The 576716-nt window shown below is 40.3% G+C and overlaps 4 protein-coding genes across 22 annotated transcripts; 2 read left to right on the top strand and 2 right to left on the bottom strand.

The window, feature by feature from the left end:
- Positions 1–101083: 101083 nt before the first annotated feature.
- Positions 101084–109115, bottom strand: ZBTB18 (zinc finger and BTB domain containing 18). 5 transcript variants are annotated; one of them, XM_054822223.1, is made up of 3 exons: positions 108598–109115; positions 107046–107129; positions 101084–104947 (listed from the first exon to the last, which is right to left on the bottom strand). In XM_054822223.1, exons 2-3 carry the CDS (start codon positions 107056–107058, stop codon positions 103365–103367), a joined length of 1596 nt encoding a protein of 531 aa, XP_054678198.1. In that variant the 5' UTR covers positions 107059–107129; positions 108598–109115; the 3' UTR covers positions 101084–103364. The 5 variants fall into 5 exon arrangements, with proteins under 5 accessions (XP_054678198.1, XP_054678196.1, XP_054678201.1 ...); XM_054822221.1 differs by lacking the exon at positions 108598–109115 and adding an exon at positions 108036–108397; XM_054822226.1 differs by lacking the exon at positions 108598–109115 and adding an exon at positions 105812–105835 and having other exon boundaries at positions 107046–107986.
- Positions 109116–184832: 75717 nt separating this feature from the next.
- AKT3 (AKT serine/threonine kinase 3) lies at positions 184833–372098 on the top strand. Of its 4 annotated transcripts, XR_008576244.1 has the most exons (15): positions 184833–185252; positions 197427–197581; positions 268125–268250; positions 280896–281007; positions 284359–284503; positions 289120–289251; positions 292781–292846; positions 294483–294551; positions 302085–302207; positions 304251–304379; positions 322644–322858; positions 325606–325693; positions 336132–336234; positions 339045–340044; positions 372008–372098. XR_008576244.1 is itself a non-coding variant. In XM_054819198.1 (14 exons), the coding sequence occupies exons 2-14, from the start codon at positions 197536–197538 to the stop codon at positions 339128–339130; spliced, it is 1440 nt and encodes a 479-aa protein (XP_054675173.1). In that variant the 5' UTR covers positions 184833–185252; positions 197427–197535; the 3' UTR covers positions 339131–345604. The 4 variants fall into 4 exon arrangements, 3 of the variants coding, with proteins under 3 accessions (XP_054675173.1, XP_054675175.1, XP_054675174.1); XM_054819198.1 differs by lacking the exon at positions 372008–372098 and having other exon boundaries at positions 339045–345604; XM_054819200.1 differs by lacking the exons at positions 184833–185252; positions 372008–372098 and adding an exon at positions 253495–253570 and having other exon boundaries at positions 197480–197581; positions 339045–345604.
- Positions 345527–456751, bottom strand: SDCCAG8 (SHH signaling and ciliogenesis regulator SDCCAG8). Of its 4 annotated transcripts, XM_054819194.1 has the most exons (19): positions 456260–456750; positions 448607–448786; positions 448418–448500; positions 443335–443448; positions 442788–442913; positions 442337–442477; positions 440900–440964; positions 438534–438722; positions 436277–436415; positions 432850–433002; positions 430179–430313; positions 426782–426898; positions 414532–414674; positions 395231–395358; positions 393000–393108; positions 386162–386293; positions 351182–351308; positions 349150–349232; positions 345527–345873 (listed from the first exon to the last, which is right to left on the bottom strand). In XM_054819194.1, the coding sequence occupies exons 1-18, from the start codon at positions 456324–456326 to the stop codon at positions 349182–349184; spliced, it is 2199 nt and encodes a 732-aa protein (XP_054675169.1). In that variant the 5' UTR covers positions 456327–456750; the 3' UTR covers positions 345527–345873; positions 349150–349181. The 4 variants fall into 4 exon arrangements, with proteins under 4 accessions (XP_054675169.1, XP_054675172.1, XP_054675171.1 ...); XM_054819197.1 differs by lacking the exon at positions 345527–345873 and having other exon boundaries at positions 349156–349245; positions 456260–456751; XM_054819196.1 differs by lacking the exons at positions 345527–345873; positions 349150–349232; positions 351182–351308 and adding an exon at positions 392855–392918 and having other exon boundaries at positions 386186–386293; positions 456260–456751.
- Positions 456752–457006: 255 nt separating this feature from the next.
- On the top strand, positions 457007–556162 carry CEP170 (centrosomal protein 170). 9 transcript variants are annotated; one of them, XM_054821069.1, is made up of 20 exons: positions 457007–457189; positions 480077–480222; positions 486154–486243; positions 492492–492573; positions 493100–493155; positions 493268–493430; positions 494790–494924; positions 503186–503662; positions 506293–506939; positions 520778–520927; positions 526449–526575; positions 528405–530234; positions 534589–534639; positions 536359–536485; positions 542396–542573; positions 543959–544126; positions 544388–544476; positions 549799–549892; positions 552207–552258; positions 553813–556162. In XM_054821069.1, the coding sequence occupies exons 2-20, from the start codon at positions 480118–480120 to the stop codon at positions 554097–554099; spliced, it is 4908 nt and encodes a 1635-aa protein (XP_054677044.1). In that variant the 5' UTR covers positions 457007–457189; positions 480077–480117; the 3' UTR covers positions 554100–556162. The 9 variants fall into 9 exon arrangements, with proteins under 9 accessions (XP_054677044.1, XP_054677046.1, XP_054677045.1 ...); XM_054821071.1 differs by lacking the exon at positions 534589–534639; XM_054821070.1 differs by lacking the exon at positions 534589–534639 and having other exon boundaries at positions 536251–536485; positions 542396–542492.
- The last annotated feature ends 20554 nt before the right edge of the window (positions 556163–576716 follow it).

The following is a 576716-nucleotide window of genomic DNA, read 5'->3' as shown; positions in this document are numbered from 1 at the left end:
GCACTGCCAGGGAGCAGGCTGACTCCGTCCAGCCGCTGCAGGTCTGCACGATGTTTTCAAAGCACTTGCACCCTTTGCTGCTGCAGCTTTTGCCAGCTTACGTGACTCATTTCCCGGGAGATGCTGTGGGTTTCTGAGGTGGACGAGTTTTCCCTCCTGAGGTACCCGGAAGGTGGTGGTGGTGTTTGTGGATCCACCTGGGTTTTGCTGCCTTTCCAGCCTGCCTCAGAGGTTGCCTGCTCCTGCTTCCTGCCTGTAAGCAGGACTTGGTGACTGGCTGTGCTGGTTTAGGGCAGTGAGTTGTGACAGGATGAACATGGGTTTTCTGTACCTGGAGAGACAGCATGAGGTTCCCCATTCTTTCAAGGCAAGAGCCATAGGTGCTTAGTAGGTAGGAAGAGGGTGCTGGTCCACTGAGACCTTCCAGCTCTGCTCCCCAACAGTAACTCCTGGAGATCCTGCTGAGGAGCCACGTTATCCCTCTGTGCCTCAGATTACCCACCAGTAACAGGCTCAGAGAATTCGCTTGACCTGGGCACGCAGCATCTGCGCCTCAGGCACAGCTCACAAATACTGAGCTAAGCCCAAAGCATGCTCACTGCTGAGCTGCAGCTTGGAGGCAGCTGTGAGCCCCCCACCACTGCTCATAAGTAGGATTGGCGCTACAAAGGCTAAAGGCTGCGCCTACTGAAGTTGGTAGACGTCATTTGGGCTCCACAATTTAGCTGCATTGGTTTGTCCCGTTCGTTTCACACGTGAAATAAAGCTGCTGTCTCTCAAGCCAGCACAGGAAGGATATCCTGCTCAGTACCAGCAACACTGCTCTGGTTTCCCAGCTGAAACCTAAACCATTTCAGTATTTCAGTACCGTGCAGCGTCAAAAAAGATGGGTTTATTAATATGCACATCAAGAATTTGAAAAGACGAGATGACATCCCATGACGGCATGAGCTCCCATGGACATTGGCACAACCAGAATTTCATCTACCACCACTACTCAGCTGTCACAAGCTATCTTCACATCACGCTGCGGGCCTCTGGATTGCAGTCAACAGCACTTTGAGGAAAAGAAAAACACAGTTAAAACTTGTTAAAATTTGCCTATATTAATCTCTTAAAAACACTTAGTCCTAGTAGATTTACATGCTGAATGAGGCTTCATGGAAAACATTTGAAGTACGCTTCTCTTTCTGTCTTGTTTGGGGTGGAGCGCTACCCACATGGTGTTTTTAATACCAGTTATATTTGCATGAATACATGCACTTTGTTTCATTGACCTTCGTGTTTTGCTGCCCACATATTTAAAGGTAAAATAATAGAATATTCTGACTCGGTTATTTCCATGGCACTTCTCCATGGTGTTACTGGCTGTGCTTTGGGTATGGTCTTAACAAGAGAAATTAAATTAAAAAAAATAGAAGAAAACAAAGCAGCCTTTCAATTTGTTTAACCAAAGTGGAGTGTCTAGGCAAGAGTGATGTAATTTTCACAGCTGCCGAGCACTTCAGCTTTCACCAATGTCATTTGTGGGCTCCAGTATGGGTGCCAGGCATCTAGCTTTTGGTAACAGGATTTGGAAACACCACTCAAAGGTTCCCATTGCTGTCCAAGGGTCCTTAGCAACAAGCACAAAAGAAATACAGAAAATATGAGACACCAGAAGAATGTTTTTTCTCCAAGTTCCCCGTTTGATAGGTGCAGGGTTTCGTCCCACCCTACTGACACTACCATCTTCCAAGGTCGCATAAAATGCTGTCAGCACAGTCACCTCCTGAAGATCTCCCTCGACCCTGCTGTAGGCTAAGTGAATTATGTTTGCTCTCCCACTCTCATACCTGCAGAGACAAATCTGCGGTTGGTCAAACTTAGGCAGTTTATATTCGAGCATCTGTTACACAGTTAAAATGTGGGGTTTTTTGACATCAAGGTGTTTGACGGCAGCGAATGTCCGACACCCAGGAGGTGTTGTGGCAACGCTGTCAGTCTCTGCGAGCCCTCGCGACCCTACCCCTGTCGTTTCAGCGGCTGAGATCCCTGGATTAGAGGGACTTGCTGGTTTTTGCTAACGCACCTCCCCTCTGACCCACCCCATCTCTGTTACCCAAATTCGTGCCCCTCTCTGCAGGAGGCAGGCAGGGGCCACCGGCTCTATCGCATCATGGGCTGTGAACAAAGGACAGTGAGGAACTGGAATGAGATCACCAAATCCATTTGATTTATTCGGGTTTTGAGCATAGGTCTTCTGGGTGAAAGTGAGTGCATTAACCCACTGTGGGAGTTAATTCCTTGCCTAGTCATTATTCAGGCATCATTAAAGTATGCATTGTGCTGGAGGTCAAATCAGATTACTCTAAAGAATTTGGAATGGGAAAAATGCTGGGGGTTTTTCATCAGCCTAAGTGTTTGGTTATCTCAGTGTTTAGCTATTTATATTGTGCCTGTCACTGTGGCATGCCACTGTATAAACAAAGGGATGCTCTAAATCTCTTATTATTTTAATGGCATTAATGTTCTTCAGCTGGGGAAAAAAGAAAATAATTTCCCCCTGGAAGATAACAGAATAAGTGGTTTAACGTAAACAGGGGCTCTGGGAAAATTGCTCTTACAGGCTCACCCAGGCAGAACGGCCCGGCAGCTCTGCATCGGCTGGCACCAGCAGCCACCCAGTTGCACCTGGAGGTGTTGCTGCCCACACCCTCTCCTAACGCCAGGGACAAGCCCCCGCTGCTGCAAGAAGGACTATGTTGCAATGGCAAAAACGCGAAGGAGGATGACAGCCTGGAACTATTCAACACTTAAAGAGAGAGAGCAGCACCGCATGCTCTAAGCTCTGCTGCACGAGTGTGACTTTGAGCAGAGCTCTCCTCTGCAGAGGTAAGCTGGGTGCCTTGTTCAAATTATACGTTCTGGCACCAGGGGGGAGAAGTAACACATGGGCTGGATCAAGGAGTATTCATTTCTTGGCGATTCACAAAGATACAACTTGTAATTGCAGATCCAGACATATGCTGCCCTTATCACAGAAAAGAAAAATGCTAGGATAATAGCTCCATGCTGGAGGGGGATCGGCGAGGCAGAAGCAGGAGCAAATGAGGGGTGCAAGAACTCCGCTCCCACCCCAGAGAAACCTCTCCAGCTTTTTGGTTGTGGCAGCAAGGGGAGAGGACCTGGAAACTGGAAGGAAGTTGAAAACCAGATTGAATTGGTCTGCAACTGGAAAAAAAGGTGAGGATCTCCCTTGGGAACACATGATGGCTGGGGAGGAAGTCTAAATACTGAGACTATTTCGTGCTGAGAGGCGCTGCTTCGAGTAGTCTTGGTGTCTGGCACACTCCTGTGAGGAAGAGAGGAAGGGCGAGAGCACCAACTGGCCGTATTGGGGATGACAGGCAAAAGGACCCTCCTAAGGCTGAGAGAGGCCTCCATAAATTTTAGCCTGTGGGGTGTTCTTTAGCCTTGTTTCATGTGGCAATAAGGCCTAGACGATGGCTGTTAGCTCCCTCTCCTGAACTTTCTGACCAGCTTGATGAAGGTGATGTTCTCAAAGACGTTCAGTCCCTGCAGTTCAGTTCCTTTGCACAAACAAGCATCCCAGAAGGAAGGATAAACCTGGAGCTGCAGGAGCTCAGGTGCGGCATTAGCTAGGTGCCATGAAGGAGAGGGGGGTTATGAGCACTGCAGCTGCAAAAGGAGCACTGCAGAAGCAAAACAAAGAATTGCTAAAGGGACAACATTAGATACAGGGTAATCCAGGAGCCGGGCACGCAGTTGTAGGGATCCAAACTTCATACATTCAGCTGCCCAGCAGTAACTATTTGTAATTAATTTCAAACTGAATCTGAAATTTCCACAAGTTTCTCCACCCAGAGACTGAAACACGTTTCTGTCCTTTGCAATCCACAAGGGGCCATGCGCCCTGAGCACAGGACTCATCGCAAGCCCCGTGCTCGAGGAGTTTAGGGGACATCAGAGATGTCCTGAGCTGCACTGAGAGGTACTGAGCTGCTGTACCAAACGGCACAGGAGAACAAGACCGAGACGTACATAAACCTGAAAGCAGGAGGAGCTCCCTCCTGCCATCTTTGCCACTCTTCATGTGTGAGGGGTTGAGACAGGCTGGAAGTCCTCTCCAATTCAGAGCTGAAACAGTGTATACCGAAAGGTCTGCGTTCCTGGCCAGTAATGCAGGGAGTGGACACCAGTAAACACCAGACAAGGATCCAAGCTACTGCATTTGTATTTCAGCCTAGCGTGCGGGGGGGTTGGCTCTGTGCGTTAAAGGAGAGAGACAAGTTACTGCCTCTCTAAACATCCTGGTTTGGGTGTTATCTTCGTCTTGCAGCAAGGGATCCTGGAAGCACAGCATAAGATCAGCTTCCCGAGGAGGAAATTATTTTATGCATGGAGTCTCAGTGGTGAAAACCACTTTGTGCCGTGTCAGGGATGGTCCTGCTCTTGCACACATCTGGATTTCACCCAGGATTGATCTGTGCCCTCAGTGGGAACAAGAATTACCTACCAGTCTCTATACACTGAAACATGCAAAACTAGGGGCAAATCACATGTTTGGGTACTGGGGCAGCCTGGAAAAGTGTCCTTTGTGGCTGCTTTTGCCTTCTCCCCAGATTCACCTGCACCAGCTCCTCATTGCCTACCCCTTCATTGACCTAGTAGCCTTATATCTCCAGGCCAAGACTTTTGCAGGATACCAGCAGGAGTCTCCTAGTCCAGCAGCTTCTTCCCCATGGAATGTGATGGCATTCAGGGCTGGCCTCCCGCCGGTGGCGGGATGGGAGGCTTGTGAGCCAATGCACGTCTTTGGGGCAGGACCCCTAACATGCGAATACCTGCTGATCAGCATGGCTTGGTTTTTCCAGTAGCAGGAACTCATTTTACAAGGTGAACTAGGATGATTGATTGCACTCCTACGGGGTTGCACCTGCCAGCTTTGCCTGCCTGCTCTAGCCTGGCAGGTTGGCAGGGTCTCGGATTCGGCAATAGCCAGCCTGTAGCGACTGCGGGAGGGTGGGAATGGGAGACGCTCCCCAGTTCTCCCATAGGGGTGAGGCTGCCTGAGAGGGACCTGAATGTGCTTCATGCTGGCTGGGTGTACCCGTGGGTACGTGAAAGCCAGGCTCCCAGTGACAGTCTGCCCTGCACAATTGTCGGACCATTCAATTTTGTTTCCAATGTTAAAGAACTATTTCAAAAGAATTACACCAGGGATTGCTAATTTAACCTTTGATGGAGCCCGTTTAACACCTCGGTGGAAGACTTGTTCTCCAGTGGCAGCAGTATCCAGTGATATCCTTTAAAAGACAACTGGGGCAGAAGTGATGCTTATGCTGTGAAATAGGTCAAACGTGATGCAACACCTTATCCGTTTAGCTGCGAACCCCACCATTGCTAGTCAGCCTCTGTATTGATTATCTGACGGTTTTAAAATGCTCCTGAAACCTTTGCCTGTCGCCTCGTATAATTGCATTAAGGAGTAAGCACTGGCCCTGTGTCCTTTCAGCTCAATTATTGTTCCCCATTTCTGTAGCTCAGGAAAAGAGAGAGGGCCATCTTAAGGCACAGATGGCCTGTGATTTACATCAGGAGCCATGGGGTTAGGGACCGTCCCAGCAGAGAAAGCTCACTAGCCTTGCTTTTATTGAACTGTCTGCGAATGACGTGTAGTCAAAATCCCGGCCGCCTGTGGCTGTTAAAGATCCAGTGGTGCTTTTTGCAGGACTAACACCCACATCCTGAGCACATTTGAGGGGGGTGCGGGTGGAAATACATTCCAGCTTCCTAAATCCTACTTCCTGACTAAATTGCAAGAAAGAGGAGTTATCTCCTTCCTGCCCTGAGCTTTCCTATAATGTTATTGAACTGTAGGCAAGCAAATAGTTACTGCGTATTGCCCCAGAGCTGGGAGTATTTCCGCTGTGAATTCAGAAGATCCAAATGTGTCATTTCAGTTTGTGAAGTGCCTGGGAACGGCGCTTACTGCCTTGAGAAGAGCTCTTCAGTCCTGCAGGCGTTTTTATGAGGCTGTAAAATGTCCCCGAGTCTGCTAAAGACTGAAATATTAGCCAAAAAAAAAAAAAAAATTGAATGCACTTTTAAGCTTCACCTTAAATCTTTGGATTCACATGAAAGATTAAAACATCCACGGAGGAGCTGAACTGTTGGGGAGGAGGCTCAGCTCTGACAACAGCAATGGTGCAGCTGTGTCATGAGTAGGTGCTTCGTGGCGTACGGTAGAAACGTCTGGAAGAGACACCAACCACACTCGGGCTTGTTCTTCCCCTAATTGCATGACTTTTATTGAGGAATACACAAAATGAGCACTTAAAATTAGACTCTGAGAGCTCTTGCTTAAATGAAGAGACTGTCAATATTTGCAGAGCGATGCTTGGGCTCACCCAGACGGTATCCGAGTACATCGCACTTGAATGGCTGAATACACTCTCTTCCCTTTCTCTGCTTAATGAAACGCAAAATGAGGAGAGCCTGATTTTGCTTTTCAGATTCATTATATTCACATTTTTTTTCCAGATGCTCCCAAACTTGGTCTTGACTTTTCAGCAACTACTTCAAACAGCAGACTAAGCACAATGTCACGTACTGGCCTAAAACTATGTGAAACACAAAACAAAAGGGGAAAAAATAAAAAAAAGATTTTTTTTCCCCCAAATGTTGTAGGTTTCTGCTTCTCTAATCTCCCTTTCTCTCTGGGTTGTTAGATGAAATACCCAGAGCAGGCATTGACTGGTTCCGGAAGCAGAGTGGGAGTGCGTTGCCTCAAGGCTGAATCGAATTGTAGCACAGCGTGATCTTGCCAGGATGGCTACGTAAAGCATCCCATACAACACCCTCATTTCTTGCACTTTTATCACTAAGAAATCATAATTTTGAAGCTGATGGGCATTACTATCCTAGGTGGCTCACATCTCTTTATGAATTTTTTATTTTACTTTGCTGGAAAAGCAGGACACGAGAGCCTGGTCCAAGGCAGTTTCATGCTTCTCAGGTAGGGCCAAACTCTGATCTGTAGTGCTGCAAGCGCCAAGTATCCACTGTGAAGGCTTCTGCCCTCTAATCTTTCTGTGCTCGAAGCGTTTCACCTCTGATCCCCTTGGCGTCTCTGGCTTTTGCAGGCAGTTAGCTGCCTTCCCTTGCAAAATGTTCCCTGTCTCTGCCCTCTAGATGCCAGGGAGGCTGATCGCCACCGCAGGGGACAGGAAGCCTTGCACTGCACAGCGACCGCGGCTGCTTCCCCGCCCCATCGCATCCATCACCCTGCACGCACCTTGTTGGGTACCTCCACTGGAAACAGCAAGAGCATGGGCGCAGTTCACGTAACAGCGCTTCCCACAACTTCCATTGAGAACTCCATTTAATAAAAGTCTTGTAAGCCTCCGAGTACCTTATAAAGCAGGCCAAATATTATTATCTTCCCCATACAGCTGGGGAAAGTACAGCTCAGATGCTTGCTAAAAGTCGTATCACATGAGGACCTCGGTTTGCATTTTCCTGAACCGATGTCCTGACCACGGCACAATGATGCGTTCGTTGGTTCCCCTATTTCTTCACACAGCAGGTCCCTGAATGAGACTATCCCCACCCTGGGAGCACTCGCTGGCCCATCCCTGAGGTCAGGGGATACAATTTCCAACCCTGATTTCCTGGAATAAACCAGCCATAAAAGCAGAAGTATCTGACAAATTTGGTCTGGCACAGACTGTTCAGTGCAAATCTTAATGCAAATAAGAGAAATGTCAGTGCTAAAAGAAAAAGAGTATTTAGGAAAAAAAATAAAAAATCTTGTGCTGTTTTGTGGCATTTGTGCATAAAATAATGAGACCAAATATATCACCATTGGATTTGAGCCAGATAAGTTCATAACGTCTAATCCAGCTGGTGGATCATGACTCCCTTCATTATTTAAAGCAATGCTGTGGGAAAAGACACACAGCAAAGCTAACAAGATGGTGCTTGAGCTGCCATACTCCTGGCAGCCGAACAAATGCAGCGTGCGTTTTCTCACACCAGCAGGGAGAGGAAAGGAAAACGTGGAGCTAACGAGAAGCCCAGCATCCCCTCACGACGCAGACTGAGCCTCACCCGCTGCCATCTCCCCTGCAGTCTGGCTCTGTTCGTCTCAAGCGACAGTGTTTCCCTGCGAGGAGCGGGACCACAGTCCTGGGGTTTGGAAGGCGGTGTGATACCCAGCCGGGAGAAGGCTGTGCCGGAGCAGAGTGGTCCATCCGGCTCTCCAGCCTGTCCCTCTGATACCGGGACACAGGCGGCAAGCACCTGCCTTGCAATGCTTCCCCTAAGCACGCTCCTCGGCAGCTCAGGGATGGAGCCAGAGGTGGTAACTTTGCAAGGATCAGCCCTTCAGCGACTTACTTTCTTCTCCCAAAGTACCCCGTCTCCCATGCAAACTTTTTGGGTCATGGTATCGGTGTGGAGATCACGTCTTGGTTGCATCTTCTTGCGATACCCTCAGCCTCCTGGTATCCGTGCCCCTCCCACACCTCTGCCTCCTTGCTTGTGCCTCCTCCACGACTCAGCTGATGGGGCCTGACAGGTTTTGGCACTGTTGGTTTGAGGACGGTCTATAGGTCCCACCACAAGCCTGTCCCTGCACATGGTCCCCCCGCCTGTCCCCTGCCAGCCCCGCAGAGGCCCCTCGCAGGAGCTGGTGGACATTGCCCCAGGACCACCGGCACGTCCCCATCCCCAAAGAGCCTCCAGCAGCTTCCTGCTCCAGAAGGTGCCATGCTGCCTTGCGTTTAAGATGATGTTTTTCAGGCCGTGAACGGCATGGCTGCCGTGGCAGGGAGGACACCAGGGCTCTGCATAACTCAGGCTGTATGGCTTGGCTTGGAGGTGGCCACATGTACGTGTCTGCACCTTTCTGTATAATTGTGGGGAGACTGATCAGGGCGCAATAGCATTGGCACGACTCTGCTTCTCCTCCTCCATACTTAGGTCTTTCACCTCTTCTTCACCTGTTTTGGAAGCAGCTTTCTATGGAAAAAATAAAAGGACACCTTTGTTTCATTGCTCATGATGTACTGCTGCTAGGAAAAAGCAGGGGTTTTTTATTTTTCTAGGTAAAATTAAAAAAGATATCCTGGTCATGACATTTGTTTTCCCTCTGAGGTTCATTTTCCAGGAACGTTGATTCTCATCTTGGAGAGCTCATCGGGCACCTCAGAGAGCTTGGCACTTGTCAGCGTGGTCCTTAATTGATGCATCAACAGGGCTGTCACGTCTCTCAAGCATCTCCCAAATATATGAGATACACAGATATAAACAAAAGCTCGAGACACAACCAAAAGTACAAAAATATGATTAAGTAACTTCCTTGCAAATCAATTTTCACCTGCTTTTTTCCTCTTCTGTCTCAATCTGACAAGCTCCTCTGTCATCCATCCAGGCTTCCAGGAAAAAAATGCAGGGCAAGACAAACGTTACCTTCTATGGTGGGAAAACAAATTGACCCCTCTTTGTATTGCAGATGAATTTTTCCAGTTCTCCTTCACATAAAACAAAGAATACATCATTATCCACGTATTGGTACATCAGCATCTGAGTCTTGGAGCTCAAACAAGAGGAGACAAAGAGCAGGAAACAGAAATGGCTTTATCGAAGTGCTGGGTGTTTCGGCAAACAGGAGGAGAATGAGGAAGGACAAGAGAGGCAAAAGGGCCCATAAACACCCAGAACTAAGTGTGATGCTTTCACTTGCACTCAACAGCTGCCTGGGGATGGTTTCCTTGGAGGGTAAACGTTGACTGCCCACAGGCTGAGCTCAGGAGGCAATCCTTTTGGGCAACAATTTGGGGTGGAGAGGGCAGAGGCCAGGTCTGGACTGTGGGGAGAGTAGGAGGGGCAGTGGGTCGGTGCCTGCTCAGAGGATGCTGGGCAGCAGAGCCCTGAGGCTTGGGAAGCCGAGCGTCTGGCTGGGCACCGGCTCCAGCACTGTGGTTGCTGCTGGCTGTTTTGCTGAGGCAATTTGGGGGGCCCACCAGGCTGCCGCTTTCCTCAGGTCCCCAAATCTCAAAAGCACGCACACTTTGAGATCCTCCAAGATAACTATCAACCCTCCCTTGCTCACTCTGGAGGGAAATGCATCTCACAGGTGCCGTCCTGAGGTGAGCGGGTGCCCAAACACTGACCCGTGTGCAAGGCAGGGAAACCTGCACAAAGAGCACCAGCACATTTCCCGCCCAACAGGTCTTGTTTAAAAGCCCTTTCCCAGGAACAGGGTGAGCACAGTAAATGCCTGCTTGCTGAGCCAAGAAGCAGCACCTCTCCCAATGGCACCCTCCCTTGCTGCCGTTTGTTTGTGCCGCTTCCCCCTCTGCTTCCAGCTAGCATGAGAAACTGCCTCTTTCTTTCCCTGTTACCATGTCGTCCCTCCATCTTCTCATTTCTAGAGCGAACAAACACAATGCCATTGACTGTTCCTGAACAGTTGTGTTTTCAGTAAGGCTGGCCTTTCTGGTGCTTCAGCAGCAGCCCCTTGCTGGTGGAGGCTCACTGTGAAGTGGTACCAACATCCCATGCTGAGGGCTGCTGTGGCCAGCCTCGGGCTGAGCTTTGGGAAAAGCGACCTGCTTGCAACTGCATGGTGGGGTCAGGCACGTGCCAGAGAAAGGGAGCATGATGGTTGCCACAGCATCACCTCTGTAGTCCATGTGTGGAGTTACACAAATGCAGCCTTTCTACCCTTTAAGGCCACTTTTGGGTTTCCTCTAAGGAAACCCCTCAGTTTTTGCTCAACTGCTGCTTTGCATGCAGCCCCACAGGCATGGGGCCACGCTGGGGAGAAGGATGCATCAGGAAGCAGGGGCAAGGACAGTGATGGGGACATGGACAGGGATGCCCATCAGCACATGCCATGGGGGAAGAAGACAAGAGGCCTCCAGAGCTCCTCCCAACAGCTGCCCCGAGCAAGGGTTAGCATACTTTTTAGTTTTAGACACTGGCTGAGTGTTAAAAGTTTTGCAAAGTGATGGTGGCTGCACAAGCACTAACTCTCCCACCGTCCCTCCGGAGAAACGCCAGGTGCTGTACGGGCTTGGGCATCCATACGCCCTCCCCACGCAGAGAAGGATGGTGGATAGGAGGCTCAGCCCCGGTGTTAATTGGCCCAGCCTGCCAATTACCCGAGGTGCTAAAGGTTTGATTTTGCAAGGCGGGGAGGGCCCCACGGGGCTCTGGCAGACCGTTTGTGTCAGGCCCCTGCGGAGCGCTGGATGCCGGCAGGGGGGCAGGGAAAGCAGAGGACGCATCTTCGGGGATTCATACGATCGCGTTTATTTTTGTTTGTGGTTTCCTGTCGAGGGCAAAGGCCCCGAAGCTAAGGACCGTCCCTGCGCCCACCCCTTCGGCACCCGATGCAGGGGGAGGTAAGGGCTCCTTCCCATCTCCCAGGACCAGCACCGCGTGGTCAGCAACCCCCCCTCCCCCTGACTCCCGCAGAGGCGGCGGGGACCCCCGGCTCACCCGTTGGCAGCCCTCAGCCGCCGGCAGCCCGGGGCAGCGGGGCGGAGCGGGCGGGGGCCCCGGGGGCAGCGGCGGGCGCGGGGCGTGCGGCGGGCGGGCGGCAGGTGGAGCCGCGGCGCCGCGGCGGGGCTGCGGGCCGGGCCGGCCCCGGCGGACGCTAGAGGTCTCCCGCCGCTCACGGTTGGGCGGTGCCGGGGCGCAGCCGGCGGGACCGCGCCGGGCGCTGAAGCGGGCGGGTGCCGGGGGCCAGCGGCTCAAGGGAGCCACCGCCGCCGCCTTCCCCTCCGTGATCGTGGCCGGGGCAGCGCCTCCGCTTCCGCCGCCTCCCAGCGGCCCCGGAGGGCGGCTCGGTTCCCGCAGCGCCGAGCTGCCCGCTCGTAGTCGCCGCGGCTGCCGGCAGAGCGTGGTCAGCGGGGACCAGGGTGTGGGAGCTGGGTGGTGAACGGGGGGGGGTTAAAGCAAGTGAACACCCAAGGCATTAACGCGCTTTAAAAAAATCTGTTTCCCCTTTTATTCTACACTATACAAGGTAAATTTTCAGCCGGCTTCTAAGCGGCACCTGCAGATTTCCTGAGCTTGAACGAATAAAGAGGTCTGCTGAACCCTGAGGTCAATGGGCAGTGCTTGCCCGTCGTCCCCGTTTCCTGGCCGTCCGCTTTGTTTCTTTGTTAGCGACCCGCAAAGCACGCGCCACGCCAGCGCTTCGAGGTGCTCGCACCTTAAAAAGGAAAAAAAAGAATTAAAGCAATGACTGGTTTCAACGGGGATTTCACTTTGCTGGCTGATTTTAGGGCTGCGATGAGTCCAAGCTATAAAACCTGACTGAGAACTGAATGACAATCGAGAGTGCAGGAGGTGGTGTGGTTTTTTTTTTTCTTTCTTCCCCCAGAGACTCTGGGTTTTGTTTCAGAAACTTCATAGGCGTAGGAGCTGGCTGCAAAGGTTGAACCAGATCTATTCCAAGTTTTATCTGCCTCACAAAAGTCATTTTGGCAGCCAGGGAACCGACAAGACCTGAATCCAAAACCCAGCAGAAGTTCCCTGTTAGAAACTTTAGAGCAGGAAAATGTCTAGCACTTCGAAACAATGTAGGCTTTCATGTGAAGCTCTTTGCAAAGTTACAACACAGTAAAAAGTTCTTGGATTAAACCCTGTTTACTCACATTGCACGCTGACACCAAGTCCAGGTTCCTCTACCCAAGGCGAAGGGCCGCGAGAGCGTGCAAATTTGGCTGTAAGCGCATATTTGTGTATGGCACCAACACAAAAAAGCTGTGACAAGCAACTGAATGAAGTAAATGCTTTTCCTACTGGAGTAGTTCAGTGAGTGCATCTGAGGCCATTCCTCTTCTCCTTTCTAGTTTGACATTTTCCTGGCCCCATCTGCTAATGGAAACCGTCCTAAATTAGCAGGTATCACCTGCCCCTGCAGGGAAGCAGCATCCCCCTCTCCTAGTACTTGCCACCAGTGAAAATTTCTGGAAACAAGTGAGAAAGCTGAGTTAAAAGGCTTTATCTTGCACTTGTAACACTGCTGCTGAATGTGATACAGACCAATAAGAAAGTGAACCCGTTGCAAAGCTGCCATTCAGCATGGAAGCAAGTTTCTCGAGCATCACAATGTGTCCCCATGTTGTCCTTTGGAGGTCCCCGATACGAGGCTTTCATCTCGCCAAAGACCTCCCAGATGGGGCAACGATTGCCAGGGGAGGAAACGATAGCCAGGGAAAGTGGCATTAGCCATAGTATAGACAGGGCTTGTGTGTCACTGGTTTCCCTTGAAAAATATGTTCATTTTACTTGTGATTTGAATTATTTGAATAATTAAAAAGACAGTGTGGTCTCCACTTGATTGTTATCTGAGCGGTGTTTTTCCTCAGCCCATCAGCCTGGCTGTGGGGAGGAAAACCTGCTCTGCTGGGAGCTGAAGGCACAATAATTTGCAGGAAGAAGTACTCCCAGTTTGTGGAAAACTTCAGGGTATCACAGGAGGCTGCAAAGCCAAGAAGGCAGTTGTGTGAAGGATTACGCTGCAAAGAATGGGACTGGAGGATATTGGCTATATAACTTTGTGCTCATCAAGCCATTTGATTAGACTGCTTGCAGCCTCATGGGCCTGAGGGTGTGTGGTAGCCATCAGTAAGAAGGCTCCAGCTGTTTGGGGACATCAGGATTTTGGGAGTGACACCTGGAAGCTATTATGCTTCATATGAAGAGTTCTCCAGGAGCTGCTCCAGGAAGACTGCTGATTAAAACCAACATTAACAGCATACATACTCCATGACTGTCTGGACATGGTAGCTCTTAAAAGAACATCCTTGATCTTCATAACATCTTTTACCTCGGGAATCAAAACACCCTAATGCATGACCCCATGATGTATGGAATAGCAGTGGAGTTAGTGCATGCAGGGGTCCCAGCTCTGAGGCTGAGGAAGGCTCATTGCAGTGCTTTTTCTAATGGTATATTTACCTGCTTATGTGTGCCATGTAAAGGGCACTGAGACATTTTAACCAGAATTTTCAGATGTTTCTTGTCTTGGCCTGAGAAGCCTTGTCTGCATCTTGTTTCAGCTGTCCATCTCTTCCTGTCTAATAGTTGTTGTGTTACAGAATTTAGATTTGAAAGCAGGAAAACTGCAAGGACAGATGACCCAGAAACTTTCTGGAAGCACGATCAAGGCAGACGCATAACTTCTTTGATGACTTTTTATGTTTAACTGCTTTCCTCCTCTGCTTTATTTCTGGGTTCACATCAACAGAGCTTTCTTATTTATCTACTTCAACCGTGATGTCTCCTTCCAGGGCTCCTATTTAATTATTTTCCTCTAATATGCATCTGGAAGCAGTGTAGTTTCTTTCCTCTGTATTGCACTGCATGTGATTTGTTTTCTTCTTATTCAGCTGGATCATGCTTTTTTATAGATGGAGATTTACTGAAGTCAGAATCCTTTCTCCAATTAAATGCTCTCAGTTTAAGAAATCATTCTCATTTTACGTGCAAAAAGGATCTTGAAGCCGATCCAGGCAACACAAGGTAATTGATGTTTCCTCCTTGGTGAGGTGGGTTTTTTTCAAGTTGTTTGTGTTGTATCAGAGAGAGCACCGCATACTCAAAAGGTTATTCATAAATAATGAGCATAGAGAAGTCTGGGCCATTGGCTGAAGTGAAAACGGGGAGAGAACAAGCTCACAGCTCCTCCTGAGGCCAATTGTCACTGTCAACATCTTCCCCAAAGTGTTGGCACTCATGATGGATTTGTGCTTTCCAGAGAGGGTGCTCCTGGGCACGGGGAGTCCAGACCCGAGCGGGGTGATGCTCTGCCCACATTGAAAGGCAGAGTTCAATTTTAAGGCAAGAAATCCCTTTAGTACAGCAATTTTGGGGGACGTCACAAATTTATGGAAGCTGGAGCCACTCTTTATCGTTTGAAGCTTTCCTTTGAGACCTGTACCTGGACAGCATGTGCTGAAGATGAAATGTCAACTCAATCATTCTTCAGTGAGATGTTGTTGCATTTTTCTTTTCCTAAAGATACATTTAAAGGGCAACTCGTTTGCATAACATTTTCATATCCCCGATCTTGAAAAGGCTTAAGGAGCCAGGACTATGATCTGAAATCTAATATTCTTACCTTTTGCGGCAGCAGAGGACAGGGGAAATGTCATTAAAACATGTCTCAATTCTCTTTGTAAAAGAGCTTTGTGTAAATTGGGAAAGACAGTTGATGAAGGGTTAAAATAGTAAATAGCGTTACAGTTTGGGGTTTTTTTATTGCCTTACCCCAGGCATTTACTGTGGGTTCTCTATGTGAAATGTGGTGGAATTATTGTGAAGACGTGTTGTTTAAATATTAAACATTAATGTTCTTCTTTTGATGGTGAAGCCAGTATTAAACCCGTTAATTTTTCATTAAAGCACCTAAAGCCAAATTTGTTTAAACTCTGTTTGCTGTCATCTTCATAATAGAAAACACCAAGTAAAAGCCACGCAGACCTGAGAATAAATAGGAGCGAAATGTGGGAGCCAGCTCCAGGCTTCCTCACAGGGCAGAGGGGAGATGAAGGGGAAGAGGGAAGCAGCAGGAGGGGAAGGAAGAAGAAAAGCGGCTCTGGGAAGAGAGGATGAGGGAGGAAGAGATAAGCATGTACAGGAAAGGGTTTGTAAGTATTAAACACACTGGTACGGCGACGGGGCCGGTGCAACTTCTGCTCAGCAAAAGGTGTAAGCTCATGTCGGGTTGGAGACAGGTCAGCGCTGGGGGATGCTCATGTGGATGAGCCACTGCGCGTGGGTGAGGGACGTGGGGTTTCAGAGCTAGAGCCAGTGCCCTCGCAGCGTTGTCAAGGGGAACTACAGGCAGTGATGCTTCACGGCTGAGTTTGGCCCCAGGTGTGTTATTTTATCTCAGCATGACGACGAGATGCGTAAGTCAGCTCCTGCTCGCCGTTCCTAACGTCGAGAGCTGCACCTGTAAAATCACATCCAGGTGGGAGCCTGTACCTTCACTGTTGTTTTGTGATACAGGTGACTCACAAGGAGGAGTTTGTGTGTGATCCTTTGGAGCATAGATGATTTTAAGCTGTGGTTCGTGGGTACGGTAGTGGCTGGGCAGGGAGATGGAGTAGGAAGCGCTGGATGAGGCTGCATTTGCCAAGCAAGGAGAAGGATTTTACAGTAATTGAGATGTGAAATGCTGAGAGTCTTGACAAGAGTTTTAGCTGTACAGATGGGTAAGGAAGGCCATATCTCAGAGATGTTATGCAGAAAGAATCTGCAAGCAGCAGAGAGTGAGCTTGGATGTGAGCCCGGGGGAGGCACCCGCGGGAGCCGCTGCCCAGGTGACTCTGCGGAGCGACAGCACGGAGCAACGGATGGATGGAGGGATGGGCGGAGGGATGGAGGGACAGGTGGGTGTCCGGGTGGAGAGAGGGGGTTGTGCAGAGCTATCAGAAACAGGGATCCACAAGAGGGAGAGGTAAAAGATGGGCAGCCGTGTTTTAACCTTGCTGTGTGCAAGCTGATGGCTGCTTGTCCACACAAAGCTGAGAGACTTCAGATTTTGATATGGGTAGGAGACAGGTCTCCAGTAAAGCACTAGATCTAGGAGGCAAAATAACGCATCCTCATGGCTAGGACTAGCACCATGCCCTTCAGCCAGTGAGATTTCCAGCTACACAGAAGACCAAAAAGCAATATTTAATATAGGCTATTTTTATTAGACATAATAGGGAAAACAGGCCCATATTTAACTTTGGTTATTGGACTCTTTTTTTTTAAATACCACTTTTCCGTTGTTTTAACCAATCCAATTAACCCCGAGGGAAAAGTCCCATTTGATTTAATAAGGATGACATTGACAAGGACTTATAGACATGTTATAGAATGACTACAAAATCGGGGGGTGGCCTAAACCAAGCTGTTAGCACATGAGCACTGAACTAAGCAGGGTGATCAGGGATGCTGCGGCGGTGGGATACGGTCCAGCCAACAGACAGGGCAGTGAGCGAGCGAGCAGCACTATTTTCTGTCGGATTGTGCAGGGCAGCCTAAAAACTACATCTCTGCTGCTGGTCATATTTTTCACCTGAATTATTTTAGCCCTTTCTTGGAAGGGCCATCTCTGTGTATTCCTCTCCTTTACTTGGTCCTTCTCTTCCTCCCTGTTTTCCTTCCCTCTCTCCCTTACGTGACCAGCTCATTCGCAACATTTCTGCTGCAATCCCGCCGAGATTAATTTTCACTTTTTTATTGAAAAATCAAAATCTTTGGAATTAAAAGCTCCCAATATTGAATTTTCAATAACAGGTGAAAATTACGCTCTGCATGATGATGAGGAGAAGAATGCGCTGAGCTGAGAGCGTGGTGACTTGGGTGCCAGCGGGCTCACGTTTGACCCACACGAGACAACTGGGGCAAGTATTTAAAGAAAAGGAAAAAAGCAAAGGTCATTTGGGAAGCGCAGCAGGGAACGCAGGGAAGGAAGTTTTCCATTCAGGGCGGGGGTGGTAGGAAGAGGAATTTTCCAGCCGTTTCATTGCAAAGCAAAAGCAGAAGCAGGGTGCAGAGTTTTGGGGTGATGGATACATTTGTAGAAAAGCACTGAGGACTTGAGAATTCCCTTTAGGGGAGAAACAACTTTATAGGTGCCTCTCTGGCTGCTCCCAGCCACCCTTCCCGGGGACCTTGTGCCTGCAGACGCCTTGCTGTGCCCAGCATGTGGCGAGCGGTGGGACAGTGGGTCGTGGCAGTGGTGGGTGAACTCCTCTGCTGCGGCAAATGCAGCGAAGCAGCCGAGGCCATTTTCTTTATGAAATCTTCCACTACTGAGCTAATGCAGATGTGACAGCAGCAACATCGCCAGCTTCACTGGCACCCGGCGTTCCTTTAATTACTGTCCAGCCTTGCTCCGAGCAGGGTTAAGCAAGGCCACAGTGACACTGCCAGTACGCGCTGTGACTGATCGCCCGGGCTCCCACCAAGGTATTTGCATCTCATGCTTTTCTGGGAGCATCCTTCTTTCTCCATGGGACCCTTTGTGGCCGCCCAGATGTGTGCCCAAGCTAGAGGCGCAAGTTCGGAGAGCGGCCGCCCTGGGAGACACACGCTGAGAGAGCAGCCCCACGTGTGCCGGGTGGTGGGTCGGGGACCCCCCAGGTGCAGGGGAGCTTGGCCACCTTCATCACTTTGGGAGTGCAGTGGCTCATGCTAATCAAAGTCAACCCCTTCCCTGGCTGGTGTTTCTTTAGGTTTATTTTTTTAAAGTTTCTCTTTCAATCAGGACTTTCGAGCCCTCACCTTGTTTTTCATGCAGCATCACAGGGCATGCAGAAGCGGGGCTGGACGGCCTGGGAAGGCAAGTGTAGAGCTGCTGGGAAGCCTGCTGGGGTGGTGGTTAGCAAGTGGAGAAGAGCAGATGAGAGGGTTCCCTTATGCCTTCAACCATGTCACAAAATGTTTTGCCACTACCTCTCCAAAAGCACGCTCCTGCTCAAACGCTGTTTCATTTCCTGCTAAGCTGTGGTCACGGATGGAGACTTTGAAGATGAGGAAAAGCATGTAGGTCTGAGTTACCAGCTAGTGAGATACTCCAAAATTAATTGGGAAGAGCCATGTTCTGCTTCTCCCCCCACTGTCCCCCCTCCTCCCCCCCGAGCCCAGCCCTGTTCCCTGCAAAGTTGCGGGGGGGTTTGCTGCTGGCCTCAACTGCTCCAGGTATGAAGCAGGGAAAGGCAGGGCAAACAAAATGCACAGCAAATCCCTCGAGTGCCTGGGCCAGCAAAGCGGCAGGTAGCCAGCACCAAGGGCCTCAGCCGTGCTATCTGTGCAGGAAGCCCTTGCCAGCCCGAAAGGAGCTACCAGGGATGCCCTGGCACTGCGGCACAGCCCCAGGCTGTGGAGCGAGCGGCCCATCACTGCCTGGCCCCGTCAGGCTGGGCACCCTCGGGTCACATTAGCTGCGAGCCTGTCCCGTGTGCAAGTCCGTGTGAGGAGGTGACAGGATGAAATCAATTAGGAGGAAAAGTGTTGTTGGAAAATTTCATGGCGGCTCCCTCTCTCCCTCCCTCCCAGCCAGCCCCAGGGAAAGCAACTGGCGGCAGCACGTGAGAAGTGCCGCAGATGGATGGTGTGTCACGGGCACAGCTGGACGGATCTGGCACGCAGGTGTTGGTCCGGTGCCTGCCAGCTGCCCAGCCGCCGCCAGATATTTGTGGCCGAGGGATGAAAGGGGAGAGGAGCACAGCAAGGGAGGCAATCATGCCGGGGGGAGCGAGGGGAAGGCAGCAAACCACAAAAATCTGTGGGGATGGATTACTCTGCCGGTGAGGGCACGGAGAGTCCTGGGGCTGCACGTGGTGGCTGCTGCCTTGCAAATCGGGTAACCTCCGGCAGCCCCACAGGCACTGCTGAACTGACCTGGCATGGCCATGGTTGGGTGCAGCCACGAGCGCGGAGGAAGCCTCTGTGGTAGGTCCTCTCCTGCCTACGTGCACGTGTGGGTTACGTGTGGAGTGTGCATGCATACACGTGTTTGCACACACATGTAAATGGAGCTGGAAGTCCACTAGTAAGGGGTGAGATGCTGCAAAGTCTTCCCTGGACACTGGATGTGCACGCTGGTGGCCTTCAGGAATGGCCAACAGGAGAGGTGGGCTTCATGGTTTCCTTCCAACCTTCAGCACTTCTATGTTGATTATGACGTGTCTGCGAGGCTCAGAGTTTGTGTCATGTGGACACGCATACACCAGCAGAAGAATGGGAAGTTGGTTGCAACGAACGTTGCCTAGAAGCAAAGAACAGCATAGAATTGGTAAAATAAAAAATAATGGCTTACTATTATACAAAGTTATAGTTAAAGGCAATTAATGTGTTTTTTTTTTTAAACCATATTGGTAGCACAAGAAATCTGAATAACAGTGTCACTAAATGGAAATCATAAACTGTCAGTCAAACATTACACAGACAGGCTTTGCAATCAGTAAATACTCCTCTTGTGTGTTTGAGAATGAATGTACGCTATATTTGCATCCCAAGAAGATGACAATGACAAGGATGCCCGGCTTTGCAGCCCCACATTGGCTCATGGTGCTGTTAAGGCCAAGCTCTGGCTCTGCAGGGCATGGGGCAGCATGGACCCCCAGGCAGCCCACCTGGGAGGACAGCAAGGGCTTTGGCCAAGGACCTCCCCAGCAGCTGCTGCTGCAATTGCAAAATCTCTGGGCCTATCCCCTGTATTGGGCTACCACAAAAACTCAGCCCTCTGTCCAGGATGAGTCCTACCTGCCTCCCCTCTTTGTGTATTTTGTCAAGCCAGGCTTGCATGGACCTGCTGGAGGGGGTCCCTGGGGACAGTGGGTGTCCTGCTTTGGACCTTCTGTCCCCTCCCTGGAAGTGTTCAAGGCCAGGTTGGATGGGGCTTTGGGCAACCTGGTCTGGTGGAGGGAGTCCCTGCCCATGGCAGGGGGGTTGAAACTAGAGGATCTTTGAGGTCACTTCCAACCCAAACAGTTCTATGATCCTGTGACTGTCCATCCTGCTCCCTCCAGCTTTGCTCTTCAGACTGAGTTCCCCTCTCCTCCCATTGCCTGGACAAAACCCACCACCCTTCTTGCAATGGGAGAAATTTCCCTGGCCAACTGAATCTGGTTGCTCTCACCAAACCAGGGCAGCACACCATTTAAAGGCTGCCCTTTGAAAGCCGTTCCCCTCTCTGCGCAGTAACTCTGTTTACCATTAGTCATTATATTAATGGGACTCTCAGTGCATTTTTTTTCTGAAGTTCAGCTTGTATAATAAACAATTACGACATAGATTTCAATAGCTCCCATTGCAGACTCAACTTTAGCCCACATCTGGGAGCATCTCTCCAGATGACATTTATTATCCGTTTTCTGCACAGAAGATGCTCACTTGGCTTCCAACGAGTCAGCAAGCAAAGGTGTGTTTCTCTGTACTGGCTTTCTTTGTAATTTTATCGGTTACTTCTTCTCTCTTTAAAGATGCTGTTGGAGCTTTTTCATTTCTCATAAGGTATTAATGGAAATTACAAAGAAACTTAATTCTGGTTGGTTGGCTCCTAACTGTTAGATGAAATTAGCTTGCCTTAGCTGTGAGCCCACGGTATCTCCTGCAGGACTGCCTTGCTCTGCTAACAGCCTGCACGCTACTGCCACTCAGCCTGAACGCACAGAAATATTCCAGTGCCAAGCCCTTATACATAATCTTTCCATCTCTCTGCCCAGCCTGTGATGTTCGCGTATTATCTATTCCCATCACACCACCCCCCTGCACTTCAGAAAGTTTGGAGCTGTACGGTACCTGACAGCCGGCAATTAAGGGTTCAGCTGGGCTGTGTAGTGATAGCGCCTTGCTCTCCCTGAAGGGTACCGACCATCTTCCTTCAAGAGGGCTGTTTGATACGTTCAGATTGCTTTTGTTTGTTTTTATTTATGGAGAAGGGTTGGTTTTTTTTCTTTTTTAATTGCTAAGTTCCTTTTTCTGTCCTGCTGAAGCTGGAGTAAAGCAAGTTACTATGGAGTTTAGCATCAGAGGTGCTGCTCTGCTTATTTCATAGATTTATTTCTGGTCATCAAAGTGACATAAGACAACAAAGAATCATTCTCTTGCCTTGCCTCGCTGTGCCTTGCCTCGCCTCCCCAGTAAGGACAGGACAGACATGTGCAGCCCACAGTACCTGCAATCTGTGGACATGAACTTGGGAATGTGAAGGGAAAAATCTGTTCAGCAACTCCACAGAAACCCAGGGCAGGACTTTCTGAGTGGCAGCAAGGCAGGGGCAGGTCAGGCCTGGAGAAGGCACCACGCTGGCTTAACCAGAGCCTGCAGGAGCCAGAAAGCTCTTAGTGAGAGCCTGGTCCTTCACAGATTGCCCCAGGTCTTCGGTGTTTTCTATCATAAACCCACAGCCCAGCACATTAAAGAGGAGGTTCCCACCTGGGCTGCCGAATTTGTAGGGAGGCCCTGCAATGAAGTGCTCAGGCAAAGGGGTCCTGCTGCCCTTGGCACCATGTGAAGGGGAGCCACCCCCGCACGGCCTGGGGACAGGGCAAAGGGCAGCACCCTGACACCAGCACCATGGCGGGGATGGGGGCGTCGGGGCAGAGCTTGGGCCACGTGCGCAGGGGCGAGGGGGTGCAGCACACCTTCGTTTGCAGCACAGCTTCCCGTGATTGTTTAAAGCAGCTGGGCATGCCAAGCTTGGGGCCCCTCCGAGGGCTGGGCGGGAGGGCTGGGTGCCCTGAGCCCAGTTTTGCTCCTGGCTGGAACTGGGACACATCTCAGGGCCAGCTTGGTTTTAGCATTTTCTCCCCAGGGATTTCTTGTTGGGAGGGCAGCCAGGGCGCAGGGACAGCATCCAGAGCTTAATCCTTGCTTTTGCAAAATTCACGTTTTGCAAAATCCGGTTCAACCCAAGTGTTGAATGGGGTGACAAAAGAAAACCCACATAACTAATTACAGCAATTGCATGACTGTGGCATTGGACCCCCCCCCCCACGCCTACAAAAGGTGCGCTCCAGGGAGGGCCAACCTCAGCCACGAGCTGGGGGCTGCTGTGTGGCCCCTCTGTGGGTGCCCGGGGGCTGCGGCCTCCCTTGCTCTGCCCTGCCTGAGGGCCTCCAGGGCTTGAGTGTCCCCGCTGAGGGGAAGGGGCAGTGGGCCCCCATCCCGGCCCTGCGGGAGGGTGCCGAAGGGGAGAAGGCCTAAAGTGCCGTGGGGCTGCCCGGTATCACAGCGCCACTGACCTGGTCTTGCTTCTCAAAACAATAGTGTTGCCCTGCCTCCATATAAAAATCTGCCTTTCCATCTCCATGCAAACCGGGATAAAGTCACTAAGAAGCACTGGCAGGGGGAGGGAAGCAGGTGTTCCCGCTGCTGGGCAGACCCTGGGTTTCCTTCGGCCGGTGCACAGGCATCGCTGGCCATGCTGGGACAAACACCCCTCACCGGCCGCATCCGCGGCTTCGACTCATGGTCCGAGGGGTGGCTGGGTAGAGCGAGTGGCCTACATCTCCTACAAGCTTTCCACAAACAGGCAGGCTAATAGAGGAGAAAACTTTAAAAATACCGCAAGATGTTCGGCTTTGCTGCCCGACCCCTTACTTTCCCCCAAAGCTGTGGAGCGGCAGCGAAAGAGCCGGTGCCAAGCTGCCCGGTTCTGGTGCACGGGGGGGCGAGCGGAGCCCTGTTCGGGCCAGCGGGATCCCACCCAGAGCCTCGGTGGCCATGGGACCATGCTCAGGGCATTTAGCATCACTGCCCACTTTTGGAAAGGCCCCTTGGGTTAGTCTGGTAGGGAGGATTAGGAATAAAATTTCATGTTTCTCGCCACTTATTTGTAATGTTTCCACTAGATGGATAGTGGCAATTTGTTAGGGTGAGCAAAGTGGGCTTCGCAGAGCTTGTCAGGAGTGGGGTCTCTGCGGAGAGGACTCTCCCCTCTCCCTCCGCAGCTCTGAAGGGTGCCCCCGCCGGATCTGGGAGAGGCAGATACTAGGGGATTAGCGCGCGGCGCTGGAAGGGCTGCAGCCGGAGGGGAGGCTTGGCACGGACGCCTGGATGAGAGCTCGCAACAATGGCGAGCTGCAGCCTGCCAAATCTCAACACAGCAGGCAAGGCTAGGCTCAGCTCTAGCTAAACGGGAGCCGTGTAGGACCCTCCATTTTGGAAGAGCGCTAGCAAGGTCTGGCACTTGGAATTCTTGGCATCCACAAGTGTCTTCGCTCTTTCTTATCCCCTCCTGTTCCCAGTAGATTTTGCATCCTTTACAATGGATAAATTATACATGCAGAGTTTACTCTCCTACCCGAGCTTCGAGAATACCCCAGTGCCAGCCAAGGGAGCTGGTGCATGGGGGAATAGCCAGGAATGTTTAAAATAGTCTGGCCATGTGACTTTGGGGATTGGAAAAGAAAAAAAAAACAGAAGAAGAAAAAAAAAATCCTTTCCCCTGCCGCGTTAAATGCAAGTGAACTTTTTTTCACAGGAGAGAGTCATGAACTGGTGATCTGTGCGCCAGTCACGAGCCAGCAGCTCTGGTTTCCCTCCTGGCTGCAGAAGCGGCTGCGTCTGGGCCCTGGGGCGAGGCACGCGGAGCCAGAGCCTGCACGGAGGATGGCTGGATCCAACCTGGGCCGAGGTGGAGGCAGCCGCCGCAGGGAAAGCGGGAAGGCGGCAGAGCGCTCCTGTCCCTCCCTCTTTGGCTGGCGCTGAATGATTAAAACCGAGGGCGGGTGTACCTGCGCTTGTACATACAGCTTGTTCCGTGGCGGCTCTTTGTAAGGAGGAGAACCAGCCGTGAAAAGGGAGACGCGGGCGATGCAGATCCCAGGTTGGGCAGGGGACCAGCTGGGAGAAGCGGGGTGCTCGGCCCCACGTACTCCTGCCTACCCAGCTGCCCACCTGCCCCCCGTTCGCCTGTCCCCGCATCCCCCCTGCCCGTGGTGGCACCCACCGCACCCATGAAAACCCCGTCCGCCCCAGGGACGGGGACAGGGACGCTGCTCCCCGATCCTTCGGCAGCTCCCCGCGCCCAGGGGTGACTGCTGCCGCCCACCCCGGTGCTGGGGGCAGAGGGGCAGCAGTATTAACGAAGCTTTTAATGACGGCTACCGGCTTGTACTACGAGCATCTGAGTCTCATTTGAATTCAGGCAACTTTAAGCTCTTTTGGCAGTATAAAAGGGCCTGAAAGTGGATTCCAGTCACATGTGCACTTGCTTTTAGACGCCAGCACGGTGCCAGCATGATGTAAAGGGGCCTCCGCGAGCCGGAGAATCAGGCCCTGCATATTTTACACTCTTTTGTAGCTTACTGTGACTCTGCTTATCTCTAACAGTTAAAAACCGAGTGCCAATGGTCTACACGCTGGATACGTATCATGCAAAACCAAATATAGCACGGCTCAAGAACACTCTTTGCATAATGTACATATGTATTTCATTTATTTTTGTAAAAATTCTGCTTAAGCATATGGAAGGGAAGGAGTGATAACACTGCCTAGAGGCAGATATAATGTGGTCAGGCAATGTGCAAGCTTCCTCACACAGCTCGAGGAATGTGCCTGAGTTTGAAGTTGTTACATGAGTCCTGGACAATTCCTTAGCGGGGAGAAGCAAGTAGGTCATACAGATGATTTTGTGACAGGGGTCTTCCTTCACATCAGATGGCAGAGAGCCTCCAAATGCATTTCACCTGGGGCTTATGTTTTCTAACCCAGAACTATGGATGTGCAAGACTCTGGCTGAAAATAGCCATGCAGATCCATATTTAGGAGCATGCATGTATGAATTTTTCTTCAAACTTTTGGCTTGCCACATCGATGCTGTCCTACCAGTAATTCTACAAACCCTCTGGCTTACATTGCATAGCACAACCACTACCGCCAATTGCAAAAAAAAGAAAAAAAAGGCAAGCTGGTAACAGAAAAAATAACCACATTTAATAAAATTTAAAGCTCCTTGTCCTCCCTGGGTAAGGACAGCCAGACAGGACTGACCCCAGTGCCTGGCCCTGAGAGATGCTGGGCTCCTGCCAGGGCTTCAAACCAGAGCTGTGCTTTGTTCATCTCTAAGTGGGCCTGTGTCCGTGCTGCCTTCTCCTGCTTTCCTTGCATGTAGACAAAATTGTATTTTTAAAAAACAGAGTGGCTGCTGCTAGAGATTGGGATAAACCATGTGCCGGCTTTGACTTGTGCATTCATCCCCTCTCAGCAGCGGTGGGAACCACTGGGATCTGTTTTGACATTGCATCACACGTATCAGCCCAAGCCTTCTGGGGCCCTTGGCCAAACTTTGTGGCATCGCTGTGCCGAGGGGATCTTCCCGTCCTGCTGCAGCTCCCAGCAAGCAGGAAAAGCTGGGAACGCTGAGCTGGCTGGCCTCTCGCTTCCCCTTACTGATCTCTGCTGGATTTACCCCTGATTTTTACAGGTGCAAATGACAGGCACACCAAATGCATTAGCGTTAGCTGATGTTCGCAGATCCAGCAGCGTGTGAGGCATTTTGAAGCCGGTGTGCAGAAGGCAGCTGCCCGTAGCGGGACACACACAATGTAAGGACTGATCTTCTAAGCTGGTTGCACCTTGGGTGTCGAAGATGCTCAGACATAATCTTGAGTTCATGTTTAAGTTCGTCTTCTTGAGGAAAACTCCAAAGCACAAATTTAGCTTTAAGTGGATAATTTAGTGTCATTCTGGATAATTTAGTGTAATTCATCTGAAAGAAGTGCTTCCTTAAACAAGGACCGTGAGAACACACCTAAGCTAAGCTGGAGTCAATGGGCTTTACTTCTAAGCAACGTTATCTGGTGCCCAAAGTACCAGGATCGGAGTCTAAAGGGCTTGATGGAGAAGGAAAGGATGAAGAAATAGAGATTGCAGCCACATCGATGTGTGTGGACACGTGCAGGTTTAACTCACAGACTTGCATTTTACCTATGGGTTTGTGTAGATTTTAGATAACAGGCTTTGTTTTAGAAACTGGGGGATCCTTGGGCAAGGCGTTATCTTACGGGCATGCAAACACTTTCTGTTGAGAGGCTGTTTTGCAGAAGGAATTAGAAAGACTGGTCTGAGTGAGAGCAGAGCCATTTTAAGAGTACAAAGAGCTGTCAGGGTATGAACACATGTAACAGACACAACAGCATCCAACAACAAAATACCTTTTTCTGTGTCGTGATCTCCCTTGCTATCCTGAGCCAAATCTTAATCTATTTTTTTTACTGGTACAAATCGATTTGCTTAATATAGTCTTATCCAGCTGTAACTGAGAATAAAATTAGATCTTGGTGTGCTAATTGGGGCCCCGACCCAGAGGAGCAGTTAAGCATACGCTTAGCGTGAAGTACGAGAGCCGCTCCACCCAAGTCGGTGAGGGTACATCCAAGCTTTCGCTTAGGCACCGTTTCAAGGGTTTGGGGCACACAGTTCACAAGAGCTGGTATCTAACCTCCTCCCATTTCTGCTTAGATACCTCAAACCTCCAAACATTTCCATGTTAAAATAATGAGTGTTTTTGCAGGGAACTATTATCATTTTCCTACCTTCCTCGGAGGAAAATTACCCTCCAAATTAAGGGGTGAATTTCATTTGAGGAGAACTGCAAGACTAGAGACAAAGACATCTCTCCCTTACTGACCTTCATCCCCGTAGCACTGGGTGTTCTTGGTTGCTCCTGCAATGGAGGAATTAGAGAGGGGTGTTTGCAGGAAAGTCTGTGGTTCACTGACTTGCAGATTGTACAAGACAGGAGGACTGGATTTTAATTTAAACTATTAATTTGGAGGGAAGCAATAAACCAGAAAAGCACGTAAAGATTTACTTGCCCAAAAACCTCTGAAATGTCTCCTATTTTTAGAATGCTCTGCAAATGCTTTTCATGCAAATGTACACGCACGTATACATACGTATGTATATCTCTGTTATGTAAATCAACTCTGGCTTCTTATTCACTGTGTTAACGAGCTTTGAAAAGGCTTTGGCATTTCCTTTTCTGTGAAGTGATTTTTGTTTTTAAAAAAATAATTAAACCCTCGTATCATAAAGGTACTTTTAAAGCAGCCAGACTCCGATAGCTGTATTCAAGCTACATACGATCTGGTTGGGCAAGCAGTCCCCTGGAGTGCTTCCCTGAATACTGACAAACTTTTGATTGCTCGCTTAGAGCTGCTGCTGAAGTACCTCGCTGAATTGAGCCCTTATCCAGTGATTTGGGGTGTTCGGTTAGCACCCGGGGAGCCAGGCACTTGACGGGGGAGGACGGGCCAAGGACGAGGAGCTGGCTCAATCTCCCGCCCTGCCGAAAAGCACAGATCTGGCCGGTGGAGCCACGGGGCAGCCTTCACCTGCGGTGCACAGGCACATCGAGTCTTGTGTCCTTGGTATGCTTGGTTCTGCAGCCACATCTCCAGTGACGGCACCGGGTGGGCAGCCCTGGGTGTGCGGGGAGTCCAGCACCTGCCTGGCGGGGCGCGCCTTTTGGAATACAAATTCTGTTCTTCAAGTCTCTGTATGAGTCTCCATCCTGCTGGCAGTGAGTCAGGAGATGACTACCGCGGACCTCTTCAGTGCAACACCACCTCTTATAAAGTCATCAAAACCCAGAGGGAAGCCAAGAATTCCTGAGGCTGGATTGCATCCCAGAGTGTCCAGTTAGCAAAGATGTACGTTACATGTATGCCTAAAATGGAAACATGAGCTGGTGCTTGCTTCTACAGCTTCAGAGGCAGCAGCCAGCAAATTCTCTCTGGAGCCCAAATGCTAGTCCCAGCAGACAGCCCACCAGACCGGCTGAGCACAAAGGTGAGCAGCAGGTCCCAGCCCGCAGGTGCTGGAGCATCTGCAGAGCAGCAGCCAGGTCGGGCTGTACACCAGAGGATATCTGCAAATAGAGAGGCTGGGTCCCACCACAGCTGTAAGAGGACTAAAATGTGCAGCAGTCAGAAAACATCTTGGCAAATCGGGTTTTTTTTCTGTAAGCACAAGGATGTTTCTTAGTAGCAGCTTCTGCCCGTGTCCGTCCTTGGCTGCTTTGTGTGACTTCCCTTTCACTTTAAGCTGTCTGTAGTGAACACCAAAGGAAATGAAGCAGGATTATTTTACACCCAAGTCGTATATCCCATAAGAAAGGGAGCAACCTGCTGTGCCAACTAGTGGTTTCCATACAGTGGCAATGCATAGAAAACAGACACCGGCTTTGAAAAGTAAAACTCTCCGGGGAGTCACCGCTCTCCCTGAGGAAATACCATTTACTCTGCACCAGCTCCATCTTCCAGGGACATTTCTAACCTGTTGCCTGGATTTTAATGCAGTTCAGGCTGTCACATCACGCCAAGCTATGAGCTGCCTTTAGTGGGTAAGAACAACGGGCTAAAAAGGATTGGATTTTGATGGTGATAAATATTGTTTATTGATGAAAATTAATGAAGGAGCAGCTGGTGTGGAGCAGTCAGGTAACAGAGGCAGAGCACTGACATCCCTTCCTTGCACACCAGGGACGGGAGGAGCGATTACACCCACTCTTGGTTTCCACTGGCGTCTCAGCGCTGAGGTCCAGCCAGAGAGGTGAAACCAAGTGGTTTCCATGTTGCTTGCATTCCCTGGATATTCATCCCTCCTGCTCAAAAAGGAAAAGGAAAAAAGAAGGAAAGAAGTAGAAAGCAAGCCTCACATGTCCTGTGGCATCTCAAGCTGGGGGGAAAGGCTGAGATAAATGGATACTTTCAAGGTCATTAGCTTGTGGAGCTCACGGTTTGTATTGCCCTGCCAGAGCTCTGCTTGGAGAGGTTATAAATGTTTTTCGTCTGGAGCAGGGAGCTCATTGTTGGAGTTTGGATCCTATGCTTGGCTGACAGTGAAAAATCCAAATTCTGGTGGAGCAGGCCCCCCCTCCCCCCCCCCCCCCCACCTGGGAGGTCTTTTGTCTGTTCATCTGTAGCAGAAAACACAGGGAATTAGATGTGCTGTGGAAGATACTGCGATGCCTCGCCGCTATGGTTGCCACCACCAAAACCGTCACTGGGCAGCTGACCTTCTTGGCGGCCCACCAAAAGAGATGCAAGGTGAAGTCTTGTGTGCTCTCCAAGAAAATTACCTCAAAATCCAGTCCTCTCCAGCCTCAGCAGCCAGCAGTCCCATTGTCTGTGGAGAAGAGACAGAGGAGGGACAGAGTCAGAAACCCAGGGTGTAGGGCAAGGCACCATCTCTCAGCCCTAGCAGACTGCAGATTTTGGGGGCACCCTAAGCTGAGGTAGTGGCAGGCATTTTGCAGCTGCGGCAAGTGCAGCACCACACCAGCTGAGCCCACCTGCCAACACGCAGGTGTCTTCTCCTTGCCCCGGCTCCCAGGCCTGCCGAAAGTCACTGCTTTTCACTGTGTGTTTGAGTTCATAACCCCTGCACCTGGCTCTTTTCCACGTTGCTTGGGGCCCCTGAGGGGTTTGGAGGTGCGGGGGCACAGCCACGGTGGTGGCAAAACCCAGCATCTGAAGGGGGAACGGGCGTCACCCTGCCTGGCCATCTACATCTCTTCAGCCTTTTCCCATTGCTTTGCACCCAGCAGCGATGCTGGGCGTAGGGAGGGTGTGTGCAAGGGCAGACATCCTTCAATCTCATCGCCCTGCCTTGAAGGCTGCTGTTTGATACTATGTAAGACCAGAGTTCTTCAAAATCAGGTCTTCTCCATTCAGCCACGCACGGGCTGGGTTTGCTCTGTGGATCGACGCTGCTGCCGGCATCTTGGGCCCCATGGGTTCCAGAGGACTCAGAAATGGTGCAGATAAATTGTCATTTGGGGTCAATGCCACAGACTGAAATGGATAGAAAATTCCAGCTATTTGGTGCTCAGTCAGGCCAGATGTTTTATAGCCTCTGGTGGAATATCAGTAGATGTATTTCACAGTGTAAAGGTCAAAGATGGACTCTAAAATAAGTGGAGCCAGCATTTTTGATGGCTCTCAGATTAGAGGAATATTTACTGGCAGATAATATCTGCAGGAAAAAAAAACCTTCTTGCTCAGGCATGGGAGAAGAGTTTTAGCAGTGGCCGGGACCTCGGGGACCCATCAGGTCTCCCAGACCTCCGGCTGGCACAGAGGGTCCACGGGGATTTTACTCTCTTTTTCCAGGGCGTGAAAGACACACTGATAAATGGAGCCAAGCCCCTCTGCCTCTCGACTGCGCGTGGCTGAAGGGACTCCCTTGGTGGCTAACCACAGGGATTTCTGTTCATCATTTCCAGGTCATGACACTGAAGCATGGGGAACCTGGGAGCTGCAATCTCTGGGATTTCCATCGCCTTTCCTGCCCCTACCCCACCAAGCCCGTGGGTCTGGCTCACCTGCCACCTGCACCGGCTGGGTAGCTGTGGGGAGATGGCTTTCCAAGCCCTTTCTCCCCACCACCTCCCGAAGCAAAGTGCCAAGAGCCTCCAGAAAGCTGCTGCTCTGTAGGGATGCCTCAGCACAGAGCAACTAATATTTATTCCCACTTATTCACAGCGGGCTCTGCAGGACAGCTGGACCAATCTGAGATTTAACTGCCAGGTACAGGTCCATTTTGCTACTGAATTTATCCCCAAGATAATCTTCTGTGGAAGTTTTAGTTTATATAAAGATCCATCCCCAAGCATATATAAGCTAGAGTCTGCAATAATACAATTTGAAAGTGGACAGGGCATGAATTAGCAGTGCTCTTCCAGACATATTTCTGAAATGGCACACAGAAATACTGAGAACAGATGTTATATTGCTTTTAGAGGACAAAAATGGGTCAGACCTTATAGCAGAATTTCTAACCACCACATAGTCTCTGCTGTCCTATATTTCTCAGGATGAGAGCGGGGAACACTAACTCTCCTGCTCCAGGTATCCCGAACCCCTGGAACAGTTTCTCTCCTAAAACATTACTGAGGCAGCGCTGGTGTGTGCAAGAGGAAGTTCTGCCTTCCTGTTTGTTGTCCTCAGAAAAATAAGCGGTTTCCACATCTGAATCAGGCAAAAGTAAAGCGATCAGCTCAGACATCGCCATCCTAAGAATGAGAGTTTGGGGAGCAAACAGATCCCAAAACCATGGGACGAAGTCCAAGCAGCTGCAAGTGCGCTGGATGTGGTGTTACACCACGGCCACGGGCTGGAGGGGAGAAGGAAGACCCACGAGACCCGATCAACACCAGGCACAGCCCTGGCAGCTGGTGCAGGAGCCGTGCTGGGGCTGGAAACCAGGGACCGAGAGGCAGGTTGCACCTGTAGCCCGGGCAGGGCTGACCTCTGCTGAGGTGGAATGGATGGAGAGCCACGAGGCACCGGCAGCACCTCCCCGGCGGACAGGCCAGCTTGAAACGTGAGGCTCCCCCAGACGGGAGCCAGATCATTTGCCATCTTCTTGTCAGTGTCCTGGGATGACCTGGACACTGAACCAATTCAGGCTGATTCGATGGCTGGAGAGCCTGTAGCTCCTCGGACAAAGAGCTTACCTTCACCTTAACCCATTTGGTTTGGCTAGCAGAAAACTACAATTCTGTGGGTTTTTTTAAAAAGGTTTGATCTTTTTTTCAAGTAGTAATTTCCTGTTATGGAGGGTCTTCCTGAAGAATTGCCTTCAAGTCATCTGATGCTTGTTGGAAAGTGAGGTTTCCCTGGGTAGCAGTGGTTAAAAGACGCACTCATGTTCTCTGCATCTTGCCAAGGTCTGTATCGCTCTGTGCTGACTGCAGGCAGTTAACAAGTCAGCCTGTGGCTATAGCAGCAGGAGAATTATAGGAAAGGGAAAAAGTACACATGGGCAGCATAGCTGTGATTCCGGCTAGCAGGCCCCCAGGACAGCAGAAAGCAGGTAGTGACATTTTAACTCTGCTGAAGACATCAGCAAAAGCCCCCCTGCCTCCCCACACAGCCCAGGCTTTGGCTCCAGCAACCCTGTCACAAAAGCAACCGGGACAGGATGGCCGTGCTCAGCAGGCATGGCAGAAATCCCAGACAAGGTCTAAGAGAGAGGCCACCCATCTCCCTGAGCGCCTGCAATGCTGGGACAGGGCTGCGGGAAGGGCCGGACCTGGCAGGGTTTCCCCCCCAGTGCTGGGGGTCACAGCCCGATGGCTCCCGGCTGCGCTGTATGCTAATGAGAGCGAGCCTCGGGGACGAGCATCTCCAGAGCAACGAGGGAGACAATGGCAGGAACGCATGCTGGCCCTGACCAAGTAGGCCATAAGTCAAAACAGGCTATCACACCCAAAATTATGTCAGGGGATTTGCTAACACCAGTGGAAACCTTACGGGGTTTCATGCTTTAAATAAACTGACCTAAAATATCTTAGTAAAGTACCCAGTCAGAAAAATGCCAAAAAACCGGCCAAAAGTTACCAAGGCAGTCAGCAATGCAAAATAATTCAGCCATTCAAAACCATTCGGTTTTCATGTCAGTCCTTGATTAATAGGTGTTTAAATTAAGTTTTGTTTGTTTGTTTGTTTGTTCTTCTGGGATAAGCTGTTTCTCTTTGAAAGGACACAAGCCCCTCAAAAGATAAATGGAGGTGACATGCAGCAAATGTCCACCCGCCCTCTGCTTTTTTTGAAAGGCTTAGATGGCTTCCGACTCTCCTTTTGGGTTTCCACCTGCCTGAGACATCAAACAGGGGCTTTGTGGGTGAGCAAGGTGTCAAGAGGCTCACCGCTATGCTGGACCACGATGAAAGCGTTGGTGTAGCCGGGCTTTGGTGACTGATAATGAAGCAGGCAGGAGGTTTTGGGTCTTCCCCTTATCCTAAAACACCATCCCAGGGAGGCGATGCCAGGCTCCGAGGGCTCTGGTGGAACAAAGGTTGGATGTGCTGCCCATCTTGGTGAGTGGAACAGAAATTAAACTTCATGAACTTGAACAAAAGACTAATCTCTGGGAGGGGAGAGGGGAGGGAAGGAGAGAGGAACCACAGACAATTAGTACTCTACAGGCTCTGACAGTGTCATTAATGAGGGATAATATCCAATTAAGGAGGAGGATGGGAAATCTGGGTAGTGCCTGTATATATTCCAGTAAATTGCTCGTGACTCCTCCCTATCCCTCTCCCCAACTTTGATGATCGTGTAAACAGGAAAGAAATGTTCAAGTGAAATACAGTTGATGGAAATATTTGGAGCCCACAGGTAGGTGGCTTGCTGCCCAGATGTCCTGGGAGCCCGTCCTTGCTCACACGCCTCATCAGAGATGCACGCATTGAAGGGTGCGCGCGAGGGAGCCTAAAAGGTTCTGGCAATGATTTAACTCAATTAAAGTCTGTGGGAGGGTTCAGCTTCACATCATGAAGCAAACACAGGATGAGTAACTGATATAAAACTGAAAGGCACTTTAGTTGTGTCTTTTGTCTTTAGGATGGCAGGAGGTGGATAATACTCCTGCGCTGACAGGGTAAGGCTGGAGCTGAGCAGACTCTTGTAAAGCATTACGGGTTTTTTTGTTGTCAAAAAGGTCATCAGCAGCTTGGAAATGCAGATTTCCTTCCAGCAGGAAGTCTTTTTTTTAAAAAAAACCCCCACTTTCTACCCATCTCAGCATTTCTTTAAATGGAACTGTTAGTCCTGTTGATGTGACCTAAATCAGAGATGTCCTGCATAAGAAAGAGAAATAACTCACAGTCCTCAGTGCCTCAGAAACACTTGTCTGGACTGACAGAGCGAGAGTCTGTTTCCAGAGAGTCTCCTATAAAAATAGCTGGTAGCAGTTTTCAGAAGTTTGAATTGTCTGCGTTTGGGGTTTTGGGGGGTATGGGTTTTTTGGATAATTTTATATTTAAGGCAAAACCCCCAAACCATGAATTACGTCAGTAGTGTTGGTTTTAATTTAGCACCTCCCTTAAAGTGATTCCCAAAGTAGTTTTGGGAGTAAAGCTTAATTTGTTTAAATCTTTGCATGTGCTCTATATACGGGGAGAGTTGGAAGAACTCCTAAGACTTTTCTGGACCTTTAGAACTTCTTTGAAAACCAATAAGTCCCTTTTCCCTTCAAGTTTTATGACTAAATTCTCTCCTCAGCATTGCTGTAAGGAACACAGACCTTTACATGTCTGCATTTACAGATGGGCTCTAAACAGCATAATCACCAAGTTCTCATCGCTCTGAAGAGTGGGACTCGACTTGCTTTTGCTGTCGCTCCTTTTCTCCATAAATTATATATATATATATATATACTTAATCCCTCTCAGCCCTAGTATATACAACCAGTGGTTATTGCATCAGTGAACATTACAGGTCCCATTTTTCCCAGGGCAGGGCCCTCAGCGTGCACAAAGGCACAATGCAAGGAAGATTAATATCAGCTTCTGCTTTGCCATTCCAAGCCCCTGCTAACTGTAAATAATATTTTAGCAAAGATCTTGATGCATCATGATCTATTGTGTTGCAGTGATGATGCTGCTTGTTATGTCTTTAGCAGTGATTTATCATCCTCTGCAATGACACAAATCACGGATGGCTCATGACACTCCAGGATGTATGATCTCTTAGTGGTGGCAGTGATGAATTCTGTGCTTAGATCATAACATTTTGAAACCTGGGATGTGGAGCTGATCCCTTGCTTTTTACTTCTAAAAGGTACCTAAAGCAATAAAATCCTCTCTTTGTTAACAATACGTCAAGTAACACATCTCCCCTTTTCACGACAGCTCGATACGGTTAATTTTAGCTAAGCCTCGAAGGGTTATCAGGCAACTCCAGATTACTCATTCCTTTTGCTTTTCCCCTACTACCTCCTAACCTTTAATGTCCTCCTCCTGCATTCTGGTCCCAGGGACATATTTTGAAATTCTGCTGCATGTATAATGAGTATAAAATGTTCCTCTAGGAGCTGGAGAAAGCTCAGATGTTTGGGTACAGTAGGCCCATTCCGACACAACAAGCCTACGCTCAAGCTGTGATCCCAACAGAGAAGAAAGCGTTTCAGGTCTGAGCTGCTCTCATCCAGTGAGCTACTGCCGTACCAGCTCTGCTCCGAGGAAGTGGAAGTACTTGCTTTTATTTATTTTTATCCTGTGGCATCGAAACGCCCCAGGTAAGAGAGGATGGAACGTGGAGGGGGTGTTGAAGGTTCTCACTCTTCATTGCTGGGTCCCTGCTGCTGAGACAATGCACATTTCTTTTAGGCAACACGTAAATTATTGTGGGAATGCAGGTTTTCTGGTTTTAGCATTGACAAAATAGACATGAACGGCAAAGGCAAAGGCAAAGAAGAAGAAGAAGAAGAAGAAATAAAAAAAGAAAATTCCAAACAAATCACAAGAGGCCAAATGCTGCCCTTGGTGATGAGCACCTGAGGAGTTGCTCTGGCTGTAGTCGGCAGACCCTTCAGGCTGCCTTCGCCTTGGGTACGGCTGGAAACCTGGTGCTGAGGGCTCACTCCAGCAGCCAACACCCCTCCCTGGGCTCAGACTGAAGCGAAGAGGCCCCTCCTGGCCTCGGCCCCCGTTGCTCTGCCTCCTCCCAGAAGTGATGGGGAATTCAGCCACCCCTTCCTCACCGCCCCCACCCTAGGAAGGACTTGGGCAGGCAGCTGGCTGGCCATAAAGCACCACTGGTACCCAAAGGCGAGGGTTCCCAGTTGCTGCTGCTTCCTCGAGGCTATAAGGCAGCGATGGTGTCCTGCAGCCGGAGAGGTGCTGGAGCCCTGAGCCAGCCGCTCTCTGTGGGCTGACAGCTGCACAGCAGGGCCGTCTGCACGCCCGGCACCCTGGCACCTGGGCAGGGGCTGGGGCCGGACAGGACGTCCTCTCGGAGGGCTGCGGGAAACCCAGGCAGGGCAGCTGAGGTGCCCTGCGCCCCTCGGCCTCACCCTCAAAGCCTGGAGGCTCCAAGGTGGCTCGTCACCACTGGATGGAGCAAAAGAGGTGGGCGAAGAGAGCCGAGGAAGCCTCCCGGGATGCTGGGCTGGCTGCCTGCCTGCCCTGGCCCCGGCCCCGGCTCCGGCTCAGCTTCCAGGGAAGCCGTTAATAACCCGGAGCCTGCTTTCCCCTCTGCTAGCGGGGCCGGGGCCCCTCGGGGTGCCCCCCTGCCGCTCGCTGCCCAGCCTGCTGGCCCGCCAGCCCCCCTCTGCCACAGCTGCTGCCGGCGGGCGCCAGCTCTCCAGGTGCTCCACCGGCCGGAGACGCCCCGACGGCCAAGAAGTCCTCGGCGGAGGGACCGGCCCCGGCACCCGGCACCCGGCACCCTTGCTCTGCCGAAGCCGCAAGCTGTCTCGGGGGGGCTGGGGCTGCGGTCCAGGATCTGTGCTACCCCCCCCTCCCCGCCCCTTGCAACTTCTTCCCGGCCACGGGGGAAGGGCGGGGTGCTCCCCGGCCCCAGGGCCGCTGCTCGGCTCCGCAGCAGGGCGCTCGCCGTGAGCCCCGTGCGGTGATGGAGGCAGCTGGAGGAGCGCAAGTGGTCACGTCATGAAAACCACTGTTTGACCGTGCAGCCTCAACACCCCTAGAAAGGCGATTTCCTATTGTTTCAGTGTAGTGCTGGAGCCCGGGGAGGCCACCCCTGCTCCCCACATTTGGAAAGGGGGTGGGGGGGAGCAGTTGCAGGCAGCAGCTGTACCGAGGGGCAGCAGGGGTGAGGGAGCGGGACGTAGGCACACCACCCCAAAGGCACGTCTGCTCAGGTCTGCCCAGAGGATTCAGGTGCTTGCCTCCAGCCCATCTCTGTCACACACAACCGACCCTGTTTCTTCAAAGCTGTAACGTGGTCAGGCTTGGCGGCATTTTGGTGATACACCATATTGTTACCAAATCTCTGAGAGCTGACGTTTTTTTCCTATTCCTTCCATCAAAGAACAGAAGTCCTAAGCCAGTCAATTAATGTAAGAACTCATTTCACATGAGAAAAGGCCCCTATTTAAGGAAGGATCTTTTTTCCTAAAACTTAGCAAAACAAGAACTGTAATTATCAGCCCGAGAGAGCCAAGCATCATGGAAAATTTTACCTCAAGTGGTGAATGTTCAGCCAAGCTAGGATATAACAAAGCAAGATTTCAGAATAGAAAATCTTGGGCAACCCTGCTTATAGTGTTCAGTGCTCATTAGTGCCTGTGTCTTCTGTAATACTGTAATTAACTCTATAGTATCATATCACGATATGCTATTGCTGCAGTAGGCAATGTTGTCCCCTGAGAAGAGAGTTATATCGAGTTATATAAGAAACAAATGTATTATAATACATACTTTTTAGGCTACATACTCTGGAGTGGTCAGCTATAAAAACGCATAGCAGCCTTTCCAACTGAAGCCTTCCTTATCACTAGTCTTAAATGTCCAGGTCCAGAAAGGGAAACATCTCCTGGTGGCTTGCAAAGGTGAGAGAAACTATTTGAGATACACCTTGTCATGGTATCACATTTCTTCAGTTCCCAGTGCATAAATGGGGTCGTCACTGAAATTCTTAACGGCGGGGATTTTACACATACAATAAATATATCACATATAGCGCTCTGTAAATATAAATATGTATGTGAAACTTAGAGAGATGCACCAAGAGCAACCCCATATCTTTTAGTACGTAACACTTTACAGTGTACTTCTCACCATTTTATATTCTTTCTTTACAATAAACATATTTCCATGCCTCATATTTGACTATGTATTTTCAACCTAACCTGTTGAAAATGTTGTTAGAAGGACTGTGCAACTAACTGGGTTATTGAATGTGTGTATTGGAAGTATGAATAATTGGAATTGATAAAGGATTAAAATGAGTTAGAATGACCAAAACCAGATGAGAATTAAAAAAGAAAATCTAAAAGTGATTTGATTCCGGTAAAGAAAATGAAACATCTTCCTAAGCCAAAACAATAAAATAATTACAATAAAAAATACTAATGAAAGCCAAGGGATGTAAAAGCTGGGATGACAGAAAGGGAGAGAAGTGCTCCTGTGAGCCAGTATCGCAGCAGCCAGAGCAGTTTTGTTAACAGGGATGGCTCAGGTTTAATATTCAATATTCTCCCGTGCCCAGAAGAGATGTGAAGCCGCACCACAGCCCTGTTCAGACCATACCCCAGACACGGGACTAGAGGCTTAATTGAAGCTGAGTCTCCTTGTCCTCAGCGACTGCTCTAACTGCTGTGCTATTGCATAGAAGGGGATCCCTTGTCCTTGAATTTATAGGAAGCCTTCCCTTTTTTAACACGTGCCTGAATCTTTTGACTATGCTAAAACAGCTAGCAATGGAAATTATGGGACTGGTTTGTCTACCATGTTCTGATGTATTTCTTTCAGCTGAAAGTCTCTGGCAAAATTGACTTGAATTTGCAAATATGTTCGAGCTGCCCTGAAATATCATTTATAGAAGCACCTGGTATTTTCCAAAATATGATACGATGATAAGAGTAATGATAACAGCTGTTATTGTTTGGGTAACTCTACGACTATTTTCTTATTTCTTCTTTTACATCACTTTTTTACTGCTTCCTATTTCTTTACCTACCTGCAGCATATTATTTTACATACATTTTCCTATTTATTTTGCTTCGTCCTTTCCACTGCCGTACATGATGGTGCCATCATGGCTTTATATATCCCCAGGTGCACAGCCCCGCGACTTCTTTTTATATTGCCTGGGCCAAATCCTTCACCGCGTTACTCCAGTTTCCCTCAGGTGCGATGCCAATGAAATCAAGTTACATCAACACAGAGTTGTGCAACTGTGGAAAAAGTGGAGTCCTTATCTGTATAATGCCCTGATCTATTTTTTGTTTCGCAATGTCTTTCTCAGCACGTATCTTTATTTACAGTTTTCTTTTTTATTTCTCTGCACCTTGTTTTACAAACCTGGCTTCTTTACATTCGGTAGCCATCATCGTGATCTATCTGATCTAGACAGCTGTGCCGAGACAGGGGATTTTGAAATATTACTGTAAAAAACTGGAAGCTCTTTGCCACACTTGTATTCATTTTAGTGGTTATCACTGTAACAGTTAACAAAAGACACAAAGACATCCATACCCAAAACACAGCATATGAAGATTTAATTTATTTTTTTTTAAATGGCACATACATTTAAATAGCTCCTACTTTTCCCATTTGGCAAGGCCATTGTTGTGGCTAATGTATGTATTTCTGAAAACAATGATACATTTCCAATAGTATCTTCCACGATTTTTTTTCAATGAGCAATAAAGGAGGTTGAGGTGGGATGTGTTTTATCCCACCACATTATATCATTCCTCTTTTTCCTCTTTGTTGGATGGCAATCAGGAACCCTCATGCCAAGCTTGGGAAGCAACAGCATCTGGCTCCTTGGCAGATTCTGCAGGCGGTCTTGTTGCCAGCCTTTAAGCTGTGTCTGGGTCTGCTGCATGGTTTGGCTGCAGATGGGCTCTCTGGGTTGCCTTGTGCTTATGGGTGCCAGTTTTGGCTTACCTTTGATTCTGAGGACTTTACTCATTTTTATTCATTTGTGAATAAGGACCCATCCAAATGCTTCATGAAACCAATATCAGAGTGTACCGATATTTAAAATGAAAAGGGAAGGAAGCTGTTTCCCTTCCCCCTCCCCAGGATGAAACATTATAATAGCATCTGCAAATGGATCTGGATCTATCAGTATTTCCATTATAAATCAGGGGCTTAGAGCTTAGCCATGAATATTCCTCCCAGAATGAAACGCAGTGCTGCCGCTGGTATCAAAACAGCGCTGAAGGCTTTTTCAGACCACCTAGGCATTCCCACACTTGCTTTCCCTTTCTTCAAGAGGGACAATTTTGAAGACGTGATAGTCTAACATCGAGCATATGTCCAAAACCATCTGCGTGACAAAAAAATGCTTCTTGCTGAAGTTTCTGGACGCTGAGGTTCAATACAGTTTTGGAGTCACTTACAAGAACAGTGCTGAGGCCTGGAAGAAAAGCTTCGAAATCGGAGACTCGGGGCACACCGAGGGAGCCATGGCTGTGAACACAGCCTCCCTGCCTCTCCGACCCGCAGAGCCCCGAAGGCTGGGAGGGTGCAGCAGGGAAGCGCGGTACCTGTCTCCTGCTTCAGCACCCGCTATCGGCTCCTGCCGCGCTAGAGGTGCTGCTGGTGACACCCGGTTCGGCCGCACTTCTGCCCGGATTTGGGCACCCAAAAGCCCCCCTGGCAGGAGCTGCCTCTCCTGGAGAGGGTGGGGGGAGAGCAGGGCACGGGAAGGCTGTGCTCCTAATCAGAGGTGTCAGGCTGTGGTCGGGAGGGGGGTGAGCCAAGTGCCTCTGCCCAGCCAGCGAGAGCGGATACTGCTCGGCACAGATGGCTGGGGGGGGTGCTGCCCAATTACCAAATTAAGCCTTCAAAACACGATGTGACTCCTAGCATTTTGGAAGGAACCTTTCCAGATCCCGCACTCCGGTGCCTGCACCTCCGCATGCCTGGCCAGCCCAGGAACGGCTGCTTTCTGTCAGCTTGGGACCGGTGCCTTTGGGGCAGCTTGGTTTCTTGGGAAGCAACATTCCTGCTGAGCCAGGGGAGGTGCGAGGACCTGGCATCCCAGAGACGTTGGATGGGATGGGGCTGGAGGGAGCGGGGGAGCGTGAGGAGCTTGTTGGCACCCTGCTAGAGTTTACATGTGGTAATATAGGCGATGGCACTTGGGGACCAGGGCAATTCCCCCACCTACAACTAGGTCCCCTCAGTAACAGAATCACAGCATCACAGAATGGTTTGGGTTGGAAGGGACCTTAAATAAAAATCCTCTAGTTCCAACCCCCCTGCCATGGGCAGGGACACCCTCCACTAGACCAGGTTGCCCAAAGCCCCATCAAACCTGGTCTTGAACACTTCCAGGGATGTGGCATCCACAACCTCTCTGGGCAACCTGTTCCAGTGCCTCACCACCCTCACAGTGAAGAATTTCTTCCTACTATCTGATCTAAAACTACCCTCTTTCAGTTTAAAGCCATTACCCCTTGTAATGCTGGATACTGGGCGACGCTGGGTCACAGCTGTCCGTGCTGATTCCCAACATGACCCCGTTTCCCTGCTGAGTGCTTCTAAGTGAGCAGAGCAGCATCCGAGCAGCCAGCCAGGCACTGAGGACAATGCGCAGCAAAACCTCTCCTAATTACAACAGGATCCACAGGCAGAAGTTCCAGTACGGATAATGACAAAAGAAAATTAAAGTAAAAAAACCCAGCAACACTTTTTCGAAAGGGTATTTCTATTTTTCTCTTTGCTATACGCAATGTAAAATACCACGGCGCGAAATTTTATCCCTAAGTATATGCTGAAGGAGTCACGTCAGTGACACATACTGTTACATGAAATCCAACTAAACATAATGCAACATTCAAAGCAGCAGTGTTCTGGTGTCCCTTGCTTCCTTTTTTAAACCTCTTTTCTGTATTTAGGAAAAAGGTTTCTTTCCTTTCCATATTTCCCTGCAGTCTATAGACAGTCTCTGCACATGAGTTATAACAATCTTTCTTGTGCAATCTCTTCCAAGATTCATCTTTTCACAATCCTTTGTAACGATCTTTCTTACAATCTTACGTTCTTGCAGTCTTTCTTAAATGAATCAAGGCAGGATGTCAAATATGTTGGTCTAATGGCTGGCACCTTTCTCCCCCCACCCTCTTTTCTTGTTAGCAACGTGGGGAAAAAGGTTAAATCACAACAAAATTGTTATAGATTCTCTTTTGCAGGTTATTTGGGGAGGGGAAGCGATTCACATTTTAAACAGGCGATGCTCCCGGTTTGGTGAAAGGCTTGAGCACTCGTGCATTTCCAAGTATAGGAGGAAGCTACACGCATTTGATGAAATTACTTGCCTTTTAAATTAAAGCGCTTAATAAGTTTCAAATGTCAGGTCTCGTTTTTGCATCTAGGTCGAACCTTATCTAAAGTTCATTTCTTTTTTAGGCTGGTAAGAGCACACATTACAGATCAGAATAATAACCAAATAACTGGTTAGGCTCCCTAATGTGAACCTCTCCCCTCTCCTGCATGAGTAGTAAGAGAATTCATCAGGAAATCACACACTAGCATTAAAAATACAAGCTAATATTATCTCCGAGAAAGACTCCAACATGACCAAAGACTGAGGGTCCAAATAACAGAGCAGGTTAAGCGATGAAAAACAGGACTGGTGAATATTTGTTTAAATTTCATTTGAATTCTCATTCCATGCTGCGTGTTCTGGATATTTCCTTAGGTAAGTGAGGGTTGACTATTGTTGGAGTGGTTGGTTGCTCTTTGTAATGTCCTTATTCACATTAAAAACATGAATGCGTGTGTGTTTGCACTTGTTTACTGTTCTCTTTGACAAGTTTCACCTACCCAGAGGGAAACAGAAGGGGTACTGTGTGGTTTAGGTGATCAACTCAATACCATGAGGGGTGAATGGCAAATAGGAAACTGTCAACTCAAACAGCTCATAAATAAGGCACAAGATGAAAATCATGAGTCTAAACCATTAACAGCCAAAAGCAAAAATATACCAAAAACTTAACGAATATGCTCAATGCAGTTCCAGCTGGTCCATCAATCATTCACCAACAGAAGTGCTACAACCATGGAAAATAATATTCAAACAAATAGCATTACTATTGCTAGCTCTGTTGTGCACGACTCCTGTCTCACAGAGGAGGGTTAGGCAGGGATCTCCTGCCCTGAATTTAGAGCATATCAGAGATGCTCCACAGAGATGCGTACTGTCAAACTCTGCATGTCCACAGCCACCTCTTCCATCTCAGGTCGTTGCTACATAAGCATAAAAGTACAGGATTCAGTTATTGCTGCTGGTGGTTTGCTGTGGATATAGGCACAATGGTAGAGAAAGGCATCTTTATTGCGGTCTCCCTGTCCAGCTTCTAGTGGGCCAAGGAGCACAGCACAAAAGCTGTCATCCCACTTGGCTCTCACCGCTCTCAATTTTGGCACCAACAGCTGAGGCCAAGGACTGAATGAGCACAGGGGATGAATCCTGCTCTGAAAGCTTGCAGATCAAGACTGAGGCATGTTGGAAGAGCAGTGCGAGATGCCTGCACACCTTCTTCTTGCATGGTCCTGTTCTCTGGGTGAAGAAGGGAATTACGATCTCTTGAGGCTAAGGGCTCCTGTAACAATTTTGCATTCTCACTAATGGTTTGAGAAGGTGGTCAGGTTTAAAAGCTACACACCAGGAAGGGGCACTTCTGGAGCAGATTGGTCTTTAGGCTAAAAGCAGCCCCTTGACTTCTTGTCTACAGGTAATTTACTTAAGGAAAATTTGGAGAAAGCCCATGTCAGATATTTTGTTCATTCTTTAGGGTGATTTGCAAGGCATACTTTGCCCTGCTATGAACAGCTGTCTGCAGAGCATTTAAACAAACACCCTCTGACGTTTTCAGTTGGGCCTATCTTTTCATTTCCCTTCTGTGGCATTTTACCTGCAAACTTAAGGCTCTTGCCATTTGCCAAGACACATCCTCAGCTCCTCACTGGGCAACAATGCATGCACACATGAGCAGCAGCTGCTCCTTTATGTGCCTGGAACAAGCAAAACTTGGAAAGTCGGAAGAGCCATGTAGTGCAGCCCGACGTATGCAGAACTGGGGTATTTGCTGCACAGCAAGCCAGCTATGTACACGTTGGCCCCGCAAAATGGCAGAAGCCCTGCGTGCCTCCCATGCCTGCCCACTTTACTCCGCTTTCCAGCTAGGGGAAGGCAGCCCAGCACGCGTCGAGCGTCCCCTGTGTCCCCCCAGCCGTCCTGCCCTAAGAACGGAGGGAGAGGACAAATCCTCTGCTCTGGCCACAGTTCCTGAAGCAGAGGAGCCATCAGCCAGGAGCACAAAGTAAAACAATTTAAGTAAATCTTCAGGTTTCAGTAGTTGCGGGTTTTGGGGTTTTTTCGGGGTTTTTTTTTTTTTTTTTTCCTTTTCTACTGTGTAAGCTGTCTCTCTTGTTTTTATTTTCCACAGGTTTGGCAAACATTTTGCTTTTACAGCTCTAGCTTTACCCAGTCACTGGGCTGCATATAGGTTTTGCTTAGCTTTTGATTTGCATGTTAAACAAGAATTAGGAAATAAAAGAGATATTATTAAGGTTTGGACTTTCTGGTTTTGGAAGCAGCAGGAGCTTCGTTGTCCACTCCTGGCGGAGGAGGACGGCGAGCAGACTGCCTCCTGTTAACGTTGTAACCCGGTAAGTTTGCTCTTGAACCCCAAACCAGGTACGTGCTGGCCATCTGACCTCTTCCGCAGCGTTGCTTTCAGTCCCTGGCAAGAAAAACCCTTCCGTTACATTCCACAGCAGCAGGATAGGGTCCAGGATGTTTAAATCCTCAATACTTTCTGTTATTTCCTGACAATATCCAATTCATTGGGCCAAGATCTGAATACACATCTTCCTCGCACCATTTCACAAAAGGCTTGGATCCCAAGAATAGGAGAAACCGCTGCAATACAACAAGGACATATAAATATGAATGTCAAACTGCCCCGTCAATGAAATGCTTTAAAATGCAGGGAGTGCCATGGTGCAGTGGGCCACAGAAACACAATGAAATGATAATGAGGACAAGCGGAGATGAAGACCACCCACCAGTAGTTTTATGACTGTGACTTGGAACGACAGTTCTCAGCGGGGCCATTGCGACTGGATGCCATTGTCATTTTTAGCACATGCTAAAGTAGCAATTGTGCACGGACATTTCAACTGTTGCCTCTGACAAACAGCGGCCAGACTATTTATGAACAACCCCCAACCCCATTCTTGTGCGTTTGGCTGTGTCTGTAGGTAGGAGAGAATGGAAGACTGCTACTTTGTTCTGACAGGTTTTCCCATAGTCACTGTCTGCTACTCCTTGCATACGCTTAATTTTCTGAGGAAGAGAAATTCTTGACTCTGGCCCCTTCCTAGCCAGCTCTCCAGCATTAATCTTCTATTACACAAGCTTCTGCCCCACTTAAGCTGTAGCTTAATGGAGCTTCGTGCTCCACTGCGTTTACCATCCTTTCCTAGGAAAAACCCCAACATTCAGAATTAGGGTGTCAGAGTAAACTTTTCTAGGCCTGGGTTGTGCCCTTAAGACAAAACTTGGGTTTTGGAGGAATGAAGAAAAGGATGGAAAGACGAGGTGCAAGTACGTTCCTGATACATTGGTTCACCCTTCCAGGGAGGTGCGTGTACTGGATCAGAGCATCTCCCAGGTGTCCTGGCTTAGGTTTCTGCCTCTCCATCCTCAAAACGCTGCCACTCATTTTCTTGGCAACTCTCAGCAACACCTCACCACTAGCACAGGGCAGAAGGGGTGCAAACAGGGTGTAGGAGAATGTTCTCCCACCCAGCTTCCACATCAGAAACAGTTTGGCTCAAGATTTAGGTAAACAAAAAGTCTTCCAAACAATAATCCAAATGCGGATCTTTTCTGTTTTGTAACTCTGCTAGAAGATTACCAAGTCACATTAAAAAAATGCAGCCTTTTAGACTTACTCACTGTTTCATAAATATCTATAGATTTCACAGCACTCTACCAACTTGCCTTTAAGTCTTATTATATTAAGAAACTCATCTGAAAATAAGTTGATAACTAATATATTCTTAGTCCTTCATTCTTCAGATCATGTCATAAAATGTGTAGCTGAGAGAGGCTGTTCACATTAACATGCCACCATACCAGGTCATCGCTCCCAAAGCTTTCATCATGGGATGTCACTTAAGGAGCCACCTTCAGAGCCAAGAAATGTCTAATTTATCCATTACGCATTCCTTCAGTAGTCATTTAAAGTAAGCATGATTTTTTTCTTTTAACTTTCTATGTTTTACCAAGAAGACAGCTATAGCATGGTTCAGAAAATAAGCACTCATTCTTAATGGCCTGTGCAGAAAAATATGTTTAATTTGCATGTACATGATGGTAGAGGAAACTGACTCAGAGAGACCTGTTGGTAACAGATGCTTCTGGATGGTCAGATTTAAGGGACTGTAGGACCACTGAGAGATCTCCAACATCAACCAGAGCATTGCATGTCTGGATGTTGTTCTAGGTGTTGTATAACCTCTTTATAAAAAAATGGGGAGTGTATTCATCTCTGGAAAAAAAAAAAAAGAGGCTAGAGAGGGAGAAGGAGGGGAAGAGGGATGTGTGGCAAACAGAAACACACAGCTGAAGGCACAAGGAGACAGGCACAGCACACCCAGCTTATTAACCACTGCGGAAGTCATTGCACATTCAGGTCTGGTTTTATCCTATCAGAGTTTTGAGAGGAGACTTGAGACATCTCCCTGGGACATGCCTTAGGTATCCTATATAGTCAGTGGAGAGATGGACCGGAGAGCAGCAATTTAATAAGACATTCAATAAACCTCAGATAAGAGTGTCTCTAGAGCTATCTATCACTTTCTGGAGACTATGACAGAAGTCATAGTCTCAAGGGGAGACGCTATCACTGTCTACAACTACCTGAGAGTAGGTTGTAGCCAGGTGGATGTCAGTCTCTTCTCCCAAATAACAAGTAATAGGACAAGAGGAAATGGTCTCAAGTTGTGCCAGGGGAGGTTTACACTGGATATTAGGAAACATTTCGTCACCAAAAGGGTTGTCAATCATTGGAACAGGCTGCCCAGGAAAGTGGTTAATTCACCATCCCTGGAGGTATTTAAAAGACATGTAGATGTTGTGCTTAGGGACATGGTTTCATGGTGGACTTGGCAGCGCTAGGTTATCAGACTTGATGATCTTAAAGGTATCTTCCAACAAAAACGATTCTAGGATTCTAAGTCTAGTGTCCAATCTCAAAATGTGGGGTCCTACACTGTCACAACTGCACAGGCATGAAGCAGCAGCCAATTTTCCTGACTCGGGAAGCTTATTATCAAAATCTTCATGAGACTGACAATCACAAAATATGTAGCGTGAAGCTGAGTGGATCAGGAGCTCCTGGAGCAGCTCGCAGGCAGGCGGTGACCGTGGCTCTGCCTCTGTGACCTCCCCATACAGCTCCCATGCTGGGCCGATAGCTCAGGACTGGCAGCAGAGCTCTTGAGCCAGATAGGAAGGGAGTGTCCAGTGACTCTCTGCCATGAACGAAATTCTGGTTTGTAGATTCCCTGTGGGAAATTCAGCCTTTCTGTGCAACACAACTTTCCAGCTATAAAGCCAATGGATCTACAATGGCTGTAGAAGTAATTGAGGAACTTCTTGCAGGAAACTGAAATTTCCCCTCGCTCGTGGTCATTGAACTCACCACTCCTTGCACCATCCCACGAATTCTCTGAAATGTTAATCAATGAGTACTTTGGTTAGCGGTGGAAATGTGATGCAGGTATATGGCAGTGGTCTTTCATACCTCATGGGATATCTGCTGTTGTGTAGAAACAAGAAGAGTCACCTCACAGAAAGTTCAGCAGAATATGCTTGGCAATAGTATTGACATTCTTTGCCAGGCATGAATCCTCAGACTGATGTTTCCAGATCTCAAAGCCTCCGCTTCCTTTTCTGCCTGGTTAGTTAAAAGCTTCTCTATGGTGCTAGCCTACGTGGGATCTCAGAAACTCACAAACGTGCATCAAGGACACCCAGCAAGACCTCATGGTGTGGGCTGTCTGGCGTCTCCATCTGACAGATTTCCCATTCCAGGCACATGTTGGTGAAGTGGCATGTCCAACAGCGTGCAGGAAAATTTCTGGTAGAACTGAGAAAGGAACTCAGAGACTTTGACTCAAAGTTCCCTGCCTTAGCCCTCACTCCTCCTTCCCCTTCATCCTTCTTTCTCCCTGAATCCCCATTTTTCCTAATGCCTCAACATACAGATTCAATAAGCCTTATCATATGAAAAAGACGACGCTTGTGGCTGGAAAACGCTGTATGTTTAAATTCAGTATAGCTGTGAGAACAGGCAACAAGAAATGGGATTACAAACAGGCAAGCAAGTTCACACATGTTAGTTATGTCCAAAGAGAGTTGCTCTCCTTTGTTACAGCGTGCTCCACTCATCTGTGCAGCTGTGCATCTGGCCTTTTGTTTCTCTACCTATTCTCATAGGTGACTGTTGTAATGAGGAATGACAGAGCCGAGGAGCTGACGAGCAGAAACCTCCCGGATGGGGTGAAGCGTGGGACTCTCATGAATAAGGCACTTGAAGCAAGGGAATCTGGAAAGATACTCAAATATATATGAATACATAAATATTATGAGCAACGCTATCATATGTCAACCCCGCTTCTCAGCAGACCTCTGTATGAATTCAGCCTCGCATTGGACCCTCTAGCAAATCTCTCCTCTTTATTCTGCGTGTGTCCAGACATCGTGGTGGAGACTACACAGTGGCTTGGTTTGAGCACCTGATCAATCACCAGCGTATAGCTGGTCCCTCCTCTGGACTGTGCCGAGCTTTTCCATGTTTGGTACAGCTTGTTCTCCGTGCCAAGCACAGACCAAGTGACCTCGCGTAGTATTTTTCAAACTCTGCGGCTGATCTCTAAATGGTGGGTTTGATACTTTGTAGGGGAGATTGGAGCCTGGCTGCCAAGGAATGTTTATTTTTGTGTTCTTGCCTAATCATTGTCACAGATGATTCAGCAAGAGCAGAACTGCCACTCTGAAAAAAATTTCTGCTGGGGCTCGCTCTTGTGCAGTTTGGAGTGGAAATGAACAAAAATATATAAAAAGCCGTCTTTGTGCTGCCAGAGGGTACTTCTCTGCATTTGGAGGGAGGAATATTGAGCTAAAATTGGAGAAACTGCACAGGTAGAAACATTATTAACATAATTAATGGCTTATGTAAACCAGGAATAATGTTGTCTGGGGGATGTTTTGCTGTCTGCAAAAACTCAGAGACTTAACAGGTACCTGCAATTCCACGTCTTGATGTTATTTAGCCAATTTTCTCCTGCCATGAGGAGGTCAACAGTCACGTACCTTCTGTGTTGGACACTGTCAAGCCTTGTTTACTGTCATTAGAAGGTCCCAGGAGAAAGCTGGTGAGTTTTTGGCAGTTTGTGGCAGAGGAAAGAGCTACAGCTGCAGAGCAGTTGTTGTCATAACACCTATTCATCATTATCCCTTCCATCATGAATCACCTCCTGATAACCAAGCCCTCTTTGTTTACATCCATCACATCTAGAAAACCTGCACTTGCTTCCAGGAATCACATCTCTACCTGGGAAAACTCTGGCCCGTTTTGTGCCACTATTTCTTCCCCAAACGAGAACATTCTCGAAGTCTCCCTGCTGAGAGAACAGGGACAGCTTTTCAAATGTTTTGTTCACTTCCACTTAAAATTCAACCAGAGTATCTAAATTAGGAATGCTGCTACATTCCAGCTCAGAAAGCTGCAGTGCTCTGTTACAAAGAGGGGCTTCGTCTCCTCCTTGTCATCCAGAACCCCGTCTTTCTGGATCGTCTGGTGCATTCGCCTAGGTGGACGGCTCGGTAGGGGGCCTGTGTTGTACCCTTCCTTCTGTGTTTGGTACAGCGTGGAGCACCATGTCAGCGACGCGCTAATACACAAGAATAATCAGCTCATCAAATCAGCTTCATTAGTTGGAGCTCGAGAGCACAGCTCCGCTGCCCAGCCCCGCAGACATGCAGCTTGCCTCACCGCTCCATCTGCTGCAGCCGAGCAGGAGGGGTCTGCCCATTCGGCTGTTCACGCAGAAGTCCAAAAGCCCGGGACACCAGGGGTACTTCGAGCATGTGCCATGTTCCTGCCTGACACATGTCACCAGGGGACTGCTGCTCCTCCCCTGTCTCTCGTATGTAAGACCAAATCCAACTCCGGAGTGCCAGCGATGAAGCCACTAGAGTGAGGTTTTAGGCCACGTGTGATTTCCCTGTTTTTTTGGAGGAGGGGAGGGGGCTCTGGTCCAAAAGGTCTGCCTTGCATCCCTATCGCAACGTGGACTCCTGGAGGCCACCCCGTGCTGCTGGTGGGCGGCCCCGCAGCAGGCACCCTCGCTGGGAGAGGGGAGAGGCGGCAGGGCAGAGGCTGCCGGGAGGTGGCTCGTCCCCACAGCGGGCTCAGGGCTCTGCGGTCCCTGTATTTCGATAGCAGAGGAGCAGGACACCAGCAGGTCACGAGTTTCACGGATTTGTTCACTGCTTGGAATTTCTGAGCGAGAGTATTTATGGATAGCTCTGGAGTTATTTTTACAGGAATGGCTCTGTAACTAAGCACTTCAGAAAAAAAATCAGGCCACCATGTAGATGAAAAGGCAGGTGGAGAGGGCTTTGCTTGAGCGTATCCAGCTTGGAGAGGGCTGGGTGCAAGCACCTTGCGGGCGCTTGCTATGAAAAGCCCTAGGGCCAGTTATCTTCACAAATGCTCTTCCTCAAACAATGGTGAATAATAAACACATGTATAAATCTCTCTGTCTTTGGTATTGCCAAGGGTCTGTGCAGAAGTATCTGTTGCTTACACTCAAGTTCTCTCTCTCTCTTTCTCTCTGTGTATTTTTAGCATGGATGGAGATACAGTCTCAGAAAATGTAATGACATGTGACATGCAGGATTCATATGTATCTAGGCAGTATGGGAATGTACCATGTAGGAGGAGATGTAACATACTGCTTGGCTTCTAATACCCATTACTTAAGCAAAATAAGGCGCATTATGGAAGCAGATAAGGGGGCTCCCCATTGCGCCTAAGCATTAGAAGACATATGTTTATCTTGTACCTGTGTTTTTCCTTTGCTTTATGTCGTTACATTAAAGTCGATTCATGCAATATTGGCTGAAGATTTACACTGGCTTGTCAAAAACGCTCTAGGTGTTTGTCTTTAGAAGATGATCGATTTTCACAAGAAAACAATGATCAACTTGATTCCACCTCTCCCATGCCATTAACAAATATCTGCTAATGAGTCCAATCGGATACTGACGCAATGCTATGGCAAATCATCCACCGTTTAGGAGCATTTCTCTGCTGATTTTAAGAGAGTCAAAAGGCACTGTTCTGTCCTGGAATTACCTTTGTAACTCTAACAAGATGAGACAGTGAAGTTTTGCCTCGTAAGTGGTTCCAATGAAATGTTTTCCCAAAAAATAGCATGTTTAAGGAAGCATTTAATGTCCACTGTATCTCTGCCACTGAGAGGAAGTGTTTCAAACAAACAGAAGGGATCAGCCTCTTCCCTCCCTTGTTTTCACGTTGCAACCTAGTTTTAGCAGGAGCTGTAGCCTGCAAATGGATACAGAAAAGGGCTGGCAAAAGATCTTAATATCATAGTTCAAGCAAAAATGCCTATTTTCCTAACCAAGGCTTGAATTGCATTGTAAAGATAGACACTGGAACGGTTGACAGCTTTAACAAGAAAACTGTGACTGCAGTCCTAGTGCAAACCATACATCTTGTGAGATCAAGTGGAATGCTCTGTACAGATGCCAAAAAGAGCTGAATTTTTAAAGCCTGTTTTTTTATTAGTAGTTAATGGTATATATTTAGCACTGAAAAGATCATTTGACAGCACATCAGTCTTGCCAGATATATGAGCAAAAGAAAACTCAAAACCCCACATTTGTGTGGGGTCTTTTTCATCTGAAATTTTAGGAGGAACCAACCTACCGGATGCGAACTCTGCTGAACTAGATGGAAAGACTGCCATTGATTTCCACGGACTTTAGATCAACCATAAGGAGAGGAAGCAAAATGCATGCTAGGATGTTTCCTTGGTTATTTGCCTGTCCTTTTAAATGCTATATGTGACATTTTAAAGTTCAGGTGTTAAAAAAGGAATGATAGCTTCATGAAGGGTTTGTCAGTGAACTGCAGAGTTTAGAAGGCTGTTAAAAATATGAATATAAATGTCTCTGTGCATACACACTACAGGGACAGAATTTAATTTAGCTGGAGCTGGTGGTACCTGACACTTTCTGCTATGAGAGCCTGTTTTCAGTTTTCTATAACTTTGCCAAGTTTTAACCATTCGGTGTCTACCTCACACTGAATATTTTGCATCTCTTGATTCCACCAGCAAGGTGATGAAAAGCTACCCAGTATCGCAGAATGGAGAAGGCAGTCGGGATCTGGCCACACAGGAGAGGGAGTAAGTGACAGCGAGAGAAGCATGCGGGTGGACAAAGGAGGGGACAAAGTGAAATGGAAGGTAAATCAGATGGGGGCAGCCAGACATGAGAGTGATGGGGTGGGGTGAAGGGCTAGGCCAGCAGGAGAGGCAGCCTGGGAGAGAAACAAAGGAAAGGGTGAGGAATAAAAGACCCCAAAGCAATCTGAGCAGTAAATCCTTGAATCATGTATTCATCTTCTTTAGGTTTTGTGGTTTGTTTTTTTTTTTTTCTTCTTTCCCTAGGCTAAAGAAAATGATTTATGCAGCATCAAGCATAAGGGGGCCCCATTCTCCACTGGCTGGTAAGCATTGCTGTGAGGAACACAATGGCAGCAACAGCAAAGACAGGAGAAGATGCCTGTTGTCATTTCAAAAGCCCCGGGAATGACTCATTGGTCAGACTGCTCCCAAGAAGAGCTGCAATAAGCAACTGTTTGCTGTCTTTTCCCGTTGAGATTCCAGTTTTTATATTCATTTTCCAAGTACTAGGAAGAGGCTACGGGACCTCAGAAGGCAACAGAAAAGCTGAGAGGGGAAAGGGAGGGCAAGGGCAGAGGGGGATGAGCAAGGACACACAGTGAGGAGGGAGACAAAGCACAGATGAGGAAACAGAGCAAGTGAGGACATGCAGAGAGGGGAGGAACCAGCAGATGGGGGGCAAAAAGCCAGATGACAAAATCTCTTGGCATTTGTAACTCTACCCCAATATGTGTGTATGTTCCCTGTGCAAACGTTTCTTCCCAGAGGTGCTTCATCTCCTGGGCACAGGATGGGTGCAGCATCAGTAGGCAGGACAGCTGGAGAGGTGGATGGTTAAATGCTGATATGTCAAAGGATGTACCCCTGTACGCACCACCGGTAGAAAAGCTTGAGGAAAGTCATGATTCCTGTGTGCTCTTACTCTCTAGCTGCTAGATTTAAAGCCTAATTTCCAGGAAAGCAGCACACATTTCCTTGTCCACTGATGATGGGACCAGAAGCCAGCCCCACCCAGGGCAAGGTGAAAGTTTCCCATGTTTAGGTCCACCGGCACGTTGAGTATGTCTGTTTTGTGGAGCTGTTTACGTGAGGTCCCAGTAACATGCACTCTCCTTCTCGAGCAGCCTGTGTCTGCGTGTGTCCCTGATCCGCAGATTAATGATAAGATTATGCTTGTGGTAGCTGCCTTGTTGCACTGCTGCCGGGAAACAGCATGTAGACAAGGACGTGTCCCTCATGCTCTAATGGCATGTACCCATCACAGGCATTTGTGTAAGGGAGGTTATTTTGGAAGTGCGAGGAATCTCACGATTCCGGCACAAATGTTTCCAGGAGATGTTGCTCTTCCTGCATCTGTTCTGAAGGTGAAAAAAAAGGGGAAAGGTAGAGGGAGGCTTCCAGCCAGTCCCGTTAGCTTTTGCAAATGAATTCTCTTAACAAATACAGCCTTCTCCTTGCAGCATGAATTTTGCACTCAGGGTGCACCAAGTTCATGGGCATGCCCCTGTTCATAGCTGCCTGGCAAGGAATTAGGGCAAAACAAGAGAAACACTTAAGGATGCCTCCCTGGACTTGTCGGTAAATAGGTTATTTGAAGTCTTGGCTAATCGTTTTCTCTGATGGATCTGTCACCCCACCTTAATGGCATTGACTCTGTGCATGACTGCCATAGGAAAAACATTGTTTTGTTCTGTTTTTTCCTGTTCAGAAATTATCCACACACATTCCCTAAACATTTGATGGGTCTTAGAGTGTGAGGCTTTTCCAAATGGCTGCAGAAGCCCTTCTGTGGCTAATTTATCCGTGTGAATATTTATTTCCTAGCAATGACACCATTCCCATGACGGATGCAAGCGTCTGTGGCAGCTAGGTGGCTTTGCGTGACAGGACCCTAAGTGACGACTAAGAGAAGAGGAGAAGATAGAGATGTACGGGTGGAGTGGAGGGAGGAGGCCAGGCAGGGTGACTGCTGTGCTTTAAACACCCCCCAGTTGTGAAGAGGTCATGGCTTCTCCTGCTTGTCTCACTTTTCCTTTCACAGATAGTCTGGTGACTACAACCCACCACCGCCGCCTTGGTAAGTAAATAAGGTCCATAACACCAGCAGAGGGAATCAGTAGTTTTTATTCACTAAAATATGCGTTGTGGGTTTTTGTTTTTTTTTAAAAGCTGTAGTCACACAGCTGTAGTCTGGACTCCCACGTTTCAGCTGTTCCCTCTGTCCACAGGCAGAAGTAATGCGTCACTTTCTGAATTGTTTCTTTTTTAAAAAAAACATAAATCGGTTAATCAACAGCAGCAGTAACGCCAAGTGGAAACGGTCCGTTTAGCTTTGGCCAGGAGAGACAGTGTCGACTACAGCAGGTAATAGCTGCGAAGCTCAGCGTTGTTTTCGGCACGTACTGTCCCCCCCCAGCCCCGGAGGGTGGCTGGCACACCCCACCAGCCCCCAGCACTCCCACAGCAGTTCGCAGCGCCTGGGCCTGCTCGGACACCAAATAGAGCCGGTTCTGTTAAAATTTCAGAGGGGTTCAAAACACGCCACACTCAAGCAGGCTGCAGCGGGCCCCCAGAGCCGCAGCCTGGCCGCAGACAGGGCAGGAAAATGCTGCATTCTCCGGCAAGACGCACAGGATTTCCTGCAGCGGGTCAAGAAAACATACCTTCCCATTGTCCCCGCCGTGTCACGGGGAGTCCTTGTGCTCCGCTGGGGACAATGTCAATTCCTACCCTGGCAACCAAGGAAAACAAGGAAGGTTGTTTGGCATTTTACGTGAAGCTGCCGCCTACCTCCCTCACCAGAAAGGCCCGGCTCTGGGAGAGATGGAGTTCCTCACGGCCGCTAACGAACATCCCTCCTTGACCGTTGGTTGGCCGCTGAGGTGGAAAATCTGTGGCAGCCCAAGGAAAAAAAGGCTATATTTAAGACAAACAAATGTTTAGGGGGGAGGCGGGGAAGAGCGGACACCAGCCAGCTCCTCGGAGCACGGTGCTGACTCCTGCCCCACGAGCACCAGGCACGCTGCAGCGCAGCGGGGCAGCGGCCGGTGGCCAAGAAGGGCCCACAAAGGGCATTTTGGGCCAGCATCGGGCCCAGCTGTGGCGAGGGGGCTGTCCAGCACTGAGACCCTGGCCTGGAGGCGCGGGGCCAGCGCGGGAGGCCACCTCACCACCCCACAGCGTGCCCAGGGCCAGGCTTGGCGGCCACCTTTCCATTAACCCTGGACTACCCGTAGAGTGGGCTTCACATTGTCCCTGCCCTGATGTTCAGTGTATTTGCTGTTATTACCCTATTTCCCCCTCTAGAATCACTTTAACATTAAAAGAACAGTCATAGAGAGGAAACTGCAGTCTTATATTCCTGCAAAGCCTGGGGACTGAGTCTTCTAACGGGCACTGAATGCACAGAAACGCTACATGCCATGCTGGACCTCAGAGAGGTGGCACAGACCTCACCAGCACATGTCTCCGAAGCACTCCGAGCCCAGGCACCCTCGGCGCAGGCTGGATCCTGACCCACTTCGGAGCCCTGTGATGGAGGTCAGGAGAGTCTCAGCTTTGATACTGCTGGGCTGGCACACCTCCAGGATTAAAGGCAGTCTTTGCTTCCTGTAATGCTTTCGTGAACCTGCGTTTGCTTTTTGTCATAACACCGAACCGGCAAGTGCAGGATGAGACAGAGCGCCTGGAAGGCAGTGGCAAGGATTGTAAGAAACTGAACATTTTACTACAGCTTCAAGCAAAGAAATTCTCACTCTGACCCTTTAAAATAAGGTCATCTCAAAATCCACATGGAAAAAGTGTAAATCAACTTATTGCTAACAGTGACACATGGATATGGTTTTGTTTTTATACTGATAGTAAGAAAATATCTGAAAAGTTGACTCGAATAAAAGAATATCAAACTGTAAGAGCTGAGAAAACACACACCCAGTGCACAGGACATTACGTCTGGGCTCAAGAAATGACATTTCAGTTTCTGGCTAAAATACAGATTTTTCCCTCCGGTCTTGAAAAGTCAGTCTGTTCTATGTTTCGGTGCCCCCTGGAATGCCAGAATTGTTGTTTGAATAGTACTGGTTATTTGCTTGATGAAGGATTGTTAATAAACCCCAGCATAACGCAAAGGGGAAAATCCTTAAAATACAGCCCTAGAGGAAGAAGCGCATATAGGCCACGCATCCAGGCTTCAGATGTGCCCCTGCCACTAAATCGGGTGCGGACCCCAACTGCCACGAAACAGAGCTGCGTCCAGTGCTGGTGTTATTGTTTGGCAAGGTCCATCGTGTACAAGGCTGCCCATTCAAAGAAAGGGAAAAAGGACACGCATAGAGATTTCAAACATATTTTACTGTTAGATTTAAAAAAAAAAAAAAAAAAAAGAGTTGAAGAGTGTTTGTCCAGGAAGGGGGAACATGTGTCTTTAAATTTATCATAGATAAATGGGCAGAGGGAATAGCAGCCAAGATTTCCTTGTCTGAGAGGCTGAAGCTAATACTGTCATCTGTGGTTAAGACCCATTTGTCAAACAGAGTATGCTGAGAATAAAGAAAATCAACTCTCCCTTCCCTTTTTAATTTGACTTAATTAGCCGTAATTCCCCTTACTGAAATAAAGGCATTTCCAATTGCAGGACACATTTCTGTGCCCTTACTTTCGCTTACGCAAATACACAGCTCCGCATGCAGGGAAAGCAAAAGCCGAACAAATGTGCTGCAAAAACAAGATGCTCCACTACACTCACCTCCTTCCTTGGGAGAGGAGGACAGAACAAACAACACGTGGCAGATGTTAGCCACACAGTTCAGTGCCCTACTGGGAGGCATGCAAATACTATCGTGATAAGCAGCCTGGGAGAAGCTACATCAGAGAAAACAGCGCACTTGTTGTACGTATGTCAGATTTGCCCCTCCATAGCTAGGAGGAGGCATGCACTCATAGCACGGCACGGAGTACATAATGCAATTATAATTGGGTGCAATATGTTCACAGCGTTTAAAAAAATGTTGTCTTAAAAAACTGAGTGCCACGTTCAGATGGCTTAAATTCCCCATGAGCCCCTGTGCCTACTGCTTCCTACTGGCTGCTTCTGGTCCTTCAGCGGTGCCCAGCCAAGAGGAAACTTCAGGGCACAGATGGAGTTCAGGCTAGACAGTCCATAACCTTCACTGGATCCCGCTGGCATCCTGTGGTGCGAAACCTGCATCCCAGAATTACTTGGAGCAGTCGTCCTCCCGATCCCGATGAGCGCACTTGCCTAAAATAGTCGCTTGCAAAGGTGTGGCGAGGCCAGCCTCGGGGCTCGCAGAATTGCTGAGGGGGACTGTGAGCCTCAGAATATCCTTGTAATTTGTCTGTAATGTTAAACTTTAAATAACTGCCTTCCTCTTTCACTCCTTTCTACCTCGGCTAAGAAATGCGACATGCACTGTGTAAAGGGACTGTCACCAGCTGTTAATAAGAAAGCAGCTTTAGCTTCTCTCCGCTTCTCTTGTTCACACGTAGACAGTGTTGGAAATCAGTGAAAACGGGTGTAGCCCCTCTGCTACCGCCACCGCCACCTCCCACAAAGAGAGCAAGTGAGAAAGGGAAGAGGAAAGGTTGAAGAAACGGGCTGACCTACTTAGGTACTGCGAAGGACGAGCATGCGGGCTCCGAGTGCTGGGATGGCTGCGCGCGTTTGTTCTGGGCACCTACTGTTACCCTGGCATCCCTCCAAACAAATGGCTTTACACCCAATTCCAAAACAGCTCCTTCCTCCTCCTCTTCAAAATATGCCCTCCCCACCATGCACGCTCTCCCTGTGATCCTTGCTGCCTTGGTTTTAAAACGGCCGCTTCCCTGAGCAGGCAGCCAGCCCCTGTCTTCTCACCCACCTGTTAATACCTGGCCTCCTGTTTGTCACATGGCAGCTCTGGGCTCTGGACCAGGATCCCCCCCCTGCTCCTGTGCCGCAGCCACTGCTTCCGGCATGGGCCACCTGTCCCTCCTGTCTCAGCTGAGAAAGGACAGGACCTAACTGCAGGGTAGGTGGCTGTCAGCGAGCGGACCTGGCTAGCGAGGAGTGGTTTCCAGAAGCAGGAAGGAGAGAGGAGGCAGGTCTCCTTGCTCTCGGGAGCCCTGACTCAGACCCCTTCCTGTGCGTCGCACGCCGCCCCCTCCCCTCCGCTGGCTCCGAGCCCCCGAGTGGCATCACTCGAACCCTGCGAGTTAGCCAGCCTGAAAATTATACCCACTGGGATCTGGCCAGTTTGCAAAGCCTAATATCAGCGATTGCAAGGTGGGATCAACGCATTCAGGCGACACAAAGATTGCATTATAAACCTTTTTGGATTTAGATGGCAAATGATCCTTTTGCTCTTCAGACGGTATTTCTGGCAATTCAGAGCAGTTACAATTGCTCGTCAGAACAACCAAAAGTGCTTCCCTGGCAGCATGGCATATCTTACTGAGAGACTGGAAGAACCTTCTTTGGTTTCTATATAAAACCCACTGATGACTCATATAGGACTCAGAAATTGTCCTAGTTAGAGATAAATGGGAAGATACACTGCAGATCTGGAGAGTGAAGCCTGAGTCACAGAGCTGGAACCGGGATCAGAAGGCAAACTTCCCCAAAGTTTGGGGTCTTAGGGAGACAAAGAGGGGGAGTTTGTTTGCATTTTTCACTCAAGCATCACATGCGGCATTTCTTCTTTCTCTTTTCCTTCCCACTTCCTCGCTGGGTGTGTTCTGGAATATGAGGAGTCTCGTAGTTGCTTTTGTCTACGCCTACCACCTCTTGCTTCGCAGCAGTGATGTCTCAGAGGCAATTAAAAGAGGTTCCACTGAGTTCCACAATGCCAAGTCTGCTTCGGTCCCTTACCAAAGACTACGTGGTGACGTTACACACACAAAACGCAGTGAAAGATCATTACTAAGGGTGGCAAAATCAAGCGCTGAGAAGCTAGAAAAGGCCACTGCTAAGCTGGCTTGTGGAGCTTCAGTTTGGCCCCTCTGTGCGTATGCACGTTGCAGCAGTCTTTAATTACACGAGCATAATCCTGCACTGTTTGTCCCACAGAACCCCTGCCTCATCCAGCTCATGGAGCAGGTGGTGCTCGCTTAATGAGCAGCTATTTATATTGGGTCTGTGCTCAGCGCAAGACCCCGCGCCTTGTTCGCTGAACACTGTTCAGACCCTGGGAGCGATTCACTTTCCTGCAGGCTCTTCTAGTGTGCTTGCCGCTGTTTCACAACACCTTTCGGAGATGAGGAGGTGGAATTATTCCTGTTTATAGATGGTGGATTACACAGGGAGGTAAGAAGGGTCCAGTTCTTTGGGGTCACCCCTGAGGGGCTCCTGGGCTTTCTGTGCTCCACAAACAGGCTCCCACCTGCATGTGGGAGCTCAGAACTTCTAAACAAAAGACTGTAGTAGGCGATCTTAGTATCCACTGTGGAAAATCTGCTTTCAGTGATTTGCCTTGCATTGTGTAGGATCTTCTGGAGCCTTCTGGGATTTCCTTTGTATACAAATATTTGCCAGAAATAATAGCGGGAAAGAGATTCTCTCAGCAAAACTTTTACAGCTCTTGCACGCTACTTATCCAAACCAGCTAATTTTAAAATGCTAATCTCTCTAGGAGTAATTTTATATACCCTTCAGTTATTTGTAGATTGGAAAGGACTTTCACATCTTCATTTGATACTGATACGTTGCCCCACTTCTTTCCGAGTAGAACGACAAAAATGCACTGAGTATTTCCGCATCATTAACAATGTTGGCATCCCCCCCACCAATAATAGGCTGATGCCAATTCCTTTTGCTTCTACTATATTAAATAAATAATTCTTGACCTTCTCAGTCTGTTGTTTCCCCTACTCTTTGAACCTACTTTGTTTTTGTTAAAGCTTGGGAAGTTATAATGCCTCTTGTTTGGTCTCTCTTGCCCTTCCATTTGCATTTCCCCCCCCCCCCCAAGCAATGGCTCCCCTTTGCCTCGCAAACAGAATGAGTTGTCAGACAAATGTGCCCTTTTTCTTAATTGTGAAAGCTTGACCTCTTGACCATATAATGACCTGAGTATTCTTACGCACCCTTCTTGGTGTCTTTGTAAATTTTTACTCCCAGTTTTCCTCACATTTCTTAACATCCTGAGGTATTAGCCCTTCTCAATTATCAAGTATATGTACTACTGGGGGTACTGTCTTTGGTGTAATGAATGCAGTCAGGTCACGATAAAGGTCCCTAAGCAGCCACCAACTTCCAGTCCATTGATTATTTGATCTTCACACACCATAAGGAAGTCCAAACTAGACTTCCCTCATGCTGGCTGCCATGTGTCTTGTGTCAAAGCAGTCTCGTATACAGAGGTCTCCTGTAAACACATTTCTCCAAATTGGAAATCCATTGGGATCCCCCATAACAGTACAGTTGTTCTTTCCAGACACTGTCAGAAAGTCACTAAGAAATGTGCTCTGCTGGTCATGGTTGGTCTGCCCATTCCTGCTCATGCTTTGACCTGTTCTGTCTCCTGCCCTCTAAATTATTTATGCCATAGCCTCTCTGCTCCCTTTTCTTTCCTTCTTGTTTCTATTGCCTTCTAGACCTCAAATTTATTTAGCCTGGGCTCCTTACCTCACTAGAACCAGTCTCTCCCTGACAGCTTGGTCTCTGATTTATGGTCTACACCTTTTTTCTCATACAGGCCAACAGGCCTACTTAAGCTTTCCTGAGCTTTCTGCCTAGTTCTGGTGCCCCTCTCCATCTCCACTTTGGTACTTTTACTTCTTGTCACAGGTCATCCTCCATTAGCACTTCCTTACCTCATTTGTCTTCCTTCGTCGGTTCTGATCTCTGTCTCCACTGGTCTGATCATTCCCTGTGACCCAGCCTTCCTCCTGCCTCAGCTCCACAGATGATCCCGTTGTCTGCCCACAGCTCCTCTCCTGTGCTCGCTCACTTCAATACACTGTTGCTTCCTGGCCCCGGCTCCCATTCCTAGGCTTGTCCAGCTAATCCCAACCCCAGATGATCTTGCTCTCCTAGCTCTTGATGTCAACAGACGCCTTGTTTCAGTGTTTCCATCCCTTTTCCCATCCTCATGCCAGCTGCTGTCTCCTCTGCGTTTGAAGCGTCCAACTTAAACAGTTACTACCAGGAGGGTCACTGAGGCAGTAAGTTGACTGAGCAGAAAGTACTCAAGGTTTTGTGGTCTGCAGTCCCGATTCCCTGGTCATCTGCATCAGAGACCTGGACAGAGCCTCTGCCCACCCCTCTGGAAGCCAGTTGAGTGGCAACTTGATAAATACCCACCTACAAGAGCTTGGATATGTTTGCAGGCCCACCAGCATAAACATAACCTGAGGGTATCATACAGATATAGTCCTCTACACTACAGATATGGCCCCTCTTCTCAGTGCTGGCTCTAGCTCAGCCTAGAGCAGCTATTACAGGGAAAGGCTGGCTTCTCTCCTGTAACGCTGGCCTGAGGCGTGCTCTGTTACTTCACACAGAGGTACATGTTCAGTCTCTATTGTCTCTTGGAGATAATGATGAGATGGAGCATGTTCCATGACAGTGGCATTCTTGGGGGCTTTATCTGTTGACATCCATAGAGTCTCCACTGAGCAGCTATGAAGTGCGTTTTTTTTTTTTCCCCACAAAAACATGTGTTGGCCAAATTAGGTGGATTTTCAGAAAGATGGTATAAGGCACTTCCCTCAAGTCGAGGCCAATCCCCTGCCAGATTTCAAGCCCTGCTTCGAAGCATGGGAATGCTACAATAGTTCCAAGAAAAAGTTGGCAGAACATTTAAATTTGGGCAAACCAACATATTTTTCCCAAACCTCATTCTTGGAAAGGCCAAAGCTGATGGATCAGAAATTTTCCAAAAATAAAAAATAAAAAAAATCAATCAACCTGAACAGTATGGTAAATTTAACTTCAAATGATTGATGTTTGGCACAGCTGTAAGCTGTGAAAACCATGGTCTTGTAATACAAAGCTGTGGGCATTTTTTATAATAAACAGCAGCCCCAAATCACTTGTAAGCTTTATTATCCTACCTTTAATTTTTGGTATGCTTCCGTCTTTTTAAAAGTTAAAGTGGATTTTCATGCATCCGAAAAGATCTGGTAAGGTCAGCACTTCACATTAAAATACACGATGGAAATAATAGATACCATGCTCTTAGTTTCAAAAACCAAAATCAAAATTACAAAAGAAAAAATAAGACTGGGAATTTGCTATTTTTCATTCCACAAGCACACCTCACAAATGTCAAATTTCTTAGCTGTACAATCAATAAGTGAGATGTAGAAAATCACTAAATATTTTTCATCCCGTTCTGAGTAAACATACAAACAGTGACTTATTTTCATGGAAATGCACAGGAGTGTCTCCTTGGCTCCAAAATTAATTGCCACATCCAAGACAGCTAAAAATGAAAAATTTGGAAAATGAAAAAGTTTTATGGCAACCAGTTTTGTGCAGATAGCTGAGGGCCTGTTATCACTCAGTAGTCGCTAACCGAAAGTGTCCAGCTCTTAAAATAAGTGTCACCAATGACAGCATTATGACTGTGTCGCTGTATCTTTCCTTTAATGATACAGGGTGTTATCGCTTGGTGTCTTGCTGCAGATGTTGTAGAGCCAGAACTTCTTTGACTTGAAAGTGGCTTCTCCTATGCAGAGAATTTAATTTCTGATTTATTAGCTACATTTTTTGCTCTTGTCTCAGTGACTTTTCGTCCCCAACACAAAGTGTGCATTCACATATCTTTTTTGAGAGCTGTCTCCTCTGGCTTCCTCAGGGCAGCAGAACCACTTATTTTCCTTCGTGAGATGGCCGAGCTCTGTGGAAACCCTATTAAATGGTTTTAGAAATCATCTGTGGAAAATTGCAAAGGGTGGAAATGATGTCGTCATATATTAGCAATGCTCAAAAATAAAATAAAATAGCTCCACGGGGCTTTTCCAATATTTGCGGAGTGGCATACCTCCAAAGCACACTCAGTAAAGACAGGGTGCTTTTGGAAAGCTTATTTGCATGCACCCAGGCATGCGAGTGCACACACACACATGGACTGCAGGCACAGAGCTATTTTGCTGGCTTGGAAGAAGTCAAGTGTTGGAGGACAGTAGTCAATGAGCTGCTGCCTGCTGCCAGGCTGAATAGCGTTTCTCAGTTTTTCTGTACCGGCGGTGGGTGACAGCTGGGAAGAGCAGTCCTGCCCTGTCCTCGGCTCCTCTGCGACTCCCCAGCAGGGCAGGCAGGACGAGGATGGCCAGGACCGGCATCCCCCATGGGAGACATTGCTCAGCAAGGTGCTGGCAACGCGCTGGGGGTTGAGCTGGCCTCCGGGAGGGGAGAGCGGCAGCTTGGAACAAGCTTGTGTCCCAGGCCAAAACCAGCTGGGGAGAGCTTTAATCAAAGGATAATATTCACAACAGTTGAGGAAACTGAGTATCATACCTAGCAGAGCCATCCCAACATTTCCAAGGGCAGTGCTTGCTGATGAAGGTCTCCATACATAAATCTGGTGTGTCCTGCTGCCTCTCATTACGTTTGTATTAGACTTTCACTGAGGAAAGTTGCAGTTGTAACCAGCTTAGTTACTCATTTTCTCCCCACCCCCCTTAGCACCAGTAATGAGCATGCTGAGGCTCTGAAACAGGTAGACAAAAGATGACAGCATTTCTTGAGATAAATATTTAGTGTTTGATTTATGCCGTGTTGATGCTATTTGTCAATTGCCTTATTAAAACCCAGAAACTTTGAGAGAACATCGTGGATGGAAGAAAGGAGAGGAAAGCCTTCCCGCTGATGCTGGAAATAAGGTAAAGTCAGAGGTCCATGTGTTGTGGGAAGAGGGAACCGCACTGTCCTGTCTCTGATCACTGTGGAAGCTGCTGCTTTGCTTTTGGTTCACAGCCCAAGGGATCAGAAAGGATCTGCTCCTTTTAATGCGTAGCTATAGCTATACGAAACCCCTCCAGATAAAACCTGGCGGATCGGGAGTTATGCTTCTTTTTTCTCCGCCGTCCCCAACATAGAGACAACAGAGCTGGGAGGACATTGATGTGCCAGGGAAGGCAAGGGTGAGCTCAGTTGTACGTCATTTGCCAGGCGGGTGAGTGCGTGTGTGTGCCTGGAGCTGAGTCAGGGCGAGGGCATCTTTCGTCACGGCCTCGGGGAGCCGAGCAGAGGGACGGGCAAGATTGCAGCCCCAGAAAGTTTGCGGTGGTTTTGTAGTCAGTAGCCACTGCACCAGTCATCTCTGCATATTTTAAAAATGACAGGCAGTTTGGGCATCTGCTTACATCAATATTCTGTAAATACAAGGATAAATTGGTAGCCCGAAACAGTGAGAAAGCTTTGCATAGGTTCTGTTTTGAATGCTATTTATTACACAGCATGATATACACAGAACTCTTATTCATGTCAGTGGGAGTTTTATGCAAACATGGAAAGCAGAATGTGGCTCAAAATTGTAACTTGATTTGCTGTAGACAGGCCTTTCTGCATGCAAGGCTGCGAAGGCAAGTTCTCCTCTTCACACAAAAAAAAGGTGTAAACCTGTTACCTAAACCCAGTGTAATCAGGAGGCTGCGGTAAAGTGCGGAAAGGTCCTGCTGGCTGGCGTGATTTTACACCAATTCGCCCATCACCAACACGAATGGAGAGGAAGAGAGAAGGGAGCAATACTGGGAAACATGCATAGCTAAAATGTTTCCCTACAGAATTTGGTTATATTCAAATTTGCAACTGATTGTTTTTAAGGGATAAGTGTCTTTCTAGAGATGGGATATTATTATGGGGAGATGGGAAATTCCCTGTAGATAATGATGTACTCAGATTGCTGCTAAAAAAGCAATTTCTATCCCCCTGGCATCATCTAACCTAAAATGACTGACCTGAATAATCATAGGTTTATGGGTTTATAGATTTACTCTTTTGCTAGGTGTTTTGCTTTGTTTTTAAAAGTAGTGTTGAGAAGATCTGCCTTCCTGACAACACGAAAGTTTAAAAAGTAAGGACATATTTTTTTTTTCCTGATACTTTATCTATCTAAATGTTTTCTTGCCCTAAGAGTTAGAAACCTTCTTATTTATACTGGCCTTACTGCCCACTAGCACTCTGACTTTTGGATGGTACTATAGTGACACTTAAATTTGAAATTTCAGGAAAGTATATAACTTAAGTGTACCTTAAAGCAGCCAAATTTGATTACATATTGAAACAAGTGGCCACGGAGTTTGTGTAACTTGGAGTTCACAGATGAAGAAACACGGTCCATGGGAAAACCCAGACACTTTGACAATACAGCATTAGTACCGTATAGCATTACAGCACTGATAAAGATCTGCCACTGAATGCTTGGACATATTTATCACCCAGAACTCCTTCTGTGATTGTAACTGCCACAAATAAACTCCTGCAGAGCACATAAGCTTTGCACAGAACAGACTTTTTTTTTTTTTTTTAAACTTAGAATAATGATGGTCTCCCTTCACAAGCAAGATTTACCCGAGACATTTTTGAAGAAAATGTAGAGGAAGGAATCCCTAAAAAATTGTATATCAAATGCTTAATTAACACACTTGGGCTGTAAATGCAGATATGTACTATAAGGAAAAAATAGTCTCCTGTGTTGAGTCTATTTCATATTCAGTTTGGAAATTCTAAGCTAAGACAAAGTTTTCAAGATATTTCAAAATATACTTGAAAGATTCAGCCTTAGAGCTCTGTGAACCTTAACTCTGCCCATTACTGATGGCAGTATGTCCTATATATCACTACAGAGAACAGTGTACTTGTCTGCCTACTGCTGAGGACACTGCCTATTCAAGGTATCATGGTACATTATGGCTGAGAAAACACTTCTAATTACAGCAGATTGCCTCCTAGATTTGCACTCCACAACATGCCATGTGCATTTGAGTAGGGTCCTGCACCTAGGGAGGAATAACCCCAAGCACCAGTACAGGTTAGGGGTTGACCTGCTGGGAAGCAGCTCTGTGGAGAAGGACCTGGGAGTCCTGGTGGACAACAAGCTCTCTGTGAGCGAGCAAGGTGCCCTCATGGCGAAGAAGGCCAATGGTATCCTGGGGCGCATTAAGAAGAGTGTGGCCAGCAGGTCAAGGGAGGTTATCCTCTCCCTCTACTCTGCCCTGGTGAGGCCACATCTGGAATACTGTGTTGAGTTCAGGACTCCCCAGTTCAAGAACAAGGAACTACTGGAGAGAGTCCAGTGGAGGGCTACAAAGATGATTAGGGGACTGGAGCACCTCTCCTGTGAGGAAAGGCTGAGGGAGCTGGGGCTGTTCAGCCTGGAGCAGAGAAGGCTTGTGGGGAAGCTCATCAATGTGTACAAACATCTGAAGGGAGGGTGGAGAGAAGATGGAGCCGTACTCTTCTCAGTGGTGCCCAGTGACAGGACCAGAGGCAATAGGCACAAACTGAAACACAGGAGGTTCTGTCTGAACATCAGGAAACACTTTTTTTACTATGAAGGTGACAAAGCAGTGGCACAGGGTGCCCAGAGAGGTGGTAGACTCTCCACCCTTGGAGATGATACTCAAAAGCCATCTGGACATGGTCCTGGGCAGCCTGCTCTAGGTGACCCTGCTTGAGCAGGGGGTTGGATGAGATGACCTCCAGAGGTCTCTTCCAACCTCAAATGTTCTGTGATTCTGTGATACTCTTAAACATGCTGAGCAGCAAATTTAAGCCTACTGACTAGAGGTTTCCTTTCCATAAATCCCTTTCTCAGGCCTATCAAGATACCTCTGGGTTTTTTGTACTACACTGAAAACAACTTCTCTGGTTAAATATATTACCTTGCAATTAAACCACTGTCCTGATTTTACCTTGTAAACAAATAATGACCAAGCAGTCTAGCATTTATAAACCTCCAAAGCAATTAGAAAGATTTTGATCTTTCATGTTGTGAAAAGTATATGCACATTATAAGGACATCTATCATGACACTCCTGATGGATTCAGCTTTGATCACAGAGATGTCTTTTATTGCGGTAGAATATAGGGGAAAAGTTAGTGTGTGGGGGCTCACTCATTTTTAAAAACGTCTACTGCTTGCTTTTTTAAAACCTTTACTTTCCATTTCAAAATCTTGACTTGAAAAAAAGTCTTAATTTAAAATGTTGTCGGGGTTTTTTTCAGTATTTGATCTGTTTTTGCTAATTCATCTTCATTTTCTGACCAGAAATAACTAATTTAACTAGTACTGCTATTTATTTTAGTAACTGATTTAGAACTGGTGCAACCTGGTGGGGCTGCTTGTGCCAACGGCATGACGGTTACGTCTGCAGCAGAAAACCTGGCATCATTGCTTGTCCCGAGGAGTAAGGAGTCCAATTTGGAAAATCGTAGCTTTTCTAACCTCTACCCACAAATCCAGCCTCATGCACACATTAAATCCCATCCGTTTTAGATATGACCTGGAAATATGCCAGTCCTGTCCCTGCAGCACCATGTGTACCAGCAGCTCTGACCCGCAGAAGAATTTGCTGGAGAAGCGTTGTCTGGCTGCTGAGAAGGAGGAAATGGAGAAACCGGGATAGGGCAAGTATTCCGGGGATGGGGAAAAGGGGCATGAGGGAAGCTCCCCCCTGCACCAACCAAGCTTTCACCTCTTTGTGCATGTGTCCTGTGAGTAATTTCGGTGCACGTAGCATTCCTCGTTCAAATCTCTCACTGAGGCAAGTCATTGCCAAAAAGACCCCCCCCCCAGGAGACTTCAGTCCTTCCTCACATCATATATTAGCACCTCAGATCTCCTGCATTACTGCTCAGACTAAATGTGCATTTAAAAAGAAAGAAAGAAAAAAAAAAAGCCCCACACATTGCAATCTTCCTGTGAAAAAGAATCACAAACATGAGGATAACACCCCAGCCCTGGCTGTCGGGAAACAGTCTCGGTTTGGGGGGGTTTGCTAACTCGTCCTCTCCGTGGCGGCCAAGCCACCTCAGTGCACAGGCAGTGGAGTGTGTGGAGCCCACTGAGGAGCGTGGCCCTTCTCCTGGTGTCGCCGCTACCATAGCCGACTCGTTAAATAACTGCAGCTCTTGGAGATGCACAGAGTGCTCAGTGACCCTCATAATTTCTCATTTCTTCCCTCAGATGGAGTGGTCGGCAAGTTGTGCTTATGGTAGTAGTCTGAAAGATGTAGGAGCTCTCGGATGATCTCTGCAAGATGTGCTTTCACTTACCCATGTGCATCTCTTTGTTTCTGAATTTAAAATGTGGTACATCTGAGTGAGGAAAACTAGGTTTCTATGCAGGCTGCTTCTTTTTCAGCTCAGAAGTAAAAGATGTCGATATATGCTTTTTGAACAAACCTGCTTAGAGGCAGGAGGCTTTCTCTGATGATCAGAAAAGCTCAGAATGACCAAATTGAAGTAAAAATCCCAGAATGGTGGGGAGGAGAGTATCATTATTTTTTACAGATGGCATGTCTGAGCAGCGTTTGGCTTTGGTTCCTGGACCAATGCAGCATGTTCTTGCTGCTGGTAGTGGCAAATCCAGCCTACTAGAGATGGGGGTGCTGCGAGACACTCCTAAAGGCTCCCAGGGACTATTGCAGCCCTGCCTCATTTGGGGTCATGCAGCCCCTTCTCCAACCTCAAATCTGCAAGGGTCAAAGTTAGTAGAAAGCATTGAAGGGGGTATTGAGGAAAACCTGAAAGGTTTTCTGAGGGAACGCTGAGCAGGAGTGCCAGAAGTGCACGAGAGAGGTTTTTAGTCTGAGCACCTGTGTCACTCAGGCATCTTTGAAAGCTTTATCTGCAGCTTTTCTGCTCTAGGGCTGGTCCCTGGCAATGCAGTTTCTAACTGGAATTTTTTTTGCAGGGATTTGTCCACCTTCATCTCCGAGGATTTGCCATTGCAAGTACCTAGAGGTGTGCTTAGCCCAGGATATGTGATCAGAAAGGGCTCTGTGTATTTTGTGGTTTTGTGGAGTGGTGGTGCAAGCCAGGTGATACAACGGTGATTTCCGACTCTGGTGCTTCTTTCTTGGAGAAATCAGTAACCCTCTCAGTGCTGTGGTTTCTTGGTCTGCACACTGAGAATGGTTGTACGTGCTTGCCCTCCTCTGTAAAGTGACCCCAGCAGAGTTGGTGAAGGTTTCAAAAGCAGCAGACTTTTGCTTCATCTTGGAGCTACACAAATAAGAGCAGAGAGTTTGTGGGCGCTGAAAAGGCTCAGTATGTCTGTCACGGCTTGCTTGTCTCCCCACATAGCAGCTATAGACTACTGGAAGCTCAAATGACTCACGGGGGTAAGGGGGAACCTGCGAAGTCAATGCTACCAAACCCCAGCACCTAAGCGGTTAGGGAGAGACTTCCTTGCTTTTGTGTCTGTGAGCAGGACAGGGCAGTCCTGGTGCCAGCCTGGAGCTACGCAACCCACGGCCAGCTGTCCTGGGGGCAGCGCCAGCATCTCTCCAGCCTCCGTGGGGAGAGGGCGAGCCGGCTAATTTACTGCGGCCAGGTAAATGGCCACGCACGCTCCTCCACACGCCCAGACTGCTCATTTGGTTGCTGTCTAGACGGCAGCACCCCGGCACCTCCTACCACTGTGCCTTCCTGCCCTTCTTGCACGCATTTGCTCGCGGACTTCCCCATTGTGCGGCACTGCTCCTCGCCTGCTGCCCACGTAGGCAGCCGGGCTCTGTTTGCCCCCGAGGACACCAGCCCGAGCATCAGCTAGAAGGAGGAACTTCCAGCAGGAGAGAAAATGGGCAGTTTCTCCAGACCTCTGCTTAAAGATGGTTATAGCAATTTTTATGTGCTGCCGAGAGAAACGCGAGGTAGCTGTTACATTGGCAAGGCGCGCTTTTACGGACTGTTCGCGCCCTTTGGGCACGACCCCGGCCCTGTGTCTAACCTCCCTCGCACATGTGCGAAGCAGAAGTGTTTTGTGGCAGGCAGCGCAGTCACACACGCCTAAGTGAGATGAGAACCAGATTCGCCTTTCTGGTAGCCTCTAAATGCCGCTGTATCCAAATGAACCTTTTCATTAGATGGGCATACGGCATGAGTCCGGGTGGCAAAAACACGAGATTATCTCGTAAGGCAGAGGTTTAGCCTTCTCAATCGCAGGGAAGAAATGATAATATCGTTGTAGGCAGTATGCGCCCCAAATCTCCACTGGCAATATTCTTCAGAAAATTTAAGCGAGCCCTAAAATTTCAGGTCAGTGTCTTGTGGAAGGGACCTCCCCTCCCCAGCGGTTTCCATTTCATTTTTTGAATTATTAAAAGATCAAATGTTGGAATGCTGGATAGCCTGAATTCATTTGTCAGATCACGAAGTACTCATAACATTTCTCAGCCTTAATAACACATCTGCTCTTAAAATGTGGTCTCTTGATAATAGCTGGCTGAAAGTGTCTGAATTTAGGGATTATTTGAGACAACAGATTTCCTTCTATTTGGAATTGAATGAGGCATCTGCTCCCTCACCGTCAGCTTTGTGGGATATTCTCAAGGCAATCATAAAAGGGCAGATCATTTTGTACATTATGAGAAGGAAAAAAGACCTCTGTTGGCAATTATGAGACTTGGAAGGGTGAATTAGGGACCGGCAAAGGTACCACTTCATGTCCAAAAAATCTAGCTGCTCCATCCATTCTCCCCTCTGTGTAGGGTGGGGTGCAGATTTATCTGATGAACAGAGAGGGAGGGGGCAATTCTCCTGTCAAAGCCGATGTTAGCAAAAGGGAAAGAGCAAGAAAACGCGTCAGGAAAGGATGTACTCACTCCATCTTGGATAACTGACCCAGCAACATATTAGAGAGATTAGGACTCGGGATGGAGAGCGAGGCATGGCTCCCTTGGAGGATTAAAGGAAATTCTGCCAATATTTATGCCAGTTTGATACGTTGGAAAACCAGGACAAAAAAATGAATGCTTGCAAATTATTTAACACATATTCATCATCAGAATCTCCTCCCACATATCTGCGGGAGATGATTAATGAAGAAGTAAATACAAAAGCAATCAGAGCAGTGAGGAGACTCTACTTTGCACTTTGCAGGTGTAGCATTCATTTCTAGATGTGAAACATTACGGGCAGCGCCCAGATGATGACATTTGCCAAGGTAGGACAGGGTGCAGGCTCTGAACGGCCTGCCCTGCCGAGCACACAGGTGAACGCACACAAATACATACATATAAATCTATATGCATCCAGATATAGCATATGTATATACTCATATACATACACACATCTATACATATAGATGTATAGATATGTATATATAGCTTCTTAGTCAAGTGACGCAGGCTGCTGCAGCTGGAAATAACACTGTCTGCTCATGAAAAGACAGGCGTGTACTTAGACTTATTTATGTGGTAGAAAATGTGTTCAAGGGATGTGAGCTGCCTCAAAGCCTTTGTCAGAGGAGAGGGGAGCAACCTGCGAGACACCTTGGCTGCATTTGGGTCTGGGAATAATTATTTACTGTAAGACTGATCCCGACATGAAATACCCGGAGGGGGACCTCCTGCTGCAGGATGGGATTCCGGCAGGTGGGAACGTGTGCCCCACAGCCTCGCTGTGCTGCGCAGGAGTCCCCAGCTTGTGTTGGGGAAGACTTTTCGGGTTGGAAGGAGGTGAGCTGCCCTGTCTGTTTTACCTGAGACGGGCAGAAGAAGGAGCCTGACACTGGGCTCTGGCACGCAGACATGCTTATGAAAATATGTAGCCTGAGTTTGGAAAGGCCACTGAACCTTAAGGGAGTTGCCAATTACTTTGTGCTTTCTGATATCACTCTAGATACCCAAAGGCTGACTTAGGAGCCTTGTGTGAGGATCCTTTTTTGAAAATCTTGGCTCTTCATTTTGAATGACTGAAATCCTGGAACAAAACATTAGGACGTCCCAGCCCCCTGCCCCGACCGCAGCACCAGTGCCATAGGCATCACGACCGCCTCCGTAAAACGGGGTGATGCAGAAGATATAGTGTGCTTTCCCGTCACACAGGGTGTTTGGCACCTTTGCACAGCCCGATGTACGTAGGACCCTCCCAGAGACAGCCAGGTTGTGGCTAGGCTTTCTCCCTGGGCAGGTAGCATTGCTGTTGGGTCAGAGCGGGCTTTCGGCTCACAGCTGGCTCGGGGAGAAGGAGCACATGCAAATGCACTGCATAATGCATAATGTACCCACAGGTCAGCGAGCATTGTTCATCCTGCTCTACGGCTGCGCCGCAGAGTGGGAGCCTGCTCTCGTTCTCAGCCCAGGAGACGTGCTCTTTAGCAAAAGCTGTAGAGGCTTATGCCATGAAGGTCCGCGGTGCAATGCCCGGCCTTGGCAAGGACGCCCGGCAGCACCAACGCCACCCCGATCTGCCCTGCCTGCTCCCCAGCTGCAGGTGGGAGCCCGGCCAGGGAGCCGGCAAAACATCCCCGGGCAGGGCTGAGCGCGGCTCCCACCAGGAGCTGGGCTTTAGCGCGCTAATCCTCGGGGTGAGGGCAGGGTCTTGAGCTACGGGGTTTTCATTTGGGGATGGCTCGGTTTCAAAGGCAGCTTTTTAGCACTTTGATTGAGACCTGCATCAATTCTTCATGTTTTATATTAAATATTGCAATTTATATTAGGAGAGGTGTTTGAAGTTTCTGATTTTCCCCTTGGCCACCTTTAAATCTCATTTCTAATCCCTTAGCCCCTATAATGAAGTTCTCGGTAGTTTACATTGTTATTAAACCTCTGTTTGGGGAATATAATTTTAATCCTCATTATATGCCAAATATAGGTATCAAATATTCATTGTGTAATTGCAATTAAAAAATATGGTTCCAACACACCCCCAAAGGATCTTTTATATTAATTTAAATTATCCTGCACTTATATTATGATCTGAAATAACCTGTGCTGCTGAAAATGTCTTCATTGAAGTAATGTCTGTAGTTATAGTTAGAATACCTCCTTGTTTTGGTTAAATCCTGTTCTATGACACTGAAGCCATGCAGATACAGAATTTCAGCAGTACCGTATGTGAACACTTTTTCCCCCCCTCTTTGTACTTTAAAGAAACAGTTGAAATCACTGATTTTGCTTTCAATGTTAGCAAAAGTAGAGTAATTAATCCAGGCAGCTTTTTTATGCATTTGACAAAGCTTCGTGTCACATGAACTGTTTTGTCTTTATAATCAGAGAGACAGATTCTTTACTCCTGAAAAGCCCTTGCAAATATCAAGAGAGTAATCAAGAAACATATATATATAAATATATATAAAAAAGAATGACTTAAAAATATGGAATTTACAGTTTCCAACTTAAACATGAAGAAAACCATTTATAATCTTTTGTGTATAGATATCATGGGTTGGAGCACATTTGCAGTGGATTTCAATACAGTAAACTGCTAGCAGCTTACAAGATTATTCATTTAAGCTAGTGTTTGTAGATAATAATACCAACTTAGCTTTAATGTAGCTCTTTTTATTCTTACACTGAATGCTCTTTACAAGAAATAAAAAGGGTTTCTGAAGTCTTTAGATGACAAATGTTGTATTTACAGGTGATGATCTCTGTATTTGAAAGCTGCATTAACTGGCATCATCTTCGAGCAGAGACATTTAGGCATGGCCAAGCTCAGTGTTACGGAGCAGGTCGACTACAGAGAAGGGACCGCAGCCGTGACCTCTGGAGTCAGTCCTCCAAGCAGCCGGTACAACTGGGTGGATTAGCCACAGCCAGACCCATCACTAGCTTGCAGTCTGCATTGACACGATCGCATATTTTTATTTAAACATTGTGGGAGAAAGCATAAAAGGTCACATTTCTGCCTTCCACATAGACCTTTTTTTTTGTTTACAGCGGTAGTAAGTATTAAATGGAGAAGCTGTCAGGCTAAAATAGAATTAGGATTAAAACAAATTCTGAAATCCAAATCCCACTACACTTGGAGAAAATTCGTATGCGATTTTTTGCTGTCAGCCCTCTGTTTCTGCAAACCGACAAACCCAAATGGGAGGGACAGGTGCAAATTTTCAAACTCAGGCCCGTCCCTGTTGGAAGCATGGTCTCCGAGTGTGAGTGGTGGGAGAGGGGACAGGAATGGCAAGGAGATTTGGCACGGCAGAGTAACTGGAGTGCTCCCCGCTCTTTCCTTCTAACAGCCTGCTGCGGCCACTCAGGAGAGCAAGCTGCCCCAGCAGTGTCTCCAGAGAGCACCACCGCTCAGGCTGCTTGGATGTTGCTAGCAGATGGCTTCTGGAGGCCGAACACTCTTCCCCAGAAGATAGAACAGGGTACTCTTTGGAGTAGCAGCTGCTACCAAAACCATAGTGGGAGTATTTAAACAGCAGTGGGAGAGACTTTCTTCTGTTGCAGAAGGAGAACAAGGGAAAGTTAAATGGAGCCCAGGCATGAACACCATGTCCATGACTCCTTGTGCCCTACAAAGACTGATGGCAGCAGTCCAACTGAAAAAGAGTTTGAAGCCTCTTGTGATCCCTGGCACCAGTTTTGGTTGCTCCTTAGGCTTCCAGCTCTGAACTTCCTGGGCATTGCCCATGTTAGAATGTGGCCTTCCCAGTCCTGTGGTTGGACCTGGTGCAGGGCACGGGTGGCAGGGACTCCCTTGCAAGGCTTCATGCCCAGGAAGTCTTGCTGCCATTCACGTGCCATCTCCCCTCTTTCTATTGCCCGCAGTCTGCGTGTCACCCAGCGCACAGCTCGCTTCCCTGGCCACCCACATGGCAGCTGGGGCCAGGGGACTCCTCCTTTTCCTGGAGTCTTGGTAAGCAAAGCCAGGTGCTGCAAGGGACTGAAACCCAGCCGTTGCAGGCAGGGCGAGGAGCATCAAGCTCACTGCCTATGTGGCGATTCTCCTCACGTCTACCAGGTAGGAAAGCCTTCCTTAGTTCAGTGTTGGATGCTCTTGGCCCAGCCCATTACTGCCAAACTGTCTGAGGCAGCTGGCAGGTATCAGCAGTGCTACTCGTTGAGGAAGGGGAGGAGGCCAGGGTCTCTCTACTCTTCATGTGGATCAAGACCCTAAGTGGCAATTCACCCCTCGCTGGGATCGTCTGCAACGGAGTGAATCAAAGCTCTTGACAAGGTGGGACCTCACCTTGCCTCTGCTTCCCCTTCCTCCCACAGCCCTGGGTGAAGCTGGGACCACGGCAGTTCTGGTGGCAACCACCCCATTTGAGTTGCAGTTTAGCAGTAAGGTGGTCCCTGGGTGTCCTCCTGGCCAGACCCATGCCAGGCTGGTTTCTCTGGGGGGCTCCCCGCCTGCAGCAGACACCCCATGGAGGTCAGGCAGAGCTGGGTTTATGGTGATGGTGCTGGGGAGCATTTTGGTGGGGAGCTCAGGGGTGTGGAGACCTTCCTTAACCAGCAAGACTCGACATCCCTTTCTCAGAGGGCTGGGTCTCTGCTTTTAAACAATGAGCTTTGCAGGTTCACTGTCCAAAATCGCACCCACATTTCTTTTACCCGCAGGTATCTTTTCTCCATCTCCATCGCTAATTCCATGCACAGGCAAGCATTGTTAGTACTTTAAGAATTAATCACATACTGTTGGAAAAAAAAATTGACATTTGCATTTCAAAACTCTTACCAATTCTAAACATTTATTCTACAAAACTTGGAAAGATTGTAGTTCTGTTTCAAATTATTCCAGCACCGTGGGCATTGCCACAGAATGTAAAATTACAGAACATATGAGACTGAAACCTGACACCCGTTCTTCCCTGTTGTGAAGTGTCGTTGATGAAAAATATACTAGTTTGAAGAAAAAAAAATAATTATGTAGGAGCATGACCTATTCCCAAAGCAGCTAGCCAAATTCACTCTTGTTTCAGAGGGAGCTGGGTATATAAATAGAGTAGGGGACCCCTCTTCAAATACCATTAATTTGATTTAAAATAGTAAGAAAACATGAAATAGCTCCTACGGAATAATCTCCTGATGCTCTTGTGAGAACATTCAGAGTGTTAGCAGAAATGAAAAAGGGCAGGATACTTTCTGCAAGTATATCTCTTCTGTAACAGTGATTTTGTAATCAGAACGACACAGAATTTATTAAAATGGGTCTTTATTGCTATTCTATAATCTTTCTTCCTTTAAGCATTTTCCAGCTAGGCATTTTTTAGTTTTGTAATCAGAGACAATGACTTTTGAATATAATGAATAATCCACTCAGACATTTCAGTCCTTTAAAATGATCTAGAAAAGATGGTGAGATATAGGTAGAAAGGAGTATTTGTATGGAGATGGCATGAAGAAAACTGGAACTGGAATACAAATACAACTGTATTAAAAATAAGGATAAAGACAAAGATAAAGATATAAAGAATGTAATGCATGTTCTCATTCAGAAAAAAAAAATCTCATGTGTGTATTTGTACATGTACATGTGTATATTTTGATGCACACACACTGAAGCAGCTATACAACATTTTTATCTGAAGACCCCAAAACGCTTCAGAAAGCTGAGTATAGCATTTTGCTGCTCTTATTTTACAGAGGGGGAAGTTAAAGTGCAGAGAGGTTACATGTGCGAAGCACATTGCTGTCTTGAATGTAATAACCAGCAAACGAGTTCCCAGCTAGCAGAAGAACTGCCTCTGCCACCTTCAGCAAACCACCTGTTGCTTTCGAATGAAGAATTAGCCATTTTGGTCCAGGCACTTCATCTTCCCATTCCAGCTGCTAGTTTGCACTCTACCTGAAGAAACCATGGAAAGCCACAAAGAAGTTTTGACATGTTTAAACAGAGCAGCCCGTTCTTTAAAAAACAAGCCTAACCTCACGTGGTACACGCCATTCATTTTCCTAGATCTGGACCTAAGTTCTGCTTCTCACCCGTGCAGCATTTAATTCACTTTCTAAAACTCTTCTTTATCCACGAGGAGGTAGGAGTGTTGTTTGAGTAAGGAATGAGCAAGAGCTGTAGGCTTTAGCCTTTGAGTTACAGAGACAGAATAGCTTGCGCTCACAATATGTTGTTTTATTTGAAACAGGGAAATAATTTTTCTTTGTGAAAATTAGATTTAAAACATATGACTACGATTGTCCACATCTTTCACAAAACACTTGCATGTTCCTGAGGGCCCTGATTTCACAAAGGTTGGACAATTTTAGTTTGATTCCCTGGACTGTTAATTTACTCTTCTCTCTCTGATCTGTTTTGCCTCTTACTCTGTTTTATCAAATTACCCGGACAGATAAAAATGAGCTGTCCCACATAGATGGGCTGTTCTGGAGCATGTAGCAAAAAGCCCTCCAAAATCCCAGGACTGCAGAGCTGGCTGGCATCTCCCCCCTCACCCCCCAAGATTTTATACACTGAAATCCGTACATTTTCATATGACTGATTTACCCAGTGGTCCGCTGAGGAGCCTGAATTTAAGACACGAGTTTGCACATTCTCTGCCAGCAATGGCCTGGAAACAGCGATGAAGGAAAATCTCTCCACTACCCGGACGGACTGCCTTTGCTGTAGAGCATAAAACCCTGGCAGACCCCCCCCTCCGTCTCCCTCTTCCTTCCCCCTCTTTCACACCAAAAATGCTCTTGGAGAAATTTAATTTTAACTGTTTCTTCATCAGATTGTAAAGCCTGTGCTGCTGCAGATTTCTGTGCTGGAAGAGCTACTGCTCGCAGCCAGTGCCAGCAGCAGCCCAGCTCCTGGAGCTGAGAAGTCGTTGCCTTGGGCTCCAGGCGCGCGTTGAGCTTCGCTTCCCTCCCGGTGGGGTGGCTGGGGCAGGGCAGGGGTGCACGCTGAGGTCCACCGCAGACTCCTGCCCTGGATCCCCTGGGTCGCCTGACACCTTCAGGTCTGCCCCAGCCTGTCCCTCTCTCTGCTGTTTGCTTCTAGGGGCTTCGACCTGGGCTGCTCACCCCTGTAGTCCCAGCCTCTCCTGGTGACCCCAGTCCTCCACCACTTTTTCTTCACTGCTACCCACTCTCGCTTTCCAGGCTTCTTCGACCGGTGAGCTCTGCTTCCTCCCAGCTCCCAGCCCACCTCTCCCAAGTCATCTCCACATCTGGCATGAACCTGGCTGGAACCTTGGAAAGACGGAGTAGCTACAGGGGCCAGCAGGACCTGCCGCATGGGCATGCAGGAGGAAAGATCTTCCAAAGGCCAGGCAGTAGTGTGGTCAGGGAGAGCAGAAAAGAGGCATGACCCTCACCTCGAGTCTCGCGGCAGTCAGAAGCACCTTGGTACTGGAGGTCGCGAGTCAAACTGTGGTAAGATTAAGGTATTAATATGAGCAAACTAGAAAGTGTTGGTCGGTCTCATTATTTAAAATGGTGGATCTGCTGCAAACTGCTGGATTAACTCCAAACACTTCCGTAAGACACTTTTGGTTTCATCTCCTTTCTAATAGTTACATTGGGATTTTGCTAAATAGTATGCTCCTCAGCAGTGCGTGATTCAGAGCCAGATTTATAAAGACATTTAGGTGCTCCTTCCCACTGATTAAGGAAGTAAAAGCCTAAATTGGTTTAAAAATCTGCCCTCAGGAGCTGCCATGTGTGTCTGGGCAGCCGAAACACTTGAAGATTTACCGCATCTAAAGACCCAGTGAAGATCAGAGAAATTCTTTGCCAAACACAAATAGCAATGATGAGACATGTTTTGAACCGTCAAAAGTAATGCCTTTGATTTTCTTTTTTAAAGATCAGTGTCAATGAAGAATACACTGAGTCTGGGTTTGGGGATCAGTTCTGCAAACTGGGTCTGATGCAGCTGCCACGAGAGCAACAGTCGTCTCCAGCAGAAGCCAGACCAGGTCTAAATGACTGAGGCGGTGGCACGTTGCAGTGACATTTCTCCTGTTGAATTGGACCTGATTTGACACATATCTTCCCTGCTTTCCATGGGCTCAAGGGAGAGGTAAGATGCCGTGCCCGCTGGGCAGCAGAGTGCCAGCTCACCTGCGGGGACTGCGTGCAAGTCAACGTGCGCACCAGCGCCTCTTCAGCCTTTGACTTTAACTGCGAACTTGGGCTTTTCGTGCCTAGCTGGTAATGTCAGGCTGTGTAAGATAGACGCATGGGTTTCTAATGGAAAGTTGGAAACAGAAGATGCTTCAAGATCCTAGTGGGATTTTTTTTCTGTTTGATCTGATTAAACTGATTAGAAGATGTCACAGAATCAACAAGCAAAAAATGACCTTTTCAAACACATTCAATTTGTTTGAGTCCATTAGGCTTACGAGAATAAATAAAACCTCTCTTAATGCTTCATAATATCAGTAATACCCCAGAAATTATTCTGCACTTAATGACCAATTTAAGAGCATTAAATGCTGTTAACAATCAATTTGCTAGGTATTATTGTCCTTCTGTTTGTAAATGCCTAATTATATAGGTCAGATTTGCTTGTAGCACATTACCTTTGGTAGCCAACTGCAGCCCTCCGACTCAACGCAGTAAAACCCGGTCGCTTTATAAACCCCTCCTAAAAACAACAGCCACACCGGCGTTCCCATACAGCTCTCTAGGTTTCTGCTTCGCCATCAGCACGCGTCCCCCGTTGCCGCCCCCCCCCGGCTCCGTCCCCGTCCCCGTCCCTGGTCCCTGGCCACGGCAGCCCCTCCGAAAGCAGGTAACGAGGAGGGCAGGGCTGCGGCAGCACGGGGAGCGCCGCACGCCTTTGGCAAAGGCTCCCCATAAAGTTCTGTCCTCTAGCTGCGGATGCAAACTCAAGCTGGTCGCGCGCACAACTCCAGCGTGCCGAGCCCACTACCCCTCGGCACAGCCAAATGTTTCGGCAGCTGCCCTTTTGTCCTGTTTCTTAAATAAACAAAGAACAGATACAAATTAATTACCTAAATTTATGGCAAAACACACTGCCTTCCCAGAGCAAATAGCCTTAAAAGAACAGATGTTAAAATAGCATTTTGTACTCACAGAGAGAGGGAAAACGGCTACTGTGCAAATGTAAAAGCTCGGGACGTATAGAAAAGAGTATCTAAAGCATCTAATTGTGCCACGCTGCCTGCCGCTACACCACAAACCCCGTAACCTTCTGATGGTGCCTTGTACAGAATAATTATCCTCCTCGGGGCATTCCCCAGCCCTTCTCGCCTCCTCTTAGAATCCCAGTAAACTTTCTCCTTTCATTCCTTTATATTCCTTTTGGAGATGAAAAGAGCAAAATGATCATTTTGCCAGCACGTTAAATAGCGACTGGCAATCCGGTGCTGTAATCCCCGATGTAATTTAGCCTGGAAGAATTGTGCTCCTGCAACGCACCATCTCAACAAACCATTCCTTTGAATTACCTCTTTGTCTTACCCCGAAGGGCACGTTCATTACGCAGAGAGATTATTTCTCGCTAATTTTTTTTTTTTGCTGAGACTTATCTTGCCAATGTCTATATTTAAGCAATTGTTAATCATACCCATGTGTCCCGAATAAAAAAAAAAAAGGTAATTAAGAGGGACAGAGGCTTTGGGGAGGGGGTAGTTATTTATTTATTTATTTATTTAGGCACAAAAGCAGAGGGAGACACGATTGCGCGCGGGAGGCAAACATGCCTTTCGGTCGGTGAGCCGTCCCCACCATCCGGCGCCGGCGAAGGCAGGAGCGAGCGGCGCCGGGTCACGGCGAGAGGAATTAAAAGGCATCTCCGCTTTCCCGCCCAGCAAGTGCATTCTGTTTATACTACACCACATTGTATTTCCAGTCTTACTCAACGTTTTAATATACATTTTCTTGTCAGGCGTCTTGGCAATCGGGTACACGACTTGCAAGATGGACTGAGAATTCCACAGGTGGACTGATTAGTGGGTGGCATTTCTGAGCTCCAGCAAGCTGTTAGCATTATGTCTGTTTGCTTTAGGTACAGATGTGAAATGATTTGACAGTCAATCTCAAAGTGTGTGCGAGTACTTGGGCTTTTTTTTTTTTTTGGCTTTTTTTTTTCCCCCTTCTTGGTATGTCAAACTCTTCTTATAATACAATCCTTATCCGTCTGGTTGTCCATTGAAAAAGCATCCCCCCCGCCCCCCCCTCCTGTAGCCAATCTGGATGCGTCATGCATTATTCAGGAGATATAATTTGTAAGTGTCAGAAGTGGCTTTGGTTTTTTTTCCTGTTCGCTCGTTTGAGGACCACAGCTGTCGCGACCAAGAGTCCTTGCCGGGCACGGGGGTTATCCTGCCGCAAAGGCGAATTGTTTCCTTCGGGCAACTTGTCCGAACTCAAGTTTCCTTAACAAAGCCGTAGTCGTAAGCAAATGGTGTTTGACAAGTGGAATTTTCTGTTGACTTGCTCATTTCATTTCCTTCTTTTGGCAGAAACACTTGGAACTTGATTTTCTTGCAGTTACTATGAGCCCAGAATAATAACTCCTAAATCAACACTGAGGAGGTGGAAAGGTACAACAACACAAACACTCAGAAACAGTCAGGACAGCGACATGGAAATATGAGTTGACATGCAGAATAACCACAAGTGGTGCATAATTTATTGATTGCACCTTGTCATGGGAATGATGAGCTCTCAGCTAGAGGAATTATATTTTATATATTTCACAACTTTGGGGGAAAAATATAAATATTATATATACAAACTGCATATACAGTAACTAATGGATAGAGCAAGATTCCTATTTCCAGTTAGTGAAAAAGTTGTGTGCATCACAAGGCAACGTTGTCTGGAGCCGGGCAAGCCCGGGAGAGGGGAGGCAGGAGGGCGGCGGGGGGGGATGCGGTTCTGCAGCGCCGCTGAGGTGTTCGGGTGGATGTGGTTAGGTTAGAGCCACTCCGGTGTTAAAATTCCCCAGATGTTGGAAGGCAGATGCATTTTACTGTAAACGCTGAGCTTTAAACTCGCCCTAAGTTGCAATATAATATTTCAGTTGTGAAATATTATATATGTGAGCCTGCAGAAAACTGCAGCATGAAGCAGCATGTGAATAACAGCAAATTACCCTGGAAAAGTAGGGTAAAAGGTCTGAGAAGTGTCTGTTTCTTAACTCCTTTAAAGCTTTCAATCAGGCAGACTCTCGAGCATCTCCGTGGCCAGGCAGAGCCCGGCAGCTTCCTTCTCCTCTCCTCAGCCTGTTTGTTTTCAGCACCAGGAGAGCTGCTTGCTCCCGGGCCGGGGCTGCCCCCCTTTCCAAGCCGTTGCTGTTTCCTCCCTGTTTGAATCACTGGGAAAGCAGGGCACCGACTCAAGCGGAGCGTTTCCTTGCTCGGGCAGTCCCACAGCAGAGGAGCCGCAGCCGCAGCATCGTTGGTGGAAGGACGGTGGCTAAGTCTCGGGGTGGGTGGCCGGCAGGAGAAGCACAAGCAGGAGGACCGCCGGCCGCTCCGCCGACAGTCCTGACTCGACTGGGTGGTTGAAACCCACAACCTAAACGCACGAGATGATAGCCAAGCGTTCGCCCTACCTGGGTTTCATCCTATAGGAGCAGGCTAACCGGTTAGCCAACTGAAAAATCAGTTTCCGCTACTTTAAATAAATTGATCTTTCCTCTTCCTGCATCGGAAAAACACGTAAGCTCTTTGATTTCTGCCGATTACCTACTACAGCGCTCGATTTACAACCCTGGAGTCAAAGCTTTCTCCGAGTAGAAAAGCTGTTTCTCCAAGTGCCTCTTTTTCGGTGCTATGAAGAAACATGTCAGAGGAGACACAGCAATGCACTCCAAATGAGAAACAGGGGCTCGGCTCAGTACTTGCTGGTATCAGCAACAGATTTGTCTATATCACCTTCTGCAGCTAGGAAAGTTACTGCCGTACATTTGCCATTTAAGTTGTGAGCTGGTCTCATGCTGCTTAAGGAACAGCTTAAGTTGGAAGAAAAGCAGCTTCATCGGAAGAAACCGGTAACAAAGCCTTGGGTACCACAAAATCGCAGCAGAAAAGTGCCCCTCGGTATTGCCAAGAAGAGCGAGCCTTCAGCAGCAAGCTGGCTGTCCTCCTCTAGAGAATGGCGGCCGCTGCCTGGGCTGAAATGCAGTTTGGTTTAAATGTGCTCAGGGCCCAGCCTGGTTATGACACACACTTTGCTTTATTTTCTCCCTCCAGACCCAGAAATATGTTTACCTCCCTGCTCCAGGCGATATATACCTCACCATTTCCCGTGATTTACAATTAAATCTTATCTCACAAGTGGAAATAATTTCTGAGCTGTTTATAATGTGAATGTGATGGAGACCTATGACTAAATAACTCATATATTATTTTGCATTAGTCTTCTGACTTTTTATGAGGTTTCTCTATGTTAAAAATAGAGAACGCTTCTGTTAAACACATATTTCGGGCGACCTTCTCAGAAAAAGAAATTACCAGGCTGAGTACACCCAGATGTGAATCATATAAGGAGTATGCGGAGGGCTGTGAAAAGAGGCGACGGCCCCTGTGCGGATGCTGCCGAGGGCTGTGGCGAGGGAAGCGGGGCGGGAGGATGCTGCCTCTTGGCCTCCCCGGGTGCTGCAGAGGCACCTGCCGAGCAGCCGGCAGCGGCTGACGCACCTCGGTGGCGGCAGGACAGGGGTGCCAGGGGTGTCTCCCACAGAGATAAATTCCTCGTGAGAACCAGGTCTGCCTTCCTTAAAGCAGAATTATTGACCACAGCAGCCAGGGACTTGCTGGGTAGGGAGGTGCATTTAGCGGGTCCCTGGGAAGGAGAGGGGCTGAGGGCGGCAGTGCTTTGCTCAACGCCCAGGCTTCGCCCCCCGCTCAGCCCGTGGCATCCCTGGCACGTGGCTGGAGCCCAGCTCCCTCCGCTCAGCGCAGTCGTCTCTTGCTGTGCTGCTTATTCACACATCCCAGCTCTCTCCGTCTAGCTGCCTGGGTACCGATGCCAGGGAAGCTGAAACACCGCAGGCTCTGCAAGCCCACCCAGACCATAGGCTCCAAAGTGCACACTGCTGCCTCTGCCTCCAAAATTAATATCTCAGCTAGCTAAATTAAAGCAAGCAGGGTTTCACCCAGGCATGTTGTGATCACACCTCCGACTTGCAATATAGACTTACCATGTAAACTGCTAAGCAAGGTACAGTGCTCTCCCAGCAGGAGAAGACAATGTCTGCCTGCAAGGAAAAGAGGCTCGGGGCGGGAGAGCGGGGACACCGAGCCCTTCTCCAAATGGCTCCCGGGCACCTGCCCGTGCCAGCGTAGGAGACCCGGCACGTGGAGAGAGTGCATCAAGAAAGACATTGCTTGCCTGGAGAGCACTAAAGTCAGAGGCACTAAATGCGTTTTATAAAGGAGGCAGAAACTGCCACAGCTGGGCGAGGTGAGGCAGGGAGATAGAGCCACAGAGCAGGCCACCGCCACGGCCGAGCCCCCGCTGGCGAGCCCCCTCTGCGGAGGTTGTCCCCGTGTATCCCAGCAAAACGGTGTATTTTAGGATTTTTGCACACCTGTGCAGAGCTCAGCGTTTGCAGGTGGGTCGTATCTTCTGCCCAGCCGCTCGCTGTGCCTCTGCGAAGCGCTCTTCGATGCAGCTTCGTCTGCGCCCGATGTGCTGGTGAGGCTGTTGGGTTTTTATTCTTTGCTTCTAAATCAGTAGACTTGTTACCATTTTTTAAACGTGTGAATAGCTGCAACAGAAGCCATCAATTAGCACAAGCAAACAGGGCCAAAGTCCTTCCTTCCTCCTCCCCCACAGCATATTGTGAGAAGAGCTGTGCTCTTCTACTTCGGAGGCTGCTGGAGAGGCTCTGAAGTTGAGCGGTCCTGCTGCCGCCTTTGCATCTGCTCTAGGACGGACAGTACGCTCGACGCGAAGGAAGCAGGATGGGCTTTCAGTGCTGGCACTGGGACAACGGGAGCGAGACCAGCTCAACAGCAGCAGCAAAGGAAGGCAATTTTTTTCCCCTTTCTGTTCCAGAGAGCCTTCCAGGGCTAAAGGAGGTTGCCAGAGGTTGCCTGTTTTTTTCAAGCGCTGTTCCCCCTTCCCAGTGTTCAAGAAGCTGCAGAGGGAAGCCCCTCAAGCAGCTTTGCTTAATTACCCTGATCTGTGGAGAGGCTAGAAAAGCCTCTCTGCTGAATAGTTTGCAAACTGGACCGTGCATGCCAGAAGATTTCTGTTGATTAGACGATGCAGAGTATTAATTAGAATATAGATTATATGCAGGGCCCTTACCATAAGTTTGCTGCCATTTGGTCCGGGCACGTATGTTTCTTGCCACATTGCTTCTTCTCCCAGAAAACCAGTCTCCTGGAGCCAGCCCGGCTCCTAACACGGTTCCCATCCAGCAAGGAGGAAGCTGATTGTGTTCCCACTGGTGAGTGAGAGCGCTGGTCTTACCGGCCTTGCAAAGGATGCTAAGAATTAGAGCAGCATTGACCAAAACCCACCGAAACGTGCAGCTTGTGGGTGAGATCCACCCCGCCTGCCCAGCCCCTTGGCTGGTGCCACCACGCTGCAGTCGGACACCGGTCACCAGGCAAACCAGGCATGGGAAGCGCGGTCAGGTGGCCACCGATTTAAGTGCCCGCATGCACTTGGCACGGGCTCTCCCCAGTCCCTTTTCAAGCCACATCAAACGCAACCTCCAGGGCACAAGGGCTGTTCCAGCCGCTGGACCCTCTGTGCCTGCTGGGGCCCTGGGGGGTTTGTGTCCAGTCCCCTGGGGTCATGCTCTGAGCGGCTCTTTCCAAGTGCAGAAGGACATCTGGGATGCAGTTACTACTGAAAAAAACATCATAAGTTTTCAGAGGACGGGGCAGATCAATAACCCATCTCACCTGCCGCTCTTGCTGACAGCCACAGGTCCTTGAGAGCAAGGTACAAGAATCCTATATTGGCCAGTTTGGGAAACAGGGGGCCCACGGGGGATATTTCTTTCCAACCTTTGGTTGGCTTACTTCCTAAAGCATGATTTATAGCTCATTATCCATATAAATACATATTTTTTTTCTTCCTGTAACCTTTTTATGCTCTTCCAAGAACTGGTACCTTGTGGAATAGAGTTCCAGTGGAAGAATATTTTCTAGTGCTGATCATGTGTAAGTAAATAGAAATTACAGTCTCGTACAGGAGCACAGGCTTATCTCCGCTATTCACTGCCTTATATACTTCTAATGTGCCCCTCTTCCTTATCCTATTTCTAAATTAAACAGTCATCCTGTTTTTCACATCTCTCATTATATAGAGGTCTTTCCATATGTCTAACATTTGTTTGAGTCTCAATACATCAGACCATGTAACATGCTGATTCACAGAAATCTCACGTTCTGTAATGACCCAGCCTTTGAAATCTGCCTGCATTTTTAAAAATCTGGCTCAGATTTTGACTTATCAAATGTTATCTGACCACCTCTCTTAATCAGGTGTTGCTAGTATTGCTTTCAAGTCAGATGTGAACTCAAGCATTCACGCTTGGTTCAGACTCAAGTTTACTGAAAACAGCAACTTTATTCAGCTCTTTAAAAGGCATTAAAACATTAATAAAAACATAAAAAACATTCCCCTGCCGTGTTTGCAACTTGGAAACGTCTTGCCATTACCCCGGACCACGGCTCGTTTAAAAGCAGGCAAACTGCCTGCCGCCCCTTCTGAAATACCACCTTCATATCTGAGAGCTGCAATGCCTTCAGATGTTTCTGAAACCACTTCAGCCCCGCAGATGTCACGCTTCTGCAGCGCAAAGCCATTGCCTCGCGGTGTTATCAACTCATTTGGTAGCATGGGAGATGTCGTGGTGCAGAGGTGGGCAAGCCGGGGCAGGTAGAGGTAAGTCATTTCAGGTCCCACGCAAAAACTTAGCACTGTAGAAAACTGACCAAGCAAAATGGCATCTGTCCTGCTTAACGTTGGTAACCGGAGATATTCAAAAGCCACCCGGACATGGCCCTGGGCAGCCTGCTCAAGGTGGCCCTGCTTGAGCCCGGAGTTGGACCAGATGACCTTCAGAGGTCCCGTCCAGCCTCAACCCTACTGTGATCTGTGACTCTGTGACAACGCATCTGCCTCTGCGACTCGGCCGGTCACAGCAGTTTAATTAAGGACCAATGCTGTAGAGCCATGTGCGCTGCAGAGCCACCGTGGGTCTGCAGCTCAGGTTCACCGCAGGGAGGAGAGCTGCAGCCTGGGTCCTGCTGTAGGCTCAGGCTCTGCCCTAGTTGCACCCCTGCGACTGCAGGATTTACTGTGGGTCAGCATGCCTGGGCAGACACAAACAACTCATCTGTCATATCCTCAGCTAAAAAACAGCTATCGCTGAACCTAAATGATACATTTCAGCATCACGCACAGGTAAAAAAGTAGAGCTATCGTGAGTGTAGCTTTGCCCAGGTTCACACACACCACAGCACCGTGGTCAGACATCGATCGTACTGGGACTGCAGAGGCCTTTCGTTGACCCATCCTTGCTCATGGCATTGAGCGTCCCTGGCTCAGTCTGGACATTGGAGATGTGGAGGGCCCTGGCCCAGAGGCCCCCCCATTTTTTCCACTGTGCAATTCCCTGAAAAATTTCACATCTCGCCCCCTTTCCTGCTAATGTTAACCGCAAGGGGTTGTGCCTCCCCTGCACTGAGGATGCACATCCACCAGCCTCTGGTTGTTCCCTGCAACCCTCATGTTCAGATCGGCATCTGATCAAATCCATCCAAGCCCAGGAGGTTTCCTATGTGCCAGTCCTCCAGCTACTCTGCGGTGTAACCCACCCTGCCTTTCCTGCAGCTTCCAAGTAAAACGTCCCTGGTATCTTTTCATCCCCTTGAGAGCCTCTCCTTGTTGGCTCTTTTTACATTTCACGCACCAGTGGATTTATTTCCCACTTGTCTTAGCCCTGCACCCTGCTCACACTGAGCATCTCCACCTTCCTCAGACACCAGTCCTCCAGCCCCATCTTAGAAACCCGTTTCCTCTTTTCGGAAAAAAAGGCTTCTCTATTAATTAAAATAAATTGCATTCACTTTTACTGGCCACAGATTGCCACAGTCACTGGCTTTGGTTCATCTTCATGTTCAGGCAACTGATTTGTATTGTATTGAAAGGTTTTGATCTCTTTTCTGAGGGGCTGATCATGGAGCTCTGATACAAAGCTCTGGTTGAATGCCGTCCCTTTGCTGTTTTAAAACAGAGTTAGGACTAGAGAGGGGACGGTTCAGTGCTCGGGACACCGAGCAGCAACACAAGGGACCGTGCTGAAATTTCTTTCCTGGCACCGGCTTCCTGCAAGGCTTGGAATGGTCACTCGGTCTCTTTGGCTCCGAGTGCCCCGGAAAGGGCTCGCCAGCACAGCTCCACCACCCAGATGCAATTACAGCCCACTGCAGCAGGTGACAGCTTTTCCTCGGACATCCTTAAAAAACCCTGCTCCCCCAGCATAATGATCTAACCCAGCAGAAGAATGTTTTACCCCCCCTAAATGCAGCCCCTGTTAGGCTGTGATTAGCGCAGGTACAGTGACGAGGGATGCGAACGATGTCAATCCTTTTTCACCGCCGCTGCCTGCCAGGTTTGCGGGGAGAAGTTTTGCTGGTGTAGCCCGGGCCAATGCATCCCCGAACCTTATGTACGAGGGACAATAGGCAATCCAGGCCTCACAGACTATTTAAGAATAAACTCCAGACTGTGAGCTGCTCAGACATCTTGGTTGTCGACTGCATATAGGTGCCATCCTAAAACTGTGAAACTGAATACCCTTAATTTAAAAATTCATGCCCAGATCTGTGCTTTGCCCTTCATCCTTGCATTTACAGAAGGCTAAATCGAGATCCCAGATTTTACATCCAAACGCTGAAATGTTCACAATTCAGACTCCTGCGAAGGCTTACAGACAAGCACATTTTAAAACCGCATCGTGTAAACTGTTTATATGCTGAAGGAAAGCCAAGGATTTTGCTAATGACAAAGAAATTGTTCTCTCCTCTGATAGCTGAAAGAATTCCTCTAATGACAATAAAGCCCCCTCCTTTGCAAATTTGCTTTGGGTGGATGGCAAGATTAAAGAACATCCAGCCCAGCTATGATTTTTCAGATCGCATAAGTACCTTAAAAAGATGCTCATTATCTAAAGTGACGCCTCTTCCCTAATTGCAGTGCCACTATTATGTGAGATTAATTTTTTTTCCTTTTTTCCCCAAACCCTCATAGATGGTACAGCAATGTTTTAGACTCGGGAGCGAGCCCCACTCGGAGAGGTAGCGTTGGCTAAGGGAGATGGGGGCAGGTGTGGGTCCCCCCCCGACGGCCGCCCGTGCCGTGCTGCAGGGACCGCTCTGCTCCTGTCCTCGCATCACCCCGCCACCTCCAATCTGCTGCCCCAAATCGCAAACGGGAATAAAAAGGAGCACAAAACCCTCGACTGGGAGGCGGTTACAGAAAAAGCCAAGGCTGACACTGAAAACCCGGACCGACATCTCCGACAACTCGCACGCAGGGAGAAATGTTTGTTTGTTTGTTTGTTTGCTTCTCCTCCCGCTCCCTCCCGTTCACTCAGCCCTGGTGCCGTGCCAGGGCCCAGCCACACGTCCCGGCGGGACGGGGCACCGCTCGCCAGCAGCCGGCCGGACACAATAGCTCACCGGCTGGGGAGCACCGGAGCTTTGCCATCGCTGCGAGAAGTTCGGCACAACCGAGGCTGAAAGCATCCCTGCAGCGGGCAGGGCAGGCAGGGGACCCTGCGCCGGAGGCTTCCCTTCCCTTCCCTTCCCTTCCCTTCCCTTCCCTTCCCTTCCCTTCCCTTCCCTTCCCTTCCCTTCCCTTCCCTTCCCTTCCCTTCCCTTCCCTTCCCTTCCCTTCCCTTCCCTTCCCTTCCCTTCCCTTCCCGTAGGATAAAGGTGGAAACAAAGCGTCTGTCTTGCCCCGGTGCAGCGGGTGTAATTAGTCCCAGGGGCCAAAAGGGCACCCATCAAATTGCTGTGAGCAGGGTGGCCGCAGCACCCCAGGGCCACTCCTGTCACCTCGGGGCAATATGCAGCGAGGGCAAAGTTTGCACCGAGCCCCCCTCCCCCCCCCCCGCCCCCCCGAAAGCGCTTGTCTCTCCTGCCCTTGCCCAGGCTCCCGGCTCCCACGAGCATCCGCAGTGCGGCTGTCAGGGACCCACAGCTCGCCCACATTTGCAGGTGGCCGTCAGCGTACAAAAGGGGCCCTGGAAAGAGACTGCAACCCCCTTCTATTAGCTTTTCACTGCATCAGTGTTATTAGGGCGATAATTTATTGGGGTTTCCTATTTCTCTTTGAAATACTGAAGTATAACATATGCATCCATACGTACGCCTGAAATTTCAGGGAACTCCGTAAACCTTGTAATTTTAATCCTATTATACGGTTTATATTTAATTGATTGCTAGTCAGAGATGAAAATTTCACAGATCTTCTAAAAGAATGAATATTTTTAATCAGCTCATTTAGCTAGGGAAAAGGATACGCATCCTCTCTCTAAACCAGCCTTTCACAGCGCCGCGCAGGTTCCAGTTACTGCGGGAGCTGGTTACCCCTCAAAAAAAAAAAAAAAAAAAGTTGAAAATTAATCCAAAGCTAAATCAGTGACATGATTGTATTCCCATTACATTTCACTTAAATGCATATGTTTACAATATCCTTTAATAATAATTATTATTAAACATAGTAAAATAGTTCCAAACTTGGCTCATAGCATCATTATACTTCTAGTGGAAAAAAAATTATCTGAAGCCTTGTCAATATGCCACTTCCTCCTCCCCCATCTTTTAACAGAAGCAGCCTCCAGTGAAATAATCCAAGCTGTGTTCAAGAAGTTGGCAAGTGGGTCCAATTAAATGTGGTTTTAGTGTATTCTGGCATTTGCATATCTAGTTTGCCAAGAAGTAATGTTTTAGAAAGAAAAAAAAAAAACCACAACCACCATTAAAAAAAAAAAAAGCTACACAAAAAACCCTGCATCAGTCCAGACAGAGAGTGGATGGTGTGATGCATTGCTGAACTTTGTCCCACGAATCACAGAGGTTTAAATAAATAAATAAATAAATCATTTTTGTCTTGACTATTGCCCTTTTTTGGTTGACAGGCTTTACGATAATCTGTATGTCCTATAAAAGAAAACATACAGAGGAAATATTAGAAAATTAATGCAGCAAACTGAAAAATTAGCTTTAATATTTAGTGAATCATTTAAAAACTTAAATCGCAATGACCTTTATTTCATGGAAATATTTAATGCCATAGCTGAGCCGTTCTCCAGCTAAACAGTGATTAAATAAAGCAGTCCATCAAAACAGTGCCTGTTCTCCAGGACGCAGAACCGAGAAGTCAATCCTCGTCAGTGAACGATCGTTTACCGCTGCTGAGAGCGGTGCCTTGCTTTTGCGGCCCCTTCCCCTCCCCGGGACAGCTGTCACCGTCTCTGCGGTACCCCGGCCCCCGTACTCCCCTCTGCCGGCGGGTTACGTGCCGACCCCCCGGGCGCGGGAGCTCTGATGTCCCAGTGCCGTTTGGCCACCACTTGTGGGACGGCAGCGAGGGGCCACAGAGACAATCCCTCACCTCCGTTCCCCTCCAACCCTGAACAACGTGGAGAAAAACGTGGGCAGAGGAAGGATGTGTGGAATAAAAACCCCACCCCAAAACCCCCACGAGCCCTAATCCTCCACGAGGCTAAGTGTAAAATGACGTTTAATGTATACTGGCCAGCCCTTTCGCTCAGTTATTCCATAGCTGGGACAACCTTGCTACAAAGCAAGGAGAGTTAATTAATAAAATGAGGCAGCGTGGGGTTATATGGAATCTTTAAAGCCTTTATCAGTTTGCCAGTCCATTAGCGGGGCTGCATTCTCCGCAAACTCCCTGCTCCAATATGTGCAGCAGAGCAGTTAATTTCTTTTGGACTCGGTCTATGGCACCAAGCTGGTTTTTTTTTTTTCCATCTTTATCCAAACAAACTATTAAATAATCAACAAATAAGAATATTTAACCCAAAATAATGAGAGGAACGATCGCTCGCCTAAAAACTATAAATTAAAGCTATCCAGTCACAAAAGAAAGTTGAGTCATCCATTAAGCAACAAAGGAGAAGGAAAAAATAGATCGCACTCGGATGTTTTTGTGGCGTTGGTTGCCTCGCAAATGTGCCTAAGCCGAGGCCCCAGGACGATGGATGGCTGGAGCCCGAAATCACTCAGAGACTATCATCAGGCTAGAGCTTCCAAAATATTAGAGTACGCCCTCCCCCCGCCCAAAAGAAAAAAGAAAACAAGAAGACAAAGGCCGCCGTGGCCCTCTCTCCGAGCGGTGCGCAGGTTAGGACCTGGCACGTGGAGCCTTCGCGCGGGAGCAGCGCGTGGCCCGGAGAAATGCACCACGCGGCTGCAGTGCAGCAAAGCCCGGAGGCACCCGGGGCCAAACCACCCAGCGCCGGTGCCGCAGCGTCCCCGTCCCTCCCCAAAGAGATGGGAAAAGGGGTGGTGAAGGGACCTCCCCGTGCTGCTGCCACCCAACGGGGCCGGGAGCGGACCCCCTCTTCCTCCCGATGGGGAGAGCGACGGGGCCATGAAGATGCCACCAGCCTCTGCCCTGCCCGGCCACGCCGACCCCTGCCCAGCGCGGCTGCTGTGGGCGGCAGCGAGGCTTTCCACAGGGCTGCAACGGAAAGCAAAACCCACTTTTAGAAGGCTCCACTCCCCTCTCCGTTCCCTCCTTCTCCTCACCCCCCCGCCAGCCATGCAGAAGAGACGTGCTTAAAAACATGGAGGGAGATTTTGCAGTGATTTCCAACCCCCCCGGCTGTACTTCTCAGAGTAGTTTTCTTGCGGATGCCGTGCTAACAAGATGCTTGACAGGCACCAGGCTGCGCGCTCGCAGCCACGCCGTCGACTGCCGAAATTCACAGCCCGCTTCCGAGCGGCACGACGGGAGAAAGCCTCGTCTGCGGCGTGTGCCTGGGATGGCAAAATGGTCGCCTAGGGAAAATGGGGCTGGGGAGGTGGGAATGAAATGGGGCAGTCACAGGAGTATCCATATCACCTGGAAAAATGCTACGGCTGGGGTTATTAACCCCCTTCTTTTTTTTTCTAGATAAATAACATGGACACAAACCAGGGGTTCCAGCAAGTGCCCACTGAAGACCAGCAAGTATCTCAGGAGGATTTGTGATGGAACGAACACTTCCATAATTAGCTTAATTTTTGCCCAGAACCCCGGGATGAAATTTTACTTAAGCATACCCTTCTGATGTTCTCCAGAGGACCTGAAAATTATTTTCTCTCACCAACAAATAACTCTGGGAGAACTCGTTCAGCTCGGACCAGCTGACGGCGGAAAGGCACAGAGCCAAGCCTAACGTCAGGCATCAAACGTGGTGCACAGAGGAGCCGGAGAGGTAGCACAGAAGATGCGATGGAAACACTCTGAAATATCAAACCCCGCATCCAGCCCCAAGATAAACATGACTTTCACTTCCTTTTTCTTCTTTTCATCCTTCTTCAATAAGTTCAGCGGCTCTGAATGAGCCACATCATTTTGCCAAGCAGCATTGGCTATGGGTTCCCCATCCCCAATGCCTCATTCAGTAGCAGGGCAGGAGAAAGCCAGGGACCTCTGCTCCACGGATGAGGTCTCGCACTGACTCAACAATGAGACTTCAAGTGTGGGCTTCAAAACTGGGATTCTGCCATCTGTAAAGTCATGAGGAGGAGACTTTCCTTTCTTTGTTCAAAAAAAAGAAAAAAAAAAAAAGTCTTTGAGATGAATTAAAAATGCTTCATCTTCCAGAGCTGCACGAGGAGTGAGGCTCACAACCTTGCCATGGTATATTGCTTCCTTCCTAAGAGCCAGCAAAAAAAAAGGAAAAAAACTCATAATGCTTTTTGTCCTTAATAAGAATCAAAGTGGGGTAGAAAAGAGGCTTTATACCTCCCATTCCCATAGGCTGATTAATGTGCTCTGTCTTTCAACATGTGCTTTCCCTTAAACCTCATTTTTCTGTAATTTCCTTCATTCTTTTAACAATGTGCTTATCCCTCTCCTAAAAAAAAGCCATTATTTACAGATGTTCCCTCTCTTCTCACCACATTGGAGTCCAAAGCACAGGCTCCTCCTCCTTCTTCTAAATAAAAGGAGATAAGATCGGAGATAAGATTGTTTCAAAAGGTGAGCACCGATATTAAATTTTAGCAAGACATGCTAAGCCGATGTTTTTGTAAATCACTTTTTTCTGCTCCAGACATATTTCTACCCTGTTCTGGAAGGAACGACAGCTACCCAAAGGAACCGGGTATTTCCAAAAGCAAAATTTTGCCTGCTGTTAATACAGGCAGTTTTGGACCGAAGAAATCTGGCTCAGCCATGAACAACTGTAGAACCTATCAAAGGCTCTTGTTAAAAAAAAAAAAACCCACAACTAACACCACATTAAATGGTCGTGCTTTTGTGTGGGGGAGCCCGGAATCTGAAGAGCATCAACCTAAAATAGAAGGCTAACATTAGGAAGAGTGCTAGTCATCTACTCCCTGTCTTGAGAGTGACTCACGTGTAGTTCACGTCAGGTAGGTCCCAAATCTTAACGTCTCTGCTCACCCTTGGGCTCATATTCTATGACGACGGGTTGAGAGATCAGACCTGTACATTTATTATGTTTTTTTAAAAACGGCATTGCAACACAGCACCCAGATATCCAGCTCCTGACCATAGAATTGTAGAATGATAGGATGGTTTGGGTTGGAAGGCACCTCAAAGATCATCTAGTTTGAACCCCCATCCAGCGGAGTCATTAGTTCGGAGCATAACGCTTTACAATCAGCTTATACCCTCAGGCGCTGCCGCGACTTGCCCATCCCTCGTCCCTCGGGCCGGGGCGGGCAGTGGGCACTCCCATCTCCGTCCTCTGCTGAGAAAGGGCGAGCGCGGCTGTTTCAATGCCTCGTCGGAGTCGCTCCGCGTTACCCAACGTCTTCCCAGATGCTGGAAAGCAGCGCGCCAGTCGCTTTCAATGCCTCCAGCAGCAGCGTGCCTACAAACCCACTGTCGTTCGGCGATGAAAGTACTTTTTGCCGCAAGACGCTCACCTCCCGCGGGCTTGCTGGCCAAAGAGTGGGGAACCGTCCGGCTGGGCCTGACCGACGGCCCCGGCCTTTGCCTCCGGCCCTCACCCTCACACAAGGCCCTCAGCTCCGGAGGCCAATACGGCTCCGCTGTGTTTTCTCTGCTCTGCAGGAATCCCATCTTTTCCTCCAAGCTGCAAACTCCATGTTATACATTAGGGGGAATAAAAGAGGGCATTAAAATTAGCACTCTGTTTAAAAAAAGAAAAAAAGAAAAGAAAAGAAAAGAAAAAGAAAAAAGCTTGATCTACTCTCATTTTTAACTACTGGTTATGGGCTTAAAAGGTCTGCTCGCCAAGATTTTAAAATGCACGGGTTTCTTGATGCAAATTTAGGCTAAGAATAACAAATTTCCTAAGTGAAGTACTGCTTTATGCCATTTTTTGTCCTCACTTTTAGGAAGTTTTCTCTCTGTGAGACTTTTCCAATCGTTAACGAAAAAGAAACACGTTCATGTTTATCACACCGAATTGGGCAAAACACAACTTTGCGTTCACCTTGCGTCTCGGGAGCCTTTTCCTTTAAGCGTAGAGTAGCATTGAGACGCCCTTGGAAGTAAGTCGCACAGAGTTACCCAGCGCTTGCAGGGGTACGTTGGTCTGTCTGTCAAGAGGGAGCCCAGCATTCCTGTGGTCATTAAATTACATCCTCACAATTAATTAGAGAGATGTATGACTCTCCATTTCTCCAAAAATTAAGAATTGCCTAGTTGGTCCCAACTCGTTAAGACACAGCTCTTTCTTAGAAGTCTCTCAGACATTTGAAAAATAATGAAATATTGGTATTTATAGTGTTTTCAAGCTGTCATATGTATAAGCCTGAAAATCATCTACGAACAGAAATCAGATTCTGGATAGACGGTGCCAGTCAAACTACTTTAAAAAGAGAGAATAAGCTACAGAAAATGAAGACCTGGTAGCTATAGCCTATGAAGACAGGATATGTTTCATTAAGATTTTAACTATATTTTATCTTAGTATGAATTTCCAAAATTATCTCGACATGAATCCTCACTAAGTGCGAATACGTGGCAAATGCAGTTGAAAATAAATCATATCTCGTATGATAAACCTCTATCAGTTTCAAGGGGTTTTATTTATAGATAAAGCACATTTTTAAAATTGTAAAATGTATATCGGGAACACATCCAAAAGTTTATAAAAAGTAGCTTTAATGCTAAAATTGAAGACAATTTGACAAAAGCCTAAAATGTAGCATCGAGGGTAGTTTTTATTTTCTTAATAGCTGTAAATAAGACTTAACCAAAATGTAATTCGGGAAGGTTGTGAAAGAAATATTTAAATCCCTATCTGGATTTACATCCAGATACAGCATATACCATGCCATAGAGCTGTTTTGAGACAGTTAAGCCTTTTAATATACCTCCTGTAGTACTGAGGCAGTAACATATTGCTTTACAAGTTAAATCCTTTCGGAAGTCATGATGTACATGCAACTTGCTCTCTAAATATTTTACTAATTTAAAGCTGGGTTTCATGCACTGGGTTGTAATGGCTGGGGATGTGCTGTGTAAATCCCTATCTGGCATGTTCTGGACGCGGCATAAAAAAATCCTTCTTGGTGCTCAGATTAGCGCTGATAACTGCAGGAATCACAAGCAATAGGTTGCACAAGACCGCGTCATGTTGGCTGCTACGCACGAACACTAAACACGTCTTCTAAAGATCTGTAAGGAATAAGGGAGGCTGTGATTTCAATGCACACCTAAATAAAAATTAGCAAGTTATTTGAAAGTACTTCCTCACACACACACGTTTATACACAATATGCGTTTCAAAGTGCAATGCTGAGGTTAAGAAATACCAAAATGCCGCACATTAAAACCTCCTGAAAAATAATCACCAGCTGTATTTTGCAATTAATCATTTATTTATTTCCTGCAATCCCAAAAATCCCCAATCACATGGAAATTTCAGCTCCAAGGCTAAACTGCACACGCTCTCCCTTTTAGCCCCAAGCAAAAGCTTGTTAGAGCCAGGCTGTAAAATCTCAAAAAGGAAAGAAAATTTGGCCCCGCAGTAACAGCCGTGGTACGGAGAGGCACAGTGTCTGTCCCGGCGAGGGGAAGGTTTCCACGCAGGGGTGAGGAGCACCGGTGGCCCCCTGCTACAAATGGTTAATGTTAAGGAGTTATCAAGAAGGAAAATGCTGTCTGTTCTGCACGACATGTTAGTGGAGCAATTGTCTTCTAAGGAAAAAAAACCTGAAAGTAAGAAACTAAATTAAAGCAAAATGAACCTGAAGATGACAAGCAGACAACCCAGGCAAGTTCTGTTAGTCTGAACAATTAACTACCCCGATAAATTCCATCATAAGAAAAATACTCTTGGTCAAATACGGATTATTTTTGAAAAAACTTTTTTTTTTTTTTTTTGGCAGACATCTCTATCACTCGAAACCTCTGCAGCATTTGCCGTCACTGTCACGGTTAAGCCCGTTCCACCTTTGGCTTTACCGCTGCCTGGCTGTGCAGAAGAGTCACCCCTCTCTTGCCCTGGCAGAGCTGGGGAAGCTGCGTGTTACTTGCACCGAGAGCATTTGGATTTGACAGTCGGTTCAAAGTAATGCTTCTTTTTTAGCCTACGAGACTAAAATGGATAATCTTTCCCAAAAGGACGTAATCTGTCATCGGTAAGACCCATTAACAGGTTTAGCTGAATTTTATCACGCTCGCAGGAGCTGCTGGCTGTAGGTTTTAATAAGCAGGGCTCTTCTTCCTGCGACTGTCTTCATTTGCTGGCAAAAGGGAACATTTCCATCTTCTGCCCAAACGCATTCGTACAAATAAAGAAAGATCTTACATCTTACAATCTAGATGATATTTTTTATTACCAGACTCACCGTATTTAATGATGATTAAAACATGAGTGAAACGCAACAAAAATTAAACCAGGACTCCTGAACTAGATTATTTTGAAGGAGCCCAGAAGATTTGTGCATCACTTTTCCCTGCCTTTAAAAATACCGAAGAGTTCTGTTAAAATTCACTTTTACCATCCCAGTAAAAAACCCCTTAATGCTTCGGTTAGATTTCTTTAATAAAAGACCATACTCTCTGGAAAGACGACAGTTTGGAAATCACATGGACAAACAGTGTTAATAATGTATAAGTTTGAGAACTCTGCTACGGAGGACTACATGACAATATTTTAGAATCGGTTTTCTATTTTAGGGTATTTTTTCAGACTTGAAACATATTTCACCTTCATTCTGAAGGAATTTGCATCGCTTCAAAGCGAGGGGAGGGAGCAGGTTGAAAATTTCTCCCCTTTCAAGTTCTCCTCAGCGACAAATTGCTGCAGCATCGTTGATCATAAAAAGGGGGGGCACAGGGTTTCATTTTTGAAGGTAGGCTGAAAAAAATGTATTTTAAAAGTTTTATATTAGGAGTCCATTAAAAAGTTAGAACATATGATTATTGTAGAATTAATCGGGGGGGGGGAAGGGGAAGTCAGTCCACCGCTGACAAATCGGTCGATCCACTGCGTGTAGAAGGAAAGCAGAGGGTACGTACGCTGCGGCAGGGAGAGGACACGGCCGCGTCCTTCCCGAGCAGGTGAGCCAGCACGGCTGCTGCGGGGAGGCAGCACGGGGCCGGGGGGGGGAACAGGGAATCTGCCCCTTCGCAAATTATTTTTAAAATTTTACTTAGGCTTCCAACAAGGCGATGCAAGTTTTGAAGGGACACGCTGGTTTCACTTAGGCTCAGCAGAAGTATATGGGATTGTGCGGTATTCGCTTTTCCCCCAACACAGGAGAGCAGGAAAAGCAACGAGGATCCCTTCCCTTCCTTGGCCAGAAAGTTTTGTTTTAAACTCCTACCAAGTTCTTCTTCAAATTGCACCTAAAACGTGCAAAGGTCTCAGAAAGTAGATGGTCTGTAGAATGCTATACCTGATTCAAAAGTCTACGTTACACCAAACCCCTAAGTTTGAGTTTAGAGAAATCATTCGTAATTACAGAATATTAAGCTATCACAAGCAGCGGTTAAAAATGTAGCTGGGTGATGTATTTAGTGTGTTCCCTGTGAGTCTTGGGCTAGAAGCACTCCCAGTGAGAAAGCGATGACTATTACCGGTCAGAGACAGTCTTCTCAACCTGTGAAGTTTAGGGCACATGGTTTCCATTCCCGCAATTTGCCTTCGACCATCATGGCAACACGACCGGTGAGGATTTTGTTACCCCATATCCTCAAGACAAATAAAATGTTCTCTCATGTTTCATTATCTAGGGGCTGTATTAAAAAAAAGAAAAAAAAAAAGGAAAAAAAAAGTTACAGCTATTTAGATATGTCAGTACATTAAACCTTATGGAGAGAAGCAACACACAGGAGTATGTTTCATCTTTTCATTGAAGAAACACTTTGATAGCCACAAGCAAGTGTGTGCTGCAGATGTACAGACCATCTAGATAAAACCCGAAAGTATAAAGGATATTTTGAATTATTTTGTCGTTAATGGCTACGTTATGTTTTCTGTTACCCTTCTGAAGAGGGGCTCTTTCTAAGTCTAGTTTTATTTGGGAATCTACAATCCTTGAAAATCTTAATGTCGGAGAACAAATGGTGAATCTGCCTAGAGCCACATCCAAAGCTCATCAGCTGCACGGATTTCAGAACTGCAATATTAGCCGGTTTTCAGTCTTGACTATACTTTAAAGCGTCTTATCTACACATAATATTCTATCGTATGAAAATCTACAGAAAAGGTCTGCTGCTAGAGAGAAATCTATGCAGCTGAGGATGCAAACATTGACAAATGTTTTCAAAATATCTGTAATAACTCCAAAAAACCCCAACCCCAAACGCAGCAAATGATGATTGAAAATTGTTAAAAAGGATATAACAGTGAAGAAGATCATTCTGGCTCAGTACAAATTACCGTAGATGTAAGAAGATAAGCAGAATAGCGTTAGGCACCGAGATTCACTTGGTCAAGGCACAACTTCAGTTGTACCAAGGCAGATGACAAATGTAATGAAACGTTTAAATTAAGATTTTTTTTTTTTCCAAATTGGTCCTGCTGTCTCTGTTCCAGACTTCTAATTTAGCTCTACTTTCACATTCCCAAGTGGGCTCTGCAGTGCTGGTCTCGTTCCTAGGATGGAGCGGCCTCGAACAAGAATTCTGGGTATATCCTGCAACAAGCATCTAAACCAGTTCTTTTTCAAAGGTTTCGCTAAGCTTCATTTTATATTTTTTTAAAGAAACGTTTAGTCCGTAAGAGAAGTCCCCAACCAGATTTAGGATTATTTTAATTTTCCCCTGTAGTCCAGACAGTTTTGATGTATTACCGGTATTTTGGACGTTTTGACTGCCTACTGTAACGTTGACGGCCAGTCAATGCCCAGTCAGTGCTTCAGATTAAGTTGTTGCCTTCTGCTCTGACGTTCCGATAGAGACTGAATACAAAAGAGTGAGCCCGAGAGAGCTCCTTGGGGTGAAATTAAGCCCAGAAAAGGAACTGTGCCTCTGTATAGATATTTGCATGGTAGCAAAATTCCTGGAATTTAATAGATTGCTTCTGTGGAAGTATTTGCAGAAGAAAAAAATACTAATGAAAAAATCCCTCTACAGAATGATCGAGAGCTACACACAGAGAAATGCTTTCAAAACACAAGCATTTAATTTTTTTAAATGTTAAGTGAGATGTAAATATGTACGTTAGCAACAAAGTGCTCAAAAGCATACTGAAAACATATTCCATACACAGTTAGCAATAGAAGTCTGTACAAAAGTAATAAAGTTACACATTATAAAAAATACTCCGTAACTATAATTTAAAAGAGGGAAAAAAGACAAGGGAATTGATTTCTCAGTTCATATAATTTATTGCAGTTAGCACACAGTTTAAAAATTCACCAACACACCAATAGTACAAAACTAAACAGCATTATAAGTTATTCCCCCCTCAGGAAAATAAAACATACTATGATTGTCAAAGCTAGATGTCAGTCTAAGTTTTAGAACAAAAGAAGAATGTGAAACTAAGGAAAGGAAAAAAGCAATCACTCACGAGGACCACAAAAAAATCCAAGAGAAAGTCCATTTTCCTCAGACACTGATTGTCTTCTCTAACTTAAGAAAAGAATGTAGTTTTAAAACCTAGAAACTATTCAAGTAACTAAAGATAACGCTCCAAGGCCATTTTCACAGCTTTTTTTTTTTTGTTTTAAATGCCATTACAGCCAAATTAACACACATTTGACCAAATATTTCCAAAACAGTCCAGCAATACACAATGGAGTTTTCCATTCAGTATCTTAAGCACAAAAATAGGCTATGTTTACAGTAGTTAAGGCGATCAAATTTTAAACAAAAGCAGAGAAAAAAAAAAGAAAAAAAAAAGGGAAAAACAGCAAACGTTTTCCATGCTACTCCCATAGACCTTATTTGTAAGTGCAAGACAGGAAAACAAACACTGTGCAAAATGCTTTTGACCTGCGTGTTGGTCATTAAAACCACACGTCAGGCTGCAGTCTCTGCTGCTTGGATACACATAGTCCTTCCCCTGCCCTCCCCCGGCCCCCCTGTCACTCAGGCCTTCCCAGGCCTTTCAGCCCGGGGCTTTTTTTTTTCTTTTCTTTTCTTTTTTTTTTTTTTTTTCAGTCCACAGCCTCTTTTCAACGGGGGGGAAAAAAAAAGAACGACCTATTGTGGTGGAGTGGTGCAGCAGGAATCCTACAAATGCTCATCTGGGGAAATGGACGCACCTCAGCTGGAGCTGGCGTGGGGTCTGTGCAATTAGAAGGGGTCTGGGGTTAGTAAATGCACACCGCACATGCAAATCTCGAAGTCTGGTTGTAAACATTCTTTTTTTTTTTTTCTTTTTTTTTTTTCCTTGTTAACGTAGCTAGATCGGCGACTCGTAGCTTAAGTTCTTCTCAACTTAAAGACAGTGGGAAAGTAAATTTAAATTAGATAAAATAAAAACAGTGCATTTCTCTTCTTCGTAACACCGGCAATTTCAACGGTGTAGGTTTTTTTTTTCCTAAGGAAATTAAATAATTTTCAACTCACTCGTTAAAGTTATACAATGCAAACAAAGACAAAAATATACTGAAACTCATGCATTTCTGTAGCGTTAATATTTACTTTTCAAGACTCAACTAAGAGCATCAACACAACCTGCCAAGTTCTTTGATACCTCCCCCCGGCCCATGTAATCAATTACAGTATACAATAACAGTAATTCACATTTTTTAAACACACAGTTCATCACTGCTGAAGCTGCAATATCCTTTTGCATCCCAAGCAAACCTTCACGTAAGACAGAGTCCCAGTGATCCCAGTGTACTCTCGGGGTTTTTGTTTTATGTTTTTGTGTTGTTTTTTTTGTTTTTTTGTTTTTTTTCCAGTGGGAACTGTCAGAAATCCAGAAGTTGCCATAATAAGTTTTAAGTCAACTGCTTGTTTAAAAATAGATAATCCAGCATTTCAGAAATTTTCCATTTGGGTCTAAAAGCATTCAGGTTTCCAACAGCTAGAAAGGACTCATGCAATTATAGAAATGTAAAGGAACTGACAAAATTGGGAGAGGATTTCTACATTCAGATTTTAAGAGAAAAAAGATCGAGAGCTTAAAAGAACGCAGTGTTTTGGGGAGAATAAAGCCACATCCAAATTTTTTTTGAATCGGAGATTCCTTAGAAGTAAAGTATCCGCTGGCTTCTATTCTGAAAAGGGAAAAAATACGCTCCGTAATTTGTTACTTTGTCGGATTACCTCTACAGTTCATTTTTATCGGAGTGCTAAATTAGTGAAATATTCATGCTGCCTTAAAGTGCAAAAACAAGCTAATAGCCAAACTTTCAGTTCAAGGAAACAAGATTGCTTTTAGACTGTACCACAACTATATAGATTTATATATATATTATTTATATATATAAAAATTTTATTTCCAAAGTTCTTGTGAGCTATCTTCTAAGGTCCAGTCTCTGACAGTAGGTAAGCTCAGTGCTTCGCTTTTGACAGACAATGAGTTCACCAACTCACAGTGAAACTTCCGAATGTGTCTGTAAAGGTCTCCAGACTGCGTGAACCTGCGTTCACACCACTTACAAGCATGAGGCTTCTCCCGCGTGTGAACCACTGCGTGGCGGCTCAGGTTGTGGGAGTACTGGAAGCTCTTCCCACACTGGGTGCAAGTGTAGGGCTTTTCACCTGAATGAGTCCTCTCATGACGTTTCAAGGTGTACATGCAAGAAAAAGTCTTACCACACAACGAGCAGGTCGGGACATTGACATCGGTAGCAGGCTTGCTGCGGATCCCGTCCTGCTCTCGAAAGTGCGTGCTTAAATGGATCTGCAGGATGTGGGGGCTAGGAAAGACCTTGTTGCAGAGAGGACACATGAAAATTTGGCCAGCGGGGCTAAGGATGTTTGACACGTAAGGGAGCAAGCTGCTGTCCATGTTTCCTTCCACCTGGACTCTCTCGTTCTCTGGAGTTATCATTTCATCATCGCTTGCCTTGTCCTCTCTATCTAGCTCCCTCAAGACCGAATCTTCCCTCATCGGAGCCAGGTGGGCCGGCTCGTACTGTACCCTGTTATTAGTGCTCACACTTTCTTTCACAGTGCTATGTTCCATATCATAGTCATTAGTGCCAACATCACTCTCATCACAGGAAGCCTCTTTCTCCACCTTCACCTGAACCAGGCTGCTTCTAAGCATGTCCTGCGAAGAGAAATAAGAACTGTTCAAATTTTCAACTCCTGAAAGGCTGGACTTGACAGACAGGTCCAGCACGCAGTCAACATCTGCTGAATCCCTCACGGAGGTGACAGACCTCTGGGACAAAGACTCTGTTGAGCTGCAGGGGCTGGCTACTGTTTTTCCAGCTGCTGCTGCGTGCGTCTCTGCCTCTCCGCCAGTCTGGGGAATGCCTGCTGAGTCTGAGGGCAATCTCATCCACATGTTCCCAGGCTCAGCCGCCAAGTCCCTTTTGCTAGGCAGGATGTTCAATTTTTCATCTTCTCCGTCATCTTCATCGCTGGGCAAGTCTCCTGGCATGTGGCTGCTGCCGTCGGAGAGGCTCTCCACTTTGTCTGAACAACTTGAGGCGTCTTCCTCCTTTTTTGTACTGTCTGCCTCCGTGGTTGCTTTCTCTTTCAGCTTCTTTTTGCAGACTTTGACAATGTCATACATGTGGAGATAACTGGCAGCTGCTAGCACGTCTTCAATGGGCAAGTCTTTGAACTGGAGCTTTCCTTCGTACATGAATTCAAGCAGGAGAGCGAAAGCTGGGGCTGTAACAATGTCGCTGTTCAGATGAACAATGTCCCTTTTGTCCAGCTGGTCCTTGTAAAAGAGGTGGAAATACATGCTGCATGAAGCCAGTACAGCTCTGTGCGCTCGGAACTGGGCATCTCCTACCAGAACAGTGCAATCACAAAGAAAACCCTGATGTCTCTGCTCACTCAGACACTGTAGCAAATGTCTACTGTGGTCAGGAAACTCCATACTGTCTTCATAACCTATAAGCAACGAGATTTTTAGAAATTAAACGTAGGTCGGAATCACAGAACTTATGAATCCAAGTTATTCCACTCTAAAACCTTGTATTTATATTGCCAGAATTCTGCTAGTGACACCACGCAAAGATTATTTCACATGAGTGTATGATGGCAACTCTTTTCCCGATCAACCACTGAAGTTGCCATTTCCTTTCAGGGGTAAATAAGCCGTTCTAATAAGCACATAGGTACATCTGTAATTTTTTTAAAGTATCACTGCTGTTCAAAAAAATCTGTTCAACAGTTATTTTTTTAAGGCAACTTCCTCCAGATTGCATCCCTAGGAGGACAGACTCAAAAAAATATATTTTTTTTTTAACACTAAGTTTGAGAGATCACAGAGGGGGAAGAAAAAAAAAATTAAAATCCGATCATCAACCTTCTTTTTCAAGTCAAATTGTAGTAAGAGGAGAGGTTTGTACATGAAGAAATGCTAATATACCGAAATCTGAAGGTCTACATTCATAAAGTATAGAAATTATTTACGGGTGTCAATTTATATCGACAGCAAAATCAAGGCTTTTAGAAATTTAGTTCGCGTGGTTTTCTTCTTGTATTAAGTACAGTTTCAGGTTTTAAGCCTTCTCCATACTGTACAATAGAACATGAACATTTTTTGCCAACATGCAGAATTTACAAAAGAAAACTAACAACCAAAGCGCCAACGAGCACTGCTTCCCCTATGCAGAAGGACAGAAATTTCCCTCCCCTCCCACACCAGCCAGAGTTTGCAGTACCAAACTTAAAAAAAAAAAAAAGTCATTCAACGTGAGCGTGTGTGCATGTGTGCATATTTAAAATCAGCATCCTGAGTACTGTTCTTACCCAAGTATTTTTCTGTTCACCTTCCTTGATGATAAAGAAAAAATAAACTTCAAAGAAGTAGAGAAGTCAAAACTCAAATAGAAAGTAAAATCCCTTAAAAACCTGTCTTAATCTATTCTTCTGTGATTGATAGCAATGTTCTCCTAAATCATCTAAGCAGATCGTGGCTCTCTAGGCTGGCAGATATTATTGAAAAATCCTCATCCCTCGCAAACCAAGATGTACTAAAACTTACAACACAACCCCTACTATATTCTGTAAAATACCATTGCTAGAGTAAAGCACGAAGATTTACAATACAATCACTTTAAGTGCCCCACAGCCAACATCAATCCTAATCCTTAAGAGGGCTAAAAATAAAGATTGGAGGGCAGCTCACAAGGTAGCTGTGATCAAATTAGGAGGCTGAAAGGACAGAGAGGGACGAAGAAGGAAGCTTATAAACATCTGATCCAGCTGACTGTGGCCATATGGCAGCTGCTGCCCAGATAAAGAGATTAAGAATAGAGGAGTGCGATTACAGCTGTCTGGCCAATTCAGGCAGCTCAAATCTACAAGTTCTAAATTAGTCGCAAATACAAAAACTCCTTCAAATAATTATTGTTATGCTGAAATAAAAGATTTCAAATGCTACACGCGAGAAAGAAAAGAGGAAACCAGTCAAGCCATTCTCCCGGGTACAAAAGTTTTTAAACACATAACTGATTTCTATCTTTCAGAAGCACTACAGCTGTATGCTACAACGGTTCTGAGCTGCTGGATATTTAACCGTGAAGTTTAATGAAAGACTTCCCCACAAACACATTTTAGCCAAAATGATCCTTTTTAAAAAAAAAAAAAAAAAAAGCACACTTTTGTATATTTCACTAAAACCCCCGTAAAGTCATTCAAAAGATACAATACAAGAACATAAAGCAGAAGTCTCTTTAGGCTTGCCACTAAATCCATTGCAGTTTTGGTCTCAGAAATGAAGAATGAACTTGCTCTCTCCTTCTTCCAAACCAAGACATTCTCACAATATGCATTAAAGTTAATGCTAACAATGTGCCCAAGAACTCATACTCTCCAACTGTAGCCCGAGCCTTTCGATTAAGTCCACTTATCTATTTAATACTCAATTTCATATATTACCTCTAAACTTGGTTAGAAAAGTAATGTGATTTTTTTTTCTGAAATTCAATAAACAACACACCAAAACAGAAATATGCTGTATCTAATCTATTGCTACTCCTACCTTTAGTACACATAAACCTGATTAAGTCCTTTCCTCTGAGTCTTGCTGGCTCCAGGTCTGTTAGATCGGTGGAAAAAAAGCAGACTAGGAGAGACAGATGCAAAGTGGAGATGATGTTAGAGAGGAATGAGATACCTTCTCCACACACAGATCTGCACACACTAACTCCCTGTCTGTGTGTTAGAATAAAAGGCTGAGGGATGGCAGGCTGTCAGCTGCTCTGACATCATGTTCAGATGGAAATGCTACCTCCAGCTGTGCTCCTTTTAATGCCATATGCTACTCCTCTACACTCCTGCCACCAGCTTTTTCTTAGGAGAACTTTTCTCTTCTGTTAGTATAAACAAAATACTTCAAAGTCTCTTTTTTTCAAACTTTCTAACAGGGAGGAAAAAAAAAAAAAAGAAAATCCTAAACATATGGGGCTCTACTGTATTTGCAGCATAGCAACACTTCTGCCTCAAGTTGGAGGACCGCTTCGTGTACTGACAGCATACCCCAGCCATGGGGTTACTCGAGAAATCCATACCAATTCGGTTTTATTGAGCCCAGAGGTTCAGTTAAGAGAAGGAATTAACCAAACCTATTTACTCAACTCACAGCTCCCCGCTTCGCCGTCGGTCCTTTCAGTTTCAACGTTTAGACGGCATAAGTGATACCGAGCCCTGAAACTCCAGCTCATTTAAAACACCAAAGCAGTTAACCTGGCCGGGGCACTATTTCAAGCCTTCAGCTTTACCCATAAATCGCTTTCTCCCTGCGGGGGCTCGGGCTGTCATTTATTTGACTGCTGTGGCACCGGGACGCCGGCCCCCAGCCCCAGTGCCCCCCTCTCACCCCGCCAGCCGCTCGGCAGGGAGGGGAGCGGGACTCGGCGCGGCCGGGCGCCGTGCCCCTCGCACCGCCGGCGGGATCGGCCCCGCCGGCCGGCCCCCGGCCCCTCCGGTGACGCTCACGCCGCACTCGCGTCTACCAAGTCGGGCGATTCACCTGCCTGCTGCCGGGCGGGGGACGAGCCCGCCGCCCCCCGGGCCGGGCCGGGCCGGGCCGTGAGGGGAAGGCGCGGCGCCGCGGGCCGGCGGGGAGGCGGCGGCGGCGCGCAGCAAGTTCCCGGCGGGCCCGGCACCCCCATCGCCGCCGGGCGGCGGCAACTTTTCGCCGGGGCTGTCCCCCACCGCCCCGACACCCCCGGCCGGGGCCGGCCGCCCCCCCGCGGCGCGGGGGCCTGGTCCCGCCGGGCAGCGCCACCCCCGCCCGGGGCCGGGGCCGTGGCCGGGCGCGCCGGCGGCCGCCCCGCGGAGAAGGAAGCGGCTGCCCGACGCGCAGGAAAAGCCGCCCCCGGGTCACGGCGGCAACAAAAGAAAAGTAACCGGGAGCGGCGCCGGGGCGGCCGGTCCCGCCGCCCGCGGAGGGCTGCCCCCGCCCCCCGCCTCTCCGCCCGGCTGCGCCCACCCCCCGCCGGACCCGCCGCCAACTCCGCCCGCCCCGCGGGGCCGCACCGGCCCCGGCCCCGGCCCGGCGGGTGTGTGGGGATGGGGGCAGCGGGACTCACACTCCGCGGCGGCCCGAAGTCCCCGCGCTCCCGCCGCCGCCGCCCGCCGGCTCCTCTTCGCTCACTTGCCGCTCCGGGATCGCGTCTCGCCCCCCTCCCGCCCTCCCCCCGCCCGCCCCCCGCGCCCGCTGGCCGCCGCCCCCCCGGCCTCCCCCCTGCCGGCAGCTGAGGAGCGAGCGGGGCAGCCGGCGGAGCGAAGCGGGCCCCGCGCTCAGCGGCTCCCCATGGCACCGACGGCCGGAGACGGCGCGGAGCCCGGGGCCGGGCGCGGGGGAGGGGCGGGGGCCGGGGGGGGGGGATGGAGGGCGGGGGCGCCGGGCGCACGCAGCACGGGCGCACGCACGGCGGCGGCGGCGGCGGCACAGCCGGGCCCGGGCTGCGGCAGACAGATGTTCGCCCCCTCCCCGCTCCCCACTTCGGACTCCGCTCCCTGACTGACAGCCCGGCCCGCCCGCACCGCCGCCGCCGCCAACCGGAGCGGCGTCCCGCCGATGAGTGACGGGCCGCGGCGAGCGCTGAGTGGAGAAGGGGGGCCCGGGAAGGCCGGCGGCTTCGCCAATCGCGGCGCGCGGTGAGGCAGGGGGCGTGACCCGGCGGGGAGCTGAGGCGGAAGGGGGCGTGGCCCCGCAGAGCCCGGCAAGGGGGCGTGGCAGAGGGCGGGGCGAGCGAGGAGGGGCGGGGCATGAGGGGCGGAGCTTTGCTGCTGAGGGCGCGCGCGGGCCGCGGCCTTGTGCCGGTTGCCGGGGCGGGGGGGGGGGGGGGGGGGTGGCGCGGTGCATGGCGGGACGGCGGAGGGGGTGACGGGCGCCAGGTGCGGCCGAGGCCGGGGGTCGGGCTTGGCCGTGTCCCGGTGGGGCGGCTCGGCTGGGCTGGGGTGGGCTGGGCTCGGCTCGGCTCCCCGGGGTGCAAGGCTGGCCGTCTCTGACGTGTCCCTGCACTCTTGTCTGGCCTCGCAGGTGGTGGGGCCACCTGTGCCGGGCTAGGCCATGCATGGGGGGGGGTGTGTGTGTGTGTGTGTGTCACTGCGCTGGCCTGGCTGGGGAGGCCTCGGCGGCCTCAGGAGACTGCCCAGCCCTGCCCAGCCCTGTCCCCTCTCGCTTCGCAAGGAGTTTGCCTGCAGTCACCCCCCGCCTGCCCCGTGTGGGCTGCCCGCACGTCTCTGGCAGCAGGCAGGCCTGCCGCCTGGGCGTTACTCACCGTGCTACCTCGGGGCCCTTCAGGACGGAGCGTGTGATGTAAATTATTGAGACCGTGCAGTCATTAGGACCCAAGAACGTTACTGGTGTAAAACAGCTGTGTTACTGTCTCAGGACCCAAGACCGATCACCTGTCCCTGCTAAGAAGAACAAACGATTGACTAAGATCAGGAAACTTTTTGCAAAATTTACCAAGATCCATATCTAAGAGAAACGCAAGTTGCTCATGCCTGGTAACTGCAGAAGTTGATGACAGAAACATCTGGATTAACAGATAAGCCACAAGGATGCTGATGGATGCTGCTGCTGCAAGACATACAAAAATATATTCGCTTTGCTGTTCCACGTTTATGATTAGATAATTAGAAATATGCATTAGCAGGCGATTAGGTGATTCATATCATATCCTTGTATAAAACTCCTAACAAAAAATCCCTGGGGTGTGCGCAGTTTGGCTGGGGCACCTCATACGCATGAATAAATATTTACCTTTGTAATTCCATAGTTTGCATCCTAGCCTCTCTCTTCAGTCTGCACAGGCCGGTTGTGAATTTGTAACAAGAGCGCAATGGGAGCATGCTTTGGCTCCTCTCTCTTTTAATGAATTGCCCTTCCCTGGGCTAGAGTTTCCACCTCTGGCATTGCGTTTGTGTGGGTGATCTCTGTGCTTCCCGCCGCAGCAGGGCAGGTTAGGAGGAGCAGCGCTAGCGGGATAGTGGTGTTTGGGACGTGCAGGTGCCCAGGCCTGGCTGCTCCTGGGCAGAGACGGTGCCTGAGGGGAGAAGGAGCTCTGCAGACCTTGTGGTGGTTCGCAGGCCAATTGAGGTCAGCGGCTTTGGGGAGTGCCACAGCTTAATGGTGGGTTAGGATAGGCCAGGCTTGAAGAGCTATGGTCTTCTTAGGAAAAGACTAATCCAAGGAGTTGGGTGTTTCCTTGGCTCCCCTTCAGTTTCAGGTAAACAGTAAACTCAGAGAAGTATTTTGAAGAAAACAAGGCTCAGCAAGGAAAAAGAACTTGGTTACGTATTAATAACCAAAATTGATTGAATAGGTACAAAAGCTGAAGGCACGTACTTAGTCTCCTTCAGTAATATGAAACCGTTACGAAGAAACATACTGAATTCTAGCTGTGCTTAATTTATTTGACAGCACTGCTATGTATATCACACAGCAGCTAGCATCTAGGTGTCCATATACTTCGAGCATTACATACGTATATATAAAAAAACATATGTACAAAAGAAAACACTTTTCTCTCTATCCTTTGGTGAACGGATTGCTCATGCAAACCTGGTGTGGGATTTTTTAATTAACCTCATAGTGTCTCAGTCCATCTTAGATACTGATACAATTCCATATTTAAGGTTTTTGGTTTTTTTTCCATTGGCATTGTGTTCCGTATTCCATTATACCTGGAACTCGATGGGGTTTTGTCCTTGTCTTCAAGACACAGCAGCTAAGATGCTGACTCTTCATGTTTCCTGATTGTCTCCTCAGAGCTAATAATCACTTCATCTGAGAAAAATCAGTACTCTGTTCCCCGCCGCCTGTCATTTCTTGAACATCTTCCCTATAACTACTAAGCTGCTTTTTCTTTCAATTGCAAAAATAAGCGCTGAAAGTATTTTAATGTTTACTGTTGAAAATGGTTCTAAAGTTGTTGGGGTTTTTTTCTAATCTAGAACATACAAATAACTTATGCAGGCATGTATATTTGAACTGTCAGTGAATGTGTCTGAAATGATTACATTAACTATGTTGTCCTAGATCTCTAAACTGCATCCTGCCTCATGCTTCCTAGTATAAACCTCACCAACTGCTTGGGGTCGGTAAGTAAGACCTCAGTTTCTGAATACTTACTTATACAAGTGCAGCTTTACTGAGGGAGGCAGTTTAGTCATTCTCATGATATAAAATTCTGGGAACAGTGAGGCTGCTTAATATGAAAAAAATCAAAGAATTTATTTGCTAAAGAGGACATTTAGCAAATGGACTTTCTCAGGTCCTTATAGACTTCTACAAGACCTGGAATTTAAAAATAATCTTAAAATAAAATTTCATGGGGCATTGCTGTTTATACATTTCATTCACTTATGCTTTCCTCCTCGTACACATGAACTTACCTCCTTATGTTTTAAAACGTACTGCGAAAAATCTTACTGCCTGTCACCTAGTATTTACAGTGCTGACTCCTAATTAAATCAGGTTCTATCTTCTTTTCCATTCTATCACTTGACTATATGACCTTGGGCAAATCACTTTGTCCTTCTTGCCCCTTCAGGCTGTTTCGCCCTCAGGGCTACAGGTTATTTCTTACTAGTTATATTTAAGAGAATGATCTGCAATTACAGTTTATACAACTGTTATAATAAAACAATTTTTTACTGTTTCTAAATGGGAGATGGAGTGAAACAGAAAAAAAAGTGAGTGTAGGTAACACTTTAAGATTAAAAATCTCTTTGGCAGTGAGTCAGACTTCATTGATTTAAACCTGGAACTGTTGACGTTTGTCTGTGATTTTTTTTTATGTGAAAGGAACTCTAATTTTTTTAAAGAGTACTTAGAGAGATTTAAAGACTTAGCATTATTTTAAATATAGAAACAAGATGATAGAAAAGTGAATTAAGAAAAAAATCCTGCACAGGGAAATCTCACAAATACCCTGTAGTCCAGTTGATCCTTTATTAGAAAAAATAATATAAGATGAACATTCCATTGAAAGGGATGGTGAAGCCTTGTTGTAAAGGGATATAAACATCTGGCAATACACCTGGTCTCTACACATATTTATAAATCACCTCGGGCATCCCAAGGTACTGTAGAGAACATACACAAAAATTGAACTAAGAACATTCATAAGCCAAAGAAAATAAAAATGGTCTTGATTTAGCATGGAAAGAAATGAGTCTCATTTACTGCACAAACACAGTTTGGAAAGACATGATGCAATTTTGCACTTCTTGCACCTTTGCACCTGCTGACTTTCATTTATATCCTCCAGGCAACAAGCAAGCCTGAAGGCCTTTGGCTCATAACCAATGCTGACGTTGCAACATGGTGCTACAGGAACGCCTGCAGCTCTGGTAGAGCCTCCCCGCTCGCCTCTGATCTGAGAACGTCGAGCTTTCCTGGCGTCTTCTCTAAAACGGCTTGTGTGGTGAATCTCCCAGTATTGTTTGTTGCTGCTCAAGATTGATTAATACGTAGCGAGCTGCTCTGCAGATGCCAGCTTTGCCTGCAAGCCTTGAAATGTGATCGTCGCATTCGTTTCTGGAGTTTGAATTGTGCTTTATGCTCTTGGAAACTCTTCTTGAGGACAGTCTATCAGAAGAGCCTGAGCTGACAAAGGTCAAAGATGCTGGCGTGATATTTGGGTTCAGCGCCATAAATTTAAATGTTAACCCAACACAGCTGTACCGTAGAACCTACTGTGAATCTGGCCCTTAATACTTCTTTCTTATACCCACTATAACACAATTGTCTACTTTTTCTTCAAATTGTAGAGCAGTGCTGTGCCAATTACCATATTACCATATTACCATGCATTTTGTTCTCCATGGAAAAAAAGGAATTGACAATTAAAACTGCTCATCTGTAGTCAAATATCCCAGGTTTATGCTCTACAGTTTATCTTGGACCAGGTACCGTCATCCATACGTATTACTACTGTTTTCATTGATAGGACAATGGAAAGTGGGTACCCCCTTGGTAAATGAAAACTCTCTCAGAATGCTTTGACTAATAGGACTGGAGGTACAGCAGCAAATATCTCCAGGGTTATGTATCCCAGAGAAGTGAAAATTAGGTCTTGTGATCATGGCGCTCTTGATTTTTTTTTTTTAATTTTTGATATTTTTTTTTAATTGTAGTGCAACTTAATTAATGGCAGTCTGTTTTTCAGAAAAATTAAAAGTTAAATAGTTTCCAGAGCTGCCATCACACTTGAGGTTCAGCTGATGTCACCATGGAACTGAGTTTTCTCTCTGGGGAACCAGCGCTGGGGAAGTGCCAAGATAATATAATAGAGCCTTTGCATGAATTGGCTAAATGTGCATCTTATTGTGCCAGAGTCTGACTGGATCAGTAATTCTTATCAGCCTTAGCTATGCTGGGTAAGCCACCAGGATGCGCTCAGCTAATAGCTTTTCTTAGCATGTGGGCCAAAAATTTCTCTCTTCTCTCCAATACTGTCACGGGAAGGAGAAGGAGCACTGTGCACCGAGGTTTATCACCGAGGTGTGGCTGCTAGCATTCACGCTGCAAGCTGAGGACAGGCACCACCGATACACTTTCTGTAGGTCCAGCTGTCCTTTTCTGGAGCATGGATTTGTCTAGCTTTAAGCCACAGCTTCTGCTTCACGCAGGGAAAATTACCGAGATCGGTGACTTCTTTGTGATGTCCCAAAACAATTTCAAGGCTCCGCATAAAAATTTGATCATAAAGAATGGAGTTGGCCTCATGGGTGGAGATGTGAACTGGAATTCAGTTAGATTTGTTTGTTGAGTATTAATGATATGCACACCATCACTGGAACCAGAATAGAAATGTTTTCTCTCAAAAGACGGCTTGTTTTGGATACAAAGGAATTGGCTTCAAATTTCTAGCCTCGGAACACCTGGCTGCTGGAGTCCAGCCTCCCACAGCCCTGGCCAGCCGTGAACAGATGCTTAGTCCAGGACAGACCTACGCCGTGTGCCACTGCGTGCTCCCGAGAACACGCAAGTATTTCCCCAAGCACGTATAACAAATGCAAAACCTAGAGTTCAAAATGACAAGGGACACAAATCATGATGCCCCGAAAGGAAGAGAGTGGGAGTGGTTGCTAATTTGTGCCCGGGGCCCCTGCAGTGGCAGAGAGGTACTGGGTGGGACTGCTCAGAAGATACCTAGATATCTTCCTTCCACAAAACCTTCTGTGGTTCCTGCTGAGGTCGTGTTAGTGTGACTGGGTATTGTAGTCAGAGTAATTCTGAGAAAGCTTGAAGGCGTGAAGCCTTTTCAACTAGTGTGGTGGCCAAAATCAAGTTCTGTAGGGTTGTCTCGTTCAGAAGTTAGTAAATAAAATGCCAACTTTGTTTTACAAAACCCTTTGCTCAATTTTTCTCTCTTTATATGCTGTATGTGGGTGTACACATCCGTGTACATTTGGGGGGGGTGCCCCTTCTACAAGGACATGCTGTAGAAACAAAGTAAGTAGTAGCTGCTACGCTATTATTTCACTATATTTAAAGCAGACCTGAAAAATACAATATTTAACCAAAACCCAATTAAATTGTCTTATGCTTTTTCTGTAGTTTCTTTCCTATCATTACAGATTACAAAGACATTTATGCCTAAACAGAAGCTGTCTTCTTCCAATCAGCCTGCGCTTTCTGCTTAGTTCATTCACTAAATCATTTAATCACCCAAGGCCATATGTTACCATCTTGTGTAAAACGGGTGGAAGAGAAAAAAAAATATGCAAAAATCTCTGCACAAGAGTGGGTGTCAGCATCCAGCATAGCTCCCACTAGGAAGCACAAAATATAAAATGTTATCACCAGTGAATGTGACTACAAAAATAAACCGAGACAGACAAAAGAAAGAGACAAGGCATTGCAAAGGTGAAGGAGACAATCTTTGAATCTCAATTCTGGGCAGAAGAGTTATGGGCTAAATGTTACGTGTTAGTCCACGTGCTCATATTCTCAATATTCGGCCGTTAATGTAGTTGCTGTGCGCTACTGTAATTAGCTTGAAAGCGCATTAACTCATGCTTACGATCCCGGTTTTAACATTGCATGAATAAGACCCTGTCCCTGACTTGGTTCTCTCTGGGCTCTTCTTTTCCTCTCTCTCCACGTACCGGTGCACATTTTGTCCCAGGTATTTCTGTGCGGAGTCATATGCTTTTACCACTTGGCTTCAGCTGCCGTTCCCTGTCACGGTTACTTCGCGTGGTTTTCTCTCTTGGCACGTTTGCTGGGTGACAGACCCTCGGGAAACACATGGCTTGGAGCAAATCGTGGGGTGTGTGCTCCCATCAGGGAAGTTACAGGTGGAAAATCTATGATTTTTTTAAAGCAAGGGGACTTTCCAGTTTTATGAAAGGACCTGTAATCCACCCTTTCTTCATACCTTCGGGAAGCTATTGTATGTTTTCTTGCCAGTGAGCCTGTGACAGTGCTGCAGTTGGAGACGAGAGCAGCTGACTGAGGGGTCTCCACCGAGAAGCCACTGCTGCTCTCCACTCCCAGCGGCTCCCGAGACGGGGGCACAACGGTACAGACTGCAAAAAAACCCCACTCCTCTAAAACCGCACATGCCGCTTTATCCTAAGACTATGAAAGCATAAAAGATTATATTTTCATTTGCACGGTTTGCTGGTTTTTATTTGGCAGCTACAATAACAACAGGCTACGCTGAGCCCATAAAACAAAGTGAGAACAGCAGCTCATTTTTGTGGCAGAATGTAATGGCTATGGCTAAAGGGCTTACATAATTCATCTTAAACCCTTATGCCTCTATTTATTGATGTTTAAATGAAAATTAAACTCTTCGAGCCATAAGGAGGCTTCTGGTATCTGCAACGGTATTTTGATGCCGATATTTTTATCTGACACTACCAGCTGAAAGCTCCCGTCCGCGGCGCCGGGAGGGGAGAGGGGCAGCGTTTCGCCGGGGAGCACCGCGGCTGGGCAGGGCTGGGTGCCCCCCCGCCTGCCTGCTGCTCGGGGTAGCACCAGAGCCCTCGGAGACCCATCGATGGTAGAGGCATTGACTGGCCCTACCTGGGAGTCTGACCGGAGGGGTTGCAACCGTAAGTTGCGTTTCCGTGATGGGAGGGTGATCACTGAGGTGACCTGCGAGGAGATATTTACCGCTTTGGGAAAGGGTGAAAAGATGCAGTAAAGCTGAGGCATCTGGTTCCCTCAAAGGCAGCTTATGGTAAGAGCAGCACCTCTGTGATTACTCTTCCTAATACATGAGAAGACAAAAGATTCAGCTAACCACACTGTTAGGGTAGAGATAGGATTTTTATTTCCCAGAGGCTTTTAGAAGGTTATTTTGTTTGTTTCTCAGATTTTTCTGTGATGTATCATTCCTTCCCCCCCCCATTCTCCAGAAGATAGAGCAGACTCAGGAAGTGAATTGCTGCTTAGGGAAGTGTCCTGCCTCCAAGCTGACTTATATAGTAGGACATATGGCATAAGTTATATTTGGACAGATGTGAACAAGTAGTCAGTGGATTTGATAAGATTCTTTATTTAAACTAACTTGCACAGTGTCACTGTTCTACCATCTTTCTCTCCTTCCTCAATCTGATCTTTTGCTGGTTTCAAGTATTTTAAATATACATTACGTCTAACTAGTCTGTAATGCTTTAAATGCATTTAAGAGCATTCAGTCATGACAAAAATATCTGATTTTCTCCACACTATGATTGGCAAATATCTGCTTTTGGTGATAAAGTAGGCACAGATGATAAATTGTATGAGTTGCAAACCCCAAGTAATTAACTACTTTGAGACAGCCAAACTCCATGCAAATCATTTTCATTGTTCTGTTTAATTTGGCCTCTGATACTTCTGTTTCACTGGTGTGGAGTTGAGGCACAAAGTAGTTCTGTACATCACATGGGTAACACAGAGATAAACAAATTTAAAAAATCACTGTCGGGATCTTCTGTATCTGGGCTATTTCTGAGAAATGCTGTTCCATCCTGTTCTTGGAAATCTCCAGTGAAGAAGATCCCACCATCCACTCAGGCAATCCTTGCCCCTGCTCCATTAGCCTTTCCAGCGATACATTTTTCCTGGTGTCTTCTTGCAAGTATTGTTGTAAGCAGCTTGTTACTTCTTGTCCTACCCAGAGTGGCCATGCAGAAGAGTTTATTTCTTCTGCACCCTAATAGCTCGTGCACTGGAGGTCAGCCATCATACCTTGTCCAGCCTTGTCTTCTTTAGAACATGTTCCTTGTAGGTTTCTCATGTTTTGTTTCCTTGTTTTCATCTTCTAGTTGGTCCACATCCTTCCTGGCCATGCCCTAGCTGTGGATCCTACACTTACACAGTTTATTATTCCTACCGAAGCAGAAAATTTTGCTTTCATCCTATCATCTGCCATGCATCCAGCTTTTTCAGGCCATTTTCCAATCTGCCAGAACCATTCTGAATTATAATCTTTCCTCCAGTGTGCTTGCAGCTCATTCCAAGCTGGTTTCATCTGCAAATCTAAGAGTTGTACTTTTAATCTGTTTAACTGTATCATTAATGAAAAAACTGAGTTGTATCAAATCTAGGACAGCTACCTAGAGAACTGGACTCAGTACAGCCCTTCGGTTTGGCAGTGAATTTTTGATTAATGATCCCTTGTGCACGGCTTTTCAGCCAGTCCTGTCACCACTGGTTAGTTTTGGCTTAACCACGTTCCCTGGTTTAGTCACAAGAGCATCAGGCAGGGCAGGGTAAAGAGCCTGGCTGAAGGCGAGTCATAGTGTGGATTGCCTCCCCTTCGCCCAACGCCTCTTAACCTGTCTCAGGGAGAAACTGGATTTGTTTAACGTCCTTCATTCGTGATAAATCAGTGTGGACCGATGCTCATCTCCTCGTTGTCTCCTGGATGGTTTTAAAATGTTTATTTGTTCCTGTATTTGCCTGAGAAATTAAGTTTGATAACTGGCCCATAATTTTGTTTTCATCCTCTTTGAAGGATAAAATACCCGCCTTTTCCTCTGTGAGTTCTCAAAAATGACTGCTACTGATGAGGAGATTGCTTCATCCAGCCTTTGCTATCCAGATGCTGAAGGATAAGTACAACGCAGGTTAGGAAATAACGAGCAACCTTATCAATGACTTAATAGAAACTGTTTGGCGGTGCAAAGGAGGGGTTGCGGTGCAGCCTTTCATCACAGCACACCGCTTTCTCACCGGCCTCAACAGAGCCCACTCCCTCACATTAGCTCCTAAACCACAACTCCGCAAAATTAAACTTTTCTGGCTTGTTATAACTCTCAAAAGATGGCGTGGGTGAAAAAATACGTTCCTCAAGGCTTGAAAATAGATGTAAGTGGATATTTGGCATAAGGCTAACAAAAAGAAAAGCCGTGGAAATGTATTAACTGTCATAAAGATGAGTCTTAACTGCCAGTGGCGGTTCAGCATCCAGGTTGATAGCTTGGCCTAATGCTCACCTTTTTGGTACAGACATTTGTTGCGTAAGCAAATGTGCCATTTTCATTTTCGGCCCCACTTTTTAATGGTTAAAAGCTAATTAAAACGTACAGTGGCATTTTGAATCAATATAGCGTATGGACTGCTGCAAATTCTCTCATCAGGCGTGTTCCCCTCAGGAAGCAGCATTAACTTCAACAGCAAAAGAGGGCTGTGAGCTCATTAATCATCATGCTCAGAGACAGTCTGGGTAACAGTGGCAGCAGCTCCGCGTGTTTCTGGTAGTGAAGATCAGATACAATGGTTAGATATGTGAAGTGTTGCACAAACATTAACTATTATAGCCAACTGTCTTTGCAATTGGCATTTATCATCCCAGCTCTTCAGATTAAAAAGCAGAGATGGACCATGAGGCGGATCTTTTTCAGGCAGTAAATAGGCGTCAGGCTGCTATAAGAACTCAGCATCCTGGCTTCCTAACTCTGAAGTCCCCTTATTTCCCTGTAATAAAAGAAAAGCCCCTAAACAACACCCTCCCCCCCCTACCTGGGAATGTATGGGGAAGGAAAAAAAAATGTAAAAGAGGGAGAAAAAGATAAGGGAGGGAGGGAGGCAGAAAGAAGAGTTGAGGAGAAAGAAAGGGAGAACGGGAGTCAGATAAAGCTAAGGTTAGAAGAAAGGCAGTAAAGGGAAGGAAATTGTTTTATAGATATAAACATAGTCTGCAGTGCCTGTGAGAAGCTTTGAGAGCATCTTCTGAGCTCTCTGCTTGGGTGCACAGTGCTCACTGAAACCAACAACATACGCCCTGGCAGCCCCTATCCCCCTTCTCCCCAGCCACAGCAACCTCGGTGAATGAGACAGGGCTCTCCAGAACACAGCAGCAAAGGCTCCTCACAGACTCCTCTGTCCTAATCTGGCTGGTCACTCAATTTAGCACGGTGCCCTCTGAAGCAAAGGTTCACAGACTCTCTTTTGTGCTAAAACCTCCTAAGGGGTGGCAGTTTTGCTGTCCTTGGTGCAGCCAAGCACCCTTCGTACCTTTTGTGTGGACTCCGACGAGCAACCTCCGAGGCATACAGCTAACACTTGTAGTGTGACCCTGAGATTGATTTGTACCTGATTTCCCTGGGACATACTGAAGAGCAGAAAGAAAACCTGAATGCTGGCTCTTAGCTTTGTATAGGATTCGGATGTTCAGATGCACGAGTTCCAGTACAGACTCTTTTTATGGGGACTTTTTGTTTAGAAGAATTCAAATTTTTCTTTCCATCAAGTCTTTGTTAAGCTTTAGAGCTTTTAGCTGTGCACGTATGCTATAGAAGCAGCTAGAGTCACCTCCTGGGTCTGTACGAACGGAGGGTGAACAGTCTGGTTGGAGATACAGTGCTGCTCTGTCTTCCTCCTGCCCTTGCTTTCGCCAGTCCATCTGACCACTCTTTGGTGCTGCGAGTAGAGCGCTCTCGAGGCGTGCGCTGGCTCTCACTGCGTGAGCTCGCCTCTACACGTCGCTTCTCCTGGGGGCACGGTGGCGTGATCGTGGACCCATCTTCATAAAATCTGGAGACAGCATGCAGAAGCATTAGTGATTGATGAGGACTGAAAAAGTGCCAAGGAAGAGGGAAGCTTCCAAAGAGAGCGAAGTGCTGTAGGAGCGCAGGCTGCACATGCATGACACTGCTGTTGCCTCACAAGCGTAGGGGTTGAACTTCCCTCCAGTTGTCCAGGGGGAAATATCTGCATATCCCACACCGTGGTGCAACCTCTACTCGCCAGCTGCTGGCATCACATCGACTTTGCACTCCTTCATCTCTGCCCCATATAGATCCAACGGTCCCACTTTCCGGCACAGCAGAGTTGATTTTTATGCCAGGCAGCGAGTTTCATACCTCCTACTTTCACCTCTGGAGCCATACAGCTTCTAAGAGACCCTGCCAGGTTTCTCCTCCCTGAGGTGCTAGGGCCCTTGCTTTTGTTCTCTTTTTTTTGTTTGGTTTTTTTTGTTTTTGTTTTTGTTTTTTTGTTTTTTGTTTTTTTGTGTTGTTTTTGTTTTTTAAGCAATTTTTGAACGGAAGATGGAAGAAAGATGTAGGGGGAGATGCAGGCGCAGAACTAGGAGAGGGGGATGCCCATAGGACCTGGCGCTGTGAATCAAAGGCACCTTTCCTCAGACTCTTTCAACAGGTTATTTGGCTGTGTGCTGGGGCCAGGTACGACCTGAAGGCAGCTGCTCAAAGAGCTGTGTCCTGCAACGGGGAGGCTTTAATATTAACCCTAAATTAAATTGAGCCAGCGTTCACAGGGCCTTCCAGGCAGAAGAGGAAAATAAGGTAGCGTAACATAAGAGGACACAGGAGAAGGATTTTGCTCTGTAATGGCAAATTACTCACTCAAAAATAACATAAAGAAGGGAGGAAAAAATTAACGAATAAAGTCTGCACATTATTTTAAATCACAGAAGTGTCAAAAATGGTAATGCCTATATCAAGGCTGCCCTAATGTAGCTTTAATTTGCATGCCATTGGCATTGATTTGATGTGAATATTTACTCTCCTATTCAATTAAGAAAATCCATAACTGCCACCATATTTTAATGTTAATGTATTTTTACACAGCTCTCTGTTTACCTTATTTTCTCTTCTATAACATTAACACTTTTTTTTTTGTTAAAAAATGTGTGAAAGATTAATTTGTAGAATGACGGGATATGTGGGTGTGTAGCACAGGCCAGATGGAAGGGGTGTAACATGACAGTTTTCTTCTGTGGCTTCGTTTTGTTTTTATTGTTGCAAGCGAGCAAAGTATAACTAAAATTATCATTTCTTCTCTGGGCAGAAAGAACTAAGTGGTAAGTTCCTCTTTTACTCCCCGCGGCTCTCCGCGCTCACCATGCAGCTGCAACCCTGTTCAGCATAGCTGGCAGGTTGATGAACATTTGTCTAAAACTTCAGCTTATGTATTTGAGGACCACTGTTATTTAAAGACGGGGATTTGTACCTGGGAATCCATAATTCTGCATTGTGGAATAGATCTGAATGCAGATGTATTAATAAAAAAGAGCGGTTTGGGGAGACTTATTAGTCTTCTCTTGGCTGATAAGGGTACCTAAGGGTGAAAGCAGGCACTAATGCTGAAAAAAGAAGGAAAAAGGAAAAAAAATCTATCCAAGACAAAGCCCTTTTAATCTACACAGCTATCCATTCACGAAAGCTTTTTAATTGTTGAAAGAGGGCTGTTCCAAGGCCAAATTCTAATTTACACATAAGTATTGTAGGAGTTTAGTATAGTAAATGTCCTTATTGAAGAATAAAGCAATTAGCACAGTAACTCGCTGTCATCTGGCATGTAAAGGCATTCCAAGAAAAAGTTAAGTGTTGAGGAAAGGAGAGAAATTCAGGACAGCATGTGGGAGAGGAATATGGAGGCTCCTTTTTATGCCACTCAGGAGAAAAGGAGGGGAGAGAAAACCCACTGCAAACTTAATCTGTTCCCTTACCTCATCACAAATGGACCCAAGTTTCCTCCCTTCTTTTAAGGGAAGGGGTGAAAAAAACCTACCTAAGTTCTTACTTAGAGGCTAAAATCTTGAAACCGTGACGCCGTAAGCAATAGCCGTACATTTTGCATCCTCATCCACAAATGCTTCTCCTGCTCTGCGAACGTGCCCGTGTGCCTGAGACCACGCGCGCTCTCCGTCTGATCCTCAAGTCTTCTGTATCAGTGCTGCCAGCTCCCCTGTGTACGGGAAATCATCCCAGGAAAATGGTTACCCTTTTTTCCACAGTACATCCGCTTACATCTCGTGGCTATGTTTTAATGCCCCTGCAGGTGTACCTGCTGCAGCACCCGGGATCTTCAAACAGGCACACAGGACTTTCTTCTGTCCGTAGGCGCACACATGAAAATGCTGTTAAAAGTTTGAACATCAGGAGATGTTTTTATTTGCCATTCCAACCGCTTTCGGTATGGGTGCATCCGTATGTGTACTAGCAAAAGTATCGATTTTACTCCATTCTCTTGGCTGAGAAAAGAGGGTTTGCTCAAGTTTTCAAATAAACAAGCAAATTGTTTGGGTTTAACGCTCGGCTCAGGAAGTTTCAATCCAGAGAGGAAACTTCTGAAAAGCCAAAAACTAATGGAAGTGGAACATTGTAAGACAAATAACTACTTTAGCAATAACTTAATTTGTTTTTCTATTGTTAGAATAATAAAATAGAGTAAGAAAGATGTATTAAATCATCCCATCCTGTCCATCCATCCTACTGCAGATGGAGGATTATTCCATTTTGAGTGTTTTGCCCAACTAGGTCGCTGGGTGATTTCGTAAGTAAAAATAACAAGGTTTTTACCGGTTTCTCTGGGAAACGCTGCTATCTGGTAGTGTCATGCCATTAGTCTGGGACTTCCTGAGTCAAGAATCCCTTTTCCTTTTCCTCTTACCCATATGTTTTTCAAACAGTAGCAGGTTTATGCCCTAAATTTAATTGGCGCATAGCAGTTTTCAACTTTTCTCTTTAGTATTGCCCTCAAAATTAGGCCATCAAAGCCTGTGAGTAGCTGTAGATTCTCCTCTGGTTTATCAAGTCTTTGATGTTTAGCCTCAGCTACGTACCTAGAGCTACTGGATCGTTCTCCAGAGCCACCAGCAGTTTAGCTGGTCTGCTTGGTTTCACTGGGGATGTTTTGCTCGTACGTCACATTGTGAACTCGTATTTAGGACTGAGGAAGTGATGCAGCTACGAGAAATGAGGAGAACACTTCCAGCACACTCGGGCGAAGAATGCCAGAGCAGACCTCAGTTGTTAGCATTGCACATCATCCTTTTACCTAACGCCACTTGAAGGGTGGGTTTGTAGATGTGTGGAGGCTTTCTGGCCTCTTCACAGCTCCTTCCCAGAGCTAAGGGGGTGCAGTGCAAGGGCACCTAGGGCATGCCTCTCCAGCGGTGCTGCAGTTACCAGACCCCCACCGGGCACGCAGGATTCACCCCAACGTGGTTTAGTTATGGCCGCACGTGCCAGCCCTGCGCCTGGTGAGCCCAGTCCATGCCCAGGTAGGTTCCATTTTCTAATCCAGTGAGAAATGATGAAAGAAGTGAGCTTAGCGAATGCCATCAGAGGGGGGCACGTGAAGCCTCATGTTGGAGGTGGGGAGAAGACTAGGTAACGAGAACAGGTGCCAACTCATTACGCTTGCACTTCCACTACAAAGACTCCGTGCTGCTTTGGGTGACTGTCGGGAGCTAGCTGGCCTTACTTAAGTCCCATAGCAACGAGCAGTAGCAGGACTAACTACCGGAAAGCGAGGGCTGCCCATTTCCAGGTAGCTGTGTGCGTCCTGGCTCCCAGGAGGGTGCTGGAGCTGCTTCCTCCATGCCCAGGAGCTTCCACCCACTCCTGGGGATACGGCGGGTGTCAGACGAGGGGATAACCGAGCAGGAACAAACCATCAGCAGGCAGGAAGGTATGTTTGCCTGGGGACACCCTTTGCAAATCAAACTAGGTAAAGCGAGCAAAAAGAATAGCAAACAAAAGCTTCCTCAGCCCAGGGGGGGTCGACGTTGTTCCTGAGTCCAGGCAGGGAGCCGAGCTGCCCCACAGATGTGCTTCCCCCGTCTCCCCAGTTGCCTTTACTACGCCCTGCCTCTCCCTTCCTTGAAGGAAGAAGGAAAGCTGGAGTTCACTCCCTGCTTAATAAAACCATCTTATGCCATGTGGTGCAGTGCATGCTCTGCAGGGACACCTTATTCTTTCAGCACCACTTGGCTGATTTGGGGTAATATTTCTTCTCCCCTTCTATCACACCCCCCCAGCACCCACTTCTTTGGAGATACTATACTTTGGTTCCTGTTTTAAAGGGGACTGAGAGCTAGCTGGTGGGCCACGGGTTTAAAAACTGGCCCTCGTCAACACTATTTATGTCAGTCATTGGCTGCGTATTTGTTTGTCTTGATATGGATAAGTAGGTTTTAGTTCCCCACTAGTAATACCAACAAAAAAAGACCTTCTTTTTCCCTCTTAAAAAAATCCCAAGAAAACCCAAGTTTTCATTGTTAAAAACGCATCGCCAGTACCTTTTTAAAAAAAAAAAAAAAAAAGATAACAACCAAAACTGAGAAATCTATCTTCAGAGCTGTTAAGACAGTCACACTCAGGCTTGGAGGATGAACAGGTATAAGTGGGCTTCAGGAAAAAAAAGTATGCATTTCATCGCTGTGAAAAACTAAACAAACTCTGCCAAAACCCAAAGTACTGGGGGAAGGGAAGCAGACTGTCAAGCTGCATAACCTTGTCCACTACCATCTTCATACCTGATGTACAGGATTCAAATTGGTACTGAAAATATTTATTACATACCACATTTTCTCCCCAGTTTGCAGAAACTAATTTGTTGTTTAGTTGGGTTTTTTTCCCTTCTGTCTTGCATATTTAGCACACTGCCAGAGGGCTGTACTTGCTCCACAGGTACAGCTGAGGATGCAGAGGAGTGGCTCCACGCCAGCCTGCTCTAAGTCCCGGGGATCTTGGAAGTGGGCAGATGCCCGATCAACCCACAGCCTAACCTGGACCATCCTCAAAGGTGCATCCCCCGAGTGTGGGGGTCCCCAGCACCCCCGGTGGGAGACGCCTCTGGAGATGCCCCGTTTTCTCCCTCTGCTTACGCTGCTCCATCTCTGGCACTGTTCTGGACTTACGCACCTGCCACCAGGGCAGGGCAGGGAAACCCTCCAGGTCCCCCCTATGACATGGGCAGCTCACGTCCATCGAGGCAACATGTCCTCTCTCAGTGGAGAGGCTGGACTGTGAGCTGGAGACAGGACAAAATGCTTGGGTTTAGTTTTTCATGCTGATTTATGTGGTTGCTTTTAATTGTTAGGTTGCATTTTCTTGCTAACAAAAATGATTTCCAGCCTTTTTTCCACTGGTTGGTCTTATTTTGTCTCTAGTCGCCATAAAATGCTAGAAGTACCATGATGCAAAAGTTTCTTGTGTACGAGTCACTACTAGTAGCCAGCTTGACATGGAGTCCCATGCTTTTTCCAAGCACAAGAGTCAATTTGACCAATTTTAGCAAGAGGCTGAAAAACATTATGCGCATCTCTAGAAAATATTCCTTGCCCCAGCCAAATGAGCAAACATTTTGCAAGGCTGAGCAATAGTGTCGTGCTTTCAAGATATTCTCTGCCAAGGATTTTGTTCTCCTGATGATACTTAAGCCTTCTACTGATGGGACAAAGATCTCTGGGAACAGCCATAGCCAGAGCTTTCCTGCTTCATGGGGAACATGGGGCTACCAATAAATTCAGGGAAAAGAATGAACAGAGAGACTCCATTGAAATCAGATTTAAAGAAATACATAATTTGCTTCCATTCCTTTATTTAAAAAAACATTAGATACTGGAACATCGCTGTTTCTTTCTTTGAGACCTTAGCCTCAGGGTGGGTCAGGGGCAGGTGACTGCACCCTTGCCCTACCACCTGCCACCCCTCAATGGGGTGGGAGCCAAAAAGCAAGATCTAACCTGGCTACCTTGTTTCTGGAGAAGCACTGACTCCTGTCCTGCTGGATGGAGCTCATGTGGAGTTGCTTATTTGTTGATGTGCTCCGTAAAAAAACGACACTCTTTTAGACTGCATCCTCTGTGTTCAGACTGGGTTTTGCAGGAATGGTGAGATGAGCTGCAAGGACGTCATCTGGAAGGTACTTGGTATCAACTGTAATACCCAGAGGAAGGGCATGGTAGGAAGCACTCAAGCTACATTACCTGCCACCAGCTCACCGGCAAACCTATGTTTTCTTCAGTGACATGGGTGCTTCCCTGCGGGAACCTCAAGAAGAGAGACCAAGCAGTTAAGGTCATTGGGCTAGGACGCAGGAGGTGGTCCAGGCTCTGCCCTCAGCCCTGTGGCAGACTCCCTGTGGCATCCCCTGCCTCGGTAAGGGAAGTTCGAGTTACCAGTGCTGTGCTCTGCAGAGCTACTTGGGAGGTTCTCAGATCAGACGGCAATGAGCTCCACAGAAAAGCTTATAAATATATTAAATTTATGAACATTTACTGTACGCTGCACACTGAAATCTGCCAACACTAATCCAAAAGAATTACACATTTTAGGCCTGAACATAACATACTGTATGCAGTAACTCACATCAGAGCAACCCATATGCTACTGTTAATGTGCCAACTGACACATGTTAAGCCACAAACATAAGAAAGGATTGGATTTCAACTGCATTTTTGTATTCCAGTTATTCCTCGGGTCCATTTTTTTTTTATTCACCATCATCTTCTGTCCTCTTTCTAGACAGCCTGCTCTCCCTAATACATCTTCCACTCCCCCTACCAGATTTCCTGCTGGGTAGAGGCTGCCCCGGAGACAAAGCGACTAACATGAGCACATAGGCTGAGAAGGACAGAAATAGAACCCCCCCCACACCCCCCCGCAATAATCTAGGTCACTTAATAGCCTACTTTCAGGGTTCTTGGTGAACCCTGTACCCACTCCTGCTAGGCAAAGAGAAACCCTGAGAAGAAGTGGGTGGATGAGTAGACAGCCAGCCATCCCAAGTGTCAGATCTGGCTCCTCGGGAGAGATGCATCGAGGATGCTCTGACAGAATGTGTCTGAGCTGGAGGAAAATGTTTCTGTATTACATTCATGACACAAGAGTTCTGCCACCTCGCAATATGTGCGCGCTGTCGCTGCTTGATGGTAATAACTGGATTTTTCCAGGGAGCCGGTGAAAGCACCCCGACGCTGTTACAATAATTAGGTCTCAAGAAGATTTACTGAGCTAGGATAATCCTCCAGAAATCGGTATGTTTTACATAAAGAGAGTCAGGAGCAACAGCAGGAGGCCCCGAGCATAAATGTGCCTCACGTAGCAGGAAGGAATCTGCTTCTCACCTTTCAGGTTCGTCAAGGTGGGACACCAGCAATCGAAACATGTGACAAGGCACTAAACTGCAACCGGCTTCAGTGCTCCTGCCCAACTAGCCAACCTCATAGATTCGCATGGGGTTAGTGGCAAAAATTGCACAAAGGATGCTATTTCATTATGTAAGCTGAGGGGTTTAAAAAAGGAAAACCGAAAAGAAGACCGGAGCATGTCATCATGCAGACTTAAACCACAAACTTTCAGTTACCTTATCAGATAAATACTACTTAGGGAAGCAACAAATGTATTTTATGTAGGCCAGCTACTAAAGAGGATCTGATAGAGATTTAAGTGATAGATTCCGCAAGTATTTGGCAACGCATCAATAACGTACTGGAGAACCAGACTCCCGAGTCTCTTCTTGATTAAAGGAAAGCAGCTGCTGGAGTCTCAGAGCTAGAAAAAGCGACTAAATGTACTGTGTGAGAAACCAGGATTCAGCTCCCACCTCTGCTAGAGCTGACCTGGTGTAAATTGTGAAATGAAGGAAAGGATAGCTGGCTTGGTTTTAAGGTAGGATGTGAAACCGCACAGTAAAAATGTCCTCCAGGGCATGGGTAGGGAGAGACCACGGTGCACATACCCCCCAGCCTTTACTTCAGTGTATTCCTATGGATTATTTGGATCCTCTCTCTTTCTCTGTCCTTTTGGCCTGTGTGGGCAATGCAGTGGAACCCGTAGCAGCACGTGCTGCAAAAGCTAATAATACCCTGGAGATGATGGAAATAGCATCCTTGAGGTAAGAGCTTGCACTTTAATTTCAGCACAGAGAAATCTTGTGGGATTCCCTTATTCAGAGTTATATACCTCACTCTTTTCTAGAAACTTCAAAGACTTTTATGCTAAAGACCCCTTTCATCATCTCCTCAGACTGGCTTAATTAAATTTAGGAGACTACTGCGCTTTTATAAAATAAGCAGAAAAGTGCCTACCGTTTAAGCATACTACTATATTTAATTTTATTTTTAATAGTATTCCGACTTCCTTTTTTATTTCGAACATACATATAAGATTTGCACGTGAGTGCAGAGCCTAAACCCAAAGAGATTGGGCATGTCGTTATCCCTGCTCATGAAAGTCTGCAGGATTTAGGCATTTAAGACAGTTCTGCGTATAAGACAGAGGCTATTCATGAATATTTAATTTGCCAAGGACAGGCTTCCAAGGCTCTCTTCCTAATCAATGAAGATGGAGGTACTCCCCTGAGGTCCCTTCATTAGACCTGTGCTCCAGAGCCCTGCCCAACTTGAGGTCCAGGACAGGACCTCCCCTCTCTCCATTGCCATAAAGGAAACATAGCAGCGAATAACTGCCGAGCAACATATCTAACAGAAGTACTTGGAATAGCCTAGTGTGAATCCTCTCCATAGTGTGTTCAAAACAATGCCTGCTTTTTATGCCTAAAGCATTTGTCCGTAGAGGTGAGACAGAAGTCACTATGTGCGGCAAATGTTTGAAGTTCAGTCACTGAAGTTCAGAAGTGGAAGTTCAATGGTTGACAGTGGGTACGAAGGACATGAGAAGAGCCATGCTGTGTCAGATCAAGTATCCATCTATTCTGCATTGAGCAGTGACCAAAATATATTGTGGGAAGAGTATGAGAGCAAGAGAAGCATGTAGTGAAACATCCCCCCATAACAGTCCCCCAGCCTCCAGCAATTTGCAACTCAGTGACCTCCTGTGCCAAAGGTAGTATCTTGGTGTTTAACTGTCCTCAGCGGATTCTCTTTTCTTCTATGAATTTGCTTCTTCAGCCTATATAAACTTTCAGCTTCCTGTGGCAGAGCATCTCTAGCTAAACCACATGCTGTGTGTCAAGGTGGTGAATCGTCTTTCATGTATTTTGGACCTGCCATCCGACAATGGGGTTCCTGTGTCAGAAGAGATAATAAACAATCCATCCCTATTCACACTCTGTACACCACTCATTCTTTTACAGAATCTTGTCATCTCCCTTTCTTTTCCAGGCAGAAGAGTCCTGGTCTACTTTGACATTCCTCATACGATGTGCATGAATCTACAAGTTAGATGAAAATGAAATCATTTTGTTCAAGAAGAGCTAGAGTGGATAGATGAACAGAAATGCTTAAGCACAAGTAAACAGGGAACCAGGAAAATTAGGCTTCAGTAGATATGGTACTTCTAGCCCATGACTCTCCCAGGCAAAGGTGGCTGGAACTCCTGTCTCAGTTCCTGCAGGTGGTTCTCTTGGGCTGATGATACTCCTCCAGTATTTACCACAAAAAGCAAAACCTCGTGTTTTCCATTTACCCTATTTTCCCATCACAGCTGTAGAAATCCTGGTGAGAAGAGATATCCTTCATGCTCTAGTAACTGTGCTGGGAGACTCTTTCTTCCCCTAAAACATGGTTTCCTCCCAGCTTCTTCTGTAAGGGAGCTAAACTGGAAAATTTCTTGCAGATTACCCTGCTCCTCCCAAAGGTTTCAGTTAATCAGGGAAGAATGGTTGCTCTCTCTGAAAATGATGATTAAGACGGTGAGCGTGACTATGGTGCCCTTGTGTTCACGCACGTGCACTGGCCTTGTGGCACTGCTTCCTCCCGTGAGGAAGGCTGAGGGAGACATGCGTACCAGGAAACCGCCGGCATGTCTTTGTGCTTGGTTACTGTCACGAGTGAAGGTGTAGCTGGTTGGGAGGCAAGAAGATCTTTATGGGTGACTCCTCCTGAAAGTGAATTTGGGCTGACAGTATTGTTCATTGCATGCATGGATGTTGTCATGACGTCTTGGACCCCATCCTACATACCACTTTTTCAACTCACAGTAAAATTAATAAGGAGAGCAGCACAATGACTGAATTTAAAATTTTGTCTTTAAAGTGGCTTTAAAGCTTAATGCTGTCTTATCACGCTTGGGGACATTATGGATGGAGTGGAGACCGAGATACTGAAGTACTAGTGCTTCCTTAAAAATAGATTACATTCCTAGTGACCTTCTGCTGCCTCATGTTATCTGGAACTGAAGTTGAATAAGCGAGTCAATGATTTCATTTCCATGGTTTGAAGCAATAGATCTGAGATGTTTGTTCTCCTCCTTCCCCCATTCAAGCGAGAATGCAATCTTTGCAAAGCGCTGCTTTCATTTAGCTATACCCAGTTGGTACTTGTTGCCAAATGGAACGTGGATGTGCCTCAGAGAAGATCACTCTTGACTAATGAAATGGCAATTAGTTTATGCAACTTATTAGCATTAGTATTTATTTTACTTTACAATATTACCTAAAAGCAGCCCCGAGAAATTTAAACTGCAGCATTATCTGTTCAATTCTATCTTTTAAATAAATCGTCCTACTAAATGTAAAAAGCTGGCATTTGTACTGCATGCACCTATGTTATCATCGTCGCAAAGCAGATGCAGAATGTAAGGCGACTTGAACAATCAGCACTGTAATTTGCACAGTAACATTGTTTTAGATCTAATTAGTGCTTATGCAGATCCCTTACAAAAATGTGAAAACCGCACCAGGATGTAATTGTTAATGAATTTAGTGCAAAGCACATCTGCATAAATTCCATTTCAGCAGGAAAAAAACCCCAACCTCTAAGTTCAACTGCTATTTGCTCAAGAGCCAAAACACTGTGAATTGTGCCCACTATGTTTTAGCCTTGCTCTGCTGGCTTTGATATTTCAAATAAATACTACAAAGTTAAAGCCTCCAGCTGCAGACCAACCCATCTGTAGATGTTTGTTATATTTGGCAGTATTCAAAGATGATTTGCCTTCCTGCTGAAAAATAAAATAAAAAAAGAGGTTCTCTCAGCAAAAAACCAAAATTGAAATACTTATCAGCCAAAAACTAAAGTTTAAAAATATTCTGCGTGGGTCAAGTGGCAGAACTTTTGGAACAGCAGGCATGCATGTATACTGCACCTATAGCTTGAACTCTATACCTCACTCCATGTGTGTGCATAAGGCCATCTGCAGTCGTTTCTCTCCGGTCTGCAGAACGTATCCATGACTAACAAGGAGTGCCACTAACGAATGCAGTTAACTGATCTTAAACTTCATGCAGCAGCTACCTTAGAAACGGCTCATCTGCCCTTCAAGAACAGCATCAAGATCTACTCCACATACCTCTGTTTCTTCAGAGTTGTTTTCTGGGTTTTAGACAGGGCTCTTGAGTTGGTCTTCCAACAAAGAACTGGGCTCAGAGGTTTTTATACAAGCATCAGAAATCTCACTGAAGAGTTTGAAATTTGTCATGAGTGAGTTTCAACATGAGAGCATCTATTTGCTGGCTCTCGGTTTTATTTATGCCCTTTATATATGAATGTAACTCAGGTGGACCTGGCAGCTACCAAGCCTTCAGTAAGCATTTTTGTAGGCTGCTTTATGGAAGTCTTGGATGTATAGTTTTCCTCCCTGAATAGAGTGGAGATGGTTTTTACAAGACCAGGTAATATTACGATTTTTCTGACTGGCACTAGCCCATAACAAGGTTAGGGGAACATCAGAGCAGGAGTCAGGAATATCCAAAACAGCGACCATGCCTGTCTTCCTACTCTGGTCCACCTCAAAAACATCTTCTGACAGACTCAGGTCACTCAGAACAAGTGACCGACCCAAAATCAGAAGTTACATAGTGTGTGATGTTGGAGAGGTCTTACACACCAGCACATTGATACCTATAGACACAAGAGATATATACTTGAAATAGATTATCGATCTTGGTCTTATTTTTTTTAATTTCTGGCAGTTTTTCCCCCAAATCTGGCATTCACAGTCAGGCTTGGACCCTTTCCCTTGGTTATTATTGTCTGAAACATTTTTCATATCTGTAGTTTTTTTTAAAGCACCATTTTAGTTTTGTATCCACAAGGTCTGCCTGTGCCTTTTGTCTAAGAAATCAGAATGGATTCGTGGAAGAGGTGGGGACAGTGGTGCAATTCAGAGAGCTATCTCTAACTTCAGGCTCTGTCACAGGCTTCCTATGGGTGATTAAATCAGGCAAGCAATTTAACCTTCCATACCTTCATTCTCCATTTCTGAAAATGAGAAACGATAGCACTGGTTTACCTCACTGAGACATTCACGGTGAATGACTACGTTAGAGATGCTGAGACATTCTGATATCATCTGATGGACCTACATAAAAATCTTAATATAATCTAGATTCTTGGATTGAAATGGATAGCTTCACAAGTTAATAGATCAGTCTAGTGAAAACCTTCATGAGATTGCTATCCATAAATTTGTTAAAAGGAGATTAGTAAGATACATCCTGGCCAGCAGGCTTCATGTTTCCTTTGGCCAGCAAAAGCACATGCTAAATGTCCGAGGCCCAGAGCACTTTATATTTCAGATGATCCCATGCTGGTGACAACTGATGGGTCAGCCCTGTAGAGACTGAACCAGCACTCCCAAGCTGCTAGCAGTGCGTGTTCATGCCGCAACCTTGACAGCCTGAGGGAGTAACAGAGGAGAGGAATAAGAGGGAACTGTAGTAGACCTATATGTGATGGAACTGGAGGGGGCCACCTAACACCCATTGAGACCACAACAGCATTGTGTCTTGGTTGTATACGTGCGTTTCTTCATATCGGTATGCATCATTTCGTACAGAAAACTCCCCTACTGTGCTGAGTTCTGCACAGAGGACTCAGAGAGAAGACATCCTGGTGTATGTTTTCCAGTTTGAACCAACAAGCAACCACTTTAAACCAGACTTCTCATCTCCCCCTCTTCTTCCGTATTCTTTAGTAGAACCCAGTGTTTCTGGGACCAAAAGATCCCTTTCTGTCGAAAGGTTACTACTGAGCTTTTCAAAATTACAAGTTAGGTTACACAGGGGTTTTTTTAACACGATATTCACAAATGTGGAGGACTTAAGGGACTGAAAGAAAGAGAAAGACTCTGGTAGGCAGTAGAACAGTAGAACATGATGGCAGGAGAAGCAGAGATGAGAAGGTTGACCAAAGGAATGGAAGGAGGTGAGAGGAAGGTGAGGAGGACAGGGAGAAGCAGGTGTCATTAAAAGGAAATGAGGGGACAAAGAAGAGATTAGACGTGTGTGAACTGCACAGGAAGCTTCCTTTCCAAAAGCCTTAAATCTCAGCAGTTATCTTAGTTTTCTGTTTTGTGAGAAAAACTAAGCATTGCACAAAGATGAGGGGACAGAAATTCGTTGAATGCAACTGGTTTGCACCCACTTATGGTGGCAGTGAGTTTTGGCTGGTATGCTGGGGGCATTAGGAAACTGCTTCCATTCAGAAAGAGGAAAGGTAGGGGTTGTGGGCACCCAATATAACCGTTTTCCCTTTTCTTCCCTCAGGGTTGATAAAATAAAAATCTCCTAATTTTCTGAATAGCTCTTCAAGTACATCACAGTTTATAGCATCCAAAGCCTCATTTTACATGCTGGGAAGTGAGGAGATAAATGAGCTAGCCAGGGTAATGGCAGCCAGCAATGGAACCAGTCTCATCTCCTGACCTTCTCCCATGTCACTGGCCCGGCCCTTGGATGCACTACCAGAAAGATTTTTGTATTTGAGTGCTTGATGATAAGTATTTGATAATGCTCCTGTCTCTTTTCTTGCTTTGGTTTGGATTTTTTTTCCACTTATGTTGCAGGTATTTCTCTGTGCTCATCATCTGTTGCTGGAGATGACCGTGTGAACCAGCTTCTTTTGAGAACTAGTTCCTCCAAGCAGTTGCTCACGCGACTTGAGCAGCCATGGGAGATGTGGCACGCCGTTGGCCTGGACCGAGGAGGAGCCACAATGGGAATCCTGAGGAATCGCAGGAGGGGGAAAGCCTCTCCTCCATCAGCACGCTGGCTGAAACCTGGCATCCGGGGAGGACAAGCAGACGTTTTCTTCCTTGCTCTGAGAGCCCTTTTCATGTAAACTGTGCAGTATAGAAAATTCAGCTGTTCCTCGTTCCTGCAGGTTACCACGGATAATAAAGGCGCTTTGCTCTTTGCTTTCAGATATTTTTCTAAACAGTTTTGATCCTTGAAACATTTATACTAACAAAGAAATTCCACTGCCTCCTCATCTCCCTCCCTCCCGCCCCCACCCCAATAACTTGCTCTGTCTTGTATCTCCGACTTGATTTTTGGCATATATTTGCATACATTAGAAACGGAGAGAGGATTAAAGTTTAAGAGGAAATTGTGGCTAGTGTGAAAGGGGAACAAAAGGACATCTGTGAAGTAGCCCACAACTGGCAAGGAAAGCTATTCCACCTCCAGCACCAGCTGCAGGGGAAGTGGTGCCCACTACCCCAACAAGACCTTCTTTGTTTTGCTGCAAAAACTGGGAGTGGCAGCTTTTAAAGTGACACAATTTGAGGTGAGGAGCTTCTCTTTTTGCTGCTCTGTTCCAATATTATATGGCAACAGATGTTTCCTAAGGAATTAATTCCTCCCACTATTACCCCAAAAAATCTTCCAAATGCAAAGGGAGTACAGATTCATGGTGCTGGGTCTCTCCGCACCCGCAGGCAGGCGTGCAGGAATCGCTGCTGAAAATCCATCCAGGGCACACCAGCCCTCCTAAACCTGCCGCCTCCTCCCATGGCAGCGGAGGACATTTTCTGGCACCGCTTGGCCCCACAGCAGCAGAAGGAGCTGGGGGCTGAGCCGGGGACACGGGAGATGGGGTGCAGGACAGAAAGCTAGCTGGGGTTGAAGGGGAAGCTTGAGAGTAAAAGGAGGATGAAAAGATGCAAGCTGGAAGAAGAAATGTTGTGTACAAAGCTGGCTGTGAGTGAGATAAGAAAGAATTGAGCCTGCTTCAGTGAGGAATGGCGGAGAGGAACGAGATGGGGAAACACAGGAACACGAATCTTATCCCATCCAGTTGTGGGATCCACTTTTTAATTCTGAAATGGTGGAAGCTCTCTGACTGCATTTTAAGTGTCCTCCTAATACTCAGTGAAAACAATACTCCAAAGCCTTGGTTACCTTCTGCTTGCAGATCCCCTAGATGGTGTAACGTGTTCATCCTCTTACTGGGGACCCTAAAAAGAGCAATGTCTGGAGGCAGACCGGTCAAATCTCTCTCCTAACGTTTGCTTTGCTCAAGAGTTCAGTAGCCACTGGTTAAATTCCTGCTTGGAGACCATTGGAGACCATAAGGTCGAAATCAGTCCTGAGTTTTTTCCTCATGTGAGATTAATGACAACGTAAGAGTGACAACTACCCAATGTGCGATGCAGACTGCCCGGTGCACGCAGCTTGCATGTTGTGATGAGTATCTTTCAGACAGACTCATCCACACTACTTTTATCAGGCTGGCTGAGTCCTCCCTGCCTTCCACCATCATTAAGCTTTAATTAAAAAATAAAAGTGTCTCCAACCATCAAGCTTCAAATGACTTTCATGGAAAAAACAATTAGCCAAACAAAAAAAAAAAAGTGCACGGGCTTTCACTTGAACATATGCAACTAAATGTTCTTAAAAGTCTCTGGAAACTCTCATGTGTCAATTTGATTTTCTGTAAATCACTCAGTAACTGCCAGGCTCCCTTCTTTCCTTGTATGCACTTGTAATAGAAGGAGAGAAGGATATCTAAGCTTATAGCATACCCAGGAGGGGCAGAGCTGAGCTTTTTCAAGCTTGGGGTTTTTTCTTACGTGTTTTTTTTCAATTTGTTCCCATTAAAACAGGGTGGGATTTCTTCTTAAAGATGAGAATTATGGTTTTAAGTACTGACTAACACAAGTACCAACTGCTCAGCTCAAGGTTGTGTAGTTTTTAAGGACATGTGCAGCAAGGACACATGGGGAAGTTTTAAAAAAAAAAAAAATCTTACTTCTACATGTGATTTTGTAGGAAAATTATTTTAATTCTTGACATTTTAACCTAATTTTTGCTGGTTTTGGCAAACCCACGTTTAAGCTGATATGTTTCTAGTTGTAAAAGTCCAGAATCCAAGTCTGTGAGGGGAAAATTAAGCGCTGGGTGCCACTGAAAGGTTTACATTTCTACCTATCAGTGTCCTCGTAAGCTGCTATATGGAATCTTCTGATGAAAATTGACTAGTAAGATGGGTATGAAAAACTCTTGTATTTATCCATACTGGTGCAATACATCTGACAAGTTAAAAATAGATCATTGTTAACGGTCAAGCCTGAAAAATAGCCTAGAATATGAAAGAAGAGATCAGTTTTTTTCCTGGCTCTCATTAGCTGAAATAATAAGCTGACTTTCCATTTCAGCCTCGGCTGGCTCCTATTTCATTGTGGATAGCACCAGTCAAGTAGACCAAGTCTCCTTGCTTCCCCCTGTGCTGGCTTCCAGTCACCATGGAACAGGCCGTGTGTGTCTCGCAGACAGAGGTATGCATTGCATATGGACTTTGAGGGTTAATGGCGATATGGCTTCTGCACCAAAAGGAAGCCAGCGTGGGTGCCCATTACGTGAAAGCTGGTGCTCTTCAGAACTTACCCTCATGAAAAACAGGAAAAAAAATATGTCTCTATATATATATCACTAAAATAGTAGCATGGCTATAGTGGCAAAAGAAACAGTTCTCAAGTACAAGAGGGTGCCGTTTTTTCATAGCAGTTTCAAGGCAAAACTGTCCTGAAAGATGGTGCTGCCAGTAGCCAAACAGCGCCGAACTGAGGAACCCATCCAGAAGTTCACAGTGTGGAGACAGACAGCCACTTAGTGTGAGAGGCGGTTCGTCTCGGAGTGGCTGGACCTGACTCAGAGAAGAACTGAGAGACTTGGAACAGAACGGAACAGAACAGAACTAGACTAGACTAGACTAGACTAGACTAGAATAGTTCAATTGGAAGGGACCTACAATGATCATCTAGTCCAACTGCCTGACCACTTCAGGGCAAGTGGACTAGATGTTCATCTGGTTTTAATTAATTTATTTTTTTGCCACACACCTATGTAGCTGTTGGATATCATGGTGCACAAAGAGTTTGCCTTTATGCTTACTGACTGATTGAAAAAGGAAAGAATAATGAAAATAAATGTATACATTTCAAAGTATTGAAAATATTGTAAGTTTTCCTCTATTTTCACAAGAGTGAGCTCCACAGTAAGCACATTTCCAAGTGGCTGTTCACTGTTCCAGCACTATTCTGTGACCTTTTTTGAAAGTACACAATCTAGTGCTGATTCAGGACAACACTTCGTGCTATGTCAGCCCATCATTGGCAGGAGAAAGAAAAGAAAGGATCCAACCCAGATGTTTCTCAGAATGTTCTGATAAACTCAAGATTTAAATGGCACTTGCTACAGTAGAAAAATAATGAAAAAAGGGGGAGAAAAAGGCGAGTGGGAATGCTGGGCAGTCATGCAGAGGTGATCACTAAATGTTCTTTATGTACCCAATTTGTTCTTGATACTTAAGGACACTGTGGTGCTTGTACATGAACTGGAGCCACTTGTCACTAGAAAGGCTGCCAGGATTAAATCAGTAAGAAATTGTTTATTCAGCCTGTTCAAACAAAAAATGAATTGTTTTGATGAATGAGATTTTTTTTTAATGAATTAGCACATGTCATGCCAGTGGTTTTTAAATGTAAAGCACTGAGAGGTTTGGGTTTTTTCCCTTTCATTCTGACATAACTGCCCTAAAATAACTGAAGTATCTGGGCTCCTGCAGCAACACATTACATTATGTATTCCAAAGGACATAGTTGCAACTGTAGGTAGACAAACATCACTTAAAAAAAAATCTCAACAAGCAAACAAACCCCCTTCCTACATTGCATATATTCTGTAGTAGCTTTGATAACATCATCCTTATTTCTGCAACAAAAATCCAGTGTTTCAGTTAAATGTACTTCCAGTGATGATGGACATTTTTAAGTCCCTCTATTAGGTTTATTACCCCAGGGCAAAACTCTTCCGATTCTTTCGAGAGAGTCTCAATACTGATGATAAGTTGCATGTATCAAACTATGTCCTAACCTTCCCTACTGTTATGCAAGTCTGATATGGAAGAAATATCATTAATTTGGGATTTGAGACAGAAAACTACCCACTTGTGGAAAGCCGTGTGCCTGCTAAAGCTGAGGTTGCCAACAGAGAGGAGACCATGGCCGCACATTTACCTTGCAAGAGGTCAAAAGTATCACCCGTCCCCGCTGGTTCCTTCCAGGGGTGGAAAAGCTGGTACTCCTCCTTCTCCCCTGGCAGAAAGTGAGCACAAATCAGGGGTGAAGGCGATTTCAGCTGATGTGACTAACTCTGCATCGAAGCAGTTTGGGGTAATCCCAAGGCCATGAGTGGTGGCAAGTGTCCAAGACGTAGTAATGGCTTCAGGGGCACAGCGTTTGCAAAATTAAGGTCTGTGGCCTTGCGTTTGCTTGTAGTCAAACTCTTCAAAATGCTAGCCGGCTCCAGAAGAAAGTATCAGTCCGACATCATACCCGTTCTGGCTGGAAGGGGCACGGCGTCTGGAAAAGCCCTCAGTTATAATTAGCAAACTAAGCTTGCTCCACGCTCAAGGCAGGGAATCTGGAATGGAAAATCTCCAAAAGCTTTTCCGTCCCATTCCAAATTGGCCACCGTAGTAACATAATTAAGACAATAGGGATATTATATTTGGAAACATGGTGCTAATAATAGGTTACCTTATTTAAGGAGCATCTCTTCCTCCAGTAAGTTTTGGAGATGCCTCTAGCTGAAAGAGCAGACAGTGAACAGAGAATTCACTTGGAAAACAAGTAGCCAAAATATAAATTATGGTTCAGAAACCACACCACCAAGTACATTTTATTTTAAAGGCTTTCTCAACCCCTTGCTCTCAAAAATAAACATGAAAGAAATAACAAATACAGAAATCTATATTGTTTGTCTCTCCTGCTGTGTTGATTGCTTTCTGTTGAAGCTATCATTTGATGAAGCAGAACATTTACAACCTGCTTTGATCAAGTGCCATGACACACAGGAGTGCTTCCAGGGTACCCGACTTCCTCATCTGATTCCCTGAAGTAACATGCCCTTCAGTAACTGGTGGTTGCTCCTGGCAAGACCTTCCTGCATTTTATTGCTCAATAGACTAGTTAATAAGACAGCAAGCTGGTAACAAAACTCCACATTTTAGCCATTTTTAGAAAATCTTAGGAAACTTTGCATAATCTCCACACCTAGATAGATTTATCCCTGTTAGTACTTGGATTACATTTCTTTGATTAATCTTTTTAGACAGTAATAGCTAATGTTTACAGAGCTTTCACATGAGGACTTGGATTTATGCTACAGTCTTTACTGTTTTTACCGTTTCTTCTGCCTATCGATAGGGCAGATGGACAAGTATTGGTGGCTTCACTTTACCGGTGGTGGAATGAGCATGCAAAAAGCTTAGGAAATGTAACCAAACTCGGGGTACAATTCAGTGACAGTGCTGGTACAGGAACAATTCTCCAACCAGCAGCCCCGAAAGATGAACAGTACTCTTGTAAAGCTGCCCCCATGCTTTCTTAAAATGTTGAGGGCAACACAGCTTTCTGACACACGCATGAATAAATGGTGATACTGACCTCCTGGTGGGCTGGTTTCTGGTACCCTGAATGGCTTGGAATAACAGCTTGGTCAGTGAATTGGTCTCGGTGGAGTTGCTCATAGAGGGAGCACGAACTAGAGTGAGGGAGAGGATCTGATGGTCGCCGTGTAGAGCAATGTGTTTTTGCCACCTAGAGTATGCAGGCTTGGTGGTTCTTCTTAATCTGTCCCCACCCCATCCCCATCTCTCTGAGTTTCTAACTCTGCTGGCAATTGTGGATCATGGATCTTGCAAGGAATTAAGGCCGATCTCTAGCACCACCATCTCCTTCCCTTGCCTACAGCTGGTGCTGCCTTTGGGTCCATCTTACGCTCCTTACCCCACTTTTTAAACAAACAAGTACCTGTGCTCTTACCATGGGGACAGTCGGTCCTTCTCTACCAGAACTTCACAGCCTTTGGTGAAATCTTTCTGAGACTTACTTCCCTTATACATGAAGTGCAGATGTTGTCCCTGCTAGAGCCGAGCCCAGCATGGTGACCCACCAGGAAAGGCCATACACCCTGGCAGAGGAGGCACAGGGTGCCTGCATAGTAGCCCTCAGTGGGGGGTTCCCTGAATATCCCTGAGCTCACAGCGACAGGATGAGCCTGAAAAAGAGCAGACAGGAGAAAGCTACAAGGTCATTTACAAAATAATGTCCACTTTTCCATCATACGACAACTAATTGTTCTCACCTTGATAGTGTTATATTGATAATGAATACTCTGTGTGGTTCCTGTTTTGTATGGTATTCCCCTCTTAAAGCTTTGGTAGTGTATGTACACACACACACACTCACACACACATACCCAAGTCTATTACAAAATTTTCTGCTGAGATCCCCCACCAGCTAAAAAGTATTAGAGCCACCACCGACTCTACTAATACATCAAAATGTACAATGGGATTTCTACAGAGTTTGGAGCACTCTTTTTACAAGTGATGTGAATGAGTACCTGATAGCATTAGGGGCAGGGTAGGCATAATTTGAAACAAGATCTTTTCCAGGGTCAGGGGACGGTTAAAGACCCATATAAGTCTAGAGAAAGGCGAGTAACTAAAGGAAATTTTAAGGAAAATAATTAAGCAAAGCTGAGGAGCAGATGGAGTAGGGGAAAGAGGAAGAAGAGGGGTATAATGCTGGATCACTGTCTGCACTGTAATTTAGTTTTTCTTCCCCAGAGGAGCACATCTGGTATTCGCTCTGCGAGCTTCACCTAAAAATGCAACCCCTTCTCCCCCCCTTCCCCTGTGGCAGAGAATCTGCCATTTAAAAGGCAAAACTAAAATCTCTCCACTGACAGTTCTACTTGTGTTTAACCTTAAAAGGCTATATTATTCTGTGGGTAATCCCTGGAGGAGTATTTAAAGCCAGCAGCATCTTGGGGCAGTCTCCAAGGAGGACAGAAGGAAGCTCGGCGTTCCCAGCAAGCAGCTTCCTCGCCTCCTCGCCTCTTCACCGTTGTCCATAGTGGCCATTTCTGGGTTTCACGCTGTGAAAACTGCCTTTCAGAACATCTCCTTCCCCGGTTAGCTACTGTCAACTTAACTTTACATAGACCGAGCTTGTATAGACTGACCTGTCTGCTACTTTTGGCTGTTTTACTTAGTTTGATCCCTGAATTTAAGGTTCTCCTAATGACCTTGGCTAGGATGGTTTAATACGATGACTGGTAACATACTGTGCTGACATGATGCTGGGCAACAATTCTGCTTTCACAGCTTTATCGAAGTGGAGTGACTAGGTAAAGTGAATCGTCTTACACCAGGGATGAGCCCCCGTTCAAGACAACGGGGTTCAGCTCCCGTGAGCATTACCTCATTTCTTCCCATCTGTCCAACCACAGGCATAATACCTAATAATACCTACAATAAATAATGTGTAAGTAGCAAAACTCCATGAAGGCAGGGACATCCCTACAGACAGAAAAGGTTGGGGTGAAACTGAGAGGATGCCCACTTCTCCTCTTCTCCTTCGGCGTGTATGCTGAAGCCAGTGAGATGCCTCCAGCTTTGAACCAGCATATCTAAGAACCAAATCTGGTTCTGCACTTGGCAGAAGCACAGATACAGAAACATGGTGCACAGCCAGATCTGCAAATAAAGATTTGCTAGATTAAAGGGCAGATATACAGTACATGTTTTGCTTTCCCGGTAGCCTGGAGAGAACCACCCAGACTTCTAACTTTTGTACGTATACTTTCAAAAGGGCAAAAATGTTGCTTTCATAAATTAATTTCACACACTTTACAGAGATAAAAATAATCACTGTGACATTTTGTTTGTCTTCCTTTTTTCCTATCTGCAAGCAGCCAACTCTCAATTACTTACAGCCCTAAATTTGTTCTGCTCAATTGTGAAAAGCCCCCACAATATTCAACAGGAGGGGAAGAATTCTGATTTGTGGAAAGTCATCGTGTTTGCAAAGAAAGCAAATTTCCTCCTCTCCCAATATGCTGTATATATCAGCCAAAACAAGACTCTTATACGGAGTGCCAACTGGTATGAATTCCAACCATTTTATGTATTATATATTAATGTTATAAAAATATGCACCCCGATTTTTTATAACAAGAGAATTTGTTGTGGCAATATCTGACACCACTTCTGAACTGACGTAGACGTGACAGCCTAACAAAAACATGCCTGCCAGCATGATGGCATTGGTTATGGATACAGAATTGCCTCGACAGTTCATGGGGTTCTGTACTGGCTTTTCTTCAGTAACAACCATATCTGACTTGCTGAGCTTTTCTCTAGCTGCTTACTACATTCTAAGCTCAACCAGGTCTAAAACAAATTAAGTTTTGATTATGTTTCTTCTTATATATTACAAGTAACAGAAACTGTACAGACACAATTAATTGTTGTTAATTGTTTTTTTCTGATGCCTAGTGGGTGACTGCCCTGGATTCTTCAGCTGGATTCAGGAAAGACCCTTTTTCCTACAGAATCTCATCTCCATTGCCCTCTGTGAGGGTAGCTGTCTCTTAGGAGACATCTTTGTGGATTCAGCATGTGATGAAGGAAGGCATTACATACACTCGGTGAGGGCTCTGGGGATCCCGTGCGTGTGGAATATGCACAGACTGCAACGAACGTCTGGGATCAGCGCACAGGTTTATGTCAGATTTGCTGAATACAGAGTCAGGGTGAAGCACTGGATACGATCATGCGTGGAAGCTGGGAAGAAAGCTCCCGTTCTGTGAAAGCAGGCAGGGACGATCGGAGAGGGCAAGTGTTAACGCCAAGTGCCTCTTCAGTGCAATCCTTGTCTCCTGGTGTTTAAGTATATAGGAACTTAGAAACTTTGGCTGATAAGGTATCTGAAGATATAAAATGACATAATTACGTATTTTCTCATGAAAATTCAGTGGGTCCTGCCATACGGTGGTGCAAATCAAGACTGTTGCCAAGGTGGTGGATGTAAGTGGATCTCCTGCACCACAAGCAAATGATGCACAACAGGCACGAGTGGAAGAATGAGACACTTGCGTGGTAAGTGCAGCTTTGTCCTTTCATTTGTCCTCCAGTCTCATGAATTGTCCCTCCAAGGCTGGCACACATACTGATTTGTGGGTTGTTATGACAGAAGCAAATTAGATGGTCTATTTACATAATTACCAAAAGGTATGACAAAGCTGAACACCGCGATCTCTACACGTAGTGAAAGCTAGTAGGAATAGCTTGCCTGGACAGGGAAAGTTTGCAGGGCTTCAGGCTGCAGCGGCAAGTGTTTCCATTGGGAGGGTCACAAGAACCTTTTAAATTTCCCGGTTGGCACCGCCAGGAAGCCCCGACCGCAGGCGGGGCTCCCCAGGGCGCGGGGCGATGCGTGCGGCCAGCTGCTGGAGGGGATTAGGAGGATCTGCCCCTGCCAGGTGCTGGTGGTGTGCCCCTTCACTAAACATTTTTATGTGCTGATCACCTCCCACGTTGGAGACAGCTGTTCCTTCTCCTTCTTATCCAAACGCTTGCTTCCCTTTAAGCTTTGGTTTCTTAAACTGCCGGCTTCTGGGTCGCAGTCCTGTGAAATAGATAGCCATCTCCTTGATAATCAATCGCATTGATTTCAAAGACCAACCCTGCAAAAGTTGGTGTAAAACACTAGCTGTCCTGAGCCTATGATGGTTTCCTGAGCAACATTTTTTGTTTGCAAGCCATTTTTCCTTTTTTCCCTTTCCCTTTCTGTTTCCTTTTTCCTTTTCCTCTCCTCCTCCCCATTCATCTCCCTCAAAACAGAAGTGATTTCCAGCTATTTTCTGTCAGATCAGGAAAGGCTTCTCCCCAGACTCTCCTGTTAGATTCTGGTAGATCCCATCAGTGCCCCACTGATTTTTTTCACCTTTCCCTTCCCTTTCCCCCTCTTTTATGCTGGTTATAGGTACAAAATCATCACAGCTACAGGAAACGAGTGGTTCCATATTCCAATAGCGATGCTGTGTGGAAATCATTTCCACTTCAGCAGCGTGCTATTAGTATTGCTATTAGTATTGTTAATAGTAACTGTGCAACGGGCATTGCAGAAGTATTGGGCCAGGAATCAGGACACCACTTCAGGCTAGAATCAATTAAAAATACATGAACACCTAAAAACACAAGTGAGGAGCAACTCGACTGTAGGGATGGCTACCAAAACGCTGAAGATGAGAAGCCCAAAGAGATTATTCTAATAATTTACACACTGGCTGAACATCAGCTGCTTTTAAGGGGGCATTGCAGATGGAAAGACCAAAGAATACAGAAACCTATTGGAAGGTGGCGAAGCCTGATGTGTAGCCCTTCAGCACTGAGGGTTTGTGGCTGTGGAGCTGAATTAAACATAATTCAGCAACATCAGTGCCAGAAATCTCAATAAACTGTGCTCCATCCAAGATCCTGGTGTGCTGGGTACCAGAAAGCGAAGAAAAGAATATCCCAGTGAGACAAAACAAGCATCATCGGTTTTTATCATGCTCTGCACTGCCATTTATAACAGTGAGTGCATTTCCTCACTGGAGAAGGTTACTCCGCAGGGTTCAGTGAGGAGAGGCTGTGCAAACCCTGCCGAGGCTCATCAACAGAAATGAAATACAGAGCTGTGCCTAATATCTGAATAGAGTGAGAGAGTGCTGGAGCTGGCTTTGCACTTCACAAGTTTGTATTCTCAGGTTACAAGTGAAAAGGGCCACCTAGAATGAAAGCGGAGGCTGGTCGCACAGGCTTAAGATGACAGAGAAGACCCAATGCTGAGATAGAAATGAAGCTGTCTTTCCCAAAGCGATTGCAGCTACTGTGAAACAGAATTAGACCTCTAAAGAGCCAGGATGTGCGACTCTGGGTTCACGGATAGACCAAATACCGAAATTTTGTATTTCTATTGGAAAGCAAGGCCCAGTCTAGACTGGAAAAAACTCTGTATGGTTCTTGAGTGTGCAAAGCCCAGTACATCCCAAAGGCAGAACCTGCAGAGACATTTGTCCTCTCTCAGCCACAGCCACATCAGAAAACCTGCAGTAGCCAAGAAAAAGCAGACGATGTAATGAGATGACTCTCACCCAGCCCTATATATCATTACTTATTTTATCTTCCAAGGCGCATGTACAGGTATTGGGCCCTAGTCCAAGAGAGCACTTAGGGCTGTATTCTGATAGCATGCAGAAGAACAGTACTTTGCTCAGCAAACAGCACCACTGAAGTCTTTGAGACGATTTATGGAGTTAAATTTGCACGGTGTACAGGCACCAGCATTTGTTTCCTGACCATTTGCGTAGTGCTAACTGCAGTCGTGCAACTTGCTGCTGGAGGTTATTCGCACGTGCACGTGCCCTGCTCATAGACCTGACTGATTACCCAAGACAAAGAAAGAGAGGCAGGTCTGCCTCTCCGACTCCCACTTGAAGCCTGCAGTGAAAACAGTTGGCAAGGGACCTCCAGAATTTGGGAATTTGCTGCACACCTGCCCTGTGGGACAGAAAAGTGTTTTTCGGGGCACAGGCTGTTAATTCCTGCTTATTTAACTCCATAAACCGTTCAGAGAGGAAGCCAGAGGTACCACTGGATGAAAGTGCAAATACTCTGGATTAATGTTGGACTAAGAGAAGTGAGTCACCTTCCTCTCTCCAGGGCCCCAAGAAGATCCCCAGTGTGCAGCCTAAACACCCAGACCAGACCTGGGGAAATGGTTTGGGGAGCAGGTAATCTTGAAAGTACCCTGATTCAGAGCCCAAGGAGAGACTTCCATTGACCTAATTGAATTTTGGATCGGAGCCTGCAACGGCCTTGTTCAGATTTGAATTTAAGATCTACATAAAACACTGGGGGAAAAACTAGATGATTTTCTGATGTAGCAAAGACATTATGCTGCTAGATGAAAGAGTGCTCATAATTTCAATGAACAGAAATCAGGTTAAAAATTCATTTAGAAAGTTGGATTAAGTCCATCAATATAGGAATCAATTCAAGGTAAGTTATGGAATTACAGCAAAAACTACTGCCACTCTGTCCATAAATGATTAATTGGTGACTGTTATGCTTACTGCGACTGCAGTGACTCCAAGGCTCTGGGCTCTTCACAGGCAGTAAATGAAGACACTGCTCCTTTTATTCTGGGTGTTAGACTCCACGTAGCAAAGGTATGAGGAAGAGACAAAAATAGTAAGATGACACTGTTACCTGGTGGGGGCACAGGGCTGTTTCAACAGTTTAATAAAAGTTATGTATGGGTTTTTTTGGAAATTGGAAAGCTGGTCTCCCTGCTGTTGAGCAGGTGGGGTCAGACACCTGGCTGGGGCACGCCATGGCTCCTTGCGGCTGCTACGCCTGGGCTTCTCCTTTGCAGAAGTGGAGCAAAGGCAAGAGGACGAGTGGGGTGTCCTGTCCCAGTGGGTTGGGGTTCCCAGCTAGACCCAGGAATTTGGAAGTTTTCCCAGGTTCACATACCAACAAAACCAGGGAGATGAAAGACTTGCTCCAGGTCACACAAGAAGTCTGTGGTGGAGCACGCTTCTTGATCCTACACCAGGACTCACGACAGTACCCGGACAACCAGATATACATGGTACTGGGAGAGCATGCCGTGCACACTCGGCAGCATGTGGGCTGGGAAAACGAGGGGATCATCGGAGGCTGGTGCCTGAGCGTACAAAGGGCCATTATTCATTATTTACTAACTCAATGTCCAACCTGTACCTGCTGTCGCAACAGCGTGTGCTTTAATCATATTAGAAAAATTGCACTTCTGCTTCCAAAATCAATTTCATGGAGATGTTGCCTCCATAATATACAGGGCCAGATCCTCAATAAGGCAATCAGCAGAGTTGTGTTGACTTTGGAGAAGATGTAATGATTCATATCTGCTGGGGAACCGATCCTCAATCACGGAGTTTTGAGATAAGAGAAAATGTTGAGCTGTGATGACTGAGCAGCATCTTGAGAATGATTAACAGGCTTCCTTTCTGGGGGGATGGGTGAAATATGGTCTATGCACAGAGAGGCGTCACCAGTCATAGTAATTAAATCCCACGTGACATTTTGGTTTAAGTGGAATATAAATGGTGCATAGGAGTTAATTTTACGAGTAGGCTTTGGTATCTTTAGAACATGGTGGACTCAAGTCAGAAATTTGGGAAAACTAAATAAAAATGCAACAACTAGCAAAAAAGTAAAAGGTCGTTGTGTATCGTGAAAGGACACCCGTTGCATATATAAAGCAGAGGGAAAAAAAAGATGTCCATCATTACCTTTTTTTCCATGAACAAATGGCCACATTTTACTGTAGGACATGCCAGGAGCAGGAAGCTCACCCCAAGGTCGATACAGAAATTTTCTTCAGGGTGTGTCTGCATACGAGGGGGGATTAGCTGCCACCCCCCCAGTTGCCACCCCAGCTGGAATATCACGGCCCGGCGGTAGCTCTCTGGGGACAGCAGCAAGCCAGCATGTGCAGCAACTGTTTGAAGGGGGGATTAAAGCACGTCGTAAAATCTTGCGGCCAGAAGCTGGAGAGGAATGTTTTCATGAGACATCCGTAGGTTATGAAGCGCTGGGTGTGCAGACAGCTATTAAATAAAAGGCAGAGAGCAAAGCACTCACAAAACACAGGAAACCACATGTTTATTTCTTCTCAAGAAGCCCAGCGAGCAGTAAGGCAGCAGCCCAGGCGAAGTCCTCGCCTCCCTGCCCTCGCGCAAGCGTTCAGGTTGGCTCCTGCTGCGGATCCGCCATGCTTGCTTGGCAGGTAGCGGCCGGCCAGCGGTGGCTGACAGCTCCGAAGGGACGGCTGTGTGACCAGATGTGGGGTGCTCCCAGTCCCCACCGGGACCAGCGGTGGTGCCGGCTGTGTGCCCACGTCTGGGAAGCCACGAGAGCTATAGCTGTTACCTCAACTCGGCTTGAAGGAAGCAAACCTGTTTTAAATTGCCAGGGTCAGCTTATCAGCTGGGTAACCTGGAAAGCAAAAGTTACTGCAGCTACGTCGATATAAAAGGCCTACTCCTAATTTTATGGACATTTACAGACTGGGCTTTGAATATCACCATTCCTTTTGGCATAGCTGGGACTACAGCTGAGCAACACAGCTTCGACTTCCTCCACTCCAAACTATTCCCTTTTTGTTTTATGAGGGTTTAAACTGTAGTTATCGCTTGAAATAAAGTGCGGCTGACTAAGTAGTGGTTTTGCAGTGTATAGTGCAAGGTAGGGGAGCACATGACTAAACAGAGGACAAAGAATTGCTTAAAATGGCTGAGTACTAAAAACCTCTCCAGCCGTGGCAGTACGTACTCATTTGAGGTTTTTCAAGCTGTTAAATATTTTTCAATTCGGTATTTTTATTAGTTTGTCCTGGGTCTTGTCCTTTTTTTTCTTTTTTAATCCTCTTTCCTGTGAATTCACTTTACTAAAAATACCAACCAACGGTCTCTTTGTGCAGCAAAATCAGGTTGGTGAAAACTGGTTTTGTGCAAGCAGCATGATAAAAGGTGCATTCAGAAATATATCCAACAAGTAAGCTCTCTGCAGGGTGTAAGTCTTCTGAAAAGGGAAGCCGAATCCTGCAAGCCCTTCCACTGTGGGCTTGTGCTGCTATTGAAGACAACCATGAATAAGGTTTTGCAGGATCAGGCCCCAGAGTTCAGCAAAATTTACTTCCTGGCTGCTCTCCACAGCATTTAACAGCCTAAATAAAAGAAGGAATTAATTTCTGTTTTAAATCCTGGCAAGCAACTTCATCTCATTGCTTATCTTTTCATGGGAATCAAAGGATCCTGCCTTGTTACAGCTACTCGGGGAGTAGGGGCTCGAGGGAGAGCAAGGTATTTGCTTTCTCAGATGAAAATCAGATTCTGACCGGTGGTATTTTCAATAATGTTTAACAAAGGCGCATTGCTAAAGAAAAGGCAATATCGTGGCTTCTCCATTTTTCCATTCTTGCCCTAAGTACGGTTCATTTTTCAGCCAAAGAGTTAACCATTTCTGCGGTGCTCACCCAGCACTCTCCTCTTCCTGGTGGCTTCTGTCAAACTCCATTTTATTGTGAAGCATTGCACTTTTGGAAAATATAGCCCACCGATTTGGTGGTAAACAAGCCTTGGCTTTAAGACAAAGCTTGTTTTAATCTCCATGATCAGGCTACAGATCTGACCATGTTTTTTAACAAACCTCCTATGAAGAAATCCTATTCATGATTATTATCTATATGAGAATAAAAATGTCTAATTACCTTATATTAAATCTGTATTTATCAATTGTGGCTTTCTCTGGGAAATTGTAATTTGCAGAAATGCTCCACATTCCAGGCTGTAACAGTTGGAGGTGGATGTCCTTAAGGATGGGAAAAAAAGTTCTTTTTTAAATGGCACATTTACTAATTATAAAATGCTCTTATCTCTCTGCAGCCAAAGCCAAAATGAACATGTGCCTTGCACTAAGAAATCCCAGGATTGTCACAACTTGTGCCAGCTGTTGAGGTTATGACACCTGTGCCAGCATCGCCAGCTCTGCCCACTGTCATCTGTTCCAACTGTTCCATCTGCACTGTTTGTACCAATTCTCCCATTTCTGCATCTGTACCTTCTGCAGAAACGGGTCCAACAATGCCAGCTGTGTCATCGGTGCCAAATATGCCAGATGTTCTATTTGTCCACCCTGGGCCAAATCAATGTAGTTTTGTGCTCATTAGTTTTAGCTGGTAGATTCTATTTCACAATTTTTTGAGATGCACTTAGATCGAATCAATTCTAAATCACTACTACAACTGCTTTACATCTATCTCGCCATAAACAGAACTTTGCTTGTCATCCCGCGTTCGGTCAAAATTATTTTGATCTTATTAAATCGCGTGTGATGATACAAGTTCTGTCTTAATGACAAGATTATTTTTTTCCTGTAGAGGATGTAGCTACAGAGAAATGAACAGAAAAAGATAAGGGTCATGGTATCCAGGCTGTAAATAATCCCCATGGTTACAGTAAAAATTGCCCACACATTGAGATACTGGCTGAGAAAGCCCTGGTCCCGATCCCTTATTCCACCACTGCAGATCAGGAGAAGCCCATCTGATGTCAGTTTAGTTGCACCGATGACGTTAAGCTGCAAGAGACAGAGGAGGATGAAGCTCTGGACCTGTACTGACCATGGGCACGTTGACCAGAGCTATCGTAAAGGTCTGTTCTCCCCACGACCGTCCTGCTCATCAGAGAGGGAGCCCTCCACATCCACCCTCTGGCTGCACCCAGTCTTGACAGCTTTTCTGTTGGCAAGGTTAACCTGTATTGGTTTGGGTGACATGTGGTCTGCCTTTTCTGTGCTTTGCTAATGACATAATATCTGAAAGCCAAATCCATGAGTCACTATTTATTTGGATTCATCATTCATTCACAGGACTGTCCCTTGGCCACATACCCAAAGATCGTGCTATGTTCATTGAAGGTGGTGAGACTTCTGGGTGCATCATGTCCTCTGGGATTTGGAACTCTGGATCAGTAAGGAAAGCAACAATTTGCTATTTTCAGGTATCTCAAAGTTCATTCCTGCAGAAGAGAACAAGTGCAGGCTTTACATCCCTGTCTAATACCTTTCAAAATTGCTTTCATGATAAAACGCAAGTAGGATGTAGATGGCGAACCATGCTGGCCCAAGATCTGCAGGTGACCGTGACTGCATGGGTGCTCATTCAGCATGAGTGATGAGCCCAGACCTGATCCCTGTGGGTCCCAGCTCTGACCCAGCAGCTCTGACGTGAGCTCTTGGCACCGCGGTCCAACCTGCAAGTTGCTGCGCACGAGGAACTGGGTGCCTTCGGCACCTGTGGCCCCGCGTGGGCGTGAGCGAGCTCGACAGCTTGGGAACCGTACGCAGCATCCCGGCATCCGGGACCCGCAGTGCTGGAGGTGTTGCCCATGCTCCCATCCATGCCCCCCCGCCATGGCGGAATTACTCATCCCCACCGCAGACAGCAGCGTGGCACCAGAGAGACGCAACTCTGCCGTGCGGGGAGCCAGAAAACAGGTTTGCATAAACTCAGTCTGCCACTCCGAGCTATTGAAACGAGCAGAGCTGCCGGCTCCTCGTCAAAGGAAGGTACAGATTAAAAAATAGTGAGTCAGTTAATTTAAGAAAGGGGACTGAGGTGGAGGGAAAAGGCGTTTAACGGTGAGGAGGGCGGTAGGCACGGAAGGAGGCTGGAGGTCCAGCAGTGCCCTAGAGATGTGCGTGCCAGGGATATCTCCCAGCCGCGGTGGGGACGCATGCTCCTGTGAGGCAGAGAATCCCAGTGACGCTGCAGACCACCTCGGTCCTGTCCTGCAGCTGTCACAGCAAATTTCGTCTTGAAAGCTCCTTGAGCTCTGGGAGGTTACTGCGCATGACGGTTCCAAAGTGCAGTTGCGTCTGATCTGTTTGTCCCTTTCTTCGGTGGGATTAAGAAATAGGGAGAAAATGGAGAGAGAAAATCAGAAAGAAGTTTTATGCATCTGGTTCGGGTAACTGAGTTGGCAGCCAATGAGAGGGACAGATTTATTAAGAAATAACTCCTGCAGCTTCTCAGGCACAAGTAAGGCTGAAATCTGTGATTCATTACTTTAGAAATTCCTTGGATTTCCAAATTGTGCAACTGGGGGACACCCTGTCCCCCCTCTCTCTGAGCTCTGCCATCCTGGTCAGCAGCCACCCGCCAGGTGTTGTCTTACTCATACAGCAAATGCCTTGAGATGGGAACTATTTATTTCTATGGTGTGTACAACAGGGGTCTCTGGTCTTCACTCTCACTGCTGCAAAACACCGTCTGATAGCAGTAACTGAATAATTTTTTGCTTTTTCTGCTCCGCAGTCCCCTGTGCAGGCTAGCCCACCACTGCACTGCCACTGCTGTGAAGCAATGCGAGGGCTTCATCCCACCCCTGCCCCCCTGCCTCCTTAGCAGGGCTTATGGAGGAGTCCTTGGAAAGCATTTCTGAGGCTGTCTTCCTCAGCAGCTGAGCTGAAAAGATTTTGTCCCAGGCATAAAAAGGAATTTTTTTCCTCCAAGGCAGGCTGGCTAGGACCTTTGGAGTATTTTTTGCTTCTATCACACTCTCTGCTTCCTGCAGCCATGTGGGAAAGTTTGCTCGTGGCCCAGAAGGTAAGAACGGCTTCTCTCCACTGCTCTGTTGGCCTTCTGCTGGCTTTTCAGTGTTTACTGCAGGTCCTGGGTTTGCTATAGGGCACTGGACTGTGTTTGGTGACCACTGCTGTACGGTGGCAGGGTAGGGAAGTAGGGTCTTCCGAAGCTGGTTATCTCCTTACTGCTTCCTGTGGTTGGCCTCAGCAGTGCAGGTAGTCCCTGCCAGCAGTGCCATCCCACCAGGTGTCTCAGGCATCTTTGCTGATGGCCTGTGACCTGTTTCCTACGGGAAGGGCAGTGGAGAAGGACTTGTCACCCCTCATCGCTTCATGCTGCTCTTGGTGATGAGTCACCTACAGGATTCTTTCCGTATTTCACTTTAAAAAATAAGGGGAAGTTTTGGAGCCCTGGAGATGGAGAACCAGCCTTTCCTTTAAGAGAAGGCGTTGTGGCAGAGCCCCGGGGATATTATCAGCTATCAGTTGTGTCCCGAAGAGATTTATTCCCTTTTTCCCTAAAGGCCTTTGCTTCCTCCCCTTTCAAGTCTTCTTGAATTACATGGACCTCCCCCTCCTTGTCCCAAGCAGCACAGCTGACCCTTTAATCACTCTGTTTGCCACCTAGCCAGCAAATGTAGGTCACATATTTATTAAAAAACCCAAACAAACCAAGACTGGGAATACAGAGCAGCTCCCAGTTTAGCCTGAGTTTAGCTTCTATGCTTAAAAAGGAAGGCTGAGAGGGCTATGTGTTAAAACCTGGCATTGTGGAGCACTAGCTATTTAAAAATACTCACTTTGCTCCTTGCCACTGCTACCAATAACACTAACATGAATGTGCACACATTCACACACCCCCCAGATGATTGTCTCTCTACTATCGTGTTTGTAGGCAGCACAGGCCAGTTCCCATTAAAGTCCCACTCTTGAGTTCACTGGGCATAAATCACATTTGGGATATCTTTTTTCTTTTTTTTTTTTTTTTTAATAGCATTTTATAAATAAACAAAAGAATTTAAAATATAGAGAATCAAAAATATTTTATTTTCCCTTCTTTCAGCAGAGGGACTATCCAGACTGACTTAGAGGGAGGGTTTGCACGCTGGACAAAAGCAATGTGCTCCGTCCCAATTAGCTTCTCTGGCTGGCCTGATCTTGGGACTAGCCAAAGGTCAAAAACGGTCCTCATCCCACATCCACCCTTGGCAGCTCTCCCTATGGAGAGGGATGCTTCAACAAGAGGCTCTCCTACTCTGGCTGCCCCCACAGGGGAAATTCTCTGTTAGCAGAGCTCAACAGAGCGATGCAAAAGGGATGTAACTGGAACTGAGATTGTGCTGAAAAATTTTATAGGACTCTGTTCTTTCTCAGCTTTTTTGCACCTTTCCGGTTTCATCTGGGTTTGACGGTAACAAAGATGGAAGCATCTGCTTTAAAATCGTCCAGAAGAATTCCCCCAAAAAAGGAATTTCCACAGCAAACTCTGCACATGAGCAGCCCAATGGGTGTGACTCTGGGAAGGATTTTTCTTCTTGCAGCAGAAAACACCCAGGCTTTCAAGAAGAATGAACCCACTTTGGTATTTTTAGTTTTTATTGCATTAATTTAACAAATGTCATTACTTGCAACTTAAAAAATGACAGTGAGTTTGTGTGAGCTCTCCTGACACTTTTTTTCATTATTCTGGTGGGCAACAGAAATAGGCAGGGGAGAGAGGAGGAAAGCAGCTGAAGGGTGCGAAAAACCAGCAAATATCTATGCAGAAAAAAAACCCCCACCAAACGTTTAGGTGGTACTGAAAAATTTGCGGCATTGAGCAGTGGTATTGGATTGCCTGTAGAAACTTTTTTAAAGATATGAGAATAGCTCATTTGTTGGGTTTTCAAAAAATATTGGATTTCACACTGGGCTGCTATGAAGGGTGGAAATTTTCTTGAAAAATTGTCATTTTATACAACTCTAATTAGCAAACTGTTCATATAAACCCGCAAGCTGTGCAGCAGATTTCACTTCCAACATCTCTACAGACAAGACAGAATTTCACCTACTTATTTACTGATCATGTCGCAGCATCCTTTTCCTACTTGCTGATGACTGTTCAGTGGCTTATGTAAAACGTGCTGGTGATTTCACGGCATTTCCATTGGACAAGTGTCCACACGCTAAAGCAAATCACCGTCACTGGCACGCTCCTGTTGGCAGTCTTGTTAGACAGGAACCAAGGGGCAAAAAGATTGAATTCTCTTTTCAGCCCAAGAGATGATACAACCAAAAACTATTGAAAGACATGGATGGGGCTGTTTGGGGTATCGTGCACTCCTCTTTCCCTCTTGGTGTACCTTTCAGCAGCATGAATATTTATGACTGTGTTTTGTCCTGTTACAGACAAAATAAGAGATGCCCAAGGGGATTCAGTCAATGCAAATAAAAGCAGTGTTTGCAAGCATGAGTAAATCTCAGTCACGGTACTTGGCATTTTATGTCAAATACAGCTAAAGCGCAAAATTGCAAGAGATAGAAATGATTTCAGGACAGAAGTGTTGTTGGAAGGTCACTGGAAAGAAGCGGAACCTCGAGCGATGCGTCCTCCCTCTTTCAGGCCACGGGTCAGGCAGGGTTGCATGTGTTTCGTACGTAGCCACTTGGGGATCACTAACCCTAACTGAATCCCTTGTTTCTTTGAGGTGATAAACTCACAGATACTGGTTGGGTCTCTCATTCATCCTACAGCCAACTTGTAGCTTCCACTAGTTTCTTCTATGTTTCAAAGTGCACATTTATCCCTGGAAAGTTTTTCACGCTGGTTAAAATTCTTGACAACTACACTTGTTGGACACCATGGCAGAGGTTGATGAGGAAAGATAATACCTGACTAAAACTAAGTAAATTTATTTCATTCTTACTTTATCGGTAGCCCATCTGTAATGAAGAAAAAAAAAGACGATGTGCAAGAAGGCTCATACTCTGCAAGCATCTGCTCGATATTTCTACTCAAAAGTTTGCCTTCCTCCTCTAATTGTCTTACGTGATGTCACGGGGAACAGAAAACTCCCTCTAACTCTATTAAATTAACTCCACCGCTTTTGCCAATATTTAGAAATATTGTTGTTGCCTTAATGTTACTGAAACTAGATGCATTTCATTAAAACTGTTACTGATAATATTTATTTTGCCATTCCTTTGTATGTCAATAAAAAGACATTTCCCCCAGTAGAAACAAGCCAAGTGAAAGTCTCCCTATGCTCCTCACATGTCTCTCTAAACTTAGAGCATTCTCAGATACGGTGTCTTAGATTTCAAGATCTAGAAAGTATATAACAATATGATTTTTTGTTCATTTTGCCTACACTCATTGTGATTTCCAGTTTAAACTACATCGAACAATAAAATTCAACTTATATATGTTCTGGTTTATATCCTTCATGTTGTATTTACCTGTGCATGCATTATTTATCTATTCATGTATATATACATTTACTTACAGATAGTGAGCACTTCAAAGTATGCTTTCTAGGTGTTCTATTCTCTGATTTTAGATTTTGGGGTTTTGCAATTTGGAGAAGCTTTAAAAGCTGTTTTAAAGGTTTTCATTGTGGATAGTTATAATTTGTCTTAAACATAGAACTCAAACAAACCCATTTTTGTCTATTTTTCTCAGTACTCAATAAAGGCTAATTCAATAGCTCATTTGTGTTTTATATATACTTATTAGGGCTTGGATTTTCTAAGCTGTGCAAGATATATTCCCTCCCAACACCCACCAGCTCCTTTTGGACATCCAATTTATTTTAAATCTCAAGCTTCTTTTAAATACCAGCATAACTCAATTTATGAGCATAACTCAATTCATGGGCATGAAATGTCTGTTTAAATTTGTATGCATTTATTTATTCTTCTACACTTTTCGTTTCTTGAAGCTGCTATAAATTGAAATGAAAAAACAATAAGTAAGTGTAAAAGCAATGGACCTCTTTGAGACATAATAGCTGCAGGTTTTTATTATTTAGAACTCTGTGGAGCATGATCACAGGTGTATTGAACTCACAGGCAAGTATTTTCTGATATGGCTTTGAGTCTGTACTTTACTAAATTGGTGAGAGAGCTTTTACTGCCTTTGCCAGATTATTCATCTGCTTTGCCTGATTATTCATCATCCTTGCAAAGCACTACAGTTGTTTAGTGTGAAAATAAGGACTCGCATCCTCACTGGTTGTCTGTCTTTCTGTTTGACTTTACGATAAAGTCGTAATGATGAACCGGTGACTCTTCAATTTTATCGTCTCAGCAAGTCATGTAAAACCAGAAGTACAGCCTCACTGCAGGATGAAATAGAAAGAAAAAGTGGTTTGGAGAATGCTCTTCTCAAAGTCCGTTATTTAAAACGGTATATCATAGGCCAGAAGTATGCATAAAAATGCCTGCATTTGTTTTCCCCCTGTTGCTTTTTACTCACGTTTGGTTCAGTACGGCGCCTGTCAGTGCTAAGTGGGTCGTTAGAAACTCCTGCGCGACTTGAAGTACATCGATGGTTGTGTTTTGCCTTTCATAACCCGTTGTCTGATACAACGTGGAGCTCTGGTAGGTGCCCCGCTGTTTGGCCAAGACCCTTCCCTCTCGCCATTGCCCACGGGCCGTGGGTCAGCTGCCAGCGTGGAAAGCCAACGTGTCTTTTCTCTGGGAGGTAATACCTCTGCAGTGAGAGCACTACCGGACTGATACTGCTCATTTATCTGCTCTGTTTCCAGTTATTCAGGGCCAAATGTCTAGGCCCGTACTCACGGTCAGCAATTATTCGATGGGACTTAAATGGACAGATAATGCAGCACTTACTGTGAGCTGCAGAATACAGAGAAGAAAGAAACTATTTGCACAGTGGATTTGCCATCCTATTCAAACCTCTTAATATTTCTAGACTTGTGCTGTCACTGGTGGTGACATTATTCAGACACGCACTGAAGTCGAACCGTGAAAGAAGGTGATAATAGAAGAACTAGCGTGGTGGCGAGAGGAGATGCCTATCAACATTTAAAGCACAAATTTGCAACCACATCTAAATCATTCCTTCTAACGTGTTTTAACTGCAGGGATGGGCATCTCTAAGGGTGCAAATCTGAAATGAGTGTGAGTTCTTCACTTACATGTAAATAAGATAAGGTACGTGGCAATGCACATTCAGTGGTAGTATTGGGTCTTCTCCATTTAAGCAGAGAATCAAAGGTGTGATTGCCTAATAAGGGCAAAACCAGAGGCAGTTGTTGAATTCCTTAAACCATTTGAATAGATGCTTTTGTACAGATCTAGAGAAGAGACTTTATCTCCTGAATTAAACGTTGGCTTTGTGATAACAAAGCTCGTGAAAGATCAAGAAAGATTCTGATATCAAAACTATTCATCACCAAAGAAATTTCTGAGGGCTGAAACACTGAAGCTGTATATAATTATGCACTTTCAGAGAAAGCTATCCCCATGCAGAAGACCAGTGCAAGTCAAATGGAGTTTAAAGTCCTTGATAACTTTATCAGTGGGGTTGTCATGGTAGATAGGACTCATGCTGTTCATATTCTATAGGGATGATTTTTTCCCTAAATGAAAGAAAGATTGGGTCAGAAGTGCATATTTATGACTATATTTAAAATGCCATTTTTTGAAATATACATCAATCTTGCTCTATTTTTGTCACATGTATTTAAAATATCACATTTTGTTCTTCAGTTTTCCACTCTTTTTAAAAAGGATTTTAATATGCAAGCACCAGCTTCAATAAAACTTGTAACATGAGCAGCAATTAAAGGAAAATATTTGCAGCGACTACGTTTGGAAGCCAGGCTGTGTCACCTGGGTTTTACAAATACGAGTTTCCTTGAAGTGTTGCTTGACATACACCATGCTGCTTTCTGCGAAATGACAATGATGTTGTCATTTACCAATAATCACAGTCCTCTTGGAAGCTGAATGTAAATGATACTGTTCTCTGACACAGGAAGTATCCTGTAATTTGTGTTGAATGCTTATTCGTCCCCCAGTAGAGACCACCGCATAGTACTCTGCATTGTTTGAAAAGTTCAAGTCAGGAGTGATATCTTATCAAATTGTCTTTAAGAAAAGGAGAGCCTGAGTAGACTGGGGTGGCAAGAAAAAATTGGCATCTGATGAGAAGTTAAATAGAACACAGAAGAGTCAAGGGGGGGAGATAAGAAATCAGATTTTACAGGACTGACTGTATCCATGAACTTGGAGAGAAATCTTCATTTCTCCATAGGGAAATTGTGAGGGTCTTACATTAAAAGACTTGATCACAGGTATCATTTTGTATTTAACCAGATTAATGGTTTATCATTTGACTTGACTTTGCTGAAATGCTGCTCCCACACCTCTTGATGCAGTGAAGACGACATGCATTTTCTGCCTTTGGTTCTCCAGGCCTCTCTGGTGCAAGGGACATGCTGGCTGCAGCAGGAGATGTTACTGTAGCAGAGGTGCTGAGGAAGGGGTAATGATGCAAACCCTTCTTTCAGTAGCTCCAAGTTCAGAATCAATTTGCTAGAAATTCAGCAGATGCCAAACAAATGTAATCTGCCTTTGCATAGCTCCGCTAGAGGAAAAATACTATCACAATTACATCCTAGGGTTTTGGAAAGTGAAGTCATTTCTTCATCTTGGTATTGATCATTTCCCTTATTTTCAGTGCTGTACGGCTTTGAAGAAACTTTTGCAGGCAGGCTAGGCTCTCTTCTGTCCGGTTTCTGTGCCGCTCCCTGAAGGCAAGCTGGCCCACCTGCAAAACTGCAATGCCCGGCACCTGCCAGGCCGCACCAGTCTTATGTGGAGAAAAAACCTGGTGAGTCCCGCCTTGCTCCGCGGTGATTCCCTGGGTGGCACCAGGCTCCACCAGCTAACCTGGAAGGCAGATGAGCTCTGCCAGAGGCTGAAGTGGATTCAAAGGGCCTTCAGTCCAGTCCACAGCAGTGCCGGGTGCTGGTCCTTGGGGCGCCTTTACCTTCGAGAGGGTCCTTAGTCTTGGAAAACCAGAGCTGAATGTTTTAAGCTGGGAGGCCAGAACGAATGGACAGGAAAAGGTGTTGGCCTGAATTGCCTTGTCTCGGGTTCCTCTTATATACATACATATATATATATGAGTATAATCCAGCTGCTTGTGGTTGTAGGAACATTGCAAAGGACAATGATCAGAATCCATGGTTAGAGTCCTGCAGAGAAAATGGTGAGATTAACAATTTGGTATTCAGCGTAGAGTCTGAATAACACTGCAAGGGGGACAAATTAAAGTTTCATGGGCTGTACTAGAGTTCCTCCTTCCTAACTGTGATTATTTGACTTTGCAGCTATAACATACCTTTAACACCTTAAAATGCCACGATTGATATCAGTGGAGTTGCACTGACCTGTGTCTGCTGAAAGTTTGCCCCATTGCATTTCTGTCGGACAGATGTGATGTCTAATCACAGGGGCTTGATTATCAAGGTCTCCAAAACTCAGTTTCCTTTTTTTTTTTAACTAGGAATGTAATTAGAAATCCTAAAGGGAAAACAAGCATCCAGGATGAATCACTGGGAGTTTTGTGTGAGTAAAAAGAGCAGTAAATAGAACTCAGGGTGGTGGCAAGTTACGGTACTGAGACATCTCTCATTTGTAAGGTCAAAGAATAATTTATCAAAGAAATGTGAACACCGTGACTTGGTACGCCAGTGATTGAAATAAGCACCATCCACCGTAAGAGAAATATCGGTTGCTGTACTTGTTCTGTATATTTCAAAGCACCTCTTTTAATTTCAGAGCTATATCTCCTCTCCCTCAACCAGGGAAAACGTGGGAATGTTTACCACTTTGGCCCGAGTGTTACAGGCAGCAAAATTGCAGAGTAAAGCTCTCAGCACGTCGGTACGCTGAAGACACTGCCTCAAGTGACAGAACGGTCCTAAGGGCTAAAATGGAGAGAGACTTGGTGAACTTCCAGAAGATGGTTGAGCCAGGAGAGGGATTGTCTGAGCCTTTGCTTGTAAGGGCCACTCCACGCTGCTGCTCGGTGAAAGGCTTAGCAGGCAGCAGGTGTGGGATGCCTGTGGCCGCTACACTCAATGTCGCTGGCAGGGGTTGTGATGGTGCGCGATCATATTTTGAGCTTCTTCAAAGGAATGAAAGGAATGAGCAGAGGTTACTGTAGTGCATTATCAACAGAATAACCCCCATTCTCCACTTAAAGTAATAATCCTCTCTTTGTGAGCACCGGTAATCTGCAGCCAGCGTGCACAAAGTCATCTGTAATTTTCTTTCACTTCTGCACAACCTGCAACAGAAAAACACAGGCGATATACCCAAAATAACTTGGCAAGCTGTTTGCTTATGTGTATAACAAGCAGAAATGAGCAGGATTGCAGTAAAAAGAACATTGTAAAGCCTGAACTTCGCTTGGTGGGCTCGTGGCAGTCTCATGGCATCGCATAAGTTTCCACTTGTTAACAGATCCTGCATTTTTCTTTCTTCCTAAAACTTCATTTTAGCATACTAAAATGGTTTCCATGAGCTGTCGTTAGAAGCCAGAGTAAGCACGTTGCTTTTTCTTGGGCTCAGTGTAAACTATTACACTTTGCTGAGCCCCTCTTGTTAATGCTGAAGAACAGATTGAGCTGAGCGAGGCTTATTGTCTCGAGCTACTTGTGCAGAAGTGTTTTTGGAGCTTGTCAAAATTACAAACAACTGTGCACAAATTTGAAAGGTTGCTCCACAAATTAAAGAAGCGGCAATTTCTTTTGTCTTTTGGTGAAAAGATGGAAATGAAAGACAACAATGGGTTTATGAATGTATTAACAAATAACCTGTAATAAACAAGAAATGAAGTGTTTTTAAAACCTTGAGAAAATCTTGAGAAAAGTAATTAAACATCTACCGGTAACTCCCTAGTCTTATAAAAATTATTTTGGTGGTATCATGTTTTGTTGAAAAGACAGTATTCTTGATTTTTCATCTTAATAAAATCTGATGATCTGTAGTGCCTTCTATATTCCTTTCACATGCTAAACCAAGAACCTTTACAATTACGTGTTGCGTTAAACCTTATATTCCTAAATTCAGTATGTTATTATAAATTGTCGGGTATAAAAAGACAGGAGAAACAGAGTTGATACCTGAAGTTAGGATTACTCCATGTACACTAACATTAACAGCTGAAGACCAGAAGTATTAGCCTTCTTACTAGCGTGATGAGCAATGGCCATCTGTCTTCACAAAGGATTCCCGGCCAAAAATGATTACCTCAGTCCCAGTAAACTCTTGAACTTTTCCGCATAGCAATAAGGGGTTTAATGAAGGAGATACAGCACGAAGGCCCAGACTCTCAAAGGTCTGTTTAGGTGTTTAACTCTTGTAGAGGTTCTCTCTTCCATGAAAATCTGTACTCCAAAGTACTTCAAACAGTATACGTCTTCTGTTAGGAAGATACAGAATTAAAAAAAAATAAATAAAATTGTCAGTGGAACAATTTTCTGTAAATACCTCAGAGAATCTGGTTCAACTTCTCTTACCTGAACTTGCTGCAATCTGAGGTAGTCTATTAATAGGGAGACTAGGTTTACCCCAACATAATAGAAAAAGGAAAATAAACAAAAAATTAGAGCAAGTTGCCTTTTTGAATTTTAGCTTGATAATGTAAGTTGTATCAGAGCTAACTCGCTACTTGAATGTCTGCTCGCAATGCTATGTCAATGCCTGGTGTCAAGCATCTCTTGACTGATATAGTGGGAAACAAACCCCCAACCCCAGGACTGGAAAGGTATCTGTCAGTACACACTAGAAAATCAGTCTTTTCTTTTAGGGGCACGCAAACCCCCATCTCCTCAGTGTACCAGCACAAAAAGAAATTTGTATATAGTCAGTGCAGAATTACAGAATTTGACCATACAATCAGAATATCAGTGTGCGTCAAGATCAATATCAGCAAAAAATTGCAGCCAGATTAAGGCAAACATCTGCGGATGGAAACACATGTGTGGATATTTGCATCCATGCAATCCAAAAGAAATCAAAAAGCCCTACCCAGGAAAATGGATCCTTCCACGTGGGTCCATTTCCTTGAGAAAAGCCATAAATTGTTAGAATTAGGTGGTATATAATCTGAACAAGGCCAAAAGAGTCATTGCATTTCCAAAGGTAAGAGGACGGACACCGCTATCATTGAGAGGAAAAAAATAGCACAAATTGGCATGAGTTGTAAATCAGTACTGACAGGGGCAGAAAGCAGGCTGACTTCAAATCTTAAATATTTCAGGATATTACTATTTGGGGGATATATAGCATTTTTTCGTTCATAGATCCCAAAGCATTTCATAAGAATGGATAAAACTCCTTCCTCCTGAGTTTGCAGCTAGATTAAGTAGGGTGTAGAGGAACCACAGTGACCTTGCTGACAGTTGTCTTGTGGTGCTTCCATAACTACCAGCATGGGGAAAAAGGATCCTAAGGGCTGTATTTTATAAAGGTAGTAGGTACTGAACTTATAAAGGGGGAAAAAAAAAAGAAAATATCTCGGAAGAAAGGAGGAGGAAAGGAAATAAGTAGGAATGAGGAGTGAATGGAAAAGAAAAAGAAGAGGAAAATACACAAGGAAAATACACAAGAGAATAAAAGGAGAGGGTTTGTACAAGCGTGTAAACACACACACATTCACTGCAGATATACACACGCAGATTTACATAGCACTTGTGAATTTTTAGCAGGGGTACCTCGGCGTCAGGCTGCTGCCAGGCAAGCAGATTATGAATGCACCTGAGCTCCATGCACGGGGCCGTGGCAGGGGGCCCCTCCGAGACCGGGCTGGGAGTCGCTCCCATTAGCATCACCTTGAAAAGTGTCATCCTGAACGGTGAGACGGGCTTTTCTGCTGACAAGGATGCAATCAGCGGAATAACTAAATAGTTTGGCTTCCCACTGAAAAGCTTGTAAGTTACTGCTATATGAGGACAATTTTCTTCTCCCCCTTTTTTTTTTAAATCTGTGAACTCAGAAATTTCTTATAAGGAAAAACCGCATCTTTTAAAGTCAGTGAAGAAAAAAAGTAATCCTCCAGAGATTTGAAGCCAATGCAGACAGTCTGAGAAAAATTTGTTTCTAAGTATGACACTACGATGAAAATCAGTGATGGGAAATGGTAGCTTTTTGGTCAGCCACATCTGTTTGCTTTAAAGACAACTTTAATGCTGTTTGCTTGTGTTCAAACTGCAGCAACATGGTGTCTCATCAATAGATCGGTTTCCTCAGTTTTGATTGATTATATTTGTGTCAAACTTTCAGAACTCTTCCTTTTCTGGCCTGGTCCGAATCCTGCAGAAATACCTTATTTTGATTCACTTCATGCAATTTGGCTCAGATGCATGAAGATTGTAGTTGCGCAGATATTTTTTAGAGCCTGAATATCATGTTCTAAACCCCTGTGTTGAGTGTAGAAGGAGCTCATACCCAACCCAAGATGGCATGTTGATTTTTTATAGTTAGCTTATAGACAGCATTTTTTTTTTTTTTTTACTTCTAAAGGAAGTAGGATCAATATAAAAGGGAACAAATGCAGTACCCTACTAAATAATTTTTATAAGATCAGTCTTTGGATATTTGTAATTGATTTCCCAGAGCAAGCTTTCTTTTATGACTTTTATTTCTTCGTTACTATTTTTACTCTATCTAACTGTAATATTTCTTTAATGATTTTCTGTTTATAATCATTTGATTTAGTGCTATAGCGCTATATATATTGTTGCTATAGTTGAAAGTAACAGTAGAATAGCATTAAGTAGTTAGTGAAAAACATGGAAATAGTCAAATTCCCCTACAAATTAAAAAGTCAGTGAACGACTTGAAAGAAGCAAAAAAAATCCACAGTGTTTAAAATACGCACCAGCAAAGCATAACAAAAGCCTTTCTCATTTAAGCGTTTAAGGTGTGTAATTATTTTATTTCCAAGTGGGACTACTTATACAAGAAATGGGATAGTGAAGACCAAATTGCTAAATATGCTTATGTCTGTGTTTGAGCATCTGTGCATTTTACGCCAATGTAAGTTAGCCCCTGAAAGCCGCTAGAACTGACCAGGTTCAGTCCAAAAGAGCACTCTTCTTTTCCAAAAGTGGTGATTGCCTGACTATAATGCACGCTTGCTATTGCAGCTCAGGCTCCGCTGCCTGTGCGTTTGTAATGCAAACATGAAGGATGACAATGGCCACGGGTCTCACAAGACTGGAGCAGTCCCAGAATAGGATTTAGGCAACGTGTCCTGAGCAGACCTCCTCCTAGATGACAAATGTCCAAGATGTAAAGATTTCTTTTGTAGCTCGTGGGAAAGCATAGTTGACCTATGAACATGAGTTCCAACTCTGTTCAGTTCACATAGTCTGGAGGCTGCAGCTAACATCCCAGTTTTTACCTGCTGGAAGGCATTGTTGTTGTCATTGCATAACTTTTACTTTGGTAAGATTTCTCTAGATTTTCAGTTTGGGGGAGGGTTAGTATCACAGATTAGAAGGCATTCTGTACATCAATATTTACATGCTTTGTTAATCCAAGGACAGCATGCTTTTTGCTTACCTTTTATGACAGTTGTTTACAACTTGGCATTATTATTTTGAGGGAATATCTCAGGTGTATTTCTCATACCAGCAAGGTTCCTACTTTGCCCAGGGACATAGAACTGCTAAAGGTAACACAGAGAAACTGCTAAGAAATATAAAGTATGTATGGCTAGGTGGGCTGCTTTGAAATGTGGGGTGCCTCATGGAAATATGCCCTCAGGGTTAAGTGTTCAAATGGACTGTAAATGGAAGAAGGGGCAGTCCCCTAAATAAAAGCATTCTGAAAATTGCGACACTCTACAGATATTTTGAGCTTCGTGCGTGCTCACACACTCACTGATCCTGGCTCAAGAGTGTCACTGGAAACACAACATTGAATAAGTCATTATAGTGGGGAAAAAAAGTCAGGCTTTCTGATCTGATGAATTCTGCAAGAAAAAGACACCAAAACATTTGTCCATGGGCTTTCTAGGTCATATCCCAACTACCACATGACCTGAGTGACTCCGAAAGTTATGCCAGGACCGCTGAGTAAATGAGGCACATCCCACTCTTGGCAGAAGCTGGAGAAAGCTCTGGAGACAAGTTATTGTTATTGCCTCAGCCTTGTTGGGTTGAGTCACCGCCCCTGAAGGAGGGGATATTGGAGAGGAAAGTCACCTGGATATATTAGATAAATCAGAAGCATTCAAATTATTTTCTAAAAGATACTGATTTACACATGTCTGGATAGGAAAGGGTTGATATAATTCAGAGGGTGAGGAATAACAGCAGGAGGGTCATTTAGGGCACAGGGAGGAGCGCGATTGTGGTGAGCAGCTGAGGTGTGGGCTGGGTGGGAGAGGAGCACTCAGGGGTGACCATCCAGGGAAACCCTGCACCCCGCGCCGACCTGCTTTTGCTGTTCAGCAAGGCAGGGGCAAGTCTGGGGACAAATACCAAAATCAGCCAGGGGCCAGTGACCGCCAGGCAAGCCCCAGGTGATGGGGCAGGTGGGATAACGCTGGAGGAGAGCCAGCCTGTGGCTCTGGGTCTCTCCGGATCGGGGGGGTGGGTGGCCAGGGGCCAGCCTCCACCTCAGGGGTGAACAGCAGTAGTAATCCTTCGCAGGGTTGTCATTGCCTCTACCGACGGATAAATGTTTTGCAGATGTATCTGTGAATAAAGGAGGGTACTCTTAATACTAACATGTCTATAGGCAGGTATCTGGAAAGGTGGAGCTTTATTTGAATAATACCAAGAACTAGGGGTCTGAATTTTTTCAGACATACGAAAAGTAGTGAAAATGAGGGGTTTTCACCAACATGATATTAATGCGGATAAGTTTAAAGGAACTTTAAATAGAAGTCTGAGTTACAAAATTAATTTGAAATTCACAAATGTTCACACGGGATTTTCTACTGGAATTCAGTTACATAAAGGATGCCAGTCAAAAGGCAAGGTGTAGCTAATAAAATGAAAGGGTTGCTTTTCCGGTTCAACTATAAAGGCATGCTGCATTTCCCTCTTACCCCAATTTCCTATTAGCTGAGTCTGAATGTGTCAGTTCCTCCTCAGTTTTCTGCTATATCTCCGTGATAGGACTATCATAAAACTTACCTTAATTTCTGTCAACAACTGTAAGTGTTGGACTTTATGAAGATGTCAGCTGCCCTGTTCTACTCCCTGCTAACCCAAATGTATCACTATATACAATGTATATATATGCACATCACTTTACACTATACTTTACACACTGATTCATTTTCGCATAAGATTTTAAGAGTATTTGTAAACATACACATACAAATACATAAACTACATACTAGTGGTGAAGCTGTTCATATTAATAAATGTTTTTCATGGTTCCAAACAGATAGAGAAGTACATGCAATAAAAGATAATATGTAAAAATAACTAGTACACATTGAACTAACATAAAAAGGTGAAGAAAAGAAACACATGGGAGGAAGGCCACAAGAGAAATCAAGAGACGTTACACTGCTTATGAAGGAAAGACTGACTAAACACTAAAAGAAACATGAAACAAAATCTGTCTACTTACTTTTGACTATGTTCCCTTGAGTTACAGGGAAATGGGAAGGGTGACATTTAAAACCAGTGGCTACTGAGTAAGAGACCCATCTCATTGCTTTGGATTACTAGATAATGAGGCAGAAGAGCAATAATTAACATATAGACACGGACTTTAAAAAATGTCTTTACTTGTTATTTCCAGTACACCTTTAATTGACAAATTATCACACGAGAACAAACTCCAACTATAGCTTCAGAGAATCAAAAGGCCCTTAAAGCTTCTAGGTATGATGAATTTCGGGCTCCACAAATATATTTTTATTTCTTTTTCATGGGATGTAACTGACTTGAGTTTTATGCTTTATGAAGAATAGCAACAGTGCTCTTATACTTACATTCTTTCATCAGCTTACCATCCCAAGCTCAGTTTTATGTAATTTTAATTTCAGATGGAAATTGTTGTGAAAATACTTGAAGTTTGGTTGAAAGCAAGCAGAACTTTATTTACCCTTTCCCCCCCCCTCGTTTTCAATAATTCTTTCACCATAGTTCTGCAGTTCCACCTCTTAACATGGCACCCTTCTCTGGATTCAAGTTAAAGGAAATTGTCTGGGAATTTGTTACATTTGATACCCATCTATTATCTTTCAGAGAATTTTCTTACACATAGTACCAGTATGTGATGTCAAACATCTACGCATACATGTTTAAGGGCTAGAGTCAAACCAGTGCAGAAAGTTGTAGTGAGTCATTGCCCAACTGAGGATGAATCATCCCCTCAGCACCTGGGACTGAATCATCCTCCAAGCAGGCAGCTATTGGCTGCTGCCTTTACAGACACAAACACTGGCTCATAGATAGCAGTTGTCTACATTAGGATTTTGCTTGGCTTGTTATAGCAACCATTAATTGAACAGAAAAGAAATGGCTAAAAAATATCAGTTTCAGTCTGAAAGTCTTCCAGCCCACTTTCTTCATCCTTTGGATGCTTTCTCATGTCCTTGGAGGATAGTTTCCAAACACCCAAGAGAAATGCCCAAAAATTTGTTCACTGTTTTCATGTGAGAGGTGCAAATATTGCTCACAGTCTCTATTCTATGCAAGATCTCCCTCAGTTATACACTACCCAGAGCCATCTTTCAGATCATCAGCTTGCTTTCTTAATCTGTCTCTGAGCTTTGATATCAGTTTCTCTCTGACTATACTACAGCATTACCTATAGCTTCACTTTCGTGGCTTACTGATCTTTACTTCATGAAGTTGGTATGATCTCAGGCTTTCTGATTTAGCTGTCTGAACCTGGCTTGATCTCTGATTCTGGTCTGCCAATGGCCATGAGTTTGGTACCCAAGTCCTGGACCAAGCCACAAGACAATATTTCCCACTGTCCTGGGAAAAAACAAAATCTAAGGATTTGTGTACAGGGGTGAGTTTCATCAGTTAAGGCAATATAATTGAATACTTCTTACCTCAGTAGATATAGAATAAATAAATAAGAAAGAAAGAAAGAAAGAAAGAAAGAAAGAAAGAAAGACAGGTGTTTTGGGATTAGAGTCTTCTAATGTGACAGAAATCAAGAAGAAAAAAAAGCCACTCATTCTAAGATATGGGTTAGGTATGCTATAGGTGCTATAGTTGCGGTGATTTGAATAAACGCTTTGGCTTATTATAACATACAATATTTACAAGCCATAAATGAATTGCAAATGGCATGTGTTCAAAGTATCATAGATTTCTGATTGTGTACAAATGCATTTCCCCCCCTCTTATTTTTGAAAAAGAGTATCTATTTGCCAGGAACCTTCAAGGACGGTATTTAGATACTGTAGGTACCTATGGTATTTTAGATGCCTCTGGTATGCTGCCACTCTGGAAAAGTAGAGATCTTCTGCAGGTTCCACATCTACCTCCAAAATCTTATGAATCTTAAATGTGCTAGACACCTAGAGATTACAGCAGAGATATCCCTTACTCAACCTAGATAGTATCAAAACGAGCTGCTTTACCTCTCTGCCATAGAGTGAATGCTGCCGCTTTCCCCCTCTGCCAGCTTATTTTCAGTCTGAAACAAGCTTTACAACAGTGGAAACAGACAGAAAAGTCTAGGCTGTGGTTAATGTTTTCTGAAAATTCTCTTGTTGTTCATTTAGAAAAGCGGTTGTTGCATGGAAATGAAAAGACAGACTGCCATGGATGTAAAATAGTTTGCATATATAAATACAGACATCTTCTTGGCCATTTCTGAAATGAAGGCCCAATTAGTCCAGACAGATCTGCCTCAGTAGGCAGGGCTGTTGCTTCATTACTGCTGAATCTATTCTCTTCATTGAAACAGAATCTTCCTGTGAAGTCTATGCTGTGATTTTACCAAAATAAGGCTTGTCCCACATTTCTTTCTCAATCAGACCAAGTCACAGCCAGCGGTCTTCACACCAAACTGGGAAGTGTCAATAAATTCTTATTACGAGAAAATTATTTCAGATTTCTTTCAACTGACCAAACAGGCAAAGTCAGCAGATTATCCAGAATGTGAAAAATGTGATTCCATGTATGATATTCCCAAAGTAATTTAACAGTTTTTTTTTCTTTCAAGAGATGGATCTCAAAATGTTCGAAGACTCCCGAGGTTATTCCCAATCTCGTTTAGAAATGGTCCCTTCGCTGGAGCCGTCCTGGGGGAGGTTGGGCGGGATGTGCGGTGGTTGCTCTCCAAGGTCCTGAAACAGGAGTCCGGACTTTGCAACATATTATTACTAATTAAAAGTATTAATGTTTTATATTAACATCTTCAGTTAACTACAGATGAAAAAAAATAATTATTTAAAAGCTAAGGTTTAAACTCCAAATGAATATGATCAGTCTTGGAAAAGAGAACTTTGATTTCAATATATACCTATATTTAGATCACATTTAGATTCTACAAAGTACAAATGAGAAAGCAAGCAAATTGAAGCTGAGCAACCCCAGAAATGTAAAATATCATCCTTGTGATTTAAAATATTTGGGAAGGATTCTTCATGGATATTGAATTCCTGGAAAACAAGGTTGCTGAGATTTGCCAGACAAGCTGAATAATAGAAAGTTCTTGCCGAGCCCTGAGCTATCAGTATGTTCATTATTAATAAACATTGCTGTTCTTTCGTTGCCTATGTCCCGTAACATTTTTTAACTTGGCAGTGGCTCTTGTACTCAGAAGAAATGTAACAGAAGAAATGACGTGAGTATTTGTCCTGAAAATGGAGGCATTGCACTTATTTTTCATTCCTCTTTAATACTAACTTTTTATATGAAAGGCCGGTGTGGTAAATATTTTTTCTTTTCAGATTTATTGTCCAAAGTTGTAGCATGACACAAGTTCAGGATAGCAGAGATTACACATACATTTTTATATAACTGTTCTGAGATGGAGGAGCTGATACTGTGAAACACCAGTTCAAGCTTTGATCAGACTGGTAGTAGTCCAAGTTGCTCAACATACAATGCCTATTTCCTATAAGTTACGGTGGTCTTATTGCAGAAATATGCATCTAAACATCTAACCAGCTGACAATCTTGGAGGCTTAATGAAGAGTCTAAGGAGCCTTAATGAAGAATCTAAGGACTGAATGCAAATGTTGACTGAGCTATCAGTCTGCACTTCCATGCCATTCTCTGTATCAGAGCTCGGGAAGAATGAAGTTGCTCAGAAAAACTTGTTCTGCTTGGCAATTGATACCTTTTTGTAACTAAATGGCTTTTTTTTTTTTTTAAACCTACCTTTAATTTGATTTTTTTAATCCACTAACCTAATTAAAATGAAAAACATGGTATAAATTAAACTTGTACTACTCCACCACCTCAAATTTCAGGGAGAACTTATTAGTAAAGTCTCCCTACCATAACCCCAGAGAGGTAATTTATTTAGAATGCCTTCTTCACTTCTTACTGTGTTTTCTAAATTATATTAAGATCACATACAAACAGACAAGGCATAGTTCTTGAACCAGTGAAAATCAGGACTACTGAAGACAATGCAGTATGTCAACATTAAAATGTCAGGAAATACTTTAAATTACAAAGTAATATGGAGATACTTATACCAGAATTATGGTTTAAGAAAAAAAAATATACATTATAATCACAAATTAGTGATAGGGTTGTCACTAAAGGATTTTACAGAAGAAAAAAAAACACTAAAAATATTTCTTCAGAAGTTCTTTCTCATTTAATTACTGTTTTGGACACCTGATTCAAAAGACTGTATAAAGGAAGAATGAATTTAATCAACAAGCAATTCTCTAGGTACTTCATCAAGAAGAGCAGTTAACAAAGTGGAAAGACATTTCTGGACTGGAAGACACAAGAGTTCATTATGGGAGTAAGCATAATCAGGCCAAAGTGCAATTAAAAGAACGTTCATTATAATTGGAAACACAGAAAATAAGAATTACAAGATTTTCAGAAGGCAGTGAAACAAACTTAGATAATCTATTTGAAGAATGGCTTCTTAAATAGAGAATTTAAACTAAAATACTAATAAAGACTACACCAAAGACTTTTTGCAAGCATGCCTAAACCAAGCATGTGGGCTTGAAACTGAACATTAAGAATATTCTTGTTGATTTTAGCAGTTCCAGAAAATTTTACTGCCTTTATGAGTACTTCTCAGATCACCGTCTCCATATGTTGATGATCTTTACGAAGGACTGCTGAATTTGGTACCACAAATGAAATGTAGTTTTGCAAATGTATAGACGTTCAAAAAGTACCTGGAGCTTCAAAAGAGTGAACAAAATAAAACAATATAATCCCTGCCCGGGGATTGCTGTAGCTGCTGGAGCACACCTTGTGGACAGGAGATGAATCCACCAAAGAATTAGTCCCTTTCAGCCAGGAACAACTTTCCTGTAGGTGCAGGGATATTTAGAAAAGGAAGACTGGCAATCAGCAAGTTCATTAGCCACTTAACTGTGAAAGGGAGATATGGGCTAAAATAATTGCAAAGTCACCAGAGAGAGATGTTGAAATCTTATTGCGGATTTATTCATTTGACTTCCCAATGAATCTCCTATCCCTGATAATGGACTTAAATTATGACTTGGACTTAGTGTTTGAAGGTTCAGAAATACTGCTCACAGAGTATATTTAGGTGATAATGCAATTCACTTTCCTGGGTTGCAAGGTAAAGATTTAAGTCAATATTTTTTGAGATGGTTAAGACGAAGCTCAGGTATTTGCATCTGTACCTTTTTAGTGCCAGCAGCAACAGCTACATCTACTTTTTGTTGTTTCCTGGAGAAATCTCTTAGGTTATGATATACTTCCTTGTTTATAAAATAAAACAGATTTCCACTAGAAGATAAAAAGACACTGAATGTTACTCATAAAGCTTGTTCTGCTCCACTCCTAGGAAATTAAAAATATTGTTGCCAGATGTTCCACGTGGTCCCGTGTGCTGAAGCTGGGGAAACTTATGTCTACACTTCATTTACTGTTTGAGAAGCCAGGTGCAGAGAAGACAATGGCGCTTACAAGTATAAAGTGGCACTCTGAAGAGCTCTGCTGCTCCGCTGCCCTCTAAACTTGAGGGCATCAAAATTTCATACATTTTAGCCTGATTTCATAAGGTTATCAAGTTGTCTTATGCTGACATTGTCTGTTCATCTTCCAGTTCTTCCTAATAACTTTTGAATCCACTATCCAATTCCAGTCAAATTTGGCAGGGATATAGAAATCTCAAAAGGATTAGGTTTCTACAAACATTGTGAAAATTTGTAGCTAGGCAGGGAGGAGGAACACAAATAAATGTTTCCTCACCCCCTCCAAGGGAAAAAACCTGTAGTATTGAATTCACCAAGTGTAGGGGGACAATCACTTCCCCAGTCCTGCTGGCCACACTATTCCTGATACAAGCCAGGATGCTGCTGGCCTTCTTGGCCACCTGGGCACACTGCTGGCTCATATTCAGCCGGCTGTTGACCAACACTCCCAGGTCCTTTTCTGCTGGGCAGCTTTCCAGCCACTCTTCCCCAAGCCTGTAACATCGCATGAGGTTGTTGTGACCTAAGTGCAGGACTCGGCACTGAGCCTTGTTGAACCTCATACAATTGGCCTCGGCCCATCGACCCAGCCTGTCCAGATCTCTCTGTAGAGCCTTTCTACCCTCAAGCAGATCAACACTCCTGCATAACTTGGTGGTGTCTCTTGATGATCTTAAAGGTCTTTTCAAACCAAAATGATTCTATGATTCAATAATTATCTGTCACATTCTGTTTCTGAGCTGAAAATATATTCGTATCAACTTTACAGTTTGCACAAACTCATCTAGCGGCCCATTTAGTTCAAATTTAAGTCTTATGAAAAACTGCCTTCTGTCCTGTGGACCTGTACAAACGTTGTTTACTGTCATTCCCAGTTTTCTGACTTCTTTCCATTCAGTTGCTGCAAGATTTGAATTTTTTGGAGCACACGTTTATTAAACATTTGGGAAGCATCTTGCACGCAGTGGGAAATACTGAAAGGGATTAAGAATAAGGGGTTTATAACTTCTTCTAGCCTAGAGTGACAATGGTTTATTGTCAGGATAGGGCTCTTCTCTAACAATCAACTTTTTTCTTTCGCACTACAAGAAAAAAAGGACATTTATTTTGATGCAATATAATCTAAGAACCAAATCAAGATGGTAACTAGCACAGCACTAAAACATTCTTTCCTTCTGTATCAGCATTCTCTATTATCAAATTATTCCTTAAAAAATGAAGAAATTGCTGTGGAATTGACAAGTAGAGGCACGACAATATTCACCTTGTGTAACTTTAGACACCCAAATTACATTTCTGAATTAAAAAGCAAATCCGCTGAGACTACCCACAGAGCGAATGGAGACAGGCAGGTTCTTCTAGAAGGTGATTCAGGGCAGGACTCCATTAACAACAGAGAAACCCTCAGGGAATTTGCCTTCTAACTGGTATCATAACTTAGACTCATAAATGTGCAGTTGGGAAGTTTAATCAAGAGTGGAGATCTGAAATCTATTTTCATCTTATTCCCATGATTATCTATCTGTAACCCTATAGCCAGGCTCAAGAGTTATCATAGTAATTCTCAATTACAACCCGTTTGAAACAAATAAACCTACCAGTGGTTGCAAGGACTGGGACAGTAGAAAAAACTATTTGAATTTTCACCTACAGCCTGCACGAAACTTAACCCAGGCCTTTAGTATGCTTTGGAAAGTTTTTCTAGCTTTGTTCACAACTGGAAAGTGGGAAATAAAAAGCTGTGGGAGTGGCAGGCTCATTTGCCTAGAATTGATTTGCACAAATGAAGGATAGTGAGGAATAAATTACCTGAAAACAAGATGAATGAGAAAAATTCTATGAAAATACAGCCCAAGTGAGGGCTACTAGTAGTGCTATGTTTCCTAGATGATTCAAAGGAATCAGCTCATAACTTGCTTCAGGAAGAGCAGAACAACAACAGTGTTAAGCACATTTATTCTTCTGTTGGAAGATGAGTGTAATATTTTAAACTACTACTATGCAGTAAGAGCCATGAGTTATTTAAACATTTCTGTAGGGTTTTAAACATTCTGATGAATCATTTATAATTAGCTATGATTAAAAAGTCACTGTCAAGTAGATAACCCCAATGAAAAATATGGTACAAAGCACTTTCTCAACTCACAATATCTTTCTTTTTTGTGTGTTAAAAAGTAAAAAAGATTTTACTATAATTACAATTCCATACTAATGATTCATAAGGAGATATTATAGTCAGAGTGCCTACTGATAGCCAGCCCTGTTGGCTAGTGAAGGGAGTTAAATGTTTCATGTTAATTTGAAATTTCAGCTTAAGGCTGTGCCAAAAATGTTTTTCAGATCAAAAAGGGACAAAAGTGAAAAGACTTCCAGAAATAAGTGCTATGTAATAGAAAAATATCAACCATATGTGCATTTCAGATTTGTAGATCAAGTTACAAGGTTGGCAATCAGATTTTGACTCCCTAAATATTCTCACAGTTCTAAATATAACCTTCTTCCATTCTTTCTCCCCTCAAAACTGTTCTGTAGCATGGCTATGTGCAATAAAGCGAGCTGTCTCGTTCAGCTTGGAAGAGGCTAGATTTGGTTTGTGAGTAAAATAACATTTCATACTCCAGTACTGTCATGTATTAGTGTAAAGCATAGGCTAGAAGCATAGGATATTTCCTAGAATTGATATTTATCTAAGCAGTCTCAGCCTCTTGAAGTTTTCATTAAAATTTATGCTAAAAGTCAAATAGATATACAAGACCAACTTTTCTGATCATTTTCAGCCTGGCAATTAAGGAAATTCTTGGACTGTCTATCTTTATACCCTTTTGCCTCCCTGCCTGTCCTTCCTCTTCCAATAACTTTTATCTATGTTCTTTTTTCAAAACAAGTTTCAGAGAGAGGCGAAAGTCTCGGAGTAGATTCCTAAAATTCTCATGAAAAAAAGCCACTGAGTGGAGGAGCTCTCTACTGTTAGTGTTTTCTATATGGCAAAGTCAGAAATATTACCTGAAGTAATAACAGTGGTCTTGGGCACATAGGGAGGACTTAGTGTATTTTTGAAGAGGTGAGATTTTAGGGATCTGCAAGGCAGCTGGAGTTAAGAAGTGTGATGATGTGGGAAACAGGACAGAATTAATCTATAAAGAATCCCAGCCTCTTCAGTTCCACTACTCAAGGGACATTTTATATTTTGATTTAGATTTGTCTATGTTTAACAGCCAATATTTGTCTCCAGATCACTATACTGGGGTTCAAAGGAAAAAAAGCCCAACTGTTCACAAGCTCAGGTTTTAGCACAAGAAAAGATTACTGTGCTCATCAATCTGGACTGCCAAATTAATGCAAAACTCAGTATTTTCCTAATTTCTTGATCAAGACCATAATTTCAGGTGAGCTGGACAAGGGTATTTAATTGTGATCTAAAGTAACAGAGAGTCTAGCACACATTGCTTAAATTGTTCCAGTTTAATATTGTTCCAAAATTTAATACACTGTTAAAGCTATACTTGCATTTTGAGTTTGTCTGCTCTCAGTTTTCATTCACCAGATCTTCCCAACGACCCATAAAAAAGACCTTTGCCTTTATATCTTGAATTATAGAGTACTCCATAGAGTACTCTAATTACTCTACCGTAATTTATTACACAGACAAAAAACATTTTACATGGTACAAAATCTTAATTCTTCCTTTCTCAAAGAGATCAGACTGTAATCTTTCATTATAAAGTACGATTTCAACATAAGATCATTAATTTTTAAATTCTTTTTAATTCTCTCAGCAGCTTTCAAAATATGACCACTGGCTGGACGTAGTAGTCTAGTATTGCTTTAATTAATGTGGTAGTAACCCACCTATCTAAAATTATTAAAATTAATACTTCAAGTTTACTAGCATTAATTCATCCCGGGCAACTTACGTTACTTTCATTTCAATCCAGATGTCATATAAATAAATATGTTGTATCCTCGGTGGCCTCAATGTAGATTCCCTGTTGAGGATATATTAAAACTATTTCAAAATTCCTTGCAGTTATTTTGGATAAGAAAATTACTTTTTGAAAGGAGCTGAAGACTGGTTCTATGAAGACAACATACTGGCAGCTTACTAAAAAGTTCACCTTTGAATCATCTATAATAATAGCTTTTTCTTGGTTTACAAGATGGATAGATTATAGAATGAGGCAAGTTATGAATTCCTTACAACAGTAATAAGAATTCTTATCTGTTGTTCTGAAAGGGGGATTGCCAAGAGTTTTTAACATAACAACCAACCCATAATGTTTTTGACGGAAGGAACAGTTACAGAGATAACACAAAACTCTGAATTCTAACAAGTAAATCCAAACCTCTACCTGAAGAAAGATATCAAAAAGCGCATACGAACACACGTGTGACAAAACGGGACACGAAAATCAAATGCAGAATTTCACAGTGCCTCCTGTGGCAAAGGAAGACCATGGAAGAGGCGCTTCTTTTTGGCCGATTGGAGAGACGTTCTCAGAGTCCGCTCACAAATTTCAAAGTCTGCTAATACCAGCATGGATCACCCCTTGGCAAGCAACAATGGATGGGGCTGCAAAATTTATGCCAAAGTTAATTATTTGCCCACATCTAAATCTAATAGGCAGCATGCTACTCTACAGTACTGCATTTTAATATATTTAATAAGCATTCATTGTTTTAATGTTAACCTAAAAGGAATTGCTACATGAAACCCTAACTCTTTAGAATGACAATGACTTTAAAAACAGTGGAGGAGATATATTTCAATTTTTTACATCTTGCATGGTAACGGGCTTAAAACAATTCGGGGGAGGGGAAAATTTTGTTACAAGAGATTAAATCCTTGCCATGGTTATGTATATGCCATTCTCAGAGAAGTCAAGGACATAATCTTGAACCAAGAGTGTCAACAGGAAGTCAGAGGATTAATTAGCTAGGAAAACAAAAGCAAATTCTTGTAAGAAGAAAATTTCAGAGATAGAATTGTTAAGCATAGTACTTACAACATTAAGATAATGAATGTCTTTTCTAGAAAATACACAATGTTCATGTTACAGCCATTATAATCTTAACCACCATTTTATAACATTTACCTAAAGTTTATTTTAAGAGAAGCCTTGTTTTTAACAATCATCTTAAATCCTAGTAAACTGAAGAATTAATTAGCAAGCATGGAGGATCAGCAAACTAATGCTTTAGTCTGTTAAACCATCTGCTCAGGAGCACCCTGTTCAAATCTTGGCATTAGGAGAGGATGGGTGAATACTTTTGTCTCTTACACTTAGTTACAACTTGCCATTCTTTGCTAATGCACATTTTTTTTCCTTCAGCTCATGGCAAATAAAGTAATAAAGAGGTTGATAATTTATCAGATTTGTGTTGTCGTGAAGTTTTTCTAAACAGATTGCTAACAAATTTGGCAGAAAAATCCTACTGTAGCTGTTCCTGTTATTTCATACCAGATTCCTGTATACAGTAGGTGTGTATGAAGGGCCACATTCAGCATTATCTTCTGTGAGCTGTGCCTCGTACAAAGCAGATCTATATCCAGTTAAACCAGCCGAACTAGTGTAAGGTAACTGAAGTCTTCAAGGCAGCCTGTCCTTCGGTTCTGAAGACTATTAATGAATGCTCTATTAATATTTTAGTACCTCATTATATTTCATTATTTACAAGAACATAGTTATCAGATCTGAGGAGGTCCTTGCTATCGCAACCCCAATCTGTCTTCGTTTTCCAAACTTTCATGCTAATTCTTTGATTTCATGTCACAGCTTAGTTTTCAGAAAATGCAGGTACTTTCTGACCGGTAATGGATCAAGAGTAGCATTTGGCAATGAGAATAGCCAACAGTCTACTCTGGTGGAACACTTTTGTTGTTGACACTAAAACAATGTCCTTGTACTTCAGCCACTCTCTTACAGATTGAAAAGATGGAGGGCTGCCACAGCTCCAAATCAGGTGATTGATACCGTAGGGAAGCCGTCCAGCAAATCTCACTGTGAAGTCTGCATGGTAGTGAGGGGCACAGGAAGGTGCTCCAAGTAACACGCTCAAAGGGTAAGGTGCACTGTACCGCTGATAACCCAATTATTTGCCAAAGAGAGAGGACGTTTTAAATAAAGGCAGAGATCTGGACTAAACCTGGAATAGATGGCTTCCCCTCCCTCCTTCAGCAGCCAGCTTTCTCCTCAGCCGTTTCTTTCTAACTCTTCAGGCAGCCGTGACCCTCTCAGGACCACGTGGGGAAAACTTCCCTAGTCCCAAGTCTTCTCCAAAGAGAAGACATTTGTTTAAAATTCTGTCCCTCTCTCCATTAAGCTTTATACTCCTTGATTTTGCTCATGCATTACAGGCTTGATCCTCCTAACTAGCCTCAACTGGCATTTTCTCATTGACTTCAATTAAGTGAGACCAGGACACAGATAAGGTTCAGTGTGAGAAATCACTATATGCTGGTAATTGCAGAATTTTATTCAAAGACATATTTTATCTGTGTTGATGAAATTAAAATAGGATAGGAAAGAGAGAGGAAAAAAAGCTCAGGCAGAAAGGCTGGCATTTTATTTTTTTTTTCGAGTTGCTTCTGTAGTAGATTGACCTCCCTCAGATAAATCTGTGCACCATGGAAACTATTTTCTCACTGAGGAAAAATTTCCAAGTTCAGCTGAAGGCCTATACATCAAGTTAAGCGTATAGCTAAACTGTGCAACTGTGTAATCTTACTGCCCTCTTCCCATCCTTCCCTCCCGTTGTTTGTCATCCTTACTGTCATATCTGGTTTCAAAGCAGGGTAGGGTCATTGGGGTACGGCACGTGCCTTCCTCTGTTTGTAGGGCTCCAGTGCGTGGGAGTACGAGACAGAAGGGAAAGGAAAACACTTTTTTAGATCTTCAGAGGATAAAAAATAAAGCAATAATAACATGCTGGAAAATAAATGCTATCGACTGATATTTACACAGTCTTCTACCTAAAAAGTCTCTACTGTGTTCAGCATAATTATAGTGCTGCTCAGCAAAATATAGGTGGGCAGAATAATAATTCCTTTATTGCTATCTTGCTTTACTGCCTATTCACAGATAGCCTACACTCTGCAGGTCTACAATAATAATAATAATAATATGAGTCTATATATTAGTATCTTCTGTAAGCACTGATGAACTGTGACCATCTGTGGAAAGGAGAACTTTCTGTGCCCAGACAGTTCATGTATTTTTACAATATATGTGGGAGCCACCCAGCATCGTGGGTCAGCTCAGCTGGCCACTGACAGCTGATGTTGAAGCAGCTTCGTGGAACTGGTGGAGTGTTTAGCAAAACACAGCCTAGAGTCCAGGTTGGTGGGTTTTTAAATTTTTTTTTCCTCAACTCTTTATATGTTGGAAAGAAATGAATGACTCTCTAATGTTTTTTTACCCAAACACATCACAGATATCCAGGGACATGGAGTCGAATATTGCCCTCTGAGACAGCCTCAGAGGCAGAAGAAATTGAGACTCAAAGAGAGTGAAGACAAAGGAGAAATAGATTAAAGCAATAAAATTATTTAGAAGTGAATGTGACAGAAAGGAAAAAAACCACAAAAACCAAAGCTCTGTAAAATCCAACTGACCACAGGTAAGTTCCGTTTCCTCCCAGTGTCCAGTGGATTGCAACATCCCTTGCCCACGTTTTTCCTACATGGCTTATCTGAATTCTGCAGCTTTACAATGAGCTCTTTCTTGTTGCGAGGAATCCAATCGTCACGAGAGAAGATTACAATTTGGGTGGCGGTGGTTAAAGTCCTGAAGTGTCTGTGTGCGCCTACGACAATGCAGAGAATCCAGAGTCACAGCTCAACATAAGCTGAACATGTTCACCCCTTATAGCAGCTGAACTTAAGTTCACTAATAATGTTTCAGCTTTTTGAGAACTATACATACATGTAACACTTAAGCCACGACTTTTGCAGGCAACACTTTAACTTCACTATAACGAAATGTATAATATATATTTTAAAGAGCACTTTATGTAGGGCAAATTTCGTTGCTCTCCTGTCAGTCAGTTTCTACTGATATTTGTGTCTGCTTTTCAAAGAATAACAAGGCAGACCGTGACAGGGAGTTTAAAACCAGCGATTGTCATCCAACCTACTGTCCTTATTTTCTTCCTTTTTTTTTTTTTTAAAATTGCTACGCTTCAAGTTAATTTATTTTTTTAAATGCATTTTTACATGGAAATAAGCTTATTAGCTGGCGTGAGGAACAAGGAATGAAATTAAACCGAAGGCGATGTAATATGTAGAGGCAGAGAGAACCGGTGTTGTGCAGGCAGAATCTTCTCCTCTCCTATTTAACTATTTCTTTTCAGGATGTATATCTGGGTAGTCTTAGACCCTATCACTCTGGTAGCGCTAACACTTAACATAAGCATGCTAGAGTGAAACAAGGGGTACATCCTTTTTTGCCTTAGAATGGACAGAATTTATAGAGATTATGTCTAGGTTTTCCCTTTGGTTTCTGGTGAAATCATGATTACAAGTGACCATATAAAAGTCTATCAAGCTTCTTGGTGGTGCCGGTATAGATGTCAAGGAATGGGCTTTATTCAGTTTGTTTCATGATTCTGTATTTGGAACATAAAACATTGGGGGTTCCCATTTTCTCATGAATTTACATGCAATCCTATTGTTCTTCTCATGTGAATTGCAATACTTTCTTCATTAGCATATGTTGTTAATATGTTCATTAAATTCATGTCACATTGTAATTAATCTGAAAATGATGTCATTTCTGCAGAACCTACAACCTCATTATGTTCACGGTATGTACATCACAGCCGTGTTATTTCTGAAAGAGGTATGCCACTATTTGGTTATTAATCAAGGGGTCATTTCTGCCCAATTTACGGTGATTAACTCTTTACAACAAATCATTCTGAAGCCTTGGAGTGAGATACTAAGCAGTAAAATGATTTTATGCTTTAAGAAATAGAATAAAAACTGTTGCACAGTAGCATTTATTTATACAGTGCATTTAATAGTCCATACAAAAAAATGAGAGATTAGATTCAGCACATTGAGGTCGATATAGAAGGCTGAGCAGCATCAAAAACTTAGGAGTAGCTAGTAACAAACAGAGCAATGATATTCCATTTCTAAGGAGTAAGATGACGGTGAATCTGATTTTCAAGTCATATTGAGCAAAAACCCCACATTTGTCCGTGAACAGTTGTCCATATTGTATAGATAAAATTATCCTAATTTAGTATTGCTAAAAAAATACATGTTTAGTCTCCAGATCAGTATGACAGATTTCAGCCCACCGTTTCTTTTTCAGCAATTTGTAACAAAATAAAAATGTAGAAAACTATCTTTTCTTGCAGATAAGTGTTATCCTCTTTAATAAAAATATTTTTACCTCAGTGCATGTTTATTTTTTCTTTTTAGATGTAACCAAATGTGCTTTTATGTCAGATTTTCCAGGGTGATTTACACTGATTAGCTATTTATAAATTTAAGCAAACTTACTGTCATTGTAAAAGAAGCATCTCATAGGTGGCTTTTTGAAAATTAGGAGAAATAAACTAAAACGATCAACTGGACAAATATACTAATAAGAAAGTTACGATTGCTAGTGGCAGAGATAAAGATATAGCAGGGTTGCAACATAAATTCCCGCTCTGACTGATATCAAATACCACGACTTTCTGTGGGCCTAGATTTCACACTCGACATTTGGCATCTGAAGAGTTGCTTGCCAGTCTGTCAGCTACTGCCCATGCAGCTTTCATGCTGCCTCAGGTCCTGGGTCCTTCGGAGGAATGGCAGCAAAGAGAAGGCACGTTCCACGACCTACATCTTTAGCCTTTCAGGAGCAGCATAGCAACAACGATCAAAGGAGACATTAGTGAATAAACACGTTTAAATAATTGATACTATGACTCTACGTAAACATTGATAGTTGGTAAGATACTCACTTTAGTAATGCGTTTCTGAGAAAGAGGAAGACCGAATGGTAAATTCTGGGAAAGGAAGTAATGCTCAGCAAGGTACTTTTTAACTTCTTTTTCAAAAAGATGTCTTAATCAAATACATAATAAATTTTGCTTTTCTTCAGAATTAAGGGGACGGAGAGCTTAGGCTGCAGCCTGCTAGTAAGAACAGTGCGGCAAACAGACTTCATAGTTCTGAGAGGAAACTCAGCAGATTTATGAATGGGATTATTGGTGTGGTTGCCTGCCACAGCAGGGAAAGGATTCACTGCCCCTGGAGGCAACTTTCCAGTCCTGTGCCAACTCATATGATTATTCAGATCCTCTGAAAAGTCTCTCTGAAGCCCTGTAGCGGCACAGGGAAAAGGAGGACTGATGTTTCTAATGGATGTAGAGGAAGGTGGGATGTGAAAGGAAGGAAAACTTAAAAAACAAATGTGGGGTATGTCCTAAAGAAACATTTTTTGTTTTGTTTCATTTTAAAATGTAATTTTGATGAAAGTCTTCATGTCCATTTTTAGAATAAATTCTGTACTGACCCAGTACAAATACATTGCAAATAATTTTATTTCAAGCAATCAGAAATATCTGTTTCCCCTTTGCAGTAACAGTTTCTGACAGAAGTCAGTGACGACGGCAAGTATAATAGATGCATGTATGCAAAAATTAATCTGTGCCCATTACTTAAACCACAAATGATACTTACGTGCATTACTTACGTGCCTACTTACACGCATTAAGCTCATGTATGTATGTACGCGCAGACACAGAGCCACTTAGCCATAAAATAAACCGTCGAGGGCACCATACCTGTGAACCTCACGCTGTAATTAGAGCTGAGGGTGACGCTTGGCTTTAGGTGCAGCAGCGTGCAGGCCGGGGGTTGCCACGCTGTGCAGCCTCCGAGGCACCACCGCTAAGCAAGCAGAACGCCACGCGCTCAGCACCCCATGACCCAGTTGCCCTGTTGGCACTAGTTACATTTCTGTATCGCTTGTGGCAACGGGAAATGTCAGAGTCACCAGCCGATGAACTGAACGGCGGCGTAAGGTTTCTCTAGATGTTTGCCTACCCATTGGGATAACTCAAAGTCTGCAGATAATTTAGCAGTCTTGAGGCTGGTGCGTCCACTAAACACTTCAACAAGGGATGAATTACAGCTTCCTGCTGTGTAACTGGTAGTTTTATTCTTGGAAGAGTTTGCAGAGCTAAGTGAACCACTCCGGGTACCAAGGCAAGATGAGGGACTATGTAAATGCATGAGTGCGAGAACAAAGGAAATAAAACTCGGGATGTATATACGGGTCTGGCAAGGAGACGTGCTGCTGCAAACTCCAGCCGCAGCGGGAAGAGGGGCAGCGGCAGGCGGATTGCTGTTCCTCGGCGGCAGGCAGCTCCGTCCCCGCGGCCCCTCGCCGTGCCAGGGGCAGGACCCCCCGCGGCTGCTCCCCGGCCGCAGGCGGGCGGTCTCCCGGCTTGGCAGGCACCGGCCCCCAGCATCGGACTCAGCCTAAAGGAAAGACCCAGGCGCGGCGCAGCGCCCGCGGTCGCCGCTGCCCGCATCCATCCTCCCGCTCCCACCCGCCGCCCGGCGGGACACGCCGCTCCGCTCGGCTCTCGCCCCTGCCTGCCGGGCGGGCTGCCTCGCCTCCCCCGCTCCCCCCCCCCGCCGCCTGCCGCCGGCCCCCCGCCTCCCGCACCCTCACCTCAGCCGCCCCCCTCTGTCTGGCTCCCCCCGCTCTGTCTGGCGGCCCCCCCCGTCCCCGCCGCGCTTCTCGCGAGAGCTGGGGATGGCGCCGCCGCCGCCGCCGCGGAGGGGGAAACACTCGGGGGGAGCCAGTGACGTCGGGAGTTTTCCTGAAAGTCAATAACGAGCCCGGCGGAGGCGGCGGGAGGAGCCGAGAGCGGGGCCCGGGCGGCTCCGGGGTGAGTGCGCCGGGGGGAGCCGCCGCCGCCGCCCTCCTGACCCCGCGCATCGATGCTGCGGCCGCGCTGCCCGCCCGGGCGCCTCCCTGCGTAGCGGGGCGCGCAGCTCCATGTAGCCGCCGCCGCCGCCAGCGCCCTGGGGCCGGAGCCGCCTCCTCCCGCCCCCGCGGAGACACCGGCCGCCAGGGACCGCCGAGCCCGGCGGGGGGACAGGGGAGGAGGCAGCGGCGCCCTCCCTCCCCTTCTCCCCCCGGAGCCGCCGCCGCCCTCCGGCTCCGCAGCAGCGCCCGCGGCGCCGCCGCCTCTGCAGGTACGGGGCGGGAGGGGCCGGGCGGCGGCGGGGCGCTTGGGCGGCGGCGCGCAAGGGGATTGCGGGGCGGCGGCGCTGCGCGGCCGGGGGCGGCGGGGAGCGCGGGGCGGGGGCGCCCGTGGCCTAGCGCTGCCGGCGGGACGGGAGCGGAGGGGATGGGGAGGGAAGGGGGGGGGGGGGGGGTCGCCCTCCCGGCGGCGCGGGGCTGAGGTGGGGAAGGGCGGGGTGGGGGGGAGGGGGCGTTTCGGCGGGGAGAGGTTATGTAACGGGGCGGGGGGGGGGGGAGCAGGGGCAGGGCAGGGCGCGCGCCCGGGGGCGCTGCCTGCGCGGGCGCGGGGCCGGCAGTTCCCACGCGGCAGCCCCTCCCCGCCGGGCGCGCGCGCCAACCCCCATCTCTTTCCCCCCCCCCTCCCCGCGGCCGTGCGTGCGCTGGGGGTGGCCGTGAGGCGGGGTGCCGGCGCTGAGAGTAGTCAAGGTTTTATCGGCTGGGAAGTTCTCTGCGTGCACGAGTGTGTGTGTGCGCGTGAGGGTGCGTGTGCCCGCGCGCTAAGAATAGCAGCGCGGCCGGCGGGCCGCTGATGGCAGCGCCTCGCTCAAGTGATGCTGCTGCTGCTGCTGCTGCTGCCGCCGGCGGCGGCTCTGGCTGCAAGTAAACAAACCGCCCCCCCGCCCCCCCCTTCCCGCCCCGGCCATCATGGAGGCCGCGGCCCACATGCCAAAGTTGATGTGCAGCCCGCTGTTAGGGGTTACCGGCCGCGTTACTGCGCGGGGGCGTCGGGCCGGGCTTGCGGCGGGGTCTGCCCGCGGGGCCTGCCCCGGCAGCGGGGGGGGGGGTCCCGGCAGGTGTGGCTGCGGGGCGGGGAGCACCGAGCGCTGCGGTGGGGTAAGGCAGCGGCAGCGCACGTGCCTGGGGTGCCCCGGGGTGCCTGTGCAGGTACACATCCGGAAATTGTGCCGATGGCTGGTGCGGGTCTGTTTTGACGGGTCAGTACAGCGCCTCCGAACAAAAAGTTATTGGATCACGCTGTTACGTATTGTAGTTTGAATGCAAATGATCGTGATGTAACGAGCAGTAACAGGCTTGTAGGCTGTTTGGTTGCTTTATGTGAGCTGCGCTTCTTAGTTTACTTTTGGATGGGAATGTAAGAGGCATGAAATAGCCGGTGCTGTTTCTTTCATGTTCTCCCATGATACGTTATTTAAAGGGTGTATGTCAAAAAAATTTAAAATCTTATTTTCTTACAGCTGAAAAGGAATAAATAATTTCATCTCTTTTGACCTTTATTATAATTTTTTTCTTTAATTATTAGTTGACTGGCTACTTTTATATACCTACATCATCTCATCGATTTTATGAAAACGTGTCTCAGACTTGATTCACTTAGCCTCTGTTTAAGAGTTTCATTACAAAAAAATATTTTATACCCGATACCTGCATTGCCAGCTTTTTTTTTCAGTACTGAAGGACTGAAGAAACTTAGAGCAGTCTCTTCTGCTCATGTTTGTTTAGATTTCGCTAAAACTTTGCTAATAGGCAAACATGGTTCCCCACATTTTGCATATGGAGGTCTTTATTTCTCAAGGCAAGAAGCATGCAAATAAGTAGATCTAAACTTCTGAGAAGTAACATTTTAAGTGTGATCTCTTGTTTCTGCCAGCTTCTGCATAGGCCAGTTCTGGCTGTTCTGCACGGGAATATGGAAAGAGTGTACATGAGATAGGGAAGGAAGCTTATTTTGACTTTTAAAGTAAGTGTACTACTTAAGAAGATTCTGTTTGTAGGACTGTTTGGTTTTTTTGACAGGAGCCTTTAAGTTGACCCCAATATCTTTAATTGGATTAGATTGCTAATTATAGTCCATGTGGATATATTTTGGTTGGATGCAACCAGTAAGTCAAGTTCAAATAAGGGCCAAAGAAAAACTAAAGAGATAAGAAACTGTCTCTGTTTCCTAGAAGGCTACACATAATATTTGAATAACTCATTTTTTTCTCTAATGTAAGTGCGTGGCGTGTGTGTACACACAGGTAATATTAAGACTGTCTTGTTTAGACAGTTTATTCTGTGGTGTATTCCTACTTTAACTAGGTTTGAACAAATTCAGTGGTGTCCTTAGTTTTATAAACAGGTTCACAGAGAGCAGTATTTCATTGTCTTACTCCCTCATTTGTTTTGCGTTTTAAGGGAAGATGATGTGTTGTTAAGCAAAATGCTGCCATGCTACAGGAAGTTGATGGGAATTCAGACAGGTACTAGATTTTATTTTGCCCCAGTTGAAGTAGATACAGTTTTAAGGATTGGATAGCATTAATTTGCACTAGAAAATGTTGAGGTTTTGATACTGTAACAAATGCTTTGTGAAAGGGAAAATAGTTTGGTGGGTTTCTTTAAACCCAAAAATACTTACTGGAGCTCTGCTATTGTTTGTAACCCAAGCTTCTGTTTGCAAGATGTTACCAGAAACTGTCTCCTGACTTCCGACTACAGTTTGAAACAGCATGTGTCTGAAGTTTGTGTAATAACTAAAAGATCCTTCAGACTACTTGGAATTTGTCTAGCAGTGATTGATTGACTGTTCTTTCACTTTCTGGGTGCACGTTTTCCCAATTTAGAAAGATCAATTGAATAATCATTTCTATACCCAAGAAACTTTATTTGCTAAATAACTTTGAAATACTCAATTGTTTTGGAGGGTATGACACCATTACTACAGTGGTTCATGTTCAAGTACATTTGAAATCTCTGTGCCTAGTATAAAGAAGATACTGTTTCTTATAACCATGCTTGGTTATAGTTTCATTTTGTGCTGTGAATGCAGCGGGGGAGGTGACATGATAGCCTAGCTTTCCTTCAGTTTTGCAACAGAGACCCAATGTTCTTTGGCATTTTTATGGCTTGGGCATACTACTAATTTTAATTGACACTGGAGAGTGGAAGGACATTGAAATACACTGAGTGAAAACTTTGTTGTACCATACTTCCATTTTGATATGGATAATGCATAAATAAATTGATTTGTTTTAGAAGTAATGCACCATACTGTAACCGTATGTTTTTTAGCTATATTAGTTGTCTGTATACCAAAAGCCCTCTGTTCTCTTTTTCCCAGCTAATAAAATAAGCATTCTGTTCAAAATATGCAGTACTCCCTTTGCAACCAACAGTGACAATTCAAGAAGAGAGGAATAGTTAGATGTGTGCATCCATGAGTTTTGTTTGACATTAAAGTGTTGCATTTATTTTCAGTGTTTGTATGAAATTTACAACCCACTTACTGTTTTAAGTACCGTCTTCTATATGAAAAGACTACCAACTTAAGTGCCCTTTAAAGTTATTCTAGAATATTAGATTAATTTGTGTCATCTGAGATTCTCATTCTGTTAGGATATGCCTAATAAGAATACTGTGGGGGGAGGCAGGGGATGCTTTCCAGCACAGCATGTACTTCAGGGAGTTTCGCATTGTTTGTGAGGAAAGGTGTGTTTTCAGTGAGAATCTCTCTTGTCCACCAGCGTGTTTCTTCCTGGTTCTACAGAAGAGACCTTCCCAGTACCACCGGTTCTCCTTCGTAAATGTGTTGCACTAGTTACTCTTCATTGCAACAAGTTGCTGTGGTATAGAAAAGATTGTTTTCTAAAGACAAGTTACATAATAAATTGAAAAGCTGATTCAAAGTGTTTAAAAAAAAAAATCTGTTAATACCAGAGAAACAAAAAAACTACTGCCAAATAATAAAACATTGAATGTGAAAGTTAACTTTTTAGTGTTTTACATAGTGTAAAAAGTAATCTTTAAAGTTTGGTTTATATTTTCATCTTGACTAGGGCTACCTATATGAAGAAAAGTATTTAAAAATGAAGCCTGTTTAGACAAACCACTAATATGTACTAATAAAAAGACTGAAGAAAATGCAAGGGTATAGTAGTTGATTATTTGGCATTTTGTCCTTGTTCCATAGCTGTAGATCAATGTTAAGTATGGCCATTCAGATAGTTTTAGTCATACTGATCAAATACAGCATTAAGAACAAGTTGTTGCCCTGTGATATTTTTCATTTTTTTTTTCCCACTGTAATATCCTGACTAAAGAACAGCAGCAATTTTTAAATTCCCTTAAGAATGCAACTGGGACCTCAATATTTCATATGCATGTCTGAACGACTTGACAGCATGGTTTGTCAGACTTCCCTGCGTTGTCCATGTGGTGAAGTTATTTGAGTGCATCGTACAGGAGGAGCAGAGATGAAGAGCCAGCTTCAGCTTCACGCAGATCAAGGAAGGTCTTACCGGTGCCTTTTTGTAGGCATGGAATGGCGGTGTCCAACAGTCAAAAACTTGTTGTAACAGCTCATTTAGCACCACAGAATTAATACAGTATTTCTCAGTTGAGTCCCAGCAATCTTGTAAAACAATTTCTACCAACACACATTATTTTTTTTCCCTGAGCATTTCGTGTGCTTCTCGAGATGTGTGATTGGTGTGGCTTGCCTTGTGAGATTTTCTTACAATTATTATACCTTTTTCTAAATAGATTGATACAATTTGAGGCAGAGAGTTAAGATGGTACGTGTGAGTTTCATGTAATCTGGCTTTTTGTATAACATTTGCCAAAGACCTTCATCTAGTGAGCTCTGCATCTAGCCTTAAATGTGTGTAAGCAATAGTATACCTTTGAAAAATACACAATCTTCATTTAAGGTTGTGGAGAATTCCTTCTGTCCTTAGGAAATTCAGATCAAGTTGATGAGAATAATGCTTTTTGAAGGTGAGCAAGAAGATCCAAAGGTTTTAGATTAGAAGTTGATTATGTTGTAGTCATATTGCAGTGTTAGAATTCGACAGTTCAGCAATGTTTGATTGCTTTGGAGGAAGGAATCACAAAGCTCATTCCTATTGTTGCAAGACAATTCAGAATTTAATTTGTTCAATATCCAGATAATAAATAAATCCTACTATAAGAGTTTAAAAGAAAGCTATTTGGTAGACATGTCATTGAACTTTCCCCATTTTTATATTAATAGTTTGAGAACACATTTTTATCTCAGTATTTTCCTTTTCTTGTTACTCATGGCACTTCACATATTTCTGTTTTTTATTATCTGCAACAGTGTGCTCAGTCTTTTCTATGCAATATGTTGTGCTGCAGAGAAGTTAAATATATGTGCTTAATGAAACTTTATTTTGTATATCTTGAAGATATCTTTAAAAATATCTCATCTCTGAGTGAATAGGAATTTCTAGGTTCTTTGAACTTTTGAGAATTAGATTACCTTTTTCAGAGTATTCTAGAAGTAGAAAGCCAATTTTAGTTTGTTTTCAAAATATGGAACTTGGGTTTAAATTTACTTGGTTGTTTGAGTCATTACTAAACTATTTTTTTTAAGGGCAAAGGAACTTTGTCTTAAAAAGGCAAGAATAATTCCTACATTAATCCTCAGCAAGTTAAATTTATTACATGTATTTTGAAGTGTTGAGCGGAATAACATTGTGATAGTTGTGATACTCAGTTCAGCTAATCCTTGATTTGACTTCCTTTAGGTCTCAAAACTCTCCCGAGTTCATCGTCTCAGTAACTTTTTTTTGATGCATAACTTTAGCCCTTCCTTCACCTTTTCTACTTTAAATGTATTTTTTGGTTAAATTTCAGACCTATACTGTAATACGTTTTATCACTCTGCTTCTGTCTGATTTTTAGTTATTGTTTTATGTGATTGGAGGGGGACGACAAAAAGGATTTAAAGCATTTTTGTCAATAAACACAATGCAAAACAATGGGTTATTAATGTTTCACGTGGGATTCTAAAGAAACAATTTAGTTACTTTTAGAAACTTCCTTTATACCTTGGTAAACAAAGGCAAGGGTGGCTTTGTTCACCTTACTTTAATTATACCTTTGTCCCTTAAAATAACTTGCTTTGTCATTATAATGGGAAAAGAAATACAGAATGATGGTTTCTTTCCTGGTGATAAACTTATTCAGTAGCAGAAGCTAAATAAAACATCTAACTTGTGTATTAATATTTTACTGTGCCTGTAGTCTCCTAACTAGGCTTATCTGAGCATATATTAGTTATGTAGAGCTTTTTGACATACTGAAAGTGAAAATAGAATACTGAAAATATTCAGGCACAAAGCATACGGTTAAGCATGCTTTAAAAAGAGCTATTTAGCTTTTCCAAAGCATGCTGGTTTTCCTTACCACAAGGTGTAGGGAGTGCTGTTTTCCCTTTATCCTTCTCATTATTCCAAGTCAAGGATTATGAAGTAATGTTGTTAGGAGTGAATTTTTGATACCAATATTCTTAAAGACATTGAGGCTTCTATTATGAAATATAGTTTAAAAAATATTTGCAATGCCTATCATGGAGATATCTTGGAATTTTTTTATATTTGTTTTAAATTTTGTAAAGTATGAACATTTCTACATAGTATTTAGGGGTATCTGAATTTTAGGGGTCTCTTAATTTTGCGTATGTAAATATTACCATTTTATAAATTTAGGATCTATTGTCTTTTAATAATCCCATTTTTTCGATTTCTTTGTCTTGTCAAACCAGTTCATGTTTTATTGTGTGTTGGTTTGGGGTTTTTTAATTTTTTTTTTAAATTGACTCAAAGTTGAAGAAATACTATCTGCCTGCAGGTTTCCTTTTCTCAGTCCAAGCAGTGATAGTATTTAAATCAGTCAGTCTTCCTGAGACCATAGAAAGGGACAGAATCCATTCTGTTGTATTTGAAATATAACGAAAATTCCAGAATAGGTAGTTTGTAAAAGCCTGTATACTACTTTTTAGACAAAGCATGCAACTGAATGTGATTCTTCCATTAGCAGTATAGGCTGTTTTGATTTCGTAGGTTTTGTAGCAATCTCTGTTCTGCAACATAGTCTTTTGTGTAATTTTTGATGATGTGCAATATATCCTCTAATTGTTTGACCAGACTTTAGATAACAGCTTTGGTAGGGGAAGAGGATATGCATGCGTTTTTCATATAAATAAAACCTGGATCTCAGCTTCCAATCCTAAAGACAACTTTGTTTTCAGTGTAGAGCCTTCTCTTTTGAATTCCTTGCTCCGTGACTGCAAACGGCACTGGACACAGCTGCAGCCTGTTTGGTTGTCTTGGAGGATTCAAACTCAGATTGAGAAAACCTCTTAAGAACTTGATCTGCTACAAAAAAGCCCCCAAAGCAGGGGAGTAAATGTGTGTGTGATGGAAGCCACTAGAGGATGACTGAGAGCTGCTCTTTTTGGTAGCGTATGTTTTGTGTGTGCATGCACAAAGTTTTTCAGTTACTTCTTCTGAGAAATAAGGAGATAGAGATTATGAGATTTGGCTCTGCTTTACACTGAGGACCAAAGAATCTCAGTGAGTCAGGCAAAGTGAATCAGATTAATTTGCCCCCCCCCCCCCCCCCAAACATTTTATTAAATAAATGATTACTTGCAAAAAGGGAAAATGGTAGTTCCCCTTATATATTAAGAGAATAAGGTTGGATGAATCACTAAGTTGATAATGCTACAAGAAGTTATAGGGATTGTCTCTGGAGGCGCTGAAACTGATCCTGTTGGTATTCTCCCTGGTAACTTGAGTTGGTAAATGTGAGAGTATCTGTTTTTTCTCAGCTCCAAAATTGTTGAAAGTAGGAGCTTGTGTTTATGAAAGTTCTTACAACAGAGACCTGAATCATACAATTTACACTGAATTTATGGGCACTGTCTTCTTTACTCAGCTGTCTCTTGTCACGGGGGAAATGGGAGGATGCCCAGATTCCAAGGGAGTGTTGTCTGTTCTTACGAATTTCGATGATTATTCACTTACACATAGTGGTTGTTAAGCATAGACCCGAACCACTGGTTTTAGTCCTTCTGCTTGGATGATATTTCTTTCCTTCTCCCCATCCACTGGGTCCGTGGAGGTACCTGACTGCTGTGATGGGCATGAGAGCCTCCTTTAATTTAAAAATACAAGTTGAGGAAAAGGTGTCTTCCTACCGTCCATTGCTCATTTTAATGCTTGGTCTTATAGTTCCCATATGGTAGCATCGTGAAATGAGCTGGTTCTTTTCTATATTGCTGTTATTCTTAAAAGTTCAAGATGAAAACTGAAAAGGTGTTGGCTAGTTTTCACTGCGGCTTGGGAAAACTGTGAGCCTTGGCAGAGGGATCTGGAACTCTGTTGCATGTAATAGTTTCTGCTTAATCTTTGTTCAGAAAGACGCCTTTGCAACCTCGACAGCTAGGAACTTAGAAGTGTAATACTAGCTCTTCAGAAGTGTGCTGAATTGTTTCATCTGACACTATAAAAGTGCCTTAATAGCTTTCCAAAGAAGAAAGGAAACATTTTACTATTTTTTACGAGATCCAAAAGCACACAGGTGTTTTCTGCACGTGACTGACTGTGGTGGAATAAATCTTTACACCTGCACCATAAAGCATGCAGAGAATAGGTTCTTGTGTGTATTATGCATATACATGACTATCTGATACTGTCTGCAGAATACACACAATATACTGTTTGCAAAGTATCTTCCAAGTTCTGTTTGATAATGTGGGGGAAAAAAGACCCCAATCTAACCTGTTCTCCAGTTGCTGGAACTTATATAAAAACAAGTCAAGTTTTTCCCTGTAGGAAGCAGCTGGAATGCAAAATATCTTCAGTTCTTACACATTTTTTTCCCTGTGTCTGTGGGTTCATCCTGTAGCAATAAGGGAAACTGTAAAAATTACTATATACCGGCCGCTGAAACTTGAAGCACATTGGGAGAGCAGAGTTGATTGCTAATATTTAAGTTCTGTGCCAGCTGTGTAGAATAAACATTTCTGTAGCTTTTCTTGAAATAGTTGAACTATAGATAAAATGCTATTTTCATGTGAGAGTTCTTGTTCCCCGTGTTTTAGGCAACTCCTTTACGTCTATAGAAATCCTTTATTACATCTTCAGGGAAGAAGGTTTCTGTATGGCTGTTTTTCATTAAGATCAGTTTTTGTCATGATAAGAAGTAATTCTCAAAAGTCTACTCTTTTAGAACTTTGCTGAGTGGCTTTCAGAGTAAAGGAATACAGCTTTTAGCCTCAAACGAATTTAATAAGGGATAATACTACAGATGCTTACAAATGGCTTCTTGAAAGTATAGTGTGAACATATAACCTTTATTTTCATCAGTCTTTTAATGCTTTGATTTATCTCATTCAGCTTCCCATGTAATTCAGCTTGACTTTTAATTACCCATTAAGGGAGCGATCAATATAACCATATGACTGTTGATAATTCTACTTAAGTTGTTCCTGGTAACATTGTGAAGCCAAACTGGAGATCATTAGTTTTGTAACCATATTTATCTGATTTTTGTATTTTGGGGGTTTTGTTCAAAATTCAGCAAAGTAGTACATGCAATGGGTGGGATGCAATCCTACAGACATACAGTTGAGTTTGTTGGGACACTGGCTGACATGAAAATTGGCCACAGATCAGATTTTGATTGAGTAAAGCTAACTTAATCGTAATCAGTGAATAAATAGGGAGCTTTAAGCATAAATTCATTCATTAAAACTGGATGTCTACTGAAATCATGGACTTAATGGTCAGTATGTGGGCAGACAAGATTATTGCTACGTAGTACAGAAGTTAATTTCTTATAGCTTAGTCTGTACCAATAAAAATAAATCATTGCACTTTTCGTAAGCACACACCAAAATTGGAAAGTACATTAAATTTACCAAAAGAGTAAAACATATTGCAGCATATGCCAGCCCAAGCTAAGTACTGTGTGTTACATTGCTTATTTTGTCTTTATAGCTGGAAAAAAGTCACCTGTGATCACTTAAAGAATGCAATGAAAATCTTGTAGGAAAATCGAACTTAAGTCAGATATTTAAATACTAATGTCCTTACACTTCCTTCATAGAACAGCTGCTTTTAGGTCACAGTTGTTTGACACTCACCTCTGGCTTTGTAAAGATTTGTGTGTTTGTAATAAGAGCTGATACCGTGCTGCGGTGATCCAGAACGGCAAAACTGCAGCCTGCTTTCAGGCGCGTGTCTTAATCTGTCAGATCTCTTTCCACGCACAGCTGATAGACTTGCTTACCTCTAGTTTGAAACGTGCAAACAAAAGTTCTGATAATGTATGACCCGGAAAATAACTCTCACACTAGGTGAAGGATGTGGAAATGCTTGTTCTGGTTATTTCTGCTATACTGGCGTATGTAACAGAAAGTGTAAACAGCTAAAGCTAGTGAGATCAATTAACAGTAATGAAGCAGTCTCGTGTCCTTCCAAAACCTTGTACAGAACATTTTCTTTTAACTCTTATGAAAGCTTAAGCAATGCGTAAGTCTTAAGGCAGGGTGCGGTTGCATAAACACACACAGGTGTCCGGTGTCCTCTTGGACATGACAGGGTGTGATGCCAGTGCGAAAGGCTGGTGCAGCACCTGCATAGGTCTGACTGTCATCTCTGCCAGTGCTGTGGAGATGTCTCGGAGGCACTGTATTCAATATTACTTAAAGTTCGCAGTATTCATGAATTTAGCATTGTGGTTTTTACTTTTATGCGGCTGAAATACTGCATGGTTTTGAAAAAATAGTGATAGCAAAACTGTAAAATGTACACACTTCACTGTTTCTGTAAAATCAAGCTGTACTGCATTTTTTGTTGCATACCGCTCGAAAAAAATACTCATACCAAGTTTTATTTTGCACAGCACAGCATCCATACAGAAGCAGCCTTCCATCTAGCTGCTGTGTGGTGCAAATACACACTTTTAAAAGTGATAAATAAGAAATAACTTGCATGTGTATAATGGTTCAGTTTTTAGTCTGTACTTGGTTGGATTAAAACAGCTTACCTCCCAGTCCTTTCTCCATGCATTTGTTGCACAGATTGCTTCTAGCATAGCTGTATTTGTTTCTATCACATGTTTACATTTGTTGGTCAATCTACTGAACAGATATGTATGTGCTGCATTTGATGGTACTGAACTGGTGTGCGGGTTCCTGTTCCATGCCAGTGCTGCGTACGTGCGTGCTCCTGTGTGTACAGCTGTGGAAGGGTGTTCCTACGCCATCAGAGAAATCCCTTTTCTTGGCTTCTCACCCTTTTCTAGATGAGCATTATTTGAACGCTTCTCTTTATTTTGAAGGATGGATGGGAAAGGCAGTCTGCTGGCAAAAGGAAACCTCTCCTGCCCTCTGGCTCCTCTTCCTACTTGATTGTAGTGCTATTTATCTCTTTTTCACAGTTGTTAGGTACTCTGGGAGTGAGGCGGTCAGAAGAGAGGGTTGTGGCTTCTCAGAGTGACATGTTCTGTTCCAAGGCTGACTTCCCTTCAGTTCCCTGCAAGCTGAGCCTTGTAGGGAAAAGAGCGCTCTTGTCACTGCCTGGCTTAAAGCCTTGAGAGAATGTGCACTCCTTCTTTTCGTAAAGAAATAAACATTGGCTTTCTTGGTGAATTTGTACTCCTAAGAAGCTGTTTTTCTGTTCGTTTACTTGCAGATGATGCTGTTTTTCAAAAACTTGTGTAAGTTAAGGATTTGTGTTAGCTATAATGAAGACATAGTGGAAGTAGTAAGAATGTTATATTTCTGTAGCCTTTTTTTTTTTTTTTAATAATTCAAGCATTAAAAAGCCTAATTGCGTGGCTGGTAAACTGGTTATTAAAGATTTTAGCAGTTAGGAGGATAACCGTATCCCTAATACTTAAGGCTTTGGTTTTAAGCTCCTTTACAGAACCTTTCCTTCTATTTTCTTGCATTCTTGATATGATCAGTGTAGCCATAATAGAGGAACCACTTGTCCATTGCATGGATTCTGACAAATGTGGGAATGGTTAAAGCTCCTCTGGGTTCAGAGTTGGACCTGTGAAGCGGTATCGGCACCCTTTCATTTAACAGCATCCTGTGCATTAGTACAAGAGAATTTTATTGTGTGCATTTTATAAAAGTGCTGTACGACTTAAAATTTAACACATTCTGCTTCTTTTAAGTATTACAATGTTCATGGAAAATGTGCAGTAAGACTAGAAACATGATTCTGTTATGTGGTTAATTTAAAAAAAGGCAGATTTTTAATATGAGCTCAGTCACTGGAAGACATCAACAAAGACTTTTTTGTTGGCTGTCAAGTGAGAAGAACAGAAAATACTTAAATTCTTTCCCTAATGTTTCCTTCCAGGCTGACTCATCAGTAGAAATTGGGAAGAGCTGCAGAAGAGAAGACAAACAGACAAGCTGATAACTCAAAGAAATACTCTTTTGAGTTGGGGGTTCAGAGTGGAGCCATCATGAGCGATGTTACCATTGTGAAGGAAGGCTGGGTTCAGAAGAGGGGTAAGTTCTACCTTTTAATAGGAAGTTCTGATGTATCGTACGCTGTGTGCGGTGGCATTACGTGGTTACATGTATGAGCATTCTTGATTTATCTTCTGGTCTGCAGTGAGCTAATCTGACCATATGGAATTAATGGCTATTAAGGGCTTGGTCTTGTTAATACTTAACCCTCACTGCCCCTGTTTATAGGGGTAACTGGCAGTGAAGAGGAAGTTGAACTCAGTAATTCCCACTTAACCTTGCTGTTGCAGCTGTTGTTACCCATGTATCAGACTAAGTAGGCTGTTGTGGCAGCTGCAAGAGATAGCAGTAGAGGTGCACAGTAGAAGGTTGCCTGGAAGCTGTTGTGGGTACGATACTTTGTGTGAAACTTCCTAGATGCCAAAATCACTCACTGTGGCTCAGCTTGTATTAAAAATGCAGGTTGTCCTCATAAAATCAACATAATACTTACATAAAGCTCAGCATACACCACCTAATTACTTTTCCAACTTGGAAGCCATATGATTAAAGAATATGGTCCTAATTAAAAGCCACTCTAAAGTATGATTTTCTGTTACATTTGAATTCCTGTAAATTCTTGAGATGTCACTTTATAATGTGTCATCATGTGATTTACAAATTTGGGAAGGTTGCTATATGTTAAACTTTAAATGGGAAACCTCTAGAAATAACTGGCATTTCTATCACATAATGAACTTTGGATGAAATCTTCCATGCTTCATGCTACTCTGCTTTGGGTTATGGTTGTGCACATGAATATTTCCAAAAGAACATCATCTCTCTTGCAGAGAGAAGGTGTTCTGTATTATAGGGTGATTTATACCATGAGCTTCTGCGATTCTGGCCCACAAAGATATAGACTGGAGTAGTGGGAACAAAATTACCCTTTAATTTACAAAGAAATGCTTTGTTCCAATAGCAGTGTGTGAAGACAAAGATCATTATTAGCTTTGTTATTGCAGATTGACATTAAATGTCAAAGAAGCCAAGAGAATGAGAGAAAAAGTTTATTATTCTGTTGTTATTCCTGCACAAATTGTATTTCAGGATCCATTATGGGTATTGTAGAAGAAAATGGGCTAACCTATGTGAAGCTTAAGGCCTACTTCCTATTTTGGAATATATACTTATATTTATAAAAAATCAAATTTTACATGACAGGAACTATTTACAATTTTAAATTATTTTTCCTTCCCATCTTCTTGTTTACTGAGTTCGGGTATCTGATTTCCCTTTTTGATTATTTCTTATAAATTTCTTTCAAATGTATTAGAAAATGATTAGGATGATCCAAATAATGTTCTTTTACATGACATCAGTTCCTTCATGTAATATTGCTCATTCTTATTACGCCCTGATATCAACTCTGTGAGCACTGGATTTGCATATATTAATCACTGGCATCCAGAAAAGGACAATGTACAATGAAACTCGATGTTTTACTGAATATTTGAAATTCTGATATGTAAAATAAAAGTTTTCCTCCTGATGCTGTTTTCCTCTCTATTAATAAATTGAAAAAAAGCCTACTGAGTTGACATTTTGATGTCAATTTTGTTAGTAATTATTTTCTTTTCTAAGTAAAGACATTTCATGACATGCATTTCTCCTTATTTTAATTAACTTTGAGTGAATGTTTGGCTGTTCTTTTCGTTCTTGCTGTAGGTAACTGTGCAGGTTTAAGTGGGATTTTTTTTTTTTATTAGGTCTAATACTGTCCTTAATTTTCTGTGTCTGACTTACTCTGGTTGTTGTTGGTTGTTGGTTTTGTTTGTTTCTGAAAACAAACAGAAAAGTGTCAGGACTCTGTAAGCATTTAATTCAATGGTTATACATTTCATGTAACTACAAGTTCTACCCTGCCCTTGCTCTGGAGCAAGAGAATCAAAGTTGTTAAATGCTTTTTTTTTATTGTTGCCAAGAAAAAGTATCCAGCCTTAATCTAAATTCTGAAAGTTGGAATATGCTCAGTAGACACTTCTTATTTTGGCAGCTAAATATTCTTTCTCTGTACCAAGAAGCATCGTGAGATTGGGTGAAGCTGCCCTGCTTCCGCAAGCTATCATGCTGTTACAGTTTTAAAGTGAATTCTCTGATCATCCACGCTTGTTGGCTCAGTTCACAGGGTAGTTTTGGTGTGTACAAACCAGGTTCCTCCTGGAGGAAGCTGAGCGTGGGATCTCTTCTCCAGGCGGACACCAAGTGAACTTCAGCCCCAGCGATTGGTCCTTTGGACAACCCCGAACCACGTGTGTGATGCATCGTTCAATCTGAGGCTCCAGACCGAATTTAACTTGAAATAAAACTCGTAAACCCTACATGCTGGAAACGCAGGGGCCTGGGCACCAGCTGCTTCAGTTGGCTGGTCTGCTTCTGTTGTGCCAAATTGCTGGGTCACGTGCATATAGCCTAGGACCTTTTAAAATTGTTCCCTTCAGCGGTAAGGAAGGTTTATGATAGAAGGAAAGGAACAAAGCAATCTCTCTCTGCAATTCACAGCCCAGTCAGTGAGTGTGAGGATGACTTGAAAGTACCAAGATGAAGAACAGTTTTGAGGAGCAGGCTAATGAGATGGGCCATTACTAAGGCGAGTTAAGTGAACTGAATGAGAGGGGAGGACCAAAAGTTGAGCTGGGGATCTCTGAGTTGAGACTCTGATAGAGGCTGGGGAAGACAGCATCTGTTAGGGCACAGTGTTACAATTCTTAATGGCTGTGAATTGCACTGAGAAAATGTTTGCTTTATTATCCTTAGTACTGTGTCCATGTCAGTAATAGAGGGCTGAGGGCTATATGTTTGTAAGCTTTTACCCCTGCTGTTGAGCACTGGGACTCAATGTGATGCTACACAATTGGTTTCAATGCTCTGTTTTTCTGTGTGCTTAAATGATGAACCCGTTAAATTATTACTATTTTAAAATCAGCCAGCACTCAAAGTTAAGACATGTCAGAATTAAGTTTATTTAATTAAGGATGGTCATACTCAGGCTTTGAGTAGTCTTTAGGAGAAGAAATTTCAGTGTGGTGAGACTAGATGATACCGAGGAAGAGTAAGCTGTTGTATTAAACTAATTGATTAGGAGAGAGATGTGTTGTTTTCCTTTATGAGTTTCCTTTTTAGATGATACCAACGTTTTTCCTTCTAATGCATACAGGTGAAAGGGAAGTGATCTTGACTAAAAATCTGAAATACAATGATCTGAACCTTGCTGCTGATATGCAGAAGTTAAAATATGTATTTCACATTTATGCAGTTAGTGTAAGGACTCTGCAGTAGTTGCTGACATTACTTTTACATTTTGGATTTGCTTATAAGCACAACATTTTACAGTGATTTTTTTTTAAATTATTGTAAGAATATTTTTGATTTTACGTAACGTGTTTTTACTGTGATTACTAAATTAAATTTAATGCTTTACAGAGAGGGGATATGGTTTTAATTTCTCAGTTTGGAAACAGCTGGTTTTTTTAAATGGATGAACATGCTTAGTGTGATTAGTGCTATATCATTACAAAAGTGGGTTTTATGCATATAATTCAGGTGATTTTTTTTTTCTTTAAAGCTAAGGTTTCCTGAGTTGTAGAGTTGACCTTGTCTGTGGTCTATAATAGTCACAACAATTAGATTTAAGAATCATTAATAACGATGCTTAATTGCAACCTAATTTCTTTATATATAACCTGTGCACAAGATTTCAATTAGTTTAAACATATGAAAAGATTTAAGAGTCTTTGTTACTATGTTATTAAAAGATCATTTGGGACAAAGGAAAAATTGACATAGATGCTAACTTTTTAAGGACCCAGTTTTAAATTTAACATGTCAACTAACTTTTTCTTTAATTGAAAGAATAAGGTGGTGTTTGTTGTTTTGTTCTGGTTTTTTGTTTTTAATCTGAGGAGAGTGTACCTAATGTGTATTGCATAACAAGATGGCTAAATCATTACTTAAAGACAAAGCAAAATGTTGTCAGTTTGTCAGTGCTTCTGTTGTCATACTTCAGTTACCACACCTCTGTTTGGGTTTCTGCATTCAAGTGTGTTGCATTGGATAATGCTGTTTGCCATGGCAATCTTTACAAGGTTTACATGAGATATTTCTACCTGAATTATAGTGAATAAATAATGTATCTCACTTGCCTGTGGGGGTGACTTTAATGTAATCTCATAATTTTTGATGTCCTCATTTTATGTCCCAATGCTCACCTGAAGTACAAAAGCACTAGTATACCAATTTTATAGAATGGGAACTGAAGTACAAAATTGCTGTGGCGTAACCATGATAACTTAAGAAGTTTGATGTAATGAGATGGTGGTAAAAAACAGATGTCATGAAGCTTTCCTGTAATGAGATTGTCCAGTAAACAGTGTATCACTGAAATACTGTAATACCATTTTTCACTCAATTTTTTTTTTTAAATACAGCCTTCCATAACTTCTTAGTATCCAGAACTGAATTATTGAATTACCAGAACCAGTGTTAGTATTTCTGAACTCACAGAGTTTATAGAATAAGATATGTTTGATTTACTGTGATGGGATTCACTCAACTGCTGATCTGTTTGCATTTTTGCAATTCAGGACATGATGCAGGTATCATGGGATTTTAAGAAGTAGCCATATGGAAAATACTTGTTGTTGTTATATCTACTATCAAAAAGGATAAATAGTGTTGTGGAATAAATCTATTGTTCCAAATAGGAATATAATTGTTGTTTAAAGTACAAATTATTTACAGTCTTAGCATGACATGTCTTCCCCTCCGATCGTCCACCCATCCAAATCCAGAAAAAACAACTAAGTAGTTTAATTTAATGGACATCGGGTTTTACAGTTGAACCAAGACCAAACAGATGTTAATTTTGGAAATACACAGTGGAGATTGAGTTCACATGGTATGTTTGTGGGGTTTTTTTTTAGTTGTTTTTTTTTTTTTTCTTTTGGGTGGGGGCAGGAATGCCTTGATTGAAAAATTAATCTCAGAAGTTATGGTACTAATTGAGTGTTATTCACAACCTGTCAGAAATCTTGTTTGCAGATTGTCTGAATTATTTGAGTAGTTTAACACACCTCTAACAAAGACAAATTTAAATAGACTATCTCGAACATCTGCTACACAAAGTAGAAGAAATTTAAACTATTTTTTTTGAATTGTCTTAGTGAATAGTACGTTAAGGTAAAGTCTTCATTGATGAACCACTTGAAACTAAATAAGCCTTATTATAAACTTTCTACTCTAATTCCATCTAATTAACAGAAAACGTGAATTACTGTAAAGTTCCAATAAAATATGTGAATGTAAAAGAGGCAGCTCCAGGAGGACCAAAGAGAGAAAAAATGACAGTGCAGGCTCTCTTATATAAATGTTTATACATCTGTATATCTGAACTAGATTTTTTTTTTTAAGTTCTCAAATAGTTAGAGATTTCTATATTATGCACTCAGTGTAGAAATGGATTTTAATAAATCTGTAAAGTTGTTTGCAATCGGGGAAACCTCACACACTGTTTTGTGGGTTTTGTTGGGTTTTTTTTTTTTTTTTTTTTGCTTGCACATACACTCTGAGCAGAGATCTGTGTATTTAGAGGCTGTTTTTCTGCAGCTACCCCACTGGGAGAGGAGAAGGGCCCTCGGTGCCCTTCCTCTGTCCTATTCACTTTGTAGTTAAGTACCAAGCTCTTCTTTTTGGAATAATTATAACCTTTTTAACCTTACTCATCCCTGAAGAAAGGCCAGAACCATGTGAAAATCTTAAACTTGATGTAACTAGAATGAGTATGGGGTGTTGTCTTTGCTAAATAACTGTTAATTCCAGGTACTTTTTAAGTAGTAAATAGATGAGTGTTATTTTTACAGCTCTCTACCTTGGATTATTACCAGTTTCTGCAGGTAAAGGCAGTTTGCTATAGTAATTGAAGCCTGAAACGCAAGGTATTTTAAACAGTCTCAAGATTTTTCTGTGCAATATCCTTGCTGAATGCCAGTTTAGATAATTGTGCATGGTTAATTAATTTTTAATTTTTTTTAAATTGTTTTTGTTTCAATGTAGCTGTAATACAGCCTGTTCCCAGTTTTAAAATGGTTATACAGTTGTGATTCTGATTTTTAAAAATAATGCTCTTCTAGATGAATCTGTATTGTAGATGATGGTGGCTAAAATTCTGTGTGTGTTCTTTGATTAAATATATTCGTTCCTACCACTAATACATCAGATAGAAGATGCAGTAATATATTCAGAGGTAGGAAGGTGTTATCCTATGTTTGTATTAATAGGGTATTATTAATGTGGAATGTTCAGGGGAGTATCAAGATGTTTGACTTTGGTGCTATTGATTTTCAGATTTTTGAAAAGAAGTTGAACAAATTCAATACCTAAACAGAATCCCTATTTATTATCATCCTTTCAGTAGCTTGTAAGGCATGTTTCTGGTGCTTATCACCTTGGGCTTTGGGCTTTCACATGTTCTGAGGTTTATGGTAGAAAAGTGCTTTTACTATTCCTGACAACAAGTTGCTTGTTACACAGGAAAACACCGAGGCAATGGGTTTTTTGAGTATTCTGGACATGCTGGTGTTACATAGCCTTGCACGTCTGTTCCATTTCCTATGTAATGAATGCTGCCTTATTGTTCATGTTCTGAAGGTTTCTTCCATTCATACTGGTTTCTTTTATTCATACCAGTTTTTTACCCGTGCAAGCAATACTTTTAAAGAAGCAAGGTTAACATGCTCTGTTGCAGGGATTAGGGAAGCAAGATGTTAACAATTCATTGTCCTCTTCTTGCTCACAACCCTTTTGGCCTGGCAGTACTGTTGAAAATATGCTGTTGGGGAAGACTTCAAGGAACTGTTTCCCAAATATGTGTTTTCTATTTAATAAAACTCCAACTTTTTACTTTCACTTAAAGCTTAAATAGTCACACTGTATAATACCTTTGGCATACTGTAATCTGTTGATTAAACAAATTATTTGTGTTGATGTCATTTTCACATTGAAGATGTTGCTATTGTAAGGATAACTTGCTTGCAATACCAGGGCTTTTGATATCTCATTAAAAAATCATCCTCCCTCAATGTACCTACGTGCCAGTCCAACACATCTCCCAAGTCTTTGTGTTTTCTTTTATTTCAAAGGCAATCCATGTTCCTGTTGTTCTCACCTCAGCTAGGTCGATCAGCTTATGCCTCTGTGGGACCCACTTCTTTTATACTACCCCTGCTGTAATCAAAAACATTAGTAAGGTCAACAGCTCTGACTTGAAACTAGGTCCTGAAGGAGTTTTAGGACTGGACTGAGAAGTCAAAGTTTTAGGGTACAATTATCAATTGAGACTGCAAACTGAGATATCAAAAAATAAGCTTTAGGAAGAGATCAGACTAGTGATGATTTAGGGAATGAATAGAACATGGAGGACAAGGGAAGAAGGTTTTGTAACCACTTGAGTGCTAACTTGGTTGCTTTCTGTTTTTTTGGAGGAACTGTTGACCTTTCATGAGTATCTCTAGAATCTGTTGACAAAATGAGAGGGTTTTTCCCACCAAAACACGGAAAGAAGATGGTGGTAGTGCCTGGGATTTATTCAACCTCTGACTTACTGAGAACAGTTTGATTTTCGTAAATTGCAGGCAAAACAGTGTTGCTCAGTTCCAGCAACACAGACCTTGACTTACGCTGGGAGGGTTTCCTGGGTCTCAGGGTAGGTCTCCATTAGCACATAATATAGCACAATAGGAGTGAATTTGTCAAGAGGTGCTTAGATTTTGGTGTCTATACTATCTATGCATGTTTCCAGGGCTTTGCTTTGGACTGATTTTCATGTCTGTTCCTATGGACTGAGAGCCTCTTGGCAGTGGGAATGTATGAGGTGTGGTCACTGTGTAAGCCAAAGCTTGAAATAGCTAATTGAAATAGCTAATTGAAAGATTTGCTTCAGATGTGTACTCCTTATCTGTAATGTAGAGGTACCACCTCCAGGCTCATTTTTTCCAGTCCTCTTCAGTACCATCTCAAACTATGTCCTAGCTAGTCTGTGTTGTTATTGACTACTTCCCTTGCGAATCAGGGCAGTGTTAGCTTACTTTTTATAAATATAAGTACATTTCTTTGTGATCAGATCATTGCAACTGATATCTTGTTTACCGTAAATTTTGAATTTATAGTTTGCTTTATTACAGAGTGCTTTTTTTAAGACTGATAGGAAGATAGGAAATGAGTGTGTCAGATGCATGCACACTGATTAAGAAAACACATTCCCTTTTACAAGATAGCCAACATTTTGAAAGTGAACTTCTGAATTTGTCTTGCGTTTGGGTGTAGTCTTCCCAAAAATACTTAATTACAATATGGTAACATATTAACCATGAAAAATTAGGAAGTTCCCAGTTTCATTAGTTTCTGTTACCATTTTTACATTGAAATTCTAAATAGCATAATCCTCAGTTATTCATATTTGAATGGTTGAAGTGTAAAAAGTTTTACTGGGGATAGCTTCCTGCTGGTCTTTATCAACACTGTCATGGTAAGAAAGTTACTGAAACCAGAATGGTCTCCACAGATAGCTGCTAACTAGGCCTAGATGATGAGAACCACACCACCAGAGAGGGTGTACTTCATGCAAGTGCTCTGTGCTTTTGGTTGCAATAAACTCGCGGATAACTATGTAATGAAGAAAGACACGTAAGATGGTAAATTATATAAAGAATCAGGCCAACAGTATCTTAAATTTGGTACTCAGTATTGTGGATTTTAACCTGAATTTGTCCAAATCACAATTTCCCTCAGATAAAATGGAAATAGTATTGCCACATCACCTCAGAGGCTTCGTGAATGTGAGTTTGTTCATCCTTGTGACACTTCTGAGTGCCTTATATTTGAATATTCATACTTTTTAAAATGTGATTGTTTATATAGGAAGTGGAATGATTCTGACAGTAGTTGAGATTCAGCCTGATGGAGAAGCAGTGGATTTTTGGGGGTTTTGTTTATCCTTCTGACGTGTTGCAGAGGAAGAGGTGAAATCTGTTAGGGCGTACAAAGGGAGGAGTTTTTAATAAGATGCAAAAAAACCAGTTGTCCTTTATCAATTCTTAAGGTTAGGTTTTTTTGGTAGGTGTCTTCCAGAGAGATGGAGGAAACCCCTGAACAGCAATCACTGGGGAGTAATCCATAGGAACATGACAACATCTCTACCTGTACTTACACTCTTTTGACCCGATGAAACTGTGCAGATAGGTTAGTGGTCTAACCTTTACACACGTGAAAATACTTACAAAATAGTGTGCTTTCATACAGCATTGATTGCTTTACTTTAAATCTAGTATTCATTCACTTTGTTTTGAACTATACTGGCTTTTATATCATGCCAGTTTGTGTGCTGACTAATGCATTGGAAACTTTTCTGAATAAGTTTATTGTTATCTTGAGAAACAGCAGCAACTACTGTATTTTAATTAGGAGCTTGTGAACTTGGCCCTGATAGGTGCAATTCCATGTTTACTTGAAACTTGTGTTAAGTGGAAGCTGTTGCTGAAATGGGGGAAGTGTCATGTCCTCTTCTTGCTGGGTTGTGTTGGCACTTGTGCACATAAAGGTGAATCATAGCAGGAAATTTATCTGGCTGAAAATGAATCTGTTTTCATTTTCCTAGCTAACTTTCAGATGGATCATTTCCCTGACCTGACTCACCGTGTAGCTGCACAAACAGTAGTGCTGGCACCCACGGGAGCGTGCAAGCAGCAGTGCGGAGGGGCAGGCCAGCTCCCTCCTAGTGGCAGCCCCCACCTTTGCAAGAGCAAATTCGTTATAAAAATGCAGCTAAAACCTAGGTTATCACTATGACCAGACTGCAGAACTAGTTTGTATTTCAAGATGGTTTTCTTTGAAGTGCCTGTTTAGATCTGGCCATTGATTTACTCGCTGTGCTAGATGTGATTGAATTAAAAAATGCCACCAGGAGGTTAGCTAGTTCCTATTCCTGTGTCTTTGTAGTTTTTAAACAAACAGTACTTTTTAACAGAATAGTAACTTGGGTAATGTCTGAAACATTAAGTGGTTTCTTAATCCAAATGATACAGCTTTGTAATCCTCTTGGGTTTAGAGTGTGAAAGCTGTTTAAAAGAGCAATTTAATGAAAAAACCACCCAAAGCTTATGATAGACAGATATCCTTCCGAGGCTAGTAAGTTGTTGTCTTCTGAGTATTACTCAAGATTAAAATTATACTTACGGTTCTCAGAGTTCAGAATATACATACTGTGGTGGTGGACAATCAGTGAAACTTCAGATAATGTTAATTTTTAAGCCTCTTGAGTTTTCCATAGAGTTTCTGCAGTAGCATTTCTGTAGAGTTTCTAGCTGCATTTGCTAGAATTCCTGTAAAAGTCGATTTTGGCTGAAGTTCATTCTTTGCATCCTACTTTTGGGTTTGTTTGGTTTTATACAAAAATTTGGAGAAGGATCAAGCTCTTTATGATTTTGACTTGCACAATGAATATTTGAAATGAATTTTTGTTGTAAACATTTATATTTGGGATCCCTTTGGATGGTTTTCAATCACAGCCGAGTTCTTACACATTTAATTTACACCATGTGCATAGGATTTTACGTGGAACTGCTGTTGGCACAAAGAGGCTTATGTAGAGCTGATGAACTTTTCCCTCACTTGATCCAACCATCCTTGCTCCAAAGGAGACAGAAAATTGCTGTTATGTGCAGTAGTGTGGTCAACCATGCTGATACTAGACCAAATAGATAAATTTGGCAAATGAGTGTTATATTCTCCAGGCACATACAAACACCTTGTAGTTTCCCATTTGCCCCAACCATAATGCTAACTCTCTTTTCTAATCAAAATAACAAAATCCCCACAACCCCCCAAAGCCAAAAACAAAAAACCAAACCAACCCACCTTTTTTAGGGATCCTTTCTAATGCTTTGTATACCCCTGTACCCTCTGTAAGAAGATAGCTGTAGATATTATTTAGTCTACAGAGTCAGGGAAACAGTTATGGTCATAGTGCATTATTTGTGGAATGTAATAGCTATATAATGCATACTTATGTATAAGTCTAAATGAGCTATTTTTTTTTGTGTCAGCCTCCCAAGTATCAGTATAGTCATTAATAGGTAAAGCCACAAATGTTGAGTGTATTGGTAGTGAGCGTTTAAATAATCCGCTGTAGATGGGCAAATAATAATAAATATTACCTTCGATAATAAAAGCTTGACCCACTCAAACAGGGTCACTGTATTGGGTTTGCATGGCAAGGTTTTGGTAGCTGGGGGGGGCTACAGGGGTGGCTTCTGTGAGAAGCTGCTAGAAGCTCCCCCTGTGTCTGACAGAGCCAATGCCAGCTGGCTCCAAGATGGACCCGCCCCTGGCCAAGGCCAAGCCAATCAGTGCCCCTGTGATAACATATTTAAAAGGGAAAAAACAACTTAGGGAGAGTTTTTGCAGCCAGAGAGAGGAGTGAGAAGATGTAAGAAACTCTGCAGACACCAAGGTCAGTGCAGAAGGAGGGGCAGGAGGTGCTCCAGGCGCTGGAGCAGAGATCCCCCTGCAGCCCGTGGTGAAGACCATAGTGAAGCAGGCTGTCCCCCTGCAGCTCATGGAGGAAGGATGAGGGGGTGTAGAGATTCCACCTGCAGCCCCTGGAGGACCCCACGCCGGAGCAGGTGGAGGCACCTGAAGGAGTGGTGGCCTGTGGGAAGCCCACGCTGGAGCAAGCTCCTGGCAGGACCTGTGGACCCGTGGAGAGAGGAGCCCACGCCAGGGCAGGTTTGCTGGCAGGACTTGTGACCTCATGGGGGACCCCGCGCTGGAGTAGTTTGCTCCTAAAGGGCTGCACCCCGTGGGAGAGACCACGCTGGAGCAGTTTGTGAAGGACTGTAGCCCATGGGAGAGACTCACGTTGGGGAATTTCATGAAGGACTGTCTCCTGTGGGAGGGACTCCATGCTGGAGCAGGGGAACGATGAGAGGAGTCCTTCCTTCCCCTGAGGATGAAGAAGCGGCAGAGACAATGTGTGATGAACTGACCGTAACCCCATTCCCCGTCCCCCTGTGCCGCTGAGGGGGGGCGGAGGTTGAAGCTGGGAGTGAAGTTGAGCCCGGGAAGATGGGAGGGGTGGGGGGAGGTGTTTTAAGATTTCATTTTATTTCTCATTCCTCTACTCTGTTTTGCCTAGTAACAAATTAGATGAATTTTCTCTCTAAGTTCGGTCTGTTTTGCTCGTGACGATAATTAGTGAGTGATCTCTCCCTGTCCTTATCTCGACCCACAAGCATTTCGTTATGCCTTTTCTCCCCTGTCTAGTGAATGGGGGGAGTGAGAGCGTGGCTCTGGTGGGCACCTGGCCTCCAGCCAGGGTCAACCCACCACAGTCACATTCTAAAAAATTCTAATATGAATAGGTCTTTTGAGTGTTTGTGAGGAACATACTTCAATAATTAAACTTATTCTTACATAAGAACATAAAATCTGAATTTATGTTGGTTTCTTGTAATGAATTTTTCTGTAAAAGAGGTGACAAGTTGCTACTCTAGAGCTGGGTAACATGATGGGGAGAAAAAAAGCTCTTTTTGTTGAGAGGCAACATGAGTGCAAAAGCACTGTCTGGTCATCCATAGTGTGTCTGACCTTTCCTTACAAAAGGAAGATATCTCTATAATAAAGTGAGTTTTGCTGGATAGAAAGTTGCAGGTCTTCATATTCAGTGAAATCATTGTCACTGGTAAATTGCCTCACAAAAGGCATTTGTATTTTTGTAGTAAATATGATCCTACATTAGAGCTTTAACATATTAATAGCCTTTCCTTTCTTGCAATCCACTCTATTCCGTAAAAGCCATCCATGGTTGGTAGACTGCTGAGGTCAATGTATTTGTAGCTGTAGTACAGAGGAAAGTTTTATAGTGATTAGATGCACAGTTTATATAAAAGGGTGGCTTACCACAATCTCTGTCTTTTGCCAATAGACGTGTTTAAGAATGCTCCAAATATCTTGCCTGTATTGTTTTGTATTTCTTCACTTAGAGTGTGCATATTTTATTTTTTAATACACAAAGCAAGAAATGAATCCATTCATTAATATTTTAATCTCTCCTCAGAATAAATAAATATTAACAATTACTCTCTACCAAGAAATCTGATGCATCATGATTTAACCAATACTCGAAGAACTCATTAAATGCTATTTAGAACATACTATATAGGAAGAGAATGGTGTTTAAAAATGCATCATCTTAAATACAAATGCTTTTTGTGAACATAAAGCCTTACAGAGGCTTAAAAAAAGATAGGACTCAACAAAGCATGTAAAGGTGGCAATTTCCCTAAGTCTTCATTGTGAGAAAAGAGGTGGATCTTTTTTTCAATTTTAACTGCATTGATATTTCTTTTTAACTATGGAATGGTGTGAGCTGCTGTGGAGCCTGGGATATGGACCAGGTACCGAAAGCAGTAAAGATCCGGAGAACTTTCTCAGAGTCTGTTGTAAGGATGGTCTCCAAGGACATAGCCTTTTATGCTCATGCTGTGCTGAAGAGTGCTTTCATTTCTGAAAGGGAAACATGCAGTGATGGTGTCAGCTTCTACTGTAGTTAAGAGATTCTGTTCCTTGTTTGAAATTATAAAAATGAAAGACTTAGAATGCTTTACAGATATTTTTCTTTTGGTTCATACTGTAACTGCTATCGGTTATTCCCGGCGTAAAAATCTGTCATTAGTTTTGCTACACCTTTCCCTTGGCCACAGTTGTTCTCTGGCCTTTTTTGAAAGAGTCTTTGGTAAATGCTACTATTTTTGCATGGTTCTAAGCAACTGGTGGGCCTGTCGAGGGTAGAGAGCGATTGATGAAATGGGAAGGATGCAGAGAATAGAGACATTTAAAATATGAGTTCGATAGGCTGGGAATGTGAGCAACTTTGGTATAGAAATGAAGTAACTCGCTGGATACAATAGCATCAAAGAGGAAAAATATAGAGAAAGTTTAATGTGAGGATAGGGTTTCAGAAAAAAAATACTGAAAGCTTACGTTGGAGAGACAGCTAATTTTTAATTACTTAAGAAATCATGAGAAGTTTCTGTAACAAAGAAAAATTCCATGCTAATCGCAGTAACTTCTGAGATGCTGCAACATGTCCTTGTCTTTCAGTGACTGGAAGATGAAGTTAAATGAAAAGCATTGTCATTTTTTTGTTTGTTTGTTTTGTTTACAATGCTATTATGTAATTATAAGGAAAAAAACCCTAGACAAATGTAATTAATCCCTGGAAACTCCCAGCTGAAATACTACACTGGAAAGTAAAGGAATACAAGAAGGGAATAAATTTATGTTTCTTGGTAGTAAGGTGCCTGTCATTTGGGGATTTCAGTAAGGAGCTAGCATTACAAATTGGCAAGGCAACAGTTTCATTTACCAACTAAGATATGGTCATAAAAATCCAGGTTTTAAAGACCAGGGTGTGAAACTTCAACTCAGATATTTCTTTCCATCTCAACATATGGATGTGAAAGCTGGAAATCCAACAAAGGTACAGACATCTAAATGCCTTTGAAAGCAAATGCCTTAGAAAAATACTATGTATTAAATGGAATGAATTTATAACAGATGCCAAGATTCATTAGACAGCTCAAAAACCCCTTGGCTCTAAAGTTATCCAGAAAAGAAGATGGAATTATCATCTGGAACATATGCTAAGAATGAAGCCAGAGCATCTGTCATGGAAAGCATGCCACTGGGCAGCTGGAGGAATGCACAAAAAGCACCAACTGAAAGAGTCTCTGCATTGAACAATGCCTAAGGTAAAAAAAAATGGTGGGACGTTGGACCGGAGACGCATGGAGTGGCTCAGAGTAGACAAAAACTGCACAGGGCTTTTTGGTGCTTTGGTTTTTTTTCAGTGTGTGTAAGCTGAAGGTTTTGGGTTGTTTTCTGATAAGACTGCAGATAGTAAGGGATGATTAAAAATTGAAGGTCAGAATTAAAAAGTACAGGTTAAGTACAGTACTTAATTGTCATGTATTTTCATTTATTTTAGAATTTATATATAATTTCTTTAGCCATGAAAAGAGAAGATTGTGTAATTAAATAAATCTTCAGATGCATTCCTACCAAGTGGCTTAATCTATAATAGAGCATTCAGGATTACTTGGATGAAAATCCAGAATTATTTTATCCAAGTAACCTACAGTTAATGACAGTACTATGGATTTCCTTTTCTCTGAGAACACTTGCTCTTCTCTTTTCCTACTTTTTGTCACTTTGCAGGAGTTCTGGAATTTCTGAACTAGCAGCTGTCTGCACTATACTCTCTTCTAACTTGCCCTGGTATTAGCCTAACATTACAAAGGTTTGTGTTAGAAACACCTTAGCAGAATTTAATATTTCATAAAAGAGTTCTAGTTGAAATGTAAGCTTACAAATCTGTTATCTCAATCTGTCTCTTGGTCTTGTGTTACGGAAAACATTTTATTAAAATATGACAATCTGAACGGAGTTTGTCCAAAGTAAGTATTCGGTAATGTCTTAGACTTGGTAAATAGCATTGGTTTGTGTTCTTTTTTTCCCTTATGATTTTCCAGGCAAAAAAATGAAGTCTCCACTCAGTAACACGGAGGCACTCCCAGGCAAGCGTGTGTGTGTGATATGGCTTTTTTTTAAATTTTACATTGCTTGGGTTTTTTCCCCTTGTTGAATCATCTCACTGACACTCAACCTAACACGTGGGAATGAATGCTTCCTGTGAGAAGTTTGAACAACCCGTTCACCTTCTAGATGCATTTTCTGAGTCTAAGTAGTGAACCAAGACTGTTAGTTCCACTTAGCAGGGTAACAACTTCAGGCAAGGTGAATAGCTCCTCAAACATGTCAAAGGTGTATTCATAGCTGTAGCTTTTCTGTTTCTTCCGCTTACAGTATGATGAGTGTTATAGGGATTATTTCTTAATGCCTCATAAAGGTGAGAAAAGCTTGCAAATGCAATTCAGCTGCACTTAAAGGATCAACACCCAGGAAACATAATTTGGTTTTACTTTTCTTTTAAAATATTTACAGATATTTTTATCCCCTTTACACATTTGGCGTTGATGGAATGCAGTTTAAATGCCTTCCTCCCATGCATTGGAGGTAAGGCATCTAGCTATTGTCTGTCCTTCAGAGCCTACATGGTCATGATTTTCTACTTGCAACAGATTCTGCTTCTGATTTATTGTGTAATTAGATCCAGTTAGGACTGTAGGTAAAACTTTGCTTATCAAAATTTTATCAGAGGTTGTCCATTCTGCCAAATTCAGAGCAGCCTTTGGTTATGTTATAAGGAAAAACAAACCCAGCAGACCCCTGAATACCTTTTCTTGTTTCGTTTCCATGACCATTTGCTCTTTTGTGTTCTTGGCATCTGAAATTTCTGTGTATTCAGTTTGTAATAAAGTACTTTCAGTAGTGCTGAAGGCAGACTTAGAAGTTATGTCTGTGGAAATAAAAGCAGTGAAAAGACATTGTGTGGTATACTATTTCAAGTTATGAGTTGACTAGTGTTTTGAAATACAGTTGTCCTGTGCTCACTGCTAAAGATTTTTGCTGAACAGTATGTAACAATAAAAAATATTCAGGAGCTAAAAATACAGGATTACTACATGCTTTGACCTGTGGTCAGTGAGTTGGCAGGAGTAGCCTTGTATTGTTTGTTCAAGGTTTGTTTGAAGAGAACAATTATAGGATGATCATTAAAAATATTGACATACCATTTTTCAGGAGCAAAGGATTAAAAACACACATTGAAGAAAGGGTTTTTAAGTATCTGGTTGGATTGCATTAAACAAAGTAGGGACAAAAAGAAAACACTGTATAAATCTTCATTTGAAAAATAGTGAATTCTAGTTATTGAGGAAGTGGTTGTTTATGGAGGAAATTATGTATTTTTCCATGCATTTTCCTTGCAGTGTTTTGAAACAATATACTACAAAATGTTAATTTAACAGAATCTTGATCTCTAAGAGAGGGAGGCAACCCCTCCACATAGAGGATCTCCAGTAGGATGAAGGGAGACCCTCAGTGGGTATTTGCCAAAGACTGAAGGAAGACTTCATCCCCCCAGTTTGATGCAGAGTCAAAATCAAACTCGACATACAGGGTAGTAGTTATGACTGAGAGGGGTTACTAGGCTGATAGTCTTGAGTGAGTGGTTCTCTGGTATAGAAACCTGGTTTGCATGGATGAGAGTGTCTACTTCCCAGAGTACAGCTCTGCTGAGTTTATGCCAGACTTTTGAGCAAATTAGTTCTGTAATAAAATTGGAATGTTTCAGTCTTTGTTTTTCTGCTGTGTAGGGTCAGCACGCCTGTGATATTTTGTCCTTGTCCCCAACTCAACTTTATTCCTTTTGTAGCTGGTTTGAAATGTTGTTTTGGGAATTGCATGTGAAGGAAGATTAGCATTTCCTTCCACTTTCCCTTTGAGTCTACTGCTGAATGTAGTCACTCCTCCTCCCAGAAACTGTTACCTGTAGTTAAGGTTAACATGAATACCAGTATTGGGCAGCAACAAGCAAATAGAAGAGAGCTGACTTCTTGCTGAGCTGGGGAACTAGAGCACTGGGTTGGAATATGAGAGGAGATGTATGGATAAAGTCACCTTTTTATTTTAATTCCATTTAGAATTCTGGTTAAAGTTCAGAGGGAGCTTGCTGCTGCCCAAAGCTGTTTCTGTTGCCAGGCTGGAGAAGAACAGGCTGCCCAGAGAGCTTGTGGAGTCTCTTCTCTGGAGATATTCAGAACCCACCTGGACGTGATCCTGTGCAACCTGCTGTAGGTGATCCTGCTATAGCAGGGCGGTTGGACAGATGATCTCCAGAGGTCCCTTCCAACCCCTGCCATTCTGTGATTCTGTGACTCTTCCTTTGTGAATGAGTCCACTTGGTCTAGTTGAAGATTGAGGTGGAACGAGAGGTACTCCATATTTTCCCCAGTAAAACTGAATGGAATAAAGACTGTAACTCATGTCCAATTAAAAACAAAATAGAAATTCCCCTCCAAACCCACTTTTCTTAACGTTTAGGTAAGCTTTAATTTTACAGTGTTTGAAGGTGATCCATGACCGTCGTCAAGGTTGTACTTATGATGATGAAAGAGTGCTTCATGTGTATAAAAATGTTTATTGAACAAATGGACAGTTGCAGTTCAGTTGCAGTGCAGATATGTGAGTCTTAATAAGAGAATGGAAAAGTATATGACTTCCTCGTTAACCTCACTAAGCTAGGTGAACTAGTACAGCTGTCCTTATGTTACAAATTACCTACCAAAACAACTAGTTAACTTTAAAAATACTGGCCTGTGTTTCCAACAAGGCTGCCAACTTAGATTATGTATCGGTACATTTTTGTTGGACTTAAAAACGTAATGTTGGAAGAGATTTTTGAGTGTTAGTTGTCTGCCCCCATTTTGATGCTGAGTCAAACCCGAAAAAAGTCCTTGCATTATGTTTGTCTGGGGTGTTTTTGAAAGCTCCAGCGACCTGCCGACACAAAGTTGTTCTGCAACTTAACAAACTTTATTTGGACGAACTTTCTAACAATATGTAATCTAAATTTCCCTGCTGATCAGTTTTTGTAGTGCCATCTGTAGATGTGAAGCACAATTAATCACAGTCCTCCTTATGAGACTCGCATATTTTAAGATTATTGTATTCCGCCTCCCTCTTATTCCCTACCATATTCTCTGTTCTAGGCTAAGCCTAGCCAGTTATTTTAACTGTACTTCAAATTTGGTATTTTATTACAAGCCCACAAAGAAAAACTTTATAGGCTTGTTTTCTCAGGACTTTTCTCTATTTAGCTTTTCTTTTTCCACTTAATTTGGTAGTGATCAAAATTTGTAAATAGTGATATTTCAGAGCTTTTATCTTTGCCTGATAGAAAGGAATAAATTTTTGTTTTAGTTTTTTCCCTTGATTTACATACAAAATCTTGTTAATATGTAGCATAATGATGTTTGTCTCTGATGATATTTGTCTCTTTTGTTACATCATTGCATTGTTTGTTCTTTCCACATTTTTTCAAAGACAATCAACTTTCTAAACCTGGACTACTTTTCTAAAGAACTCTTGCTGCCTGGGTGTCTCCATACGTGACTGATTTGTAATCTGACTTTTTTTTCTTTATTTTTTTACCTTTTGAAATATTTATCTTGCTCATTATTGTTCTGTAGCTGATTTGCTAAAAACATCCTTGCTCCAAAGTTGTTGTTTTCTTATTTTTTGAGATGTACTTAACTGTTCTGTGGTGATTTTACTTTTTGTTCATGCTATAGATAAATAGTTTTTTTCATTATAGCCAAATAAATGATCTCTTCAGTTTGTCTGTGACATTCAACTCATTGATCAGTAAAAACAGAATTCAAAGAAATAATCCTTCCATCATTTAAAATGTTGGGGGGAAAAAAAATCTGAGGCAAGATTAGTTAGATTGACTTTTAATGAGTGGTGACATCAGAGTGATCCAGATTATTTTGTTTATTCTGCGTAGCTGGATGTATAATACTTTTTTTAATCTGTTGATTTCCATCAACTGTGGTAGTGTTATTATAATCGTATCTTTTATTAACACATCCTATTACATTTAAATTTGCCACTGGCTTTTTTTGCTAAGAATTTTTTGTTTGTTTGTTTTGATGTACTATAGAGTTGGAAGTAGCATTTAACTGTTTGTGGTTTGGTTTTTTTTTTAATCTTTTGTTTCAGTTTGGGATGTTTTAGTAATCTTCAGTCTTTTCTAAAGAAAGAGATGACCTTTTTAAATCAAAATAACGTATTTTTGAGATGTTTTACTCGCTTGGAAAAAGGAAGTTTCTGTTTGCTTATATAAAGCATACTGGTTTCACCTGAGGAATATAAATATAGTGATATTCTGAATTGTTAGAGGTGGTGAAGATACCTTGAGCAATGTTGTACAAAATGTTTGGCCAGTGATCTCTATAGAGCTGTTGTTTTGATGAAAGATTAGATGGTCTTTACTTGTGACCCTTACTATCAGGTATTTTTAATAGATTCATACCTCATGTGAAGCTTACAAAATCTCTTTGGAAGTGAGTCTGTGCTTAGGTAGGATGTTATTTCAGTGCATTTAGTTCTGTTTGAGAGGTTTCCTTTCAAGTTTGTGCTAGTGCTAATTTTAAAGGGAAAATTGGCAATTTAACTTCCAGAGTTTTTTGGGGGGGTTGTGTGTGTGTTTGTGTGGGTTTTTTGCCCCCCCCATTTGTTTGCAAAAAAGAGCTCTGTGCTGCGATGCTGTGATAGGGTTGGGAGTGGACTTGATGATCTAGGAGAGCCTTTCTGTCGCTGTGATCTCCTTGGCTGTTCCTTTTGTACCAGCAGCTTGTAAATGTGGTTATATAGGAAATAAGTTTCTGAAGTGTTTCCCTCCTTCCCTTTATCTTGCCTCTAACAAAATAGAGTAGGGAGCACTCAGTCTGGCCATGTTCCTAAATGTCAGTGTGATACAAGTTTCCTGCACATATCCTGAACAATTTAGCAGCTACACCTCCCTTTGGAGGCAGTCTTCTCACCGACATCTCTCTGTCAGACACCTCGTATTTTAGAGCTCAAGCAAGGTAATTCCTAGGAGAGCAGTCACATGTGACTGTGTGCTGTAGCACAGTAGTTCACCTTGCTCCACTTAGCAGTCAGCGACGGACCGACTGTAGTACCCGAGGCCACTGGAGAGGAGATAAATCTTCTTACAACCCAGAATGAATCCCTCAGTGAAGGAGAATTCCTCCAGGTTCTGCCCTAGTAAAAGGTGGGGGTTTCCTGCAGTGGCTAGGCATTTCTCCAGCAAGACAGCTACATTAGCGGGACTTTGCACTGCAGATGAAACCTTAACGTGGTGGTTTGGGGCAGGGGGGGAGGGGGTGGGTTGTTTTGTTTTGTTTTTAAAATAAACGGTTTTTCCCATAAAGCAGTAATTTTTGCCGTTCAGTTCACAGCTTCAGCTTTTGGGTATCTACAGAAATGTTTGGCATCCCAGCCCCCAGCAGGGAGGGCCTGTCCCACTAACACTCCTTTTCCTTTTCTAACCTTCTAGCCGGTGACAAGCGAAGCTCCAAAATCTGCAGACAGGCCAGTCAGCTTTAACTTGCTGATCACAGCTGCCTTAATATATCACAGCTGCCTTAATACAGGAGTACCTAGGAATATGTAGCCAACAGTAAACACTGTTTCTGATAGTTTGCTCCCTTCTCACTCTCCCCACTCCCACCCCCAGCTTTCCCTGATCTCCATCATCTAGGACTTCTGACGTGATACGTTGGTAAGCACTTATTTTTGAGGGCTTGTATTATTTTGGAGATGGGAAGTGCTGTGTAGTGCTGGCTGGAGATATGAAGTTTGTTATACTCTTCCTGAAAAGGTACTGTGCATTTCCATGTAGCATTCTACTTAAATCCTTTGCAGCACAAAGGAATTCCAGCCAGGCAGTCAGCTTCATCAAGGGCCCAACTTAAATGCCTCTGTCCAAACACATGTAGCAGGGGAAATAAATGAGGAGTTAGAAACGTGCGCATGCCTGCAGGGCTGTGATCTCATTGGCATCATGAAGACGTGGTGGGATGGCTCCTATGACTGGAACGTTGCAATGGAAGGGCACAGGCTCTTTAGGAAGGACAGGCAGGGGAGACGAGGAGGGGGTGTCGCTCTCTATGTCAATGACCAGCTGGAGAGCATGGAGCTCTGCCTGGGGATGGATGAGGAGCTCACTGAGAGCTTATGGGTCAGGATTAAAGGGAGGGCAGGGACAAGGGACATTATACTGGGGGTCTGCTACAGGCCACCTGACCAGGAAGACTGAGTGGATGAGGCCCTCTACAGACAGATAGGAGCAGCCTCGCATTCACAAGTCCTGGTCTTCAGGGGGACTTCAGACTGCACTGATATCTGTTGGAGGGACAACACAGCAGGGCATAAGCAGTCCAGGAGGTTCCTGGAATGTGTTGATGATAACTTCCTTCTCCAAGTGATAGAAGAACCAACAAGGAGAGGTGTCATGCTAGACCTTGTTCTCAGCAACAAGGAGGGGCTGGTAGGGAATGTGAAGCTGAAGGGCAGCCTTGGCTGCAGTGACCATGAAATGGTGGAGTTCAAAATCCTTAGGGCAGCAAGGAAGGGGCACAGCAAGCTCACTACCCTGGACTTTGGGAGAGCAGACTTTGGCCTCTTCAGGGACATGCCTGGTAGAGTCCCATGGGATAGAGCCCTGGAGGGAAGAAGGGCCTGAGAAAGCTGGTTTGTATTCAGGGATCACCTCCTCCAAGCTCAGGAGCCATGTGTCCCAACAAAGAGGCAGTCAGGCAAAACCGACAGGAATCCTACCTGGATGAGCAAGGAGCTCCTGGACAAACTCTAACACAAAAAGGAAGCCGACAGAGGGTGGTGCAAGGGCAGGTAGCCTGGGAGGAATACAGAGAAATTGTCTGGGCAGCCAAGGATGAGGTTAGGAAAGCTAAAGCCCTGAAATAATTAAATCTGGCAAGGGATGTCAGGGACAACAAGAAAAGCTTCTATAGGTGCGTCAGCAATAGAAGGATGACTAAGGACAATGTGGGCTCTCTCCAGAAAGAAACGGGAGACCTGATTACCCAGGATATGGAGAAGGCTGAGGTACTCAATGACTTCTTTGCCTCAGTCTTCACCAGCAAGTGTTCTAGCCACACCGCCCAAGTCACAGAAGGCAAAGGCAGGGACTGGGAGAATGAAGAACCACCCACTGTAGGAGACGATCAGGTTTGAGAATAAGGAATCTGAAGATGTGTAAGTCCATGGGACCTGATGAGATGCATCAGCGTGTCCTGAGGGAACTGGTGGATGAAGTTGCTAAGCCACTATCCATCATATCTGAGAAATCGTGGCAGTCTGGTGAAGTTCCCACTGACTGGAAAAGGGGAAACATAACCCCCATTTTTAAAAAGGAAAAAAAGGAACACCTGGGGAACTGCAAGCTGATCAGTCTCACCTCTGTGCCCAGCAAGATCACGGAGAAGATCCTTCTGGAAACTGTGCTCAGGCACGTGGAAAATAAGGAGGTGATTGGTGACAGACAACACGGCTTCACGAAGGGCAAATTGTGCCTGACAAATTTGGTGGCCTTCTATGACAGGATTACAGTGTTGGTGGATAAGGGAAGAGCAGCTGACGTCATCTGATGTACCTGGACTTGTGCAAAGCATTTGGTGCTGTCCCACGTGACATCCTTACCTCTAAATTTGAGAGACATGGATTTGATGGATGGACCACTCGGTGGATAAGGAATTAGCTGGATGGTCGCACTCAGAGAGTTGTGGTCAATGGCTCAATGTCCAAGTGGAGATCAGTGATGAGTGGCATTCCTCAGGGGTCGATATTGGGACCAGCACTGTTTAACATTTTTGTCGGCAACATGGACAGTGGGATCGAGTGCACCCTCAGTAAGTTTGCTGACGACACCAAGCTGTGTGGTGCCATCAACACGCTGGAGGGAAGGGATGCCACCCAGAGGGACCTTGACAGGCTTGAGAGGTGGGCCTGTGTGAACTCCATGAAATTCAACAGGGCCAAGTGCAAGGTCCTGCATAAGGGTCAGGGCAATCCCAAGCACAGCTACAGGCTGGGTGAGGAATGGATTGAGAGCAGCCCTGAGGAGAAGGACTTGGGGGTGTTGATTGATGAGAAGCTCAACATGAGCAAGCAGTGTGCACTTGCAGCCCAGAAAGCCAACCGTGTCCTGGGCTGCATCAAAAGAGGTGTGACCAGCAGGTCAGGGGAGGTGATCCTGCCCCTCTGCTCTCGTGAGACCCTGCCTGGAGTACTGCATCAAGCTCCTGGGTCCCCAACATAAGAAGGACATGGACCTGTTGGAGCGAGTCCAGAGGAGGGCCGTGAAGCTGATCGGAGGGCTGGAGCACCTCTCCTATGAGGACAGGCTGAGAGAGTTGGGGCTGTTCAGCCTGGAGAAAAGAAGGCTCCGGGGAGATCTAATTGCGGCTTTCCAGTACCTGAAGGGGCCTACAGGAAAGCTGGAGAGGGACTGTTTATCAGGGAGTGTAGTGACAGGACAAGGGGTAATGGGTTTAAGCTGAAGGAGGGTCGATTTCGATTCTTCTCTATGAGGGTGGTGAGCCACTGGCACAGGTTGCCCAGAGAGGTTGTGGATGCCCCCTCCCTGGCAGTGTTCAAGACCAGGTTGGATGGGGCTTTGGGCAACCTGGTCTAGTGGAGGGTGTCTCTGCCCATGGCAAGGGGGTTGGAACTAGATGATCTTTGAGGTCCCTTCCAACACAAACCATTCTATGATTCAGTGCACTCTGTCTTCTGATACAGTTTTTATTGTAGCATGGCATTTCACACTCCTTTTGTAGTTTTAGACTCACATCCCCTACTTATTAAGCAAATTGGGTGTTTTAATGTGGTGCTACAAGTGCTCATTAAAGCTATTTTTTCCAACAGCTGATCATTATTTCTCCCTTTTTTGATTTTTTTAATTTCCTTTTTTTTAAATTTGAGAAAGCTAGCCAGCAGAGATTTTTATTTCATTTGTTCTGTGTAAAATAGTCAATTCCTTTTCTATTCTTTGTTCTTACAGCTCTTAAATGCTTAGAAATCTGTTTTCAGCTGCTGCAAGTAGCCTAAAAAAGTTTGTTTTATTCTTACCTGTGGATGTATTTGGAGGCTTTGTGGTGCCAGACACAATAAGGACTCCATAATCAGCGAAATTATGCTTTTCCAAATGGGTCAAATGGTTTGGGAGTGTGAATCAGTTTTCTGAAACCTACTTCTGAATTTTGAAGTCCCTCCTCCTAGAAGCGTGAAACAAGGGAATAGGAGAAGTGGGGCTGCAAACTTTGGTTATGCTGTATTTTTAAATTTTCATAAACTTACTTCAAAATCCAGTTGTTTTTATTGGATATGAGTGTCCAGTGACCCAGTTGGCATTGTCTTCAGCAATCTAGATAATGATAAGGATACTTCTTTTTAATGTGTGGTTTGACTGTACATTGTGTAAAGAACTTCTGGATGAAAAAACCTAACCTGAATATTACTTCAATAGTCTTTTCTTGCAGTTTATAGATTTTTTCTGTGGCATATAAGTGCGTTGATACATAAAACATCACTGAAGTAGTGTAAGATGGTGATGCTGGAGCAATTTTGAATCCTAGCCTAATTAACTTTGCAGTAGCAAATTTTGCCTTTTCTGCTTTTAGAACTTACTTTGATAGGTACAATTTCTTCAGACAGTGTACCTATGGGAAGAGCTGCATTTTGTCATTCCCTTCTATAAAGTAATGTTTGTTTAATGGAATATGAGTGGTGTGTTTGTGAATTAGTACACTTGCATAAATGACAAACTGGAAAATAAGCTATATTTTCAAATATTCACTTGTTTTGTCATATCCCTAAGATCCTTTGTTGTTTAGTACAAATGTCTGGACTACGAATATGGTCCTTGTACAGAGAAATATTTTCATAGTCATTCTATAGTACCTTGACTCATTGCCTCGTTGCCATTAGATTTGGAAGATCTATTGGAAACCTGACTGAAGTGTGGTGATAGACACAGATAGGAGGTAGTGCTTACAGTTTTGGCCACCAGTGTCTGGGGTGGGGAGGAAGGACCTGAGTAAAGACCTGTGAGTAAATTCATTTTAGTTTGCATCAGAAACCCAAATTGTGACTTGCACTGCATTAAGGAAATGTAAGGGAAATGGAATATAACTATTGAATATTTAATATATCTGTAATAATAAAAATTTGCTAGTGAATACGTTTAAGAAGTTCATTATCAAGCTTCAGACGTTGAAATGAGGCTTTTGAGACCAGACAGGAATTGCATTTAAATACCTGAAAGCTCCTGTAGAAATTTGTAGTATTGTTATACATGAAATTGTGAGTGTATCTTAATTTTTTGCATGTACAGTGAAACATTGCATAGATAAAAATATGAAAGCCTGTAGTAGTTAAATCGAACTCTGTAATGTTACTATATCATGTAATTGAATGCTTAGTTCTGCAGTTTTTGCCCGTACAGGTCTTGGATGTCTCTGCTGCGCCCTGTTGAGATGAATTTGAATCACTGCCAGCGCAATGCTCTGGTTTGGTACAGCCTTACTTCTTACAGCGGTAATTTCTCCTTAAAATTATAGATTCCAAGCTAATATGGCACTACATTTTAAATATACATACTTTAAGATTGGTTTTAGGGTGAAACATAGTAATAGAAGACTGAACAAAGGCCTTGACCTCGCAAGCGAGCGTAGGCTCTGCCTTCAGAGTGGTACTGGCTTCCCCGGGGCTTCTTAGGGACGCCTCCCGCCCGTGGCTGGTGCGGCTCCTGGGTGGAGGAGCCGTGTAGATCCCTGCCCCTCGGCACAGGTTTGCCTGAACTCTGCCTAGGTGACCTGTGCTGGTGGCTGATCAGGGAACTTTAAAATGAGGTAAGTGTGATCTGTCAGGCCTATCTATTGTTTTTACCAGGCTTCTGCTGTTAATCTGCTATGTGAATTAGTAAAATCTTTGTTCAGTAATGCATTTTGTGTTCTCTCTCTCTCTAGTAACCAGGATGTTGAAACATCAGTACCAGAATTTTACATCCCTAAGAGTAGGGCTCCTTGTTTTTCGGAAGACACAGGTTTCCTGCTGGATGTATTAACTTTTGTGGAGTCCGTGCTGTTTACACCGTGGAATGTCTCTAAATATTGAGGTGCCTAAATAAGGGGTTAGGGTCTGCCTTCAAACAATATAGAACTATGCTTATGCAGCTTACAAAATTACAGAGTTATGTGAATATTTATATGCATAATTTCTTTAATGTTAAAAATGGAAAAGTATTTTTAAGTCTGCTTTTCACATAATTGCAAACTCATGGAATACAGACAAAACCATAAAATATTCTTAAAAATGTGAAGATGACGTTTTATTGCTTGCTTAGATCTGCAAAGGAATCTCACAGTATATTGGTGGTCTGTTTTCCAGAAATACTGTTACTGTTACCCACCTCGAGAGCTGGTGATAAAAATCTTGATGTGAAACACACTTTCACGCAGAAGAGTGCAGGTGCAAAATAGAAAAGCAAGCATTTTTTCAAGTGGCATCAATTGTTTTCTCTGCAATATGTAGGAACACCAGAATATTTTTAGATGAAAAGATTAAAAAATTATCCATTGCGTTTGTGATAGCTTATATGTTTGGGTTAGTTATTTATCATTTGTAATATCCATAATGCTATCTTAAGCATCCTAATTAGGTTTCAGCTTTTCATAGGGAGGCTGGAAGGCGCTCGTGCAGTTGTGGTGCTGTGGCAGGGTGCGTGCAGCACAGCTGCTTTCTGATGTCAGTCGCTATTTCAATGCAACGAAAGTGGGAGAGGAAGAGCGTTAAAAAGACAGTTTTTAAGAAAAAAGTGTCGTCAGTAAGCAAATTATTTTTGTCTGTGTTGTTTTGATTAGGATATGAAATAACAAGTAAAGTCTGATTGCTACAAAAGAAATTACATCTGGAGAATTTAACTGGGGCAGTTTCAGAAACTTTTTGGTGAAATGTGTCATTTTTGCCCCCGCGCTCGGGAGAACTCTGGGTTGGTTGTCTTTAGCAAAACTCCTGGCAATACCCATATTCACCCGGCCTTCAAGCAGAGCGGAGTCCTCTCTTCCTGGTGCTCCCTCTTTGTTAGGAGTTGCAGTGCTGCGTTCAGAGACGCTGGAGGAAAGGTGGCTTCCCTGAGGGAAGGGGGAGCAGCCACATGGATCCGTGTGTAAGCGTTCCTGGGTTTGTCTCCTCCCTTTGTGGGCATCCTTTTGCTGTGCTGGTAATGGCATGGTATCTCCTGGGGTTTTTCTTGGGGTTTTCTTGGGTTTTGTAGATTAGGGTTGAAAGAGACGTGGATAATTTCTACTGGTCTTTGAGCTCAAGGATCTTGGTTTCCAGGGTGAGGTGAAAAATGTTTCTTGAAAATGGTTCTTATGGTGGACTGGTATGTTCCTTTCAGATACATCCACACTGGCACATGAGTCTTGTGGGAGGGCAAGAAAGATGAATTCTTTGGCATTTGTAGTGAAGGAAGTTGAGGTTTGGTTGGTTGGTTTTTTTAAAATAAAATCAGAGAACATGTGAAGACTTTGGCGGGGTCACATGTAATATAAAAATATATATCTTAATAGAAAATATACTTTTTACATTTACTCATCAGAAATATAAAAATGCTTAATTAAAATTACTAATATGAAAAAGGTCTTTGGCCACTAAAAACCTGGACAACATTTACTAACGATTGTTATAAGATCACTGATGCAGAAGTATAAGGATTGTTGCTTGAGAATACCAAACAAAATTTTGTGCTACCATTTAAAACACATGGCTTGCATAACAACTTTTCTTTGCGTGTTCATACACTTACAGCAGTCTGAATCACGATTGATTTTTTGTTGCATCTCTTTGTGTGGCTGACCTCAAAAAAAGGGAACTAGGTGATGATGGTAAACATTAAAATTTGCTTTTAAAAATATATAGATATTCCTTGGACACAAAATTTCAGTTTAAAAATAAGTTTGTTAAAAGGATATCTTATTTTTTTTTCCTTTTAAAAGAAAAAACACCTTCAAAGCACTTTAAGGACATAAAACATGCCTGTGGAAGGATTTCTTTTGAAGGTAGGTATGATTTCTATCAGAGTGAGGTGTCATCTGCTTTTTTACAACATTCCTAAGGAGACATGAATCAACACCTGTCCATTGAGGACAGGGAAGCAACCTTCCTGTATTTATACCTATACTGAAGTGTTTGGAGACTGGTTATTAGAAAAAATATTGCAAACTCAGTTTTATATTTCAAGTAGCAACATACATAGGTGCATGATTTTCATCCCAGTCTTTTTTTTTTTTGAGATTGGAAAGATTATTTTTTTTTTTCCTAAGCACAACACATAGGACAAACACTTCTAAAAATTAGTAGTCTGTTAATGCTGAAGCATTGCCTGCAGATGGTCCGGTTGGTTTGGCTTTTGGTGTTGAGGACAGTTACCCGTAAATCATTACGGGCTCTAAGTGTCTTCACCCGCTGGGTGGAGCGGGCTGGGGGGGCCTGCAGAGCCCCCTGGGCTGCAGTGGACGGGGCTCAGATCCCTGCGAACTTGTGCCCCACCGGCAGCTGTGGCCGGTTTAAAGCTTGTTCCCGCGTTCGTGCCTGCATTTGGCCTCTCCTGTGCAGTCTTCTGTTGTCCGATAACGTATCATCTTCTGCCGGGGGTTTTCCTCCTGCCCAACCGGTTACACATCTCTCCCTCCCTTTGGCGTGGGTGTCTGCTTTCACAGATTTTATGGGAATGTATCAGGGATGCCTGCTTTCTGTCGCACTTAGATGATATCAGCTGCTGGTTTTAAAAGGAATAGGGGAAAGAGAGCTGTTATTTGAGCACCTAATTTCCGTGGTCTCTGTTGTTGGCCAGGCTTTCTGGCAAACCTGTGTTTCCTGTAATTCACCTCATTCACCTCTTTTGCTCATCCATCGTGCTGCCTTATGAAAAATGTAATTCTACTGCAAAAGCTAGCTCAAAGAGAAAATTGGAGCATATGTTGGCTGAACCGTAGTTTCCCTGAGACACCACAACAACATTTCTAAATTTAATATTTTCTAGGGTTCTTCTACACAAAGATAAAACTTGCGTTTTGATTTAGTTTCCATGCAGAATACATGTAGAAAAGTGACTTGGAGTTATAATGTAGAATTGAATGAGTTATGGGGTGGGCGATAGTAATGGTTTGCTGGTTTTAGAAAGCTTGTCTAGACAGTATTTTTTTTTTTTTTTCATTTTTAATGTATGGGTTTTTGTGTTTTATTTATAGTACAGCTGTACTCATGAATTTTCACTCATGAATTTTTCTTTTTATGTTGTAAATATTTTGGATATTTATTTTAAAGTCAATTTTGTAGTCTCGTATTGTCGCTGTATGTTTGATGCTATAGAAATTATAATTTGGATATGATCATGTTTTACTGTAATTCACCCATTATATTTTGTATAACCAACTATACAATAGCAGATTTAATTAGAAATACTGCCTAGTCACTGACACTTTATTCTTTAAGTAAGAATATAGAAACTTCTAGAGAAAAATAGAGGAAGATAGAATTAAAGTTCAGCATCCACATCAATAATTTATGTTTCTAGCAATTCCAGCATACAGACAATCTTGTGGAAAGTTAGAATGAAATAAGCGTAAAGGTATACAAAGGGAGTTGAATGAATGCTTTCAAATAGCTGTAGCTGCTGGATTAAAGTATTTGAAAACATGTAGACTCAAATGACCTTTCAAATTGTTTTTCCTTTTGGGAGACACTTTTTTGTGCTTTCTTTCATCCTTTCTCATTTTTGTTTCAGTCATGATATCATTGCACACAGAGTTAGGGTTTGTTAAGTGTGATTACTTTTTTCTTTTTTTCTCCATAATTTTAAAAGACTGAGCTTATCTTAAGTTTTAGTTTAACATTGATGGCCTGGGTTTGTAACGCTTGTAGACAATCACAGGAATAACATAGCTATCTTCAGACCTGTTCAAAAATGTATTCCATTTTAGTGTTTCCATATGTGTGCTCATGCATATATGTGCATTGTTAAAATTACATTCTTATAATAAAGGGTAGTTTTGACTGTATGAAGTGATAGGAACCTGCCTCTGAGCTTGCAGGAGAAAATAATCAAGTATTGAATTACTTGTTTTACTTCTTATGGTGACATGTCACATCATGCTAACTTAAGAAAAAATTGGTCAAAACATTATTGTTTCACCCTTTTTGTTAAAAGTTTTGGTTGCTCATTGAACCTTTAGTTCTTAATTCTGTGCAAGGTTAATAGCTTTATGGAGTTGTCCCTCAAGAAACTCTAAATGTAAGCCTTCAGCAGTGATGTAACCTCTTTATTTCCATATGTTTCATGATTTTACGATGAAGTACTAATTTTCTTCAAAGAGTTCTATACTGATGTACCTAATACCTTTTATGAATTGAGGAGGTATAGATTGTAATATTTTTTCGGTTCGTATTAATTTTTGGTGATATCAAGACTGAAACTTCAGAGTGTTTTGTGGTAAAAATATTTAGAATTTGTCTGTATGCCTACATTAAAAACACTTTATGTTAGTATTTCTTCCATAGGTAACAATTTATTGGATAATCTATAGACTTAAAAGGTTGTTGGAATAACTTTTGCAGATCTTCTATAACTATCACAACAAAATCCCGTGTTAATCTTGAACATAACTCTCACCGTTTTTTGTGAACTGAGGTGGCAGCTGAAAGTTGAGCTCTTCTGTATTGCTTCAGTATATTCGGATCAGCTGAGAGTCCTAATCTGCTCCTAGTCTTTTGTGTAGTGAATCACACTATTTGATTTTTATTGGAATTCATTCTCTTCAGGTTATTCCACATCCAGTTGAGGTAACTGGCATTTTAACATTGCTGATATATCCCTTCTTTGCTGTATAAAATGATGACCGTCTTTGTAGAATTTTATGGTTGAAAAAGTAATATTAATTTAAAATAAATAGTCTTTTTTATTATTAACTACATATGCAAAAAAAGGAACATCTGCCTTCCAAATGTTATTCAATGACTGTAATTAAAAGGTTAAATAAAAGCTGAGGCAAGCTTTGAATTTTGAAGCATTTGCAACAGCTAGTAATCTGACTTACTGCAGACATTTTTGTCAAAGTTGAAAAAGTTAGAGCTAATTAATTTCTTGGGAGACATATGATGAAATTGTAGGTGTGATAACATATTTGAGTAACATATGGTCGTTATGGGGCACCTTTCTAATGACTGAGCACCAAGTTAAATATAGACTTTCCAGTTTTTCACTACTTCTATTAGTGGTTCTTTGTTACTACAATTTAAACTCCTCTCATTTTCCGTTGTGCATGAAATAGGATTCTTTATATGTTTGTAAAAAATTTAAAAATACTACTACCACAGTGCTGTGCCGTGGTGAAATTTACTGAGGCAGACAATTCATCTCTCTTTGTCAGAGCCTTCTGATTTTGGTAGCGTTAGTTGAGATTATGTACATTTTGACCTGTATTTTGTAAAATGTGAAACTTGCTGCTGAATGTTTAGGTGCATGTCCTCAAAAGTAGGAGCAAAAACATTTTTGAAAGATTGGTAGAAAAAGGATGTTGCTCCCCCTATATGTAATATATTGAAACTTGATTTAATAAGCTGTTGTAATTTATTATGTCATAAAAAGGAGGACAGAGGTATTTTTGGAACAATTTCTTATTCAGTCTACAAAGCATAATAAAATGTATCATGTTTCATGAGAGACAGTTCTGCCATTCCTTAGGAGGCTGTAGGTGAAGATTGCATTAGGATAAATAAATGTTTTCTTTTGTAATAAAAGCAATCAGAAGCTTTACCTAGTTTTAAATTTCATTTATTATTATAATTTAGACCAAATTTCAAGCTTTATTATTTCACAGGCAACAAGTGGAATGAACAACCGAATATACAATTTAGTGATAGTGACACACAAATTAGGAAGGAAATGAAAATGTTTCAGGTGAAAATGAGGAACAAAATGGAAGGCAAAAAGTGTGTTTTGAGGGAGGGGGTTGGAGAAAGTAAAGGCTGCTTGAGCAAGCTGCTGTTTGTGGTGGGAGGAGGTAAAGGATGCATGTTAATGGGGGCTAAGTGTGTGTGGGAACTGTATTCTGAGTTAAATAGGAATTTTTTTTGCAAGTCATGCTTTTATCTGTATTTCAGTATCAAATGAAATGAAAGATGTGGGGGTTTTACTGCTATAAAAATGACAGTTAATTAATTTTGTTCTAAAGGAACTCTATTGCTCATCACTTTTGCATTGCTGGAGATGATGCTGGATTATCACAGAATCTGAATTCATAATAGCCGCAGCTTCACTTTTGAAGCCTTGTCATACAGCCTATAGCTGCGGCTACAGAATGAAGAAGGGCTTTGAAGTATTACAAGAAGCATAGTAACGATTATTACTTGAATGTGGCCATCCTTTTCCTACAGGAGAGTGAAAAACCTGTGCTGATATTTAGAAAAAGAGAGAGAGAGAATCTCATATTGCTGGGGAGGAGCAGATGGAGAATCGTGTCTTGGTAGCTCTGCTATTAGTGGAGAGGAAAACAGCCCGAGAAAGATAGGACCGGGAGTGCCATTTTCACACAGCCAAGATGTCTAGCACTATCTACGCTGTCGTTTGGACTTTCTTTCTTACATTGATTACATTTCTTTTTTCTTTTGGATAGTTTTTGTAAAAAGGGAGCTTTACTATGTTTCTCACTTTTTTGTATGAGACGATCAGATGATATTTTCTGGCAGGCTCTTTGGCTAGAGAAGAGAACCAAATCCTGGTTTCTACCAATGAAACTATGTTTTGCTGTTTGCTTTCTTTTGGTTACGCCTGGCGCTTACAATGTGTACTAAGAATTACTCATCAAAATATTTTTAATGGATGTAGTAAATTTCAAATAGAGTTTCTCACAGCCTGCCTCCCCCTAAAACTGTCCAGCTGATCAAACTATTTATTTACTTAAATACTTACTTCTGCATGTCACTGAAGCATTAAGAGCATGATCACCGATGAAAATAAGTGGAAGCAGTTTAAAGTCTAGAAGTTGTACTTGGTTTAACATGTGATGATTCTGCTTTTTGTTAAATTAAAGATATTTCTGTAATCTTTAATTGATAATTTTGTCTAAATAAAATTAACTTTGTGAATAAGTTACTCTTTCAGTAGCAGAAAGTGATTGAGTACCTGTTGACAGTACAGGTAGAGGGATGTGAGTGAGGAGGAAGACTTAAGGCATTTATGCTCAATCCTGATAAGCCTGATATGCTGTATGCATGAGACATTTGTACATTTTTATTTTAGCCTGTTTGCCTACAAGTAGATGTGTTTAATTCTGGAGTATTCGCATCTGAAATCATCAATAATATACTTACCATGCATAAATTGTGGTGCCAGATGTGCTGAGGTGAGGACTCTAGCTATTCACATATTTAGTTATTTATTGTTAAAAATTGCTGCAGCCCTGAAGGGACTAGTGATCAGGGAGGAGGGTGTATGTTAAAAATCTAATTAAAAAATAAGAAAAAAAAAAAGGCATCTTGTGGCACATGATGAACTCTCACATCTAAGCATTTTTGGATGCTTTCATAGCCATCTGTAGAGGGAGGTTCATTGATTATGCATCAGCCAGATAAAAGAGATCATTCTAATACATGTCTGTCTTAACCAGATACCATTTTACTGCAAAATACTATGGTATGTTGATCAAATGATTAAAAAAATAAGAATTACGGAGTGGTAATAAAAGCATACTGTATAGAGAACGCAAAGTATAGGCTACAATGAAAGGCTGAGTTTCTCTTAGTGGTTTCTGATAACTGTATAAATCATAGGAGGGAGGAAAATCTCGATGAATCACATATTTTAAATGAGTCACCACCAGACACCCCCCCCCCCCCACTACTGGTGTGCTTTTCCTGCAGCTTCTCTTCTGAGTTGAAACATTGTAAAAACAATTTTGACAAAACATTGTTTTCTACTTAAAACTTTGAATGTTTGCTTTAGCATTATTTAGTCTTCATAAGTTACAAAACTAATGAAAAAAAAAAGAGGTATACAAATTCCGTTGTTATGAGAAACAAATTTGCCATCTGCATTTGTTTAGGAAGATAAAGTATAGTGTGTTAGGAACGTACATCAGACCAGTTAGGCTCTATAATGTAGAGAGTGAGAAGTAGTTTACGAAGAGAGACGTGAAAGAAAGATCTTCATAGTTTCATATGGGAGACTGACGTCATTTAGAATAACTTTCTGTTCTGTTGCTGATCACTTTGTTAGAGGTGTTAGATCACAGCATAAACTTCATTTGCCTGATATGAGCCCCATAATGATTTTTTTTAAAGGAATTCAGAATAGCAGAAAGCAAGAAAGTAAGATTTTTGTATTCATTTGTTTGTTTTCTCTTTAAAACAGTCTTTCAGCTTTCAGTATTGAAATAATTCCAAACATTCAAATGTTAAAATATCACATTTGGCATATGACATTTCTCATTGAGGAACAGATCTGTGTTTATCATTTTTCTGTGGTTTGGGGTTTTTGTTGGGGCTGGGGGTGGCATGTGATAACTGTTTGCAAGTTTTGTACTGCATTTTCAAAAAATTTGTAGGAATTTTTATATTCTAGCTCTTTGCTACCTGTTGAAAAAATATGCAATTGCGGAAAATAAATAAAAGAAATTGTCCAGTTTCTTTTTAGGTTTACCTCAGCAGTTCAATACTGTGAAAGATACACTTACGTATTTTAGATGATGTATCATATGAACTAGAGCAATTTCTGTTGTTATTTGATACTGTGGGTGAATACTGTTATTGCAGTTGTCACTGAGTTTAGGGGGTTTTTGGTTCGGGTTTTTTTTTTGGTTTTTTTTTTTTTTTTTTTTGAGGAGGGTGTTTTGTTCTGGGGAGTTCTCCAGATACATAAATGCAAGAAAAAATATGGTGTGCCAACAGTTACTCTTTGAAATAAAAATTAATTAAAATGTAGGTAAATAATCATGTAACATGCAAAATTCACTGTCAAATATATACACATAACATTAAGACTACATTTATTATGCATACAAGGTTTGCTTTCTAATAAGTAATTGCGTGTAAGGATTCTTAAATTCAGTGTATCTGCTGAGGAATTTGAACAGACAATATGAAATGGAGTTGGGGTCAACTCCTAAATAAAAAGTGAAGGAAATACTGAGTAGCTTCTTGCTCAGTGACAGGAGCAGAATTCCCACGCTAATGTGTATGTACCTGAAATTAAGCCTGTGTAGTTAGCTTTAGTTCTGGCATTTTTTTTGAACTTTTTGAATACTTCCCTTAGTAACTAACTAGTCAGCCTTTTAAAGGAGTTTGCTTCGGATGTGATTTCATATTTAAAAGCCAACTGAAAAGTAATTATATCACGTGGAGTTATATCATCTCTCAGTTTGGGTTAGAACAGACATTTGCACTTGAAATACGTAATTGGTAGCTGTAACAAGCTCTTATCTGTAATGAGAACTAGCTACTAGAGGGGAATGAAGCACTACTTCCAGCAGTTTTCACAGCTGTATCTGCCAGAAGAATGTAACAACTCGGGACCCCTAAGTTCAGATCTTTTGGGGAAATGTACTTTCTGACCTTGCCACTCACTTTTCTTTCCCCTTCTACTTAATCCCACATTCCCTTTCCTTTTGTATTTGTATTCTCCTCTTTTGGTTGCCCTGCTGCTATTCATTTGCACTTACCCCTTCCAGATCTGGCCCTCTTCTTTCTCTTTGTCTTCTCAGACCGTCGTGAGTCCCAGCTCTTGCTCTGTGCACCCAGCTCATTTCTATGACTATATTGAATTTCTTTCGACTCCTAAACTTTCTAGCCACCCACTTACCCACTCTGGCCATCTTGTGTCCCATTGCCCCATTCAGAATTCTGCAATGCACTTGTCCCAACCTGAATTATTCCATGTGGACTGCTTCCTTCATCTCTATGCTACCTGGACATCGTTAAAGGTAATATTCAGAGTGCAAGAAAGAGTCTCTCTGCTGTCATTCGGTTGCCTGGCACTGTTGCAGAAAATTGATTGTCAGAAGGAGCAATTGCAGGAAATGACCTGGTCAGTCCCTGCATCAGGGTAGAGAAAATGGTCTGCATAACAAGCCTTTGGAGAATTGGGCTGCCAGACTCAACGAGTCTTATCTTAGCAGGTGTGAAGTGAGATATATATATTTATTTATTTTTAATATTCATCACATTTGGGTGGCTCTTCCTACAGACATCTCTGACATCAGGTGAATCCTCTGCCAAACTGCAAGTTCCAAGTCAAATTTCAAAGCCTAGTTACAAAGGCTTTTTGACTGAAGATTTACTATAATGCTTTTATACAACAGCATGACAATGTAGCTTCCCCTAATTCCCTGCGAAATAACTGCCTTGGGTCAACTTGTTTCAGCTTGTATTCAACTTCAGCTAAATCAGTAGAAAGACTACCTCTAGGTGACATGGGGATTGGCTCAGGCTGCTGAGGTTACTCCTGTTCAAGGAGGTGGTGACAGCCACACTTCTGTCTGCTCTTTCATGCTTTGAATATGATGACGCTGCCCTTTAGCACGCTCAGATTTTCTTCCAGAAGTTGATAGTTGTTATGCTGTGAAGGAGGAAGGTAGAGAGGTTGAACAATCTTGACTTACTCTTCTCTGAAAAGCTCAAGGTAATGTAAAGGAATTGATTTGCATTGTGAAGAAAAAAAAAGTTTCAAAATGCAGATACGAGACTTATCATTTAAGTGTATATAAACTAAATATGACTATTCCATTTATCTGACAAAAATAGAATGGGTAAAGCAATGGAGCTCAAAGAGCTTTTAAAATGTAAATGTGTTTAGGAGGATGCATAAAGTATATATGTATATGTAATTATATATTTATTTTCCCCGTTGGAATGAAATTGCCTGAATTTTGATAAATCACTCTTAAAGTTGTTTACCAGGTGTTGTTTTGGAAAAATATTTCTATTGTTAATTGTGCAAAGAAATTGGGTAGTGGTTACTCCTTGGTTGCCGAAGAAGTCCAGACTGCTTGGTCTGTGGAAATAACACGTGTAAGGTATGGCAGTTAGTGTAGGTAACCACACACAAGGGAGAAATATGTCCAGCATCTTGTTTAGCACCCTTGAAGTCTGCAGTCCAGCTGACCAGAGAATGATGTTTACAGTAGATATCACTTGGGATTTTTCTTTACACAGATGTAAGAAGAAAGTTTGTACTCTTGGTGTTTGATGTCTGGTAAGACTCTCTAGGTATGTGGTGGCAGAATTGTACTTAATTTTCTCAACTGGATCTGTTAATTTAAGAAGGCTGTAAGAGTGTAAAGGAAAAAAAATCAGGCTAGTGGATTTGAAAGGAGATGGCTTGAAATGCTTGTGTATGCTTGATGAATGTGCTTAGTAAGGAAGTACCATTTAGCATGGTTAGTTAAGCACTTTGCTCCCGTGGAACTGTATTTGTGTTCAAAAGTGATTTTTGTTGCCTGAGCTCCCAAACCTGCTTCTTGTGATTTTTATTTTATTTTTTTTAATCCAGTAAAAATTTTTTGTCCCACTATTCTTACTCTTCCACTGCAAGTACTTGTTTAGATATAAAATATGACTAAATAGCCTCTTTCACATTCATATACTGAATTTTCTAATCTCTGTTTAAATGCTCAGTTCTCTTCCCTTTCTTTTACTCTCATGATCCTGTACTCCTTCAAAGTCAAGATTATCGATGCCCTGCTTTCCTGGGATCAGCCCCTGATTATCAGGGAGTTTCTCATATAATGATGCTCCTTCTTAGGAGGGTGAAGTTGAGAATGATCAAAATGGAACAAGACCTAAAAATCTAGAAGGGGGATTATATTACTAATTATAACTATGCTTCTAGTTGTTTATAATGATGATATTTAAACTGGAACTCTATGGATAGAGAATTACTCATCAACAAAATGAAACTGCAGAGGTTCTTTTCAATGCTAAATGTACCAGTGGTTTTCTACCCCTACCCAATATATATTTTTTGCAAGGATTTTCTTATATTGGTCAGATATTGAAATCCATATCATCGGTAGATTATACTTTCTCCTATGTACCAGAATATTTGTGGTCTCTTTGTAACTGCCCACTTGATACAACAAATGTGGAAGTTGGGCTCTTGATTTAATTTGTCAATGGCATTTTGAAGCAAATAGGGCTTAAGTGTGGCCAGCTCTCACTGAAACAATATGAGAGCTAGTATTCACACAGGAAAAAGACCTTTCATCTGTCCATCTGTCCTTGAAATAAACAGTACTCATGGTTACAGCACCTGTGTCCAAAAGTTAAAACACTAATTCTAATTTTTGAGATACCTGTCCTCTGTGTCCAAAGGGTTTAGAGATCTTCATGTAGGTAGAGATCAGAATTTGAGAAGGAATCTCTAAAACATTTTTATATTGAGTAGAAGACTTCTGCCTGGAAGTGTCATTCAGGAGAAGCCACTTAGAAGGAAACAGAAACCATTTAACAACATCCATCTCCAAACTAGATCTTGTGACAGTGGAGATTCTGGAACGCATGCATGAGTGAACTCAGTCAGGAGGTTACCATTGACTCAGTTGGGTTATATCTACAGAAGTGACCTGTTCTCTTGCACATTACCAAGGAATTAAGAACAGCGCCAGTGGTTACTCTAATACCTGTCCTGTCTCTGGTGGTAGCTAATATTTGATGCTAGGGAGGAATATAAAGAACAGGGAAAGATGTTAAGTCCTTCTGCAGTTCTTCACAGTTGGCTTTACTAGCCTGAACAGCTTTGTATAATCACCAGCTTTGGTTCACCACCTCTTACCTTCTTTTCCTGGTCATTTATGACTGTGTTGGACCCAAGGGTGGATCACTGCAGGTCTCCACTGATGACCTGGCTTTTCGTTGTGAAAACCGACCATTTACTCTGCCTTTTTGATGCCTGTTTTCTGACCCTGGTTGGTTTTATTTATTTTATTTACTTTTATTGCGAGGGTCATCCCTTTTTCCTGTGGAAGTTTAGGTTTTTTAGATTAAGGATGATGTTCAGTGTTGTTTGGAAACCTATGCGTTCTATATCAATTGGAGTTTTTTCTGATCTAAATGCTTATTAACTTTTTAAAAAGAACTCTCAGTTTTCTGAGGTGTAATTTCTTTTCACAGACACTGTTTTGACAGTTTTTCCCCACTTATTTGTCTGCCCACTAATTCTGTTCTTGAGGATAGTTTATACTAATTTGCTCAATTCAGATGTCAAGATTTTTGGTTTGCAATTTTCTGGATCTCTTTTGGAACTGAAATTAGAATTTCTTTAAGCCATATTACAATTGGAAGCATTTTCTTGTCGCATCTGAAGTTTTTAGCAAAAGATAGGGTATGTGATTCAGCGATGAACCCAAAATCTGAGGGGATCATTCTGCTTATACATGTGGCATACATTGTGTCAAGGATATTCTTTTTCTTTGCAATTGTTTTTTAAAGATTCATCAAGTGGACTTCTTTGCATTGGAAGAAAATGTAGAACATTGTCTTTTAATGTTCTAGAAATTTGTTCTACAGTTTGTTTTAGAGGCAGTTCTTAAAATTGTTGAAAGTACTTACGTGAAGTGAGTAAAAGGAGATTGAAGTATAAGAACGAGGCTTGAATTACAGACTGGAGAACTGAGGAAGAAGGAAGGAGTTTGAGAAAATATATTTTGTTTCTTACTTCCTAAAAGAGTGAATTCAGATGAAGTTGCCTAGGTAAGGTGGCTTACTGATATAATTTATATTCCACATAGCAAACTGGTACTCTGCTGTGCTCAATATATACATATTTATCATAGTAGCTATCCCAAAATATGTAAAAATCTGGGTTTTTTTCTTTGTTTGTTTTAAGTAAAATGTGCTGTAACTATGAGACACTGTCAAACCTGCATGGCCTCTCTGTATTTCAGACATTAGCTGATATTTTGCTGGTTGGCATCCTTTTGAAATTGTTATGTGTTCCAACTGCTGCTGCATAGTACTGAGCACAATGATTTTGTCTGTGGAGGTTGTGGCCATGTATTGAGAGTGTTGTAAGTGATGTCACTGTGTTTCCCCTATGACCACTGCGATGCTGCATGAATACTGGGAGAGAAAACAAAAGAGAGAAATCAAAATGAGCAGTTAATTTTATCAGGGTATTTTCCTTAATAGCTTTCTCTTAATATATGGCTACTCCTGATGCCAGCCAGCAATCAGGCGGCTGATAAGATAAATTTGTAGTTCAGTCCTGGTTTAACGCAGAAGCTGCAAAACTTTGAGAATTCACTTCTCTGAAAATCATGGGGAATTCACCCCAAGACAAGAGCACTGAGGAACTGAAGAGATTACCTCAAACTGTGGAGGAAACTTTGAATTTCTTCTTCTGGGAGTTTGTCTTCCCGTGCCATCAGTCAGTGATTCACCAGCCGACTGTGAGTGTGGAGGTGCGTGTTGCTACGGAAGAGGTGTCAGGTGTGTGCCTGTAAAGCATGGCTGAAGACTTTGGATGCTTGGGGTCACAAATTGGTGCAGGGTTTATTGATTTTTTTTTTTTTTTTAAATTAACTTATTCCTTCTCTTGACAAGGCTGTGAAATTAATCAGATAAAGGGTTATTTTTCCATGGTCACACAGGGCCTTCTTGATCACAATACTTATTTGGGGTAGAAAATGCCTGTTTTATGTAACGGAAACTTGATGTTTTGGCCCCAAGCCACTATTGATGTTAATGATGATGCAATTTCAATTGCTGCTCAGTGAGATCTGAGGTTTCTGTGCAACACGGACTTAAGAAGTGTTTCGCTCAGCACTTCATTACAAGGGAAGATTTCCACAAGACCTCAACAGCCTAAGAATGAACAGAAGTTGGAGGTGTGTCATATCAAAGCTAGAGGCTTCAGAGAGGAGCTCACTGATGCGAGACGTGCATACCGTGTTTTGTAGACATCTATGGCAGAAGTACCGAGGGTCTGACTTAAAAGTTGGGAGGAAGATTTGGGAATATTTTTGGTGAGTTTTATATAAGTTTTGTGTAGGGATGTATCTGTGACATGCCCTTTCTGGCCAAGAATTAGGGTGAAGGCTTTGAGATCTGAGGAAAATTAAGGTATTGTAATGAAGGCAGTGGATTGAAAAAAATACAAGATACACTTTATTAAATTCTTTCCTTAAAAAGACGGAGCTCTATAACCTAGTTCTCATTTCAGTATTTTTAATGCAGCTTTAAATATACATCTATATATTTATAAATACCATACAGAATTTTGTTTTATCAACTACGTAAGTGTTACTCTGTACTGGTTCTCCCTCTTGCTCACAGTAACATTCAGAATGAATGAATTACTGTAGGTAAAATAAAGTAAAAAAGCAGCCTCCCCCTCAAGATCATATGCCAGAAATATATCACTGAAAGTTCTTTTCTTCATGTAGCTATACAAGGAATAGTTTGCAAGTTCAAGAACATATTAGCAGCCTTTCTCAGTGGGAGATTTAGCCTTGGTTTCAGCAAAGCTGTTCTCTTAACTCTTTCTTTAGTTTGTGGGTTTATCCGACAAGTTAATGAGCAACTTTGCACTTTTTCATTAATTTTTGAACTGTAATGTCTAAAATCAAAATCCCTTCTAAAAATCAGTAGATACATTACAGTTTTTCTTCATCTCATCTCTTGGAATTCTGTATGGTAAATACTCAGTAATGCAGGTTCTCAGTTAGCATGAAGAGTAGAATAATATCTCCTGTGAAATGTAGTTGTCTTCAGTCTTCATCATCCTGCAAAGCAAGGCGTCCTTTCAGGGTTAATGAAAGATGCTCATGTGTAAGAACTCAGAGTGTTTAAACTGCAATTTCCCATGAAAAGAACTGAAGTTTAAATCAGCAATTACAGGAAAGGTGGTAAAACTGGGAATGTAAATGATACGGTTTCTTAGATTAGAAAATTGTCTCAGCTCATAGTTTTAGCTAAATATTTACAAAAAAGTTGGCATGCATTGTAGAGCTCATAAAACAAAGTAAGATTTCACTGTTTACATAAAAAGCAATAGTAAGAAAATAAGTTAACATTTTTTGTAGCTAGCAGATAATTATGTCCCTGCCTCCAAAAGTAGAAATGATGTGAAAGATTCGAAAGGAAGTTACTGCTTCCTCGTAACTACTGATGTTGGTGGATCAAGTATCCATTGCCATCTTAAAAGATCTGTTGTAAGTGTCAAAGAAAGAGAATTTCAAGGTGTTTTTAACAAATCTGGCAAACAGCATTTCTGAGCGCTCTTTGGCCTGCTGCACTGTTTTAAGTATACATTATAGGGCTCGTTTGAATGGGGACTCAAAGGAAAGCTGGAGAATCAGATAGTATAGAGCCAGTACACCAGGGTTAGACTGCATATGCAGAGCCGGACGCATTTGGTATTTCACTATTAATTTTTGGTAATCTTGTTAATTGAATTTTGGATATGTATATGTTTATTTGATTTGTAAAGTACGAGTAGTTTAGTCTTCATCCCTACCTGTCCGCTAGGGGGTTGAATTTCATTGGTGATGCAGGGAATGAAAGTAAGACTCAGAAGCAAACAGAAGCAAACCATGCAGAATATATTTCTTTCTGCTTTCAATAAAATGCAGTGGCGGTTGTACGTGAAATGCTCTTTGCCCAGTGTGAACACTTACTTGAAGGAAAGGACCGTGTTGTTGGCTGTGTTTCTCAGTCTCTTAAGCTCACCAAAGTAGCCCAGACAGTTTGCTGACCTCAGATAGACCTTTAAGTCTCTGACTTGTCAGACAAGAGGGGCCGCAGCCTTCATTGGCATTCAGATCACAGGCAGCCTCTGGGCTCAGCGCATAGCCAAGTACTGCTTTAGGATTTAGACAAAGCCACTCTGGCAAAACATCCCAGTTGTCAGGGTAGCTGGCGGTTTCCTAAAGGACTGTTACATAATGGAGAGACTGAGAAAAGCTTTAGGATGCAAATTTTTTTTTTAAAGTAAAAATTAAAAAAAAAAAAAGTGGCCGTAATTTGTGAAAAGAAACATTCTTCCCCCCCCCCCCCCCCGATGATCTCATTCATTGTTTCCTCCTTCTGTTTAACTTCTCAGGGTCATAAATGTAGTTTGCTGTTTAAAACTGTAGTGATGTCACTCCGAAGGTATTTTGTGGAAGAGGGGAAGGGAATTATCTGAAAGTATTTGGGAATCAACACTTTGAGATTTATTAGCTTTACTAGAGGTCAGCTATTTGCGTTTCTTCTTCTTCGTGCTTAGTGTAATGTAAACTGGGAATTCAGCTATAGAGTTAATGTTTACATTTGAAACATCCCGTGGAACAGAAGCGAACGTTGTGTTTATTGCTACAGCTGCCTCCCCGGGTGAAATCGTGATCTAAAGCCTCGCTGGTCCCCGGCCAGATTTACAACCTGCCCCCATGTGCCCATCCCCTTGCACAATGCGCGGGTTTGACGCTTCCTGGTACTGTTCCTCCCCTGCAGTACCAGAGTGACATCATCCCGGGCGCTGCTCCGAAAGCCGCTTGCGGCCCCTGCCCGCTCTGGGAACAGGATGTAAGAGGAGCAACTGCTTCACGCTGTATCGGGGTTGGGAAAGTGAGCAGCACCACAAAGGCTACTTAAGAGTTGCTCTACCGCGGTTCGAGTGGCTGGGGACTCTAATCTCCATCACAATGCCCTAGCTCTGCCATGGATATTTTGGCATAAGCAAATTTCATTTAGTCAGCCTTAGTTGTAAATGTGTTATAACGCATTAGTTATAATAAGGCCCTGTTTAACAAACTGCTTTTGAAAGTGTGCTTATTTTAAATATTTGTACAAGTACTGTTGTCTCACCCCCTTTAAATACCGTTCCAACCACTAGACATTGTTTATTTGTTAAACAACAAACCGGCAGAGTACTTTCACCCAATCTGCTGAAGAAGGATTTCAGAGAGTATGTACATTTTCTGTAACCATATGATCTTGTTTGTTTTGGGTTTTTTTTTCTCTTTTTTTCCCCAGGAAATAAGGAGGAATGGACTATGGAGGCAGCCAGAGAACACAACTTATAGCACACGTTTTTGTAGGGAGAGCGTACCCATTCCAGAAGCTTGGTCTTTGAGGAAGGATGCCATTCTTCTGCCAGAACCCTGTCGTTAGGTGTTTGAGGCATCCTTCCAGAAACACTTAATATATAACCCACTTTATTTCTTACCTAGAAAACCAGGACACTAAATTATGCTTTCTGTAGCTAGTCTGCAAGCAGTACTTTCCACATTGCAGCAAATCATTAAAAGGCATAAAAGACAATGGGAGATCAGTTTGGAAGTCTGAACCATCGATAATAGAATTGTACCAGTATCAGTAATCATGCCCAAAACGTGTTGGCAGTAGTCATGACCCAGATCTCCTACAGCTATGAGGCCTTGCTGAAGCAGCCAGCCACTAACCTGTTCCTCTAGTTGTATTTCATTTGGTTTGTTGATAGAGTAGTCCTGCTTCGTGAGCAGGGTGGTTCATTAGTCCCAGTTGCCAGGGCTGTATGAGCAGTTACAGCTTTAGGTGGTCGCTATTGTGTAGGATTTAGTGCTCTGGAAGGTTTGATTTGAAGACTGCATGGTCCATACCAGGTTGTTTCTGACAGCCTTTTTAATTGCTCCTGCTAACTTTGTTCACTGCTAGTCATTTCTGAAACTGGGGTGGTGTCTAACTGCTCCCATCAGCTACTTCTGATTCACTTAAGACTTGCAATTTCAAAGCATTTCTTCAGAATATTTTCCTATTGATTTCATATGAATGCTTAAATATATGCCCTGTAATAAAGTGAATGTAAACATATGCATAGATTTTTTGGGATGCTGCTAGTTTGTAAAGCTTTAATACTTTTCTCAAATAATGTATATTTCTTTGCAAATGCTGATAGTGACCTCTGTTATGTACTCTTCCTTTTTCCGCTCTCATAGCTTTTACTTGAAACACAGACACAGCACATGCTTGTGTGTGTAAATGGGATACCAGGCTCTAAACTCCTCCTTATGTTGGAATTCAATACAGTATTTCTCCTAATTAGTTGCCTTTGAGTCTCACAAAGAGTCTTAAATAAACAAACAGAAAGCGGATGTGCCTCCATGTAACTTTATGCGTGGTGATGATATGAATGAGTAGTAAATACCTTTATAGGCATACATTCTGTTTAGCATATAGCTGACTTATTTGACAATAAAATACTGAACCATATTTATATATCTACTTGGAGCCGTTTAAGCATTTCACAGCTGCTTGTTCCCCCCTTCATGTGGTGACAGTAGAACTTACCGTTCCCATTAGAAATTCTGTAACAAATTACTAACTCTTAGCCTATTTTACTGCAAAAACGGAAGGGTTAGCTTAGACCATTGCATATCTGTTCATGTGCCGAGACAGATTGTGATACACTTAGATTAGCTAAACTAGTGTCTGGCTCTCTCTAGAAAGGGGAGGAAGGGGCTGCTAACTGCGACCTTTGCATCCGCAGTTCAGCTGCATCTTCTGGTGTAGCAGCAGTGCTCATCTAAATGAGCAGTGTTGGTTCAGGGAATTAAACTGATGTAAAAAAATACTCTATTCCAAAAAGAAAAGTCTAGCTCCTTGAATTACCTTACCACAGGTCAAGCAAATGGTAGTGTTGATGCTATGCAGTGTTTGCACTTTTTCAGTGGCTGGGTGCTACTGTATTTTGAAATTTGATTTGGGGTTACAGTGTAAGAGCTAGGAATACTAATCACAAAGATGGCTCTAATACAAAACAATTCTCTAAATTACAGCTGTTAGTGTACATTAAAAGCTTAAGGTAACTCTGAATCTGGTGTTTCTCCATATTTGAATATACAAGCTGAAGTTATAGTCATTTTTTTTTTTTGATAACTTGCCAGATTTTTCTGTTTGTCATGAAAGAAACAGCAGAGAAAAAGAATGTCCATGTCACTGTGGGGATTGCTTGTACAATTGAAACTGCTGGGTTCACTGTATACGTTTTTGCCATAAGATCTAACAGAGAAAATGAGAGCAACTGTTGCTTTGTCATCCTCTGTTTGGGCTTCTCAAAGGATGGTGTCTCTCTGGAAGAAGCCCAAAAATTAGTTTTGCCGGGAATTTTCTAGACATACGATGCTCCCTGCATTTCTGTGGGAGGTCTTGTAATATTACAACTTTTTATTAATAGTTTTGGTCATTCTTTTGGTCTCTTAGGGAATAACTGCATGAATACAGTGTGTATTGCTTGGCTGGCCCAACAAAACTAAAGTTTTCATATAATTTCCAGATGAGCAGAAGTTAATGGGAAGAAAGTAGTGGACGTCGTTAAAAATTTTCAAAGCTCTGTAAATCACCCAGTGTGGACATCCACAAAATTAGAACTCTTCTGTTACAGGTGGAAAAAGCATTAGAGGGACCTCAGGTACATTTTGCTATTGGTAGAGGATGTCAAATTGACTTGTCAACAGTAGGCTGTCTCCCAGTCTTGGAAAGGTGCTGTATCATAGATTTTCCTGCCTGTTTCACCCCCAGTGAAAGAGCTTCTTTCTTTCTGTCTCCTGTAGCCTGTCTTTTTTCTAGCACTGTGTATGTACCACCTTTAGCCCTTCTTCCCAGCTGTGTTCTTACTCCCTGGGCAGTGCCAGTCTTTGCTTGTTAAGCTTTTCATTTGTGAAAAAAAATCTTCCCTCAGCAGGTGCTGAATATGGAATTTTTCAGTTCAGCGGTTAAAGTCTGGCAAATGATAAGGTAGGAGAATCGGATTTCAGCTATCTATAGGTGGCACTGCCAAGCTTATGAAATTAGCACATTAGGGTTTGACTTTGGAGAAAAGACCATTAGACTTGTTCATTGTGCATGTTGAACTCACCTATAGAAATGTATTGCTGTTGTGGAGCATTTGGAACTGCTGAAAACCAAGAGCTCTGTAGATGCCATGAAAGAGGGTGAATGAGAGGCAGGAATAGAAAGACACTTGAATACATTATTTTAATAAGAATAAAAAATAATGTAGAGGTGCTTTGTATGTATTTTGTATTCATTAAGAAGAAGGAAGCATGTGCATTCTGACCAAATAATTTTTTAAAACATTTACTTGGAGCATATTAGAATGAGTGGCTGTCTACAAGCAAGACTTTTCACCGTCCATTGTCTGATGAAACTAGAAGTAAAGTTCTTGTTATTAAAAATAAATCTTGTTAGTTCCTGGGGACATTTCTGTAAAAAAGGGAAATCCTGAGCATTGAAGGCTTACTATTTTTATGGTGCTATTTTGGCAGTTGTCCTTGTTTTCCTATTCACGATGAGTGTTAGATGAGTGACCTGACATTTGTAGGACTGTTATTTAATGCAAACATCATCTTACAACTGGTGGCACTTTAATGGTAAGTATGAACTTATCGTAGTGCATACTGAACTGAAAGGATAGTAATCTTAACCAGGATGCTAGAACCTTAGCTTCACTTGAGTTTACAGATTGCAACCAACACAATACTGAACAGGTACAGTGGAAAAAAACCCCAAAGTGTAGGAAAACAGCTAATTATAGTAATTGCAGCTGGTTTCAAAGTACTTCTAACAGTTTGTGCATAATGCTTACTTGAAAGCATCAAATGGGCTCTAGTTGTGAAATAGAACACCTGTTTGTTGTTGAGCATGTGTTTATGCAGATGATTTTTGTTGTCAAAGCACCTTGATGTAGAGTAGTCCTGTTTACATTTACATTCTCCCCAAAGGATTAACAGTGTTCTCTCAATAAATTTGCAGTCTATTCTCCTCTCAAAGGCTGCTGTTTGGAGGGTGGTGTGAACGAGGCAACAAGTGCTTGCTAATCACTTGAATATACATAATTAGCGACAGTCTGGTGCACTGGAGTCTTTGTACAACCATAACAATACTGATTGGCAGCAGCAGATAACAATAGTCGTGGCAAGGTGCTATTTGTTGAATATTTGAAGGTGTTTTTCTTTTATATCTGCAGTGGGCATTTTGAGTTAATTATGCCATTATTCTGGAACACTCTTACTATGTTGTGTTAATGTCAGAGTTAAAGATCGGTCATGTGGCCTATTGTACACAAAGGAATAAGACCTTTAGTAGAGCCTTTGCCTCTTTTGAGACTAAGCTGGATTCTTTTGTTCTTCCTTCATAATTTTATGAGACTAAGCTGGATTCCATTTTTTTTCCTTCCTATTTTTATATAACCCAAAGTCAAACTGGAAGCTACGCCTAAAAATTTGGGAGACAAATGTGTGCGATGATATTCTTCTTGTGTTCTGCAGTGATCAGTTTTACGACTGGCTCTATTTGACAGGTTCAGTCCTTTAGAAGACAAATACAAAATCATTGATGATAAAATGTATAGATAACAGAGACTGTAATGTAATAAATATCACTAAGAAAATTATCTGGATTGTTTTTCAAGCTTTTTATGTTTAAGCAAAATGTGTTTTAATATGGCAAAATGCTTAACATCAGTTTGACTTAAGGGAGTATACTAGAACAAGTAGACTATTTATGAACATCTAGAAAATAATGAGATGAGTCACTGTGGATTTGGCAAATTCAAATTGCATCAAACTAATCAAATTTCCTTTTATGGACAAGGTAGCAGTCTGTAGTAGATACGCTTTGGATGTTGTATCTTGGATTTAGGCTTCTGACATTGTATGAATACCATTTTCATAAGGAAACAAGAGACGCATACATTAGATGAAACAACTGAGGTTTCTTTCTAAGAGCAAAACTGTTAGAAAGCTGTGCTGAGTAATTATTAAATGTTTGGTATCAAAATAGAAGTAAACATGGAGTAGAATCTTGTTAGGCTGTTTTCTGAATTCTGCCTAGGCAGTACTGTCATTGATGAGGTAAGTAATGGAAAAGAGAATGATTATTAATGTTTTGAGGTGTCTCCAAGATGAAAGGGACTGCAGGCATGATGGAGGATGGAATTAGAATTCAGAATGGTATTGGTAACATGGAGATGTGGTGTGTGAGGAGCTGGGAGCTATTCAGGGAGAGCAAGTTTGACATGCACTCCAAAATGGTCTACTTTACAGAGACATGAATGGAGAATAGGTGGCTAGGTAAGTAACTCTTCAGAAAACAGTCCAGTTGGTACCATAGATCACAAGCTGGATATTAATCATATCTCACTATTGTGAAGAAGGCAAACACAGACATGCATAGACAGTAATAGAGCCTGTACAATGCGTCCTTCTGCTCTTAAGGTCTTAGCTAGACAACTGCATCCATTCTAGATGCTGCGGTTCAAGATTATAAGGACTGTAACCAGAGACCAGCAATGAGAGTGATCAGCGATTTAGGGAGTGTGACCTAGGTTGAACGAATTGCAATTACTGAGGCTAAATAAGAGAAGTGATAATATGATCTGTTCTTCATGTGTACAGTGGAGAGAAGAAGAAATTATGGTTTTAAAATGTTGCAAGGCAGTTGGCTTACAATCCAGGAAAACGTTTTTCAAGTAATCATAAGAAAAAGCCTGCTGAGTCGTACCAGTGGCCCATCTAGCTCAGTATTCTGTCTGCAGCAGTGGCACAGGAGATGCTGTTTAGGGAGAGCTTGCAAGCTTGGCCATTTTCTTGCCTTTCATTCCCCTTTGCACTTTCCCAGTGTCCAGAACTGTTGTATTAGTAAAGATAAATGGTATATCTCTGTGTGATCCTTCTAGTATCCATCTATAGACCTGTTTCATCGAGTGCCCTAACTATTGTGTTGCGGTATTTGGTGAACAGCAGTTCTGCACTTACCTATTATTGCCTTAATGATTTTGTAAACCTCAACCTTCTCCTCTCTGAACTAAAGCCCCCATCTTTTCATCCTCTCTTAGAAAAGGTGGTTGCTCCATCCCCTGAATCATTTTGGTTGTCATTGTCTGTATTTTCTCATAATTCCACTACATTCTTCCTAAGATGTGGAGATGAGACTGTTCACGGTAACGAAGATGTGGGCACAGCAGTGTTTTCTGTATCAGCAAAATTATGTCCTTTCTCTTGTTCTCAATATCCTTTCTGACATGCCCAACATTTTGTCAGGTTTTTTTCTGGCTGCTGTTGTACATGAACTTATGATTTCATAGAGCTGTCAGTGGTGAACCCAGGACTCAACTAAACTATAATTTGTGGTTCTAAGGTAAACATTGTGAGGCATAGTTTAGAGTATTTTTTCGTAGATACATTACCTCACATTTATGTATGCGATGTTCATTTGTTACTTTTGCCCACTCAATTTTGTGAGATTCTTCTGTTTTTCCATGCCATAGACATGGCATTTGACTGTCCACTACAGTGTAATATCATTTGTAAGCTTTAAGATTTCATGGATCACACCACTGTCCAGGTCACTGATGAAGATGTCATGTAAAAATGATCCCAGCATGGATCCCTGGGGGACTTCATGACTGTCTTTCTAATGCTGAAAAGTAACCATTAAGCCTTATGTTTTGTTTCCTTTTCCTTACCCAATTTTTGGACTCTATCAGAACCTCTTCTTCAATCCTGTGGCAACTTAATGTCTTTAACTGTATTTGGGGAGGAACCCTGACAAACACATTATGCTTGCTGGGTGCCCTCGTGTTTATTGCCCCCCTTGTAGGACTCCCTCGGGTTAGTGAGGCAGGCTTTCCCTTCACAGCAGCCGTGATGGCTCTTTCCCAACAGATCCATGTCTTCTCATGTGCTCTGTGGTCTTACTATAGACTCTAGTGACTTACCAGAAGCAGGAGTCTGACGCTCAGGTAGTTTCTGGGATCCTTTCTAGAGTCTCTTTTTGTTTGAAGTTGTGTTGGCAATCCATCAGTCTTCTGGGCGAGCGGCCATTTGTACTGATGGGATGTACTCCTCAGCCAGCACCTCTGTCCTTTCACCTTTCAGTTCTTTCAGCACTCCTGGCTGACTGTCATCCAGTCTTGGTGACTGACATCTAATAATTCCAACATGTTTACAGTAAATCATCTAGCTTTCACTTGTTTACTGCAGGGAATGGTCTGGGTTTGCGTATCTTTCCAGTGTGTTTAGCAATAACGACCAGGGCGAATAATTCCTACTGCTTCTGTGCTGTGGCCTTATTATCCTTGATTTTCCTTTCTGTGCTTTTGGTACTGAGCAGTCCCACTGATTTCTTGTCTGGCTTCCTGGTTTTGATGGCAAGCATCATTTGCAAGAAGCTCTTCAAATTCTTTTCTAGCTCTCTTAATTTTGTGTTTACATTGCCCTGATATATTTTATGGTCTTTCCTTTTCCTCCTTATTTGGGCAAGCTTTTAATTCTTAATACTGACCTTTCCCCTATAATCCCCTTTTTAACTTTTCCATTAAGACATCCAGGTGGATTTGGGGGAGCAAGGGGGAGAGAGAGGAAGGGAGAACTACTTTATTTTCTTTTTGAATTGAGGCAGCCATTTTTCCTGGTCTTACAGTATTTTTAGTAGTCTTCTGCCTGTTTGTAAGGTCTTTTGAGCTGGTCCCTTGCCTTTTTTTTTTTTTTTTTAAGCTCTTTTTCTTATTTTTACATATATTTTTCTGTTGGTATTGAATATTTGCATGTCAGATTTACTTGGGCAGCTTTCTTCCACTCCAGTGCTAAACCTACTCATGAAGCATTCAGATAGATTACTGGGAGATGGAGAAGTCTTCCAGTAGAAAAGTAGTATTATTTTAAATAATGTTAATAGTAGTTAAAAGTAATAATAGTAGTTTCCTTCCTGTTTGCAGAACCAGGGGGAATCTGTGGGCTGCTTTGGAAGAGTCTGCAAAAAGTTACTGAAAAAACCCAGCTAAATTGTCCAGGGTATAGGACGCATCACTTCTCTTGGTATTTAGGTCTCCCATGTTTCTGCTGGAAAATGTTAGGGTTCCATGAACTGAAAAATTTTGAAACTAATTCAGTTAAATAAAATATTCAGGTTCTTTAATGCTTGTAATTCTTGACAGTTCCTAGTCAAGTTCTGCAGAAAATGGTTTCCTTGCAGCCTCTCAAGCTGCATAGTAAGAATACAGAGAAGTAAATTAGCATAGGGAGATGGGAATTACAAGCTCCATTCTGGCTTCTCTTTTAATATTTAATGTTAAAATGAATATTTACATCCTGGAGAAATAATAGAGAAGAAAAATGATAATGTTTTCAGTGTTGGAGAGAATGGCTGTAGAACATGAGATTCTGAGAACCTGTGTGGATATTGAGGGGTATGGGATTGCCTTGCCATGAGAAAGAACCGTAACGGGGAAATGTAAAGAGCTCTTTAACGTAGCAGTGTAATGAGTAATGGAGCTCTATGACTGAATGTTGGATCCGGATGTATTCAGAACCAAGATGAGGATGACAAAGAGAAAGATCTGAAAAATACTAAGGAGAGCATCTTTATACCCTCAAAACAAGACAAAGTGCATTTTTTAAAAGATATGATCCCACAAATAAAAATCACAAAGTGTCCTATACAGATTTGCACACGAGGTACTCATATTAGCAATGAAATGTGAACTGTTGAGAATTTGTCCAAGACTTGTTCAGACCGGTATTCAAATGAAACAGTAAAAATCCAGTTGCTCGTTGCTGAGGTCCCCACTGATGTGCTGTTTGAGAAACACTGCATCAATATTAAAAGATACAATTCCTGTAGTTCCTAGTGTGTTTTGTAGTCTTTCTTAGCTGGGTACTGCTGTTGCCACCAGTTTGGCACTTTTGTACTCAGTATCGTGGACAGTTAGAGCTCTCTTACTGAATGCAGAGTGTCCACATACTTCCTTTGCTATACATTTTTGTTTTCTCATTGCACTAAGTTAAGCCCATTAGTTTTTTACACTTTTCTATGTGAAGGTACTGATTCACAGTAATAAAGTAATGTCTTAATATTGTTTTGACACGTTAAGTACATGGAGTTGTTTAAAGACTCTGCAAAGGCACTTTCTCTAGTGCGTGGAGTGTTGCTGGGTTAAGAATAAGAATGTTGTGTTTGTGGTAGCACAAATACAGAGTTGGTGAGAGAGGGAGTGAGCTGAAAGTATTGTGTAAGTCACTGTTAATTTTCCTCCTTAAATGAAGGCGGGGGTGTTACAATCTCTGCACTTTCACCTAAGGCACAAACGTGCGTGAGGGGTGCAACCAGGCAGCACGACCATCCTTTTACAAACAGAGGCCGCGACAAGAAGCCGTCTGTTGCCTGCTTTGGTGCTTGGACAATCAACAATCGATACACATGCAGCCCTCCCACTTCTTACTCACATAAACAGATGCCCAGTGTGTCAGGGAGAGAGAAGTTTTGAAAACAGTATCCAGCGGATGTTTTCTTTTTATGCCTAATGAGATCTATTGGTATGCTGCTAAGGGAGGAGGAGGTTCAGACAGACCCTGCCTGGAACATATCCCCCTCACCACCTTGTGATCAATTTAGCAAGACTTGCCAGCCGATGGGGTCAGTTATCTAATCTTGCAGGAAACCGTCCTGTTCCTGCCTTTCTCCACCCCTTTACCCCCCCTTTCCCCCCCTGCCCCGTTGGGCTAGTGAGCTGCACAAGTGAGAGATCAGAGAAGGAAGACCACTGTCCTGCAGGACTGGAAGGAGGAGGAGGTGGCAGGGTTTCTCCTCAGCCAGATCGGCTGAGGTATAATAAAAAATTGCACCTGGAATTCTCTGAGGGCTTTTGTTGGAACTGGAGGAGTCTGAAAACAGACTTATTTCAGGAGAATGAGAAACTTGTAGAGGACTGGAGTGTTTCTATAGCTTATTGGTCATTGATCCCTTGACCCCACCTTATTCTGCCCCATACGGAGATAAAAAGTACATTAGGGAAGGCCCAGATCTCTGGGAAGTGTTGGTCCCCTTAATCATCTCAGATTGTCTGAAGAGGGCTTGCTGTCTGTAACCGGTAATCATGTCGCTAAATTTCAGTCATTCCCTCTCAAACTGTGATCTGTTGCTACAAGATCAAGCTGTCACTGAAAACTAAATAGTCTTGGTATAAAATTTAACTGAATTAAACTGTGGACATCCAGAAGAAAAGCTTTTGTTAAAACCGTTTCAGCTGTGCTGGTGATGCTTGCTATTCTTCTGTGCACACTTGGTAAACAAAAATATGGAAGACTCTTAGAGGAGATGAAAAATTTGTGTTGCTTCTCCCTGATGGGGAACTCAAATTCTCCAGGGAACGTCAGCATGGAAAAATGCATCAGCATCATAACAGGCACTCATCTGCAGCACGACCCCCGGAAGACAAAGCAGCGTTTTACCTCTCGGGATTAACAAACATGTGTCAGCTTTAGTACTGTTGTTTGGTAGTCAGGTGATAGACTGCCCATATGTCCTCATACCTCATTCTGGCATGAGATTTTTTTTTTTCCTCTTTGGAATTTGAAAGAAAAGCATAGCTTTATTCTGTTGTCATTTGTTCCAATTCTTATGTCACAGATATGAAAATTTAAAAGATGTTTTAAGAAGTTCTGAACCTTAATTTATTTTTCTCACTGTGAGTCTTTATTGGAAAGGCTTCTTTCTTTATTTGGCTACTTTTACTGGGGACATACAGAAGTGATTATAGAACATAGGTGACTTTCATCAAAAGAAACTTAAGTATATAAATAGTTATGCTATAAATGCTCTAAATAGAAAGGTGAATATTTAAGAGTTCTTCAGGCATCTACCCAGCTCAAATCCCTCCCATAGTACAGCATGGTGCTTTTGGTGGTGCCATGCTCCCAAACTGCACAGGGAGAAAGGAGAGAGGGAAAAGGATTTTTTCAGACACAACTTAGATGTAAGTGAACAAGTGCCCTCAGTCTCTGTCTCTGGGATTTGGACCAGTGATGTGAGGATTTCTTGACGAAAGGCAATTGTCAGTAGTTAGTGTTTTGCAGTGAGGAGAAATGGAAGATAATAGGTGGCTTTGAAGTATCATGAAGTTAAAAGGTTTAATTTAAAAATAACTGCAAGCTTGGAGAATTTTCTGTCTTGTAGTACTCTGTCACTGGTATTTCAGTATTCTGAGGAAAACATTTATAGTTCATTTTCAGTAAATTAGAAAATGTGAGTGTTACGTCAGTGTTATGCAAACATCGTTATTAAAGGCTGATGGAAGCATAAAGTATGGATTTCCCCTCAATCTTACGTGGGTTTCTATATCTGTTATAGATCAGGTCCTTATACTTCAACTATTTAGATTTTGCCTAATTTATCATTTTTAAAAGGACTTGCAACCATGATTCTTAATGAATTCTGTAATTCATTAAAATGAAAACAAAAGACACAACTACCTCTAATAAATGTTTTGATTAAAATGGACATTTCTGAACCTTCTACAGACAATACCCGCTCAGATGTGACAGCATTTGTGACATCACCAGTACAGACTTTCACAAGGATTTTGAAGTCAGTGTTGTAAGTCAGTTTCCATTTTGTTTTTATTAATTAGAAAATTGTGCTGTTTACTTACTAGAGGAAAAAGCATCCACTGAAACTGTATCAAATTTGTTTAGTTAATTCAATAGTATGCAAATATATTTTTTGAAAATTACAGTTCCTTATTGGTCCCTATTATTTTGGTGTCACAAATGTTAAATATTTGGTGCCACTTAATTATTGTATATATAATCAGGATTTCAGAAAGGCCAGATGTAGGAGGAGATTATCAGTATGTATGAAATTTGACTTCTGCATTTAGTAAAATAATTGTAGAGTTTGCTGAGATCTATTTGTTGAGATCTATCTGAGGTAACCCTATAAGTTATTAGACTACCTTTTGCATCAAAACTATTTTGGAGGCTAAGTCATTAAAAATTTTCAGTAATTCAGATTAGGAAAAAAATGTGTGCTCATAGTGGAGAAACCACGAAATGTGTGTCTGTTAGCGGAAGACCAGTAACAAACCTTATCCTGAGATTGGTTAGATAAATTTATATTACTCATCTAGGTCAGTCATCTTGCAGTTCCATCTTGTGGCTAGAATTTTGGGGTTCATAATTTATAGCTCTGTGTTAAAAGTTTTTAAAGTGACTGAAAATGGGGCAAAAATTTTGTGCTAGTAAAATTGAAAGGCCCAGAATTTTGCATTTCTGCTTATCAGTCAAGCTTTATTTTAATTCAGAGGACTAGAGAAACTTGAAGCAAGAGGCTTTTTAACACCTCACTTGCCTGAATATTTATTGCAATTCTAATATAATAAAATCATGCAAGATAAAACACTGCAAAATATGTATATTAAAATTAACTGTATTATGATTATTATTTGGGTGTTATGAGCAGTTTTAGTCATTTTAAGGCAGTGAAATATTTTAGAAATATGTAGAATCCTGAGATTAAAAACTTAAGGGTGGGTTTGTTTGGTGTTTTTTTTTTTTTTTTTTTTTTTTTTAGTTTATATTACTTCAATTATGGTCTGCAAATTTAAGAAACTATTTTACTGACCAAATTGTTCTTATCTTCTTGGCATTGTTTCTAGCATAGGAAGTATTGCATGACTAAATCAAAATATCAATTTGTATTGGAGTCTCTGTATTGCTAAGATTTTCTTAATACAATTGAATTATAATAACTACTTCACAAATACCTGTCAAAGTATTGTATTTCTAGCTTCTTTCAAATTGTGAATTTTAAGTGATTTTTCATTTATTTGCCAGAGTACTGAGCTTTGTACGTATTCCTTATAGTTTATGTATTTTTTAATCTATAATTTCCGTGTATGTGTATAAAGAAAATCTTGTCAGAATATATTCTGACACGTTTGTCAGAATACAGTTTGCTTGTGCAGAATGTGAAATTGTATTAGGGAAATTCTTGGTTTAATATTGCATCAGAACTATCGTGGCATTGTTGCGTAGAGATGCAGTCCATCTTAGAAATTTGAATCACTTGAGCCTGATTTTCTGGCTTAAGTGGAAAACAAGAATTGCAATCATAGAGTAGACCAGCAGTCCGATTAATCAATAGTTAATCTTGCCTAAGTTCATGCTGATGCCCATTCTCCCTTGCATCTTTCTTGCCCCCAGCCAATTATTCCCTGTCTCTCCTTTGTGCTGTACAGTGAGCTGAAATTGTTTTGATCTGGTCAAAACCTATTTTCTTGGGGTGTGTTTTCGGTTAGATCATTTTGTAGACCTGCCTCAGCTGCGCGGATGCCAGTGCTGGGGCAGGGGAGCGGGGCATGGGATGCACCGCACACTTCCTTTGCAAGTGTTCCTCCTCTTCCCCAGTGCACTGTGCTGGCAGTAGATTGTATTTAAGGTGAACCAAAGTGGCCGAGGACTGGGACTTTAATTCATCATCGATACTCCCTGGCTAGTACCAGATTTGTGCTCGGACAAAAATGCATAGCAATTAAAGGGAGAACCTGCCTATGTTGAATGTTTACTCCAATTTCCTGAATGTGAGATTTTCATTTTTTTTTAAGAAGAAGTGCTCACCGAAGCTCAGAGATGCCTCATGGCATTCAAGGGGAGGCTGGCTTTTTCTAAAGGTGCTAGTGGGTGTTGGGTGTTGAACTGGTGGGAGAGTGGCTGGCATTGCCATGGTGCAGAACGCTAGTTATGTGGGGATGGTGCAGAAGCCAGCTAGAACTGTAGGTGCTGAATGTTTGAAAATCTGTTCCTGAACTCTTCTGAAAATACGTTCCTGGGAGATGACTGATATTCTACTATTGGCCATTTGTGTCGTTAAATCCTTTTGTCGTAGTCCTTCCTTTGCAACTGAAGCCTAATCCAGTCTTTCTCTCCTCACTCTGCTTCCCTCTGACTCTGCTTTTTCCCCTGTGTTTTGTCTCTGAAGCCCTCCTGTTCCCTTGTCATTTTTTTTAAATATAGGTAGCCAAACTGTAATTTATTTGTTTATCATGGAATAGTAATATTTTCGGTGTTCCCGAAATTGTGTAAGTTTACAAAAGATAGTATTTTTCTTTCTTTCTTCTCAGTGCTGCATACTTAAGCAAAGGTTATGTTATTTGCTCTTTAGTGGTTGATTTAAAACTAAACACAGTGTATGAGCATTTCAGGTTATTCCTGTAACTGTTTATTAATTCAAGTAATTCTTCACTGTATTTCATCTGGTGTTTCTCAGCTCACTGGCATAGCTTTGCCACTCTGAAATTCTTCACATTCTTAATAAACTTGAATAGTTTTACTGTCCTGCAGCATATGCAGTGGTGATCCCAGATCATTGTTGTATATATTAACCAAAAATGTTGCTAACAGAGAACTGTAGCGCGTCACAGATTGAAATTTGACTGCATAATCCTATTTTGCTCTCTTTACCCAGTTTCCTATTTCTGTTCTGTTCCACTACACAGCTTTTTTTCTTCCACACAACTACTGCTTCCTTAATCTTATTAAAAGCTTTTTAAAAGTTGAAATAAATTATGTCAGTTAGTCTTTATCCATTTTATTTTCCTGACATTCTTGAAGAAATCCTGTATGTATGATGGGCATGATTTTTCTATTCAAAGGCAGTGCTGCCTGGTTTATCTTATGTTAGTTTGCGTTATTTAAGTGTATGATTAAAAACAGAATTATAAATAGTTTTGTTTGATTACCATCCAGCCAATGGACTTGAAATTTTCAAGGCTTTTTTTTGTTTGGTTGGGTTTTTTTTCACCTTTCTTGGTTCATCTTGGGTCTGTGGGGTATAATTCTCTGTTCACAATCCTTCAGTTTAACTGTCATCATTGAAGGGTAGCCAGTTTTTGCCAGTAGTTTTCACCTCACAATTTCTTAGTAATTGTGGCTGTATTCTGCCTAGTTCTGGGACTCTTTAACACCTAGCACTCCGCTCCAATACCTCCTTTTTGATCCAGAGACAGTGAAAGTATTGGTCTGTTACCCAAAGCAGATTTCTGTTGTTTTCTGAGGTAAAGACAGAAAGAAACCATTCTGGTTTTTTGCAAATACTGTTATCCTCAGTTGCAGACTTCATTTTATGTCTGGTTAATTTTTCACCAATTTTTCATCTTTTATTTTACTTGAGATTTTTATTTCCCCTGCTTGGAAGTTCACTACATCTTATTTTCTGTAAGCAGGACTTCTAAGATTTATTAATTTTGTGCTTTGACTACAGTATTTCCTTTCTTTAGAGAAGCCTACATTTTCCCAGCTCTGCTCAACTGGTTCCTTATCTTTGGTGATTCCAGGATGATTTGGTGGCATGGACAGGGTGAAAAGCTGGAATTACGTGGTAAAGAGCAAGCAGACCCTCAGGGTTGGATGGTATATTTTCCAAATTTTGAAGGTCCTTATGGATGAAATGTTTGGATTGTTAACAAAAATACTGGAAAATACGATCCAGGAATAAAATGGGGGTGGAGGTGAGGGAGTGGAATTGAAGTCTTTGTCTCCCTCCCGTGCCCTGTGCTGAAGTTCAGTTTCACCTTTAAGTTTGCTGAACGATTCCTTTCCCAAGTACGATGGAACGGAAATATTTTGTGGTTACTGTTAAATGGTTCTTGAATTAATTCCTCTACACTGCATGGATGAAAAGGAAAACACCTCCCGCTCGTGGTTTTAAAGCCAACAGTATCAAGGAGTATTAGTGTCAATAAATTACTTCTCTGAACTTCATTGTGTGTGATATTTAGCCAGTTTGAGAGAAATAAAAAATCCTTGAAGTGGACACTATTTAAATTTTGGGGCATGGGATTTTCTGCAATTAACTAGATTGCTATGGTAGGCCAATATATTAAGCTCAGGCAGTTTTGCTGCTAATTACACACAACTTCTCTGGAGTATCGGATATTCAGATCCATTTTATGAATATGGTAGAGAGAATAACAACTGTAAAACAAAGCACTGTGCATGTAAGTGACTGTTAGCGTGTATTTCAGAAGGGATAAATGCTCACCATATGGTACAATTACTGTGTCCAAGTTTTCAAATTAGCTTCTCTCATCCTCCTTATTACTGTCTTTAAAAAGAGAGGAAAAAAACCCAACATGATTTATCTACTCTGCAGCAGAACTCTTGACGCAAAACAGCAGCCCAGTTCTGTCCAGTTTTTTTTTCCGAGCATAATAGAGGCTGTCGGACTTTTTTATACTAATTACTGTGTGAGCCTCAGATGAACCCCCTTCAATTCACAGGGCTTTGTTAAGGGAGGAGCTGTCAATGTGTCTGCCCGTTTGCAGCTGTGCTGTGGCTTTAGCTTGCTTAACATTATGCTGCTTTTTAGACTTGACAGAAGGGATTTTTTTTTTTTTTTTTTTTTTTTATTAAGGCAAAGCAGCCTTGTAGCGAAATGGTTTAAGCAGCTGCATTGTGGGGAAGCACAAAGAAGTTATTATTGTGTCTGTTTAGGGGGGTCGGATGGAGGGGGGAGATATTCGGCTGCTGTTGATGCCGATTGTTGACTTGCCATCTGCCAGATAGGGAGAAGAAAAAAATGACAGCTCCAGCAGGGTGTTCAAGAGGTTGTTTGGAGAGACGCATAAACATGTGCAGATGTCGAACTGAATAATGGCAAGAACTTGAGACGGTTTATGATGCTGCTGTTGTGTGTGCATATACAGAATGAATGTATGTGGAGATTTGGTTAGGAGGAGGGTACATATTAATTATCATTGTCCCCCACCGCCTCCTTTACTTCTGTTAATTAGTTCAGGAGTTTAATATCTGCCCTCCCTCCGTTGTTTGTTCCTAAAAAGAGCCTTTTCTTGTAGGGCAGAAAACTTTTGATTTCTCCATGTGGTGGGTTTAAAAAAACCAAACCCAACAACTTGATAAATTTGGTACTTGTGGAAGTAGAAAGAGTAATGCAGTTATTTCAGTCTCGGACATTTGGTGGACAGGTGCTATACAAGTTCTTACACAGCTTTGTCTGTCTACCTCAAGACTGATATGTTGCATACCCCTACTATTGCATCCTGAGCTTTTCTTATGCAGAAAGTGCCAATCGGTGATTGTCTAGTATTATATAGTAGACAAGTAAATACTAGGGGTTAGAATGAGATTAGCAACTAATTTTGTCTTTCACTTGATGTGATTTTCAGTTCTTTCTCCAAAGGCAAGGAGCTGGTCAGGCATAATTTATATTTTCCTGTTTGACAGTTGCACATAAAATAAATTTTGATTGTTCTATAGGAATATGGCTTTCTTTCTTCCACTGAAATCCTTTCTTATTTTTTGTGTGGTGATTTCTGCTGATTATCAGTTTCCAGGATACTGTGAAAGAAACATGAAAAAGGACACAAGCATGGAGGGAAATTAAGTTAGCCCAAAAAGGCTAAACGAAACCATTGTCTTATGCAGGTGATCTCTTACTCTAAAGATAAAAATGGAAACTTTTAAAATAATGAATTTTCTTCTTAAATACTGTGTGCAAATTCAACATTCTGATATCTGTATTGAACTGCAAAAGGGAAGATGAAATAGTGGTTGAGGTTGCAGGCACGTCTTCCATTTACCAGTATCTACTGGAGTTTTTTGGTCAGTCACAGCATGGCTTAAACATTATCTGAATGAACCTATCCACCCCTTCCCACCAACCCCTCACCAAAAGCAAAGGAACCTCTTTTCTTGTGTCTTCAGTCTTAGTTCTAATAAGCATCAGGTCTGTAGGTCGTTGCTAACAATAAGTACTGATAGGAGCATTTGATGCCCCCTTCTGTCATCACTGTGGCTGAGTGGAACAAGTCTGTTTTGGCTGATGTCAACTTAATTTTAACTGAAAATTCAGGTGTGGCTGCGTCCTACCCAAGTACTGATTTCTGCATCTGAGCCTAGACAGAGGTCAACAGCACTGCAAATGGAGAATTGCTTTTTGCCTGTTAGTTGGGTTGTCGATTCTCCTCTGCAGACTTGTGCCATTTTCTGTGTCCTGTCGGTGGTGGCGTGATGTCCAAGTCACTCTGGGTAGTGCTGCGTTGCTGCTTATCGTGAAGCATTTCATGCAACCAAAGAGTTCTGCTGATGTGTACAGCAGTCATGGGGCTGCTCTTTCAACTCAAGCAGTTTGAGGGATGCTTTTGCTTATCTTGGATTGATTGTTTGTAAAAGATGAAGGAAAAAGGTTGACTTTAGCAATGTGCTTGATGTGCTTGAGGAATAAATGTAGGTGAACGATGTTGGTGCTAGCTTTTTGGCACCTGGCAAGGTCTGGGGCTAGGAGCACATCTAGTGAGAAGGAGAAAGTTCAGAGGAGCTGTTTTAAAATTATTGCAATAATGTGCCAGTTTTAAAAGTGAGACAGTTTGCTTTACAAAAACATGCTAGCAAGTATACCGGTTTTAAGAGGAGAAAGTCACATAATTTTTGACAACACATTAATCTGTCAAAGAAACCCAGCTGATTGATAATGCTATTGTCAAACTTATCATACACTTTTGCAAACAATGGAAAGTTTGAGATTTCTTGTGTAAACTACAGTTGGCTGTTTTACAAAAAGTTGTAAGTATAGAATATTAAGAAGATGTTTAATTCACATGTAAAAGGCATTTAAAATTTAGTCATCTGATTTAATATATACATTTGTATATGGATTTAAATTGTTGTTGCTGTACCTGTCTTATTCAGTGTAATTTATAGATGAATATTTGTATGCTTCTCCTACTCTTAAAATATTTTCAAAATCTGAAACGGATCCTTTGGTCTACTAGCACTTGATAAAAATAGAATAAAGTCATATTTTTTCTGTTATACAAAGTACCACTTGATGCTGATAGTCCTATGTAAAAAATTATAAATATTTTAAAGTGCTGAGAATGCGAAGGTTTTTAGCTATAAAAAAAAAAAGTGAGGCAATATTCTAAAATGTTTTTTGCATTTACCACAAATGCATCTCAATACTATTAAAACCTACGAAACTGCTTTGAGAAGCAGTTAAATAGTGTAGCATTTTAGGCTTTGATCCTATAAAGCCTTATGCAAGAGTGAAATTAAAAAAATGCGAGTAGTGTCCCTAAATGTTTCTGGGCTATAGACCTTGGTTTTCCATTCCTGAATAGCAGGCATATTTAGAAAATATTGATCTCCTTTGTTGTTCAGGGATGTTGATGCAATACAGGACTCTGTTATTCCAGACAGCATGTGTTAATATCAACTTCTATTTAATTTATTTATTGTTCTAACTCTTATCCTTCAAGAATGAAGGGGAAGTGAGAGTGATGTTGAAACTGGCAAGTTTTTCTTCCTTTTGGCTCGGAATGGACATGGTAAAGGTCAATTCTCGATTTGTCAGGATGTCAGCTAACTCAGTATTTCTGGTATGATTTTTTTAAAAGGACAAAATTTTGTGCATATGAAAACTGAGTATGTGCTGTGAACATTTATTTTGCATGAGATGCCAAAACACATCAGCAATTTTGTGTGGATATTGTAGATGCCCATTGACGTTTGAATAGCAGTATGTGTCTCCATTATTGAGTATTTTCCTGTCGATTTTTAGATATTTTAGAGAAAAGATTATTAATGCAACAGGAAAAGGTTGAATTAACAGCAGAAGCTGAAGTACTGTTGCATTTATACAGGATAGGACACTGACTCACTCCGGTAGTCCTAATGAAAGAGTGAAGTGGGTGGTGATTTGAACCCTAGCGAGCCGCTGGCTGGAACACGTTGGTAGGTTGCATTCAGAGCCCAGGGGTGAGAAAACCCCGCAGTAAGAGCAGGGAAGAACTTCCCGTTGAGAGGCTCGGTCCTCCCTGTAGATGTAGCGGCAGAGATGCGTGCTGAGACCGTGGGGAGTCGCTCTGTGGCTTCGCCCTGCCTGGTGACTCCACCTCTCCGCTTGGAATTACTCTGTGTTTTACTAGTAGAAGCCCTCGTTACTCTGTTTTTTACTAGTAGAAGCCCTCGTCTTTGATCACTACCTACTACTGCTTCAGGAAAAAAGATCCTGTTGTTTGCCTGCTCTTCAGTGCATCTTGGCTGGCAGGGAGGAGAGGGTTGTCCCTGCTTTCCTCTCCCGTTGCTCAGCTGAGGAACCTCTAGAGCTGGTTCCCGAGGCTGCTTGCTGCCTTCTGCAAAAACTTAACATCTGTGTGGTTTTCACTGGTTTCTGTCCACACAGCTGTGAATAGCTGAGCACAAGTTGTCCAGTCTTTGTATCTGCACTGGATCATTGTGAGGTCGTGGACAGTGAAAGGGCACTTGAACTTTCTCACCTTAATTCCCCAATTTGCAGGAAACTTACTGGAAGCTTAGCTGTGGTAAAAGCCGATGCCCACACATAGGGTGAAATGTTTCCTATTTCCCAGTTGTGACTGGAAAAGTTCATTTGTTTAATGTAAGTACAGATGTGCTCAAAATGTCATTTAGCATTACTGGGAACTGTGGGAAAACAGTTAGTATAAATAAATAATCACTGTCTCGCAGTATAAAAGACAGAATCAAAAAGCGTTAGTTCCAAATTCTGCTTTTCTTTGAACTGCAGGCAAATATTTGGGAGGGGGGTATACAATAAAAATAGATTTTAAAATGCTGAGACACGTTAGGAAATATCACAGTTTTATTTAATTTTTTTGGTATGCGATAAGATTTTGACAAATCTTTTGCATAATGTATAATTACACATTTACAGTAGATTGAGGGACCTATATCGAATCCTGAGGACACATATATGTTTTAGGTTTTTTTTAAACATTTACTTTTTACAGTAGCTTTGAACGTATTGCAAATTTCTTTACCTTAAATCAGAAGTAAGTAAATATTTAACAGAAGGGCTTTACATTTACTAGTGTCTACTGACTTAATCAAATAGTCTACTGATGCTTCTAATCGTGTGTTAGGTAACACTGCCCTCAGAGGGCCAAGGTAAGTAAATTCAATTTCAAAACCACTGGCATTACTTCTGATATTTTACTTGACCTGACATTAATTACAGTTGTTTCTTTTAAAGAAAAATTGCATATGGTTAAGTTCTTTTATTTACTTTTATATAATTTTGTGGTATACTTTTAGATAAATTAAATTTTCCCCCCTTCTGTTTATTACATGTTAGTGTAGGGGAACTGGAGTTTGATTTAACAAAAAAGTGCCTTAAAAAAGAAAGAAAAATAAAAGAAGAGAGAACAGTATTTGTGTATTATTTCTATTAAATCCATTTTAGTAAATTGATGACACAGACAAGAGGCAGATTTTTGGTGTTCTCTGCTTGGAGGGGGTTTGGGTTCTTTCTTCTTTTTTTCTTTTTTCTTTTTTTTTTTTTTTCCCCCTTCCCTTAAATCTCACTTATGTCTGTGTGGCAGCTGTTGCTTCTTTTAAGGAAGCAAGTTTTTGAACTCAGGTTTCTGTTGCTTATCAGCACTGTATATTAAAGACATTTCCTTCACACCTCTAAAACCATTTACATATTGAAAAATGTAGAAGTTTTGCAAAAGTGATTTTTGTAATAAATACATTTTTTAATAATAAGATTAAATTTAAATGACTGAATAATTTTTCAAGAATTACTAAATTTCCATATGGTTAAAGATTACAAGTGGTGAGACTAACAATAGCAACCATCGAATCTGAGGTGAAGTATATGTTTGAAGAAAGAGTTTGAGTTGTGAGGTGAAGTAAAAAAAAAATCATGAACTTTGAGTGATACATTTGTCTAACATGGATTTGTTGACTACTCATATGGTTTCTTAGAAAGCTCCACTTTGTGAAGCTCCTTAGCAGTATCAAAACTACAAACATTGCATCACTAGAATAAACATATTTTGTGAAATGTCCTGAAGGCAGGATTCTCGTTACTTGCTGTCGAAGGCAAAAAGAAAAATCATTAAGGTTGCAGTACAGATGCAAATACAGAGCCAGCCGCGAGGGTCATGTTCTAAACAAACCTTCATTAAGCATTCTTTGTTACTGTTGTTAGCCAGTGTATTATTAAATACAATGTTAATTAAAGAGTTGCATGTTATGAGAGTGCTTTTTGCATGAAGATCAGATTGCATTTTCATGTGCTTCAAGAATGTACTGCTGTCTTATTTCATCTTTTGGGTGTATTCTCTTGGTGGTTATTAAAAAAGCAGACCCCAGCAACCTAAAACTGATTCTAAATTTCTGTTTTGTGTGTGTGTGTGTGTATCTGTGAGATATATATATTCTAGTGCCCCTTTTCTCAAGTAGCTTTTAAACCTTTGGCTAGAATGAAAATGATATAGGAATTACTTGGCTTTCTTTGCTGCAGTGGTTGAAATTAGAGACCTCTTCTTACTGTCTAATAAACAGATACTAAAAGAACATGTTTTTCAACTTAGAAGGGTGTAAATTTAAGCAAAATAATAATTTAGCTTACATTAACTCAGCAGGAAGCAGGGTACAAACTGATTCATTTTCTATGGCAGATCCACTGCTTTTTTAAATACCGCGGCTCCATTTCATTAAATTGTCAGGATATCTTGTGGTTTGGTTAGCCTGCCTGGACTTCTCCTTTCTCATGGAATTTCTTTTCACTTGAATTAATGAATTTCAGATGTAAATTTCCTGTTGTTTGCTTGTGTTGAGGTATTTGATAAACATACATTCCAAATATCTTTAAAGTAATTTAATATTAGTCCTACTGTAAAATACACTTTTTTTTAAAAAAAAAAGAATGCAGGACTGGTAAGTTAGAAGACATGTGGAAGTGTATTTTCTTTTCAAATACTCTGCTGTGTTTTAGTACTTTTTGTACGGAGGATTTATCTTTCAAAGCAGTTCGGTAAGCACATGTCTATTAAGAAGTATGGGCTAAAATGTTTTTCTATCTTTAAGCAGATTATGTAGGAGGAATGCAGTTATAAGAGAGCACCTAGAGTGCATCTTGAGAGCCATTAAACCACTTGAGCAGCTAAGTGAACTGTTCACTGATACCACTGTTTACTTTAGTCTTCAAAAGTGTTCACCCATTTGTTAATTAAATTACAAAATAAATAAAGGACACATGATAAATATTCATGTATAGACCTTGAAGAGGGATTGGAATATTGGTCATTTCAAGACAAAACTAACTACAGTGGGGTTTTTTTGTGTGTGTGTTTGTATAGATGTCTTGAAAAAGTAGTCTGACCGTGATTCATGTTGGCTAACCATTTAGGAGAAACATTCTTCAAAGAAATATGTCTATAAAATAAATATATGGATCCTTATGAAGCCATAGTGTTTTGCAGTTGCTTTTAAATTACATGTCCTGTGTCTGGCAGTAGTTTGCAGGGCGAAGACAGAGGTACAGCTGTGCTCATGGATAGACTGGTACTTACATGTCATTCAATATTTATATCTTCTCGTGATTAGCTTTTGTCTAAAGTTGCTAGCTCTCTTCAGAGGAGCTTGGAAGTGCTAGTCATACTCTTCTAATGGTTTTTCTCCAGGCAGAACATCAGCTGCATAACTCAGTAGATGATCAAAAATCTGTTCAGCTTAATGATTAAGAGACTCTTGAGTACCTTGTAGAAGCCAAATGCAATCTAAAGTCTTGTCTTAAGAGGAGGAGGAGGAGTAAGCGATCAGGGAAATTTGCACTGGGTGTCTAAGGGCACCTGCTAGAACGGTCTTCTTTTCTACAGGTTTAGTTCTGGAGAGTGTGTATGTAAGTAAGCAAAGATTTCTGTTCTTTCCTGAAGTGACTGATGAGTGTGCTTACCCTACGAGCTCTGATTCTTAGAGCGCAGTCTGCTTATCTCCCTGTCCAGTTTATTCCTTACAGAAAGAAGGACTCGCTTTGAAACCTGAACCTTGGGTGGCTGACCTGTTTTAGGCATGTTGGTATTGTCTCCGTCCTGTCCTTGAACTCTTCTTGCAGTAGTTTTAGGTGCCTGCCTTCCAGTTAACGCACTTTCTAGATAAGACTAAGATCTCGATGGATTTTAAACAGACACTTTTTCTCGTAACAGTTACTTACTGTTACAACTAAATAAGGTATAATTTATTGTACAGAAGATTCTCTTTATGGTCTGTTTAAGAAAGCAACTTGGATGTTAATATTTTTAAAGCTTATATTGGATGATCTAATGCATAAGGTTTTGTTTTGGCTTGAACTTTTGAGTCCATGCAGATGTCAGCATATTTGTCGCAGGGCATATTTTAAACATTCTTAAAATATTTTGAGTCATGCCTTTTCTTAGGCCTATGATTATTTAGTTTTCAAGTATTCAGCAAACTTAGTTCAAGAAATGTCTTTACGTTTTCAGGCAATGATGATAAAGTTTTTCACTGTTGTTGGTATTGAAGTTACACATTTGTTTTCCCATACTGCACTTGTATTTCTTCTCCAATTTACAAATACTTCATACCTGTTTGTTTGTTTTGCTTTTTGTTACTGTTTGCTTTTATGTTAGCTGGCATTTCCCATTGAGAAATCGGTTCAGACTGGCAGCGTCAGTAGGGACGTTCCCAGCTGAACTAGCACCAGACAGCTGAGATAGAAAGCTCTGAGTCAATACAAATGTAACTAATGCTATATTAATTTTGTGGTCAAATTAAGTAACCCTTTGACTTTTTCAATTTTCTTTCTACTTATATGAAAATGTCTAGATAAGTAAATCAAGCAGGTACCCTGCTATCTAGAAACAGGACTAAATAAGAAGAGTTTAGCTGCTGAGGGCCAGGAAACATAAGTCAGCACAAATAGCCTGGTGTTCATTTTTCTTGCTCTTTCCTCTTCTCCGTCTCCTACTCCCTACCCTGCTTCTCTGTTTAAATATATGTTAAAAATCAGAAATGTTAACGGCTGCCATGGGCATCGTCAAGGTCCTTACAAGTTGTGATCAAGTTCAGCAAAGCCATATTAACAATTCCCGCGCTGAACTTGGGTGACAATTAGTTGATTGCTCTGATGGACAGGTGAAGATGCGATTAATGAATTTTTAGAATAGCCTTTAACGGAGTAATCTCCATGTCAGATGGATGTAAACTTCTTTGTGACCTTTGAATTGTCTAAAAGCTGCGTAGCTGCAGTTAACAGGGTGCCGAGGTGGTAAATGGCACTAAGGGGCTGGGCTTAGCCCAGGACCAGTGCAGCCCCTGGACTGGTCAGTTCCGAGCATTTTGAAAGCGGCAAGAAGTCCTAGGCACAGTTGGAAATTCTGCCTTGTTACATATGCTTTTTTTAAAAAAAATCTTCACTTGTATAATGATTAAATGGTGACTTATTTAAAGTCTTAGTAAGTACTTGTACATGCGTTATTTACTTTGCAGAGTTGGTAAAAATCAAAGACGGGGGAATTTGGGCAGATCTGAACTCATCTGTACTTAACTAAGTAATTGCACTTTAAAAGTGAAACTGTTGCTGAGATTTTGGTGAGGCATTGTAAAGTATAATGCTATTAAAGAGATTTTTTACCCTTAAATAGCAAATATGTGGCATTAATTAAGCTATCGTGCCTTTCTGACCTGTTCTGTATGTTTCTGGTCCTGAATATCTCATGGCTACCAGAGTCTTCTGCTCATACTGGGGTAGGGGGAAGGTGAAGGTGCCGGGTTTGTTGGTAGACTTACCTCTTAAAAGCTGATTGACATCTACCTTTTCTTTTTTATTCTTTTTGCCTTCAGATATATTTGTTAAGTATAATTTATGTAGGTTCTCCCATTACCCCCAATCTTCTTGTATTTGCTTAGTGTATGTTTTTAGGAAATTAATCATTTTTGCTTTGGTTCAGCAGGATAATTGTTCTACTTTGTAGTAGTTTAGATTTCATTTTGTTATTAAAAGTCAAGCTGTAGTGCTTACTTCTGCCTGCAGCAAATTTTGAACTGTTTATAGGTGTAAAGATGTAGCATTTTGAAGAGTATAGTGTGATTAAAATTTAGAATTATAGAATATTACTATACAGTGCTTGTAGCTTCTTATTCCAGAGACGACGTTGTATAGTCCAGGCTTACCACTGCAATTCCATTTTCTCTCCTTTTGGAAGGAGTTAAGGTTTCCTCTGTAAATTGAAAATGTCTGAAAAGATTTTGGTATAATTAATGTTAGACACTGATAATATGTTATGTTTTTTCATATCAGAGGTTTTTTTCTACAGTACTAATGAACTTTTTTTTTCCTCCTTTAGGAGAATATATAAAAAACTGGCGGCCAAGATATTTCCTGCTAAAGACAGATGGCTCTTTCATAGGCTATAAGGAAAAGCCCCAGGATGTGGATCTGCCATATCCACTCAATAACTTTTCAGTGGCAAGTATGTATTTCCAGTATTTACTATTCTCTCAGCATATTGACAAAATATCTGCGACATATTACTTCACCTGTAGTTCAGAATTTATTGGTAACACTGGAGGTTTGATGCCATGTGTCAAACTAGTGCACCACCAGTCGTATGCCCAGCTCTATGAGAGCTATCTTTAGAAGAGCATTGAAGGTTTTACCATGCCTTGGTTTTTGAATATTTTGGAAGTCTAAGTTCTCATTTGGGGGGTGAGGTGTGTTTGAAGTGTATGTAACTAACAATAACATTTGACAAATGATTGTTGTAAGAGGAAAATTCCTGGAAAGTTCACCTTTATTCAGATAATTGACCTCTTTTCTCTTTTTCAGTAGTATCTCTGAATTCACTTGAAAACTCAAATTAATTAGAAAATTATCTAGACTGTCAAATGACACAAAATCATGCTGAATTATTTTTCTCTTGGATAATCAGGTAATCAGCTCTCCAGCCTGGTTAATCAGTAATTTCAAGCAATCAGACAATTTGCATATATTAGCAAAGCTACAAAGTGTGTATCTGTTGGATAAAGTGAAGGCATTTTGATTTCTTGTTTTCCAAGAATGTTTCTAAAAGACAAATCTGTAGGGTTTTTTGATGTAGCAAAGTGAGATTGGTAGAAAAGTGTTTCTGAACAAAAATGAAAGTATTTGAGGAGCAAAACTAAGGCGGCAAAAAAATCTCCTTGAGTTGTGGATATCATAGCTAGAAACTGTCAAAGGAACACTAGAAAATTTACCCAATTTCTTTAAAAAATGTATTAGCGTACTGCAATACAATAAATGGCAGTGTTTAGTTTTATAAAGGAATATTGGAGCCACAAGAGCATGTGCACTTAGGGAAATGGTTCCCTTCATCTGCATTGCTGAAGATGGGACAAATGCTACTGAGACTAAATTTACCAATTTTATTGATAAAATTGTTCTTGAGATTGACTCAGCCTTTGTAAATGAAGTAATGTGAGTATTTTATTTGGTAAGAAAATAATCTTGTGCTCCAAGCCCATCTCTTGTCTCACAACTAGAGGAGGAAAACTGCATATTCTAATTGTGACAGAAATCTTACAAATGATATTGAGCATGCAAGCCTTCTAATAATATTAGAGGCTCATTTCACCTTGTTGCTATTCAACATAAAAAGCAGTGATATCTTTAAGTTGCTCATATGAGTAGGAATTGACTACACCATAGGCTGTTATTCATTAGCTATTGCTCTGAATATCCTGCCCTACTCATTTATAGCACTTAGTAGTTTCCTAAATACTTTTTCCCCAATGTGCAGCAGAAAGAATATTTGTAGAACTACGGTAGGGTTTTTTGTCCTGCTTTACCATGTTCTTCATTGCATATCTAGTCTTCCTTTGCTGCAGCAACTAAAAGGATGCTCCAAATGGTAGTTCTGCTAAGTGAAGAAATCCGTAATTAGCAATGAATTCCAGTGTATTGATACTGTTGGGGTTTTTTTGGTTTGATACCAGGAGGTCATCTTATGTAATTCTGATATTAAAATGCTGCCCTTGAACTTTGCCTTGATGGAAATTGGAAGGTTTCATATTGTTTTCCAAAATGACACCTTCATCACCACCACCCCTCCATTCCCCCACCCGTCCTCCCACCCCCCAAAAAAAGATAATAAAAAAATCCTTTCTGTAACCAGCAAACCCCATAGGTCTGATTCTTAGGCGATGTCAGCTGAAGGAACAGGCATGCAATATTAATTGAAGAAAGACAGTTTCAGTAAGCAAGATGAGTTTTTCTGTTTTCTGGCAGGAAAAGGAGTAATTTAATCAGAAATGATTGCTGATCAGTGCAAGAATAGGAAAATTTTTCACTCATAAAAAGAATCTCATAAAATTAAGTGAAGTACCTATGTGGAATTCACAGGATGAAAAGCCAAATGTCATCTAGATTCAGAATGTTTGGATAAGATTCCAGTTTTTAACTTGGTTTTGATTAAATGGAATAGGTTTGATCTTGAGTAAGACGTACAAAATTACATGACACACGGAAAAGCTGAAAATATAAAGCAGTATGTTATTATACTCTAAATTGCAAAAGACTGTAAATTTTTTGTCAGCTATTTTATCTGTCTGAAGATGAGATCGTCAGTAGGGCAAACAAACAAACAAGTAAAACCACTACATGAATGAATCAGATCTCATAGGCAGTACCTGGTAAATGTCAAGAACTGGTCTCACGGCCTCTGATCCAAGAGTTCCTGGGCTGCTGCAGTAGGTTTGGGGCCACAAGCAGTGCAACATATTTTTCCTGTAATAGTGAAGTACGTTTTTCATAAATTACTAGCCAGGCAGATGGAGTGTGAGATCACTGTTAATACCATCTTGATTAGGTTGGCAGGGACTTAAAGATATGTCTTTACAGTCCTATCTTCATGTAATCTTTGTAGCTATCTGTAAAGTGAGAGTGTGGTCTCAGTCTACTTTTTGCTCTCCAAATGATAGACATCTTTGGCTCTTGCTTACAGCTTGTTATTTAAGCAGAAAAGGCCAAGGCTGCGGTATTATTTTCGTAGTGCTGTTGGAGTTGAACATTGGAAAGTTTGCACAGCTCTGCTTTGTATGATACTTGTTCTGTAGTTTAAAACTTCTATATCCAGCTCTGTCAAACTAGTTACTTCCATCATATAGATATTTTTTCACCGGTGTCTGCTGCCTTCCACTCCTGTGACACCAGGCTTACTTTTGCAAAAGGCTCTTTCCCAGATGTAATATCATTTTCCCTAGAGTGGCTCCCTGATCTCTTCCAAGACAACAAAGTTCCGCACCTGAGCATTACTCTTTCCCTGGTCTTGTGTCATCCACGTAGTACGTCGGGAATGACAGGAAGGCCGGAGAGAGAGAATGAAGTTATTTTACATACTGCTAACAGTAGTGATAAATGTCTTTGTTAATAAAGCTTTTCTCATCAGATGGTGTTATGTCACAGGATGGAGTGTTCAGAGGCCATCCCTTTTCCTTGGGGTGATCTGGGAGGAAATGTGGGGGAAAGCGTTGGGAATGCGCATGTAAACAGGTATAAGCCTTACGTAAGAGAGAGAGAGCCTGAGCTGTGTGCGCACACTTCAGCCCTTTGCCGGCCGCCCAAAACGCAGGGGAACTGTGTGGGCCTGAGATGGGAGTGGGTGGTCTCTCTTCCTGGAGCTTAAGTATGTCCCTGAAGGTGAAACGGAGTTGATTGAAGAGTATGACGGAGCGGGGCTGGACGGAGCTGAGCCCTGTCAGGGGATGTGGGACTGGCCCCTCGGTGTCCTGGGCAGCGGCTTCGCCTCCCCACAGCTGCTGCTCTCCCGCCGTCGGGCACGTGCGAAAGTCAGCGATGAGCACGTCGCGCTGCATCTGCAGAGCTGCCGTGAGGTTGCGGGGGTGAACACATCAGCCAGATCTGGTGACGCTGGACAGTGTGTAGGAATCACTCTGTTTTTTCTCCTGTGGAACCAGCTGTTTTTATACCAGAGTCATTTTTTTAACATGGGAGTTCACAGAGCTGTGTATTTGAAATATGCCTTAATGCTTATCCCCAGACACTTAGACTCACAACAAGTTGTGCTGTGGTATCTAACTGTACACCTGAAGATAAATGAAGGTGATGTAGTTACACTAGTGGGAAATTAATTGTGGAAACTTAAAACTGGTTGATACTGGTTTTCAGAGGTAGATTCAGAAGCGTGAGCTTACCTGAATTGGCTAGTTCAGAATCAGTTTAGCTCTTTTCAGGTAGAGACAAGCAGTTGCAAGTAATCAAGCTATTGTAGCTTGAAGACATACTCTTGATTGACTGAGTGGGTGTGCATTCCTAGCCCACTTCAACTACAAAATAAAATATGTTAATGTAAATTGCTTTTGCTTAGGCATTTATGCACTCAGAAGCAGTTTAAAAATAATTTAGATTGAATCGGTAGAACTTCTCTATACAGGCAGAGGCCTGAAAAAAATGTCCTGGCTTTTAAAACTCCATTATGCTTCTTTGGAACAAAACGAGTACTCTAGGTGACAGGATGTATACCCTCAGTGGCCCCCCAAAAAAACCAACGTGGCCTCGCAACGCTGTTTTTGACTGGTCCAGTGTTGCCTAAGTGGAATCAACACTGCTTTGTGTAAACCATCTTGGTCTTTGATCGTCATCGTTATTGGAGAAGGCAGAGTGGAGAAGAAGAGGCAGTCGCTTCAGTTCAACTTAAGCAGTGTTTGTGGCTTTACTGATAAAAAAATACTTCCCACATATGCAATGAGTATGTAGGTAATCACATAGCACATTTGGGATGAGGCATCTCTAAGAATTGGCCCTTTGCCTTCATTTTGATCTTTACATAGGGAATAATTGGGAAGAGCTGTATCCCTTCACAGTAGCCTTTGAGCTTTGGCCAAAAATGATGTCACCTGGAATTTCTATTGTATCTTGAAAGATAGTACTTTCTAAGCACTCTGTGGTACAGCTATGCTTTTTCTTGTCTTCGAAAAGAAAAAGCTAATTCCAGTTACTGTGAGAAAGTAACATTTTATAACATGTTTTCCTTTATTTTCTTTTTCTCTGCAGAAATGATTATTGATGAACCTTGACTAGTCTAAATGGGGAAGCTGTGCTACTTTTTCCTAGTCTTAGTCTTTCAGTGGGCCGGAGACAAGGTTTTATTATTTTGGGGATTTTAAAGTCTTCAAAACATGGAAACTGAAAGATTTCAGGGGAATGATGTTAAGGCTATAAAGAATTCTGAAGAGACTCAAATGGGTAGGAAAATATATATGCATGTTTTAAGTGAGATTAAATTATGCATCTGAATACTTTGGCATTAGACATGACCTTGTGTGCAACTCCACAATTAACTTTTCAATGAGATTTAAGTTTTAAGTTCCAGGTTTTTTAATTGTCACAACACTGGATGACATGAGCACAAAGATAAGCATGTAACTGTAGATACTTATAATTACAGTATAGATTTTATTCCAAAATAATAATGGCACAATTGAATAAATAATGCTCATTCAACACTGAAAGTACTTGTGCAGAGAAACAGTCAATGTATGTGTAATGTACTGCATATGCAAATACATCTATGGCAATTTGCACTCAAATCTAATGTGTATAACCAATATTACTGTCTGTGTTGGATGGGGAAATGTTTAGGTTTTCTGGAAAACTTGACCAGTAATTTTCTTTGGGAGGGTTTCATATTACTTTATGAATGATTTCTAGATGGTATAGTTGGTATACTGTCATTTGACTTAGAAGTTTGGATTCAGTTGTTGGCTTGGGTCATAAATGAAAATGAGTTCCTTGGTTTCATCCTTCCATTTTAATGGGCAGTGCTTTCTCAGACACCAGTATAGCATACTGTGATTTCCAATTATATCTAAATAGGGCCTGGTATGAGCATGGCAGGTCAAAGTTGAAGTTTATAGCCAGGTCTGAGAGTTTTTATGCTGGTGTGATACACTCAGTTGCATAAATAAAGTTAAGGTGTTTGCATAAAAGACAGAGAAGGATATATAATTTTACTGTCTTCTGTGCAAACAAACTAAACCCCAGGCAAAACCCGACAGTAAGATGCAGAATTCTGCTATTTTCATTCTTGCTCTTTGCACGAAGGGGCAACTAGCAAACTAGTTGTAATGACAGAAAGACATGGGTGCTATTTCAGTACTTTTTGGAGTGTTGGAAATAAAAGACTTTCCAGCATGCTGAAGTACATCAAGGGTGATCTTTTTCAGCTTCAAGGAATATAATTAAGTTTTTTGTGTTTATTATGCAGTCATATATGTTGTGGTATCACCAAAGCACATATAAGTACTTGTCATGAGCCAAGCCCCACAGAAGTGGGATTTCTATCCATACAGAACAAAAAGTCAGTCCCTGCTCCAAAATACTAAAATTCCAAATATAAAACAAAAGACAGCAGATGGATGCAAACAGATGGGGGGAGTATGAGAAAACAATGAGACAGTATTAGCCTGTAGTACAGGCAGTGGTCTCAACACATCAACAACTAATCCATTGTCAAGGTTAGATTTTTACTCTCTTCTCCCTTCTTTTCTCTCTCCCTCCTTCCTTCCCTTCTTCCTTCCTGTGTTTTAAGACTTGGTGAAGGAGAGTTTTAAGGAGGATTTAAAAGAGAACCGGTATGGCAAACAGCGAGAAATTAGAAATGCTTTTGAGAAATGGTGCTGAAATTGGAACAGTAGAAGGGTGAGAAGGATGGGTGGTATTTTGATACTGAAAAAAGAGTGATACCAAGGATGAGGGTAGGCTGTGGGCACAGACCATGTTGAAAAGCTACCTATATTTGATGTGACAGAGCTGGGTAAGAAATGAGGAGTGCAAAGGGAAGAGTGGTATGATCAACGGGACAACAGAGAAAAATCATCTATTTGACATTTTTGGGGATGACATTTTTAGGGGAAAATTGCATTTGTTGGGACCAAAGAAGGGATATCAAATCACTCACATAATCTCTATGTTACCAAACTTATTTTTAGGGTCATACTCCCCATAGATAAAATGTAATAAGAAAGGACAGAGTCTTTTGGAAAGCCTCAGAGAAGTGGGTTTCCCATAGGGAGTAGCTAAACAAGTGGGTGAATTGAGAGAGGACCAAGCTAAGGGTGTGTGTGTGGGGTGTGTGTATGCACATATAATTATAAGTATATGTAAAAGCCATGGCTTTCCATATGTATATGAGCAAAAGCACGTGTATCTGTCTCAATGTTATGAAAATGGTGGATTAGTGCTGCTACTTGTCTAACAAAAAAGGTCATCTGAGAAAAGTGTGGATTTGGAGTGCAGAGTAGCTATAATGGAAAAAGGTATTTGTAAGCAGTGTGTTCATTAAATTTTGACATGAGAAAGAAAAAATGGGAGTAGCAACTAAATAGGCAAGGGTTGGGACAAAAGTATTTATCTTGTGAAGAAAAGACCAAAAGAAGAATAAGAAGTCAAGGTTAAATAGTAATGCAAATAAATACATAGATAGATACAGATAGCTGTATATAGATGGCACTCTGTATGTATTTAAAAGTGCATATATTCTAAACAATGCAAGCAGTGGTTCGATACTATTTCTTTTATATCATATGATAATCACAGGAAGTTATCTTTTGTGCTAAAACTCGGTATTAGAAATAATTTCTGAAATATGCAACCTTTGTTCATTTTTTAGTGCAATTTTTTATGGCTGCTTGTATGTTTAGTATTCTTGTCTAGGCATATTAACAAATTCTGCTGAAGTTGAAAGCTTCCATATATGAAATAATAAAATGGTATTAGTGTTCTTTGTATTTTTTATGCTGAATTAATGCATTTAGGAAAAGAACACTGGTGATTATATGGTTAAAGTTATAGAATGAAAACTTTAAACTTTTTAATAAAATCTGAACAGATGATCTGTGCTTTTTTTTTTTTGGAACTGGCAGGTTTCAGGCCCTCTAATTGGCTTCCCAGCTTTGCAGAGTAATTACAGCTTCAAGCAAACTTTGTCATCTGTGGTTCAGAATGGTGTAAAGTAAACAGAACGTTTTGAAATACAGTTTGTAGTTAGAGTTGCTCAGGAGAGTTTAACTAACATAACTACTTAATTTAGATAGTAACGGTTATTTGAAAAAGGTAGTCTAATATTTTAGAATTGTCAGATTGTTTGTGGATATGGAGACAAAAGTTAACCTCTGGTATATACTTCACTCTCTTTTTGTTTCAAAAAGAGAGTTCAATACTTGAACCCATTGCATTTCTTTATACTGGTTTTATTTCATTTTTTCCATTTTCTGTGTAGATCCAAAAATGGCCAAATGAGCGCTACAGACTTGTTGGAATGGAGCTGTCGGTTTCTGTTACCGGTTTTGTATTTTGCTGTTTTGAACAAGTGTTCTCCCCCAAGGTTTTTCATCCCCTCTAATATTAAAGGGGAAAATTCTCATAACCGATGTTTAATCCCAGCAAGACAGAAAGCTTTAGGATTAAAATACGTAATTCCAAGTTGTAGATGGCTAGCATACAAGAACACAAAGTTGAGTCTGTCTGTTTACTGGCTTACTCATCTTTTTGAATGATAATTTAGACTTCCAACTGTTTTGAGTTGAGATTCAGCCCTTTAATTACATGTGTTTATGTATAGTAGCAAACTTGAAGACATTATGGTAGAGTGTTCTCTACTCTTGGTAATGACCCAACTATCACTCGAGCATTCGGAGCCAGCTTTCAGTAGCCAGTTTCACTCATTCTTCTGTGCTTTTGTAGTTTCCAAACTATTCTCTCTGTCTAAAACTACTGCGTTTTTTCCAGTAATTAGTAGAAAAATATTTTGGTAATTAGCAGCAACTGTGTATTAGAGTACTTATTCATCTTAATAGATTTTTTTTTTCTCTAGCTGTAGGTGAAAGACATTCACAAACAAGTTTTTAGTCATGTTGCAGTCATGACAGGAAGGTTGTTAATCCCATACATTTGTATACTGCGGCACATGAAGCATGTGGGCGTACTAAATATCAGCAGACTTCAGTTACTTTTACCTACTTGAGAAGAATGGGTAGCACACCACTTTTAGAAATGCATCGGTCCTCCACTTCTTTCTGAAACTCTTTTTGCTTCAGAAGGGAAGGATACAAACATATTCAATTTTAACCTTCCACAAGGAAATTAAATCTTTAGCCACTTTTAACAGAATATTAAAAAAAGCTCATTAAATTTTGCTAGATTTTATTTTTCAGTAGCATAGTGAAGTAGCTTTTTTATTTTTAAATGTTTTCAGTGCCATTTTCAATTGCTAAGCTATTTTTTATTACCTTTAATTGATTTAGTTAATCATCTGTAATGAAAACTCAGAGAGTAAATACTCTTTGGTAGTTACAGAGCTTACTATATGCATCCATATGTTTTGTCCTTGTTAATAATGCACATCATCACTTTGAGGACTGTCTGAAAAAATTAATATAGATAGTACCAATAATACATTAGATATGAATTTACATAATGTACCTATGAATATATAATATATTCATTATATTATATATAGTATACTATGTATACATATAGGTAAAGACCATATTATAGACAGCATTTGGACATAGGCAGGCTTAATTCTGTTAGTTCCAAGTTTTACATGCTTGAGTTGGCAAACTTAAATTAATGCCATTTTAACGTATGCATTTTTCTGTGTATTTGGAATTAGCAAATGAATGGTGAAATTCAAAATCTTCGGCTCCATTACAGGCACTGGAGAGGATGTGCTTTTTTAACTGGTGCAGGCTTTTCTGCAGGTTTGACTCTGTACCTTTTTACCTTCAGATTGTCCTAATGCAGTCACCTCACTTTTCTGTCCCTGGCAGCTTCTTCTACCTTCTTCTCCTAAAGTAGCTACTCTAGTTTAGCTATACTCCAGCTATCACCCGAGTTTTTCTTCCTCACACGGGTTCCAATCTTTTTCCCGTCCCACTTCCACTTTTCTCCCTGTATTCCCTAGTCTTTTGTTCCTGACATCTCTTCTGTAAATAACTTGCTGGATGCCACCTTTCCCTATTGGATTTTGCCTTAGCGAGGTAGTTTCTTTTTCATATTGTCTGAGGAATATGATGAGGCATTATGAATATAGGAGAATGAGTTTTCCATGTAGCAGGTGTATATATGCTGGATTATGCTCATGCATAGATTTTTAATGATTTTATGCTGTAGTAATTGTTATTGTAATATTTTACCCTTCTCCCAGTGCACTCTTATCCCTCCCACGTGTAGTGTGGCCAGATGCATTACATTTTCAAAGAATACTAAAAGGATATCAAAGGTCTTGGTTTGCCAAGTTTTAAGTCTCGTCTCCAAGAAGTAGTATTTTCCAGCAGTGTGCAGCTTTAGGCAGACACCCAGCAAAGAAAATTTCAGCCTACATGATTGAAGTGTGATAGGATTAAAGATGAGAGGATGGTTTTGTCAGGAGTAAGATGAGATAATCTTAGAGCAGACAATGCTTCTAGTCTCTTGTGTTATGAAGGTAACCTGACACATTCCTTAGAGCTACAGCTGAGGAAATTAAGAAAACAAATACTCTGTTAAACCTAGCCTCACTGTCATCATGATCATAACTTGGACTTCAACCATGTCCTTGAAGATGGGGGTTTCTTTCATCTCATGGTTAATATTTGCACCCAGATACAAGCCTGGTTAAGTTTCCTAAGTAACTCTACTTCATCATGCTCCCCACATTCCCATCATCTGCTTCTGTTCCTTTTCCAGCTGTTGTGTTAAATTCCCTCTTCCTGTGTCCATCCTGCTGTAGCTCCTTCCTCTAAATATTGAGGATGGCTCTCACCCCATCCAAGACCTAACTGAGTTTAAAAAAGCAGTGAGGTTTAATTACTATTTCTTTTCTGAGCCTCCATGCCATATGCAGGTTTGTGAAATATAATGTCATCTCCTTGACCAGTGAGCAGTCTAACTTGCATAATAATTTATAGATGCATGGTTAGTATATAGGCTTGTGCATCAAGGAATACACACCTGCGTAGTGCAATATTTACTTTATTCCTCTTTCGTTTTTTATACATGTGTGTGTCATGCTTCTGAGGTGTTCTGCTAAGCTGCAGAAAAACACCCTCTGCTTTTTCAAATGAAAAAATTGCAGTATGCATGAAAGTTCTTAAATCAAGGCGTCCTCACAAAGACTCCCCTAATATCAGTTCTTTCATGCCTGTATTAAGGATGGTCCAGTATAAGTAAGTCTGCTGATATTTGCTGTGGCTTTATATCATGGAGACAGTGGCCATTTCTTAGATAATAGTGTCCCAAATTGTTTAGGTGTTCAGGCATACAAATCAATGCCTTGGACTAAGGCTTTAAGCTCGTTATGAGCTAGTAATATTAAAGAGAATTGCTTTAAAGTATTTTCACTATGCAGCTGCATTTCAGAAGGTCAGCTACGAGTATGCATCTTGTACAATTAACACTGGCAACAAAGACATAAGAGAGAAAGCAAAAGCAGGATAGAGGGTATGTTGGGTGTTTAGAAATTTGCTGGGTCTGATGCAGTTTCTTGGAGAATATTTAAAATATTCCTGTAAAATTGCGGATGATAGTTGAGGTTTCAGGACCCTGAATCTGTGAAGAAAAAATACATCAAGCTAATATAATTTATTTCTGTGAAAGAATAGCATGCCTTGTGAAGTGGTACATGTCATATAACATGACTTTTATGAAGTGTTGACGTTATCTGGAATAAATATAATTCACCAAGAGGAAGTGCAAGGTTTTATGCTAAAGAATAGTCAACTACTTCAGTAAAAGGTGTGGGTCAACTGGTAGGTGGTAGCTCTACCAACAGGAAGTTACAGTGGATCGTAAGTGAACAGGAATTCTGTTGCCATATTCATTATTGATTGATTTGTGAACCTGATCAATCATTTTAGATCACACATTTGATCTGGATCAGCTTTGAACAAATGATAGCGTTCCAGACCATGAGATATGATGTTTGTGTCTATTTTGTGGTAGCTGCAGGAAAACAAATTACACTTTTGACAGAATAACCTTAACTTCACAAAAATGTTTAAATATATCTGCATGAATAAAGGCTTCTGGTAGGTCATTGTTTTGCAGATGTAATGTTTAGTGCAGTATGCTACATCGTAAAATCTAATACACAATCTCACCGAACCATTATCTGAATTGCCAGTGTTGTGGTCTTGTGACAAAGGAGTAATAGGCAGTCTACTGTATGCCTAGAATTGTGTGACAAGGAAGATCTTGGATCTGAAAGCACAACCTGTGAGGACAGATTGGTTGAATTGATTTAGGCCAGAGAAGACTGAAGAGAGATAAAATAGTGTTCAAGTGACTAAAAGGGATAGCTGCTGAAAAGATAAGATAAATTAGTCAATAGGGCAAGAAACAATATGTTTAAATTATAGGAACAGTTGCATTAAATGCTAGGAAAAGTCTTCCAACTAAAAATAATTTCCTTCTAGTTGGATGAAATAGTTTGCCTACAGAGGTTTTGAAATTACTACTTTTCAGGGATTGTAAAGAGTTTCGAGAAATACATACGAGAAATTGCATAGATAGACCTGCTTCTGCCCTGGGGTACAAAGAGAACTAGATGATTTCCTGGTGCAGCCTCACTGTGTGTGTGTGGGGGGTTATTCTATATTTAATAATCAGACTAGTTTCAACATCTGAATTTTCTCAGATATGTTTACAATAAATCTAATCCTGAGGTGACAGTAGCATGGGTAATTGTGGCATGGTTACCACTATGGGAAAATGTCATATTCCTCCTGCCAGGTACAGATGGAAAAATGTGCCTGTGGCTACTGCTGTTACCTTGGCGTACTGGAGCAATCCGGGATCTAATACTCTTCTTACCCTCATAACACAGACCTAGCTTGCAAATGGAGATCACACTCTTTATATGGGCAACAATACAAGTTCCATCGATTCCTCTGACTGCTTTCTTCATTTTATGATTATTACCTGCTAGCTTTTGTTCAAGCCCATGGTTGTATTGCCATTCTGTATTTCCTTATACGTGCTGGATAGGTATACATAAGCTATTTGTATTTTATCTAATTTATTTGCTCTTCACCTGTTAACTGACAATGTATAAAACAGGCAATGTCATGTATTTCTCTAGAATGTCAGCTAATGAAAACAGAGCGACCAAAGCCAAACACATTCATTATCAGATGTCTTCAGTGGACCACTGTCATAGAGCGGACATTCCACGTAGACACTCCAGAGGAACGGTGAGGTTTTTATTTTTGTTTTGCTTTCTGTGTTCTTTATGCAGAAGCCTTGGCACAGTCTCTGCTGGGACTGCACAGCAATCAGTACTTGGAACTGTGACATTCTGAGCACATCTGAACAGTTATTTGAAGAATTTATAAGTCAGCTTCTGTAAAATATTATCTGAGCTCATAGCTAGTGTGAGAGTTGCCTGTGAGTAGGTGGGATGCGTGTGTTCAAATAAGCCAAAACTATGTCATGATATAGAATCATAGAATCGTTTAGGTTGGAAAAGACCTTTAAGATCATCAAGTCCAGCTGTTAACCTAGCACTGCCAAGTCCAGCCACGAAACCATGTCCCTAAGCACTGCATCTACACATATTTTAAATACCTCCAGAGATGGTGACTCCACCACTTCCCTGGGCAGCCTGTGCCAATGCTTGACAACCCTTTTGGTGAAGAAATTTTTCCTAATATCCAATCTAAAGCTCCCCTGATGCAACCTGAGGCCCTTTCTTCATGCCCTATCTCTTGTTACTTGGGAGAAGAGACCAACACCCACCTGGCTACAACCTCTTTTCAGGTAGCTGTAGAGAGCAATAAGGTCTCCCCTCAGCCTCCTTTTCTCCAGACTAAACAATCCCAGTTCCCTCAGCCGCTCCTCGTAAGACTTGTGCTCTAGACCCTTCACCAGCTTCTTTGGACACACTCCAGCACCTCAATGTCTTTCTTGCAGTGAGGGGCCCAAAACTGAACACAGTACTCAAGGTGCAGCCTCACCAGCGCTGTGTTCAGGGGGACAATCACTTCCCTAGTACTGCTGGCCACACTATTCCTGATACAAGCCAGGATGCTGCTGGCCTTCTTGGCCCCCGGGCACGCTGCCAGCTCATCTTCAGCTGGCTGTTGACCAACACTCCCAGGTCCTTTTCTGCAAGGCTGCTTTCCAGCCACTCTTCCCCACACCTGTAGCATTGCATGGGGTTGCTGTGACGCAAGTGCAGGACCCGGCACTTGGCCTTGTTAAACCTCATACAATTGGCCTCGGCCCATTGACCCAGCCTGTCCAGATCCCTCTGTAGAGCCTTCCTACCCTCAAGCAGATCAACACTCCTGCCCAGCTTGGTGCTGTCTGCAAACTGACTGAGGATGTGCTTGATCCCCTCGTCCAGATCATTGATAAAGATATTGAACAGAACTGGCCCCAGTACTGAGCCCTGGGGAACACCACTTGTGACTGGCCACCAGCTGGATTTAACTCCATTCACCACAACTCTTTGGGCCTGGCCATCCAGCCAGATTTTTACCCAGTGAAGAATATGCCCCTCCAAGCCATGATCAGCTTGTTTCTCCAGGAGAATGCTGGGGGAAACAGTATCAAAGGCTTTACTAATCTCTAGGTAGCCAACATCCACAGCCTTTTCCTCATCCACTAAGCGGGTCACCTTGTCATAGAAGGAGGTCAGGTCAGTCAAGCAGGACCTGCCTTTCATAAACCCATGCTGACTGGGCCTCATCACCTGGTTGTCCTGTACATGCCGCATCATGGCACTCCAGATGATCTGCTGCATAACCTTCCCCAGCACTGAGGTCAGACTGACAGGCCTGTAGTTCCCCAGCTCCTCCTTCCAGCCCTTCTTGTAGATGGGGTCACATCCTGCCCCTCTACTCCGCTCTGGTGAGACCCCACCTGGAGTACTGCATCCAGCTCTGGGGGCCCCAGTACAAGAGAGACATGGAGCTGTTGGAGCGAGTCCAGAGGAGGGCCATGAAGCTGACTGGAGGGCTGGAGCACCTCTCCTATGAGGACAGGCTGAGAGAGTTGGGATTGTTCAGCCTGGAGAAAAGAAGGCTCCGGGGAGATCTAATTGCGGCTTACCAGTACCTGAAGGGGCCTACAGGAAAGGTGGGGAGGGACTGTTTATCAGGGAGTGTAGTGACAGGACAAGGGGTAATGGCTTTAAGCTGAAGGAGGGTCGATTTAGATTAGATGTTAGAAGGAAATTCTTTAGTGTTAGAGTGGTTGCCCAGAGAGGTCGTGGGTGCTCCCTCCCTGGAAGTGTTTAAGACCGGGTTGGATGAGGCTTTGGGCAACGTGGTCTAGTGGAGGGTGTCCCTGCCCGCAGCTGGGGGGTTGGAACTAGATGATCTTTGAGGTCCCTTCCAACCCAAACCATTCTGTGATTCTATGATTCTATGATTTTCTAACCTCCACTCAACTGGGACCTCCCCAGTTAGCCAGGACTGCTGACCTATGATGGAAAGTGGTTTGGTGAGCACTTCCGCCAGCTTCCTCAGTACCCTTGGGTGGATCCCATCTGGTCCCATAGGCTTGTGTGTGTCGAAGTGGTGTAGCAGGTCGCTAACCATTTCCCCTTGCATTATGGGGGCTTTATTCTGCTCCCGATCTCTGTCTTCCAGCTCAGGGGGCTGGGTACCTGGAGAACAACTGGTCTTACTATTAAAGACTGAGGCAAAGAAGGCATTAAGTGCCTCATCCTTTCCCACATCCTTTGTCACTCTGTTTCCCCCTGCATCCAATAAAGGATGGAGATTCTCCTTAGCCCTCCTTTTGTTGCTAATGTCTTTATAGAAACATTTTTTATTGTCTTTCACTGATACCACCAGACTTGTCCCGTATACCTTGCTGGTGGAGCAAAAAGCAGCAGATACTGCACGTGGTGTGGGGCTGTGGCGTGCTGATGGGCTGGCGGGTGTACCTGTGCTGGTTAACCAGCATGCAGAATAGCTGTGGGCTCAGCTGACCCTGCTTGTCCCTCCACGGAAACCCTCATCGGGCCCATCCCTCTGTGCGGCCGCTGGTTTTTATGATGCTTGTAGGAATTTAATTATCTTTGAGGGCCTCTTTCTCAGGGGAATTGGAAATTAGCCAACAAGTTGAGTTTTAAGAGGAGACAGACAAAGAGTTGAACACACAGGGTGGTTTAATAAATCCTGTTTGTTTTCTGTGAAAATGTCTCGCAGGGAGGAGGAATAGCAAAAAGTCTCTTAAAATAGCAAGTTATTATCAGATAGTATTGGATAGGAGAGGACATTCTATGCTCTGAGCTGTATTATACCTGGAGTAAGTGTTTTCAAGTTTTCACTATTAAAATATTTACAAAATCAGACACTGGTAATTCTTGAAATCACCTGTGCAGTGATCCTTTTTGATGCTGGTCAACTTCACCACCTGTAACATAATGCAGAATTTGGAAGGAAATTGAAGTGATTAATTTACACGAGTCTTCTGCTGTGTAACATGAGAATTGAAAATTGAAGCAGGGCAGCATGTAAAAAACATTATAAACTTTTTATTTGGATGTATTTTATGAGTTTCTAATAGGGATGTTGGCTTGTTCATGATAGGGAAGAATGGACAGAAGCAATCCAGGCTGTAGCAGACAGACTTCAAAGGCAAGAAGAGGAGAGGATGAACTGTAGTCCAACTTCACAGATAGACAATATAGGAGAAGAAGAGATGGACGCTTCAACAACCCATCATAAAAGAAAGGTAATGACATTACAAAATAACTGACAAGACTAATAGGCAAATAACTTTTGTAGAACGGTCTAGTTGGGGAAAACACTATACAGGGAATAGTATTTCTACATAAATTTCAGTGTATTACAAACATAAAAGTACTTGTTTTATTTCAGTAGAGCTGAACTGCTTTAGTTTTATTTATTTGTTATGCTATCTGATACAGCACTTCTGAAAAACAAAGTTCAACCGTTCAGGCACATGTTAACATTCTGCTTTTTGTTTGAATATTATATTCATCTTTTCCTTTTTGTTTGTTTACTCTTTTAGAAGTATGGTAATAAAATATTTTCTTTAGACAAGTAGATTTGCCCCCATTCTCATGCAAATAATACCCAGTACAAATTAGAAAATTTGCATGAGAAAGGCTATCAGGATTTGGCTTTTAATGGCCTTGGATTTTGCTATCTGGGAAAATAACTCTGCTTTAGTTTTCAATGAAGTAAGAGAAAACAATGTTTTGGGTTTGGGGTTTTGGTTTTTTTTTTTTTGCAGTTCTTCACAGCTTTTGGTGTAAGTAGGAATATGTACATTGTTTGCTATAACATACTTGTTTTATCTCCAGAGTCAACATGATAAACACACAGCTAGGAGCATGTTTTAAACATTCAGTGCCACACAAAAATTTGCTTATTAGTTTGTGTTTCCATTTTGTCCTGTTTCTGTAGTTACGGACTACTCTTGAAGAATGGATCATTCAAACAGATGTCTCTCATTTACTGTACAGGATCGACATGACTCAAGAAATGCATTGAAATTACATGAGAAATAATAACCTGTTTCTATAGGACTGACTTCATTCTTTCTAGCTAGGAGTGAAACCTGTAGAAAACTAAGTGGAAGTGTGCTGACAGAGCAAAATAGTCTTACAGCTAATGTAACTGAATGCCTTTGAGTACTGAACAATGAAAAGAAATAGTGAACGTGTGCCTTTACTCATAGAGCATGTTTTGTTCATAGCACTACGTGAGGCAAGAATCATAGAAGAATCAGTGGCTGAAAACTATATCCTTGTGAATATAACAAAGGTGTCATAGGAAATCTTAGTTCTATCATGTCCTACCTTTTGAGAACTTGAGTTTGCGGTGCAAACATGGTTCTTTCATGTTGTTTCATTGTATGCAATTTTCTAACCTTTTTCAGCTATAGCAAAAGGTAAAAACTAATTATATACAGCTGTAACAATACTCTCATTGTACATTGTCAAGTTGACATTGAACTTTTAGCCTTGCAGCATAGATGTTTCATGATTCTGCTCCAGGGTAAGACATGATAAGTGACAGCAAGACAGAGGCAGTGTTCGAGGTGTGTCAGTCTTTCTGAGAGGCGGTGCGATTGTGTGCAAGGGATTTGGGTTTGCTCTGTTAAAGATCTCAACACTGTTCCAAGCCTGCGTATCCTCTTAGCGGAGTACAAAACCACTGTATAACAACAAGCATTTTCAAGGTGTCAGAATTAATGCTGTTTAATGTAAGTAGTTTATCTGGAATGTATGCTTTCCTTGTTCACAGTGCAGTGCATTTTCCCATGCAACAAAAGGGGTTGTGGGAACAGGAGGAGGAGGAAGATCAGTTTTGTTTCTGTCTGGCTGCTCACGCTTTAAGAAATGCTGAAATAAGATGCTGGGACAGTGCATGTGCAGTGCTGCAGAATATTTAGCAGCTTTGACAAGAAGCCAAAAGCAAACTCTACAAAACAAAGGTGAAATGAAAAATGGTGATATTCAGCACCTAATAATAGAGCAGAATGGAGTTTTTGTAGTCAGTGAAGAGCATACTGATGACAGCAAGGGTATTTTTTTGCCAAAACTCAAAACCCCACTGCAGATTTCTGACTGTTGGAAGACTTTAGCAAAAGGTTCTCAGAATCAAAAATATTAAATGACCATAATGACAGGGAGTTGTCACTCCCTCAATGTTAATTGAAATTGGGAAAATACATATATTTAGAACTGTTTCTGTTTTGTAGAAATGTTTCTGAAAAGCTTCAGTTTAAGCTTGTGTACTTGTTAATATAATCAGAAACATTTCAGTGATAATGATTTAATGCATTTTTATTGCTTTTTTTTTTGTACTGGATTTCTTTTCATTTCAGGGATGTTTTGCACAATGTATCCTACAAGCTTGTTTTGTCACCTGATTTTACATCTAAGCCCAGTGAATTTTGCTTGTGCATGCACCAGATGGTATACATATGAGTAGAAGAGCATAATCAGATTAAGAAACAAGACAGAGAGGAGTGGGCCTGTTCTTCTCTAAAAAGGTAGCAAAAGGCTTACAAAGAAAACAGTCTTTAGGATGTGGAACTTGATTTGAACAGACACGACAGCAATGTCCCTGGACAGATTACCTGGAAGAACCAAAAGCACTTTTTTTTTTCCCCTCAATTTTTTATATGGTGTCAGTGTGCCACTAAAGTTTTACAGTAATAGCATCAGTAAAATTCAGAGCACTAGAAATTCTTTGCAAACTGCTTTTATTTCTTGCTGTACTATTCCTTGTAAGTAGAGTTTCTCCCTGATGAAGTCAGATGAAAACTCCAAGCGGCATAATCTTTGTGCAAATTGGGAATTTTTAAAAATTAGTTCCTTGGTAGGAATTGTCAGCACCTGTAGTAGGGTTTATTCTTTTGAACAGATCATCCATGGGGGAGTAAATAGGCTTTACAGAAGGCTGAACATCATACGGTTCTTTGGTTAGAGCAGTTTTCTGTAGCTTCACTGCTTTTCCTGTGTTTACAAATTTGCTTTGCAGGGTGCAGAATGAGTAAAGAATAGATTTTTCAGAGGAACCCAAAAAGTAACGTAATGAGGAAAAAGATTCAATCCTCAGAGTTCAGTAGGAATGAAAAAGATGGGAAAATCATCAAGGAGAAAGAATCCAGTCTTATAGGAGCCTCCAAACTTGCTTACCAACATCCCTAAGGTTTAGGAAGTATTTCCATTTTTCCACCAGTTTTCAGTACACCCTTAGCTATGGCATCTGTGTTTTTATCTCCCAAGGTCTTGTGTTCTTTGGCAGACTTTTTGAGTTACCCTGCACTGCGTATCATCTCTAAGCCTTCTGCTGAGGTTCTGAAGAATGAGAGCATCAGGAGACTTTATTCTTAGAACTAGCACTACCACCATAACCTGCTGTTAAGCCACAGCTCAAAATCTTGCAAAGCTATTACCTTCCTCTTATAAATACACATATATTTTTTAACTTGTTTTCACTGAGCTTGCAGCTAGATTCATGACTGTTTTGATGAACATGATGTAAGCAAATTTTGAGCGAATGAGTCTTTCATTTTGACTGGCTTGCTGCCCTTAGCATCAAACCCATGTCTGTGATCAGTCGAGCCAAGATCCTCCTTCTGTGTGCGGGCAAAGGGCTGCTTTTCTGAGCTGATTTTATTCAGACTCTGATGGTCCCTCTCTAAATCCAGCCTCTCAAAGAAGATCAGAAGTATAGGAAAAAGTTACCCCTTTGAGGCTGCTTATGATGCCATAAATTTTTCAGTGGTAGAAGTGATAAGTTGTTACAGTCACTAACTTAGTGTTCTTTATCAATAAAGCTGTTGGCCATTCTTTGTCAGGGAACGTGATAGCTTATGACTGAAGATACGGAACATTCTGCCCTGAATTACTCATCTTCTGCCTGAATTGTGTTTTGAATGCATTTTGGATTTTTCACTTTTTTTGGGTCGATTTTCACTGCTTTAGCACAAAGGCAGTTGTTTTTGCATGATGGTTATTATTGAACTATCGAAGCAGATAATCTGACTTTCCAAAGTACTGACTGTGATATGTGAGAAGTCTTACCTTTAGTCTGTTAAGTACTAGTGGCACATAATATTTGGATCACAACCATATTCTTGGTCATACTCTTGCATTGTGTGACACTCCAGTGCTGATAAACCTGTTGCACTTACATTGTCTGTTGGTGCAACCAGCTCTTGGAGGTACTACGTTTAACCTGCAAAATATGTGATACTAGATACTTGAATGGTCACTATAAAGGAGTCATATGAAAGAGGCACACTTGCCACCTCTTCCTTTTCAGACCCAGATTGATTAATATAAAAACCATGTAATTGTAATCTGTATTCAAATTTTTACAAATCTACTTCTAATGCAAAGACTGTCGTAGAGTCTTACTGGTATATTATTGCAGTGAGGATCATGTATGTTTCAAAAAAGCCATCAGTGCAGTGGTTGGTGTTATGCAAAACCTACTGATATGCCACGTTCTTGTGTCCCTGGTAACACGCGAGTTGATGAGCTTTCTTACGTGTGGAGCATTCACGAAATGCTGGTATAGACTAAGACTGTTCTGTGTGTGCTTTGTAAAAATAGGTGTGTGCAAGTGTGTAGTATACTGTGCACTACTTGACTTTAGAGAACTATACTAACAGTATCGAACAATATATCCTAGTGATTTAAGGATACAGTTAACTATTTGAACTTAATTGTAGAAGTGTACCTATTTTTGTAAGCTGTTCTTATTATATTGGTAACAGCATTTGGTTATATGCAGACACACTTGGGTGCATATTGGAACTGGATAGCATAAGTCTTGCTAATCCTTGTTCTTTGCTCCTTATAGACAATGAATGATTTTGACTATTTAAAACTACTGGGCAAAGGCACGTTTGGTAAAGTTATCCTGGTCCGAGAGAAGGCTAGTGGGAAATACTATGCTATGAAGATCTTGAAAAAAGAAGTCATTATTGCAAAGGTAAGGAAGGTTATAGTTTTAATATTGGGTCATTTTCTTAATGGACTAATCAATATCTACTCTATAAGGTGTATTTGATTTTTGATGGTAACTGCATTTGCTAGAAATATGTGTGTATCTTCAGAGGATACACAAAAGATTACCAAAAAAAGCATTTTGCATGCCCTTTTCCTGTGTCTTATAATGTAGAGTGTCATAAAGCATTGAGAGAGTTCACTGGGGTAATCCAAGTTTAAAGCAAGAACCAGTGCATTGTAGCGTATATTACATCAAAAATTTTTCTAAGTCAACTGCAGGTTTATTCAGATAAATGCAATTAATTTAATGGGCCTGTGCTCTTTTCCTGGTATGTTAGATGTGCATGGGACTAACAATTTCACTTCTTCGGTTTTTGAGGAACAAGAAGAGTCTGAAGCTGATGTCTGAAGACATGCTTTAAACTGGCATTGTCAAGTCACTTAAACTTGATTAGTTTAGTGTTACTAGCACTTGTGCTTGGTCATAATTTTACTAAGTTTAAACTTGAAGGTCATTTACTCTGAGCTTTGTTTCTAGCAATTCTAAAGTTTTGAATCCCATTTGCACAGAGCAAGTTGAGAGTGAGAAACCTACATGCTCCTATCACCATGAGACGCAATTAAAAATAATCCCAATTACTAAGTAAGGAGGTTTTTGAGGGATGTGGATCTGCCTGAGAATTTTCAATGCTTGAGGCTAACAATACCAGTATTTGTAAAAACTGAATGTGGATGGGAACTACTGTGGTTTACGTATATTTTATTGTAAAATATCCTTCAGATTTTTCTAATTTTCTGAATGACCTATGAAGACAAGGCTTACAGAGTTTTGCAGCCTATCTCTATGTTAATTTGTCTATCTGTCACTCACTTTCTAATAACTTTTGAGTGTGTTGATCAGTTTTGATTAAATTTGATAGAGGAGTAGAAACCTCAAAACCAATTATATTTCCTTGAGTTTCATTAAAACCAGCCCTGGTGCAGGAGGAGAGACTTAAATTTATGTCTTCAGCAGAGAAGAGACAGACGTGTGAGTTCTGCGTGCCCTTAGCAGCTGTCTCGCACGCACTGGTGGGCTGGTCAGCGTGTACAGGATTTGGACTAACAGCAACAGAGAGTGCCCTTTGCTTCTTCATAGGCAGGAGATGCGGAAAGGAAAGAGGGTATCGCAGCTGCGTTCTCCTGATTCTGCATGGGAAGGAGCACCTCGGTGGCCTTCCTTGCAAGACTATAAATGGTAGCAATCTCTGTGGGTTGCCCTGTGGGTCTCAGAGTCTATGTGGGTGCTGCATGCTGTGCCCCAGTCTTCAGCCTGACGCCCTCCCCCAGTGCTCTGCTCACCCGTGGCACCCAGGAGGTCCTCGGCGGAGTCTTATGTCGGACTGCTAGGAGCTCCTGTTCTGCTGCTGCTCGTTTGTACCCTTCCAGCCTTCAGAGCATTTCGGCTTGTTTCTTTGTATCAATAAAATAAAAACCACGTTTTTGAATTTTAGGGTTTTCCCTTTTACTTTGCTGGGTGCTACGATATCACCGAATTTTTAGAAGGGTTAAAAGTGATTCTCGGATAACTTTACCTCTCTCTGTTGAGCAAAAATTCTTGTTCATAGAAGTATGTATAAAGCTAGAGAAATTTTGAAGATATCAGAGATGCAACTGTTCATTGATCTGTTTACCTGAAAACAGAAAGATAGCTTAGTGATAGATTGGGCAGAACCTGGCACTCCCTGAAGCAGGCCAGGGTCTGTTTTTCTGCCTTGATCTTAACAAGAAGATTAAGTGTGTGAGAAAACATGCCTTTCATCCTGTAATGAAAATGGGAGCACCTCAGTCTCTTAAATTTTTCTTCCTCAGAACCGGAATTTTGTTTTGAAGGCAATCGTCCTAAGTTTTCCATAGTATGGCTGTATATTGATAAGAAGCCGATGAAAGAATGAAAAATAGGCTATGCTTAGATCTTCACAGGTGAAGTGATCATGTTCTGTTCCCCAAAGTCACCAAATACCAGTTTCTCCACTCTTCCTCAAACTAAAAACAGAAGCAGACTTGAGCCTGAACTTAGCTGTCTGTCGCAGGCAATGTGTAAGTATGGCATGGGGGTTTATCAATAACATTAAACCCTGAAGGTCCGTGCTAAGGATACGGTCACTAAGTAGAATAGGTCTGCAGTCCCAGCTCAGCTTATAATATGATATAATGTACACTACAGAAGGTCATACCTGCAACAGCATAATATGAAGCAGAAAAGTGGTGCATTGACAGCTGTATCTAGAAGGCTGTATAGCATCTGCCCAGTTCAGACTAAATCTGTTGATCCTAAATTTTCATGACATATTAATATTACACTTACCAGGGAATTGCTACCAGTATTACAAACTTCAGAGGCAATGCCAGAAAAACTGGCCATTGCCAGGGTTTTATGCCCCTTATCTGGTAAACCACTGAGCTTTAAAAATAAATAAATAAAACTTCAGGCTTGCTTTTCTCCTTGAAGTGTTTTTTAGTTTTCCCCCTGTATGTGATTGCAGTGTATACGCCGAGTGTTGCACTGCTATTCAGCTAAATGGCATCATAATTTATTACCGCTAACTGTGTTGTGGTTGTTGTTGAACTTCCTATTTTGACAATTTTAAAAGTCTAATTTAAAACTCCTGACATCTGTGTTTACTTTCTAGTTTAATAATACCTTATCTTCAGAGCACAGCCTGATAAGCATGTGCAGTACAATAACGTTATGTTGGTATTATTTGTAGCAGTAATAAAGTATACTCTGACTAAATATATTTACTTCTGCGGGAGTATGGCTGGAGTTTGAGTCGCGCTAAGTTAGTCTTCAATTCTGTACTATAGAATATTCGGTGGTAGCTTAGCCCTACAGAAAATGGCTAAACCACCCCGGTGGCTCTCAGGCTTTTTAGGTTTGTCCCCTGGCAGCCTGGGGAGGGGGATTTACAGCATGTATTCAGGCAGGATTGCATAAAATGCCTGTGTATTCCTAATAGGAACCTCCTAAATCCCTGCTTTTCTCTGCAGTCCTTAGGAGCTGCTCGCCATTGTAGTGCAGGGTGAGCGCTCTTCCTGCCATCCTCTCCCCCCTACTCTCCGCCTGTCAGTTACTACCTGTGGATGTTTCTTGCCAGTTGATTCAGTCTCTCTGTAGATATGCTCAGATGATTCATACCAGAACTGTGAAGCTGTGATGACTATATTTTTAAACTATCAAAGCCAATATTATCATTTCTTCCTTCACTGCGTTGTAGATAAAGACTTCATTTTAAAGCAAGAAAATAAGGAAAATAAAATAAAACATAATATGTTAAATTGCATTTTGCCAAACTTAAATTTACTTTAAAATCTTTTCTCAAAAAACATGAATTACTTTTTGTGTTTCTTTCAGGTTCATTAATTTTCCAAAACTTTACTGCAGATTTCTCTTTTCAGAGGTGTTGACTTTTTCCTCATAATTAATCAAATAACAATTTTATATATTAATTCAGACCTACTTTATTTCTCAGGATGAAGTGGCTCATACGCTTACAGAAAGCAGAGTATTGAAAAACACCAGACACCCTTTTTTAACAGTAAGTATCAGGAATTAGTTTTAAGTACATAATTAAAGTACTTAATTTTCAACATGATGGGTGTTCCATTATGAACATAATTTACAAACAAATTTTGAAGTCTTTCTCATGATGAGTTGTAAACAAACAGTAGCTATCTGGTGCTTATGATATCCTTTATCAGAATATGTATTTAAGAGTTCAGAAAGAAAGTTTCTAATAATTTTGTAAAGCTTAACTGCACTGAAAGCAAATTTAATTGTAGAATGTAACTCTTGTGCAATTTTTGTATATGAACACTTTTTTAATAAAAGTTGTTGATTTCACATAGTGTCAAGTAAGTAATTTTTACTAAGAAAACTTAATTAAGAATTCAATAAAATGAAAAAAATAACTATTTGTTCAACATAAGTAGCCCATGGAGCAATAAAAGTCAACCCCCACTACTTCAATATCTTTGTCTTCATATGGCTAATATTTATAGAAGGAGAATATTGAAAAGAAGATGAAAATTTTGAGATTCAGGACAAGTTATGATTAATAGTTCTAATTTTACAACTGACTTTCTTCTGTAGAAGTAATTCTGATTCTTCTCTTATGAGAATATATTAGAAAATCTTTTCATTGATTTCAAAAGATAATTAACATGTATTTTAAGATAGGGAAAAATTATTTTGCTTTTTGTATTAAAATATCAAAGTACAACGTGGAAGCTTTCCTATTTAGAAAATCATAAACAAACCCGTTAGAAAGCAGAGGATTGCATTTACATTGCTTGGCCACAATATTCTTGGAAATTCAGTCAAGAGAAATGAGATCTCCAAAAGTTTATTAAATTAGATTGTAAAGGTAAGCAGGAGTAGGTGTAATTCCAATCAAATCATGCAATGTCACTGTAGTTGTATCTTTATATCTTTCTGATATTATTAAGCAAATATTTTAAGAAGACATGCAGTATTTAAGTCACATGAGACTCCTTATGATTTTGTTACATGTAGTTCTACTGCATTTCATTTATTTTAGGCCAAGCCTGCATCTGTGGATTTTCTTTGGTATCGTTTTTCCCAAGGAAAATCAATTCAACATTGATAAGCCAAATTTTTTTGTTAAGATTATACCATTTGTTACAATTTTAAAATGATATGTAAATAAATATATTCATTTGGCACTCTGTTTTTAGCATTGCATAGTATGTGAAACTGGAGAGTCCTTGCTTTGGAAATGAAAGCAGGCTGGAGGTTAAGATCACTTTTAAGATTTTATTTGGGAGAAATTAAGAAGAGCATGGTAATCTCTGTCTTCATGGACATTGTGGAAGTGGACATCGGAAAATACGATGAATGAGAATAGTTGGTGTACCATGTATGGCAGTAAGAAATGCAGTAGAAAATTGTGTATTTTAGTAACTGTTTAGTATTTTATTGCAATAAGCATGCTGTTTTCATATCAGTGGCCACGTGGCAGAGATGAGGGAAGACATGAATGTTCTTGTGTTAATTCATCTCAAGCTCCAGATAGGAAGTTACACTTTTAATTACTCTGAAAGTCAGAATTGTCTGCTTAAGAGAATAAAATTAAATTTTATTACAGTTTAAGTGCAAGAAATTTGTTTAATATAAGATGATAACTGGTTTGGTTTTGCTGTTTTCTTTGCAAGTCCTTGAAATATTCCTTCCAGACAAAGGATCGTTTGTGTTTTGTGATGGAGTATGTTAACGGAGGAGAGGTAAGTTTAAAAAGGATGTTCTGCACTTGTAATAGTAACACTGTCACTGGGTTACACTTTAAATGATGTAATTTTTCTTGCCTTTTTTGCTTTCTAGTATCTTTGGAGTTTGGGTTGGGTTTTTCGTTTGTTTTTAAAATTGTTTTATTAAAAAAAATGCAGACGTGTATTATAACTATGCTGTCAAAAATTCTTGAAAAATTAGACTGTTGTATCTTGAAAGATAATTTCATGGTAGAGAAATAATTACAAGTAGCTTGCTTACTGTTTTTTCTTCAAGCATATTATAGCATGTTCTGGCATGAAATGGTCATAATCTAGTGCAAACAAGCAAAAATAATCTTGACTAGTCTTGCTTTTTCCCTGAAATGTGAGATATGTGCTCTCTTCTTTGCTTATAGCTGTTGGAAATACCTATGAGAAAAGAGTAGAGCGTTCATATTTTTCCTTAACTTCAGTCCCCTTCACTTGCTGTGTACTCTGGAAATTCCAACTTAAGTGCTAAACTTGTTGTAATGTCATTAGCCTTTCAGCCGTTACTGTCCTCCAGCTGTTTACTGAAGAATGGAATATCAAAAACTGTACCTCTCAAACGGAATTAAAGAGAATTGCAATCTAAGAAGAGGGCTTTTATCTGCCTTTTAGGTGCTCTTTGCTATTCAGACTGTATCTTGTTATAACATGAACCAGGGGTTTTTCCTTACTTTGTCTACTATATGCTGCATTATAACGTTAAAGGACGAAGTGTTTCCACTAGCTTTTTTTTTTTTATCAGAAACCAGTTTCTTCATTCAGGAATTGTTGCAGCTTGATACTGTGTTTTGCATTATTCTTTTGCTGTGTTCTGCTACAATTAAACTGTCTTCAACTATAATCGTAATGCCGGAGCACCCCCAAAGCGCTTGTCGTGCATTCATCGCTCTGGCGATTGCTGGGCCCAGTCTGAGGCCCGTTTACATCCTAACTGGTCCATGGCCGTCCTCCGCCAGCCGTGGCTAAACGTGGTGCTAGAGGGTTCTCACGTGTTTAGCGCAGTGTGTGTAAACCCAGTTCTGGGCATCGCAGGTGTTGAACCGTTTTGGCCTGGTGAACTAGGCACAAAAATCTCCCTCAGCGGCGATGGGCTAACAGCCTTCTCTTGGACAGTCAGCTGGCTTATTTGGCATTGAGCTGACATCACCAGTATTAAGTCAGTGCTATCTGCAATGAGGTTTAAAAGTGATCCCTTATATACTAGCCAATTCTTCTTAGTTTTCTGGGTGTAAGACCTTACTGCATTTCTGTAACCCTGGGGGATGCACTTTGAAAGTACGCTTTTAACATGGGCCTGTCATTTAGATACCCATCTTTTTGGAAGATACCGTTCTGTCCTGTTTGAATGCAGAACAGAGGCCACAGAGAGTATTTTCAACTCCTTTCTTAAGACTGAGGATGCTCTGACACTGCATTTTGATCAGGCTTGTATCCTGCATTCCTCTGCATTGGCTGGCACCTTTGCGGCACCGCTGCAAACGTCTTGCGTCATGGGTTTCTTGGTAGCAGCCTGCTTTTGCTTACGGGGAGTTGAGTGATTGCAGTGTACTTTGCCAACACTGGGTTGCTTTTTTCCCACGTATGATGCTGTTCTTTGTCAGTGTTGCTCATGTTCTTTGCTGATGGTTCTCTAATTCAGTGTGAATTTTTGCCACAGTGGGAAATAATGGTCTTTCAGAGCAGGCGGTTTGCTTTGAAGAAACTCTTGGTTTGCTTATGTGCTTCTCTTTGACTAGAGATCTGAATTAGTAAGTTGGACATGCTTTTAATAGGAAAATCTTGAATCTTACCAAGCTTTCCTGTGAATTTCAGACTTTAATCACTGTCTACTAAGAAATGCAAAGGACCTCATATTTGTAAAAATAGCCTTGTTACTAACTCAGAACTACTGAAAGTAAGTCGCACAAAGTTTACCCAGCATTTTAGCCATTTGTAAGCTTATCTCCTACGTGGGGCACAGACTTTTTTCTTTTGCTGCTTACCTCTACTATTCTCTTCGTATTCCAAGGAAGTTTCATTTCCTTACAATGGTTTCTCACTCTTGAAGGTGTTGAAAATTCATCTTTTAATTATAACCTTCCCATGGGAAATTGACTGTAGCAGTACCATGTTGCTTTTGGTTCTCTCCAGAGCTGTACTACCTTCAGTGTGTTTCTGTTTAACATTCCTTTAGATTCACAGATTTCTTTTTAGTTAAACACTTGTGCCTGAGTCAATTGCTTGTGAATTTTCTTGGTTATGTCTTTCAGGAAAACATTACCTAAACAGTCCTCCGAATGAAGGAGTTTCTGAAATTTGTATGCGTATTCTTGACTCTCACCCAGGTGAAAGCCAGAAAATGCCACAATTTAGGCTTCCGCCCTACTGCAGTACTAAAAAGTGTAGTCAGTACTAGGAGTCTTCAGTTCTTCTTCCTGTGGTTAGGAAGGAAAACGGTCAAGAAAGGGGTCACTGAATTTCATTCTGGAGGAGAAGAAATTGTGTTAAAATGTTCCTAAACAAGAATCTTCTATACCTGTTAAAAATCTAGATCTGTGTTGAATTTAATATCTCACCAGAATAGTAACAATTTATCTTTGCTTTACCTTGCCTATGTAACTTCAAATTAGTTAGGCTCAGTTAATAAGGGAACACGTTATAACAACTGCATCAGTTTTACAATGTACAAAGTATTACCGTATTGAATTTTGAGTTCACTTGACTTCCTTAAAAAAAAAAAAAAGACAAGGAGCTAAATATATTACAACAAATCATTAGAGGATATTTGCAAGCAAATTATTCCGATAGCAATATTGAATATGTTAATTTTCTTATACTGACAACTTTTACAGTTAATTTTCTGCTGCTTAGGGCCCAATCTTGAAATCTTTGTTGTGGGCTGAAAGCTCAACTTTTTCTTTTTTTAGTGTAGCTGTTAGACTCTGTGGATGAAACGTTTAGCAATGATCGTAAACTATGTTGCAGAGCTGGAAAGATACTTCTAACATTGTGATTACTTCTCAATACCTTCGCTATACTGAAGGAATTATATTAAAGTAGCATTAAGACATTGAAATTTGATCTCAGAAAAAAAATATTCATCTGGCTTAGTTGAGATGACCAAATTCCATTATCAAGACTTTGAAGTGTCATATTTTATGAGTGTGTGGTAAAAAAGTACATGCAGTATTGCATGATAAACTGTGTTCTTTACTTTGGTTCAAAATATAGGATAGTAATGTAAATATTTTTTAATAAGTAAAACTATCAGTACTTACAGATGAAAACAGGCCTACTTTAAAGAAAAGAAAACCCCTTCAATTTTGTACATATTTTGCTGTCCTCCTATCAGGATTTTGAAAAAATGTGTAAGGCTGTATTGATGGTTTTCCTGCTAGTACTGATTTGCCTACTCTTCCTTTTGTAACCCATGTAATTTTGAGTCCTATGTGATTGCAGTAGGTTAGTAGCACGTTACAGTGTTCCCCCAACTTCCAGGCCATACAGAATGGTGTAAACTGTAGTATAAAAAATTATATTCTAAGAATGACTCTTTATTGCTAGGCAATACTTTTGGAGTGTATGTTTCCCATTTTTTATTTCTAGTATTTTGCTTTAAAGGCTGAAAAGCTTTAGGAATGAAATCTATTACATGCATTACTCTGCAGAGTACACTGATTCAGCTGACTAATAAGTTGATTAACTTCTTTGCTTTGCACTTTCAAGATAATTCCAAATTCCGTACTATGTAACAAACTTAATTGGTAATTATCTGTATAATAAAATTAGACTCTAAAATTTGTTCAGATGGTTTATCCACACCAGAATTCTGAATCTGTGTTCCACTTGGCTTTTTTTTTTCCCCACAGCTCTTACTTCAATTCTTTAAGCAAGAGAGAACTAAATGGTTTGTTGTAATCGAACAAGTGTCTACTGTCTAGAAAAAAAAAAGAGGATTTACAACATACCTAATGAAAAATAATATTGTTGTAAGCTTTGTTGATTTTCTCTGTTGTGTCCTGTTTTGTTTTCCTTTAACTTTAAGTAAATGAATGTTCCTTAGCCTAAAATTACGGTCGTCCAAGATAAGGGTGCTATATTTCTTTGAGTATAGAGTGTGCCTAGAAGTGGTATAAAGTCTGAAACAATAAACAAATAATTCAAAATTTCAAGGCTGCTACTGCAAATGCTTTGCGAAAGAGTCAAATCAACAGTTAAATATGAAATGTGTTTAACTGCAGAGCTGAGCAAACCCAGTGTACAACAGCAAGAGCCAGTCATACAACTTTCAACATGCTAAATGGGTCGCTAGCATGTGTAGAAGTTAAACATATCGGTTGATATGGTTTTTTTATATATTTGGCATGCTTGGATCTGGAGTTGAATATACTTTTATGTTTGATCTTTGGTTTTATTTGTTACAATTTTCCCATTAAAATATTTTATTAGGAAAAAAAACCCGTGGCAACATTGTTGTTCAGTTTTTAAATAAAGGCATACCAGGAAATTTATAGCTCCAATCCTCACTGTAACTATAGCACCCTCATGTATGCCATCAAAAATGTTATGTGCAGAATGACTGACTTTGTGCCAAAGCTATTTCTATTGCAATTCCAATGACTTTATAGCACATATTTAATAACTGTAAATCAATAAATAGTGCAAACGTTGGAAGCTTTTTTCATAACCTTCCATCAGATTTCTTCTTTTCTTCTCTGACTTAATAAATCTAATCTTCATGTTCTGACAATTGTAAATAGAGACTGGTGGCGTAATTATTCCAAAATAATGAACCAACTAAATAATTAGCTGAAAATAATGCTGTAATCTCACTGAATTAGATTTTTCTATTCTAAAGTTTGCTTTAGTATCTTTTGCATATATCTGAGTATGAATTCACTTTTAACATGCATTTTTATATCTAAATGTACATTCTTCATTCAAAACTAGCATGTATGGTTTGATGACAACTCTGCTAGGTGCTATAATATGAAGAATGCTTTGGAAGAGTGACTGTAGTGTCATATATAACGTTCAAATAAAACTGACTTGGGAACTCAGTCTCTTTGGCAAACAGAACTGTTGCTAGTTGTTTCTAGCTGGTCATTTTACCCTGAAGTTAGTATTTTGAATGAATATAAAGAATATTTTGTTGGAAATAAACACTAAAGAAAATAAACTTTAGTTATGTTAGCTTGTCAGATTATCAACTCTCAGATTCAAATTGGGACACTTTTTTTTTTTTTTTTTTATAGAAACTAATACATCTGTTGCTGACAAGTATGCTGAGGTTTTAGAAAACTCTAAGTCTTTGCTGCTCAGCTTCTGGATTAGCCTCTCATGCAGAAAATTGCAATAGTCCTTTTGCATAGATACGAATGTAGGGCTGACTGGAGGTTATATTATAAATTTGTGGAGTGTGTTTGCTATTTGTACACGTTAAAAAGTGATCTGAAAGTTGGAGTGTGTTTGCTATTTGTACACGTTAAAAAGTGATCTGAAAGTTGGACTTCATTTTGAATTACATCGAGTCCATCAAAACAAACAAAACTCCTAAAAATGAGTGACGTTAGCTCATTCTTTATGAAAGAGACTACAAACCAGACATTAATACATAAATTACATAAATTTAGCATTTTGCTTTATTCGGATGAAGATCTGCTTAGCGCTATTCTTTTCCTATTTAAATCTTGCAAAAGAAAAAAAGACCCCACAGACTGAGAAATACAGGTCTTCTTTCCCCAGTTTTCTAATATGTGTGAGGCGCTTCCTGAAGGTAGACTTAGTCGCTTAGTCCGTATGGCTCCTCTGTTTGCGTTGGCAATTAAGCAGTCCTCAGTACAGAATGCAGGTTACGATGGGGAGGGCTGATGTCACCACCGGGGATCCGGGCTCAGGCAGGGAAACAGCAGCAGGAGCAATTGAAATACCTCTTTGTCAGGCAGGTATTCCATTTTTATACAAGGTGTCATGAGAATTCAAAAAGAAATTGAAATGGGAGTGCAGATACAATGAACAAAAGATGAAATACTCTCTTTAAATTGTACTGCAGTTTCTGTTTGCTGTGGAGTCTCTGCTGGTACAAATACATGCTGCCAAAAGGATCAGCTTAGTTGGGAGCTTGTTTAGGTACAGAAGAAAGTTATAAACATTTTTTTTGAAGCGGAACTGTCAGGAAAGAAGTTGACTCCTCGTTGTTCATAGGATTGACTTTTTAATTACATTTTTAAAAGTCCACACGCTGAAAATAGCTGCAGTAATTCTTACACTGCTGGGCGAGCAGTGTAGATTTACTACAAGTGTAAAGTAAGGTGTGGTATTGACAGATTAAGCACATTATTGTTTTTTTGGTTGGTTGGTTTTGGGTTGGTTTTTTTGTTTTTTTTTGCCTACCCTGCCATTTTGGAATTCTCATCTACTTGATATTTTTAGCAGTGAAAATAAACCACATTGCTGTTATAGATTTCCTTGTCTATAATTTATAAATGATGAGATTTTCTGTGTTTCTGTTTTGTTGATTGTTAGCTCTTGTGGTAAAACCTAAAACACTGGAACTTGCAGGGGTAAGGCAGGTGGCCCAATTTGCTCTAAAGCAGAATACAGACACCTACTAATCTTTCATTAAGGACTTTCCCAAGCTTTCTTAACGCAGTAAATAAAACTAGGCATTTTAGAGTGCATTTGAATTAAATAGCCAAATTCTGCTTTTTTTAGGTGTTCTTCCAGGTTCTGAGGGTGCTGTTTTATCCAGTAAGATGCTGATAGCCTTGCAGAACTTCACCTTACGCTTTTTCGCTGCAGCTGAAGTTACTGGCAATACGTAACGATTAATATTTTTCACTGAAGGACTTCAGTTGAAAAAGTGTCTGCAAAGCGCTGTTACTTATAAAGTATTAAAGAAGAGACAAAACCCCCAAAGAAATGTTTTTGTTGTAGCAAAGAAATACACTAAATACATAGATTTGTTTTTGTAAGCCCTAAGCAGGTGTTGGTTTGCTTTTTCTGGTAATATTGCTAGCAGTAGGAATGTGCTGTTTTTGTGAAATGCCAGTTCACCTGTTCAGTCGAAGCCTGCTGAAGAACTAGACTTTTTTCAGTTCAAAGAAAAGTTACTAAATTACTGAAAAACTTAAGGTGGAACTGGAATCTGAGTATTTTAATGATATTTCTCAGTTGCTCAACATAAAAATCCGAGGAAGTGGTGGAGGCAGAAGTATAGAATGATGCTGCTGCATACTTTTTTTTTTTTTTTTCCTTTGGTAACTGAAGGTTAAATGAGTAGCAAGCAGAATGCCTTAAACAAGATTGGTATATTGATTAAAACGCTGATTTAACAGCTCGCTTTCTCCCTTTGGAAACCTGGAAAAGATAAGCCAGCTGCTGTCTAAGAGTGCCGAGTGTCCACTGAGAGTACACTATCTATCATCACAATATGGTGATGAGAGGTGTTTTATGTTTGTGTTAATTTCCCCCACTAAATCAGTAATTATTACAATCCTGTCCCTGCTGTTTACCCTGCAGCTGTTTTTCCATTTGTCGAGAGAGCGGGTGTTCTCAGAGGACCGCACACGCTTCTATGGTGCAGAAATTGTCTCTGCCCTGGACTATCTGCATTCTGGGAAGATTGTGTACCGTGATCTCAAGGTAAAAAAAAAAGAAAAAAAGTAATCAAATTTTTGTTTTTGCAGAGACTATTGGGACAAACACAAAGTAATTATAAAGTTGCGCTATTCAGAGTTAATGGGGGAAAAAAAAAATCTGTGTTCAGTTTAAAGTTGTGTGTGTGCTGAAGGAAGCCATTTGATACAGTAATCTATAGATGGATACTTTACTTGACTAACTTGATTAAAAAAAGAAACAGCACTTGAAGGAGATCCAAACTTCTGATACTTTTTTTCCTCCATTACTTCTAACTTAACTAGGATTGCAACACAAATCTCAGATATAATTCTCAGTGTCCCCTAACAAGGGAAACGGGGAATTGGGACAATGTGACTGCATTCTCTTTAGCTCAGCAAAGAGTTATGTTCTTGTATGATTTCAAAACATTTGAATTCAGAATACTTCAATAGGAAAAGAATGTCAGCCTTAACTTCAGAATTATTTTGTCTTTTGTATCTTGGGAAAGATTCATAATACTGGAATGTAGTTTGTCTTAGATTTGCTTGCACACACAGATCGGTATCCTCTGTTGCCTGACGCTCCTTTTACATTATGCTACAGGTATTCTGTGACACAGTATGTTCTGTGGAAAATGACATCTGATTTCAATACTAACATTTTCTAACTTTTGTGGGAGGAACCTTTAAATTCCATGACGAGACTATTTTATTTCTGTGAAAAGCCTTTAATTTTTTGTACAGGAAATTGTGCTTTCCTGTTACACATGCACAGTAGTGGAGTTCGTTCATGGACTCCTTTGTACAGGAACCGAGGAGAAAGGAGGCAATGGCAGGCAAGTTCTGCTCAGGGGGACAGACAGAAAACAAAATACTGGGTTACCTGTTTGTAGCAGAATCTGTGGTAATAACATGGCATGCTGTAACATCTTGGAAAAATATGGAATTGTCTGGTCAAGGAATGATTTAAATTCCAAATAATAAGGAAAGAGGAATTTGACTTTATAAATCTTCCATTACTGGTGTCATCTACTTTGCATCTTCTTTGTAAGACACCATTATATACCTTTATAATACATACCTTTGAATTGTATTTCAGGCTTTATACAGACTTAGGAAGACAGGGCTATGATTGTTCTTGGTTGGTATTTTCACTATACACCTTACAATAAGAAAAAACCCACAAACTTCTTCCGTTGAGAAAAGTCGTTCAGGAATATGTTTTACTTGGTTTTAGTTGTGTCTGTATTTAAATTGCTAATAAAAAGCTTTTGCAATAGTTATGTTAGCCAAGTTTATCAGATAGTCCGCAGTAAATATTGCAGTATTTTTTATTCCTGTTCTTTAAATACTTCCTAACAGGCTATACTCTGTTTTCACATTTCAAAGCAAGGATCATGTATTTAAAAGGCAATGTAAAGCATACACATACAACTATTCAAGAACAGTGTCCTTTGCAAGTATTCAAGGAAGAATTTACCTTGGGGCTTTGTTTTTGTCAGTAGCTTCCCTATTCCCACTTTCATCTGTTATTGAAAAGGTTGTGGAAGATGCAGATATATTAAGGATTTACTTTAAAAGAACATGGATATGTACTAGCTGTTTCATGACAGTTTAGTAAGTAAAATGCATCTTGGTAAATGAAGATGATGTAACAGCAAAGGAAACCTATGAAGTTGTACCAAATGACAGCCATGATTGTAACCTTGAATTAGTTGATTATATCTTGAGAATATTTTAAAAAATATTTTGCTTTCTTTCTGTGGAAGACGCACCAAATTTGTAAAACTTCCGAATGAAAGACCATGCTTTAATTGACCTGGGATTTACCATTGTTATTTACCATAATATTACTCTAATAGAGCATTAAATGATTATTTAAATTGTATAAAACTAAACACTGTTAAATGCTACAATGTAATAGATGCTGTAATATTTTTTTTAAATTACAGACAAATTATGTTCTATTGCAAGCAATAACTGTGTACCTTTTTTAAAAAATTGATGTAATGCATCAGCCTGTCCTCTTAAGAAATACTAAGGGAACATTTTTTTCCCCAACACACAGTTAGAAAATCTAATGTTGGATAAAGATGGACACATAAAAATTACAGATTTTGGACTTTGCAAAGAAGGAATCACAGATGCAGCAACTATGAAAACATTCTGTGGTACTCCAGAATACCTGGCGCCTGAGGTATGATTTAGAATATACTCTTGTAATACAGTATAAAATGTTTATTTTTCATTTAATTTTAGACTACGGTGTTTGTATGCCAAAAACTGTTCATTGTGGTAAGAACTGACAGTCTGCCCAAATACTACTATGCAGTTGTTATTCAGAATTGTATGTGCCGCTTTTCTTTTTGGTGATTGTATGTGTATTGACGCTGTGCTGCTTAGTATTTAAAAAGGCCTCTAACATGCATTTTCCTTCTCATGTTTGCCTTCCTCTGTTAAAGTTTTTATCTCCCGATGATTTCTTCAAAAATAATCTTCCATCTGTCTGTCACTTGGAACATATGATACTGCTTAACTGAGCTGTATAACTAGTGTTTATACAGCCTCAGTGGAGGCGAGGGGGAATAGGAAGGTACTGAATTTGCTGGATTTTATCTGAACTTCCCAGTTGCAGGGAGAGGAAGTTGAAATTTTAGATATTTCTGCTAAAACCAATTGAGTGTATCAACCTCAGAACTGAGGTGGGCACCAAAACCTAGCTGTTTCCTCGTACGTACGCAGACGTGGCATCCCAGAGTATGCCACCCCATCTTTACTGTTAGCTAGCACTCAGAGTGCCAAGCATCACACTTCTCAAGGGTTGATAAAAAGATGGACATGAGGATGTTGTTTTGATTCCATTTCTAGCTCTGGTTTGGCCACTGGAGAATCTGCTGTGGAAGCTCAAGTCACCCAGATGATCTGCTCCACTATTAGTGCTGGCAGCTCTGCCACTTGATGCCTACTGAAAAAAGGCAAGGGGGGCACACTCTCAAAATTGTTTTTTTTGTCCTGCCTGGCTTCAGTCAACAGTACTGACTGTGGTGCTCGGAAATGTTGTTCTGCCTCTCCCCTGGGGCTGCCAAACACAACTCCAGTATTAACATGAAAGACAGCATTATTTTTTTACTTAATGCCAAGGATTCTATGGATGCTGAATTAGATCTTATTTCCATTCTTGTCAGCATTCAGGATTGCTACATAGCTGATATTGGACAACTTTCTAGTCAACCTAAAGGGCTTTACAAGGCCCTTCAGTCCTACCATTTGTTTTAAGAATTCTTCTTCAAGGGATCCCCCACCTCTTGCAGCGACTCGGCATCTGGTTCCTTCTTCCTTAATTCTTTCAGCAGGGACAAGAAATCTGAGCAGCCATGCCCTCGCACTGCAGGTTCAAAGTACCTAAATAATTTTGGCTGGTTAGGTGTGTTCATTTCAGCTGTTTGGTGAGTCACCAGCTGCGCTAGCTATGAAGACAAGCTCACTGATACATGGTCTCCTTTGCAGAATCACATCCCATAGATTCCAAAGACGACTTACATGCAGATTGTTGCTATCCTTTTTGGCAATTTCTGACATCTCCTTTGTGTTTATTGCAGGGACACTCAACAGTTATCTACATTTAAGGGTTCCAGAACTATTCTTAGCCTGCTTTGAATCTTTTGTAGCTACTTAGGAGAAGTTGTAGATCGGCCTGTTTGGCTTGGTACAGTGGCCATTTTTCTTGCGTTACACACCCAGAATCTGTGCCAGCAAGGAGAAAAACACAAGGCATGATGCTCTCATCGCTGACATGAGCTACAGGTGTCATTGTGAGCTCTTATCCCCTCATTGTCATCTTGTCACCAGTCTGGAAAACATTCTCAGAGAGTGCAAATATCCCATTCAGTTGCTTTCATCTGCTTCTCCATCTCTCACTTTTGGGAACATGCTAGCTCTCTTCCATCGAACGTGGCAAGGGATCATTCTGGGTTCTAGACACTTGCCACAAGTTACTTGATCCAATTTGCCTTTCTGTTCTCTAGCAGTCCCATTCCTCTCCTTCACCTCCCGTTATGACAGTTTTTTGAGAAGCAGCCTGTACAAATCTGTCTTGAAGTAAATTGACTCTTTGTTAACCCTGGGAACCACAGAACCCATTCCCTTTCACCTCAGATATAAAGGGTTTAGAGCGAGCAACCTAGACAGGGTATTGGTATGGCTTAAGAAGATTCAACACCTTTATCCACACATTCTTAATTAAAAGGGTAAAGTTAGCAGTATATGGACACCATGCAAAAAACAAAGTTTCCCTTTGTACTCTCCGCTGCTAAAATAGCGTTTACCAGTGCGTTTGCTCACCTGGGACAGTTGTACCTATTTTTATACCTGGGACAGCTGACTGATAAAGGGACCGTCAAGAGACTGGGTCCTCCAGTCTATTCGTGTGCATCTGTCAGAGAATGATTGCTCAAAAATCACTTCTCGTTGCAGTTCAGGCCACGGAAATCATTACCAGATGCTGAAGAGTTACTACCTTTTGACAAATTGCAGATCATGAGAATCTAATGTTACAGCTGGACTTTAATCCTGTTACCACAGTGAATTTCTGCTTGTTTATCCCAAGACAAATGGCAGCATATACTTATGTTTTGCCTGGTTGTGGTTAGCGTAAAGGCAGTTACCTTTTAGACTTTCTTTAGAAGCAAGATATTCTCCAGTTATGTGGAGAAACCCATTTAGCATCTGTCCTTTTAATAATACCCTTGCATCCTGCTCTTTCATCTAGGTCAGTTGTGATGGGTGCATCCCTTCTGCAGGCCTTTTGGTTCAGTTTCCCATGTACGTGTTGGCTGGTGGTAGAGGACACTGGGACAGTGTGCTGTGTAACACACAGCCTGAGGTTGCTGTCTACCAGCCAGGAAGCAGTTGACCCAGGACCCTTGCATCGGCAGGAATCTATACCTAGCCTGAGAACTGACTTAATGTTTTCTTTTGTATGAATTCAGTGTTGTGGATGCAGTTCCAAACAAGAACTTGAGCTTGATACTCCAAATGCTTTTTGGACTATTGTTTGAGGCATAGAGTCCTGCTCACTATTCCATTTTTTTTGCAAAAACTAGATTGCAGTTGCTTCCAACAGGAAAACAGGGAAGTGGCTAAGCCAGGGTAAGGTGGATTTCCTCCTTGCATGACCTTCTCTCAGGTCAACGTGTCCTTGTGGATCCATACAGAATTATTTCCCAAGGTGATTTCAGAATTACTGTTACAGAAAATAAGCTTACCCGTTGCTGTGTTTTCCCTACAAACCTTACGTTTCTAGGATCAAAGTAGTCCTCCCCACGTTCTGTTGAAAAGGCTCTTTCACCTCACATTGATAGGGCCAGACCTTTCATAGAGGACCTGAGACTGACTGCTGATATCTGGCAGATCCAGAAAAATGCCCCTGTTCACGTGAAGATCAAATGGATGGTGGGCCACAGGAAAAAAATGAAATGAGATTGCCAGGTTGGAGCCAAGTTTCATCTTTGGAGCTAGAATTACTTTTCTGGACTGTCACTGATTTATCATTCGTGGCACCTACCTGGAAGTCTATACCTACCTTCACCATGCACTGTGCTTTTACAGGGGTGCACAGGGCTTCCAGCTAAGTGGTCCACAGGTACATTCTCTTCACGCTGTCCTCTCCTAGTCTCCCTGTTATCCAATGCCAGTATTCTACAGTTTAAAAAACCCCTAAAATGTCATTGACTGTGCTTTGTCTTGCATAGTTATGTGCCAAGCACAAAAGATGGTAGGGTATGGATACATCCTCTAGGAAGAAAATAGGTTCCACTGTCAAATAGCAGATCTTATATATGTTTACAGTACAGATGTACATTTTGGTCATAATTATTGAAGAGTGAGTAACTTTTTATTTGTGAAATTATATAGTCTTTTGAGAATGATTTGGTTATCTGATAAATAGTGAAATTCCTTTATCATCTGCAGCAGAACTAATGCAAGCCTCAGTTTTTTTCTTGCGTGAGTGTAGTGGTAATACTAAATATTTCCTTCTGCTCTAAGAATCTGTGGCATTCCCCATTTGAAAGGTATAAAATATTTTATGATTTCTCATTCCTTAGTTTTTCGTGAAGAAGCAGCTGTTTCTTAGGAGTTTGTTTCCATTGTTGTCCTTCAAAGTAAGCTATCACATTCGAGATCATTGTGGTGTCAGAGAATAAACATAGATCCAAAGAGAAAAAATGAATTGTGATCTCATTTAGGAAACAAAGATGTACTCTTGATTTTTTTCTCCAGAAACACACACCACCACCCCCCCAAAATGTTTCTTTTGCAGTTTTGGAGTGGCAAAGGCAGGACAGGACCATGTGTCTTTTCCAGACAGTATCACTTGCTTAATAAAGAAAGAATAAAACTGAGAAAGTCCTTGTAAATATACCTGTGAGACATTTAAAAGCAGTTTGGATTTTCATAGTTTTCAGTTGATTGTCAAGGATCAAAGACCTGCTAATAAAGATACAGGTCTCTACAGACTTTCTTTAATAGAACATTCAGGAAATGAAGCTACTTGAGCAGAGAAATAAAAGTTTTCGCAGCTCTGATTACTTGTCAGGGTAATTTCTTACATGAGATTGCAGTTTCTGGCTCTCTGCATTTCTGTTCAAGTTCTTAGGACTAAGTGCACAGTATTAGTTATAGTAGGGCAGTCACCACTTATACTGACACTCAGTTTTGGTATCAGGGGAGATACAAGTTTAAATACCAGAAATGAATTTTGAAGCTTTTAATCTTTTTAATAACAGGAGAGAAGATGGTTTGGCTGTGAACAAGTCTGTAAGGGACTTCATGGATGATCGTTCAAATGACTCTTCATAGATGTAGATGATCAATGATATTGAGGTGTATTCTAATAACAGGGAAAATGGTAGGACCTCGTTAATTTTTATTAGTGTAAAAGTACAGACTAGATGGATGAATGCATTCCTATAAGAACAATAATATTTTATTTTAAAAAAAATAAATAGCAAGACCATTTCAATATAGTTGATGCAGTTACTGTCACTTAAAGGTATGTGACAATAAATAAAACCAGAGCAGCTTCATAGCCTTTGTCCATAGACATGAGAAGATCTGCATGTCTTATACTTACTTTAAAATGAGACCAGTGGAGATGAAGGAAATATGAAGATAAGTTACACAATGCTTGTTTGGCTGGCATTTTTTTTTTTAATCTTTCTTTTAGAAAAGGGAATGAGGGAGATCATATGTAATCAATTATTTCCCTGAGTTTTATCTCAGAGAAATGAAAGGTAAAACTGTTTTATCAAGAACCAACTGCTGTCTTTCCTCACTTTTCACTTAATTTCTTGCTTCCAGCTTTTCTTTTTGGGAAGGATATGGCTTCGATGTAGGGGTGACCCAGTATCTAGAACTTGGCCATCAAAGTTCAGTGGCTGAATTTCAGAAAGAGGAAGCATGGTACCCTGTACTGCTGGCACGGTTATAGCAAGGAAAAACAGTTTTGCCATGTTTACCGGAATTGAAGGTGAATTTTCTAAGAATGTTGTGGTATATGCAGATTATAGAATGTTGTGGTAGAGGCAGAAAAAACATTTTGTCACTGGTGCACCTATACACGTATTTCATTCTTTTAATGCTTGCTTGTATTGGATCAGGATATTTGCTAAAGGCAGTCAGGTACGTATTTGGGCTGAGAATATGATGATCTACCGCATAGCTTATCTGATATGAGTTGAAACTATGTGATATATAGGCAGAGAGGGAGCCACAACAATGCACTGAAAGAGACGTGCGACGTGCATGGAAATGGATGTTTTCAGTTTTTGCAGGCATCATAGCAAAGCAGTGTTTTAAACAGGGATTTTAATGCAGACAGAAGTTGCAATGTGAATGAATGTTACAGAAGAGCTCCTTCAGGTGTGGGGAACAGCATGAAGGTGCTTGTTTGCCACGAACTTCATGAAAGTAGCCAACATCATGGATAAATTGAGAGAGGTGAGGATGTAAAAAGACAAAAGACCAGCATATTATGCTACAGAGAAAATGAAGTTGCATGAGGTGATACAGCCAAAGTCATTGTCTTTTCTTCACTTCTTTTTTTTTAATGAGGGAGAGAAAAAAAATTGAGTAAAATAAGAAGGAGGGTAGCAGGGGAGGTTAAAAGGAATTCGTGAAATGAATCTAATGATCTCACAGGTAGATTGATAGGCCAGAAAACACAGCTTAGAGATGAGAAGGTTTTTCTTATGGGGAAAAATGTGGTTGTGGGCAGGAAATAGAGTTTGGACTAAAGACAATTATGTTATTTTGCTCATTTTCTCTTAATAGAAACTAATAGAAAAAGAGACGCAAAAGGCAGGAGAAATTGATAAGCGACTTTAAAGAGGAGCTCGCTGGAGAGTTGTTTGGTTAGGAATACAGAGGAACTGAAGGACAGAATAATTTTTGTCATGGCTTATGTAACTTCCTTTTTATGTCTTTTTCCTTTAAATTTCATTTGAATTTAAAGATATTTGAGGCATCAAAATAATGTGCTTTTTGAAATTCCATGCAACCCATTATAGAAATAATAGGTATGTGCCATTATTTTCCACTTCTAGAGCTACTGGATAGAAAAGGTAAATAGGGGGCAGGGGAATTTGTGGAAAACGCCACAAATTAAGGGAAAGGAGCTGTTAAGATGTTGCTAGACGGCATCTGCATTCACAAGGCTTTAAGACGAGTATGAACTTTTAAGAGCTGGAACAACGCTGTACAGAGAGACAGTGGAAAGCAGACTTTATGTTAGGCTCGGTCTTCCATCATCCTCAGCAAGTTCTCACTCATATTTGGTTACCTCTGGGGAGCATTAATGAAGATGGATTGTCAGTGGCTTTTGGGGTTTATTTAGGGGAAGGTGTAGCTCCTGTTGTTATTGAGCTTCTTTTTATTTTCTTCACTTCTGTCAATTGTTTTTTTTAGAGAAAGGATAATGAGACCCTCCACCAAATTGTCTGTGTTGATATAAATATATTGGTATACTGGTTCATGGTGGTTTTGTTAAGGACCTGAGAGGCCTGTAGTGGTGCTCCAGCAAGACAGAAAGAATTTCCTGTATGAAATTCTCTTAGAGTGAGGTTAATGTATTTTTGGAGGGTGGGAGGTAAGTTTGTTTCTCTAGTTTTAGACCCATTTTGTTCTTTTCACATGAAAACTTTATTAAGAAGTGCATTTACAAGCAGAAATGCTGTGCTGAAGGATGATAGAGTTCTGGAACCAGATACCTCGATGGCAATTTCCAGTTATTTTGCACCTAGAAGCAGTATCTGCTGCACTGTTAAGGAATTGCATTGCATTTCTATGCATTTCTACTCTTGGCTTAGCGTCTCTGCTTCTCCCGCATTTCCATGAGATTTCATACACCCTTGTAATTATGAGAGTCCTTTATTCCTTGTCCTGTGGTAGCTTGGGGAGAAGACACAGGCTGCGACTGTCCAGAAGTAGGCTGCTTGTAGCATCTCATCCTGTGCCTCAGGCAACATTGTGCAGACAGACTCAGTCAAGATGGATGTGTGAACTCGTGTGGATGTATTTCTGGGTTTTGTTCCTCTCTTTGAATATAATCTTTTTAGTGCTAATTATGTAGTCTCAGTTTTACTGTTGAGTTAGAGTACCTGATCAACTTTCCAACTGTAAAACAGTTTGAAAATCAAATGTAGCTTACATGCAAGACCCAACAAAATTAGAAGTGTTAAGTACGTTTTGGCAGTTCACTTTTATTATGCCCAGTCCTCAAATGTACCAGCAGACAATCATCTGAATGTTAGTTATTTTTCACATGCTTATGTGATCACACAAAAAGTACATGCTAAAAAGAAGCAGATGGTGACAGATGGGGAAGGTTGAATAAGGTGGTTCTGGAAACCTAGAAAAATGCACTTCTGTAATAGTGTAAAAATAAAAATTCTTTGATCGCCAAGTTAGAATGAACAAAATAGAGTGCCCCCCCCCAAAAAAAAAAGGCAAACCACCCCACCCAAGAAAAACTTGACCGACAGAAAGAAATGGAACCTACGAGTATTCAGTGTATATTTAGGAAAGTATGTTATATAGTGTTGTTTTGTCCAAGGATAGAACATTACTTTTATCAGCCAGAGACTCGGAAAGGTGGTAATTGTATTTTTTCTTCCTTTTCAAATGATGCATTCCAATCAATTGTTTTCCACGCTCAAAGAATGCTGTCAAAAGGGTCATTCTTTAATGTCACATATTGGTAGTGTTGTAGGTTGTGATAATATTTTGCTTCTGATGTCACAAGAAAGATTTTAATCCTCTTACTACGATGGTAAATAAATCATGCATGTAATGGGGATACCCGGATAACTGAAGCTGATCTGTAACAGGGACCATTACTTCTTTGTCGTATAGGCAAATGTAAAACTAAGTAGAGAAGGTATATTCAACAAAAAAATAACACCTTTTGTGTGTGGACCGTCACATCCAAGCACCTACCCTGCTATGAGGATTGAAGGTTTGCCTATTCATTTGCATTAGTTAAATGGAGTCTTAATGTTAAATTTTATTGAGTTATATAAACAAAAAAAAGTCCTTCTTAAAAAATTTCTATGATGAGATGTATTTTACTCCATAAAATAAAAAAGTATCCAATCTGATAAATATTTAATTGCTAAATCTTCTACCAACACTGATGCCATAATTATTTTTTATTTTTATAATTGAATAGGTGTTTGTCTTACAGTATGACACACAAGTGCTTCCTGGTGAGAGAGAATGCTTTGCTTTTGATTATTGGCTTTTGCTTAAATCCAAAGAGCCCCAACTTCTGGTAACTTGTGCTCATTTTCCTGAAAGTAAGGTTAGTTTGCTCCATACCCAGACACAGTAGTTATGTTGTTGTGCTTTGCTTAACTAATTTTCTTTTGGCTTCAGAAGGATAGTTCAAGTTTATTTACTCTCTGTTTACCTAGATGCTTCATGCATAATCTGATTCTTAGCAGAGGCACAGTAGAATTTATTTTACCTGTGGAAATGTGGTTTAGTGTTGGCGTGTGCTCTTGAACAGCTGTCTGTTGTATATTTGGCTATGTTTTATTTCTGGGTGAGGACCAGTGGGGGGTGTGAGGAGGAATAGCATCTATGCCTGAAAATATTTTCCCTTCTGATTTATGGGAGGTTCACAATATGGAATTTTCTCTTTACGCTAAAATTCCAAGTACCAAATTATTTTTTTTACGTTGAAAGGAAATGGAAGTGCAAAAAGTGGTTTTACTTCGAAATGCTAGCACCGCATGAAAATTCAAATGTGGTCTTTTTCTGTTTTGTTTTCACTTATTATATTTTAGTGTACCACATTGTGTCGACTTATGCTCCTAAGTCATCAAAAATGCTAGTGATTTGAATTTGGGTATTTTTGTCAGCTTGGCATTGCCAGCAGGGCCCTGAGATGAACATGATGGAATGTGGACAAGGCAGGGTATCCAGAGCAGAACGTCATTTATTGGCAGTAACCAGCATCAAGATCAAAAGATGTGGAGCATTTAGATGAGGTAGGAAAGCATTGCTCAGTTATACATACAGAAGAGTTGCTGCAACAACAGATAAATTATCACAAGAGTTAGACTTGCTCTGGAAGCCAGATAACCGGTGATGAACAAGAATTTGAATTTTCATGCAATCTGGTTAATCTCACCAGACACAAAAACTAACTGTCCACATGAAGTATCAGACTTCTCAAGGGGAAAGATGTAACAAATATGCAAAAATAATCAAACAAAAGACTAGAAAACAGATTAGCTCCACACTGCCCATAAATAAACTGTTGTATTCAAACCAGAACTTTAAAGCAGAGAGCAATTTTCTAATAAAACCCACATTTTTGTCTAGAACAACTAAGTATGACAATTCTTACAGAGACCATCTCAATAACATGCTTGAAGCTTTTCTCATTAATTTTCATTTGATCAATGCAAACATTATTTCCATGTCAGCAAAAGCCTTTAGTTTTTCTGAGAGCAATGAAGCAGAAACAAAAGCTGAGCAAATGCTATTTAACATCGGTAAAAATTCAAAATCATTTCAGGAAGAATGAGCAACCGGAAAGAAATATCACAGTATTATCATTATTTATTACTTCTTACACATCTTGCATCTTATGGCAGTGTATGTTATGGAGACTACTGCTAATGCAGTGATAATTAATACAGATATGAACAGGTCTGCAGTTTTTTTTTTCTAATGGTAGAGTTGGTAGAGTTACGAGAGAAGTGCCATCTTTCTGTAGACTGAAACCGTCTTTTGCTTTTACTTGCTGCCTTCTGTGAAAGGTGCCTGTTAATTCTAGAACAGAGTTACTTTAGCTTTTTAGTTTTTTTGTGTTGGGTGGTTTTGTGTTTGGGGTTTTTTTTGGTTGTTTTTTTTTTTTTGTCCATTGACTAGATTTTACTTTTGAGGAGTCTTTTTAATGTAATGTGGTTGTTTTCTTGTTTTGTGTTTTCGGGGGGGGGGGGGTTGGGTTTGGCTTTTTTTTTTTAATTATTGCCAGGGTTGCCATTGACTTCTTACAGTCCTTTGTTAGAATACTTTTTTCATGTGCAATAGATTTTACATTCTACTGAAGTCAGAGTCCCTTGCAGGAGGTTAAACACATTAATTAGTATCACATGTTCTTTACTCTGGGAGGCTTTGGTTAATTCACATTTATACCAGAATGTACAATTTCTGATGCAGCACAATGTGTGCCAGCAAATGAAAAAAAAAAAAAAATCAGTTTACTTTTTTTTTTTTTTAAGGTTACATAACAAAAAGCTAGGTAAGATGGGGGGAATCTCTAGTACAAAAGTGTGTTAGGAAGATAGTCTGCATTAGTACCAGAAGTAAAACAGCAGTGCAAGCCAGATACAAAATGGAGAAAAACTGCCTGCAAAAATTAGAGCAGTAGAATATTAGAGCAGTAATGGAAAACTTTCTTCCTTGACTTAATTCTCAGGTATCCATTTCCCAGGGTATCTGTAACCTTGACATTTTGTCTTTTCAGGGCTGTATAATAAAAGCAATGAGTATTCATTCATGTGGGTTTTTTTACTATTGACACAGCAATACTTTCACTGTTCATACCAAGATAGAGTTACAGTAACTAAATTTGTATAATACTTGGCAAACATACCTTTCTGCAGGAAGGATTTTCATACATTTGGATAAAAATCTGTTTCTATAAAGAAATGTGTATTACCTTTGTTCGTTAGTGTTAGATGATAAACTTCCTCACTGTTGCAGTTGTTACCACAATTGATAGAAAGTTCTAGCAAATATACTTTTTAACTTTTGTTGAATAATATGTGGGTGACTATTTGTTAGCAGACCAACAACTGTAGCAATCAAAATGTGTGAAGGGTTACCAGGAATGCTTGAGGAACATACACTCCACCTGAACTGTAAGGTTAATTGAAAACAGTTTTTTCCCCTTAAATTAACAGTACATTGGTGTATCCAAGTTCTCAGTTTTCTTTCACAACATAGGTGTGCAGGCAGTTTGTTTAGATGTTTAAATATTTTCCCATCTGTTCTGTCAAAATTATTGATTGAGCAACAAGCAATTTGTAATGTCCTATCAGAAAGTCTATATCCAAGGTATTAAAAGAAACCATAACTAGGTCAAAAACATAATTACTTTTCCATTATGTTGCCTTGGTTATCTAGCACAAAGTACGAAACCAATATTTTGATATTGTTCTTTTAAAGATAAAATCCAATGCTGACAACCCTTTGTAGAAGCTTGACAATGAATTGTATGAAGCCTTTCATGCTCAAGGTTATTGCTAAATTTGTCTGTGCTTGCAGAGTCCAGAAGTTACAGCAACTAACTACCATTTCGAGGTCTGTGGGAATTATATTTCTTGTTTGTGTGAATTTCTGCTGTGTAACCAAAAATCTTCCAGGCTGCTCATCAGGGATGTTTTGTTTCAAGAAAATGCAGTAAAAAAACAGAATTAAGGGTTTTTTTCACATTCAGCTCAGTTTGTGTCCAACGCAGTCACGCTTTGTCCAGTATTCTGTGGTTAGTGAGGTATCAGAGAATCCTAGTTTCAATGAAGGCAAAGGGAAGTACATGATTGTCTTAAGATGGTCACAGACTTCACCTGTTATACTGCTGGCTAACCTCCTACAATGGTTTTCTTTCCACAAAATCTTGTGAAAGCATTGCGTGTGTTTGTATCGACTTGTGTTTGGCCGACTCATTTAATTGCCTGCTTCCTCAGTCTCTGCCCCAAGCCTTTGCAAGTAGGAGTTTGCAGATGTGTCTCAAGCTGCTGCCTCCCAGAAAACTTTCAACTCTAGCTACTGAAGAAATAAAGAGACAATAAAAGATATCTTTTCACTGGTTTTCACCGTAAAAATTAAATGGACGTCAAATTCTGTGGACCGTATGTTAGGGTCTTAAAGGAGTGATGTACCTAAAGCAAAGGACACCGGGAGATGTATTAACTGATAAACCTAAAGATTAAAATCTACAACCACTAGTGAAGTAGAGGAGAAAAGAGAAAACTTCTGGTGGTACTAATGATTTTTAGTAATATTTTCGAGTCCAGGACACTGGACTTTTCAGCAGTGGGGAATAGTATTAGAAGATTGCTTTTTTTTTTTTTGTCAATAAATGCAAATACAAAGTTTTTTTTTTCTTCTGATCTGTAGTTACTTGTCAGCAAAATGAATTGTTACATGTGAGGGGCAAACACAACTGAACTACCGTGATCTTAGCAGCACTGCAGTGTGTTCGTGTTGTTTTAGTCATCACAAAGGCAAAGTTCAGGCTGTGAACTGAATTTTTTATTTTGTATGTAGGGCTTGACGGTCTTTGCTCTTGTGTATGAAGCACTATCCCATCCTACACTTGGCCGTTGCCAGTAGTACTCTCCAGAAACCCCAAAGTGTGCAGAGACAGTGGAGTCACTAGAGAATACTTTGTTTTTCCTTGTTAAAGTGGCTATTCCTGCTATCTCAGTAAATTTAAGAAAGAGTTGAGTTGCCTTTTGACTACAATACAAATGAAAGTTTTAAGGTAAATAAATAGCTTTCTCTTAGCTGAAACTATAATATTGTCCAGTGCCTCTAAAACATCCATAAAAGCACTAAAGTACCTGCGTATGCCTGGAAGCAGATGCCTGACTAATGTTTCCTGCTTGCTAGAATGTACGTTACTTACCCTGTTGCATACTTATCTAAGACTGGAAAAATACAAACTTCAGTAAGCACTTCTGCAGCTTTTTTCAAAGCATCCGTCTAAACCCAGGCTGTGTCTTCGTACTGCAGTGTAGGTGTCGGTTTTAGAGGAGCATCCATGCCTGTAAAAACTGCAGCGGTTTCAGTGCAGCCATGGGTTTATGCCCACTTTGAAACGCTGTTACACTGCTGAAATGCTTTAGAGAAATACAGATTGGGAAGAGAATCAGGCCCTTAATTTTCCCATTAAGTGAGCATGGCTGTTGCAGCTGTCTGTGCGTGTAGAGTCAGCGTAACTTCTGTGGTGTAACTCTGGAGCAGAGTTTGACAAGCGTTTCTTTCTGCAGCAATGCCCCATCCGATGCTGCCTGCCCTGGTGTTCTCGCTTCTGCTACTATAACTGTTCACGTGGCAACTGAGTGACTTAGGTCAGAAAACTTAATTCAGGTAAAACATAACCCAGGGTGAAACTTCTTTTCCTTTTTTTCTTAGTACTGGTCTACTCTCTGACGGAACGTGTTGCATAGTTTTGGCAAGGTAAGGGAAGTTGTGGTGAGGGAATAGAAAGAAGAACGTGAGTTAGGCTGGCACTGCCTCTTAAAGAACCAGTTGTTGAACTAGACCCCTAAACCCAAATGGAATAAGATTCCCTCAAATAATAAAAATGATGGTTATTTTTTGAGTTTTATTTCCCATAATCCATGGTATCATCCCGTCTGAACTGCAGTCAGCCCACCTCCTGCTTTACTCCACACTGGGAAGTCACTTGGGTACAGCGATGATGCGAGGTGTAAAATAGGGATGAGTGACTATAAATGCCATCCACACACTGAAGTCACATCGTGCTGGAGCTCTCATCTCCTCTAAAACCTCACCTAGATCTTGACGAGATGGCTTGGGATTTTGGCACCCCACGTGTGTGAAGCAGATGAAGGAAGGGAAGTCATATATCTGAACGATATGACTATTTAAGCAAATTTTGTGGAAGAAAGCTTATAACTTCATCTTTACTTTGTGAAAATGCACCTGACTGGAGTATGTACTCAGTGTAGCTGCTCTTCTTGTAGCTTATGAGTTCCATGTGATCCTTCTGTGTGATACCCCAAGAAAATATTAATATATTACTTCACAACAGATACCAGAGTGGTTGAGCTTGTGCCCTTTACGATGGTTTTGGTGGGCCTGCTGCCTTTCCTGCTGTGACCTTGAAGGGACTGGGTTGTTAGGACAATGTATTCGCTTAAAGATAGATTTGTGGATCCTTACCAGGGGGGACTAGAACTGGCTGGAGATGATGGAGGCAGCTTTTAAGGGCAGCGTACAAAGTCCAAGAGATCAAAATTTCCACTGTGTCTGTGCATGGCCAGGTGCTTAGGCTGGCACCCCGCATATACAAGGATGCCCCACAGATACGGGGGGGACAGCAGTATCAGTCCTCACAGCCAAGGGGGGCATTTCTAAAAGCAGGTATCCACCTCATGGCAGGCAAAAGATTGAATTATTCATCGGTACAAAGCCTGCAGCTGTGTGTCATGTTCATTTTAGCACTGAGTTGAAGCTTTCTTGACCTATGTTCAGTGTAATTAAAAACAAATCCCTCAACTCCAAGAACTGTTTGGAAAGGATTCCGTAACGCTGGGTCAGTGTATATAGACATGTTCTCATGCTTGCCCTAATTGTATGGAGTTGGTCGTAGGAGCTGCTGGACGCCAGCACTTCCATTGATTTGTCACAGTCTACAAATCCCGGAGTTTCTTAACGCCATGAGGAGGAGAAATGATTTAAAGAAAATAATTGTGTGTATTTACTGTGAATGCATTATGCACAATTTTATTACATTTATATTAAAATAAGTTGAGATGCATTTTGCTTTATTTACACTATTTTCAGGCTGTTTTCCTTTTGCCTAAATGAAACCCTTTTGATGCTCTTGCTTGTCTGGCTGGCTGTAAACCAGGTATTTAAACAAAAATAAAGAGTTGCCAGTTTTGCCAGCTGGGGATGAGAACCCGGCTGGTGATACGCGGGTTCGGGAGGCAGTTAATCCAGCTTTTATGCTTTTTTATGATTTTATGTAAAAAGAGGTTAAAAATCACATTTGGCTCTTTCTTTGTACCACTGTTTTGTTGCTGTTGTGGGAATGCAGCAAAAGGTTGCTCATACTTTTTATTATTATTAGGTAAAGTCCTGCATAAATTAGGTAAAGCCCCAGATACAGTTCACTTTAGCTATTGGCCATGTGATTTGCCTTGTTCAGAGAATGATACGTTTTATCTTCCCGTTGCCTTCTTTTATAATTCACATATGCAAACCACACCTCAATTTACTTGTGAAAAGAATCTACCACTGCCTCGCAATTCTATATATTTTCCCAGCTTCAAAAGAAAAGACTACTTGCTGTACAAATAGGAGAAATGGTAACAGTGCTAATAGATGTAGTAGAAAAATATACAATGCTTTTATTCTGTGGCAGAAGAAATGGTGATTTAAAGACAAACATCACATATTTCATATACAATTTTTCAGCAACTAGCTTGCAATATGCTCAAACTCATAAAACATTTAATTAATTTAAAAATGCAGGAGTTATTTTAGTTAGTTTTGTCATATGTACTTATTCAGATAATTTGTTGTATTTTACACTTTCCAAAATTTCACCCTCTATTTGGAAATATCAATGATGTAACGAGTCTGTGTGTTTTGGCACAGCTGTAAATAGTATGTGTTAATGTGTTAATATTTATGATTTTTTAATCTTATATACACAAGAGGGATTTGTAATACACTTCATCATGTTTCTACTACTAATCCTTAAGGACAGTGAAAACTAGGGATATGAATGCATTAATTACTGTGGGATTGTCAAAATTGCTGTGCTGGGTTTGGCTGGGACAGAGTTAATTTTCTTCATAGTAGCTAGCATGAGGCTATGTTGTGGATTTGTGCTGAAAACAGTGCTGATAACACAGGGATGTTTTTGTTACTGCTGAGGGGTGCTGACACAGAGCCAAGGCCTTTGCTGCTTCTCACCCCACCCCACCAGCGAGTGGCTGGGGGTGCACAAGGAGTTGGGAGGGGACACAGCCGGGACAGCTGACCCCAACTACCAAAGGGACATTCCATACCACATGACGTCATGCGCAGCATATAAAGCTGGGGGAAGAAGGAGGAAGGGAGGGACGTTCAGAGTGATGGCGTTTGTCTTCCCAAGTCACCATTAGGCGTGATGGAGCCCTGCTTTCCTGGAGATGGCTGAACCCCTGCCTGCCCATGGGCAGTGGGGAATTAATTCCTCGTCTTGCTTTGCTTGTGTGTGCGGCCTTTGCTTTACCTATTAAACTGTCTTTACCTCAACCCACGAGTTTTCTCACTTTTTCCCTTCCAATTCCCTCCCCCATCCCACTGAGGGCGAGTGAGCGAGCGGCCGCGTGGGGCTCAGTTAACCCCTGACAATGGCCACACTGGATCAAATTGCATTGTGTTTCTGCTAATAGCGTGTAGCTGGCACTTCAGAGCAGGCTTGGATTTACTGGGGGAGAAAAAGGAGAGGCAGATAAACGAGCTCGACACCCCTTGGTAGGACCGGCTAGGGTAGTGCGTGTGTCCTGTGATGTGGCCATGGCCACTTGGTGAGGACTCTGTCTGCCCTTGCTTCAGAGGAAATTGTTGGAAGTCATCTTATACTTTTTAGACAATCACAAGATAATGTACTCACGGAAGAAGGTTATTTCCGATCTGTTAAAGATTGCTTTATTCATTAAAGCCTGAAGACTTCACTAGACATTATCAGATTTTCACTACTATATATCTAAATGACTGTTCCTCTGTGTCTACTTACAGTTTGAATCTGGGTGAGCTCTTGGTGGTGGTGATGGCATGTGTCTGTGCATTGTAAAGCGTATTTTGTTTTCTGTGGATTAGTTTGCTGGTTTTTATTTTTAAATCAGTCATATATGCTGCCTTTCAGAATCTGCCTTTTAATGATACAGAAACAACTCTTTATAGAAAATTACTTGTTTATAAATATAGTCCAACTATACTAGCTGCATTTCTTTGATCTTTCTAACTGTTATTTAAGCCTAATTTCTTGTTTTAAGGTTTTTCACATAATCACAGAATCACAGAATGGTAGGGGTTGGAAGGGACCTCTGGAGATCATCTAGTCCGACCCCCCTGCTAAAGCAGGATTACCTAGAGCAGGCCTCTCTAATAGATCTTTCTGCAGTAAATATTGGCAATTTGGCACAAACAGTTGTAGTGCCTTCTGTATGACCATTTATTAACTTCTAACTGTTCTGTTGTTTTGAGTGAAAGGGTTTGATCTTCTAGAAATTCACAGAAATTGGAATGATATATGTATATATTCAGTAGCCTTCAATTTCCTTATTGCTTATGGTTTCATTACGGGCGTATGCTGCTATGTTGTCTCCATTTCTACAGTTTAATACGAGGGTGTGTTAAGGTCAAGACCCACTGCTTAGATTCCTTATTCCAATTTTCTGAGGCTGCTGGGAGAAGGGCTGTGGAGTAGGTTGCTTTTAGGCACACAACATTGGAGGCATTATGTTAACAAATTATATAAATGTTACCATATTCCTGTGATCATATAATATCATATAAACATAGCGTCATAGTAAACATAGTATCATGTAAATATTGTCATATTTTTTTGCATTAGCACAGTTGGGCTGTTTGGACTACTAATGAAACTGTCAGGAGAAACACATTGAGGACTCTTAATATAAATGAAGATCGTAAAGAATCTAAGCTTATCTCAGTAAGGTTAAGGCATTTCTAAATTTGAGGCTTTATTCTTACAAGTAGGGTAGGGAGAGAGGAAGTGACCGAGCAGGGAGATGCTTCACTTCTCCCAGAGAATGCTAACTGAGGCAGTAGTGCCTATAGACGAAGTGTCTCTTCCTAAACCTGTGTACGCTATAAATGGGATGGTAGAGGACGTAGGAAAGGGGAAGATGCAGTCACGATCATTTTGAGCAGGTCATTCTCAATTTTATATTTTGCTTTTAGCTGTCCGATCCCCGTATGCCTGGAATTTCAGTGAGCTCAGGTATGTGGCTCAGTATTGCAGTTGCATGTATCGAGCCAGGTTCTGGGAGTCCTTGTAGCACATCGTGAAAATAAAGTCTTGGAAACACATTCATATAGAGATGCATCAAACAGACTGAAGTGATCGTGTCTGAAATAGCGCATGTCTTACAGATGGTTTTGGTTTCTGTCTTAGGTGTTGGAAGATAATGACTATGGTCGTGCAGTGGACTGGTGGGGATTAGGAGTTGTCATGTATGAAATGATGTGTGGAAGATTACCGTTCTACAACCAAGATCATGAGAAACTATTTGAACTGATACTAATGGAGGACATAAAATTTCCTCGAACTCTGTCTGCAGATGCAAAATCATTACTATCAGGCCTGTTGATAAAGGATCCAAATAAGCGGTAAGTGAAATTACTTGGGTGTACAGGTGTAATAAATACTCTAATTATACTGGGAAGTGTAAAAATAGGCCAGTGGTGCCTGGTCTTCCGGGCCGAAGGACCTGTCAGTCACAGGAGAGGGCCACATGCAGTCATACTGTCTCAGATTTCCACTTCTTCAGTACAGCAATGATATACAAAGTGAGTTTAACAAGCAAAAGGGGGAAAAAGCATGTGGAAGAGAACACTTTTTTAATCATTCACAGCAAACATAACGATCTTTTCAGGTTTAGATTGTGTACTGGAACAAAGAGAAAGCTCTAAATCTTTTTTCAGGGTATAACTTAACCCTGAGTTGGCGGTAGTGTCTCATGGGGACTACACCACTTTTTCTTGGAAGTGATCATGCTAGAAGAAATGCGTAGACAGCCACAGATGAATTTAGTTAGGCCACGTAAATTGATCACATATTAGACCATGTAAACTAGAAACTTGTTAAAGAATACATCTTCTGAGTGAAATTTAAATACAGTGGTTTGAAAGCAAGTATCGCCCAGCTGCTGCCTGTGCCCTTTTGTGGTGGGCTTTTCCCTGTGGGATTCTTGCCAAGGAGAGCCATTTCCCAGCGGCTCCTGCACTGGACTAGCAGTGTCCGGTCCCCTCTGGTTCTGAACCAAACCTCTGTCTTTGTGAACCAGTGAGATTTGTATGTAGGTCCCCTCTTTTCCCCAGTCTCTCTGTTCTTTCGAGTCTCTCGGCATGTTTTAAGGCTGCAGGCATTCTTCTGTCTGTCTGTCTCTCTCTGTTCTCCAGTTCTGCTCCATCCTCAGTTTGTTCTCAAGAAGTTTTCGGTAGTGGGCTTTGCCTCCTGGCGCTCGGGGCAGGACCGGGTGCCGTGTCTCTCTGAGGGGTTTGCCTGCACGCAGCCAAGTGCGGCAGCCAGGAGAGCGCAAGCGGTCAGCCTTTCTGCTGCTGCCCAGCACTGCCCCTTTAACTGAATTTACTGTATGCAGTAAAAGCAAACTGTGACCAACCAACCAAATACATGGAGAGCAAAGTAAAAATTTGTTCCTTTATGCTCCGAATGCATTTTACCCTCCAAACAGTCTGACCTATCAAATATATTAACCTTTAGAATTGGAAAGATACTTCCTTCTAATTAATCTTTGCAGACAGTAGTGTTTATTACAGACTTACATTTACAAGCTTATTCATATTCAAGTTCTGGTGCTAGCTAATGCTAAATAGGGTAGGAGCACAGAGGTTAACTGCAACTCAGCTTTTCTCCAAGCAGCTGGATGGGAAGATATTGAGAGAAGTCTGGAGACTGCAGGCCAACTGGGATGCTTAGCAGGGACATAGAGAATTTTACAATGAGTAGGTGAGAAACAAAGAGGAATATAGCTTGGAAATGAGAATAACTTTATACCCAGTTACTGCAAGACTGAGGTAGTAATCCAGAATATTTTTGTAATTTGGCAGCAGGGTAATACCAATACAGACTTTTTTTCTTGGTTGTGGGAATTATTGCTCCTTGCAATAAATCCTTTAGAGAGGAATTTATCTTACTTAAAAGGTTACTTTTAAAATTTCTCTTTATATCTTTAGCAGTTCCTTTTAATGAAACACAAATACTTGTGTCACTCTTCTTGTCAATATTTAATGTGTATGGGCTGCTTGTTCAGTTAAGATTAGCTTTTTTTCTGTTGCAAATTCTTTCTGTTAGACCAGTGGGATAGCCAGTCTCAGGAAGAAGTTAGATGAGAGCTGAGCAGTCCCGAAAGTCCACGTGCTGTTGAATGGGGCAGAGGTTCCCTTCACTGGATGTGTGGTTCTTTCTCCACCAACAGCAGCACCTCAAGGGAGCTCACTAAATTTGTTGAGTTGAATTTGACTTGCTAATGCAACAGAAACCGGCCAGTGCTTTCTCGTTTTCTCATTGCGGTGTTAGTTTTCTTCCAGGCTAGTGAGCTGGCTCAGTTCACAGGCGTCCGTGGGAATGATGCTGTGGACGCAAGTGAGAGGGCAGGGGTGGGACCCTCCTCTTTTGGGAGCAGGGACCACTTCCATGAGCTCAAATCACCTTGGGCAAGTTCACCCAAAGTAGGTGGAATTCACTTCCTAGGATGATTTGCCAGAGTCTGGCTTTGGCAAGCTATGGGCCACAGTGAATAGTGTGGCTATTTACAATGGCCTTTAAATAACCTTCTCAGCAGGCCTACAATTTATTAATTTATACTAATTGACTCAGATTGAGACTATTTTATGGTAATTGGTTAATTGTTACAGCACCCAGATGCAACAGCAGTGAACACTGTATAAAAATGATGTGTGAGTCATTACTGATTCAGTGCCTGGCACCTCCTTGGCAAAATTTTATGTCAGCATTGTTGGGTTGGTTTGGGTTTTTAATAGTGCCACAACATTAGTTGGTCTTTCAAGAAAACTAAACGTAGGTATGTTTTTAAAATGAATGAATTATTATAAAAGCTCATCATGGACAGTAATGGACACTATGGACAGTAATGGACACTGTAGTTGGATTAATCAAATAGAATAGGCCATGGCATGGCTGCTTCTACTATCACATTTCCTCTCAAGATCACCTGAGTTCCTATTAAACAGGTGAGAATTACATGTTAAATAGCTGAGAATTGTTCCCACATAGTCAAAAACATACGGTTGCTTTTCCAACCATTACGATAATTTAATCTCCCTTTAAGAGTGACGCTTGTTTAATATGACTTTTTTTTCCCCACTCTCTTTAGACTTGGTGGAGGCCCAGATGATGCAAAAGAAATCATGCGTCATAGTTTCTTTGCTGGAGTAAACTGGCAAGATGTGTATGATAAAAAGGTATGTCTTTACGTGGCATTGAATAATCTGGCTTCTGCAAGGATAATCGTAGGACTACTGCTCTCTGAAGTTAGTCATGTTTTTCTTTGCAACTTTTTGTGTTAATACTAATAATAATTTTTCTTTTATATGTAAACGTCCAAATCTTTTCCTTTCTTTTTGTCTTCCTGGGCCTTCAAGAGAAAAGTAGGTGTACGACTCGAGATAATGTGAGAAAATCTAATGGAAGTTTATCCCGAATTGTCTTTTTGTTTCTGCCTTTTACTGAAAGTTTGTTTTACGGAAATAGGAAAATTAAGTGATTGGAAGGGACTCATAGCAAAAATCTACTTTCTTATTGTTTGTGTTTAAGTAGACGTCTTTTTCAAACTTATTTTTAAAGAGATATCTCAGAAAATTAAAATAGCATTAAAACACTGAGCCAAAACAGCTTGTGGAGCAAGTGAGTACTGGGAATTCAACTGGAACAGTTTTCTCTAAACCCAGTCCTGTTCCTGTAATGATCAACACTTGGGGAAGATTTTAGAAAATGAATTTATCTTACTTAGTAGTGAAACTCAATTTGACTTAAGTTGTTTTATATACAGAAGCTGATTTTATCTCAGTACTTGTGGAAGAATTTACTTGTTGCTATAAACTCCTTCTATTTTGATAAAGTCTTTTTTTTTCCCCCAACTGTTTTACATTGTTAATCTGCCAGTTGAGCTGCGTAATTTTAAGAGCTAGATTTTTCTCCTTTTTTTGCTTTGTTCAAATAAAAGGAAAATGGAAGACATACGAATGAGCAGAATATGTTTATGCTACAATGTCAATGACACAAACTGTTTTTTCAGTTGTTGTTGAACTGGAATTTTAAAAATGTGTGGTTGTTGGTGTGGTACTTCTCTGACAAATACCGGAATTGAAATAAGAGCCTGTATATGATGATACAAAATATGGTACTCTGAAGTTAAGTGATACGAGTGTGATTTTTTTTTTTCCCTGGCAGTACCACGAGGTTTCAAGAAACGCTAAAATAAATAATCAGAGCAAGTATATTAATCACATTACTTCATTCCCCACTGCCCATGGGCAGGCAGGGGTTCAGCCATGGCCGGGAAAGCAGGGCTCCATCATGCATAGCGGTTACTTGGGAAGACAAACACCATCACTCTGAACGTCCCTCCCTTCCTCCTTCTTCCCCCAGCTTTATATGCTGAGCATGACGTCATATGGTACGGAATATCCCTTTGGTCAGCTGGGGTCAGCTGTCCCGGCTGTGTCCCCTCCCAACTCCTTGTGCACCCCCAGACTACTCGCTGGTGGGGTGGGGTGAGAAGCAGCAAAGGCCTTGGCTCTGTGTCAGCACCCCTCAGCAGTAACAAAAACATCCCTGTGTTATCAGCACTGTTTTCAGCACAAATCCACAACACAGCCTCATGCTCGCTACTCTGAAGAAAATTAACTCCATCCCAGCCAAAACCATATTTTGGTTATGTAAGGACATTGCAGAGAAGCATTTTGAGGATAAAATCTAAAAATACAAGTTGAGGACCTTTCTGGAGTTTAAAAAAAGATCACTAAAATCGATTGGATTGCAGCGTGCTAGGAGGGGGTGAGAAAGAAAAAGCTGTTACATTACTCTTTCTCTGTTGAAAAAGATTCCTTAATTATTTCACATTAGAAATAGAGCGCTCAATTCTACACTGCGTTCAGCATCATATTTGGGTTTAAGCTAAAAGAGGGTAGATTTAGATTATGTATTAGGAGGAAATTCTTTACTGTGAGGGTGGTGAGACACTGGAACAGGTTGCCCAGAGAGGTTGTGGCTGCCCCATCCCTGGCAGTGTTCAAGGCCAGGTTGGATGGGGCTTTGGGCAACCTGGTCTAGTGGAGGGTGTCCCTGCCCATGGCAGGGGGGTTGGAACTAGATGATCTTTCAGGTCCCTTCCAACCCAAACCATTCTATGATTCTATGATATTTAGTTAAGAAAATACAGATACTCTTAATTTTTAAGCATGCACTTTGAGTTTTTCCAAATCAACATGGCAAATGTCTTTCAGTCAAGATCTTATTCTGAGCTATTAAAATATAAGGAGGTATTTTGCAGGTATAAATATATATATATACACACACACACATTCATATATTTTTAATGAATATATTAAAAATACATAAGTATATAAATGCAGGTATTTCGCTGTTATACTTTTGGAGGTGGATATGGCCTGTTGGTGTATTATAACTGGAGAAATTGTAGTCACTCATTGTTTACCCTGTCCACTGTTGCTTTGAGAAACTAAATTTGCCAGTAAAAAGTCAATTGAATTTCCTCAGTTGAACAGTTAACTTCAAGGATCATAGGAATTGCTTTTGTGCAGTATTGGCACACAATGTGTTCTTTATGGAAAAAGAACTCATGAAAATGATTTCTGACATTATGTTTTTCTGTTTAATTAAAAAAAATAGTTTCGTTCATATTACGAAGCCATTTGTCTGGTTGGTTAAAATATCCAGTTGTGCCTTCTGCGCACGCAGTCTTATCAGCTCTGAAGTATGCAGAGTGATGCTGTGCTCTGAAATCTAAACTTCAAACATAATAATAAGGTTAATGAACTTTCACTGGGTATGTTTATTAGAATGCTTATATGAATATTTTTGAGGTTTTAGTATTCCAAAATACCTCAGGAGGAACGGGCATCAAACAAATTTGATTTTCAAATAGATTTATTCTATGCTCGCTTCTGTTGCTGTTTATTATTAGTAGTATAGTCTTCAGCAGTAGGGTCACTTGATGAAATGGATAGTTGATATAATTATTTGCATAATAAAAATATTTCACAGTGTTCTTGCCTGAGGTTTATGCACCATGAAACTGTAATTTTCTGGCTGCATTTCAGGAGTGTTTCTGTTAGCAATGAAAGAACTGAAGTTCACGTTCAGAGTAGTGGAAACCAAAAAATCATGTGTGTTCCAAGTAGTTGCTGGGGGATAGTTTTGTACATGTGCACACTATGCTCCTGTGCCACTAATTTTATCATTTTTACTAGAGATTAAGTACATCTCTGTCCTTGCTAGGTTATCACTTTGCTGGTGTGATTAGAGACGGAATTATGTATCTGTAAACTTAGAGTATTTCATGCAACAACAGTAGCTCTGTCAGGTCAAGTGGATCCAAATGGTCAAATGGAATTATTAGCTCTCTGATACTGCTAAGTAATTAAACTAATTTGGTACTACACAATGATAATAAAATGTTGTATGGCACACTGGAGCAGAGAAGGTCGTTGCCTTTAAATGAAAAATGTATAGTAGTTAGCATTTGTGATCAGATGTATTTATTTTTGGCAGAAAAGCCATGAGGACATATGAAAGAGAGCAGCCTGTGCCAGGTTCTTCCTGTGATCATCTCAGCCCTGATGAGTTTTTATCTCTGTGCCTGAGTATGAGAAATTGAATAGTTTGGCAAACTCTGAAGACTTCAAAAGCCCATACACTTCTAAATAAAATATTTGTTTTATTTTTAGCTAGAATCAGGAAGCCTTTTGAAATTTCTCTGTTACTCATTTAAGAATTGGTTTAGCATATTTTTATTCGGGTTGCAGAAATATTCTTAAGTTGTTGGATGTTCTGTCTAGGGTCTTTTACCAAACAAAAACCATATGGGCATTAATTTAAAGGTAGGAATTTGGGTATGTCTGCAGGCTTGCAGCTTGAAGCACTCAGGTAGTAGCCTCATGTCAAAGGAGATCCAGACCTTTTAGCGAAGCCTGGGTTTCCTCCTGCCTGTAATGTGGGTGAAAGAAGAAGAAAGAAACCGTATGGGAATTTGGGCTGAGATACGTCTATCTCCTTCTAGTTTCTGATAATACCTCTGATTTGTTCCTGAGGCAAATCCAGGGAGTTGGTACTGGGGAGGGAGCAGGGGCAAGTGGCAGTGATGGTTGAAGCTGAGGTGTCCGACTTCGCCGCAGGCCCAGCCACCGATCTCACTGCGGGGGCAGCGGCTTTTGGCACGGGGGCTGGCAGCCGCAAGAAGCTGTTCCTTACCCTTCAGCTGTGGCTACCCTTGCTTTACTTAAGACACAGCAGCAGCAAATGATGAAATCCCGTGACTGAAGCCCCGGGTTCAGTCCTGGCAAAATCCGCAATATAACTATAATCTTAAACGCACGTTTAAGTACCTTGTTGTATCAGATTTGAAGGGAAAGGGCAGGAGGGAAATAGGAAAATAGCAACATCTGCTTTTAGGCCATTGCTATTTGAGTCGTACTATTTTTGTACAATTATCTGCAGCGCAACAAAGCCTGTAGAAATGACTCTCGTTACTTGCTTTTGTGTTGTTGCCATGCGAGGTAGTAAAAAGATCAGAAAACTGCTAACCAGGCTGATCTTTTCATTGTGTTGCCAGTGATACTTGAAACTCCATGGGCAGCCCTAGCGGTGCTCACCACCCCTTCCCCCAGCGGCTTGGATTTACAGGGAGGAAAATACACGTAAGGGCGCCTGATTCCGAAACTTGTGGCTGCGGCCCTGGGGGTCGTGGTTTCTCTCTGGCCATCGTATCGGCGCTGCATCACTTGGAAAACAGAGCTTGTCCGTGGGCAAAACCCCCTGCCTTCCTGCGGATTCGTGTTGTGTGTCCTCTCACTACCGAAATCCCAGCTCTACCTCCTCCCCCTGCCTCGGACCACCCCGTGCAGTGTCCTGCCAGCGTCCAGAGGGAACTTGCAGCTCCGGGCCGTGCCGCGGGCGCTGGCTGGCGGCAGGCCGCCCGCCTCCGCGCCGGGGACGGGGCTGAGCCAGTCCCTGCGTGAGGGCTTACTGCCTGGCCCAAAGCTCAGCTCAAACTGCTGTCTTCCCTTCAGTGGAAACTCCACTCTGGGGATGTCTCTCTTCTGTTCAGTAAGCTAGATTCAGGAATCCTGTGGGGAGTGTACGTGTGCCTAGTCTTTTCTCCGTCACGATGCGTTTGCCCGACCATTCGGAGTCCGTTAGGGAAGGACGTACAGACTGACAGAGTGCGTGATCTCAGCAGCTCCTGTTTCCTTTGCTAACTGAGCTAGTATCAGTAAAAGGCTGAAAAAGTACTGTCAGGAAAGGAAAATCAGTATTTTAAAGGACTTACATATTTTCAATTAAAATATTATTGTTGAGGATCTAATGTTGAAAGACTGAACTAAGGTTTTGTGGTGTTAGTGTCTCTGCACAATTTTTAGGGTCCCCAAAGCATAAGCTTTGAGGGGAGCTGAAAAGATGTATAAATGAGGGAGCGTGTATTAACAGATACGCATCAGAAAAATACAAAACTTTGAGACAAGCTGTGCTAATGTCCTTTTGAAATGTTTTATTGTGGTATTTTGTAAGTTAATGAATTTCAGCTTATGTGAAAATAGACTGTTTACTTGGAATGTCATTTAGTAAGTTAGCTAGTTTGTTAATACAAATGCTTTTTTTTTTTAGTTGAGAAGTCTGTTTGTGAATTGTGACATGTTTTCAGCACTTCCAGCTGAGCATGCTTGTGATGAAATACAAAGGCGTATTTCAGCGATGTGACCCCATTCTCTTCTCACAGTATAATTTATTTTTTCCACCATTCTGATTTGGCTAATGTGTCTCTTCTGTTTGATTCTTGAAAATAACAACTGTGCCATTTTGGTTCTCTAGGAAAGTTTAAGATAGATGAAAGTTTGGTTTCTGGACATCAAATGATGAACACTGAATTACAAATACCTCATTAACTTTCATAGTCAGAAAGAACTGTAACATTTGACATAATTTTGACATATATCAGACTTGGATAATAAACTAGATGGAAATTGTTGAAATACTGCATATGATGACAATACAAGACATTGAAATACCTGTTTTGTAGTTAGTTTTATAATAAATTTTCAAAATACATAAGCTGTGAGAGAAGCAGAATTCATCTCATACATTGTGATTTATTAATAAAGTAGAGGCATACATGTTGGAATGTGGCAGTGATTTTTATTTTTTTTTTTTTTTTGATTGGACAACTTGGAATGTCATACTGCAATTGAACCATTAGTAAGATTCAAATAGTTATTCCTTATGAATAAAACCTGAAATTGAACAACAGTGCTCGCTCTTTAGTATTTATATGATACATAAAGAATTAGTGTGTTTGGGAGTTTTGAGATTTTAATCTAGTTATCTAGTTTGTTTAAATGAATAATTCAGTGGAGGTGGTGTATAGCTGCTCCTCTTATTCCTGTCACGCTTTATCTTGGAGTACTGTTCGGCTGCAGTCTGTCGGTGGATGAGATTCTTACGGTAGTGTTAATTTTGAGTTCACTGGAAGGAAAATTCCCTTTAAAGTAAAAGAAGAAGGAAGATCAGGCTGATGTTCTTCAGCATCATATTTTTCATTTGGCCGATCGAGTGCATCACAGTTACTTTGAAGTAGCTTCAGCCACTTCCTATACAACACCGAGACAAGTGATTCTTGTCAGATTATCTTTGAGCAAATAACGTTAGGTATTTTCTCTCATACTGAAGTATTTGTGTAGTTGTTCAGTAAGCGTGAGAGAGCTCAAGGTGTAGGGTAGAGCCTGTCTGTCCATCTCCGTGTGCCTGTAACAGTCAGGTACTGTGCCTGCCCCTGTCCTTCCCCCGAGAGATGGGTGGCAAGTTTCCCAGGTCTGGAACTGTGGAAAACCAGTGGTGTTTCTCACACACTGCTCTCGATGGATGCCAAATGGAGATGCCATTCACTGGAGATAATAAAGACACCAAGAATTTGATCCTGCTTCTGCTGTCATTTCTAACACCAAGCCTTGGAAATGGCCGGGGCAGATTCAGCTTGACAGATGGGTGTGAAATTGGATTTTTGTCTTGAACATCAACTCTTACAGTCAGTGAACTCACACTGAGTTTAGACTTTTGTTTCTTTGTGTGCGTGTGTAATGCATGAACACACAAAACCTGTATTTCTGGTCCTTAGAGTGAATTGCTGGGTGCTGAAGGTGCAGCCTCCTGTCTGGTTCGAGTGTGTTCTGCCTGAATTTGCACAGCCCGCTGGAGGAGGAAAATTGACCTGTACTAAAGCTTGGCAGCTGGGACCGAGCAGCGCGATTTTTGGCAGACTGACAATTCCTGTGCTTAACAAAAGCTCATCTTACTCCTCTTGGACGCAGGTTACTGGGCGTGCCTTGCGGGGCTCACATTGCTCTTGGATTTTCTGACTTCTCAGGTCAGAAGTGGGGAAAAGCTGCAGCAACAGCAGCTGGGTACCATTTCCTTGTGGCACCAATCATGACGTGCCGCTGGCTGTAGAGAGGCATCTTCCTGTCGTGATCATCAGAGCTGTAGTTAATGTTGGGTGTTTCATTCTTTGTCATTGAACCTCAGCTTTACTCTCCCTTGGGATGTATGGAGAAGCTTCTGAGTTGTTACCGAGGCTCTGTGTCAATCTAAGTAGTTATCTCTGCAGCAGTTCCACCTTATTTGTCTTTCTAACAGTTTTGTTACAGCAGAAATTTGCAGAGATTTTGCTTTCTGTTTTTAAATAAAATCTGACAATTAATGAACAAAGGTGGCATCCCTCCAGAAAGATAATTGCCAAGTTTCTGTAGCATGGCCTGGCGCGTTGGTGACATGGCTTACAAAATCTGTCTCGAATGGCTCCGTCTCCAGTCTCCTGAATGTGGTGTTGAAGTACCGCATCCCTCTGCGTACACTTGCACGCATCATTTCTACTATACTCTGTGCTTCTGCTTTGTCTGAAGGGTTGTTAGGAGAGGATTCTTACTGCATTTCTCTCATTTTCTTCTGGAGGTGATGCCTGAACTCAGTGTGCCGGTTCCTCGTTTTTTGACAAGAATTCTGCAGGAACCAGTAAATCATTTTAGAGGTTCTCCCATTAGAATTGGGAGCGTGTCTTGCAAGCATCCCAACAATTATGTGAAGGTCAAAGGAAGTATTTACTTGGGGGATGGAGAGCTGTGCCTTTGGTGGCAGGTCGGGAGTCTGGAGTGGGATGTCCACAAGACTTTAGCCACAGTTGGTTTGCTGTAGGTGGGGTAGAGCAGGTCAAAAGGAGTGATCCCCAGTTCTGGTTGTCCTCACAGCTCTGCTGGTGGAAATGGTGCCGTGAGGGAAGGAGGCAAAGTGTATGGAAAGAATTAAGAACCCTTCCTGCTGCAGCTCTCTGTTGAGTTGTATCTGTGCATCTTAATCTCAGCTGCCATTTCCTCTTCCCCATAGGCTGTAGGAAGTGCTTGGTGTATGTGAGGGTATAGCTTGTATAAATACCAGCGTAAGCTGTTGTGGAGAGCCATGTGGCTGTGCGGTTTGTTTTTGCAGTCATTGAAGTTTCCAACTGCTTTTAGCATCTAGGATATGAAAGGTTCTGCTGTAAGATGGATGAATCTCAAAACACCAGTGACATAAATTTACATCGGGTTCCTCCCTTCTGCTTGCAGCCTGGAGTTTTGTAAGTTTTACCTGTTTCACCTCTGCAGAAAGCTAAACTTCTGGCATAATTGGAAATTTCATTATTGATAAACAGTTTTCTATTAAGCCTAGCTACTGAGCATTGAATTGGAGCACCAACTTCATCCCATCACCTGTGATTGATGAAGTTTGTTTTAATGGTGCTTTTCATACCTGATTGAAATTATTATTGTTATTATTTTTTCATTAAGAGTACTGTGCTTCTCTTCCTAAAATGAAGTTTTCAAATTGTTATTTTCGTAATCATTACTATTTCAGGAGATGGAGAGAACAAGGGAGTGATTTAGAGTCGTAGTGAGGCCTGTTCATTTCAGTGCACAAAAAAAAAAAAAGGAAAAAAACCCTGAGTAAACCAGTAATAAGCCAGTAAGTTTTTGAGGAAGACACTTGTCAGCTAATGCATTATTTTTTTTCTTCTCCAGCTGCAGATCCATGCATTGCTATATATTATGATCTTACCCTGCCCTTCCTTTTGTTTTTTATTAACTACTTTGGCCTAAATCACAGCTGTTGAAGACTGCAGAGTGAGTGTTTTCTCCGTCTCTTCACATAGTAGTTGTAGCGTGAAAGGTCACCGGTTTACTTCAGAGCAAGAGTGGTTTGTTCTACTGGAGATGTGTGTTGCACCATTAGAAAAACATTGTTTCTTGTCCTTGACTTGAGAAACAAGAAAATTTTTCTTAGGCTTGTATTTTCATATGAAAAGTTTTAATTCTTGTGAAATGGCATTTTCTGTTTCTGATCTGGAAAAATTATCCCAATTGGGGAAGTAAAATTGTTATAATAACCTGTTTTCTAATAGATTTTTTTTGTACTGTATTTACCTGATGTTTACTTCAGTTGCTGAGAACTGTGGAAGTGTCTTTTAAAAGGATGTGCAGTGGCGGTCACTCGGCCTTGAGTAGAGTACACTACTTGGCTTTGTGTAATCTTCCTTTTTTTTTTTTTTTTGGTTGACTTTTTGAGTATTCTTCTCTGAGACAGAAAAGTGAGGAAAAATGGCAGTCTGGGTTGTTCTGCTGCAGTAACTCTGTGCTTAGGAATTGTGCGGCTGCTTTGCTGGGGGAACATACAACTTTGGAAATCTGTTTTAATAGTGCAGAATTGATCGGGATGGCCAGGATGCATACAAAGGTAATTTTCATAGAACTGCAGGAATTTGTACAATAAAACAGAATATTTGTTTTTAAACACTGGATGTAACTGAATTTATACCTGGGGGATTCTTCTGATGTTGAGTTTATACATGTTAGCTCCTTAAGCTACGACACCCAAAACCTTCACTTCAAAATACCCCTCTGCTGTTGTATGTTTTCCATTCAGGAAAATGTAAGAGAAAACTGAGTTTAGTTTTGTAAAAGTATTAATCAGATTTACTGTACCATTTTAAATATGTGCAAGTGATAGATTTACTTTTACTTAATAATTGCTCGGGTGGTTACTGAAGATCTGGATCAGATAAAATAGAGAATTTAGTATATGCTTGAAAGGACAAACAAAGTGTTGCAGGGAGAAAAGAGTCCATTTGTTCAGTGAAGGGTAATGTTGAAGGAATGTAGGTGTATCCTGGGAGGGACGGCAGCAGGTCCCACGTCCAAAGAACCTAGCTGTATATACCGCGCAGATGTGGTGAGGTACGCAGACGTGCCTTTGCCTGACATCTGTGCAGGTAATTAGAACGGCTGGAAGAGTTTCTAGGTATTTATCTTCATGCAGTTCAATTTATCTGCAAGTCGGGTGAGAGTGATACTTGGAATTTAGCTGTGCTGTGCTATTAGCTAGAGTCTGAACTACCATTTTTGGGATTGACTTTAATGGCTTCTGTCTCTTAATAGAAGTTGGAGACTCAGTTGCTTTTCCACAGACCCTCTTGCAACTACTCGTTTGATCTAGGGTGTAGAAAAACTTATTTCTTTTCCTGGTAATAATTTGGCTGGTTTCAGGTATAGTAATTTCATTTTGTTTCTTGGTCCCTTTCAGCTTGTACCTCCTTTTAAACCTCAAGTGACATCTGAGACAGACACCAGGTATTTTGATGAAGAATTTACAGCTCAGACGATTACAATAACACCGCCTGAAAAATGTAAGTCAGAAATTCTGCATAAGCATAACTTAAATAATCAATTTATAATAAAGCACTGTGTAAGGTTTTTTCTGTTTGAATGGAAAAAGCTATTCTCACTGTTATTAGTAAAAACCTTCATATGGAAGTGTGTAAGAGTAACTCTCAATGGCAGTGTTCTTTTAAAGACGGAGCAATTACAAAGCTTAGAATATTAGATCACTCTGGGTTGGGTCTTGCTGGTGGTGTTGGTGTGGGGTTTTTTGGTGGGGTTTTTTGGTCTTTTTAAATAAGAGAAACCAGCGAACTTGCTGGTTGGCAGTTAAGGTCCCATTTCAGCAAAGTACTTGGAACATGGACCCTGCTTTAAGTGTGTGAACACTGCTAGTGGCTTCAGTGGGTTGTTTAGGTTTGGTGAGTTAGGCATATTTTTAAATACTTTGAAGACCAAAAGAAATAAAAAAAGAGCTGCCAGACATAAATGGATGTTTCTTGCATAGATATCAATTACTTGAAAATAAAATTTCCTATCAAGTCCTGTGGTTCAACAGAGCTCTTAAGGAAGTTATTAATATAGATATAACCACTGCACTGGGCCTTGCACGGAGTTTCTTTGTTGGAGTGAATGTAATTTCACCACAAGTTGTGTTTTTGTCATCTGCTGCTGCACACATAAGCATCATGATCTGATCGGCCAAGCTGGCGCTTTAACAGAGTTACTTACCAAGCCAGAGCAGTTAAAATCTTGCTGCTGAGTTCTTGAATGAATTTCCTCTCCAAGAGAGGGTTTTTTGTTTGTTTGTTTTTGGTTTGGGTTGTGGGTTTTGTTTGGCATTTTGAGGGATGGGGAAGGAGGGTCACAAAGGTAGACAATCAAGGCTAGAGTTACAGTTGATTACCCGTTCATAGCGCTAGCTCATTTTTTGGCGTTTCAGGATTCCCGGGCTTAGCTGCGGTTTTGCATTTGTAGTGTTTCAACACAGTCATTTAAGTGATTTTAAGTCTTCCTGCTGTGAAAAAAAAAACCCAACCCTTTCTTCTCCCATCTATCTCAGTAAGAATTTGTTCATATTTGTAATTTGAACAAATTTTGCTAAAATTTGGATTAACTTGGAGTCTATTGATTCCATATGATGAAGTCATGATCTCTTGAAACTCCACATACGCAATGAGAATGGCTGTTTATCCATCGAAGGCTGAAGCCATACAAAATACGTGGATGCTGCTGAGAGTTCCGCTTCAAATTGATTGAATTCAGAGCGGGTGATCAGTTCCAGCGCAAGGGAATGACCTACGCACCTAAAGTTCCTGTCTTGGCCTCTGGCCATGGTGTGGCTGCTGCAGCAGGAAATTTAGCACGGGCTGCGATTCCACCCCAATCATAAGAATAATAAAATGGGGGGTGATGACCAGCAGCAGCAGCGCAGAGGTCAGCTGTGGCGTCGCTGACGTGGGAAGCCCTCCCAGGGAGCTGGCAGGGCTGCCTCACCGAGGCCGCGGTACGTCACATCACCAGCCGCGCACAGGTGAATTTTCTCTTGTGCCGTGTAGATCGGGAAGCCTGCTGCCATTTTTGGTGGGCTGCGGTGGTTGAAGGGCCACGTGGGGTTTTCTCTTTTCTGGGTATTTCAACGAGAAACTATTTGTACTTCTTTTTTCTTTTAAAATCTACAAGTAACTGTGTTATCTACAATATGGTGTCACCTCTGCCTGATGTGAATATGCAAAAGGGGGTTAAAATCTGGTTTAGGGACGGAGGGTTGGTAACTGTGTATCAGGAAGTTATTGCTGAACTAAAGATCTTTTGTAGCTACAGAAATAATTTGTATTATGTTTAGGCCGGTTATCAACATTTTACAAATCACGCTAAGTGAATATTGAAACTGGATCTTGTATTTACAGTAATCAAATCGATAGCAAAAAAAACCCCAAGCTCTATACCTTAACCTAATTTAAATTGGCAGTGTAAAAGGGAGATTGTATTTGAAGTTACAGGAACTGAGAGGCACTGCTGAAGTCAAGCAGCCTAATCATAGCAATTGTTCAAACCTGCATTAGCTCTGGTTTTTCTATGTAGAATATATGAAGATTCAAAAGAGACGTAATTCTGAAAGGTTGTTTATAAATACATCGTTAGAATAACACTTTCAATAAGAGTCTTTAAGGATAAGCACTGTTAAAAAATCCATGTGAGAATGTAGATCCAAATTCTCAGAGTTAGGCAACATCTGGTGCCTAGTTTCCATTGGCATTGCAGGAATTATGTAAATAAAAATATTTATGAATTTGGCTTAGTCTGTGTTTCCTCTGATCCCAGTAAATACTGTAAAAATAAATAGTTTACTAAAAAATAATATATAAGAATTGAAATACATAGAACCTACATGAATTGTTCATTTTGTAGTCGTTTTTCCTTTTAACCCCCTTCGAAATAGAGGAATATTTAAATACATCTACAGTAAGATGATAATTTCCTGAACTGAGCTTAGGAAAGAATGAAAACTGGCTGCTTCAACCAGCAATTGGCTTCCGTGCTGCCAGACACGAGATGTGGGGGCAGGTTTTGATTAGCCTAGAACGGGTAGTGACGATTGAAGTTCTCAGGTGACAGTCATAATCAAACAGACCAACTCACCCTGAGCTAAGTGGTGACTTCTTGAAAGGATATCCTTTCCACGAACATCCTTCTGCTGGGGGAGCATGAATAAAGTCTCGCTTGAACTTGAGCCTTTAACTTCAGCATTGAACCCTGAAAAACGTACCGCATATCAGGTAAATAATAAAGTTGTGTCGCAAAGATAATGATGTTTCGAACTTCTCCCTTACTACAGATGACGAGGATGGTATGGACTGCATGGACAATGAGAGGCGGCCGCATTTCCCCCAGTTTTCCTACTCTGCAAGTGGACGAGAATAACTTTTTTGTTCTGCTGCTTCACTGTCATCTTAGGTTTATCACTGAAAATGATTCCTGAACATCACCACCAGTACTAGATGGTATTTAAGATAGCAGGGGCACTTTCAGAGACCATTCCAAATTGAACAAGTTTCTTTCCCAAACCTACCTAAGATCCATTTTGGTTTTGCATGAAATTTGAGATTTTTTCTCTACTACGCTCTCCTGCTGTTGCTGCTGCCCACGGTCTCAGTATAAAAGCAACGTCGAGAAGTTACTGACAGTTTCTTTGAAGGTAGATGACTTGACTTCAGCATTGTACACTTTGTGCACAAGTCGTCATCTGTTTTTCCTCGCAGTGGAGGCTAAACAAAAAAACGCGTTGGTCCAGCTTATCTTCATCTAGAAGATGAATCAAAATTGTAATTAGTCTAAAAAAAGACTAGTCGATAACATTTTCTTGCATCTGTTTGTGCTGGTTAGAACAAGGAAACATGGGGTGGTGATGTACATATGCAAGGTTTTTGTTAGGCATATCATTACTTGAAGCAGGTCTCTGTCATTAACATCTGGCTGGAATTTGTTTGGGAAACGTTTGAGAGAAGGACTTAAACTGTTGATATATATAAATATATATATATATTATTTTTTAATTACTGTTGGATACTACAGAAGAAGCAGAAGGGCTGGGCTCACCCAGCCTGCCACTTAGAACTTCCAGGTTCATGTGCAATCATGGAGAATCGAACATTATACATGCAAGAAGTGAAGGCATAAAAGCAGCAGTTGAAGTTGTTTAAGGGGTCTTATAATTTGCACCAGATAACATCTTTCTCATGCTTTTCTTTTTCTTTCATGATATACGTCACCTCTGATGGCTGAAGAATGTAGACAGGCATAATGGTATTGCTTTTCACCAAAATGTGTGCACCAAGGTAAACGGGTGTTTGCCTTACTTGTTTTTATTTTGAGTTTGTGAATTAGCTTTTTCTCCAGGTGTTTAACTCTGAATATTCTTCTTTTTTTTTTTTTTTTTTTTTTTGTTATACTGCGGTAGTATTTATTTTTAGAGATAAGGATCGTATGTGTCATGTTTGCAAATGCTGCTACATCTTAGATAGAACAGGCTTATAGCAGTTAGTTTTGTAATATATGGAAGGACTGTACAAGCTGAAGGGAATAATGCACTTTTCTCCCATGTGGAAATTTTAACAAGGCTCTGAAATTGTACATACTGCTTAGAATCAGATTTTTGTGAATGAAACACTGTCTTAATTCTTTGGCAATGGAGGTGAGGAATTCCAGCCTCATGTGCCAAAGGGTTAGGAGCAGACAAAAAAAAAAAAAGCTACATCTTGTGCTCCATTGAGGATAAATGTATTGTAAGGGCCTGACGGCACAATAGCAAATTTCTGTTCGATATGAAGGAAATGCATTTGAACAACGAGACCACAGCGATTACAAGAAAAGCACTTTATTTTAATAACGAAAATAGTAAAATTCTAGGATCAGCCATTCTCAAGCAAGGTTTGCCCTCAACCAAGAGAGTCCCAAAACCCAGCATGTTACACGTAACCGTGGTACCTGATTGACTGAATTTAAACCGTCACGAGAAACGCTCCACTGATAGGAAAACGTCTTTCCATTTCCGAAGATCTGCATCTAACAGAATGTGTGCATAAACTTTAGCTTTGATCTTCAGCAATGATAATCTTAATAATAAACCCTGTGGTGCTAGGAGTCGGGACATCACGCGGCGCCGCGATAGCCCGTGCGTGCGTGCCCTTGCTAACGGCATCTGAAAACCCTGACTCCATGGGATTATCATTCGAAGTATCTCTGCGGTCGGCTCTTGTTAAGCTCCCACAAAGACTGTGATATCGCAGAGTATTCCTGGTTGCGCTGTGTGAATGAGTAGATGGGTCCGAAAGGAGAGGTGTTCCTACGCAGATGCCTTAGCCTCTTGACGTGGAAAGTCGAGCGCCCGAGCATGAAGCCCACTGCTGGCAGTGCATGTGCTGGGACGGTCAAGGGGTAGACGGGCATTTTAGCAAGGCAGCTAAAGATGCAGACTAATTCAGACAATTTTTCATGTTTCGTCTTTTATCTTTGGGAACGGATGGATAATCGGTCAGAAACGCATCGTGATATGTATTCTAACTGCATAGGCTCTCATTCTGTCACCTTGTAACACTAAACGCGTGTAGGGGTTATCCCTCTACGGCGAGAGAGAGAGAGAGGAGCACAGCAAATGCATTGCAGGTCTGTTCTGCACCGGTAGTGTAGAGGTGTCTACACTGACGCAGCGAGTGACTGAAATAACCGAGTATTTAATAGACGGGCATTAATTAGTTCTCTGCAAAGGCCTCGTACTTACAGACTAAAACTATGGTGATTCAAAATCTGTGTTATATGCCTGTGTTTTTTCCCCTACATTTTCAGCTTGTAATAGCAATAAGTTTCTTGACGCAGGGCACCTCTAGCTAATGACCAGCTGGCACCGTGCCTCTGGCCAGCCGTTCCTCGCGTGCAGAAGAAACCCTGTGGTTAGCTCACCATCGCGCAGCTAGGTAGAATGCGGTTTGCAGTTAATATCCGTCAGTGAATTATTTGAAAACCTTTTAAGACTTCACCTTGCATTGTACTGCCTGCCTTCCAAAGTGGCACTGATCAAGTTTATGCTGCAGAGAGAGTCGGCGGCCCCTTCGTGCTGCCCGGGCTTGGGGGATTCTCTCTCTTACCAGTGTTAGAAACAAAGACGAATGGGCAGGCGGTGCCGAGAGAAACTGCTGAAGCTCTTCTTTTGCTGTTTGCAGTTGTGGTTGGATTTGGACAGGAGGTGGTGGCTGGTTACCTGGGCGAGCCTTTCGAGCACAGTACATTTCAGACTTTGTCTCCAGCTTGTACTGACTTCCATGACGTACAGTATGCCCTCTTGTACTGCAGCCATCGCGGAGGAAATAGGTCATTTCTGGTTGGATTTTGGCAGTTTTGCACACAGCTTTGCTTTCCACACTAATCCATCTTCCAGTACATTCCTGTTGCTTAAAGAATGTTTAGCCCGGTATTGTTTTACTTTTTATTTTTTTTTCCCATCTTTACTTGCGGCTTCTTAAAGCTGACTGTTCTTGCAGGGGCCATGTGCTTCTCCTAGAGTACAAAAGTAAGGTCTTTCCTTACTAACTGCAGGGTCTATATATTACACCTCAATGTACACACTTTGCTGCTACTGTTTGTACTGTCTACAGTAGAATTTCCTTATCTTGCTCCTGGTAGTGCATTACAGGCAAGCATGAAATGTAAAGTATTTATTTAAATAAAAACCTCTAAATTGGTAATTGAATTACCTCCCTGTAGCTTTAGAGTTTGTGACATTTCTTGACCTTGCTAGTTCTTTCATTAGATCCATGCAAGATCTAGTCATATGGTTAAGGATATTAAGCAGACACAACTATGAACCCAAGAAACCGTATTACTGTTGGTCATACTTAAACTGTTTATTTCCTTAAGTATATGACCCACAAGGATGTGAAATAACTACAAGAAACTGTTTTTGTACACTGTACATCCTTAGTATTTTTACACATATATGATAGGGATGCACATTATTTTCCTTCGTACAGACAGCTTAAATAAAGCACTATGTCAATCTGCTACTTCTGTGTTTTTTAATGCTAATTTGTTCTGGAGGTTTGTAAATATATATATATATATATGTTCAAGCTTGCCACAAAGGACGTATTTTTTTATATCTGCACATTACTGTTAAATATCTTAGAGGAGAAAAGTCCTAAGTTATTCCGTGTCAGAGAAAGAAAAACTGAAATGAGAAGGCTATATTGCAGATGACAAAAGATTTCTCAAGTTTTGGGTTAAATATTTACTTCATATTTTAAAGTAATTTTATATAGGTTAGATATTTCAATCCTGAAATGCACAAAGAATTTACTTAATTTCTTCTTACAAGAAAATGTACATCGTTATTTTTTTATCACTGTATATATAATGATCTGTGCATGTTTAGTTACAAGTTTTATTTGCTGTGAAGTACTAGTGATAACTGTAACTTGCTGTGACGTATTTCAAATACTGGGTGATCAGTTTCAGCTTGTAAATTCTTAAGTTACAGTATTGTCAAAAAAAAAAAAAAGTTTTTATGACTAAGCAAGATGTATCTGTGCTTTGGACCGAGGCTGTTTCCATGCAGGTGGTTCATGTTAATGCTCTGAGGTGTATGATGTCACTTGTAAAAGTAAATTTGGGTTACACTTTTCAATGATTACACAGGGCTACGTTCCTGAGAGAACCCCCATGATTTAAGTGATTTGTCATCTAATGAAATGCATAGCCTCACATCCCAGAGCTAGGTAACGTGTTAGGGTAAGGAGAGGCAGAAATGGGAAGGTGGGCTATGCAGGGCACCTCAGAGTGGGACTCTTTGAAGCCCACAAGCTGGTCCAGGGCTGTTTGAACCAGCGGTCAGAAGGGCTGAGTGTCCCTAGAGCAGCCGGTCATCTGGGATTTAGCTCAGTTCTCAGACATGAACGCTTCTCTGGAATAGAGGTGCTTCATCCAGGGCTCAGGTTTTTTTTCCTTTTTCTTTTTTTTTTTTTCCTCCTTTTCTTCCCTTTTTTTTTTCCTCCCCTACCTTGTAATAGGAAAGAACATGAGACAGATGGACAAACTGCCATTAGCTCAGTGGTATTAGGAGAGCAGCGACCAGGACTTGGCTGCGGCAGCAGCAGGAGTGTGGTCAAGCTGCATCCTGCGTTGCGGGATCAGGCTCTGGCTGCGGACGTGGGATTTCCTGGGTTAGATTGCCTTCTAAACTTTGTAAAACTACACATTTTGTGCCTAAGTAGAAGAGGGGGTGGGGGGGGCCATGAGCCAGGTAGACCTGGTGCTGTCTGTGCTTAATGACTAATTAATTGCTGCAACGTAGAGTAGCTGCTGCAGGGAAATTGATTCCTTTTAGACTCCTGGCAACATAATGAATTGAGCCGATGCCTGGGATGAGCATAACCCCCGCCTTCCGGCTGCATATACTGGCAGCCCAGGATGCTTTGTTGAACTCCACGCTGTAGGTGCACGGGGGGAGGCAGGCAGCGGTGCTCTGCACCCAGCACCAGGAGCCACCCAGAGCAGGTCCAGAAAGGTTGAGGGTCTGGCTGTGCCTCAGGCCGGGGCAGCGCCGGGATCTCAGTGAAGCCTCCGTGTTGGGACTAGGTGCCCCAGTTCCTTTGCGCGTGTAGCCTATAGGCACTTTCTCCTATTGAAATAGAGACTTACTTATACTGTGGAATAATAAAAAATAAATGAGAAAAAAAAAGTTTGCATATTCCTACATTTATCAGTGTATATTCTTACCTGTGTAACCATCTATAAAGTAGTAACACTTAAAAATTTGTCAGCCTGATCAGTGTGGAAAACTCAGAGTTCAACTGGAGAGGACTTCACCAGGCTTTCCTGTCCCTGAAGACTTGAGGCCACTTTAAGCATGTTCACTGTCATACTGGTGAAGCCGTTCAGGGAGGCGATCAGCTGGGTTTGGCAGTTTAATATGGCAGGAAATTGAAATAGGAAAGAACACTTTGATGTTGGGGATGTACCGCTAGTAATTCTTAAAATACAAGGGAAGAAAAGACTGTGTCCCACAGCAAATGTAACTTACTGCATGTGTTGTTACTCTTATTTTTGTTACATTTTATGTGTTCATGTTGGTGGAGGTAGCTTTATTAACCGGGAACTGTGTTTTGCACTTTTGTCCCCCTTTACTAGTGCAATTCTACAACTACAGTGCAGCTAATACATGTAGAAACTTTTTTTTCTTATGTACATAGTTTATCCTACACTAGTTAGCAAAAGATTCAGATAAATTCTTTCTGAAATAGTCTGGTATTTGGAAAGTAACTTTCAAAGACAGAAGTGCGCAGTTAACCAGAAAAAAGCCCTCCAACTCTATCCTCCAAATGTTTGGAGTTCAGTAATTTGAAGCCAAGCCCAGCTGGTGCCCAGCCCTGAGAGCGCTGAGGCTTTGCTGGTGGGGAAGTCTGGCAGCACCGCTGCAGTGCTGAGAGCCGAGCACCTCGCTTAAAGGCTGATCTGGACTGACTAAGGGTTCCTTTCGCTGAAAGGCTTTACCCAGTGAACGGTTTGCAGGGAAACCCGCCCCATGGAAATTCTTCCACATTATATGGAATATTTCTCAACCATTCTTACGCTTTTCTGATGGATAAGTAGTTGTTGGGACTCTCACTTTTGCATAACAAGTGAGAAGAAATACCTTGTACAAATAAAGCTGCCAGGTAGATTCTGGTGATGAGCTTCTGAACAGGGGCAGGGCTTACCAACAGTCCCCTTCTCCCTCCTCCCCATGTACACACTTTCCCTTGAATTCAGAAGGACAGAAGGAGGAAAATAAGAATCCAATTAAGTTTATTGGTATTTCAGTCTGTAAATAAGACATCTACGTTCAATTATAAAAATAGAGAAAAACATTTTATAAAAAATTATGCCAATTCTGAATTAAGTCCACACTACGTAATAGCTGTTAAAACTGGCTTGCAAGCCGAGTCTTTTCGGAAAAGTCTCGGCTGTTGTCCTAGAAGTGGGGTAGGCCAGTAATACTTCAAAATATTTATGATTCTGTAGTTACAAACAACTAGAAACCAGTTGAAATGAGCCAGCGAGCGTGCCTGTTTTCTGCAGAAGTGTCTTTGGGTGAGCTTCAGACAAGCCAAGTTTCAGGCGGGTGCAGAGCAGACCTGAAAGATAACAGAAAGAGACGGGTGCGTAAGTAAGTAAGTAGCCTGTATCGCGTTGCTTGTGTTTCTCATTTGTGTTACTTCAGCCTGCGGGTGAGTTCTTAGAAGAGAAATACAGAAATGGTTAAGCCTGTGGCAATGCAATGTAAACAAGCGCTGTTTCAAAGCCTGCGCTTCCTGCAGGCCTGCTGTCCTCTCCTCTTTCTACGATCAGAAGTCTTACAGGTAGCAAAGCAAGAGCTATTTGATTTCTGAAAAACAGGATCTCCATGAGCTTTAGGCATCACTTGTGTTTAGCAGTAAATAACCGAGCTCTTGTTTTGGGGCACGTCTAAGATCCTGCCCCTTCTCCCTTCCAGGAAGGAGGCGGCGGGTTTGTGCCAGAGAGTGTTTACTGTGAATTGTACAGCGTGCGCACAGGGTGGGCAGCTGCAGCAAAACAGGAAGCTGCTGCCCGGGTGCTGGTAGGAAACCTCTGGTGGGAAGGCTAACTCACAGTTCCGAAGCTCTTGCATGGCTACTGCTTCTGCTTCCTCAGTAGCACTGCAGGACTGAATTAAGAGGGAGGCATCAAACTCGACTGGAGCTGGGGGAGCTACCTAGAATTAAGCCACCAGAGTTCTAAAATTTGAATTCGAGAGATGTAAATGACCTCAGAAATAAAAATAAACTTTCTACTTTGGCTGGTTTTACATTAGAGGACTAAAGGGTTTTGCTCCCCCACCCCTGCCCCACAGCTGGTAAGGCAGTTAGGGCTGAGTTAAAAAAGAATTTATGAAGCTGCAGTTCATTAAAGAATTAATTAAAAACAACAACATGGTACCTGTTTACCCAAAATACATGCACCAACACCAACTGCTACAGTTGTGCCTGCAACCAGTGCAAGGAAGAACAGACTACAGCCACACGAAGCCTTGGGGCTTGAATTCCATGTCTGTGACTAGGTAGCCAGGGGACACCTACTCCATGCTGCAGTAACACACCCCCCCCCCCAGCATTAGAGTACAGACAGAGATTAAAAAGGCAAAAAACCCCCAAACACTCAGCTCCTGAAGAAGTTTCCTGGCAATTGTTGCTGTTGCAGGTGGCTGACAACATCCCCAAGCTACCCATTCCTCTGCTGCCCAGCTGGCCTTGGTGGCCCAATTGGTAGCCCAGCATGTTCACTCACTGGTCTCCCCCCCTCGCTACTAAAGCGAATGTGCCCAGCTGTACCCCATGGTAGAGACTCTCCTTTTTAGGCACCTCTTTATCAGACAGTAGCATCTTGTACCACCACACTTCAAACCATTTCTACCCTGGAAATGTTATACCATCATATGTGCCTCTAACGCAAAAGCTGCCATTTTCCTCTTCTTGTCACCTACAGCCACAAAAAAGCATTTCATTAGCCCTGCCTGCCTACATGTAAAGCAGTTGGGTACCAATACTTCCACCCCAAAGCCTCGGGGCACCTACATGTTTTTCGTCCCCAGTTACTCAGTGTTAATGCTTTGCAAGATGCTGAACCTCAGCTTGATTGTCGAAGTAGGCACCTCCCTGAAAATTCATGCTGATGTAAGAAACCAGAGAAAGCCACCGCTCAGGAAGAGCTGTAATTAATTCTGACAGTACCTCCCACTGAGCAACTAGAGGGGCAAGGATGGGAATATAGTCGTGGGTGAGTATATTTTAACTTCTGCTTAGAAGAAGGGTGGTCTGTTCACAGACATGCTCACAGTGGAAAACAGGACTTCTGTAACGAGGGAGGAGATGGTTTTAGTGGCTCGGCCATAGGGAGGGGACGGGGCGGGGATAGGGCAGGTTCCAGCCAGGGAGGGGCTGGCTCGCAGGAGGGGAGCGGAATCTCTCTTACGCTCCTGACTCGGAGTGAGTTGCAACGTAGGAGCGACTTTCAAAGGTAGAAACTCAAAACTTGAGTCTTTCAAAAAACTTTCAAAAAACTTTCAAAATGAGAGGTGTAAGTCCCGTAATTAAACTTTTGACTACTTTTACGTGGACCTGCATATGTTATGCTGTATACCAGTACAAAATATTAGTGCCATCTATTAAATGTTAGTGTAATGGCGTGAGACACAGCCACACTGTAAGGTCAGGCCACATTATCGTACTGGCCCTTTTTAGCTCTATGAAAATGAAAATTACAGTGTGAGTATCTTCATCATGTTATAGGCAGGTGGTTATTCTGAAATAATACTGAGATTCTTTCCATAATAGGAGATTTAAACATTATTTTTTTAAAAAATACTGTAATACTGTAATATACTGCTGAGAATGAGACAGATGTTTCTGAAAACTGGGATACTTGTCTTGGTCAGTCCTTCAGCAAGGATGCTAAAAGCCTTTTAACTCATGTTGCCTGGAAGGGAATTGCCATGTAGCAGGATCAGGTACTTCTTTTACAATGACTTTTTTTTCATTCACTTTAAACCCCAGAATTTTCATTACAGTGTCAAATGAGTTTTCCATGGAAAACAGACTCTCAACACACCAGAATGTGGCTGGATTTATAGATACTTCTTTCTCGTTTTCCCCCCCAGTACAGCAAACACACTAGAAGTAAAAATTGCAGCTGAAGTAACCTCAGTTTTGAAAACAACTCCTATGAAGGTTATAAGTTTCTAAGTCTTTTTTCTTCTAGGTCAGCTAGGTTAAAATACGTGACACAATTTTAAAATCTGGGACTTTTAAATTCAAGTTAATTAACTCTTACAAGGCAATAGGAACAGCTATAACTATGTAGCAATACAGTAACTCCAATAGCACTGCTCCAAATACAAATATTTATATGTTTCTTTCAACATGACACTAAGTTTTATGATGTATTACAAAACAAATTGTAGCCTTTCTGAAGAAATAGGATTCTGCTTCCTCAGAAGGAAAATACTACTGGAAGTGACAGAACTAACCAATTCCAAATCAAAAGACAAACACCCAGTGATTATCCAGACAAAAAAGTACCTAGGTAAAATCCGAGTTCTTCTAGAAGTTCCCACCTTTTGCTCCAATTGAAATCTTTAAGATTTTTTTTTTTTTTAAATTGTCAGGTAAACCTGTCTTTGCTGTGGAGCGGTTGTCCTAAATGTTTAAGTGCTTAAAAAACAAGCCAAACACCAAAAGCTCCAACAATTTTAAATCCAAAAATGTTTCAAACACTCCCTTCTCCCTTTTGTCTTGAAGTGTTTGCCAGATTCAACCCACATCTGCAAATAGTTTTAGTCCTCCTTTCCTCTCCCTCCCCTCTCTCTATATATAGGATATAGAAAAAATACCTACTTCTGCTCATTTCTCTTTATCCATCCAGGTTTTCACTTGATTCCATCTGTGTCCTGTTTGAGATCTGCATCCCATTTTTTTTCCTGAAATATGCAACTGCAGTTACTAGCGGCTTATGTTCCAAGATACAATAGCACATTTAGGTTAGTGAATTTTACATCATTTTTAAAAGATCAGGTATGATGATTGGTTTCTCCCCCCTCCCCCTGGAAAAAAAAAAAATTATAAAGGAGATCTGTTGAACAATACAGTACGATGTGGAATATGACATCATTTTCACCTTTGATCAACACAGATTCTGCAACTGATTTTTTTTATACATATATATTTCTACACTAACTACATACATCTTCCTGTAGTTAAAATCTCCCATTTATGGTGATCTGTTCTTTAGTTTTCTTAAAACAATTGTCTGACATTCCAGGCAGCTCTTTTGGGCTGAATTCCAATTCCCAGAGAACCACCGTTGCTTTAAATAGCTGCAAATAGATTTTTAGGACTCATTTTGTAATAATTTTTTTATATCATTCTTCTCTTCTGAGTGTTCTCAAGTTAAAAAGTATCCTCTGGAGCACAATTAACTTGTAATGCACATAAAGAAGGAAGCTTTTGCCAGTCAAGTCTTGAGAGCAGTGTAATATCTGAATGATTTTTTCCTCTTTTGTATGATTTTTGTATTTCTGCCCAATTTCATAAAAGCACACTCACTTCCAGATAAAATAGCTTATCAATAACAAAACCCCTGTGGACCATGTGAAGTCTCTTCATGTTACCAAGAGTGCTTCCCTTAAAAAAATTTTAATTTTCTTTTCTGAACAACCACCTTCTTAAACTATCTTACAGAGATCTACAGCACTATGGTTGCCCTGAAATTTGCCAGTAGTTACTACATGCTGATAACCTTACACTATCTTGAGCTACCGAGTTTGTCTACTACAGCAGGAAATCCTGTAAAACCAAACACACTGACATGATTAAAGGCATAACAAAGTATGGATTTTATTCTCCTGGGTTAAACATTTATTAAATTCTACGGCTAAAAAGCCTATGACAAATAGTATGATTTAAATATTTTAAAGTTCTAAGACGATCCATGTCCCATTTATTGCTAGGTGTGCTACTGGACTAGATTTCCTACACTGAATGTCTTTTGTTACCTTGTTAGCGGAACTCCAGTTGTCCTGGGCAAACTCACTAGTTTGCAAGTTAGAAAACATCATGCTAGAGTTGAGATAGTTCATTTACTTTATCAGAAAATAAGGGTTTGATAATTTGATAGTTTTACTGAAAACCTCATTCCGCGCGTGTTCTTCTTCTGAAACAATTAAATGAAAGACAAAGAAAAAACACCCAAACCACGCAGTCTTCTCCCTTATTTCCAAAGCACTGAATGACTGAAGAACAGTGGCCAAAAAAAAAAAGCCACAACAGTCCCTGAGAAGCCACAGCTTCCTCGAGATCACTGGAAGCAAGAGTCAGTCCTGCGAGAGACGCAGTGGAGTGATTAGTGCTCACGCTGATACCACGTTGTCCACCTCACACTTGGGTGAGTGGTCATGGAGCAGCAGGAAAGATAAATGACTTGTAAAAATTAGAGGCAGGGAGAGATCACAAGGTCGTAGGGGGACCTAAGTCTGACAAATGTCAGCAAAGCTCAAAAGAAACTATCAACATCCATCTACTGTTTAAACACTAATGCTGTTAAAAAACGCATTTCTCTCTTTTCTGAAAAAGGAACACAAAATCTTCTGATAAGAAAGCTAGGAACTGTCACCAAGAATGACTTCTGTCTTATCATCACCTCAAAACACTTTCTTCATTTAGTTTAAGTGGGTTTAAGTGGGACTCAGGTCCAGCTACCAGTCTCTTTGCAATTGCATGGATTTTTTTTTTTTTTTCCTTCATAAGGTAATGCCTTATTTAAAACAAGAACAGCAACAAAATCCAACAGCTGAAATGAGACTGCTGGCGGATTTCTCTGCTACAGCTGCAGAATATTCCCCTCAGACTTTCTTTTCTTTTGGCACAGTACCTGTGTTCGCAGAAACTGCACCTCTTCTGTAAGCAGCTGCTTCTCTTTGAAGAGCTGATTCTGTTTGTTAAGCAATTCCACTAACTGCTGGGCAGTGGCCTGGCAGTGCTTGTCAAGCTGCTGTAACCTGGAAAAAATAGATAAAAGGGTTGCAGAGCATCTGAAGTTGGAGTTCACAGTAGAAGCTTTGATCTTTGCACTGGGGGGTGCAGCTCCCAGATGAGAGAGCTCAGTCTGGTGGTTGGGCTGAGACTAAACTATTACTCCTAGCATGGGCATTCAATACATTTTATCTGCACACTTTAAATAAGCACTTTTAAAGGTTTGCACTTCTAATTCAGAAGCCTTATCATGACATGACAGTGAATTTGCTTTGCCATTAAGCGACATCAGTAAAGACTGCAGGACTGCATCCTGATAACCTGTAACTAAGCAAGCTGCACACTCTGTAGCTGCTTCAATAACCGTCTTCCCGAAACACACGCACCAGCCCGGATTGTAAATCCAAATACCTCAACCACCTAAAGTCACAAAAACTTTTGTCTTCTGTCCACCGCTCTTTGCAACCTGGTTGATGCCCAAAACTCGTTACAGAACACAAAATTTATTTCAAGTAAGCTTAGTGTTAATTAAGCACATCAGCGTAGATCCTCTAATAGTTTAAATAGGGATTCCTGAGGAAGGATGTAAAGAGCCCATCATTCCAAGGGTCCTCCTCATCAGGGGCTGCAAAACAGAGGGAAGAAGCTGGTGGGTATCAGAAAAAACACACAGATGCCTTTTGCTTACACTTGGAAAACAAGAGCCTGAGCTGGGACAACACTGCTGTAGAGAGGGCAACCGCCCCTTTATTTCTTTAATTACAAAAGTCAGTATGACTTGTTATGTCCCCGGTGACTGTTTATTATTCCTGCCATGAAAAATTTTAAAGTCTGCTTGGGACCTGTAGCATGGGACGTAAACACAAAGAAGCTGGAAATTGTGTTTTTACATTAAATGCCTTTCACTCTTTAAATAGAAATGTCTTTAATTAAAAGCCCTTTTGGATATCTTAGAAGCTTCTTGTCTTTAAATAACAGTACTCTAGAGAAAAACCTACGCATCTAAACACTATGCACTTAGGGAGCACGAACCGACTCTGTGTTCGTCAAGGTTAGTTCTGGATGGAAACTTCACACTTGCTTTTGTAAACGATTTCTTGCTCAACATACTGAAATACAGCTTCAGCTGAACAAGGGTTTTAGGTTCTCTCTCTCTCAATACAGGCTGTGTTTTTAATGGAATTACACACTTACAATAAGGCATGTGATTTCCTGAATCTTTCTACTTTCAGCTCCATGTGGTAGCTTTGACTCGTGCAGGTGTCATAACTCAGCTAACCTAATCACTCTGGGTGTCCACATTCTGAATCAGGATTGCTCAAAAAACTGCATTGGTAAACACCCCCAAAATTGTTGATAAAAAGCTAGGAAAATCTAGCTGAAACAAAATCGCCAAAATCTAGGTCAAAACCGGTATTTACTGATCTGTATCTGCCAGCCAACTTCTTTGAAATTAAACTGCAACAATCACGTAGGCCACACTGTGAACGTCCAGATTTCACAGCGTCCTGCTACTCTGCTAAAGTTTCCTTGCAAAAGGGATTTGAGGAGCTGCAGGACCATCTCCTGGGGATCAGAACAAATCTAAATGCAGCTAGCTGCAAATAGCAACAGGGGGTTGTAAACATCCAACGAAGCAAACCAAACCACCACTTTGTTCGCACAGGATGTTCTACTAAATCCACACATAAACACTCTGTGTCTCATTTCACGTTCCCTATACCTCACAAACTATACCATATTGATAGAGGAGCTGTTTATGCTTCTTTAATAAAGGTGATTTCAGGGGCGTTGAACTTCAAACACCAGCAGAACTCCCACACAAAACCCCCCACCCTTGTACCGTTCTTTGTTTTGTTTTTAAAGAAAGTAGCTTTTCCACTCCCAGGGAGTGCAAGAACAACAGTACTGTTTGCTGGAGGCGACGTGGTTTCAGACTGGAGAGCCGCGTTGTGCTCACCACTTTGCCATCGATTTTCTTTAACTTGAGGAGGATATGTGACCTTAGCACACTTCTTAGTTTGTAATAAAGACATCTTCCAGTCCTTTATTTCTAGCGTTCCTATTACTTTACAGCAGTACCGGCAGGGAGGTGTAACTGGAAAGTGCTGTCTTCAGACAGCCAAGGGAGGAACTCCAGTGCTGCCCTATCTATTTAGAGCCTTGAGGCTATGAAAGCCTCCTCATGAACGAGAGCCCTACTCAACAACTACCAACTGCAGTCTGGATTGAGGCCCTTAGAATTTAAGTTTCTGGTAATTTCCACATTCAATTAATAATTTTCCCATTCTGCTAGTGTTTTAAGAACAATCATATGGTCTTTGACAAACCCTCTCGCACAAAATTGTTATTAGTGGCAGCTAAAGACCTGGGTAAGTAGATAAACCCCCTTGACCCACATCTCTGCAGCAACATGATGAGTGTTGCTCATTGCTGCGGTAGGGGCTATTCCAGCTGCAAGAGCAGCCCTGAGGAGAGGCCCTTCCCCGGCATGCCTGTCTTCTCGTGGGGAGAAGGCTCCAGCTGAAAAGCCACTGCTTCAGGGTGAGGAACTTCCTCCGGTTCTGGCACCCAGAGAAAAGTCATTTCCAGCTCACGTGAATTTTACATCAAAACAACAGTTTCTACTAGATACTCACAGGCAGCCCATGCAGATTTCAAACATTACTGGATACAAGCCTCAGTGCACTCTGTTGTAAAGCCCTATATCCTTTCAGATCATGCAAAGGGTGATTCAGATTAACTACTGTAAATAGAAAAGTCTTTAATTACGGCAATACTACTCAATTAGCTTTTCTGTTTTGTAACTTCACCACCCACCGTGTTACATTTAGACTATCCCCTTGAGCAGAGGGAGGAAGATAACACAGGCACTGAGCTGGGCTTGACTGGCGTGTTACAACTTGACATTTTTCATCACCTGTATCTACCTCCAGTGCTTGAGTACAGGGTTAATAAAGTCCCTTTCTACAATTCTGGGTCACGATGGATAAAGAGGGAGTAGTTCTAGTCAGTGCAGATCTCAGTCCATGAATTCCCAAATTCTGTCTACCAGTCTGCTCTCCCAAAACTGCTGCCAAGCTGGCCCTTGGTCTGCACGCTGGGACTACCAGCCTGCTCCGGTGCATATAGCGCCCGAGGACAGGCTCTGGGCCCTCTCGCAGTATCTGCTATTACGTGTGACATGTGCAGCACAGCCACACATTCCCATATGCATTGTATCTGGCCTGCCTGCTGATCTCGTAAATGATTCAAGATGAGAAATGAACAGCTCCACCCACATTCACTGTAATTCCCATATGTTACAACTGCACATCGATGCCTGCCATCATTTTTACAACTGGGTGACAGAACCTTCTGCACATTTTGCTAATACGAGTGAGCGAGGTTGCACGGTCGCCACGTTCACTTTGGCAACACCACCTACCAGGCAAACGTGAACTGCGTCCTGAGCATCTGAGTGACCACTGTGTCCTTGCCCTCCATTCCAAATAAGATCACTTTTTCACCAAAGTGGCAAGATCTGTCCAGTTGGGATGCTGGGCAGCTGCTCCTTGGCCTGGGAGTGCTGAAGGGCAGGAACTAACTCCACGCTCTGTCACGTTACTCCAAGGCACAAGGTGAAGACATGTAGCTCTTGAACCGTGTTACATTTGGACTACTTAAAGGACGACTTGGCACTAAGGAGTAAGCTCCCATTTAGTAATAAGAATACCCTTCAAATAGTTTTCCATTAACCACTCTAAACCAAAATTCCTATTTCTATATAGAGGCAGGAAAGAGGCAGCTTCGTGATACAAGTGGTTCCACAGAAGGAGAACAAAACCAAGGCATCACAAGCTGTAATAAATACTTCCAGGTAAAAGTTGTTCTGATTCTCAGTACTTGAAGCTCGTATGCAACTTTTATGTTAGAAAGGCTCCAAGCTACCTTGCTACTTTGTGCAGCTACAACCTGCAGAAGACTACATGTCTCACTCCATACAGCAATAAAATTTGGATCTGAGACTAGGCTATACCCCAGCCTGTCCAGAAATGAAACGGAAAGGGATAGATAGGTTTTGTTACATTTTGACAGCTATGGGTAGACAACTGCTGCAAGACCCTGCAGAAACCAGGTGAAACAAGAAACATAAAGCAGAGCTTGGGCACCGAGGTGAATTCCACCCAGCAGAATAAACTTCCATTGCGTCCAACACCACAAAGCTGGACTAGCACCCATTGTGTTACATTTAGACTGTTCCCTTGCCTGTGCCCTACAGACAAAACCAAAAGCTGCCTTCTGTTCTATAAAGACACATTGCTAAACCAGGGGCACCCAGAAGGCGCTCTCTGCAAGCTCCCCGCCCTGGGAGACTCACAGGGCCATTAATCTGCAGTGAAAGGCAAAGCTGATACAACCTGTCAGCCCTCCTCTGAGTTTTAAAGTTGATTTGAAAGAAATTAATATGCAAGGATCTGTGGGCAGTGTCCATTCACCCTGCAGCAGGGATCAGTCCTTGACACGGCAGAGGCATTAAAAGGTTATTTACTCTATCAGTACAGTCAGGTTACTGATGTAAAACGTTTTCACTCTACTCCACGGAGCTGAATTTGCTGAAATGGCATGATTGGATTGCAGCAACCTGCAGCAGCTAAATCACCAAATCCAATAACCATGCTGCATTTACTGGCACACATCTTAATTAGGTTTTAATACAAGTAATCTGATAACTACTTCTGGCCAGCCAGAGCAGAGCTGTCAGAGCTGAAAGGGCTGTTATTGAGCGGCTCATCCGGCGCGCTGCTGCGGCCGCCTCCCTGCTGACCCCGCCGAAGCCCCCCATCTGCCAGTTGCCACGGTAACGGAGGGCAGCCCATCGCGCCGAGCCGCGCCAGCGGCCGCCGGGCTGGGTGCCGCAGCCGCCGGGCGCCCCGCAGCGAGGCCCAGGGCACCGGCCACCCATGGGGGCCACCGGCACCAGGGTCGTGGCTCCACAGGAGAGGGGGTGCCGGGGCACAGCTCCTGCTGCCCCCCAAAACTACCAAAACCCAAAGTCACGAGAACACTGTACTGTGCAGCAAACTGCCTTTAAAAACATTTCCCTTGGCAGGAGACGACAGGAGTGCCAAGCTACTAGTTCCGCAGGTCGCTCTCGCATCGCTCGCTTGCCTGTAGGTGGACACAGCGATCAGAGCCAGAAGCATCTGGTTACAAGGGGGAAACTGGGGCAATGTCGCAGACCCCTGCCATGCTGCGGAGATGCGGCTGAAGGGGACCCTGCCCCAACATGAAGGCAGCACCAGATTTGGTAATCAGCCATTTGTGAATCTCAAATGTTTTTAACACGCTATGAATTTAAAAAGTAAATGCAGGTTTAAAAACAAGCTTGTTGCAAAAAGAGGGAGCAAGCCAATTAGAAAAGAACGCAAAACCCAGCAAACTTTCCATCAGCAAATTTCTACGCCCCATTATCACTTTTTTCAGGACATCCTCCAAATTCGCTATCATGTACTGAAGTGATAGGAAGTGTTTAAGTTGTGGTACGTAACAGATAGTTGTACTACAACACATTAGATGATGTTGAATTTGTATATTCAAATAGTCAAGAGTTAGGAAATGCCAGAGTGAAGGAAGGCTATCTGTGCAGCTCCTTCCCAGCCTGGGGTCCCACCTCTGCTGCTGCTCCCCTGGCTGGCCTTGCTCATCTCTTCCCAAGGCAACTACCCACCACCACCCTGCTGAGCAATTTCAGCCTAAACCACAATTTTTGGCAAGCCTAATGAAATCACAAAGAACTTCAGCAGTGTCTTATAACAAGAAGCATCGCACAACCTTGAATACCGACTCTGGCAATCACAGCCAGTTGCTGACACAGATAGGGGCACTGCCTAAAGTAACCTCCTGCTATATATAAATCAATGATCAGGCTTGTTTTGCCTATGTGAGGATCTTGAAAAGCCAGACTTGCTGCCAAGCAAAGAGTGAAGGTGTACAGCTGGTGTTCACGGTGAGCTTCTTTCTGCAGCAACAACTGCCCCAGCTGCTATCACTCCTCACCCCTCTTGCAGAGATGGCAGTACAGGTCCCCTCTGCTGCCCACCTCAACTCTGCTACTTCTCTGTCCCCCCTTTTCATAGCAGAAGTGATCTTGCCTTTTTCATTAAGGCAGCGAAATTTATATTCACCACCTCTTTGTATCTTGAATCAGCTCCGTGGACAACTTGGACATTTAAACCAGTAGTAAAATTAGATCTCCTATGAGCAACCTCCATCTTCATTATGGTTTGCAGCATTGACAAATTCACATAGTAAATTTTGAGGTAACTAAATAAGAGTCTATAAATTTAGAAATGGAGACAAATAGCAAATTATCCCCCAAAGTTTCACTAGTGTCCTACATTGCTATTTACTTAAGATCTCAAGCCATAAATCCAGGACCTTGAGACAACCTTGAGTGATGAGCATCTCAGAGAAGTCCCCATATGCTCCCAAAATTTAAAGAGGAACATCTATACCGCCCAGCCTTTAACTGAACTCCATTCTCCCTTCTAGCTTCAAAAGCAAAACACTATGATGTACCTTCCTCATGTTAATGAAAGAAACAGAGCATAAGAGAAAAAAACTCACATGAATGAAAAAAAAAAAAAGGCAGCCATAACAGTGAGTAGGAACAACGGTCAGTGAATGAGCCTCCTCTCCTCTGTCACATTGACTTCTAATAGGACACAGACAGTTTAGGGCACATCAAAACATGATTCTGTGGCATCTTCCACCCTCTGAAATCCCTATCAAAATTCTATTGCCACATAAAAAGGCCAAGCCTGTCATTTGTTCAGGCAGAGAAGGAATGCAATCTGTACCCCTTCTAGCTTAGTAAGGTAAGCACTTGCCCACACTACAGGCAGAACAAACTCATCCACCTTATGTTAACAGATGGTAACTAGAGGTTAATATCCCTTGCGCAGTTTGGAATCAGCCACCTAAGAAGAGTATGACCACACTTCACTAGGAAACCCTTGACCCAGGTGGTTCTCTATCACTTAATCTTTTTTTTTCCCCCCCTCCAAAAAATGTGCATTGGGTAATCTCTAAATTCCCTTTTACTAAAGGCACTCTTAATTTTTCCACATACTTTAAAAGAAGCGCCTATGGTACATCATCTCCAATAAGATAACAATATTTGCGTGCCCTAACAACAACTACAAATAGGGTTTAATTAGAAGTTTACACAGGAACACTAGCTTCCCCTTTGTTTCGGATGTCATCACTGACTATTAGAATGTATCTTCATTTCCACAGCTGGCCCAACAGGTTAAACAAATAGATCACATAGGAAACCTGAGCCTGGAGCTATTCCTGGGCTTATAACAGCTCATGTCTAACTTGTTGAGGAGAGGAGAGAACATTAGCAGCCTGCTCTTTAGTAGGGGGGTGGAGCAGCTGGGCTTAGCAGACACCACGGCCACTTTTAGCCCTGCTGGGTTTTGACAGGAAGGAAACAATAAAAGAGAATGGATGGCAGGCCGGAAAAGATATAGGTGAAAACTTCTCTAATGTCTATTGGTGTTTGAATCCCTAGGCTGAAGAGAGGTGTTTCCTCCTTTAAAGGAATTCAATGAATATAATCTATGTTAAGAATACGAACTTTGCATCAGGTTTGCTCTAGAGAAAAATAGTTCTGGTTACTATTTTCTGCCTATTGCTGAAAAATGTTTAATAAAACAATTCTCCAAATCATTCAGGCTGACTATTAATTTAGAGTGCTGTAAAATGCCCTAGAAGGAAAAAGGAGGCAGGGCTTTCAACAGATATACAATCCATATAATCCTGTAACATTATAGTCAGACTCTAATATTATTAATTTTTTAAAATATGTTCACCTCTCTCTGATTTTGTGACATGCCAGATAGAATAGATTTTGCCCAATTTCTCAATCAAGAAATAGAACCTTAGTAATGCTAAGAGATACATATCCTATCAAGGTTTCAAAAGTGGCCTACTCATGTTTATAAAGATGATTCTGCAAAGTACATATGTGCATTACTGAAATATTTTCCTGCACTTGTTTTACTAGTTACAACAATTTTTGTTGTTGGTTTACTTTTTATAAATGTGTGCTCCATTCTCCCCACTGCTTACTTTGATTCCTACTATTTCTTTTGCTACCAGACAAATGTGAATTTTTACAGACTGGTAGTTGGTATCCACACAAAACAACCACTATATTTGAATTAGGGACACTGAGATTTTTTTTAATGTGATCTGCCCAATCTGAACTCTTTCCTTCAGAAACACTTTGCCCTTAAAAAGAAATTCCCAGCATGAACCTCATCAGAAGCGACATGTAACAGACAGTACATGTGGTGTTTGGGCAGGCAGCAGAGAATTGAAAAAGAAGGTTTCACTTTTTCTATCCCATGGCATGTGCAGAATGTACATGTGGCCCAAGCTGACATCAGGCATTTGAAGCAAAAAAACTGCTAAAAGCATCAGCTTCTGTTAATTTACTTTGTCAGACATTGTCTTAATTAAAAAAATACTACCGCTAGAAAGGGTAGTGCAGCTGAGCTACAACTGCTCAATTGTTTCTGACGGTCGCAATGGCAGACTAACAGAACAGCTTTGGGTTCTGTCCTGCTCTCCTCACTCAGCCCAGACTCTAGCTGCTACCAGCAAGAACTGCAGGCTCCGTATTACAGAGAGCATAAAGCTTCTTATGTTTCTAGCTATTAGTACCTGTATTGGAAAGGCAAAAATGTTTCTCACTAGTGACCTCGCAAAAGGGAGCTCAAGACTGCCGGGTACAGTCCTTCTCATTTGGTCATCTGCAAGGGAGTCTTCCCAGTTTAATAACTATATATCATAGTCCTCCAAAAATGTTCTTCAGCATAAAACCCAAGACTGTTATACCATATACTTTGACGACTATGAAAATAAGCTATAAAAATATCAAACACAAAGTGTTAGATATCTGTGTATGCATCCCTCCTTAGTTCCTTTGTTTAAACCCCATCACCCTTATTTTCCACACCAGAGGTGCAAATATGCCCCTCTTTCAAACAAGTGATTTTGCCTGTTAGCTCTGGCAGGCGATACACATTTGCTTATTTTCAGGGTTCACACAGGGTTATTGTGGTTTTCATAAATTACAGTGAAAGTAATGGTAGACGTAAGAGTCATATGGAGTGTAGTTTTATGCTCGTGACATACAAGAGGAGGAATATGACTTGAAATTGGTGGCAGAAATAATTTTTCTGTACAACATATTCAGCTAGATGTTTTCCACACAAGGCCCCATTAGTGCCTCCACAGAGACCAGATTGCTTCCATTTGTGAACTTATCTGAAGCCTGGCCTACTTCCCTTCCAATACAGCTCTATTTTCCAAACTTACTCTGCCTAGGAAACAGAAATGAGAATAGGGGCATGTATTGAGTGAGGATCTAGAGAAATGGCTGGGAAGCAGGTCAAGGTGGGCAGAGGAGCCTAGGATGTGTGTGAGAGGCAGTGAAGATCCATGCTCGGATATGCACCGATATACCCAAGGGACCTGAGGCGGCTTCAGCTCTGTTTCTCTGTTAGTGCTGGCTCGCCAAGCAAGTGTGCTCCCACCTCACAAGGAGCTGCTGCTGTCACGCAACACAGCGCTTTGGACCAGGGCTGTATCCCCCTGGGACCAGCCCCAACCTCCCCCAAGGTCCCTTAGGTTCTGTGTGGAGACTGAAGGGAGTCACAGCACCAAGGAAATGCCAGCTGGGGGGAATGTAACATAGAAGACCAAATGTAGGAGAGATGGTGAAGGTTACAAAGAAAGATTTTTGCATTGGGAAGGGCTGAGAGGAAAGGCGTTTCATCCTGAGAAACCAGAGGTCTTCCAGAAAATGAGAAAAGCTGGAGGATCTGAGAAGTATTGTCAGCCCACCTTCATGGAGCTCAGCTCTTGAGAATAGGGAGTCCACTAGGTGTTTTGTTTTGGACTATACTAAAACCACTGTGAATTTGTATGTGAAGCTATTGAAACCTGCAATTGCTTAGAAGCACTGAAGGAAAACAGGGAAGTGTTTCACAGAAAATACATCTTAGAAATGTATTGGTACATTATAGACAGTATCACACTCTCTCTAAGCGAGTGGCTATTTCATGATGTATATATATTAGTCCAATTGTGCTCTGAATTTACGGCATCGAGTCTAAAGGCTGAACTCAATCATTGCTATGAAATAGAGGGATTTTATTGCTGCTGTAGAGGCAAATATCATTACTGTTATCTTCAAAATAATCATTAACCCCTCCACAATAAGGAATACGACTGCAACCAGGCAGTTTGGAGATGAGTATCAACACATCCAGATCACAGCCAGTGGGAAGGGTCAATTATGCCTTTCTGGTAACAGCAGCTCTAGTGTCTCTGCAATAGCAGCGCAGGGCTGTCAGGAGTACCACACAAAATGAGCACGAAGGTGGCTCCAGCCGGGCTCTCCCATGTCACGGCTTGGCACATCCGTCAGCCGTCATTGGACCCTGCACAGGCATCCCACCATCGTAAGACTACTGGAACCTTCCACCAGGAGAATTCATTCTGTGCACAACTGTGCACAGACTCTTGTTTCCACCATATTTTAATTATTGTCAAAAATTCTAGCAAAAATATCAGTCTTTTCTTTGCTACAAGTTGAATTAAATGTTATTAATTTTCTTGACACACCTTCAGTGTAACTATAAGAAGACAGGAGTGCTTTTCCCCTTAGATTACATCAAAAGATCTTGCTTAGTTTTGTGAGGTAAATTATGCTTTTCTCACATTACTTCCCCATGTTCTAGTCTTTTAGTGGTAAGCACTGGTAACAGTTTTATGAAACAAACGTTCAAATAAGAAAGCTCAGAAGTCTTGATATGCTTTTGAGAGTTCCACATTCTCACTCACATAAGCAGTTGGACAATTAAAATGAAGGGCCTGCAATCACTAGTAGTAAATTAAGAAAACAAAGCTGTGTCTCTTTGTTGAAAAATACAACCATGTTTTTTGTTCTTCTAAGTAGGGATATGGAAGACAAACACGTATGCAAAATGTGAAGCAAGCGATCCACCTACTATCAATCAATTACTTATTTCTGCAGACTTGGTAACCTCTGATACTGCTGCTGCAGCACAAATACACCATTACTCAAAATTCATTATTGGGAAACCTACACAGAGAAATGCCCATTTCCAAACAAAATGCACACTTTTGCTAATGCGCACCACGATGTTGGTGAACTCCCATGCTAACATGGCACAGAAAATGGCCTGGGTTTCTGAAAGACTCTGAAAGCTCAGCAGATGCCCCGAGAGAGCCCAAGGTCCCCACTGGTCCAACTCCGTTCCTCCTCAACAGCCACTGCAAGAGCCTTCCAGAGAGATGCTGGTGGTCTTGGCACTGCTCCTGGTGCACAACTGTCCACCTCACACCTGGCTCAGCCTCGGTTGAGGCGAGGTAATGAACAGGCCGACCAAACGAACCCAAGTCTCCCTCCCGGGGGAGGCTACTTTTGATCAGTGTTGAGCAACATATGCAGGCTTGAGCAGGGGGGCATGCAGGCAGCTCAGGAAAAAGCATGCGCTGCTGTAACTAAACTGCAGATTAAGCTGAGGACTGCTGTTTCCCAAGCTCCAGATAAGGAGCCTTCTGGAAAGTAAGAAAAAAAAAAAATCAAAGAGAGAAAAGAGCAGTAATTGTACTTTTACTTTTAAATTATTGTGAATTTAGGCAATATTAGAGCAGCATTTGTCTGAGTTTAAGATAGTATATTTTTCAGCAAAGATCCTCAGTAGGGAAGATGCTTCTGTAGTTAATGGTTTGTTTCTAATGTCTCTGAAACCATAATGTTACCTGCTCAGCAAGTATTTACCTACAAATGAATATTTGGGCATCCCTCATGTTATCTCCTTACATAAAATTGTGATATGGAATCATAACGTACTTAAAGTCTCTTCAAATAAAATAATCCTAATTTTATTGAAGTCCTCCACTGCAACATCAGATTTTTAATTTCCTTTGAAACAGATAGAATCGGGGAGATAAAACTGCATTTATAGGAGTACTAAGAGGCCTGATTTCATTGAGACATAGAGAGGAATTTAGAGTTCTATTGTGCGATAGTAGAGAAAGGACTGAAACCTATTTCTGTTACAGAGCTGGACACAAAAGCTTTCATCCTGATCCAGAATAACTCCCATGAGCTGTAATGTGAACTACTGAGACTCCTGTAACGCGCACAAAACCCCACCAAGAGCCCAATCCTGTGTTGCTGAAAACAAAAGAAATTTTGCCTTTAATAGGAGCAGGCCCCTTGTTTGCATAAAGAGCAACTTGTCAAACAGAATACGAATGCCAAGCCGGTACGTTATAGCCACGAGCACAATAGCCCCAATCTTGTTTTTAACTAAGCGCATCCCAGAGAGAGCAGTTTTCCCCCAAAATCTGGGCATCGGTTACAAATTCAATGAATTGGTGTCTCAAAGTGTTCACGAAGGATGCAGGAAATTTGCAGAAGGGCATGAGCTTCTCATTTGAAAGAGAGGGAAACTGTGTGTTTTCATTATAAAAAATGAGTGTGAAAAAATCCTAACCACACAATAGCTCTCTTTCAAGTATAAAGTTCAGAATTAAATCTCCCAAGTTTCCCGTACGTTAAAAGAAGAACACAGAATAACGATATAAAAATCCTTCACAAAAAACCAACAAGCAAGGATGAAGCAGTACCCGCCTGGGGGCCAATTGCCTCTCCAGCAGCGGTAAGGCTGTTACTAGGCTTGCAGTACCATTTGTTCCATTACACAATCTCCTGAAGCCTTTTACAGAGAGCTAAAACAACTGCCTGTACCAACACGACACATGGCTTTCCATCCCGACTCTTTGCTAATCCAGACGCTCCAACCATCTTTCTTTAAGATGCCATATGGTTGGCAGAAGCCTGTAGATCTAGCAGCACATCTGCTTGTATGTTACTTCTCCCCTCCAACTCCCCCCTCCACACCACAAAAGAGAGAGCAAATAATTATTTAACATGTAACCAGTTAAACTGCATTTAAAGAGGACGGGGATTATTTAGCTCTAGATATTTTAAAAATATAGATTGTCGCAGAAGATCATTTGTGTCTCAGTGATTTGAGAAATACAGAGAAACAAAACAAAGAAATGAAAGGCACATGGGCAAAATGATCGCTGCATTTGAATTATTTAAATGACTGCCATTTCAGACCTTATGCCCGATGATTTATTTCCCACATTAGTGTGCCACTGAAGAAGAGACTGAATTTTCTCTCTGCTTTTGTCAGAGGTGAATCAGACAAGCAGCCTAGGAAACTACAATACACCGAACCCTGCTTTGTTAAGCAAGCAGAGTGAGTCTGTATGCTAATGACTCTGCAGGAATACACTGACACACTGATTTTTTTGGTGTGACGAGCAAAGATTATTGACACTGTTGAAATCCTGGTTGCACTGGCATGCAGGCATCCAGGTTGTCTCTTTAGAATCCAGACGCTAGGAAGAGAGGCTGCAAAAATAATTTTGTTTGTGATGAGTTATCATTTGACCATTTATGACATAATTGACTGTAACAGAAAAGAAAATATACACTTTGGAGCCTTAAATTAAAAAAAAATAAAAAGACCTAGAACATAGAAATTATAAATAAATGCTCCTATAAAACTCTCATTGACCACTCTGTGATGAATAACCAGCTCAGTTAATGAAGGACAGGCAGAGATGGAAACGTGTAAGGACAGACGGCACAATTTTGCAATTCTGTCTGCTGAGGATTTGCAACACCTTTTGTTCAGAAACACTATTTCCTCGTTCAACTTTTCATGCATCAGTAAAATAGACATCAAAGAGATAAAAGATAACAGCTCTACCTCAAATGCTGCTCACATGTATTGTTGGTGTGATTATCTGTGCAGAGAGAAGCAGTATGTGGCATAAGGACCATGAAGCACATGTGTGTGTTCTAGCATTTTTCAAGAATAGAAACTAGACATGTAATTGCTCCAAATAGTCTCCCCACATCAACTCTCCATTGCAATGAGCACAGAACGTACCTTTGCCTTCAGAAAGCCAGCTTTCTTTACAATATGGGAATGCTTGTGTTCGACTAGATAATGTACAACTTGTTTTTTCCCCTCAGCTATTTAGGAGTTAGAATTCCTAAACAAACGATGGGGAGACTGAGTCCTATCCTCACAGAAAGAGCTGACCAGTGTTGAGGCTTTGGTTCAAACCAGCACTTTTGAGGACACAATACTCGGTTTCTAAGGTGTTTATTTACGGCTAGTATGTCCCAATGTTCCATCCCCCCCATCCCCCCCCCCCCAGTCTTAAGGCTATTTTGAATTTCATCAAAATTGCTTTGGATAGTTTTATATAAAACCAAAATTAAAAAGCAACTTTCTCCTCCCATAATTATCCTCCTATAATTCCACTTTATTTTCCCCTTAAGAAAAAGATGACAGAAGTTCAAAACACACTTGAATTTCAAAATGTAAAATGTGGCAATGTATTCAATGATGTAGCAATTTAGCTCAGTTTAAATTTGATAGGGCTTGATTTACCAGCTATAATAAAGAACTGTATAGAGGGTGTTTACAGTAACAAGAAATGTTTATAAATAACTACAGATTAAGACTTCATTTAGTTCTATGCATACTCTTCAAAAACTTACAAATTATGAAATTATGTTTAAAAAAAAAAGTTCAACAAAAATCCTCCTCAACCTCTTGGATGAATCTTTTTCAGACCTTGTGTGTTTTGCACACATTTCTGATCATTAATCAATTCTCATTTCAGGTGTTAATGCCTAGGCTTGGCTCCCCTGCCTCAATCTTCTTAGAGGACTCTGGGAGATGGGACAGAAAATTTTTTCCAAGCATCTGATTGTACATGTTAACTTCCTTTGTTTTCCTAGATGGAGGGGTCTTTGCATTTTCCTAAAAGATTCTCAATAAACTCAATAGCATTTAATGGGTCTAAAAATGCCTGTTTTATCCATTGGGTTGCTTTGGATAGCAAAGCAATAACCAACGCAGCAGAATGCTTTCTGAACTGCAAAAGTTAAAACCGGTCGTCTATGACCACATTTCGTATGTCTCTGACATCAGCTGTGAGCGAAGTTCCAAAAGAGCATGTCACACAGGCTCTCTCGCCCCATCCCAGGCTGTCACCAGCAAGTTCCAGTACTGCCCTCCCTTCAGTAAAAGCCTGTACAAACATCAGAAACAGAATTTCACAAACAGAGTGGCTGGCCAACAGAGGTCCTTTGCATATGTGAAACATGCGTTGGATTAAGCGTGTCAGAATTTAAATTTATTGTTTAGGCAAAAAGTATGGTCCTGGATTGAGGTGTGAGAGAGAAAAGGAACTTTGTATATGTGCTATATCTTTTTGTCCCAGAACAGGTGAAGGAGAAGAAACCACGGGTTAAGTCTTGGCCAAGACCTGTGGCAAACTGACTACTGTAGAAATAATGTAAATGCTGTGTGCTTTCTTATTGTTTGCAGGCTAAGAAACAAAATAATACTTTATTCTCTTGACAAGCAATGGAAAATTATGAAGGTGCACTGTACATCTAGAGCTTCTCCTTTGACTGCAGAGTGTAAATGCTCTGCTTCTTACACGTGCTTCTTAATGATTTCTGATCAGAAGTGCCAATGGGTTCACTGGATTGCAGTGTGGACCACTTAAGAAAAAGATTGGGTCTGATGAAGAATAATCCACTATCATATCCTGGTCATAGCTACAAATTCAAAACAAGTGGGTTTTATGTTTGGTAGGTTGGTCAGTTTTGTTGTTTTTCTATTTTTGGGGGGTAGTGGGTGGTGTGTGTATTTGAAGTTTTTAAAGAAAAGACAGTTCTTATTATATAGAATAATGAAGATTATAAAAATAGGTTTAAAGCTTGTGATGCTCATATTCTACATATACCTGAAATTACTGATATCAATAAATAATAATTGTAAATCATCTACCCAGTTTTATTGGGCGCTTCGTTTGTAACTTGTAGAAGTAACAGAATTTCTACAGTAATTTGTAGAAATCACAGAATGTTTTTCCCCTTTTGAAACAAAGAGAAGTAGGGAATTGAAAGCAAAACCCCTTCAATTTGAAAAAGACTACATGGGAAGTGGGGATATTAGCAAGGGAATGAATTTCTTTCTTCATAACCACATGAATGCCCTTAGACATCCATCATCAAAACAGAAAGCATAGAACCGCTACATTGAAAAATGACTTCACTTCATACTGGCATTTTTAATTTTGCAACTCCTGTTTTGGTATCATTTCTTAGTTCTGGATGGTGACTTCATGTACTTAACTTTAAGGATACAATACCAAAATACACCTTACAGAGAAATTAAGTGATCAATAAAGTATCTGAAAGATTTCAATTAACATTTTTATAAGTTTCCCAGTATCCAAACTATTCTAATATAATCAGCTTTTATTATAAATACCTCTTAGGTATTACCTGATCATATTTTAATTATCAGGGTGATTCTTCTGAATTAATTGCCTAGGAGCTTACTTTGCTTATGTACATTAAACAATCCCAAGTAGTGAGCTTTTTTTTTTTTTAAGCCCAACAAGTCTGGCTTTTGCTTGTATATTCTAAAGCTAGTCATTAAATTCAAATGAATGTTTACAAATTAAATATGAGAAAACACAGAAATTGCAAAAATGTCCAAGATGTAGAAATTTGGAACACACAGGTCACAGAAGCATTCAGCCTCCATGCTGCAGTTTGTAACATATAAAGTGCATATGAACAATACACTCCCTAATGAATTATTACTTATTCAATAATGACATATATTTTACATATACCTATTTTACCATATACAAGTATTGTGACCCATTACTGCAAGTTGCACTTGCATTTATTTCTACAGCTTTGTAGCATTTTGACTTCTGAAATTTTACTTGCAATCTGATGTCTCCTCCATCCCAGCACTGTTAAAATTAATAGGCCAAGATAGTCTTCTAAAATTAAACTCTGATCTGAAAGGTACACTTGAACATTTGGGGATCTCTCTTCAGATGCTGACAGGGAGACATGTGAGCGGATGTAGAGAGAATCTGGATATATGGTTCACATATGGGCCTAACAAGAGCAATCTCTTCATATAAAGACACTGTTTCTCATGCTAAGTCTACCTTGTTTTCTAATGTCAGCTGAAAGGAATGTTGGAATCTGGGACAGTTTTCCGCATCAGAGTCTGTTACTTAACTGCCTGATGTCAGAATTACTGTGGCTTTTCATAGGACCTCTGTAGTTTGGGTTTTTTGCTTTGTTGTTTTTGGGGGGTGGGTTGTTTGTTTAAGACTACAATGCTATATACCCTCTTAGGAAATCCTGTTCTTCTTGCTTATTCTTCCACCCAAAGCACCTTGAAATTATTAAGGTACCCCAACTGATAAAGGATATTATTTTTTTCAGTGTTGCATTAGAACTGTGAGATTACCACTGATTCCACTGTTACAAAAGAAATTTGGTATTTGGGATTGACAAGCACTGACTGGTTTTGAGCACAAGACCTTCATCTGAGTCTAGATCCAAATATGCAGGTCTCGAGCACAATGCTAGCTGTCATTTAGGGCTTCCTTTTGTACAGCACAGAATCTATTATGTCAGCACAAGACAAAAAGCAATGAGTAGGAGTAAGTGGAAAACAAACCTTGGTTGCTAAGGTAGCCTGTCACATAGTAAAGGTTTGTGTGAAGGCACATACCATATGACCCAAAGGCTCATTTTGCTCGGAAAGCTACAGTTTAGTTAAAAAAAGAAGGGCAGTAGAAAGGAAATCCAGCTGTAGACATGCAGAAGGTAGGACTTGTACTATCGCTCATTGTAGGAAAATCTATTACTTACACTGATTAGTGTATGGCCATATCTGAAGCACAAAAATGTTGCTCAGAGGGGTCTGGAAGAAAAGCGCCAACATTCATTAATGCCTATGGCTCATAACACGCAACCATTTCACAGCTTTATCTTAGAACGTGTTAAAAAAGATAAGTACAGCATTATTTCCGCACAGCACACAGATGACCTTAAACCAGCAATACCAAGATCTGTACCACAGTATGGGTATTGAAACACAACACTTGGAGAAGAACTGCCATAATTCAAAACAAAATGCTCAGAAGTCTCTGATAGCTGCCAGAACTCAAAACATTCAGAGAACGAGGAAATGACCAGAACTCATGTTTTATGGATTTAATAAGCTGAGGAAAACCACAGTAGCACCTCTGAGCTGTGCAATCCTAAGCAACGGCATCAACTGAGGAAAAAAAAAAAGGAACAAAACATGCGAACATGCGAGGTACTGGACAAACTTACCTTAACTTAGGGAAAATGCTCAGGCAGGGCGGTTGAAGGCAAAAATTGCCTCTTAGAACTCCTAAATTATTTTGCAGCTAAGTCATTACAGTGTCAAAGGGGCTTAATGGTTTGCAGCTACCTATGAGTCACAGGGTTCACAGACAGGTCTTCATTCAGCTCTCCATGCCCAAAAGAAATGAAAAATTCTTTTTAATTCAGGGTCCTAATTAGGATGATAATTGGAAGAAATCCCAAACCATCACACTTGACAATAACAACCTATGTGTTTACACTCAGACTCTTTTGTAGCATATTGTGGGGAGAAAACTAAGACTTAAAGTACACTAAAACAAAGTACACTAGCTTACCTAGTTGGGGTCTGAACTTGGTTCCAAGTTTTGAAGGAGTCCAGGGCTTTTGAAGGAACTCAGCCAGCAATTCAGGCAAAGATTTCTTCAAAGGATAAAGAGGTTTCATTTTTTTTTCCTTTTTCTTTGTCCTCCTCTACGTTTTAAATAAAAGCAACATCTCTGATTTGTGGGCACAGAATTTTGAAAGGAAGGGAGAAAACACCATTACAAATAGCAAGCAAAGCTTTGAGTTTATGAATCTACTATTTCATCCATGAAACATCCAGGTTGCCTTCATCATCATTTCTAAAACACCACATTATATAAGGCAACAATGGAATACTAGGCTGGTCTGTTTCCCATATTTTTAGTTGGCTCAGCTGGAAAGTGAATACAGGCTGCTGCCCCAGGATGAGTGAATAATTTAACTCAAATGCAATTTTGCACAAAATTACTTTCACAACTGGAGAAAAAAGAAAGAAAAAAAAAAAGGCACGGCTAGTCAGACTCCTTGTTAAAGATAAGAATTTCTTTTTTTTTTCCTTAACTAAACCAGTATCATCCACAAAGTTTAGTTCAGAGTTACTGCAAATAAGTGAATTATGTATCTTGACATCAAAACACCAAACTCTTCTGTGCTAAGAGTTAACTGCCCCTGCACAAAATGTCAAGTACAATACCTGTGCACTACATCTCCAGCAGTACTGCACTGGCCTGGGTGAAATCTCTGCTCAAGAGTAAAATTTATGCTGAAGTAAATGCAAGACAAAAATCCTCAAATTGTACACTGATATTTAGAAGAGGTCTGCTGCATGTGGAACTTGTTTTGATCTTTAGATCATAAACTCCTGGAGGCACAGATCTTCTTTAATTACATGACTACAAAGCACCATGTGTTTCCATTATGCTATTTAAATAATAGATTTAATTTGAATTTACATTTGTTGATGTAAACATTACTGACTGTAACATTACCCTCCAATCTGATGTAGAAAGTCACTGAAGTATTAGGAAAAAAATTCCTTCCCATAGAGATTACAAAGGACAGACACCCCAAATGTGCTATTTAAAAATATGAATAGAAAGCAGCTTAGTAGGAGAGAATAAATTTTAGTGGAACAGAATTTTTAAGATGGTATTTTCACATAAATAACACTAATATCTCAGGTAACCCTGATTTTCAATTCTGCTCTACAGTTATCTGTTGTTTAAGGGACTGAACAAATTCAGCTGCTTCCAGCAACCAAAGTTCCACTGATTATTGAAAGGAAAGAAGGTAGCATGGGAAGGATCACTCATTTATCTTGCAACACTGCTTTAACAGAACTGGAATTGGGGGCTCTGCTAATTAATTTAACTATCAGGACTCTAATCAGTTCAGCTTTTTACCAGAATTAATTTTACCTCTCCTTTTGCATAAATAGTCCCTGTAATTTAAAACTTTGCTTGGGGTAGCTTCTGTACCTCAGCTGAGGCTTAAAGGGGTCCAGGGACAATTCAGAGGAAAAGATTTTAACACAGCAATGTAAGGTAAGCTTTTCTTTCTATTAAGAGCGCATGCGCAAAACCTGCACTATTGCTAATGAAAGGGATTTTAATTTTGTTTTGTAGATGACCTGCAAGCAGTTGCTATATTAGCAGTTGCTAATAGTTGCTATAATTTCTCTGGTAGGGAGAACCTAGGCAAAAAGAAAAAAAAAATATTTATGTACCATATAGGTGGAATGTATTGTTCAGCTTATGTCATGTTGCTATTAAAAAAAATACTTTCAAATAGTGGAGCTTGAAAATTATATCTAATCAAAACATCTGCAATAACAACAACAAAGTCTAAAATTTGCCAAAATAGGATCAGTTGAAAGTGGGAGCAGACAGCTAAGACAGAGTGAAAAGTAATAATATTTTGGGAAGACTGTATTGACTGTTGGTTTTGATCATATAACTCACAAGGCAATTGAACAAGCAAAGAAGTTGCATGAAAAATTTTGAACAAGTAGAGGATTTTGTTCACTGTGTACATTCAAATTTTTTTTTCCAGGAGATCCAGAAATCTTCAGAACATTTTTATCAGGAAACACTCCCATAACATGTAGAGATGGAATACCTAAAATTACCTTAAACCAAGAAAGGCATGAAAAGATAAAGGGAAAAGAACAGAGAATAGCACTGTAAGAAGTATTTTTCTTTTGTCTTTAAATAAACGTTATTATTTTTCCACATTATTTAATCGATTTTTTTTCTCTGGTAGTACGTGATCCCCTCTGACCCATTCCTTCTTTTCCTTTTGTCCTTACACTAACCTGCAGAAGAAAAGAGTGGAAATATAGTGCCTTCTGTCTGATCTAAAAACACATAGGCAGAAAAAAAAATAATCCTGGACGTAAGTAAAAAGATGATGGCCAGACAAAAACAAATGAGTATTTGAAGTGCTAGATTAGACAAAAGGCAGTCTTCTTATTAGATCCTGATCACCATAAACAGTCCCAACAGTGGGTGCATACTCAACACTGAGGTGAAGGATCACTTGGAATCCATATAATCTCAGATTTTTGATCACATCATCAACAAGTGCACATACTTATGGTAAGGCACTCTGGACTGGAAAAAAAAAAAGTGCAACAAATATGTGAAAAACAGATTGACAGCTTTCTTAATACTTTGCACATAGGAAAGACAACCACTAGAACTTGTTTTGCTCTTGATCTTGTCCATTCCTCCATCCTTAATTCTCACTTGCGCAAACCCTGTAAAAGGGTAAAATCCTCTGTAAAAATTGAGTTTTCTTTAGATATTTGCAGCTCTGGAATCATGTCTGGAAAAAATGCAGTGGATCTGTCAAATTTGTTATGCATGAAGGTACAGACTTCCCACGTGAACTTACAGCAGCTACCTAAATAATTTTAACAGAGGCTAACCATTTCCAATATGTAATGCAACACAAAAGTAAATCTCTCCTTTTGGAGAGGGGGAAAAAAAAAAAAGCTTATTTAGTTTCCTGAAACATTAAGTTGGTACATATGGCAGAGTCCTTGAAGAACTGGTTTCCCTTTAAAAATGTTGGAGCCTTTCTTCCTTTAAACTAAAACCTGAAGGTACTAGTTCTGGTGCAGTAGCTGTGTTACCAGCTCCTGGATCAGTTACAGGAGGACTAAAGATCAACGTTCAGTCTCCCAGATTATAATATCCTTATTTATATTCATATTACTGAACAAAACTAAAAATAATATTTTACAACCTTTGAATATATTTCAATTTAGTGTCTATAAAGAGAGAGAAATTCTAACATTCCTGTAAATGTGAAGGAGTAATGTAGTCTTGGTTCTTGCTACAGAGTATTGATTTTACATATATTTACATGAAAAATCACTGTGTAAACTTTTCGTGTAGCAGTACCTTTCTTAGTAATATTACAAAAGGCTTTGTTTCTTTTGATACAGCTTGAAAACAATCCTGTAAATACTGAAGAAGCTATGACTTAACATCCTTTTTTCCTCTTCTCTACCTCAATACAGAACACTGAAATCAGTATTTCAGTAGCAGTGAACTCCACAAAGCACCTTTTCCCAAAGGAACTTTCTGTTTGTAACATTTAGATTAATTTTACATTGAGATAATTTCATTGTTCACTAACATTAACTTCTTCATCTATTTATTTCTTTTTCAATGACAGCATCTTCTAGGTTAGGATAAACATGGCTTTGTTCACCTTTACCTAACACAATATGAATTTGGAAGCATTAGCCTTCAAGAATTAACTTTCACAGAACACAGAACTATCCCAAATACACATCAGGGTTAACCTAGAAAGAGTTCCTAAGGTTCTCCTACAAAAGACACATAAGTACCAGCCATACAGACACAGTGCCGATTAAATATAGTCTTCTCTGACATTGCCTGCACATAACACACCACCACAGTGAAAGGAAAATATATCCAAGATGTAGCAGTCAAACCCCTTCTCCTACTAGAGATTTCTAACATCGGATTTCTAACACTTCAGCAGAATAGAGGACTTTTAAAAAAAGGGGGTTTTTCTGAAGGACTCTCAAATACTCTATATTGCACAATACTCAATTTATTCAGGTCACAAAGGTGAACTATCAAGCAGACTTTACTAACATTTGGATCATTTGTTCCAGAAGGTCTGGAATTTCAAACGCAAGCCTTGGGTTCCAATTTAGAACAACAAACTCAATGAAGACACTATATTCAACTTTAATATACATTTTTCCATGTGAACTAAAACTGCAAAGAGTAAAGGAGGGCGTAGATGACTGTTGCCCCACAGTGATCATTACAGCGTCCTTCCATTTTCCGAGACAGTGTCACATATAGAAATGTTGGTTTTAATTTTCAAGCTGTATTATCTTACACAATTATATACTCCTTATAAAATGAGCAAAGAACTATACCTTGGTCAGATATCTCAACAGGGCACTATCACAAATAACTGCCTGCTACAATTAACCTTTTTGGCACGAAATCTGGAAATCTTCATGCTATATTTCAATTCAGTGGTTTCTACTTTTCTTATTTACTACCAATTTCTCTGAACCTACCAATGTCAAGAGGTCAACAATTTCACTGTTCAGAATACACCATGAAAGTAAGAATGACCCTATATTATATCTTCATTTTTCCCCTTTGATCATCCCTTTATTTGACTGTATTTCAGTAAATTATCCATGTAGTTTTTATTTTGACAGCTCTCTTTACAGCAGTAAAACAAAATGTGTGCATTGCAAATGGCAAAGATTCAAATTTCAGCTATGTTTATCCAAAATAGCACTGAACTGCTTCTGTACTTATGCTATACTGCCTACAGCCTTACGGAAGGGGAGACAGATGGGATGAATTTAGCAGGGAAACAGCTGTGGCTTGAAGAAGAGACAAGCAAAAGTTTTGCTATCAGGCTTCATTATGTATCAAGGTACCAGTAAAATGTGTATCCGTAAGGCAGCCAAAAAAGTGTTTTTCATTTGACTAGTGATAATTACCTTTTCTCAACAGCTGACAATGTTCTAAGCAGCATTAAATAGGTATAATAATTAAGCAATAAGATAAGACAGGCAGTGCCTTGCTGGGGATTATGGCTTGCCTCGGGTGTGTTGCAAGGCACAAGGCTGAAGGGTGAGTGACTTCAGCCACCCGAGAAATGCAATAATCCCCCAGAAATGCACTGCCTGGAGTGTCTCCTTGCTATTAAAAATGTAAATTTAAAAAGGACAAAGTGTTACACACATTTCCTGTGGATTTTATTGACGTGGGTTAGCATTACATAAAGTCAATGAAGAAATTCCATTTCTGCCCGGCCTATGAAAGCCCTTTTTCCCCAAGGATACATATGCCTCTGCTCAGCTTGTTTGTGCATTTTATTCATAAAACTGATTTGGGAAGAGCAAGTGTTTGCATCATCTAACACATGTGTGATAAGGCACAGCAGATTACAACAGCCTTCGTGATGGTAAAAGTTAAAGTCAAAGTGCTTTTAAGTTATGCACTTCCAAACATTTATGCTGTGCAATTGTCCATGCTTGGTGTCATTTTACAGATGAGCTTTTTTTAGTTCTGAAACTGTGTGTGTATATATATGTATATATATACACACACACTTTTATATAAATATATATAGACCCGGAAGTATTTAGCAACCCTGACTTGAATCAAATCAGCATTCTGAAGACCGTTCAAGATCAAGTCCTAAGTCATGAGATATCATATGTGTAAGAAATATGTGTTTCCATAGGTATAACTAGAAGTGGAATTTGGCTCTCTGAGGTTAAAAAGGACTTTTTTTTTCAAAAAAAATCTCATTTCCCCTTTCTTTCCCTGCATATACAAATTTACTGTTCACAAAGAACAAGTTAAACAAACATAATCTATTACCCTTTTCCATTTCTTTCATATTTTCCATTCTCACTACTTTATTGCAGAACCAAACTGAGGAGCCCTGAGCACACATAACACTGTCTTGAGTACACTAGAAAAGTAGATGCTAAGTAGCCCTTATCATACTGTCCTTCGTTATAGCCACTTCCATAATCTCTATTTCACTGCAATTCCTGCAATTAGCAGTTGAACATTAAAATAACGTCTTAAATGTGCCAGAAACTAGCACGATGCCTGTTAATATTAGGCTACCACCAATTAGCACTATCACAAGGTACAATAAACACAACTACTTTTCAGTATTTAGTTTGCATTTTTTTGGAGTGCATTTAGAAATGGATAATGAATATGACTGGAGCTCCAGAAAAGAATGATAGTTTAAGTTAGACAAGAAATAGGCAAAAGAAGATTCTATTTATGTTTTACAGAACAAAACCAGTGCAAAAATAAGTCTTCAGTCTCATAACACAAAAAACAACAGCACTTCCAATTAGTTTGAAAGATGGAAAACAAAAATCATGAAGAGGGGGGAAAAAATAATCTTTAACTGCAACATTAGTTATGGAACTACTGGCATAAGACACATCAAGGCTAAACACTCAAAGATTTGAAAGCAGGTTAGACTTATATATGGAAAACGTGAGCATCCACAGTTTTATCAACTTCCGTAGGAGCCGGACTGGACTCTGCAGAAGCAATCAAAACACTGAAGTTATCAGGAAAAAGCTGTCTTCCAATAGCCTTGCAAAAATCTACTCACTTATTATATTAAAAACATAAATCCTCATTAGTTTTGGGTCTCCTTCTCTTACAACAACAACCTTGAAAGCAGACAGGTGCATAGATTTTGTTACAGAGCTGGTAAATTTTCATGACACACTTGCAAAATGTTATTCATCTGTCTTCATTTTCAGTTGCCCACTATATGGGAATGGAGGCTTTTAAACAGCCTTAGTTGGAAAATCTCAGAGTTATGCACAGAGATCAAAACCGGAAGAAAATCTGCTACTGCTTAAAGTAGTTTGCCAAATGGGTTAATAGTCAGATTTTACTATTATTGTGAGTTCACTTAAGGCCCAATAGGAAGATCCCAATTACTGTTAAATATCCCAACTAGATATTTGCTGCTGAACTACCGCATAGTGTTAGTCTCACAGTGGCTATTGGAAAACATTTTTTTTTTCCTAATGTTCTGACATATCACAAGGATATCACAGAAACACAGTACAGATAAATGAACTTTAAAAATACAGATGCAACACAATATGGAAGAGAGAAACAAGGTGAACATAACAGTCAGGGATTTCAACAATTTAATTATTTATATGGTCTAAACAATTAAGACTTGCTAAAGATTGTTAAATAGTGTATACTTCTAGGAAAAACATGGGGAGGGTTGTCCTCCAGAGTTTATACTACATTGGAAAGGCTATTATCCTGGGTAGAAACCTTTATTCTGTAGCTCTGGATACCTTTTAGCAGATAACTTGAACTGTGACATGCTTTTTGGTGCTATTTCTTGCCATTAAACAACTATGTTTTTATGAACCTGCCAGCAAAGGAGCACTTTGATCCAGCCTGCTCACTGTTTGTTTCACATCTCCGGGGAAAGGGGTGAGGAAGACTCACCCATGACTACTACCACAGACCAGAGGTGCTACTGCCAGGCACTGAAGGCAAAGTGTTTCAAAGTAGAAGATATGGTAGTTGTTAAGGGGTAATTGGTGGATTAACACAAGCAGGATCACATATCACCACCAGAAGCAAGCCCCAACCAAAATTAAAACAGTTGCAGGTTTGTAGCAAAATGTAGGAGAATAAATTGGGGTTTCACTGGAAAACCATGGGTACACTTCTCTCCAACAATGCACATCTTTTTCAGCGTCACTGTGATGATCCGCCTAGGGCCAAGCATTTCTAGATCTTGCCATATCAAGGAGAGTCTGGGCTGAGCTGTCAAAGACATCACCTTTATCCACCTCCATTTTAGAGGAGAGAATCAAGAATTCTTCATTAATGCTAAATTAACATTTAAATTTGAAAACCAACAACTGTGCTGACAACAGAAAGTAACAAGAACAGCCTGGAACCTTATGTTATGCTGTTTTATGTCACACATATTTCAGGGCTTTTTACATTCCCGGTAGACAAGAACACAGGCTTACTACTAGTAAGCTGAAGGCTTTGACTCCCAGAAGTTGATGGCATGAAGAACTACTATCCTCATGTCTGTTTTGGAGAAGGCAGAGTACATCAAAGCAATAGAGTAGAAGATATTCTCAGGAGTGGACAATAACCAGACTCTTAGCAGAGGGGGTGTTAGAGCGTTGACAGTTGTTCAACACAGAAGCAAGTAAATTTGGCTATTTTTCCACCTGCCTTTTCCTTCAGGCATCGACTATCCCCAAGTTTATGGCATCCCTTTCACAGATACAATACTCCACTTTCTAAAATACCGAAATTGTGGCGGCCAGCTGTCTTGATGTGCAAAGTGAACACAGACACCATCATTTTCCCCTGTACACCTTCTTCCCCACATTGACTACATTGTTAAGCAATCAAAACAGATGCAGCATTAACTAATCCTTAAAGAAAGTAATTCAGATAATTATCAGCCCATTAACGTGATATCAAATGCATGAAAAGCCTACAACAAATTTTGAAGGAAAAAGAATATATAAGGAAATGAAGGTAAATGGAAAACATGAGAAACTGAAACATAAGTTAGACCAAGCAGATTCTGTCATGTCAATCCTAAATTCTTTGACAGCTGATTTTTTAATAAAGGAAATGCAATAAATCTTACCTATGTTAACTTTAACAAAACAATAAACATCATGCCCTGTCAGCAATCGTTAACTATGCTGCTGTTGATAAGTAACTGACTAAAATAAGGGCACAGCCAACAGGAACAATTGAAGGTGAGGAAGAATTGTAAGTGGATTTCTTCGAGTTTAAACAGATTTTTGAATATTTTGAATTATGACTCAGCACAAAAAGTGGGAGTGGGCTGATAAATTGAAGAGATGTCATCAGCTTAGAGAAGGTCTGGGATACTGCACAGAAAGGAACGGATGACTCAGATGACTGGAACAGCAGAAAGGGGATGAAATTTTATAGTACAAAGTTACACACGAGGGACTTAACGTATTCTCAGTTCACAGCAAAAGTCTCTGCTAAGAGCTTGAATTTACTTGGGAGGAAGAGGTCCTGGATGCACTTCTTGGATAGAGAAGGATTATCAGCTGCCAATATTATGCAGCTGTCAAAAAGGCAAACGTGATTGTACGAACCATCAGTCAAGGAATTTCCAGTAAATACATTAATTCCACCATCTGAGATATTCAAATGCCCTCATCGAACACCATGTAGGCAGTTCTGCCCATATTCAAAAGAGATCAACAATCAGAAATCTGAGGGTGATGGAGAACTTATTGCAAAAAGAACAAAAGAGGAAGGCTTCACTTATTCAGAAGTAGGACTGAATAGATACAACATTGTCTATAATTATCTGCATTACCAGTGCAGATAAAATAAAAGCAGAACAAAAGAACTATTTATCCCAATTTTGGCTCAAGGACAAGTAGGTACAAGCTGAACACAAATAAATTCACACCAAAAATAAGAAGGATCCCAATCAGAAGATCAGTGGTGCTGGAAACAGTTGTCCAAATTCGAGCAGCAAGGTCTAATGACATTTACAAAGGAGCTCAATACATTCTCAAAGGAATATATATATATAAAAACTATATATATAAGTATATATATTATATATACACACACACACTCTTAGTGACAGCTGCAGTAGCAGAACGCAGTAGTCAGTGATCTAGAACACATCTTACAGAATATTATTAAGTTCCCCAAACATCTATCTGAAAATTGGGTGTGATACTTCCCTCTGCTTGCCATTTGCTTCTTAATGTGGCTAACAACTTATTTGCATACAGTTTTGCAGCGTTTTCTGAAGACGCTGTATTTCACCCTTGGTATACATTTTCAACTAAGATAACTTTTGCTTTATGTGTCTACTGGTCAAATAGTTGGGGAATAAATCTTTAAAAACAGTATATGGTGGCTCATGTAATCTTATTAACTATTTAGAATGGGAATATTATACATATAAAAGCACAAATAATATATACATTTATATACACACTATAGACATCTATTTAAAGTGTGGGGGGCAGAAATACACCAGTAAATATATAAATATATATATTAGACAAATAAATATATAAATATATAGATATTAGACAAAGAGTGAACTGGAGAGGAAGAAGGAGGGAGAGATTTTGAACATCCAGTTCATCTAAAACACCATCTATATTCCACACCATGTGAACTGTGTGCAAACACCCAAACACTAAATAAAAGCCAAATGCACCTTCAGACTCTTGACAGGATTTGCAACATATATATGTAAATGTGTCCATGTATATACATACCATCCGTTGATTATTTCCTAATAGTACTTCTCTGGAGTATACATTTCTCAACCTAAAATGTGAGTCTATTAAATAGCAATAAAAAAATTAAGTGATAGTGATAACCTTCAGTTCTAGGCAGAGCCAAGAGTTTTATCTGGCTGCACTGCAATGCAGGACACAGTGACCACAAAGCTTTTTACAAACTCCTTGCATGAAAGGCTATACAGACAAGTCTGTCTCCAACTAATACAGCAATCCCATTACAGTGAAACCACACCAAAGATATGTGGGTATGAGTAATGATGCTCAGGAAAAAGTGCAGCATACTGCTCTTTTAACATTGGGGCAACTTTGATATTAAAGATGTTACAGACACTACATAAGTTTATCTACATTTTCAATATAAAAATTAATGAGTTTTAAACTAAAAAGCCATAATATAATGCGATTTTATTCTACAATTGCATTTTGAAACAGATGAATGGCCTAGTAAAAATATAGTAATAATCTTCTCACTGTTACTTAAAAAAATACTAACGTATCGGTGAAATAAAAATAAGGAAAACAATATAGTCACCAAAGACCAAACTGGATTGGAAAAAAAAATACAGGTCTTTTAGGCAATGATCAAAACTATGTTCTCTCACCCATCATTATTTCTTGAAAAGACCCCAAAAAAAAAAAGTACAAAAGCTTTAAGCAGAAAATGTAAAATTTTGAACACAACTTGATTGCTCCAGGTATCAAGAAATAATTTTACTCAATTGTTCTACTGAAGATTTGCCAAAGAAATCCAAAATCCCTATTCAGTAGTGTAATAGTAACAGCAAATCAGCTATTGTGATTTTATCTCTCAGTTACTTGAAACTGCTGGTATATTCTCAATATATTTATGTCTCAAATCTCATATATATGCATTCTCTCATGCATATGTGATCTCTCATACACTAACAACAACAAAAAATAAATTTAATGGTGGGAAAACCCTTTAAAATCATCGTTAAACTGAATGTCACGTTTTCTCTCTACCTCCTTGAGTGGTCCATTTAAGAATCCATTTTAGCTACACTTCCAGATAAGCTTATCCATAAGAATCATACATTTCCCCATAGGTAGAAAACAAATATAATTTGTCACATGTTGTGCTATACAGACATTTCTGCACAGTTGCTGCACTACACTAGAGTGTCTGAAGGGGAAGACACCCCAGGTAGTTGGCTGCAGACACATCTCGGCAACATGGCACGTAGTTACAATTTGACACATATAGTCTTTATAAATCCAATGTCTATGAAGTCAAACAAATCTCCTTCTTATTTATAGTAACAGGCAAGAGCAGATCTCTGCCGTCTTGTTACACAGATGGTTGTAACATTTTTATAGTTAACTTACAACCACTGATGCCTGAGGAATAGACACACATCTGCCCCAAACTGCCAGTCCTGTAGGCTCTTCTTTTTAACTTCAGCTACCAAAAATATAGTCGAAATACATGCAACACCGTCACCCCAAAAGAGCTACTACAACAAAAAGCCCCATACGAATTTGCATAAAATGCATTATTATTGTTAAGGTGAAACAGATTGGACTGTGATCGCACACATTACAGCCAAAATAACAGTAATACCAACTCTAATCAGCAAAACTAAAGCTTTAGAGAAAATTCATAGCCCCAGACCCCATATACTGAACTTAGTTTGGAAAAATGTTTGGGAAAAACTCATTAGGAGCTTCTAAATTTATGTTTTACTAAAAAAAATTCAAAAGAGCCTCATACTTCATATAAGCTACTGTCCATATGCTCTTTTTTGCTGCTTGATATATCAAACTAAAGGCATGGATGGCTTATCTTGAAAAAAAGGAAAGCAATTGCCTAGGATTTTCTTCTCCTACTTGAAGACACTACTCCATATTTGCTGTACTTCCACACATCACCTGGGTCTTTAACAGGAAATGTGCACAGAAAAGAGCTAGCTATATCAAATTAAATGCTTCCCATTTTAGACACTGGCTGTCCACGGAAGAAACTGGCTAAATAGATGACTTACAATCAAATGCTTGCTTTACAAGAAGAACAACAGATGCAGGAAAGCCATAGTCGAACCTGGTACCTTTAAGAGTTGTTAACCAAGTTCAGTGAAAGCTGATGAAATCCTGACCCATGGCAGCTTGGGCAAATATTACTTATTCATAAATATGCTCCATCAATAATAGATCTAGGCAGATTCTTGTCTTTTTCTTCTCGCTCCCCAAATCGGAAGAGAACAGAGCTTGCTAGAAAGTGGATCTGCATTTACAGTACTGGTCTAACTACAGAGGTGAAAACGTATGCCTTGGAATTTTGTTTGAAATCAGATAAAGGAGAGAAAGAACCAACATTATGTGTACAGTTACCCAATTAATTGTATTTTGGATTTTCCTTTCTCTGGATTTTTTTTTTTTTTTGGTGTGTGTGTGTGTGGAGTGGAGCACAGAAGGAAAACAGAAGGGTAGCTTAACCTTTTATTTTTGCTTCATATTCTTTTTATTCTTGGCTAGCTTTCTATCTTTATAGCTGCCTTATAAGAAATTCTGTACTTTCTGCTACCTGCTAATTTCTACTACGAACACAGATCTACAGAAAGGGAATTTGAAGAATTTAAAAATAAAATTTGCTCTCAGGTTGAAAATTTATACCAACGTGCTCTTTGCCACATAACAGACAAGAATTTATTTCTCCAAGATTCAGATCCATAAAGTCACACATGCTGACCAGCTCACTTCCAGTGGTACATCAGTGACCCTATGTCATGTTAATGAATACTTTTGAGATAATCTACTTAGCTAAATAAATCACTATCTAAAATGAAAAGTACCTAACTGCAAAACCCATCAAAACAAGCACAAACTAATGCAAAAAAAAAAAAAATGATATATGTATCTAAAGCAAAGATCCACAGGATTGCTATATCAACAACATTAAATCACCATCTCTTCATAAGCTCTACTGCAGTCCTAGCGTGTCACCCTAGTCCTGCAAACCGTACATCTTTCAACCCACGTCTGCCCCAATAGTGTATATCAACTATATCTTTTAGATGTCCATCTACTTCTTTTAATGTTGTATTTCACTGACCAAAAACACACTGAAAGGGATGGATATTTGCATTGCATTGAAAAGACTGATTTAAAATAATCTTTAATGACAGCAATTTAAAGTAATATTTTTTTTTTAAAAAAAACCCTGCTTTATGTTATTTCAGATTATTTTTATATATAGCACATATTCAGACAGAAAGCTAGGAATGACAAAGAGTTATCTTGTTCACTTTCAGAAATGCAACTATCACAATCACCAAAATATTGCTGCTCTAAAAGAAATTCTGATTGATCAATTAGATCTTGCTCCTTCCACAAAACAGTTATACCGGGCCCTGTCATATTCTCCTAGAACACAACTAGTGATAGAGATTTATTCTTAAACAAATGTCGCAATTCCTTATTATTCAAATGCAAATGTTACGTCCCAACTTCAGACAAAATCATTTTCATACAAGAAACTTTCTAAAGAGAGCCAGAATAATAACAGATAGAAAATTAGGTCTGAACACACTTTGCAGGATTGTGATGCAAAGACCAGTGCTATTTGTAGCTGCATATGAAGGGGAAACATACTGTGTTAAAAAGCAATCTTCCTTAACATTATTTTGCTGTGATTGTTAGTATCTGAGTGATGGATGAAAACCTGAAGCAAAACACATTATTATTATTATTATTATTTGTTCTTCTGCTTTTACTAAATAGCATAGTCAGATCTCTATTTTCAAAATCAAAAGAGAAAAATGACTATTTTTATTTATGTTGAAGGACTTCCACCAAATATAAGGAACTGGGAGATTTATTTGTTGCAGTAGTTATACTTTCTGTTTTTTTTCACATAGATCTGAATACTTCATAGTCAATTTATAGCATTTGGGTACTGATACTGAAAATCTATTACAGTTTTCACATGGAAACTAAAATTAGATTACACTGAATTTTTAAAGCAGTTTATTATATCAGCCTTATCACTTTTTACCTAGATTTTAAATTAATATAGTGCAAGATAATCACTAAAAATGTTAAAAGAATCCCCTACCAAAATGTTGGTAAAGTATACTGTCCATGATTCCAGTACCTGATAATCTCTGCCGTATTTACATACTCTAAAATATTAAATAAGGAAAATGCTATCACTGTCCTGTTTTCTCTCCTTGTTGCGAGCAAAACAGCAGCAGAAGGTAAGGCACTGCCTGCAGCATGACTACTCTGCTTTCAAACCACTTTTCTGTTCTGGATTAATGCTTTCAATCTTTTCTAGTGTATAATCATTGCTGCTGCAGCAGAGAATGAACAACATTTTCCAGGAGATCTATTTGATTCTCACAGAGGGAAGGTTGTCTTAAAAACTTACAAAGCAGTCTTAAATTCAACTAGATACCAATAATTCTACAGATGAACCGCTAGGAAGAAGGAGGAAAAAAAAAATTTTTTTTATTCCTGTGAAAGTGACCCCGACTCCTGAGTGCACGTCCCCCATACGCTAAGAATCCACCACAAGTAAATAAACCAAAAGGGAGGTGAGATGAAAAAAAGATTATGTGGTCATACAGATTAGGGACACAGTTGTAGCATTTGGAATTTCTTTGTTCTCTGAGCTATAAAAGATGATGACAATCCTGGGTTACAGAAGAACAGGATGATGTACAGACAGAAATCCGAAAAGGAAGAGGAAAGAAGGGAGTCTGGACGACTGAAAAGAATGTATGGAGAGCTTGCAAGAAACAAGCAGATAGAGAACGAAGAGGGGAAAAAAAAAATCAATAGTTGGAAAAAAAAAAGAGCATACCAGACTGGCTCCTTCAATACATGCAAGCTCTCTTCCTATCAGGTGGTTGGTGGTCAAAAAAAAAGCAGACCGAATTTTGCCCAGCCAGGACTATCTAGTCCAAATGAAGTTAAACTTCATTTTGCCTTTCACTACTGACAAGAGGTAGCCTGGCTGATTGGGTTTGCAGACTTGCCTCTCTGTCATCTCTCTACTTTACCCTCTACCTCCCCAACCATGCCTAAGATCTTTCCAGTGCCTGTTACAATGAACGTGGAGTGGAAAACAGAACAAGAGAGCGTAAACAAACTTTCTGGTACCAAATGAAAAGTCTCCACAAGGATCTTTAAGGACATATAAGCCAAATCACAGCACAAGGCATTATCAGCCCAGACACTCTTGCCAGAACAGTCAATTGGTATCGGTGGAAATATTCCATACTTAGTCTTGCTGTAGCTGCTCCCAGCACTTCCTGAGGAAATTGCAGCTTCTCTGAAAAGGCTAGTGGTGCCTGGAAGCTGTTAATAGTTCTGTGGTTATTAAGATCTTCAGTAAGATTTATCTGTTTATACAAGTTAAATATTACTGAGAAAGGTAAGATAATAAACCCAAAAAATACATCTATTACATGGCATTACAGAATCCACATCTGTACTCAACAATCATATTACCGAATAATTTCCCCTCCGTTTCCTCCCCCTCTCCCCCCCCCCTTTTTTTTTATATGGTAAGACAATTCATCCAAGTTAGAGAACAGCCAAAGCAGCCCACACACATATGTACTAGGCTTAAATTCTTTGGAAGACTATGCTGTTCAAGCTTTCCTTTTATTTATCCAAAATGGCACAAGCAAAAGATGTTATAAAAAAGAAAAAACTTGACAGAATGCTTGGGGAGGGGGAAGGGATGGTCATTTTCATAAGGAAAGAAGATTACTTTCAAACAACCTAGTGTCATTTTTATGTTTACACAATACAACAGGTACAGTAGAGCGTACCACATACTGACAGTTAACAGGACCTCCTACCTCGACTTCATCCTCTCATGCATTCTCCCATGCTGGATACATTGTTGGTCCAATTCATCATTCCGTTTCTGCATCTTCTCCAATCTGCCATGAAGATACTCTTTTTCCTGACTAAGCTGGTTGACTTCAGATCTACCAAAGTAAAACACAGTGATGATGGATGTTGTCAGATTTCATCCTGCAGCGTGCCATCAATATGTGGCTTCAGCATTTATAAAATTTCATACATGTATATGTAATGCATAAACAGGCTATTACTAGAACTTACAGAAACAAAACACTGTTTCAAATAATCTTAAGACAAAAGAACATGATGCTGAAGGGTATCTGGTAAATATGCCAATGGCAATCACTCAGTCATAGGTTGGCTATGCTAATTTCAGCTGAATTTAAACTGGCATGTCATTTGGCATTACGTGTTGATGTTAAATAAGATCAATAAATGTAAATTCATACTTGTTAAGCAAGAATTTGGCCAGCATTTTGAAAACACATTTCAAATTCTTTATTAATAAAAGCTAACATCTAATTTAATAAATGGCTACTAAAAAATTGTTCAACCTTTACTGCACTGCACAGGTTGAATTCTCAATAGTGGTAATGTTTTTAGAAACTTTATTAACCTAATATGCCCAAAATACCATTACACAGATTAAAAAAACCACCAAACACATTAAGAGGGAAATGAATAAAACCTTAAGAAACGAGGGACAAATCATACAGGCACACCCTAATCTACATAAAACTCAGCACAGCCTTTAAGAAAATTAGTCACTTTTCACAATTCTTATTCTTCACGAGTGAGCAGAGACACCAGATCCATGAATGACCTGGGACTGCTACTTGCTACATCTCTAACCATCAGTCCATGGAGAAACAGGCACGAGCTGTTTCTTAATATCAGGAAAAGATCTCAGATTAAACTGTGATAAAATATACATTATGCACTTGTACAGTTTAACTCTTTGGAAAAGGTTAATGAGAACATGTCAGAATCTGCTATACCATCAGAAAGTAAGAATCAAAAGCAAGCAAATTTGTTTTATGGCATCTGCCACTCCAGATCTTGAGGTTAAAAAGCTTCAGAGATATCTTTAAATCATAAACTTAAATATGCTGCAGTTACAGCAGAAAGATACTTTACCTTCCTGGCTGTTACAGAATGCAACAACAACTGACATTCTGAAAAATACAACAAAGTGCAGGGGGTAAGGAATACTCCTCCCTCAAAAACATGTTGTTACACTGACAAGTCAGATCTGGAAATGACAACATAATCTTTTCATGTTTAAATAGAGAACAATACATGATATCATCTGTGAATCTGAAAGAACTTAGCACGGGAAACTTTGGAAGAAGACTGTATGCAATTGAATTCAGATAGAGAGTCACAGCTCTATTAAGGAACATCACTGACAAATAAATCAGAATTGTGCTGATCTATTTGTACACCAAACTTAAATGCACAAGACTTTCCTGGATGAGTGTGTAACAGTAGGCAGGATGTTACAGGAAGGTAGTTGAGGTCAAATTTTTACACAAAGCATTTAATGGAAATACTACTACTAACTTAAACGTCAGCATTAACAAAGTATTGTCAGTTGGACCAATTGTTATCACACAGTGTGAATGCAGCCTGGACTTGATACCGATACTGTAAGAAAGACAATCAGTGGATAAAAGCAAAGGTCCACTGCAAAGTGGCTCAACAGAGACCTGCTGTAACAAAGCCCAACCAAGTGGTAACAGGGACTAAACTCAAGATTGTGTTCCTTTTGCCAGCAAAATGCAACAACAGCATGGGAATACTGTAAATTACCACGTTTACAGGGTTTCCCAACTAGGGGATCCTGCTTCTTTTTCTGTATTTATATGTGGCTGTCTCATTCATGGAAACAGCAGAAGCGACTTTCAAGGTAACAAAAATCTCAAAGTTTTAAAGGGACTTATTCATCTCCAGCACATCTGAAGGTGCCCAAAGTCTTTGTGGAAAGATCAAAGGGATTCAAATATACCAAAATGCTATGGAAAATTACAATTAATTAAACCAAAGAAAATACTGAATTCATTGAAAACATGAGTAGCTTTATCTTTAATCTCTCAAATACAGCTCTGAATGCCTGCTGCTTTGAACAATGCTACATGCATTCTCTTCTCCTAAAACATCTCTTTTGTAATTACAGTTGAACTCTGCAAAAAAAATAAATTCATTTCAGTTAAAATATTGTTTAGACAGTGTCCCTTCCAAATAAACATCTAAGAGTCTGACCTCCCAGATTCAAGTATTTCATTACACTGAAATTTCAGAGGACAGCACATACGAAGGGCAGAACGCCTGTTAAGGTCAATGTTAAAAGGTTCACGTGTGTCAGCATTAAAGACCAAAAACTGATCCCAACACAAGACTGCACACCGAGAGCCTTCATTATCACCCGACAAAGATTCCTTCTGCATCTTTAGATATACCACCCATCCTCCTCAGTTTCCAAAGATTAAGATAGAACATTTAATTCTATGTGATATTTAAATAACTTCAAAATCGTTGGGTTTAAAAAAACCCAAACAACAAAACCCCACAACCATAATTGTAATAAGCCTGTACTGAACGTGATAGTACATTTATACTGGGAGTAGTAATTCCACCCAGCCAGAGGCAGGACCAGGTCTGCATAAATGCTTCTGAACCACTCTGCTCCCAAGGTGTCTGAGCAGGGACAGGATGGGGTTGTGTGTGGGGTGGCAGATGCCAAAGTACGCAGTCCTGAACTTCACGATAGCCCACACATAATGTCAGGGACAGAGATACGTTAGAAAAATCTATGCATTAAACACCATGTCTAATGGATCTAGAACAACTATAGGACACAGCACGGACATGCTGATGTTGCTTCACGAGAGCTACTCTGGGTCCAACAGACTGAGTTCTGGCGGACTTAGAAGAAACTGAAGCATGCAGACATTTGGAGTGCAGCCATCTGAGCTGAACTCCACAAGGAGCTGCACTTCTGCCCCACAGGTCATACAGTCATGTTAATGCATCTGGGTGTCCTTCTGAGATCTGATAGACTCAAAAGACCTGTTTGAAATCAGTATTATTTTGAAACCGCACAGAGCGAAGCTACAATGTCACATAAAAATGAAAATATAAAATGCATGCTTGTAAGTAGATGGGTAATAGATTTTGCCAAATCTCATTTACTTGTCACTATATTAAAAATAATTGATGATGACTGGGGGGAGGACAGGGACAACAAAAAAATAACCCAAACACCCTCTAATACTTCTGGATCCACTCAACTACCAAGAAAGCCTCAACTTCCATTTGAAAACAAATTTAAGTTTTTATTTTCCACCCTTGCTGCAAGAGTCTTGGAAAAAACCCCCAGGTTCCTCCAAAACATTCAAATACTGGAGGCAAAGAACCAGCAAATGTTGTATAAATAGTCACAATTCAAAGTCAGCCTTAGGATATTCTTAGGATGAGTTGATTTTTGAACACTGAAGTGGCAATGCTGCCTTTACTCCTCTGAACTACCTTTTGCATCACAATGCTTTTTAAGTGCTGCCTTCTCCTACTCTTAAAACCAATTGTTTACTTGTACAGCAATGAAATACACGTTTTAAAATATTTTCTGCTGACACAGTATTGTTGCATATAATTTTAATGACTGATCCTTCAGACTGACTGTTTCACATCTTCGTACAGCTACCTTCCACAAACATTTCACTCCTGGTATTGAGTGCAATGACGGCAGTCAACCAAACATGCAGAAAAATAGTTCAGCCGGGTGTGTGTTCTTTACTTCAATTAAACTCACACAGTTGGATGCCTACTGTTGCCAAACCAGTAATATAATTTATACATTATAGTCCAAACAGTAAAACTACACTAAAAGTCATTTAACAATATTTATAACACCATAAAATACAGTGTTAAAATATATGAACTGCAATATGTACCAAAATTATAAAATTTGTTTCTCATCATCAGTGATTAAAACCAGGATCATTGCTCTAGCTTCAATACTCACAACCCTGGTGACAGATTAGAATTCAAATCTTAATGATCAATTTACAATTAACAAGATAGAAGTGAAACAAATTAAACCAACCATTATATATAACGAGACCCAATGGACTCCCATTGTTCCCCTTAATTACAAAACGCAAATCACAAATACACAGTGGGTAGTGTTAAGCATTAATCTACAACCTAGAAACTCAGACAGTGACAATCAGAGAAAAAAAAAAAAAAGAACAAAATAACAGAGAAGAAATCAACAAAGGACTATATTTTTAAACATGCCTATGCATACAAAAACCTTCACAGACACTATCTTCTTTCTGTACAGCTTGAGGGGTTTATAATTTGTCTGACATTGTCTTTCTGAAGCTTTTCTAATCCTGTGTAGAGGCTAGCTCACAAAAATGGTTCCAGCTTACACACAAATACGAAAACTTCAGTTTAGATTTCTCAGAAACCTGTATTAAACGTAAAAATATATGTGCAGTTCAGAGGCATAGTTGTCACAGATAAATGTGAAATGCCTCTTATTACAAATGGGGCCTTTACTTCCTATCAAAACCCAAAAATTTTACATGAACTTACTCTTCTATCTGTTATTAAAAAAGCTTGAGCATTTTACCAATTAAATAATGGAACTACGAGTATACAGTTATTTTTTCACCCCATGGAAACTAAGGCACAAAGATTCTAGAAGTATAGCAAGAATCTAGGTCCAAAATTTGGTTTATGATGAGGCCATAAACATGGAAAAAAAAAATGGAAAAAATCTTTTGAAATAGAGCACACCGCTGCTTCATGATCTGCTTTTATTAATGCACATGAGAACCAAGTTATAAAATCTTCAAAAAAATGATTACTTTTTTTTTCAGAAGACAAAGGTACAGCATTCTGTGCCAGAATTGTGGTTTTACACTACATCCAGTGACAATGAGCATGAAGATTGCCTTTCAGAGAGATGCTACTGAAAGATATACACTGATCATGCATTTAAAACTTTGCCAAAGTAATTTTCTGCATCTGATCTCTTGATCACATCACTTTTTGAAGCCATTTATTAGTTTACCATTTTCCACCATCTCCAGTTCCACCTTGCTGTTCTCCTTTTCATGTGCTGTCTTTGTCCCCGCCTATTTCTCCATTCTTGTTACCGACTGCAGCAGCTCCCGCTACAGTGAAGGCAAGCTCAAGCTATTTTAGGGCCACTTCTCAGAACTGCTTTCATACATTCTTCCATACTGTTTCTTGTGCAAAATACACCACTTTCTGGAGATCCAAGAGGGCTCCTTTTCCCTTTTTCGGGTTCTTGACATAGTCAGCTAATGCTGCTAGGTGGAGAAACACTTGGCAATCTCTGGTATTTATTTTCAGAGAATAATGTGTTTTCACAGCATGTTTTCTGTCTTTCCTTCATCCTTTTACAGTTACTAGTCTGTGACTGTGAGCTCTAGCAACAAAGTCTGTGTGCATTTTTATTGCTGGAATAATAATATGATTTGAATCTATTTAGATTTTGTATTACTTTAGCAGAGGAGCTCTGCTTTTTCAGATGAAAAATTCTGTTTGCTTCTCTCTCAAGTACCCATCACAACATTTTCAAGGGAAGATTGCTTACATTTCCTCAAGTTTCTCATTTCTTCCCCAAACACTCTGGATGGGATTCATCTCCCAACTTCAGCCACTTAACAGCTAGTCAACACTTTATATTCAGTGAAAAGTAGGATGGGCAGTGGAGGCAGTACCTGTGGGAAGCATCATATATTTTTTTTTTATATACATATATCTGTCATCTACTTATATCATTCCCCTTTGACCATTCCTGGAAACAGGATACTGGGATAAATGAGCTCTCTCCCCGAGTGCTGCCCCTGTTATGTTACCTCAACAGGACGATTAAATCCACCCAACAGAAGAAGAATCCTGTCTTGAAAACCAATTTTATCTTTGTTGAGTGTTTTCCTTACTTCACATAAGCCATGCGAGATGAATCCTACCCTTAATTACTAAATTCACTTTGCATGAAATTTACAGAAGTTGCAGACTGCCAACTCACCACTTAAGTCCTGTTTACTACTCTAAATGTCAACCCTGCAGAAAGTTTCAACAGCAACTATTTTCACGCTTAAAAATGTAAAATCAAATTATTTACTAACGTAGAACTACAAAATTCATAATTATTTCGTTTGTAAAAAAAGACAGTCGTGTTCTACAACTCTTAAATAGCTAATTTCATACTTTTGTATTTATTTAAACCGGTTACTGCTTCCAGGTTTTGTTCTATTCCTGAATTTTTAATGGCTTTGCATTTAGACCTACTATGGATTTTAACAAGAGCACCACATAACAAGTGGCGGCAGAATCAGTGCTTCGATGACAAGCAATTTTGATGACAATTATTTCAGGGATAATTATTCAGTGTGTAGTATTATGAATGGAGCTTTAAGTAAATAATTAAACCAACAAACTACAGTTTTGAGAACTTTAAATATTTAGTATTTTTCATATAATTTCAGATAAACTCAAATGGTAGCTCTAACAATTTTCCATTTTTCATATAAAGAATATGAACATCAGGAAGAAAATTGTATGCAATTTTTACACTGGAATTATCTAAGAAATTTCAAGTAATAGTCAGAAACATAATCTGAAAAGCGGAAAATTAGAATTACCGCAGATAAAAATCCATCCATGTTTCTTAAGTGGCATATATTATACTGAGATGATGTGTAATACCTGGGACAAAATGAATAATAATATTAAAATAGAAATAAAAAAATAAAGAAGCACATCCTAATAATGAAAGGAGATACTAACCTGTGTTTTTCCGACATTTGTTCCAACTTTCTTGCCAACATACAGCATTCTTCCTTTAATTTTGCTATGAATGTATTCTGGGAGGTCAGCAATGAATCCAGTTCATTTACTAGAAATTATAGAATTATAAAACTAGAAATTTATTTTACAATGATATAAATTTATAGATAATTTAGAAACAATTTTATATGTTCTTAATTTCTTTCCTCTAAATCCTTCTGGTTTTGGTAGGTCTTTTAAACTTCAGCTACTTGGACATGAAATTATGACATCATCATCACCAAATAAAGGCTCTACATCAGAATAAGCTAACCTAAAGTGTTAAAGTGATGTTGCGATGCCACTGAATCAGGTTTTGTATGAGAAGAATCACCATAAAGACTACATATCTAATCTGGTGGTTTTCCTTTTTAGCTGGAAGTTCATTGACATTTCTGGGAGGAATAAAATTGGCAAGCCATGCCTTAGCAGCCTTTTGCTTGCTCAACTGGTGCAGAGGATACACTGTCAACCCAAACACTCACATTGTAGACTCATCTCATTCTCTCCTTAAAAAAGCAGTTCTTTTATCTACTGTGTCGTGGCCTTACTATGATTAAAGTATTTTTTTCTCTTTCATGATAAGATATAGACTTACTGTCCAGTGACAGTTGCATTGAAACCATTTTAGAAATTGTTTTTCAGTTACTATCAGTTTGGGCTGTACCAAAACTCAAAACTAGAAATCAAGCATATTTATTCTTTCAAAAGGAAGATATGCAAAATTATGTTTCTTGATTTCTGCTTTTAAAATCAGAGAAAGAGAGACCACTGCAACCTAAATCCCTCGTACGTGTATAGAGTCATAATGCACAAGGGTTTCTTTATGTATATAATAAATGACTATCATTTTCAACTCCTTCTAATCGTACTAGAGATATATAAAAACAAACTCAGCCTTAATGTTGTTTCATTTTTGTGTACTGGGACAATTTATGCACCCGGAGGGTAAATTATACATCTCTTGTGCAAAATTACACTTGGTCACATATGCAGATGTGCTGGCTAGAGTAGGGAAAAAATGATTCTGAGAGCTTCTTTTCTTTTCCTACTGTGTAGACAGCAGCCATAACGTAGCTGTTTACACTCCCTGAACACATGAAAAGGTCCTCCAGTACTGTGATAATACTGCAAAAAAGGCAGAAAATCAGATGGCAGATGTAAATGTGCCTGCTACCTCAGGTATTATCTGACACTGTTTAGGATTAATACAGTCTACATCATTTTTCTAAAGGACTGGTGGGTAAAAATGGTATTTTATTAAACATATGAATATACCATGTTCCATAAGAGCAGAAGCTCCTCTTCCTTTCCATGCCCAGGGGTTAGAGATTTCCTCTCTAAAAATTTATTTTTTGTTTATAACATGCACCTTTATTAACATTGTTGGCATAGTACTTCACAATAACAAAAAGCTTTTTTTGTTTGTTTGGAAAACCCATTTTACTTCCAGATTAAAGGTTAGAAGTTATTGATCAGGTAAGTCAATGCAATGAAGTCTCCTATTATGAGAACCTGAAGTATGCAAGGGATTAAACATCTTTCTTCTAGACTGGGGGGGCGGGGGTGCGGGGGGCACATGGTAATGCTAAAAATGTTTGAGGCTGCAAAGATTAAATAAAGGAACATATCAATTTGGAGCCAGTGAATTACATCCAGCTGCGACAGTGAATTAAGAACCGATTAATGGCTAAAGCTTTTCTCCAGTTTGGATGCCGAAGCAAACTCATTAAGCTTTTAGAGTAGCTATAATGTGTGTACTGTGGGAACTGTTCAATGCTATTCAGGAGACTTTAACTGTAAGCTCAGAGCATTTCCCGCAGAGCTTCTGATGCTATTTTCTTTATATAACATGTGTGCCTGAAAATCCAGCCAAAAACAAGCCCTTTGTTTTTCTACTTTGTTGTGGTCTCTCTCAGCTTTACGTTTCTTGAACACAGGTAAATAAACTCATAATCCAGATGGTGCAACAGATGTGAGAGCAGCACTCTGAAATCAACAGACAGTGGGCAATACTTTCCATTTTCTCTTTTAAACGCTAACTAATATGTAATTCGGAATCTCCGGTGTAGTTAGCATCTGCTCCCTTCGGCCAGCCAAAGGTTACAGGTGTTCCTGATGTCATTTCACAGTAAGGCGTGGGCCTGGCTTGTGAGTGAGTGCCCAGGCTCTAATCTTTCCCTACCACCTACCAGTTTTCTCATGCTGGGCCTCCATTTGCTGCATCTTCTGTGTCAGCTCCTGCTCTCTTTGCTGGGCCTGAAGGGCTCGGGCCTTTGCTTCATTGCTAATGCTTTGCTGAATGCTGTCTTTCTCCAATCTATTAAAAAACAAACAAACAAACAATCAAAACAAAACCACAAAACAAATAGGAAATAAAGGAAAATAAAAAAATCATATAGTGAAGATAATAAATTAAAAAGGCAAAGCAGAACATTCAATTATTAATAACAAACAAAAAAAAATCTGGCCAAGCTTTTCATATTAAACATTCCCTCCCACTTCAGGTTATGTAAACTGACCTCTCTCTTACAATGTCAAACATTCTCCAGTGACTAGTAGAAAACAGATAAAAAATATGATCTATTTCCTGAGTGAAAATTAACCTTTCAGACAAAAATACGATTTTATTTTTAAAAATTTTAAACAAGACTTCTTTTTCATAAGGAATTTCCCCAACATCCACTTTGCATGGAAGAGATTATTTGCATTTTCTTTTAAAAGCTATTTATTTAATTCTGCACTGAAGCTTAGGGACCTGACCCCGAGATGGACGGGTTCCCAGTGAACCAGCAGGAGATAAGTCAATGGGAGCGATTGCCACACTGCTCATAATACAGCTACTCTGAAAGCTTAATGAGTTTTCTTAAGCAACCAAACAAGTTTTAACTATTAATTTATGTAAATAGGAGATGAATACATCCATTACAATAGAGAAGACTGTTAGTACAACAGAGGCCCAGCCCCTTGCGGTTCTGCTCACTGGGTTGCACAGGAAGGTCTAAAGCCCAGTACCATTATTGAAGTACGCAGGCAAGAGAGCAATTTACTTGACCAGATATGCAAGATGGGGCAATCTACTCCTGAGGCAAAACAAATGCTAGACTACCACACTCCATTGAAGCATTTTATTTAATGCAAGCCAAGCAAAAACAGAATGGAAAATAAAAACCCAAAAAGATATATGCATATAAATTAGAAAAGGTCCTAAACTGCAAATTCATATCTAGACTTTCCCAAAGGTCGTGAATATTTATCTGGTGCACACTAGGATCCAGATTCAAAATTTCAGTGAGCTCACACATACAAAAGACTGATTTCTAGAGCTCAAATGACATATATGCACACACTTTTCTACTGAAATTACATTTAATAGCTTGGGATAGGTTTCAGTAAAGTCTTATAAACGTATTGTTTTATTCTAGGGATAGTACCTATTTCAGGGGACCACAAAACAGAACACGGGCACAGATCATGTAAGGATAAAGCCACATCTCATGTGGTTGCTGCGCTTAACCTTTGGATTGGTGCCTAATAACCCATCCGAGATATTGCAATATCTCAGCATGACACACACAATGTTAAATCTTCTCTCTTAAATTTACCCCAAAGCAATACAAATGGTGGGTCACATTACACTAATTCCTGGTCCTGATGTTGCAAGCCCTACCTTAGGCAAAACTCCCTTTGAAATCACAGACAGCCTTTTCTGAGGTAAGACTGAGAATGATTTGACACAGAATACATTTAGATAGCAAGAATGTTATAGTGTTAAGGAAACAAAGCACATTTTTTGAGGAAATTTCATAAATTGAACTGCGCTTTATCACATTATTCTCAGAATTACTTCATAACCATATTGGGGCTATCCTAAGGAGTGATGCTTGCATCATTTCCTAAGTGTAAGCTCCAAATATGGAAAGCATTACTATGAAAAATCTTTCCATATTTGCTGGGAACCAGTCTACTTAAACCCCTTCCAAGGGCCTTTTACCTTCAGACAGTTGTCATGAGCACCGAACTGCTCAAAAAAATGCACCAGCTCCTAACACATCCCTCAGACACTTTCAGCCAAAGAAAGTGGCAGTAGCACAGCATTTTATTTCATAGTGTCTCACGTGAGATGGCCGTGTGTAGTTGGGTGCTGTGCTGTCACCTGGCACACAGCTGGCTGGCTACTGTTCTGCTGGGGGTAGCCTTCAGCGTGGATCAAGCTGCACAGCTCAAGCTACCAAGGCAAGCCTGTAAAGGTCCATTCCTCATTGCTAGGGTCCCTCCTGTCAAACACATGCTAATGGATAAGTTCAAAATAAATGGAGAATCTGTTGCCACCAGAAACACGCTCTTGCTAAGTGGACCCATCTAAAAAAGCCACTCACCTGTGCTACTTACTGTATGGAGCAAACTAGCAGGAGCTCAGAAACCATGGATGCATGGGGAGTTCCCTATGCCTGAAGTGTATATGGGGTGGGTGAAAATAGATGAGTTTATACAGTGGATAAAAGCTCAACTATAAGACTAGGAAAACACAGGTAAATCTTATGTAGAAGGGTAGTTGACTAGTCTCAATCTTAGCACCCAGAAAATTTTGGGATTGAGACACATCCAGGGCCACACAAAGAGCAGTATCTGAGCTGCCTAGAGCTGCTGAGGAACAAAAAAGTCTCCAGGAGCCAAAGCTGTCTAAAACTGAGTGGCAAGTCTTTCACCCACACCTTGAGTTGACACCTTCTCTGCTCTCTAAGTTCAATATCTCTGCCCTCCTACAGAAAATTTCTCCAACACGTTTTACATATACAGAGAAAAAAAGAGAAAAAAAAACCAAACAAAAAACCCCATGGATAAAACATGCAGAAGGCCACTGAAGAGATTTCAGGAACTATCAGTAACATTCCTTCTACAATCAGAAAAGACTGCAGGAGTTTTAGAAGGTTTGACACTGGCTGCTTATTTGCAGTTACTCTGAAATGTGAAAGAAGGGGAGCTTGATTTAAGAAAAAGCTATGGACTGTAGACAGAAGGAAACAGTCATAGCCCTTCAGCATTAGTGTTAAGATATCAGGAGTTTCCTCCTACAGAAACTTCAGAGTTTCTCGTATCGACTAAAGGAAAGCACACAGACAAAGTAAAGCAAAACAACAGCCTAATTTTAATGACACAGGTAAGATCTGAATTGGAAACAATAGCTGAAGATTAATTGTACCAGAACTTTTTAAAGCTTCAGCTACAAGTATCAAAAAAAGGGCACAGAGTGGTTAAACTGCAGCAGCCTGTTCTCTACTAGAATGCAAACACTGAATCAAAATTGGAGACAGAAGCAAAACCTATAGTTCTTTCACATAGTATTAACTGTAAACCACTAAATAAATGCCTCTGATAATAATCCTGGATTTGGTCATAACATTGATCAGTTTTACTAAAGGAGAAGCACTGAACTCATAGCAACTTTCAATTTTGTGCTATAAAGTCAGAGGCAACCAAAGACTCATTCCCACAGAGGCAAGCTCAAGCTCTCCTTGAGCTCTGTTCTGAAATGCAAGTTTTCCACAGTGATTTTAGTTCTAAACACTGATTATTTTGAGCCTGAATTACAGCTGTCAAGAGCAGCCTACTTGGTTAACTTGTTCACGTATCTCAATGAATGGGATACTGGTTTGCAGTGACTGAAAGCTATGATTTCTAAATATTCTTAACCAAAAAGAACTAAACCAAAACAAAACAAAAAAACCCAACACAGTAAACTTGCTTATAGCACAGGAAGAACAAAATTGTTATCACTTGCAAACCTTAAAAAAAAATCCTTGCTGAAAATGAAGTGAAAATTCACTTTGACCTCAAAGCTAACATAGAAGTATGCTGGCTGAATTTGAGCCACCAAATTTAATAAAAAACCCAAACAACAAAAACCCAACACCTTTGCCACCACTAACAAGCAAAATCTGGATCACAGATCCATTTTCAGTTGAAGACTGCTGTCTGTCAAATGGCTTCACAGTAAAGAAAAAGGAAGGATGTAAAGGCTATGAAAGTCATATTTGACATAATCTCTCATTGATTTTTGACTATAAAAGAAGGAAAGAACTTAGACTGATAAAACTTTGAATTTCACAACACAGTTCAATAGTAGGTACTTCTGCAAGTCCTTTTGCTTTGGTAACAGTAAAAATACAAAATGAAAAAATACATTATGAGTTTCAGTGGAGAATTAGGCCTCTGACTAGAGGTTGCCAGTAAGTCTTCTGACAAAGCAACTATGACGTGAAGCAACCATGCCTCCTATATTGACTATTTGATTGTTCCATGAGATCAACATGTGGCATTTTGTAAAAAGCTAATGGATCCATTAGTAAGGACTATGAACTTAACTGGACAAATTAAAATACTCTAGCAACTATCTCAGTTCAGTGGCACACAAGAGGTTATCATAACCTTATTTTTGACATCTTCATTTCTTATTCATTCTAGTTAAAAATGTAATTATAAAATATTTTAGGCTTTCATATATACTTACTTTAAACTGGACTTCATAAATTATTAAGGAGTAGCTGGCATTTAGCGTGCCAAATGTTTGAAGCATCTGAACTAAAAAGATTGTTAGTCTAAATAATAACCAGCCCTGGAACTCAACACCAATGCTCATACTTGGGCAGCGAGAGGACCAGTCGAGCCTAACGCTGATGCTTTTACTACATGCCTCAGTGGTTGAGCACTGACCTCCTTCCTAAATAACATGTAGCCAAGCAGGCCAGCACTGTGAACTACCGCACAACAAATCACCTCAGAAGAGGGAGAGCACTCGGCTGAGGGCTCCCTCAGCTCTTCCAGGGGAAATGGGCTTTCTCTCCCAGTATTTCTGAAAATAAATGTATAGCACAAGCTTCTCTATATCAAATTGAAAAATGGTTTTGAAAAGGTACCCAAGCACTTAATTCCTTAATATGTTTACAAAATTTGGCCTGAGGGCACTCAATTAGAATACTTGTGAAAATAGGACTTAAAAGCCTACGTGTATTAGGAATCCTAAACATTTTAGCCAATAGCTTTGGGTAGAAGGGCTCAGCAATGTTTTATGCAGTCTACTTCGCAAGCTTTCCACACTATGGGTCCAGTGGACTGTCCATTATAAGCAGCTTTCTGAACCTTCTCATAGGTTATTTCATATTATTATTTCAGCTATAAGTGTCAAGGAAAGAATGGAAAATCAGAGTATATCCTTGCTCTTCTCTCAGGCTACAGGGAAAAACCCAAACCACACAGCAACATGGACAATAAAATAATAAAAAAGAATAAAATTTGAAATGAGGTCACAATACCTACCCTATACTGTAAAGGGAAACATCAGAAAAATATTTGCAGGCTTTTACAGAGCACTCACAGAGCTCTTACTTTCTTGCAGAAAGCATTCAAATACTGCAATGATAAAGGTCATAAAAGAATGTATATAGAATAAGATCATACATTGGGTCAGAACACTTCACATTTCTTCCCTTTGCCCTCCATATGTATCTTCATAAGTATGTCACACACAGAATGATAAGAGCTTGGTTTTTTTTCAGGTCAGCAGACAAGCCTAAAGATTGGTCTGCAGATATGAAAAAAAATACATACAATTTACCAAGAAGTCATTCTCCCCGGGAATGGTCTTAAATCATTTTCTCTATTAATGTAAAACTCCTAAAACTGCTTTCAGACCTGCCTTTTAATTTAACTGCATTGCAGTATCCTATTCAGCTATTTATGATGGAGAATGTGTTTACAGAGTTCTACCTTATGCTATCTGAAGTCTTAGCATTTTCAAACATTTAGGTAAGGAAATACACCACAGTAAGACCCCAAATTCTGCAGGTAAATAAGTAAATGCTGCTTTTAAGTGTAGCTATGATTCAAAATTATTCATTTCCACACCTTCTGAATTAACAGAGTTCTAGAGCATGTACCTTGCTCATATGTTTGGGCCAAGTCACTAGTAAGACTCAGGGTTACAAGATTTCTCCCTTTCCCTTAAGTCAGGCTTCGAGGAATGTTTTGTTTAGCATTGAATGTTTTGGTTATCCTCCTTTGTAAGGCCTATGTATTTTCATCTAGTAGGTCCTTGTTAATACCTAGGATTGCTATGACTGAGAACATAGCTGGACAGTGTTTCCTCTTATAAAACACTGTATATTTTTTGCCATCCAATTTTCTGTAATAAAGGTTTTGATTTTTTCAGTGCACGTGTAAATCCGCCACAGCATGTTTGGACTGGATGGATTTTATGGCTCGTGGTGCTTTTAAAGGGCAGAAGGAGAGGCATGAAATGAATGTTCTCATGTCAATAAATAAATAAATAAATATGCACATGTGCATGCTTGTGCAAGAATTAGGTAGAAATATCTTTTAAAAGCATCACAATCAGGTCATTTCTTCAAACCTCTCCAAGGAGCTGAAAAATTGCCCTTCCTGTATCCCATTGTGGGAATTACCCACTGAGCTGCTCTTTATGCCTGTTTCTGGGAGCTGACCGGATGCTGATTCTGGAGCCGGTTGCCAGGTCCTCTCAGCGGAAAGCTCAAGTTTCTGGAAACTGCCCCAGCCAGCACACTGTGTTTGGTGAGCTGCAGTACAATCTACATTTGCATCGTCAAATTTTGCAGAGACCTAATTATTAATTTAATTGGTAGCACTGGAGGACTGCATTATTGTTAAGGATGCACATAGTCCTATTCTTGAGAACTGAGGCTTTAAAAATATATATATATATTAAAGAATTCTTAATTTTTGTTGTTACAGCGAGGGTGCTTAGTTACATTAGTTGAGAGATACAGAATATTTCCTGAAATAATGAACTTTTATATATATTTGCACTTTGTATATTAGGAGGTCTACAGAAACAATAAACCACTAAGTCTAAAACCTCCACTTTGCCCTTTACACCCTACCTGAGGTATCAGAAGATATTATACATTAATGGCTATGCATGAAAAAGATTCCTACTCTGTTTTTGAGCGCTTGCTGTACTTGAAAACTACTTAAAAATTACCACTAACTGGAGATATTGATGGGCATGAGAAAGAAGAAAAGTTGTAAGGGCACAGGAATTGACACACACACAGTGTTACTCCTATGGAAGTTTATAGGATATAAAGAAGCTTGAATACAGTTGAGTATATATGTAACTGATGGTATATTCCATCTCAACTTCTATCCACTATGTCTATTAACAAAGTTAAAGGACTGGATTTGTTACTTTAAATTCGGCATAAAAGAAAGAATTTGCAAACACCTAGCCTACAACATGATTTTATTCTTTTGCTGTCATGCCTTCAAGATATATACAGAACATTACCAGTTCCTCAACGTAGACAATAACTACTTTTCAATATGCATAGTTCTCTGTACATCAAGTCACAGCTAAATATTACCATTAACTGCCCTCTATTTCATTGTTAGAGAAGAAAAAAAGCGTCTCTAACAGTAACTAGCATCTCATATTAGGTCAAATATACTAACTTAGAACCAAAATCTGATTTTTCTGGCACATCTATAAGCTTTGCCAGCAAGATACATACCTCGTAAGTAAACATCCATCCTGCAGTGGTTATTACCATCAGATTGTGAACTATTTGGCTGGTAAGTCCCTATAGAAACAGACAAGTACAGAATAAAGTTGCATGGGAAGATGCAATATGAGAAGTGTTTTTTGTGAAGTCTTAGTATTGCATGCCTTTCTTTGGAATATTCTTTCTACCTTTGTTTCACAAGCCACTTTTACAAACAGCTGAATGTTAAAATGTTTGCTTTCCATAGAAGATTTTACAGGCATTTACTCTGTATACACAAAGTTACTTAATTTTTTTTTACTATATTTAAAATAAAGAAGCAATTTTCTTGACTTATGGTGATTCTTGAATTTGGTGCCAGCAGTTTCTTACAAGGCAGCCTCTGGACAGATTTAAGTCAGTCTGAGGTGACATTGCCAGTATAAGGTACGGTCCCTCTTTTCATCCTCTTATGATTAGCACTCATGCAACTTATTCTGCAAGAACAAATGATTTCTTTTTCAATACGATTAACTCCCTGAACCACCTGATCATACAGGTGCCTGTCTTCCAGCATCAGCACAAGCAAGGGGCCTGGCAATATGTGGCTATGTCTGGCCACATATTGCCACTCTAGGGATTTGCCTTTTAAGCAGCAGCATAGACTTAGACCAGCTTCAAACAATTGTAACTCTGTACTCCAAGGCTCAGCTTGCTAATACAGTAAATCCAGCCGTCAGGCTCCTACTATTGAATCAAAAAATGATGCAGCTAAATGATGCAGAGACCTGATCTGCTATGAACTCACTCTGCCAATTTAAATTTGTTCAAAAACCCAATGTTTTTGGTACGTTAACTTTGTACCAGTAAGCTTTATGCTGAATCAGGTATCATCTGTCCTCCTGCAGCTGGCATCAAGTCAGCATAAACACTGCATTGCATGCTCTAGCTGATTCAAAAGGAAAGTGACTGTGTGCTCACACCTGACCCAGATCAGTTCAGCACAGCTGAATGATCCAGTAGATCACAGATGCACTATGAATGACTGCTCCACAGCCACCTACATTTTTCACAGACGTTAGGTTTGGACATGCAACCTGCAGTGAAGCTACCATAGGCCTGATGCTTTGAAGTTGCTAACTATCCCCAACTATTGCTGAAGCTGAGAACTGAGGAACAATTCTCTCTGCCTCCAAAGGACCAAGCCTCACATGAACAGCTTGGGAGGAAGCAGAACAATTTGACAGAACAAAGCATTCTTCAGGATGACAATTTGAAAGACAATATTTGATTTTGAGGGAATCTGATCTAGGGTAAGCTAGACTTCTCTCCCATCCTACACAGCAAGATACCACATATTCCAGCAAACTGACGAACTTGTGACCAAAAGCAAGAAAGATGAGAAATACCATGCTAGCATTACATTGTACTTGAGCATTGTTGATTTGCTTAGACATTACACAAACATCACAATAAAAGACATGTTTATCTACCCACATATCACTGGAGCTAGATACAAACAGGTGAGGTACAAAATAAAAATCCAGCCTTATATGCTTTTTATTGGTTTGGTAACTGTGGCATAATTCTTGTATTATCCTGACTGTAACTGTCCACACATTAGTATTAGAGGTAAGGGACAGGCAGTATAACAGTTGAGGGTTTGGGTGGGTTGTTTTTTTTTGGTCAGATTATAAATGTCTCTTCCTTATGCTGTCACAAGTAAGGGAGAAACGTATTTCAATAGCAACTTTAAAACGAAACTCACAAATTACTACCATTATGTTAAGTGCTAGATATCCCACTGTGCAGTTTTGCTTTGTGAATTTTTACCTTCTTCCATGCACACTTTTAGCCACTGATCGCACAGCCTTTCAGTGTTTTCTGCCTTTTCCTTTAAATAAACTGGCTCTGGCTCCTTCCATCTGGTTCCCCTTCCGTCAGCAACCCTGCACCTGTTCACACCTCCTCTCCTGTTGGATTCCACTGAACATTTCCTCCTCTGCCAGGGCTATTCTGGCACTTACAACCTTTCTGTCATTCAATCCATCTGTCAGAAGTGAACTTTGTTTACCGCAAGCTTCTGCTTTCTTCTTCAAGAAGCAAAGCCCCTCAAGGTCATTGTCAAATGAACTGTCGGTGTGGATTTAAATCCACTTCTGCTAACCAGCAGAAGATGAAGTTCTTTACAGTCCTGCATTTGTGAAGATTGGTTGGGGGTATAGGAGAAATAATACAGAAGCAGAAGAATAGATTTTAATCATCATTTGTTAACTCCAACAGCTAATGTGTTTTTCTTCATCTATGTATATCTGTACCTTCTTGCAAAGGCTAGCATAATCTGAGACTTGCAGAGCTATGCAAAGAAGTGGAAAAGGCTAATAAAAATATTACAAGTCAAATAATGAATGAAAGCTTTTGACTCTCATTTTAACACTGTGTAACAAAGATATTGACTAAAAATGCAAAGGGAAAATGGGAACAGCTGAATAAGTTTACAGTAAAACCTTAAAGCGGCCAACAGCATTCACTGTAAATTATTTCATCTGCAGCATCTTTTAGTTTTTTCTTTGCTTTTTTTTAAAACTTACCTACTGATGTTTCAAATGCAACACTGTTTGAAGGAAAGAAAAAAAAAATCCTGAATATTTTTTTCTGTTTTCAAGCCTTGTAAAACACACGTATGCAACTCTTTGTTAAAATACTGCCTTCCACATTGAGACAAATTGTAAAGATTCTTTGTCAGGGCAGAGACTAAATTCATATTGTCAACAGGATACATTATTTTTAGCAATTCCTGTGCCCATATTTCTTTTCAGGAATACATTCTGATAAGCACAAGCTTCTGAATTATTAACTAACCCCCTCAACAGTCTCATGCTTCTAAAATAAGAAATACTTTTCAATTTCACTGCATACCTTGGGTATCCTTTAAAAAAAATAAAATAAAATCTTTCACCAAGACGAAATACAGTACCAAAAAATAAAATACATACTTTAAGTTTTCTAAGCAATTATAATGAACCACCCATTTTATTACCCTTTTACCAAAAATTAATTTGAAGTAAAGCTTTCTGGGAGCAAATCCAGGAGGTAATCCAATCTCATTAGCAGAAATGCAGTTACACTTATGTTAGGTCTGAATTTGAGTCTAATAAAAATTGCATTGACAAATACTGCATAAGTTTATTATTCAGCTAACTTAATACTGATATATATCTTATATGGGGATTAGTCCCTGCATTTGTTCTCTGGTGCCATGATCTTCTTCCATAGGAAGGTGAACATGCAGGTGAACAAAAGCACTGGAAATAGAAGAACTCTGGGACAAAAAGAATATGCAGCAGTGTCCCACCTAACTACAGAGAAACTTTTATTCCCCAAGTTTGATTTAAGCCCTGCAGAAGGCAACTGAACAACAAGGAGAAGCTAATCAAGAACAGTTGCTCCAATTTCTACAAAAACGTAGTCTGACGCTCAAACCACCAGGAATGCAGGGGCAACCACCAGTGGAACGCTATTAGGCTTGCCACGCCGCCAGCACAGCCAGGGGAAGGAGGTCAGCCCTGTCAAGCAGCCGAGAGCAGAGGCTGTGCTCATCTGCTCACTCAGGACAGGCATCTCCCGGCTCACGCTCTCCCCCAGCCAATCACCGGCACAAGGACACCGAGCAAGGGGCGAGGACAGCAGCCAGGCAGCCAAAGCTGGCATGCTCAGGTCATTCTTCTTCCTCCCTCCATCCACCCGCTACCTTCTACGGAGGTGACAACCTACAGGCTGATGCTCTTCAGTGTCAGGTTTGATAAAGTCCCCAGATGAGGACCCGTTGGTTGGTTCTCAAGTTGTTTTTTTCTAGGCAAGAATTTCAGGAGCAGAATCTTGCACAGAAGGGAAAAAACTCAACAAACCAACAATCACCATGACTGCACAAAATAAACAACTTTGAATACACTTTTGAAAGCACAAGGCAGCTTTTAAAATTGCTTAAGTTCACAAATACCAAGTGCTGATAGAAAAAGTACATTTTAGCTTATTGTGAAAACAAGCTTTCAGATGTACTTGAGAGAAAAGCCCTAGAACAAGTCAAAAATAAAGACAGAAATCAGAAACATTTTTCCAGTAGCAAATTCAGCAAAAATCCAGCAGCCTTGAATACATGTGTCTGAAAGATTTTTATGATTCAAAAAAAAAAAAAATCATTATCCTGTTGTCATTAGTCACACAAATAGAAAACCTAATTTGAATGAGATCAAAGTAAATATTTGATACACACACATAAACTTATTACTGTTAGTGCTGAATAATAACTGCTCAAAACAAAGACCTTATAAAGATGTTTGTATTCTACAGCAGTTAGTCTCTTCTGTATTTCATCTGAATTCACTGCTCGCTCCAAAGCGCTTTAAGTATTGTCACTGCTCCTGAACCACACGCTACATGCGGTAGCAATTTGGCTGCCTCAACAACCTGATGCGATGTATAAGAGATGAAATCATTAGAGAAATTTGATGTGACCAGTTGCGGTTTAAATGCCATGGAGAAAAATTTAGATGACTCTAAGAATAAAATCTGAAAATGTATTATTGCTTTTCCTTGAGGAATTTCTATTGTAGCACAATAAGTTAAATTGTCGACCATGTTAAAACTTTTTAAAAATGAAAAAAGGTGATTTTATAAAGACTTTTGTATTCAAAATTAACACACTATTTTGGATTTATTCTTTACTGCTTCACTTTTATGTTTTCTTTCTTTCTTTCTTTTTCTTTCTTTCTTTCCCTTTTAAACTTCATCAATGGCCTTTACATGCTTGTCCAATCATCTTAAATATGTTTAAATGATTAAATAGAAAGATGTTTAAATAATTGTGTATTATCTTGACACAAAGTATATCAGCTTCGAAATTTCAACAAGACAGTGCCAGAAGACGACAGAGCCGATTTATTTCAAATCATTCAGTATCAGTCTTCGTAAAGCAGCATATGGTCTTATCATGGCAGGTAAAATATTTTACCTTCTATAATAACGCAGAGCAGCTAATTTATCTACATGCTGTATAATCAGATAAACAATTTCAGCTGCACTATGAAAACCTGTAGGCAAGGGAGAAATTTATCCCCCCCCCCCCCCCCCCCCCCCACTTTACTGATTTTTCTGCCTATACATTCATATAACTGCTAACAATAGAGGTTATTCTTTCCTCCATCCCCTTCTTCAATTACCTTAAAGCAAGACTTTCTTTTCAGTTGTGGAAACATTTGCGGTTTCTACAGCTGCAGGACAAAGAACTAAGACATTTTCAGAGTTGCTCGGGGGAAAAGGAAGGGAAAAAAAGCTTTGCAAGATTCTGTTGCAAGTAAAGCAGAGTGAATGACAACTTTCAAAGCTACCACAATCATTTACTAATGTGCTGCTATACCAAATAAGTCTAATTTTTTTTGACAGCACCAAATTAGATTTATTGCAGAAACTGCTGCATAAATAGCATATGGCTATGTTATACCACCTATTTCAAATCCCTGTAATGTTTCCTCCCCTCCCTGCTCAAAATGAATAATTGAGCCAAGCTATAAACCTTCTGCAGACAAGAGATATACAAGTTCAAAAAGCAGATGCAGGAGATGTAGATTTATTTCTTTGTTGAAATTGTCTAAAAAAAAAAAAAAAAAAAAGTATCACATATGCCGATCAGAAAAACCTGGGCAGTAATAGGTCAGGTCTCCCTTGCTACACTTCAGGATTTTATTTCCCCCTTTCCTTGATAAAAATTTTGCTTTCATTTCTCTTTCAAGCTGACACTCATCAACACGGGGCATGACCTCGTAATCCTCTCACACATGACTACCGCTTACTTGCACAAGAAATCCTATTGATCTTCACTTCTTACGTGAGTCAAATTATTCATGTGACTCAAGATCAGAAGGCTCGGACCTCCATTCATTCCTCACAAGCTCTCATTTCTGAAGAGGGAAGTGCCTCCTCCGAGCAAAAATAAAACATCAGAAATCTGGTTCCATTCATTGGAGGGGCCCAACCCTATGGGAAGGTGCCGACCTACAGCTCTCCTCCCTTTCAACAGAAGCAAAGTTTTCTTATCGGTTCGCTGGATCAGTCCCCAGACCCACGTGCTTTTGTATTTCTGTCAATTGCCAAATTCTGCCTTCACCACGCCGCTACAGTAAAATACAAAAACACATAACCTTATCACGCGACGGGAGCGCGAAGGCGGGTATTTTTGAGGCAGCAAGGGGCACAGTACACCTAGGCGGGCTGTGCTGAAAGCCCAGCGGGCCACGCAGGGAGCCCGGCAGCCGGTCGGCGCCTCCCCTCTCCCCTAACCGGGGGCGAGGGCCGCCGCGCGCCTCCAAAGTTTGTGCGGCTGCCGCGCGGGAAAGACGTTGCAAGGTCTTCTCTCCGGCCGACGGGCACACCACTGCACACATCGTGGAAGGCTGCGGCTACCCCGCCGCTTGCCTCTCGGTGGTCAGTCCTCCCAGCTGCCCTATCCGTTACTGTCTGATTAGCTCTGCGAAGGAGCCCCTCCCCGGCCAGCTTTCCCCGCCATCTGTTCCACACGCGATGGCTGCCGCCCAGCAGCCTCGCGCTGCCCTCCTACCTGGCACCCGGCTCCCGGCCTTACCCCAAAGTGCTAACACAGGTTCTCGCTGCTGGCAGAGTCAGGATTTCATTACTACTACTTTGACAAGTGCAGGGTTGTTTGTAATTTCTCTTTTATCCTGATTTTGATTGTACAACCACCTCCCACTGATTCAGTTTGCTTCAGTTTTGTTGCTCACAGATTTTACTCTCCACATTAATCTCCCTCTGGCATGTTACTGCATCTGTTCCCTTTTTTATTATTAATTTTCAAATTCCCACCATTTTTGACAAAAAGGAGGTAATCTACACTCTGCTTCTGCCCATTTCATTTTCTTTAATTTGGAAGATAAGTATGAAAGCGTGCCAAAGAAGTTAATTCTCCGTTAACAGTTTATTTTCTGGCATCCCGGTGCCTTTGTATATGAAAAACAGATAGAAATAAATGTTGACTGAATCACAACAACATAGTTGCAGCCGTCCCTAAATTTAATGAAAAGTAAACATATAAAGCAGCATCTAAAAAGTTTATTAGTTAGAGTTGTTTTGTGTTATCACTCCTCCCTGCATTTTAAAATAATAGTTTTGTACAAGATGAGCAGAATATAAAAAATCAGAAATCAATCACCGCTTGCACTTCATTTCTGCCTCTCCCCCCCAATTTAAGTGTTATTAGTCCTTTCATCAGTCAGTCAGTCTGGGAACATAAAACTTATCTCAGTCATTTAATATTAGTAGCAGCATTTCTTTGAATATTACCTCTTTTCCAGCATAGAGGATGGACTCTTTCTGACATGCTAAAATTGTTAGAAAAAGCACGACAGCAAGCGTGCTGCTAACTAATAGATACTACTAGAAAAAAACCACAGATCATACTAAGTACTGTGTAACTCCCTAGAAGGCTATGTATAACCACCTTCTATAAATCAAGAAGTTAGTTTATATTTTATCATTTAGTAGTATAGCTTGAATAGGGAAATCAACGTATGAGGCACACTGCAATTCTAATAAGGAACGCTGGTGACGACATACAGCACAACAGCAAAGCTTCAGTGACTAAATAATGCCACAGGAACCCGGAGGTGGAATGACAGATTTATGCACTTTATTTATTATAAGTGTAATACAAATTAGCATTAATGGCGTCACTGAAACTAGCAAGAAGGGCAGATGCACAGTAGGAAGGCTACAGCACTGCTAAAACCCGCTGTACTCCCCAAATGCCTCTTTCTTAGATATGCTGCTTTCAAGAGATCATATCATTTTCAAAAATAAGAGAGAAAAGAAATATCACATAACAGGGGGGAAAAAAAAAAGCAAGAACTACAATACCCACTGACCTCACTATAACATAAACTTTTATCCTTCACGAGAGCGACATGGGGATTCAGGGTAGCTTGGCGGGTCACCTGAACCTGGAAGCACAGTTCTTCTATGTTTAATATTTACTCCCCACCTACAAGTTGACATTCAGTACTGCTTGTAAAGTTTCACACAAGCAAACAAGAATAATAAAAAAATAAATTAAATTAAATCTGCTTCAACTCCACTCAATTACATCTCCCAGCAAATTTTCAATGACATTTCAGTCAAATATATCTCAAGCCATCTACCTATCTCCATGCCTGAGAAAACACTTCACGGTATAGAAAAAGTTCAACTTTGAAATTCAGTGATTCCCTCACTTCTTAAGATTTATTTAACTGCTTTAGCATATGCAAACAGGAACTACATCTAACTGTGACTGAGGGAAATAATAACTTCAGATTTGTTTTCTAACAAAAACAGGAAAGATTTTCAATGATGATTCTGTTACACAAGAATAATGAAAAATTTTATTAACGTTAGATAACACGCTAACATCTGGGCGGGTTGTTAACATCTTGCATCTTTTATGTGGTCTTTTCCACTAGCATACTGACATGGTTTTTAACGATTATTCTCTCATGAACTAAGAACAATAATCTGTATGTTTTCTACTGTGAAGAATGGATTCAGATAAGCTTCATTAACTAGACCCAACCTTGCCAAAGTAATGGCAATTTAACATTGACTTCAGAAGTAATTTCGTAAGATTCACTTACTACAGTAACTCAAATACAAATAACCACAAAGCTGAAACTAGGGTACAAGAAATAAATACTTTAAAGAAGCATGGTCAGTCTCATAGCATGGTGACATCTGCAAAGTTACATGACTGACAATCAAAACTACACAGCAAAAGTTCTGTATTCTCCCAGTCATTTGAAGACATACAAATTAGAATTACTAACTAGATTCAATAGCAGGAAATGCATGTTAATAGCACGGATTTCTAAGCAACATATTGCTCCAGGAAGAAAGGTGATAGGAAAAGGCAAATTTAAACTCTGTGGCAATGGTTTAGAATAGCTAATTGTAACCTTTTTCTTGATTTTTAACAAGTACATTTTGTTAACTTAGAAGCTGTTTAGCTAGTAATCAATCAACAGTGTCTGAAAACTGGGATGCAGCAAAAGAAGTGGGACTCCTGGAGAAGATGCAGTTCTGCAGAGCACTTTCTTTCTTTCCTCATGAAGACATAGGCTGCATGCTTTTTCTCATTTAATCCATTCATATAATATTTACCATCTCATTTTCATACATTAAAATCCAAAGTTCTCATACTCGTTTTATTATTCTATTTATTTATAATATCAAAACTTAGAATCAGTGAATTAGTATATAACTGAAGAGAAAACTTCTTACTAATTTATACAAAACAACAAATTCTTTCTGTATCTCCTCAGCTACCTGTAATTTTTGCCAGAACAACCCAGACAGGTCACGTAAGGCAACAGAAAGACTATCCACAACCCTGTAACAGCAGTACAGGGCTCCCTCAAGCCCAGCATAGTGAGAAGACTTGGAGTGGACCAGCTGGTCCTCTCCTGAAAAGAAGAAAATCAGCAAGACAAGGCCAAGGCCAGAATACCCAAGAGATGCACTAAATCAGTGCAATTTCTGCAGCAACCTCCCACAGGCAGGACTCTAGAGCTTAAAATCTGTTTTCTTTGGCAAGTGCCACAGTGAATGAGTCTATATCCCCCATAGGATTGCTATTACCACTACCTTTCAAGTAAGTATTTTCACTGGCACAGCTGCCATTTGAGGTGAAGGGAATAAAGAATGAAAGAAGGCAGACCGTAAGCCAATGAAGTTCACGTACAACAACTATGGATGTACCAATCTGTTAAAAACATACTGAGGTCAAAATGAAAAACTAATGCCACTACAGACATGTAACTTTTGTACCTTCACTAATAGAGAAAACCTGTTCTGGCAAGAAGTGATCTGAGAGGAAGAAAAAGAGTACAGGCTAAGGAAAAAAGTTTCATTTCAGTAGGGGATCTTTTCCTCTGTGACTGAGGCAAAACAGACAACTAAGAACATCTCGAACCCTGCCCTACACAGGGACAATGGTTAACAGTTCAGGAGCAATGAGTCTCTCACCTTTTCCCCCCCACCTTCCTCATCCACGACGGCAACATCACCTCATGTATTCCTGGAAATCAGACAAAGATAAGGAGGACACAAAACCTTACAGAGAACAAAGTATTATAGAATTTGGGGAGTATCAAGGAGAAAGATTTGAACCTATTTCTTATGCTTCAGCGTATACATTTTTCTGACAATTAGATGTCAGCATAGAAAACATTTCGCTACTTATAACCATACTTAAAAGCAAAGGCCATAACGTGAACACAAAGTATAAAAAAATAAAATAAAGATTAGGACATTGCAGAAGAGTGGCTACACTAGGTCAGACAAAGAAGCCATGGCAGTTCAGCACCTGCCTCAAAAAAGCAGACGTCTGTAAAACTGTATGTGAACAGGGCCAGCATAGAGCACTACTTGCCCAAAATACTGTTCCCAGCCTCCAGTGACTTGCATCTCAGAAACTTCCCAAGTCAGACACCATAGGTTGAAAAGCTACCTGAATCATCTGCATGTTACGCATCCAGCTTTAAGTACCTCACTGCGTAAAAGTAGGCAATAGACCTCATTTTTACAAGTTATTTTCACAAAAAAAAAAAAAAATATTGGCTAGTCAGATTTCTTCCAAGATATCCAGAGCTTCATTGCATATAATCAGCCTTTTGCTAAAAGGAGCGTGGTAAGCCATTTGGTTAACTATCACAACAAATCATTATTAATAAAGTTCTGCTAAATCCAAACTTTAGATATCTTAACAACTCACCCAAAACTTTTTTCAAGTTCATTAACCTCTAGCATATTTTTTCTCTAAATACAGGCTGTTAGAGTGGTACTTTCTTCCATCTGTTAAAGAACCGTGCTCTGAATTACACAGAAATGTAGCTGAATAAAAAAGTGATTCATTGAATTTAATAGTTTAGGCGAGGCTCTATTTTATTTCCAGTTACTCAATGGCAGAATTCTCACAAAGCCCAAAGAGTAAAAGACTTAGATAAACACACAGACTTCTGTTAAGTGATAAAAATCTGAGGGTTTTCTTTCCCCCCATGTAAAATTTAAACTAACTTTTTTTTCCTTCAGGACTGAGTAAAAGCTGCCAGATTTGTTTCTGTATGTTCACTCTTGGGGGGAGCAAGGGGAACAGAACAAAACAACCCCCCCCCCCCAACCAAAACCCTCCAAACAGCCAGACAACAGCATTTTCTGCAGCAAAAAGAAAAATTCCTGCAGTTACCAAAACTTAAGCTGTAATGAGTAATTGGCATGTTAACCTTCAGGTGTTTTCTAGAAATGTGTAACACATAGTACACTAAATAGCTTTGGGAGCTCTATCTGAGGATAGAATAAGCTCAGACAAAGTCTCTCGTCACACAGTGTTTGCATTGTACCACATCTCCACTGAGCAAGTGACTTTAATACCCTCCTCATACACTTGAGCTTACCTCCTATTCATAGAGAGTAATATCACCTTTCAAATGTTTAATCTTCAATGAAGTGTAACATGATTATGTTCATTTATACATTCCTGGTCCTTCTGCTGCAGAAACTTCAGGTTATTAATCTGAGAACTATGCTTAAAGATGCTGCTGTACACCACAGTCTCAAAGAACATTTAAAATGTCTTTGTCCTATCACACACAGCAACAACAAAAAGAATGTAGCTGCACTCTCCCCTGCTCTTGTCTTGCCCAAAAGCATGCTACCTCATCACCAGAACTGAACATTGCCTTTTCTTCACACTAGCAATTCACTTCCATAAATTATAGTTCATAACTCACTTATTTAAATTTCTCCACTTTTAACATGACTGAGGGCTGCCCATGCAGTCAATGACTGCAAGTATCTATAACAACTGTGGGGAAGCCTGTGGCAAAAAATTAGCAGAATGAAATTGGTACTACAGCATGTAATAGGATAAGGGGTACCTGGTGAGGTGCAGTTGGTGCTCAGATTTACTCAGCAGTTCTGTCAGTTTTAGGCACTCCTCTCTGGCTCCTGTCACATCCTGCTGGGCTTGTTCCAAACGCTGTTTGTTTCCATTCAGCTCTAATCCTAGTTTTTCTATTTTCTTAGAAAATTGTAGAATCAAAGAAAGTATATTTAAGAAAGGCATAGAGATACAATTTAGACAATAAATCTTAATGTGATCAAAGCTCCTGAAAATAACCCATGGTTTTGTTTTAGAACAAAGTAGTTTGTTGATAAAAACTGCAAAACAAGCAAATTAAAGTTTTTGAAATTACATTTTCATGAAAAGCCAAAATGCTATCATATTTAAATACATTAATACACAATCAATGTTATTGTCTTCACGCAGGTTAAGAGATACATGCACTCTATCAGTTTCCGATTTTATCATGTGAAGACTTCCATATTTGTGTCCCAAATTCACTGTGTTAGAAAGCCAGAAGGCAGCAAAACAGTGGCCATCTTCAGAAGCTGCTGGGCATAGGACAGCTCTTGTGGTCATTTATTTTGCTTATCTATTACATAAGCTACGACACGTGGAAATTTAGCTTTGTCATATTCACATAATATTATGCAAGAGAATAAAGGTAATTTTGTGATTTTACCATTACTGAAAATAAGTTGTTTATGACTTATAACTGAAACCCAAACATACCAGCTGCTGTTGATCCTATCACTTTCTTAACATCATTAGTCCTTATATGTCAACTAAACCAAGTAAGTAAATCTAACTCAGTCGATGAGTTTATTAACTTATTTTACAAATAACGATAAGCAAATTTGCATGACCAGCATCTTTGATTCCAGCAAAGCATACTGGACTTACTGTCTCTGACTGAAACACATTGTCAACAGTTCAAACATGCTTCAGAAGTATTCTTGGAAGAAGTCCATATACAACACACCTTTAGGAATACCTCTTTAATGTAATACTATACTTTGTCCTAAGGATGCTTTTAAGGAGAGCGGTGGAGTACAGAATAAGCTAACAATGTAATTTTATCATGTAGTAACTATTCTGCACTAACTCCCTACATAAATATTTGTTCATCGTTGGGGCTGGAGGGAACTTGCATGTTTTTCAGTCAACTAAACTGCGAAAGGTCATCTGTAGTATAGAATAAAATTGTTTGTGTAAGGAATTAGTGCTGAATAGCTACTACACTTTAAATTTACACCATAACTTATTTTGTGCTAGCCTCCTCATGTAGACAAGCCTCAATATCTTCTTCAGTTAATGAAATTATTCATTCAAACATCCTACAAGAACAAATGAATGTAATTCAGTCCCAATTTTTGCACTTGAAGCACCTTCATAATACTGTTGTCTCTTTTCCTCCTATGAAAATGTTAACCTAAACCACCTACAGTAAGACATGATAGCACAGACAAACACAATCTCTTCATCCAGAAAAAGGTTTCATAATGTTCTTTTTAAATTTATTTTTAAATTTTGCTAATTACTTAACTGTACCCTTTTTTCCCCCAAGAGCACTCAGCAAAGGTTCATGAAGGAAATTCTGGATTAGAATTTGAATGTCACCTTGCTTTATCTCATAGACCACCTACCAAATTAAATCAGTAATTCCAAGTTCGAATACACAGACAGTGAAACTATCCGCAAAATTGTTAGCATTTTCCCCTCTAAAGAAAGTAACAACCTCTTACACTGTCAGAATATTTTAAAACCCGGTGTGCAAAGGTATTCAGTTACACATGCTTTGCATTTTCACTTATTTCCAGAGACTTCTGCATATTTTAAATAGAACAACAGAGGTCTCAGTGGGTTCTCTACACTCTATTCTTAACAGCAGCAGTTCATTAATGTTATTTCTCCACTTGCAGTAACCAGGGACATGAGTTCTTCACTGTCTTTACAAGTGAAAGGGAAGTTCTGCAACATTCTTATAATTTGCATCCATTCAGCATACCTTTAAAAAAGCCAAACCAGAAATTAGTTGAAAAGCGTCAACTAAGTATTTGAAAAAGCACAACCACAGCTGAGAACATAAATACACTCTAGATCACTCCTTCAGGGAAAAGTTTCAAGGAACAGATGGGCTTTACACCATTGCCTCCAGTTAAACAGGCTCAGTCAGGTTTTGACACAGACCCACAGAAGGAAGCAAAGTCCAAGTGCAAGAACCTCTGGTGAAAATGTTCTGCTTCCATCAGCCAGATGTTGAACCTGCAGGGTTGAACCCAGGAACACATCCACAGATTTCAGTTGTCATGAAAGTGCAGAGGGAAATTCTCAGATATTGATTCCATGACAGAATCTTTAAAGATTCACAGGAGTCTTATAATTTCTCTAAAAAGTATCAAGAAAGCAAATGTGTTGAAGAACAATTTTACTTCTGCTACTTTCATCAGTAATTCCAAAATTCAGAATCAGTTCCTTTACACACATGCGTGTGTGTTTGTGCATGTGTGTAAGTGTAAATATATAAGTATATCTTAAAATACCAACATTTAGAGGTACTCATGGTGTGAGCTATATGAAAAGTAGGAATTCTACACAAGAATTCTGGCAAGAACCATAGCAGAAATAGCAGACAACCTCATGAGAAAGGGACAGTAGAAAAATGCCACCCAAGAGAACATGCTAACAGCAACTCAGAAATCAGAAGCATCTAATCCAAGTATATTGAGAGATATCAACTAAATCCTTCTTTTTGAAACACCAGAAATCATTAATGGAAAATGATTTTGTTTTGGTAGGAGCCACACATCATCATGCTGAAAACACACAGCCCATACTCTGAACATTACGTGTTACTTTGGTTTAAAAACTCAGATAATAGTTTGAAACAGATGAAGCCTCAGAACCTGAGAGTAGTTCATACAATAAAACCTCTCCTGCAAACAACAGTAGTCTCACAAATGTATACACTCTATCCTGAAATACGTCAAGTCCAGTCCATTACTAGGTCATCACAATATAATCAGAATTTAAAATACAGAGAAATTACAGAACCAATGAATCTTCTTCACTGTCTCCTGCAGGCATCTTTCCAAAACTACTCAGACTCAAACTAGTTTTTGTGTTACTTTTGGTTCCCATTTCTCCTACTGGGAAGCTGCAAGCAGTTTTGTAGCTGCTATCTGGGCCCCAGAGTAATTGTAGGGAGAGAATCAGAAACAAACCACCAACTAAAGTATTTTGCTGACAACTCTGCTTCTCATGCAGCGTTAATTTGATCCCTCAGTGCCTATCACTTGTGATACAGCTTCTTACAACATGATCAGAGAGTATTTCTTCAAGGTACTTAACTTTTCAATGTATGTGAGAGACAAGAGATGGAGCACAGAACTGCAAAAAGACAGATGACAATCTTGCATTTAAGAAAATCTGAAACAGATTTTCAGTATAACAAGGAACAGAATTATCATAATGTATACGTACAACAAGACTACATTAAGGTTGGAACAGGCAACTTCTGGTGCTTAACTCTGCAACTTTAATATTCTTATTACTTCTGCACATAATTTTAAAAGTACTATTTAATCTGTCTTGCACGGCAGTTTCCTAAACTCCTAGGAATATCAACAGGCACTTTGCCATTGAAAGATGGCAGGCTAAACTGCCATAAGAGAAACATCATTATTAGAAAGTTGAAATGCATTAAGACCATTCCGCATGCATATCCAATTCAGTTACAGGAAAGAAGTTTTACTAAATAAAACTTAAAGCATTGGTGAAATATCACTGCAGTAAAATTTTATTTTATAGTAATTATTCCTTCTTCAGCATTACCACCAACCACCTTTTTTATTTTAAGTTTTCCACTTTGAAGCATATAGGACCCTTCTATAATTTCTTCTTGAAAACCTTAAAATAAGTGTTTCACTTCTCAATCATTAAGTTATGATGAGTTTTCAAATTATCTTCTGATTTTCACAATGCATTTTTAGGTGAACACACTGGAGATGCTCCTTCAGTGACATAAATGCAACTTGCTGGAAAACATAAAAGATGATTTCTCCAACACTGGATCAATCTTCAAATATCCTCTTCATAAATTACCTGAAATTATCTTCACCTAACAATACTTATGTATGTTGCAAAAATCTGCTGTTTAATTAACTAGACATCTCTTTATCTCTACAAATTCTGATAAAATGAAATTATTATTTCATTCAAAACAAGCAAAGTTAAAAATTAAAATAATTGTTTAATTCTTTTCATACTGATGCTGATTCTATTGTATGCAGAAAAATGCAACTTTAAATTCCAAACTAGCAGATGTTTTTCACAGAATTTTAAATAGCAGCAAACTGACAGAAAAGACAAACGTTTTTCCTTTCTTTAAACAAATGAGAATGATTAAGCAGTGATAAAAGAACTCGTTCTCTGAAGTAAATGCAAAAACAACTTTAGAAGACTTTTAACAAAACCAAAAATATATTAAAACAAATGAATTAAGAAGTGATTTATGACATTCACTGTTGTACCAGTATGCTCGCACATCAGGTAAGAAAATACACAGTGTAACCTGAGAAATAAATTCTGTACTGACTACACCATGGCACAAATTCTGCAGTAAAACAATTCTGGAGGAGAAAACATTTTTGTGAATTTACAGTACTTTCTTTTTGGTTTGTATTTCATTCTCCATCATTATTAAAAGATTAAGCAGGCATAAATTAGATCCAAAAATAGAAGAAAAATATAAAGCAATAAAAAGTGAAATATAATTGCTATGGTGGTTGGTGTTTGCAGGGATATCCCCAAAAGACAATCAATATCTATAAAAATACATACACTTCAAATTAATACACAGTAAAATTTTACAGGTCCTGATGCTCACATGCTTAGTTTCATTTACTAAAGTAGCCCTTCAAAGCAATGAAATCAGTAATAGTGCAGAGGACTGAGGCCGTAATTAAGGTCTTTCTAAGAGGTGCCACCAGTACAACCATTCACATACACTTAAATATTATATATAATAGTCACAGGAAATTTTTGCACTGATCTCAATCCATGTTGCCTTCTTTGCTCATTAATATACTAATTAACCAAGGACAGAACAATCATACTCTACTATAACACTGATTTTTAAAAATTTAATTAAAAAAACCCCAACGAAACAAGACAGTTCTCATAGTAAGATTTTGAGGTATTTTACTTGGAGGAAAGACAACTATCAGTCCATATGCAGCAGGGGTCACTTGCAGTCATTTCTATCCTAATCCTGATATCAATCAAGCAACTCTAGGTTCCGAGTGGTCTCTAAACCTCAGACCTCCCAGGCACGGCCATCTGACATAGCATATTGCACCTGAAGAACTATCCAACTTTGTAAAGAGAGTTAGGGCCATCACGAGGTTAACCCCCGCCGTGTCCCAACAATGTTTTTCTGCCCTTTGTACTCTCTATGAATTACTGCTGCTTCCTATTCAAATCTGAATGAGGATACAAACCAGTTATAAAAATGAAATTTGATTTTAAAGGGGAAACCTCCTTTCTGGAAGTAGATTTATAATAAAAGCTAGGAGAATATACAAATAAATAGGTAAGAAATACAAACTACACAAGGCTTAAAAGCGTCCACAAAGATCCTCTTTTGAAGAGGTCAGTTCACAAAAACCATAAGACAACTGCAAATTCCACAAATCAGTTAGTCCAACACAGGAATGTGAAAACCCTTCATGACATGAAAGGCAACTAACGTAAGCGGAAACACAAGAGAAGTAACCTCACGCCCATGGTTCCTTTGAAGGGTTTTTCCCTATGGCTAGCTCACAAATCAATTGACCTCTAAAGACCAGAGGGACAAGCAAAGACATAACCTAGATAGGCAACGCAGGCTGTAATTTGTTGGACAGCTATTGTTCTAGCCTGATCTGGTGGGACTCCCTTCTCTTCCTCAAAGAGAAGTAATTTAGTGACCACTTTGTCACTTGTATGCAAAGAAATGTAATGGCACCTGGCAGTCCTGTGGCACCCCATGTGCTCCACTAAAAGGTTGAGCCTCAGGATGAGAGCCATTATCTAAGCAAAGGCCAGCAGCCACAAAACCCTCTGCTTCCAAAAAGATTGAGAATTCATTGAGATGGGATGCTGCAGTTTGCTAGAAAGAACAGAGGTGCTGGAAGAACTTCCTGGGAATAGCATGGAGGGGGCTGCTCTTAAACGCACACATCTTTAAATCCTGTTAGAGCAAACTTTCTACCTGTAATTGTTAGCTAGGGTAAGAAAAAATTCATGTTGCTAAGTATATATTTATGAATACACACACACGATTTTTTAATTAAGCAATAATCTTAGGTGTCTGTCCTTGTGTAAACTTCCACAGAGCAACATGGCCCCTGGATAATGTGGATAAATACCCTGGGAAACAGACAAGAGTGAATGGCTGAAACATTTATACAAGGATTTTACCTCATTATTTCCCTGAAAATATTTGCTTTCAATTTGCCAAAATATTTGAACTGCAATATTATTTCAGGAACAAAACTTCCAAACCCATAGAGATTACTACAGTCACATTTTAACAGACAACATTGCTGTACTAGAGATTAGCTCAGCAGCCAGCAGCAGAGATAAGAAAGTGATTTTCTTCCACAGTGGAACACGATTTTTTTTTTTTTAAAATGGATTGCACTAAGGGCGGGGGGGGGGGAGGACACACATTACAAGGATGGGGGGAGAATGGAGTGATGCAAAATAGATGGTTTGCTTGCTGATAAAGGAATTTCAGAAAAGGAGGGATGCATATAGAAAAAAAAAAGGGGGAAGATTACTCCTACTTCATTATTGAAAAACAGGAGAGAAAAAAAACCCTTACTCTTTTTATCCCTTCAAACACGTATTTGAGATTACTGATGTGGGATTGGCTCTTTTTTCCTGGACAGCATTAAGGAATAACTGGAAAGAAAACCTCTGCAGTAACAACTGACAAGTGATAGTCAGGGACTTCTACAATCTTTTTCTTCTGATTGTTGGCACAATGACTGTTGATAAAGCAACCATTTTTCTAGTCTAAGAAGAAAAAAAACAACAGAAAACAAGCATTTCTTTAAATATAATGCATATACACACTATACCAAGGGCTATGCAATTCTTTTCCTACTTTGAATAATGTTTAATGCACATAAAGGATTTTCTCTTTCCATATACTAATGGGGTGACATAACACTGGATGACAGAACATGGATCAAGGTTACATGGGCCAACTACACCTATGAACATTAAAATCCTGATTACCAGCTGGGTCACTCCTCTTAGCAGGCCAGCTGCTTAGGGGAAGCAGACCAGCATAGAAAATGCAGACCAGTCGGTACAGAAAATTCTACCACTGAGAATCCCAGTCCCAGGGATTTTTCTTGTGGAAACATGACAAAGAATTTAATGAAGGCTACTCATACCACTGATCCTTGAGGAATGGATGGCTGACAGAGGAGAGCAATGCCACAGCAGAGCTGCAGCAGCCATATCATAATTAAACATTTCTTTTGTTCTATATTGCAGGGTTGTAGATCAATGTTTTTCCTCCAAAATCTTGAGATGAGCTAGTAAGTTCAATTATAAAAAAAGAATGATGTTCCTCCTGAACAGATTAGAAAACTCATATCAAAGCAAGGCATGAAGTACTATCATTTTACTCCCTCCTTATTTACCAATTTTCAAATTAGTGCCTTGAATACCCAAAACTGAAAACAATACATTACAAAGAGTTCAGTTACAGCAAAGGTTATCACATTTTCTTAATGCTTTCATGTCCAAAAGCAATTTGGTTTCGCTATGTCTAAGGCCATTATACTCAAGATCATACCAGGTAAGAAAATTTGATGCTAAGAGTTTCAAGCTGTCTATTGGGTTGTGGGCTTTTTCTCCCTGCCAAATAGTATTCAAGTACGTTTACTGCTCTAACAGAATTTCTTTTCAAAAGAGAACTTCCAGAGCATCTTTTTAACTAATGAGGTCACAGAAGTTCAGGTATAGGACTGTTACAAGAATACACATAACTCATAATCCTAACCCATCTTCACCAGCCTTATTAAAACTTGCTATTTTATGAAGTTTCAAAACATCTGGCAATATCCTGAATGTCCCAGCTTGTGAAAAATCTAGTATTTTAAAGCCTGACTCATGGAAGCCTGATACCTATTCATAAAAAGCCATTTCAGTGAATTCATGTCTTCAGAAGGTTGTATTGGTCTTGCATCGGACACTGCAAGCATTTTTAGGATATATATGCAAATTCTTGGCCTGCTTTATTTCTGATGAAGACAGAGTCAGTAATCTCTCCACTTATAATGTCTAAATTAGGTTACTATAAATCATGGATTTATGACAAATGAGATAAACATTCCCAAAATACCTTTTGGCAAAATGCTTTTGGACTGCAATTTTGCCAGATTTTTATTTGTCTGCAAAATTGTCAGTCTATAGTGTACAGAGACATCATTTAGGTTCTGTCATACTACACAAAAATGCTTTGATGTGTAGCTCTTCCCATTTGTATAGGTTGTGCATACCAGTGACTCTCCAACTTTTTTATTTGCGCTCATGAACATCCATACAGGCAACTCTTAAAAATCTGTGAGGTTTGGTATAATATTTCTGGAGCTTTTCATTCTGTCACGTACAAGGTAGGCAACAGAATTCTGTAATCCCCTGCTTCAAGCTACATTTGCCCAATTTTAAAGACAGTATTAACAGAAGGGCTTTTTTACAGGTTAAGATTACTGACTTGGATTTTTCTACACAAAGTATCTGAGTCCTCAAAACATGGTAAAATAAAATTTAAAAGCTTCAGTTAGTTTCTGAAGTTGGATTTAACATGTCCTATTGCTTCATTACAAGGAGACCACAACTCCCAGTGGTGCAATGCTACCGGTAAGAACTCTGTAACAAGGATGATGCTCAAATTGGCTAGGACTGCATAAGCAATACTACAAAACTGTTTTCACTTCTACATGCTGAAGCTTGCAAGATTGTATAAACCAAATAAAAAGGATTTACAGACAAACAGAAAGCCAGTAATTAACAGTGTGCTTCATTTTTATTTTTATAATGCAGAGCAGAAAAGAGCAAGCGATGCTTATCTGAGGAAACAATTTCATAGTGTGTCAGAAGTATGATTTCTATTAGAAATACACAAATTATGCCACGCAGTGCTTCCAAATTCACACAAAAAGTATTGTAAAAGTGAAGCCCTGCTGTGTCAAATATGCCACACAATGCCTGTTCTGATAACAGCTATTTAGGTTAGGGCGTGACTTTTCTCTGATATAGCTGTGCTAGTACAACCCCTAGTGTGGACACAGTTTACTGCCATGAAGGCATTATACCCGTGTAACTTATAAAGCGTGTTCCTAAGAAGGAAAAGTATTAAGTAAGGCACTGTTATTTCAGCACAGCTACATCCACAATGGGAGGGCTGAGACAGAAAACGAGAGGGCAGTAGGTTATGCCACTTTACAACATACTGGGCCAGATGAACAGATGCAGGTTTTGTGTAGAGAAACTGTGTGGTATACCTCTTTCCTCTCCCCCCCTGCCCCAATCCTAATGTTGATCAGGATCATGATGGATGGTATTACAAAACACTTATTCAATTTAAGTAGTAACATTGCTAATTGCTTCTTCATTTTTATTCTACGAAATATTCATGTTAAATATTAATAAAAGGTAGTCACACCAAGGTACCAACATTTTTTAATAAACTGAGTAATAAAGATAGGAAAGGAGATATTAGAATAAAAGAGAGTAAGACCAAAGATATATAGTCCCTTTAATTTTCCTAAATGATACAAATTCAATTCTGAAGAACTTATTATAAATATCAGTGTACGATAAATACATGTCTGTATTTACTGACGTATATGCATCTGAGGAGCCTAAATTGTACATATGGGGATTTCTGCCTATGCTGACACACCTGAATAACTTTTATCTCTTTTTAAAAGTCACCACATATAAACAAAAATACATCTTCAAAAGTCAAATTTATCCACAGCACAATTAAAAATACAATCATATGTCAAGAAACGGTAAACTCACTTTCAATATAACAAAAGACAATCTGAACCATGATTCTTTGCTTTTAAAACAGAAAAATGCAACATTTAATATAGAACAGCATGAAAATATTCATACATTATTGTGTCTCTACTTTTAAAAAATAAATATGTATTTATTATGAACAGATGGTGGCCAGGGAAGGTATCAACTCTCTCTCTTAGCCAGAAGGTCAGGTCATGGCTGAGAGACCAAAGAACAATTACTGTTTGCTATTCAGTGCCATATAAGATGAAACATTTCAGGTTTTTCTTTCCATACAAAGCTAGATGCAATTAAGTTGTTTTCATTTCATTTAAATGACATAATTTGCAATGACTTGCTAACATTTGTGAAATTTTTATTTTTAAAAAAACAACAAAAAACCTCCAAAAACCAAAACCCCCAAACGTACACACACTCTTTTTGGTTGCCTTTTAGCATATTAAATAATATAAGGACCTATACATAACTTTCTTGGTTACTAGACCCACAACTATTAAACAGCTGCTAGATGCTGAGCCTGAGAATTTCAAAACAGTTTGTTTTCCGTTTTTTAAGGAACCAATAATCATATTTGAACAATATAATTACTTAATTACTGAATTACTCTAATAATCTTTGCTGATAGGAACTCCCCCTTCCATTATTTCACTTTAATTATATCAAATTATAAATCACCACATTTTAGTGTATTTATTCCCACACCGAATAAAATACCAGTATGTCGATACACTAGGTTAAAATATTTTGTTGAATTTTGCAATTTGTTCAAAAGGCAATCGTGAAGCAAGTTGGAGAACAGGATTTAAAATCCAAGATACTTCTTCAAATATCTTATTAAACGCATCCTGTTTTATTTGTATGCCAAGATTATGCCAACTCTTTTATCTGTGATATCTGTCAAGACACAGACGACAAGCCTGTTTTTTTGTTTTTTAAAGTGTCCTTAGGCCTAAAGGATGCAGGAGTAAAAAAAAAAGCCAACCCTGAAAAGAAAATGCTTTAAGGCCCCTGTTTTTCTGCGCTGTATAATCTTCTATATATATTGAAGAGTTATTTTATCTAATAAACTTCTCTCTTCAATTTTACATATCTTGTGATTATAATTTGAATTAATATTGCTCCAGCCTAAACGTGTACTTGATTAAGTTAATAAACTTACTGCCCTACATAAAGATTTTGGGGAACTGGTAAATAAAAATATAATTTTAGAAATACTGCATTTTCCCCTACATATATTTTTACAAAGGGACAGATTTGTTCACTTCTTTACAAGAAAAAGAATGATTTAAAACCTGTTGGATAGGCTGTTCTAATAACAAAATGCATATGAAAAAATTATCCTCATCTGCATCTTATACATCTGTGTATTCATAAGACATCCACTCTCATGTGCAAATCACAATTTATGAAGGAATAACTGTAAGTTTGAATACCTAGAGAAAAACAGATAGAACCTCAACAAAAAGGGCACTTCAAAAGATGCAGATTACACCTGTTCAAGCTGTTTGCCAAGTATGTCACAGGTTACTCTAATAATCTTTCTTAGTGCATGGGATGTTTTCTCACAGACTACCTGTAAGGCATACACTAGTTTTTGTATTATTATAAAACACAGTTTTAGATAATCAAAAATTAATGCCTAGTGGAATTTTCATATAGTTTTTTTTTCTAGAAGGTTATTTTTTGTTTTTTTTTTTTTTTTTTTTTTTTTTTATTTTTTTATTAAACTTTTCTATGAATTCCAGCATTCATTAACCTTGAATCTTTTAAAAAACTGGAAGATAAATGATTTTCATTTTTGGTACAGTTAGATTATACTTAGAGTCTTTAATGTTTTGTCAGGCTGCATGTATACATAATTATGTGTGGATTTATTTGTGAGAAAAAGTGTATAAACATATGTATACAGTACATACAATTCAAGTACGTTGTATGAATACATATGATAGAGTAATTCTATATGAAAGCATGGGATGAGTATTATGTAAAACTGAACATACTAGGGCTGAAAACAAGAATAAGATAACCAAAAGGTATTTATTTAACAGTAATAGCTGGCTTGTTGCCATTAATTTAGAAACCATTTAACAGTAATAAATGACCACTACTAGAAAAACGAATCATTCCAGCTTCCGAAATAACCCTACTTAGGCTTCTAATAACTGCAAAGTGATAGCAGTATTATCTCTTACCTGGTCCTTAATTTCAAGCTCCCTTATAGTTTTTGTTCTGTACTCTCTGAGCTCCTTTTCTGCCTCATCCTTCTTCATTTTGGTTTGATTCAACTGATAGCGCATTTCTCCACACACCTGTTAGATTATACAGACAATATGATCTGTAGCTTGAAGAATCCATAGTCCAGGGTTTGCAATTAGATCTTTTGGTGCCCTCTAGAGGTTATTTAAATGCAACATATTTTAATTTACAGATATTTTAAGACTACATATGGTAAATGTTTTTATATAAAAAGGTGGATCTGAATTCTCTATATAGTCATTAACTTTGAAATATGCATTGCCTTCTAGATTCAATTATATTTGGATCAAGATTTTGCTAAGTATAAATATTTATGTTGTAAATATATGTGCTACTAAATACAGTTAAACTACAGTTGCTGGTTTTATATTCTTCTCCCATTCTCTCTAAAATCCCAAGAAAGACTACGTCAACACTTTCAAAACCTAGAAGTAAAGGATCTATCACACTCCTATATAACGGCACAGTTTCTTATCTTGCCAATTTTCCGCTGTTAAAAAGAAAATGTTTAGATGTTAATGCAATAATTGTCAAAGTTAGATCAGAGCATTATAGACTTACTATAAACTGAAGATAAATTCTTTAAAAACAATGTCTAATTCAAATATATGCATGGGCCAGAAGAAAGGGATCAAAGCAGCATTTAAAGAAATCTAGTACCACTTCCAGAAAGGTAACAGCTATTCTCTGCCATTGGGATGTTTGTTATGTCACCCCCTCATTCCTTTCTACCTGAAGGCAGCTCAGCTTCAGAGGGTCTGGGAGGTGTTAAGGGAAAGAAAGAGAAAGGAAAAAAAAAAACCCACACCAATCCCTCCCATGTAACTTTCACTACTGCTGTGCAGGGATGTTATTCTCCCATTGCCCAATCTAAGACTTTTAAAGTATTCTATTTGATCATATCTGTTGGGAATGGAGACGGATGGTGGACAATGGTCCCCTTTTTGTCCTTATCCTGTGCAATCACCTCCAATTTGTGCCTGTTCATTTCACCTTATTAACCAAACATAAATACATGCACATTCCCTAATGAGAATGCAAGTGTGCTCACTTGCAGCTACTCAGAGAACTTTCTTTCCAACTCACTCTGCTTCCCTGCCCCACTTACATCCTTTCACCAGACTTGCTTCCTAAATGTACACACTTTAAACGTGCTCAACTTGGTGCTACAATCCTCTGTGCTTCTCAATAATCTCCTCTCACATGTTCTACAATCCAAATTAATTTCTATTTTTCAGTCACATATTCTTCTCATTTTCACTATGTTTTTTAAATTATTATTATAAAAAAATTAGGGTAAAAGTAAATACACATACTGCAATCAAATCACCTTAGGAAAAACCAAAACCAACTGTCATAGCTTTAAGAAGCAGCATCACTTACAAATTCAAAGGACAGCTTGTGAATCTAGCCCTGTTGAACATAACCCAAGGTAGCAAATGCTCTGAAGAATGGCAAAGTTCTAAAGCTTTTTTTTAATACCGAAATATCATATGCAACTACAAAATCCTAAGATGCAACTACATAGATTGCCAAGCCTGTCTTTCTATGTCCTCCTTCCTTTATATGAAGGATGTAACAAAGTCCAATGTCACTTCCTTCAAGCAAAATAAATAAAAAATAAAAAAAAATACAGCCATCCTTCCCTTCAGCTCCCACATACATCGTACAAAGTGAATAATGCAGAAGAATCAGCAGATGGTGCTGTCCTTATAATGAATTTTTCAGTCTCATAGTTCAGAGTGAAAGAAAAAGATTCTCACTCCAAACTTTTTTCCCTGACTTCTGGTATATGCAGAAAAAATTATTTCAGATAAAACTCAAAAGGAAAAATGTTGCTATTTGCTGCTTTTAATAATGGCAAACCAAGTTTGGAAACAAAGAGTCGGATTCCCAAGCAGACATAGATGTCACTTACACAGCCAATGAAAAAGGTCAGGGTGATGGCACATGGTTCCGACAGCAAAATGGTCAGGACCTTCCTCCAGGATGTTTGAGACTTCTCAGTTCACAACAGTGACACCAATGCAGTTTTCCAATCTCTCAGGACAGTGCAGCAAAAACACAGCATAGACTACTGCAAAGTGGCCACCTATTCAACTTCGTATTGGTTAATGTTAACTGAAGCAGGGACTGGAATCACAGTGTCACTCTCCTGCGAGATCACTTTAAATCAGTAGGCTATAAAATTGTTCTTTCCAGACCAATGGATATTTACACCTACTACCTCTTTCCCCCATCCCTGCCCTTGTAAGTGGTGCTAGTCATCTGTGAACCCAGTCTGAAAAATCAAAAGCATGTTTCGGAAATGATAAATCAAATCCTTAAAATGCTCCTCCATTTGTCTTTCAGCTGAAATTGAATTGAATTTTCTAATAAGTTTGGATGATTTTTTGCTGTAAATTTTCTGCAATACTTTCACCTATTTCCACCAGCAAGGGCAGAAGAGGTCTAGGAACTGATGAAAACCTCTCCAGAAGTCTCTAGAGGCCTAAAGAATGCCTTGCTCCCAAAAACCTTGCAATTAACAACTGAGGAGGTAGGATTGTCCCCAGGATTATTGGTAAGGCATATTGACATTTCAAGAGGCTGTAAAAAATTTGAATTCTCAGATTGTCTATTCCATAGACATTTAGCATCCCTTCACCTTCATGAGGTTGAAGTTATTCCTGTAACAAGTGAGTGATGAAACTAAGCTAAACACTATAACAATGTGTCATCCCTAGCATAAATTTTGGATGGCAATTGTTTTTTCTTTCTCATGTTATGACCCAAATTATGGCTCTAATATTGAGAAGCGTGCAAAATAAAGCACCCAGAAGTGATACATGTACATAGATAGATTTTAAGCTGCAATTCTTAACTGAAAGAAAGATCTCCTTGTAAAAGGCATACCATCAATATTAATGAATAAAACAGCACACCACATACAAATTCTACAGGAAAGTACTTGAAAAACAGTGATTTGATACAGCTCCCTTTATTTCAGCACTGCATCTCCCAGAGGTAGCAATTACAGGACAGGGTTGAATACTACATTGTCTCATTCACACCAAATGCAATTTTTAATGAAACACTGGATTGCAGTTTTAAACAGTGATTTGCATAGTCTGCAAGTTAGAAAGGTTAGCCTTTGCATCACAAGGTGACTTGGCAGACTGAAAAAGTTACCTTTCTACTTGTAAAACTGTACCTCTGGGATATTCAGATGAAGTTTACATTTATCACATCTTCTCTACTAATACAGAGCAAAACGCAGAAAGAAAAAAATTCTCATCTTTCAGGTCACAATAAGGAAAACCTAACTCAATACTCATTTATAAATATGCCTACCTTATTCATCTCCATTTCATGAGATGAAAGCTGGTGCTGTGATTCTTCTAACTGGTTAACTAAAGAGTTCTTCTCCCTTGTAATTCTCTCTACCTGAGCCTCCAACATTGCCACATTCTCAGACATAGCCGTCACCTGCAAAAAGCCCAAGAACACTGTAATGGCACAATTTGACCAAGCACAGATCTAAATCTTGTGGGACTTTCTCCTGGAAAGCAATCATATATAGCCAAAATAGACAGCATTAAAAATACAATTACACATGAAAGATATATTATGAAAATAAAAATTAAAACTATATGATTAAATTATTTTAACAACAGGTTCATTATTTTGAATTAATTTACCATATAGTAGTTTATTTGAAACTTTTCATCAACCTGACTAGTCTCCAGGACTTGTTAGTATAGACAGTGTCAGAAGCAGCTGGTTGCATTAGTCTTGCAGCTGTAACTGCAAGTACAGCAAGTACTATTTAACAGCTTCTTATCCATCCTTATGTAGATTGATTTAAGCCAAATCATGTTCCCCCCAGCTAAAGAAAACTGTCATTGCAACCACGGATCTTAAATTAGTTTTCAAGTTCAGAAAACATTTCAGCACTATAGATCAAAGCATGATGTTGTATAAAAACCATACAGAAATAGTATGTTCAAAATTCTACTGTAATTCAGATCAAATTTTGCTGAATGGTAAAAAAATGTAACAATAAAACAGAGACAGTGACCCTTCAGCTACTTAGCCCCAAAGCTTACTAATATAAGTGGAAATAATGGTGTCTGACAGTTCTAGGTTAACTTACAGGAATTCAAAGCCAAACCTAGAGGTTTATATATTCATAACTATTTTCCACTCATTATACATCCACCTGACTTATGTATCATGCCAATTCTCCCCTTCGAACAAATCACTTCATAAAGTAAGAGATAAAATATTCATATGGAGGTTGACTTGATGTACAGTATACCATTTCTACCATCTCATAATCCTGAAACATAAAAGTGGTTAATCATACATAGGTGTAAATCATACATATAGATCACAGTTTTCTACAAAGTCATCCCATATGTTTAATTATCAAGCATGACATCATCATAGTGTCACTACATGTCATTTAATGTGTATGTAGGATTTACTAAAAGAACTACGACTACTGAAAGTGGGAATCAGTACCAGTAAAATGTATTTCAGTGGGTGATGAAATACAAAGTAATGCGGTGACATGGAGTGAATTATTCTACCAAAAAAAGGTATGAAATGCTTGTCTAATAGGCTGTATTTTGGAGTGCATACTCTGCTTTAAAGCAAGTCTGTAACTAAACAGCTAAATGCATAAAAGGGATAATTTCCAATAGATAGCAAGGACTCAAACAAGGAATTGCTTAATAATGTCTCATTATCTCCAGTGTAAGGTTAATTTTTTTATTTCAGTTTGCCCTGGCAACAGATTTCTGATGATCATTTACAACAGTTCACTTTCTTAAATATCACTTAGCCCCTATCACTGTGCTTAATTCCTGGTTTAATATCTGGAACTGGAGTCAAAGGCTCTGACTTCCTGTAGCAGCTTCAGAACATTATTGTGCCATCTTGTAATACCAGAAATACAACCATATGACCATGATTCCCTGCCTATGTTTGTAGCTTTCCAGCCATTTCACAAGCAACAACACTACCAAAGAACCTCCTCTTTTTTAAACACTTAAATAGTTTATCCTGTTCAGTCTGTGCTCTCCAGATTTTATAAATTGTATGGCTTATTTCTAAGAGGAGCCCAAAAATACGGAAAACTGCCTACAATCAGAAGAGAAATTCACTATGTTTCCAAACCTCCAGCAGAAAATGGTTGAAGAGGTTGCACATCAAACGAGCATGAAAACCACTAATTCACAGCGCATTTCTCTCTCTACTCTTCTTCCCATTTCTTTCTCCAATCACCTTAGAAGTGCCTCCTCAGTCATATCTCACAGGCTTACTGCTGTTAGCATGAGGTTTCCTCTGTAGATTGCATCGGGCAGAAACCACTTATGTTTTATACTCAGATTATACTAGCATCTAGAAGTCTAAAACAGGTTATCAAGGCTCTGTTGTAATCATCACAGTATATCTGATGACACAGATTCTGTCTCAAAGGGTTTATAACATCAGTAAAAGTGAGAAAAGAGATTTTGACACATTTCTGCAGGTGGGCAAATTAAGCATATGATAAGATCACTCTGAAAAATACCATATTAGAATGCAAATACAATACTGTAACATTAAAATATATATACGTAAGCTCAAAGTAGCAAAGAATCCTAAATTTGACGTGCTAACTTCTGAATGCTTAACTGGGCAACCTAAATAATCTTTATAAGAAGCTATGTACAAACCTTGCATCACATATTACTTAACCCTTTCCTACTTTGACAAAGTGTGTTAGAAAATATCACACAAACTAAAACAAGTGCATAACATCAACAACTTAGTATGTATCTAGTGACATAGCATAAAACCCAGTTATTCAGACTCAAAGGATTACTTATCTACCACTGCTTTAAAGCAGTGGTAGAAGTGATTTACTGAGCTCTTAAATCCAAAACTGAAATAAAATGAAAAACAAGCAAACAGAAATTTTAAAGAGGATGATACGCTTGTTGTAATATACAAATAGAAAAAACCTGCCTCATACCATTGCTGTCAAGTCCTCCCTTTCCTTCTTCATTTCTTCCCGCAGTGCTTCTTTTTCATCAGTCCTCTTATTTAGCTGGGCAGCTAACTCCCTTTCAAGACGATTCTTCTGCCGTTCCATCTCACTTTTCAGCTGCTCACACTGGACTAGAGCCTAGAAAAGAACCTATATTTTAAGTGAAAGAAATCTGAAATTTTACACAGACGTGGTATTTATCTAATGCCTTCAGAGAAAACAATTTGCTATTAGAAAGCACATTTTTTTTTTTATACATAGCTATTATGATATTTATACATACCCTACTGTGTTAACATCCAGAATAGGACTAACAAATTGAAAACAGATGTACATGTTTGTATGTATACATATGCCCTACTGTAATTTATAAATCTATTAGATTTTAAAAGTCATGGCAAAGATGGAAGCATTTTTCAGAGTATATTTTCCAAATAGGTAGCTGTTCTTCTAAAACTAAGATGATTATTTGCCTTGAATTTAAAATTCATGAATATACATCACTAGAACCAGGGTCCAATATTTGACTCCTTGTAAACACTGTAGTTACTGCCTAACTGCATAGCTGAAGGAAAAATAAACAAATAATGTATGCACGACTTCTTGTGTTGTCCCCCCCCGCCCCGAAGTGAATTACTGAGCACCGAAGGCTAAGAAGAAACTTGGAAGTCGTAAGTAAAGATTCAAAGAAACAATCTTTTTTTAATTATTTTTTTTTAGTTTCAGGTTTGTCAAATAAAGAAGATTAATTCTACCAAAAACTCATAAATGTCCTGCTTAATTTGAAGTGCTAAAACACAGGTTAGAGATGTCTTTTCTATCAAAATAGAAGAAACATAAGTTCATATGCAAGAAGCACAGTACACACTATCTTCTAAAAAAGCTGGGGGGGGGGGGAGGGGCAGGCAGGAAAACCAAAACAAAAAACCTATCACAATTTATGTATCCCTGCCAAAGGGATAGTTGAGTGTTATGTCAATTTAAATCAGAAATACGCTACTCCATAAAGTAAATCAAAGTATTCAGAGCACCCTAGAGGCAGCTTGCTAGCTCATGAGTAAACTAGATTCCATTTCATCATTTCACTGATATTCAGCACATCCTATTTCAAGGAAGCTAATGTAACCTCCTTTTAGGAGTCCTACCTTATTACCTTGTATTTTCAAATTAGTTTTTTTAAAGTGCTTATTTTCCTTTAAGTAAAAGACAATCCCCTATATGCAGTTTCCTTGGTGTTGGGCTGCTCATGAGGGAAACAAATGAAACTATAATTTTTAGAGAATGCTCTAACAGTCTCCATTAGTTTATGTCAATTCTGCGGAACCCTCCTCAGGGTCTCTTTCCTATCACAAGTTGGTGAGAGAATCCCTCTGTTGTTGCCTTAAATACTTTTCTGTAGGAATTTATCATCAGCCAACAATTGTCTGCATAAGACTGCCATAGTTTGGTAGACATGTAAACCAACGCAACTCTAGAAGAAATAAGTTGCAAGAAGAAACGTGTATTTTGTTAGCTCCACTGTTTTGACCACATAACAAGCACTTCAAACAGTTATTCTTCTGTGACATTTATGTTGAAAATACACTCCTGGATTTGCTTCAACTATGGAAATTTAACCTTACAAGATCTCCTCCTTGCTCCATGTAATAAGCAAGAGGCCACAAACTAGAGAGACAACCGAAAGACAAGGAAAAAACTGGTGGTTTTAAATGATAAGCACCTGAGCTTAGACTTTCTGTAAACAGGGTGATGAAACTGTAATTATAACACATTTGGCTTCCAAATGCTAACTCCTCACTTTCCTTATGTGGTCTGTCCTGTTGGATTCTATGATAATCACAAAGGAAAACAGTACTTCACCTTAAGAATAGAATAGGACTGGGAAAATAAAGGATGGTTTATACTTACCAACAGAAATAACAGTGCATGTAAAAATGTTAAATTAATGCAGCATAAGTAAAAGATTTCTCCCTGTTCCTTCATATTACAACAGTTTTTGAGCATGGAAAAAACACACTACTACTCAGTCTTATATACAGATAGCACTTCACATTTCCTTTCTGCAGTGAAGAGGGTGGCCAGTAGAGACCCTGTGGAGCTGCTTTCTTTATAAGGCAGAAATAGTATAGGTACAAAGACCCATTTTATGAAAGGTTCTATTAATTTGTCTTATTAAGTTTTATTCTTAGGCCACATTTCTAACATGAGCTACATTGAATAAGAATTTATAGATATTTTCTTTTAAAATATTAAAAGTTTTTTTAATATTAAAATAAAAATTATATAATGAAAAAGAGGAAGATCAGATCACTGTATCACATTGAGGAGGAAAAGTATTTTGTGCAGTTTTAAATAGCCGTAAGTGAATAACATTTCTATCAGACAACTGTAGAACTCACCCCCAAAAAAGTAAACAAGTAAGCAATTAAAAAAATTAACCCCTCAGGGACAGGATGTGACAGGTGAAGAGTGAGCTCAGAAGGATTCTTTCTCTCTTTGTTCAGTAAAAAACAAGTAGCTGTCATACTCTGAAGATAAATTTAACAAGTACATAGATTTCCAACTGTCCTTATTTTTTTCCCCCCACTGTTTAAAATTAAAGACCCTACACACACACTCTTACAGCACTGGATGGCATTGGATGAATAATAACCAATTTGATCAATAGAATAATTATATCAATCTTGTCCACTATTAAACACAAAAGCATTTAATTAAAAAAAACCCCAAACCAAAAAACCAACACCCTCTCTCAATTCCATAGTAATTCACTAATAATACAGTAGATGTCACTAAATATCAAGGAAATAAATTTAGGTCAAAATCAGTTGACTGTATATAGTAACTAGGGCTAACACAAGCATTAGATCAAAACTGGGTTTATCATTATTATTTACAAAGCACCAAAAGCAGCTTCCTGTAGGTAGCATCAGACAGGACTTCTCATCTTCAAAGAGTTCAGTTAGCTTATCAGTTCTTGTACTGCACTCATCTGAGGCAAAAAGAGATGTTTGTAAGCATTTTAAATATTCTTTCCAGAGTAGCTCAGAAATGCGATATGAGAATTATCCTCCTACATGTCATGAATGCCTTTGAAAATTCTACCATTCAATTTCTACCACATAACTGTGAAACTACATCAGAATTTAAATGATGGCCTAAGCATGCAACACACCCTACAGCCTTGATGAAAATTTAAGAACTCAAAAATAGAGTTCATGTTACTGCTCAGAAAAAAATTAAAAAAAAAATCACAGTGCAATCCTTTTAAATCTACTACATCATATCAACACATACATCATATCAACACATGATAAAGGTTTTAAGCGTGTATGCTCTCATTAGCATGAAAACTAATTAACATTTGCAGTAGATTTGAATACTGAAAGGCTCTTGTGTCTTATGACTTTACCTTTGTTTTTTCTAAATTAGCCTCTTCCGCCATTTGCACAGCTTGTTTAACTTGCTCACAAGCATTAGATTCTCTTTGTTGCATCTCTTTCATGTTTCGTCTCAGAGAAACGAGTGCATCCATCAACTCATCTCTTTCTCTGCATATAAAGAAAAACCAGATATTTCTTCTATATCTTTTCTCAATAGAAAAAACCCAACAAACCAAACACAACAGGTATATCAAATAAAAAATGTTGAAAGATAAAAGACATAGGAGTGCTAAGTTAAGCATGACTAAAAGTAGCATGGGTTAAAAGTTAAAGACAGCATACTGCTAGCTTGGCAGATATTACAAATATCATTTATTTGCTGGCCAGTCCTTTACTTCAGAAGGATGGACCATTAGTGAAACTGCCAGTAATGACAGCAGAGTTCAAGTCATAAATATATTACTCAAGTTGAGCAACATACTGTTGGCATTAGAAAATGGGGATCCACACTAAAAAAAAAAAAAGCAGTTTCTGAAAAAAACCAAAACAAACATATAAAAGCAATATGAAATTACACCGTCATTAAATGTAAAATAGGGAGAAAAAATAAAAGGAAGGGTTAGGTTCAACAAATAATTCAGATCGCTAAGTATATCAAATGAAAATCAATAGCCCTTTGCTGCAAACTGGAACTAAACTAAACAATAAGACTTCTGGATTCTACATCCTCTCTGAACTTTTGTTAACTAAGAAATTAAGATCTATACCAAACAGTGAAGCACAGTCAGTAAAACTGTAATACTTAACTTTACAGTTTCACTATTCTGCATGTTGAAAGCTTTTAAATTAAGAGTATAATTGTCTGTGTTTTAGGTGAAACTAGAGATTCAGGTTGAAAACTGTTGTGTTTGGGTTGGTTTGTTGTTTTTTTATTCATGTTGTGTGGAATGGTAACACAGTTGTATTTACCAGAGAACTAAGTCATATTTAAAATTTCATTTCAACAAGATTTGGACAAAGTCACTTTGAAAATCCCTACTGAAATACCTTTGGTTGCATCACAGGAAGATATACCTTTTAGATTTTGTTAAATCTCAAACTGAAATATCAGTTTAAGAAAGATAAATAGGTCAGCTCAAATCTTTTATTTCAACCTGCACTCTAATACAAGATGACAAGAATGTACTGGTTTATAGTTTGCTCCTATTTTCCAGTGTCTGTGACAAATAATTACTTTTCTTACGAAAGTAGACTTCGAAACATGACTTTTCAGCAATAAAGACCTTTCCCAGAAAATTCTTGGACAATAGAAAAATACATAATTCCTGGCAACAGCTATCTAACGAGTAGAGGTAATATCCATTTGACAGACTATACGTACTATGTCTCTTCAGTCTTCTTGCTTCCAATTAACCCACTACCTCATCTCCAGCAGGCTCATCCTAAAACTTCAGAAATCCTAAGTAGCTTCAAATATCTGACAATAAATAAATGTCTGTTTAACAAACTGCAGTATCCAATCATTATTACTAGCAAATGGAGAGATTTTTGAACATGATTGATTAGTAGAATTTCTTAGAGAAATAAACATTTTAGTGCTGTTGGGATTTCTGAAGGATATATACTATAAAGGCTAAACATAACTTTTTTTTTTTTAATAATTTAAATAAAAGCTACAATCAAAAAAGGGCTTCAAACAATTTCATTTATTTTTATCCAAAGGAACGTTTTTCCCTGATTTATTGTAGTTAGGGAGGAACAGTGCATCCTATACCAAACACCTGACATACTAAGCAAATTCAAGGGGAAAAAGAAGGATTACACTGCTGATGTATCCTAAAAGTCCCTCAAATGTAAGGAGAATGATGTGGAGCCAGAAAAACTTCCAACTACAGGAAGATAAGGAAAATTTACAGGAAATAATCAATGAAAATATATGGACTTCCATAATATTTGTTCTGACAGAATGGAGTGTTTGTACAAAAAATGCAGGAAATTAACTATCAACCATCTCATGATCTGGACAACCCTAGGTATCATAATTACAAGACAATGACTAATATTCTTTCCCAGTTGAAATAAGTAGCAAAACTACCATGGATTTCAAACCAGTTGGGACCTACACTCATATTCTGCCATTGAATTTAGCATTATAACTTCAATTTGGGACTCCATTGTTCCATAAGCACACATCTCTCTGAGTGCAGCCCAACACATTGAGACCTATATGGTTTAATGTAAGCAACTGTACTTTCAATGAGAAAGTACACACCCCCCCAAACCTACTTTGTTACCCTCTCGATGGTCTGCATGTGAAGATTGGAATGAGTCTGTGCAAGAACTGCCTCGTGCTGTGCGCATTTCAGACACAGACCACCAACCCGGCTAGAATTCGTGGCTGAAACGAGTGACTTGTGGTGTTTTAGCCTTCCTTCCAAATCTTTGCATGTCTTCTGAGATTCTGAAAGGTCTTTTCTAGAAAGAAGATATAAAAATTATTATTTGTGCAATCAAATATTTCTACAAGTTATATTTATATGCAATATATAATTACAGATGTAATCTAAAAATAACTGTAAGAATCCCTGTACTTTAATATTATTTTACACATTTCAGAAGGCTAAGGAAGACTTTAACAGAGAAATAATAGTTGAACTACCCAATCAAAATTATTAATAGACAAACCAAAATTATATTAATTTGTTCCTTCCTTCTGTGGTATCAAAAATAGGAAAGTTACACAGAAAAGTATTAGATAAAACTTGTAGACTTACATATTGTCTGAAGAGAGTACAGGATTCATTAGCCAGAAATACTATCAGGTGTATAAATATTTCAATACCCTATCTAACATTTTTCTGTTCTTCTTACTAACAACATCATTAACTTCACATTTCTTCCCTGCTCTCAAATTAACTGTAAAGTTACAATACAAAGTAAAAGTCCCCTGCGCTCCCTAGACAAAATCCAGATGTATTCAACACACTCGCTCTAATCCAGCGATACACACAAAGTTGAGGTCAACCACATCTCCAGAAAAACAAGGTAAGTTTTTTTACTTGTCTCCAAAATTTTTACCAGGTGCTCTGAAGAATTTTCTCCAGAATTTCCAAGCATCTGTCAGGCCAGGGAGAGTGCAAGCGGTAGGAATGCTGACATCAGGAAGTTCCAGACAAACGCACACTGTGCACATATAGATCAGTTTGACAAATTGTGCAACAAATCCAAAGCTTTTGGTTTGTTATGCAGGCCATCTGGGCAGCATACACATAGTAAGTCTGACACATTCTGGTTGCATTGGATTTACTGTGCACATGATATATACACTGCATGCAAGCTTATTTCCATCTGGAAAATCTTCTGTGCACTTTTTCCAATTTTAGTAGTTGGTCTATTAAATATAATCCACTATAACCTGAACAGAATTTGCTCTGCATATATCCTTTGACAATCATGGTACAACAGACCTATTGTTGTGAAATCTTGGACAGAAATCAGCAGGTCCTATGCAAATTCATGCTTAAAGGTAAAAAACAAAGATAGTCCCACTGAAAGGGATATCTTTTCTCACTTTAATTAAAATTTAGCATACACTCAAGTGCTTTGCAGAACTTACAGTTTGAAAGATTATGACCCTTAGGAGAAATCAAGGGGCTGAATAATGTACTTGTGGAAATTTTCAGACTGTTTTAGCCTCCAATATTTATTTCTGAATATATGTAACACTTCAAGCCAAGTGGGTGTGGAGGGGGAGGGAATTGGATTACGTAGCTGAAATTTAAGATCCTCCTTCACTTGCACTAGCACAATTGGCTTTGCACGTTTAAGATTTCACCACTGCAGAGGGCATAAAACTTGTCTCCCTACCAGTAACTCTTTTTACACACGCACACAAAAGCCTAGAATTTTCAGATCTATGAAACCACAATTTATTTAGCGCAAAACATAATTAAACTGATTCAGCAGGAGTATCATGAACGCAGGTGTACAGGGGCAAGTTTATTCCTGAAAATCAAATCGTTAAGTGGTTGCCTCTACTTCTGTTTTCCCCTAGTTTGCTACCTATTCAAACCTTTAATATTTTGAGGTGTACATGAGGACTTATTTTCAAATATTTTTGTTTTTAAAGATACGCAGGTTACATGACTGGAAACACTGCCTGCATGCTTCAAAACTATGTTTTCCTGCTCCAAAATCATTATGTGGCCTAAACTATTTTGATGCTTAAGATTTCTAAAACTTATGATACAAAATATTAGTAGAAGAAAGCTAATTACAGAAGAGCACACACAAGTTAAAATTTTATTTTCTCTTTTTTTCTTTGATTGGTCTACCTTAACAGACATGATGTTTCTATAAGGAAAAAGAGTAAAAAGGATACAGATATTTTGTATCAAGTTGTAATTTCTATAAATACAATAATTCAATTGAATTTATAAAATATATTGCTAATGTTGCTATATAGTAGCTGTACATTCTATTTTGCTACATTTATATTTGAGAAAGCTTCATGTAAAACTAGCTTTCAGGGACACTATCAGAAAACATGACATTCAGGCATTTTCTTACTTATTCAAATTAAGAGTGGTTCGTGTTGTTATGAAGTCATAATTTATTAACAATAATTAAAAAAATAAATAATTTCACTTTACCTTAGAGACAGTATTTGAGCATCAAGGATATTGACTTTTTCTTGATAAAGAAGTTTCAGTTTCTCCTTTAGAAAAGATGGGAGAAAAGAAGTGTCTTCTGCTTTCTTCATAATATTGTTTTTACAAATAAATCTAGACATTAGTCACATTCATTCTTTTCCCTTGAAGATACAAACTTGTTGAAATACTAGTGTCAGAGAAATCTAAATATTTCACACTTGTGAAAGACTACAGAATGAACAACCCTCCCATTTCCTTATTTCTATACATCTTGCCAGATCCTCAAACGGTAAATTGCTTCAGCTCCAACTGCAGCCCTCTACAATGATTTACACAAATTGATGATCTTGTCTCAAGTTTGCTCTTACTCTCCCACAATGCAGCAGAAATAAAAGAGGAATTCTTAAGAACTTCAAGTAGACAGGCTATTTATTTATTTATAAAAGAGTTACTCTTATTACCTGGTCAAGAACTAGGTATATAAATCAACCACGCCAATGTTAAATGCAATGATGATAACGACCCAGATAAAGCACCAGAAATTTAGCTTGCTATGACACTTAGAAAGAAGTCACAATCAATATGATTCTCTTGCTTTCAATATAGCAGATGAAGTAAAAGTGCAATTACTGTAAAAACTAGCTTTCAAACTACCACAGGCATTAGGGATCACTGAAGAGGTTTTCAGCTGTAGATGATCCACAAAAACCCAACAAAAATATATTTTACTGGAAAAAATTAATAAATACCTATAATTATCTTGAAGAATTAAAGTACCCTTTAAATTCCACAGTACACATATGCACATGGATAAAAAACATCAAAAATTTGTTAACCATATTTTTCCCAAAAGATAGCAATACTACCCCATTAATTTAGAGCAAAAAAATTAAGAATATCTTCCCAAACTAAAAATACAGGATAGAGAAAACATCATCTCTGAATTGCTAGGGCTCCTCTGTATCTCTAAAATGTATAATTCAGCTGAGGGAAAACAGATTGCACAAAGCTGCTTTTGTACCTTACTGAGCCTGTGCTGCTCCAGGAGCAGAAAGACTCATTGCAAAAGAGCTTGCCTGGAGGGCTACCTAAATTAAACCAGCTAGTTCCCACCTGCTCGCGCATTGTGTGACTGCTAAGAATCTCTGAAGTAAAGCAGAGCCATCACTGACAGGACATTCTTAAAACAAGACTTATCTCTGAAAAGCTGACACCTGCAGATACAACCTGCCATCTGTGTCTAACTGGATAATATTATTGATTAGGGTATAATGAGAAAATGAGGTTTAATCTGAGGTCAAATTTTATTCTTTTAAGGTTCATTCAACCAAAACTCCTCCTCTATGTCTGTTACAAAATTAGTCATCAGAACTGCATCAACAACAAAGCACCAAAAGATTTTGCAAAGGTATGACTGCAAAGAAAGTTAATACCAACCAGTTCTACAGGCCATTTCTCTATTTCTCCAATAGCTGCTGTAACAAATGCCTTATCTTTGTTATGTGCTGGTGAGGAGGTGACAGGCTGACGCATGCTACAGTCATTACCACCAACAATCCAGGAGTTCTGAGTATTTGCCTAAAAAAAAAAAAAAAAAACCAAACAAACCCACTTCAGTTTAATTATGTAGGCTGTTTTTTAAACAAATGTTAATTATATAAGTATTAAATCTTATAATTTTCATTACAGTAGAATATAAGAACCAATGAACAAGTTAATTAGGTTGGTGACCTATGATAATAATGTTATGCACAGGAATCCATGGTTACAAACTCTCATTAATTTTTGACTAAAATTCAGTTTGCAGATAATCATTTATACAGCCTTCCTTAAAAGAATCAAGTCCCTGAACACTGATTGAAACAACAACAGAAAACCAAAAACTTACTGAGGCATCTAGAAGAGTTTGCTCTCTCAACATATGTTCCGCAGATAAGAACTTCAGTTTCTGATGGAGTTCCTCATTTTCAAGAACAACTACTTGTACTCGATCTTTCATCCCAGACAATTCCTCCTGTAGGATACAGGAACTGCATGTAAAAGGCTTCTTGAGATGGCTATCAACATTTAAATACATCTTGAGACCAAAAGTCTAGATTAACATTCTCAACTATTTTAACCCTTTTAGAGAGAATAAGAATACCCAAAATACATATTTTGTATTTTTGTAGCTTCAATTTCCATATAATTTCTTAAAAAGAATTGCTTATTTATATTTGTGATAAGACACAAAGACATAAAAATGTCTTTGAAGACCCTTAAACACTACACAGGCACCAAGACACATGGTAAGGCTCAGTATCTACTCAACTGCATTTGACTCAGTTCTGGTCATTACAACAATCGATCTCAAGACTACGAGTAAGTTGTTTTTAAAGCAATTCTTCATATTTAGGGGACCAGGGTTTTAGTGAGTGAAATATGTTGTCTAATACCTTGCAAAACTTCACTTCTGCTTCTAAATGGTTGATGTACTGTGACTGATCATTGATTATAGGAACGAGATCAGAAAGGGCTGGTAAGTCTCCAGTTGCAGCTTCTGGGGGTTTCTGAAAGAAGTAAACAATAGCATGCGTTATTTTCTGGTTTTCCATTTATTGCAGTAAGATGTTGCTTGCACACAGAATACTATGTACACATAAAAAGTCTCCAAGTATTAGATCATGAGGAAGGGAGAAACAGTAAGAACTTAAATTCTTCAATACAAAAAGTAAATATGTCACTGCTGTCAAAATGTACAGCTGCTTGATTAAACACATCTGTAAAGCAGGATTAAATCATATCCATGAACTGATTTGTAAATAGCAGTATGAATTTCATTTAAGCGTATCATCCATTTTAGACAAATGTAAGGGGGTATATTCTTCTCTGTGAAATGAATATAAAATCCCTTGAATTTTAATGAGTTGTGGATGTGCATCAAAGGCAACTCCTCTAAATGTTGATTAATAATTGCTACAGAAAGACAACTATGTCTGCAATTTTAATACCTCCATAGAAACACAGGAAAATGTGATATTATGTTTATCAAAGAACTTGATTATTGGTATTAAAAGAGAATTCTGAAAAAAACCTTTCTGAAGACCCTATAAACAGGTAAAATTTTGATAGCCTCACAAATAACTAGTTAAAGAAGGTAATGAAGGGAATCCTTGCCCATTCAAGATAAACAATTGCCTCTCTGCCTTGCTCAGCAACATTTAAACTAGGATTAAACTTTTTACAAAATATGAAAAACACAATTGCTCTAATTTTACAGCATGTACTCCTAAGAATACAGTACAGATAAAGAATGTAACTATTACTATAAACACCCTTAAAATCATAAATTGTTTCCTGAAAACCACAGCCTCTCTTTGATCCTACTAGCTACAAACCTTGTCAGTCTAATAAAAAGGACTTATTTAGAATGGATATAACACATTTTTATAGTATAATAATTTATTTAGTTCTAACAAATTATAACATACTTTAAAATAATTTTAATGCAGTAACAGTATTAAGCACAAACATGTTAGTCTGCAATGGAACTGCCTTTGAATTCAAAAATAATTAATGGAGTCTCTACTTTCAAATTTAAATAAATCAGCTACTAATAGATCCTCACTCATCCTCTTTATGTATTTCAATATTGCTTTACTACCTTAGTTTGCTATTCCACTATTGCAAATTTCGTCCACTGAAAGAACTAATTACAGTCTAATGCTAGTTGACATATGAGCTATTCTTATTCCTGAAGCTAAAAGAAAGTATATCAATGTAAGCCACATGTTTTGGTTTGTTTGGGGTTTTTTTGTAATTAAGACAGTCAAACTGGGACGTGTCTTTAAGTAAAACATATATCCACTTATACAAAAGACGTCTGTGTTTTTCACCAATTTACTGAACAGTTTTACTCACTTGTAAAAAGGTAAATCTCCCTTCTTTGTATTCTGTTCTGGTAATGATACAAAATTCACACAGAGTTGTTAATGGGGTCCTCTTAGAGGAACAACAGGTACATTTCTAGCATTAGTTCACTATTCCGGATGAAGATGAGCATCTTTATGCCGATCCCTAGCTAGTTTTGAAACTGATACAATTGTAATATCTGTGATCTTGAGGCAGAAACACACCTTTTTTGTGCAAAAATATTCCACAATTTGCTTCTTAAATATACTTAAAGATCATAGAAGTCATTTTCAGGAACTAACTGCACAGTTGAACTCCTAAGTCTCCTGAATTTCCTAAAAGATTCAGAAACCTACATCTTTATTTTCAAATATTATTTTTTAAATATTAATCATTCAAAAAGAACCGAAACCTCAAACCAAGCTACTAATGGCTGGCTATTACATCTACTAGTTATCTACAGGTTCTGTCAACAATTGATGGGTTTTTTTTTTCCTCAACAAGGTATTAAGATTCCCCATACAACCTTTAAAGATAAAATCCACAGTGAAGGAACGTTTCTAGCAACAAAAGCCTTCCTGTCAAACTATACTAATCTAAGTATTCGCTGTATTAAAGGGGGGACTCTTCAAAAATCTGGAACTACAATTGAGGAGATAAATTGAAGGTTTTCCAGAACCATGTAGAAAAACATTTAGAGAAGACACTCCAAATTTGCAATGTATTCCCCCTACCTCAGTGCATGTAAGTTCTATATTCTATTGACTCAGAATTCATCTTGCTTTAAAGTCTATTAATCTCAACTACTTTATAAAGTTTTAAGAAATGCATCACACTTGTTAAAGTATATATAATATAGCACCGATAATATTTGTAACTCATCGTTCTCTTCCTCTGGCTCCTATTCATCCCTCCCCTCTTTTCTGAAAGTATAATAGACACCTTGCAGCTGAGACCTCCAACTGCCTCCCTGAAAAGATTACACCACAGCAGTGTTTGAAAATGCTACAAACTCCATTTCTATTCAAACTGTTTTTCACTGAAAAACAGTGCTAATGTTTAACCTCAGAAACTTGAGAAACATTGGTGTAATGTATACAAGAGTGCTAAGGAATGGTTTCACTAAAAGGAAAATAATACATAGCATACATATTTTCCCAACAGGAAAAGAGCAGAGGACTTCTTAACACAACTTATTAACTCACAGCACTGTCACTGGGATATTTCTTTATTTAGAAGCCTCTACCTGCCCCTTCATGGAGCGAATGCCTGGTAGATCATTTGCGATTTATTTCTTTCTACCTTTTTTACTACACAATTTTTATCAATTATAAATTAATTTGGGAATTTTTCATTATTATTCTGATAATGTAATGTGTTATAGTGTGAAAGAACAGAGATCAGGGGAGGCATATATTTAAAGTAGGCCAAATATTAAAATCAGAGCTGAAAGACACATCCGATCAGTATGAATTACCAAATGTTTAGGCCTGAGTCTCAGAAATGCTGTTCATATTTGCATTCTTAATATTGAAAAGTTTAGCATATAAACACAAGGGTTTATAAAATATAAATGCCTGGCAGCTTTAGAGGCCAGCATTTTACACGGTGACAAATAGTTTTGCCAACATCCCAAGTAATTTGGCCAACCTTGTACTTTTCCCGAATGCCTCAAATGTCAAACCTCTAAAGCCCAGAATTAGACACTCTCCTGCTGGCAGTCTTAAATCTGCTGCCCTGTAAACTGGCAAGAAACAATGAGAATCAGTCACGGGAACTCCAGCTATAACAACAACATCAGGAACCCAGGCTGGGTGCAGTTAGGTTAGCCAAGACCTGACTTGTAAAACTGCAGTTGTTGTATGATGCAATCTTGCTAGGCCTTGACCTCAGGCGATGAGGTAGAGAGCAAAAGGAAAACCTCTGCCCAACCATCTAGGTATAATGAAAGAAAAGATGTACTCATTTGATGTCTATTGCAACTTTTGTCAACGGGCAAGAGAAGGGAATTTTGTTAAGACAATATTATTTATACATAGGAAATGCTGTAAAGTTTACTTAACAGTATGCTTTCTGTGAAATATTATATTTAACTATAAACACGTGCAGTCATCTACTGTTCAGTAGTCATCAGGTATTTCAACATAATTCAAAGCAAAAGGTTAAGGTTACTCCTAATCTAAGTTTGCTTTCCTTGACCTTTGAGGAATCTGATTATTCTTACATAAGAAGCATTGATGCAGTGTCCAGCAAACTGCCAGACAAGCTCATATTTTATAAGGGTTTGGGGTTTTTTTGGTGTGTATGCACTTTTGTACTTCCACATTTTTTGAGCTTTACACTTGGTCTATCTTCAGAACACTTTCACATCCTGGTTAGCAAGCAGATGAAGGACAGTTGAAAAGGAGAATAAGGCCACCACTTCACAGAATCACTCTCATTGGAAATTTCAAGAGGAAGAAATGGGATAAAGCCCTATCAGTACAGTAAATCCCCACCTTTTCTGCGTTTACTCCTCCATCCTTTAATTTGCTCCCTGAAAGCACTCTCACATGTTTCTTAGAAAAAGTATCCTGTTTTGAATTTTTTGACTCTGCTAAAATTTCCCAATACTAGTAGTAAACTTTGACAAAGGTGGATTAAAAGATGCTTTCCCTCCCCTCCAAAGGCTAAATACAGATCATACTGGTTCACGTCATGTCAAGATCAACAAATGCTGCACCGTTCCATTGAGCTCCAAAACTCTAATTTTATCCGGCACCGTTATGAGGCAGGACATCATGGTAGGACAATAAGACGAAATGTGTGGATTTTAGAACACTCAGGAAAGTTGAACTTGAAACGTTCTCAATGTCAGAACAGTAGAGCTAGAATAATTACACAGGCTCAAAGCAACACGCAGGAATACAGACTTTTAGATTATTCTGCTGCTACCTCAACTTTGACAGCAAAGAGCTGCTTGTCTTAGTATAAACCAAAAGTAGTCAGTGGAGGCCATCAAAAGATAAAACTGGATCAATGCCTTTGAAGTATTTTCCTATAAGGGTACTAGTATCTAGGAATTCCTCTGTAACTGAACTGTCCCTTACACATACTCTGGTGAAGTTCTGCTGCAAGAAGGCTAAATTTGAGAAGCCCTTGTAAGGGTGTAAACTAACTTTGACAGAGACCACTGCATTTTGGCAGAGAGCTACGAAACCTGTTGTTACATGAACATCTCTAATTCTCTAAAGAAAAAGCATAGTTACAGCATAAGGCAGCCTTAGAGAATCCTTAAAGTACAAAGGAAAACAGAAGCTGCTGTAACAGAAATTTGCCAACATAGTCAATCCCAACTGTACCCAAAACAAAAACGGTGAACTTTTAGTGGAAAAAAAAAGATGAGAAAGCTGAAAGCCATGTGGACCGTGACCCACACTGCATGGTCAACAAAAGAGGAGAAAAGTCTAAATCTTGTATTATAGATGTCTTTTTCTTCCACTGTGTTCATAAGCATACCAAGAATCTCCAATATTTCAGAATATAAAAATGATTTGGTGCTTCTTTTTCTTCCTGGATACTAGAAAATTGATCTCATCACATATGCTATTCATTCAAACACCACAAAAGAAATAAGAAAAAACATACACAGAACGACATCTTCCTCCTTGATGGAGAGACTTCACTTTCCATTGTTTCTTGATGTTGCAACAAAATTTTAAGTTGATTAACTAGGAAAAGATAAAAAACATTATAACCAAAAATATTTACTTTTTTCACTGAAATTAGTATAATTTCTAACAATTTTTAAACTATTTGTTTTCAGAGTAATCTTACCTGCGTGACTGTGCTGCAGTTCCTGCCAGGCTGCATTCCCACTGTCATCATTGCCCCTGCCCACATCATCACTGCCCTTGTCCACAGAGGACTGGTCAAATCCAACTTCACCCTCACCCTCTGCAAACTGTCTTTCCTCCAAGGCATATTTCAGTTGATGGATGCTTTCACTAGCACGGTCTGAAAAAAATAAAGTCACATCATTAGCCATAACAAACAACCTAAAAGAAAGTATTTACTGACTGATATTTTAAATTTGCAAAAAAATGGGAGAACTAAAAGCATTCAGCATCTGTCTAGCTTGACTACTTGACCAAAACTCAGCCACTGGAAGCAATTATCTAATGCAAGCAACCAAAACAACCACTATATATCACAATTTGCAGAAGAAATATTTATTGCATTTTCAAAGAAGAAGCTATAAATAGCATCTTAGCCTGTCAACACATTAGAACTCTACAGCAGCACAAGTAATAATATACCTGACCCTAAAAAAATTTCCTAGCATATGCAGCTTCGATACTTTTCCAGGAACCTAAAGTTCATGCTATATTTCATACAATGTGCAGGATTGGGCACCGAGAGCAATATTTTTGAATTCTAATGATGCCACCACACATGATAAAGCAATGTATAGCAAAACAAAAAAAATATCCAAGTAAATGAAGTAAAAGCTCAGCAAACTCAGCCAACATAAAACAGTGATTAAATAAAGACCAATGACTTCAGAACACACGTGAAAGATAAATAACAGCACTGATCATTCTAGAAAAACAGAACAAGAAACACTCTTTCCAGATAAATACAAGTATTTTTATGAACGCTTTCAAGAATTGACTTCCTTGAGGGTGATACAGTAATGGTCTTTTCTCATTTTCAATACATTTTTTTCTGATATTCCTTTTTAAAAGCTTTTTATTTGATTCAGCTGACTTCATAAAAATCAAAAACTTTCCAGTCATAAATGCCGTGTCACTCTGATATAGCTGAACATTTCCGATATGCCAGAAAAGAAACTTGAGAGATTTGCAGCTGAGAGATTGCAGCTGGATTGGGAATCAGAAAATACGGGCATGGTTTTAGATAATGATACTTTTAGTTCACACCGTAGGACCTCAGTCAACTTATTACTTCTTTCTTTCAACAAAGGGAGATGAATATTTGACTTCTCTTCCCTTTAAGCAATGTATATACCAACTAGAAAAGGCAGAGTAGTAATCTACACAGTATGGTTTTATACAATGTTCAACAAAGCAGGATCTCTAGGTTCTACTGTAATACCAAGTGAATCAAGAAAATGGCCCGTACATCAGTCACAGAGTGTACATGCTCGGTGAGACAGTCCACCACCACAATTCACAGCCACTTTATCAGGAATATAAGACGACGTGTTTCTTTTATGTTTCTCCAAATAATGCCACAGTGATTTGTGCCTACCAGTCAAAACTATCCTGAATCAGGAAGTTTCAGTAGTAGTTAACAGTTATTAATAATTTAAAACAAAACAAAAAACCTCGCACTTTCAAAACCTTACTTGACTTTCAGAAACATAAAATTATATCTATTTTCTTCATTTAACCCTGAAATCTTTGAAAGGCTATTCTCCCCTAGGACTGCTGCATATGAAACATTTAGATATAACCGCTCACAGAGCAGGAATTTCACTTTTCTGAGACAAAGCTTGTAAGGTAGCATCTTTTATTGAAGCAACTGCTACAACTAGAAAAATGGCAAGCTTTCCAGCAAATGTGTCCATCATCATTTATTTTTACATGGCTGTAATATTTATGCATCATGTCCATTTACATAACTAACTGAAAGTATTTTTTTCTCATAGGCAAGATCAGCTTAAAAAAATAATCACAGTTAGGCATTTGCTAGGTAGAATTCAGAAGACATGCCTCAGAGTATAATATATGCTGCTGGTTACAAATGTTAATAGCTCCTTTTTTCCAAATGGAAAGGTGAATAGCAGTTCAAGCCAGAGAACAAAAGCTAGATATGTATTTCTGCCTTCACTTTATCTATCTTTTTCAAGGTCACATCATCTTGACTGAAGTTGTGAAATCGATTTTTTTCCCCACTGTAATGGTTTTCACAGTCCTTTTCAGACTACTTCTCTGTTTGGTTGTAACCTACTAACAGCTTATAAAATTTAAATACCCCCCCAAACCCCATTATATTTAAGAACATGGTTCTCAGTCCAGAATGCTAGCCATCACTCACTTTTTTAGCAATGCTAGTTTTTAATAAAAACCTGACCCATTTCTGACCTATTAATTTTCTCTCAGCAGTTATTTTTAAAGCCCAGTCATCTTCTGACTTGCTTTTAATTTTCAGGTACTCCATCCTTTAATGAAGTTAATGTAAAAGAAGACATAAAAAGCACACTTTAAATAGTCATAATTTATTACAACAAACCCAAATACAATTCACAAGGCAATGACTCAAAAAAAAGAGGGATTTAGGTCAAATATTTCTCTACTGGAATGCTTAAGCTATTCATCCATTCTTGAGCATTCCAGGATGCTATGAGGGTGGGACAGCTAACTGAGAAATGGTAGAAGTATCTCACTGATACAATGGCTTAAATATTTAGCAAACTATGTTGCAACTAGTTGTTGCCAAGAAGCGTTCAGGGTCAGTTAAGTTATTATGTGGTGTGTCATCTGATAGCTATAAAATTTCTTCATTTCCCCCTTCACTGTAGACCTCTGTCAGAGCACCCCAGAGTATCAACATTTGCTCCATAGCCAGTGAAGAACAACAAACCAAAACCAACCAAAACCAAACAAGCTCGTATACAGTTTTTCCCGGAACTTGTCTTTGTTCACAGTATTACAGCTTCTGACTCCCAGCTACTACTTTATGCTCAAAGTTAACATAGATCTTCTTATGCTACGTCCTCTTCTTCCATAAATATACTGGGCAGTAGTAGTGAAACACATTAAAATCATTATCAAGGGCACACTAATACCTACTTTTCTTGACTTTCCTGCCTGTGGAATAATGTCACAACATTTTTGAAAGCTACATCACATATTTGCCAAAATTTCTTAAAAGATGGCTGATTTCCAAATTACAAAGTTGCTGCCATAAGCAAGACACTCACCACTGGGAAACTGAGAGTTAGGAGTTTCCAATGGTCTGTCTTTACATTCACCAGACACCAAAGAGCATTAGGATAAAAGAAGATGCATTACTGAGTGAAAAGATTACATTTGTAGTTTCTGCCAATGTAAAAAATATTCTTTTTAAATATGAAAGCAGCAGAAAGAACCTCTGCGGATGCAAACTACCAGACACCAAAGAATCTTTGCTTAAAGACAACATGATAATTTTGTAATTAATTTAGTAGACATTAACTTTTAAGTGCTTACACATTCAACCTAACTTTTTCAGTTAGGCAATTCCTGTAATAGTACATTTTATAGAAACAGGATCTCAGTACAAAACATACTGCAGAAGACTGCTCACATGCAGTACTGTGATTTGCATATCTAAAATTCAATCAGCATTTTTCTTTTCTACATCTTAACAAGACTCTATGGATAAAATCTGAACATATATTTCTGTTGTATGATAAAACTTCACTGATGTGTTATTTCCTATAGGAACAGCTGTGGATGTAAATGAAATTGGACTGGATTAAAATAATTTTTATTTACTTATTATAATTTTTATTTATTATAAAGCTCTTTGGTTTTCAGTGTTTAAAGGATCTGAGATGATTATGAAAAATGGTAAGCTAGCAACAAAATCTGATGGATCAAACCAGACACAGCAAAAAGAAGATGCAACTACTCCACAAAAATGCTGTCGAGTTGTCAACTATGGTGTATAAATCACAGGCAGTACTTGCCACAAGGGACAGGCAGATAACTTATCTAACGCCTTAGCAATGACATAGCTGACCAAATACCTAATAGAAAGAAATACATTACTGCTTATTATTTCAGAGACAGGAGCAACCAGCAATCCTAACCTGGAATCAGGACCACACCATTCTAGGTACAAAGATTCATCCAAATGTGAATGCAACTTTGGACTACATTAAGTTCAGTTAAGCATAATGCTTTAGGCAAAACCAGTATGTCCCTGACTGAAACATTAATTAATGTTGAAAAAGCACATACCATATATTCTACATGCTTAATAAAGCTACTCCTCTGTCCTGAAAGAAGCATTGATAACTTTGGTTATTTTCTGTACTCATTGTAACTACAAAATCTAAGTATTACTCTCTGAAAATATAGTATAGGTATCCTTTTTCCAGAGGAGTATCTTTGTATAAAAATAATTAGTAGAAGGTTTTTTCATATGGGAATGTCAGACTACTGCTGAACAACAACATATTTTTTTTACATTAGAGACAAATTACCGATCCATTCAACTTGTTGGAAAAAAAAAAAAAAAAGGCTAAAGTCAGGACTCTCTGAAGTAAAATAAAACATGGAAGAGGTAGCTATATTTCCAAAATAGTGATCAGCTTTGGGCAAAAAAAAATTAAAGTAAAAAAAGAAAAATCATTGTAAGAGTAATTTGCCACTGAACTGAAAACAGAAAAAAAAAAGAGAGAAGGCATTGAACCATGTTTGCATTGCCTAAACAAAAGATGTTTTTTCAGACACTGTCCAAGACTGTCTATAAAGAGCACTCCTTTAAATGAAAGTACCAAAGCCACCTCGTTCATGAACTCAGAAATGCCATAGAAAATACTCTGGGAGCTAATGGAGAGCTTAGCAAAGCAACCAACCATCCAGAACAACAGAACTGCCTGAAAGACATGGAAAATAACTCCAGCTGGTAGAAGTGTTAAGCACCATAAATTGAAAAAAATAAACTACAAATGTATGAAAAAGTTGCCCTAAGTCTGTAATCTAAAGTTAACGGCGCAGTTCTAATAATGCTTATAGGAAGATGACTAGAAGTTACTGACTATAAATCCAACAAACAGGTCATTTTCTGATATCCCATGGTTCCCAATCAGAAAACAGCCCTAGAAAGTTAGAGAAGAAGGAATTACACTGATTCTTTACGTCTTAAAAAAAAACCCAAACAAAAAAACCTGTAGAATTTATGTAAAACAATACCTGACAAAACAGAAAATTAGACCAGTTAGTGAAAACAGAAAGATGATGCCTATTTAAAGAAAATTTTACAGTCCAAAAGCATATAAATTTTTACTTTGTTTCTATTGACACTTAGAAATCTAAAATAGTACATCACATACCTCTTCTGGGGTAGCACTGTGTTTTGCACACTCTTGGAATTTACTTTACTTACCATTCTGATGTGTCAAACACAGGTATGCTACCATGCTACTAACATACTACATAGCAGCTTTGAGACTGAAAGTATCAAATTATGATCTTTAAGAAGAAACTGTTCCCTAGAGCTGCAGCATTCATCATCATGAGTTCCTAAACCAGCCCTTTCTGCAGAGCATGAAGGACATGCCTAAGGTCTAGAGACCCTCACATGTAAGAAACTCCAAGCATTTCCCTGTTCTTTCTGAGAGCTTCACCACCCTTAAATGAACATTATGTGCTCTGTTTAGCAGAACACTTAGAAACAATAAAATAAATAAAAAAGCCTAACCCAAAAAATTTACCATTATAGATTATCATTTACAATTTAATTCTTAGCTGCTTCAGTGTCACAGCTAACCTGGCGAGCTGGTAACTGGGCCATATACTTATTTTTCCTAGAACAGCTTTGACTTCACATCTCTCCTACTTTATTTTTAGAGTCACATAAAGCAGCCACAAAACGAAACTTTATTTGTAGAAGTCTTATATTTTCATCTGTTCCTCTTATAGCTTGCATTCTCTGAAATTACACAGGACACTGCACCTGGTAATGCAGTGGAATACAGAATGCAATTTCCACATTTTCTTAGGGTAGATTTACAAGATGCCTGTGTTAGGCACTGTACCTAAAAAGGGTGGTTTCCCCCTCCTTTGCTCCTCCTCTTATACTGACTCTGGCCCAAAAGTGAGCCACTGCTGTTTACTAAACTGGCAGAAAACTCAACATAATAAAAATAAGCTAACAGTTCATTGCCTAAAATGAAAAGGCAGGTCCAACCACTGAGCTATCACAGAAGGAGAACATGAATTTATAAAATGTTTCAGGAACAGCGTAGCCCCTTCCCAGATCTGCATAAAAGCAAGCAAACAAGTCTGAAAAAATATTCTTCGTAAAAGATAATCACAAGCACTCTAAAAATAAACTTATTGTGAAATATACCAAACTTTCAACATATTGGCTGAGCTTGTACTTATGCCTACACTAGTACACTAGAAATGAACAAAACCCCTTAAAGTGTGGCCTTTCTAAACAAAGCTATGCCTCTGTGGGTGACAACAGCACCTTGAAGCAGAAATGTATCACCAATAGAAGATTTATTTATTATAAAAATCATATGTGTTCAACTACAATTTTAAAATCCTAATTTATCACTCCTCCTTTGTCAGTAAAAGTCATAGCAGAAGCCCTTTGCCCCCATGAAAGTCCAAATCCAGTACAGAAAAATTATCTAGTGGTTTTCCATACTCACCCCAGAAAAAGTAAACATTATAAAGTACTAAGACTACCGGTGTCTATTGCATAGCAATTAATAGGATTTTATTCATTGTTTTTACATATTGCAAAAGGAACTCTACGCATATCAAGTGATGCTCTGATATTTGTTATTTTAACTGTTCTACCTGCAAGTGCCAAGCAGCATCAACATGCCCACTTAATCTGCAGGAGAAGTAAATAGAGATGATTCTTCAAGGTGCTATCTTCTGGAACAACAACAAAAAATCCATCCTCACTGCAAAGAGCTGATGCTATTTTGAGAAGGAAATATAAAATACTTGCTAAGAATCAAGTAGTTATTTAAAAATATTTCCATTGTTTTATCTTTTTGCAATGACTTTTTCTATATTGTAACTATGCATTTAATTTGTTAGTGTCGCAACACATGATATGTGAGCACCATGTGGGGTGACAAAACCACAAATTACCGACTCGCTTTCTTGAGAATTTGAACACTTACTTTAATTAGTCAGAGACAGTCTGAAGGCTGGTAAAGCCCCGATGTCATAGCCGAGAGATTAAGGTGCTCTCTGTCAGGCTATATACAATGCTTCTTGGATAAGAAGGCAGGTATGAAAACGGTTTATGACATAGGAAATAATCACTCTCCTAACAGTCAATTCACGCCCCCTTCTTTACCACCTGTCTAGAATTTGATATTTCAACGACAGCTACAACTCTTACACGGACAAAAAGCCCCGTCAAAGCCAAGCTATGATCACACAACTACGTGTGCTAACCGCACCAGCGATCGGGTTTAGGGAGGACCAGAAGCAACTTCACTCTCGCCGCCAACTGCAGGAAGAGCGGGGCGGGCCCCGCTGCCTCAGCCCGGCCGCCCCGGAGAGCGGCGGGAGAGCCCGGCCCCCGCGGCCCCCGGCTCCCCGCAACAGCGCACGTGGACGCCGAAACGCTCCCCGCCCGCAGGCGCTCAGCGGGGTAGGGGACAGTCGGCCACGGCGGAGCCCTCCAGCAGAACCGGGCAGCGGCTGAGGAGAGAGCGGCCGGCGGGAGAAGCAGCCCGCCCTCACCCCGCACCACTCTGCCGCGGCGGTGCCCGCTCACCTCGGAGGCGCCTCTGGTACCGCTCCAGGGACTCTTCCAGGGCAGGCTCCCCGCGGGGCGCCCGCATGAGGACGCCGCCGGCTGCCGGGTGGGTGACAGTAGTTCGACCCGCTCTGCCTTCCCGCGCTCCGCAACCGCCGCAGGCTCCTGGAAGAACCACAACTCCCACAATGCGTGCGGGGACCCCCTCCGGCTCCGCAGCGTCGGCCGTTGCTACCCGCTACCGGCCTCCCCTCCACCACAGCTGAGCGTGGCGACGCTCGGGACCCGCCACGCCCGCCAGCTACACGGCGGGCGGGAACGCGGCCAGAAAAACTACAGGTCCCAGCATGCAGCGCGCCGCCCTGTGCGCCTTGGGAGGTGGAGTCCCCGCTGGCGGCACATCTCCCACGCCTGGCGGCGGGAAGAGAATGGTGGTAGCCCCTTCTTTCCCCTTTGTTGTGGGTTGCGACTGCATTCGCGCCTGCGCACAGTACAGCTCTTCCGCCTACGTCCTCGGGCCCGCAGTGGCCGGGTGTAGCGCAGGTCCAGTCATGGCTGAGGGGGATAGGAGTGGGAAGCGGTGTTTACCTCCCGCCATCGCGTGCTCTCGCGCATGCGCAGGGGGCGCCCAGTGGTGGGAGCGGAGAAAGCTATTGTCTGAAGCCGGCGCAGGCGCAGCTCGGTCCCTCCGCCGCTCGGCCCTTGACGCCTGCGCACTGCTCTCCCCCGCCCCCCCCGTATTGTGTGAGCTCGGGCGGCGCCTGCGCAGTGTCTTGCCCCACTCTGTCCGTTAGCCGCTATGTGCAGGGAATAACGTTGGAGCCGTTGCCACAGGGACACCGACCGGAGCGCCCCGCCCCCGCCCCGCGGGGATGCCGGCTCAGTGAGCACCGGCGGCACCACCACTAGGGACGGCCCCTCCCTGGCGCGGCGAGCCTCCTCGAAGGGGTGAGTGAGGATGCTGCCGCCCTGGCCGTGGGTCGGGCGGGAGTCGTGACGGCGAGAGGGGCCGGGGTCGCGCCGTTTGTCCGCCCCACCATTCGCCCGGTGCCTATTGTATCAGGTAGCCTTCGCCTGCCGGACCCCGGCGTCGTGCGGCGGGGGCTGCGCCCGGCGGAGGGCACGGTAGCGCGGTCTGGACACAGCTCGCTCCCCCTCCCCCGTCCCCGCTGGGTCCGTAGGCTGCTCCGCGCCCCCGCCTTCCTTCCCCCTCGTAAACGCGGCGGGGCTGGTGGCGGGGGGTTGCCGCCGCCCGAGGGGCATTGGCACTGACTGGATGCGAACGACACTGCCAGATCCCGCTGCCCGCATCTCCCTGCCCCTTTCCGCCCCGCCGCCCGATGGGCGTCCGGCCGGGGACGACGCCGCCGGCACGCCCACCCCCGGCCGCCCGCAGCGCGGGCACCGGGGCTTCGCAGCCTGCCTTTCCCTCCCGCAGGCAGATTTCCGTGACTCGAGCAGGCGTTTCCAGAGGTGGAATTTAAATTTTTTTTTTTTTTGGTTGCCCTCTTTTTCACAAACTGCCCCGGGGCTGGAGGTGGCGTATTTCTCCAGATTTAAAAATCACTGGTGCCGTTCGCTTGAGATGCGGTTCCCCCCGTCCCCTTAAAATAACGTCTTCTGAGAAGGATGATGGAGAAAATCAGTTGGGTTTGCCTTTTCTCTTATTGCGTATTTTCATTCCATGAATATGCGTGTCTTTTGCATTCAAAAATACTCTCCTGAAGACGCGATGTTTGTTGGTTTTTTTTTTTTTTTGAGGCTCTTCCCGGGAAACCAAACAAACACAAAATAACCTTTTTTGTTCCCGGTGGAGAGAGACAGCGCCGGGCCCACTTTGTCTTTCTGGCGTGGAAACGAACGGGTTACTGAGCTAACAAAAACCCGATGGCGGTTTTCGAGCAGAAAAGCGTGTTGCAGCAGAGGAAGCTGGCGGCGGGGCGGGCGGCGGAGCCCTCCTCCGCCCTCAGCTCCTGCGCGCGCCGCCGGCTGCAGGCGGCAGGGGAGGGGAGGCGAGGCTAGGGAGGGGGCGCGCGCGCTCTCTCCTCAGACTGGCTTCCCGGTGCATCCCGTGCGTCTCCCGCGAGCCGGCGACGGTTGGGCGAAGCGCGCGCGCGATGACCGTTGAGTGCAGTAGGTTGTGGGTACCAGCCCCGGGGGAGCCCACTGGCGACAGGAGTGGGGATGGTGTGCGCCGGTTGCCAGCCTTTTGGGCGTTATTTTAGGCATTTTTGAGATGAGCTGACAAGTAGTCCATCTGTTCTTACGGCTTTATGGAAAAAATGAGATGTTGATGCTATGCTGATGAGTTGAAGATACATAAGAATTGCGTTCTTATGACAAGAGATTACAGATAGCATCCACTGATCTGCACTTTGAAGAAATTATTTTCTTCCCAGTGAAAGCAAAGCTACTCATAAAATATTCAACTACTTTGAAAGAATAAAGCCTGTTCTAGCACTGTGATGATCATATTTTCTCCTTTGGAATGCCATTCAAGACATTGTGACAGGGTTTGCCTGTGTAAAATGATATGTGGGACAGGATAGTTTTTGTAAACTCAACTAAGACATGAGTAAATATGCTGTGATTTCCTATGATTAATTTCCTCTGGGAATTACTTTAAGTCCAGATGCAGAGAAGTCTGTCTTACTGGAACTGAACTCTGTGAGTATGGAAGCTCCTCAACTTTAAATTCTATTTAACAGGGAAAATAAGTTAAACGTAAATACCAGAAAGACTCTCCCCTCACTCTTTGATTATTAATTTTTTAAACACTCTGTCACTTTCATGTAAATGTTTTGTTGTTGCAGTGGATTTTTTTTGCCTGAAGGAGGTCGGGAAAGCTGGCTGAATAGGTTAATGTAGCTGAGGAATTTTGTCAATATTTCAAGATCAAAAAGTTATTTGTAATGGATCAGATTAAAAAAATAAAATGTTTTTAAGAGAAACATTTTGACATGAAAGTCGTGACCAAACTTACTTTATCATGGTACAGCATTTTTTTTTCTGACAGGTGACTACTTCCTATATCTGTTCTAACTGACTTTTGCAAAGAAGAATGGGTTCTTGCTTCATCAGCTGTAACAGGCTTGGCAGACAGAATTTTTAAACAATTCTGTTGATAACATTCATAACCAGGTTCTTTTCTGGCTTGTAAGTGAACTGGAAAAGTCTATGTTCACTCATAGATGGGAACTAGGGAGCTTCCTTGAGTGACTGGAATGAAACCCGAGGCATGAGTAGGTGCAGGAATTGAAGTACCATTTCCAGTTCTTGAAGGAAAAAGGTCTTTAAAGTATATTGATAACATAATATTTTCCCGAGTCTCCTAAACTGACAATTTCCATGTCAGCACTACATTTCTTAGCTTTGCAGGCAGAATGGAACTGAGGTAAGACAGATACTTTAGCTAGAAAGCCAAGAAAATCTGTGAAATTCTGGTTTTCCTTTAGAAAATTTTGAACAGAGGAGTCGGGCATTGAATCCGTGGGGATAGCAGAATTTACTTGCAGAAGTTTTCATATCTGCTTCTAGCACTTGTGAGGTTGTAAAAGGACGCAATGGCATGCACTTTCCCCTCTTTGAAGAACATGCTACATAATGTAGTAAAAATTGATATGGTTGTGACCAGGAGACTGTTTGAAATTGGAGAAAATAAAGTTCTTTGTTACTGAGGGATGGAGCTTCAAATTTGCTAGCTGGGAGCTAGCATTAGATATGTGTATCTTTGCTAAGATACACATCTTCACTATGCTGAGTGAGCCTGTGGGGGTCTTTCATGGTCTGTGAGGTTTATAATGCTCTTACCGAATGCCTGTGCTGCTTCTGTTATACTATTGATCATTGCACGTCTACGCATTTTCAGTAGACTGGTCTACAGAGACCAGCTTCCTTCAGTCCACAATGCTAATGCTTTCCTGGATCAGAGTCTGTCCAGTGCATTGAATGAGGAAGATGTCCTGGGGAAAAACAGTATCTGGTCATATGACTTAAACTGTAACATAACACATGCAAATGAGGGTGGGAAGAGAGTACAAACTAGACAAAGTTGTTTAAACAAGTATCTTGTCTGTTGTACATACATACATAAAAATATTGAAATAAATTGCAAATACTTGGTTCTCTTGTAGTTTAGCTTCTCCCACTCTACCTCCAAAAAGCTGGGAGGCTGTTTTTATTTTACAGGCGCGCTTTTAGTTAGAATGACCTTTTTAATTTAAATTTTGTTTGATCTTTAAAAAAACCCCGTGTATTTTAAATTAACTTTTTTTTTCAATCATGTACTATGTCAAAAGCAGCTTGTCCTAGAAGTTTAAAATAAAACCCACAAAGATGTTTTAGTAGATCACTAACATAATTTGATTTCAGAGAGGGATACCTGTGTTTGGGAAAGTACTCAATGCTGCATCACTGAAGTTGAAGTGTAGTATGCAGGCTTTTAGATGGTGGATAGGAAGTAAGTCTGGGAGTAGATGGGTGTTAAAGAAACCAACTAGCAGTTCTTACGTCTTGATGCTTCTGCATGGAGTAGTCCCAGTTAGCCACTTTTGGGTTTTGGTACAACATTGCTGTACTGCTCTGTCGCAGTGGCTCTAATACTTTTCTAAGTACATGAGAAGTTGATTCACTTGACTAATGTAGCAGAAAACTATTTCTTTTCTTTTTGTTTTCCTTGAATTTTTTTCCCCTCCTCTCTTGGGTTAACAAATTGAATTGTCTTATTGTGTAGTCAGATGAGTACCAGACCAAGTACACAGAACAGGGACAGTAGTGTCAAGCCTAGAAGGGAATACTTCCTTTTCCAGTGGTAAAGATATATTTGGTCTGCTTAGCTGTCCCATCTGGCTGTGCCCATGCTGCTGTAGACTACTGTGGTCAGAAAGGGGGTGTGTTAAATGTAAATCCAAGAAAACAAAATAATTAAGATACTGGTTTTGTTTTTATTGTCAGCCTTTACTTACTGTCCTTGATATGTAAAATATCCACAGACTAAACATTGAGAACATATCACTGAAAGAAAAAAATGTTTCTCTGCAAAGTAGGTATGAAAAGAGGGAGAAGTGATTCTGCAAAGTGGTGTGGCCTTTGTATAAGGAAAAGCAGGATTTTTGTGCCAGGCTAATATTGGTGTCTTCTCTTTCAAAGAATTTAAGGCTGTAAGTTTTCAAATATTTTCATAGTTTTTTCTTGCCTACTTACTAGTTTTGAAGTGTGTGATTTTTGTGAATTATAGACAAAGTACTATTTGCTATGTGGTTAGAGAAATTGTTTTTATTTATTCAAAACAGAGATATGAAGCATATTTTCTCTCTTCATCCCCTAAATAGAATACTTAGTAAAACATGATAGCTTTTTCCCATGTAAACCTGACATATTTGTCAACTTTGTTTCTCCTCTTTTTCTTCTCTTAGAAATTGTTATTGAAAAATAGACTTTTCCTTAGCTAGGTGCTTTTTAGAGCTCCAACATCATCCACTGGTGGGCTTAGTGAGCTGATTCAGGTCCAACTACTGCAGCTGTCTTGCAGTCTATCTTCTTCAGTTTGTTCTGCTGTGTCTTTTGCAAGGATTGGCGCTTTTGTAATAGCGTCCTCTGTTTACTTGTTTCCATTCTTGTGAATGAAAATATTTTATATTCTGATCTTTTCCATGAAACTAAGAGGGTATCGTCCTTGACAAATAGCTGAATCTTCTACAGTCTGTGTGATGAGCCTTCCAGATCTCATCTCATTTTGTATCTCATTCCAAATGAGTTTCTGGTTCTGTTCATTTTGTTTCTTTCCAGGACGAACTGCAATTATTGAGCTTTTCAGAACAATAATAACAGAAGTGGTGCCCCTCCCTGGCATTTCCAAGATGCTTCTTTGTGCACAGGGTATTTTGTTAGTCTTCAGCTGTGGTATTGCATGAAGAACTTGTAATCAATCCATTAGCTAACCATTATGGTCTGAAAGTAGCAATACACTGAATGCATTAAATCAGATGTACTTATGGCTTTTCCCTCAAAATGACATGCTTAGATAATTTTGTTGATGATCTTTCTATTGAATTGCAAATATTTGGCCATCTATGCATTCTGTTCTGTGTTTAAAACCAAAGCCTTTTCAATTATCTCTTATTTGTCTCCTTGTTGTGGATTACATTTCAAGATTAGGAAGAAGAATGCAGGAAGTTGGAATGTTGTAATACCTTTTCTGTTTTCTCGTGAATATATATTTTTCTTGCTTTCATTAATCTCACCTTCTCTCCCCCCCACCCCACTCCCCCATGACTTAACTGATTATTTAGTCCTGTGGAACTATATCATTGCAGGAACCTTGATGTCAGGAATTACTCTACTCAATTTTATAATTTAATTTGCTAAATAGAAGACATTTAATGGGTAATATTGTAGTTTCACTTAATTTTTTTTTTCCCTTCGGAATTTTCCTAAGAATGTGAGAATGACCATATAGAATGGACTCTTGCTCTGAATCAAACCCAGCGTCTTTTCTCCAAGAATAGCTGTAATGTGGTGCCAAGGCAGAGATAAGAAAGGTGCAAGCGTATATGGTATTTTCTGCTAAGGCATTGCTAGTCTCCATCTATTTTCTGCTTGGAGCTTTTGAGTCAGGTGTAGTTTCTATTAAGGATTATTCCTTCCACTTGATCTGGATTTCTTCAGATATGTACTGAAAAGGCAATTCAGTGAATATGGCCTTTTATGTTTTTCAGACCTTCATTTCTTATATATGTTCAGCTGTGTACCAGCTTAATAATTAAAATCTTGATTTCCTACATATTTTTGTTATTACAAAAATCCACCCCAGGTTGGTGAGGTTAATGAAGATCATACTTCTGCTCATCCATCTCTCCTTTCTTTAAATGATCATGTTTTCTTTTTATTGTACTTGGTTTCCAAAGGGGTTAGTCATGTAATATGAGGATCAAACCCTTCCTGTAAGAACTGCTTGTTGAGGTGATTCACAAGTCAAAAACACAGCTTTAATTTTAGCTTTAAGTTGACTGTGAAACTGGCCATTACAAATCTTTTTTGAATTGTCAGCAGAAATTACACAGGAAGCCATTGAGGAACCACTGAGAAATGAGAACTTTTTTTTGTTTAACTTTTGGATTAGCAGAGAGTTTTGAATAATGATCACAACTGGTTGATATAAGAATTATGGAACCACTACAATATTTTCATGTTACAGATCATATTGCCCTCTGTGGTCATCTTGTGTTTGTTTTACTATTACAGTTTTTGCTGATAAACTTAATAAAAGGTCTTGTTCAAAAACTATTTTTCTTCTAAATGCTGCTGAGTCACCATGCTCTAATAGTCCTCTAAACATCATGCTAATTATTTTATTGGGCTATGCTGGAGATGATTGGGTAGTGCCTTTATTTTGGCAAAGTCTACGCTAACTTGAATCTTTAGCAACCTTAGTGGAATTAATTAGTTATAAGTCTGTCATAATTCATGCTAGTTTGTTAAAATAAATGTTTTTAGTTTTAACTGTTACCATTTGGATCACAAATTCTGTAGCATATTTTTAATTAATCAAGTCTTAATTCATTAGCTTCTAAATATACTTTGTGATCTCTTTGTAGACCAGTTGCATTCCTAAATATTGTAAGGAATCCTGTATGTTACTTTTTCTTTCAGAGTGCTCTTTTGAGAGGTGCAATTGCATGCCCAATACAGTTCTACAGATATATCTTATGTAGCATATCAAGAAGAGGTGCAAATTCATAAAGGTCTGAAACGCCAGTTGAAGAATGGAAGCATATGGCTGTTTTTCATCTGTTGAGAACAGGTTCCTAATTTAGAGAATCGTGTCCACTTGTTTTACGGGCAGCTGCAGAGAGCCTTCTGATGAACATGCTAATTTTTTTAAATTTTTTTTTGATCTTTTTTTCCTTCCTCTTATGTAGATGGCTTTGTTCTTTTCAGTTTTCTTCCTGTTTGGAGAACACAAAAAAAAGTGTTGCTGGTACAGAACTAATATTAGTGAAAAGGAGTAGCTGGATATAGTCAGTGGGTGTATTGAAAAAAAAAAAAAAGCCCAAGCAAAACCAACACAGTGAACAAAACCATTAAAAAAAAAAAAGAAGAATGAGCAATGGAAAAATATATTCACACAAAAAAATGCTAGGCTGAACTTAAGCTTGAATATAGCTTGAGTCAATCACTTGAAAGTCCAGAGTTGTCACAAACTTGAAAAAAAAAAAAAGTTTGGCAATAACAGTATTTGAAACATGGTAGCCATCACAGAAGATGTATTGTTGTTTCTGTTAATCATAGTTTGTCACATGGAATTTATTTTGTGCTGAATCTTCATACCCTGTTTGTTTTGTTGGCTCTTTTTCTCATTCAAAATTTTATTTTTTTTCTTTACTTCCTTGAGCATGAGTAAGTTGTCTGTCAGCCCCAGGTCTTGGTGAAGTCAGTGAATCCTTAGGTACTGCCAATGACTTCTATGTATGACAGGATCTTTTTTTACACAACAGTGCAAGGCCCAATATAATGCTATTGAATTATATTCTTTAGCTTGTTATAAGAATTTATTGCTTGGCATTATCTAATAGTGTCTTTTTCTTTTTTCCTAGAATAAATACTTCTTTCTTCAGTATTTGCAACTTCTAAATCACATACAATTGTCTTGCATACTGCATGTGTATTTTTTCTAGCTTTCTTTAAACAAACACACCCTCTTGCTTTTTGCCGGTTTTTGTGGGCTGATTGCATTTTCCTTAGCATACTGTATTGGCAACTTCAGCTATCAAAGTTAAACATGTTCAGGTGTTGTGTTGCAAAACTGCAAATAGCAACACTCCAGAATCTGGTTTGCCTTGTTCTCTTGCAGGATTATTGTTGCAAGTGTTTCAAAGTGCTGCCTCCTTACTTGCTTTGAGGAGGTCAGAGTTTGTAGCAGAACTAAGAACTAAATTACCCAACAACTTCAGTTCCTGATGTCAAAATCGCATTTCAGTACCTGCAGGTAGTAGAAATGTTTTGACGTTTTCATTCATCATGCCTTAAGCTCTAGTTTGTTGAGAAGCAAGAAGGGTTTTTTCTGCTATAGCTTCTGATACTGTTTTCATGGTCTCTAATTCTGTTTACCTGTACCCTACACAATAACCATTATCAGTTGGTCCAGTTAATATTACCGGGTATTTACTTAAATGTCTGACAGGGTGAACTCATTTTTATGTTGCCTGGGCAGTCTATAGCACATAGTAAAGTCCTTTGTAAAGTGGCAGTAAAAAAAAAAAAAAAAAAAACAAACCCTGAAATATCCGTATCAATACATAACAGTGAACCAGGAAGTCCTGAGTCATTCCTTGCCCAGTTGAGGCAAATTGAAACCTTTGATTTAGTAAAAAAACCAACAAACCAAACATACTGTTATTTTTAGTGCAATTAATAAATTACTTCAAACAGCATGTTGAAAGAAGACTAGATTTAGCAGATTAAGATCCTTGAGTTTCTGTGTTTTGTGGGTCTTTCCCTTGGTGCATTTTCATTCCAACACCAAGAAAAGCATTATGCCTTACTATTTTTATCTATTGTGCTTTTTGGGAGACAACGCCATGGCCTTAAAAAAAATATTCAAAGATGTCTGTGTATTGTTTTATTTGTATAGTTATTTCCATAGGAATTCTTCCTTTTTTTTCTTTTTAATTAATATTCTTATGGTTACTATAGACCTGTCTAAATATAAGAAGTCCTGTGAGGCTTGGGTGGATTTGGTATAATTGACCTGTGTTCTCATAGCAGCCTAAGCAAAACTGGCTGCTAGCTTCTCCTCATCCTGCCCTGTTCTTCCTTTTTCTCCCACCCCTAGCTGCACAGCCTCACTCCTTTTGCTTGGGTGCTAGATTGTGTGTGTTGGTTTCTGGGAACCATTCATTTGTTTGTGGGAGTGGAGAAGAGTACACAAGCTAGTCTGTCACTAGTTGAACCTGCTGAAATAGCTCAGCTCAGCCACTCAGCCACGTGAGTCCTGCAGCCAAGGCAAAGGAGCAGTCTGCGCTTTGTGGCTGGGGCAGGGCAAGAGGGTTGGGATCCTGACAGCGGTGAGACTGGCTTTGTCTGATGTGGAATCACAGCTTCAGTTTAACATTTATGTGATGAAGGTTAAAACTGCTGATTTGCTTGTCATTTGAGTCTTTAACGTTAAGGTTGAAAATAAGTCAATACGGTGAAGTTCTAGCCATGCAAGCAAGAGGTGTACAAAGCATGGATTAGCTTCGTATGTATTTAACTTTCCATAGTAACTCCTACTGTGTGGCACATGCAAGGAACATGAAGCAGTTCACGCAAAGTAGGTTACTTGAGATTTGTTGCAGTGGAAGTGTGGATGCAGGAGCTGCTGATAAGGAAGAGGTGCCACACTATAAATTCACATCCCATACTGCTGTCCAGTAAACTGTTCCTATATTTAGATTTTAAAATTTATTTAAGCTGCCAACTTCTCCATTTCAGCCAGTAAAACTTTGGGTACAGGCTGCTCCAATCTCATTATAAATGCTGAATATAATGTCTACACTGGGATTTTATCACCTTTTCAGATATTAAAAGTGGCAGAAAGATTTGGAAATGTGTTTTCTTTCTCTCTGAACCAAACTTGCAAAAACATTTGAAAAGCACTATGAACTTGAGGAAGAAGTGGGAATAAAAGTCAGTCTTTGGGGCTCTGTTGTTCATAGAGTTTTTCTAACTACTTAGAATTAAAATACATATATGAAAGGATAACTATTTTGTCATGATTATTCAGTATTCTTTACAATTTCAACTGCTTTCTGTCTGCAGAAGATTGCAGATTGGTACTTACTGTATATTCTAGAGCAGCTCTTCCTAACTTTGGAGCTTGACTTTTATGGATGTATTGGCTGACATGGATGGAGCTTTATTGAAACATCTTTTGTTTAATACATTATGGTGCTTGTGTGTTTATACTTGCAATACCATGAGAATGCACTCATTCTGTTAAAAATGCTTGTGTGCCTGGATGGGATGGCCCTCAACGTGCTTATCTTGTGGACCAAGTGCAGGGAACACGTTTCTATTTTCTCTCTCCCTCCCTCCAACTGGTACATGGCACATACATCCAAAGCAAAAGGGGAAGAAAAAGCACTTCTGAATTTTTGGCAACATTGGGAAAGCACTTTGCTTTTGATTCAAAGTAAAACAATCCTATTAAGATAAAATGGAGTGAAAAACATATGCAGGAGAACAAGTAATGTCTGGTTTCCCAGGAAGGTGTCCTGTATCCCAAACTGTGCTGAACCTCAGCATGCGCATGTGCTTGCTCTTGCCTGCTTGGTTGGGAATGAGCAATGTTCTGTGGGGAAAACAACCTGAATGATAAATACCCTACAAAGGCAGAGCACAGAGGAGCCGTGTGAGCGCAGGTCGGCCAGCAGGCTGTGAGGAGCTGGGAACTGTCGAACTTGTAGCGCAGTGTTTCTGCCAGTGGGATGATGGGCTTATTCTTTTGAACTTGTTCTGCTCAGCCCTCTGTTCTCCCAAAACTTTTAGGAGCTTTGTATCTCTGAAATCTCCAGCTCTCTAAAGCTTGCTGTTAGGAGGAACAATGGGCAGAAAAAGAGCTCCACTTCGTCAAGCAACTAAAATGGTTTCAATAAGAGCTTTAATTACCAACTGTGTGGCAGAAGGAGAATACAGTTAAAAAATGTAAATAATTCGTTAAAAAAAAAAAATGTGCTCTTGCTTGAAATAAAAATACGTCTTTTAAAAAATATGTCTGGGGAAATAAAATGAAGGCTACAACTGGGCTATTTTGAATTAAGCAAGAGATAATATTAGTCCAGTATGTGACAAATATACTAAGTAAATACCATATTTTCAGTAGGAAATATACAAGAAATAAAGTCCAGGAAGAGCCAAATCAAAATAAACAAACATAGAAATGCAGCACTAATTTAGTCTAAGATGTTAGGTATTATCAGAAGTGTTGCTCAGTGGGTACCAATAGTGATAATAGCTTCTACACCATGGAAACGTAATTTAAAGGACAGAGGATGTGAATTGTTCCAGCCTTTAAAAAGGGAACCGATGATGATCTGTCTTAATCAACTTCTTATGCTTTTGTCCACATTTAGTTCCATGTTAAGGTGATTTTAAATATTTTTGGTAAACCAGAAGACTATTTCTTTATTGCAGCAGCGTGGTCAGTGTGGCTTAATGTGCCTTTTACTTTTTATGCAGCTGAGTGTAACTAAGTTCCTAGTCAGATCATTTTGCTGGAGACATAAAATGAGTAACTTTTGTAGTAACTGTGGGTAGTTTTTAAAAAAATGAAAACCAAAACCCCAAACATGTTCACTAAAGTGCTAATGAAAGGGATGACTCAATCCCTTTTTGTGGATGGGCTTATAGTACCACTTCCTCTTGTTTGGTTCCGTGCCTGGAGCAGTGTGTGTGGAGTTCAGAGATCTTCCCATTTAGCCTTCCCTTTCACATCTCTTCCTTTTTTTTTTTTTTTTTTTTTTAAGGCAACAAAATTATTGAACTCACAAAGAAAAATGTGTATAGGTTTCCTTCCTTAAAAGTACTTGAATCCCAGATTTCTCTCTATTGAAAGACAGACTCACATTCAATCAATAGCTTTTTAAAATATTTATAGTATGATTCTAGTAAAAATATTTTCCAGTGGTCTCCAAATGTTCCAAAGTTAATCAGATTTTCATTGTAGTATTCTGCAGAACATATGCTAATGTTGCACCAAATCAAGTTTAAATCAATTATCATCAGTCATTTTTAAACCAGCTTATAAAGGAAAATATTCTACTTACATATCAGTCAGAGCTTCTGATCATGATTTAGTTGAGGGGTTGTAATATACCGGCTCAAACAAAATCTTGCATAAAGATGTCAAGCTGCATACTCACTGTATGTGTTAATTCTAAAAGTTTACAGTCACAATTTCACATGCAAGAAATAGAATTAAGATTTACCATGCTGGTAGCTATATTCCTGTTTGTTGGCTGCATACGAGAAAGGAGTGAGTAGGCACCGCAAGCAAATGTGGAATAGCTTCTCTCTAGGGAAGCCATTTGCTAGGTACTAATTATAGACTGGTTTAAAATCTTTGGAATAAGTAATATTTTTCATTAAAACCATGGGTATTCTTGTTGTTTGTGCAAATGTCTTAACCTGCTTTGTGTCTTGCTAAATTATTGATACTGCCTTTTTGGCAGGAGTTTTCACGTGATCATACATTGAGAAAGTGTGTTGTATTTGTTACCTTTCAGTTTCATTTCATGGGAAGGAGAGAGATGGGAAACATACAGTCATGAAAGAAATGCTAGTCTCCAAACTGCAAGTCTAGGTTTCTCTTGAATGATTTGGCATGTGATTAAAGAACTGAACAAATAATTAAAATATAAGGACTTTTAAGCCTTGTTCTACTCTATTTTGACATGAATCTCCAGGAAGAGGATTTCCCATCGGGAAAAGATCTTAAAAATCAAGTCCCATGTTATTGTCTGAAATTGGAAAATGTTAAACGTGAAGAAAACAGCTCTTTACATCACAGCTACCAAGCTAATTTTTAAAGAATTTTGGTTCTAAGTTTGTCATGACAGTAAATACTTTATAGAATGTCCACGTAGCACAACATAATTATGATTCAGAAGCAATGGCTTTTATTATGCGTGCATGCATGCACATACGGAGTCTCCCTGTCTTCAGACGGTGAAGGTTGCCTAGAGCAAACATCACTTACAACTGTAAGGCAAAATTTTGAGCCTTTGGTTGTTTTGTAAAATAAGTACATCCAACTTTTTTTTTTTTTTTTTTCCCCCACGTAGGGCCTGCGTTACTGATCTTGGAACAAACAACTTAGTGTATTTCCAAGAAAAATACATCTGTGGACTTGGCTGTTGAGAATAATTGTAAAAAGCTCCAAAGCATTCCATAAGGGACAGGGTAGAATGTATCAAATATTTTGTATGGAGCCTACCTTGGAATGATAAATGTTTTTCATGTTACAGTGGAGATGTAGCAAAGAATAATAATTGAATACCTTTTTCAAGTTATATCTGTAATACTATGAATGGATGTGGAGACATTGATTTAAATAATCATTGTCTGTTATTTCCACTATCATGTTCTATGTACTTCTGTATTGTGTCAAGAAGTAAAATAGAATTCAAACCTGAAAGATAGATGTTAAAATTACTTAAATACATGTTTTTCTTTGGAGAATATACTCATCTTCTTACTCAGAAAGTAAATAATTCCATGTATTAAAGAAGAAAAAATTTGCGTTGCCTTGAATGTAGTTTAATCTTACTTAGTATCTTGGGACATGGAATAAACCCCATATATTTCACAATTTTGGGGAAAGTGAAATCACTACCCTTGGGAGGTTGAGAGGTCCAATTTTATCTGCAAAGTAGTGTTTGTCTTTTCAGTAGTGCTCAGGACTATGGTCGGTACTTGGCCAATGCAAATAAAACCTCCTCTTTATACACAGCCTGCAAAATGACTTGGAATATGCCACAATGGAGGCTGTGAGAATAGGAAGTGGAAGAGGAGGACTTGACCGCTGCTTTAAGATTGCATTCTGCCTGAATGCAATGCCTGATTTGTATTTGTTCATTTATTTTCCTGTTTGCTTATCTTGGCAATAGTATAGTTTGATAATATAGTCTGATATGGAGTAGGGGGGAAGGAAGTATTCTGTAGCTTTCATTAAAGGAAGCTTTTTCCCAAAGACAATTTGGTTACGGTTTCTTTGGCCTGCTTGCTGCAATCATTTCTAAAGGCTGCTTATGAGATGTACTATGTTATTAGCATACTCAGTATGCTAATCTCTGTATAGATGAGCTCATTTGATCACGGTGAAATAGGAAAACTTCAAAATATTTTCCTTTATCCAGTTCCTTAATCTGAATGAGAGTGATGGACAAAATATGAACACTTGGTTGTTTGATCATAAGTTAAGCTACTCTTATAAGCTGTCATTACCCTTTATTTTAACTCTTTATTGAAAGCAGCTTTTGAAGCGTTGCCTTTCAGTGCAGGAAGGCTGCTAAGAACATTCATGAGAAATGATTTTTTGCTTATGAATATAAAGATTAGGAATGCAAAATGAGCTGCCCATTTTCTTTGAGAAATGCAAAATATCCTTATTGTCTGTTATCAAAGGATAAAATAGTATCACTTTTTCTAAGTCTTAATGGCTTTATCCTAGTGGCTAATAACTGAGTATGCCTTTAACAGTTGGAAATCTAATGTTTAGACTGAGAATACCTTAAAGCTTTAAAAAATTTGTAACCTTCAGGTACCCCTGATTATTATAACAACTATACATGCATGCAAAGGCTTGTGATTGTTGTGTAGGACTTATTCCCATTTACAGTACCAGTCTCATGCAAACTTTTCTAATCAGTCTTTTAGGAATTTGCGTATTTCTCTGTAAAGATAACCCAGTATTTTATTTTTTGTCAAGTTGCTGAAGTCTTTGTTTCAATCTGCTGTTCTTAATACAATTTGATCTCCTAGCTTCTGCTAGGAATTGTGAGTGTTGGGTTTTTTTTTCCCCTTGGTAGCTTCTCAATCCCCCCCCCCCTTTTTTTCTTTTGAAAAGGGACTTTTGTGGTAGAGAAAGGCATGACTGTCTTCATAGTTCTGGTAACATTTAATTTCCCTTTCCTAGATGCTTTAAATAGGAGATTATTTAGTCTCAGTTGTGTGAGTTAGCTTAAATTTGGTAGAAAGTCTTAATGTTGGACTTCATGTTTCTTGTCGACATCCTGATTGTTTATTCATGCAAATAATATCTTTTTGCATACTGTGACTCTCAAATGATTGGTAGCCATCAGGTAAGCCTTATTTTGTACATTTGTTTGCAATATTTGTATATTGATATAATAGCAAAGGTAAAGATCTTGGGCTTTTTATTTTAGGTCATTATTACATCAAAAATGGAGTAGGATATGGTCTTTTAAGTCATTGTCCCTTATCCTCAAAATCAAAACCCCAAGCAACTTTTAGTGCAGCTGCACTGTTGGCAGAAAAAGGGGTTTATTTCAGTTGCTGTTCTGACAGCTATTCCTGTGTGTCACAGCAATAAAATAGACGTAGATCTAATTCTGACCTGGACTGGAGGGAGAGAATGCTTGTGCAGCCCCACAGCTGTAGCCACGTTACAGGATAGAATTGCTGACTGACAGGGCAACAGCCTCCTCCGCAGCTTTCTTGTCCTTACTCCATCAGATGCATGGGATGACCTGTAGGGCAAGAAGAGTATCTGCGTCCCTTCTGTAAAGATCTCAGACTCTTTGAATGCAGAAGAAAAATTTCTCTCTATCCTTAGTAGATTTCCCAGCTAGAGGGCTTTTATGATTTTTTGTAATTAAAATGCAAGGAAGAAATGCTTCTTCCCACAAATGCTGCTGAGGAGTCTGCTGTGATAATCTGACCCTAGGGCCAGATCGACAGGTTGCCAGACTGTACCCTCCACTTCATCATTGTAAAGTGGTAGGTGTGGGTGTGTATGTCTTTTCTATTTTTTCCCTCTCTTTTTTTTTTTGTTTTGTTTTTCTTCCTCTTCCTTTCTCTTCTAGCCAGAGACCCTCTGAGAAATATAGAAATACATTGCTGTTGCTTTATTGATTTGGTAGAACTCTAACTCTTGTTTTAGTTAGCCTTTTACGATAGGTAATGTGCATATATATGAATGTTGGATGTGTACTAATAAAAAAAAAAAAAGCAGGGGACATGACTCAGCTTGATCTTGGCAGTGCTAGGTTAATGGTTGACTTGATGATCTTAAAGGTCTTTTCCAACCAAAATGATTCTATGATTCTGTCTCCTCATGCTTTATAAAGGCATTTTATTGCTCTGTTTTTTGTTTCTGGTCTATGTTTTATTATATTTCTTTTTTTTTCTTCTTAAGCTTAAAATAATTTTTTAAAAAATCTCTTTTTAAAATTGGATCTAGCAGATGTTGCAAGTAAATGGTTTTCTCTGTAAACAAAAGGCCCAGGTGATTTTGTAGATTCAAGGAGGTTAGCAAAGAGGAGAAGAGAACAGTTTTGCAGGGTAGTGGTTAAGAGAGTTTCTTTGCTCTCAGTGTTCTGTATAGTCATGGCTACATCTTTTGATGAACACCAAAATTACATATTTTAGATGTAGTATAAGGCTTCAATATGATTTTCTATTTTATTTTTTTTTTTTCAAGAAATTTGGGTATTTGAGCTAAGGTGGAACAGGTCAAATACTTCAGAAGCAGAATGAATACACGAGGCTATCGTTAGCTGCCTTGTTGGCTAAACCTTACTAAGTTTAAGAGATAAGCCAACAGACCAAGGAGGACTGTGACTTTTATGAGGTGTTTTGGTTTAGTGACAGGGACAGTCATCCTAAGTGTACTCCTGTTCCCCGTTTGAGCAAGCAAGTTCAGTTGAATGGACACTTCACTTTTCTTCCCTTGTGTTTCCTGTTTTCTTCTACTTTACCTATTTGCATGCTTGCCATCCAGTTCTGTTATGTCAGTGTAACTCTGGAGTAATTGCAAGAAATTTTCATGAACTTTATAACTAATAGCAATATTTCTTTATATCGGTGTGAATGGGAACAGTTTCTTGTTCAGGGCTGTATATAGCATTTGAATGTTTCTAGGGAAATGCGTTGAGGTGAATAACAATTCTAGTTTGTTAGACAACTGCTGAAAATCTAGGATTTTTTTTGGTCAGTTTTCCTATGTATGCGAGCTCATCTTCTCTTGGGGATGTTGATGAAGAGTTTCAATGTTTTTATGTGTAATTTACCTTATTCATGCTTCCATTGATTTCATTTTTTATTATTTTTAAAGCCTTTTGAGGGTATATTTTTATTAACCTTTATGGATATTGTTGTGACATAACCTAAGTCTCAAAGTGAAAAGTATTGTCACTTGACAACTTCATCCAGCTTTACTTGAGCAAAGCATTACGTGGGTAGTGTCTTTTCACTGTGCTAAACTTTCATAGCTATATCCCATGTTGCTTGAGGAGCAACATTGCACTCTACTGTGGCATGAAGGATGGCTTATGTAGATTGAATTCCAGTTTCCAATGAAAGGTTCTTCAGCCATCCATCTTTTTGCTTTTTTTTGTTGTTTGTTTGTTTTTTCCTGCATAAGATACCCACTTTATTAACAAATTCACTTGATGGACTAGCCCTAGGAATTTGTGAGAATAGTTTCAGTCAGGAGGCTGTTGTCTGTGGAGCACTCTGTCCCCTTTTCTGGGATGACAGCAATGTGAGTAGTGAAAGAAGCAGGGGATTATGAAACCACCAAGGATAGTTTCATGTCTAAAACATTTAGAAGCTACCCTAGATCATGAAGTATTTTCTTGTATTTTTAGTCCCTATGATGGCAGATGAGCCATCTACCTATTCTTTGGAAAGGTGGTCTTAATTTTCTAGCTACCCTACATGTGGCTTTAACCTTACTTGCAAAAGAATTAGGCATTCAGTGTTGTAACAGAAATAAATGAAACCATTTGAACACCTGTAGTATTGTGTAAGACTAGGTACTTCAAGATGATATGCAGATGGTTTTGGAACTTAAATATTCACGACTAAGATACTGTAGTGTTAAAAAGTGCTCTCTACTGTTCCCCATTTATAGTAAACCATTTATAGAGATTTTGTGGAGATTTCACCGTAAGTGTTAATGAATTTCTCATGCTGTGGTGATGAGCATAGCAGATAAAGTCAGTAGCAAGTTAATAATTCACAAAAGGTTTTTAGTGATGTGCAATAAATAAGGCACAGGATATTCAGTTGATGAGGAGAGGAGAAAAATACTGATTAATTGGTTAAGCTTTTTGTTTTAACCTGAATAAGGTGGAGTCCTGGTTAAAGTATTATGTGGTGATGTAGTTAAAGGTTATTTTCTAATGCACATGTGTAAGTAGGTTAATTATGATTGCACATGGAACACTGCTTGTGATACTGCCCAACTTCATAGTATTTTACAGAGTAGACAATATTATTGCCTATATTATAACTTCCTAGATCTAAATCAATTATCTTTATAGATTACTGTATCAATATAATTGATATTAAAATCTTCTCAGGGTTGGAATTACCTTCACTTTGCTTCTTTCTGTAGCATAGATTTCTCCATTTTAGTCAAAAATAGAACTACTGACACTAGTGTCCTTAATTACATTGGATAGTCAATAAAGCAGGCATGGTAGGCACTTTTCCAGTGGGCATTGTTTGCTGACAGCATTTCTTTGTAACTTCAGGTCTTCTCCAGTCATTACTGGCTCCATTAGTGCTCTCTTAATTCTGATTGCTCCCTTGTCATGGCTTACACCTGATGTTTGCCTTCCTTGATTCCTCTTTGCAGAGTCTGGTCCAGCTCAAATGTCTTGTCCAAGTGTGGTAGTGTTCTCTCCTTCTGGGTCTTCTGCCCTTACGTTTGTTGTCTGCCGGCACCTGGATGAATTGGGAGTACTGGGGAAAGATGACCTATTTTTTGGTTCTAACTGGCACTGTAACGTTAAAAGTGGGTAGTTAAAGCAAATTGTGAAGTATGTTGTTCTGTGTAGACAGATAAGTTGAGAGAATTTATCTCTGTACTTACTGAACTTATATACACATGGAAAGTTTTCAAAAGCCTATTGCTTATCTGTATTTGGATCAATTTACACAAGAACCATAGTAAAATGTACAAACTGATACAAAGGCCTCCTGTCACATTTCAGTTACCAATTTGAATATATGAGGTACTACTTATAATTTTTGTTAGAGGAAAATATTCTATGTTACTACCTTTAACTTTGTTTCAGAAATGTTTGAGTCATTTCTTCTGAAGCTTCCCCAAATATCCTAGGCAATTGTATGAGAAGGTAAACCTAATTTTAGCAAAATTTTTAGCACCTGGAAACAGGAACTTATAAAGGCAAATAATGGGCAACATATCATCATCACACTGTGTCTCAGCTTGATGCAGGGTTAATATTATTTTAAAATATTCTTCAATAAAATTTGTTGTACAACAGTAGAATAATTGTGTACCATTAAAATTATACTGTTTTCAGTCTTAATATGGAGGACTGTGGTGCTTAAAAGTTGGAATTTCAGGCATATATTAGGTTTAGCTTAAATTTTAAACATAGCTTTTTGTTTCTCTGTAGGATCAGCATCGCAGTACTTGCAAATGGTTTAGTTGGAGAAAACAGTTGGCTGTTTTCAGTTACAGGCAAATACAAAAATGTAGACTGTAGAGTGCTCAAATGTGAGATTATTAAGGACTTTTGCTTACAATAACATTACTGTATCAAAACTATAATCTTGGCAGTATTTCTCTAGGCATATTTGAAATTGGTTACACCCATCTTTTGGCTACGTAACGCAGGGCTTTAGTTCTTAGGACTGAATTATATTTACAGGGATGATGCAGCCAATTTCCCTGTTGCTGCATCATCTGTTTCAAATGACTTATTACCCATGTGTTCATTCTTACACACTGGTTACTGCCTTTTGAAATTCATAGTTCTTCACCATTAAATGCTGTTTTTTCTGCAGGCAAAGAAACCTTTTGCAGTTACAATAGATGTCTCGGGAACTGACTTCCATGTATCTAGAATGAAGTATTGCTTTGAATGATCAAGTCTTAATGATGAAATATTTACTAGTTTGTTTAAAGATTACACAATGCCGCCATATTAGAAAGACTAATAAAACAAAATGTTTCAATAAAGCATTTAAAATTCATTTTTCTATAGAAGAAATCATAATATTTTTGGTAAATACTTCATCTAAAAAGTGTAGTCTGTACTGGAATAAGACAGGGCCATCTGGGACAGTATCCTGTTCCCCATAAACAAAGGCTTGGTAAGGAAGAGAGGTTATTAACTAGGATGATACCAAATGAAACCTCACTAGAGCACGCTCCAAGCCTCTCAAAATGAACAGTGCATGCAGTTCCTGAGCTGTAAGTGGGGTCATTGCATTTAATAGGCATGATATTTTTTTCTTCCATGAATGTTTGCTGCTTTTTGAACCCAGTGTAACCTTTTAGTATCCATAACGTTTCATTGCAAGAATTATCATGACCTAAATTTACACTGTGCAAAGATCCACTTTTGCACCTGTCATATAGTAATTTAATTTGGTATCTCCTAGAGAGTGAACAATCTTTCATCCTTGTATTGTTCAGAATACTACAGCCAGAGTTCTTAATACAGCAGTGTATTAAAAATATTGTTAGCTTTCATGAAGTTTTCGGGGTGCAATGTAATTGTCTGTATACTGTCTATATAACTAATAAGTGTGCAGTTTCATATCAAATTTTTAATGCACTTTTTTGTTGTGATATTAACTGTTGCTTCTGTATCCTGTTTTCAGCCAGTTTTGCTATGCAGAATTTCAGCACAGTTTTGATCAAAGGCATTGGTTTATTCTAAAGAATACTTTAAAATAAAATATGTATCTGGGTTGATGATTCGTTGCAGTTGAGACAGCACTGTTTGAAAAGAACAACATTATTAACTTAGATAGAAATAGTGATGGGCTTTTAACTACAAATGTGTTGCCAAGCTGTGTGGCAATGATTGCTCTGTATAATACATTTTATGAAATTATTTCAGATAGCTTAATTTAATCTGTTCGTTGTCAGGCTTTATCATTTGTGGGAGGTTTGGAGTTCTGGGGTTTTTTTTCTAGCTCAGTAGTTGTTGACCTACTTGTCTGTTTTATAAACAAAAAATAGTTTTTTCTCCTTTATTGACAGTCTACCTATGTAAACTAAAACATAGTGTTTGACTAAGAAATTTTTCAAATAGTTTATATCTTCTTGGAAATTTTCATATGAATTTTCAGTTAGAGCAGGAAGGCCAAATGGTGTAAATGTTGTTATGAGAAGCAGATGGGAGATTTAAAAGGCAGTAAAATATAAATGGAATGAGGAGCTTTGATATTGAACACATGCTTGCTGTCAAACATCCATTTAATTTACTTGTTAAAATGGCTAGCCATTTTTTGATACTTGCTTTTCCTGTCTTAAAAGGAATGGAAAAATGTCATTTGATTGACCTAGTTTATCTTCTAGATTTAAACGAGGTTAAATTAAAAATACAAATGTTAATTTCCTTCAAAGGTGCTGAATAAACTGTTTCAATTATGAAAGCACTTATTTGGTAACTAGAGGTCTTTAAATTTTATTTCAGCAAGTTATTATTATAGATTTAATTTGTAATCTTTTTATTTTCTATGAATAAAGTATAATAGAGATGCTGTATCACTTCTTCCATTGAGTTGGAGAACATTAAGTGGACATAAGTTTCATTTGAAGAATGCGTTATGATACAGCTGTGGAAAGATAATCCTATTCTAGGTATCACTGTATAAGAGAACACTTTGTTATAATACATACTTACTTTTTTTGTAAGTAAATTTTTAGCACATTAAATCTTTCTAATTTCTTCTGTTCAAATTGCTGCCTTTTTTTTTTTTTTCTTTAAATGAGTTGACAGCTCTGCTGGTTCATTTTAGCACCTGCCGTGGTATGCTTTTGACTTACTGTTTTGTAAATGTCTGTAAATGTCATTTTCAGATGCAGTTTTGACCTAACTCAGTCCTCTCTCTTAATCTGTGTGTCTCTCCTTGATTGTAGTTTGACTAATGGAGCAGTGCTGGCATTGTCATCTTAGTGCTTACATGTTAGTCTTGGTTTTGAGAACCTTGCTGTATTCTTGTTATTATGCAGATTATGCTCAAGTCTGTTACAGGATTATGTCTACTTACAGTACATTTGCTACCCTTGCATAATTTCACTAAATGACATACAAATAGAAGAGAAATTCCAGCTATTTTGTACTGAGAAGAATGCAGACTGGTTGCTTTTTATTTTCTTTAGCTTCTCTTTTAGTGAATAGAGAATGGTAATGAATGAATGAAATGATTGCTTTGGCTTGCTTTTGCTTAAGACTTGGAATACTTCTTAAAGGCTTTTCCAAGTATTGACCATTGAATTACTCTGGAGAGTGCTTTTAATCATATTTTTGTCCAGTGTCAAGTAGGCTATATTATGTAAAGAAGTTTTCCTGAAAGATTTTATCCAGTTTTCAAGTTTTGTTTTTTGTTGTATTTTATGTCATTTTAAACAGCTGTGGGGGTTTTTTTTGCTGTGTAAGTATGTAGTATGTCATGTTGTTTATTGGAAAATTAAGGTAAAGTTTTGTAGGAACTCTGCTTTCAGTTTTACTACTTGTAAATAACTTCTAAATTGTTCATTTTGCTTTGCTGTGTGTACAGGTCTAAATGTACACTGCTAAATTTCCAAGATAAAAGTTTTATTGAGAAAATCTAATGTTAAATGAGCAAAACTTCCTTTAATTTATGCTTTCACTTGGTGCTTTACAGAGGACCTGAGCTTAAAACCAAAGGAGGTAGGGTTTTTTCACAGGAAAATGTAATGACACACTTGCAACTTACTTGCTGTATTTTGTGAATGTTTGCCACATTGTTTATTGGTTGTGATAGTGAAGCATTAATGTATCAATTATCTTGATAATAAGAGGTCAAATGTTAAAAGCTTTCTCACAATTTAACATATGACTTTGGTATTAACTAGCTGCTTGGTCGTTTTGAAGAAGCTTACCTCCAATTAAATTTGCCTAGTTGCATGAAGTCTCAGACTATGTAAATCTGGAGCCTGTCATTTCCTGTGATTGCTGGATTCAGTACATGCTATTGAGAATGCTGTATTTTCAGAGGCTTTTTGTATTCTACTCATGGTGTTTGCTGAGCAGGAACTGTAGCTAAAAATAACTAAAATGCATTTTTTCTATTTCTCTTTCTTTCTCGCTGCAGGATGACGTAGCTTTGCAAAGGATTTATCAGCTAAGCAGAAAATGAGCTTAACATCCTGGTTTTTGGTGAGCAGTGGAGGCACCCGCCATAGGCTGCCACGAGAAATGATTTTTGTTGGAAGAGATGACTGTGAGCTGATGTTACAGGTAATTGCATCAGCCTTCCATGTGCAACTGTTCCAACTGTGAACTTAATGCACCAGTTTTATATTTGTTTTGAAAATTAAGTTCCCCAGATGTTGGGGGAGTGATTTTGATTAATCTTTTGTGTTCATAGAAAAAGTTAGTTCCAATATATTGCCATCAAGCACACAGTTACTGTTGAAGTGCAGAGGATCACATTTTCTTCATATAAATCATATACAGAATACAAGAATAGATGAAATAAATTTTGCTTTTGAAAAGAGCTTTCTTTTTCTGCAACTTGTAATCTAATTTAGTCACATGACTTGATGTAACTCTATCCCCATGTCCTGATCTTGTTGTACAAAGGCAAATTAAATTAGTAGAGAAGAGTATTCCTCTATCTCTGAGGAAGTTGAATGACTCAGTCTCAGTAATGGTTTCAGTGGAACCGTAAAAATACAAGTCTTAGTCAAAATAGTTTGATACTTCAGTAGCTTCCTCAACTTTCAGGTTCGCTATGTGGAACTCTCAGAGGTGTGTAACTGTATTGTTATGTAGCCATATTGCATGCGCTTAACCCTATCAAAGCTGTAGTCCTCTGAGCTGCTTCTTTCTAGTATATATATTTTTGAATGGTTAGTGGTAATATTTGGGGAGTTTCTTCTTGATTTCTTGTCTTTGATTACTGTAGAGCTCTTAAGAAGATTGTACTTCAAAACTAATATTCTCAGCCCTTCATGCCATTCAATAAAATATTTTCATTTGGATTTTTTGTTGCCAGTAGTTGTATATGGAGCCATTAACAGCCAAATTAGAATCTCACTTTCAAATGAAATGCCTAGAAACCTATTTTCATGTGTATTACTCAGAATGTAATATCTCTAATAAACTACATTTGGCTCTCAACCTCAGGAGGCATCCAAAGGTTTTACTGGTGATGGAAATACTTTGTCCTGTTAGAAAGTAGTTGAAAATACTCATAATTTCTCTTTAAAGACAGGTAGTATGATGTCCTAGTGATTTATGAGGGAAGTATTAAAAAAAAACCCAAACAAAGAAAACAAACACAAAAAAAAACCCCAACACCAAAAGCAACCAAAAACCCCACCCCATTGGCTCCTCTCCAGAAGATTATAAGCAAAAAATGCTTTTATTTTACCACTAGCTTGTTGTAATGGATTCTTGTCTCTGAATAAGGGAGCCTTTTCTTCCTTCTTTCTCCCCTATGCCATCTCCTGTCAGTGGTTGATCAGTCCTTAGAGAGAAGCTGAGTACTCAAGCTTTATTATTTTCTGTTACAAAGCTTCAGTCATCATCACCTTCAAAAGTAACTGCCTCTTTGATTAATATTGTGAATAGATTCCAGTCATTTACAAATGTTATTTGTTGAATATTGACCTCAGAGGTAGTAAAAAGAATCAAGGGGCCTGGTGATTTTCAAGAATATTCTCTTTAGCCTGCTGTTATGTTAGGCCTACATGCCAGCATGACTGTAACACCACATACTGCTGAAGGGGGAGGAACCCACCAAAAGAGAAGCTAATAATGTGTTCTTGTTCTGTATGTATAGCTCTTTGTGTAGGACCTTCCTTTCCACTTTTGACAACTTGGTTGTTCTCTTACTGCAAAGCATGTGGACAATGCATGATAAAGAAAGCAGAATTTAATGCTTTTATTCATAATCTCTTGACAGAAAACATGTTATAAAAGCCTTATTAAAAAGCATTTCAGCTCTGTTGCATGCTTGATACCTAACCACTGCTCTTCTAACAGAGGTTTTGTTCGTGTCTGGGAATACAGATTTGCTTTAACAGGGCTGTTTTGTAAATATGCTTAAACATAGTGTGCAGTCTTTGTATTTATCTAGCTGCTCCAATGCATTACCCTGCTTGTGGATAAATACCACACTTTCCCCTTCTGTCAACAGTATGTTAAGAAAACTTTTTGAATTTTGATGGGGGAATAATCTTCAAGGTGAAAAATTCTACATTATTCACATTATTCTTAATATCAAAATTATTTCCAAAGAATACTCTTACTTTCTGTATTCTGAACACTTTCTTAGTAGTCTGAATTGGATTGAAGAGTCTGTCTAAAATAATGGTAGTCACAAATTTATTTTAACTGAGGATGGAGTTTTCCCTCTTTATATTCATGCAACTGTTAACACAGTAATTGTGTGATTTTTATTATTTCTGCAGTCATATATAAATCTTTGTACTGGGTCTGGCTGGGATGGAGTTAATTTTCTTGATAGAAGCCCTTATGATACTTTGTTTTGCATTTGTGACCAAAACACTGTTGATAACACACCAGTATTTTAGCTGTTGCCAAACAGTGTGTGCAGTTTCAAGGCATTCTCTCTTTCTTGTTGTGGTGGGTTGACCCTGGCTGGAGGCCAGGTGCCCACCAGAGCCGCTCTCTCACTCCCCTCATTCACTAAACAGGGGAGAAAAGGCATAACGAAATGCTTGCAGGTCGAGATAAGGACAGGGAGAGATCACTCACTAATTATCGTCACGAGCAAAACAGACCAAACTCAGAGAGGGAATTCATCTAATTTATTACTAGGCAAAACAGAGTAGAGGAATGAGAAAATAAAATCAACTCTTAAAACACTTCCCCCCACCCCTCCCATCTTCCCGGGCTCAACTTCACTCCCGGCTTCAACCTTCCCCCCCCTCAGCGGCACAGGGGGACGGGGAGTGGGGGTTACGGTCAGTTCATCTCACGGTGTTTCTGCCGCTTCTTCATCCTCAGGGGAGGACTCCTCTCATCGTTCCCCTGCTCCAGCATGGAGTCCCTCTCACGGGGTGCAGACCTTCAGGAGCAAACTGCTCCAGCGTGGGGTCCCCCACGGGGTCACAAGTCCTGCCAGCAAACCTGCCCTGGCGTGGGCTCCCCTCTTCATGGGTCCACCGGTCCGGCCTGGAACTTGCTCCAGCGTGGGCTTCCCACAGGCCGCAGCCTCCTTCAGGTGTCTCCACCTGCTCCAGCGTGGGGTCCTCCACGGGCTGCAGGTGGAATCGCTACACCCCCTCATCCTTCCTCCATGGGCTGCAGGGGGACAGCCTGCTTCACCATGGCCTTCACCACGGGCTGCAGGGGGATCTCTGCTCCGGCGCCTGGAGCTCCTCCTCCCCCTCCATCTGCACTGACCTTGGTGTCTGCAGAGTTTCTTACATCTTCTCACTCCTCTCTCCGGCTGCAAAAGCTCTCTCCCTCTAAGTGTTTTTCTACTTCTTAAATATGTTATCACAGAGGCGCTGATTGGCTTGGCCTTGGCCAGCGGCGGGCCCATCTTGGAGCCGGCTGGCATTGGCTCTGTCAGACACAGGGGGAGCTTCTAGCAACTTCTCACAGAAGCCACCCCTGTAGCCCCCCCGCTACCAAAACCCTGCCACGCAAACCCAACACACTTGTTCTGCTCCTTCTACACACATATGACTATATTGGGGATGCACAAGAAGCCAAGAGGGAACACAACCAGGACAGCTAACTCAAACTGAGCAAAGGGATATTCCATCCCATATGATGTTATGCTCAGCAGTAAAAACTGAGGGAGGGGGCTTTGGGGAAGCTCAAAAGACTTGCTGGACATTGGTCTGCTTGTGGGAGGTGGCGAGTGATTGTTTTTGCATCCCTTGATTTGTTTTATTTCTTCTTTCTTCTTCCTCTTTCCTTTGCTGCTTAAGCTATCTTTAACTCTACCCATGAGTTTTCTTGCTTTTGCTCTTCCTGTTCTCCTCCTTATCCCACTGGGGCAGGGCACAGTGAGTGAGCAGCTGTGTGGTGCTTAGCTGCCAGCCAGAGCACCACAGTCTTGTAAAAAGTAGTTTTGATAGTACTTAAATTTGAATGGAAGGAAGGAAAAACAGCATTTGAAAGACTGGCACAATCTTTGCACCTGTAAAGATAGTGCGCAATGATTAAAAATGTGTCCAATTATATGCAAGTAATCTGAGCCTGAGGAGAACCTTAATGTTCTGCAGAATATCAAGTTTCTCTAAAAGCCCCAGACTTAAGTAATCATTCTTACCATTTCAGAAGATATGACAAAATATCATGAAGCTTTAAAGATCTTTTTGTGTCCTGTCCATTTTAACATATTCTTAATAGGAAGTAGCACATAAAGATAATAAAATATTGATTCCTAATACAATATGTATTTGAATAACATAATTGAAAGAAATTCAGAAATTTTCCCCATAACCTAAGTAAAGATAGGGTATTTCTTGTGCTTGCATTGCCTCATCACTTGAGTGTGGAAAAGTGTAATCTCTGCTTGACATTATAGGCTCAGCAGAACACCCACATCAGTGAATTTGATATTACTGTGATAGCTTGTTTCACTTGAAGAAAGGTTGCTAAGTTAGAAAATGAACTATACTGGTATATCTTCATCTACCATTAAGAACACTTAACTGATGTAGTAGACTAGTACAGCTTAGATTGGCATGGACCTTGTTGTTCATTTGTCCGTCTCTTCCTTAATTCTCCCCTCCCCCTTTATATCCTGGTCCCCCCTTCTACACCCCTCAAGACTGCAGAGGAAATTGGCTCAAATGAAAAGTCTAAAAGTAACATGGTTAACTATAAACAAGAGGACTGATTTCACTTCTTTGAGGAGAAGGTGAAGTAGTCAAAAGATGGCATGGAAAGGAAGAATAAGGAAGTAAATTGAAAAGAAAGAAGGAAAATAATATTAGCAAGTCTCGAGAAATCAAGAAGGAATGAGATTATAAACGTGGGATTCTGAGAAGAGAAAGCATTTCCTTAGAAATCAAGATCGCATGTTCTGATGCCTTGAACTGGCTAATGCACTGGTAACCTGGGACTCCCAGAACTGGCAGACTGCAGGTGCTGGTGCAGAAATAAGCACAGAAGTCTCAGGCAGAAATTTACCATTCTCAGTGCTATATAGTCCTGAGCAATGAGTTGAATAGCAAGGATAGAAGATGCGAACCTGAACCTGGAAGAACACAGTTGGAAGAAATTTGCTGCTATGCAGTCATGTCAGGACACTGCACTAGCAGACTTACCAGTAAACAGACAGATCAAGTATGCCCAGCTAGGCAGTATGAGCTGTGGGCTCCATCCAGTTGGGAACTCTTCTAGATGTCATCATGCTGACTACATGCGTGCATGAAGGAAGCATACATCCAACCCCACCTTTTCCTTGCTTAAATCAGCACCTCAGGCTGCAAGTATTGAAAGAGGAGCTTAGCTGTTAGGGAGGTGGTGTTCTCAGAGGAAATAATAACAGGGATTGTTCTTGATTTATGGGTTGACATTTGGATGCGAAATAATTAATTAAAGAAATGCTGAAGTGCTTAAGGAAGGACTGATAAAAGAGAGAGAGTCAGAACTGATGGGAACAGTAATTCAGGAGCCGCTCAGACATTTAGTGTAGAGGCTATAGCTAATTTGTTTAGGAAATTGAGATCAAGGAGAAACAATTTCAATGCTTGTATAATTTGTAAGTATCCCAGGCAACATAATGGAAGATTTACTGATGCATGACAGCAGAGGCATGTTTCAGAGAGAACAGCAATACCACAGAATCATATTCATGTTTTGAAAGATGCATGCAGTTCAGGAGAGAGAGAGAGAAATAAAGGTGATGTTAGATTAAACATCAATGGTGAACTGAAAAAAAAATCTTCAGATGAGATATGGCTGAATCTGACTTATAATTACATTTGGGGAAACATAAAGAAAATAATTCTCCTGAATTAATTTTAGGATTCTCCTATGGGGCACCTAGGGCCAGAATTGAGTATGGTTAGAGATTGAGTTTTTTCATGGACAGGACTAATTTTTTTATGTAATTTGAATAAATGTGCTATGTAGAAAGAAAATAATAATGCTGCTTTACGAAATAGCCATTAACGCTATCTTCATCCGTTTTTGAAATACCTTATTTTATATAATTTTTTCTATATATTATAGTCACGAAGCGTGGACAAGCAACATGCTGTACTTAACTATGATGCCTCTACGGATGAACATTTGGTGAAGGATTTGGGCAGCTTGAATGGCGTAAGTCAACATCTGATATGGATAGCTCCCCATAGTCTTTTGTGTGTTTGTCTTGGGGTCTTTTTGAGCGAGGAGAGTATGACTTAACAAGTGTACATTAATATCTTCTTAATGCGAGATTGGAAATGGAGGAACATTCAAAAGGAAAATGTAGTTTTTGTGGGGTTTTTCCACTGCACATTGTTTAAAGGGCTGCAGTGAATTCCATTTATAAGAGGGCCTTATCAGTAGGAAAAAATTCAAAAGGATAAAAAGGAATATGTTACTGTTCTGTATTTCAGAAATGTAGGGGAAAAAATCTTGATTATATTGATTAAAAAAAAAAGATTTCAATCTCTAAAATGTCTGGTTAAGAAATCATTTTTTTATTTCATATGCTATTCCTTTTTCCTCCTTTTTTCATACAGAAGAGAATGTTAAACTGTGCTTCATATATGGGAAAAAAGTATGCTCTGCAATAGCCATGTTGTATGTAAACCAATTTAATTCTATATTTGCATTTAGTTTTTCAGTATCCTTTTTGTCAAAATGTCTATGAATAATGTTTACGTATTATTAGAAACTAATACAGGAAAAATGCAAAATTATGAACAAAATGAAGTTTCATATGACATTTCATGTTTTAAGACTTCTCTAGGAATTGTGTATATAACATTCTAGGTAAGCTTCACCTTCTATAAATGTTTTGAATATTACAATAAATTATTAAAAATGCAGTAACTTTGTCATATTTTTGTAGCCCTTTAGATATTACTTTATGAGCTGTTTATAGTTAAAGTTTTATGGTTGTTATTTTATATAACTTTATATGTTTGGCTGTGTCATGAATGTGTACAGAATAAAACCATAACTTCATCTGTGATTGCTTATTTGAATTAACATTGAGAAAGTTACAGGTAGTGAATAGCTTTGTCAAACGTTTAAAAAAATAGAAGATGAAGAAGAGATCTCAAGTTACTGCCTTTAGCATTGATTTAGGTTTTGGTGTTTGATCTTGTAGTGCATTTCAAAATAAAAACTCTGTTAGTCTGTCTCTATTAGCTTTTCTGTATTTCAGGGTAACTAACAGCCTTCCAAAAAGTTAGAGTCTCAACTCCACATGAAACCAATGTAACCTGAAGAGTTTTATCCTTTGAACAGTTGTAGATGAATAAGAACTTTGCTCCTTAAATATTTGATATACCTCTATATTTTGAGAGTCAGTGCACTGTTTCAAGGCAGTGAACGAAAATTAATTCAGCGCATAGTAATTTTTTGCTGAGCCATTTGATTTTATTCCCTAATTCTATGTTACTTCTGTAGTCAATAGGCATACCTTCAGATTTTCATTGCCTTGTCACAAAACTTGAATTTTAATAAAAATATATATTCAAAGGCCTTCATTTGGCACCTTTCTTTGCCTCTGATAAATAGGTTTTAGTTATTTGCTTCGCTTGATCTCATTCATTCTCAGGTTTGAGTTGTCAGTTGCTCTATAGCTGTTTACCCAGAGACATCAAAGGAACTCTTTCTTCCCACAGTTTTGGGACAGGGAACATTAAGTTTTAGGAGTTCAGTCCTTGCTCTTTGTCTTCATAGTGCTTCCCTTATGATCTCTTTCTGACTGTGCTTTTCTTACATACCTCTACCTACCTGGTTTCAAGTTAAAAGAGGAAACACATAATTTTGTAACACTGTAGTTAATTGTGTGGAGAACAATATATGCAATGTCTCTGTACCGTGCGGTGAACTACTAACTAAATAGGCAATAATTCTTTTAGTCTAGCTACTATTTCCACTGAGAATACCACCTCCCTGACAGCCAAGTTCCTCTTTTAGTGCTGCTTCAGCTTCTACCCATTGGTACTTTGCTTGCTTCATCAAGAGCAAACATTTATCTTGAGTCTCCCCAGTTAGTCCCATTTCGTTGGAGAACAGATGTATACTTTACTTAGTATACAGGACTGTTCCATTCCTGGTGTAATGCACTTTAACCACTCAAGATAATTCAGAGTTCAAGGGGAGATGGCTACTACCAATACATAGGGCTTTTCTTTTGAATTTTAGGAGTCCCAAATACTTTCAGGAGATGAACCATAATTGCACCTAATGCCTGAATATTCTTATCTGTATGGTTGATCCACACTCAGTTCAGTGAAAAAGTTAGCAGTCTTCATCCTGGACTTCATACATCTAGATTTGAAAATAAAGCAAAAGTAAATTTCAGTCAGATTTACATGATGTAAAGTTTTATTTCAAATAATCCATCATGATGACTCCTGGTCGTTCCTCCTTATCTCATTTCACACAAAAAAGACTAAGGAATTTCTCTTTTGTGAAGAAAATGTGTACTGTTGCTGAGATATAATCTATTCTTTCACCAGTATCAACAGAATTCAACTGTATTTTCTCCTTCGACATGTGACCTCAAAAACATACCAGAAAATTTATCAAACATCCATGGCCCTGTTCAATAACATTCTTCTCAGGGTTATTTAGAGGATAACGAAGTTCTTTCACACTGATGTTTTAGGACTGGATTGCAAAATGGTCAGCAAACTTTGTGAAGGCTTAGAGAGAGCTGACTCTCGCTATTTGAAGAATAAAGCTTTGGAAATCCTATGAATATATAAAAATGTGTATAGAGTGATTTAAAGGAGGAAAATAATTCCTTATTTACACAGTAACTAGCTTTTTCAAGCTAGCTTTGTCTTGCATACCAAAGCCTGTGGTGGGATTTTAAAACTCCAGAGGCAAAGCAATTTGGTGGTTGTATGCCATCAGTTCGGTCATGAGGGTGTCTGTAGACTGCACACACTGCCTTTAGAGTTCTCTGGGTTGAATATACTACATGCATGTGCATTTCAGAACTCTGACCATAGAGGAAAAATGCATACGTACATATATACATACATGTCCACAAAGCATCCTAGATTTCAGTGATTCACTGAAATTCAAGATGCCTTGAAGATAGTCTTCATGGGTTTTTGCTCTGGACTGTCATAATGTTAAAGTGGAGTAAATATGCATTAAACATCACTCAAAGTTTCGTGCTTACAAATCAGTAAATAGTTGTACCTTTAATTCTTATTTCTTATGGAAGATATTTTCTATGAAGTAGGTAAGCAATTTTTATAATAATGAAATAAACATTATATTCATTTAGAAAAAGAAAAGAAAACAGAAGATCCTTTACTGTTTTGGGGAAAGGACATCGTTTCTGTCTTTCGAGACTTCATCTAATACTAGATTTAGATGAGCAACATAAGCGTTCAAAGATTCAGATTCTTGGCTTAATTATTCAAAATTTGTGTGTGTGCCCCTAACTTCAGTGTGCTTAAAAATTGGCATACTTCAGCTGCTGTATTCCTTAGAAACATGTACATGTTGTTGTAGAACTCTTAAGCTTGAAGTAGGGTAATCCTGTGGGGTTGCGATATTCTGAGTCCCCAAAACTGGCACAAACCAGTAATAAATGTGTTTCAGAAAGGCACCCTGGATATTTAATCTATCTCTAGTATGAAAATGTAGCTGTTACGTAAAGTAAAAATGAGCAAGAAGCTGTAAGTTTTTTAAGGTATGGTAAAATATACAACTGATAAATAATCCATAAAATAATGCAACAGTCTCATAACAGCTAATCCATAAATGTTTAATTTGCCTTGAATTTGCCCTAAATTAAAGCTTCATTTTGGATTTTAAAAGCAGATGAAGAAAGTAACACCAAGGAACAAGAGACTTTTCACATATAGCTGATTATTCACATTTTTTACAAGGAAGATGGTACATTCTTATAAGTCCAAATGTTACAATCTTTTCAGGTGAAAGGAGAGGGAGGATTTCAAGAAAGCCAGGGGAGAATGTAGTAGAGAGGAATTTAAGAGTGTAAATTCTAGCTTCTTAAAGCAGATTTGAATTGAGCCTTGAGGAATAGTTTAAGGCAAGATGCTGTGCAGAAGGTTTTTGTCAGCTCATACTGTAGAAAGATTCTTCAAGGATCTTTAACTCTGAAAGTGTCCTTAATATTATGCAGAGTTACATTTACTGGTTTTTTTTCTTTGTAGCCTGATCTCCAGTTTTTTTAATTGAGAGCTTAATATTCTATTCTGCTAGGCAAAACATGTCTTCACCCTTCTATATTTCTCTGTCAGTGAATTCAGAAGATAGTGACACAATATAGAGCTTTCTCTGAAGGTAACAAATTCAGGTTTAAGAAACAATTTGCTTTCCCAGTTAGAGATTCAGCCTAATACGGAGAGTTTTAAGAGCAGTGGTATGACTTGGGATGAGCAGGAGGGTCAATTTGAGAGCTGTCATGGGGAGGTGGCAGGTTCTGGGAGAAGTCCGTACCTCAAGGTTTAAGGATTCTCTCCAATGACAAAAGGGCAAGTTGTGAGAAGAACACTCTCAGTTCCTGATGCTCAGTCCTGCCTTAGCCTGTTAGCATGCTTGGTTTCTGGTATCTGAAGTCACCACATGCAAATTGTTGATGTTAGTAACATGCGCAGTTTGCTTGAAGTTGGCAGCCTGCCTTCTGAAGACTGTAAATCAGTCTTTAAAGATGCAGATCAGTTCCAATGAATGAATAAACTTTTGCCCCCTGCCCTGGTTCTTACTTTACTTTACATACAAGGGTTCATGTCTGTTTTAGAATTTTATGTAGGTGACTTTCTAGAATTTTCTTCAGGGCTTGAATAATCTAACTTCAAGCCTTATTTATGTTAATTTTTTTTTCCCCCAGAGATGGAATTGTTTTCCAGCTCTTCCAAATTACATCTCTGAGATCCATTTTGACTTGAACATGTATTGTTCTTCCTCCTTGCTGCTTCTGTAATTGGTCATTTGTTGTGGTTTAACCCCAGCAAGTAACTGAGCACAGTTACTCACAGGTGCTCGCTCACCCCTTCCCCTCAAGGGGATGAGGAAGAGAATGGGGAAAAAAAAAACCCCTCATGGGCTGAGATAAAGACAGTTTAATAGGATAACAAAGGAAGAGAATAACAATCATATATATAAAGCAAGTGATGCATAAATGCAATTGCTCACCACATGCAGAAAAAAACTGATGCCTGGTCTGTTTCTGAGCAGCAATCCTGCCTCCCGGCTAGCTTCCCCAGTTATGTCCGGAGCATGACATTATATGGTAGGGAATATCCCTTTGGCCAGCCTGGGCCAGCTGTCCTGGCTGTGCTCTCCCAGCTTCTGGTGCACCTGGCAGGGCGTGAGAAGCTGAAAAATCCTTGACTTAGCGTAAGCACTACAACTACTTAGCAACAACTAAAAACATCAACGTGTTATCAATGTTATCCTCGTTCTAAATCCAAAACACAGCACTATACCAGCTACCAGAAAGAAAATTAACTCTATGCCAGCCAAAACTAGGACATCATTGTATGTATCTCAGGTGTTATCTTGAAATTTATACCAGCATGTTTTTGCAAATTCCTTGTTACTTTTCGCTGTTAGGTTTAATCTGGACCTTGAAATCAGAGTGATTGGTAATCTGTACTGATATTTCACCAGCTGATACGGCTAGTGAAATTGGGCAAACTTTCAGGTACATAAATATTTCTCCACATCTCTGAAAGCTTGTCTGATTTCTCCAACTATGTGTCCAACAGGAGAGGATAACTGATTGAACAGTGACTGAATTTTCAAAAGGTATTGTTAAGCCTATGGAATTTGCTCTGCTTTGCTGCTAGCTGGTATAATAATGTTATTTCTGCTTACAAATGTTGTAATACCTACTTTTTCAAGAGTCGGAATATATTGAATTCTTTATCACTGCTATGTGGAGTTACTTGGATGCACTAACTTGGTCCATTTTTCCTGTAGGTCCTTTGACAATGTTTAGAGATGATAAGCTACCTCAGAACTCTCATATTCAATGTTAAATGCTGTACAAATGTGATGATAAATCAATTCTGACAGCTAAGTGGGTTTGAAAAAGCAACCTACAAGAAAAATAATGAGTGGAGGTGCTAAGTTGAGGGAACATTAATCAACAATTCAGTAAATACTGCTAAACTTCTAAGAAACTTCAAGGTTAGTGTGGTATCAGCAGCCTGGTTAGCAACTGGTGTTTAACCTTTCTTTTGAGATATTTTGCGAAGCAGGGGGAATTTGAGCTTATAGCTTAATTCCCTGGTGAATGGCCAGTAGAAAATTTGCAGTGCTGAAAACTTTCTTATAAAATTAGTTAAGTGATTTGTTCTTTTATTGTCTTAGAATTTAACAGTATCTCTTTCTGTCCTCATTTATTTTTGTAGACATTTGTGAATGATGTGAGGATTCCAGAACAAACATACATCACTCTGAAGTTAGAAGATAAATTGAGATTTGGATATGATATCCTTGTCATAAAAATGCACAATGCCCTGACACACTTTTCTTGCTATAAAAGTATGACTGTGTTAAATAAAGAGTTCTCATACTATTTGAGAAGCAACTTTGAAAATATTTATTTCTCTTATTACTACAAAAATGTCTGTATTAGAGAAATTACTATTTAAAACCTAATGCGTAACTTCTGTGTTGCTAAGAAACATTACTTTTCTTGGAGGTAAATACACAAAGATTTGTATCGTATGAGATTATATACAAGTAGAGAAGATTACTCAGCAAACTACCGAAAGGAAAAAAAAAGAGAACTTGTATTATTACAGTATTAAGGCATCTACTCAATATTCTGTGTACAAATAATAAATAATTGTATTGTGCATTTGCTTTGATGAGTATGATTGTACATGCTAGTCCTAACAGTGACATATTTTTAGAACAAGTGTCACCATTCCAATGGCAGAACTGTTGCTGTTCTGTAAATTCCATTTGTGAATTGAGAAATCTTTCCACTATTTTCCTTATCATTTCCTACATACTAATCTTTTTACTGTCGTCAGGGGGGAGATGAGAGTCCCTGAAGAGGCACTTAAGGTAACAACATGCAGTTCCTAGCTGATGTTCTGTCATCATGTAGTTACTGGTAACATAGGGTATTTTTTTCACTCTTTGAGGGTGTTTTTTTTCTCCATTTAATGTCATGTAGCATGAAAAATTCACAAGCCAACTCCAATTATCCCAAAAATCTTCAGAGGCAGAAGGGTTGAAGCAAACCAGCTCCAAAAGCTCAGAGTCCAAGGTAACAGACTCCCCAGCTGAAGTGCACCACAAAACTACAGAAGCACTGAAATCTGAGGAGAAATCAATGGGTAAGGTTCATTTTTGCTGCAGAAGCACACAAACTTGGAAAGGATATTTATTTGCTTTGCTTGGATGTTTGTGTAATTATATAGATAGTAAAACCTCCATGTATGTGAAATTTCAAACATACTTTAAGTGTAATTAATTAATAACTTTCAGAATTGAATTTCTGCTTTTTTATTGTAATATTCACATGTTAAGAAAACTCATAAAGGGACTTTTAATCAGCATTTATTAGATTTTTGTATTTCTCTTTCCCAAAATCACAAATTTTCAGCATTTGTGGCAGGAAAGTTGCTATTTTTTGCAGTTTAACTGAAAATATTTGTTCAGTAACAGTTTGTACTTTTTACATTGTCAAGTGCACTCTTTATTTCTTTTTAAACTAGTGGGAGTTTTGTTTGTTTGTTTGCATTGTTAGGTGCATCAGGATAGAACCTAAGTGTTCTATTGTGGTTTAAAAATTTGTAGAAATTGTAGCTTCGGTCTTGTTTCCACATCATCTTTCATATTCATGTAATGTGCCATGGTGGCTGTGCTGTGGGTGTCTTAACTTCAGTGCAGGGCTTGCAGAAGAACTTTGTATAAAGACTTTCAAGTATCTTCAGAACATCTGGGTGATACTAGAATAGCTAAATCTCAGCAGGGTGAAGTATTCTCCTAAGAGATCAGGTCAAAACTAATCCAGTCAATTTATCATCAAGGTAGAGATCTTAAGTATATCAGTATGTTTTTTCTTACTTAATCTTTACGTTTAAGTGTGTTTAATCATGTGTATACATCCTATATAAGAAATAGCATTTTTAATTGTACTGTAATTTAACTATTACTTTTAAAAAATATGTAAAAGTGGTTGTGCTCAGTAATGTTTTACACAAGGTAACCTTCAGCACTCTGTAGTAGCTGTCAGCAATTTGGAACCTTGACAACATTGCAAAATTTGATCAGTTTTTCATGCAGTGAGTTCAGATTTCATTGAAAGGTCAGTGTGGGTAAAAGTGAGAATCTTCTCACAGAAATAGCAGCAGATAGCTTTTGGGAATGTACTGCTATGCTGATGACTTCAAACTGAAAGCAGAAAATAATGTTTACAGATATGTCAGGGTAACAATAAGAGATGTCAGCTGCCTTTGCATAAACATTTGTGCCAGAAGTTTTGATCAGGTCATTAGTAAGCTTTTATATTTAGAACCCAGATCAGTTATCCAGTCCCCAAGTTTGCTTTGTGTTTTGGCAAATGCATGCAACCAATTCACTTCAGCTTGCAGGAGAAATGATCTAAGCAAATGACTCTCTCTCCATGTTATTTTAACCTAAATATCACAACTAAAGAGAAGAGTAATCTCTGCTTTGGGCTGATTTTATAGATCTTTCTGCCATGCCTCGTGGGACACCTTTGTATGGACAGCCAGCCTGGTGGGGTGATGATGAAGCTGATGAAAAAAGTGGTTGTAAGCCAGATAGCAAGCATGAAGAAAAAATGCATGAGATGGGGGCTTCAGGTAAGTCTGTTATCTTATTTTTGTAGGGTTTGTGCTCTTTAGTAAAGTACATATATTCTTAACTAGGGAACTAAACAGATAGTAACATTTGGAAGCTTCATGGACAGTTTGCATAGATGAAAGCCTATTAAAACTAAGTTAGCTTAAAAAATTTACTCTGTGAGAAACTATGTATTTCCAGAGACCGATTTCATTTATAATGTATCAGTTTTCCATTATATAATATAATTTGTTATCAGTAAATATAGAAAATAATGTTACCTGAACCAGTGTGTCTTATTTATCAATTTAATCTATATCTGTCATTTTATATGCTCAAAATTAGAGATTGGATAGGGATATTTTATCAAAGTAATTTCTGAAAATAAATGGTGCTATATTATTTTGTATTCAACTTTTAGCTATATAAGGTGATCTATACTAACATTCTCTCCTGTAATTCAGTAATGCTGCATTAGTGGAAATTACATGTCATAGCTCTTGCAGTAAAGATTTGTGTGGTCTGAAGTTGAACTGGTAATGTTTATTTCCCCATAATACAGATTTTGTTTTTTTAGTTAGCTTGTCTATACACAGTATGTATTGCCAAAACTTAAATCTCAATGCCTATAATTAGGCTTCTAAATCTATCTTTAGGCATATAAATAAAATGGCAGAATAACCTTAAAACTTACTCAAGTTAGGACAAAATTTAACTATGTTTGTTTAGCTATTTAAACATGCATTTAAGGCCCAAAAGTTTTAAGTTTGCAAATTTTAAAGGTACTTAAACTGAAGTGGGAATTTTTCTCTTGTAATAGTAGTTACCTTGGTTATCATGAATTCTATTTTGAAGGAATTGGAGTAAACTAAAAACATGGAAAATCTAAACGAGCACTTCAACGTAATGAAATCAACATCTTTGGAATTAACTTTTTGCCATAGCCTTTCATGACCTTTTTCATATTAGTCTAAAGTTGTCACAGCTCAGACGGTAAAGTAAGTCCCTTAAGGTTTAGAGTAGTAAAAAGAAACTAGGTGAAAACATTTCAGTTGGTGACAGTTTTTGTGCAACTTAAACAACTTTATTGCATATAAAAGAACTGCATCATAATGCAGTGCAGTTATAGAACACTTCATTATTTGATTGGGGTTTTTGGTGAAAAATTTCTCTACCATATGCAGCATGAGTAGAATATGCTATTGTGTGCTCCTATGGAGGCTTTTTAAGTACAGGTTTTATATCATACATTAGTGATCTATAATTCTACAGTTCAAATCTTGTCTAGAAATGCGTTCTTCAAACACTTTTAAGCATTTGTAAGGAATACACATTTTGTTCCTAATGGCAGTAATAATGAGAGGCAATGACTGTTAGATGGTGTTCCACTTCCATTTTTCTCAAGAAAAAGGAAAAGCATGTATGTCATCAGTTACAAAGAAAAAGAATTAAGTCCTTACCTTCAACTCATGTCATTGATAGACTTGCTAGCCATATGATTCTTCTTGCTTTCCAGATTACAGGAAGCATTAATTATTGGCTATGAAACCTGTGAGACTCTATCTTGATGTATATGCCAAAACACAGATGATAAAGTGTATAGTATCTGTGTTTTTATTCCTTAGATGCCAATGTCTGTAGCAAACTAATATAATAAAAATGTGAATTCAGCAAGCTTTTTATACTTACATGTATCTGTCTACGTTGTTTTAATTTTAAAAACATGCACGTTATTTACCCTCATTAAATACAGGATTATCAAAAAGTAATATCCTGAAGTCTGTGGTTTTGATGTCATGCCATTAACAAGGCAACACAAAATTCCAGCTTCTATTTAATAGCATGCCTATTCTTATTTTTTCATAAATTTAAATTGCTTTTTCAGAAGCAATTTTGCATCAAATGGTTTACATGGTCTTGTATTTATTTTACCAAGAGATTTTTCAGAAAGTGATCAGTGCTTCTGTCTTAGTTCCTGAGTTTAAAGAAAAATAAGACTCCAACTTCCTCTCAAACTAATCAAGGAGTTGCAATCTGTTTCAATAGTAGACAAAATTAAGTTTGTTCTAGACAGAACTCCAGTAATGGGTATGATTTTGACATGCTTTGCCTTAGTTGAAATCATAAGGTAAATGATGAGTAGAAGAAATGGACCAGTATTTTCTACAGTGTTTAATGGATTTTGTTTGTTTTCCCTATATATACACTATATATAACAATAAAATTTGGGCCCAGTGCCTTCTTGGCAAATAGATTCTTTTTTTTAAACGTACAGCATATGTTAGAAATCCCTTTTCTTTATGTTGTTGTTTAATCATGAATAGAATGAGTAGAGTGTAGGAATAGTTATTTCCTCAAACTGAAAGACTAAGAAATCTGCAAGAATGGAAATCAGTTTGAGTAAGCACGATCTAAACAAAAGCTTATGTGAAATGTTATAGGAAGACGTTGCTGGGAAAAAGCCAAAACCTGACATTTTCGCAAAACAATCTAATTTGGGAGGATGTGGAACTAAAATTCCTTGTATAGACAAGTGATTTAGTTATCTTGATCAATTAATCTCTGAGTAGACATTAATTGTATGTTTTACTAGTCTGGTTTTTGACTGTTGTAGATGTTTTTCAGTAGTGTTGGCAGTCTGAGGAAACAGATCAGATAAGAGTTGACATTTGCCTCTATGGACACATTTCCTCAATCTCAGAACACTAACTCTATGTCTCTGTAGAAGTGTGAAAAAAACCATCCTGAATGTTTTCATACAATTACAAAATGGAGACATAAGCTTTTTGGGCCCCTTTGGCCTACAGTTACATTCCATGAAAACACTAACTTGTTGAAAATTAACTTAATATGTGTTTTCTTCATGCGCTTAGGTTTCATAACGTAGATTAATATAAAGATTAGAAATCAGTATAAAGTAACACTTTAATGAAAGGAAATTGGAAACTTCACAAGACTGCCATGTTTGGATATTTTTAAAATAAAAACGAACTTTAATAAAAAAACGTTCAAGATTGATGTAGTTATTTGTTCTTTCATGGGCTAAATTGTATTAAGTATTTAAAATACCGATTTGGAATGTGCTTCTTTATGTTAACTGCCTAAAAGTAAGTACATTACAGGTGAATTCACATACATAGGTTCTTAAACTTTTTTTTCAGTAACTCAAATTGATAAAGCCTGTTCTCATTTTAACAGATGAATCCTGTGAAGAATCTACTTCATGCTTTAATGGTTTGGTACATGATTGTTCACTGAATAGAAAAGAAGGCATGAATTATAGCAGATGGGGCAAGGTTTAATGAGGAGACCGAAATGGGAGATTTGTTTCTGCTAAGCCAACTATAGACAATTAGTCTTTACAGTCTCGAGTTAATAAGATTATTTCAATGTTACTGTCTTTCTATCACAATGGAAACTCACTAATGGAAATTATTTGCTAACAGAGCAGAATAGTCTGGAAAACTTTAAAAAGAAAAAACTTTTCTGCTTTTTTCAGACGTGCATGTTGCTCCAATTTAATGATACGTAGATCTACTAGTCTGTATTAAAATGAACAGTTGCATATACACCTGTGGTGTGACTTTATCTATGCTGCAGCTGTTAAACTTACATGTTATTGGCAAGTTTATCAGGTGTGTAATTATTATTGCCATGCGTTACACTATTCCTGGAAAAGCAAAAACTCCATTCTCTGCAGATATCAGGAGTAGTTGTAGAATTTTACATCATTAATGCCTTTACCAGAAATCTAAGAAAAAATGGAAGTCAATTTTTAAACAGTCTTTAAGAATATGAAATATTTTTTTCCATTTAGCATGAAATAGTTTTTAATTCCAGCATTGCATAACAATATATCAGATTAAATGTTCCTCACATTTAAGAAACAGTGTCTTTTTAAGGTAAAACAGGCTGACTTATTTTAGAAATTCCAGTGTAATCAGTATGTGTAGGAGATTACACATGCATGTTTAATCACTAATATTAACGTTAACGTTCCTAGAAGTTTGTTCTAGAATTTTGTGGAGTGTTGGCCTGGAATACATACAAGTGCTGCATTGTAAGGCTTGCTTTGCAAAGCTACAGCAGCAAATGTGCATGGTATGTCACAAGGACCTTACAGAACTTTTTAGAGCCATCACAGCAGTATATTTAAGTAAGATTAGTTTTGCACTTTTTTCACTTTAACTCCTTTAAAGCATGCAGTTAAATGATATGAGTGGTGGGGATTTTTATACAATACTATTTTACACTTTTATTTAGAATTAGTAATTTTGATATTATTTCATCAGACGTTATGACAACATTAAAAGTCAAAGGTCTTATTTAATACTGCGTGAATCATTACATGTAGTTTTTGCAATCTTGTCTTTAAAAAACAAATGAAAAATATGCTTCAGCCATAAAGCAAAAAAAGAACCTAAAAGGTGACTGGGAAATAAAAAGTAGTAGTATGGAGAGAAGGAGAAAGGGGAAAAAAAGAAGTGCTCTTGAGCGTTTGAAAGCGCTGACTTCAGCTGCTGTTCAGTAAACATATCATTGCACAATACTAAATATAAAGCTAACATGTAAAAAATATTTTGGGGTATTGTGTATGTATGATATTTTGGCTGTTTCTTATACCTTCTGCATATAAATATTTTGCTCCAGGTTTGCAGGCCTTTTTTCAAGAGTTGCTTTTTAAATTCCAGATCATTTTGTTTTATAAGTTTTATTCTTAAAACTAGATTTTTAAGGCAGAAAATAAAAGAAAATTTCTAAAAAAATCTGAAGACTGTGCAAAGTATTTTCTGAGGTTTCCTCCTATCTTTGCAGATGGTAATACATTCATATACACAGGCAATTTCTTGCATATCTGATAGATTGTGTTGAATAGCACAGAACGCCTGTGACATTTCTTGTCCAGGTTGGCAAGTAAAATTTTAAGATTCTGACTATTCGTGTAACTTAAGAAATAGAAAAAAAAACCCAAAAAAGCAAATGTTACTTTTCTGATGATCATCTCGGAGGTTATTCTAGGAAAGAATCTCCCTCAATTTCCATTTGGTTAAGACTATGATTTCCCAAATATAACATAGTTTCCCTCTTAGCCTTTCCTAGACTCATTATTTCATTAATGGTCTTACTACACCTGGGTAGCAGCTACAGTTATTACTTCCTCACTTGCCTTGTAGAAACTGTTGCACAGTTGTCTTTTGTAGTGCTAGACCATTCTAGAATGAGAGCTCCTTCTTTACGGATACCCTGGTTCTTTTTCTGCCCCTTTTCCTTTCACTCTGCCAGTTCACAACTCATCTATCCTCTCATTTTCCCAAGTAACACTTTCAATTCCACACAGTTGCCCTTTTTGCTGTACAGATACTATTCTTGTACTGTTTAAAAATTATAGACCTGTGATGACCACTATCTTCAGTATTTGCTGGAGGCTTTTCTATTAAAGCTATCCGTATTTAGTCTGATATATAATTTCCTTCATCTCAGCAGATGACTTTTTATAATAGGATCTCAAAGGTAAGGCTGTTTTATAGATCACTCTTTGTAATATTTAGAAAGCTGTAAGAGCTTCCATTGAGCATTTGGGTGAAAAATTCGGAAGGGTGGTTCAGGTCAGGATCTATATGAAGTTTTTGTTTCCTCATTGTTTTCAATTCCTTATTCTAATAAATTTTGATGTATTTAACTCTTCTAAAAATGCAAGGACTTCAGGCTGAAAATAGAATTTTTAAGTAATTACTATTAACTTGTACTTCAGATATTTTTCATTATATCCTTTCTAAGAATTTTTCTAGTTTAGAAAAAATTACAATTTAGTTGTAGTTCAGTTTCTCACTTCTTTTGATTAAACTCTGTCATAATTTAGATTCAAACAATATTATTGCATCTGTTTAATCAAACATATTAGAATCAAATGCTGTGCATATCATTGCAGTATAAACAGTTGATTTCAAATGTTAAATTTCATGCAGGCAAGTTTCACAGGGAAAATTTTTTTTATGAAATTGTCCATCAGTGCTGACAAGCCAATGTTATAGATCCTAAGCCTACCATACATCTGATGCAGTTTGACTATAATCTTACAATTTTCAAAAGATGATGATAAACAAGTTATTTCATATTTACTGAAAAATATTATTTCTTGTGTGGCCAGTAGATTGCTCTTGCCTGGCCCAAAAAAGGAAATATATCTGAAAACATGCTGTATTAGCCAGTTATCTTTTGAAGGAGCCTTGAACACTGTATCTTGCTTAATTATTGGTTACAGGAATTGCATGAAATTGTAGGCTTGGAGCTCTTCTGAATAGAACTATAGGGAAAAAATAAAGGTCTGTATGAACGGGCTCCCTGGTGGATTACTTTTCTGTTCCATGACAGTGGTGCATACTGTAAGGATCCTGGCTCTAGATTTGATCCTACTAGAGCTTGTTAGCTGGATGAAACAAACAGAGAGTGATGGTAGTTTACCTAAAATCTAGCAGCTGCGAAGTGCGACTTTTGTTTATTTCTGTACATTTTCCGTCTAAACATAGAAGCTGTTTTAATGACCTTTACATCAGTAAAATAGATTCATTCTACATGGTTTGTCTGCTGGCATAAGTGTTTTCAGGAAGGGGACTGAAAAAGCATTCTGTTTCCCAGGGAGGGGAGCAGGGAGTTGCTGTTGTAGTGCCTGAAAACTACCCCATGGAGATGAGGTAGCTGACAGTGCAGTGAAAAGCATTAGCTAGGGTATTCTTGGAATGCAACAGCGCAATATAAAAAGTGTCTGTATTCTGAACATCTTTTGTGTTTGAAACAGCTACTTTTACTTAAAATAAATTAAAATAGTTGTGTTACCCGCATCAAAGTTATTTTATCCTGTTGGTGTCCAAGCATGGCAATAATAAAGAATGTGTATTATGTTTGTTATCGCTCCATAACATCATTCTTTTTTTAACTTTTGCAGCTGTTATACTGTCCCTTGATTAATTCTATTTATCTGTATCAAATTGCCATCCGTTTTTCTTTCATAATTTTTAACTTTTTCCTAAATCTTCACAAGACGCATGTGTTTGTACAGAACAGCATAGGTGCATTATGCTGTCCTGCATCCTTTACCCCTTAAACTCCTGACTCCAGTATAAATGTTTCTGTGGCTACCTTATTGCATAATAGTTTCATACACAAATGTTAACTGTCTCAGCTGATATCGTGTAGCTATTTTTAGCACCAGAAATCTATTAATTGCATTCTTATTCCTTTACTGGGCAACCTAAAATGATTTCTTAAACATCTTAACGTGGTTCATGATAAATCACATAGGAGCTATTCAGAATTCTTTTGCGGGAATGTATCTTGCCATTGCTGCTAACATCTCAAGCATCTGTTACTTATAGCACATTTCTACACCTGATATTTTGGCTAGCTTACTAGTTCATGAATTGCAACCAGGTTTGTTTTCTTAAAGGCACATTGGTAACTTTGTTGCAACCACAAGAAACTTTAACCTTCATTCAAGCTATACAATGAGACTTTCAATTATTACCCCTTGCTTTTTCCACATTCTGCTTTCTTAACCCAGTTAGATCATGGTTTGGAAACATTCTGCATGCTTCCAGCTATTGATACTTTTTCTGTTCATCTACAAATTACGGAAACAAATAAAATAAGAGCAGATGACAGTAGGATTTATCTTGGTTCTTTGGGTTTATCTTTTGTAGAAATTTAAAGTGTTTGAATTCCAAAACACTTTCCAATGCTTATCAGTGTTAAACTTTTCAAGCCAGAATTAATGTTTATCTTGCGTGAATGTGTGAAATGTTTTTTCAAAGAATTTTACCAAACAAAATTATACTGGCTATCCGCTGCAGGAGATGAAAGCCAGATCACTAGCACTTGTTTTGGGGGCACCTTGATTTCATGTTTTTCTGATAGACTGGAATTGCAGTAATGATCATCTCAACTATTTCTCTAATGTGATTTACCTGTTTTCCATGTGCTAATAACTCATCTGAACTTTACATCATCTAAAAATTTTTGGAATGCAAATTTCCTTTTACAAATTCTAAGTGAGCTTTTTGCCACTTTATACTCCTTAGAGTCAAAGCTCGTGCTATCTTTTCAGTTATATATTTTATATGTAATTCTGGAATTATTTTTCCAGAACTGTGTTGCTCAATCTTCCCCACAATCTTACTGTTTATTCCAGAAATTACTCAAGTGGCCTTTACAGGAGTTCAGAAACTTCTTGAAGAACCTGAAGTTCCCAAGTATTGTGAAATATATTTTTTATTTTTCTTAATAGGATGCAGCACAGATGCCAAGCAAGCCGAGGAGCAATCTGCAGCTGCAAGTGAAGAACTTTATCCTTTCTGTAGGGAGCCAAGTTATTTTGAAATCCCTACAAAAGAATTCCAGCAACCTTCACAGGTAGCAGAGAGCACTATTCATGAAATTCCAACAAAAGACACCCAAAGCTCCCATGCAGCGGGTGCAGGCCATGCTTCCTTTACCATTGAATTTGATGACAACACTCCAGGAAAAGTAACAATCAAAGATCACGTGACAAAATTCACCTCGGAACAGCGTCACAAGTCAAAAAAACCTTCTTCCTCCAGTGGCCAGGACCTGCCTGGGCTTCAGACGGTGATGATGGCCGCAGAGAGCAAAGTAGCAGATTGGCTAGCACAGAACAATCCTCCTAGAATGATATGGGAACCAACAGAGGAGGATTCCAAAAGTATTAAGAGTGACGTTCCAGTGTATTTGAAGAGACTGAAAGGTAAAGTGAATAATTCCAGCTATGTTTATTTCTGAAAGCAACGATTCCTCACCAGCATCCAGTGAGTGGATCCCTGAGCCCTTGGGGAGTTCATTTGAAATCACAGATGCTCCACATGCGCGCAAGGATCTGTGCTGGGAAATTTTATTGCAGTGTTAAGTCTTAAAAAGAGGATAGGAAACCAAATCCTAAATCATCTTACAGTAAGTATACTAATTGGAGATATTCTAGTACAGCTGCAAACATCAGATATTTAAAACATTGATCACGAAAGGGAAAAGGAAAAAACCAAAACCTTACTTAAAGTTTATGTTTCACTTTTTCCCATTCATTATTTCAAAAAGCTGAATTGCTTTTTAGAATCAAAGCTCTGAAGTTCAAATTATGCTTTTAGCAACTCGTCCAATAGCATATGTTCTGTGAATATTCATGTGCTCTGAGAAAATCATTTGTGGCAAAGAATACAACCTGCAGTTATTCTGCCTAAATCGATCATGTATGATGGAGTTGGGTTTGAGTCAGGAATCTGCAAGAGACCAAGAGTTTCAATTTTTATACTAAGCTTGCAGAATACTGTATCGATAAGAATGCTGTTGTTGAATGGAGTTCCAGGTGATTATACATGTTCATTTACTGCAGACAGTGACACTTCAAATAAAATTAAATCAAATATTAAGTGTGAAAAGTGTACTTTCTTTTGGATGCCACTTAGCAGAATAGAGAATAAAGTAGTTTTGATGGTCAGACAAAAGATTCCAGTGACATTCAAATTTTCAGAATGAAAAAGTCAGAAGAACTTTTTCAAGTCTCTCTTATTTCTGTTTTTAATTTCAGCAGGTTAACTCAGCAATTCCCATTTTTCTTGATTCTGCAACATTATCATATCTAGCTCTTAAACCAGCTGGGACTGGGTACAACGTGCTTTGTCTTACTGATCAAAAGTCTGCTTTTTAAGGCTGACTCTTCCAAATTAAGCTAAAAATAAAATTTTGAAAACAGAATTATATCAATGTGCTAGCATTAAGATAATAATATTTCTTCTAGAGTATATCACAGAGCATTCTTTAGTCTTCATGATACTGTATTATATTCATGAACATCCTTTAAAATATTAGCCATGTCACTTTGATAAATAGGAAAGGTTTTGTTTACAAGGCCTTAGCCTTTTCCTGGCAGAAACTCCTCTAAAGTTTTGATTTTCATCTGAGAGGTGTAAGTTATGGGGTGCATATGGCTATAATAAATACCTGAATTTTTTAATTGTCTGTGATGTGTTTGTATTCTCACTCATTACTTGTACTTTTTCAAATCATAAAGGTAGAGAATGTACATAGCCGCTTGGAAAGTTTGGTTTTAAAAAATAAATAAATTTTGTTTTTTCTCCTCAGCTTTTTATTACAATATGCTGTACTGAAGTCACAGTTGTTTCGCTGCTGAAATTATGTTATATGACTTTCACTGTGATGTTGATATTTATTGTTTTTATTTGGAAGTATATAAACCATCACATCATTTTCTTAGGCACTGTACAAATAGGTAGCAAGCAGGAATGTAAATTGGGATTTCAGCTGTGTATTCAGTGCTATTAACATGATAAGTAAGGTTTTCCAATATGTGATTACTGTTTAACTGAATAGTAGCTGCATATCCTGACTATGTAAGTGAGAAAACCTTAAAAAAAGCTATCTCCTCTTGAGCACAGAAAACCTCCCCAACTTGTACATTCTATACATGAGTAAGACTTGATCCAAAAAGAGTTCAAAGAGGGTAAAACTGTTCCTTCCCAGGAGCTGAGCTAAAACTTAAAAATGTAGATACTTTCATTGTATGTGAAATTGCTCTGTGTTAAATGTGACTTACTGTGTACGAGTATCCAGCCTTCCATGCATTTTCAGGCATCATTACGAAGTATACTTTATAGACGTATATATGATTTCTTACTAACGTAATCCTTATTCATAGATCTCTAAGTAGTTTGTGGAATGAATAAGTAATAACAACCATTTTACATGCATACATCAGATGCTGAGGGGAGTAAATGATGGAAAAACTCATTGTACTTCTTCAAAATACTAAAGAATTCATTCTAATTTTCAGTTGACATTTCTCATGATAAACTGTTGTAAATGCGTGAGGAATCCAACAATATGAACTGTGACTGGTATTTTCTCAATGGGTATTTTCAGCTACCAGAACTACTACTTTAGGGTTTTGTTTTTCCTCTTAACTCTGCCTAGAATGTTTCAGTAGTCATTTGTAATCAACTGGCTGTATAACAAAATTAGTTTAATTGGGAAACATACTATAGTACAGCTGGTAAAATACTGCCTTTTGTAAGTCACTGATAAGTATTCACAGATGAGAATATTAATGAAAAGGGTAATTCAAATGCACTGCTGTTACAGATCAGCTTATAAAGTGTTTCATTGTTTGACTCGTACCAAGTTGAACGCATTACCAGGAGCTGCACAAAAGTTGCAGAGCCAGGTACATGAAAGCTGTTGGAGTCTAAACAGAAAACCAAATTGAAATTCTTTCTTTCTTAGTTTGCCAGTTTCTTTTGTATGTGTTGGGTTCGGGTTTTGTTTGTTTGTTTCATTGTGCTATATATTCTTTTGCTTTGCTTGTAGGGAATAAGCATGACGATGGTACACAAAGTGATTCAGAAAATGCTGGTGCACACCGGCATTACAATAAGCGGGCAGCACTTGAAGAACACTTACGGCATCATCATACGGAGCTGAAAAAGTCACACCAGAAAGTCCATTCCACAGAAAAGCAGCAAGAGCAAGCCAGTTTGAGTCAGACTGCCTTTATGATTGAGTTTTTTGATGAAGACCATCCTCGAAAGAGACGTTCTTACTCTTTTTCACAGAATGTAGGAGCTGTGTGCCCAGAATCTCCATCTCCAACACCTCCTGCGCGAGCTGAGAGAGTGAAACCTACGTCAGGAGAGAAAGCAGTCCCTTCATCTGTGCAAGCTAGCTCATTGCATCACAGAGCAGTACATGGTGTTCATGCAAAACTTCTAAAACAAAAATCAGAAGAACCCTCTGCTGCATTACCTGTGTTACAAGCTGCATTGTTAAGGAGTTCAGGAAGCCTTGGCCATAGGCCTAGTCAGAACCAGGAGATGGACAAAAAGTTGAAAAGCCAACATATTTCTGCTGCTACTGAAAAGGACAATGAGGATGACCAGAGTGACAAAGGTACTTATACTATTGAGTTGGAAAATCCCAATTCTGAAGAAATGGAAGCCCGTAAAATGATTGACAAGGTGAGAAACCTGAAATGTATACTGATGTTAAAGTGTTATGTGATGTGTGGGCAGCAGTCTACCACTTCAGTTCTGCGTATTAAAACTGCTGCAATAATATAAGTTTTTAAGCCAGTTTATAATGATGAAATATGGAATGTCATAAAAGCAGCAGCAGGCATGTGGCTAAAAGTTATTCCTGTTTGATACTGCTTTTCTTTTAGTTTGGTAGTTTTAATGCATTTTCAAAAGATTTAAGTACTGTAAGAATACTGGGCAACAGAATTCAATTAACTGGTATTTTATGAGTTGTTACACTTGAATTTATTATGTCCGTGTGGAAATACTCACCTGTTCTTAAAATCCTATGGTCTCTGTAGGTTTCAGTATATAAATTGTTTCCATCCAAATTATCATATAGAAATAGATTGTAAATGTTTTCTATACTTATAAAAAGTGTATTCAATAACGGTAACTTAAATTTCAGCATCCGTTATAGAAAGTAAGTATAAGAATGCTTTCATTTTGCAAAAATGTTTATACGATAGCAATGTCATTTTCATAGTTTGAATATAATATCTAGGTATATGCTTCATTAGGCTTAGGAATCTTATGATGACCAAGTAACTTTTGCTTCTTGGTAACAATATAAATAAGAATACAAATCATATTTACAGTTAAATAACTGCAAATAACTCTTTCTTTGGATTCAACAGGAAGATATGGGTAGGAGAAGCTATGTTTAATCATTTGACTTAACTGACTCTTGAGGAGGATTTTTTTTCTGTTATTGTTGTATTTTCCTAAACAATCTGTAGAATGCTGGCATCCAAATCTAGACAATGTTTTGGCCAATTTAACAGGAAATTCATTGCTTACTTGTTATAGAATTATCTAAGAATTGTTTTTGTATGTCTAAAACTTTTTCAGAGCTGAACAAATACATTAATACATTTATAATTAATTTTGGCTAAACATTGAAAAATATTTTTTCAAAGACAAGCTAGCTTCACTTTTCTGATTTTGTAGAAAAGTGCTGACATAATGGGGAAATGAGAAATTTTATTACAGATGGTTTTATTTTATAAAAGGTGTTTATGGAGCATTTGGGAGGGGGGATTAAAATAAAGAGAACTGCCTTCAATAAAATCATAAAGATAATGGTTTCACCTCTTATGGATTCTGAAAAGGAGACTTTTGACTTTTTTGAGTCAGTGTTCAAAGAACTTCTGAGAACTAAAAGCTTTCCAAAGGAAGCAAGTGAATATTAAAGAACAACATTGCTTTCACTTAGTAACTGTAAATATCTCCATTTATTTCTTACATTTTAAATCTTCAATTAAATTGCATCAGAAAATGTGTAAGTCCTGTTTTTGCTAAGTATAGTTGTGCAACAGGGTTTTTTTGGAAACCAGAAAAAATAACAACATTTGGAAATGGACCATTTATGTACTTTACAAGAATGTTAATACTGTGGTCTTTAATATCCATTGAGGATATCAGTTTTTTGTTTGAAACAAATCTCTCCTGTTAAAGGAGATATTCAGGAACAGGAGGTTAATGTAAGTGTTAGGGATCATAGTAAAGTATTGGTTTCTATTCTTAGTGTTGCATAAAACGCTTTTGGATATCATGAATACCTCTTACTGCTACCCTAAAAAGTGTCACCACTACAAATTAAAGATTGACTAGGAAGTAAAGCAGAGATGGTTTTTCTTTGAGGTCTTCTGTATCTTTTCCTTTAGTATCTATACTGAAGTATTATGAACAGTATATTTTACACCCCGTTCAGAGAGTCCTGCTGCACACTTATTTGATTTGGTAATGTGAAAGAAGTATGATGATATTTTTATGAAGTGCAGAAAAACAGCCAGTGAAGAAAATCAAAACCAAATGGAAGCCAAAATTTCTTCCTCCAGCTGAGCTCAGCTTCGCTTCCCTCCTATTTTAAATTGCTAATACTGTAGATTCTGTTACTTTACTGAAGGTGAATAAGTGAGGAATAAGACAGGGACTTTTGTCAGCCTGTTGACTGCTGTGCTGCTTTACTGAAGATTTAAGAGAATTATTGGTGTGCGTTTTATCAATAATTCCAGTATAACCTCTCTTTCTTTGTTGGCAAGACAGTCCTTTTTCTGAGCAGTTACAGTGCCTGCTTAATTGAATCTCATTTAAGAGTGTCTGTTGGGTCAAAAGATTAACTGAAATTCAAGAGTTGCATTTGCCAAGATTGGGGTGAAAATACACTACAAATAGCAAGGATGACTTTCTAAAACATTTGCACAAATAATGCAGGCTTGTCAGTAACAATTTACATTAGAATGATGCTAAGATCCGTGTATGATTTACCTGAAGAATTTCCTATGGAATAAAATACTTCTGGTTTGGGTATTTTTTCCTTTTTACTGGAAGAAAGGGTGAGAATGACCAAAATGTCCAAAGATTACTTTCAGTGTGACTCATTCACTTGGGAAACCTAAACCTTAGCCTTACTCCTCTAGGCAGAGTTTTCTCTGGAAAGGAACATAAGAGCAAACCACAAATGCAAGAGTGGCATTAATTTGTCAAAAATCAAGGTGTGATGAATAATGCTTCTATGAGTTAAGAATTCAAGAGAGATATGCAGGAAATCAAAGTTAAAATTCTCAGAAAAATTGAAAAAAAATCGATCTAATTTATAAGAAAAGGAGGGAAAGACCTTAATGTTGAGCTATATTGTTTCCTTCAAAAATGCAATTTTTGCTTAATGTAGCCTTTTAATAAAGATTCTAGGAAATAGACTCAAGGACAATTTTAAAGCCTGACTTTTGAAAAGAGAATGTGAGAAAGATACAAAAATAATAAGAAGGAAAGAGGAAGACATTTTCTAAGTAACAGATAAAAGATTTTTAGTGAGATCCTTTTCCCTAAGAGAGAGGGGTGGTGTAACCATTTATCTGCAGTGATGACTGTCTTGGAGTGAATGTCTGCCATTTACCTAAAATGAAAGATTCCAAAAACATTGAGGCTTGTGTCTTACACAACTTTCAACACCTACGTAATTTTCTGAGCCAATGAAATTAAAATCAGAGAAGATACCAAGATGTGGCAGGCAAGGTCACTGGAATAAAATCAATTTATATAAATGCCCACAGAGTAGGAAATGAGAAATTTGTTAAATTTTTTGCAAATTGAAAAAAAAATAGATTGGATATTAGGACAAAGAAATAAAGTATGTCATAAAAATAGTAAGCATATAGTTTTCAGTTGTAAACATAAAAAAAAAGATGCAGGACCTGGACACACCTGGAGTCCTCCAAAGATTGTTCCTGTTTCACTTGTATGTCAGTTAATCATTTAGATTGATTGTATTTTAAAATCTTCTATGCTTAGATCAGCCATGATATGAACTGATGTAATTACTTAGTATTTCAGGAATGCTAATTATTTCTTCTGAGCTGTTATTTGAATTTTATTCATAAATCTTGTCAGAGGAAATAAATATCACTGCATTCTGGCCAGCTTTGAACAGGTTACTTATGCTTAGAATTGGTGCATCATGTCTCTTAGAACAAAACAAACATTTCCGAGAATAAAAAAATAAATTTTAAAAAATACATAATACATAAATTTAAAAAAAAAAACCAAAACAACAAAACAACCAACCAACCAAAAGCCAGAAAAAAACCCAACCAAAAAACCCTACAACATCAGATTTTGTAGAGGTTAGGAGAAATCTCTGGCAGTGTTATTAGGAGAAGCAGCCATCATAAGAAAATTTCATAGTTATTGCTGTTTTAAAATATAATACACATACATTGGTTCAGGACCGATATCAAAACATGAAACTGTCACAGAAGGAAAATGAGTATGGGTTAGGGGGCTTTCTGTTTGTTTTTGCTTAAGTGAATTTCATTTAATGATATTTCTGAATGGAAAGATTTGTCAGAGTTCCCATTGTAGAGATAGTGGTTATAATTTGCAAACAGTCGCAATCTTCAGCTGTTACCCACTGTAACTGCCTTTCGCTCCTTAGTCAATCAGCTGATGAGAATGCCGTCTCCACAAAATTCCTGTGCTTACCTGGGATCCAGCTGTGCTTTTCACAAGTAACACAAACCCATGCACACAAACTTCACCTTAATTACTGTAATTTTCTGTGAAACGCATATTCTAGGACTCATTTTATTTTTTAGTAACTTGATATTATTACTATTTCTTTAAAATCCCCTTGTTTTTTTGATATATAGAGACTGAGTGAATACTGCCAGTATTACTGGTATGGAAAGGTGTTGAACATTTCCCTCTCCTGCCACTAGTTCACTTGCATTTTTATTCTATCATGGGTTTCCATATGGTCCTCTGTCACCTTTAGCGTACAAAATATAAATTCGAAGCTAGATCAGTGCTTTTCCTCACAAACTCATGTGTTCTTTTCACTTGTTCTCTACAGTAAAAATGTATGGTTGTGTCTTAATGTTCTTTAAAAATAGAGAACACTTGAAATATAGCAATAAACCTTGCTTCCTAAAAGTCCTTTCATTAGCCAATGATATCTCTGCATCCACGTGTTCCAATGTCACTTAAATTCATAGAGAAGTAGTAGGCAAACAGGTTCAGAAAGTAAATACATTACTAACGTGAAAGAAAATTATGATTGAGTAATAGATGCTGGCTCTCTTTTTATACTTCTGGAGCTCTTTTTAAAATTCTAGCAGAATAGTACTCTTATTGTTGCATCTAACAGCTAAGTACAAATTAAAAAAAATCAGGATCTTGATTTGATTTAGAACATGCTTTCAGTGTTACTTTTAACACATAAATGTGCCTTTAACACATAATGTTTTTCCTTTACATCTAACCATTCTAGGTTCAATGCTTTCTTCTGTTAACACAATTGCTCTCTGTTTTGCACTGAGTTGTAAATTTTCTATGTGTTTTACATTTTTTAAGTAATCAAATTTGTTCTATTAGAAGGAATTTGTTCTCAGCAGTCATATCAGGTTAAAAAGTTTTCCTAGGCCACAGAAAAGGTAAGTCTGTCAGGGGATGAAAGAATTCAAAATGATATTTCTGCAGTTCATCTTCCTTTTTGTTGATATCAAAAGACTGCAAATTATGAGGCTAATGAGTTTCCTTTTTTCAATAAACCAAAGTACTACCAGTAATACATTTTAATAAATGAACGTGCAAACAATTCTGAATGTGTTTGGAATATTAAATACTTCAAGGCTATTGCAATATATAAAAAGCAAATCAATACAGTTTTTGCAAGGTCTTAGAGGGTTTTCTTGGGGATTCCTTTTTTGTTTTGTGTAGAGTTGTTTGTTGTTTTTCTTCTTCAAGCCAATTTCATTTCAGGATAGTTCTGAATGGAAGTACTTTGTAGAACCTGCTATAGCAGAGTAAACTCCCATGTGTGGGAAGGGAAGGAACAGAATCAAGGCTATGTGTATGTTTCAATTCTCATCAGCCTAGCTAACCAGGGAATCTAGAATGTTATAGCATAGGGCTTGGATAAAGTTTTCTCGGTTCCAAAATTGTTTTCTTCAGTTATGTTATATTCATTTAAATTTCCTTATAAATAATTGGGTTTTTTCATCAGCAATTTTAGATCTCAAATTCAAAATACTGATTCCCCACCAGTAGTAAAACTTGAAAAAAAGTACCAAAATCAAACCTCAATTCATCCTTCTGCCATCTTCAAAAAGAATTATTGTGACCATTTAAAGATTTTGTTTTCAATGCAAAGTTCATATTTTAGATTATGTTCCAATTTATGTTAAATTGGAAAAAGATGCTGTTTTAAAGTCTTTTGTTTATATAGATAGACAGGCCATGATAGTAATGAACTTATTTTTAATGTGTATGCTATCATCTTTAATTTTACTTGATGATATACTATGTGAAGAGAATACATAAAATACTATTCTATTGACACAATCTTGAGAGAGATTCTTTTTTTCCTCTCTAAAAAGTTGGAATAACTAATAATTTTGGAGGAAAAGCTGTGTTGGTGTTTATATAGATACCAGGTTTTCCATTTTCATTTTCTAGATCTTTCTGCTCACGATGATACTTGTATTTCAGTTTGTTTCGACTGTTTTTTTTGAGTACGTGTATGAATGGGAATCTATTTTGAAAGGTGGTTATAATAAAATGGAATCCCCTTACTCTTTTTGCTCCCAGGCTATGTTTGTTCATACCATATTATGTTATTGGCCAATGTCTTCTTCAAGGACTGTGTGCTTTTAAATGATTTTTTGTTGGTGTTGTTGCTTTAAGTGTTTATAATGTTTGTTTACCATATCTTGTCTTCTCTGTTGCAAACCTTAAAGTTTTATCAGTAGTTTTGCAGATAGCATGAAACATTGTCTTAACCATAAAATAACTGCTAAATGAAGATTTGTGGACTGACAAGTTTAAGATTAATGTTATGCTAAATATTTTGAAAGTAAGAGTGACAAAATCGTAAGTGGGTATTTTATTACATTGTTACATCTGTATATACCAGTCTACCTCTGTGAGTATAGACTAATTCAGATGTTTTCCGTCATTTGTAAATAGTGTGCAATGCACAGAAGGGATTGATTTCAAAACTTGGAGCCATATACCAAATCAAAACTTTTTTTTTTAAGATCTGCAAGGTTTATCGGAAAATGTATATTCTTTTACTAAAACTATGTTCATCCAAAAACTTATATTTACAGTGCAAGTGGTGCAGGGAGGGGGAAATGTTTTTGATTACAATACTTAACATATATGTTATTAAAACTCCTCTTGTCATGGAGTTAACATGCATGTTATGGAACTCCTCTTGGCAAATTTTTGCAGTGTTATAAATGACAAACTACCTGAAAAGAATCAACAGGCAAGGAGTAAGTTAGGAGGAGAAAAAAAATAAATCTCAGCATGTTTCAGTGACTGTTTAAGGAACCAAGACAGATATATCTATTTTCAGAAAATGACTTTCAAGTCTTCTGTCTTTACACACCCTCTGAGTTTAATTGCTTTTACCATGGCTTCAGCAATTTCTTCTAGAAAGAATGCCTTTCAGCCCCACAGAGTGTCTTGGTTGCAGAACAACTGTATTTTATGAATACAATGCTGAAAAAGCAGTAGAACAGTTGAAGCCTATCAAATTGTCTGAACATACAAATTTCGTCAAGAGTTCAGAGGATGTTTGTAATCTTTTTTTGTCTGAGGGGAGGAGTCTCTAAACTTATTGTTTCCTTTTGAAATGGGAATTCTCAAGAAAATGAATTCTTCACTGTAGGAAACAGGTATAAAATATGTATGCATGTAAATATGTAACTGGCGTCTGGTAAGAGGAAGTTATTAGACTTGGCACGTTGATCCTTTGCATTTGCTTATGTAGCTTTTTTTATACCAGAGCGTCTTGCATTTGACTCTGTCTTCAATATATAGTTAAAATGACATAAACAGCTTCTGTGAAAATCCATGGCTATTCATGAGATATGCCCGGCACAGAACACAGTCTGTTCACTTGGGATGGCTAGGATAACTGCCAAGAACAAGCAAAAACTATTAAAAGCTGACTTCTCAGAAGCAACTTGGTTAAACACAGTTCATGCAGTAGTTAAACACAAAGTGATCTTAGGCATTGTACTCTGGCTTGTCACACTTTCTCAAAAGTGGGAAAAAAAAGTTTGCCTTTTGTCTTTTCTGTCTGATCAGTAACTCTGACTTTTAACAACCAGTTTACTGTATATTATGCATATCTCAACTACCTTCTTTGGAAGAATTATGAGGAGCTCAGTCTGAACACTAAGCGTGGCATTGCCAAGATGATCTGCAATATGGATCTGTAGCCTCTTCCATTTCCCTGCTCTCTGAAACACTCTCTTCCCATCAATCAAGCCTCCTCTGAGTGTGGCTTATTTACACTTTCTTCTTCTTGCTTAGTACATCCAAACTGTGTCCAAATCCTACTTGTGTTTCCAAATTCATGTCTCTTCCCTCTTTTTTTTTTTTTTTTTCTTTCTTGCTGGTCTGACTGTATCAGTTCACAGCTCAGTTTCTGAAATTTACTTTTGTTTGACTTCTCTGACAATCAAATAGACTCATCATCTTCCTTTCCTCTAAAAAGTTATGAAACAGAATTGCTATTATAATTTACATTCCCATCACTTTACAGTGTCAAATACCTTATTTCAAATTTAATCACTTGCTCCTTGTTTTATTTTGCCATGGTCCTGTCTTTAATGCACTGCACAGTACAGCCCCTTGTCCCTTACTGTGCTCTGCTTTGATTTAGTTTGCTTTTTTAACTGCTCATCTTTGAATTCCCTTTTACACACTTTTTGTCTTTGAGTTTTGTTCTGCTCCTTGTATACAGATTGCTTGCAGTTAAATTAATAGTGTTTATATCATCATCCTTTTCAAATACGTCTCCGGATTGTGGCTGTAACTGTTGTTAGGCTCTGAAAGAACAGAAGGAGAATTATTCAAATATTTGTAGTTTACGAGTACCATCTTTAATAGATAGATTCCTAGTTGTAGCTCTCTAAATTGCAACTATAATCCTTAGTATTTATTCGTTGTTTTTCTGTTAATCTTATTAATATTATTAGTAATTACTGCATATCCTTTATGTTAAGACTACAGCAATAAGACTATTGGGGAAACTTTAGCAAATCAAAATTTTAAAACTAGGTAGAATTCTTCAGATTTGTATTTTGAATCAAATTTATGCTCCTAGTTTGTGTTTAGTGCTCTTAAAAATTATTTCTAATGCTTTGTGTAGTAAGTATGTATGCAGAAAAATAGAATCCCTGTTCTTATACACATAACTTGCTATAAAACTGAGTGAACATATCTATTAGGAGTCTTAAATAAGACCTTTTTTTCCATTGATACAACTATCTTCAGTAATGAATGAGAATTGGATGAGGAACTAGGTCTGTGGACATTAATTACTGAGTAATTATAATATTGTAGAACTGCAGCGTGATCTTCATAAACCATGAAATAGTTTAGAATTAATGTCCTGAAATTAAATAAAAGAAAGTATAAAGTCACAACATTAGGAACTCTGAAAGGCAGTTAAATGAGATACAAGTGGAAAAACGTTTTTCTTACGCAAGAACTTTGAAGTTTATAAAAAGCTCATAAGGAAAACATCAAGTGAAGGTTTGGTTTTTGGGTTTTTTTTTTATTTTTTTTACCTAACCCATTTTCTTCCTTTTGGTTCATAAAAAGGGTTCCTGTTGCCATTAATTTTTCTGACCATTTTTTATTTTAATTTCTAGAAGGTCTCACATGTATCAGTAAAGAAAAATGGCCTCTGTGGTTTTAAACAATCATAATTTTTTATAATTAATCCTAAAGTCATTATACTTATCTCTAGTATAGTTCGTCTGTGGTACAAAAGAGATTAATTCATCTGTTGGGAGCCAGGGGATGGGAGGAGAGTTAACAAGACCAATTCCTGATCACTAAAGCTAGCTTGTGTTAAAGCTGTGTTTCAGCTATTGTGACAAGCAGGTGTGCTCTGAGTCATGAGCTGTTTTCACAGGGAAATGTGTGTGGCCTGCCAAAACAGATTACTCTGCTTTCTACAAAATTAGCCCTTGCAGAAGAGGACGAGGCACATGCTCAGGCTTGGCACTAGTCTAGCCCCCGCTCAAAGAAGGGTCATCTCTGAGGTCAGACAGGTTCCCCAGGACTTCATCCATTTGGATGTTCACACTCTACAAGGACAGAGACTAGGCAACCTTGCTTGGCTGTCCTCAGAGTGGAAAAGCTCTTCTTTATATCCTGTCCGAACCTCTCACTTCAACTTACATGAGTTATCCCTTGTCTTCCTGCCATGCACCACTGTGAAGAGCCTGTATGTCACCTTGATTTATTCGCCATAGGTACTGGGGGCTGCTGGTAGGCACCCCCAAAGCCTTCCCTTCCTCAAAAATGATCACGCCCAGCTTCCTCTGACTCTCCTACGTGGAAGTTTCTCCAGCCTTGACCATATTTATGGCCCCTGCTGAGCTCCCTTCAGGTAGACAATGCCTCTCGTGTACTGGGGGCACCAAAACTGGATGCAGTCTGACTATCACCTGTTAATCCATTTGCTTCAGAGGTCACCTGGCTTGCAGGTTAAACAAAATTATGTTCACTACATTTCATAAATGTGGCTTGACTTTCTGCAGCAATGTAGTCGTCATTCCCTTGCCATTCAAACTCTCCTGATTTGCAATTGTTTCATGCTTCATAACAATACAGCAGTTAAACATCACCACCACCACTTCAGTTTCTACAATGTTTCTGACAGTTCTACCATTACAGCCATGTGGCAGAGACCCTGCAGGAACCCCACGTAATGGTGCAGATTGGTGCAGTGCCTAGATTTTTCCCCATCAGTTCAGATTTCAGGGATTCTGTGAAAATTATTATGCTGTTACTTGTTTTGTAATTTTATGAAACTTGAAGCATTCAGGATGAAATAATCTAGTCTTTCTGTTAAAATATAATTTCATAAAAATAAGTAATAATATGGCAGAGCAGGGCAGAAAACTAACTTTCCAGAATGATTGCTTATAGGAAGCTGTTAGCTTGGAAATATATCTCACTAGTAGTTTCATTTTTAAATTACATCTGTTTAAAAAACAGCATTGATATGTGGGTTTAACCAAAAATAAATTTAGGAATTGTTTTCTTCATGGTATGTTTAGTTACCTAAGTTAAAAAATAAACCTATTATTCCCCATCCCCCAGGCTGTCTTCAAGCTCATGATTTTGTGAAAGTCTTTATTGTTTACAGTGATAATAAGAAAGTGTAAAAGATTTAGTAAATGTCTTTTTTTCATTGACAGCTGTGTGCTGGATATGTTTATGAGATGTTTAGGAAAGTTCTTGAAGTCATAAATGAATGCATAGAATCCCTTTATGTCCTGTATCAAAAATAAAACAAGAAAGGCATTCCTCTCATTTTTCAAACAGCTCACTGTGTCCAAACCTGTATCATGGAATCTGGTATCATCTTTTTCTTCCCCAAAACACAGTTAATCAAAATACGTATGGTAGTTGCTTCTGTTTAAAGGTGTAGCTGCTGCTTCTGACAAATACAAGCTTTACAGAAAGAAACTTCACTCTTTTTATATAAATAGGTGAGAGAGGCAGTGATGGGTGTCATCAGCATTTCCTCAGGTTTTTTTTGGTTTGGTTAAGTTAGCCCTTTTGTAGGAAGGGGATCTGTCTTTGTAGGAAGATACAGGTCTCTATCCATTCAGGCTTCAATCACAACAGCCCACTGTTAGCACACCTACCTTACCATAGCAAGCCATCAAGTACAAATTGCATTTTTCTAAATGGTCGAGAAACGATTTCCAGCAGAAACTGTCAGGTTATTCCATGGCTGTTTCTGTTGAGGGTATATTCTCATTACTTGGTGAATAGTATAAGTGTATTGGTTAATCCTGTAATTCTGATAGTATTCATTTTCTGCAAATGTATGACAGGTGTGTACGTGATGTTTTAAATTTTGTAAAATAATAAACATGAGTTGTTTTATCTTTTGCATAGTTTTCATATTTAAAGTCTTAATTATGTATTAATGGGATTATTTTCAAAGGGATTTTATGTATCTCAGTTCTGAAGTTTAGTCTTTGGGATAGATCACACTTGTGTCAATCTTCTTTCTTGATGAGAAGAGGAGCTTACAGTTGTTTTGCAATGGAACTTAGACAGGACAGGTGTATGCTCATACCAGTGCTCCGAGATGTAGAATGACTGTGTAGTGCAAAAATATACATTTATTGAAAATGCTTTCCCTTTCTTTCTAGTAATAGTGTCCCCAAATATTTTGCTTATCTTTTCTGGCCTATGATATCCCCACTATATTTACAGAGGGAGCATTAGGAGTAGTATTAGGAGGTAGATCTATTACTTGGATCTTATTGCTACCCATATTACCTTTCACAGAAAAAAATAGGCAATATTCAAATTTGCTTTTTTGGTAATTTCAGTAATAGAAGAAGAATAACAAAATTTGCTTAAATAGGACTTCAGTACTAGAAAAGGTAGAACGGAAAGAAGCCTCAGGTGCTGTTGTTTGTGATACAAGTAAAGAAATGTGACATGGTAAGTGAATGCACCACCAGATGATATGAAGCAATTTACAGGCAGCAATTTACTCCTGTACTCCTGATTAGATATGGAAGTGTTGAGTTCATATTTTCCTTCAGGTGCTTATGCAATAAAATCAGAATTTCCTTTCATTTAAAAGAACATGTAAAACTCTGTAATCAATGGAACTACAGGAACAAGGTAAAAAGTGGCTGTGGAATAGTGATATATTCAAAGAAAGGAGGCAGTGTTTGATAACTGATTTGTATCTTAAAAAATTACTACAACTGTACAAATCAAAAGTATGTAATTAAAAAGAAAGTTTAAGTTCTATCACACTTTTTTTCCCAAGAAAAGAAATATTTATGAAATACTCTTAAGCAGCTGGTGCATAAGTGTATCTAGACATGATTTATGTATTAATTGAAAATTGGGGAGCATCGCCTGAATTTTAGAATTGCAGAAAGCAGCCTTTTCACATGAGAGCAAAATACAAATGCAATGCATTTGAAAAAGCTTCCTGAGTTATAAATGTGTAAATGCTACAGCAACATCTTTCTGGACGTTTAGAAGAGCATACGCAGGAGCTGAATGACAAGGAGCCTAATTTTTTTTTTTTCATCTGCTTCTTGGACACTAAAAAACGTTATGGTTTGTGGCCATCTAGTGGTGAATCCATTTTAAATACACTAACCTTGTTCAGAATTTCAATAAACCAGCACTCTACCTTTGCTGTGCAAAACTGAATTACAAAACATTGCGGAAAAAATAATTCTGTATGTCTTTTTCTCTTTTGCACTAGTAGTATTTTTTACAGGAGGATAACATCTGTAAAGGTCATTTCCTTCTTTGCTTTTCTTTGTCTTTCCCTAAGGCAAAACAATTTTTGATGTTAACAGTTTCTTTTTAGCAGGCAATTAGTAGTAGAGCAGTGAATTTCTTTCTTAGGCAGAAATGTATTAATTTTATAAATGATATGTTTCCAAGATACAAAATATTCTCTAAAATATCTTTGAAGTATACATCAATTTTGAAAGCAATTCATATTCCTTAGTATCTATGACTCATGAGAAATTTGACAGGCAATATGCTGTCAAGTCCTTATTACTAAATTGCCTTGGTAATAATATTTTTCTAGTATTTTTGAGCAATGGTTTTAAAATGTCATGGGGACATTATTCTGTCACAAGCTGAAGGGATTAATATAAGCACCAGTAGGAAACAGTGTCGTAGAACAACTATGGCAAGTCACATCTTGAATGAGTCTACATGGTTTGTGAGACCTGGTGGACTTCCGACATCTGCTAAGGCCCTAACAAATGAAAAACTGAAATTTGTTTGTATTAGTGATATAATTCAATAAGTGTATTAGCAGCAGATGTAAGCATTTGTATTTCTTGTTTTCACTAGATAATAAGAAAAATTTGAAAATTTGGTGATTCCAGTTATTGGTTTTTTTTCCTTAATTGGGAAATGGACTGTAAAATGGTTTTTTGAATGATTTTGCCTTTACCTTTTGTTTCTTTCATCAAAGTGTCATTTTTTCATATCTGACCATTCCAACTAGCAATTCCTTGAATTTTTAGTATTGGCATAAGACTTCTGCTCTTTTTTTTTAATTGCTGTAGATATTTCTTCTATTTAATTTGTAGATTTCACCAAGATGACAGATAAGCATAATACAGCAAAAGCTATTTAAACTCACTCTCCAGCATGCCACCATCCATCCATTAACATTTAACATTGTATCAGGATGGTATTGGGTTAATGTATGTAATGGTTTGTTTCATTTTCAGGTATTTGGAGTGGATGACAGCCAGGATTATAATAGGCCTGTTATCAACGAGAACCAGAAAGATTTAGTAAAAGATTGGGCTATAAATTCTGCTACAGTAGTGCTGGAAGAAAAAAGACCACTGAGTACAACTGGATTTCTTGACACAGAGGTAGAATTTAATTTTTGCTGGTCTTCTTTTTTCTTCCAATAAGAGAGAGCACTAATAACAACCAGTAAGTGTTAAACAGCAAACAAAACCTTGCCTAGAAAACATTAGGTCAGATCTATGAGTATTTTATTTTTCTTAGGCCTTTATTGTATGACCAAAACTTCTTTGTCAGACAGGCACGTTACATCATGAAGATGTTTTAAACTTTGCTACCTTTCTATGTGCACTAATACCAGTGTATTGGAAATGTGGCAGGAGCTTCTTTGCATCGTTACGTTTGCAACATACATTTGCATAGTATACACTTCTTGTAAGTTACTGAACTTGTGCAGTATACACTTCTTGTAAGTCAAGAACTGAGGAAAAGCTGGTTATGTTTTATAGCCCAAAGCAAGTAACTATATTAAAATTCAGGAATAAGGTGTATACATTTAATATGTGATACAAAGTCAGCTAGGAAAAAAATGGTGGATAATACATTTCAGGTTTTTTTTCCGAAGCCAGAGGACTTCAGTTTTTTACATTTATGATTTGAGTTCTCAAGCGAGATGCCACTCATGAAGAGTCACTTATGTTAGTTGCCTCAGAAGCAGTATAATTTAATCAGTTGGTGAAAGATTAGGCAAAGGAAGGTGCCAGTTCCTTATATATGACTCAGAATATGCACACAAGTAGATGTTAATTGTATTTCATATTGAAATCTTGGGAGACATTCTGATATCATTGCGATGGATAAACTATAACTTGAAACGTGTTGGGAACGGAACGGGCTCACACTGGGGCAGAATTAATCTAATAACAGTAACGAAGCACACCACACTTAGTTCTCTACTTGCCATGGCAAACTGTTTCTGAATTATGATCCTGTAAATTTGCAAACTTTATAAATAAGCAAATTTTCTGGAATATATCAAGAGCTTAAAGTATGAATTTGTGTGCCTGCCATGCAAATACATTGTTTTTAATATCTAGGAATCTGTTTCTCCCAGAGAAGGTGTGTTTTATCATGGTTGTATTTTAACTGTGGTGCAGTCTTGATACACTAAGTATGTTACTGTATTTAGATTAGAATCTTTGAATAGTTTCTCTAAGGTTACTGTTTCAAGTAAATTATTGCCATACAGCATGGGCATATCATGTGGAAGAATTTGACAAACTTTGCCTTTCGGTTTGCTTCCTTGCTTGAATGTATAACCACAATCTCTCTCTTTTTTTCATGCCTTTTGCAGCATTCAACTCTTTTGTGCCATATCAGCTTTCAAGACTATTAAAAGTATTGATATTTTTCCATGTATATAATTTTGTAAGCAGCAAAAGAATATATAACTTAATTTATGAACATAATTGAGCTTTCCAGGTGTCATATTTTGCAAGTAACAGGGTTTGATTTTAGAAAAGTGAGACTTCTGCAATCATAGGAAGACTTCTTCTGCAATCATAGGGCAGGTTTAAGAATCTTTCTGGCAATGGCATGCTAAAACCCGCTTCGATTTAGGTTGAAATTACAAGAATGATGCCTTTTTATTACTGTGGATGCTTTGCTGAATAAAAAGGTCTTCGTGTATGAGAAAGGGAATGGGTTATTTGGCATAGTCTTAATTTACAAGATTATTATGTGGCACGATAGGGGAAGAAATGAAAATTGTTCACTAGGTAGAGGAGCAAAACTGACATAAGCAGTGTGGGTATAGCAAGAATTAGTGTAAAAAGAGATGAAGACAGATGAAGATGGAAAAAGCTTACCAGAGAAAGTTAAAAATAGAAGTTGGTTTATATGTATGTTGAACTTTCCTGCTTCTCAGTTTTGGAAGACTTACTGCATGAATGAGCTGCAGATCATAATTTAATAAACCTCATTGAAGATCTTGGCTAATTAGTCAGGTAACCTCAGGATAGCTCAGTGTTCCAGGCTTGCATCCACTCAGATTGTGGATGGACCTTGTTCCATCTGCCCATCACAGTTGTACCCATAGATGATTTAGCAGAATGAGGCAAATTCAGGACATGATTGACATAGAAAAAGCAGAGAATAAACATTTAAGAGATTTCAATTCAGGAAGATGGAAAAGATATCTTGGGAAATTATGAAGATTTTATAAAAATTATTTTCAGATTGAAAGATTATTCTGAACTTAAAAATCTTAACTTTACAGGGCTTGTGAATAATGTGCTTGGAAAAGGCCTAAAATAAAATTGCTTTTCTTATAAAGACATTCTCAGCTTTTCCTTTGATATGACAAGCTTTGGTACTTTGGAGTAGTGTGTGTCATGAGACTAAGTAAAATGCAGAGTGAATGTCTGACACGGTTGGATTGAGCCTGCATGCGCTGGTTCTTGCCTTTTCAATCATTACAGATAGGCAGTAAAAATAGTAAATCCATCTATTTAAAATATTTAAATGTTTTTATTTTCTATATTATAAGCTGCCACTTGCCAACCAAGGTAAGTGTGATTTAAGAACAAAAATTAAATAAGATAGAGAACAAAGACGTTGTTGTTGTTATTTATTCCTACTATGTGAGCTTGATTAATAAAAATACTGCAGACATTTGGGCTATGATTTATCCATCCAGCTTCCATTTAATTTTCAGTGCTCAGTTATCTATGCTGACCACAGTTCTTAAATAATGTACATGGTTTATCAACATTGCCTTTGATGTTCTTCTTAGGGACATACCGCTTTTTTGTTTGTTTTGTGGGGGTTTTTTTGAATTTTTCTTAAGACTGCAGCACAGTTAGAAACCTAGTTCTGCATCTGCTGGGTCATCAGTGCCATTGACGACAGTGTTTCTTTTCCTGTTTTCAATGCCCATTTCATGTCTTTCCTACTGAAGATAAAATAAATAATACCATTGACATTCTGAATACTGAATAACTTCATTAATGTAAATATTTGCTATATTGCTTCTTAGAAGTGGAGAAATGCTGTGTGTATTTAGAAGCTATATTTCCTTTTATTTGTCCTTTCTATTTACACTATTTCCTGTCCTTCTGTAGAGTGGACCATTCAGCCTGAAGTTCACTACTTGCTTTTTGGTGGAACTTAGTTGCTATATTGAAAAATAGGATGATTGTGTCACCAATGTCATATAGCTGTGAAAAGGCAAATATGACCTTGGATGTACCCTGAAAAATGTATTGTCAGTAGAAGAGGACAGCGTTGCTGCCATGGTAGAAAGTTTTGGTGAAACTTCCTCTGAAATACTGGCACTAGAATTGTTACCATTCTTGGATAAGAAGGGTGAATACAAGGCTAGAGAAGGTACAAAGAGGTCTACTCAGGTTATTAAGGGAATGGAGATTTACCTTACAAAAACAGATTGATACAATTCTTTTAGTCTAGCAAAACAGTAGCTGAGATGGGTACAATTGCTGGGTTTTGCAGTGTAAGTGGAGTAAATGCAACAGAAGGAAGAAGAACTATTTGAGATAGATGCCAATGTTGTTCCAGGAACAAATGCGAAGACATTTGCTGTATATAAAGTGAGTATGGAAATTCGAAAAAAAGGATCATCACCCCTGGAGGAATATGGTTCTGAAGCAGAGTGGGGAGGGCCTAGAAGAACTGCTTTCAAGACGGCACTTCAGTTTATGAAGGATGGCATAATATTATTCTTAACAACGTGAGATGACTGGAATATGTGCCTGAGCAATCTTCTCTTTTCTTTTTTTTTTTTTTTTTAATTCAGCTTATTGAAATTTATTTTTTAAAAAAAAACCTACTCTGCTCTGAAATGACAAGTATTGGAGATGCTTCAGGTGTCACATGTACTGTGGGTTCTTTTCAGATGTAGAACCCGAAGCCCTAAATCTTCAGGGTGAATAATAAGTCCACAGAACTCCATTGATACATTTTCTGAAGATCTATTACTGCAGTTTAGTTTGTATATGGGATAAGCATAAGAGAAAGCAGATTTAACACAAAGTTAAAAGGCTGGTATCTCTTATGTAAACCCAGCTTTTCTGAAAGACTAGGAAATTCCTTTTGGTATTCAGGAAAGATTTGGATGATTGTTTACTTGAGATCCTGTAAGATGCAGATTGATATGGATTATAGGAGAAACATTAGGATAACTGAATGTGACTTTTTAAATATGTGTTTTATAAACCTTTCACCTTTCAGATGTGCTTAAACTACTATCATACTGCTTTTTGTAGCTTTATTGTTTGTATATACAGAGAGTTGGCAAAACACATTTACGTCCACTACTATGTAGAAAATGGTTTGGGGGCAGTGTAATTACTTTCAGAGAACAGTAATTTATCATGTGGCTTTACTACAGTTAATCTGCAATGTCTTAATATATTTCTCTGTTGTGAAGTGGAATTCAGATTTCTGATACATATTATATCTGTATCTCTGGAATTGGTTAGGAGTTTTCTATAGCAACCTTTGAAATCGCTTCTACAAATTTCCTTATTAAGCAAGCTACTGATATCTCCACATCCTTCCCATGTCTATCGTTGATCTTGAATTGTGATTTCTTGTTTGACTTGCCTATGGTTATGTATCTCCTTTGGAACTATAGTTCTTTGGAACTAGTCAATGACTTCTGACATTTGCAGTGCTTTGTCTTTTGAGTCCAAAAATTAGATTATGTAAACTTCTTTAAAGCCTTTGATAGTGTGTGTGCACACATGTGCACATATATATGCATCAGCAGTTGCCTGCTGTCTTTTTTTTTTTTTTTGAGATGTGAGGAAGAGAGACTGTTAATATATTGGATAAAGCAGTAAGATTGCATTATATTTAGAAATCAGGTTTTGAAATAATAATACTTAAGATACTATAACAACACAACGTAAGAAGAGACTTGAATTTTATATTTACTCTTTTTACATTTTAAAAATTTTCAAAGTTTCAAAAAGCTTACCATCAAGAAAGTAAATTAATTTCCTTTCTAGGTCAGCTGCAAAAAATGATCAGATACTGATTACATTGACTTCACTGTTACCCAGTAGGATGATTTAAAACTAATCTTTGCTTCTTTTTTTGTTTAGTCCGAACAAATTATCTGATCTTCCTTTCCTTTCCATCATGTTGTCTTACTCTTTCAGTCCTTAAGGTAGTCTTTCTGTAATGAAGTAAATACAATATTTCATCTGGATAAGAGGGTCTTCTAAACTGGTAAAATGTCGCTTTCTTGTCTTCCTGAAGCACATTTTTAAATTTTGAACACACATACACACAACCCCCCCATGTTTTTTTCCTGCTCTTCTGAGGACTGAAATCACCTGGTATTAAAACTAGCACATGTTCTAATATATTTTATGTAGATTCTGATGTTTAAAAGTTCACTGAACTAGGAAATGCTCTTTACTCTGTACTGATTCTGCAACTATATAGATTTTGTTTATTTGCCATTCTAGAGCTGGTAACTCTAAAATTTATTGAGGATACTCCTTTTTCAACTTCCTCCAGGAAAATAGTGTCTGGCATATCTATTCAGCAAAAACCTACAAAGAGGACATGCTTTTTTCAAACAATTGTAATTTTTCTTCTGCTTTTCGTCTTCCTTAGGAAGGTTGTACTGCCCCTGGAAGTAAACGTTGGGTATCGCAGTGGGCCAGTTTGGCTGCTAATCACACACGTCATGACCAAGACGATACCAGATTGGAGTCATCTGTGCCTGCTCCATTAGAAAATGGTATTAAAAACTGTTCTTGTCATAATTTCTGTTGAAGAAACCTATGAAAGCGAGAAAAGAGTGATCATGTACCTACACAAGCAGCTTTCTTACTCTTAGTACCTCATCTTCACCTGAAATTCTTTCATGTCGTTGAGAAGAAACAGCATAAAAATGAGCTCAACAGAAGTGTTGTTTGGCATGGCAGAAGAGTTCCAATATTAAGCTGAATATTACTAAAACAAAAAATATAAAAACTGTTTAATATTAAAGAAGCTTTCACTTGAATGCAGTTTGGGTTGGTCTGTATAGTATATTTCTTTCGTTACATCTTTCTCAGTACTGGCCCCAAATTGGCCTTTAATGGATTGTTAAACAGTCCAACTTGAGACTTCATTACTCAGTCATTATTCAGCTGAAGCATAGCATACTTCCTTACCTTGGAAACATAGAAAACCTTGAGCTGTGAAACAGGCAAGTAGGGAGGAAGGAGGGGGATCTTACTCTATTCAGTAGCTTTGAAATCTGGTGCTGAATGTGTTTAGGAATGTTAAGACTTGCTTTCTGCTCCCTGTTGTAATGGCATGCTGATACAACAGTGATTTGTTGTATACCTACTTTAACCTACTGAGAGAGCACAAAAACTTTATGTTCATATATACAGTCCCAGTGTACACTGCTGGCTAAAAGATTTTGCTATCAGGGAGAGCATATCTTATGTAGCACAAATTCTTGTATCTATGAAAACTTTGGTTTTTATATGAGAGCAATCCTAGCCGATACTATGCAACATATATACTGAAATTATAACGAAGCAGGAAAAAATACCATAGTCCCTCTGCAAGAATGATACAAATGTTCATGAAGTGTTCCCTTTCCCAGTATACAGTCACAGTGTCAGCAAGGTAGTAATTAGTCCAGGATGCCACACGAACACATGATTGTTTAATCACAACCAAAATTATCCATGTTTGGGAAGAAATTGTGCCTGTTTGTAGCAGAGCAGGAGGAAAGGTGGTTGTTCTGTCTTTGCATTCTTACCCTGCTTCTGAAATGACTCCTACCCTTTTCCTGTGGTATGCTAGTTTTAGGAAGTACACTTTTGGAAGATGGCTTTTTCTGTCCTGGTCACATCTCTGTGGTAAACTAGAAATTTGCAGTAATTCTATTGCAGCCTTTTAGACATTGATAGACACATGCTCTGTATCAGCACTTCGGGTTGTGTAGAATGGACTGTTCTTTTGTATGACACTCTTAACATTCTACTTCTTGTAATACAGAAATATTTTTTTGATATATGTAATCTCTTTAATCAGGAGATAACCTGTTCTAAATTATGTTAGTGTATGATTTTGTTTGGGTTTTATTACAAAATGTATTGCAATAGTGAAATGAAATATTATAGCTAGTTACGTACAGCTTGCTTATAGTTTGGAGGTAGTTAATGTAATTCACAGACATAGTTTCCACTCTGTAATAAGAGGAGTGTTTCCACTCTTTCCTGTAAAGAGGAAATGATGCCTAATGAGAATAGGACAAGCAGTAGTGGGCTAAATTGGACAAAGTCCAGCTCATAGTAAAGAATAAGAAAATTATTTTTAGAATTATCTACCCAAATGTCTTATAGGGGTAGTCAAACTTCCATCAGCTGAGATTTTTAAGAACTTGTTAAATGTTTTTAAACATATATTTAAGTATAATTGATCCTGCCATAGAACAGAGGGATGGACTAATGACTTTTTTCAGTTCTGTCTTGGTTTATTAGTCTTATGCAGTCTTAAGAATTTATTGTTTCTATTTATCTTACTGTTGAATGACTTCTCAGCTATTTTTTTTTTTCTCTTTTGTAGACACAGACATCAGTGAGTCTGGTATTTCCGTTAGAAGCACTGGTTCAGCTGCTTCTATGACTAGCCAAGGTGAGCGAAAGAGGAGGACACTTCCACAGCTTCCCAAAGAGGAGAAAGTGAATGAAAGTGCAAAAGCAAAAACTGCATCTCATCAGAGATCAGAAATAGGTGAGAAGCAAGACACTGAACTTCAGGAGAAAGAAACTCCAGCTCGTGCCTCAGATGCTGACAGCAGAAGTATAGCTAAGTCAAGCAGAACAATGAATGGTCTTTCGCCCAAAGCTACTGGAGACAAAGTTTTTTCTTTCCCCAGCTCTTCCAGTAAAGAGAAAGTTGAAACTGGCAGGGAAACTTCTGTGGTGAAACAAGCTCTAGCAAAAATTCAACAACAAGAAAGAAAGGAGCAAGGACACTGGACACCCACAAAATTATCCTCTACAAAATCTGCTGCAAACCAGGTTGAGAAAGGTAGGGAGGAAATTGCTATGTCACCCAAAACTTTGGATAATCAAGACAAAGCTCTTGGACGTGTTACAGACAAAGCAGAAATGAAGTTGGCACAGAGTGAGGGGAAAAGAAGAAAAAATGAGGAAACAATAAAAGGGCAAAGTCCTAAAGTATCTGGAGGAGAAAAAAAGGAAACTTCAAAACCATTAGTGAGGCAAGGTAGCTTTACTATAGATAAGCCTAGCACAAATATACCTATAGAACTTATTCCTCACATTAATAAGCAAAGTGGATCTGCTGCCCCTTTAGTATCTGCAAACAGGTTACGTGACAGAAGTGATTCAATGGACACTGATTCCAGTCTAGATACAACACTCATTTTAAAAGACACAGAAGCTGTAATGGCTTTCCTTGAAGCTAAATTGCGTGAAGAAAATAAAACTGATGAAGGTCCTGAGACTCCTAGCTATAACAGAGATAATTCCATATCACCAGAATCAGATGTAGATACAGCCAGCACAATTAGTCTTGTTACTGGTGACAGTGAGCGAAAATCCACACAGAAGCGGAAGAGCTTTACAACCTTATATAAAGACAGATGTTCCTCTGGTTCCCCTTCAAAGGATGTTTTAAAATCTTCTGCAACAAGTGTCAGAGAAAAGATGGAAAAGAAAACTAAAAGTCGATCTTCAGATGGTGGGTCTAGAGCTGATGCTCGGAAAACTGTGCAATCCAGTGGAAGAATGAGACAACCATCAGTAGATTTGACAGATGATGACCAAACATCTAGTGTTCCTCATTCTGCCATTTCTGACATCTTATCATCTGACCAGGAAACCTACTCTGGCAAATCACATGGAAGAGTTCCTTTTGCTTCAGCAGATGAACTTTTGCATTCCAAAATGGAAGGAAAGTCAGCTAAATCAAAAACCTCTCCTGTTGCACTTGGGCAATCTAGTAAATCTACCACTCTTCCTAGACCTCGTCCTACAAGAACTTCTCTCTTGCGCAGAGCGCGGCTTGGTGAAGCCTCAGATAGCGAGCTTGCTGATGCTGATAAGGCTTCAGTGGCTTCTGAAGTGTCCACTACAAGTTCTACGTCAAAACCTCCATCAGGGAGGAGAAGTATTTCCAGAATAGACTTACTTGCTCAACCTCGCAGAACTCGACTTGGCTCTTTATCGGCACGTAGTGATTCTGAAGCAACAATAACTAGAAGTACTGCCTCATCTCGTACCCCAGAAGCTATTATAAGAAGTGGTGCAAGGTTAACATCAGCAGGAGATAGTAGTAAAGTTTCTGCTAGAACTAGAGCCAATAGCATTTCTCGACTTTCAGATTCAAAATCCAAATCTTTGGCTTCAGCTCATAATTCTCCCTCAGGTATGTGAAATTATTTGAACTAGTTTTATACAATACTAGATGTTTTTCATGTTTTTCACTTTTTAATTTTTTTTTTAGGGAACATTTTTAATGAAAAATTTGTCGACTTTTAGTTGATACAGTCTTTCTCTTTGGAGGAAGCGGCTTCCTTGTCAGAGCTTGTGGATGTGTCTCACTTAAAATCACAAAGACAAGAAATTGTAATCCCTTAACTGTTTGGATTTTTTTTTTTTTTTAACTGGAAACCAGTAACAAAGAACTGCATTGATGCATTCAGATGCAGCAGCACTGATTTGCAGTAGTACAAAACCAGAGCAGAGATCTCTTTTTCTCAAGTCATACTAGTAGAAGTTCAGAAAGTCAGTAGCACTTTTTCCTACATAGAAGATACAATATTTGTTTGTAGGTAGGCTTGTAACTATGCTGAACAGGAAGTGTTCCCTGAGGTGTACTGTGAGCATCTGAAGGATAATTATATTTATATTTTAGGATTAGCTTCCAGAAGTACAAAAATGAGATTTGCTTGATAAGAATAATAATAAGCAACAAATGCAAAAAATAAACATAAACACTACCTAACTATCATAGTTATTTATATTAAAATGTTTGCCTTGCCTTGGAGTAGTTTCTGTTCTCTGTTCCAAATCATGATGATTTATGATTTCATTATGATTTCCAAATCATGTTGATCTTTTATGTGGTAGTTCCTTTACTATAATATTATCTTATGTATGGAAGGAAAAATCCATACAATTGATTAATTTTAACCTACTATGCTGTTAGAAGTTAACATAACACTTTAAGTGCAAGCAGTGTGAAAGGCTGCTAGCTTTTTTTCCAACAGCATTATTAAATAGATCGAAATTAAAATTGGTAATTCTAAATAAGTCAACTTTCATGTGGAATGAATATCGAGAATTGTGTCCTCTTACTTTTTGAATTGTCATACTGCCAGCTTGACATTATTTGAAGCCAGTCCGTAATCTAAGAAAAAATAAATCTAATAGCTTCCAGTGTCGTGTGTTGCTACTGAGATTATATATTCGCTTTTACTGCTTCCTATTCAGAGTTGATAGGAACACCTGTGATACTTAAATTTCCCACAGTCCTACTGCCTTTTTGTTGCTTATATATCAAAAATGTCCCTTCTTAGGATTCTTAACAGTGCTTATTCCCCGGGCAGGTATCTTTTGGCTGTGTCATTTATTAGCTGAATAGAAATTTCTGTAGAGATACAAATGAGGTGTTTGCTGAACTGTAAAGTTGAATCTGTTTAATATTATGATGGGTGTCTACAAAGATACAGAAAAACCACCTGTGAAACTTCAGAGAAAAACTCAGTCTTTCCCTGTAAGATATCATTGGAAAAGTAGCATGTTTTCATTTTTAATCAAAGTTTTAAATTGATGTGTACAGCCTGAAAGGTGGCAACATTAGGTCAGGGAAGAGCGTCAGTTAAGACTGCAGCTATATGTTTACTTTAATGATTAACACTAGTTCACATCATGATATTGCTGAGTTTTGAAAAGGTAAACACTGGATGTTACTTGTCACTTTGCTGCTTCTAGCGTTTTTCACAAAACTATATATGGATTTTGAGTTTTGTGTCCATGTGAATTATTGCATGCTCCTGAACTTCTCCCAGGTTACTGCATTGAAGTGATTTGCTGCTTCGTTTCGGGGGAGTGGGTATATCTTTCTCTTCCCAGTCTACTAGTCTATCACAATCATCTTTGTTTAATGTTCATTTCATTTACCTGCATTACACAGTCCAAGTTTACTGTAGCTTGTATAAAATGCTCTGTTTTCAAGAGAGAAAAGATGTCATCTTCTCATGAGCTACCTCAATATAAGCTAGGTGTTTTAAAAAGGCTATTGTTAGAAAAATCTACAGTAGTAATAGCTTCTATCATAAAAAGCTTTATCAGTTTATATATCAAAATCAGGGAGAAGCCTGTATCAATGTAAAGGCAAAAATCTAAAAGCAATTAATAAAGCAGTCAGTTTAAAAAAAAAAAAATGGCTTAATAATCAATGAAGTCTTGTTACTATGTAGGTAAAGAATATTATTACTACTTTTTAGGATTTGGAGTTCCAGATTTTGTCTGTATCGGTAAACTTACTGTATAATTTTTTTACTGGACTATTTAGAATATACTTTAGGAAAATCTGAATTGCTTTAAAAGTGGTATAATCTTCTAGTACATATGGGAGTGTAATATATATATAATCTCTTATTATATATAGGCCACTACTCAGTACATCCCCATTTTCCCATTAGCATCTTATAAAATGATGTTAATGACTACCCAACACATGAAGTTATTAATAATATTCTTTAGATAAAGGTATTTAAAACATCTTTGAATAGAATGTGTTACTTGTATGCAATACATAAAAATGTAATGTAGCAGAAGCTTTTAGGTCCAAAGCACATAATTCCTAAATTTAATTTTATTTCTAGAAAAGTCAACAATTCACTTAATTTCAGCACTTTTGGAAATTACTAATGAAGTGCCTGACCAAAGCACCTCAGTTGTTTGAATGTGGTTTACTTCGGGCACATTTAATCAAGGCCTAACAGTGATGTATTTTCTTGTCTCCCTGGACCTAGGAAGACTGGAAAATGACTGAACGTTACCAATATAGGGTTTGGGTGTTTTGGTTTTTTGGTTTTTTACCAGAAGATTGTTTGCTATCAAACTGTTAAAAATGTTCCATGGGTCTTCTCATCAGAGTTCAGTTCATGTTACTGCTTTGTAGATCACTAAACATTGGCAACAGAATCTTGCTTCTTAACTCCATTCTGCCAAAGAGAAATTTCCACATTTCCCAAATCTTTTTGAATGGTCAGTCATACATGCCTGTGAAAAGAGTGCAAAAAAAGCTGTAGTCACTGGAATTTTTTGTTGTCTTGTACTTCATGTGGATGAATTGCAGCATAATAGCATTCAAATTGTCAGAGCTGCCAGCAAGTCCATAATTTCAAGAATCTTTTTTTAAGCCTTGATACCGTTAAATATTGCTTGCTTTTAAATGAAAGAGCAAGCAGCTAAATGGAACATCTTGGATGAGAATTACCAGCATAAAAGTAATTACCAGGGTGTTTCTGTGGTAGGAGTCTTGATAACTGACAACACTGTGAAGGCATGTGAAGCAGAATTAGTAATTTCATAGCACGAACAATGAAAGATTTAATCAAGGCACGGAATCATCAAACAGTAGAGTGTGATCAGTAAAAACAGAGAAGACCAAAGACCTTTTTTCACAATTGCAGAGGAAGATTGAAGATGATGTTACAGAAGGAGCTACGTATTTGGAAAATGAACAACAGGATCAGACCTAGTCCTAAAGAGCTAAGCTGCAACTTTAAAATTAAGTATTGAATCAGAACAGAGAGAACTTGAGCAACTAGTTGTGTTTGGCAGCTCGGCTGGCTTGCTTGACCTAGCTGTCATTGCAAATAACTAGCAGATAGGTTGATCAAAGCTGTGAGGTATCTCTGGGGAAAAAAAAAAAAATAAAGCTTGAGCATGGCGAGAAAACAACCCTTATTAACTGCACTTTAGCATTTTTGCACTACTGAGCACTAAATTTCAGGATCTTTGAAATGGATGAACCTTGAGAAGGCAATGAATCAATGAGAGTATTTTGTAAGGGATATGCTTAATTTAAGTCTGTCCTCAGATCTTAAAAGTGAAATGATGGTGTCTAAGTCATTAAACTTGCCAGTTTGAGGTGTTGTCAACACCTTGTACAGAGCAGTCACCAAATGAGGTTTGTCTGCTGATTATTTTAGCCAGGTTTTTGGAGGATTTTCTAGTTATTGGTGCTGATATTCACAGTCTTTAGTGTCTGAGATAACTAATTATATGATAGCTCTCAGAAATCTACATAAACTTCAATGACATTTTGGGGCTGCATAATTTATAAACATAAGTAAAAGCATATATGTGCCAAATGTATAGCTAGCTTAATGGGAAACATGCTTGGATATTGCTCATACGACTTTGAGATTTTTACAGTTAAGACCACAATAATTTTTTCCCCATATTAATAATAATATACAACATTTTAAGGCCTTAAAATGTACTGGTCTTAAAAAGTATAGAGGGGTTTTATGGTATTATGTAGACAATTGTTACTGATGTCATTTCAGTTAGCATCTCTGAAATGTTTAAGCTTTTACAAAATTCATTATTTTTGATTGAATGTGTAATTCAAGAATCTTTTCCTAGTGTGGGTAGAAAAGAGGACCTAAGACTAATTCATCAATATATTTTATTTAAGCAAGTGCTTCTAATCTGAATGTTTTAATACGAATTAACATGATAAAACACTATTTTGTACACAGAGAAATCCAAGCTTCTCCCAGACCCAGATCCTGATGTTGAAACTTACAGTGGTAGAGTACTAGAAATCAAATCTGTTTCTGATATTTCACTTCTCATTCAATTTTTAGTTTTTAAATATATGACTACATATGCTCATTGTACAGTGCTGAGTTGCTGGACTAGCTCACTTGAGAGATTTTAAGATAAATTTTGTATTTATTTTGATGCATATAATTTGAACTGGGACAAAGAATTTAAACAAAAATTGATGATAAAATGTGGGCCCAACTCATAAAGCTCTCTGGACTTCAGTCACTCATTGCTTGCATGCTGTTGGTGGGGAAATGTGCTTTTTCTGCTTATGTTCTACTTCCCTAAGATCAAAACAAGTTTGAAACCTCTAAAAAGAGAACAGTAAGTGACTGGAGAGACATTTTCACTTTCTTCAATGAAGTTAGAATATTAAAAAAAATTGGTAGAACGGGACATGATTTGAAGCCCACATTTAAACCTGAAAACAAATACGCAAGCATATTTTTGTTTTCAGCAATTAAAAATGCATTACTTATATGAGGGAAGGGATGTAAGCTTATACACCAATGTCATATTCTATATACTGTAATCTTTGAGAGCATGACACAAATCTTTTCGCAACTAAAAATTACTTTTATTATTTGTTACTTAAATTCATATTGATGTATGCTTTGTAATTTTTTTTAAGCATTTCAGGAGAAATAATTATTACTTGCATTTTTCTTATACTAAAACCAATATATGTTATTTGAATGTTATTTTTAAATTACTAAGAGGTGATCACACACTTTTTAAATTTTTACAGTAGTTTTAGAGCCTCATGAATGTCAGTGAGTTTGGGGGACTAAATCCCCTGCAAGAATTTAGCACGTTGTCATGATGAGCATTCCTTTGCACTTGGTGGTATCTTTTCCTGCTGGGAATGTTTCAGGACAGCATATCTGAAATGCATTTTCTAGACTTTAGTAATTCATAGTGGGACAAAAGCCTCCTATGTAGTTTCAGTTCTCTTATACTTCAGGCTGTCTTCAGCAACATAGCTGTATATGCTTTATGTGCTACATGTGAGAATATATGCTTTTTTGCTCTGAGGCTGCTGGTTTTGTAGATGTGCTGCTGATTTTTATAACACAGTATTAATTTTCACATATTTTTTCAGTACTAAATACATAATGCATCATCTAGGATTTTTATGCTTTCCTTATGTAAGCATGCATTCCTGGCTTAGTGCCAGCTCCATCCTTCCTTCATGTCTCTTCATTTTTTTGTGTATCACGTGAGCCTTAAATGAAACTTGGGAAAAAATCTGCAGAAAAAGTGCAATCTGACTATATACTTAAATGTTAATGAATTGGGCCCTTGTTTTGTAATACAGTTTGCCTGAGCTCATATACAATTACTGGCTTTTACATCTTATTTCACTCATCATTATACAAAGAGCATCCATTTTATGTTTTTATTAATCAATATTTATTATTTAACACAAATTTTGTAGCTTTCTTTTTAAGATGTAGTAAATAAACCTTTTGTGAGGTATCTGGGGATTGATAATGAATAATTGCGTATTTTTGTGATGTTGCTGAAGTAATATTGTTTTTTCTTATTTAAGATGCAATAATAATTCTTTTTTAATAATTAAACTAATTTAGTAAGTGCAAGATGGAGGCGCTTTCCTACAGATTATGCTTCCACCTCAGAAGATGAATTTGGATCAAACCGTAATTCCCCTAAACATACCCGTCTACGTACCTCTCCAGCCCTGAAAACCACGCGACTGCAGAGCACTGGGACAGCAGCTCAAAGTAGCAATACATTCAAGCACAGAATAAAGGAGCAGGAAGACTACATTCGTGACTGGACTGCTCACCGAGAAGAAATAGCAAGGTTGGTTTTAAAGGAACATCTCTAAAATAAACAAGATTTGTACCCAACCAGTTGTATAGGTACATGTATAGAAGAAAGAGAGCTGATAGATTTTCTGTATCACTCTACTTACCATCTTCATTCACTAACTGACTGGGTAATTCAAAATTCTTCTTAGGAGAGACTGACAGACAGAACGCCTATGTTACCAGCACATCTCTTTCTAATGGAAAATGATAGTCATTTCTGGCTTCTTGTGATAGCCGGATCCCAGAATACGAAATTCTGGTTGCATTAGTGGGACTTGCAGAAATACTTTGCGTAGAACTCTTAGTTGCTAATGGCGTAGTTCCTGAGGCTGAAGTATATCTGATTTTGTACTACCTTTACATTCATACTGAGGTGAAATTTCAGATCAATGCATAGGTGAGAGAGAGAGAAAAATGATTTTTGCAATGTGAGAGACCATGTTCTCATTTTAATTTTTGGTTTATCTAGACATTATTTCATATTAGATATTTCTGATTTAAATCATATGTATTCATCAAAAAGTAATTTATTTTGTTGCGAGTCCCTGAGATTAGTATAGCAATTCCTCCATGATTGCTAACAGCACTCTGCTTCAGGTGAACCAAAGAAAAGGTGCTCAGTTCTACATTCTGGTAACCAATTATTCCCATATCATGCAATACCCAGGCAGTGAAAACTTAAAATAGCTTGCACTAAATAAATAAAGCTATGTAAGTATATAAATGTTATTTAAAACGTAGATGCCAGTGTTCAGGTTCTGAACCTTCTCACAGGACTTAATTTGGAAGCCTAAACAAGAAGAGTATTTTCCTTTTAAAAATCTTAACACTGTGGTCTTGCAGATGTGAAGCATTAGGTTTTGCTTAGTGTGATTAATTTATTCTTTTTTGTTTCCTCCTCTTGGTAATATTTTTGTATTTCTAGTGTGGTCTTTGCAAAGGGCAAATTCTTAAGGGAGTCTGATGGCATCTTGATAAATCATGAAATAAACATCTTCAAAGGCATCTTCCTAAAACATCTCTCTCTTTCCAAGAATCTACAGTTAGTGATGGATATAGGGAGGAATGTGTGTATATGGGGAAAAAACCTGAGGGTAGCCATAGCATAGCCCTTCCTCCTTATAAAAAGTGCTGCTGAACCTCTACTTCAGTGAAACTTTTTGGCACATTTTGCTCATCTGGGAGACATTCACAGTGGAAGTAATTGACAATTTAGTCTAAACTTATTTGATGGTTAGGTTTGTGGGATTTTCCTTCCCTTGGGCTTCTTACAGTTTCCTTTATTTAGATATTGGTTTAAAATTTGTTTTGAAGGCTATGTACTTACCCTACCTTTTTCAGCTTCTTTATTTCTAGTGGAAGTGGTGAGAGGCTCAAATCAGTATTGCCAAATTTGTGACTGTGTATAGAAATTTCACACAAACTGCATTAAATGAGCATATTTAAGGTTAAGAAAACTAGTGCTCAGCAGTTGAGAAATGCCAGGCTACTGTCATCTATTGTCACTGCTTCCAACACCAGTTTCTTTGGTTAGCATCTGCTAATCCCCCCTGCTCTAGGTCACTAGTTGATCTTTTCTGTGCGTCCGTATCTCTTTAGTACTAATTCACAATATTGCTCTCCTGGCAATATTGTGTGAAGTTTAGCTTCTGTCCTTTATAAGATAATTCCATAGTCTCCCCTCTATCATTGTCTACCTTTTTTTTTTTTTTCTCCTTTGCCAGCCCTCAGTCCAGCCTCTATGATCACAGTCCCTTCAAGTCTGTTTAGATTTTTTTAAAAAGGAATGATCTCATTAAAATTGGTTGATTTCAATTGTTTTCTTGAATAACTGATTAGATTAGGCAGGTGTAAAGATAAATTTTTCATAAAATAAATCTGCAACTGAAAGTAATGTAGAGACTGTATGACAAACATTTAATTACATCCATGTTACTATCATATTGTATTTTAACTGACCCAGATTGACCCAGTTTGCACTTTTGTGGTGGGTTGACCCTGCCTGGGGGCCAGATGCCCGCCAGAGCCGCTCTATCACTCCCCTTGTTCACTAGACAGGGGAGAAAAAGTACGACGAAAAGCTTATGGGTCGAGATAAGGACAGGGAGAGATCACTCACTAATCATCGTCACGAGCAAAACAGACTGAACTTAGAGAGGGAATTCATCTAATTGCTCTACCAAGCAAAACAGAGTAGAGGAATGAGAAATAAAATCAACTCTTAAAACACCTCCCCCCACCCCTCCCATCTTCCCAGGCTCAACTTCACTCCCGACTTCAACCTCCACCCCCCTCAGCGGCACAGGGGGACGGGGAATGGGGGTTATGGTCAGTTCATCACACGTTGTTTCTGCCGCTTATTCATCCTCAGGGGAGGACTCCTCTCATCGTACCCCTGCTCCAGCATGGAGTCCCTCTCACAGGAGACAGTCCTTCATGAAATTCCCCAACGTGAGTCTCTCCCATGGGGTGCAGACCTTCAGGAGCAGACTGCTCCAGCGTGGGTCCCCCATGGGGTCACAAGTCCTGCCAGCAAACCTGCCCTGGCGTGGGCTCCTCTCTCCACGGGTCCACAGTTCCTGCCTGGAGCTTGCCCCAGCATGGGCTTCCCACGGGCCACAGCCTCCTTCAGGTGCCTCCACCTGCTCCGGTGTGGGGTCCTCCATGTGCTGTAGGTGGAATCTCTACACCCCCTCATCCTTCCTCCATGGGCTGCAGGGGGACAGCCTGCTTCACCATGGCCTTCACCACGGGCTACAGGGGGATCTCTGCTCCGGTGCCTGGAGCACCTCCTCCCCCTCCATCTGCACTGACCTTGGTGTCTGCAGAGTTTCTTACATCTTCTCACTCCTCTCTCCGGCTGCAAAAGCTCTCCCTCTCTCTTAAGTGTTTTTCTTCTTCTTAAATATGTTATCACAGAGGCGCTGATTGGCTTGGCCTTGGCCAGGGGCGGGTCCGTCTTGGAGCCAGCTGGCATTGGCTCTATCAGACACAGGGGGAGCTTCTAGCAGCTTCTCACAGAAGCCACCCCTGTAGTGCTCCCCCAGCTACCAAAGCCTTGCCATGCAAACCCAGCACAACTTTTCACGGACTCTACAATTTACAGATGTGTTAATGAAATTGAAAACTGGAAAGAGGTGTTTAAAAAAAATTAATGGAATAACTAAATTTGATCTAAAACCACTTTGGCCTGGAGGGATATACATCCTCAAAGTAACAGGAACTTTGTGTGTATTTTATTTAAGGATTTTAAAGTATCGTTACAAAATAAACCAACTCAGTGTGGGAAGTGTGACATAGTAGACGAAGCATAAAAATGTTTTTGGTAATCCAGCAGTTCAGAAGTCTTACAGGTATCTTCGAAGTATTCCTATTTCATTGTGTTTTTTCTGATACTATGGGTATTCTTTCACTACAGGTAAATAAGAACTAGAGTTCCAGTTTGTTGTAAAAAAGATGGTCATGCTCTCTCCATCCCAAGCCCAGTGTTCTCACCTTTTGCCTTGTGTTGGAAACTCTGTCTGTCCCTTATGTAACTCTGTAGCTGTGGGAGTCTGCTCACTGGGCAAATCTAATAGCCACATTTCCTGGAGTATGTGTGGGGGTGTGTTAGGGAATTGAGGTTTCTTTTAGTTTTGCCTCTCTGAATTGATTTGCCTTGTATGATTGCTAAGGCTGATGCAGGAAGCAGTAGAAATTTGCAAGGCAACCTACTGTTGCACCCGAGTAAATAGTGTGTCCCTAAAGCCTAAGTCTCTTATCCTTGATTATACTAAACATACTCCTTATATTTAAGCAATACTTCCTCTTTCTAAACGTTAATGTAGAATGACTTAAAAACATTTATGAAGAGTCAGGCTCAACTCTCAGCTTGTTTCTAATTTTCTTTTTCATAGTGCTTTTTGTTTAGTGCTCTATCTATATTGTTTCTAGACTGAAACATTAGTGAGTACTGACTGTAGCTTACTATCACATTGACACTAATTCCAGATTTTGCTCACTTGACTAGTGTTTGACTGTGATGATTGTCTAACAAGTTGCTTGCCATCCATGTCAGTGTTCTTTATTATGATATTTTCAGGATTCATTTGAATTCATTTTTATGTAAACATCTGACATTTTATGTAATTTTGATTGCTTGGTAAGAACTCAGTTGAAGTGGATGTGGCATGTTGAAGCATTGCTGATTTCTGTCGCAAATTAAGTTCTAGTTTATTGATACTGGTTTTGATTATGGTATTTAATGACATTTGTCTTCTGGAGGATTTACTGATAATTGAAATTTCCTGGATTTTATTTTCTTCATAACTATTCATTAAATACCAAAATTTGTCACAGAAATTCATACGTGAATATTAGCAACTTCTCTGTTTAAGAAAAAAGTGATGTGGTTGTGTGAAACAACGTATGTAGGTGCTCTAGGATCTCTACTACTCAGAATATTAGGTCAAACTTTGCATTTTAATGGTACGTATATATAGGAAGATGGAATATAGATTAAAATTGACTCAGAAGATATAGTAATTAGGTTAAATTAATTAATGTTCTAGCAGGCACTTACCATATTTTAATTTATTAAAATGAGCAATTGACTTTGTTTCTGCTTGAGTGTTCCAGTCTTTGATAGTTTGAATTCAGAAATACTGTTTTGAGTGGTCACGGGCAATTGCCGCATATTCTTTTTACAGCCTTCTCCCAATTATATGTGTATCTGTGCTGCATAAGGTTGCACTTTATTGTGGGTTGCTGAGGGTTAGCCGCAAAATTCAGCATTGGGATTGGACTGAAATTTCTCTAATTATGTTTGCCTTTCCAGTTTAAATTCTGCTCACTCAGTCTTAAACTATCTCTAGGTCAATGGTGTCCATTCTTTTTTGACTTGAAGACAATGTGAAAATAAAGAGGAGAAAGAAGCTCATCTTTAGCAAGCACTGGCCAGCACGGTGTTCATCACTGTCAAGTGGCTGTGCAATTCCTTCCACTTAAGCAGTGGGTGCTGCTGTTCGGAGTCCTTGGTGGTGCAGAATTAGCACTGTTGACTTCTGTGCCTTCACTCCTCTCAGACAAAAGTATGAAAGGGGATCACTTGGTGGGCTGCTCTGAATTCTAGGTCTTCTGAACTGCTTAATCCAAGCCGGAGATTAAGGATGCCGTAGTTAGTAGGAGGCTTTTAGCTTTTGCTTTGGTTTTTTTCCCCTTCTTCTTTTGGGGTGTCCTGGGGAGGAGTAGCACAAGCAGAGCTAGGCAAGCTTCCTCCCTGTACTGAGCAGAATACAGAGCAGAGCTATTTTGTGATGTGGCAGATCAGAAGAAAGGGAAAAGGAATCTTCAGCTGAGAAGTCAGATGTATTTATGTAGTGCTATCATATCCAGATTTTTACAGGCATGTTCTGTTTTTCCAACTAGAAAGCTTGTCTTGATTAAATTTGAGGATTTAGGGTACTGGTCTGGAATTTCAGACACATCAGCAGCTTGATCTGAGCAAGCTGCAGGGCTGCTGGATAATCACAGGTCCTGAAGCAGTTCTTTGCAAGTAGGTAAACTGAGGTATAAATTAAATGTGTTCTGGACATTTCAGATTCACTGCATGTACACAGGTCATCTGTGCAGTATTTTCAACATATTTCCAGTGCATCCCGTGTGTGCATGTTGCACAAAGAAAACAAAGATGCATTGTCTTTTGAGATTGCCTTCTACCTTCTTCGTCTAGAAAGGCATGTTATTAAAATTTAAAATTTTGCTTTTATGGTTCTACAAATACACTTTCAAATTTAGAAGGGCATACACATTTTCATAGCACAGTTGTCAGGAACTAGAACTTAGAAGCTCAAAGGCTGCAGGTTGGGCTCTACTGATCCAGAAGTATTTGTAGGGGAGAATGTAACACTGTCTTTATTACTAGGATCAGTCAAGATCTGGCTCTCATCGCACGGGAAATCAACGATGTAGCAGGAGAGATAGATTCAGTGACTTCATCAGGCACTGCCCCCAGTACCACAGTAAGCACTGCTGCCACCACCCCTGGCTCTGCCATAGACACTAGAGAAGAGGTAGGAGATCTTCATGGAGAAATGCATAAGGTTCTTCCTTTTCTTTATTTCTTTTGCTTTTAGCATTTTGCATAGCCTTTTTTAGTTATTTCACTCAATCCGTATGCATGATCTCCACTTTGTTTTTTGATTTAAAGTTCCTTTACGTTTCAATGAACAACCCGGAAATTATTCTATGAACACAGCTTGTCAAAAGGATGCATACTATCTGTCTGTCTCTTTTTTTCCACGAAACATAGGACAAGATAGTTATTTGTTTCTTACTTGTCTGTAGCCTTAGATACCGTTGGATAGTATCTAAGTGCATTTAAAGATACTAGTGTGTATGCACGAATATATATAAATGTATGCATTTAATACTTTGCATAGCTATTAAAAACAAAAAAGTCCCTCTTTTCACAGGTGACATACAAGTTTCATCTTCTGAACACTGAAATACTTAGGTACCATCAGTTAACAATAACTTTAGATTTTCTTTCTTAATAACATTGTCAAAAACTGCCTTGAAATAAGTTTGCCTAGTGCTTCTAATAATTGTTATTTTCTTTGACTATCTCTGGTGTGCTCTTCTATGAATATATTGACTAACTTGTTCTAGTAACCATCACAGGTCTAATGCTGGTAAACACGTTAATCTGAATTTCAATCATCACTTTCTACCATATTACAATTCACCCTAATATGTTGTAAATGTTTACTGCATTTTTTTCTTCATAGTATTCCTTTCAAAATGTGTTTATTCATTTTTGTGTGCATAAAGTTTGGTTAATACATTAGTTTACTGTGTGTAGTATAATACTGTCTTTTTCTGTGGAAAAAAAGATATAAACAGTGATAAGAAAAATTATAACTGCACTCACATAGATTTTTTTAATTCTCATCGACTTACAGCTAAACTTTAAGGAAATAAAGTTCTCATTTTCTCAGATCCAGTTAGATCAGTCTGATTTTTATATGATTAAATAACTATTTTCTTGTCTAAAAACTATTGTACAGCGCGTACATACTGCAGGTGGCAGTATCTCCTTTAAGTAGGTATAAGTGTTTCTGTAACGCTATGACTAATCTGGAAAAAAACCTAAATTTGATAGTACTGTGCTTAATTCCACAGATGTATCCCATTAATTGAAGGAATAAATTATTCAATACCAGTTTATAGGTAACTATTATGTTAACTGCCCATAAGCAAAATTTCTGTGGGGTAGTGTAATTTTGCCATGTATGTCTGGTATTTGCGGGGGGAGGGAGGAAGGTATTGTTACATAAGAGATGCATCATTCTATACTATACAGGACAACAGAATGATTTTTATTTGATAGGCTTCTTGTAAACTGTTTCAGAAGAAAAAAATATTAATCTGATTTTTGCATGTATCCAGTAGGTTTCATAAACTGCATTTTTCTTTTACTCCTTAGTTGGTTGACCGAGTATTTGATGAAAGTCTCAATTTTAGAAAAATCCCTCCACTAGTGCATGCCAAACCACCAGAGGGGAATGGTCGACCCAGTGATGCTAGGCCTCAGATAACAGATGCCCTTGATCCTCCAACAATTACACGGAGAAGGACTTGGAGCAGAGATGAAGTAAGTACACAACAGGATTCTCTCTAGTACTGTGTCCATTTTAAGCTTTTACAATTTTTCCCCACTTAAACTTCTAGAGATTATCCTTTCTTTCCTACCTGTAGCAGGTGGCATTAATACTGGAAAAAAAAAATTCATTTGCAAAATGTTCAAATATGATTGTTTGTATATGATAGTAATTAAAACACAAGTATGATTTTTTTAACATTTTTTATTTAGTTCCCATTAATAATATCCTTTTTTAATAAAAACTTATTGCAGGTTATGGGGGACAGCTTGCTATTGTCCTCAGTCTTCCAATTTTCTCGCAAGATAAGACAATCCATAGACAAAACAGCTGGCAAAATCAGGTGGGTTTTTAAAAATTATTGTTATTACTGAAAATGTTCTCTCATCAACATTCCTACTAGTAGAAAAGATATGTGTAATACAGATAGAGCAAATGTATGTAGTAGCAACTTGTGTTTTTAAAAAGCAGTGTTACCTGTGGCTTTTTGAGCGTTCAGAAAGATTTGGGATGAATATTTTTTCCATTATTGCTTGTGTGTATTTCACATTATATGAAGATAAATATCAACAGAGTTTACATGGACAGAACAATATCCATCATACTTCTGGCAGAGGAGTGGTTCCTGCATAAAATGTCACAGTAGCTAACAGGAGCAATAGACATGTCAAAAATGATATCATGTTGCTCTACTAGCAGATCCATTCCACTTGAATGGGAGCACAACCATTTGGTGACCACTTTAGTTGACAAGAATAGATGAAAATTCTAAATACAAAGTTCAGGCTTGTATAATTCACATGTCCTCCTTCATGTGTCTGTGCAGTTAACCATTTGAAAATAGAGTACATTAAAAATAAGAAATTGATTTGGCTGAACTTCATGTATAATTTTCTGAATGTGAGAAAATATTAGCTCTGTAATTGATCAGTTTGTCTAGGAAGTGTCAGCTTTGAAATCTTAGATGGGTGACAGATTAATCACCAAATCACAAATTTATTGCAGCATAGGGTGATGTAACTAGTAAAAGCAGCACAATACTAACGTATCTGAAGATTGCATTCTCATGGGAGTTCCAAAAAAGACTTGACCATAGAAATCAAGAACAAAAAAAATTATCTATATAAATTGGTAAAAACTATAGGTTATCTGCCATTTCTAGTCCTGCTATTTCTAGTAGGAAGAGTATCACTGGGTGAAGCATCAGTCTTTAAAAGCCTGCAGCCCATTCTTACTAATTCTGTTCTAAGGGGTTTCGTGTGTTGTTTTTACTGGTGGTTACAGGTAACATTTGTGAGTACCTTCTTTCTGCTCTCGGAACTTGGTCCTGGAATGATGTTGATCTCAATTCGCTTTTTCCAACTACATTTTGGGGCTGCAGGATTATAATACTGGAAATACGCCATTTGCTGCTTTTCCCACTTTGGTTTCCCTAGATATGTACTTTTATGTATCATACACGTTTATATACATCATATTTATTTACATCTCCTTAAGCAAAAGACATAAATGTCTTTTGCTATGTGAATTTCAGATACAAATGAGTTTGTGAAATGCAGGTTTACAGTATGGCTACTCTCAAAAGCTGTGCCAAATTAACACAGTTAAACTTCATTATGCAGAATTTATTATAAATTATGCAAAAGTTCACAACTTGTTCAAGTTGAATCAACATCTGAGTGCATGCTCTCATTTACTTTAATAGCTGATCTCAAAAAATGAGCAAATAAATACACGCGAAGAGGCACTTAAGCTTGACCATTCTTTGGTAGTCATTCTAAAAGGCATTAGAAATTTGGAAATAGAAACAAAATATTACATTCCATTTTGTTTTGAGCATAATCCTCTGGGAAAATACAGTGACATCCATAAGGAACTCTGCTTACCAATATTTTTTTTTTTCCTTTTAAAGCTGCATCATTGGAACAAGAATCTTGCTTATTGACTGACTTATTTGTGGTAGGCGTCTAGGACGATATGTATCTTAAAATGCCTCAGAAGCAGTAGATAGTAGATACTCCACTTCTTGCGTCATGTTGATTTTTCTTGATGGTTGGCAGTTTCTGATCTGTAAATGTGTTGCTAGCGTATCTGTATTTTACTTAACATAAAAAACTGAGTTCAATGCAGTGAGTTAAAACAGATTTATGTATGCAAATTCATCCTGAGAAAAGCAGGTAACTATAAAATCAAGTCTTACACTTTTCTGATTAATTTTCTGAGCTTAAAAGGTAAGTCAGCTACATTATAATGAATGTAATAATGATGTGATCATGTATAATTATAAATTAAAGCATACCTATAAACATTTTATATACATTTAAAGAAAGTGGCATTGCTCATTTCTGTAAAAATATAGTGGAGAAACTTTCATTAATAAATAACTATTTAGTATATTCCCCAGACCTGTGATCTAAACTTCCTTTCCCTGCTCCTCAGAATGGATTTGTATAATATGATGTTATTCATAATGTCATTAGTTTTTGAATCAGTAAACCAATAGTTTTACAATTGTTTTTTAGAAAGCATATAAGGCAGCTAGGACCTATTACAGATTTTACCTTAGCTTTGTTTTGAGGTACGTGAGTTCAATTAACTAATGTGCTTCTACTCCTTTTTCTGGAGTTAAGCCAGTTAAAATTTCTGCCCAGAACAGATACAATGAGAATCAGTCAGGATTTGTCAAGCTACCAGTTCTGTATTTTTTCCAGAGTGCTTGAACCTGAACAGAGAGGAGAAATTTTAGAGGCACCAATAAGAGTAAGCCAGTAGCCCTGACTGTGTTTTAAAAGTCCTCCATCAAATTTTCTTGTTCACCAATGTAAACCCCTTTCCCGAGAACACAGACACTATAGAGCAATTGCGGTCCGTACAAATTTCATCATACATATTAAAAGATTGTATCCTATCTAGGTCCAAATGGAGAAGGACATGCTTCCTGTGAATGTGAACACTCTTCTTTCTGTAGTATGTTAGTTGCAGTAGCTAGCTTTACAAAAAGACCAGTTTCACTTTGGCTAAAGTATTAAGAACATAAATATTTTCAGTCATTCTTGACAAGCAGATCTATCAGAAATTAAAATAAGCTAAAATCAATCAAAAATAAATTAGTATGAGGACAAAAGGTAATCTGTATCTTTTTGCCTGACTAGTTTCTTCCCCACTTCATTAGAGCTGCCATTTCTGTTTTCTAATTTATAGATAATGTTCCGAGTTCCACTGAGTTCTGTCACGGTTCCTCCCTTATATTAAGAAGTAGGATTGAGAGAAGCTTTTGATGCTGTATTCCTCACCTAGATTCTCCTAGTGCTAGCCAAAATGGGTTTTTCCCCCCAAGTCCTAGCGTGGTGTTCAGATTGAACCAGATTCAAGTGTCTGATTCTTTCCTTTCACCAAATCCTCTGTATGTTTGTAATTTTCTTCAGAATAAGGTCATGGCAGAAATTCTGCAGCGTTCTTGCCATGTATCCTATAGGCCGTTCTTTCCTAACAAATTATTGTAGTGGCTTCTCAGGAAGCAGATATGCAGTTTGTTTGCTTTTCTGTCTTTTGTATGTTATAATGAGTTTGCAGGAATTATCAGAGACGATGGAGGGAAGAGGTAAGTAGGTTTTGCAGTGAGAAGACCTACATCGTTTTATCAGTGGTCTACAATGTAAATGCAGTGTTATTGGCTTGCTTTGCAGTCAGGCAAAATCTAGGCAAAGCATTCAGGTCAGTGCAGGTGCTACTTGTCAGTCTCTGCAGTTTGCTGGGCACCCTGCAAAGTGCAATGAAAGAAAAATGGGGACTGAGCACAACCAAATAAAAAAGTTCAGGCAGATTTGCCCCAGAAAGCAGGGAAAGGAAAGAGCAGAAGATGGCAGGCATTTATAAATATGGTCTTTTAATGTACAGAGTATGGTTAGAAGGAGAAAGAGCAAAGGAGATAGAGATGAAGAGCCCCCCAGGATATTAAAATGTACTAAATGAAGAATTGAAAAAAATGTTGTAAAAAGTAAGTAGACTTTCTAAAATTATAGCAAAACCAAATTGGCCTGTCCAGTTTATAGTGGAAATAATAACATTTTTAAAATTACTGTTTTCATTTTTTCCTTTTTTTTTTTAAATAAAATGACCTATGAAATGGAAAGCTTTCAAATTGTAAGAGAAGTAAGAACGTTATCTCTAAAAGAGAGTAAGACTGAAAACACCACCTACACAAGCGAAGGCATTAATCACATACATAACAATAGAAGTGTTTTAATATAACATGAGCAAGAAGGTAAATGAAAAAAACAGTGTCATAGTAACTTCTATATTTTTCCTACTAGTGCTGTTTACTGCTACATAAAGCCTTATTTCCTATGTTCCTGCTGATTTCCAGAGTGATATAAACGCTACTAAAGTATGGAAAATATAGATCCTCTGTATACTGAATCCAAATATTTCCAGGAGTTGCCTGGTTTTTAGTGTAAGATCCTATAAAGGATTTAATTGGCTCTGGTTTTTATTTATTTATTTAAACTCATCAGTTTCAGGCAAGTCCTAAATTTTCCATTGTAATTGGACTTTCTGGTTTCCAGGTTTGCAGTTGTACAGCTTCGCAAGCTTTTGCACTCCCTTCCAGAACATAAAAGCGATCTTGTCAGATCTCTGATGATTAACTTTATGACACTACTTAAGGCCATAAAGTGTTTCATGTTTTCTTCACTGTAGTTTTGATTACTTTTAATTAATTTTTGCTTCCCCAAGAAAAAGTATCTATTAATGTTTACTCTTTGTATGTTTTGTACATGAATACACTAAAGTCACTTGCAGGAGTGGTCATTTGCCTCAATCCCATGACATTGTGTCATTAGAGTAGCACTTTTCGCAGTGAAACATCTGACAAAAACATGTTCTGAAGCAGCAGCGAGTGAAGACCTCAAAGATAGAGGAAGAGTTAAAGCAGCTTCTGGAGGGGCTGTCTATGGACATCCATGTACTGATAACACAGGGTACACATTTTGACAAACTAGACTTTCTTGAGAGGATTATAATAGTGGGATTTTCCATAGGGTATCAATAACTGAAGAAAGATTAACAGAAATGCAGTACTAATTCTCCCATCTTTCTTTCAAATTCTTAGTCTCTATGAGATACAAGCTATCATGAAGTTCTACCTTAAAAATTATTTCCTCAGAGACGAACTTACACTAATAACTTCTTTAAAATGTACTACTTTTTGGTCATAATTTTAAATTGGTTGGTTGGTTTGCTTCCAGTTTTACTGCAGCTATTCTTGTACTCTGACATACCAATTAGACAAGAAGTGGATTTGGATTCCTCTGTCATCATGGCGTCACTTAAAAAAAATGAATACCCAGACCTTAAATACTCATACATTTATTTTTTTTCAGTTGTGCAAATGTAGATAGTTAAATGATCTTTATGATATGACAATGAAAACAAAAATTATTTATCACAGCAGGGAAGCAAAACATTAAGAATGGGGAATCTGAATTTTTCATCTGAAAATTCAGACTCTCTATGGTTGGATTCTGTCAGTTTTCAATATTTCAGATTATAGTTTTATTCAGTGCTCCCTATGCTGCTTTCTCATCTCATGTATCTAATCTTTCAACTTTAGTTTGTTTATTTCTGTCTATTTTAAACATATTATTCTTGAATTTCTTTCTTCTAGAATATTATTTAAGGACAAAGACAGAAATTGGGAAGAAATTGAAAACAAGTTGCGAGCTGAAAGTGAAGTTCCTATTGTGAAAACTTCAAGCATGGTATGAATAGTTATCTTTTCTGGATTGAATGAGCCTCTTATCTAATTTCTAAATCATCAGTGGAGGAATGTGATATTTTCAATGGTATAAAGACAAAAAACTTCCAAATGTTTTATTTGGACATTTGGTATATTTCAAGAATAAGCCTAATCTTTTTTAATAATTACTAAGACTTACTATCTTATAAAGAAAGAGTCTTAAGTAATTGTTCAGGGGAAAGTCTCAGAAAAAGAATGCAATAAAAGGGATACAAACTATATGTGGATCATCAGTACTTTTGTGTAACAAAAGGTAACAACCACTAGTTTGAACATTGGATTGCTTTCGAATGAACTTGTTTTACAATCAAAAGACTATTTTACCTACTGGTTATTAGTACTTGATATAAAATAGTACTATTAATAATGATTATTAATATTTAAATAAATAGTTGTATTTTGCTATATGTGAATGAAAATAATCTGAAGGCACATTGCAATTAAAGCACTCTTCAATGAAAAATAATCACGTTGATTTTGTGTGGAAGTGATAACCGTTGGGTACCAACTACAACTTTAGTTGATTCATGTAGTCTTCTACGCCTTCCTGATGAGGGCCATTTTGTGACCACGCTGTGTGACAGCATAAGGGTTTCCTAGTACGCTTCTCCTCTGCTTCTACACACAGAGCATAGGGTTTGAAAAACATCTCTGCATGTGAGAAAGGGTGGAGAGTCTAGCTACATTATCCTGTCTGGAGTATCATGCTGTTAAAGATGTCAACTTACAGTTTTCTTTTCTGATGGAAAGATGGGAGAAGAAACTCCTTCTCACATACTTTGTACGGGACTGCTCAGAAGCAAAATGTCAACACATTTCCTCTGGCATTGAACTGGCTAGCACTTCTCTCTTAGCTCATTATAAGTTATTAAACTCATCCAAATTGATTTTTCCTGGAGGTATTAAAAACTTGGCCCATAATTTCTGCAGAATGGTATATTTTTTAAGAGCAATCATTAGAAACTGACAGGTTTGGGGTTTTTTGAAGTTTAATTAAGCAAGTTACTCATGGAATTTTCTAATTTTAGAAATATGATAAGGAGTTTCTCTTATCCTACCCATTTCCAGAATAAGATCGGAGTTTGGCTTTTTATATTCTAAGTGCTATGAATATGTGGTTTTAAGGCATTCTTTAAAAAGGCAAAAGATTAGTGGTATATATATTCCTAAGTTCAGCATTTTACAAAATTTTTTTTCAATGCATTAAAGCATCTCACATTGTTTGAAAGTATGGGTTTTTCTTTGTCTATGCACTGATTTTCAAGTTTCTGCTCAGTTTTCAGAGCAATATATTGTTCAAATCCAGTACTAAAGCAGTGCTTATTTTTATCACAGAATGTTATTAAAATTAACAAAGGACAATTGTAGCCAATGTTTGTTTTGTCCTTGGGACATTTATGTCCAGCTCAGATGTGCAGTCTGCTTAAAGATAATCACTTTGTAAAATCCAAGGTAACCAATCTCTTTGCTACCGACAAAAATCACATTACTTAGTACAGAATGGGTTTCTGAAATGGGTTAAATGGGTTTCTGAAATCAGTGCCTTTGAAAATTCTCAGCTTTTGAAGACCACTGGTAGCTCTCCTCAGTAGCTGGATTAACAGTACCCTTCAGTGTTGGATCTTTCAATTGTAGGATTTACATATTTATAATTTAAGATGTGGTACATTTGTTGTCCTGTTTCTGAGTGCGTTGCCGTGGCTACGTCTGTGTTAGCAAGTAGTGCAGCACAGAGGAGAAAAATCCGTAAGGCAAGAGTGCTGAGGACCCAACACTGGTGTGCAGGGTCTCGTGGGCACCGGGCCCGGTGGTTGCAAAATCCCGAGGCAGTCATCTTACTGTTCTGACTCACATCTGAAGAAGATTATAAATCACCCTGTTCCATTAATACTGTGTTCATACTGTAACTTCCGTTTAAAGATTTACTGTTACTTCCCCCCATTTCTACAGAACCATGGCATCTGTCAGTCTGTGCTTGAGAAGTAGCGCAGGCAGATGAGCAAGGGACAGAGTGAGGTTTTGTTGATCCTAGCAATCAGCCAGTGCAGAAGAGCTCGTGATTTCTGAGTGGGCCATGGCTGTCCAGCCTCAAGCACCCCTGCCTGGGACCTGTGGGGGACATTGCTGGGCCACCAACAGCAAGGGAGGGGGTTCTTGATGCCAGGAGGGACAACCCAAATAGCATATTGCAAAGGTTGGGGAGAGCAATTGTTTACTACTGCTAGGTAGTTTGAGTCTCGTTTCTCCATAATGAAACACGTTTGTTTCTTTCCCAGGAAATATCATCAATCTTACAGGAGCTGAAACGAGTTGAGAAACAGCTGCAAGGTACAAATCTTTTTTCACTTTTCTCTTTCATTGTTGCTTGTTTAAAATTTTTTAACTATATATATCTATCTCATAAAAAATTACCACATTTTATTAAAATATATTCACAGTATCAGTTACATACATTAATATCATATAATTGCTGGCACATTTGGCAAAGAAGCATCACTGAATTATTTTAAAACAGAAGATTGATGATACCTTTTTATATGGGTGAGAAAAGGCTCAACTAAAAGTGGAATAGTCCAGAGAATCCCAAAGGAATTATTTGTGAAATATTCTTAATAGAAATATTTTTTGTGGGTAAATATTGAAGAGTGGGTGATAGAGAATCCTGAGATTAAGGCTTTATAAACTAGTCCTTGCACATCAGTAATACGCTCATGTGTAGCACAATTCAGTATAAGGAATGCACTGGGACCATAATCTATAGGAAATCTCAAAAAACCCAACTTCATCTGATACAATAAAATGAAAATTTAGGATGAGCTCTTGACATTTTCCCTTCACACTACTGAATCCATTCTTTGTAACTGTATGTTGTGCTTACAGAGTCTGCTATTTAGACATATATTGTGTTTATGAAAATCAACTTAAAAATTGAGTATATTTTTAAAAGAAGTTGCAGTCTTATTTGTGTATTGTTTATACTTAGTTTATTGTTTAATTTGGTATGGTCAAATGGATTAGTGGTCCATGCCTATACGCGATCATTATTGTATTTGTTGTAAATTTCCTATATTTGTTATTTTTAGTATTCAAATTTAATCCTACCATAAAATGTTTTTTAAAAGAATGTTTCGGGATGAATCATTAGACACCTCTAGAGACAAATTAGTATTTGTTTCATGCTCAGCTATAGTTAAAAAATGTTGGTAATAAATGTAATAAAAAATTGTTTTATTACAAATTATATTGTGTTTAGAGAACATAACAAAGAAATAAAGCCCAGAGAAAGAGGCCAAATCATTTGCTTGTGTACGCAGTGGTGTTCAAATAGATGTTAGTTCAGTTAATAGTACGGTAAAATGAAATTGTACTCGGTGCTTCAGTGTGCCCTCACTATGGGGAGGGAGAGGGGCAATGAGTCCATCGCTTATGCATTAAAAAGGATAAATGATTGATCTTTTATATAAAATTCATTCAATCATGGAAGTAGCAGATATGGATATTTGGGGCAGGGTGGGGTGGAATGAAGCATAATAGAATGCTAATATTGGAGAACAAGACCCTTAAACATGGCTAAAAATCCCATCTTTTGGTCCCTAATCATAGATGGTTCGTCATCTCTCCTGTCCATCAGGCAGTGTTTAGTTTGTGCAGTTTCATTTCATCTAAACTTTTGATACATGTAAATGCTTTTAAATATATGTAGCAGCTACATATATGTTGGATACACCACTCCTTTGTAGTGAGCAACACATGTAAAAGCTCATGTCTGTCATCATAAAAATAAAAATGTTAAACCAGGATTTTCGTACTTTTTATGGTAACAGAAAATTGTATTTTTTATGGTTTCTTCCCTATCCCTTTCATCTTTTCTTGATTGCTTAGCAATTAATGCTATGATTGACCCTGACGGTACCCTGGATGCTCTGAGCAACTTGGGATTCGCCAGCCCCATCTTACCAGCTCAGCCGAAGCCGAAGTCCAGTCCCGTTTCCCAAAGTACCCACCCTCAAGTGCAGCCCACCTGCCAGCCCGAAGCCCGGGCTCTTCGACCTGCCGCCGTCCCTGTTGCAGCTGAATTTGAGAATGCTGAATCTGAGTCAGATTTCAGCATACATTTCAATAGGTTTAACCCAGATGGGGAAGAGGAAGATGCCACCTTGCGTGAGTGACATCTCAGTGTTAATACAAAAACCTTTCATGCGGAATGTTTAGGAATAAAGAAAAAAATATAATATTGGTTTTATAATTTAAAAAAGAAAGGCTTGGTCAAACAGCAGTTGTTTTATTAAACCAGTTTTCTTTAACTGTGATGCTTTGATTGTCACACAAATACTTTTCAAATCATAAAGATATGCATAGATACCAGTGTAGGAAAGCAGATTGTGGCGGGTTTGCCCTTTGTGGTTGTGTGCTTTGCAAAAGAATTATTATATCAGCAGTTTTCCCTTAATAGATTTATTTCTTTTTAAAAGCCATGCAAGCAGTCTAACATTTAATGTTACTGAAACCCCAAATCTCTTTGCCAAACTGCTCTAATGAATGGACTTCCTCCACTAAAGTTTGTACAGAACTGTTGAACAGTTAATTTGATTCTGAATTAGATGATTTATATAGGAAACATTATCTTCGACTACAATGACACATTACTGCAAAAGGTAAGACAGATTTCAGAAAGCATTCATTCTTGTGTACTGAAAATCTCAAACAGTTCTGTGACTTCTATAACCTTGTTGCTGCATAAATTGTCTTGGGGTTTACAAAAATCACATATTATGTTTGCACTAAGATTTGCTGGGAGTGATAGGTGAACATATCAAATATCATTAAACAGCAAGCAGTGTTTCGGTGTACATAGAAAACTGATAATACTGTACTTGTATTATCATTGCAGTGTTTTAATCCACTTTCTGAAAGGACTATTTGGCACTTTTTGATCTTCTTCAAATGTCTTTTTGATGTTAATGAAAGTAGAAGTATTTCATATCTCATTTCTGTCCAAATGGTTGTTGAAACTAGGAAACAAATTTAAGCATACAGCAATGTGGGACATTTTAAAGCATATTAAGGCAAATGGGCTCTCACCAGTTCAAATGCAACATAAGCTGATGGAAGAAGTTACTGTTTCTTGGAATGATCATGAGATGTAAAATTTTCTTTAGGGGACTTGGAAATAGAGTTGTCATAATTTGCTTGATCAATAGATGCACTCCCAAGCAAATGATTTTATTTGCTTCTGTATATTTTCCTGTAGTCTTGCTAGTAAAACTGTCTCTGTCTTACATATTTAAAAGGATTCTGGAAGATGACTGCTAACGTAGACATTTTGCTTATACCACTGAAAAGCAAGTCTATTTAAAGTTTCCTATATAAGCCTATTTTCCTTATAAGTTGTCCCAGTAACTTAACATTCGGAAATAGTAATAAAAATAAAAGTGAATTACTTTGTATTTCCAGAACACTGTAACTTGGAGGAATGTTATATTTCTGTTAAATGTAACTAATAGACTGGAATTTTCCTATGTTTGCATCAGTCTCTATATATTAAGGTTAAAGATACAGTTTTGCAGCTTTTATGAAATGGTCTTTAATATTTCAGCAATAATCCTATATGACATTTGTTTAAAAAAACTACTTTCTGTACACTTTTAAATTGTACAGGCTTTCAGAAGTCAATAAGAGTTGGACCAGTTAATAAAAATGCAAAAACTTTTTTTGTAGAGATGTAAAAACAAAACCACTAATCTGTTGTATAATGGATTTCATATTTTCTTTAAAAAAAAATTAAAAGCAAACAGCCTTCATGTATGACTCAATATGCGCTACTCCAGCTAACTGCAGAAGCCTGAACTACACGAGTTTACAGAGGCTACAAGAAAAGTTTTAGAAGGTGCAGAAGGGCAAAAATAAGTTGAAACTAGAGCTAGGTGTTGAAAACCGAGTGTACCAAACCATCACCATAATTCCTTCTTTTGTTTAATGCTTGGGAACATAATTTTTCCACAGACTCAAGTGGAAAGCAGGAAATGGCTAGGAAGGATTAAAGGCACAGGCTCTTCATGCGAGATTCTGTTTGTGTTCTTTCAGGCGTTTACCTTTACGTTCTGTAATAAGCATTTTGCATTACTATGTTCTTATTTTGTATGAACATGTTCTCCTTATTTATTTTTGTTACAGTTATTATGTATGTTATTTTGTTATATGCATTTACAACTCCATTTTTAAATAAAGTGTTTCTGGAACTTTACGAATGTGTGAATATATAAATGAAAGCTGGGAAGTTCACCCAGTCTTTCTGCAGTCGAACTTCCCTTTACTGAAATAGGAAATGACATTTTTTCATAAACATCTTATCTCTGGAAGAAGTTACATGATTGCCACTGCTGCATCATTTATTCTGTGCTGACAGTATTGGCTGGCTTTCCCATACTCAGGTTCATTTCCACGCTTGAATTGATTTTTGTGTGCGCAGCTAGAGGCAAAAGCAATCCAGTATGCCAATCCCCAAATAGTGACTGTGTTTCTCTTTGTAGAATGAAAGTAAATGAGATTTAATGCACCTGCCAGGTGCAACAGTAGATGCTTTTCAGACTGCTTTCCTTCTGCTTCATAGATTGGAAAACTTTACTGAACATTCTAATTTGGCTCCAGACTGGTGCCTTTTTTTCTTCTGCCCCAGCTTCGACTCCATACGTACTTGCCTGCAAGACACTAAATTTCCTCTTGTGTAGCTAGCTTCGTGCAAGAACAAAACTGTGAGTTTAGTGTAAAGCTCCCAGAATTTCTTCCCAGGTTTGGCATTTCAGCGTTGCCAAGCTTTGCTGTGACTTGGCAGCAGCCAGCTCTCATCTTGCTTCTGTGCACCTGTGTTCCCTTTGCATCCCCAGCCAGGCGGCATTACGGCTGCATTATGGGCACACAGTAACACTCAGTAGCACGCGGCTCTCGAGGGCAGGAGATTTTTACCAGTGTTCAGAGATGCCAGTTTGGTATAGTCAAAGACGTGGAAAAGTTAGAAGGGCTTTCCAGGTGCTCGGGACTGTTTCATATTCTCCAACTTCCAGGGCTGCTATTGTTTCCTCACTTGTTGCCAGTGTCCCTCTACCTTGGCAGATGAAGTAAGGGGAATGCACTTCTGCGTTAATATTCTCATGCGCAGAGACCTATTTCTGTAAGCGATGATGTAGCATTTTGTTATTTCTTCCCACATAATATTTTCATCTCTCCACTACACTTTGAGCCAAGGTTATGCAGAGATATTTTTCAGAAGTACTTAAGAAATCTAGCCAGATTGCATCAGTCCCCTGCTTCCTTTTGACATCAGCAAGCAGGGCTGATGTGCAGTGACACAGAGAAAGCAGAGTTCAAGCCACCTCTGATCAGCGCTGTGGTTCCTCCCTTAGCTACACGCTCTGATCTAATTATACACCCAACAAATAACTTGTAATGACCCATCTAGTTGTAGCATACAGAAATGAAGCTAAGAGTGTAATTTGTGTGTGCCTGACCTGATAACAGCAAGATGGTGTTTCCCTGCGGCATGTACATTGTACCAAAAGCAACTGGTACGTCAGTCTCAGAAGACAGTGCTGCTTCATACCAAAAACTGAATTTCAGTCAATGCCTGTTGGAAGGCCATTGTAATTTTAACTGGAAAGATCTCAAGCACAGAAAAGATCTACAGTTACTGCTTTGACGTACAGCCATGAAAAGAAAGGGTGTGCAGGAATGTGAGAAGCATTCCATGAAATAGCGTGTACAGTAAAAGGAGGCCACTTGCTACGTGCCAAGGAGGTTGTATACCACCAAGTCTTTTGTATCTGAAGAGAGTTACAAGGAAGAGCCTTATCTGCTCACCATACAAGTTGCTTAGCTTCATCTTGATGAATAATCAGATTTTTAAAAGCGCAGGAATGTCATCTTTGACTTCACGTAGAGCGCATCTGTAAATGCTGACAGGGTTACAGTCTTGGTGGTTCAGCCTTGCTTGCCACACACTAAATACATCCGACAGTACCAGTCTTGGCAATATTGCCCAAGGACAGTTGCCTCATGCTAAAGAACAGTGTTCCCAGCCATGCTAGCTGAGTAATCTCATGAAAACGATGTTTGTTTTCAACTTGGTAAGCCTTACCCAGTGCTGTTGCTGTAAGTGACAGCCAACAGGGAAGTGGTTGGGAGCAAGGCATTTCCTTTTCAGCTACTTTTATCACTATTCATATATTTCTGCAGGAAAAGATGTAGTTAGCAAACAAGTGGGATTAGCAGCCCTGGAAATACTTTAAAGCAGGATAAGATAACTGGAAGCCTGCTGTCAAAAATCTTGATCTTTACCTGTTCCAACAAGACCAGAGTTAACAGTGAAAAAATAAACCCAGTGCTCACTTTGTCTCACAAACAAATTCTCCAGCAGTTACTGTTTGGTCAGATGTTGACGTCCTTACCTTTCCTCTGGGGAGAGCTCTTATAATGATGGGGTATTACAAAATACCTTTTCTGGGGAGGCTATATTCAAACAGGAGTTCGTCGTTACTGAGTACCCTCATGGGAACGCAGGGCAACATTTCCAAAAGTTACACTTGCAAAAATCATTGGAGCACTAGGGCCTTAGGGCTAGAGTGAGGGGATAGAGATTTGCTCATTTCAGGGATAAACCCTGCGTTTTGACTTAACCAATTAACGTGTGTCCTTGCTAGGTTCTATTGCTCCAGTCCATCAATTCCTTAGGGATAGGCATTTTTAGACCTGTTTTAAAAATTAATTCACATGTTTATAATTGATAAGGCTTTCTGCTCCTGTGGAGTAACTAAAAGCACTATCAGGACTCTAGAGGTCTTTATACTATATTAAAAAACAACAGTTTAGCAGCAGCATGACTTATCGTTCAAGCAAACTGCAGTCTTTCTCAACAGAAAAAGCTGAATTAATAATAAGTATTTTTGAAAAAATGTGCAACATGAGGTTTTTAAGTTCTGCATGTCTATCCATGCACACATGGACCTGTATGAAGCTGGGCAAAAAGAATGAGGATTCTATAGAAACTTCTAAGTTAACGGGTGACTTCACATTTCATTCACAGCATTGCCTCAGATGTAATGTTATTTATGAGTTAAGAAAAGGTCACTGAGAAAGTAATACAGACATGGATGTGAGTTGTGGTTCTGGTGACTGATCAGTGACTGATTTTGTTCAGAGATGAGAGAGACACTGCAGATAATTCAGGAGATTTTTAAAGTATTAAGAAATGAAATGCCTTAATAAAGTTATTGGAGAAAATTACATAAATGGTGTTTCGCAGTATGACAACGGATTAATAAACGAGTAGAGAAAACACCGTGTTCTCAACAGACATTATTGGATGGGGAGACTCAATAAAGTGCAAAAGGCTAAGCAAGCTTTTGTAAGAACTCTGGAAAGAAATCAGATGACAGCAGAAGAGAAGTCAGTGGGGGTGGGGAGGGAATACCGAGTCCCGTTACCGAGCGGTGCAGTTAATTGTAGGCAACTGAAGCACAGAGGAGAGCTTGGGAGAAGCGGGTGGCACACAAGACCTTGGCCACAAGAATGGTGCGTCCGGAGCTGGTCAAAAGCTGTGCGGGGGTACGCACTTTCTAGTCCAAGACTTGCTTCGGGTGCAAGGGAGACTGCGGCCTCCCTGCTCCTTGGCAGAGGGGGCATCTGGGAATACTGCAGAGTTACTATGTGTGGTAGCAATCACATCATTTTTCTCTCTGCAGAATGGCTGGAATTTCTCAAACTGACCAAAACAATAGAAAGCTCTTTCCATGCAGAGGAATAAAGCCTCTCAAACAGATTCAGATCCTCCCGTGCGGTTTATTTTATGCTGTTTTCCTAAAATCATTTTTGCACCTCACAGAAGAAATTTATTTAACTGACTGAAGATGCAAGTGTATAATATTGTGATGTTATTACCTGCGCACTTGGGATCTCAAATGCTATCAAACGTTTGCCGCACAACCCTGGTCGTTCTTTGTTTCCAAACAATGCAAGGATATATGCAAACGAAGCTCCTCATGTCATTGCTGCTGTCAGTACGATGGATGGCTGATAAAATGGTCATTTACAGAAATCACCTTTTTTTAATGCAACTTATGCAACGTTCTTAACACCTTACAAGTTGCTTTCTTCCCATTACAAGTCTCAGGTTTGTAAAATTCAGAAAAGCTCCTCTTCCCTCCCACCCCCCACCCAGCACAGGCATTTTTTAAAGTATTTTGAAATGACTTTACTATAAGCTTTAACCTGATAGTGCAAAAGCAAGGATTTTAAAAATTAGTAGGAAGAAATTCATCCTGGCTGACATCAATGGTTTCTTTTAATTGATATTTAAATTCTTCCAGATGAGGAAACACACTGGAACTTGTGTTACTGTTTAAAATGTAGTGAGCCAAAAAAAAAAAAAAAAATGAAAGCGTAGGAGAATAGAAGAAAAATCTATAAAGCAATAGGTATGATTAAAAAGCAAAGCTGAAGGAAATGTCTAATTAAGGATTTTCTCCAGGGAGACGCAGTGAAAAGCTTGAAGCTAAATGAGCTTTGGAGAATCACTGCAGATCAATGAACCCATCTTGCCACTTGCTGGAGCCTCCCAGGCGGCAGCACTGAGGACTGGCCCGAATAATTTTACAAACATCAATATTGCTTGTAGGCTTGCACTGCAGTACCGAAGCGAAAGAAACAGTTACAAGATTTTACCCTCCAGTGGTGCTTTCCTTCTGAAATCTTTCAAGCACTTCACAAACATTCATTCTGTTATGAAATTTTTGTGAGGAAATCGCTTCAACCCAGTCTTACAGATGGGAAAATAGACTATGAAATGTCTTCTTGTATTTGCTCTCTAGAAGGTGCTGAGGCAAGGCTTTGCCACGACTCAGATCTCAGTAAGTGACAACATATGGTCTGATGGTAGTAATAACGCACCGTTTTGATCTGACAGCGCTCAGTTTTTAGTGTCAGAGTTATCCCTGACTCCCAAACAGGAGGCTAACTTGGCATTTGGGGATAGTTTCTTCTTGCTGTTGAACATGGAGCTGTCACATGCACAATCCTCAGTGCTGTGCATAGCTCAAAATTTTCACAGGTCTCCTGAAAATTTATTTTTCAGGTTTATCCCTATTTCTGTCCATTAGACAATGCTGAAAGCAATGATGTGTATCAGTTTTATCTGACGTCATATGGTCTGCCTATGCTTGAACTTTAATTCTCCATGCAAGTTTTCTTCATTTATGTGCATGTATTTAAAAGTGTCCAATTATTTATTTAATTTTTTTTTTATCTGAAGACTTAATAGGCTAACAGAGATGATATCAATAGAAGTTTTCAGCCACCAATACTTGGGGCTTTAAATTTACTGCCAGCAAACACTATTGACTAGTTTTGCAGCACTGCAGAAGCATTGATGTAGCCATTATTTTAGTTTTCTGATATAAGGATTCCATTTCTAAATCTATGCAAAAGATGCCCAGAGTGAAAGGCATCTAAGCAACTGTATTTTGTTCAATTGTCCAAAAATGATGGCAGCACTATGTGAAAGATTATACTTTGTACCTTTGTACCTCCACATAGTTGGGCAGAAAGCAGTTTCCCTGTAGCACAGCGTGCAGCTGTAGACCCCAGGTGTTTCTGGTCTAGAGCCTCAGTTACTGGTTGCGTGTGTGTTGTTCGTGTATGTTAAATGTCCACAGGATGCATTTGACTGCATCTAGAAGAAAAAAAAAAAAACCCTGAAGCCTCTAAAATTTTCTAGTTAAGCTGCCATTTTACCAAGAATTCAAGTGTTAAAGTTGTTATCTTGAGAAAAGCCACATGGCCCATTACATCTGCCTGCCTTTGAAAAATGATCAAGTTTCCTAATTCCTTCGTCAGGGCTACCGCTGAATTATACCGAGTTAATGACAAACCAGAAAGAACTGCAGATCAAGCTTTCATTTTGCTCTGGGGTCTGGAAGGGCAGAGCTAAGTGGATAATCCCATGTTCTGTATGAGGTTTTTGGCATCACTGTCAAAGGAGAAACCAGAGGCAGGAGAGACAGCGATTGTTTTAAGACAGTCAAGTTTCCCCTGGCCCCTCCTGGCTCTGGCCGTGCCTGCACTCTGGCTTTCCTGTTACTCTCCTGTAAGGCAATTTCACCAAGGAATATACTAGATTTGTCTCACTGATTTGTCTCTGATAGAAACCAGGGCGCTGAAGTCCAACGAGCAGATAATAAAGACAAAGCGGGGCTGCTGTTCGTAGCAGCAGAGCTTCTGAGGAAAGAAATTGTGACCTGGTACTCCTGCTGAACCAAGCTACAAACAAATAATGTGTGGTCTCGTGGGAATCAAAGCTTTTCACCGTGCATTACCTTCAGGACTAGAAATTCCTCAAGTAAATAAAATGGAGGGGGAGGAAGGAAATTCCCAGAAAACATTTTTTTAAATTATTTAAGTTTTCCGGAAAGAACTAAGGAAAATAAAGCTTTCATTGGACCAACCTTGATCAAATTTTCAGGTAAACCTGCAAACCCAACTACAACTTTCCCAGTCTGGATTTCAACAGCTAATAGGTCATGCTGCAAAGAAATTCAAAGTGTTAGAGTTTTCTGTGGAAGTTGATTGCCTGGATGGAAACTCAGGCTGTCTGGAGGAGGCTCTCTCCTCACCCAGGAGAACTTGAGTAATAGGGAATGCTGCACTTTTCTAACAACTCATTAATTTTCTAACTCAGAAGCAGCAAGAACCACAGGAGCTAGTGGTTGGTAGAGCCATGTCTGCTGTTCAGCAGACCTTGGGCATGGGGACAGTGAAGGTGGCCAGAGCGGCTGTGGGCTGTCACTTGTGGCAAGTCCTCCTCCACGTCTAATTTCCAGGATAACAAGAGGGTGCTGATCTTGTTCATTACATTTTAAACACTTTCAAAAGGTTGAGTAAATGCTTACATCTGTTTCCTAGAATGAGTGAAACTTTTGGTAATGCAAAAATGAGGGCAGGTGTTCAGTTAAACAGTAGACCTGTGAAAACATGGTTCTTACACAGAGTTGCTTGAAGCAACTAAAGAAAATGCTTCAGGGGCTTTATGAAATCCCTTGAACTGGTTCAAAAAACATGAAAGAGGGAAGGAAAGGGCCATTGCTGCACTGAGATACCAGAACCAGTCAGGTGTTGTCGCTAAATCTGGAGTGTTAAAAAATAAAAGGCATTTGACAAGTGAATAGGATCCACAGAATCAAGAAAAGCAGAGGATTGGATCCAACTCAGAAGTTTTTTGCCCAGATGTACAAATAATTCTGACAAATGGAGAAGCCATGATGCCATTGCTTGGGGTCAAACAGGGAAAATGACTGGGAAGTCGAGACACTAAACATCAAAAAGCTGGACCCTGAACTTTGGACAAGAAGTCTTATGAGTGGAGCTGGAAGAGTGCTAACAACCAGTCAGGATTTAATTATGGGAAGTATTTGGAGAAAAATTAATGGAAAGGTATCTTGAGTATTCACTGCATGGAAATTCCCCTTTATATGTGGTCCAGGCAAAAATAATTTTATTCCCCAAATTTAAAATCCTCCTGCATTTCAATATTTCTCAATGTTACTTTGTTTTTTAAAGTGAAGTTCTCATGTCAGAGGTATAATTTGAATCAGTCTGGCTAAACTTACACATTTACTAGCTTATAATTTCTGTGTTTATTTTTGACTTACTGGGAACTTGAATAACTGGAATATTTTTATCCCCTCCATGTCAGCACATGACCTAGACACGCATAACAAAGAGAATAACTTTACTTACTTTTTTGTAAGGTTTTTTTTTTTTGCCTGCTGACAGATATTCAGAAGAAAAATTTCCAACTTTTACCACACAGACCCCTGTACAAAGCTGTTACAAATGCAGGTCGGAGATTGCCTGATCAGTTGGTGCTTTTACACTGCCCCAGCACTCGGAGGGATTCAAGCTGCAATTGTAGCTCCATGCAGCATCCTCCTCGTTCTGCAGCTGAGTTTGAGAAGAGACCAACATGCAGGAAGAGTTCTGAAGAGCCACCACCACTGAAGCAATGCAGTGAAAGCCAGTGGGACCACCTCAACAGCACTGTGTTCCCAGGAGTGCTTGCGTGATTGATGGCTGCTCGTCACCTCCTCACGTTTGGCTGCCCTTGGCCCAGCCAGCAAGACTGAACACAGCAGAAATAAGCAGTCTCTTTTTTTCCACCAGAAAATGAGATTATAGGGATTTATTACTGCTAAGTCCTGGTGAGCAAGGGAGAAAGAGAGATTTTTGTATTTTACGGTTTCTCTTCCCTTCCTCTCTGGGCTGCTTGTTCTGATTTATTTTTCCTAGTTTTAACAAAGGAAGTTCTGCTTGGTGAAAAAAAGATCCTAATGTGCTTTGCAGAGAATGCAAGTCAAACTAAAGCTGATAATCTGGCTATCAAATCCCTAATATTAACATTATAATTGAGCAAATAAAAAGTTTTCCATGGCCTACACACATCTGGATTAGACTGATTTCTCTGTCCTTATCCATCATAGGATTATTTTAAAAATTGCTGCTCATGCCCAGTTAACCTTGGCATTCCAGTCCTGAATATCCCTGCACTCAGAGGAATTTCACCATCTCGAGAGCTGTTTGAAGACCACCTTATGGGCTTTTCAGTACCCTCACAGTCTTCCCATGCTCTGCGCTCTTCTTTTCAAAACACGGTAACAATTTTGGATCACGTTGTTGCAAAGAAGTGAGCACACAGTGACTATATAATGCCACGCATAAAGGCAGTAAAGAAGGACAGCAATGTGCGTGGTGGGTGATGTGCAGCACCACCAGCTATTTAAGATGTGGACACAAATAGTTTCTCGGCAGAGGAGATACTTTGAAGAGGCAGATATTCAGTAGCAAGGAATATCAAGCAGCTGCTGTCTAGTGATGCAGCCCAATAGCTGCAGGGTGAACGCACAGTAGAGCGTCGCATTGCGGAACGTCAGCAAAACTTCTGTCTGTTCCGCTGAAGTTCAACGGGTTTGACCAGATTTTCACTGATAACTGAACCTGTATCTTCCTCAACATATTATATTTTTACCTAGCTCTACAATAGTTAATAATTCTTATGTTTTGTGATGGGAGGAACTTATGACCGAAAGCAAAACCTGTCTTAAAAGATTCATGAGATCTTTCCTTGGCTGATTTTCTTTGTGTTGTTTTAAACCATAGTTTAGCATAAGACAGATTAATCGTTTATTTTTCTTTTATTATCAAGCAGCTTTCTGAAGAGCAAAACAGGATCACATATTTCCATTTGAGTTTTTAAAGAGCTCTTTCTAAAAGCAAAATCCAAGATAAAACAATTCTTATCCACAGGACAGAGACGGAAGTAACTTAATTCTGCAGTCCTCAAATTCTGGATGGGTCTGCCAACTGCATGGTGGTCCCTGAAGCCTTTCTGCAGAATCAGAAAAGTGACTCCTTTTGTCAAGAATATTTAACATTTTGGAATTGTTTAACAAGTCAAGAATTCCACTATCCTGCATGATGAATCTTGTAAGTTCACTCCATCTCAAATCTGAGTCAAATATTGACTCTCCAGCTGAGAGTGCATTTGCCAGGTTGGCCTCTACCCTTATAAATGAAATTGAATAAATTAGTTATTTTTCTGCTCCTATACTAAAGAAAAAAAAATGGCAGAGACATCTCAAGAAGCCACTTGTCTTGATTTCATTCACATAGAAACAGAACAGAAGCCAGAAAGGAATCTGTCCCAGTGAGGCGGGCAGCTTCTGGGACATGCCACCTTCTCCTGAAGAAGGTCAGGAAAGGCTGCTTGACCAAGGAGAGTGCCAGGTCCATTGGACACCCCCCTCCTGCATCTGCTGTCACTCGACATGACCAAAGTAATCTGAATTTTTACTGTTTTGTTATGAGTCTGAGATCAATCCTGAGCATCCAGAGCTTTCCTGACTTTGTCATCTGGTGTGATGCAAATCTTCTTATGGAATTGACCACAACTGTAATGGAAATGGGATGTTTGGACAGAAAAAAAACAAGAGGTGGGTAACTACAAGCCTCTCTTATTTGACACATTTTATCTGTTTTCAGGTTGTTTCTAAGCGACACATTTGCCAGCAGCTGAGGCTCTGTGTTTTCTTGCAATTTACCATCCTTATTTCTCGCTGCCTCTCTGGTTGCTGGCAGCTTCTCTAGTCAGTCACTTCCAAGAAAGCCCACAACGGAGCTCCTCATGGTAACTGCTTCTCCCACTAGTTCAAACCATTTCCTCTGTCACTGCTTCCATTGCACGAGTACAGTCAGGGAGACTCCATCCCACTGACACCACAGAAGAAGCAAAAGCAATATGTCAGCTTGATATTTTTGTGCCTCTACTTACTCCCTAATTCTCTGTGTTTTGCAGGGGAACATCAATAAGAACTAGTACATGTCAGCCTTGCTCAGCAACATGATTAAATGCTCATGTTGAGAAGCTAACCCTTTGCTGCAAAATGCCATTGGGTACTTAATCTTGGTTTCCAGATTTGTCATGCTCTCAGCAACATGTATTATTATTTACATCAAAAGGTGAATCAATGACCTATAACTGAGCTTTCAAAAATTATGTAAATGAAAAGGGTAGGCTACCACATTTGACTATTTCCAGGAGCGTGAGTTCCCTGAGCAGTGATAAACAATGGCTGTGAGAAATGACCAAGCAGAATTAATTTAAATTAGCTTGAGATAGCTTTAATAAAAACGGCCATAAATAAACAATTTGTGCTATATAATCTCAGCAGTGGAACGCATGAAGAGATTGTGCACTCAGCAATTAAATAGCGACATTATTATTGCTGCGGCCAGATGCTTACAAGGCTGAACACCAACAACTCTTCCTGGTAGCAGTGCAGCTGTGGAGAGCCAGCTCCTGTAAACAACCAGCTAGTAAGGACTAAACCAAGTCTGGCTCACTCAGGGAAGAGTAGCTGTAGCAAAGGCCAGGCTTTGCTGTGGCCAGGAGGAAGGCTGGCCATCACCAGCCAGGTCACATAACGAAACTCCTGGTGCTGCAGGTTGCCGTGCTTTTGTGCACTTCCGAAAGGTGGAGAAGGGAGGAATTTGAACTGGAAGGTCTTGAAAGAAGTCTGCTGCAGGCAGGCAGGATACTTACTGTCCTTGAAATGGAAAGGTAGAAAATGTCAAGCAGACACTACCTCCAACCTTGAGACTGAAAGAAGCACCAGCTTTTACTGCCATTTTTCTTGCTCTGTCTCCAGTGTTTTCTTTTTAGATCCAATTGAGCCTTAAGCCCTGGTATTTCTTCCACATTTCAGCACAGCTAGAATGGTCCTAGATATGTTGTAGCTTGTTCAGCAGGACTGTCTGGTCTTAATGGTCTGCGAATGAGGGATATTGGTTTATATCAGAAGATGAGAGTACTGGGTCAGTCTCCTGGTCTGGCTTTCCTTCACCTAGACAAGGCTCCTTTGCTGTCTAAGAAGTGAAACCAAGACAGTTACATCTATCTCCTATTTGGTACTAAATGTTATAATCTTGATACCAATGACCTATGATTCCTGCTGTTCACATTTACACTTCAGAACAATGGGACACAAGCAAGTTGACTATCTGATTTTGGGTGTTGGGCTCTCATCACCTACAGGGCACTTTATTCTTTGTCTCATCTATCTCATGACACTTTACTCAACTTGGAGAAAAGAATCTGATAAAGTGGTTTGTAAGAAAGCTGTGGGGTTTTTTGATTATAACTCTTTAGACATTTTCCACCATACAACAGACGGATTAAATCTGCCTTTGTAACGTTTACATTTCCCATGCACGTTTGAGAAATGGCAGACAGAGGATACGTGAGAGTTGGTCATTAGGGAATTAAGCTTGAGGCCATGAGAAACAGCCCTTAGGATTTCAGCATTAGTCATGGAGTACAGTTAATGATATCAAATTAAAGTTCAAACTACAACATGGCTTTTCTCAAATGGCATTAAAACCACCTCCTGATTCGCAGTGCAATATGCAATAGCTCCTGCTAAATTTCAACTCTCCTGTCTCAACTGCACAACCAAATATAGCAATTCAGACAAAGATAATTAATGGTGAGGCTATGTAAATGGCTGACCTAAAAAATAACTGGTGTCTGTGGCTGCAAATTGGCTATGGTATTCCTTTGGGCATGCAAGGCAAACTGACAAAAACATTTATTTACTTTGCTTCTTATTCAGTCCTACTTCCCATAGACACTGTGAATTTCTGCCAATTTCTTCAGATTTGTGCAAAGAAGAATCAGCCTCTGGAGGAATGGGGAACGTCTCTCATCTTTCATCCTATTTCTTTTTTTATATTGTGTATAGCTATTTGCCTTATCTTTATGAATTTTTTTCATTAATAGGAGGACTTTGTAGTGAAACACTTAAAACAACTAGATAACATTTTGCAAGCAACTTCTTGCAAGCAAATCCCTGCAGTTTTGCCAATGAACTTTGATGATAATTTGTAATGTGAACTAGGACTGCAAACCGTATATACACACATCTTTCTGGTGCTAAGGAAGGAAGCAAGACTTCTGCTAGCTGTGAAAAGAAATCAAACATATCAAGCTCATTTCACACGTGACTGGCATCTGGAGATGAAATGAGTTCGCCACACTTCTGAGTTACTGATTTAAAGCTTTATATTTTTATTCTATAGACATTTGGAATATGGCATAGGTGTTAAGAGAAAACAGGTGAAATCATGTCTAAACTCCTGATTTCAGATATGCTATAAAATCATCATTTTAGATTTTTCAGATCCAAAGAACTTGCAATTTTGCATTTTCCTTTCTCCATTTTTTGTTTCCCTTTGACTCCCACTCATCTCTGGAGACTATGCTGAGACACAAAGCCGAAGTACCAAGTGATTAGAAAGATTTGTATTATATTGATTTACCTTCTAGTGCTTAAACCAAGGGTTCACACTGCCCCGTTGCGGGTGTTTACCCTCCACTGACACGCACTCCATTACAAGGCATACGGGTAATTAGAACTGCTGAAAAGCAGGTCGATTCTTCTAGACTGAGTGCCTGCACTACACTCTATCAACTCAAGATGTTATCCATGTCAGCCCGCACTCATACTGAGCTTTTTCTAAACATTCATAAGGTTGTCCTGGCTATCTGCCATGTACGGACTTTGAGACAAGTGCTGTCATGATTCCTGGCACAGACGCTCGGCTGTCTCCTGCTTCTCGATCGTTCCCAGCCCAGCAAGAGGGGCAGCCTTAGAAAAGAAGAACCCATGCTCAGGTTTTCTGTTCTCTATGCCATCCACTACTGCTGTTCAGCAACTATTTCTTCTCCAAACTTTTCTGCCTCAACTCCACACAAGTAAGTCTTCTGCTCACCACCTGCAAATCACCAAATGGCAAACTATGGTGCTGTTGTCTTGGGAAAGAATAAACAGATCAGCCCAGATTCTTTAATGCATGTATAGTGGTGGAAGTGTTTCTATACTGACTTTCTTTGCAATGCAAACATATCCAGAATTCAAATGTTCATTGTAACTAAAATGAGGGAGTCAGCAGACCGTGGTGGTAGCTGGCAGGTCTCTGTCCCCTCCGCTATGTGCATCTCACTGGTACAAGCTCTCGTTTCTCACCAAAGAGCTCAAAAAAGCCAGCACATAAGTCTTACACATGTTAGACGCATCAGCTGTGCTGCTGAATGAGCACCTGGGAGGTGCTGAAACAGGACATTGTTGAGGGAAATAGAAGAGCTAACAAACTAGAAAAGACTGTGGAGATTTTATGCTTCTGCACTAATACTTGTTTGCATCTCCTTCTCCCTCTCTTTTTCTCTTTCCTTCAGGAAAGCTACACCTGTCCACCTTCACATCACCCAGTGTGTGACACAAGCCATCCAGCTGTGTGGCAGATGGCTGAACTGTGCTTTGTCCTATATACATCCACACAGGATTATTTATAAATATCAAGCCTGATCTATTGAGTGACTCAGCCCAGTTTTGCAATTGGTAGCTGGATTGTTCTGGGCTTTTAGAAACTGTAAAGTCACCTTGCTTGAGTCAAATAGACATCACTATTCTTAAAAACAGGTCTTGGATTTACAAGCCCTGGCAGCTGCTGTTTGTGTAGCAATGTGCCGCGAAACTCAGGTGGTGTTTCCTTCAGCCACTTGAGGCTCTGGTAGGATGATGTCCTACCTGCAGCAGTCATGGGGGAAAGGGAGAGAAACATCATTTGGACTTATAGCTCTTATATGACAGTGGGTAAGGGACTGAAGAACTGCTGCTGTATACAGTGTAGAAAGCTCCTTGCACTACCATTCCTCCATGTAGCAGGCACAGGAGGAGGAGAGTGGAGCTACACAAGAAGGGAAGTAAAAGCAGAGCGAACTGGATGGCGTGGGGCTGGAGCTGCTTCTTCCCCACAGTGGCACAGGAGCCCTTCTCTGCCTGCCCCGCTCAGCTCCTTCGCTAACCACTGTGGGCAGAAATAGAAACAGGAGGATAGTAATTGTCCAGGTTCCCCGTGTCTGACTCCTGCCAGGAGTCTCTGCCCTGTGGATTGCTGCCTGTCAGGGTAACAGCACAAAGTACCCTTCAGGGTATTCACACTCCAATCCTGTGTGATTTAGGGGAGCTGGGGACCTGCACTGCGTGACTTTGCCTCATCCTTACCGATGTACTTGCCCTGACTCTGTAGCCATTTTTATTACCTTTATCTCTGCTATCAGGGAGCTATCAGAAACCCATCAGACATGCGAATGACTTCAAACTTCTCCATTAGACTCCAGCTCAACTCAGTGGTAGCTCTGCTCTTCCTTCTGTACACCATTGGTGGTTTAATAATTTTGGGTAGGAGAAATCATGGGGGCAACCTGAGTGGGGTCTGACCAACCTCCTAGGGTTGTCCTCAGTGTCTCACGATGCTTCTTGGAGTGCATTACTTCAGCTTGTGGGGCATAACCGAAGAAGTACCCATTGAGCCACAGCTTTACTGGGGATGCCGCTTTTACAAGTATATTGACATAAAAGAGGAAACTGGTGTTACTACCTGAGGCTATGCTATTGAAAAAGGCATTTCCCAAAGCAAAACAAAGATGATTTGAAATAAAAGGAAACCTAACCTTCACCATTGTCTCTCTGCATACAGAGGCGTGGCAGGTGGTATAGCTCTTTCACTGTTATAACTGCTATTTGCTGAGCTAATGTCTGAAATTCCTCCCCAGCTATAAGTTTTCCCAGATTTAGGAGATCCCAGATCTCCTGCTTCCAGGAGAGATGCCAACTATAATGACACATACCATCTCCGTGCTGTTTGAATCAGGTTTAGCAACATACTGTTATCAGTCAGTCTTGTCCTATCAGACACTGAGAGAAGAAACTTCAGTGCAGAAAGTGAGAGGACTGGTCCACCATTGGATCTGAGTACCAGCAAAAGACCTGCTTGAGACCATGAGCTTTGGCTGGCTGCTAGCTCTAGACCGTCACACAGCAGGGAGAGAGGATTTCATGCTGACCTGAACTTTCAGAGCTCCACAGAAGTCATGGTGTACCACATACTTGATAAAGACGGTGCTATCATGACTGCTTCTGCCTATTTTCCTACTCATGGCTCTGGAAGAAGAGAATTTCTGTGGACCTAGCTGTAAAGCTGTGTATCCTGTGACTGAAGTGTGCAGACAGACTAGAGACTGAATCGATACGGTGCCCTTTTAGTGCTCTGGGTCATCCTTGGGAAGGGAACACTGCGTGTCTGTAGACTGGAGTTATCTTTCTGTATCCTTACTGCTAACATCCTCCCTGTAGAAACTTCAACTCAGAAGATGAAACAATATTCCTTCTTCTTTATAAATGTTGTGCCTGTGAGAGCTCGTGAGAGAGCAGTTTTGCCTCTGAGCTACTGCTTGTCTAACTGCAGGCTTGGAAATGGCATCACCCGTCATCCCAAAGAGCACCCTGCACCTTTTTTTTAAAGTTTGATAGTACCAACTGAGAAATTACAGAGAAAGGCAGCAGGCAAACCAGGCTAGTCTGGCCCATGAAGTTTGTCACAGAGATGCATCAATTCATCAGGTCCATTTTTACAAGCTCCATATGTTATTTTTTTTAGAATGACTTGGGGATTTGCATGTTCTCTTGCTGGGTCTACTGGATACATGACTGAAAGGACAATGTATTTACAAAGATGGGATTGTTGAGCATATTCAAAGCTAAATTTTGGTCATGGGGAAAACTGGCATATTCAATGGAGCTGATCAGTACACTACCCTCTGGAACTGACAGTCTTAGCCTGTGAGCTGTTTAGGACTGGCACCTGATCTAATTTTGATTGCTGAAATCAATAACCAAGGCTTAGTGGGAACAGGAGTAATTGCTGGGTCTAATTAAAAAAAAAAAGTTCTATGGTGAAATTTTCAAAAGTGACAAGGCTAAGGTACATTCAGGTATTAGCTGTGCATCCTGTAAACTGGAGTCTTTGGATGCCAAAATTAGAGGTAACCAAACTCACTAGTCACTTGAAAACCTTTGTGCCGGTAGCGGTGGTTATAATGGTCACTGCTCTTGGCTCCAGAACGTGACTTTGACAGTAGCTGAGATGAATGAATTTATTCTTTAGGTAAAACAGCATCTACAATGAGAACTGCATTGCTATGGCAGCGCCCACTCCTATTACCAGAGCGGACTGTACATTTTTCTCTGTTAATTGTTTCTCTTGTTAATTGTCTGTTTCTCTTTTGAGGTCCTCAAATACTTTCCAGCTTGGATCAGCTCTTCTGATCTTGTTCTACTTTTGTAGCAGCTGAGTGAGTAACTTCAATTAAAAAAAAAAAGTTTGAATACTGATTATCTTCTACTTACAAAATGATTGAGAAAAGTTGATTCCTTTTCTTGACCTTTATTCATGCTTAAGTGTGCCTTATGAATGACTTTTAGCCAAGTCCTCTGTTGGTAGACTGTTCTGGTGGTTTGTCATCCCAATTCTGGACTGTGTCAACTATCTTGTACAGGTATGTACCTTGTACTGCTGTTTGCTGCCTTTTTCTCTGGCGTTCACCATTAGAAACCTCCACTCAAGAATTCGTGGAAGTAATTCATCTTTATTTAGACATTAATTTGACAGATGTATATTTTTAAACTTTTATATATATGTTGGTATGTATATATGTTGAGATATATATATGTTGATATGTATATATGTTTAACCTCTATGGAAACCATATATAACTAGGTTAAGAAATGTTTTGTTTAAAACAAAGCCCCACGCAAGCCATAAAAATGCAAAATTAAACTCAAGGTCTTCTGCCGGCTTCCTAGTGTCTCTTCATTGTCTTTCAGGTATGGTTGCAGTGCAGATGATGATATTGCTCTGCTGAATGATCACCTCTTGCTAATATTTAAATTAAGGGCATTTTTCTGAATAAAATGTTAATCTCTCTTCCCTCGTCTGCTTTTCCTACACCAATTTCCTGGCAATTGGACATTTTCAAATATAAATGAAACCCATTATAAACTAATCAAGCTCTTCTAACTGCAGACAGGAAAAAGAGAAAAAAAAGGAAAGGACTGTAACGTCCGGTATTCCGTCTTGAATACCTGGGAGGTTCTTGGACCACTGTAAAGGAGGATTTTTCTACAAATGTGGGTACTAAATATAACTCAAGATGCTGGCAAAAGCAGCTACAAAGTTGTCCATTGCAGGCTAAGCATTGTTTCAAAACAAACACACAGGTTTGCATGGAAACTCCTGATTACAGAGTCCTGCAGCACAAAGTAAAAACCTGAAAACACAAATGTCTTCCAAAGTGATGTGGGTTCATGTGTCAAGAGTCAGTGATTTCCATTTCAGGTAAAATGGTAGAAAGAATCTGAGGTTGGTTTTCAGGATCAACTGCGTTGTCACTAGATGGCACATCGGTCTAAAGTTTCAGAACCATCACTGTGGTGTTTCCCACAGTTACAGCAACTGCACGGACAAACAGCAAGTTTGGGAAATGGCTGGGAATTATGTATGTAATTGCTCTGTGTGTTTGTGTACATGCGCCAGTGTGTACAAGTCCCAGTATGATATATAGGAATACAACTGTGCGAATGCTTTTTCTGAGACTGTTGCTCTGTGTATAATACAGTTACGTTAAGTACAGCTACTTGATGTTTAGGTACTGGTATCCAAGATATAGGGATGGGGAGAGAAAAAAAAAAATCAAGACATCTATCCGAATACTATCTGTACGTACCGGTCTGTTTTCTACTCGAAGCAGGTGAAGGTCACGTCAGACTGTACATGTCAGTGCCTCCTTGCAGCAGCTTTTGTTATCTAGGACCTCACATTTAGAAGAACATGCAAAAGACCTTAGGAACTCTACTTGTAAATGACTAAAATAAGTAAGTGGCCTGTGGAGGACAGATTACAAGGATTTTTATATTAGTTTGCAGATAGAGAGGTGTAGGGTCCCTCCAGTATCTCAATAAGGTGCTTTCAGATGTTATTTTAGATGTCTGTTCCTGAAATTTGAAAAAGGACAACGAATCAGAGCCCAGCACGCTGTGTTGTGTGTTGTCTTTAAGCCACAAATAAGTGCCTCATACCTTTAACTACCACCCTTTCCCCCGTCCGCTTCCCCTCCGCCCCTTGTTCTTTGTGAAGAAATCATTTGCCAGCTTTGAGCAGCTCACTGCAGCTTAGTGGAATAGTTAACTTGGTCATGAATTTCTGCAATGCACTGTGACTAGCAGCACATTTCAGGGATTTGTTTTCTCATTTGTGGGAAGCACCTTCTTTTCCAACAATTTCCAGTGCAGTCACCTTCTTTTCCAAGAATTTTATGTCTTCTTGAGGAAGATACATGCAGAGATTACCTTGCACGTTGTCTTTTGCTCATGACTATCTTTCTCTTTACCTGTTTTCTGCTGTGGTTTATCCCATGAGACTGGTATTCGTCTTGGGTTTGGGATTTGAGACTGCTGGGAGAAGTAATTATCAGAAGTAATTTCAAATTCTAGATTCTCAAAAGAAGGCAGAGGGCTAATAAATAGTAAAAACACAGGACTGAGGTCTATCTGTGGGGAAGATGGTGCATTTCTTTTATTAGTTGCATAAGCATTCAATTTATCCTAACTCTTCCCAACTCACTGGAAAAAGCCAGGCAGGTTTGGAAGCTTACTAAAGTATAGTAATAATTTTCAGTCTTGGTAAGGCTGTTCTGTAATGAAACAGGAAATCCATGGGAGAATCAGCACATCAAGTTAATTTTTAATTCTACTGTGCAGTAAAACTGATCCTGAACTTAGACAAATTAAGTGGCTTTCTATTTCCCCCTCCCATTATTTTTTCCTTTATATATTATGCATTGTTGTACATTAAGTGGTTTTGTCTTGAAATGTGGGATTGGCCATTTATAATACCATATATTAAATGGAAATTCAGATTCAGTTAAAATCCAGGGAAAATGCTATTAATTGAACAACTGTTTGGTTTTTTTTTTTCTTTCATATTACAGAAATTGATTTTGGTAAAAGACCTTTACAATTGGTGCAATTTGAAAATTAGTGGTGCATCTTTGCAATTGGATTCATTCTTCTCTTAGGGTTCAATCCCAATTCTGAAATGGGATTAGATTTTACCAAGTCTGGGAAAGTTTTGAAGTTTTAACCTTCAGGAATGAGCTAACAGTTCTGCTGTGATGTTTGGGTAGGATTAAAGGACTGTCCCAGTTCTTGACGCTGTAGGGACAGCCGCCATTGCTAGTGTCTTTTTACCAGAGATTTTTTAAGATGGGCTGTCTCTTGCTGAGGGTGATTCTTTCAGCTGATATACTCAGGAGAAAAGTCAAAAAAGATAGTTGTGACCACATGGTGCAGGCTGGGGTAAAGAGAGGGATGTGTCAATATCCAGTTTTTGGATCAGTGGAGAGTTTATCCTTTGTCCTGTGGAACAGAAACCAAAGATGAGTCTTGCTTGTCCCCTGAGCATGGGAATGGGTTAAGATTTGTTGGTTTGGATTTTACAGGTTGCTTCTACATGGGATAAAAAATTTGTATGTCTTGGATAAGTGAGACTTCTTGTTCTGTTTGATGGAACAAAACTAGCAGCCAGAAAGTAAAGTCAAGTCTTTGATAAATAAACCACTAGGAACCGACGACATGGAGATCATCTATCTTTTTAGGGCGATTCACCTATTTTTTCTTAGAGTCCTCAAACTCTCACTGAAGTCAGTGGAAGATTTGGAAAAGGAATCCAGGTTCAGATCTTAGACCTCCTCTAAGAGACATTCATCCGATCCCTTTTCAGGAATCTGAGAAATGGCATGCTTACGCTTTTGCTCTGATTACTTGTAGGTAATAGGCATTTTTGCTCCGGTCCACACATAATCAAAATTTACACCTTCATCAGTAAAGAAAAATCAGAAAAGATAAAGAGAACATCCAGGCAGATGAGAAGCATAGTGAATAAAAGACTCTGTGCCAGTATAGAAACTAGTATGGCTGAATAGGCATTAAAGGTTAAAGGACTTGTTTTTTAACTTCTATAGGCAACATAAATATTGGAAACTTAAACCTTTCTCATGGATGATAAAAAATGTCAGCCCAAATCCTTTCCAAAACTATTATTTGGGAATTAGATATTGAATATATCAATAGTTTCACTCCAGTACCTTTCATTACTGCAAAGTTAATGGAAAAATTGATTGGTAGTTCAAACCATATGAATTAACTTTGCTGAATAGTGGCACACAGAGTTTAACTACCCATGAGGAAGCGCTTCACTGGTATAGACATTTTTGTTGTAGGAAACCAGCCACA

Source organism: Grus americana, chromosome 3, assembly GCF_028858705.1.
Source record: "Grus americana isolate bGruAme1 chromosome 3, bGruAme1.mat, whole genome shotgun sequence".
Lineage (NCBI taxonomy): Eukaryota > Metazoa > Chordata > Aves > Gruiformes > Gruidae > Grus > Grus americana.
Note: the sequence above shows the minus strand (reverse complement) of the source record. Positions and strands in the feature narration are given on the sequence as shown.

What these genes read in the sequence shown, in the direction of transcription:
- AKT3 (XM_054819198.1), top strand. Translation starts at nt 197,536, where the DNA reads ATGAGCGATGTTACCATTGTGAAGGAAGGCTGGGTTCAGAAGAGGG. An exon ending in CCAGACACCCTTTTTTAACA is followed by an intron (nt 292,847 to 294,482) that starts GTAAGTATCAGG and finishes TTTCTTTGCAAG; the next exon opens with TCCTTGAAATATTCCTTCCA. An exon ending in AGTATGTTAACGGAGGAGAG is followed by an intron (nt 294,552 to 302,084) that starts GTAAGTTTAAAA and finishes TTTACCCTGCAG; the next exon opens with CTGTTTTTCCATTTGTCGAG.
- CEP170 (XM_054821064.1), top strand. Translation starts at nt 480,118, where the DNA reads ATGAGCTTAACATCCTGGTTTTTGGTGAGCAGTGGAGGCACCCGCCAT. An exon ending in ACTGTGAGCTGATGTTACAG is followed by an intron (nt 480,223 to 486,153) that starts GTAATTGCATCA and finishes TATATATTATAG; the next exon opens with TCACGAAGCGTGGACAAGCA. An exon ending in AAAACAGCTGGCAAAATCAG is followed by an intron (nt 544,477 to 549,798) that starts GTGGGTTTTTAA and finishes TCTTTCTTCTAG; the next exon opens with AATATTATTTAAGGACAAAG.
- SDCCAG8 (XM_054819197.1), bottom strand. Translation starts at nt 456,326, where the DNA reads ATGCGGGCGCCCCGCGGGGAGCCTGCCCTGGAAGAGTCCCTGGAGCGG. An exon ending in GGAGGAAGATGTCGTTCTGT is followed by an intron (nt 443,449 to 448,417) that starts GTATGTTTTTTC and finishes TACTTCTTTCAG; the next exon opens with AAACCCCCAGAAGCTGCAAC. An exon ending in AGCTTGAAATTAAGGACCAG is followed by an intron (nt 414,675 to 426,781) that starts GTAAGAGATAAT and finishes CAATTTTCTAAG; the next exon opens with AAAATAGAAAAACTAGGATT.
- ZBTB18 (XM_054822221.1), bottom strand. Translation starts at nt 108,177, where the DNA reads ATGGGGGTGCCGGGCCCGCCGGGAACTTGCTGCGCGCCGCCGCCGCCT. An exon ending in CCCCGCCCGGCAGCAGGCAG is followed by an intron (nt 107,130 to 108,035) that starts GTGAATCGCCCG and finishes TGTCTCTCCTAG; the next exon opens with TCTGCTTTTTTTCCACCGAT. An exon ending in CAGGTTTATGTGTACTAAAG is followed by an intron (nt 104,948 to 107,045) that starts GTAGGAGTAGCA and finishes CGTTGCTTATAG; the next exon opens with GTTATGAAGACAGTATGGAG.